This window comes from Rhinolophus sinicus, chromosome 14, assembly GCF_057876585.1.
Source record: "Rhinolophus sinicus isolate RSI-liver-muscle chromosome 14, RSI-T2T, whole genome shotgun sequence".
Taxonomy (NCBI): domain Eukaryota; kingdom Metazoa; phylum Chordata; class Mammalia; order Chiroptera; family Rhinolophidae; genus Rhinolophus; species Rhinolophus sinicus.
The window spans coordinates 95,090,948-95,603,068 of NC_142514.1; the positions used below are offsets into that span (position 1 = coordinate 95,090,948).

General features: G+C 39.4%; 4 protein-coding genes, 2 long non-coding RNA genes and 2 pseudogenes across 11 annotated transcripts; 6 read left to right on the forward strand and 2 right to left on the reverse strand.

Moving 5' to 3' along the window:
• The first annotated feature begins 27,379 nt into the window (after positions 1-27,379).
• On the forward strand, positions 27,380-27,771 carry LOC141572331 (pancreatic progenitor cell differentiation and proliferation factor pseudogene; annotated as a pseudogene).
• A 31,826-nt stretch (positions 27,772-59,597) lies between these two features.
• On the forward strand, positions 59,598-60,668 carry LOC148755764 (endogenous retrovirus group K member 8 Gag polyprotein-like). The gene has a single exon (XM_088789832.1). It carries the CDS (start codon positions 59,598-59,600, stop codon positions 60,666-60,668), a length of 1,071 nt encoding a protein of 356 aa, XP_088645958.1.
• Positions 60,669-75,669: 15,001 nt separating this feature from the next.
• LOC109436361 (uncharacterized) lies at positions 75,670-122,094 on the forward strand. The gene is made up of 4 exons (XR_012497777.2): positions 75,670-75,760; positions 106,960-107,137; positions 118,954-119,006; positions 120,622-122,094. It is a non-coding gene; the product is annotated as an uncharacterized LOC109436361 (long non-coding RNA).
• A 1,890-nt stretch (positions 122,095-123,984) lies between these two features.
• EXOC2 (exocyst complex component 2) lies at positions 123,985-371,319 on the forward strand. Of its 5 annotated transcripts, XM_088791404.1 has the most exons (29): positions 123,985-124,119; positions 175,607-175,767; positions 179,901-180,077; positions 195,384-195,510; positions 208,647-208,760; positions 210,233-210,357; positions 227,966-228,046; positions 237,922-238,067; positions 238,202-238,283; positions 239,028-239,130; positions 243,925-244,043; positions 259,517-259,642; positions 265,498-265,622; positions 277,361-277,426; positions 277,597-277,754; positions 278,133-278,254; positions 279,513-279,574; positions 284,361-284,441; positions 284,915-284,974; positions 285,655-285,716; positions 293,607-293,714; positions 295,518-295,584; positions 299,548-299,664; positions 316,529-316,670; positions 353,759-353,814; positions 355,971-356,093; positions 365,391-365,452; positions 367,712-367,771; positions 369,644-369,889. In XM_088791404.1, exons 2-29 carry the CDS (start codon positions 175,650-175,652, stop codon positions 369,735-369,737), a joined length of 2,883 nt encoding a protein of 960 aa, XP_088647530.1. In that variant the 5' UTR covers positions 123,985-124,119; positions 175,607-175,649; the 3' UTR covers positions 369,738-369,889. The 5 variants fall into 5 exon arrangements, with proteins under 5 accessions (XP_088647530.1, XP_019570448.2, XP_088647531.1 ...); XM_019714889.2 differs by lacking the exon at positions 293,607-293,714 and having other exon boundaries at positions 369,644-371,319; XM_088791405.1 differs by lacking the exon at positions 277,361-277,426.
• Positions 158,249-158,638, forward strand: HUS1B (HUS1 checkpoint clamp component B). Its single transcript, XM_088789836.1, has one exon. The coding sequence runs from the start codon at positions 158,249-158,251 to the stop codon at positions 158,636-158,638; it is 390 nt and encodes a 129-aa protein (XP_088645962.1).
• On the reverse strand, positions 169,130-170,509 carry LOC109436360 (elongation factor 1-alpha 1 pseudogene; annotated as a pseudogene).
• Positions 371,320-441,453: 70,134 nt separating the features above from the next.
• Positions 441,454-462,000, reverse strand: IRF4 (interferon regulatory factor 4). 2 transcript variants are annotated; one of them, XM_019714892.3, is made up of 9 exons: positions 461,860-462,000; positions 460,242-460,525; positions 458,487-458,673; positions 457,498-457,586; positions 456,665-456,806; positions 454,439-454,546; positions 451,573-451,926; positions 448,295-448,407; positions 441,454-446,512 (listed from the first exon to the last, which is right to left on the reverse strand). In XM_019714892.3, exons 2-9 carry the CDS (start codon positions 460,458-460,460, stop codon positions 446,369-446,371), a joined length of 1,356 nt encoding a protein of 451 aa, XP_019570451.1. In that variant the 5' UTR covers positions 460,461-460,525; positions 461,860-462,000; the 3' UTR covers positions 441,454-446,368. The 2 variants fall into 2 exon arrangements, with proteins under 2 accessions (XP_019570451.1, XP_019570449.1); XM_019714890.3 differs by having other exon boundaries at positions 456,665-456,809.
• A 373-nt stretch (positions 462,001-462,373) lies between these two features.
• On the forward strand, positions 462,374-474,795 carry LOC141572165 (uncharacterized). The gene is made up of 3 exons (XR_012497357.2): positions 462,374-462,509; positions 465,162-465,300; positions 467,958-474,795. It is a non-coding gene; the product is annotated as an uncharacterized LOC141572165 (long non-coding RNA).
• Positions 474,796-512,121: the final 37,326 nt, after the last annotated feature.

The following is a 512,121-nucleotide window of genomic DNA, read 5'->3' on the forward strand; positions in this document are numbered from 1 at the left end:
GAGGACTTCTAGAATTGCTTCAGAAACTGGCAAAAAAGATGGAATAAGTGTGTTCAAAGTGAGGGGGAATGTTTTGAGAAGGATTAATGGCAATGTATCTTTTACTGTAATAATTTTTTTAAAAACACTCGCTGTATTGTTTTTTCACACCTCCAATTTCCATCAAGTGCAGCCATGCATAAGTTGCACACTGTTAGGAATTAGGCCAATTGTTTTTGTAATCCACTAGGTCACTTATAAATTTTGTGCAGTTGTGTATGGGCATATATGTAGAAATTTTTCAAGCATTTGAATTCTGTAAAATCCAGAAGAAACTTTGCCAATTCTATTCCCTTCTTGTTTTTTAAAACCCATATACATTTTACAGAGATAGTCAATAATTTTGTTTTTGAATCAGTTACCCATAGCCCACTAAAGTGTTCTCTTTTAAAAGCTAAAAATGGCAGCATGAGGTGAGCCTCTTCGAATCTTCCTTGGAATTTACAACAAATTGAACAGCTATATTTCCACAAAGGACTCATGCAGCAGACAGGCAAGACTAAGAGACACACAATTGAAATCATCTAAAGGTGGGCAAACTGAGTGAGTGGGGAAAGAGCGGAGGGGGAAGTGTGGAGACATGGGCTGCAGCGCGGGCCACAGAGCAGAGACAGAGCTCAGAGATCTGAGCCCCCTGCACTCCAGAGCTACTGCAGTCACAGGAGAAGGAAGAACTCAGACTGCTAGTGCTTGGCTTATGGCACAGAGTCCAGCCTTAGGGATCAGCATATAACACAGCTGAAACCAACGCTCACAGCAGAGACCTCGGAGCAAAAACTGAAGGAAGAAGGGTGAAAATGGTGGTTTAATCCCTCACTGCCAAGCAGAGGATGAAAGGCATAGACGCAGAGCCTAGCCACCCCCTCCTAATTCTCCCAGAAATCACCCTACCCCCACTGTCCCACTGCTAGAAGCAGAACAGTGGCAGTGTCAGATCCAAAGAACAGAATATATGCAATTCTGAGAAATACAGCCCGCAGCCACAGACTCACAGCCCAATTAGTTCCAGCAAAGGGGAGGGAGCTTTGGGTGCAGGACTGTCAGTGGTGGTGGTTGCTGCCATTGCTCTGATCCACCTCTGACAAGCCACCCCGCCCCTGTCCCCACCTATCTGGGTGGATACCTGCAGGAGTAAAGAGTGCCACTGAAACACACAGGCTCTGAAACTGATGCAGGAAGAGCTTTGGAACTTCAGAAGCTCTCCACATCCCCCCATGGAGGTGGTCTCCTGTGACCTAGGAGACCTGTTCTCAGAGGAGAAGCCCATCTTCCAGGGATTGTGTGAGAAGCCAGGACAGTACATAGAAAATATAATGCTACAGCATGAGAAAGAATAAAAGGCTGCAGTCGGAGAGGAAATTAAACACTGTACCAACACCTACTGGAAAACAAAAGAAAGATCTCTTTCTATCAACCTGTTGCAGAATCCACTCCTGTAGATACCTAGAAAGACAAATAATAATTCATTAATGGCCATGAATAACCAAGATAACAAGACAGCTCAGAAATAAAATAAAAAGTCTCCAGAAAATGAACTTAAATGCATGGAAATATGTGACTTAAAAAGACAGAGAATTCAAGACTGCAGTTCTTTTCTGTTTTTGGAAGACATGGTGTTTTATTTTAGCAAAAGCAAATATTCTACCACCAGCAGCAGCAATAGCAGCAACAACAACAAACTAAAAGAAAAATACCCATGGGATATACTCTATCAGATCAGACACTGTCCTCTAAACCCAGATACAAGGTTTTCCCGTCATTCTGGGAAAGGACTTTCCCAAGAAAACTAACTATAACCCACATGTCAAATAAAACATATTCTCTCTTTGTCCCTGTCTCTGTCACTTTTTAGTTCTATTTTTTTTTCTTTAAATTAAAGTATATTGGGGCAACAATTGTTAGTAAATTTACATAGATTTCAGGTGTACAATTCTGTAATACATTATCTATATCTCACATTGTGTGCTCACCACCCAGAGTCAGTTCTCTTTCCACCACCATATATTAGACCCCATTTACCCTCTTCTAGAGTCCCACTCCCCCCACCCCCTTACCCTCTGGTAACCCCTAAACTATTGTCTATGTCTATGAGTGTTTGTTCTTTCAGTTGTTTGTCTTGTTCTTTCGTTGTTTTTGGTTTATATACCACATATCAGTGAAGTCATTTGGTTCTCTACTTTTTCTGTCTGACTTATTTCGCTTAAAAAACTCAACGAAATGCAAGAAAACACAGACAGGCAGTTTAATGAACTCAGAAACACAACCAAAGAACAAAATAAACATTTTAGTAAAGAGATTTAAATTTTTAAAAAGAACCATATAGAATTTCTGGGGATTAAGAATGCAATAAAAGAAATGAAGAATGAAATAGCCAGCTTATGTAATAGAATTCACCAATAGAGGAAAAATCGGTGACATGGAAGGTAGAAATCTGGAAATGACACAGATGGAAGAAGAGAGACACTTAAGACTTAAAAGAAATGAAAGAACTCTAGAAGAACTTTCTGACTCCATCAGAAAGAGCAATATAAGAATAATGGGCATACCAGAAGGAGAAGAAAGGGAGATGAAAACAGAGAGTATATTCAAACAAATAGTTGACGAGAATGTCCCAAACTAGTGGAAAGATCTGGATCCTCGAATCCAAGAAGCAAATAGAATATCTAATTACCTCACTCCCAACAGGCCTTCTCCAAGATACATTGTATTGACGTTGTAAAAATTAATGACAAAAAAAGAAACCTCAGAGCAGGCAGGGAAATGATGACAGTAACCTACAAAGGAAATCCCAATAGATTACCATCAGATTTTTCAGCAGAAACTCTACAAAACAGGAGAGGGTTGAATCAAATAGTCAAGCTATTGAAAGAGGAAATTATGAGACAAGAATAATAAACCCAGCAAAGATATCCATGACATAAGAAGGAGGAATAAAGACATTTCCAGACATACAGAAGATGAAGGAATTTTCTAACAAACGACTTGCAATACAAGAAATAATAAAGGAAGCTATTTGACCTGAAACAAACAAACAAACAAAAAACATAAGAATACAAAGCCATGAGTAGTAATATGAAGAGACAGAAGCAGGAAATGGTAACCCCTACAACAAACTATACACTTAAACATAATATACAGGGTAAGAGAGAAAAAAAAAAAAAACACTTAAAAAAGAGGAAAAAGACAACTTGCTACTGCAGTGCAGAAATCAACTAACAGCATAAATAGGGATATAAACATAAAATGGGAGAGAGTAAAGGTCTGAACTGGCATAAGGGAATGGAGAAAGTAAGCATATAGAAGAAAATGGAATACTCCAAATATGAAACTTTCTTTTACATGAACTTAATGGTAACCACTCAATTAAAAAAAAAATGCAGAACTGAAATATATAACATAAAAAAGGAAGACATAGAGGGAAAATCATAGAATACCACCACACTGAAATATTAGATAGCAACAAAAAGGCAAAAAAACAAAAACAAAAACAAAAAACAATGGAGACACCATCCTAGAAAAACAGAGATAGAATGACAAGGAATTCTCATATATCAATAATCACCCTAAATGTAAATGGACTGAACTCACCAATAAAAAGGCACAGAGTAGCAGATTGGATCAAAAAACTAAACCCAACCATATGCTGTCTCCAAGAGACACATCTCAGCTATAAGGACAAATACAGACTCAAAGGGAAAGGGTAGAAATTGACATTCCAAGCAAATGGTATTCAGAGAAAAGCAGGTGTATTCATACAGCATACTGATACCAGATGAAACAGACTTCAGGATAAAAAAGGTAACAAGAGACAAAGATGGACATTTCATAATGATAAAGGGGACTATACAACAAGAAAACATAACAGTCATCAATATTTATGACCCAATCAGGGAGCACCAAATTATACTAAGCAACCACTGACAGAAGTAAAGGGAGAAATTGAACAAAATAAAATTAGAGTAGGGGACCTAAATACGTCATTGACAGCTATGGATAGATCATCCAAACAGAAAATAAATAATGAAATATCAGCCCTAAATGACACTCAGATGAAATGGACATAATTGACCTTTATAGAGAACTTCATCTTAGAACATCAGACTATATATTATTTTCTAGTGTACATGGAACATTCTCAAGGATGGACCACATATTGGGACATAAAACTAACCTCAGCAAATTTAAGAAGATGGAAATCACCCTAAGCATATTCTGAAATCACAAAGCTTTGAAATTGGATATCAACTGCAAAAAGAAAGCAGGAAACCCACAAATATGTGGAGATTAAACAACATACCATTAAAGAACGACTGGGTCAAAGAAGAAACAAAACGAGAGTTCAAAAGATACATAGAAACAAATCACAATGAAAAAACATGCTACCAATATTATTGGGATGCAGCAAAAGCAATTTTAAGAGGGAAATTTATATCATTACTGACCTTTCTCAAGAAAGAAGAAAAAAATCCCAGATAAATAACCTCACAGTATACCTTAAAGAACTTAAAAAAAAAGAACACGTGAAGCCCAAAGTCAACAGAAGGAAGGAAATAATAAAAATTAGAGCAGAACTTAATGAAATAGAAAACAAAAAGAAAATAGAAAAAATTAATGCAACAAAGATCTGGTTCTTTGAAAAGATTAATAAACTGACAAACCCTTGGCTAGACTAAGATAAAAAGATAAAAGACACAAATAAACAAAATCAGAAATGAAAGAAAGGAACTTACTATGGATACCGCAGAAATACAAAGGATCATCCAAGAACACTGTGAAGGATTATATGCCACCAAATTCAATAACCTAGAAGAAATGGACATATTCTTAGGGACATAGAGCCTTCCTAGACTGATCAACAGTAGGAAATTGAATCAGTCATCTGAAACTTTCCCAAACGCAAAATTCTGGTACCAGATGGCTTCACTAGTGAATTCTACCCAACATTCCAAGAGGATCTAATACCTACCTGCTCACACTCTTCCAAAAAACTAAAGGAGAAACAATACCCCCGAACTTATTTTATGAGGCCAACATTACCCTGATACCAAAACCTGGTAAGATAACACCAAAAAAAGAAAGTTACAGAAAAACATATCTGATAAATACAGATGCAAAACTCCTAAACAAAATTCTAGCAAGTCGAATGCAACAATGCATTAAAAAGATTATACATCACAACCAAGTGGGGTTCATCCCAGGAGAAAAAGGATGGTTGACATATGCAAATCAATCAATGTGATACATCACATAAACAAAATAAAGGACAAAAATCATATGATTATATCAATAGATGCAGAAAAAGCGTTTGATAATATAGAACACCCACTTATGATTCAAACACTTTTTAAAAAATGGGTTTAGAAGGAAAATACCTTAACATAATAAAGGCTGCATATGACAAACCCTCAGCTACTATCAAAATTAATGGTGAAAAACTGAAGCTCTTTGCTGTACATTTAGGGACACGACAGGGCTGTCCCCTATCACCTCTCCTTTTCAACATAGTGTTGGAAGTCCTTGCCAGAGCAATCAGGCAAGAGAAAGAAATGAAAGGCATCCAAATTGGGAATGAAGAAGTTAAATTGTCAATCTTTGCAGATGACATGATGCTATATATAGAAAACCCTAACGACTCCACCAAAAAGCTATTAGAAACAATCAACGAATACAATACAGTGAAATTGCCAGCTACAAAATCAATGTACAAAAGTCCATGGCATTCCTATATATTAACAATGAAATCTCAGAAAAAGAAATTTAAAAAATTTCCTTTTACAATTGCAACAAAAGTAATAAAATACCTGGGAGTAACTTAAACAAGGATGTGAAAGACTTATATACTGAAAACCAGAAGACATTTTTAAAAGAAATAGAAGGCACAACGAATGGAAAGATATTCCACGTTCATGGATTGGAAGAATCAACATAGTTAAATTAACCAAAGCAATATACATATTTAATGCAATCCCCATCAAAATCCATATGGCACTTTTTAAAGAAATAGAACAAAATATCATCAGATTTGTATGGAACCATAGAAGACCTCAAATAGCCAAAGCAATCCTAAAAAAAAGGACGATGCTGAAGGTATCACACTCCCTGACTTCAGCTTGTACTACAAGGCAACAATGATCAAAACAGCATGGTATTGGCAGAAAAACAGACTCACAGACCAATGGAATAGAATTGAGAACACAGAAATAAACCCACATAAGTATGGACAGATAATTTTCAACAAAGAAATCAATGGAGAAAGACAGTCTCTTCAATAAATGGTGCTGGGAGAATTGGAAAGCTCCGTGCAAAAGGATGAAACTAGATTGTCACCGTGTACGAAAATTAACTCAAAATGGTTCAAAGACCTAAACATAAGACCTGAAACAATAAACTGCATAGAAGAAAACATAGGTACTAAATTTATGGACCTTGGGTGCAAAGCTCATTTTATGAATTTGACCTCAAAGGTAAGGAAAGTGAAAAATAAAATAAATGAATGGGACTATATCAAACTAAAAAGCTTCTGCACAGCAAAAGAAACCATCAACAAAATAAAGAGGCAACCAACTGAATGGGAGAAGATTTTTGCAAACAATGCCTCCTATAAAGGGCTACCGTGTTTCCCCGAAAATAAGACCTAACTGGAAAGTAAGCCCTAGCATGATTTTTCAGGATGACATTCCCTGTACATAAGCCCTAATACATCTTTTGGAGCACAATTTAATATAAGACCCAGTCTTATTTTCGGGGAAACACTGTAATATCCAAAATATACAAGGAACTCATACAACTCAACAAGAAAACAAACAATCCAATTAAAAAATGGATAGAGGCCCTAAATAGACATTTCTCCAAAGAAGACATACAAATTGCCAATAGACATATGAAAAAATGCTCAACATCACTAATCATCAGAGAAATGCAAATAAAAACCACAATGAGATATCACCTTACACCAGTTAGAATGGATATTATCAACAAGACAAATAATAACAAGGGTTGGAGAGGCTGTGGAGAAAAAGGAACCCTCATACACTGTTGGTGGGAATGCAGACTGGTTCATCCACTACGGAAGGCAATGTGGAGGTTCCTCAAAAAATTAAGAATAGAATTACCATATGACCCAGCAATCCCTCTCCTGGGTATCTACCAAAAAAATCTGAAAACATTTATTTATAAAGATGTATGTGCTCCAATGTTCATTGCAGCTTTATTTACCATGGGCAAGACATGGAAATAATCAAAGTGTCCTTCAATAGATTAATGGATAAAGAATTTGTGGTATATATACAGAATGGAATACTATTCTGCCATAAGAAAAGATGAAATAGTACCATTTGCGACAATGTAGATCGATCTTGAGATTATTATGCTGAGTGAAATAAGTCAGGCCAAAAAAGTCAAGAACCATATCATTTTACTGATATGTGGTATATAAAACTGAAAACAACAAAAGAACAAGACAAACAAATGAAGAAACAAAAATTCATAGACTCAGACAAGTTTAATGGTTACCAGAGAGTAAAGGGGGTGGGGGTGGTAGATGAGGGTAAAGGGGATCAAATATATGGTGATGGAAAAAGAACTGACTCTGGGTGGTGAACATACAATGTGATATATATAAATGATGTATTACAGAATTGTAAACCTGAAATCTATGTAACTTTACTAACAACTGTCACCCCAATACTTTAATTTAAAAAAATCCTTTATAATGCTTTTTCTCTGAAACAGGACACTGCATTTTACTAAGAATAAACACACTCTGACCAGAGTGAGTAATGTCTGTGTTCTAAAAGTATCCAAGCAGGCTACCCCATAGCTTACGTATAAGAACCCCCAATGGTAAAAACTTGACCAACACAATTAAAGTTAGAAAGCAATAAAATGAAAATTAGAAGCTTAAATACCAGCAAAAAACTTGTTTTTCTTCTGGGTCCAAAACTATAGATGGTTGGAGAAGATATGTTTCTCAAAATCTAGAGAGTTCTCAGGTTCAGGGCATGTTAACATACCTTTCCAAGCTACTTTGGCTATACAAATCAACAAATAAATGAATCATACAGTATGTAGCTACCAATTACCATTTGGATATTCTTTTTTTTTTTTTTTTTTTTTTTTTTAATTAAATTTATTGGGGTGACAATTGTTAGTAAAATTACATGGATTTCAGGTGTACAATTCTGTATTACATCATCTATAAATCCCATTGTGTGTTCACCACCCAGAGTCAGTTCTCCTTCCATCACCATATATTCGATCCACCTTACCCTTAGTATTTCATTTTACTCTTAATTGGCACTGCAGTGACTAAAGAAGCTATCCAAAATGTAGAGGTTATACATGTGGGAATATATGTCATCTAGACTAGAAAACGCTAACTGAGCTTTCCATCTTTTTCTTACTGCTTCTTTTCTGTTCACCAATATATGGACTTAAGAAAATTCATAATCACTCTGGATTAGTTTCCTAGGGTTGCCATAACAAACTACAATAAACTGGGTAACTTAAAACAACAGCAATTTTTTCTGTCACAATTCCGAAAGCTACAAGTCTGAAATCATGCTGTCAACAGGGCTGTAATCCCTCTAAAGGCTCTAGAAAAGAATCCTTCCTTGTCTCTTCTAGCTTCTGGTGTTTGTCAGCAATTCTTGGTGTTTCCTGGCTTTTGGACACATCACTCCAATCTCTGCCTCTGTAGTCAGATGGCCATGTTCTCCCCATGTGTTTCTGACACCAGTCATTTTGGATGTACAGTCCACCTTACTCATGTATGACCACATCTTTACTGATGACATCTGCAAATAGCCTATTTCCAAACAAGATCACATTCTGAGATCCTAGATAGACATGAATTTTGTGGGGATACTATTCAACCCTGTATAGTCCACCTGCTGTTTCCCCAAAATGCATATTCATCCCACGTGCAAAGCATTGTGGTTGAAAAGTATGCTTGGTATGATTTAAATCTTCTTAAATTTGTTGAGGCTAGACTTGTGCCCCAACCTATCTTGAAAATGTTCCACATGCACTAGAGAAGGAGGTATATTCTGGTCTTCTGGGATGAAAAATACTGTAAATATTGATTATGTCCATTTGGTCTAATGTGTCATTTAAGGCTGATATTTCCTTATTGATTTTCTGTTTTGATGATCTATCCATTGCTGTCAATGGGGAACTTGGGTTCCCTACTATAATTGTTTTTGTCAGTTTCTCCCTTTAGTTCTGTTAGTACTTGGTATATATAGTTTGGTGCTACCTGGTTTGGTGCATATATATTAATAAGTTTATATCTTCTTCATGGATTGCTCCTTTTATCATTATAAAATGTCCATCTTTGTCTTTTGCTACCCTTTTTATTTTCAAATCTATTTTGTCTGATATACAAGCTTGGACAATTAAGTTCACAAACTCATCCTAGAAAAAGTGCTACATACCTCATTGCTGAATATCACTATGGACACCTTCAAAGTACTCCCCTTGGGAAGCTATACACCAGTGCACCAGCACCTAGTCGATCCTTCAAAGCCATTTTGGAACTCTTTTTCTGGAATGGCTATCAGAACCATTACCCTTGATGTACTAAATGTCATCAAAATGTCTTCCTTTCAATATTTCTTTTATCTTCGGGTAAAGAAAGAAGTCATTGGGGGTCAGATCAGGTGAGTAAGGAGGGTGTTCCAATATAGTTATTTGTTTACTGGCTAAAAACTTCCTCACAGACAGTGCCCTGTGAGCTGGTGCATTGTTGTGACGCAAGAGTCATGAATTGTGGCGAAAATTTCAGGTCATCTAACTTTTTCACTCAGCCTTTTCAGGAATTTCAAACAGTAAACTTGGTTAACTGTTTGTCCAGTTGGTATAAATTTCTAATGAATAATCCCCCGATATCAAAAAAGGTTAGCAACATTGTTGCAACAAGTTCACAAACTTAATTGTCAGACCTTTGTAAATGTGGTGAAATCCACTTTTCTCTGGATGCCATTTGCTTGGAGTATTATTTTCTATCCCTTCACATTGAGTCTATGTTTGTCCTTGCAGCTGAGATGTGCATCCTGATGGCAGCATAAAATGGGGTCTTGTTTTTTGATCATCCCACTACTCTGTGCCTTTAAATGGGTGAGTTCAGTCCATTTTCCTTTATGGTGATTAGTGATATATAAAGATTTCCTGCAGCTATTTTATCTTTTGTTTCCTCATACTGGCTCTGTGTCTCCATTGTTTCTCTTCTATTTCTGTCTGTTATTTTCCTCTGTTAGTATTCAATGATTTTTTTTCCTGTTTTCTCTTTTTTAATGTTATGTGTCTCCATTCTAGGTTTCTTTTTTGTGGTCACCATTAGGTATATGCAAAAGAAAGTTTCATATATGCAGAGGTCCTTTTTCTTTGGATTGCATCTTATATACATTAATCTGTGCAAGTTCAGTTCTTTTTCCACTCCACTTTTAGGTTTTTGTTGTCACAAACTGTCCCTTTTTATGCTCTGCATTCATTTCCAAGTTGCAAGTTCTTTTCTTAATGTTTTACCTCTTTTAATTTTTATGTTTAAGTCTTTAATACCCTATTCTGAACAAGGGTTGAAATTTCTTGCTTCGGTCTATTAGTCAATTTACTCATAATTTTGTAGCCTTATGTCTTTTGGTTTCAAGTAGAAGAGCACATTTCTACAGATTTTGTATGGCAGATTTTTGTGGTGGTAACTTCCTTCCACTTCTGTATGTCTGGAAAAGATTGTATTGTTTCCTTCATATCTAAAGCATAACTTTGTTGCATATTATTTTTTAGCTAGTGATTTCTATCTTTCAATAATCTGAATATTCATTTCCACCATCTCCTAGTTTGTAGGATTTCTCCTGAATAATCTGATGATAATCTAAGGGAGTTTCCTTAATAGGAAATAGGCCCCCACCTAGGCACGTGCATGGTGCCAACCTGACACCCATCATGGGCCTCCACTGCCATGTACCTGTGGTGAGAGTGCAGCCACAGAAAAGTATCCAAGAGCCAAAGCCCTCACAGTTGCTTGTTGGCCATGATCAGGCCCTATCTCCTATCAGTGGTCGGCACCATGTGGCTCACCTTCAGCTAGCTCCTCCAGCTGTGCACAAGCATACCCCCAGCCTGACTCCCAACACTGGCCTCCACTGCTGTGGATAAGCCCCAGCAACCACAGTTGAACATGCTAACAGCCAGGCCCTGCAGCTGCCAACCAGTGCCCACCATTGGCTCAGGCCCTTGCTGCTTGTCCTCACCAACACCATCACCTGTGTATCTGAAACCGGCCCCTACCACTAAACAGGCACCTGCAGCCCTTACAGCCAAGTGTGTGCAAACCACCAGATTTAGTTACCATCACTGCTTTCCCTGGTCCCTAGCTATTGGATCTGAAGACAATTATGAGGACATTAGCTGAAATTTCAGGTGCTGTGGACTGCCACATCACTAGCCAAGAACCAATGCTGTGGATCCCACTGGCCTGAGCCAAAGACACATCATACCTTCCTGGACACAGAGCTGACACCACCACACACCTCTGCACTTGGCAATTTGTATGAAAAGTAAAAATAGAACTATTATATGAGATAGCAATCCACTCCTGTTTATTGCAGCATTTTTCACAAGGTCTAAGACATGGAAACAACCTAATTGTCTATCAATTGATGAATGGACAAAGAAAATGATTACACACACACTATTATTCACCATAAAAAGAAGGAAATCCTACCATTTCTGACAACATGGATGGATATCAAAGGCATTATGCTAAATGAAAAAAGTCAGACAGAAAAAGATAAATACTGTATGACTTCACTTATACGTGGAATCTAAAAACATCAAGCTCATAGAAAAATAGAGTAGAATGGTGGTTTCCAGAGTCTAACAGGTGGGGGAAGTGGGGAGGTTTTGGTAAAAAAGTACAAACTTCCAGGTATAAGATGAATACAATTTGGAGATATAATGGAAAGCACGATGACTATAGTTAATAATACTGTATTGTATATGTGAAAGTTGCCAGACTATTAGAGCTTTAATTTTCTCACTACAACAACAATGAAAGGATAATTATGTTAAATAGTATTTGGTAAACATTTTGCAATACACATGTATTAATCATCACATGGTACATCTTAAACTTACATATTGCTATATATCAATTATATATCAATAAAGTCAGAATTAATTACTTAATTAAGTGAAAGAAAAATAAAGACATTCTCAGACAAACAAAAATTGAGGGAATTTGAGGAGGAGATCCAAGATGGTGGAGTACATAAACACTGTGCCTGCTTCCTTCCATGAGCACATTAAAATTACAACTAAATTATAGAACAATCAACCTGGAGAACCACCTGAAGTGTAGCTGAACAGAAGTTTTATAACTAAGGATATAAAGAAGAAGTGATGTCGAGACTGGCAGGAGGGGTGGAGATGAGAAACAGGCTGGCCCCAAACCAACACGTGGTGGTTGAGAATCAGGAGGGATATCTCAGCTGCAGAGGTTCTCTGCAGAAGAGGAAGGGACCCCAATCCCACACCAGGCTCCCCAGCCCGGAGTACTAGAACCTGAAAGAGGAGCCCTGACAATATCTGGCTGTAAAAAAAAATCAGTCAGAATTCTGACCATCTGGGTGGAATGGAAGGCAGCAGGGAGCCCAGACATCCTTTTAAAGGGCCCATGGACAGACTCACTCACTTGCAGGCACTAACCCTGGGTTCTGGCAGGACAGTGACTTGGGGGACTTCAGAGGCATAAGGGGGGGCAGACCGAGGTCTGTGGATTCCGAGCTAGGGCTGGAGGACAGTTGCTGTTTTTCCTGTGTAGGGTTCTTCTCCCACACAGTCTGCAGGAAAGTGTCATCTTTCCTGTGTTGAGCTCTCCCACTATGTCCATGGCCAAATCTGAAACTGAGTTGGTCTTATGAGCTCCACTGAGACCCTATCCCAACCAATTTCCCTAATGCCAGAGACACTATCTTGAGGAGCAGCCAGCCTTTGCACTCCTTCATGGAAAACAACTGGAGTCTCTGAGCCCCAGGCAAGTGAGGACTGGCCTCAGTGATCTCTGAGACTTTTGCTAAGAAGCTCCAGGCCTAGCACTGGAACCAAACCAGAGTCTAGATTAACCTGGTAACCACAACTCTTCCCACTCTAGTGACTCCCTGAGGCCCTGCCTCATCCAAATTGCATACCACACGAGACTTATCATCAGCTGAATCTTAAGGGAGTTGGCAGATGGCAGCAGGCCTCAGGGTGTCCTGGTTTTTGCAGATCTACCCCAGGCCCAGTACTGGTGTAAGATAGCCTTGAATTACAACATGGTCTCTCCCATATGCCTTGAGGTTTAGCCCAGGCAGTGAACAACCATGGAAAACTGCAGCTTCTACCAGGCAATCTCCAGCTGGTCACTGGCAGTGGGTGAACTTGGCCTGCATGGGAGCCCGTCCAAAGAGGCCCCAGAACCAACCAACTTGGAGGTTGGCTTCAGACCACAGCTGTGCACCACCCACTTACCCCAACCCCCATGCAGCATACCCAAAGGGTTTCCTCAACAGGCACTAGAGCCCACAGGGGTGAATCCCACTCAGTGGGGTAAGCCACTTCACAGCAGCTCATTAGCTATGGATGTGGCCAAAACCCACAGTTGATCAGTCTGAGGGTCAATACCACCCATAAACATTCCAATAGCAATCAAAGCTCAACTATAACAGGAGGGCACACACAACTCACACAAAGGACACTTCTGGAACACTTGGAGCAGGTGACCAGTGAAACTGTGCCAGGGCACCACAGGACACCAACTACATAAGGCCACCCAGCAAAGATTGGGAGACAGAGCAGATCTACCTAAAACATAGTAAAAAACAGAGAGGCGGCCAAAATGAGGAAACAAAGAAATACATCCGAAAAAGAACAAGAGAAAGGTACAGAAAAAGAACTAAATGAAATGGAGGAAAGCAATCTACCAGAGACAAAGTTCAAAACAATGGTTATAAGGATACTCAAGGAACCGAATAAGAACTTCAACAAAGAGATGGCAAGCATAAAAAAAAGACATAGAAATTATAAAAAATAACCAGTCACTAGTGAAGAATACAATAACTGAAATGAAGAATGCACTAGAAGGAATCAGCAGACTACATAAAGCAGAGGATCAAATCAGTGATTTGGAACATATGGTAGCAGAAAACTCCCAATTGGATCAGCGAAAAGATAAAAGTATCCAAAAACATCACGATAGTTTAAAAAACCTCTGAGACAACATCAAGCATAACAACATTTGCATCATAGGGTTACCAGAAGAATATGAGAGAAAGCAAGAGAATTAGATCCTATTTGAAGAAATAATAATTGAAAGCTTTCCTAACCTGGCAAAGGAAAAAGGACATACATGTCCAGGAAGTGCAGAGAGTCCCAAACAAAATGAACCCAATCAGGGCCACACCAAAACACATTATAATTAAAATGGCAAGGTTTAAAGATAATGCAGAATCCTAAAGTGAGCAAGAAAAAGGCAACTACTAACTTATAAGGGAGCCCCCATAAGATTGTCAGCTGATTTCTCAACAGAAACTTTGCAGGCCAGAGAAATTGGTACAAAATACTCAAAGTGATAAAAAGCGAGGACCTAAAACCAAAGGTAACAGCAAGGGCTATCATTTAGAATCAAAGGACAGATAAAGAGATTCCAAGATGAGAAAAAGCTAAAGGAGTTCATCACAACCTAACAAGTATTACAAGGAATTATAGAGGAACTATTTAAATTGAAAAAAACTATCAAGATTATGAATAATAAAATGGCAAAAGCTACAAATCTATAAAAAATAATTTTCGATTGACATCATCAAACTGGAGGTGTGAGGTGAGTCTCTGTAAAGCTCTCCTGGAATTTACAACTAATCAAACAACAAAAACTCCATAAAGGACTCCCTGCACAGCAGACAGGCAAGACGAAGAGGCCCACTACCGACTGAAATCACCTACAGGTGGGAGATTAGTGCGAGTGGGGGGAGGAGGGACGGGAGAAGTGCGGAGACGGAGCCGCAGGCGCAGGACGCAGACCTGGCTCAGTGCTCCGAGCTCGCTGCTTCCCGAAACTACCGCAGCTGCGAGTGAGGGAAGAACTCGGACTGCTAGGACTCTGCCAGGGCTCCACAGGGCTGAGGGGACAGCATATAACACGGCTGAACCCAACGCTCACGGCAGAGACCTCGGAGCAAAGACTGAGGGAAAAAGGCTGAAAACGGTGGTTTAAGCCCGCACTGCCGAGCAGAGAACGGAGCCTTAGGCACTGAGACTAGCTGCCCCCTCCCTCCCCTCCCAGAGCTCACCCCGCCCCCACCTGCCCGGTGCTAGAAGCGAAACAGCAGCAGTATCAGATCAAAACAACAGAAAATTTCCTGTTTTGAGAACTGTGAACCGCAGACACAAATTCACAGCACAACTAGTTCCGGCAAAGGGGAGGGAGCCGTGGAAGCAGGACCGGCTGTGGTGGTGGTCGCCGCCATTGCTCTGGGCCACCTCTCACAACTTACCCCGCCCCTGACCCCACCTATCTGGGTGGATCCCTGCAGGAGTAAACAGAACTGCTGAAACATACGGGCTCTGAATCAGGAGCTGGAAGAGCTTTGGAACATCAAAAGCTCTCCGCATACCCACCAGGAAACTGCACCCTGTGACCTAGATGAACTATTAACAGAGGAGAAGCCCGTCTCCCAGGGAATCCCCCCATTGTGTGAGAAGTAAGAATAGTGCAGAGAAAACATAGCACTATCATGTGGGAGAAGAAAAATAAATTGCAGTTGGAGAAATAATAAGACATTCTACCAACAAGTACTGGAAAACAAAAGAAAGACCTCTTCCTATTAACCTGTTGCTGAAGTCACTCCTGTAGATGTCTAGGAAGAGAAATAGTAAACCAGTAATCGCCATGAATAACCAAGGCAACAAGATAGCTCAGAAAGAAAGTGAAAAATCTCCAGAGAAGGTACTTAAAGATACAGAAATATGTGACTTAAATGACAGAGAATTCAAGATTGCAGTTCTGAAAAAACTCAACGAGATACAAGAAAACACAGATAGGCAGTTAAATGAACTCAGAAACTCAATCAAAGAACAGCATGAGCATTTTACGAAAGAGATTGAAATTTTTAAAAAGAACCAAAGAGAATTTCTGGAGATTAAGAACTCAATAGAAGAAATTAAGAATGAAATAACCAGCTTAGGTAGTAGAGTTGACCAGATGGAGCAAAGAATCAGTGACATCGAAGATAGAAACCTGGAAATGACACAGATGGAAGAAGAAAGAGACTTGAGACTTCAAAGAAATGAAAGAACTCTACAAGAACTTTCTGACTCCATCAGAAAGAATGTTATAAGAATAATGGGCATACCAGAAGGAGAAGAAAGAGAGAAGGGAACAGAGAATATATTCAAACAAATTGTTGATGAGAACTTCCCAAATTTGTGGACAGAACTGGAACCTCGAATCCAAGAAGCAAATAGAACACCTAGTTACCTCAATCCCAACAGGCCTTCTCCAAGGCACGTTGTATTGAAGCTGTCTAAAATCAACGACAAAGAAAAGAATCCTCAAGGCAGCCAGGGAAAAGAAGACGGTAACTTACAAAGGAAAGCCCATTAGATTATCACCAGATTTTTCAGCAGAAACTCTACAAGCCAGGAGGGAGTGGAACCAACTATTCAAACTATTGAAAGAGAGAAATCATGAGCCAAGAATAATATATCCAGCAAAGATATCCTTTAGATATGAAGGAGGAATAAAGACCTTTCCAGACATACAGAAGCTGAGGGAATTTTCTAATACACGACCTGCACTACAAGAAATACTAAAGGAGGCTATTCGACCACCATCAACAGGGACAATTTGTGGCAACCAAAATTCAAAAAGGGGGAGAGTAAAGGCCTGAACCGTCATATGGGAATGGAGAAAGTAAGCGTGCTGAAGAAAATGGAATACTCTAAATATCAAACTTTCTTTTACATAAACTTAAGGGTAACCACTCAAAATAAATCCAGAACTGAAATATATACTGAAATAAAAGAAGAAACAGAGGGAATCATCATAGAATACCACCACACAGAAATAATAGACAACAACAGAAAGGCAAAGAAACAATGGAGACACAGCCTTACCAGAAAACTAAAGACAGGATGACAGGAAATCCTCACATATTAATAATCACCCTAAATGTAAATGGACTGAACTCACCAATAAAAAGGCACAGAGTAGCAGATTGGATCAAAAAACTAAACCCAACCATAGGCTGTCTCCAAGAGACACATCTAAGCTACAAGGACAAGCATAGACTCAACGTGAAAGGGTGCAAATTGACACTCCAAGCAAACGGTACCCAGAGAAAATCAGGTGTAGCCATAATGATATCAGATGAAACAGACTTCCAGGTGAAAAAGATAACAAAAGACAAAGATGCACATTTCATAATGGTGAAGGGGACTGTACAACAAGAAGACATAACAGTCATCAATATTTATGCCCCCAATCAGGGAGCACCGAAATACACCAAGCAACTGCTAACAGAACTACAGGGAGAAATTGACCAAAATACAATTATACTAGGGGACTTAAATACATCATTGACAGCTATGGATAGATCATCCAAACAGAAAATAAATAACGAAATATTAGCCTTAAATGACACATTAGATGAAATGGACATAATTGACATTTATAGAACACTTCTTCCTGAAACATCAGACTACACATTCTTTTCTGGTGTACATGGAACATTCTCAAGGATAGACCATATATTGGGACATAAAATCAGTCTCAACAAATTTAGGAAGATTGAAATCATACCATGCATATTCTCTGATCACAAGCCTTTGAAACTAGCGATCAACTGCAAAAAGAAAGCAGGAAAAAACACAAATACATGGAGATTAAACAACATACTTTTAAACAAGGACTGGGTCAAAGAAGAAATTAGAGGAGAGATCAAAAGATACATAGAAACAAATGACAATGAAAATACATCCTACCAAAATTTTTGGGATGCAGCGAAAGCAGTTTTAAGAGGGAAATTTATCTCATTACAGGCCTATCTCAAGAAACAAGAAAACTCCCAAATAAATAACCTCATGTTACACCTTAAAGAACTAGAAAAAGAAGAACAAGTAAAACCCAAGGTCAGCAGAAGAAAGGAAATAACACAAATTAGAGCAGAACTAAATGAAATAGAGAACAAAAAGACAATAGAAAAAATTAATGTGACAAAGAGCTGGTTCTTTGAAAAGATTAACAAAATTGACAAACCCTTGGCTAGACTTACTAAGATAAAAAGAGAGAAGACACCGATTAATAAAATCAGAAACATAAAAGGGGAAGTTATCACGGACACCACAGAAATACAAAGGATCATCCAAGAATACTATGAAGGACTATATCCCACCAAATTCAACAACCTAGAAGAAATGGACAAGTTCTTAGAAACATATAGCCTTCCAAGGCTGAACCATGAAGAACTGGAAAGTCTAAACAGACCGATCACCAGTAACGAAATTGAATCAGTCATCCAAAACCTTCCCAAAAGCAAAAGTCCGGGACCAGATGGCTTCACTAGTGAATTCTACCAAACCTTCAAAGAGGATCTAATACCAATCCTGCACAATCTTTTCCAAAATATTAAAGAAGAGACAGTACTCCCTAACTCATTTTATGAGGCCAACATTACCCTGATACCAAAACCTGGTAAGGACAGCACAAAAAAAGAAAACTACAGACCAATATCTCTGATGAATACCGATGCAAAAATCCTAAACAAAATTCTAGCAAATCGAATGCAACAATGAATTAAAAAGATTATTCATCATGACCAAGTGGGGTTCATCCCAGGGGCACAAGGATGGTTCAACATCCGCAAATCCATCAATGTGATACATCACATAAACAAAATAAAGGACAAAAATCATATGATTATATCAATTGATGCAGAAAAAGCATTTGACAAGATACAACATCCATTTATGATTAAAACACATAATAAAATGGGTATAGAAGGAAAATACCTTAACATAATAAAGGCCGTATATGAAAAGCCCTCTGCTAATCTCATAATTAATGGAGAAATACTGAAGCCCTTTGCTCTACGTTCAGGAACATGACAGGGATGTCCCCTATCACCTCTGCTTTTCAACATAGTGTTGGAAGTCCTTGCCAGAGCAATCAGGCAAGAGAAAGAAATAAAAGGCATCCAAATTGGGAATGAAGAAGTCAAATTATCACTCTTTGCAGATGACATGATGCTATATATAGAAAACCCTAAAGACTCCACCAAAAAGCTATTAGAAACAATCAACAAATACGGTAAAGTTGCTGGCTACAAAATCAACGCACAAAAGTCCATTGCCTTCCTATATACTAACAATGAAATCTCAGAAAAAGAAATCCAAAAAACAATTCCTTTTGCAATTGCAGCAAAAAGAATAAAATACCTAGGAATAAACTTAACCAAGGATGTGAAAGACCTATATGCTGAAAACTATAAGACATTTTTGAAAGAAATTGAAGAAGACACAAAGAAATGGAAAGACATTCCATGCTCATGGATTGGAAGAATCAACATAGTTAAAATGGCCATATTACCCAAAGCAATATACAGATTCAATGCAATCCCCATCAAAACCCCAATGGCATTTTTTAAAGAAACAGAACAAAAAATCATCAGATTTGTTTGGAACCACAAAAGACCCCGAATAGCCAAAGCAATCTTAAGAAAAAAGAACAATAATGGAGGTATCACACTCCCTGACTTTGGCTTGTACTACAGGGCTACAATAATCAAAACAGCACGGTATTGGCAGAAAAACAGACACATAGACCATTGGAATAGAATTGAGAACCCAGAAATAAAACCACATAAATATGGACAGATAATTTTTGACAAAGAAGCTAAAAACATACAATGGAGCAAAGACAGCCTCTTCAATAAATGGTGCTGGGAGAATTGGATAGCCACGTGCAAAAGAATGAAACTGGACTGCTATTTGTCACCATGTACCAAAGTTAATTCAAAATGGATCAAAGACTTAAGCATAAGACCTGACACAATAAACTGCATAGAAGAAAACATAGGTACTAAACTTATGGACCTTGGGTTCAAAGAGCATTTTATGAACTTGACTCCAAAGGCAATGGAAGTCAAAGCTAAAATAAACAAATGGGACTATATGAAACTTAAAAGCTTCTGCACAGCAAAAGAAACCATTGACAAAATAAAGAGGCCACCAACTGAATGGGAGAAGATTTTTGCAAACAGTGCCTCCAATAAGGGGCTAGTATCCAGAATATACAAGGAACTCATGCAACTCAACAACAAAAAAACAAACAACCCAATTGAAAAATGGGCAGAGGACTTGAAGAGACATTTCTCCAAAGAGGACATACAAATGGCAAATAGACATATGAAAAAATGCTCAACATCACTAATCATCAGAGAAATGCAAATCAAAACCACAATGAGATATCACCTCATCCCAGTCAGAATGGCTATCATCAACAAGACAAATAGTAACAAGTGTTGGAGAGGCTGTGGAGAAAAAGGAACCCTCATACACTGTTGGTGGGAATGCAGACTGGTGCAGCTGTTTTGGAAGGCAGTGTGGAGTTTCCTCAAAAAATTACGAATAGAATTGCCATATGACCCAGCAATCCCTCTCCTGGGTATCTACCCAAAAAATCTGAAAACATTTATCCATAAAGACACGTGTGCTCCAATGTTCATTGCAGCTTTGTTTACAGTGGCCAAGACATGGAAACAACCAAAATGTCCTTCGATAGATGAATGGATAAAGAAGGTGTGGTATATATACACACTGGAATACTATTCGGTTGTAAGAAAAGATGATATAGGAACATTTGTGACAACATGGATGGATCTTGAGAGAGTAATGCTGAGCGAAATAAGTCAGGCAAAAAAAGCACAGAACCATGTGATTTCACTGATATGTGGTATATAAACCAAAAACAACAAAAGAACAAGACAAACAAATGAGAAACAAAAACTCATAGACACAGACAATAGTTTAGTGGTTGCCAGAGGGTAAGGGGGGTGGGGGTGGGGGGTGGGAGATGAGGGTAAAGGGGATCGAATATATTGTGATGGAAGGAGAACTGACTCTGGGTGGTGAACACACAATGGGATTTATAGATGATGTAATACAGAATTGTACACCTGAAATCTATGTAATTTCACTAATAGTTGTCACCCCAATAAATTTAAAAAAAAAAATTTTTTTTAAATGTAAAAATGTAAAAAAAAAAAAAAGGTAGCTGTGATTGCCTGCTCCTATAATGATACCTAAACTACCTAAACTAAATTATAGAAAAATCAATCTGGAGAACCATCTGAAGACTAGATGGAGAAAAGTCAAATAACTAAGGGTATAAAAAGAAGCCACATCGAAACTAGTAGGAGGGGAGATGTGAAATGGGCTGGCGCCAATCCCAGCTGAGAATTGAGAGGGATATCTCAGCTGCAGGGGTCCTCCCTGAGGAGCAAGGGGTCCCATCTATACACTGGACTCCCCATCCTGAAGCACCAATGCTGGGAAGAGGACCCTCCCACATCTTGGGGCTGTGAAAATCAGTGGGAATTCCATCACTCCAGGTGAGATGGAAGACTGCAGGGAACTCAAGCATTCTCTTAACGGACACACTCACAGACTCACTCACTTGCAGGCACTCACCCTGGTCTCTGGCATAAGAACAGTGGCTTGGGACACACTAGAGACATACAGAGAGAAACTGTGTATGTGGCTTCAGAGCAAGGGCTGGAGGGACAGCCACCATTGTCCCTGTGTTAAGTGCTGTTTTTACACAGCTGGCTAACAAGCAGGTGGCATCTTTCTTATGTAGAGCCCTCCCATCAATGGCCAAAAGTGAATCTGCTTTGGCCTGGTGAATACTGTTCGCTTTACCCTGATGACTCCCTGGGACCCAGCCAAACCCAACTTACACACTGAAAGAGGCTCTTTAGGAAGCAGGTACCTGGTCTTGGCCCGTGCTGCAGTCTCTCTTTAAAAACTCTCAAAGATCTACAGACCCAGGCGGGCAGTGGCTGGATTCGGCCTTTGCTGTGTCACTCAAGCTCAGCATTGGCACTATTTCTGAATCTACATTAACCTGAAGAACACCACTTGCACCCCCAGCCTGGTGATATCCTGGAATCCTGCTGTGGGGACAGAGTTTCAGTTTCCAGGCTCTTGGCCTCACGTGAAAAGGTGTTGGCTTGGTTATTAGATGGCCATCAGCTGTAATCAGATGGCCATCTGCTGTGGCTGGTTGGCCATCAGCTATTACCAGTTAGCCATTAGTCACTAATATAACTGCCGGCTGTGCTGGCAAGGGGGTTGGTGGGTTGGCAGAGAAGTAGACAATGGACTGCGGCTAGCAAGTGCAGTTAGCGAGCAAATTGTGGGTTGCAGATCGTGTTGATCCTACTTCCTGTATCTCTCCCAGTTGCCAGTGAGACTGGGGTGCAGGAAGACCCCTTGTTGGGGTACTGGCAGATGTTTGCTTTTGTGTCTCAACCAGCCGCGATCGAGGATATAGTGGTATGACTCCCCTATCTATGGCTCCATTCTTGTTCCTTTTTGGCTTCACCATATCTTGCGTTCTTGTGCAGGGAATGGGACCAAAGTCCCTGCATGACACATGGCACAGCAAGCAGGGTATGGTGCCAGCCAAAGCTCTCCAAAGGGCAGTTGAGCAGTTTGTGCGTATGAACACTAAGTGTCAGGAAGCCCGTGAGGAGCAGCGCCAAGACCAAGAAATGCAATCTGCGTGGGAGAAATGTGACCCCTGGTGAATTGGTGGTCCTTCCAAGCCTCCAGATGGCATGCTGCCCTATGGGCCATAGCAGGCATAGCCTTCCTTTTGATAATCTGCTGCTGCTGTAGGCTCCAAGGGTTGTGGACATCTGACATCAAGGCCTCCACCCAGTTGGACGCCTGGCGCAGTGAGCAGGATTCTGGCCAGGTAGGAATGGAGTCTGACTCTGGCAGGAGGACATGTGGCCCCCACACTGTGTGTGGTGCCGGGTGGCCACTGTTCTCAGAAGTTGGACTCCCAAGGAGGGATGGGAGGGACATGGATAGTTCCGAGGAGGGAAGTTGGACATGGATAGTTCTCCAAGCAGCATAGAAAGAGCCATGCAGCTGCCAGAGAGCTGGACTCCCGTGGAGGGGTGGGAAGACGTGGACAGTTCTCCAACCAACATAGGCCAGAGAAAGACAGCTGGGAAGTGCTTGCTGAGGCAGCCCAGATGCGGGACTTGTAGTCCCAGGAGGAAACGCTTGCTGAGACCTTAGTGGAGGATGTGGGTGAGGTCAAGGTCATCCCTCACCGCCAAGTTGGGGAGCACTTGGAGCTCTCAACCTGTGGAGATGGCACAGATTGTGGCATCTGAATATGGACTGTGGGGAATCGAATAGGGTGATGCCACCTGTGCACACTGCAGTGCCTTCATCCCTGATTTAATGGACCACTTGACTGCTTGGGAACCACCATGTAGTGGAACTGGCTGATGTTTATTTCCTGTGTCTCCACCGGCCGCCAGCGAGACTGTGGTGCAGGGAGACCCCTTGTTGGGGTACAGGCAGATGCTTACTTCCTGTGTCTTGACCAGCCGCCATCAAGAATATGTAAGCACCTTGACTGTGAGCCATTATTTTTCCAGCACAGTGCCCTGAGAAAGCCTGGCTGTGCCCAGGAAGTCTGACTATGCCCAGAAAGACTGGTGGTACCCTAAGAATGCTGGTTGTGCTCAGGAAGTCTGGCTGTGCCCAGAAAGACTGGCGGTACCCTGAGAAACCCTGGCTGTGCCCAGAAAGTGGGGGAACATTGAAGTACACCCCCTGGGACATTACTTGAACTGGACTGAAACTTTTTCTCGTGAGCTGGGTTCCTGACACAGGGCCCCTCTCAGAAGACGCTTGTTGCGTAGATTGGGAGGAGAGACCCTGGAGGGGTGGAATGTGGGGACAGAGTCCCAAAGAGCAGTTTCCAGGTTCTTGGCCTCATGTGGAAAGGTGCTGGCTCAGTTTCCACTGTGGCTGGTTGGCCATTAGCTGTTACCGGTTAGCCATTAGTCACTGATATAACTGCCATGGCTGTGCTAAGGGGTTAGTGGGTTGGCAGAGAAGCAGACAGTGGATTGCAGCTAGCAAGTGCGATTAGCAAGCAGATTGTGGATTGCAGATCATGTTGATGCTACTTCCTGTGTCTTGCCAGGCTGCCAAGTGAGTCTGGGGTGCAGGAAGACGCCTTGTTGGGGTACTGGCAGATGTTTGCTTTTATGTCTTGACCAGCTGCTATCGAGGATATAGTGGTATGAACCTCTACCTATGGCTCTGTTGGTGTTCCTTTTTGGCCTCACCATACTGTGTCTACCCTCCAAGAGCAGGAGCAGGACCACAGACCCTACATTACACCTGCTGCCACCAATTCATGTACCACTCGAGGCTCTTTCAGTGGCTGACTGTATGGGAAACCATCAGGTGATAGCGGCCTCAGGGTGCCCTGAACCTTTTGCTAAGCTGCCCCAGACCTGGTACTGGTGGAAGCCCACATCAGTTTCAGTGTGGCTTCTCCTATGCACCTCCATGATCTAACCCAGGCAGCTACCAAATGTGGATTTCTTTGTAATTCCTACTAGGTAGCCTAGAGCTGGTCACAGGCAGTGGATTATCTTGGCTAGCATCAGAGTCCCTCCCAAGAGCCTCCAAAAAAAACAAATCTGATGGCCAGCTTCAGAACACAACAGAGCACCTCTGGATTAGCCATGAAAGCGGCACCCTAAAGGGTGGTTTCAGTACTCACCAGAGCCTGGTAAGGTGGGGGTCCACTCATATGCTCTGGGCATGGCCAATGCTCACAGCCAGTCAACTGGAGAGTCAATCCTACCCACTGACATGCCAACAGCAATCAAGGCTCAACTACAAGAGAAGGGTATGAGCAAGACACACAGGGTACACTCCTGGAGCACCAGACTCAGGTGATCAGGGAGACTGTGCCACTGGGCCCTACAGGACACCTACTACATAAGAACAATCTGTCAAGAGAGTAAGATGTAGCAGGTCTACCTAATACATAGAAACAAACACAGAGAGTCACCCAAAACAAGGAGACAAAGAAACGTTTCCCAAATGAAAGAACAGGAGAAAACAGAAAAAGAGCTAAACAAAATGGAGGCAAGCAATCTACCAGATACAAATTCAAAACACTGGTTATAAGTATGCTCAATAACCATAGGGGAAGAATAGATGAACACAGTGAGAACATCAACAAAGAGATAGACAACATGAAAAAGAAGACAGAAAACATAAGAAAGAACAAGTCAAAAATGAAGAATATAATCACTGAAATGAAGCATACTTTAGAGGAAATCAACAGCAGATTAGATGAAGCAGAGGATCCAATCAGCGATTTGAAAGACAAGGTAGCAGAAAACACCCAATCATAATAGCAAAAAGAAAAAGAATTTAAAATATCAGGAGAGTTTAAGGGACTGCTGGGACAGCATCAAGTGCAACAACATTCACATCATAGTGGTACCCAAAGAAGAAGAGAGAGAGCAACAGATTGAAACATATTTGAAGAAATAATGACTGAAAACGTTCTTAATCTGGCAAAGGAAATAGACATATGAGTCCAGGAAGCACAGAGTCCCAAACAAGATGAACCCAAAAAGGTCCACACCAGATACATCATAATTAAAATGCCAAAGACAAAGAGAGAATTTTAAAAGCAGCAAGAGAAAAGCAATTACAAGGGAGCTCCCATAAGACTGACCAGATTTCTCAACAGAAATTTTGCAGGTTAGAGGGATTAGCAGGAAATATTCAAAGTGATGAAAAGCAAGGATCTATAACCAAGACTATTTTACCCAACAAAGCTATCTTTTAAAATTGAAGGAAAAATAAAGAACTTCCCAGAAAATAAAATGCTAAAGAGTTTTTCACCAACAAACCAGTATTACAAGAAATGTTAAAGAGACTTCTTTAAGAAGAAGAAGAGGGGAAAAAGAACACAAATATGAATAGTAAAATGACAATAACTACATATCTATCAACAGTTATTTTAAGTGTAAATAGTTTAAATGCTCCAATCATAAGACATAGAGTGGCTGAATGAATAAGTAACAAGATCCTTACAAATGCTGCTTATAAGAGACTCACTTCAGATCGTAAGACACACACAAACTGAAAGTAAAGGAATGGAAAAATATCTTTCTGACAAAGGGAAACTTTTGAAAATCTGGAGTAGCAATACTTATATCAGACAAAATAGACTTTAAAACAAAGGCTATAAAAAGACACAAAGAAGGACATTTCATAATGACAAATGCATTAATCCAATAAGAGGATATAACCCTTGTAAAAATTTATTCACCCAACATAGGAGCATCTAAATATATAAAGCAAATACTGACCAACATAAAGGGAGAGATCAACAGTAATGCTGTTATGGTAGAGGAATTTAACCCCTCTTTGACAGCAATGGACAAATCTTCCAGACCAACAAGGAATCAGAGGACTTAAATGACACACTAGACTAGATGGATTTAATTGATAGCTTCAGAGCATTTCACCCAAAAGCAGCAGAATATACTTTCTTTTCAAGTGCCCATTGAACATTTTCCAAGGTAGACCACATTAGGCCACAAAACAAGTCTCAGTAAACTTAAGAAGATTAAAATCATATCAAGCTTCTTGTCAGATCACAATGGTATGAAAGTAGAAATTAATCACCAGAAAAAATAAATAAATAAAAAACATACAAACACATCCAGGCTAAACAACATGCTACCAAACAATGAATAGGTTAACAATGAAATCAAGGAAGAAATCAAAAGATGCCTTAAGACAAATGAAAATGAAAACACAGTGACCCAAAATGTATGGAACACAGCCAAAGCACTTCTACAATGATAATTCATAACAATATTGGTGTACCTCAAGAAACAAGAAAAATCTCAAACAATCTATTCTTATACCCAAAGGAACTAAAAATAAATTGAACAATGTGGAAGAAACGCATAAATACCCAGAAACATACAGTCTTCTAAAATTAAATCAAGAAGAAACAGAAAACCTGAACAGACTTATAACTACTAAAGAAATTGAATCTGTAAATAAAAAAACTCTGGGTCCTGTGCATCTTGGTCTGGTGGAGTGGCTTCACGCTGTCTCCTCTGCAAATGGGCTCCGTGGTCTTGCGCCCCTGTCCGCGCCACCTGTGATCTTATCACAAGGCCCAAGAGGGGTCGCAACCCCAGGTTTCCACCAGCCCACAAGCAAGAGCATGGCAGCCATCCCTTCCAGTGGCTTGCTTGTGGCCACCCATGACTACTACGAGCACCGTCTGGGTTCCACTTCCAGTAACAGCTCTTGCGGAGGTGCCGAGTATCCTGGGGAAGCCACCCCCACCACCTGGGTCTCCCCAAGGCTAACCCAGGTCACTGGTGGGCAAGCTTCTTTGTCAGGAAGTCCACTGTCCCATTTATGGCCACAATGTTGGAGTCCCCAGAGCACTCACAATCTCTCCAGGCTTCCAGCAGCATTATCACTTGTGACCATGCTCAGAATGCCACAGTGAAGCAGCCTGATGCCCGGCCCAGCAAAGCCAATGCTGCTCCCCCAACCGGAGTGTCCACCAACAGCCACCAGACTTCCAGAAGTTCTAGGCTCTTTTGAGGCCTTCCTCACCTCACCCCATAGACGACGCAGGCTGCAGCAAGCAGAAGCAGTTGGGTTATTTTCTAGCAAAACAGCAAAGCACCAAAAAGGAACTTGAGAAAGTCTCGTTCTTTATTCTCTGAGCCACATGTGAGCCTGCTGCCATTTCCTAATGGTGTGCCTTTCACCAAGTGGCAAAAAAAAAGCAGTCAGAAGAAAAAAAATTCTGAACAAACATAACTCCTAGACCAGACGGCTTCACATGTGAATTTTACCAAACATTCAAAGAAGAATTAACACCTATGCTTTTCAAACTATTCCAAAAAAATATAGGAGGAGGGAATACTACCTAGCTCATTTTATATGGGCCACCTTTACCCTGATTTCAAAATCAGACAAAGATATTACAGAGAGAGGGAGAGAGGGAGAGAGAGAGAGAAAGAGAGAGAGAGAGAGAATTACAGGCCAATATCCTTGATGAACATAGATGAAAAAAAAATCTCAACAAAGCATTAGTAAACCGAATTCAACAATACATTAAAAAGATAATGCTCACCCCAATAAATTTAAAAAATAAATTAAAAAAAAAAGAAAAAAAGATAATGCACCACGATTAAGTGGAATTTATTACTGGGAAGGTAGTTTGGTTCAATATTTACAAATCAATTCATGTCATACATTACATAAACAAAATTAAAGATAATCATATCAATGAATGCATTTGACAAAAATCTAACATCCATTTATGATAAAAACTCAGCAACGTGGGGATAGAGGGAACATAATATAGGCCATGTACAACAAACCCACAGCTATTAATAATATTATACTAATGATGAAAAGCTAAAAGCTTTTTTTTTTTCTTTAAGGTCATGAGCAAGACAAAAAAATGTCCACTTTCACCACTTCTATTCAACATAGTATTGGAATTCCTAGCCATAGCAGTCAGACAAGAAAAATAAATAAAAAGCTTCTAAATTGGAAAGGAAAAAGTAAAACTGTCATTATTTGCAGATGACATGACACTGTGTAGAGAGAACCCTAAACCCCCCCAAGAAAACCTATTAGAATTGATGAATGAATTTAGTAAACTATCTACAAAGTTAATATTCATAAATAAGTTGCATTTTATACACCAATAATGAACTATTAGAAAGAGAAATTTTTAAAAATCCCATTTATAATTGCATCAAAAATATATAATAACTAGGAATCAATTTAACCAAGGAGCTAAAAGAATTGTACTTGGAAAACTATAAGACTTTGATGAAAGAAATTGAAGAAGACACAAAGAAATGGATGGCTACATCATGCTCATGGATAGGAAGAATTAACATCGTTAAAATGTCCATACTACCCAAAGCAATCTACAAATTCAATGCAATCCCTAACAAATTACCAATGGCATTTTTTCACAGAACCAGCACAAATAATCCTAAAATTTATATGAAACCACCAAAAACCTGGAATAGCCACAGCAATATTGAGAAAGAACAAAATTGGAGGTTTCATGCTACCTAATATCAAACTATACTACAAGGCCATAGTAATCAAAACAATGTGGTACTAGCATAAAAACAGACACTTAGATCAATGGGACAGAATAGAAAGCCCAGAAATAAACCTAGGCTTATATGGTCAATTAATCTATGACAATAAATGGAAGAACATACAATAGGGTAAAGACAGTTTCTTCAATAAATGGTGTTGGGAAAACTGGACAAACACATGCAAAAAAAAATGAAACTAAACCACCTTCTTACACCATATACAAAAATAAACTGCAAATGGATTAAAGACTTAAATGTAAGATCTGAAACCATAAAACTCTTAGAAGAAAGAGAGGCAGTAAATTCTCTGACATCACTCTTAGTGATATTTTTGTCTGCTATATCTCCTCAAGCAAGAGAACCAAAAGAAAACAATTAAACAAATCAGACTACATCAATCTAAAGAATTTTTGCACAGTGAGGTAACCATTCGCAAAACAAAAAAAACAACCTACTGAATGGAGAAGATATTCACCAATGATACATCCAATAAGGGATTAATATCAAGAATTTATAAAGAACTCATACAACTTAACACCAAAGAAAAACACACGGAATCCAATTAAAACGGGCACAGGACCTGAATAGACATTTGTCCAAAGAGGATAGGCAGATGGCCAATAGGCAAATGAAAACATGCTCATCACTAATCATCAGAGAAATGCAAATAAAAACTACAATGAAATATTCCCTCACACCTGTCAGAACAAGTATCATTAATAAATCAACAACCAACAAGTGTTGGTGAGTCTGTGGAGAAAAAGGAAACCCTCATGCACTGTCGGTGGGAACGCAAATTGGTGCAGCCACAGTGGAGAACATTATGGAGGTTCCTCAAAAAATTAAAAAACAGAGCTATCTTATGATCCAGAAATTCCACTGCTGGGTATTTATCCAAAGAAATCCAAAACACTAATTCAAAAAGATATATGCATCCTGTGTTCATTGTAGTATTATTTACAATAGCCAAGATATGGAAGAACCCAGGTATCCATCAATGGATGAATGGATAAAGAAGATGTGGGGCATTTAATCATTTTTTTAAAACCATTATCTCCAATTATGCAGAAAGCTTTAGCAATTTTCATAAGTGCATGTTTGATTTAACATGTAGTATTCTGAATTTCTCTCCTGGTTTAAAAAAGAAAAGATGAAGAAGAAGAAGAAATGACATCAGAAGTTCATTTAGGGCAGAAGAATGTATTAGACTTCACTATTATTTGTGTTTACAGGAGTAATTTAGTCTATTTTATGCAGATTTTAAAACATGTCCATGTACTGCCTGAGGCAAAGAATTTTCTTAAAATCAATCCATGTGTAAATAAATTAACATTTGAATTAAAGGATGCAATACCAAAAGCACAATCACGAAAGAAAAAGTTGACAAGTGGGACTACATTAAAATTTAAAACTTATGTTTAGTAAAAGATTCTCTTAAGAGGATGAGAAAACAAACCACAGATTGGGAAAAAATATTTGTAAAACACATATCTGATAAAGGACTGGTATCCAAAATATACAAAGTTCTCTTAAAACTCAATAATAAAAAAACTAAACATCAAACTCACAGAGGCAGAGAGTAGTTACTGGGTGTTGGGGACTGGGAGATGGAGAGATGCTGGTCAAAGGGTATAAAGCTTTAGTTATGTCAGATGAGTAAGTCTAGAGATATAATGTATAGGCATGATGACTATAGTTAATAATACTATATTGATACTGTGGAAGTATGCTGAAAGTAGATTTTGGGTGCACTCATCACACACACAAAAAATAGTAACTATGTGAGGAGATAATGTGTTAATTAGCTTGACCGTAGTAATCATTTCACTATGTATGTGTATATCAAATCATGTACACCTTAAATATACACAATTTTATCAAAAATATATAAATAAATGAAAAAATTAATTAATAAAATTAAAAAAAGGAAACAAACTACCCAATTGCAAAATGAGCAAGAGCTGAACAGAAACCTCATCACCAGAGAAGATATACGGATGGCAAATAAGCTTATGAAAAGATAGTCAACATCATACATGATTAGAGAATTGCAAGTTAAAATAACAGTGAGATATCAATACACACTGTGAGAATGTAACACAATTAGAATAGTAATACAGAGACTTCTATCATTTACCTATAGAATAAACAGGATGTACTCTTTATGAATTATGAAGATAATTCCAGTAAATACAAGGCCTAGTTCCACTTTTTTAAAAGACTTTTTCCCATTCATGTATATACAAGTGTACTTTTTCCAAAAGGGTTTTTATAGAAATAATATAACTAGATACTCATTGCAACTCTGAATCTACAGTTCTGAAATACAAAAATGAGTGGAAGTTTACTTCCATCTACAAATGGAGAAACAAAGTGATAGAGAGAATAGGTGATTTGTCCAATTTTTCATAGCTAATGGCAAAATCTAGACAGTCATCCTAATCTTTTGACTTATACCCCAACTTTCTCCCCACTAAAGAGCTCTGCCTCCCAGTAAGAACCAACATTTATGCTTGAACCCTTAATCTCTGTTTTCTGATCCATACATTGAAGCTACATCTATCCTTGAAAATTCAAATGGTGTCTATGAGGACGCACATTATGAATGTGTACCTCCTTTGTATTTCTTAGAAGAAATGAATCTAATCAATACAAGGTGTTTGCTTTAGCAAGATCCAAGTTTTGACCTCTGATATATGTCAGTGACTGATGTCATACATTTCAAAGCAAAATGTAGCCTGATATTGTCTGAGTAATCCAGGCATGTAAATTAACTCAGCCATAAAAACTTTTTAAAAATTTAAAAGAGGGAGGCTTTGGCACATAGCTTAAAATACAGAACAACATAAGTATTTCAGGCTGTTGGTGCTACTCACTGTCATCCTGTATGTTATTGTATGACATTGACAACTGTGAGAAGAACTAGTGTCTCCTGTGGGCTGGTAGATTTTTTTAACCTATTCATAAGATTATTCATATTAAATTCTCTCAAACTGTACCAGCACAGGGAAGAAGAAAATTGAAAATACCAGCTGAGATAAAGCAGATAATTCAGTCATACCTTCTGCCCTCCTTTCTCCCAGTGCATTGCCTATCTGGATAATGTAGCACACTGAAGTGAAAGTATAGCCATTAAATCGTTTTTCTTTAAAATGTGACTGATTTTACTATGCTAAGAGGATGACAATATCTTAAAAGTTGGATGACAGTTGGTGAATTGAATGGCATTAATTTTATTTCCAGAAATCTGAAGTTGCTGGGTTTTGTTTTGTTTCATTTTTTTAATATAAAAATATACTTGAAATATATTTGTCTGGTAGGGGGATACGATTGGCATAAAGGTAAACAACTGGCAAATTATTCACAGCAATAAATTTGCCCATTGGCTTTTCATTCCAAAACTTTAGAAATTAGAGCCTGTTCACCAGATGTTGTAAAAAAAAAAACAAAAAAAAAAAACTGTTTTGTTTTTTACTAATTTAACTACTAAATTGCTAAAAGGTACACTTTGGTAAGTCCTCTTTTAGCTGAAAATGCCTGTGTCTTGTTAAATGTTTATTGAATTCTGTAATTATATTGCTTTTGCTGTTAAATGATATTGACAATTTTGAATAAAGATTTTTATTTAGGCAAGATGAAATGTGAACATCTGGCAGTAACCTTATGCATACCATTGAAACAAACAAAAAGCTTGACCGGGGTGTATTTTTTTCCTTTTTGTCTTTCCTGAGTTCTCTGGTTGTGACTCACATCAGAATACACTTAAACATGAGGACTTGGCCCCTTATCACTGAAATGTTCAAAGTGAGTGCGTAGGAAGCTGGTGGTTGCTGAAGGCGGGATCCATTTCACCCTGAAACAATTGGTTCTCAAACAATAAGGCAGCTGAGTAGTTCATTTCAAATTAGTATGATAGTGAAAACTAAAAAAATGATTTTTAAAATAGACATAATATAATGGTCATTTGTTGTAACATTTCCAGAAACTTAATTTTTTTTATTTTATTGGGACTCCAAACACCACAAGTAGATAAAAAAATTAATTTCCAAATGATGTTGTCAGTTTGCTGTAGGCTTTTTCTCTACACAAAACATTTTAGTTTAAGAATCTCTTAATTTTATCTATAATATGATTGACTTTCCACAAAGTGGCTGTAATTTGACCACAGGAAGAGGATCAGTGGAATTGTTGGCTCACTATGTCCCCAGCACATTTCTTTCTTCTCTTTCCCATTTCCCATTGTGTAATAGAAGATGACAGAAACTTGGCTCTCCTGTATTTTGAGAATTCTTTATTAATTTAAAGGCAAATTTTTTATTTATGTGGAAGAAAAGTTGCTTATAGCCCTGAGTGTTTCACGAGGAATCTTCAAGGCAGACTTTTTTTTTCTTTTAGGTTTCCCTGTCAAAAAATAGATTTAGACATCAGAGTAAGTCAAATATAATCAAATGCAAATGTCTAACACCAGCTGTATCTACACAGCAAAGCAGCAGTTGACAAGCCAATTCCCTTAATCTAAGCCCAAGACCAAAGGCATTCATTCATTTAAAATATCCAGCATGGTTATCAAGAATGTCCCCAGTTGGCCAATTTCTCAGCATCCTGTTTGCTATAATTGCTCAAAAACATATTCCCATACGTCCATGGCAAAAAATGTGGCCAAACCATCTGGTCTCAGCTCTTCTGCTCATCCACACAACTGCTTTTATAGGGTGCTCAGATGGTCCTAAGTAAGTGGGAAGATCCAAATTCTACTGTCTCAGAACAGACTCTTGATCTGAATTATCTTGATCTGGCTTAAAATAGCCTTGAATATGGTAGGCCTAGAAATGTGAAGGGCATTGATAAAGACGCCCAAGTTGAGGAAAAGCATATGAACACAAGTGTGGTGTTGAAAACCACAGGGTATATTTTGTGGAAAATGAGTAAGTTAAACTAATCACGGCAGAAGTTTACTTTCTGTCTTGAAACACGTATAGCTGGATGGTAGCAGGTAGAAGGAAAGAACATTAACGAAAACAACAGCTTAAATTAGCTTGGCTATGAAGATACTTGTAGAAACTTCACACGGCTAGAGTGTAAATTCTGGGTGTGAATGAGGAGAGATTTAACTAGCAATAATGCAATTAAGTAGGCAGGAGTCAGGTAATTGAGCCATCAGGCATGCAAAGATGTTTGATTTTAATCCAAGATGCAATGATATTTTTCAAGAATGTAATATGATCAGCTTTGTGTTTTAGAAAGATCAACCCTATGACTATAGTAAATGGGGTAGAGGGACAGTCATGTAGCAATGAAGAGATGAAGAGGATGGGAGAAATTATAAAAAGGCAAAACAGGGCACCTGGATAGCTCAGTTGGTTAGAGCACAAGCTCTCAACGACAAGGTTGCTGGTTCAATTCTTGCATGGGATGGTGGGCTGTGCCTCCTGCAACTAAGATTGGAGACAGCGACTGGACTTGGGGTTGGGCTGCACCCTCCACAACTAGATTGAAGGACAATGACTTGGAACTGGTGGGCCCTGGAGAAACACCGTGCTCCCCAATATCCCCCAATAAAATTTTTTTAAAAATGAACTAACTTTATGGAAGAAAAAACAAACAGACAGGCCTCCTTGTTAGGTAGAATGTGAAAGGTGATGGAGATGATATTGTACCTGATCATTTGGGTCACTATCTCCATGAAGACACCAGTCTTAGAAATGGGGAAGAAGATAAGGACTTTGGTTTGAGGTATAATAAACTAGAAAGTTGCTTATTAAACATTATAACTGAATCCCCAATAGAGTGGTATGGAATTCAGGAAGAATAACTGGAGTAAATTAATCAATAAATAAATATAATATAATAATACATATAAAGTATTTATAATAACTGAAGTAAAGTATATATCATATGATTAAAAAGTAACAGATGTTCATTTTAGAAAATTTAGGAAAATCAGAAAAGTGTAAAACATAAGATATGCAGCTGAGTAGGATATATAAATTCAATAGTTAAATCTTCTCAGTAATAATTGCCATCTACCTCATATGTGGATCATAAATTTTCAAAGATTTATCATATAATAAAATACATTTAAAAATAAAACTAAACTGTATATATGACATAGTTTGACTGTCATGAACTAAGAATGACCTTAAGAAACTGAATTACCACAAGAAGGAAAAGCTCAATATTAACTATGCCAAGATCCTAATTATGTTCATATCAACCAAATTAACTCTTTAACGTCATGGAAATACCTTTGTGGCTAGCTCATCTCGGCAGATCCATTAGTAAATGGTACTACAGAAAATCAGGCTCCACAAGAGACAGCCTCAGGTTCACCTACAGTTGAGACAACTAACTGTAAACACCTACCCCTATAATTTTCTATTTCCTATGTATGGAATTCTAAAATCTCAGATAGTAATTGCCCAAATACATGAGCAAATCCAAAACTTTCTTTGATAAAAACTTGACTCTTCTTTGGTCATCTCTATAGCCAATCTCCATTAGGGGGTGGAAAAAAAGTAAATATATTTGGGACAAGAATAAAAGTAAATACCATTTTCACAGAAAATTGCAAACTTTTAGGTTGATTATCCTATGTAGAATATTTGCACTCCAGGTACTTATGAAAACAGCTTGATCTTTTCTTTTTAAATGAGGTAGAACTTACATAAGGTGCACAAATCTTAAGAGTATAGCTATAAGAATTTTTACATATGTTATAATAGATCTACGTAATCACCACCAAGATCAAGTTAGAGAACATTTTCAGCACCTCAAAAGGCTCTCTCATGTATCTACCCAGTAACTAGTGCCCTGAACCCCCACAGATAAACACTGTTCTGAACTCTAGTACCTTAGATTAGCTTTCCTTGTTCTTGAAATAGAAATGGAATCATATGGTATCTTTTCCATCTGGATTGATTTGTTCATTATATTGTTTTTGAGACTCATATATATTGTTACACATTCTCTTTTATTGCTGTATAATATTGCATTGTACAAATGCACCACACTTTGCTTATTAATTTTCCTATGATGGACATTTGGGCTGATTCCAGTTTCTCGACATTATGAATAAAACTATTATAAATATTCTGGTATATGTTTTGATGGACATGAGGGCTCCTTTCTCTTGGATACCCACTAAGAGTGGATATATGTATATTTATCTTTAGAATATATTGTAAAACAATTTTCCAAAGTGCCTATACAAATTTATACTTCCAGTAGAAAATGTAATCTTGATTTACACACAGTTTCTTTCAATACTTCTTATGGGCAGATATCATGCAGGGAGTCATGCGGGACGGCCTGCAGGGTCTCTGCTCCTGCTCCCCACATTAGAATGCAGGACATGGTGAGGCCAAAAAGGAACATCCATGGAGCCATAGATAGGGGAGTCATACCACTATACTCTCGCTGGCGGATGGGTTGGAGACACAGGAAACAGGACCCACACTGTCTGAAACCTGCTGTCCACTTCTCTGCAATCTGCAACCCGCACTCTGCAATGCTAACTGCAGTCCACGCTTGCCAACCATCATCTTCTTGCTAGCTCCCATTTTCTGCTAGCATAGCCATGGCAGTTATCTTAGTGGCTAATGGCTCACTGGTTACAGCTGATGGCCAACTAGTCTCAGCTGATGGCCATCCAATCACAGTTGATGGCCATTTACTACCTGAGCCAGCACCTTTCCACATGAAGCCAAGAGCCTGGAAACTGCACTCCTGTCTCTGTCCCCACAGCAGAATTCATATTATATCAGAATAATATAATAAGCATGCTAACTTCTTATTCTGCTAGGTTATGTTATTAAGCTCAGACCTTATCTCAAGCCAGATCACGTAGAAAATTTAATGTAATAAAGGAATACTTGCCTTTATTTATGTAAAATTTAATGTAATAAAGGAATACTTGCCTTTATTACACTATTTTAGATACCCCCAAAGCAATGTCTAATTGAATTTTATCAACAATCTGTATAAGAAATGGAAACAGAAAAATTGTAAGTTTTTAGATTTTCTTCTAATCAATGTGACAAACAGACAACAAATTCTCCAACTTACATAAAACCAGAGAAATGTTCAATTTGGTCATTTAAAAATTTAAATATGTAGCGGATCTCAAAAGTAAGACAGAGAAAAATCCCAGATGCCCTAAATAAAAAAGGGAATTCCAGACATCATCAAAATGGCGGCATGGGGTGAGCCTCTGGAAATCTCCCCTGGAATTTACAAGAAATCGAACAACTATAACTCCATAAAGGAATCCCTGAACAGCAGACAGGCAAGACGAAGAGGCTCATTACTGAATTCGCCTAAAGGTGGGTGTCATGCAGGGAGTCATGTGGGGTGGCATGCGGGGCCTCTGATCCTGCTCCCCGCAAAAGAACGCAAGATATGGCGAGGCAAAAAAGGAACACCATGGAGCCATAGATAGGTGAGTCATAACACTATAGTCTCGCTGGAGGCTGGGTTGGAGACACACGAAGCAGGAACCATAGAATCCACAATCCACATTCCACCACATTCCACCGCTTGCTAGCTCAGCCACCATCTTCTTGCTAACACCCATTTTCTGTTAGCATAGCCACAGCAGTTATATTAGTGGCCAATGGCTCACTGGTTACAGCTGATGGCCAACTAGTCACAGCTGATGGCCATCCAATCACAGTTGATGGCCATTTACTACCTGAGCCAGCACCTTTCCATGTGAGGCCGAGAGCCTGGAAACAGATCTCAGGGGCTCTGTCCCAACAGTGGGCAAATTGCGCAGGCAGGGGTGGAGGGAAAGGAGAAGTACGGAGACTAAACCGAGAGAGCGCAGGATGCAGGCTAGTTCAGTGCTCCAAGCTCGCTGCATCACGGAACTACCGCAGCTGCGGGAGAGGGAAGAACTCGGCCTGCTAGGGCTCCGCTTATGGCCCACAGGACTGAGGGCACAGCATATAACATGGCTGAAGCCAACGCTCATGGCAAAGACCTAGGAGAGAAGACTGAGGGAAGAAGGCTGAAAATGGTGGTTTTAGCCCTCACAGCCGAGCAGAGAATGGAAGCAGTAGGCACAGAGACTAACCACCCCCTCCCAACCCTCGCAGAGCTCGCCCTGCCCCCACCTGCCAACTGCTAGAAGCGAAACAGTAGCAGTGTCAGATCAAAGGAACAGAATATTTGCAGTTCTGAGAACTGTGGTCCGCAGACAAAGATTCACAGGCCAACTAGTTCCAGCAAAGGGGAGGGAGCTGTGGAAGCAGGACCGGTTGTGATGGTGGTCGCTGCCATTGCGCTGGGCCACCGCTCATAACCCACACCGCCCCTGTCCTCATCTATCTGGACGGATCCCTGCAGAAGTAAACAGAACTGCTGAAACACAGGGCTCTGAATCTGGTGCAGGAAGAGCTTTGGAACTTCAAAAGGTCTCAAAATTCCCACAGAGACGTAGTGTCCTATGACCAAAGCGAACTGTTAACAGAGGAGAAGCCTGCCTTATAGGGAATCCCTCCATTTTGTGAGAAGCTGGAATAGTGCAGAGAAAACATAGCACTACAGTGTGAGAGAGGAGAAAAAAAGGCTGCAGTCAGAGACAAAATAAAACATTCTATCAACAAGTACTGGAAAACAAAAAAAAGACCCCTTCCTATCAAACTGCTACAAAACCCACTCCTGTAGATGTCTAGGAAGAGAAATAATAAATCATCAATTGCCATGAATAACCAAGACAACAAGACAGCTCAGAAAGAAAGTGAAAAGTCTCCAGAAAATGAACTTAAAGATATGGAAATATGTGACTTAAATGACAGAGAATTCAAGATTGCAGTTCTAAAAAAAAAATCAACAAGACACAAGGAAACACAGAAAGGCAGTTTAATGAACTCAGAAACACGATCAAAGACTACACGAACATTTTACCAAAGAGATTGAAATTTTAAAAAGAACCAAATAGAATTTCTGGAGATTAAGAACTCAATAGAAGAAATGAAGAATGAAATAACCAGCTTAGGTAGTAGAGTTGACCAGATGGAGGAAAGAATCATTGACATCAAAGATAGAAACCTGGAAATTACACGAATTGAAGAAGAAAGAGACTTGAGACTTAAAAGAAATTAAAGAACTCTACAAGAACTTTCTGACTCCATCAGAAAGAGCAATATAAGAATAATGGGCATACTAAAAGGAGAAGAAGGAAAGAGGGAACAGAGAGTATATTCAAACAAACAGTCGACGAGAAGTTCCCAATCTTGTGGAAAGAACTGGATCCTTGAATCCAAGAAGCAAATAGAACACTTAAGTACCTCAACCACAACAGGCCTTTGCCCAGGCACACTGTATTGAAGCTGTCAAACATCAACGACAAAGAAAGAACCCTCAAGGCAGTGAGGGAAAAGAAGACAGTAACCTACAAAGGAAAACCCATTACATTATCATCAGATTTTTCAGCAGAAACTGCAAGACAGGAGGGAGTTGAACCAAAAGTTCAAACTATTGAAAGAGAGAAATTATGAGCTAAGAATAATATACCCAGCAAAGATATCCTTTAGATATGAAGGAGGAATAAAGACCTTTCCAGACATATAGAAGCTTAGGGAATTTTCTAATACACGACCTGCACTACAAGAAATACTAAAGGAGGATATTCAACCACCATCAACGGGGACAATTTGTGGCAACCAAAACATAAAAGGGGGGAAAGTAAAGGCCTGAACCAGAATACGGGAATGGAGAAAGTAAGCTTGCTGAAGAAAATGGAGAAAACTCTAAATATCAAGTTTCTTTTACATAAACTTAAGGGTAACCACTCAAAAAAAAAAAATCCAGAACTGAAATATATACCATAATAAAAAAAGAAACAGAGGGAAACATCATAGAATACCTCCACACAGAAATAAGAGACAACAACAAGAAGGCAAAGAAACAATGGAGACACAATCTTACCAGAAAACTAAAGATAAATGATAGGAAATCCTCACATATCAATAATCACCCTAAATGTAAATGGAATGAACTCACCAATAAAAAGACACAGAGTAGCAGATTGGATCAAAACACTAAACCCAACCATATGCTGTCTCCAAGAGGTACATCTCAGCTACAAGGACAAGCATAGACTCAAAGTGAAATGATAGAAACAAATGGTATCCAGAGAAAATCAGGTGTAGCCATAATGATGTGGATAAAAAAGACTTCAGGCTGAAAAAGGTAACTGGAGACAAAGATGTATATTTCATAATGGTAAAGGGGACTACACAACCAGAAGACATAACAGTCATCAGAATTTATGCCCCCGATCAGTGAGCACCAAAATATACCAAGCAACCACTAACAGAAATAATGGAGAAATTGAGCAAAACACAATTATACTAGGGGACCTAAATACATCATTGACAGCTATGGATAGATCATGCAAACAGAAAATAAATAATGAAATAGCAGCCCTAAATGACACATTAGATGAAATGGATATAATTGTCATTTATAGAGCACTTCATCCTAAAATATCAGACTATACATTCTTTTCTAGTGTACCTAGAACATTCTCAAGGATAGAGCATATATTGGGACATAAAACTAGCCTCAGGAAATTTAAGAAGACAGAAATCATACGAAGCATGTTCTCTGATCACAAGGCTTTTAAATTGAATATCAACTGCAAAAGAAAGCTGGAAAAACCTCGAAAATATGGAGATTAAACAACATACATTTAAAGAATGACCAGGACAAAGAAGAAATTAGAGGAGAGATCAAAAGATACATAGAAACAAATGAGAATGAAAATACATCCTACGACATTTGTGACAACATGGATGGATCTTGAGAGTGTAATGCTGAGCGAAATAAGTCAGACAGAAAAAGCAGAGAACCATGTGATTTCACTGATATGTGGTATATAAACCAAAAACAACAAAAGAACAAGACAAACAGATGAGAAACAGAAACTCATAGACACAGACAATAGTTTAGTGGTTACCAGAGGGTAAGGGAGGTGGAGGGTGGGGGGTGGGGGTGAAGGTAAGGGGGATCAAATATATGGTGATGGAAGGAGAACTAACTCTGGGTGATGACCACACAATGGGATTTATAGACGATGTAATACAGAATTGTACACCTGAAATCTATGTAATTTTACTAACAATTGTCACCCCAATAAATTTAATTAAAAAAAAAAATACACCCTACGAAAATTTTGGGGCTGCAGCAAAAGCAGTTTTAAGAGGGAAATTTATATCATTACAAGCCTATGTCAAGAAACAAGAAAAATCCCAAATAAGTAACCTCACATTACATCTTAAAGAACTAGAAAAAGAAGAACAAATGAAACACAAGGTCAGCAGAAGAAAGGAAATAATAAAAATCAGAGCAGAACTAAATGAAACAGAGAACAAAAAGACAGTAGAATAAAGACAAAGAGATGGTTCTTTGAAAAGATTAACAAAAATGACAAACCCTTGTCTTGGCTCACTAAGATAAAAAGAGAGACACGACACTAATAAAATCAGAAATGAAAACGGGGAAGTTGTCATGGATGCCACAGAAATACAAAGGATCACCCAAGAATACTATGAAGGACTGTATGCCACCAAATTCAATAACCTAGAAGAAATGGACAAGTTCTTAGAAACATATAGCCTTCCCAGGCTGAACCACGAAGAACTGGGAAAACTATACAGACCAATCACCAGTAAGGAAATTGAATCAGTCATCTAAAACCTTCCCAAAAGCAAAAGTCCGGGACCAGATGGCTTCACTAGTGAATTCTACCAAACCTTCAAAGAGGATCTAATACCAATCCTGCTCAAATTATTCCAAATAATTGAAGAAGAGACGGTACTCCCTAACTCATTTTATGAGGCCATTACCCTGATACTAAAACCTGGTAAGGACAACACAAATAAATGAGAACTACAGACCAATATCTCTGATGAATACAGATGAAAAAATCCTAAACAAAATTCTAGCAAATCGAATGCAACAATGAATTAAAAAGATTATTCATCATGACCAAGTGGGGTTCATCCCAGGGGCACAAGGATGGTTCAACATCCGCAAATCCATCAATGTGATCCATCACATAAACAAAATAAAGGACAAAAATCATATGATTATATCAATTGATGCAGAAAAAGCATTTGACAAGATACAACATCCATTTATGATTGAAACACTTAATAAAATAGGTATAGAAGGAAAATACCTTAACATAATAAAGGCCACATATGACAACCCTCAACTAATCTCATAATTAATAGTGAAAAACTGAAGGCTTTTGCTCTACGTTCAGAAACACGACAGGGCTGTCCCCTATCACCTCTGCTTTTCAATATAGTGTTGGAAGTCCTTGCCAGAGCAATCAGGCAAGAGAAAGAAATAAAAGGCATCCAAATTGGGAATGAAGAAGTTAAATTGTCACTCTTTGCAGATGACATGATGCTATATATAGAAAACCCTAAAGACTCCACCAAAAAGCTATTAGAAACAATCAATGAATACAGTCAAGTTGCTGGCTACAAAATCAACGTCCATTGCATTCCTATATACTAACAATGAAATCACAGAAAAAGAAATACAAAAAACAATTCCGTTTGCAATTGCAGCAAAAAGAATAAAATACCTAGGAATAAACATAACCAAGGATGTGAAGGACCTATATGCTGAAAACTATAACACATTTTGAAAAGAAATTGAAGAAGACACAAATAAATGGAAAGACATTCCGTGCTCATGGATTGGAAGAATCAACATAGTTAAAATGGCCATATTACCCAAAGCAATATACAGATTTAATGCAATCCACATCAAAATCCCAATGGCATTTTTTAAAAGAAATAGAACAAAAAATCATCAGATTTGTTTGGAACCACAAAAGACCCCGAATAGCCAAAGCAATCTTAAGAAAAAAGAACAATACTGGAGGTATCACACTCCCTGACTTTAGCTTGTACTACAGGGCTACAATAATCAATACAGCATGGTATTGGCAGAAAAACAGACACATAGACCAATGCAATAGAATTGAGAACCCAGAAATAAAACCACATAAATATGGACAGATAATTTTTGACAAAGAAGCTAAAACCATACAATGGAGCAAAGACAGCCTCTTCAATAAATGGTGCTGGGAGAATTGGATAGCCACGTGCAAAAGAATGAAACTGGACTGCTATTTGTCACCATGTACCAAAGTTAATTCAAAATGGATCAAAGACTTAAGCATAAGACCTGACACAATAAACTGCATAGAAGAAAACATAGGTACTAAACTTATGGACCTTGGGTTCAAAGAGCATTTTATGAACTTGACTCCAAAGGCAATGGAAGTCAAAGCTAAAATAAACGAATGGGACTATATGAAACTTAAAACCTTCTGCACAGCAAAAGAAACCATTGACAAAATAAAGAGGCCACCAACTGAATGGGAGAAGAGTTTTGCAAACAGTGCCTCCAATAAGGGGCTAGTATCCAGAATATACAAGGAACTCATGCAACTCAACAACAAAAAAACAAACAACCCAATTGAAAAATGGGCAGAGGACTTGAAGAGACATTTCTCCAAAGAGGACATACAAATGGCAAATAGACATATGAAAAAATGCTCAACATCACTAATCATCAGAGAAATGCAAATCAAAACCACAATGAGATATCACCTCACCCCAGTCAGAATGGCTATCATCAACAAGACAAATAGTAACAAATGTTGGAGAGGCTGTGGAGAAAAAGGAACCCTTATACACTGTTGGTGGGAATGCAGACTGGTGCAGCCGTTATGGAAGGCAGTGTGGAGGTTCCTCAAAAAATTACGAATAGAATTGCCATATGACCCAGCCATCCCTCTCCTGGGTATCTACCCAAAAAATCTGAAAACATTTAGAGATAAAGACACGTGTGCTCCAATGTTCATTGCAGCTTTGTTTATGGTGGCCAAGACATAGAAACAACCAAAATGTCCTTCGATAGATGAATGGATAAAGAAGTTGTGGTATATATACACAATGGAATACTATTCGGCGGTAAGAAAAGATGATATAAGAATATTTGTGACAACATGGATGGATCTTGAGAGAGTAATGCTGAGCGAAATAAGTCAGACAGAAAAAGCAGAGAACCATGTGATTTCACTGATATGTGGTATATAAACCAAAAACAACAAAAGAACAAGACAAACAAATGAGAAACAAAACTTATAGACACAGGCAATAGTTTAGTGGTTACCAGAGGGTAAGGGGGGTGGGGGGTGGTAGATGAGGGTAAAGGGGATCAAATATATGGTGATGCAAGGAGAACTGACTGTGGGTGGTGAACACACAATGGGATTTGTAGATGATATAATACAGAATTGTACACCTGAAATCTATGTAACTTTACTAACAATTGTCACCCCAATAAACTTTAATTTTAAAAAAAGAAAAGATAACATTCCCCTGTGACAGATATTAACAGGATAAAGTTCTCTTTTTACACTTGTAGAATGTAATAATGAAGTTAAACATTTACTTAAAAAGAATTTTTTAAATGTGTCACTACAAAACATTTATCTTCGTCATCAATTTGTCTAAAATATTGTCCTAGATTGTATTCACATTTGTAACTGTTAAAATGTTCGCTAATACAGACTTCCGGAAAAATGGCGGCGTGAGGTGAGCCTCTGTAAAGCTCCCCTGGAATTTACAAAGAATCCAACAACAAAAACTGCACAAAGGACTCCCTGCACAGCAGACAGGCAACATGAAGAGGCCCACTACCGACTGAAATCACCTACAGGTGGGAGATTCACGCGAGTGGAGGGAGGAGGAGGAAAGGGAGAAGCGCGAGGAGACGGAGCCGCGAGGGGGCAGGACGCAGACCTAGCTCAGTGCGCCGAGCTCACTGCTTCCCGGAACTACAGCAGCTGCTGGAGATCGGACTGCTAGGGCTCCGCCAGGGCTCCACAGGGCTGAGGGGACAGCATATAACACGGCTGAACCCAACGCTCACGGCAGAGACCTCGGAGAAAAGACTGAGGGAAAAAGGCTGAAAACGGTGGTTTAAGCCCGCACTGCCGAGCAGAGAACGGAGCCTTAGGCACTGAGACTAGCCGCCCCCTCCCTCCCCTCCCAGAGCTCGCCCCGCCCCCACCTGCCCGGTGCTAGAAGCGAAACAGTAGCAGTGTCAGATCAAAACAACAGAAAATTTGCTGTTTTGAGATCTGTGGACCGCAAACACAAATTCACAGCCCAACTAGTTCCAGCAAAGGGGAGAGAGCTGTGGAAGCAGGACCGGCTGTGGTGGTGGTCGCCGCCATTGCTCTGGGCCACCTCTCACAACTCACCCTGCCCCTGACCCCACCTATCTGGGCGGATCCTGCAGGAGTAAACAGAACTGCTGAAATATACGGGCTCTGAATCAGCAGCTGGAAGAGCTTTCGAACATCAAAAGCTCTCCACATACCCACCGGGACACTGCGCCCTGTGACCTAGACAAACTATTAACAGAGGAGAAGCCCGTCTCCCAGGGAATCCCCCCTTTGCGTGAGAAGTTGGAATAGTGCAGAGAAAACATAGCATTACTGTGTGGGAGAAGAAAAATAAGTTGCAGTTGGAGAAATAATAAAACATTCTACCAACAAGTACTGGCAAACAAAAGAAAGACCGCTTTCTATCAACCTGTTGCAAAAGTCACTCCTGTAGATGTCTAGGAAGAGAAATAGCAAACCAGTAATCACCATGAATAACCAAGGCAACAAGATAGCTCAGAAAGAAAGTGAAATATCTCCAGAGAAGGCACTTAAAGATACAGAAATATGTGACTTAAGTGACAGAGAATTCAAGATTGCAGTTCTGAAAAAACTCAACGAGATACAAGAAAACACAGATAGGCAGTTAAAGGAACTCAGAAACTCAATCAAAGAACAGTATGAGCATTTTACAAAAGAGATTGAAATCTTAAAAAAGAACCAAATAGAATTTCTGGAGATTAAGAACTCAATAGAAGAAATTAAGAATGAAATAACCAGCTTAGGTAGTAGAGTTGACCAGATGGAGCAAAGAATCAGTGACATCGAAGATAGAAACCTGGAAATGACACAAATAGAAGAAGAAAGAGACTTGAGACTTAAAAGAAATGAAAGAACTCTACAAGAACTTTCTGACTCCATCAGAAAGAGCAATATAAGAATAATGGGCATACCAGAAGGAGAAGAAAGAGAGAAGGGAACAGAGAATATATTCAAACAAATCGTCGATGAGAACTTCCCAAATTTGTGGACAGAACTGGACCCTCGAATCCAAGAAGCAAATAGAACACCTAGTTACCTCAATCCCAACAGGCCTTCTCCAAGGCACATTGTATTGAAGCTGTCTAAAATCAACGACAAAGAAAGAATCCTCAAGGCAGCCAGGGAAAAGAAGACGGTAACTTACAAAGGAAAGCCCATTAGATTATCACCAGATTTTTCAGCAGAAACTCTACAAGCCAGGAGGGAGTGGAACCAAATATTCAAACTATTGAAAGAGAGAAACCATGAGCCAAGAATAATATATCCAGCAAAGATATCCTTTAGATATGAAGGAGGAATAAAGACCTTTCCAGACATACAGAAGCTGAGGGAATTTTCTAATACACAACCTGCACTACAAGAAATACTAAAGGAGGCTATTCGACCACCATCAACAGGGACAATTTGTGGCAACCAAAACTCAAAAAGGGGGAGAGTAAAAGCCTGAACCGGAATATGGGAATGGAAAAAGTAAGCGAGCTGAAGAAAATGGAATACTCTAAATATCAAACTTTCCTTTACATAAACTTAAGGGTAACCACTCAAAATAAATCCAGAATTGAAATATATACTGAAATAAAAGAAGAAACAGAGGGAAACATCATAGAATACCACCACACAGAAATAATAGACAACAACAAAAAGGCAAAGAAACAATGGAGACACAACCTTACCAGAAAACTAAGGATAGAATGACAGGAAATCCTCACATATCAATAATCACCCTAAATGTAAATGGACTGAACTCACCAATAAAAAGATAGAGTAGCAGATTGGATCAAAAAACTAAACCCAACCATATGCTGTCTCCAAGAGACACATCTCAGCTACAAGGACAAGCATAGACTCAAAGTGAAAGGGTGGAAATTGACACTCCAAGCAAATGGTACCCAGAGAAAATCAGGTGTAGCCATAATGATATCAGATGAAACAGACTTCAAGGTGAAAAAGATAACAAGAGACAAAGATGGACATTTCATAATGGTGAAGGGGACTGTACAACAAGAAGACATAACAGTCATCAATATTTATGCCCCCAATCAGGGAGCACCGAAATACACCAAGCAACTACTAACAGAACTAAAGGGAGAAATTGACCAAAACACAATTATACTAGGGGACTTAAATACATCATTGACAGCTATGGATAGATCATCCAAACAGAAAATAAATAACGAAATAGTAGCCCTAAATGACACATTAGATGAAATGGACATAATTGACATTTATAGAACACTTCATCCTAAAACAGACTATACATTCTTTTCTAGTGTACATGGAACATTCTCAAGGATAGACCATATATTGGGACATAAAATCAGTCTCAACAAATTTAAGAAGATTGAAATCATACCATGCATATTCTCTGATCACAAGGCTTTGAAATTGGATACCAACTATAAAAAGAAAGCGGGAAAAAACACAAATACATGGAGACTAAACAACATACTTTTAAAGAAGGACTGGGTCAAAGAAGAAATTAGAGGAGAGATCAAAAGATACATAGAAACAAATGACAATGAAAATACATCCTACCAAAATTTTTGGGATGCAGCGAAAGCAGTTTTAAGAGGGAAATTTATCTCATTACAGGCCTATCTCAAGAAACAAGAAAACTCCCAAATAAATAACCTCATGTTACACCTTAAAGAACTAGAAAAAGAAGAACAAGTAAAACCCAAGGTCAGCAGAAGAAAGGAAATAACAAAAATTAGAGCAGAACTAAATGAAATAGAGAACAAAAAGACAATAGAAAAAATTAATATGACAAAGAGCTGGTTCTTTGAAAAGATTAACAAAATTGACAAACCCTTGGCTAGACTTACTAAGATAAAAAGAGAGAAGACACTGATTAACAAAATCAGAAACGTAAAAGGGGAAGTTATCACAGACACCACAGAAATACAAAGGATCATCCAAGAATACAATGAAGGACTATATGCCACCAAATTCAACAACCTAGAAGAAATGGACAAGTTCTTAGAAACATATAGCCTTCCAAGGCTGAACCATGAAGAACTGGAAAATCTAAACAGACCGATCACCAGTAACGAAATTGAATCAGTCATCCAAAACCTTCCCAAAAGCAAAAGTCCGGGACCAGATGGCTTCACTAGTGAATTCTACCAAACCTTCAAAGAGGATCTAATACCAATTCTGCACAAACTCTTCCAAAAAATTGAAGAAGAGACAGTACTCCCTAACTCATTCTATGAGGCCAACATTACCCTGATACCCAAACCTGGTAAGGATCACACAAAAAAAGAAAACTACAGACCAATATCTCTAATGAATACCGATGCAAAAATCCTAAATAAAATTCTAGCAAATCGAATACAACAATGCATTAAAAAGATTATTCATCACGACCAAGTGGGGTTCATCCCCGGGGCACAAGGATGGTTCAACATACGAAAATCCATCAATGTGATACATCACATAAACAAAATAAAGGACAAAAATCATATGATTATATCAATTGATGCAGAAAAAGCATTTGACAAGATACAACATCCGTTTATGATTAAAACACTTAATAAAATGGGTATAGAAGGGAAATACCTTAACATAATAAAGGCCATATATGACAAGCCCTCTGCTAATCTCATAATTAATGGAGAAAAACTGAAGCCCTTTGCTCTAAGTTCAGGAACACCACAGGGATGTCCCCTATCACCTCTGCTTTTCAACATAGTGTTGGAAGTCCTTGCCAGAGCAATCAGGCAAGAGAAAGAAATAAAAGGCATCCAAATTGGGAATGAAGAAGTTAAATTATCACTCTTTGCAGATGACATGATGCTATATATAGAAAACCCTAAAGACTCCACCAAAAAGCTATTAGAAACAATCAACGAATACAGTAAAGTTGCCGGCTACAAAATCAACGCACAAAAGTCCATTGCCTTCCTATACACTAACAATGAAATCTCAGAAAAAGAAATACAAAAAACAATTCCTTTTGCAATTGCAGCAAAAAGAATAAAATACCTAGGAATAAACTTAACCAAGGATGTGAAAGACCTATATGCTGAAAACTATAAGACATTTTTGAAAGAAATTGAAGAAGACACAAAGAAATGGAAAGACATTCCGTGCTCATGGATTGGAAGAATCAACATAGTTAAAATGGCCATATTACCCAAAGCAATATACAGATTCAATGCAATCCCCATCAAAATCCCAATGGCATATTTTAAAGAAATAGAACAAAAAATCATCAGATTTGTTTGGAACCACAAAAGACCCCGAATAGCCAAAGCAATCTTAAGAAAAAAGAACTATTACGGAGGTATCACACTTCCTGACTTAGGCCTGTACTACAGGGCTACAATAATCAAAACAGCATGGTATTGGCAGAAAAACAGACACATAGACCAATGGAATAGAATTGAGAACCCAGAAATAAAACCACATAAATATGGACAGATAATTTTTGACAAAGAAGCTAAAAACATACAATGGAGCAAAGACAGCCTCTTCAATAAATGGTGCTGGGAGAACTGGATAGCCACGTGCAAAAGAATGAAACTGGACTGCTATTTGTCACCATGTACGAAAGTTAATTCAAAATGGATCAAAGACTTAAGCATAAGACCTGACACAATAAACTGCATAGAAGAAAACATAGGTACTAAACTTATGGACCTTGGGTTCAAAGAGCATTTTATGAACTTGACTCCAAAGGCAATGGAAGTCAAAGCTAAAATAAACGAATGGGACTATATGAAACTTAAAAGCTTCTGCACAGCAAAAGAAACCATTGACAAAATAAAGAGGCCACCAACTGAATGGGAGAAGATTTTTGCAAACAGTGCCTCCGATAAGGGGCTAGTATCCAGAATATACAAGGAACTCATGCAACTCAACAACAAAAAAACAAACAACCCAATTGAAAAATGGGCAGAGGACTTGAAGAGACATTTCTCCAAAGAGGACATACAAATGGCAAATAGACATATGAAAAAATGTTCAACATCACTAATCATCAGAGAAATGCAAATCAAAACCACAATGAGATATCACCTCACCCCAGCCAGAATGGCTATCATCAACAAGACAAATAATAACAAATGTTGGAGAGGCTGTGGAGAAAAAGGAACCCTCCTACACTGTTGGTGGGAATGCAGACTGGTACAGCCGTTATGGAAGGCAGTGTGGAGGTTTCTCAAAGAATTACGAATAGAATTACCATATGACCCAGCAATCCCTCTTCTGGGTATCTACCCAAAAAATCTGAAAACATTTAGAGATAAAGACACGTGTGCTCCAATGTTCATTGCAGCTTTGTTTACGGTGGCCAAGACATGGAAACAACCAAAATGTCCTTCGATAGATGAATGGATAAAGAAGTTGTGGTATATATACACAATGGAATACTATTCGGCGGTAAGAAAAGATGATATAGGAACATTTGTGACAACATGGATGGATCTTGAGAGAGTAATGCTGAGCGAAACAAGTCAGACAGATAAAGCAGAGAACCATGTGATTTCACTGATATGTGGTATATAAACCAAAAACAACAAAAGAACAAGACAAACAAATGAGAAACAGAAACTCATAGACACAGACAATAGTTTAGTGGTTGCCAGAGGGTAAGGGGGGTGGGGGTGGGGGGTGGGAGATGAGGGTAAGGGGGATCGAATATATGGTGATGGAAGGAGAACTGACTCTGGGTGATGAACACACAATGGGATTTATAGATGATGTAATACAGAATTGTACACCTGAAATCTATGTAATTTTACTAACAATTGTCACCCCAATATATTTAATTAAAAAAAAAAAATGTTCGCTAATATGTATCGTTAATGCTTTGCATATCAATCACCATTATAGTCATGGCCAAGAGAAAAATAGTCTTTATTTGATTGAATTGCCCCATAAATAGTAGTATTAAAACTACCTCATAACTAGAGAGATTAAAAAATTTATATCCCAACTGGAAGGTTTAAGGTATCAACCTTGTATGCACCAAACCATGCAAGAGAAACACTATTGTACTTTACTGTTAGAAATAAATTTCAACAACAGTCTAAGTAACAAAAAAATATTTTTTCTACTAATGAGTGTACGTCTATATTTGTCCATGGATATAATACCAGCGCAGTATTAATGTGGCCACAGTATTTGTTTTGAGATGTCTTCAAATTTTAGCTGTTAACAATAAAACTTGAGTCTTTACATTCTTTCTCATGTTATTATTTTCTCATATAGATATATACTTGTTTTTTATTTGTAACACAGGTCACAAGTTCATGATCTGCCTTCAGGAAATTTTGATTTGGCATGCATAGTGATGTTTTAGAAGTTTGCATTAGTTGCCAATGTAGAAAAATTGGGAGATTTCATATAAAAATCCAGTTTTCCAACTTAAAAACTCAGAAGATCTTCCAGCTTGGAAACTGTTTGTTTGATAAGTAATTGCTGCCCCCTCGATTACAATAAGCACTCCCTAGTTTGCCAGAATCTATAACCAGTTTACTTCTGCCTGCACCCCAGAAATGTGTTTGCAATTCTTTAGACCATGTATACTGACACAAAGACTAAAAGATGGCAAATAGTGTTATTTAATCATATAAATAGCCAACCCAGTATAAGAAAAGATAAATCTGTTTTCCCCATGTGTTCTTTATCAAAATTTCCTGTAAAAGGTATAATGACATAATAAAAATTCTTGAAATAAAAATTCTCTTTCCTTTATTTTGATGATTTTGAGGTTCACACAGCCCTTCACAGGCAATGTCTCATGGAAAACAAAGGCATTTGAGACTAATTTTTTATTCAAATCATCTTCATTCTCCTGTTAATGAGGACAGGGCCGGTAGGAAATGTTAGAAGATGTTAAAGGGGCATTCCAAGGTTCACAGGGTCAGGAAAATGTTCTAAGAGAATATAATGCCATGTCTATGGAGTGAAGTGCTATGCAGATGAGAGCAGTGGCTTAGAAGTTGAGAAAAGGCACGATGTCTCACTGTGAATGAATTATGGCAGCAGAGAAGGGAGAGAGGAAGACTAGTCGCCCAAATCACCTAGGAAGGTGTCCAGGATACCATTTCTGACAGCATGAACATTGGAGAAGTGGTGAATGAAAGGAGAGATGAATGTACAGTCGCCTGAAATGCAAACAGGAAAAATCTAGAGAAAGAAAGGGCTTACAGAAGAAGGAATGGCCTCCCTTTAGAAGGGTTTGTGGAGAAAGAGTGGAGGGAATGCCAGACTTCAGTTCAAATGAAGAAGTAGAAAAAAACAGTTTTAAAAAATGTTCAGGCTATATAGGAGTTCACTCAAAATTAAACAAGGAATTCACAAGAGCTGTCCAACTTCTATTTAGATAGGAATTAGTTAATGAAAGCAAAAGCCCAAATTACCCATGTTAAGAAATCAAGCATTTCCTCATTTCAAAGCATTCAGGATCAGGAATAGGCTCTTTTCTCTTTAACCTGGTTTCTATATGCTACTATGAAGGTAAGGACTTTATTAGTTCATGTCTTTGCTAATAACAATTTTAAGTTGTTAAGAACTTAGCTTGACTGTCCTCCAGCTTCTCAAATGAGTTCTAATCAAAAGAGTTCTGTGCCAGAACTTCAACCATGATGATACAATTATTTGAACTGATTCCTAGGTTTATGTTTCCTAGAATGTAGAAAAGAATAACATTTCCTACTGGCCCTGTCCTCATTAACAGGAGAATGAAGATCATTGGAGTAAAAAAAAAGCAGTGTCTGAGCACCTTTGCTTTCTATGAGAAAGCCCTTTGTAAATAGAATGTTCTCCATCAGCTAAATTTCATAAACTGGTGATGCATTTAAAAATTACAAAGGTACTGAGAGTTCTAACATGAGGTTGAGAATTCACTTACAAGTATAGGATTTTTTTTCCACCAGAAACAGTCCTAGACTTTTTCTAATTTGGTATACCAGGAAAACCAAATAATTGAGTATCTTGCTTTGATGCTGTCATTAAATCAGCCCTGGAAAGAAACACACTACTTTTAAAATCATTTGGTCTTAGTGGCACTTAAATTCTCCTCACTCTTATACCCTTTGCCACATTCTAGCATTAAAAAACAAAACAAAACAAACAAACAAAACACAACTTGTTTTTCCTTGTTATAAAACACTTGGCTTTGTTGATGCCCTGAAGTTTATTTTTTTTCCTTTGTCATGAAATTCTTGGAGTCATGTAATACAAAAAAGTGTACACTGAAGAAAAAGAAGCCAAAGCTGTGGCAAGATTTTCTTTTCAATACTACTTATTATTCTTACAGTCTATGATTTGAAAATCCAAATTCGATATACTAATATCGAATATGGATATTAGGAGGTCTGACAATGAAGTTCACGAACTCATCCTAGGAAAAGTGCTCCATACCTCATTGCTGAATATCACTACGGTCACCTTCAAAGCACTCCCCTTGGGAAGCTATGCATCGACACCAGCGCTTAGTCAATCCTTCAAAGCAATTTTGGAACTCTTTTTCTTGAATGGCCATCGGCTGTCGTCATATTAACCTTGATGTCCTGAATGTCATCAAAATGTCTTCCTTTCAATATTTACTTTATCTTCAGGTAAACAAAGAAGTCATTGGGGGGCAGACCAGGTGAGTAGGGAGGGGGTTCCAATACAGCTATTTGTTTACTGGCTAACAACTCCTTCACAGACAGTGCTGTGTGAGCTGGTGCATTGTCGTGATGCAAGAGCCATGAATTGTTGGTGAAAAGTTCAGGTCATCTAACTTTTTCACGCAGCCTTTTCATCAGTTCCAAACAGTAAACTTGGTTAACTGTCCAGTTGGTACAAATTCATAATGAGTAATGCCTCTGATATCGAACTTAATTGTCAGACCTCGTAGATATTCACAGAAACCACCCCTGGTAGAGTGCAAATAAAAATTCAGGATGTGAGTGGGGAAAAACAATCTAGTATAATACATGACTGGTCTAGTAGAAATTAAAAGTATTCCTCAGAAGTCAGAGCAAGAAAGTTCTTATCCACAGAAGTAAGCAGGCACTGGGGCCAAAAGTTGCCTTCAGGTCTATGCTAAGTCCTGGTGACCTAGATTCTGGATTTTAATGGAACACCCATTGGGAGAGAAGAGACAAAGCCAGGACCTGAACAGGCTAGAAGATTAGATGAAAGACTAGAAATATAAGCTGCAGAATAGTAGTTACTTCCAGTCAGCACTGAGGGGATGGTAGTGAATCACAGGAGACTCTAAGGAACTGCTGCCATTTTTCTCTTACATTGGCTGGTGGGTACATGGGGATTCAGTTTCTTTTTATTCCCCAAGTTATACATGCATTCTTTCTATAAAATTGTTTTGGCTTAGTGTGAAATAACTTTGCTGAAGTCAAACTCATGTCAAAATATCAAGGATAATTTCAATGCAGAAAATGATCTTTGCTGACCACAAAAAGCACAGCTAATATGTTAAAATATCTGTATATCTAAAGTCATCCCAGAAGACATACTTTAATAAAATGTTTGTAATAACCCTCCTCCTTTGCCTCAACATCACCGTCCTGTATTTCAAAAGCCAGAGAAAATACTGAACCATGGTTTGTTCAATTAGCTAGAGCTCAACTCTTTTACTAAATTCACCATACTCTTCATTGTGTTGTCAATTTGTAACAAATGACCCTCGGTAATCACCAGGATCAGCTGCAAATGATTTGTGACTTTTCAAAAATCAAATTCATACACCCAAAGAAAAGAATGATCAAAAATAAGGTTTTATTTTAATTTCCTAATCTTTAAAAACAATTCCAAAACAGGAGATGCAAAGTATTTTTGAGGAATGGCCACTCACCAAAATATGTGTCCAGCTTCATAACCCTGAAAAGGCCAACATTCATTCAAATGTCAAAAACTTTGTGTTATGTTTTTAAAGAATCAATTTCCTTAATTTCTATTATACTCAAATAGTGCTTTATTAATGAAAAATTGTTTCTGACAGTCCACAAACTACTTACAGAAAATACCAACTGTTGAAATACTACAGTTAATTATTTTCTCTTTTGTGTACTTGAAGAAATCAAAATAGATGTTGCAATTTGCAATTTATTTAGAAATATGATCTGCAGCCTTCAAAGATAGCATCCTAAAGTATAACTGTAAATTAAGAGTAAATACCACTCCCTTTCAGCTGTGTTCTTAAAGGAAAGACTCCAGTCCAGTCACGTTAGCCTCCTGCTGGTACCCCAAACACAGCAGGCATATTCTTGTCTCAGGATTTCCACCTGCTAGTTCTTCTGCCTGAAACACTCTTCAGTCTGATATCCACATGGCTCACTCATTAAGCTGTTGAGGTCTTTTCTCAAATGTCATCTTTTTCTGTGAGACTTCTCTTCTATCCTATTTAAATTGAACACCCTCCCCCCAGCATTCCCTATCCTCCATTTCTTCCTCCTCCTCTTCCTCTTTTTTTTCTTTCAGCTTTATTGAGGTTTAATTGATAAATTAAATTGTAAGACATTTAATGTGTACATCATGGTGATTTGATATATATATACATTGGGAAGGAATTTGCCCCATCTAGTTAATTAATATAGCCATCACTTCGCATGTTTGTATTTTTGTTGTTGAGAACATCTAAGTTCTACTTTCTTAGCAATTTCAGTTATACAGCACAGTGTTGTCAAGTATAATACCATGCTTCCCGTTACATCCTAAGATTTTATTCACCTTACAGCTGAAAGTTTGTACCTTTTTACCAACCTCCCTTTATTTTGCACCCTCCGCCCCCCGACCCTAGCTGCTGGCATCCACTTTTCTATTCTCTGTTTCTAGCAGTTTGACTTTTTTTAGATTCTACATCTAAGTGATACTATGCAGTACTTGTCTTTTTCTGTCTGGCTTATTTTAGTTAGCATAATGACCTCAAGATCTATCCATTGTGTCATAAATGGCAGCTGTTTCTTCTTTGAATAACACTCCCTTGTATATAGACACCATATCTTCTTTATGCATTCATTGATGGACACTGAGATTGTTTCTATACCTTGGAAGCTATGAATAATGTTGCAAAGAACATAGGGGGTGTAGATATCTGTTTTATATCCTAATCTTATTTCCTTTGGATATATACCCAGAAGTGGAATTGCTGGATTATACAGTGTTTTTTAAAATTTTTGAGGAACCTCCATACTGTTTTCTATACTGGCTCCACCAATTTACATTCCTCCAACAGTGCATAAGGATTCTCTTTTCTCCACATCCTCAACAACACTTGCTCTCTCTTGTCTTTTTGATGATACCCATTCTAACAGGTGTGAGATGATATCTCATTGTGGTTTTGACTTACATTTCTCTGAATATTGGTAATGTTGACCACCTGTTCATGTACTTGTTCATCACCTATATGTCTTCTTTAGAAAAATATCTATTCAGTTTCCCTGCCCATTTTTAATCAGATTGGCTTTTTTGTTATTGAGTTTTATATGTCCTTTATAAATGGTGAATATTAACCCCTCATCAGATATATGATTACCAAATATTGTTCCCCATTCTGTAGGTTGCCTTTTCTTTTATTGATGGTATCCTTTGCTGTACAAAATCTTTTTAGTTTGATGTAGTCCCATTCATTTATTTTTGCTTTTGTTTCCTTTGTTCTTGGTGTCAAATCCAAAAATTCAACACCAAGACCTATGTCAAGGAACTTACTCTGTTTTCTTCTGGGAGTTTTATGGTTTCAGGTCTTACATTTAAGTCTTGAATCCATTCTGAGTTGACTTTTGTATATGGTGTAAGAGAGGGGTCTAGTTTGATTCTTTTGAATGTGGCTGTCCTGTTTTACAACCACCATTTATTGACGATACTACTTTCTCTATTGTATATTCTTGGCTCCATTGTTGTAAATTAATGACCATATATGGGTTTACTTCTAAGCTCTTTATTCTTTTCATTTGATCTATGTGTCTATTTTAATGCCAACATCATACTCTTTTAATTACTATAGCTTTGTAATGTAGTGTGAACTCAGGAAGTGTGATGCCTTAAACTTTGTTCTTTTTTTTTTTTTTTTCAGTTTATTGGAGTGAAAATGGTTAGTAAAATTACATAGGTTTCAAGTGTACAATTCTATAATACATCATCCATATATCACATTGTGTGTTCACCACCCAGAGTCAGTTCTCCTTCCATCACCATATATTTGACCCCATTTTTCCTCATCTACCATCCCTCTGCCCCCTTACCCTCTGGTAACCATTAAACTATTAAAGCTGTGGAGAAAAAAGGAACCCTCGTACACTGTTGGTGGGAATGCAGACTGGCGCAGCTGCTCTGGAAGGCAGTGTGGAGGTTCCTTAGAAAATTACGAATAGAATTACCAAATGACCCAGCAATCCCTCTCCTGGGTATATACCCCAAAAAATCTGAAAACATTTATCCGTAAAGATATATGTGCCCCAATGTTCATTGCAGCTTTATTTACGGTGGTCGAGACATGGAAACAACCAAAGTGTCCTTCAATAAATGATTGGATAAAGGAGATGTGGTATATATACACAATGGAATACTATTCTGCCATAAGAAAAAATCAAATAGTGCCATGTGGGACAAAATGGGTGGATCTTGAGATTGTTTTGCTAAGCAAAATAAGTCACACAGAAAAAGTTGAGAATCATATGATTTCACTGAAATGTGGGAACTGAAATGGAAAGTAACAAAGGAACAAGACAAACAAATAAAGAAATAAAAACTCATAGACACAGACAATAGTTTTGTTCTTCTTTATCAAAATTGTTTCTAAATATTCAGGGTCTTTTGTGGTTCCATACAAACTTTAGGATTTTTTTTCTGGGAAAAATGACATTGGAATTTTGACAGAGATTGCACTGAATCTGTAAATTGCTTTGGGTAGTGTGGTCACACAACAGCCTAGCCGTTTGTCTCCCCGTACATTTCCCTAAGGAAAGAAGGATTTGTGGGACTGTGCTTCTCTGGGACTGAGTTTGTTACACCTTGTGTCTCTCTGCCTGGTCTTCAAAAGAAGGGTCTGCAGTCAAAGATGAGTAAGATTCCTCATGGGAGGGACAACTCAAACCAGACGGGACCCGGTTGAGACTCCTGAGGAGCTGCTATATTTCTTATGGGAAGGAGCCCTGTCTCCATTTCCCCCTGCTTGAGAAAAGCTGCTGCTGACTCTTGCTGCTCCCTCTCACCTAATTGTGAGAGAGGACCATTAGAGCGGTAAGATCAAGCTCTTTTCTGCTCAGCTCATGGCATTGTTTCACCCGAGAGACTCTCTCCCCCAGGGAGGTGCATACCACACCTTAGTCATCTTGGGACATTATGCTTTGGCTGTCTTGTGATAAATTATTGGGTTTTGAAATTATTTTTCTCAGGTGGTGTAAGAGTTTCACAGATCCTGCCTTAAATCATGTGATGTTCTTTGTTTGTAATCAATAAATATTGCCAGTCGACCAGATTCGGAACTCCAATCTCTTGAGGCTGCGAATCTCTTGCTCCTCTGTGATTTAATTGTATTGAGTCTTTGTCTCTTTATTATAGTTTAACCCTGCGCCACCTCCCTCGCCTACCCAAGGCTTGTGTAGTACAGGTCGCCACATCTCGCGCCCAATGTGGGGCTCAAGGAGAGAATGACTAAGTTGTAGGGTCTGCAGATACGGCTGAAGGGCTCACTCCAAACATCCGCCGCAGCAGTTACCTAGGGTAAGGAGATAATTTTTGGACTTGGAGAATTTTAACCAAAGTGATTGAGAGAAGTCAACAGAAGACAAAATTACTAACACTTTCGTGTGAAAGAGTGTGAGTGTGTGCGTGAGTGCTTATAGTCCCGTGGTCTTTGTGGCTACGGGACTTGGGTGGGCTCATCACCGAGGTTCCATCACCACATCACAAGGCATAACGCCGACCTGGGGGTATCCCCGACCAGGACTGGAGTTTATACAGCTGCTTGCCTGCTCAAGCAGCTTCTCTAGCTAAGATGGGTGCTAAGTTCCCACGAGAGGAACGGCCGGCCGAGCATCAGAGTGGAGATCAAGTGAAAGTCCTTTTCTCCTCTGTCCTGTTCATTAACTAACATGGGTAATACAGAGAGCAAGTATAGACCTTATATTTGCCTGCTCAAGCAGCTTCTTAAAAAAGGAAAGCATAAGACTTCAGAAAAAAAGTTGGAAGAACTCCTTAAAGTAGTTGAAACTCATTGTTCCTGGTTTCCAAACCTGGGAACGTTAGACATAGATAAATGGAAAGCAGTTGGCCAGGACCTCCATGATTTACATGCAAATGGAACACCTTTTCCTGGCTCAATATGGGAAACTTTTGAAATGGTTTGTTCAGTTTTAGAGCCACTTCAGACAGATTCAGAAGAAGAAAAAGAAGAAAGGGAGGAAGATAATAAAGATTCCCCGAAAAGGATAAAAAAGGGATTAGCTGAGGATGAGGGATCTGAGTCATTTTCTACTATTATTCCTAGAAATTTATATCCAGATCTAGAGGAATGTTTCAGGGATGATTTCCCTCCTCCTCCTCCAATTCATTGGCATCCACTGCCGCCTGGTGCAAATCAGGTGTGGAAGCCTCCCAAGGCACCTTGTGGGAATAACAATCCTTTTAAAAAGGAAATTCTCCAAGCTATAAAAAAGGAATTTAGCTTTTCTTTGTCCGCTATAGAACAAGGCATACATCAAGCTAAATTAAAAAGAGATATAGACACTCTTAATTTTCCGGTAATTTTTAGACAGGTTGAAGCACCTAATGCAAATCATCCTGACGGGATTCATGAGGCAGTTTATGAACCTTTTCCTTTTAAATTACTCAAAGAGTTAAAACAGGCAGTTCTACAGTTTGGGACCACCTCTCCCTATACTGTTGGCCTCCTTAAAGGCATTGCTGACAGTAATCGGATGATTCTGGCAGATTGGAATGCATTAGCAAAAATGTGCCTTACTCCTCAATTCCTCCAATTTAAAACTTGGTGGGTTGAAGGTACAGAAACTCAAGAGAGACAAAATCAGGCTCACAATGTCAATATTACCGCTGATCAATTACTAGGAAAAGAACTTGGGCTGAGACCAGTGATCAGCTGGATATGGGGGATTGGTTATTGGACAATTAAAGCAAATCTGCTTGACAGCATGGGAAAAGACTGAGGTAGAAGGTAAGAACCATTCGTCCTTTCAAAAGATCCTTCAAGGACCTCAAGAGCCCTGTGCTGATTTCTTGGCACGTTTACAGGAAGCAATTAATAAACAAATTATCAATCCTGTAGCGGCTGATGTCATTCTACACATTATGGCCTTTGAAAATGTAAACAAGGACTGTCAGAGAGTTATTGGAGCTCAAAAAGGAAAAACTGATGCTATGGGCTATCTCCGCTTAGGCCAAGAAGTAGGGACAGAAGATCCTAAGGCAGCACTATTAGCCAATGCCATTACAGGTGCATTTCAAAAGAAGGACAAGTTTTCTGGCACTTGTTATAATTGTGGCAAAGAATTCTAAAAAGAATTGTAGAGTTGAAAATAAAAATAATTCACAGTCACAACAGCCCGCTCTTCCCCAGGGTGCTAAACCACCTGGGGTGTGCCCGCGCTATCAAAAAGGAAATCACTGGGCATCAGCATGTGTTGTGCGGGAGACCCTGCTCGCTGCGCCATTTGTCGTGCGGGGCAGCCTGCGGGGTCTCTGCTTCCGCTCCCCACACAAGAACGCAGGATATGGTGAGGCCAAAAAGGAACCCACGGAGCCATAGGTAGGGGAGTCATACCACTATGGTCTCACTGAAGGCTGGGTTCACCGGACGCGTGACCTGCCGTCTGCCTTTCCGCCAACCGACCGACCGACGACTCTCCTCCACTCTCTCAACTCTGTTCCTCTCCTCTCTTCTGCTCTCCTTGGCTCTGCTCGGCTCTTCGGCAATCCTCGGCAGTCCTCGGCTCTCCTCCGTAGCCGCAGCAGTTATACCAGCGGCCAATCGGCTAACCAGCCACAGCCGACGGCCAATCAGCCACAGCCGATGGCCATCCACCACCCGAGCCAGCACCCTTCCACGTGAGGCCGAGAGCCTGTAAACTACTCTCTGGGACTCTGTCCCCACACTCCACCCCTACAGGGTCTCGCCTCACAATCTACGCAACAAGTGTCTTCCGCGAGGGTCCCTGTTCCGTATTAGCCTACTGACACCTACGGACGAAAAGAAACGGTAGTCTTAGGAACCAACAATGGCAAATCCCTTCCATCTGGGAGGATACATGCTAGCTTTTTGTCCTGGGAAAGGAGGGTCGCTGCCACTGGCACCTTTCCTGGTTTGTGGTACCAGACTTTTATGGCAGTACTTGGGGTCCCTTGCATAGTTTCAACATGTAACAGAACAGGGGACCCCATAATAGGCCATAGTGAGAGCACATAGTTTCTTCGCAAAATCATGCCGGTATCAGGACCTCTGTATACTACAGTCACTTGCGGTGGCCACTCAGCCACCACCCCTGGTGTCACTTGCAAATCATGAGTCAAACCAGCCCCCCATGGGGCTATTCAGCCCAACCATCGACAGTGGGGGCTTTTGACCTGCCAGGGCCAAGTCCATTGCATAGTGATATGTCCTCAGGCGGACAGTCAGACAATCCATTAAATCATGAATTGAAGGCACTGCAGCGTGCAAGGGTGGCGTCACCTTATTTAACTCCCTATAGTCCACAGTCATTTGCCAGGTCCCATCTGGCTTCTTGACAGGCCATACTGGGGAGTTAAAGGGACTGTGCGTTGGCCTCACTATATGTGCCTTTTCCAATTCCAATATTGTACGACCAATCTCCTCCTGTCCTCCTGGAAGGCAGTACTGTCGCACTGTAACCACGTGCCAGGGCTGTGGCAACACTTGAGGAGGGTGGTGAGCATGCCCTCGTGTCACCGCTTTCATCACCAGGATCCGGAGACGGAACTCTCCTACCGACGTCTGTAAGCTGAGGCCATGTAGCACGTCCACCCCTAGAATATACTCTGGAACGGGGGAGACATAAACCTTGTAGGCACGAGGGGGAAGCCTTCCTATACCCAGTGGTAAGGAAATGGCTTTTACAGTTACAGTCTTTCCCCCGTAGCTATCAATGCAGATTGCTGGTCTGGGGAACAGTTCTGGGTTCCCATAAACAAGACTGCAGTCTGTGCCAGTGTCAACTAGGGCTAACACCCTCTGCACATTAGAAGGGGACCAATGGACAGTTCCACATGTGGCCTCCAGTCCCTGCTCGTCTCCTCTGACCGGCTACCTTGACCCCACCCCTAATCAAGCTGAAAGGAGTCAGCCTCAATTGGCTGCATGAAGTCCTGGAGGGACACAGGGCGCGCTTTCCCAGACTTCTCCTTTAGGCTTCTCCAGAATTACTGTTCCAGATGCAACTGTTTCCAAAGTTCCAACAACAGTGCATTGGGTTTTTGGTCTATTTTTTCCCGATCAACCCCTGCTGCCACAAGATCACACCACATCTGTGCGCGTGTTACTCTCTGAAGCCCGCAACCTCGCCCCTTTACTTTTGATGTGGGCTTCCAAGTCTCAACTGCTCGGACCTCCTGTCGTAACTTCCTTCACCTATGGCTTTTAACATCCCCTAGGGTGGCCATAGCAGTTGTCAGTTCATGGATCCGTCTCCCCTATGAGGGCATAAGAATGGCAACGAAGGATCCAAAAGCACTTGCAGGTGCAGTATCCAAAACCAGATCTCTCATGCTGGCTGTAAAAGCTCATCATCTGGGCCCTGCATATTAGGGTTGAAAATAGCATGTCTCATACCCATTTCACGAATGATTTGAGTAAGTTCCGTATATGACTACCAATGACTCACAGTGTCTGGCAGCTCACCAGCCTGTCCCCATACTGTGCGTACCGCAGCAGTGAGCCACTCCATTAGAGAGTGGTTGCCATGGTCTTGGGCCAACCTATGGCAGTTCTGTAACCTTTGTTACAGGAATGGATGCACTGTCATGAAGGCTAGCTTTTCCATCTCGCCTGGGGAGCAGAGAATGTTGTCTGCTCCCTCATCCCATAAACGTAGTAGCCAAGCCAAGACTGGCTCTCCAGGGCACTGTTGGTACTGTCTCCCCAGCTCCTGAAACTCAGTGGGAGTGTAAGGGGTACAGGTCGTGAACTCAGTCACAGCTGGGTTGCCTGCAGCAACACCCCCGTGGCCCAAAGGTTGCTCATGTTTTACCCTTTGCTTCAAGATTGGCCGGGCTTGGGGGTTGGGAGCTACTTTATCTCCACTTGTTTTCTCCATCTCTGCCTCAGAGTCTCCACTGTGGGACCGCTTTTCTAATAGACAGACCCGGGCTTCCAGAGCCTCCAACTGGGACACCTGGTCCGGCACCTGGGCCATTTCATTAAGCCCATTTTCCGTGTTGAGACTCAAGGCAGTGAGGAACATCCAGCCCACACGGCCGGCTGTAGCCTTCTCCTCCTCTGGCAACGGCTCAGCCAGAGCCTGCAGGGCCCTCTCCATGCTGGCTGGAGAGCTGTCCATGTCCTCCCACCCCTCCTTGGGAGTTCAACTTCTAAGAACAGTGGCCACTGGACACCACACACTGTGTGGAGGCCACACGTCCTCCTGCCCAGAGTCAGACTCCATTCCTATCTGGTCGGAATCCTGCTCGCTGTGCCAGGTGTCTGAGTGGGTGGTGGCTTCAGTGTATAATGTCCATAATCCTCAGAGCCAACAGCAGAAGCGGATCAACAAAAGGAGGACGCCTTCCATGGCCAAGAAGGTGGTGTGCCATCTGGAGGCTTGAGTCTCCCAGGCAGACCACGCCTCCCGCTCCCGGCATTGCTCCTCACGGGCCTCCAGAAGCTGAACTTTCACACACACAAACTGCTCCACCATGCTTCGGTAAGTTTTGGCCGGCACCATACCCTGCTCTCTGTGCCATTTGTTGTGCAAGGCGGCCTGCAGGGTTTCTGGTCCCGCTCCCTGCATAAGAATGCAGGATATGGCTAGGCCAAAAAGGAACACCCACGGAGCCATAGGTAGGGGAGTCATACCACTATAGTCTCACTGGATGCTGGAGTCACACGACCTGCAACCTGCTGTCCGCTTCTCTGCCTGCCAACCGAATGACTCGACTCTCGACTCCACTCACTTGACTCCCAACTCAACTCGACTCTCCAACCAGCGCAGCCACGGCAGTTATATCACTGGCTAATTAGCTAACTGGTTACAGCTGACGGCCATCTACTACCCGAGCCAGCACCCCTCCACATGAGGCTGAGAGCCTGGAAACTGCTCTCTGGGACTCTGTCCCCACAAATACATATGCAAATATTCATTAAATGCCATGATATTTTTCATTCTCTGACCTTTTAAAACTTATCAGAGCTTTTTTAAATGTGGGCTCTTTGGAAAAAGCCAGCAAATTAAGGTCATTTTGAACCCCACCAAAAATAATGATTAGACAATGATTAATCTAGCTTCAGGCAGTTGAATATAAGGATGAATGGAAACCAAAGAGCAAATTCAACCAGTCCTGAGGCTGAGCAAACTTAACAGACAAGTCTCCATAGTAACTAACACTCAACCTGAACTTGACAATGTGTTTCTGCCTACCTCGGCATTTCTCATGTCTGTCAATGATAAAAGAAGTGAAAAGAGGTAAATTTTCAAAAGGTAGGAATGAGTAATTATTCAAAACAAATTTTAAGGAATGTGAATTTGGAAACCATGGCACCAGCATGGCCCTCTTTCTTAGTTGGATTGTTTCTCGTCTTCTCTGCTTCCACACACCTGTACCCTGTCTTCCTTTGTTCTCTTCGTTCAACTCCCTCATCTCCTGCTGTTCGCTCCGCCATTTGTTGGGCAGGGCGGCCTGCGGGGTCTCTGGTCCTGCTCCCCACACAAGAACGCAGGATATGGTGAGGCCAAAAAGGAACACCCATGGAGCCATAGGTAGGGGAGTCATACCACTATGGTCTCACTGGAGGCTGGGCCCACCGGACGCGTGACCTGCTGTCCGCCTTTCCGCCAACCGACCGACCGACGACTCTCCTCCACTCTCTCGACTCTGTTCCTCTCCTCTCTTCCGCTCTCTTCGGCTCTCCTCTTCCGCTCTCCTCGGCTCTGCTCGGCTCTTCGGCAATCCTCGGCAGTCCTCGGCTCTCCTCTGTAGCCGCAGCAGTTATACCAGCGGCCAATCGGCTAACCGGCCACAGTCGACGGCCAATCAGCCACAACCGATGGCCATCGACCACCCAAGCCAGCACCCTTCCACGTGAGGCCGAGAGCCTGTAAACTACTTTCTGGGGCTCTGTCCCCACAGCATGTAGATCTAAATATCATAAAGATGGAACTCTGCTTCAGGGAAATGGGAAACAGGGCCAGCCCCAGGCCCAGACAACAACTGGGGCATTTGTGAGTCAGCCGGTCCCTCTGACCGGGACGTTTGCAACTCCAGCAATGCCTCAAAATTACCAGTCTGTGCCTCCTCCACAAAATTATTAGTGGAACAATTAACTCCTGCCACTGAAGAGAGTGCAGCAGTTGATGTTTGTACAGCTCAGGATATTTTATTGCTTCCAGGAGAGGCACCCCTTCGTGTGCCTACAGGCATAGTTGGACCAATTCCTCAAAATACAGTTGGACTTCTTGGTCGTTCAAGCTTGACATCAAAAGGAGTTACAGTCCACACTGGAATAATAGACCCAGATTTTAAAGGAGAAATTCAAATTACTATGTCCTCCTCAGTTCCTTGGTCAGCAAAAAAGGGAGAAAGAGTTGCTCAGCTTCTTTTAATTCCTTATACTCCACCTAAGACGCGAGGAACTCGAAAGAGAAGGGGAGGATTTGGGAGTACCGGCTTGGCAGGTACTTTCCTAGCAGAAAATATTTCTAATATTCATCCTGTTTGCCATGTCAAACTCCAAGATAGAAAATTTTTAGGACTTATGCTGACTGGTGCTGATATTTCCAAAATATGTTCCCAAGATTGGCCAGCAAGTTGGCCCACGCAACAAGCTAACATCAATGTTGTTGGAGTAGGTGAGGCTACGGGACTGCTTCAAAGCACTTGCATTCTCCCATGCCTCGGGCCAGAAGGACAAAAAGGATTTTTACAGCCTTACATCGCTGATATTCCTATCAGCTTATAGGGTCGAGATTTACTCTCTCAATGGAGAGCCGAAGTCATAATACCCCCTGGACAATATAGTCCACAAAGCCAAGAAATGATGACTCAAATGGGATATCGGTCAGGACAAGGGCTAGGAAAGTTTAATCAAGGCATTACTCAACCTATTCAACCCATGCTTCTAAAGGGACGTGAAGGGTTGGGATTTCTTTCACAAGATCAACCGCCTTTTTCTTAGAGGCCGCTATTGCTGAGCTAAAAACTCCTTTAGCTCTTAAATGGATTAGTGATAAGCCTCATTGGATTGAACAGTGGCCCCTTTCCAAAGACAAATTAGAGGCTTTAACAGAATTACTACAAATTCAATTACAACAAGATCATATAGAACTTTCAACTAGTCCTTGGAATTCACCTGTGTTTGTTATAAAAAAGAGATCAGGAAAATGGAGAATGCTCACTGATTTGAGAATAGTTAATTCTTTAATTGAGCCCATGGGTCCATTACAACCTGAACTCCCCCAACCATCTATGATTCCTAAAAATTGGCCACTAGTGGTCATAGATCTACATGATTGGTTTTATTCAATTCCTTTACATCCTAAAGATTGCCCTAAATTTGCATTTTCAGTGCCTTCTTTAAATACTAAAGAACCAATGAAAAGATACCAGTGGAAGGTGTTTCCTCAGGGCATGCTAAATAGTCCCACAGTTTGTCAGTTTTTTTGTGGCCAGAGCTGTTTCTCTGGTCAGAGAAAAATTTCCAGATTGTTATATCATCCATTATATGGATGATATTCTTTGTGCTGCGTCCTCTCCAGAGATTTTGGCAGATTGTTTTAAATTACTTCAAGAACAACTTGAGTTGGCAGGACTTTGTATTGCTCCTGCTAAAAATCAAACCACGACTCCTATAAAATACCTTAGAACTATTCTGGATAAACAGACAATCAGGCCTCAAAAGGTACAAATCAGAAGAGATCAGATTACCACATTAAATGATTTACAAAAGTTGTTGGGAGATATTAATTGGCTACATCCCACACTGAGAACCCCAACCTATGCGCTCAGTAATCTGTTTGGTCTCTTGCTGGGTCCTTCTCAATTAGACAGTCCCTGTACTCTAAATCCTCAAGCTTGCCAGGAGTTGGAATTAGTAGAAAAGAAAATTCAAGAGGCTCAGATTCAGCGCATAGATCCCTCTCAACCTTTACAGATTTTAATTTTTCCCACTCCTCATTCACCCACAGCAGTTTGTTCAACAAGATGACCTTGTGGAATGGTTGTTTTTGCCTAATAATTTTGTCAAGTCTCTTCCAACATATCTAGAGTTAATTTTGGAGCTTGTTTCACGAGCTCGCTCCAGAGTTCTTTATTTAAATGGAATCGAAGCTAATAAGATAGTAGTTCCGTTTAATAAACAACAAATTATGCATTTAAATACCCATTCTGAAATCTGGCAAATTGCTATTTGTGGATATTTTGGAATAATTGATAATCATTATCCAAAAAATAAACTATTTCAATTTCTTTTAAAAACCAGTTGGATTCTCCCAAAGAGGTTGTCCAGTTCCAATTTCAAAAGGAAAAACAGTTTTTACTGATGGGTCTAGTAACAACAGGGCAGCAATTGTAAGTGAGAGAGATCAACAAGTTATTCAAACTAATTGCATCTCTGCACAGAGAGCAGAACTAGTTGCAGTTTTAACTGCCTTACAAGATCATGTTGAACCTTTAAATATTGTTTCTAATTCAGCTTATGTAGTCCATACAGTACAAAATATTGAGACGGCGCTTCTGTCTAATAACCCAAACCCGTCTCTCCAGTTTCTTTTTAATCAACTCCAACAAGTTGTCAGAAACCGACAACATCCATTTTTCATTACTCATATCCGTGCTCACACTCCCTTACCAGGACCACTGACGCATGGCAATGCTCTTGCAGATTCATTGGTTGCTAATGTGTTAGTTACCGAGGCAACCAAGTTTCATTCCTTAACCCATACCAATGCTGCTGGCCTTCGAGCACGTTTTCCAATTACCTTCAAACAAGCTAAATATATAGTTCAAACCTGTCCCACTTGTCAAATTCTTAATGCTCCTCAGGAACGCCCAGAAGGGGTTAATCCCTGAGGTTTAGTTCCTAATGCTATCTGCCAAATGGATGTTACCCATGTCCCTTCGTTTGGACCCTTGTCTTTTGTTTGTGTCATGATTGATACATCTTCAGGTTTCATCACCACCACCGCTCAAAGTGGCAAGACCGCTGGACATTCTTGCAGACATTTACTTATTTGTTTCTCCATTATGGGACTTCCTCAGGCCATTAAAACAGACAATGGCCCAGCAATAAATTTAAAAACTTCTGTGAACAGTGGAATGTTAATAATACTACCAGGATTCCTTATAATCCCCAAGGACAAGCCATTGTAGAATGTGCTAATTGTACTCTTTAAAAACAATTACAAAAACAAAAAGAGGGAGATAGTAAGGATCCTCCATAGGTGCAATTAGCCAGAGCTATGTTTACTTTAAATTTTTTGAATTTTTCTGGCTCTAGCAGTAACACAGAGCCACACCTTGGGCGTACAGCTGCAGAAAGACATGTTAATAATCTCCATAGCCCTAAAGCTTTGGAAAATGTGCCCATTTGGTGGAAAGATATTCAGACTAATCAATGGCAGTTAGGGACTCTGTTAACATGGGGACGAGGTTTTGCCTGTGTTTCCCCAGGACAAAAAGAACGTCCTTTTTGGGTACCGAGTTGGTGCATCAAGCCATACCATGGAGTCCGGTCCCCCACCCAATGTGACCATCACTCGCCTGACCGGATTGGCACCGGTTGCCACCGTGTGCGCCACTCACCGGATGACTCCCCCGAGCGACCGTCGGATGAATCGCTTCATGGGCCCTCATTATCAAGCTCCAGCTCAGATGACACGCTCGCTGAGCCAACGCTATCCGGCCTCAGCGCCTCTACCATGTGTGATGACCCCTCCACCGTCACCTGAGCCTGAACCGCGTGGCACCTCTCCACGGTTGGATCCTGTGTCAACCTCAGCTCGAACCTCCCCTGGTGTTACTGCACTTCCCACTTGGAGACAACTTAAAAAGCTGTCTCCTGAGGCTGAGAAAAAATTAATTGAGGAAAGTCTCCCTAGAACAGCCACCAAGATGTTTGTCTCCATGATGGCTGTTCTCACAGCTGTAAGTTGTTTTCCATTGGGTGTTCAAGCAGATAATTTTACCTATTGGGTTTATGTTCCCAACCCCCCATTGCTGACACCTGTGACCTGGAATAATGATCCTCCTTTAGTTTATATTAATGACAGCTCCTGGTTTCCAGGACCAGAGGATCAAAGAGGCCCAGAATTTCCTAATGAAGAAGGCAGAGAGTTTAATCCCTTTGGTGTTACAGCCTTAGGATATATATATCCCCCTCTCTGCATAGGTCCCATTCCTCCTTGTGTTCCAATTTCTGATCAAGTTTGGGTTATCCCAAAAGGAGAAGGAAATGACTTCTATAAAGATTTGTTCATGCTTTCAGGAAAAGGATTTAAAATAGAAGAATTAAGTACTCATCTTATTCCTCCTCCCCTACATCCATGTCCTCAGGACAAATGGGTTGACACTCATTCCCGCATTCATTGGGAAGAATGCTGAGGAAGCTTAGATAGAGTGTTGGCTGGTACTTCTTTGGGTACTATTGTTGATTGGGGACCTTTTGGTGTTGCCATGTGCAGCTGTTCACAAGGCAGGTGTTCTGATCCTCAATCTCTTGAAGATAAATTAATTTTGGGAAATTTTCCTAAGATTATTAAGTCTCCATATGATCTTTCCATTTATTGGATAGATAAAGTGCTGGCCCCACCTCAATTAAAAATGATTACTCCTGTTCGGGGTCCAGTACAAAAAACCTTATGGAAGGTTGCCTGGCCTTGGGCCCAATTAAATTGTATAATGGAAATTTAACCAAAGATAATAATAAACAGTATAGTCTTAGATTTAAAAAGACACAAATGTTTAATTTACAAGTGTGTTTTAACATCCCTTATGTTTTCTTGGTAGGAAAATTTACAGTAGAAACTTCTTTTAGTATTGTTGAATGTTTTCAATGTCGTCTTTTTACCTGTATTGATTCTTCAATTTATAACTCCTCTGTGGATAAGGTTATGACTTTAAGAAGAAGACGGGGTCTGTGGATTCCTGTTCAAGCCCCTAGGGTGCGGGAGGGCTCTCCCACTGTTCAGATTGTTCTTCAGTTGTTACATAAGGTTGTATATAGAGCTAAAAGATTTATTGGATTGTTAATTGCTGCTATTATGGGAATAATTGCTGTAACCACTGTTGCTGCTGTTTCTGGTGTTACTCTCCATCAAACTATTCTAACCACAGAATTTGTTCAAAATTGGCATGAAAATGCTAGTAAAACCTGGAATCAATAAGTTAAGATAGATCAAGAGATTAATGTTAGATTAACTGTTTTAGAAATAACTGTTGTTTTTCTTGGTAATCAATCAGAAAATCTTTGAACCATGATTACTCTTAAATGTGATTGGAATGTATCCACTTATTGTGTAACCAACCCCATTTTCATATAATCAAACTCATATCCCTTGGTCTGAGGTTCGTGCCCATCTTTTGGGACATATGCCTAATCTCACTGTAGATTTTGCTCAATTACAACAAGAAGTTGATCAAATGTCTAGTGCTAAGCTCCAGCTTCTCCCAGGAGAAGATATCCTGTCTGCTGCTGCAGAAGGACTCTCCACCCTAAACCCTGTTAAATGGATAAAAAATTTAGATGGTGGGTTTATTGGTGTTATTGCTATATTAATTGGTGTATTTTGTTTGTTTCGTTTAGTCCTCAGATGTGGACAGGCCTCCCTCTGAAGGGCGTTAAATAAAGAAACTGCACAGTCTGTGTTTCTCACACTACAAAAACAAAAAGGGGGAGATGTGGTCACACAACAGCCTAGCCGTTTGTCTCCCCGTACATTTCCCTAAGGAAAGAAGGATTTGTGGGACTGTGCTTCTCTGGGACTGAGTTTGTTACACCTTGTGTCTCTCTGCCTGGTCTTCAAAAGAAGGGTCTGCAGTCAAAGACGAGTAAGATTCCTCATGGGAGGGACAACTCAAACCAGACGGGACCCGGTTGAGACTCCTGAGGAGCTGCTATACAACTTATGGGAAGGAGCCCTGTCTCCATTTCCCCCTGCTTGAGAAAAGCTGCTGCTGACTCTTGCTGCTCCCTCTCACCTAATTGTGAGAGAGGACCATTAGAGCGGTAAGATCAAGCTCTTTTCTGCTCAGCTCATGGCATTGTTTCACCCGAGAGACTCTCTCCCCCAGGGAGGTGCATACCACACCTTAGTCATCATGGGACATTATGCTTTGGCTGTCTTGTAATAAATTATTGGGTTTTGAAATTGTTTTTCGCAGGTGGTGTAAGAGTTTCACAGACTCTGCCTTAAATCATGTGATGTTCTTTGTTTGTAATCAATAAATATCGCCAGTCGACCAGATCGGAACTCCAATCTCTTGAGGCTGCGAATCTCTTGCTCCTCTGTGATTTGATTGTATTGAGTGATATCAATTATAATGTCTCCTCTTTCATTTCTAATTTTATTTATTTCAGTCCTCTTTATTTCTTAGTAAGTATGCTAAAGATTTCTTAATTTGTTTATCTTTTTAAAAAAACTGCTCTGGTTTTCTCAATCTTTTCTATTGTCTTTCTAATCTCTATTTCCTCTATGATCTTTGTTATTTCTTTCCTTCTACTAACTTTAGGATTAGTTTGTTCTTCTTTTTCGAGTTCCTTGTGGTATAAAGTTAGGTTGTTTTTGAGCTTTATCTTCCTTTATTTATTAACAAATTTTATGTATTTTTATTTTTTGAAGATTTTTATTAAAATATAGCTAACATACAATATTATATTAGTTTAAGGTATACACCATAATGATTCAACATTTACATACCTAAAGAAGTGATCACCATGATAAGTCCAGCAACCACCTGACGTGGTACCACGCTATCACAATATTATTGACTGTATTCCCTATACTGTACACTACATCCCCATGTTTTATTTGCTTTATACCCCAAAATTTAAACTTTTTATTCCCCTTCACTATATTTCCCCTTTTTAAAAATTTTCAGTTACAATTCACATTCAATATTATTTTATATTAATTTCAGATGTGTAGCGTAGTGGTGAGACACTTATATAATTTAAGACATGATCACGCTGACTAGTCTAGTATCCACCTCACCTTTTACATAGTTACTACAACATTATTGACTATATTCCCAATGCTTTACTTTATATCCCCATGACTATTTGTAACAACAAATTTGTATTTCTTAATCCCTTCCACTTTTTCACCCACTCCCCCTACCCTCTTTAATCTTGCAACCATGAAAATATTCTCTGTATCTATGAATTTATTTCTGTTTTGTTTGTTTATTTTGTTCTTTAGATTCCACATATAAGCAAAATCACATTGCATCTGTCTCTCTCTGTCTTACACTCCACATAGCACAGTACCCACCAGGTCCATCCATGTTGCCACAAATGGCAAGAACCCATTCCCTTCCATGGCCGAGCAACATTCCATTGTATATATATTCTATCTCCTCTTTATCTATTCATCCATTAACAAACACCCAGACTGACTCCATGTCTTGGCCATTGTAAACAATTCTGTCACAAACATATGGATGCACATGTCGCCTCGAAGTAACACTTTGGGATTCTTCAGAAAATACCCAGAAGTGGCATTTCTGAGTCCTTCTTAATTTCTTGTTATAGCCTGTGGGGACAGAGCCCCAGAAAGTAGTTTACAGGCTCTCGGCCTCACGTGGAGGAGTGCTGGCTCGGGTAGTAGATGGCCGTCAGCTGTGGCTAATTGGCCGTCAGCTGTAGCCAGTTAGCCAATTAGCCGCCAATATAACTGCTGCGGCTATGGAGGAGAGTGGAGGAGAGTGAAAGAGAGTCGTCGGTGGGTTGCAGACAAAAGGGACAGCAGGTCGCACGTCCAGTGAACCCAGCCTCCAGTGAGACCGTAGTGGTATGACTCCCCTACCTATGGTTCCGTGGGTGTTCCTTTTTGGCCTCACCATATCCTGCGTTCTTGTATGGGGAGCGGGAGCAGAGACCCCGCAGGTCTCCCACACGACAAATGGCGCAGCGAGCAGGGTCTCCCGCACGACAAATGGCGCAGCGAGCAGGGTCTCCCGCATGACAAATGGCGCAGCGAGCAGGGTATGGTGCCGGCCAAAGCTCTCCAAAGGACGGTGGAGCAGTTTGTGTGTATGAACACCCAGTCTGAGGAAGACCAGGAGGAGCAGCTGCCGGAGAGCTGGACCCCCGTGGAGGGGTGGGAGGACGTGGACGGTTCTCCCACCAGCACAGGAAAAGCCATGCAGCTGCTGGAGAGATGGAGCCCCATGGAGGGGTGGAAAGATGTGGACGGTTCCCCAACCAGCACAGGCCGGAGAAAGCGAAGGTCGTTGCGGCCCTGTGGGCCGGGAGGTTCCTGCTCGGGCAGCCCGGATGCAGGACTTATAGTCCCAGGAGGTAATGCTTGCTGAGTCCTCCGTGGGAGATAAGGGTGAGGTCAAGATCATCCCTCACCCCCAGGACAGCCCTGGCGAATGACTATGGACTATGGGGAATTGCCTTCCATCCCTAATTTAATGGACCGCTTGACTGTTTGTTTGGGAACTGTTGTTAGTGGAACTGGGGGATATTTGCTTTTGTGTCTTGACTGGCCGCCATTGAGAATATGTAAGCACCTTAACTGTGAGTCGCTGTTGTTCCAGTAGGGTACCCTGAGAGGCACAGAGAGAGTGGCAGTGCCCTGAGAGCCCTGGCTGAGTCCAGGAAGTCTGGCTGAGCCCTGAAGATACCCTGGCTGTGCCCAGGAAGTCGGGCTGTTCCCAGAGAGAGTGGCAGTGCCCTGAAAGCCCTGGCTGAGTCCAGGAAGTGTGGCTGTGCCCACAGAGAGTGGCAGTGCCCTGAGAGCCCTGGCTGTGTCCAGGAAGTGTGGCTGTGCCCACAGAGAGTGGCAGTGCCCTGAGAAACCCTGGCTGTGTCCGGGAAGACAGGTGGTACCCTAAGAAGTCCAGGAAGTCTGGCCGTGCCCAGAGGCGCTGGTGGTGCCCTGAGAAACCCTGGCTGTGCCCAGAGAGACTGGCTGTGTCCAGGATATTGCATTCACCCCCAGGCTCCTCGCACAGGTCCCCTCGCGGAAGACGCTTGTCGCGTAGATTGTGAGGCGAGAGCCTGTAGGGGTGGAGTGTGGGGACAGAGCCCCAGAAAGTAGTTTCCAGGCTCTCGGCCTCACGTGGAGGAGTGCTGGCTCGGGTAGTAGATGGCCGTCAGCTGTGGCTGATTGGCCGTCAGCTGTAGCCAGTGAGCCAATTAGCTGCCAATATAACTGCTGCGGCTACGGAGGAGAAGGAGAAGAGAAAGAATGGGGGCTAGCAAGAAGATGGCGGCTGGTCTGGCAAGCGTGGATGGCGGTTTGCGGACAGTGTGGATCCAGCCTCCAGTGAGAGTATAGTGCCGCCAGACAGAATATAGTGGTATGACTCCCCTACCTATGGCTCCGTGGGTGTTCCTTTTTGGCCTCACCATGTCCTGCGTTCTTGTATGGGGAGCGGGAGCTGAGACCCCGCAGGCCGCCCCGCACGACAAATGACGCAGCGAGCAGGGTCTCCCGCACGACATAGCCTTTGTTTTATAGTCTGTTTTGTGTGGGGAGCCATGGTTACAGCTAACTCTGAGCCTTAACAGAATGGCTCGGTTTATGCTTAACCTGTTTCCTCCCCCTGAGGCAATTGTCTCTGCCTGCACCTGGAGGGTGCTTGCAAGCTGCTCAGGAATGTGGTGGGAGCGGCCAGTTCCCAGACACAGAAGGCTGATGCCTATCAGGGCAATTGATAAGATAATCATCTTTTGTAGTTTCAGTGATTTTGTAGTTTCTGTGTCTAAAGTTAAAGATTTACTGTTAATGAGGTAATGCATTTTTGTGCTTGTTAAACTGCACGTCCACAGAATGTATAAATTCTGGGGACAGAATAAACTCAACGGCTTCAGCATCACTGGGGTCCGCGATCGCCATCATCATACTGTGTGAGTGTCTTTTTTCATTCCCACTCCCCTTTTCAGGTACTGATCGACTCGTGGTGGCTGGCTCGCCACAGTTTTGTATGGTATAAGTGTTGCTACCCCATCTTTTTGTTTGTTTGTTTCCATTTTCCTGAAATATTTTTTTCCTTCCCTTTTCTTTCTTTCTTTCTTTCTTTCTTTCTTTCTTTCTTTCTTTCTTTCTTTCTTTCTTTCTTCTTTTTGTATTTTACATTTTTAAAATTAGTTTCAGTTGTGCAAAACAATGTAATAGTTAGACACCTGTACCCCCCACAAAGTGATAACCCCCCCCAAAATACTACCCATCTGATATTATATAGCTGTTAAAATTCCATTTTCTATATTCCCTATGCTATACTCCACATCCCATGAGTCTAAAGGTCTGACAATTCACTTCACAAACTTGCCACCATACGCTTACATTGGCAGCACTGTACAAACACCTCGGTAAGGTTTTATAACCTTGGCATATCAATGTCTCACAGCTGTGTTTGTGTCGACGTGTGGGGTTATCTTGCTGAGTGGTGTTCATTATTGTTGTTGCGTGTTTTGTGTGCTGTCATTAGAATGTCTGAGCTTGAATTAGAACAATGAACAAACATTAAATTTCTTGTTAAATTTGGCAAGAGTGGAAGTGAAATCGGGCATGTTAGTCCAACTATATGGGGATAATATAATGAAGAAAACGACAGTGTACATATGGATTAAATTTTTTTCTGGGGGTAGAGAGCACATCACTGATGAATAGAGGTCAGGGCAGCCAGTTACAAGAAGAACTGATGAAAACATTGCAAACGTTCCTCGAACTCTGTCAAAATCATTGGCTGACTGTGAGAAGCATAGCAGACCAAGTAAATATCGATAGAGAAACATTTAGGAAAATCTTAACTGAAAATCTTGGCATGAAAAAGGTGTGTGCAAAAATGATCCCAAAGGAACTCACCAATAAGCAAAACCAAAGGGGAGTCAAAGATTCCCAAGACCTTTTGGAGAGGCAAGATGATGTTTTACGCCATGTTATCACTGGTGATGAAATGTGGGTGTACGAATATGACCCTGAAACAAACCATCGAAGTACACAATGGAAGTCAGCCAATTCTCCATGACCAAAAAAGTTCCGTTGGTCCAAATCAAAAGTAAAAATTATGTTGCTAACTTTTTTGATGTCAGACGGATTATTCTTTATGAATTTATACCAACTGGACAAACGGTTAACCAAGTTTACTATTTGGAAGTATTGAAAAACCTGCGTGAAAAGTTAGATGTCCTGAAATTTTCATCAACAGATCATGGCTTTTGTATCACGACAGTGCACCAACTCACACAGCACTATCTGTGAGGGAGTTTTTAGCCAGTAAACAAATAACTGTATTGGAACACCTTCCCTACTCACCTGGTCTGGCCCCCAGTGACTGCTTTCTTTACCTAAAGATAAAGGAAATATTGAAAGGAAGACATTTTGATGACATTCTGTACATTAAGTGTAATACGACAACATCGCTGATAGCCTTTCCAGAAAAAGAGTTTCAAAATTGCTTTCAAGGGTCAACGAGGCACTGGCATCAGAGCATAGCTTCCCTGGGGGAATAATTTGAAGGAAACCATAGTGATAGTCAGCAATGAGGTACGTAACAGTTTTTCTAGGATGAGTTCACAGACTTAATTGTCAGACGTTTTGTGTGTGTGTGTGTGTGTGTGAGTGTGTGTGTGTGTGTATTTAATTATAGTTGATATTCAATATTATTTAACTTCATCTTCAGGTGTATAGCACAGTGGTTAGGCATGTATGTAGTCTGTGAAGTGGTCTCCCTAATAAGTCCAGTGCCCATCTGGCACTCTACATAATCTTTACAACATTATTGATTATATTTCTCAAACTGTATTTCATATCTCTATGACAATATTTTGACTACTAATTTGTGCTTTCTAATCCCTTTACTTTCTCCCCCATCCCTCCCTCCCCTCTAGCAACCATCACTTTTTTATTTTTTTGCCATATATCTCTGAGCCTATTTCTGTTGTGTTTGTTCATTTATTCTGTTCTTTAGATTACACATATAAGTGAGATCATATGGTATTTGTCTTTCTCCGTCTGACTAACTTCACTTAGCATACTATTCTCCACGTTGTTGCAAATGGTGAGATTTCATGCTTCTTTATGGCTAAGAAATACTTCATTGTATAAATGTATCACAGTTTCTTTATCCACTTGTCTATCGATGGGTATTTTGGTTGTTTCCATGTCTTGGCTATTGTGAATAGCACTACAATAAACAGGGTGCATATATTTTTTTGAATTAGAGTTTTCGATTTTTTTTGGATAGATACCCAGAGTGGAATTGCTGGGTCATAAGGTAGTTCCATTGTCAATTTTTTGAGGTACCTCCATACTGTTTTCTGTAGTGGCTGCACCAGTCAGCACTCCTACCAACAGTGCATGAGGGTTCCCTTTTCTCCACATCCTCGCCAGCACTTGTTGTTTGTTGATTTATTGATGATAGCCATTCTGACAGGAGTAAAGTGGTATCTCATTGTGGTTTTTATTTGCATTTTTCTGATGATTAGTGATGTTTAGCATTTTTTCATATGTCTGTTGGCCATATGTATGTCCTCTTCAGAGAAATGTCTCTTCATATCTTCTGCCCATTTTTTAATTGGGTTGTTTGCTTTTTTGCTGTTGAGTTTTGTAGGTTTTTATATATATATATAAATTTTGGATAGTAATCCTTTTCAGATGTATCATTGACAAATACCTTCTCCCATTCAGTAGGATGCCCTTTTGTTTTATTGATGGTTTCCTTTGCTGTGAAAAAATTTTTAGTTTGATGTAGGCCCATTTGTTTATTTTCTTTTTCCTTTGCCTAAGGGGAGATATCAGTAAAAATATTACTAAGAGTAATATCTGTGAGTTTACTTCCTGTATTTTTTTCTAGGAGTTTTATGGTTTCATGTCTTAAATTTAAGTCGTTAATCCATTTTGAGTGTATTTTTGCATATGGTGTAAGAAGGTGGTCCAGCTTCATTTGTTTGCATGTGTCTGTCCAGTTTCCTCTGCACCATTTATTAAATAGACTGTCTTTGCCCCAGTGTAAATTCTTGCTTCCATTGTCATAGATTAAATGACCATATAGGCATGGATTCATTTCTGGGCTTTCTATTCCTGTTCCATTGATCTATGTGTCTGTTTTTAATCCAATACCATGCTGTTTTGATTATTATAGCCTTGCAGTATGCTTTGATATCAGGTAGCTTGATACATCCCACTTTGTTCTTATTTCTCAAGATTGCTGTGGGTATTTGGGGTCTTTTATGATTCCATATACATTTTAGGATTATATGTTCTAATTCTGTGAAAAATGTCATTGATATTTTGATAAGGATTGGGTTGAATTTATATATTGCTTTGGGTAGTATAGACATTTTAACTATATGAGTATTAATTCTTCCTATCCATGAGTATGGTATCTGTTTCCACTTATTTGTGTCTTTTTAAATTTCTCTCTTCAATGTCTTATAATTTTCTGAGTACAGGTCTTTTACTTCCTTGGTTTTAATTTATTCCTAAGTATTTTATTATTTTTGAAGCAATTGTAAATGGGATTGTTTTCTAAATTTCTCCTTCTGATTGTTTTTGGTGTATACAAATGCAACTGATTTTTGAATATTAATTTTGTATCCTAGTACTTTACTAAATTCATTTATCAGTTTTAATAGTTTTTTGGTGGAATCTTTGCGGTTCTGTATATACAGTATCATGTCATCTGCAAATAATGACAATTTTACTTCCTCCTTTCCAGTTTGGATGCCTTTCATTTCTTTTTCTTGTCTGATTGCTGTGGCTAGAACTTCCATCACTATGTTGAATAAAACTGATGAAAGTGTACAACCTTGTCTTGTTCCTGACCTTAAGGGGAATGCTTTTAGCTTTCCTCCATGAAGTACAATGTTAGCTGTGTGTTTATCATAAATGGCCTTTATTATGTTGAGCTATGATTCCTCTATTCCCAGTTTGCTTAGAGTTTTTATCATATTTGGATGTTGGATTTTGTCAAATGTCTTTTCTGCATCTATTGATATGACCATATGATTTTTATTTTTCATTTTGTTAATGTGGTGTATCACATTAATTGATTTGCGGATATTGAATCAACCTTCCATACGAGGAATGCATCCCACTTGATTGTGGTATATGATCTTTTTAATGTATTACTGGATTAGGTTTGCTAATATTTTGTTGAGGATTTTTGCATGTATGTTCATTAAGAATCTTGGCCTATAATTTTCTTTTTTTGTAATGTGTTTTTCTGGTTTTGGGATCAGGGTGATAGTGGCCTCGTAAAATGAGCTTGGGAGGCTTCCCTCCTTCTGGATTTTATGAAACAGTTTAAGAATAGGTGATAATTCTTTTTTGAATTTTTGGTAAAGTTCACGTATGAAGCCATCTGGTCCAGGGCTTTTGTTTTTTGGGAGCTTGTTGATTACCAATTCATTTTCTTTGGTAGTAATCTGTCTGTTCAGAGTTTCTGTTTTTTCTTTATTCAATCTTGGAAGATTGTACACTTCTAGAAATTTAACATTTCTTCCAAATTGTATAATTTGTTGGCGTATAGTTGCTCGTAGTATTTTCTTAAATTTTTTTTTGCATTTCTGTGGTGTCTGTTGTCACTTCTCTTTTATTTCTGATTTTATTAATTTGGGTCCTCTCTTTCTTTTCCTTGATGAATATGGCTAAATGTTGGCCAATTTTGTTTATCTTTTCAAAGAACCAGCTCTTGGTTTCATTGATCTTTTGTATTTTTTTAATCTGTATTTCATTTATTTCCACTCTGATCTTTATTATTTCTTTCCTTGTACTCCTTTTGAGTTTAGTTTGCTGTTCTTTTTCCAGTTCCTTTAGGTGTAAACATAAACTGTTGATTTGAGATTTTTCCTGTTTCTTTAGGTAGGCCTGCATTACAATGAATTTCCTTCTTAGGACTTCTTTTGCTACATCCCATAGATTTTGGTTCATTGTGTTTTCATTTTTGTTTGTCTCAAGGTAATTTTTTATTTCTCCCTTGATCTCATCATTGACCCACTCTTTATTTATTAAGAGTAACCTGTTATTCAGCCTCCATGTGTTGGTGTGTTTTCCAGTTTTCTTCTTGTAATTGATCTCTACTTTCATAGCCGTGTGGTCAGAGAATACACTTGGTATGATTTCAATCTTCTTAAATTTATTGAGAATTCTTTTGTAGCCTAGCATGTGGTCTGTCTTGGAAAATGTTCCATGTGCATATGAGAAGAATGTATATTCTGCTGCTTTGCAGTGCGATGTTCTAAAAATATTGATTAAATCCAACTGTTCTAATGTGTAATTTAAGACTGTTGTTTCCATTCTGATTTTCTGTCTGGTGGATTTGTCCATTGGTGTCAGTGGGGTGTTAAAGTCCCCTACTATGATAGTGTTACTGTTGATCTCTGACTTTATGTCAGTCAATGTCTGTTTTATATAGTCAGGTGATCCTACGTTGGGTGCATAGATGTTCACTAGGATTATGAGCTGTTGTTGGATAGATCCTTTTATTATTATGTACTGCCCTTCTTTGTCTTTTCTTATCATCTTTGTTTTAAAATCTATTTTGTCTGGTATAAGTATTGCTACCCCAGAATTTTTCTCATTTCGACTTACATGAAATGTCTTATTCCATCCCTTCACTTTCAGTCTGTATGTGTCTTTTGATCTGAGATGGGTCTCTTGTAAACAGCATATCCATGGGTCTTGTTTTCTTATGCACTCAGCTACCTTATGTCTTTTGATCAGAGCATTTAATTGGTTTACATTTAAAGTGATTATTGATAGGTACATAGTTATTGCCATTTTATTACTTGTATTTCTGGCCTTCATTAGTTAGCTTGTTTTCACCATTCTTTTGCTTAAAGAAGCCCTTTTAACATTTCCTGCAGTACTGGTTTGGTGGTAACGAATGCCTTTTAGCTTGTTATTTTCTGGCAAGGTCTTTATCTCTCCTTCAATTTTAAATGTTAGTCTTGCTGGGTAGAGCAATCTTGGTTGTAGACCTTTGTTTTTCATCACTTTGAATATTTCCAGCCACTCCCTTCTACCCTGCAAAGTTTCTGTAGAAAAGTCAGCTGGAAGTGTTATGAGAGCTCCCTTGTGAGTAACTAGCTGTCTTTCTCTTGCTGCTTTTAGGATTCTCTCTTTGCCTTTAACCTTTGCCATTTTAACTATGATGTGTCTTGGTGTGGGCCTGTTTGGGTTTATCCTGTTTGGAACTCTCTGCGCTTCCTGTGCTTCTATGTCATTTTCCTTCACCAGGTTCAGGAAGTTTTCGGTCATTATTTCTTGAAATATGTTCTCAATCCCTTGCTCCTTCTCTTCTCCTTCTGGTATTCTGATGATGTGAATGTTGTTTTACTTGATGTTATACCACATGTCTCTGAAACTATTTTCATTCTTTTTTCTTTCTGTTGTTCTGACAGGGTGAGCTCTAGTACTTTATCTTCTAAATTGCTGATTCAATCCTCTGCTTCATCTATTTTGCTGGTAATGTCTTCTAGTGTATTCTTCACTTCAGTTATTGTATTCTTTTTTTATTACTGGTTATTTTTCATTGTTTCTATATCCTTCTTTATGTTTCCTATCACTTTGTTGAAATTCTCAGTAAGTTCCTTCATCATTCTTATCATCAATATTTTAAACTCTGTGTCTAGTGGTTGACTGCCTCCTTTTCATTTAGTTCCATTTCTGGAGGTGTCCTCTGTTCTTTTATTTGGGACATGTTTCTTTGTTTCCTCATTCTAGCTGTAGCTCTGTGTTTGCTTCTATTATGTAAATCATAAATGTCTCTCAGTCTTTGCTGGGTGGCCTTGTGTAGTACAAAGTGACCTTTGTAGTAGTATTGCTCAGTCTCTCTAATCTCCTGTGTGTGTGTTCCAGAGGAATCCTTGTGTTGTGTGCGTTCTCCTGTTGTAGTTGAGCCTTGATTGCTTTTGGCTTGTCAGTGGGTGTGATTGACTCCCAGGCTGACTAGCTGTGAAGATTGGCAATGTCCCCAGAGTATGAGCCACTGTGCGAGAGCTTCACCCCTGTGGGCTTTTGTGCCTGTTGTAAATTTCTATTGGATGTGCTCCTTGTAGGTCAAACCAGGTAGTGCTCCGGTTTGGTGGAAAGCTGGCCTCTGAGTGTGTTGATTCTGGTGCCCCTTGGGCAGGGCCATCAATTTCAAAACAAAACAAACCAATAACCGCACCAAAAAAAAAAAAAAAAAAAAAAAAAAGCATATACATTCACACATAACAACACCAAACACTCAAAACAAACAAAAATACAAAAATAGAGAAAACAAAAACAGAACAAAAAATAGAAAAAGACAAGAAAAGAGATAGACAATTATGTTCGCGAATTCATCCTAGAAAAAAAGTGCTATGTACTTCTTTGCTGAATATCACTATAGTCACCTTCGAAGTACTCCCCTTGGGAAGCTATGCACCGATGCCAGTGCCTAGTCCATACTTCAAAGCAATTTTGAAACTCTTTTTCTGTAATTGTCATCAGAGCTGTTGTTATATTACCCTTGATGTCCTGAATGTCACAAAAATGTCTTCCTTTCAATATTTCCTTTATCTTTAGGTAAAGAAAGAAGTAATTGAGGGCCAGATCGGGTGAGTAGGGAGGGTGCTTCAATACAGTTATTTGTTTACTGGCTAAAAAAACTTCCTCACAGTGCTGTGTGAGCTGGTGCATTGTTGTCATGCAAGAGTCATGAATTGTTGGTGAAAAATTCAGGTCATCTAACTTTTTCACACAGCCTTTTCAGCACTTCCAAATAGTAAACTTTGTTAACTGTCCAGTTGGTACAAATTCATAATGAATAATCCCTCTGATACAAAAAAAGGGTTAACAACATCTTGTAACAAGTTCGTGAACATAATTGCCAGACCTCCTTAAAAAACATATATATATATATATATATATATATATATATATATATATATATATATATATATATATATATATATATATATACAGTGGTACCTCGGTTTTTTAACGTAATCCGTTCCGGAAGTCCATTCAAGTTCTGAAATGTTCAAAAAACAAGGCTCAGTTTCCCCATAGAAAGTAATGCAAAATGGATTAATCCATTCCATACCTTTAAAATCAGCCCTAAAACTGCCAATTTAGCATGAATTATGCTATCTAATGATACCATAGATCCATAACATTTATGACGTTCATAAACTGAAATGCCGTCAACAGAGACATTCGAAAACCGAGGTACTACTGGATATGTATACAGCACGAGTCTTGGCTTAATGCCCACCAGCAATCTCCAGGTTGTCCACTACTGTAAAAAATCTCCTCTGCATCTTCCATAGGCGGTGCCAGCCGTGCCCCTGGCAATGCAGCTCTAGGTGTGCAAGGCTATGGGGTATAATCATTGGTTTCTACAAAGTCAGTGCAGTTTCTGCTCTCGCCCACCCAAGTGGCTGCTGAGAACACCACAGTCAGCCACTGGAAGATGGGCTTCTTATCTGTTATCAGGTTACCTGTGTCTTAGGGCACCTCTTCCATGAGGGGATGTGGAAGGCGAAAGTGTTCTGAGCTTCTGAAAACCTTGAACTGCCTCTGCAACCCAATACTAAACCTGTCTGTGTGTTTCAGGGGTTCTAGTTGCCCCACCAGCACCTGCCCAGAAAGGTGTGGGCTGCGTGGGCTAAAAGAAGCTGGCTGGTGTTTCCTGTATGTCCCTCCCCCCAGCCCAGTACTGCCACACCCCCTCAACTTTCAGTGTGTGTGTGTGTCTTTTAATCTGAAATGAGTCTCTTGTGTGCAGCATGTGTAAGGATCTTGTTTTCTTATTCATTCACCAGCCTATATTTTGATTGGAGCATTTAAACCATCTACAATGAAAGTAATTATTGATAGATATGTAGTTATTACCATTTTATTATTCACATTATTTTATCTTTTCTTTTTTTTCATCTTAAAGTAGTCTTTCTAAATTCCTTGTAATACCGGTTTGGTGGTGATGAACTCTTTAGGTTTTGTTGTCTGGGAAGTTCTTCATCTGTCCTTTGATTATAAGTGATAGCTTTTCTGGGTAGAGTAATCTTGGTTGTAGGTCTTGCTTTTCATCACTTTGAATATTTAGTACTAATCCCTTCTGGACTGTAAGCTTCCTGTTGAGAAATCAGCTGACAGTCTTATGGGAGCACACTTGTAGGTAATTAACTGCTTTTAGCTTGCTTTTTAAAAAAGATTATTCCATTTTTTTTTTTATTTGGCATTTTAATTGCAATGCTTCTTGGTGTGGGCTTCTTTGAGTTCATCTTTTTGGGACTCTCTGTGCTTCCTGGGCTTGTAAGTATATTTCCTTCACTAGGTCAGGGAAGTTTTCCATCATTATTTCCTCAAATAGGTTTTCAATTCCTTGCTCTCTCTCTTCTCCTTCTGGTACCCCTATGATGTGAAGGTTGTTACACTTGATGTACCAGAGATTCCGTAAACCATGCTCGTGTTTTTGGATTCTTTTTCATTTTGCTGTTTTGTGTAAACGTTTTCTGCTATCTTATCTTCTAAATCACTGATTTGATTCTTTGCTTCATCCAATCTACTGTTGGTTCTCTCTAATGTATTCTTTATTTCAGTTACTGTATTCTTCATTTCTATATTATGTTATGTTTTATATCTCAATTTTTACTTTTCTTAGCTCTTTGTTGAAGTTCTTCCTGAGATCATTGAGTATCCTTATAATCAGTGTTTTAAACTCTGCATCTGGTAGATTGCTTGTCTCCATTTTGTTTAGTTATTTTTCTGGTGACTTGTTATGTTATTTCATTTGGGATATGTGTCTTTGTCTCCCCATTTTGGCTGCCTCCCTGTATTTGTTTCTATGTATTAGGTAAGGTTCCAGGTTTTAGTAGAGTGTCCTTATATAGTAGATGTGCAGTGGGGCCCAGTGGCACAGTCTCCCTGGTCACCTGAACTGGGTTCTCCAGGTGTGTTCCTTGTGTGGGTTGTGTGTGCCCATCTGTTATAGTTGATCCTTGGTTGCTGTTCAAGGAAGGGATTGGCGCTTGGTCTAACTGATTGTGAGGAATGGCTGTGACTACAGTGGAGGAGCTGTTATGCAAAGGGTTACACTACAGGGCAGGATTAGCTTTAGCAGGGCTCTGGTGCTGGTCCAGACTGCCCTTTGGGTGTGTCACTCATGGAGGCACCCAGATGACGCTACAGCTGAGTCCAAAGCTGGCCACTAGATGTGCCAGTCCTGAGGCCTCCTGTGAGAGGCCCTGCTGCAGGACAAGTTCAGCTACAGCTTGTGACCTGGACATGGGCCACATGACATGAGCTACATAGCAATTTGCAGATGGAAGCCACGGGTGCTGGGATTGAAGGTGCCTGGGAAAGGCAAAGCCATGATCTGAGGCCAGCTGCTGCTAGTGCCAGTCATATGGCTGCTCAGCACAAAGTATTGGACATACCAGGGCCAGATGCTGCTTCTTTCTGTTTTTTTAACCTTTGAGAGGTTTTAGGAAAGTGTGCAGGATGAGCCAAGACAGAGCATTTGTATGGAAAAGCCACAGGAAACTTTGGCAGTGCCTGAAAGTTGGGTGGGGTGAGATCTCAGGGAATCATTAGGGCAGGGTGAACGAATGGTGTTAGCCAGGTTAATGGAAATTCTGAGATGGAGGCCACCTGCATCTGCATACCAGGAGGGGGGAGTGCTCAATAAAGAAACAATGGATTCTGCCAACACTTTTGTCTGGGACAATGCTGCCCCTCCAGCCCTTGCCCTATAGCCAGACAACTCAGTTCCTCCTCATATGTCCCTGATGCCTTTCAATCTGCTGCCCTAATGCTGGAGCTCAGAGTGAGTGAGTCCAACAGCAAGTACTTCCAGGTGCGGGCCCTTTAAGAGGAACTGCTGGGACTCCAGCCACCCTCCATCTCATCCAACCTTAATTTCTGCTGGTTTTCACAGCCAGAAGTTGTGGGGACTTCTCTCCCCAGCACTGCAACCCTGTGCTGGGGAGCCTGGATTGGGGCTGTGTCCTCTTGCTCCTTCGGAGGGGATATTCATAGCTGAGATATCCCTTCCTGATATTTAACTGTAACACGATGGTGTAGGACCAGCCTGTTCCATGTGTCTTCCTTGTCTGCCAATCTCGAGGTGGCTTCTTCTGTATGTCCTTAGTTGTAAAACTTCGGTTCAGCTAGATTTCAGGCAATTCTCAACGATAGTTTTTCTGTAGTTTAGTTGTAATTTTGATGTGGTCATGAGAGGAGGCAAGCACAGAGTTTACTTACTCTGCTGTCTTTACCAGAAATCCCCGCTTCTTCCTTTTTCTTTATATAGGCGTTTATTATTAAGAACTTCTCTCTTATAACTGCTTTTGCTGCATTTTGGTATGTTGTATTTTCAGTTTTATTTGTCTCAAGATATTTTTTTATTTCCTTTTGATTTCTTCTTTGACCCATAGGTTGTTTTCTGTAGCATGTTGTTAAATCTCCACATATTTGTAAATTTTGTTTTCTTCTTATAATTGATGTCTAATTTGATATCATTGTAGTCAGAAAATATGTTTAATGTGATTTCAATCTTCTGAAATTTATTAAGCTATTTTGGCCTAATATATTATCTATCATGAAGAATGTTACATGTGTGCTAAAGATGAATGTGGATCTTGCTGCCATTGTTTGAAATGTTTAGTAAATATCTGTTAAATCCATCTGGTCTAATGTGTAGTTTAACTTCAATGTTTCCTGGATAATCTATTCCTTATTCAAAGTCAGATATCGAAGGCCTCTACTATTATGGTAGTGCTGTCTATTTTCCCCTCAGGTCTGTTAGTATTTGTTTTAATATTTAGGTACTTTTATGTTGGATGCATAAATATTTACAAATATTATATCTTCTTGATAGATTGATTTTTTATCATTATATAATGACCTTCTTTGTCTCTTCTTAGAGTATTTGGCTTAAGGTTCCCATTCCTTCTTTATTTCTCTGTAGTATTTGTCACATATGTCATACATTTAAAAAAATGTTTTGTTTCTCTTTATCCCCCACTAGACTATAAGCCCTGTGGGTGCAGGGATTTTTGTCATTTTCTCCCTGCTGTGTCTCTAGCAACTAGAAAAGTACCTGACATACAGTAGATATGCACTAAATATTCTTGAACGAATGAGAATGTATGAAAGGAAGCCACCTACGTTCACCTATTTCAAATAATGATGAGAGGAAAAATTTTACTTGAGAACCTTTGATAGTGGGTGAAGTCTTTCAGTTACTGTGATTATTAGAGTCTGCAATACAATTATTTAGGAGCATTTCCAGCAGCCTCTGGCTTCCATGCCTCACTGCTGTATGAGAATTATAGAGCAAGGTACCCTCATTCAAAGATTTTTCTCCCTGCCCACTTTTTGAATCAAACGAACATTATAGAATCATCTCTTACTGCCAATAGATTTTGCCAGAACCCTCCAAACAATGTTTCAATACCAACTCCCCAAAGAAGAAATCCAATGCTGGGAATGAGTCAAGCAATCAGTTAGCAGCTGCCATTCTTAGGTTACTTTCTTCACACTGTTTTTCTCCCTATTTGAAATTCTTAAACCTTTAAGTTCTGTTCATTCTTCTGGTGAGAGATTTAATTATTGGTACTTTTAGTGGTACATGTTCACTACAGTAATGATGAAAGGTGATTAGTATTACAACTGAGAGGAGCTAAAGAGTGCTGAGGTGATGATGAAAGTGAGCAGCGAATGAGCACTGAGTGATGGCAACAGACCTTACTGGGTTTGAAACACCCACCAAGACAGGCAACTTCAAGCCCATGCAGCTTCTACTGATTTAGAAAAAGCTCCATATTAATAAATCAGCTCAAAATCCTCATAAGAGTCAGACTATTTAATTTTAGCACTGTCTTTTCCTTACATGTTCAACTATAAAATCTTAATGCAATCCAGAATTAAAAAGTAAATTGTAATTTGTATGTTTTTCTTTTATGTGCTACTTTTGAAGAAATAGATTTATGTGGAGTATTTTGAACTGAAAATTCTTTCCTTACTCTGGCTTCGGTGTATAATTCAATTTCCATGGCTGGCTCAACATATCAATACTTTCCCTTTTAAGATACCAGTTTCTTACTGGTTCCATCCAGGTATTGATTCAACACAATTTACCCAATTTATAGAAGTTAATAGGATACAAGTGATGGGTGACATTCATGCATAGTGGAATAAAAACACAGAAGGATGTTACTAACTAGCCACTGCTCAAGTTTCTAAATCAGATGAAATTTTATTTTTTATCTGCAGATCAGTTAAAGTCATTTGACCTGGGAATTCAGAAGGGAATTATAACAAAATTTCTCAATTTAGTTAGTAGTGCTAGTTAGTTACCCAAACTCTAGATGCAAACCTAACCTTTTATAAGAATCTACTAGTCTACATAGGCAAATATATACCTTTAACTGATGGGCCTAATTTTATGTATGAATCTTATTCATTACTTAAGGTTTGCTGAAAATGCAATAATCTCACTTTTATTTAATTATGTGGAATATACTCGTGTATTTTCATTCTACTTTCATCATTTTTGTCATCTCCATTGTACTGCTATTTCTTAATAACACTCTTTAAATTCCCTTAATATTTTTCTTTACAAACCTACATTTATCTTCACTCAAAGATAACAAATTAACAAATATTTATTGATCATGTACTTTGTTACACATTTTTGGGAGCTGGAAATACAGCTGTGACTAGGACAGATAAAGAACTTCTCACATAAATCACATATTAATGGAGAAGAGAGTCAGTAAACAAATAAATATAGGGCATTCTATAAACACAATGTCAGCTCAGTGCTATAAAAAACTAAAAAAAGGTAAGGAGAAAGAAAGGAGATGAAGTTGAGTAAGTGACACTCTGAGAGGGTGGTATTTAGTGAGTCTTGAGTGTTATCCCAGGAAGGCCACAGCAGGGGAAAAGAGCAGGGTAAATGCCCCAGTGTGAGAATGAATCCACCATACCAAAGGAATACCAGGAAGGCTGGTGTGTCTAGGACAAAAGAGGGAGATAGAGACACCCAGAGATGAGGCTTCAGATTCATGCAGGGACCAACTCAGGTAGGACCTCACAGGTTCTAGGAAGGAGTTGGAATTCCTTTGGTGTGTAAGGAGAAACCATTGGAGGATTTTCAGCAGGGAATGGACATTCATAATCATTACTCAGGCTTGTGGTGAAGAACTGGCCTTATATTAGCAATTCTGGAAACCCCTTAGAAAGTTCCTGCAGTGATCTGAGGGGAAGCAGAGCGGGCAGCAGCAATGGTGGCCGTGAGGGCAAGTGGATGGATTGGCTAGTTTTATTTTTCTTCTTATACACATCAAAAATAAATACACAAGTATTATATTAGGAAAAGTTTAAAGTTCCACTATGTTCAATTTGAAAGTATTTCACACACCATGTTCTTGGTCCCACCCTTTGTGAGACACTAATGTAGTGGTTCTAGTTCAAGCTCTGAAATTAGACTGTTTGGTTTTAGTACATTACCTGATTTATTGCCTGGCAGCCCTTTTGCCAGTCACTTTCTATTCCTTTCTCTAGATAATGAGGATGCTGAAAGCTTTCATAGTGCTATTAAAGTATTCCGTAGGATAATGTATGTGCAGTACTTCTAGCACAGTACACGGTGAACAACAAATAATGACTAATATATATCTGTGAACAATGTCATTCATGGAGACATCCAGTTTTTACTTTGTCTTCTCACAGTAACCACAATCAGCACTATGTTAACCTAACCTAAGAAACATGTTTGCTCATTTTTAGTTACTGCTCTTATTACCCATAAGAAGAACCATTTTTTTTAAAAAAAAAATGGGCATTTAATAAACAAAATTAATATGCTGCAAATGTGGTGGTGTTTTCCAAACCATTTTAGTGCTTCAGATTCAGTGTTCTGGGAGGTTTTTGCTCTTGTGCTCCCACAGGTGAAATAACAACTGGAACTTACCAGAATTCCAGTCATCAAAGAATCTGCATGCAGTGGCATAAAACTAACACAGGTGCCATGGCATGCTGACAAAGAATAAATAGAAGCACATGTTCTGAAAGGTACATAATGCTGCACTTCTTAAAACACTACTTATGAAACGTGGTCAGCTTTGTTCTGCAAATTGGCTGACACCTAACATAGAGGAACTGCTGTTGGTGCGGCAGCCATGCCACCTGGATTCCCTTATCTCGTTTATTATTATTAACCATTTCAAAAACACTTTGGAGAATTTAAAGAAAGGGATAGATTGTGATCTCTGCTTTGAGTGTGGTCCTGCTAAAAAGCCAAATGACTTTTTGAGGGTGCCTTTTGTGACATGGTATGTCTTAACTGATATTTTGCTTTTAAAAACAACTGTCCTTTTAGGGAGCACACAGAAAGGGTATTAGGGATTATGTTTGGATAAAAACATGGGAACTTGCTTTCCTATTTCCCCCCTTTTCAGGAAAGAAATCCCCTTGGAATGTGGAAAAGAGAGGAGTTTGAACATATGAGGTCCGACAAGTTCGCGAACTTGTTGCAACGATGTTGCTAACCTTTTTTGATATCAGAGGGATTATTCATTAGGAATTTGTACCAACTGGACAAACAGGTAACCAAGTTTACTATTTGGAAGTGCTGAAAAGGCTGTGTGAAAAAGTTAGATGGCCTGAACTTTTCACTAACAATTCATGGCTCTTGCATCACGACAATGCACCGGCTCACATAGCACTGCCTGTGAGGAAGTTTTTAGCCAGTAAACAAATAACTGTATTGGAATACCCTCCCTACTCACCTGATCTGGCCCCCAATGACTTCTTTCTTTACCTGAGGATAAAGGAAATATTGAAGACATTTTGATGACATTCAGGGCATCAAGGGTAATACAATGACAGCTCTAATGAGCATTCCAGGAAAAGAGTTCCAAAATTGCTTTGAAGGGTGGACTAGGTGCTGGCAATGGTGCATAGCTTCCCAAGGACAGTACTTTGAAGGTGACCATAGTGATATTCAGCAATCATGTATGTAGCACTTTTTCTAGGATGAGTTCACGAACCTAAGTGTCAGACCTCGTACTAAATCCAAATAACTCAATACTGCTCTCTCAGTCACAAGACAATACAATCACAAAAGCCCCAATAATGTTAAATTCGCTTTTGGGAGATAGGACCTGCTTGCATGAGACAGAAGGGTAGTCTGAAAGGTGTGGTTCTCCTGTAAAAACAGGTGCATGTACACACACGCTTATAAAAACCTTCTGAGGAGGACTTTCAAGGAATGTCTGTGCCGCCACCCCCAATTCTTCCAACTAAAACTGAAAAGCCCTGGAAGTGTTCAAACTTTCCCTAAATAACACTTACTGTTGGACTTGACAGGTATCATCAATCACCATCTGAGAATAACCTCCCCAGATTAACACTTCATTTTCTTCCAACCATGGAAGAAAATGTGATGGATGGAGAAGGTATGCTTAACGCTCAGTGGCCTCTCCTCACTCATCCTCCAAAATGAACGTGAAGGAGTAGATTTCAGAACAGAGCTAGCCCAAGCTCCTAGAAACACAGGATTGGGTTACCAAGGCTACCAACAAATTTTTTTGATTCAGCTCAAGTTTATCAGAGAGTTCTTGCAAAGTGCTCACTTAGTTTGACAATTTGTGGATCTGCAGAGTTGGATCAAAGTTAACCTAGACCTGTGATAGATAAAGTACTAGGGTAATAGTAGGGCCATTCTAACACTGTCTTCCTCTAAATCTGAACAACATATGGGTATTTACAATACTCTTGGAAACCAGTAAAAACTAGATTTCTCTACCTGGGGTAAGTATTTCTTCTTCTGGACTCTAGCAGTAACTGAATCATTCCACATATTTAAAATTATATTAAATGCCCTATTTATGGAGAATTTTACAGCTAAAATGTAGAAATACCATAGTCAGAATATTTTATTAAAGAGCCAAAGCACATAATAAATTAAGATGGATTTGCATGAAATTTTGCAGACACCCAGATGATAATATTAAAAAAGGAAACAAACTTTGTTTGAACTCTGTAGCTGTTATATTAGATTATCCCCTTGTCTGACTCTACTCCTGTTCTTAATTTAACACCTGTAAGTTGCCATGGAAAGTGTATATAAATTGTACATTTCATATTGCAAAGGTAGGAAGTTCAAATTGTATGAGAGTCAGAATTTTATTAGAATTTCTTCAGCTTATGCCTTTTCCAATGTGGGTAACTCGTTTTCTACCATTTTTTTGTCTTGCAGTGTTTGGCAGTAGTTAACAAAAGTGGTCGGGAGAGCAGGGAGGCATTGTTAGAACTATAAACCATAGTGAAAAGACAAAACAGATTGAGTTTGAACTTAATAGTGTTCTAATTCACTTTTTAATATTAATTTATTGAACAAATGAAAAAAATTGGAGAAGTCGCATGGTGGCTCCAATACTGAGCTAAACTACTGGGTGGGAGGGGGGAAGGGAAGTGCAGGAAGCAGACCTGGCTTTGCATCTCCAAAGTAATAAGGTGGGTTCTTCTGGAGGTGTGCTTTTATTACTCATTACATTAGCTTTCTTCTTTCCCCAAATGGGACTTGTTGACTTTCTGCTAAAAGGATGTGAAAGCTAAGGCACCCATCAGAAATTCTTTCTCAGGTGCACCTATATACTAATCCTTACAAAATGTTTCATCAATTGGCATTTTCTAGCAGGAGTGGTAGGTCATGTGCATAATTCACATTAATTCATTTTGAATACTGTTAACTGACATGGAAAGTAATGATAGTATCACTGCTATTGTTATTATCATGCAAAGTCCTTGTAGCAAAAATTACAGTATCTATTCTCCAAACATATTGTGAAGCTATTGCTGAGCTAAAGCTAGAATCTAGATTTTCTTAAAAACTTCATTTGCAGTGCTTGCAGTGACTCCATAAACTTCCTTTGGTATGAAAACATTAAGTTTTCTTTTTCTCCCCCAGGCAGTTTGGCAGGCGTGCCATGGCCTCAACTGGCAGGTGGGAGTCAAAGACTCAGCATAGTATGACTCCAGGTGTTTAAACCTGTATGACTCTTCCACCCTCAATAAGTATGAATTTTCCATTCTTTCTTTCTTAATTAAAAAACCTACTCTTTATTTAAACAGCAAAACTTAAAGTTTAACTATTATTTTAAAGGTCACTTTTTTAAAGTAACTCAAAAAAGTGAAAGCAGAAATTCAAACTAATTGTTATCTTTTCCCCATTTTTCTACCATATGAATCCATACCTTCATTTCAAAGCTCTTTTTTGACAGCAATTTACACAAATGTTTGAGCTTCCCTGTACCCTCTCGCTGATCAGTTTCACTATGTGTTAGAAGCTATAGGCTGGTCAAAAATTATTCATGGCTTGAGCTATTCACTGGCAAGTTCTTAGACTGAGCATTGATGCACATCATGCAGGAAGAGAGAGAAAAAAGAAGAAAATGACAAAGGGATCCTGTTGAAGGAGTCCTCTTTCCCCCAGTTTCACTATTTTCTTTTGAGTTCACAGCACCTGTTAGTTACGTAATTTTGCTAGGTAGCCCTAGGCACAGCCTGATTTGTGTATTACACTCATTTATTTGTGCCTTTAGCATTGGTAACAACCTGAGTCCACAAACTGCTTAAATATGAACAAAATGTAAACAGCTCCTTAAGACAAGTCTTTATACTCAGTTTATTACATCATCCATTAACCAATGCTAATCTCCAACTGCCAATCACCTGATCTTGCAGGATACGTTCCAGTTATAGTTTTGGTGTAACTACAGGCATGAAATCCCAGTAGATCATAGCTATCCACTTATAAATTATAATTTTCCTCTATGTGGGAGAAAACATTCAAGACCTATATAATTCGCATACTTAGAAATGAAAACAACTTACTTTTTGCCCTACTTTCTCGAGTTGCTTGGAGGTGAAAAAATGTTAAGCGGATAATATCTTTCAACACTGAATTGATTTCTCGGCTTAATTTAAGCATAGAAATTATGTGCCAGATGGCATAATCAACATGGTCTGTTGAAAGATTGCAATTTTATTCTTATAAGAAAAAATAAAATAATCGTTTTTCCAAGTGGTCTACTCAGTAGGGAAGAAAGTTTATGTATGCTCATTGCAACAATGCCATCTTTGACGAGGAAAATGACAATAGCTTTGAATGCATTAACTGAACCCTTTTGAAAGCAGGAATAGTGCTTTATTTCATTCTGCCACAGGTTTTCACATCAGATCTATAATGAATAACTGGAAAAAGAAATACTAAAATGAATAATCATGAATATAGTAAAATTTATCTTAGTGCTGTTGAACAGTTAAAGACTTTTTGAAGTGTATTTCATTTTCAATCATGTCATAACCATATTCATTCAATATCCTGAACCTTGTGCTATAAAATTGAAATATGTCCTTGGCTCTCTCCTTCCAGGGAGGTCATTCAAAGATTTGCCTATCTTGGGAGAGATGGCAACTGACTGCTTTCACAACTCATTCCATTTTTATGTGACATTTCTATTCCCTACACCTCCATAAAGCACTTGGCCAAGAAACTCAGTCATGAGCTAAAGAGAAAAATACAATGTTTATAACGAAGGAGGGGTACTGTCAACAAATATTCCCAATCTGATAAACTTTATTCAAGTGAAGAGTTTGCATACTGGAGACATGCAGCCCCCAGTGGAAGCTGCAAGTGCACTCTTGGAGACAAAGGGGAGGCCACCTTATATAAAGTTCCTGTCCTGGTTCCTGATTAGTCCATTATGCAAATGAGGAATATAAATTTGCACGTTCTGACTGGTCCAAGTAGCACTGCCCTGATTGGTCAGCTTCTCATGATCTGATTGGTTGTTATATAGCCACTCGGACTGGCCAGTATAGAAGCAAATGAGGATATAGCTGTGCAGTTCCAGTTGGATGGGGCAGGTCTTACTTAACCCTTTGGTCAAAAGATGATACCAGGAACTCATTTAAAAGGGTTGACTCAGATGCAAGAGCACAGTATATAGGAGGCTGAAGTTTCAATCTGTAGCTTTTCCATGAAATATAGTATGTGAGAGAGGCCTCTGTCAGCATTAGCTACTAGGCTCTAGTTATGAATTTGTGCCCAGTTCACCATGAGGAGTCCTTCTTGACAGATGTATTCTTTCTTGAGGTCCACAGTACAGTTAACTGATACAAGTATTTGGGCACTCAGTGACAAGAAGAGAAAGGGAAAGAAGGGGAGGAAAAGGGAGGGGAAAAGAAAGAAGGGAGGATAGAGGAGAGGAGAAGGGTGACCAGATAACATAGGAAGACAAAGCATGAAATAATTAGTGACTTGTTTGTGAAAAATGAAGCATGCCTTTCCTATAACAGATAAATTATTGTTAGAGAAGATGAGACATTTCTAGTTACTTTGAAGACAAATTTTAAATTGTTATCAAAATGGATACTTGTAATAAGTGTTCCAGTAAAATAATAACCTCTCAGTCTACATTTTTGGGGGTGGGGGGGTGGGGAGTGCACTGATCATGTTGCTGTGGCAAGTTCTCTGTTTCAACTTCAGGTTGAAATTGTTCTCTCTCATCTTTAAAACACCTGTATTTTAAGGCCTAGTCAACTCCAGGAATTTCTGGCCTGAAAATGGCAGCCTACTTGGCAGTATCATGCTAATATATATTTTTCAAACTTCTATAAAAATAATGTTATTGAAGATGCACTTGCTTATAATATTAGACACATTTCAGAAGAACTATACTATAATTTCATTAAGCAATCTAAATCTTATTTCTTGAATGTCAAATGTTTTTTCCATCATATTCTCATGATTAAATAAACTTCACTATAATCTCTTACACAGGATTACACAATATAATTATCTTCTATGAAATTTTGTGACCTGTCAAACAGGTCACTAATTAAACATGGTCCAAAAATGACAAATCGTATCAGTTGATACGTTAATCACTTACCGTGCACTCATGGTGCTACAAGAAGTGCTATAGCATGTCTCAGGTCAAGTTTGAATTTTCTAGGTATCCAATTCTATTTCTATTCTGATACAAATGGAAACACTATGAATTAAGGAAGTTTATTTTTAAATGGTTTGTCCTTTAAGGCAACAAAAAAGAAATAGCCCAAATAAGTGAAACATGAAAAAAAAAAAAGCAGAATTTATAAGACAAAATGAACAGAAATGCCGTACTTCAGTGGATTTAAGCAAGAAAAGGAAGAATGATCAAAGAGGTAAACAGAGACCACAAAGTTTCTATCTGGCAAAACAAGGGTAAGAGAGTTTGAAGAAGGACATGGCAGCCATTGCCGTCAAAGGCAGTACAGAGGTCTCTGAAAATAATAAGTTACTGATTAGAGGTTTCAGTGGAGAGGTGGAGTCTGAAGCCAGAGTGCAGGGGTTAGAGGCATGAATGTTCAGTAGAAAAGAGGCAATAAAAAAAAAAAATCTTCTGAGGAAGTTAGAGCAACTGTTCTCTATTTTTTTTTCATGGAAGGAAAAGTGAGTGCTTTATACATCATTATAGTTCCAATCTCAATTCTTTAAGTGCTATTGTGTATCTTAAAATTTTGTGTGAATTTTGCACTCCCTTTATTTTGCATTTGAATGATACTGAGTTGTCTGTGTCTTAGTTTTGAATTTTCTGCAAAGCAAAGCCTGAGAATAAATTTAGGTACAAGTGATAGAGCAGAGAGAAAGAGACAGGGAAGGAAAGAAAGCCATAGTGTATGGTTGAGCTGTTGCCACTGTGGGCAAATGGAGGAGAATTTCATTGGGTTCCACAGGTACACAGACAATTGTCCTTATGAAGGACTGGAAGCTGGGGAATATGTGCACAGATTACTGCCCCAAGTGACTAAGAGCTGCTCCCAGGTGCATGAATTCGTTTGGCATTTTCAAGATGTCTAACTGCTGACTGAGGAAAAGCTGCTTTGGAGAAAGCCCCATGGTGGAGGAGCTGGGAGATGCAGCAGCCTCGGGTGAGGGTGGGGGAGGAGGCATGCATAGGGACTCTCCACCATCCTGCTGCAGAAGTCAGGGTAGTGGCGGTGTGGCACAGGGCACAGAGAGCATCCTAATTCCACCGGAAGTCTCCAGTAGAATTATCAGTCCAGGAAGTGCCATGCTGATTCTGTGCTTTCTCATATCTCCTTGCATGTGGCAGGGAGCACATAGTGCATTTGAGAAGTGTGAATTTAGAAGCTATGTATGTAGTTGTCTTTAAAAAACAGATGAACAAGTTGGAGAAAGTCCAGGCCATTTGTGGGATCTTTCTCAGTCAGGCTCAGCCTCCAGGAGCCCAGGCTGAGTGAGGGAGTGGGCCAGGTGGACTCTACTCAGAGGTTAAGAGCCTAGATTAGTGCCCAGAGACAGATTTATGGTGATGAGGACCAAAGATTAGTTCCCCTATCAGCCTCTGCTCGCTATTTGAAAGCCAGGACCAAACCCACAATTCACAAAAATAAATGGGAAATTAATACTTCCCCCAACCCTATCATTGAGGCAAACACTTTCTTTGTGAAATAGCATTAGAATTTAATAATTCATGCTTTAAACACTGCCACAGTATTGACAGCACAAGGGACCAGTGAGAAATAACTGCACACTCACTTCCAAATTAAGCCTTTCTCCATGCTGTCCTCTCTCCATGCCCACGGCTTTCATCACAGTGACAGCTACCATATGTCTCACTCAGCTCCAAGCTCAAAGATGCATCCCACAAAGGCTTTCTCTCTACAGGGAGACTAGCCAAACGGTGAAACAGCAGCACAAGCTCTTTCAGTCTGAACTGAACTCTGCAATGACACATGTATTTTCTTCTTTCTGATGGGACTCACGAAGTCCTAAACCTGTGGGTCTCAAAACTTGGTTTCCAGACCAAGAGCATCAGCATCATCTGAAAACATGTTAGGAATACAAATTCTTGCCCCCTAACAAATACTCGCTCCTTGATTAAATGCTAGTCAAGCTCCTCTGAACTCTTTTCTCAGCTAGGCCCTAACTGTGGGGCTTCCATGTTCTTCTCTGTGTTGTCCAGTTTTAGCAAGAATCCTGCTGACTTGATTTAGCCAGCCTAGCCCAACCTCAATACCTGATCACCCTTGATATCTAATCAGGTTCCTCATCCCCCAGTGTCCCCGGTGATACCTGATCATTCTGTCCTGCCTTCATCAAGAATTCTGTCAGGTCAGTTTGGCCAGAATCTTCCTTCAACCTCTGATATTTCCTCCTAGTAATTTTCCACCCACTGACCTCCACTCTGCTCCTTGGCTGTAAATCCCCACCTTTCCTTGTTGTATTCAGAGTTGAGCCCAAGCTCTCTCCCCTACTACAAAACCTGTTGAAGTAGCCCCTTTAAATAGTCTTTCTTGCTGTCTTTAACAAGTGTCATGAGTAATTGTTCTTTAACACTCCCTCCCAGACCTACTGAATCAGAAGCTGTGGGGGTGGGGCCCAGCAGTCTGTATTTTACCTCTGTACAGAAGCTCTTCAGAAGATTCTGTTGCTTGCTAAAGTCTGAGATCCACTGCTCAAAATGAGACCCTATAGAAGGGTGCATTCATGCTACAAAGGCAAGGTACCAAGAGATGGGGACAGGTGCAAGAACACACAGGAAGGACCACATCTTTATTCTCATAGATCTCATGTCTTGTGAGAGCTCCATTTAGAGATGGGCACACACTTACTTTCAATAAAATTGAGAAAGACTGACCTAGGACCTCTGGAGAAACCGTGATTATTTCAGGCATCAGATGATAGTAATTTGAGGATCTGGATTGGAAGTATATAGCTTCCAGTTGTAGCTCTGAAAACCCCACAGGACAGTGGCTAAAATTCTAATTGCCAGGATCAGTTCTGTGGTTCTGTACTGACCTGTGGTTTCACATGAGAAATACCCACAGCTGTAGAGGAAACCGCAGAGGTCTGGAAACTGCAGGCAGAGGTAAACAGAACCACAGTATATTCTACAAACAATAATAAGGAACCACAGAAAAGTATCAAAAGGGAAAAAATGCATTCCTTGGCTGGGAACTTATTGAATGTTTAAACTCAGGAAACAAACTTGTAAGAAAGTGAATGGGGTCTCCTTGGCTTTAATTCCACAAAGAAACAGCAGTTAAAGCCTACGTTTTTATTTCCCGTTAAGGCTGGTTAAATATGGAATACAAAAGGAGGGGTTATTTCAGAATATGTCATTATTTCATACTGTATTTTGATTTCATTTTTAATCTCTACAGACATTAGGAATTTATATGTCTGCAAAAGTTTTGAAATATTGAAATTTTTTTTAACAGACATGCTTTTACAAGAGAAATATTAAAATAAAGAGAAAACAGCAATTCTCAAACTTTAGCTTTTTTACCATTATTATTAAATCTGCTACCTAGGCGATAGGTAGCAGCGACTAAGCAATAACTGTTTTGAACCAAAAGTTACGTCTTCTTCCACATTTCATTCCGGAAGAGTGCTTCTCAGAGGTTCGTTAACCATTCATTAAAGACCTTTTATACGCCCTCTAGTGGTGGCCGCTTTGGAGCTGAAGAGCGGCAGGGCATTGCAAATGCCTGTACAATAGAATTTAATGTGAATTTTCAAGTCCAAAAATTGCTCTATTACTATTGCGTGGCCCCCGCCTCCAAAAAAAAATCACCTTTTCTTTAATCTCCTAGAAATATAGCAGGAGGCTTTGACTTTGTGGTAAATCTCTAGTGTGATATTTGAATAATAATTAATTCTTTAGATTATTAAAGTTATAATTTTGATGTTAATATATAATAGTATAAGCCACTTATAGATCACTATTAGAGACTGTTTAATATGCACAGCACAAAAAGACAAAAGCTATAATCATGAATTCTCTGTTCTACAAAAATTAACAGATTGTCTACAGACTTAGAAACTTGCATATCTTTACAAAGTTTTAAAACATATTCAACCTTTTAAACAGACAAGCTCTTTACAAGAGCAATATCCAAAATAGGAGAAAACCTCAGTTCTTCAACTTTAGCTTTTTCAGCGTTATTGTTTATGCTCTAAGTCCCTTCTCGGTCAGCGTACTTGGGAACCTAGCCCCTTCAAATAGATCCATCACTCAGAACGCACTATTCCCAAAAGCATACAAATAAACCTTCTTGATCATGATAAATGACGTCTCTTTACCCTACATCCCTTCCAGCTACCTTAACTCCATTTCTCTATCCCTCTTTCCAGCAAAACGTTCCCACATTCTTATCTCACATTCTCTCTTTAACACATTCTGCTTTAAAGAAGTTCCCATCCCCATGACTCAGCTAAACTTTTGCTTATCAAAAACACCAACTATTTTCATCTGGCCAAATCCACTGGTGCCTCCTACATTCTCTTCTTACTTCCCAGGTGGTATTTGACAACCCCCCTTTCTATAATATCTAATAAAGTAACTCAGACTTAACAGAGCCAAATCATAGCTCTACATTTGTTCCTCCAATCCCACTTCTCAGCTCAATGCACCACCATGATTCAACTCCTCTCTTTTCCTCACAAGCATATTTCACCCAACAGCAAATTATGGCAACTTTACTGTCAAACTACATTCTGAACCTTCCATCTCCTCACTATGTGTACTGCCAGCACCCTAATGCAAATCTCCTTCATGTCTCACCTGAACCCCTACGGTGCCTTTTAACCTGCCTCCCCTTGGCTTACCTTCAGCAGTTCATCTCCACAGCAGCCAGAATAACCTTGTAGAATACACATTGAATCTTGTCATTTCCCAGTTTACCACCCTCCAGTGGTTGCCCACTCTAATTAGAAGAAAATATAATCCCCCACCCCATGGCCAACAGGAAGCTACATTATCTAGTTTTTGCCAAACTAGATAATGTAGTCTCCATCTAACTTTCCTCCACCCCTGCCCTATGTTTCATCCATTTTATCTGCTTTTTCAGTAGCAGTTTCCTCTGCTTGGCATGGAATTGTGCCCGCATTACTAGGTCCTTCTCATTTCTCATATCCCAGGTGCAATGTCACCTCCTCTATCTACTTCTCTGACTGCTCTGTCTATAGTAGCCCCATTCACCTCTCCATTACCTTTTATACAATCTTTATAACATCTTTCCCTATCTTAAATGATCTCATTGATTTATGTATGTGTTGTGTCTCCACCCACTAGAATGTAAGCTCATCGAAGTCACGGATCTCTTCTTGTTCACCACTGGTTTTTGGGCGCCAAATACTCATTACATACCACATTTATTGAACAAATGAATAAATTACTCAGCCTGTGACTGGCAACATGCCCTAATAACATGCCTTGGCTTCCCCAGCGTGCCTCTGGGTGATGGCTTGTTTCTTCCTCCCTGGTACACTTGGGGTGCTTCAGAGTCTCTGCCCCTCATGAGCATCCTCTTCAGATTTCCTCCAGTTCCCAACACCAGACGTGCCTTCAAGGGAAACTGACTCCAATTCTCTTCCTGGCTCTGGTCCCTGAGACAAATGAATTGGACAGATTACGAATGATGAATTGATTAGGGCAGATCTGAGACCAACACGAAGATTATTCTAATGGTCCAGGAAGGAGATAATAAGCACCTGAACCAGAACCCCAGCAGTGGTTTTGTTGAGAAGTGAATAAATCCAAGAGACATTATTTATAGCAGTAGAATCAATTGGCTAGATAAGTGGGTATGGGTGTGCGTTAGCTTGCTGGGGTTGCTCTCTATACTAACAAGGCACAAAATACCACAGGTTAGGCTGCTTACATGACAGAAGTTTATTTCTCACATCTTTGGAGGCTGGAAGACCAAGACCAAGGTAGCAGCAGGGTTGATTTCTTCTGAGGCCTTTCTCCTTGACTGGCAGATGACCATCTTCTCACTGTGTCTTCATGTGTGCATGGGTGTGTGTGTGTGTGTGTGTGTGTGTGTGTGTGTGTCTTCTTTCAATGACACCATACCTATCACATTAGATCCCCAACCCTTATGACCTCTTTAACCTTAATTACCTTCTTAAAGGCCCTATCTCCAAATACAGCCCATTTGGGTTAGGGCTTCATTATTTGAATTTGTAGGGGACAAAATTGAGTCCATAACAGGAAAGAAGACCTGTTTAAGTTATCAATGTATCAATGATGACTTCCAAAAGTATATGATTTGTCTATATGCTTTTTCAATGCTATTGCAGATACCTTATTTATTTTGCATATTAAGCACATTATGGTCACTTTAGAGGACAGGAAAACTTTCTATTACTTGAGGAGCATAACCTGTAGATCGATTTTAGGACACAAAATCTCTCAACTTCAAATATCTTTGTGCCAATTAGTGCATTATTTAGATGAGTATGCCAGTTGGCTTCACTAGTTTTAAGCAACAGAACCATCACTACTGCTTCTCAATCTTTCTTCAAAGTGTTGGGAAGGCGCTGAGAATACCATGGTCCTTACAAAGTGCCATCCTAAAAGTTAAGAGTTTGCAGAGCTCAAGCTTGCCTGGACCAGGCAGGAAGGATGCAAAGGATCTGGAGCCTGTGCCGGAAACTGTCTTTGGCAGGGCTGTCTGCACGTCTTTACCAGCCTGCCCTCCACGGCTCGCTCCACACGACTCTTACCTTGCCGTGACACTGAAGCCCCTCCTAGCCAAGTGACGGTCACCTCTGTTTGCCACATTCCATGGTCAAGCTTCTAAACTTCTTGACATTTCAGTAAGAACTAACACAGCTGACCACACCTCTTTTTTGAAGCACTATTTCCCTTAGGAAATGCATTCTTCTTTCTCTCCAACACCACTGGCTCCTTCTTCTTACTCCTCCTGGCTCTTCCTCCTTTCCCTAACCTCCGAATGTTCATTATCTCCTTTACGATCCTTGCTTTAAATATCAAATCTAATCTCTAGCTCTGACCTTTCCCCAGTAACCCAAGAGTCTTATGTCCAGCTTTGACACCTCTGCTCAGAAGTTTAATGAACATCTTAAACTTAATAACTTCCAAAATAAAATTCCTGACATTTTTCTCAAAACCTGCTCTTTCTCCAGTCTTCTCCATTGCAGTAAATGGCACCAAATACACTCAGTTGCTTAATTCACTAACAAAAATGATAATAATACTTATTAACACATATGTGTTTATTGGAGGTCAAATTCAGTTCTAAACAGGAAACCTGTTTATTTTTACGGTTTCACATTTCCTGTGTTGAGATTCCATTTTGCCACAATTTCTTAGGAAATGTCTTTTGTCCACTGAAGAAGCACACTCAAAGGACACATTTCCTAGCACTCCTCCCACCCCAGACCCCCACCCATTCGGGGGTTAGACTGTGGATGTACCTTGTTGACTCCTGAAAACTTTCTCCTCCCAGGCAAACGCCATGCTTCTTTTTATGTGGTAAGAATTAGCTAATGATCATAATTGTAGTCTATTTTATTGTAGTCTATTTTACGACTACAATAAAGAGAATTCATGCAAAAGATGCTGCATCTCAAAATTATAATAGGATGAACTATGAAAAGGCACAATCACAAGAAAATGCTTTAACCAAAAACCAGGAGCCACAGGTAACAATAGTACAAGTAGTGCTTTACAGTACTCTGAACTACTGGTTTATGTCACCTTTTAGCCATGAAAGAGGCCACATTCATAAGCCAGGCAAGGCGTCTAATGATTACTGGGAACACGTACCCTTTGCCACAGGTTTTGGTGGCCATCTCTCATTGAAGGGCCGAGGGCATGCGGTTCAGTTCCCTAAGCAATCAAGGGTCTGGGTAAACATGCTTGACTGATTAATGATAACAGCTCTTAAAACACCACAGACGTTTCCAGTGCCCAGAAATGTTTATTTTTTTATACTAAATTAAATTCATTTTCTCTCTCATTCCCTCTAAGGAAAATGGTGACAAATTTAAATTCAGAGTGGACTGCTATATTGAAGATGGCCATGTGCCACAACCTCTAAATAAGCTATGGTTTGGGTTTGTATTTCAGCAGGAGGATGATGGGAGGGAGGAGGTTTAAGGGCAGGGAGAGAAAAAGGAAAGTGTCAGTGAGTCCTGTGCCAGTGTACCACTGCCCTGCACACAGACAGAGCTTCATAAATTTTTGTATTTAGCAAATACAGTCATAATCAAAACAGTAATAATTTATCATATCATTAAACATGATAAATACTTATGTATCATGGGAAAAGAGAAGGAAACAAATACAAAGGAGCATCTGCTTTGTGCCAGGCACCACAATGCTGGGAAATAGAAAACATTATTTCCATTAAGCATTAGAAAACTGAAGCTTAGAGTGGTTCATTTGCCCAAGGCAATACAACACAAACCTTGCATTCCAAAGCTCATTTCCCATCTATTTATGTTTATCTACATTGCCCCTAATGATGAGAGCAACAACAGACATTTGTACAGTGTCTATTGATTTTTCTTACATAAATTATTCTGTCCATTTTATGTTAATCAATTTGTTACCTCTTAAAAAATCTATAGTAGACTAGATAGTCATGGCATTATAACCGTTGCGGTTTTTACCATGTTACCATGACCCTGCTGATTCCCACCAGTTGCATACTGGCCAGCAGAGAAATGCTCTCAGAAGAGCACATCCTTCCAATGGGTACGTTTCCCTGGTTTCTAAGGATTATAGCTCTATGATTCAGAAACGTACATAGACTCTAGCGTGAGCTGAAGTAGGACGAGAAATTCAGACTGTTGTGAATATCCTTTTTAAATACTGAGGTAAAATAAAGCCATGGTTTGTAAATCAATTTCAAAGGACAAGGAGACATTGCTTTTTTCCACTTTAAAAAAAAATTTGTCACAAATGAATTTATAAAGTTACACCTGGTTACATATAAAATAGGAAGATACATGGCATAGCTGTGCATTATGATCTTCAAGAAACGAAGACATTTGACAACTGTTCAGGAAAGTTCATTATAAATGTTGGACAATTCTTGACGATGAATCTGATTTTTTTCTGCATGTAAAAGACAGGTATATGTTCTTTCCCTTCATAAAATGTGCAGATATTCTACAATAAGTAAGAATGGGAAAGGCTGACACATTTATTTGTTTATTCTTCAATAGGTATTTGTGGTTCACTCATTTGTGTCAAGAACTATACTAGGTGGATAACAGCTCAGCAAAACAATACCCCTGCCCTCCAGTGGCTCAGTGTTTAGGGTAGAGAACACAGAAATGAAAGCAGACAAATCAAACTCATGCATGATTAATGTCAAAATATCGGCAAAATGCTGTAAGAGACCAAATTTCAGAACCTCCTCTGTCATTTAAACAAAAAACAAAAACAAACAAATAAAACTCTTGTCCTAATCTGGTAAATATTAATTGTTTGGGTTAAAGATTTGTTCTGGAAGAAGCAAAACACTTTCAGAAACATTCTAGGCCTTTCTACCATAATTTATCTGATTACAATGACCCTGTGGGGCAAATGATTTTTTGCCATTTCTGTATGTTGAATTCCTACTCATTCTTCAAAGTCCAGTTGAAAAGCTGTCTCCTCCAAGAAGACTTTCTTGATCCTCTAAGCTGAATATGCTCTGTGCTTGCTTTACTTGTGTCTTATTAATAGATCATTTTCTAACCTATATCGTGGCGATATTTTTCTGATTTTTTTTGCTTTCAGTCTCAGGTTGAGGCCTCCTGAGGTTATCAAAAAGAGAAATCTCACCTTCCTTCTTCTTTCTGGAGAATCTCTTTCTCTGATGGCAGTTAAACAGATGGTTCTGAAATTCAGTCAAAAAGAAGCACCTCAGGGTGTACCTGGACCAGGCAAGCAATGGGAAGCAGGATGCATAGTTTTCTGGGTTTGCTGTTCTCCACCCAGGCCTGACCTCCAAAGAGCTAAGACCGTCCCACATGGAGCCCTGGAGCAGAGAATGTGGGCATTTACCCTCCATGAATTCACTTTGTGATCTTAGTACAAAAAAATTAAGATCATAAAGTATAGAATGACCCTGATCAAGATTAAATTGCACAGAATACACTGATACAGCGTATCAGTCAGCTGAGGCTGTGTTTTGCTGCCATAACAAACAACCCTCAAATCTCAGGGCTTACAACAGTGCTTTCCTCTCACTCTTATTACATCCATCTTGGCTGTGGCTTTACTCCACTCATTTTTTCTCCCAGGACCTAGGCTGAAGAAGCAGCCTTTATCAGGAACAATGCAGACACCATAAAAGGGGGAAAAGGTGACAGACCATGTGATGCTTTTCAACCTTCCTCTTGGACATGGCAGAGATCACTTCTGTTCCAGTTCCATTGTCAAAACAAGGCCATGGCCAAGACTGAATTTGATAGGATGAAGGTATGTAATTCCCTCAGACGGAAAAGGCTTATAGGAGGAGCAGCACAATTAAAAAAAATTTTTTTCATCTACTACAACATGTCAGGAAGATTTAGATATTGAAGCAATCCAGAAAGAGCACTAGACAAGCAGCTTCCTATTGAGTTTTAGTGGAAATATGTTCACGTCAATTGTCTGGGTTCTAAGCCTTAATTTTTTTTATCTATAAAATCAGAGGTTTGGTCTACGTGGTGTCAAGGTCCCATTACAACTCTGCCATTGAATCTAAAGCCTTGCATTATGGTTATTTGTTTTAGCCAGTATCATTTCTATATTTCTCAGAGATCTTACCAAGTATGGTGCTTGAAAACATTTGTTGAATAAATAAGTTAACCCTATGAATAACTTATACTTTAGTGCAAATTCATTAGATAATTTCCTGGAGGCAGATTCCATGGCTGGAATGTGGAGAGCACTGAGAGCCTTGTGGTGGTGAAAGGAGAAAAGTAAAGAGAAGAAGTGAAAGCAGCACATGAACACACAGAGGAGAGCTGAAAAACTGAGGCCAGGAATGCTCCAGTTCCTGGCGATTCCTCTTAGAGGAGCTCTGCGCCTGAAAGCATATATTATAACAGGACACAGTTCTGGATTTCCCTAGGGCTGAAAATTGTTTAACTTACTAAATGTAAAGACATATATATTTTGAAAGTATTGCAAATAGCAAGAGGTTCGACTTTTTTCTTTTGTTCCTTATTTTGTATGGGAAAACTAGGTAAAGAGCACACTCCCAAACTGTTACAATTCAATTATAGGAAATGCTGCAGTCTTGTATAAAGATGAAATTTCTGCTTCTATTGTGAAAAGGAAATGATAGCCTTTCGAACTTAACAAAATAGTTGATTTGCCAAGAAAATGCTCTCAACCAGAAGGAGTCAGCTAAGAAGAAAAATCAGACAGTGCTTTTGTTTCCATTTGATTCTGTTTCCATGAGGTGATGAAAATGCTCTTTCATTTTTTACAAAGCTCTCCTATATTTACCACAAATACAGATCATTGTTATTTAAATAACTACAAAATCTAATTTGAATTTCATATTTAATCTTCAGCTGGAATGATGAAGATTTGTCTTCTACTTACCCATATCATTCTTCCTGCCCACATAATCGTAGTTTGGTGAGATCACTTGTGAGTTTTATTTCTTATTTTATTTCTCACTTTAATAATTGTAGTCCATAGTAGCTCCTCAATTATTTCACTCCTTGGTTGTACAAATAAATTGAATGTGTAGATTTACTTTTTATCAATGCAGTGTGAAAAGGTAATTAAAGAATTCAATGTAGTTTGAAATTAAAAATAATTAGATCCACAACACAGATAAAATCTATCCAAAATAATGAGAGCTGTTTTGTAAGCTCAACTAACATCATGCCGCTGAAAAAAACAATCCTTTTTACCTTAACTAACTTCAACATGATGAGCTGTAAAACTCCAAATACTGCAGTGAAGATCTGAGAAGTGAAACCGGAAGCAAGTAAAAGCAGGAGTCTGGGTGTATATGATGCATGAAGAATCCATTATTTTCTATTTTCCTTTTTTAGCTTTCCAATATGACCTTCAAACTAGTGATTTGAGCATCTCAGAAAAACACATTCAAGGAAAGGCGCTTTTAAACCACAACTTTTTAAGTCTTTCAGAAATCTGTATTCTTACATCTCTTGCTGACTCAGGAGAGGATTGGCTTTCACTTTGGGAGGAAGACATACTTCTTTGCCTCCTGACCAATGGCTCCCCACCTCTCCTGGCTGTGATATGTTAGTAAGCAATGCCACCAAATAGGAAACAATTGATCCTTAGGCCTGACACTTTAAATCAAAAGCGTTTTATAGTTTTCATCTACTGTTCGGAATATTGTTGTTTCTGGTGGCTAAAAGTCTGTATGTGGGAGATACTGAGAACTTTAGTAAGCTTATGATATAAAATATGTAATGCCACTAGAACTTTCAAGTGTTACTTCACCATTAAACATCCAAATCTTGAAGCTTCAAGACCTTGGTGAGGATGTAGTACCCACAGGTCTGTTCCAGGAAGTCAGGACTAGCCTATTAGTATGCAGTTTTCCTTGGAGACCGGCCATCTTCACACTGTGCGTGCGTTCCCCTCTCCAACCTTCCTGTCACTGCTCTGTGTCCACGACCCAGCCTACGGCGCCTTGGACGGATCTCTTGCCATTTCCTGCATTCTGCACGAGCACTAATTGAAAATTTGGGTGGCCTTGCTTATTTATTTTCCTGGAATTCAGTGGGTTATATTTTCATGGCATTTTCTCAGCAGTGCAGCGTTTCAATTTCAAACGACGACAATGAGAAGAAAAGCCAGTCCCCGTCAGCAGGCTGTATCCCCAATTTGAATTTGCAATACTGCCTTTGCAAATTGTAACTAAACGTAAACGATCAGAAATGCCTGTTTTTTCATGAAACTAAAAAACACAAGTTTACTTTCTCCTTGAAAGGGAGAAAACATGATGATGTGCTCAGTTTCTACTAAAAAAAAAAAAAAAAAAGATAAACAGGAGGTAACATTAAAAATTATTTGATAAAATTGAACAATCGACTGCCCATGTCTAAATCTTCACACAAGGCACTGACTCGAATTTTTCTGTCGGATTAATATACTAAAAAGAGCTTGCTTCACTCTGCAATAGCACGAGGGTTTCATACAAAGTACAGCCTGTGTGTGCTGCATGAGCATTTTTCTTTAGGAATATGAGGCTAATGTGAAATATTTAATTTTATCAAGATGTTCTACAATGTTGTTCTAATAATCTACCACTGCTGTAAATTTTGTATTGCCTAACATTCAAAGAGGACTCCATTCCAATGAATTTGTGTAAAAACACAATTTGGCAAAAATTAAATTTATATACATAGCTTATAGAATTTGCACCTTAAAGCTGACTTTTGATTTCATCCTGGATGTGTGCATCTTTCATTTCTGAACTAAGAGTACTTAAAGAAAGTGAATTTTTAACATCTCATGCATTTTGCATGCAGTATATTGAAAGATTTAGAATGGTTGAAAATTGACACACATGTTAAATAGACTTAGTTACCGAAGACAATTACTTTAGTGAAACTCCCTGAAAAGTGCCAGTTGAGGGGCAAATACACTTCCAGTTTTGTATCTTTAAAATAGGACTGAGTCTAGCTTGTTTTTTGAATCTTGAGAGCTACCTTCCCTGGTTTATAAGCATTTCTGCCATTGGTGTAATCAGTGGCTATACTAATTGTACATCAATTTACCTCAAAATCGGGAAATGATAAGACCTTTCTGTGGAGCAAAGGTTGCCATGGCTGTGAGCCGAAAGTAAATCTTGAAAAACATTTGTCTTATTTATTTTGGGCAACTGATCTGGGAAATAAAAATATTTTCATCTGTTCATTTTAATCAAACAATTAATGGCATGAAATAGCTATTCTGAGTCACTTTTTATAAATTGGAGCTAGCACTAAATTGTCAAAAAATCAATGACAATAACACAAATCATATCTTCACACAAAAATAAGTACATAATGGTTATCTGGGTGAACAAATTTATTAATGCCTTACTATAATTCATAAATAGGCTTTCTTTTCCATATACATTTTGTTTTAAAATTGTAGGTGTAAAAGAGGGAAAAAATCCGCTTGGACTATGCAAATATTGCCTAGCTAAACTACTTATTCTGAATATATACAGATGTGAGCTGAATAACATAATTAGGTTTTTCACATGATACTATGTATTTGAAACTCATTAAATAAGATATGCTGTGCATATAATAGTGGTAACATTTTATGTTTATATAGCTCTTCATAAACCACAAAAGTATTTTTTAACATATATAATTGAGGTTCACAATAATTCTCTGAGGGTCACTTATCTAAAAAGTACATTAAACTCAATAAGAAAAGCTGTTAAATAAAAATAAGTCTATGGTTATTAAAAATATTGACATAATAATAGAATCAAGTATGAAAAATAGGGAAAGCATTGCAGTTTAAATAAAGAAGATACTTAACCTCGGAGAGCGGTACTGCTTTAATCCAGCACAGAACAGGGTTTTTGTGGCTCTTCCACTATGCTGAACAATTTGGATAACAAGCTAGCAGACATTCATTAACTTGGTAAATTCAAATATATTTTATTTAGTGGTTTTTCTTTTCATTTGACTTTTTAAAAATAAAATGTAAAAAGGAAATCACACTATTCACAACCGTATCTTTTTTTTTCCCTAGTAGTGAGCCTCTTCTCATATCAGTCTTGTTATTTTAAATTATACCTTAAGAAAATAAATGTCAGCTGGGATATAGTCCCTTTGGAGGCTTGCCTTTGGTAGCTAAGTCTGAACAGATATGGGAAAAGACATGTTTTACTGTTTGTACAAAGTCTCAAAAAATTAAAATGACGCATTTCTAATATTTCCCACTATCATTTCCTCTTTGCCAGAGTTAACAATGAATTTTAGCTTGACTGATGATTACTTCCCCAGATGTCAAAAGCAAAATTAAAATATCTTTTAAAAGAAATGTACTTCACAGAATAAACAAGAAAAAAACCACCTCTTTTGACTTACCCTTTCCTGCATATGCAGCGAGCTGCCACTTCCTCTCAGACGTGTGACTCCAGAGTATATTTTCCAACTTGTGTATAGACATAAGTGACAGCTGAATTTAGAAATTAATTCCTAAAATTTCAAAACTATGCCTAATAAAAATGCAAAGTCTGGGCTGGAAGATTTATATAACAGAAGATGGGCCATTATCTGCAGAGCAAGTTGATGGTTGTCAAGTAGGTAGGCAAAAAAACAAAAAACACAGAAGTGTAAGTATGAAATATCTTCTCGTTTTTGCTTTCTCTTGAAACTTGATGCCTAGACAGAATATTGGCGTATATGTACAATGTTGTATAACAGAATTATTGGATCTATGTATTGGTTTTCTACATCTGACATTCAACTGTAAACAACTGACAACTCACCTGATTTGGATTAGTTTATCCAAAGCATAAGGCAAAATAAACCAGATCCCTGATTTCTTTTTCTTGAGAAAATAAGCTGGTTCTTCTGAACACTTTTTTTTTCTTGTAATGAAGGCGAAAAGAGGCGATATAACTAAGAGAACAAGGTACTTAACAGACCTCCAATCCTAGGGATAGACTGTCTACTCACTTCAAGACTTGGAGAGAAGACGCATTGTGGCTAGGAAGCCCAAAACCTCCCAAACACAATTCTCCAGTTGCATAGGCCAGAGATGATCTTAAGAGCTGTTGAAAGCAAAATACTAGTATACAATCTTCCTATGATGAGTAGGTCAGCCACAAAAGAGAAATGTGTAAATCAGAGACTTTAAAAAAAAATTAGAATGCTGCTCTCAGCATTCTTTTTCACATAGAATTCTGCTGAAGACCTCAATTTACATTAAAGATGAAAGAGAAGTGGGGAAAATAAATATTTAAACTGTGATCGATGAGACAGGATGATGCAAGGTGGGTTAAAAAAGGGCTAAAACAAAATGGAATCTAAACATTCAAAAGTCCTCGAGCCCCCACAGCCGCTTCCCCTCCAGTGCCTCACACCCACCATCTGGAACGTGATTTCCAGTGGGACTGCTCTCACTCACCCCACTGCAACCCTTCTTAGTAGTTGCTACCTCCAAATTTGGTTTCCAGTCTTTTCTTATTAGCACGTGTGTGTGCGTGTGTGTGTGTGTGTGTGTGTGTGTGTGTGTGTGTGTGTGTGAGGCAGTAGTGGGCAGTGACCCATGGTGTCTACCGCTGGCCTGACCACAGCAAGCTTTGGACTGCGTGTCAGGTGAGGCTTGCCCAAAGACAAAGTGGGAGGTCCCTTAAGTAGGGGACATTTTCCTACAGTTTTGGGGGGGGGCTGCCTTAATTTGCCACTGCCTTTAGCTTAAACAAGAATTAAAGCTAAAATGACGTGTCACTGAAGGTACTTGTTACTGTTATAAAAAAGAACTTCCGATATTCTCAGAACCATTTGTTCTGTTCAAAAATTAAAATGGAAGGAAGAAAGAGGGAGGAAGAGATGTAAAAAGAAAAGAAGTAGCCCTAGTCAGTCTATTGACTCAACTTTCTCCTCTGTCCATTTCCACTTAATTTTTTCCTTTTTAATTTTGGTCAGTTGGCTAATAGTTCTCACTTTCCTGCTGCCAGCCGTTTCTGGTTTTGTAACAACGTTTACTCTTCTCTATGAAAATGTGATTTTTAGGAAATAAAAAGCCACAGGATATAATCAACCTCTATGAATCTAAGACAAATTATGTATGAAAAAGGAATAAGAAGTTGATGTCTGTTGTTACCATCACTCACAGATTGAAATGCTTGCTTCAATTTCTGAAATGTTCTGGTGGCCACCACCTATGGATCGCCCCTGGAGCACAGGCACTTCTTGGACTGGCCCTTAGGATCCCTGTGTGCATTATGTGTTACAGTGACCTGAAAAGAACTTGGGGTACGTCAGTAACCAAAACTAAATGGAGATTTTAACAGCTCAGACTTCCACAGATTTTATACATTAAAGAAAGTTTTTGTCTCTATTGGTTAGGTTTCTCAGAAAGTAGAAGTGTTTCTCAGAAGTAGAAGACTATTAATTATAATTATTATTAGCAATAATACTTTTATTACAATATTATAGATATGCTGAAAGGATAATAAGTCAGCATAAGTTCATATATCAGAATTGCTAAATTTTTTATATGTATTTAGTTATTTCATATTTAAATAAGCTGTTCCTCTTCTTGGAAGAGTAGCTCATTAAAATGCTACTATAATATGAAATATTCTAATTTCCACTTTAAAAAATGTAAGGGCTCTAAAGTTAATAAAGCTTAATTTGCTGTTTGTATTGATTTGAATGCTAAGACAATATAAAATCTCAATAGATGAAGTAGAAAGTTTTGATTCCATGACAGAACTACATGCATTCTATAATTATATTTTATAACGGAGGTCAGTATTCTAAATTAGTTATTTAGGTTCATTAAATGTCACAAAATGTACAACATTTCTGGTCATTTAAAACTATTTAACATGTAGTTATTAGATTTCTAGTTAGGATGGGCATATAGTATTAAAACACATTTGAATGATTTGCTATTGTCGTTTTTCAAAAATAGTAGTAATAATGTGTATTTAATTAATTATTTATCCTCATGTGAAGCTTACAGATGCCTATATTTCTATATTTCCAATAGAGATCATAATGTGAATGTGTACATATAATGTAAACTACAATACATATATTTCCTCCAATATGAATAAGTTCATTAAATAAGTACATTAAAAAATCAAAGATTAATAGTCACCTACATTTTAAAGTAGTGAGTTTATTCATGCTCGCATTTTAAAACGATTAGTTGTGTTAATAGCTTTATGTCTGGGATTATTTATGTCCCCAAATACTCTTACATAATTGTGTTTTCTAATAAACCTAACCAATAGAAGAGTCCTTTATTCCACTGCACTCATATTTGCTGATTTAAATGTGTTAGTATATGCTTGAAAAACAGGCAAGAAAGACAGCTTCTTCAAAGTTTTAGCTGGTATTTTCTTATTTGTTAAAGATTTTTCTCCCAACAGATTCTCTTAGGCAGTAGATTTTGTATTAGCCCTAATTGTGAATATTTATCACATAAAACCCAGACACAAAAAAGTTAAAAAAATGCAAAACATGATTTTTCATTATCCCCTTCACCTCCCGTGACCCCAAATATGGTTTTCTTATATTACTTTTGGAAAATAAATATTGCAATAATAATAATTATTATTATAGTGTGTTTACCTTAATGGCAGGTTAGCTTAATTTATAGAAACCAAGAGAGGATGTGTAGAAAAAAGGAGTAATGCCTGGAGTGTAAGAGGCACTGTGTCATTATTTGTTGATTTGAAAAACAAGCTTGAATTGCTGCAATATACATGTACAGAGGATCTCTCTGAATTAGTAACTAGGCAACTAGTCTTATGCAGAAAATAAACTTTTTGTGGAAGTGCTTTTTAGATTTGCACAGCCACTATGATCAGTTAAACAGATTTCTTATAAAAAATTTTTTAAACACTATTAACAGCTTTATTGAGGTATAACTCATATAGAAAAATTGCACATATTCAATGTATACAATTTGGTGACTTTGGAACTTAGACATCTTTGAATGAAAGAATTACTGTGTTGTAAACCAAGAAAGAAAAGCAATGTGAAAATTCTGTAAATATAGAAGATGAAGTAAAAATGCAAAAAGCTTCCCTCTCTGTTTGATGTGGGAAGCTGACTCATCTAGTTCAGGAAGAACATTCTAAATTCTTTGAGAATTAATTTACCTTTCATTTCTCTTAAAATATGCCAAAACCCACTGGGGTGGGGGTGGGTAGGACAAGGACCGGCACAACAGTGCATCGCGTTCCCCTTTCCAGCATTATGACCAAGGCAAGTACGGCCTATAATTTCTGGTTGAAACAGATTTTCCTAAAGAATGAAAATGTCCTTCTAAGTGTTTTAACAAACGCATGCTTACAAACAGGAGGCCACTTAAAAGCAGTAACAATGGTAACTAAATATATCTAAAACACAAAATGACATGAAAGGACTAACAACAATCACTGAAACTTTCTTTCACAACTTGAAATCAGCAAACAGAGTATGTAAATTTCTAGGATAAAATTGTAATTACATAGAGAGATTTTCACCATTTATTTTCAGTCAAATAAAACATTAGGAATTCTCACAAGTCTACAGACCTAGAAAGCTATTGTTTATCAGAAAGAAAATATATGCATGTACTAAAAGAAAATCTATCATTTATGTTTGTGCATTTGAGCCTCTAGTCTATGTTAGTAGGATGAATATGTATCATGTTAAATATATGTAAAACATAATAGAAATGCAAATCAACACAGACCCACACATCCAGGATCTGAAAAAGTGTGGCCAAGCTTAGAAGGAATTAGTTTATGGAAAAGTAGGAATTCAGTAAAAACACAAAGGTGAAAATGCAACTCAGGTATTTAACATTATATTGTTTTTCTCTTTATCACTTTAATTCACAGCTAACCTGCTATCGTTGGTTTTCTTTCTTTCTTTCCTTTGCTTTTAATTAAAATTTATTGGGGTGAAAACGGTTAGTAAGATTACACAGGTGTCAAGTGTACAATTCTGTAACACATCATCTATATATCACGTTGTGTGTTCAATTTAGCCAGGGAAGAAGAAGCAAAGCAGTTAGTTCACAGGGCAGGGGCTGAGGGGTGTGAAAGTGATTCAAGACAGGAGCAAGCAGATATGGAAAAAGAAGAGAACCGAAATCTGCCTCAAAGTCAGAGAAAACAACCAAGAAAAGTTCTCAGTTTTAAAATGGCTTGCCATATAGGTAACAAATTCAAAGAACAAAGTATCTAGGAGAGAAAAAAAAAAAAATCGCTTTAATTGAATAGGAAGAAAAATTAGTATGATCCACTACTGCTGGCATATAGAGTTACTTGGGAAAACTCCAGTAACAGCATCCATACATCTACTCCTACATAGATAGCAGGCCAGATAAAGTTGCCAGAGAGAAGGCCCTGCAGTTCAGGAAAAAATTACTGCAGAATGGTTGTTTGTTGAAAAGTGTGGTCATGGGGTTTTAGAATTTAAAGTGACTTTAGAGTTTCTCTCTCCTGAACACCTTCTTTTAAAAATGAGATAACTGGAACGCTCAAGCCATCAAAGAATGTATCTGATCAGGGTTGATATCAGGCAGGCCAGAATGTGGGCTTCTAAACACCTCAGTAATTAATTGATCTAAAGAGCAGATCCTCAAATAATGTAGTTTTATATAACATCATTTCATTGTAATGTTGATGAGACAAAGACAAAATGAATTCCTGGCCAGGGCCACTCTGTCTATTTGGGGTTTGCACGTTCCCCCCACGTCTGTGAGATTTTTCTCTGGGACTCCGGTTTCCTCCCACAACCCAAACCTGAGCACATGAGGTGAATTGGCATATCTGCACTGTCCCAGCCTGAGTGAGTGTAGATGTCTGTGAGTGACCCTGCAATGGAATGCGTCCTGTACAGGGTGGGGCCTGCACCCTGAGCTGCTGGGATGGGCTCTGGCCAACTGGCCCTATACTGGAATAAGTGGGGTGAAAAAGAATGATTTTACTTGTTTTTAGTAATCTTAAATGTATGTATAGCTCACATTTATTTCAATGTTTAAAATTAGAAGTGTTTTGAGTCTTTACGTAGAAATTTGGTGATGGTTTTGTGACCAGAAATATGTTATAGGAACTTAACTCTTGTTCATGTCAACTCCCCTATAGTAAGATTGATTTTGTTATATGTTGTTTTGCTTAAAGTCACAGCTTCTGAGAACATATCAATGACATTAAGTGAGGACTTATTGTATCAATAGCTATATCAATCAATCAATCTTCCTCTCAATCCATATTTAAACCAACTATACTTCAGTCAACTCTTCATTTCTCAGGGATCATGGATAGTTTTGTCTTTTTATTTTTAGTATTTCACTGCTCAACCTCCACCAGGGGTGGAAAAATAAGTTCTTACTGAAATCACCTGGCTATGCTATACGGTTATCACTTTTGTTAGAAGCATTCAGTCAGAAACAACAACAGTTCACAGTTTTGGATAAAGCGTGGATTGGAAATTTATCTTTGTTAACTTTTTGTGTATTTCTTATGCCTTCGTACCGCAGAAAGTATAAAGAGGGCCAGGCCCAGGACACTAGCCAGCAGAAGAGTATCAGCAGCTGCTGAGACGTTATCATAGGAGGCAGGATGCGGCCTCAGCAGTCATGGTCGGTAGCAGCAGGGGTACCTGCTGTGGGCACACTGAGGGGAGTCCTGCACGCAATGCTTTTAATCGCCTTTGGGACCTATATTCAATACCTTCAAGGGAGCACAGCCGAATCAACAACTTAGGTGAAATCTACTGAAAAGAGGATGAGAAAACTACCTTTACGGAGTTTAAAATTTTTTATTGGGTTTATGGGAAACTAAAGTGTTAGTGGAGCAATGAAAGGACTCAGATGAAAACTATGTCGTATGAGAACAGGAAATGAGATATGACAGCAGGCAGATAAATTGTATGCAAACCATTTCTAAAACTCCTGGAAGTGGGAAGCCTTCATAAAGGAGCGTCCACCAGACTAAAATCCTATACAAAAGCCGAAAGGCCAGCAACAACACGTCTCTTAGCCCGAGTGAAACTGTAACTGGCGCTTCTGCTGCAAATGGGGTAACATTCCTTGAGAGCAGACATAACATGGCACGCCAGCCAGTCTGCTGTCCCAAGCCCCAGTCTATAGGGGAACTTTCACATCAGTGGAATAAACTTGGAATATGGTTCCCTTTTCTATGATTGCAGACACTAATGATAAAATGCAAATTGGCCTTGTTCCTACTGAAGTATATTAGACCTTCAAGTGGAACATTTTAAAAGAAAAAAACAAAACAAACACCCCCCTGACAAAAATAAAAACCCAAACAAAAAAATTTCAACCACCGTTGCCTAGCAATTTAAAATAAATTAAAGTGCCATCTTACATTCAGTTATACCTCCTTCATTTAGATGGTAAAGAGGTCTAAATTCTTATTCTGAGGAAACCATGGAATTAGGTTGTCCCTTCCCTGTCTGCAGCAGCAGGGCAGGCCTGGAAGGGAAGGCAGATCGCCTGGTGGCCACGGTGAGTCATTTTCATGTTCTGACCAAATTCCCTCTCTCCAGGTTCCATCTCTCATATCTCTCTAACAGAGAGTGACTTTCTTCAATTTCTCTGTTCTCTTCCAGACCACCTACTGACACGACCCACCACCAGGGACATCCCGATATAAACACAAGTGGTAAACACAGCTGCATCATGGTGCTGGGTGGCAGTGATAGCCATATGGTCGGAGTAATTGTTGAAACACCATATTCCTATATAGACCCAACTTTATTTATAGTTTTTTTAAAAAATAAAATATGCAAATAGCAAGTAAGTAGAAAACCACAGAGCTCTCCTTCGCTGTAAAATCAATTGGAGACATTTGACTACACTCTGAGGACTTTGCATATACAGAGCTTTGAAGCTGACGTGGATGCTGAAGTCCACGTAAACGCATTTGCTACGATCACACAATAGCAAGTTTAAGGTAAAAACAACATGATACACAAGGCTTCCTTAACCAGTAGGCCGAATCCAAGAACTACTAAAACAGAGTTGTAATTGTTACAAACTTGGAGGATTTTAAGTTGTCCTTGTGATTGGGCTGTATTCGGTGAAACACCTCAGTCCTTCCTACATTGTCAAGATTTACATATCAGGTTTTGCTCACATTTTTGTGCCCTTAAGTGATCATTAGGCATATTTTGAAATACATAACTGGAAACACAGATCCCCCACAACTCTGCCACTATCATAATGTATTACTATCATTATTTTTTTAGTTTTGCATTCAACACTTACTTGTTGAGCATCTACCATGTATGAGACATGTGTGAACAATACAAAGTCCCTTTCCTCAAGGAGCGCATATCCTAGTGGGAGATAAAAAAAAAGTGAAGAAATAGATGATATATTTACAGGTTGTGGTTAGTGCTATTACTGGGTGGCTGGTGTATTGAATACCTGCTATATAAAGCTCTACAATGATGAATAAGACAGGAAGCTGCCAGCAAGGGACTTATAATCTGAGTTAACAGAAGACCAAACAATTATCAGTCTTTGGTAAAAAAGATTGCTAAGGTATGGCAAATTATAGTTGTTTTGAGGATTAGCGTCTATACAAATTATGGTCTATCACAAACTGATATGCCATGCACTATGAAACACTTAGGTGTTCATTTAATGTTAAAAAAAATCTAAAGAACAGGAAACTGTGCCTGTCATAGTATTTCTTAAGACTAAAACCAAAGGAATTTAATGCTTCAAATTTATTTTTTCTAAGTCAAACTAAATCTCATGCAGAATTGAAAACACAAAGCTATAATGTTATTTAATTGCCTCAGAAGCTACTGCTGCAATTTTATGTGTAATTATTTTATTTGCTGCTAGTTTCTGCATATACTGTGCCAACATTTGCTAGCTGGCTTTAGAATACAGACCAGAAGTTTAAGAAAAGAAAGAAAACACCACCAGTAATTTTCATATTTGCGAAAGATTCTCTTTCCTCTTTTGAGTGTTGTTGTTTCAGTAATACAGTAGTCTTCTCCTCCTCCTCCTCCTCCTCCTCCTCCTCCTCCTCCTCCTCCTCCTCCTCCTCCTCCTCCTTCTCCTTCTCCTTTTTTTATTAAGGAAAGATCTGTGAGTCCTCAAGTGCCATTCATACCAGCTTATGGCAGGATCACCTAACTTGAGAAATGGCCTGTCACTGAGACCTTAAGGGGAGACAAGAAAAGGGTTTAGTTTCACTGTGAAGCGGGGTGCTACTGCCAGGGATACAGAAAACTTAATTTCCTTTCAACCTCTGCTGCCAGGTCTCTGACTCATGTTTCCTGTGTGTTTTAAAATGGATGATACCGGGACAGTTGAGAAATTGCATGCTGGAGCAACACTTTGACACGTCTTCCAATATAAAGGAGAAAAAAAATAAAGTGATGCTAAGTCCCAGGACTCAAAGCGTCCGTATGAAGTATCAACTTCTTTTTCTTGGGCTGTATTTCTCTGACAGGTGTGCAAATTCAGTACATAAAAGATATTTGAGTAATAATAAGTATAGTTTGTTTTCAGTCTGTGATAATGACTATCTTGGCTGCATTCCTGCAGAAGCCATCCCTGAGACATGGTTTCAAGAACTAGTATTTAACTTGGGAGGTGATACCAGGAAACACCAGGAGGAGAGTGGGAAAGCCAGGTGGGGAAAGGAAAGGAAGCCAATAGAAAATGTGCTTTGAAGGCATTCCCGAAGATGCTGGAGCCGTGTCAAGGGCAGCTCTGGAATACAGTGAATAACACGCATCTGAACTACTCCAGGAGGGAGGCAGACTGGCTGGCTGAAGCCTACATGTGGTCCCATGAACTGCCCAGTGCTTCCAGCTTGTCCTGGGTCCAGGAAGAAAGCCCAGAGGCACAAGTGGGCAGGCTTCCCCAGAAAACAGACTTCAGAGAGCAGAGGGTACAGCAGAGAAATATGGGTTAGCTTTGATGGCCTCGGCTATTGTCCATCCCTTGCATGCCATGTTGTGTTCAGTCTATCCTGTCACTGACTCTTCACGCTGATGTCCAGCCATCCCCACATCAGGGATATTGACAAGCAGAGCTATGGGTCCTGCCACTGTAGGTTCTGAGGTCATGATGATTTCCATTATTTCCTCCCTGATCACCCATTCTAGATTCCCTCACCCTCAAATAGCACTTCTGCTGGCCTGGGCTGCTTGATGAAGTAGCCCACAGCTTTGTCCCTGCGTCCCTCATCCCAGACATGGGTCTAGGCCCTGGTTGCCATGCCCTTGTCAGGCCAGGGTTGCTGCATTGCCCATTAACTGCTATCACCAGGCATGAAAAAGATGTCCAGTGCGTGTCCTGAGTTCCAGAAATAATTTTCCCTGCCCCTATTTCCTCCTGATAATAAGGGTCAGTTTTTTGTTGCCTGAGGAACAGAAATAAAGAGAGGCCTTTAGATTTAGTGGAACTTTGTGTCCCCTGGCTCCTCCAGCAAAGCGTCCTCCCCTGCTGGAGGAGCCAGGACTCTATGAGGGACACAGCACCATACAATGGTGTTAGATTGAAAATATGTAGTACATACCATAGCACAGCATCCCAACCTGCAAAATGCCCTCCTCAAGCTGGAGCCTCAGCTGTGCCTTCAGAGGCCATTCTAATGTTCTATCAGGATGGCAGCTTCTGGGTGTGCGATGTGTGGCACAATCAGTGATCTTGTGGTGTTGTCCCCTTTGTCGTACTTTTCTCATTCTTTAGGGGTCCCTGATCCTAGGTGATATCCTGGGAAATTCCACGATGATAGATCAGACACTATGCGAGCAATTCAACAGTGATGCTTGCCAGGCCCTGCAGGTAGGGAAGATAAACCCAAACCCAGGATATGTATCTGGGTCTGAGAAAACCAACTTGCCACCAAATGGCTGCCTGGTCTCTTCGAGGGAAGAACAATGCACATTGGCCACTGCAGCTGAAGGGGGTGGTCGCACTGTCTAGATCACCTTGTTGACAGGAGTACGTGCAGCTCCATCCCTGCCACCATGGCTACTCCATTAATAGGCCCATTCTAAAACACTGAGGTGATCCAGGACAGAGGCTGGTCAAATCATCCTGGGTACAGGGGCCCCCTGCTGCGCATGCTCTCTGGTGGGCATTCATGTGACACATACAGATTGGCCAAACACAAAATTTCTGTGAGGTGCACATGTCAATTCTTGGGCTAAGGTGGCAAGGCCCCACCATGCTCTGCCTCTGCCCAGGGCTACGCTCCTCTCCATTCAGCTGTAACCAGCCATGCCAACAGGTCTCCTACCTTTGGGAACTTCTAGACTGGAAGCAGATGGCATACTCTGGGTCCCATATAGTCCAAATGGCAGGCCAGCTCTCCCAAGAACTTTGCCCCCATGCTCAGCTCCACTCCGATGGCAGCAAGCACAGCTCCCAGTATGCTTCAGGTCAGCCAGTACCAATCAGTCTCACAGATAGTTGGGTGAATCCCTTCCACGCCTTGAAGGAGTATCTGAGCCCAATTGTTTGGGGCTCTCTTTATAATGTGGAGTGACTTTAGGGTGACCATATATCATCCAAACAGGGACACTTTCGACAGTAAAAAGGGTACTCTTTATTATTAAGCCAGGATACCAGAAAAGACTCAGTTATCTCACTGGGGTCACCCTAGTTGACTGCCGCCTTTTCCAGTTTAAGTGGCCAGTTCCAGGACTAGAAAAACCCCTCTAAAAACCCCATCATGTGAGCTTAAACTCCATCGTCCTCAATTATGCCATTTCTTTGCATAGACTCTCAACTCCTTTGCTCCCTGCTCCTTATGCCTTGTAAAACTCCAACCTTGGTTACACTAACTTTCAGCTACCTACCTACACCAGAACAGCCCAAAACGGACAAGCATGATGACTGGCTCTATTTTAAATTTAGGACAGCATATCCCAAGAACGCCTTCAGGCCTGCCTGGAAATCTTACCGCATTTTCTTAGTAATATGCTTCACAATATTCAATACTAAGATTTCACTCTTTCTCCTCAAACCTCCGTTGTCCCTCATCCTTCCTATTCACGGATGACCCTGCTGCTTCTTTTGCTAAGAAAATATAAGCAACCAGAAGAGTATTTTCTCATGTTCGTCACCACCTTTTTCCATCCCCGCCATGGCCACGGTAATTTCTTGCAGACTGCTGCAGTCGCTGTGACATTTCTTTTCCTCTTGCCCTGGTATGGTTTACCCTCCACCCAGCGAGATCCTGGAAGGAAGTGACTGCCGTTGGGTGTATCCAGCGCACCCGCACAGCGCCTAGGCCGTAGAGGTGCTCACTGAATTTGTTGAATTTAAACAAAATCAACCCGCAGGGTTTCCAGGCTGTAGCCTGGCATTCTCCTCCGTAACTTGCATGGCCCTGTGGCTTTTGTGTGTAACCTAACCGGGCCTCGGGGGGAGTCATGGCGTCCTGAGCCAGCGCAGAGCCCACCACAAACGCCCCGTTGGTCCTCCTCCGCTTCCTGGAAGGTATCTGAGAGCATGGGTAAGAACAGCGCCGCGCACCCAGCGAGGCGCATCCTGCTCCCTCCCCGCCCTCCCCCCTTCCTCCCCCCCCCCTTCCTCCCCCCCCCCCCCCGCCACCCGCTCGCTCCCAGAGGGCGGCTCATCGAAAACTCGGCGCTCTACTGCTCGGCGGATCGACGCCGTCGGCGCTCCCGGCGGGCGGAAGTGGCGGGCCGCGGCGGTGGGGCTGCGACCCGAGAGCTGTTCGCGACAGCGGCCGGAGCCTTATCGGAGCGGGCCGAGGGGCGGCAGGCCGGCTGCAGGTATGTGGTCCTGGAGGTCCTGGCTGGGGGCTCGCCCTGGCAGGCGCGGACGGGCGGGTGGCGAGCCTCGCTCCTGGAGAGGCGGGTGGGGGTGGCGGCCCGCCGGCGCCTGTGGTCAGCCCCTTGCCCCGCTCTCCAGTCCCTGACCGTGACGGGGGGGGAGCCGCGCGCTCGCGGCCGCGGTCCGCGCCCCTCGCGGGGCCCGGGACTCCGGGACGTTGACCCTAGTTCGCCTCACCTGCTGCCTTGCGCGCCTGCGTCGTTGTCGCGGAGTTTGGTTTGAGAATTTATTCGCAGAGCGAATGTGAGGCACGTTTTGCTTAGGTTTGCATCAGTTTAGAGCAATACCGAGCAGCTCCTAGGTGTCCGTCACTGTTGTAAGCATTTAACATTTACTGACTGGTTCAATGCCATTAGCGGTAGGTGCTGTTGTAGTAAACCCATTTTCCAGAAGGGGGAACAAGCTCAGAGTGCTTAGGTAACTAGCCTGCACTATAGTTATTCAGTGCCTGCACCCCCAAACCACTGTGCTCTGTCCATTAAGCCTGGTGATGCTTAACTTGGTATCGCAAGATTTAGTAAATAGACACTTCTTTAACTCCAATAAACAGTTCTTGAAAGAGCTTGTCTTAAAATGGAAATAAGCTATTTTTAATTGCTAAAGGTTAATCATACTAATGAGTATGAAAATAACATTTTCATTGTTTTTATGAATCCGAGTAAACCTACAAGGAAAACTTTAAAAAATACTTAAAAAATCAGCCACACCTTAATTAAATCATTTGGGTGCACTATATTGAAATGCTAGTGCTGAGGTGAACGTGGTTCCTTGTCCTTATGAGTAAATACTACTTTATGTTAGCATAGTCTGGCCAGGCTCTGTGTAAATGACTAATGGCAAAGGGACTGAAATCCAAAAGCTTCCCAGGGATTATCTGTATGTTAAAAGTTGACTCAAAGGGTGGTAATAGAGGATCATATGTGTTTAGTACTTAAATGTTCTCTTCTATTTAAGTAGAAACTTACTAATTTTAAGCAGAGAAGCATGATCCTCCAGTGTAACTTGGAACAACTATTGGAAGTTTCAGAAAATAACTTTTTTCTTTGTCAAGCATTTAATTTCCTGTATTGAATATCATTTTGAACTATTAATATCACCTCTCAAAAAGATGATTATTAACCTGCTAAGTTAAATTTTCATTCCACAGATATTTGAGAACCTGTTATATATGAATCTTATGGAAAATGAAATTGGTACTCAAAAAATGTTGCAAAGGCAGCCTTCTAATAAAGGACCGTGGACAATTTCTAGTGTCATCCAGTAGCAGAATTAGGCCATATAGGAAATGCTAGTTACACAGTTAATCTCTCAGTTACTTGTGCTTTTTCACCCTTTCACCAGCTTACTTCTCATCTATCTGGGATTCCTGGTACAGCTTCTAGCACATAGAGGAGCTTAAATGTTTATTGAATGGATGCGTTATAGGCCAGTGTTGAGTAGAGAGGGTTCTGCAATTGACTGGAAAGGAAAATAACATTGATCACTGCTAAGCAGTATGCTAGAAGTGTTGCTTGTTCTCAGACCCTGAGAAATGTGCCCATGGATCCCCTGTAGTGTCTGGTGAAATCCAGTGTTAGTAGTGTTCAGTTATAATCACGTGATTCAGTGTATGTTGATGTTAGTTTAAAAGAATTACTGATAAAAACACATAAAATTAAAGTAAAGTAGAGAACGGATGAATCTTGAACCTGTGGACATACTCATGTTGCATCCTTGGACCTCAGTTTGAAAATTAGTCAAAACAACCATTTACTAGTCCATGCGCTACCACCCACCTACTTTGTAGCCTGGGCTGAGTTACTTAGCCTCTTGGGCTTCAGTTTTCTTTTCCCTGTAGTCAGAGAATACACAAAACTAGATTATTTCTAAAAGTTCTTCCTGCTTTGGAAATTTCCAACTCAGTGAATCCTATAACCACATAGCACTTGTCTTATCCTTGTCTTCGGGGCTATAACTATGACTGGTATTTACATGTCTGTCAAAAGACTAAACTCTTGCTGGACAGGGTTTACTCTTGGTCATTTTTGTATCTCCCAATTTTAGCATATAGCCTGACACTCACATTAGAAATAAAATAATGTTAGCCTACATTCAGAAGGGGCATTTTTGCCCTCTCAAAGAATGGCTAAGAACTAAACTATAGTATTAAGTTTAAGTACAGCAGGAATTCAGAGAAGGGAAGCATGTATTGGGGTGGAGTAATTGGGAGGCTTCATTGAAGTCAGCCTGTGATGCTGCCCTTCAGAGGGAAGGCAGGTGAACATCTGGGCAGCACACCAGGAACAAAGGCTCACTGGCTGGTAAATGAGAGCATTTTGGATTATGGGGTGCCTTGAAGGTCAGGCACAGGAATTTGAAACCCATTTAGTCGTCCCCCCCCCCCCCTTTTTTTTCCTGGAAAAATTGTATTAGGTTTGCTAAAAATCTTAATGAACATTCTTTAGCTTTTTGCTGGGGTGGGCCATACAGTTTGCTTTATTTATGGTTTTGGTTTCAGTAATTCCTCTACTTACTATTTCCCACTTACAGTAACTCTTGGTGCTAAGAATGGAAAGAATAGTGGACATCAGGACTTAGGAAAACTGGGTTTTAGTTCATCAGAAAGAAAACTGTCCCAAGGTAGAGCCAAGCAGGCCCCTGGAATCTTACCTGGCACTGAGTTAGCTTTGGTCATCACTATGCAGCCCTGCATGCTTCTGCCTCTGCTGCTTGCCAGCTTTGCTGTGTTGGCAGGTTTGGCCCTTAGTTTCATCTGTAAGCTTTGATGAATTTTTTTAAGGCCTTTTCCACTTACAAAGTTCTGTGATTTTGGAAGGTATATGATTTTAACTTTTATTATGTTACAGATTTACTGAAAGGCACAACAAGACAAAAAAGCCAGGAATATTTGGTTTTAGTTTAATTTTAATGAAAGCCCCATGTGATTGACATGATGTGTATCTGGATAAATTGGGGTCTCAGCAGGAATCAGAATTCATGCCAGGTGGTTCAAATAAAGAGATTTTAATAAAGGGACTACTTGCAGAGGTGTGGGCAGCATGAGGGAGCAAACAAGGGATAGTGAGCCCAAAGAGAAACTAACAACTGGAAGGGACAAAAGGAGAAGGTAGAGCCTGCTGAGAGCTGTAGGCCCAGACTGCACTATGGCCATTGCCTATGGCCCTTGGGTACTTGGTGGTGGGGGAGCAGGACTGACATGCCCCAATCTGAAACTGGTCCCCTTCTGAAACCCAAAACTCAAACCTACCACTCTGTGCTTACAGTCTTTCATCTTTCTTTTTTTTTTTTTTTTAATTTTACTTTATTAAATTTATTGGGGTGACAATTGTTAGTAAGATTACATAGATTTCAGGTGTACAATTCTGTATTACATCATCTATAAATCCCATTGTGTGTTCATCACCCAGAGTCAGTTCTCCTTCCATCACCATATATTTGATCCCCCTTACCCTCATCTCCCACCCCCCACCCCCCACCCCCCTTACCCTCTGGCAACCACTAAACTATTATCTGTGTCTATGAGTATCTGTTTCTCATTTGTTTGTCTTGTTCTTTTGTTGTTTTTGGTTTATATACCACATATCAGTGAAATCACATGGTTCTCCGCTTTTTCTGTCTGACTTATTTCGCTCATTATTACTCTCTCAAGATCCATCCATGTTGTCACAAATGTTCCTATATCATCTTTTCTTACCGCCGAATAGTATTCCATTGTGTATATATACCACAACTTCTTTATCCATTCATCGATCGAAGGACATTTTGGTTGTTTCCATGTCTTGGCCACCGTAAACAAAGCTGCAATGAACATTGGAGCACACGTGTCTTTATCTCTAAATGTTTTCAGATTTTTTGGGTGGATACCCAGGAGAGGGATTGCTGGGTCATATGACAATTCTATTCGTAATTTTTTGAGGTACCTCCACACTGCCTTCCATAACGGCTGCACCAGTTTGCATTCCCACCAACAGTGTATGAGGGTTCCTTTTTCTCCACAGCCTCTTCAACATTTGTTACTATTTGTCTTGTTGATGATAGCCATTCTGACTGGGGTGAGGTGATATCTCATTGTGGTTTTTATTTGCATTTGTCTGATGATTAGTGATGTTGAGCATTTTTTCATATGTCTATTTGCCATTTGTATGTCCTCTTTGGAGAAATGTCTCTTCAAGTCCTCTGCCCATTTTTCAATTGGGTTGTTTGTTTTTTTGTTGTTGAGTTGCATGAGTTCCTTGTATATTCTGGATACTAGCCCCTTATTGGAGGCACTGTTTGCAAAAATCTTCTCCCATTCAGTTGGTGGCCTCTTTATTTTGTCAATGGTTTCTTTTGCTGTGCAGAAGCTTTTAAGTTTCATATAGTCCCTTTCGTTTATTTTAGCTTTTACTTCCATTGCCTTTGGAGTCAAGTTCATAAAATGCTCTTTGAACCCAAGGTCCATAAGTTTAGTACCTATGTTTTCTTCTATGCAGTTTATTGTGTCAGGTCTTATGCTTAAGTCTTTGATCCATTTTGAATTAACTTTGGTACATGGTGACAAATAGCAGTCCAGTCTCATTCTTTTGCACGTGGCTATCCAATTCTCCCAGCACCATTTATTGAAGAGGCTGTCTTTGCTCCATTGTATGTTTTTAGCTTCTTTGTCAAAAATTATCTGTCCATATTTATGTGGTTTTATTTCTGGGTTCTCAATTCTATTCCATTGGTCTATGTGTCTGTTTTCCTGCCAATACCATGCTGTTTTGATTATTGAAGCCCTGTAGTACAAACTAAAGTCAGGAAGTGTGATACCTCCATTATAGTTCTTTTTTCTTAAGATTGCTTTGGCTATTCGGGGTCTTTTGTGGTTCCAAACAAATCTGATGATTTTTTGTTCTATTTCTTTAAAATATGTCATTGGGATTTTGATGTGGATTGCATTGAATCTGTATATTGCTTTGGGTAATATGGCCATTTTAACTATGTTGATTCTTCCAATCCATGACACGGAATGTCTTTCCATTTCTTTGTGTCTTCTTCAATTTCTTTCAAGAATGTCTTATAGTTTTCAGCATATAGGTCCTTCACATCCTTTGTTAAGTTTATTCCTAGGTATTTTATTCTTTTTGCTGCAATTGCAAAAGGAATTGATTTTTGTATTTCTTTTTCTGAGATTTCATTGTTAGTGTATAGGAAAGCAATGGACTTTTGTGCGTTGATTTTGTAGCCAGCAACTTTACTGTATTCGTTGATTGTTTCTAATAGCTTTTTGGTGGAGTCTTTAGGGTTTTCTATATATAGCATCATGTCATCTGCAAAGAGTGATAATTTAACTTCTTCATTCCCAATTTGGATGCCTTTTATTTCTTTCTCTTGCCTGATTGCTCTGGCAAGGACTTCCAACACTATGTTGAAAAGCAGAGGTGATAGGGGACAGCCCTGTCGTGTTCCTGAACGTAGAGCAAAGGGCTTCAGTTTTTCTCCATTAATTATGAGATTAGCAGAGGGCTTGTCATATATGGCCTTTATTATGTTAAGGTATTTTCCTTCTATACCCATTTTATTAAGTGTTTTAATCATAAATGGATGTTGTATCTTGTCAAATGCTTTTTCTGCATCAATTGATATAATCATACGATTTTTGTCCTTTGTTTTGTTTATGTGATGTATCACATTGATGGATTTGCGTATGTTGAACCATCCTTGTGCCCCGGGGATGAACCCCACTTGGTCGTGATGAATAATCTTTTTAATGCATTGTTGTATTCGATTTGCTAGAATTTTATTTAGGATTTTTGCATCGGTATTCATCAGAGATATTGGTCTGTAGTTTTCTTTTTTTGTGCTGTCCTTACCAGGTTTTGGTATCAGGGTAATGTTGGCCTCATAAAATGAGTTAGGGAGTACTGTCTCTTCTTCAATTTTTTGGAAGAGTTTGTGCAGGATTGGTATTAGATCCTCTTTGAATGTTTGGTAGAATTCACTAGTGAAGCCATCTGGTCCCGGACTTTTGCTTTTGGGAAGGTTTTGGATGACTGATTCAATTTCGTTACTGGTGATCGGTCTGTTTAGATTTTCCAGTTTTTCATGGTTCAGCCTTGGAAGGCTATATGTTTCTAAGAACTTGTCCATTTCTTCTAGGTTGTTGAATTTGGTGGCATATAGTCCTTCATAGTATTCTTGGATGATCCTTTGTATTTCTGTGGTGTCCGTGATAACTTCCCCTTTTACGTTTCTGATTTTGTTAATCAGTGTCTTCTCTCTTTTTATCTTAGTAGGTCTAGCCAAGGGTTTGTCAATTTTGTTAATCTTTTCAAAGAACCAGCTCTTTGTCACATTAATTTTTTCTATTGTCTTTTTGTTCTCTATTTCATTTAGTTCTGCTCTAATTTTTGTTATTTCCTTTCTTCTGCTGACCTTGGGTTTTACTTATTCTTCTTTTTCTAGTTCTTTAAGGTGTAACATGAGGTTATTTATTTGGGAGTTTTCTTGTTTCTTGAGATAGGCCTGTAATGAGATAAATTTCCCTCTTAAAACTGCTTTCGCTGCATCCCAAAAATTTTGGTAGGATGTATTTTCATTGTCATTTGTTTCTATGTATCTTTTGATCTCTCCTCTAATTTCTTCTTTGACCCAGTCCTTGTTTAAAAGTATGTTGTTTAATCTCCATGTATTTGTGTTTTTCCCCGCTTTCTTTTTACAGTTGATATCCAATTTCAAAGCCTTGTGATCAGAGAATATGCATGGTATGATTTCAATCTTCCTAAATTTGTTGAGACTGATTTTATGTCCCAGTATATGGTCTATCCTTGAGAATGTTCCGTGTACACTAGAAAAGAATGTGTAGTCTGATGTTTTAGGATGAAGTGCTCTATAAATGTCAATTATGTCCATTTCATCTAATGTGTCATTTAGGGCTACTATTTCTTTCTTTTTTTTTTTTAAATTAAATTTATTGGGGTGACAATTGTTAGTAAAATTACATAGATTTCAGGTGTACAATTCTGTATTACATCATCTATAAATCCCATTGTGTGTTCATCACCCAGAGTCACTTCTTCCATCACCATATATTCGATCCCCCTTACCCTCACCTCCACCCCCACCCCCCTTACCCTCTGGCAACCACTAAACTATTGTCCGTGTCTATGAGTTTCTGTTTCTCATTTGTTTGTCTTGTTCTTTTGTTGTTTTTGGTTTATATACCACATATCAGTGAAATCACATGGTTCTCTGCTTTTTCTGTCTGACTTGTTTCGCTCAGCATTACTCTCTCAAGATCCATCCATGTTGTCACAAATGTTCCTATATCATCTTTTCTCACTGCCGAATAGTATTCCATTGTGTATATGTACCACAACTTCTTTATCCATTCATCTATCGAAGGACATTTTGGTTGTTTCCATGTCTTGGCCACCGTAAACAAAGCTGCAATGAACATTGGCGCACACGTGTCTTTATCTCTAAATGTTTTCAGATTTTTTGGGTAGATACCCAGGAGAGGGATTGCTGGGTCATACGGCAATTCTATTCGTAATTCTTTGAGGAACCTCCACACTGCCTTCCATAACGGCTGCACCAGTCTGCATTCCCACCAACAGTGTATGAGGGTTCCTTTTTCTCCACAGCCTCTCCAACATTTGTTTCTATTTGTCTTGTTGATGATAGCCATTCTGACTGGGGTGAGGTGATATCTCGTTGTGGTTTTGATTTGCATTTCTCTGATGATTAGTGATGTTGAGCATTTTTTCATATGTTTATTTGCCATTTGTATGTCCTCTTTGGAGAAATGTCTCTTCAAGTCCTCTGCCCATTTTTCAATTGGGTTGTTTGTTTTTTTGTTGTTGAGTTGCATGAGTTCCTTGTATATTCTGGATACTAGCCCCTTATCGGAGGCACTGTTTGCAAAAATCTTCTCCCATTCAGTTGGTGGCCTCTTTATTTTGTCAATGGTTTCTTTCGCTGTGCAGAAGCTTTTAAGTTTCATATAGTCCCATTCGTTTATTTCAGCTTTTACTTCCATTGCCTTTGGAGTCTAGTTCATAAAATGCTCTTTGAACCCAAGGTCCATAAGTTTAGTACCTATGTTTTCTTCTATGCAGTTTATTGTGTCAGGTCTTATGCTTAAGTCTTTGATCCATTTTGAATTAACTTTGGTACATGGTGACAAATAGCAGTCCAGTTTCATTCTTTTGCACGTGGCTATCCAATTCTCCCAGCACCATTTATTGAAGAGGCTGTCTTTGCTCCATTGTATGTTTTTAGCTTCTTTGTCAAAAAGTATCTGCCCATATTTATGTGGTTTTATTTCTGGGTTCTCAATTCTATTCCATTGGTCTATGTGTCTGTTTTTCTGCCAATACCATGCTGTTTTGATTATTGTGGCCCTGTAGTACAGGCCAAAGTCAGGAAGTGTGATACCTCCATTATAGTTCTTTTTTCTTAAGATTGCTTTGGCTATTCGGGGTCTTTTGTGGTTCCAAACAAATCTGATGATTTTTTGTTCTATTTCTTTAAAATATACCTTTGGGATTTTGATGGGGATTGCATTGAATCTGTATATTGCTTTGGGTAATATGGCCATTTTAACTATGTTGATTCTTCCAATCCATAAGCACGGAATGTCTTTCCATTTCTTTGTGTCTTCTTCAATTTCTTTCAAAAATGTCTTATAGTTTTCAGCATATAAGTCTTTCACATCCTTGGTTAAGTTTATTCCTTGGTATTTTATTCTTTTTGCTGCAATTGCAAAAGGAATTGTTTTTTGTATTTCTTTTTCTGAGATTTCATTGTTAGTGTATAGGAAGGCAATGGACTTTTGTGCGTTGATTTTGTAGCCAGCAACTTTACTGTATTCGTTGATTGTTTCTAATAGCTTTTTGGTGGAGTCTTTAGGGTTTTCTATATATAGCATCATGTCATCTGCAAAGAGTGATAATTTAACTTCTTCATTCCCAATTTGGATGCCTTTTATTTCTTTCTCTTGCCTGATTGCTCTGGCAAGGACTTCCAACACTATGTTGAAAAGCAGAGGTGATAGGGGACAGCCCTGTCGTGTTCCTGAACGTAGAGCAAAGGGCTTCAGTTTTTCTCCATTAATTATGAGATTAGCAGAGGGCTTGTCATATATGGCCTTTATTATGTTAAGGTATTTTCCTTCTATACCCATTTTATTAAGTGTTTTAATCATAAATGGATGTTGTATCTTGTCAAATGCTTTTTCTGCATCAATTGATATAATCATATGATTTTTGTCCTTTATTTTGTTTATGTGATGTATCACATTGATGGATTTTCGTATGTTGAACCATCCTTGTGCCGCGGGGATGAACCCCACTTGGTCGTGATGAATAATCTTTTAATCCATTGTTGTATTCGATTTGCTAGAATTTTATTTAGGATTTTTGCATCGGTATTCATTAGAGATATTGGTCTGTAGTTTTCTTTTTTTGTGCTGTCCTTACCAGGTTTTGGTATCAGGGTAATGTTGGCCTCATAAAATGAGTTAGGGAGTACTGTCTCTTCTTCAATTTTTTGGAAGAGTTTGTGCAGGATTGGTATTAGATCCTCTTTGAAGGTTTGGTAGAATTCACTAGTGAAGCCATCTGGTCCCGGACTTTTGCTTTTGGGAAGGTTTTAGATGACTGATTCAATTTCGTTACTGGTGATCGGTCTGTTTAGATTTTCCAGTTCTTCATGGTTCAGCCTTGGAAGGCTATATGTTTCTAAGAACTTGTCCGTTTCTTCTAGGTTGTTGAATTTGGTGGCATATAGTCCTTCATAGTATTCTTGGATGATCCTTTGTATTTCTGTGGTGTCCGTGATAACTTCCCCTTTTACGTTTCTGATTTTGTTAATCAGTGTCTTCTCTCTTTTTATCTTAGTAAGTCTAGCCAAGGGTTTGTCAATTTTGTTAATCTTTTCAAAGAACCAGCTCTTTGTCACATTAATTTTTTCTATTGTCTTTTTGTTCTCTATTTCATTTAGTTCTGCTCTAATTTTTATTATTTCCTTTCTTCTGCTGACCTTGGGTTTTACTTATTCTTCTTTTTCTAGTTCTTTAAGGTGTAACATGAGGTTATTTATTTGAGAGTTTTCTTGTTTCTTGAGATAGGCCTGTAATGAGATAAATTTCCCTCTTAAAACTGCTTTCGCTGCATCCCAAAAATTTTGGTAGGATGTATTTTCATTGTCATTTGTTTCTATGTATCTTTTGATCTCTTCTCTAATTTCTTCTTTGACCCAGTCCTTCTTTAAAAGTATGTTGTTTAATCTCCATGTATTTGTGTTTTTTCCCGCTTTCTTTTTACAGTTGATATCCAATTTCAAAGCCTTGTGATCAGAGAATATGCATGGTATGATTTCAATCTTCTTAAATTTGTTGAGACTGATTTTATGTCCCAATATATGGTCTATCCTTTAGAATGTTCCGTGTACACTAGAAAAGAATGTATAGTCTGATATTGTAGGATGAAGTGCTCTATAAATGTCAATTATGTCCATTTCATCTAATGTGTCATTTAGGGCTACTATTTCGTTATTTATTTTCTGTTTGGATGATCTATCCATAGCTGTCAATGATGTATTTAAGTCCCCTAGTATAATTGTGTTTTGGTCAGTTTCTCCCTTTAGTTCTGTTAGTAGTTGCTTGGTGCTCCCTGATTGGGGGCATAAATATTGATGACTGTTATGTCTTCTTGTTGTACACTCCCCTTCACCATTATGAAATGTCTATCTTTGTCTCTTGTTATCTTTTTCACCCTGAAGTCTGTTTCATCTGATATCATTATGGCTACACCTGATTTTCTCTGGGCAACATTTGCTTGGAGTGTCAATTTCCACCCTTTCACTTTGAGTGTATGCTTTTCCTTGTAGCTGAGATGTGTCTCTTGGAGACAGCATATGGTTGGGTTTAGTTTTTTGATCCAATCTGCTACTCTGTGCCTTTTTATTGGTGAGTTCAGTCCATTTACATTTAGGGTGATTATTGATATGTGAGGATTTCCTATCATTTATCTTTAGTTTTCTGGTAAGGCTGTGTCTCCATTGTTTCTTTGCCTTTTTGTTGTTGTCTATTATTTCTGTGTGGTGGTATTCTATGATGTTTCCCTCTGTTTCTTCTTTTATTTCAGTATATATTTCAATTCTGGATTTATTTTGAGTGGTTACCCTTAAGTTTATGTAAAAGAAAGTTTGATATTTAGAGTATTCCATTTTCTTCAGCACGTTTACTTTCTCCATTCCCATATTCCGGTTCAGGCCTTAACTCTCCCCCTTTTTGAGTTTTGGTTTCCACAAATTGTCCCTGTTGATGGTGGTCGAATAGCCTCCTTTAGTATTTCTTGTAGTGCAGGTCGTGTATTAGAAAATTCCCTCAGCTTCTGTATGTCTGGAAAGGTCTTTATTCCTCCTTCATATCTAAAGGATATCTTTGCTGGATATATTATTCTTGGCTCATGATTTCTCTCTTTCAATAGTTTGAATATTTGGTTCCACTCCCTCCTGGCTTGTAGAGTTTCTGCTGAAAAATCTGATGATAATCTAATGGGCTTTCCTTTGTAAGTTACCGTCTTCTTTTCCCTGGCTGCCTTGAGGATTCTTTCTTTGTCGTTGATTTTAGACAGCTTTAATACAATGTGCCTTGGAGAATGCCTGTTGGGGTTGAGGTAACTAGGTGTTCTATTTGCTTCTTGGATTCGAGGGTCCAGTTCTGTCCACAAATTTGGGAAGTTCTCATCGACAATTTGAATATATTCTCTGTTCCCTTCTGTCTTCTCGTTCTGGTATGCCCATTATTCTTATATTGCTCTTTCTGATGGAGTCAGAAAGTTCTTGTAGAGTTCTTTCATTTCTTTGAAGTCTCAAGTCTCTTTCTTCTTCTATCTGTGTCATTTCCAGGTTTCTATCTTCGATGTCACTGATTCTTTCCTCCATCTGGTCAACTCGACTACCTAAGCTGCTTATTTCATTCTTAATTTCTTCTATTGAGTTCTTAGTCTCCAGAAATTCTCTTTGGTTCTTTTTAAAAATTTCAATCTCTTTCGTAAAATGCTCATGCTCTTCTTTGATTGAGTTTCTGAGTTCATTTAACTGCCTATCTGTGTTTTCTTGTATCTCGTTGAGTTTTTTCAGAACTGCAATCTTGAATTCTCTGTCACTTAAGTCACATATTTCTGTATCTTTAAGTGCCTTCTCTGGAGATTTTTCACTTTCTTTCTGAGCTATCTTGTTGCCTTGGTTATTCATGGCGATTACTGGTTTACTATTTCTCTTCCTAGACATCTACAGGAGTGACTTCTGCAACAGGTTGATAGGAAGAGGTCTTTCTTTTGTTTTCCAGTACTTGTTGGTAGAATATCTTATTATTTCTCCAACTGCAATTTATTTTTCTTCTCCCATACGGTAGTGCTGTTTTCTCTGCACTATTCCTGCTTCTTACACAATGGGGGGATTCCCTGGGAGACGAGCTTCTCCTCTGTTAATAGTTCGTCTTGGTCACAGGGCGCAGTGTCCCGGTGGGTATGCGGAGAGCTTTTGATGTTCCAAAGCTCTTCCAGCTGCTGATTGAGAGCCCGTACGTTTCAGCAGTTCTTTTTACTCCTGCAGGGATCCGCCCAGATTGGTGGGGCCAGGGGCGGGGTAAGTTGTGAGAGGTGGCCCAGAGCAATGGCGGCAACCACCACCACAGCCGGTCCTGCTTCCACAGCTCCCTCCCCTTTGCCGGAACTAGTTGGGCTGTGAATTTGTGTCTGAGGCCCACAGTTCTCAAAACAGCAAATTTTCTGTTGTTTTGATCTGACACTGCTACTGTTTCGCTTCTAGCACCGGGCAGGTGGGGGCGGGGCGAGCTCTGGGAGGCGAGGGAGGGGGCGGCTAGTCTCAGTGCCTAAGGCTCCGTTCTCTGCTCGGCAGTGCGGGCTTAAACCACTGTTTTCAGCCTTTTTCCCTCAGTCTTTTCTCCGAGGTCTCTGCCGTGAGCGTTGGGTTCAGCCGTGTTATATGCTGTCCCCTCAGCCCTGTGGATCCCTACCGGAGCCCTAGCAGTCCGAGTTCTTCCCTCTCCCGCAGCTGCGGTAGCTCCGGGAGGCAGCGAGCTCGGCGCACTGTGCTAGGTCTGCGTCCTGCGCCCGCGCGGCTCTGTCTCCGTGCACTTCTCCGTTTCCTCCTCCCCCCACTCGTGCGAATCTCCCACCTGTAGGTGATTTCAGTCGGTAGTGGGCCTCTTCGTCTTGCCTGTCTGCTGTGCAGGGAGTCATTTGTGGGGTTTTTGTTGTTCGATTCTCTGTAAATTCCAGGGGAGCTTTACAGAGGCTCACCTCACGCCGCCATTTTTCCGGAAGTCTGTCTTTCATCTTTCTAACCCTCACTCAGTTACCTCAGTTACTCCTGATCTTTGGTCACTCTTTCATACCAGCATGCTCAGTTGTACTGTCATCTTTCTGTAGCCTTTTGCTGGACCATCTCAGTTTTTTACCTTCTTTAATGTTTGAACTGAGTTGCTGACACCAGCTGGGGAAAATCCTAGTATCTGGTTGTATACCCCTGTAAATTCATGTTCACCAATTTCCACTGGTCATCAAAGAATTTCCTAGAGTTTTCCTTGTCAGCATTTGATTATGTTCTTTGTAGAAACTATTTGAAGTATTTTCTACTATTCTCAAACCCCTCATACTTTCACCTAATCTATACTCTTGCTACCAGCATTGGGGTTCTTGAGTTTTCCAGGATAGAAATCAAGAGGAAACCCCAGAAAAAAATCCAGATCTTATTAAGCTTATGATTGAGCACAGGGGAGGCAGCACAGAGGAAAGGAGGGTCCTTCGAGCTGCCTTGTGGGCTGACTCTGCTTGGCTGCTTTTGTAAGTTGGGGACCAAGGGGGCTTGCCCCAAAGTGGCGGACTGTTTGAAAGTGGCAGGCTTTCTTTACTGGTACAGTTGGCTGGTAACCACATGTTCTGAGGCTGTGCTGTGGTGCAAGATGGTGGACTGGTCATTGTCGCCATCCCAGGAAGGTCGTATAGCAGTCAAACTTGGATCAGCTGCGCATGGTGAATAACAGTTTTACCTCTGGATGGAAGTAAACAGAAGGGAAATCATAGTCAGTTATGTCTGCATTTTTGTGTAAGGGGTGATGGAGTGATGGCACTTTTGTGGTCAGCTTATCCCGCCTTCCTCCTGGCCATCTAATATTGCTTCGCCTGAGCATAAGTTCCTATGCTGTCGCATTCATAGATAATCTTGCCACCCACTTCAGAATACAGTTATGAGAGATGAAGCCCATGCTCTTTTTTCCGAAAAAACTTTTCTTCTTCCCTAGTTACACTGAAAGAGGTTATATTTACACTCAGACAGATCCCTGTACCTGGCCTCTGTATCCCATCCACTCCTGCCTTTGGGAGCATTCATCCAATCAGTTGTTCATCTCTTGCCAAAGGCTCCTTCCTGTCAGCCTTTAGACATGCTTAGACACAGACAACAATAAAACAAAAACAGAAAAACATCAACAATAACAAAGTGGCATCCTCCTCTGATTTCACATTCCTCTGTAAAATTCCTCCCTCTTCTTCCCTTCCCAACCAAATTTCTTAAATAGTTCTTTATACTCCACTTTTCACTCATCCCACTCTGTTTAGTTTTGGTACTCATCACACTACTGAAGAGCAAGGTCATCCATGACCTCTTTGTTACAAAATCTTGTTACTATAATTTTCCCAGCGTAGTGTCTGAGAAATTGCATATGCTTAATAAGTACAGTAGTACCTCGGTTTTCAAAAGTCTCTGTTGATGAACATTTCGGTTTACGAATGCCGTAAAGCCAGAAGTAAATGCTTCGGTTTTCGAACACGCCTCAGAAGTCGAACATTGTCGTGCGGCTTCTGCTGAGTGCAAGATCCTGAGGCCTAGCTGTTGGGTGTTTTTGAACGTTTCAGAACTTGAATGGTCTTCCAGTCTTCTGGAATGGATTACGTTCGAAAACTGAGGTACCATTGTATTTGCTTTGACTGAACAATCTGAAGGTACTTCTTTGTCCCAAATCCTAGTTTATCTTTATCGCTTTGTTTTACTGAAGGATAGGAATCCAACACTGTCATCTGTCGAGGTGCTGGTGAGCAATTTCTATATATATCCCCAATCCTCTTGATAGACTAAACAAAGGTAGAAACCGATTTTATTTGATAATGATTTCTTCAGTATTGTTCAGGTTATCTGTCTTTCTGGGAAAGCAAAAGAAAACAAAACACCTGGACATGTTTATTTTCCTGAAAAACTATGTTTCAAAAAATTATGTTTTGTCCACCCAATGTAGATCTAATAAAGGGGGCATGATGGGGCATAGGAACAATTGGCAATATATTGATGAGTGAACAGTGTTATGCTTTTACATGAAACCTCTCTTCTTCCTTCCATTAAGTAGTGTATCTTCTTTGATGTTTTTGTTTCTTTTTTTTTTTTTTTTTTTTTTTAGCGGGGTGATGGTAGAGGGGGAATGGATTTGCACTGGCCTGTTTCATTTTTGATATATCATCAATGCCAGTGTAATGAGTTAGAGCACCAGCCATTTTTAGACCTACAGCTTTTCGCTGTGAAATGTAGTGAAGATAATTGCCCTCTAGGAAGAGACTTAGCCTGCTAAGGCAGAAGATTTTATGGTTCCTGGGAAATAAAAGAGACTTTTAACTAACATTTCTAATTAAGATGGAATCCAGTGCTTGTTTTAAGAGACTAGATGGGTAATCAAGTATTTATGTAACAGATCAGTTATGTACGAGCTCAGGAGAGCCAATTGGACTGAAGAGTTCATCACCCTGTCTCTAAGATTTGTCCCACCCTGTGCTGTTAGATGGTAAAGTGTGTGGCAGAGCTGATATAACGACCTTGATCCTGTTCAGGAATAGTTGAGTCTGAGTTTATTGAAAACTGAAGGAAGTGAATTATCGTTCTTTAAGACCGGTTTCCTAATATCTCTGGGTGATCCCTCCGTGCCTGACCCAGCCCAGCCCCAATGGGCACATGTATTCTGGAATAGGTTGAACATGATTCAAGGAAGACGTCGTGAATTCTGTAGTTTGGTTATGTTCCTGGGTGGCCCTGAGAGTCTAGTTGAGTATAATTTTTTGTTGAAACTCATTAGGCAGTGCTGCAACCAGAATATTCTGGGGCCTTTGGATCCAAGATGGCTCTGGACTGGATAAGTCTACTTGGTGCTTGTCAAACGTTAATGTGCATACAAATGTCTCAGATGTAGATGTTCACTGGGGCTGGGCTGGGGCCTTGAGAGTCCCTCTTTCTGATTTGCTCTCCTTTGATGCAAGTTGGAGTAGCATGGGGAGGAGTAGGGTTTGGGAGGCTTTAAATTATTTTTTTGGGGGGTGTTTTTTTGAGGAAAACTTGTACTTTTCTATGGCCTGATCTAAGAAAATAGTGCTTTAACACCAGGAGACTTTTCTTGGCCTATTTGGTGAAGGTTCTCCAAGTCTTCAGTGAGTCAGAACTTCTGTATTTCCAGCTCTTGGCCTTATCTCTTTAGCTGAGCTGAGCCTCTCTCTGTGGACCTGGTGGCGTAAGACACCTGCTCACTCTTTCTGTTCAGATTTCTTGTCTGCTATTTAAATGAGCAAAATTCTTCTTTATTGAATAGTAAAAACATTTGGGTTAATCATTCTAAAGCTACTTTTGTGGTTACATTTTCTGTTTTTTTTTTCTCTTCATATTAATACTCCTAGTTATTTTTTATATGAATTTTTAGTCTGAAGTTATGAAAAAAAATAATTTGCTGTCTTTTATTCTACCCATAAATATTTTGGAAAATTAAAGATTGTGCCACAATAAAATATGGACTAATTATAAAATTAAAATGTTCTGATCTCTTTTGAAGGAACACTTTAAATTCATTCGGTGTGCTTCGTTAAAGAAAAAGAGGCAAACAGGTTAAAACCAATATAATACAAATTTACAAGAAAATGCATTTATTTAAGTATATGTTGTAATTTATAAGAAAATGTGGCCATCGTCTTTATTTTAATGAAATGCTTTTATAATGGTAACTATCTTTTTTTTTGGACCTGTGATGGATAGGAGGTTAATTGATGTTAACTGGACTCTTTGTTAATCCTTCACCAACTTCTCTATTCATATGTGGAGTACAGGTCAAGGCTACAGAGGCCAAGGCCAGAGTGTTTTCTCAGGGAGGTTTTTCCCTTTCTCCAACCACACAGCATCTCCCCGCTCCCTCTCTGTCTCTGCTCCTTTTCTCTCTCTCCATGCCCCCTCCCCCAGCCCTCTGCCCTCCTCCCTCTCTCTGCGCTGCCGAGTGACAGCTTGTAGATGTTGCGTGCGAGGAGTTCAGCTGGCGCTGTGTGGTCTGAGTGTGTGGTCTCCATTCAGCCCAGAGGCTGCTAACAGGGTGGATGAGAGAGAGCATGACTGTTTACTTTAATTTATTTCGGATGCCGGAATTGTGCCCAGAGTTTCTCCTAAGCCTGATTCCGTAGCTAGCAGCGTCAATCCCTCACAGCTGTGGTGCAGTCTCAGCTCTGCGCCCAGGCTGTCCCAGCAGGCACTTTACAAAGCATCTGCCTGTTTAAATCCCCTTCGGCTCAGAAATGTTAATGACACCGCTGAGTGCTGTGATTATTTTGCTTTCACTATGTCAAGATATATGGCCTTGAAGAAGTTTCTTTTGAGGTAGAGCTAGAGCAGTAAAGCAGAAATTTTAAGATAAGTAATAAAGTTGATGTATTTTTAGAAATTGGGAACGCTATTATACAAAATTTAGGTCAAATTAATCCAAGTCTGCTCATGTAAAAGAATCTGGGAGTTACATGACATACTGTCATGTTTAACAGCTTTAATAAAATTAACCCATTTTAGCTGACAGCTGATTCTGTGACCTTTTTTTAGACTCTACATTGATTTCGGCAGTCCTGTTTACTGCAATTACTGTATTTGTCAGCAGTGATAATTGGTTAATTTCATCATAAAGATCTGACAAGTCGAGACAAATGAAACTTTTTATGCAATAATACAAATTTAGAACAATATATTTTTGTAATTATTCCACTATAAATGGCTTAGCAGTAGTTTTGTAATTTTGTTCCTCTCTGTCATCCCTGAGCATTTGTGTTGAGATGGTGAAGTATTTTGTTATAAGTAACTTAAAAGTAAACATGTATAGACTCAATATCAATTAGGATTTTTCATTGTTTAGCTTCTTCATTTCCGGCTCCCTGCGGTCCTGCTGGAATGGAGTTGCTGTGATTGGTGCATCCTTCAGGACTAGAATGACCATTACTGACGTCACTGACAATGTCCATAACTAACATTTTCCAGCAGGGTGAATGTATTGAGCTTCTTGTTGCTCTACTGCTTTTCCTACTACTTTTAACCTTGAGTTTCAGTGCAGTCATGTGCGCTAAAATGGGAATATGTTGTGAGAAATGCATCATTAGGCAATTTTGTCGTTGTGCGAAAATCATAGCCTGCACTTACACACACCTACAAAGGGCAGCCCACTGCACACCAGGGCTGTGTGGTGCAGCCTGTCGCTCCTGGGCTACAAGTCTGTACAGCATGTTACTGTACTGAATACTGAATTGTACACAGTGGTAACAAAGAAAGAGTTCAGTGAAAGTATGGTATAAAAGAAAAATAATGACACACCTGTATAAGGGCATTTACCGTGAATAGAGCTTATAGGACCAGAAGTTGCTCTGGATGAGTCAGGGAGTGAGTGGGGAGTGGATGTGAAGGCTTAGGACTTACTGCACACTGCTGTGGACCTTATAAACACTGCACACTTAGGCTACACTACATTTATAAAACAACACGAGATTAAGTCAAGCACAAGAGAAAATGATGCAGTCAAGATCCGAGACACGGCTAAACAGATGTATGAGACTGCTGCAGGCTAAACGTGGCATATTGTTTCTCAGCAAACTTTTTAATAAAAAAAAAGTAGAAAGAGTACAGTCTAAAACAATGATAAAAAGTATAGTATAGTAAACACATAAACCAGTAAATAACATAGTCGTTTATTATCATTACCAAGTACTGTACATAATTGTATGTGCTGTACTTTTATATGACTGACAATGCAGTAGGTCTGTTTACACCAGCATCACCACAAACACGTGAGTAGTAACTGCTCTGTGATGTTATGACAGCTACGACATCACTAGGCGATAGGAAATTTTCACAATCTTATGGTACCACCATCATATATGTGGTACGCTGTTGACTGAAACGTCGTTGTGACACACGTGACTATAAATGAAGTCAGTTTCCATTACTGAGTGTGTAAAGCCTTCCTCTACTCCCTCTCACCTTTTCAGTCCTGGCCATGGTTTTCCTTAGTCTCATGTGCTCTTAATCAGAAAGCTTTAGGAATTTAGTAGTGTCAAATGCATTTTTTTAAAAATGCTGTCATCCTGTATTTCCTCTTGTCCAGTTTTTTTTGGTTTTATGTTTGTGGTGATAATAATAATCTAATGCTCCCAATAATTCTGAAGCAAAGTTAGTATATTTACAAAGTTGTGCAACCATCACCACTAATTCTGAAACATTTTCATCACTCCAAAGGGGAACTCTGAACTCACTATCAATCCTTTCCCATTTCCCTCCTCTAGCTGCCACTAACCTACTCTCTGTCTCTATGGGCTTACCTATTTTGAACTTTCATATAAATGGAATCATACAATATGTAATCTTTTGTGTCAATTATGGCAAAATATGTAGCAGTCATTACTCTTTATGTGTTCTAAATTACCCTATGTTTTTTCCTAGGAAGTGAGAGTTTTGTGTGTGTACACACACACACACACACACACACACACACACATCGATAAATTACGGTTATAGTCAAGTCCGTTAGTTACCCAGCCTTTGCTGGGGTGGTCAGTTAGGCAGGAACATATACACCCATCTGTCTTGAGTTTCAACAGTGTCATTGCTAACTTGTTTGAAATTTGATCTAGAATTCTAATCCTGATTGAACCAAATCTCTCAATTTTTACCTCTTTTATTGGGCTAAATCCTCCAGGAATGAATAGCGAACAGGGAAAAGAGCAGTATTTTTATACTAGGTAAATAAAGTGGGAATTACCCTCAAGAACATTTGATTTTCTTGTAAAAGTAGAGAAACATTTTCTGTAGAGCTACAGGACCTCGGCAGCATTTTAAAAATAACACTTCCAAATGCATCTTTGTTGAACACAAGTTCATTTTTAAAGGAAAAAAAAATTACAATCTTTGTTTGGCCTTTCCTTTTTTTAGAACTGAAAAACTGGCATCTTTTTATATGTCAGTTATATCTGTACTGCCCCTCCCTTTTTGATATGTGGTGTTTTAAAATTGAAAAATCAAACTTAAATCAGTCTTGGCTTGACCTTTATAGAAATAAAGGGTGGTTGAAAAGTATTTTTCTAATGCCAAGATTTATGAGGGGTAAAACTCATTTTGGTTTAAACATTAGAATATTTTTTGGTAAAAGGGATACAATACTAAAGATCTGACCCTACACATTTAAATTTCTGATTTTCAGGTAATTTATAATGGAAGTCGTAATAGAATATTAAGCTTTTCACTTCTTGGACCTTACACATAGAGGCCATATTTGAGCTTGACCTGCTGTCACCCTTCGAATAGTTGTTGTTATGCTCAGGTCTTTGTGGTTAATGTGATTCATCTCTAATTTTTTTCTGTGGCATGAACAAATAACCTGCCTTTATAGTTAGCACATATGTATTGGGTGTTAAGAGGAGCTGTCAGTTGATTAAGTAAGCTTTGAGAATGTTGTTAGAGGACTCTCAGCTTCGGTGGTAGTTTTTAGTAATTACTATTGTGGCGCAGATATATGGGTTTAAGAAATAGGGCATGGGACACAGTGCAGAATCAAGGAACAGTGTCTGTCTTGCAGTAGGACAGATTAAGTGGACATCTCTCTCAAAACCCACATCTCAGTGGTTTCTCACAGCTGGAATTCCACATGGCCTGAGGTTTGCTGCTGTTGTCGAAGAGCCAAAAGAAGAGAGTTGCCATTGAGCCCATGTGTTCCAAACCTGTTCAGCCCAGCTCCCATTTTACCACTTATCTGTAGAGCTTTGTCCTGGCACTGGGGTAGGTGCTGTGGAGTACAGAAAAGAATATGATACAGTCCTAGCCAAGACCATTGAGGACAGTTCTTTATTAGGAACCTTGTTACAGTAATTCTTTTCGTAAACATGGAGATATTAACTGTGGTAATTCTTTTCCTAAGAGGATCGATTTGCAGGAGAAATGAGCAGTCCCAGAACTGCCAAGAAGAAACAGTATACGTGATCAGTGTACCTGAGGAAGCTGTGTACTGCCTTGGGTATCCATTCATAGGGCTGCCCCTTATTGTGCTCTGGGATTGGCCTTCTTGTGCAGTTCAAGGCCCGATGACATCTCTAAGAAATTTATATACATGCTCACTGTCACAGGGAAAGCAATATAAAAATGTATTTAAAAACATGATTTCACTGACCCCTCTACCTTCTCCGGTCTCATTCTCCCAACAACATTAACCGGTGGTGTCTATCCTTCTCAGCCTTTCTCCATATTCATACAGGCATATATATTTTTACAAAGGTAGCTTCCTTCCTTCCTTCCTTCCTTCCTTCCTTCCTTCCTTCCTTCCTTCCTTCCTTCCTTCCTTCCGAGCATTGGTTGGATCCTTATTCTAATACATCAGCTGTAACAAGTGATTTTTGAGACAATATAGAAAATTGAACTTGGGCTGGATACAAAGTCCATTGTAGAGATACAGACTGAAATATTTATGGATGAAATTACATGTTGGGTTTGCTTTAAAGTACCATGTCAAGAACAACATAAAGGTGTGTGGAGAGGAAGAGGCAGTTGAAATAAGAGACAGTGTTGAAGCTGGGTAATGGCAACATGGAGGTTCATTATGCTAATCTCTCTTCTTTTATGTATATTGAAAATTTCCATAATAAAGTAAAAAAGTAACTTGGAGAATCAGAGCAGCATAGAGCTAAGGCCTGGTTTTGAATTCAACTCTGCCACTGGCTGTGACTTTGGATGAGCTGTTTAATAAAACTATTGATAAAACCATTTAACATTTTAGAATACTTGCTTCCACGTACCTTTTCTATACATTTTAAAATCATAAAGGCTATAAAATTTACATAATATATATTTAAAACATATCAATTGCATTATCTATATTAATTTTTTAAAAAATATATGTTTTATTTGCACAAGCTGAAAATGCTCATGTAGATGACTAGTCAGAGCTTGGATCCTTGCAGGAAGCAAGAGTCTGTCACTGATCCTTGCCAGATTTAAGGGTCTTTTCTAGGCACTGGATGTGTTTTTGAGGAAGCTGATACTTGCTGAGCAGTACCCAGCTGAGGTGGTAGATAGACCTGCTTCCCACACCTAGGCCTGCAGGCTGTCCTTGGCCCCAGGGCAGCAGTGATGACGGTGCTAGCCTGGCATTGCTGCTGGAGGGTTGCAACCACAAGGAGGGTCCGAGTTCTGGACCATGGCCACCTTTTATTGGAAGCTTCCTGTGCTTGGGCAGTGTCAGCTGGATAGATTTTACCTTTCTTCACAGTAGGCTTTTGTCTGGGAAAGTTCACTTGAAAGGCAGGCTGCAGTTTTTCCTAATATTTGGTCAGATGACTGTCCCAAGGAAGCTTTGTATAATATGTTATATAAAGTATATATAATGATTTTAATATGTATAGAAAAGTTTTCTGGAAGTAAGTATTCTAAAATTCTAAATGGTTAGCTAAGTATACGAGGTCCGACAATTAAGATCGTGAACTCATCCTGGAAAAAAATGCTACATACCTCATTGCTGAATATCACTACTTGGGAAGCTATGCACTGACGCCAGTGCCTAGTCCACCTTTCAAAGCAATTTTGGAATTCTTTTTCTGGAATGGCCATCAGAGCTGTCATCGTATTGCCCTTGATGTCCTGGATATCATCAAAATGTCTTCCTTTCTATATTTCCTTTATCTTCGGGTAAAGAAAGAAGTCATTGGGGGCCTGATCAGGTGAGTAGGGAGGGTGTTCCAATACAGTTATTTGTTTGCTGGCTAAAACTCCCTCACAGACAGTGCCATGTGAGCTGGTGCATTGTCGTGATGCAAGAGTCATGAATTGTTGGAGAAAAGTTCAGATCGTTTTCATCTACGTTGTTCTCGCAGCCTTTTCAGCACATCCAAATAGTAAACTTGGTTAACTGTTTGTCTAGTTGGTACAAATTCCTAATGAATAATCCCTCTGACGTAAAAAAAAAAAAAGATTAGCAACATTGTTGCAACAAGTTTGGGAACTTAATTGTCATATGTGTGCGCAGGAGGCATATTTACCGGCTAACCTTCGGTATATTGTGGGTTTAGTTGCAGACCACCGCAATAAAGCGAGCCACAGGAATTTTTTGGTTTACCAGTGCATGTAAAAGTTATGTTTATCCTATACTCTAGACCCTTAAGTGTGCAATAGCATTATGTTTAAAAAGCAGTGTAATTTTTTAATTATCTCAATTAAAAAATACTTTATTGCTAAAAAATGCTAACCATTATCTGAGCCTTCAGCAAGTTGTAATCTTTTTACTGGTGGAGGGTCATTTTAAAAATCATTAATTTATTTTTGAATTAGAGCTAACATACAATATTACATTAGTTTCAGGTGTACAACATAGTGATTAAACATTTATATACCTTACGAATTGATCACCCTGATAAGTCTAGTACCCATGTGGAACCACACATAGTTATTACAATATTATTGACTGTATTCCCTATATTATACATTTCATCCCCTTCACTATTCTTATAACTAGCAGTTTGTACTTTTTAATCCCTTTCATCTTTTTCACCCATTCACCCAACTGCCCTGCCATCTGGCTAACATCAATTTGTACTCTGTATCTAAGAGTTTGTTTCTGTTATGTTTGTTCATTTTTTTGTTTGTTTGTTTGTTTTAGATTCCACATAGTGAAATAATATGCTGTTTGTCTTTGACTTATTTCATTTACCATAATAACCTTCATGTTGTCACAGATGGTAAGATTCCATTCTTTTTCATGGCCGAGTAATATTCCATTGTATGTATGAACACCTCTTCTTTATCCATTCATCTATTGATGGGCATTAAGGTTGCTTCCATATCTTGGCTATTGTAAGCAATGCTGCATTGAATGTAGGGTACATTATCTTTTTGCAATAGTGTTTTGGATGTCTTAGGGTAAATACCCAGAAGTGGAATTGCTGGGTCATAAGGTAGATCTAGTTTTAATTTTTGAGGAACTTCCATACTGTTTTCCATCGCGGCTACACCAATTTGTAATCCCACCAACACTGTAGGAGGCGTCCCTTTTCTCCATATTCTTGCCAACATTCTCTTGTTGATTTATTGATGATGGCCATTCTGGTAGGAGTGAGGTGATATCTCATTGTGGTTTTAATTTGCATTTCCCTGATGATTAGTGATGCTGAGCATCCTTTCGTGTGTCTATTCGCCATCTGTATGTCCTCTTGGGAGAAATGTCTATTTATGTCATCTGCCTATTTTTCAGTTGGATTGCTGTTTTGATGTTGAGCTGTACTCATATGAGTTCTTTATATATTTTAGACATTATTCCTTTATCAGAGATATAATTTGCAAATATCTTCTCCATTCAGTAGGTTGGCTTTTTGTGTTGTTGATGGTTTCCTTTGTGGTGCAAAACCTCTTTAGTTTGATGTAGTCGCATTTATTTATTTTTGCTTTTGTTATTGTCCTAGGGGACGTATCACAAGCAATATTGCTAAGACCAATGTCAAAGAGTTTAGTGCCTATGTTTTCTTCTAGGAGTTTATGATTTTAGGTCTTATTAAGTCCAATCTATCCTGCGCCCACGCAGCTCTGTCTCCGCACTTCTCTCTTTCCTTCTCCCCCGCTCATGCAATTCGCCCACCTTTAGGTGAATTCAGTAGTGGGCCTCTTCGTCTTGCTGTCTGCTGTGCAGGGAGTCCTTTGTGGAGTTATAGTTCTTTGATTAGTTGTAAATTCCAGGGGAGATTTACAGAGGCTCACCTCACGCCTCCATTTTGATGACGTCTCTAGTACATGCTCTTTTGATTACTGTGGCCTTGTAGTGCAGTTTGATTCAGGTAGTGTGATACTTCCAACTTTGTTTTTCTTCCTCAATATTGCTTTGGCTATTCAGGGTCTTTTGCGATTCCATATAAATTTTAGGATTATTTGTACTATTTCTGTGAAAAATGGCATTGGTGTTTTGATAGGCATTGCACTGAATCTATAGATTGCTTTGGGTATTATGGACATTTTAATTATTTCAGTTGTTCTATCCATGAACATGGTGTATCCTTCTATTTCTTTATGTATTCTTCAATTTCTCTCTTCAGAGTCTCAAACAAGATGTAATTGAACAATATGGGGAATGTTTAAATAAAAAAATGTATTACCTTAAAAGACACATTGCCATTAATCTTCCTCAAAATGCTCCCCCTTTCTTCGAACATACTTATCCCATCGTTCTTGTCACTTTCTGAAGCAGTTCTGGAAGTCCTCTTTCATGAGTGTCTTTAGTTGCAGTGTCGTGGCTGCTTCGATGTTCTGAATCGATTGAAGATGTTTACCTTTCTTGGTCATTTTGACTTTGGGGAAGAGCCAGAAGTTGCACAGTACCAGATCCGGCGAATGAAGTGGATGAGGACACCATAGTGTTTTTATTTGACAGAAATTGCTGTACCAGAAGCAATACGTGACACAGAGCATTCTCATGATGGGGGAAGAAACCATTTTACCATTTCATGTTAATGCTTTGTTTGTGAGCCATGATTTATGGCACACTTTAAAACACACCTTCTCTCAACCGTACCTCTAACCTTACTGACTTCACTGAACAAGTTGAAACTTGTCGCACAGTGTTACTAAGCTGCTTCCCATATTGAAGATCCCTGCCTTGCGGTTGGATGGCACTCGGCATCAGCGTTCACTGTATTTTGTGATCACAACGGAAAAGCTCCATGTTTGCCTGTAATTTTCTTTTTTGTAGTATCTCTGTCTGGTTTTGGTACCAGGGTGATGCTGGCCTCATAAAATGAGTTTGGGAGCCTTCCTTCCTCTTTGGTTTTTTGGAATAGTTTGAGAAGGATAGGTATTTTTTGAATGTTTGGAAAAATTCGTCTGTGAAGTCATCTGGTCCAGGACTTTTGTTTGTTGGGAGTGTTTTGATTACTTATTCGATTTCAGTAGTAGTTGTATGTCTGTTCAGATTTTTTTTTTCTTCCTGATTCAGTATTGGAATATTGCATATTTGTAGGAATTTATTCATTTCTTCCAGGTTGTCCAGTTCATTGGCATGTAATTATCAATAGTATATTCTTATAACCCTTTGTATTTCTTTGTTGTCAGTTATCACTTCTCGTTCATTTCTAATTTTATTATTTGGGCCCTCTTTTTATGTTTCTGGCTAAAGGTTTATCAATTTTATTTATGTTTTTAAAGAACTGTCTCTTGTTTTCATTGTGTTTTATTTTCTTATCATTTTGTTAGTCTCAGTTTTGTTTAGTTCCTCTCTGAGATGTATTACCATATTTTGCCGTGTATGAAGCGCTCCCATGTTTTTGGCCCAAACTTTCAGGGAAAAACTCTTTCGTTTTAATTTTTTAATTCAAATTTTTATTTGTTTACATTTAGGTACCTGTTTTTTTGTATTATAAAGGAATTTTAGCATTTATTTTTTAACATTATGGTACAAGAAATTTTATGTAACAAATAATTGCAAAACACAAGAACAGATACAAAGTACAAGAAATTTTATGAACTAGTAACAGATTTATGATATTTATGCATCATAGAAGGCCAAGAACTCTTCATTGTTGCCGGTTCATCATAAGTTCAACAAAACAGTTTACTGAATTCCAGGATGTTATTTTGCATATGGATATCTCACTTTGGGCTTTGTGTGTTTTTCTTTTTGTAGTTCCTTTAGGTGAAAGTTTAGATTGTTTAGTTGAGATTTTTCTTGTTTCTTGAGGTAAGTCTGAATTGCTATAAATTTCCCTCTTAAAACTGCTTTGGATATCCCATAGATTTTCGGTTGTTGTGTTTTCATTTTCATTTGTCTGAAGGTATCTTTTGATCTCTTCCTTGATCTCATCGTTAACCTGTTCATTGTTTAGTAGCAGTTTATTTAGCCTCCTTGTGTTTGTGTGTTTTTCAGTTTTCTTTTTGTAATTTATTTCTAATCATACCACTGTGATTAGAGAAGATGCTTGGTATAATTTCAGTCTTCTTAAATTTACTGAGACTTATTTTTGTGGCATAAGATGTGGTATATCTTGGAAAATTTTCCATGTGTCCTTGACAAGAATTTATATTTTGCTGGTTTCCAGTGCAATATTCTAAAAATATCAATTAAATCCATCTGGTTTTGTGTGTCATTTAAGACTGCTGTTTTCCATGCTGATTTTCTGTTGGGTGATCTATTCATTGATGTCATTGGAATATTGAAGTCCCTTACTATTAATGTAATAATGTTGATGTGTTCCTTTATGTCCATCAGTATTTGTTTTATGCACTTAGGTGCTCCTATGTTGGGTGCATAAATGTCTACAAGAGTTAGATCTTCTTGTTAGATTGATCCCCTTATCACTGTGAAATGCCTGTCTTTGTCTCTTGTTCCAGCCATTGTTGTAAATTCTATTTTGTCAAGTGTTGCTACCACAGCTTTTTTTTTTTTTTCCATTTTCATTTGTGTGAAATACCTTTTTCTGTCCCTCTACTTCCAGTCTTTGTTTTTCAATCTGAAATGGCTGTCTTGTAGGCAGCATACCTATGTTTTTGTTTCTTTAAAAAAATCCATTCATCAACTCTGTGTTTTTTGATTGGAGCATTTAATTTATTTACATTTAAAGTAAGTATTGATAGGTATGTAGTTATGGCCATTTTATTGTTTTCTGATTGTTTTTGTAGTTGTTTTCTGTTCCTTTCTTATTCTCTTTCTCTCCTCTTTCATGCTGATGACTTTCTATAGTGTTGTGTTTGAATTCCTTTCTCTTAATTTCTTGTACATTTCTTGAAGATTTTTGCTTTGTGGTTACCATGTGCTTAATGTATTCCAAGCTATGTGTGTAACTGTGTTTTAAGTTGAACTTAAGTTCTAGCATTCTAAAATCACTAAGATTTTTACTCACTTCCTCCATGTTTATGTTTTTGTTATGTTTTCTTTTTTTTGGTGTTTGTGCATTTGTGTGTAGCCCTTAATTTATTGCTGCAAATACACATAATTGTTCTACTCTTTTCTGTTACCCTTTGCACTAGCTATATAGTTGGTTGATCTACTGTTTTTACTGAGTGTTTGCCTAAGTGTCAGTGAGAATTCTTTGTTAATTTTCCATCATAGTTTCGATTTATTTTTCTTAATGTAGTCTCTAGCATTTCTTGTACTACTGGTTTAGTGGCGATGAACTCCTTTAGCAGTTTCTCGTCTGGGAAGCTCTTTCTCCCTTGATTCTAAATGGTAGCCTTGCTGGGTAGAGTAATCTCGGTTGTAGGTCTGTTTGGGACTCTGCACTTCCTGGGCATGTATGTCTTCTGTTTTCTTCTCCAGGTTAGGGAAGTTTTCTGTCATTATTTCTTCAAATAAGTTTTCAGTCCCTTTCTCTTTCTCTCTCTCTCTTCTTCCTGGTCTCCCTGTGATGTGAATGTTCATATGCTTGATGGCGTAGCAGAAGTCCCTTAATCTATCTTTTTTTAAAATTTTTTAAAAATTTTTTTGCTACCTTGTCTTCCAGATTGTTGATTGGATCCTCTGCTTCATTTGATTTGCTGTTGATTTCCTCTAAAGTATTCTTCATTTCTGTTATTTCATTCTTCATTTCTGTTATTTCATCCTTCATTTCTGATTCGTTCTTAGTTTTCTGTCTCCTTTTTATGTGTTTTCTCTTTGTTGAAGTTCTCAACTGAGGTCATCTGTTGTTCCTCCTTTGTGCATCCTTATAACCAGTGTTTTGACTCTGTATCTGGTAGGTTGCTTTCTTCATTTCACTTAGTTATTTTTCTGCAGTTTAGCTCTGTTCTTTCATTTCAGACATGTTTCTTTGTGTCCTCATTTTCTCTGACTCCTTGTGTTTGTTTCTATGTATTAGGCTGCTACGTCTCCCAGTCTTGGCTGAGTGTCCATATGTAGTAGGTGTCCTGTGGCGCCCAGTGTTACAGTCTCCCTGATTATCTGAGCTGGGTGCTCCAGGAGTGTCCCTTGGGTTGTATGTGCCCTCCTGTTGTAATTGAGCATTGATTGTTGTTGGTATGTTAATGGGTAGGATTGACCCTCCAGCTGACTGTGATGACTGGCTGTGGCTATAGTAGATGATCTGTTGCGTGTGGGCTGATCCCACAGACCGGGAGTTGCCTTAGTGCCACTCTGGTACCAGGTGAGTCTGCCCTTTGGGCATATTATTTGTGAGCTTGTTGGATTTTCCTCTGTTGCGGTCTGAAGCTGGCCACTGGGTGTGTTGGCAGCTGCTGATTGTGCTCAGCTTGGAGTCACTTGTTAGGAGGTGCAAAGAGATCTCCACTTGGTTGCCACTTGTGCTGAGCTTGTATGTGCTTGGGAGAGGATATGCTGTGAACCGAGGGTACCTTCCACTAGTGCTGAGGTCAGGACCCTTTCGAGTGCACCATGATGTGAGCTGTGGCCAGTTGCCACTTGGGTTGGGCTCGTGGCCACTTAATTGAATGTATGTTCCAAACCAAGACTTGCCGCCCCTCATGTAAGGCTTGGGAACACCTGATGGGAGTGATAATGCAAGTTGAGACTGATTGCTGAGCGTGCCAGGTTTGGTCCTGCTTATCAAGAGGTGCAGGGCATGCTGAGGTTAGCTGCTGCTTCTTTGGGATCTGTGGGCCTTTGAGAGGTTTTAGTAAAGTCTGCAGCATGAGGCGAGGTAGGCTGGCTGTTTGTGTGGGAAAGCCACTGGTAAAGGTTTGGTCTGGTTGTGCAAGTTGGCTGGAGTAGGGTCTGGGAATTCACCCTACCAGGCAGGGAGAATGGTGTTAGCCAGGTTAGTGGTGAGCTAGATTTGGCGCCTTGTGCTCCAGGCCGGCTGGGTGGAAGGGAGCTCAACAAAGGTAAATGGCACCTGCCAGCACATCTGTCGGGGAGAGAGTTGTCCTGACCCCTACTCCTCGAGCCCTCGCCCTGAAAGTACTCAATTTAGTTCCTCCCTTTATGTCCTTAGTGCTTTTTGAGCTGCTCTCCCTCTGCTTGAGCCCACAGTGAGTGAGTTTGTGAGCGACCAAGTTGGTGTGCGGGTCCCTCAAGAGGAATGCCTCAGTTTTTAGCAGTCCTTCTCACTCAGATGCAATCCCTGCGGATTTTCACAGCCAGATGTCATGGGGACTCCTCTTCGTGATGCCTAAAGTTGGAGAGCCTTGTGTAGGGCTGGGGCCTCTTGCTTTTCAGGAGGAACCTTCAGAGCCGAAATATCCTTCCTGATTCTCAACTGCCACACCATGGGTGTGGCCCAGCCCGTTCTGTGTCTCCACCCCTCATACCAGTCTCCATGCGGCTTCTTCTTTATGTCCTTAGTTATAGAACTTCTGTTTAGCTAGACTTCAGGTGGTTCTCAATGATAGTTTTATTATTTAGTTGTAACTTTGATGTGTTTGTGGTAAGAGGCGAGCTCAGTGGTTTCTACTCAACCATCTTGACCGGACATATCCCAGTGTAGACATTTTAAGTGTCCTTAAATTATCTATAAATTCAATGCAATTAACATTTGTTCATTTAACAAATATGTGTTGAGCATCGTTTATATATTAGATACTGTTCGAAATACTGGGTGTGTAGCAGTGCATGGAACAGACAAATACTCCTTTTCTCTTGGAGCTTACATTCTAATTCTAGTTAGTGGAAACAGACAAATAAGTACTGTTTCCCCAAAAAGAAGGCCTAGCTGGACAATCAGCTCTAATACATCTTTTGGAGCAAAAATTAATGTAAGACCTGGTATTATATTATATTATACTATATTATACCATATTCTATGATATTATACTATATACCCAGTCTTATGTTACATTATATTACATAAGATCCGTTCTTATGGTAAATTAAGGCCGGGTCTTATATTAATTTTTGCTCCAAAAGACGCATTAGAGCTGATTGTCTGGCTAGGTCTTATTTTCGAGGAAACACGGTATAAGTGTAGTATGTTGCGGGGGGGGGGGGGATGATAATTCCCATCAAAATTCTGGTAGAATTAATTTTAGAACCTGGCAAAATATTTTAAAGTTCATCTGTACCAGCTGTACTAAGAGAACTTGTAAAAGACTGATTGTCCTATAGATATTTAATTATAACATGGAAATGAAATCATTATGTTATAGGTGCAGTATAGATTAGTGGGACAAAATGTAGATGGTACAGAAACAGACTCAAAATGAGACTTATTTGTCAGTGATAAAAGTAGCATTTTAGATCAGTAGAGAAATTAGTGGATTGATCGGTGAAATTGTATTGTGGTCAAATAGCTATTCAGTATTCCAAAATAAATTACACATGAGTTAATTAAGTAGGCAATATAAATAGTATTAAAGCACCAGAAACATGATTTTGAAAGCAGGACTCTAGAAGTAGAAAATAAAAGTCAATACTTTTGATCTTAGAAGACTTATAATTTCCTAAGGGCAAAGAGAACCATAAACAATGTGAAGAGAAAAGTGATAAACTGTGAAAGATATCAACAGTATATATAACGGATAGAGCGTTGATGTTCTTAAGGGAGATCTTAAAATCAAGAAAAAAAAACCTTATAAAAATGTGCAAAGGTAGTAGTGAAAGTGGAATTCACACACAGTGCAGGTTGAAACCACTTATTTTATTATGCTTATCAGGTTGCTTTACAGATTAAACAGATTGCTAACAGCGTTGTTGCTGGTGAGACCATGTGTTGATAAAACTTTTCTGCATGGTGGTTTGGTAATGCATGTTACAATCTTAAATGTACATCCTTTGACCAGCAATTCCTCTTTGAATGTAAAGCAAGGAAATAACTGGGTAAATGTGCAAAAATGTTTTGTAGAAAAATGTTCGTTGTCATGTTCATAACAGCAAAAATATTGTAAACCACTTAAGTGTCACCACTGATTATACATCCATGCAATGGGATAATAAGAAGCTTGAAAGTGATGTGGATTTGTATTTACCAACATGGAAAGATGTCCATCATAAAGTTTACGAGGTCTGACCATTAAGTTTGCAAACTCATCCTAGAAAAAGTGCCACATATCTCATTGCTGAATATCACTATGGTCACCTTTGAAGTACTCCCCTTGGGAAGCTATGCACTGATGCCAGCGCCTAGTCCACCCTTCAATGCAATTTTGGAACTCTTTTTCTGGAATGGCCATCAGCACTGTTGTCATATAATGCTTGATGTCCTGATGTCACCAAAATGTCTTTCTTTCAATATTTCCTTTATCTTTGGGTAAAGAAAGAAGTCATTGGGGGCCAGATCAGGTGAGTAGGAAGGATGTTCCAATACAATTATTTGTTTACTGGCTAAAAACTCCCTCACAGACAGTGCCGTGTGAGCTAGTGCATTGTCATGATGCAAGAGCCATGAATTGTTGGAGAAAAGTTTAGGTTGTTTTCATTTAACTTTTAACTTTTTCACGCAACCTTTTCAGCACTTCCAAATAGTAAACTTGGTTAACTGTTTGTCCAGTTTGGTACAAATTCATAATGAATACTCCTTCTGATATCAATAAAGGTTAGCAACATTATTTTGACTCTTGATTTGGATTGATGGAAATTTTTTGGTCGTAGAGAATTGGCTGACTTCCATTGTGCACTTTGATGGTTTGTTTCAGGGTCGTATTGGTACACCCATGTTTCATCACCAGTGATAACATGGCCCAAAACATCATCTTGCGTCTCCAAAAGGTCTTGGCAAACTTCGATCCTTTGCTTTTGTTCATCGGTGAGCTCTTTCTGGACCATTTTTGCATACAACTTTCTCATGCCAAGATTTTCAGTTAAGATTTTCCTAACTTGTTTCTCAATCGATGTTTATTTGGTCTGCTGTGCTTCTCACAGTCAGCTGACGATTTTGACGTAGAATTTGATGAATGTTTGCAATATTTTCATCAGTTCTGTTCGTTACTGGCTTCCCTGACCTCTCTTCATCAGTGACGCATTCTCTCCCCTCAGAAAAATGTTTAATCCATTTGTACACTGTCGTTTTCTTCATGGCATTACCCCATAAATGAGACTTACATGTCCCTGATTTCACTTCTACCCTTGCCAGGTTTAACAAGAGATTTAACATTTGTTCGTTTCTCTAATTCAAGCTCAGACATTCTTGTGGCGGCACACAAAAACAAGCAGCAATAATAATGAACGTCATTTCAGCAAGACACCGCCGCACCGACACGAACACAGCTGTGAGACACTGATGGACCAAGGTTATGAAACCTTACCAAGCTGTTTGTACAGTGCTGCCAGTGTAAGCACACGGTGGCAAGTTCATGAACATCATGGTCATACCTCATATGTATAAAAATCCATTGGGAAAATGTATGCCTAGCATGCTGCAATTTTATAAAACACGTGTAACTGTGTCTACATATGTGTTCTGATTGATGACGACTGTATTAGTTATATACCAACAGGGTGAAAAGTGGTTGTCAGAGTGATGATTTTATTTTTGTTCATGCAGTTTAGAATATTTAGTCGTTTCTGTGGTGAAATGCATTTCCTTTCTATAATCAGAGTGGGAACAGTAAACTCACTTTAAGGGATGGAGGGAAGTTGAGGATGAGAATGGAGGCTGCATTTATTTTAGGGGTCCCAGGTCTGCAATCCCCTGTCGCCCTTGTCAGTGGGTCTGCACGGCCTGCAGGGCCTGCAGAACCCGAGTGCTCCCTGTGTGGCTGGGTGTTGAGTGGCATTGTCTTGGGACCAGAAGTACCCGTGGCTAATGGGGACCCTTTCTGACTTCCGTCTTATGCCATCATTTAGTTTTATGCCAAGACCACCAGCAAGGACTTCATAGAGCTTTTGTCCACATCTGTGACACCATGTCAATACTTTGCGTGTGCCGGGACCAGATGTGCTCTCGGACTACTGACCCCAGGATCATCCGCGAGGCCAGGGTGTGGTGCGGAGTGCCGCAGGAGGACTTCTTCTACTGGCTTTTCATGGAAAGTGTTTCAGAAGACTACGGCGACGAGATTTATCTGGATCTGGCATCTGAGTGCTTGTTCAGAGTAGGGACAAGCACAGGTGACAGTGCTTCTGTCTGTAAGCTCCAGCTGATCAATAAGCATTGTCCCTGCCTCATGGTGGCCGTGGAGCTGCTGCTACCCACAGGTGGGACTCGTGTGGAGGGTGCTTCCCTGAGGGTCTGGGAAGACTTCCCAGAGCCTAGTGTCAAGCCTGTGATGTTAGTGTTTATCTGCCAGCTCTGAAGACTCTGAGGAGCCTTGGAAAGACTGGCAGACATGGGCCATCACGTGCTGGTTGAAGCAAATCTAAATGGCAAAATGAACTTGAGTCTGGAAACTGAAGCAATTCTGGAAGTCCTCTTTCATGAGTGTCTTTACTTCATCTTCCATCATGACAATGCTCCATGTCACACATTGCCTTTGGTATATGGCAATTTCTGTAAAATAATAACATTACGATGTGTCCTCATTCACCGTCTTCACTGGATCTGGCACCGCACGACTTCTGGCTCTTCCCCAAAGTCAAAATGATTCAGGACATCTAGGCAGCCACAACAGCGCAACTAAAGACACTCAGGAAAGAGGACTTCCAGAACTGCTTCAGAAAGTGATAAGAACGATGGGATAATTGTTCGAAGTGAGGGGGAGTATTTTGAGGGGGATTAGTAACAACAATGTGTGTTTTACTGTAAATTTTTAAAAATTTAAACATTTACCATATTTTTTGATCACATCTCATATTAGTGTATATTCATGGTTTTAGATTTATCTATAAAGTTTGAATTGGTTATTTATTAGGTTCACTAATAATTATCTTATTCATACAAGAATTAAAGGAAATAGTCAAGTTTATGTGGAACAAGATGTTTCTTATGTGTAACTTTTATGTAAACCAAGTTTCTGTTTTCCCCTCGTAGTATTCTGTTATTCCATTTAGAAAATAATTCTTAATGCTTTATTATTTTGAGAAGAGGAAGGAGGGATTTTAAGGGGCTTGTACAGTGATGGAGTGGAGAGGTTCACATTAAATTTCCATTTTTTATGGTTTATGCAGTAAGACAAGCCATTAACCTTGCAATTTATATTTTTGCACTAAATTAATTCCCATGACTATATTTCCGTCAGTAATGAGTAACTTCCTACTAGATTTGGTGATTAATTACTTAAGTTTGTTATTATTGTTGTTATTATTATATATTTGCTAATTTTTTAATTCCATTCATGGTGTTGCAGAAAGGGTACAGAAACATGAGACCTGGGCAAGTCATTTGAACTTACGGGTAGTTAAGATCACTGTCAGTTTGAGTAGATTCTGATTCAATACTCTGAGGGTTATAATATAGGAAGATTAAAGAGTTGTTTTCAATAGTATTTCAAAAGTACCTTTGTCGCGTCCAGCATGACAAGGGTTGTGGGAAGTGAGGAGGAGGGCGGCACAAGGTTAAGAAAGTCAGTAGACAAGAATAGAGTGCAAGCAGGGCCTAGGGACTGTAGCCTCAAGGACAGAGCCTTGAATTGGGCCAATGCATGGCTTTTGTTAGTTAGGTGTGGAAGTAAAAGAAGTAAAGCTTGTCAATCTCAAGATGTGTGAATCCCATACATTACAATGGGAAGCTGATTCAAGCCAATCACCCTTGCCTGCAGGCAGCTGAACCATAAGTGCCAGGATAAGTACTTCCCCATGGGACAAAACCTTTATACATATGAATAGATGGAGAGCACATCATTGAGTCACTTCCTCTGCAGGTTGTAGGAAGGAATGCAGCCACAGAGGCAGAGGCTCTCCTTAGCCCGGGGAAGGTGGGGGGCTGTGCCCACCTCTATCTACCTAGTGAGTTCCCCATATGGTCCCCACATGGCTGTGTCTGGCTTGGGTTGCCCTCCTCCCCACGGGGAGTCCTTGACCAGCCATCCTCTGGGGCCAAACAGGGAGACATGAGGTGTAAGCACAAAGGTGAAGCAAAGTCCCTGAAAGGATCCGTCTCACAGACTCTCCTTTCTTAGGGGCAGGTACGAGGATACAGACAGTAGGCTATTGCGGGGTAACATATCTTAAAATAATACATATCGACTTCAGAGTTATAGTTTAAGCTTTGTGAAACTGTTACTTTCTAACTTCTGAGTTATACAAAATTGCTTGCTTGATGAATATTTACAAAGCTATTTTTAACGTTTTTAAAAATCCTCTGCCCTCCTCAGGATTTTTGTAGACTAAATGCCAGATGAAAATGCAAAACAAATGCTTTAACACAGTGGGAAAATTATATGATCTGCAGATTTTTTTTTTCCTGTGCCATTATACAGAAATGACGTCATGCTTGTTTCTAGTATTTCTTCAGAAGTTTCTTTGGTTTCTTAATTAAATGAGAATTTTTCAAGCTATAGTAAAAGTCTGTCCTTTTACCTGTTTCATTCTCTCTCCTGTCTTTCGCTCAGCATCAGTCAGTGCCCCCCCCATATCTCCCTCTCTCTCTGTCTCCTTTTCCCTCTGTCCAGGGAAATGAAAACAAACAAACAAACAAAAAAACCTATGGTTTGTTTTAAAATAAATAATTGCATTTTAATTTATGGTGAATTATTATAATGGCTTACTTTAAATAATGCATTAACAAAAAGACTAGAGTTTTACAGTGTAACTTGAAAATGAGAGGAATAATGTATTCCTCTACTTAACCTTCAGAGATATGTTATTAAAGAAAAATAAATAGGCCATCTAAAACTTTAACATCTAAATATGAGGTCTTAAAAATTCATATTCTTCTAGTGATTTAGTAAAAAATGTTTTTTTAATAAATGCCAAAATTTTAAAATGAATAATAACAGGCTCTTGTAGTTTAGTTCCTAGTGAAAAGCTAGGGTGTGCCAGGCTATACAGTCTTAACGTTAGTAATCGGAAAGCTTGGTCCTGTAAGGAAGACTCTCATAGAAGCAAGAATTAAAAGGGCCCTTAAAAATGATCTCATCCAGCAACCTTATGCATAGATGAGAACACAGTTTCAGAGGGCCTGAAAGTAGCTAAGGGTTTTTAACTGTTAATACCAGAACCTAGTTTAGAACCCAGGTCTCCAAACTATTCATAGACGTTAAGTATTTGAGCTTCTTCTGTCAAGGCTTAATTCATAGGCTTACAGCTTGGATGTACTTTTGCTTTATTAAAATAAATTAGGATTACCATGTGAATCTGCTACTTATCTAAAAAGATAAAATGAAAAAAAGTTCAAAACCTTTTTGAAGGGCGTTGCATATTGTGAAGATACCCTTTGTTCTTGCAGGTAGGAAGGAATTTATTTGTCATGAAATAGTAATTCTGTGGAAAACCAAGACCTCGTATTGAAGAAAAATCAGGACATCAAGTTCAGCTTCTTTTATTTCTTTCTTTTAGAGCAGTGCTACTGAGAAGCAGGAAAACACGTATGCCTTTATGTTTCACTATATCTACAGAAAATAAATCGTTGATGAACTGTATTAAAGGTGCTTCCTTATATCTGTAAATGTGTGTTTCAGTGTAGTTCTTATTGTTCCACTAAATATCATTTGCTCAAATGTAAAAAAAATTGCTCATAAGCATATGTTTACTCTTAAATATATGAATCATTCAGTGAATAAGCATATCCATACCATACCAATGTCAAAAGAAATCAGACAAATGTCTGTTGGCTGTTTAATTCCTATAAGGGCCCTCCTAGTTCTGTTTATCTCTGTTCAGGTCCAGCTGGTTGAAAAATGCCTGGTAAATTAACATGAGTCTGGAGACACATCAGTGTTAGGATTCCTTTTTTAGCAAGCCTATAACCCTATTTGGTAATTGACAGGATCTAAATGTGAAGTGTGGTTCTTAGGCTAAGAGCCAGTGTGTCATAATTTGAAGCTCATCTACATATACCCGTGTTTATATGTGAAATTCCCAGTAGGTACTCCAGTACTGTCAGCCTTTATTATTTGCCCATTTATATCATTTAATCCTTTGTTTATTTTTAGTGTACTTGTGCAAGGATAATAAAAGTGGCTTATTCTGTTTCTGTACTAATTTTCCTTTCCTGAGTAATTATAGCTACTTTATTTACCTCTTGTCTTTCATTTTGCTTGCAAAAGATGAAATTAGCTTGTGGTATGCACTTTTAGGGTCGTTTATTCACTTTAATCCTTAACCTCTTATTATTTTAAATGACTGTGTGATGTAAAGACTATATTGTTTTCATTAAATGAGGTTATGGCAGGCAAAGTCAGACTTTTGTTAACCTTTGTTTAGTGTATTTACGTAAGAAAGACCTCATGACAAATTTTCAGAGACATTTGGAAAATCTTTGTGAGGAAAATCTTAATGACAACTATAGATGAGGCTTTTCTTTAACAATATCCTTGTTAGTCTGGCATGGGTTGTGAAACTGAGAATGTTCAGAAACTAAATCCCGTTTTCTTAAGGCTTAGACTCTTTCCTGAGAGTGACAAGAAATTATTTCCTTTATTTGTGATTTTATGTTTATAGTAAACATAAGAGCATTGTCTGTAATGCAGGATGTTTCTCACTGGAGATGGGTTGAAAAGACTTATCTCTTTCCATAAGTCATTCCACAAGTCATTACTGAGCGTCTGTGTGGCGGGCACTGTTGTTTGTGTCGTAGGCATTGCAGTTTAAAAAGCAGATATTCTTATATTTCTAATTTAGTGGTTTAATGCTCTTCTTGAGATAATGGTTTGTCCACGTTTGGGGTATGCAGGTGATGCTTCATGGTAAGGAAACGCCATTTAATTTTTGCATCTGAATTAATATAATGAACTGGAGGTTTTAGCTGCTTCTGATTAGTGTGTCTAGAAAAGAGCTGTTCTCTTTAATCCTAAATAAAAAAATACATCATATTTTTTGATTCATGACTATTTACAGTGGTCTAGAAATTACTTTGTTTTATTTGGATAAACTTTGAAGGTAACACGGTTAAGATTATAATTCTCAGTAAATGCCGTCAAAATGGAGTTGGAATATTGGGAGTAATTGGAAATGCTCCGTCCTAGTTTTTTTCTGGAAACAAAGATTGTCTAATATTTCTGCTTAAAAATTTGGTTCTTTATAAAGTGAACTAGACCAGATTTGAAAGTAATCAGTTGAAGCCACATACTTATCTATTTTCTAGTCAAATACTGTAGGCAGGGATTAATAGTGTCAAGTTAATTAAACTTCCCTCAGTGGTCTGACTTTCCATGCCAACTGAATGAAGTAATTTCCTTTGTCAAGAATTGGTTTGTAGACATTAATCAATGAGGGAGGTTAATTATCCATTCTTTCCTTAATATTTGTTTCCCCTGCAGTGTTACGGTATCTTTGGGGATACCATAAGTTCTGTGGGAACTTTGTGTTGAAATATGTCTTTTCTCTCATGAAAATTTTTGTTAATCTGTGTTACCTTACTAAATTTCAGGTTTATCAATTTATAATAGTTTTCAAGCACATTTTCAAAACAAGCTTCCCAAACTCTTGTCTGTGTTTAGAAACACGTTTAAAGAGATGACAATAGTATGTCCCATTAAAAGAATACTTATTTCTGAAACTTTGTAGTTTGATGTATATTTAATTATTAAATTACTTAGTGTGGCTGTTAATATCAGTTTATTCATTGCTTATTTGTACATTTTGCTAATGTTAAGTATGAAAATAAATATCTTTGACTTTAACTAACAGTGGGTCTTATACGTTGATTAACAGGACAATGTTAATTCGATGTAGTTTTGCTGTACTTTAAAATATAACAAGCATTATTTTTGATAATTTTTTAATTTTGATATAACCTCAAATTTACAGAAAACTTTCAAGAACAATAAAAATAACTCACTCCTGTAAACCTTTAAAAACAACAACAAAAGAACCTTCTTTTATCAGACTCACCAATTGTTTACTTTTTGTCCCATTTGTCTATCTGAATATATTTGTTTGAACCGTTTAAAAACATAATCCTTTTGCTCCTAAATACTTCAGTATGTATTTATTAACAGCTAGGACATTATTTTATATTACCATAGTACAGTTACCAAAGTCAGGAAATTTAACATTAATACCAATTTTTACAGTTATGTACTTTATAGAAAAAAATTGTTTTTTGTTCTAAAATTAATCCAGGATCACAGTTACATTTAGTTGTAATGTCTCTTTAGTGTCCTTTAATATAGAACAGCTCTTCAGCCCTTATTTGTTTTTCTTGACCTTGACATTTTCAAATAGTGCAGGCCAGTTATTTTGTAGAATGTCTATCAATTTAGGTTTGTCTGATAATTCTTTTGTTTAGATTTGAGTTAGGCATTTTTGGCAGGAATGTCACAGAAGTGGTGTTAGATCCTTTGCAATGTATCATATCAAGAAGGACATGATATCTGTTTCAACATTGGTGATTCTTGATTTCTAATTTCTTCATCTTCCTTATTAGTTAACATTCTATAATAAGGGAGAGCTTTCTCCTCTTCCTAATATATTTGTTATTAGGATGGAGTTGCATGTTTTCTTTTATAAATTGTAATCCATTGGTATCATTGATTTTTTTTTTTTTTTTATGCTCAGATTGCCTCAGATTTGGGAAATGAGAGCCCCTTCAGTGTGGCTCCCTTTTGACATGTCCCCATCATTCTTTGAGTACTTCCTTACTGACATGATACAATGTTTTGGGCTTATGCTGTACTCTCCCTGCCTCAACTGTGAAATCAGCCTTTCTCCAAGGACCCTGGCTCCTTTTACTGGATAATGATATTTAGAAGTTAGGTATATGCTCATTGCTATTCTTGTGTCTTGTGTTATTGCCTGTAGTCTCTCTCAGGGTACAGAACCAGCTCTCTCTACCTCCCCGCCCCCCAAAAAAATATGCATCTATCTGCCTATCTATGTATCTATCAATCATATATCTATTAAAAATGATGAGTTCATACATCTTCTTTTGTTAAAAGTCTCTTCTTTTGGGCTGGCCCGGTGGCTCAGGCGGTTAGAGCTCCATGCTCCTAACTCCAAGGCTGCCGGTTCGATTCCCACATGGGCCAGTGGGCTCTCAACCACAAGGTTGCCAGTTCAATTCCTCGACTCCCGCAACGGATGGTGGGCAGTGCCCCCTGCAACTAAAAGTGAACACGGTACCTTGAACTGAGCTGCTGCTGAGCTCCCAGATGGCTCAGTTGATTGGAGCGCATCCTCTCAACTACAAGGTTGCTGGTTCGACTCCCACAAGGGATGGTGGGCTGTGCCCCCTGCAACTAGCAACGGCAACTGGACCTCTTCTTTTGCTCATTAAAAAAAAATGGGTAGCCTGTCTTATTAACTTGAAAGAGTTCTTTATATATTACTTATATAATGTCCTTCTCTGATGTATCCATTGAGAATATAGTAGTACCTTTGTTTTCGAATGTCTCTGTTGATGAACATTTCTTTTATGAATGCTGTAAACCTGGAAGTAAATGCTTCGGTTTTCAAACACACTTCGGAAATCGAACATGTCATGCGGCTTCCGCTGAGTGCAAGATCCTGAGGCCTAGCTGTCGGCTGTTTTCGAACATTTCAGGGCTTGAATAGTCTTCCGGAACGGATTGTGTTTGAAAACCGAGGTACCACTGAATTTTCTGCCAGTCTATGGTTGCCTGTTTATTATTTTTTTTGATGAGAAAGTTTTAATTCTTATTAACTCTATCAGAGTTTTCAATGTATGGTTATTGTTTTTCATGTTGGAAAAAAACAACTTTAGCTATATCCAGGTAGTGGAAATATTCTCTTATTTTATCTTTGTAGTTTATAATTTTAGTTTTTATATTTAGGCCTATGATCTATCTTAAATTAATTTTTGTAGGTGGTGTGAAGTTGCAATTCGGGTTCTTTTCTCCCCCGATGTGGAGACCCAGTTGTTTCAACACCATTTGATGAAATTATTATTTTTCCCCTTGAATTGCTGTGTTGCCTTTGTCAGAAATCAACCGGTTTTACAAGTGTTCCGAACTGTATTCTGTTCCACTGATCATTCGGTTATGCTTATGCCAACAACTTACTGTTTTGGTTACTGTAGATATTTTATGATGTCTTATAGTTTTTTCCCCATCTAAAATTGTTTTGGAGATTCTAGGTTCTTGAATATCTATAGGAATTTTAGAATCAGCTTGCGAATTTCTCTGCATAAGCTTGCATGAATTTATACATCAGTTTGGGGAGAATTGATATTTTAGTAACATTGAGTCTTCTGATCCATAGACATGGTATAGATCTCCACTTATTTAGATCTTTTTTTTTTCCTCTGCAATATTTTGAGGTTCTCAGTGTAGAAATCTTATATATTTTTATTAAATGTATTTTGGCTTTATAATGATATTATCAGACAGAATTTAAAAGCATGCTTTCTAATTATTTCATACTAGAATATAAAAATCACTAATTTTTGTATATTGTCTATGACTACTTGCTACATTCATTAGTCTATTAATTGCTTAGCACATTCCCTACGATTTTCTATATAAATGGTCTTGTCATTTGCAAATAGAAAATGTTTGTTTCTTCCTTTGTGATCTTTATGCCATTTATTTTTTTAGCCTTATCTTATTGCACTGGCTAGAACCGTTAGAACAGTGTTAAATAGACACGATGAAAGAGACATCCTTGCTTTATTACTGGTCTTAGGGGGAAAGCTTCGTGTATTTCACCATTAAGTATGATGTTCGGTGTGTGCCCCTCCCCCCCAGTTGTTCTTTATTGATCGAGGAGATCCCACCTATTCCTAGTTTGTAGAGAGTTTTAAATTATGAGTAGGTGTTGGATTTTTTTCAAAGACTTTTGCATCTATTTAGTTGAACACAGTTTTTCTTTTTACTTTTAATGCGATTTACAGTGATTGGGTTTTGAAGTTAGTTTTCATGGCTGGGATTAAACCCCATTTGGTCATGATGTAGTCCCTCTGCTTCCCTTTTCTGAAATAATTCATGTAGGCTTGGTGTTATTTCTTTCTTAAATGTTTGCTAGATTTCATTGGTAAAACCATCTAGGTCTGAAGTTTTCTTTGTGGGAAAGGTTTTTAATGATGAGTTCGATTTATTTAATAAATATGAAGATTTGAGATTTTTTATTTATCTTGTGTTAGTTTGGTAACTTGTCTTGAAGGAAATTTTCTATTTCATCTAAGTTATCAAATTCATTGGCATAAAGTTGTTTATAATAGTCTTTTTTTACTTTTTAAAAAATGTCTTTAGTATCTATAGTTATTCCCTCTTTCATTCCTGAAATTGGTAATTTGTGTGTGTTGTGTTTTTTTTTAAAGAGAATTTTATTATGATTTATTGATTTTTATTAATTTTTAAAGAAATACTTTTGGCTTTACAATTTTTTCTCTATTATTTTTACTTTCTGTTTTCTTGATTTCTACTCCAATATTTTCCTCATTCTGCTTTCTTGTTCCTCCCACCGCCCCTTTATTTTGGGTTGAATTAGCTCTTCTTTTTCTAGTTTCTTAAGGTAGAAACATAGATTCTTAATTGTAAATCTTTCTCTTAATATAAAGTTTTAAAGCACCCTGCTTTGGCTACCTCTCACAAATTTTGATTATACTTCCATTATCATTCAGTCAAAAATAATTCTTTTTTTCCCCTCTTGATTTTTTTTTTTTTTTTTTTTTTTTTGACTGTTGGGTTATTTAGAAGTGTGTTGTTTAACTTCCAAATACTTGGATACTTTTCTTGATATTGTACTGCTGTTGCTTTCTAATTTAATTCCTTTGTAGTCTTTGGCGTTTCAGTCTTTGGAATTCATTGTGACTTTTTTTTTTAGCCCAGCATGTAGACTCTTCTGGTAGACATTCTGTAGACACTTGAAAAGGAGTTTTGTAAATGCCAGTTAGGTCATTATGATCAGTAGTGTTGTTCCTATCTTCTGTAGCCTTACTGAGTTTTGTTTAATCTAATTGTTATCCATACTAAGAGCGTATAAAATCTCTGGCCACAATTGAGGATTTATCTTTCTTCCTATATTTAGCTTTTGTTTCGTGTGTTTTGGAGCTCTGTAACGAGGTATATGCACAGTTTAGATTGTTTTGTCCTTCTGATGAATTCATCATTTCACATTATAAAATCTCCTTGCAAGTTATGGTATCATTTCACTTTAGGTTGAAGAACTTCCTTTAGGGTGTCTTGTCATAGAGATTTGTTCCCAGTGAATTTCCTTTGTTTGAAAATGCCCTTTTTTCAGCTTTATTGAGGCATAATTGACAAATAAAATTGTAATACAAAGTATACACAGATTGTAAGAATTCCTTCTTTTTGAAGGCCAAATAATATTCTAACACACACACACACACACACACACACACACACACACACACACACACACACACACCCCATGTCAGTACCCGGTGGAAAATTCACCAACTTAATTGTCTGATCTTGTACATATGAATACACACACATATACTAATAAGTAAATGTCACATTTTCTTCATCCAATTACCTATCGATGAACACTTAGGTTATTTCCATGTCTTGACTGTTGTGAATAATGCTACAGTGAACATGGGAGTACATAAATCTCTTTCAGATAATGATTTCATTTCCTTTGGATATACGAGATCTGAGAATTAAGTTCTGTCCTTGTATATCCAGAAGAGGGACTGCTGGATCATGTGAAAATTCTATTTTAAATTCTTTTCCCCTCATTAAACTTTGCTTTAATGGATTTCAAAGTTCTGTGATAAACTTTTAGTCAAGTTGTAAAAAGTACTGATCTTAGAAACTAATAACTTAAAACTGCCACACACACAGAAGACAAATGGTCCACAAAACATTCTTCTTTCTGTTTGAGGGTTTTACAAACTGACGCATTATCATTGACCAGTCTTTTATTGTTAAACTTAAATAGCCAATCGAGACAAACAGTGCTGAGACTGTTCTTCCACCACTGCTTAAGACTGGGGTGGCAGGTATTGGGGATAATGTCCATTTAGCCTTCTGAGCCTTCTGGACAGACTTGGTGACCTTGCCAGCTCTGGCTGCCTTCTTGTCCACTGCTTTGATGACACCCACAGCAACTGTCTGTGTCTTGAACAGCAAAATGACCTAAAGGAGGATAGTCAGAGAAGCTCTCAATACATGAGATTGCCAGAAACCATATCAATGATGGCAGCATCACCAGATTTCAAGAATTTCTTCCAACTTCTTTCCATAATGATGATCAGTCTTCTTCAGCTCAGCAAATTTGCCAGCAATATATGAGCTGTGTGGCGGTCCAGCACAGGTGCACTGATTTGGCCGGCTGGCTCTGGGTAATCACTTGAGCCGTAAAGCCAGCTGCTTCCCTTGTGCGCCATTTTTACTGTCAGCAGCCATGTTGCTTTAATGAATACCTTTGACATACATGTTCTGGACATTGAAGTCCACATTGTCCCTAGAGAGAGCTTCACTCAAAGCTTCAGTTGTAATATTGACAGGAGCAAAGGTGACCACCAACCTGAGTTTGAGAACCCCAGTCTGCACTCGGCCCACAGGGACAGGACCAATACCACCAACTTTGTAGTCATCCTGGAGGTGCAGACGCAAGGGCTTGTCAGTTGAATGAGTTGGTGGCAGGATGCAATTCCAGAGCTTCAAGTACTGTGGTTCCACTGGCATTGCCATCTTTACGGGTGATTTTCAATCCCTTGAATTAAGGCATGTCAGCCCTTGTCTCCAGCATGTTGTCACCATTTAAACCAGAAATTGGCATAAATATTATTGCGTCCATTGTATGTTTTATTAATGTAGGTGCTGACTTCCTTAACAATTTGCTCATATCTCTTCTAGCTGTAGGATGGTTCAGTGGGATCTGTTTTTTTTTCAACCCCTGCAGTTAGTTTTGAAACTAGAGTGTAAGCCAAAGGGCATGCTTGGGGGTCTGCCCATTCTTGGAGATAACTGCTTCAGATTCCCCAACACCAGCAGCCTCAGGACAGCACAGTCAGCCTGAGATGTGCCTGTAATCGTCTTTTTGATAAAATCTCTGTGTTTTGGGAAATGAGCGATGGTCACATAGTACTTGCTGGTCTGGAATTTCCATAGGGAGATATCAGTGGTGATCCCAGGCTCACATTCAGCTTTCAGTCTATCCAAGACCCAGGCATTCCTGAAGAAGGAGCTCTTTCCCATCTCAGCAGCCTCCTCCTCCTATTTTTTGATAGTTTTTTTTTTTTTTTTTTTTTGTCGATCCCAGCACATTTGTAGATCAGATGACCAGTACTGGTAGAATCTGTGTGTCTAGTGACAGTGATGTTGATATGAGCCTTTTTCCTTACCCATTTTAGCTTAGATTTAGCAGTGGTTTTCATGACACCTGTGTCCTAATGGTAAACCTATTGCGAAAAACTATTTTTAATTTTTTCAGGAGCCACCATGCTGTTTTCCATGATGGCTGTACCAGTTTGCATTCCCACCAACAGGGCATGAGGGTTCCTTTTCTCCACAGTCAGCATTTGCTGTCTTGTCTTTCTGATAACAGACATCCTAACAAGTGTGGGGTGATACCTCATACTGGTTTTGATTTAATTTCCCTCAGGATTAGAGATGTCATGGATGCAGTTGGCCATCAGTATGTCTTCTTTGGAACAATGTCTGTTGAAACTCTCAGCCCATTTTTAAATTGGGGTATTTGTGTTTTTGCTGTTGAAGTGTATGAGTTCCTTGTATATTTTGGATATTAACTCCTTATTGGATATGTGGTTTATAAATATTTTCTCCCATTCCATAGGCTGCCTTTTCATTTTGTTGGTTTACTTTGCTGTGCAGAAGCTTTATAGATGTCGTCCCACTTGGTTAGTTTTGCTTTTGTTGCTTTTGTTTTTGGTGTCAGACACAAAAAAACCATTGTGGAGACCAATGTCTTACCCCCTACTGGTTCCAGGGATTACGTTTAAGTCTTTAATTCATTTTAAGTTGATTTTTTGTGTGTAGTATAAGAGAGGGATCTAGATTCATTCTTTTGCATATGGCTGCCCAGTTTTCCCAACACGAAAAAATGCCCTTTTACACTTCATTTCTGACATGGTTTTTTCTTTCAGCACTTTAAGGATGTTACGTTGTCTTTTGGCCTTCAGTTTTTTCTGCTTAGAAATCATCATTCATATCGTTCGTTATTCCTCTTTATATAATATGTCTTTTTTTTTTCTTCTGATTGCTTTTAATATTGTATCTTTGAATTTGACTTCAGTGTGTCTAGGTGTGATTTTCTTTGTATTTATCTCACCTGATAAATGCTGGACTTTTTGAATATCTAGAATAATAGTTTTCAATAAATTTGGGGAAATTTCACCCATCTCTTCTTCAAATATTATTTTATGCTCCATTCTCTCTTACATCTGAGTGCTTGATATTTTCCAGAGGTTACTGAATATCTGATCTTTTCCTTTTTATCCTTTTCTTCATACTGGATACTTTCTATAGAGTCACATTCATGTTCACTGACTTCAACTCTCTTCTGTCTTCTGTTCAACCCAATCAGTGTATTTTTTTATTTTAGATATTGTACCTTTCAGTTCTAGAATTTCCATTTTATTTGGTTTTATAATTTCAGATTTGCTGTTCAGAATACCTATATATTCATTGATTATGACTGTATATTTCTAACAGCTTACTTGTTATGGACTCTTTCAAATTCTTGTTTACTAATTCTGATCTGCCTCATGTTGGGGTGTGTTTCTATTGTCTGCTTTTCTTACTTGACTAGGGGCTACATATTTATCACCTTTTTTTAATGGGTCCAGTCACTTTTGTTGTATCCTAGGTATGTGGATAATACATTTTAGAGACTTTGGATTTTGTTCTATTCTGAAAAATGTTGACTTTGTTTTCTTAAATCAGGCGTTACTCATTTCCCCTTTGTTGGTAGGCATTGGGGATATACAGTTGATTAAACATCATGTGTCCTCAAAGAAGAGACATTTCTAAGGTTTAATAAAGCAAATATTATAATTATATAGTGAAACATTATGCAAGGAAGGATCAGGGAGAGTTTCTTAGAGAAGGTAACATTTAAGCTTGACCTTGAAGTATTGGTAAGGATTTAACAAAGTTGGACAGACTTTCTATTTAGTTGAAAAAAGATAAAGGAAATCATGATGGCCTAAAAGTACTTGGCTGTTCCTAAGAGGTGAACAGGCTTAACGTGGCTAGTGTCAGATGACTGAGGGAAATGACTAAGAGTGTAGGAAATAGGAAAGAATCTAGTGCGACAGGTTTTAATAAAATGCTAAGGATTTTGTGGACATGTGAGACCACTGAGCAGTGGGTTGTCATGGAAGATTTTTTTTTTAGTTCACAATGATATTGATGAGATTTGTATTTTGGAGAGTTGACTGGTGTTTGCTGAGAGTGGATTGCAGTGGAGATTATAATAGAAGTCTGTCTCAATTTCCAGGGAGCGAAAATGAAGGTCTTAATTGGGGGAGCAACAATAGAATTGAGAGGAATAGTTGACTTTGGGTCTGACAGAAAGATTTTCAGTATCCAGGGTTCGCTAGGGAAGGAGAGAAGTCAAGATAACCTTGAGTTGTCTCATTCGGTTTATTGGGTGCATGGTGATATCCTTGTGGTCCTTCACTTTTTGTGTTGTTGTTTTGCTGTTTTAATTGTATTAAATAAATTACCTAGGCATGTTTGACTCCATTGCTTGCCATGAGATTGAACTCAATCTTCAGCCCGGCTCCCTTTTTCCAGAGTTCAAGCAGATACCACGTGGCTCAAAGCCCCAGCCCTGTAATTACATGATTGCTCTTTCTGGTTTGGCCAGTCCCGATATTGAGTTGCTATGAATATTATGTACCTGTGATATCGAGGGCTTATGAATAAGAGAGGTAGTTCTTAGATTTTGAGTGTCCCTCATTCAACTAGGGACAAAGCTCAGTCACATTCTTTATTATACATCATACGCAAACTCATCTAGCTCTCTCTTCTGGCACCCACCTCCACATTTCCAGATTTTATGTCTAATCTGTCATTATCTTGATAGTCAATTTCAGATAAAATTTGTAACTCTCTTTCTTCATCCTCGTCCCCTGTTCCCCAAATACACATCTGCGTATTTGCATTCTTTTTACCACATTTGATTAAAACAGTGATCCGTTCCTCCATTAATAGGATGATATAAATCTTGTTTCTTTTGCCTCTTTTAAAGGTTTCAAGAGCTCTTAGTTTTGGATTGATTCCTTTTCATGGCATCTGTTCTTTTAGGGATAAAATCTTTTTTCCCTCTGCAGATACTAAATTAGGGTCAAAGTTTACAATACTGTTGAAGTTTTTTTTGTTTTGTTTTTCTGTTGCTTGCTGTGTTGGTTTGCTTAGGCTGCCATAATAAAGTCCTATAAACTGCTGGCTAAAACAACAGAAATCATTTTCTCATGATTCTGTAGGCTGGAAGTCCGAGATCAAGGTGTCAGAGGGTTGGTTCCTTTTGAAGGCCTCTCTCTGTGGTGTGTAGATGGGTGTTTCTCCATTTTCTCACATGGCCTTCCTTCTGTGTGTGTCGTATCCTAATTTCCTCTTATAAGGACACTAGTCATGTTTGATTAGGTCTTATCTGTATGACCTCATTTTACCTTAATCACCTTTTTAAAAAAGGCCTAATCTCTAAATATTGTCACATTCTGATATATGGGGGGTTAGGACTGCAACATGATATTTTTGGAAGGGGCAGGATTTAGCCTGTACATCTGACTTATCTCTTTTCTCTGGATCTTTTTGTTTATCTGACTTCCATCTCTCTGTGTCACATATTTTCCTTGACCATCTGATTGTCTTTGACTGTCCTTGTATATTTGAGAGTGAGGCTGTGAACAGCTGATTAGTTTAATTTGTGTGTGGGCAGAATTTGTAATCAGGAGATATGACTTCAGGCAGGTAGCCTTCCATTTGGGGGGAGGACCCTTACATGTCAGGATCTTTGGTTCTTTTTTTCCGAGGGCTCTTCAGTTTCTTCAGTGACTGATATTCTAGTTACCTGGGCAGGGTGGAGCTGGGTGGGGGAGCTTACACGCCTTGCTGACAGTGGTGTAGGAGTGGGGCTAGGAAGAGCCCTGAGGAAGCCACAGCTCGCTGTGCAGCTTGGCATGTAATCACCCCTATTTTGCCTGGTATTCCTGAATACTGGTCCTCTTCTTTTTGGTTTCTTCAGAGACTAAACTGCTTATCTGCTGCCTGACTGCAGGGTGGGAGCTGGGGTCAAGATGTGTATCTCCTCACCCTATTCAGATACAGCCAAGTTTTTTCTGCTCTGAATCTCACCGTCCCCTTCTGGGGCATCTGAAGCCTTGAGCACATGAGGAGTTCTGTAGGGATTTATCAGTGAGGTTTTATTAATAGTCGGTTGCCCACTATATGTTAGGAACTTGCAATATCATGACATTAGAACCTAATGTCAGCATTTATCTCCATGCCTGCACCTGCTGAATCCCAAATATATGCTAGAAAATGTTCTACTGCCGAAGTTGTTTACAGAAGATATTCTGATTAACTGCAGTCATAAAACTAATTATATTTAATTCTGTGCTTTGCAAGAATTACCCTGTGCAATCTTAGCTGTAACTTCATGAAAGTTCTGTTAGCTCCCTTTTTACACAAGTGAAAAAGGAGGTTTAGGACACAATTAGTAAATCGGAGCACAGGACTCGGACACCGGTGTGTTTGACTGGACTTGAGTGTGCTCTGCTACACTCAGAACACTTCTGCCTGTACATCCACACTCGGGGTTTTGTAGAAATGTCTGTGTATTGATTTGAACACATTAAAAAAGAATTGCTATTCTAAGTATAATTTAAAAATAAAGGGAAACTCAGTACACCTATGGGAATATAACTATAATTTAATTTTTATTAATATGTTTTATCAGAACATCCTCCACAAACAACTTTGGGAGTAGAACAGTTTCTAGCATACATTTGGGATTCAGCAGATGTAGCATGGAGGTAAATGGTGACATTAGGTTCTCTCTGTCGTGATATTGAGAGTTCCTAGAACCAAGGGCTTAGTTTCTGTTATTTTTCTGCTACTTCCCTTGCAGTACGAGCTAGAATGTTCTTAGTAAACTTTGTGTTCAGGATATGTTGGCAGACAGGCTAAATGATAGCAAAAAAGTTTAGAAGTATATGTTTAAGAATACTTGTTATGTTTTGGTACTGAATGTCTAGCATTCTTATATTTTTAGTCACTGCTTATCTCAGTTGGCACTGATGCTTTTTTTTCATTCTCTTTTAACAGATTACTTTTGTAACTAAATCTCGGATTTGCTCCACCAAGCACAATGTCTCGTTCACGACAGCCCCCGCTTGTGACAGGCATCTCTCCAAATGAAGGCATACCGTGGACCAAGGTCACAATTAGAGGAGAAAACCTGGGGACCGGCCCAACTGACCTCATAGGTAAGGGCGAGGTCTATGCTATGTATCCATGGTAAATGCATTTTTATGTTGGGCAGTTGAGGTAAAATATATTATTTTGAAATAGTGAAGGTGATAGATAAACATTACTGTGGTCTGTACAGAATGATCTGAATAAAAATGAAAGAATTGTTTGGTTTTTTGATTTTTCTGTTAAAATTATTATTTTATCAAATCTTATCTATGTTGTCTTTCACCACGTCCTTTAGAAAGTTTCCCACAACTGAGATTTGCCTCCACTTCCTCAGCTTTGATCTTCCTGCTTAGATTGCCTAAACAGCCTCCTCCCTATCTTGGCTCTCTACAGTTTCCCCTCCATTATACAGCTGTCTGTATTCTTTCTCATGTGCCCTTCTGTTCCTACTGCTCTTCAGATTAAATCTTAACTGTACCTCCTGGTGATACCAGTACCACTTGGCTCTTCACTCCACCTAAAAGAGACCCTCACCAGGTATATAGCCTCACTGTGACCTGTAGATCTTATCGTTTCCTTTTCTCTGCCACCTGGATGCTCTAGCTGGCTGAGAGCACCACCATTGATCCAAAATACACATAAACTGTGCCTGCCAAGGCTTGAGACTTACAGCCAACAAAATCTCTTCAAACCCATTCTCACCCATGTTAATCTATCTTTGTTTAGGCTCTCCTAATATTGACATATTTAGAGCAAACTGAATTTTAGTTTTTAGGATCATTTTATGTTTTTTAATCTTTTTAAGCTGAAGGACATGAATGATAGAATAGTATGCATCCATCTGACACCGCATTTTTTAGATGTTGGTTTGCATAGTATGTGTCTCCCCCACCACAACATGGAGACACTTTACTGATGGCTTATTTAAACATTGATGTTTGTCAATTGTTCTCACTCCTGGCTTGTCTTAGTCTCTTGTAGAATTAAAAAAAAAAAAAAAGAATGATCTGGCCCCACTGTTTCAGTCTCTAAAGATGGAGCCCAATTATGTTTTTATAAAAATACAAATGAGTGTCAGAGACAGCTAGGGGAGAGAGCAAATTATAACTATTATTGTATGGTCAGTTAAGATTATTTTCCGGTGAACTCTGTGTGAGGGTATACAGATACATTGAGAATGAAGAAGGAGAGACTCCAGTATATGTTACTGAAGACATATTCTGATTTCCCACATACATTTATCTGGATTCAGACATTTTCTTGACTAATTTCTTACTTTATGAGGGATCCATTGGTAAAGTCCTAGAGATTATGAGTTGGAACTTGTTTTTCTCGCATTATTGCTACTGATTGACAGCTTTTGACCATTCAGGAAACCCTTTCGAAAGAGAAAGTGAACTGAAGCTTTGCACTTTGTTTAATAACTGAGTTTTGCACTTCCCAATTAATTCTTTTTGCTAGAGTTATTTAAATATGTCTCATATTGCTTTCTCTAGCTATAGTTTTTTTTATTATTCAGTAAGTGAAACTTAAATTTATTACTCTTAAGAAGATAATATCATCTATGTCTTCGTTTTTTATATAGCTCATTCCAGCATTTTCTTTAACCAAAGTGAGAAAATCTCCAGAATGTATGAAAGTGGACCATACAGATGGAGGTTATGTCCCACATTTTAACTGCAGTCATTGTGAGCTCTTAAATATGATAGTTACTAGTTTGTGTAAATTTTAATCTTGCTTTAGCTTCAGTCAGTGTTATTCTTACTTGATTAAATGTGTATTACTTTTATAAATCTTACTAGTTCAGCTTTCAACCTGCCTATGTTGACCAAGAAACGTTTTTTAAAAAAGCACACTTAACCTACTAAATAATTGTTTTTTAACTCAGATGATATCTACACTAGGCAAATACAACACTATAAAAACACTTTATTTGGAATTTTAGAAGTCAATAAAGAAAAATGTTGTTATATTTTATGAAGCAGATCGCTTAGCTTTCAATAACTTAGCAAAAATGTACTTAAGAAATTAAGAAATAGGTCTTACGATCTTATTTAATTTTCCTGACATTTAAAATGATCTGTTTAAATCTGTGTTTAAAATTATATGGTGATTATTAACTTTTTTAGTTAAAATGCAGAATAGATATTAAATCAGAGGGACATTGATAGCAGCCATGACTAGATGGATAAACTGTTATTCTGGGTAGTTTTTCCTCAACTTGTAGCATTATGGATATCATTCATGCTTGTTTATCTGAACATGTTTTTAAGACTTCATGTTGTCGTATCTGATATCTGCTGTCATTCCTCAGCTTTAATTCTAAGATAGTTCTCCAGCAGGCAACTTATATTAGGAATGACTTTACATGAAGCCCTGACATTTGTTGTTGACTTTTTATCCTTTCTGGAGTAAGTTAATATTTAAAATCACAAGAATCTTTTCAATACTCTAAAATTTAAAAATATTGTTATATATTGATTTTTTTAATATGTAAAGTTATAGATATCAAAATACCTACCATCTATAATTGAACAGTTTATAAATTAAAACATTTCCCATTCATTGAAAAAGTACACAGACTGATTTATGAATGCATAAAAATTATTTGAGCAGATATGCCTTGGAGTGTTTCAAAGTGCTTGTCTTGGAGATGGAGAGGAGTTCCAGGGATGTTTTCAGTCTCTTAAATTGTTTAAATTTTTGGTAACAAAAATATATTATCAGGAAAGACATCAAAGACATTCCCATTTTGAAAAAAGTAATTTTGAATTATGAATTCCTTTAAAAATGTGTAAATGTCATTACACGTTTTAAAAAACTAACAGAAAACCTAACCCTAAAGGAACCTTTCAGCGCTTTGTTAGAAAAACAAAATTTCATACTTGAATAAATACAGGTGTTTTAGGGAAATCCCTAAAATTCATTATTTCTACAAATATGTCTTTAAAATATAGTTGTTTTTATTCCTTTATAGTTAATAGTACTGTAAGATGTAACAAAGGATAACTTGAATCCCTCCCTACATTTTTTCAACTGAATTTGGCATTAGTTGAGGTGTTCTTGGAAAAAAAAAAATTGCAATTGCCAAACTTGACTGCTGAGCAATATAAAAAGTTACATGATGAGAAAAAAAAGTATAATTTTACTAACAATTGTCACCCCAATAAACTTAAAAAAAAAAAAGTAAAGAAAGAAAATTAAGTGTGAAGTGTCTGGGACTTTGCCACTAGTAGTTTGGTTTATTTTCTCCATAAATATTTGGTTTATTGGTCTCTGTTTTGCAGAAATGGGAAATAGAAAGGAAATAAGTGAGGAGACTAAGCTGGCGGTGGGTTCACGTGGTGGTGGTTGGGTGTTCTGCCTGGCATCCTGTTGCTCTCACTGCTGTCTTGCAGTGCCTCCCTGTTTGGTTGCTGCCTACATTGTTATTCACATGGAATCAAGGCTTGAAGTGCCAGGCATGAGTTGACCTTTTGGGAGTGCCAGGTTATTGTGAGAGCAGAATGTAGTATAGTGACAGTATCATTAGGGAAACACTAAGACAGCATGGACTGCCATTATAGGGATGATAAACAATATAAAAAATGAAATCGTAAACCAGTAATGTCCGAGAACGTTACTGGATGTACCAGACTCCAGCCGATGCTTAAAATAGAGTATCTACTTCAGTTCATTCTGTTATCATGTATAATTGAACACACTAGTAAAAGTACATGCAGATTATTTTTAGGAAGATGGATCAGTGTGTGTTTAGGGAATGATATATACATTTATTTACACTTTAGAATTTTATATCAATAACTTAGACTTTAAATAATAACAATAGTTTCCCTTCCAATAGCTGTGAAAACAATTTAAGATTCTCATAGTGTAACTAATCTGGAATGCTACACATACTTATTGTGGTCATTGTTATCTAATTCCATGGATATTTCAAGAAACAAATACAATCTAAAAGAAGTCTTAAATATTAGAGAAAAACAGATTAGACAGAAATCAATAGAGACAGTAGTATATTTGCAAATAATGTTGGGTATATTCAATAATAGAAATAATTGTTGAACAAGAAAATGTTATTCTATATTTAGGTTTCAGTTCTTGGTATTACTGGTATTGCTAAGAGGAGTCATGTAATGGACATGACTAAGTCTTACCATTGTTCTTTTAAACTTTGTTATATGTATGCTTTTATTTTCAGGTTTGACAATTTGTGGACATAATTGCCTCCTGACAGCAGAATGGATGTCTGCAAGTAAAATAGTATGTCGAGTGGGACAAGCCAAAAATGACAAAGGAGACATAATTGTCACAACGAAGTCAGGTGGCAAAGGAACCTCAACAGTCTCTTTCAAGCTACTCAAACCTGAAAAAATAGGTATCACCTTTCATGACATTATTCTGAAGAAGAAAATAAAAATGGGTTTTGTCTTTTAAAATTTAAAAGTGGTAGATTGGTATACAATTTACCTTCTATTATATCTCATTAACTTAGATTCAGTTTATGTTTATTTTGACAGGAATGGGATATTGGTTAAAATGTGCATTACTGTTGAGAAGGCACTTTGCTGAGCTAACAGTAAAACCTAAGGATGATCCTGACAGAACTATCATTCTAAATTCTTTATAAAATCTGTTCATTTAACATTTGATATGACATTCGTAGGTCTTTACTTTTGAATACGTTTCTGCTTGAATTGAAAGTTTTTCTTTTATGTGGTTAAGATTTGAGGTGAAGTGTCTTCCTGATTTGGCCAAATTAGCAATAATATTATCTAAATAATATTCCCTTTTCCTTCATTTTCTCCATCCTTCTGGACAAAATGTTGCCTGGCCTGGAGGTGCCTTTTGCCCTTCCAACTAGAAATAACCATTCCTCTTTGTACCCCATAGCACTTTACATGTTACTTTTTTATGCATTTTACACCTGCTTCCTCATATTAGAGTAGTTAAGAACTTGGTCTGAAGAGCCAGACTCTGAATATTAATCTGGGCTCTAGTACTAGTAACTGTGGAATTCCGATGCCAGCTTTGTGGGTAAAAGTGGAATAACAGCATTATTTACTGCATAGGATGAAATGAGTTAGGACATAATTGTAAACCCCCTACACAAAATAAGTACTCAATAAATTAATAATTTTTTTAAACTTTTTTTTTTTAATTTATTGGGGTGAAATTGGTTAATAACAAAGTTTCAAGTGTATAATTCTGTAACACATCATCTGTATATTGCATGTGTGCTCACCACCCAAAGTCTAGTCTTGTTTGTCACCATATATTTGTCCCCCTTTAGCCTCTTCAGATTCCCCATATCCTCCTTCCTGTCAGGTAAACCACCTGTTGTCTGTGTCTATGAGTTTGTTTGTTTTGTTATTTTGTTTGTTACTTTTTGTTTTATAGTCTACATATGAGTGAAATCATATTGTTCTTGTCCTTTTCTGTCTGACTTATTTGCTGTCACAAATGACAATATTTCATCATTTTTTATGGTTGAATAGTATTCCATTGTGTATATATATATATATATATATATATATATATATATATATGTATGTATATATATATATATATATATATATATATATATATATATATGCCACATCTTCTTTATCTAAACATCCATCAAAAGACATTTGGGTTGTTTCCAAATCTTGACCATTGTGAATAATGCTGCAGTGAACACTGAGGTACATATATCTTTATGAATAAATGTTTTCAGATTTTTCATGTTGACACCCAGAAGAGGGATTGCTGGGTCATATGTAGCTCTCATTCTATATTTTTTGAGGAACCTCCATATTGTTTTCCGTAGTGGCTACACCAGTTTGAATTTCCAATGGTAGTGTGACTGGGTTTCCTTTTCTCCACATCCTTTCCAACGTTTATTACTTGCCTTGTTGATGATAGCCATTCTAACAGGTGTGAGGTGATATCTCATTGTGGTTTTGATTTGCATTTCCCGAATAACGAGTGAAGTTGAGCATCTTTTCATATGTCTGTTGGCTGTTTGTATGTCATCTTGGGAAAAGGGTTCAGGTTCTCTGCCCATTTTTTAAATTGCATTGTTTGATTTTTTGTTGTTTGTGAGTTCTTTATATATTTTGGATATTAGCCCCTTATCAGAGGGGTTGTTTGCAATTATCTTCTCTCATTCGGCTGGTTGCCTTTTTCTTTTCTTGATGGTTTCTGATGCTGTGCAAAAAAAAAGGTTTTTAGTTTTATAGTTCCATTCATTTTTGCTTTTACTTTCCTAGCCTTTCCGGTCATATTCATAAAATCCTCTCTGAGAGTAAGGTCCATAAGTTTTCTTTCTAAGTATTTTTTTTATTGTTTCAAGTCTCATATTTAGGTCTTTGATCCTTTTTGAGTTAATTTTTGTGTATGGTGACAGATAGCAGCCTAGTTTCATTCTTTTACATGTGGCTTTCCAATTTTCCCAACATAATTTATTGAAAAGGCTTTCTTTTCCCTTATTGTATGTTTTTCACTCCTTTGTCGAAAAGTAGTTGCCCATATGCATGCAGGTTTATTTCTGGGCTCCCAGTTCTGTTCCATTGGTCTATGTGTCTGTTTTTCTGCCAGTACCATACTATTTTGATTAATTTAGCTCTGTAGTATAATTTGAATTCAGGGAGTGTGATAGATAATTCCAGCTTTGTTCTTTTCTGAGGATTGCTTTGGCTATTCGTGATCTTTTGTTCCATACAAATTTGAGGATTTTTGTTGTTCTATATCTTTGAAAAATGCCATTGGGATTTTGATGGGGATTGCATTAAATCTGTATATTGCTTTGGGTAATATGGCCATTTTAACTATGGGGATTCTTCCAATCCATGAACACAAAATGTCTTTCCATTTCTTTGTGTCTTCTTCAATTTCTTTTAAAAATGTCTTATAGTTTTCAGTATATAAGTCTTTCACATCCTTGGTTAAGTTTATTCCCAGGTATTTTATTCTTTTGGTTGCAGTTGCAAAAGGAAATGTTTTTTTAATTTTATTTCTTTTTCTGAGATTTCAGTTTTAAGTATACAGTAACCCAATGGATTTTTGTACATTGATTTTATATCCTGCAACTTTACTGTATTTGTGTATTGTTTGTGATATTTTTTTGGTGGCATCTTTAGGGATTTCTATATAAAAAATCATATCATCTGCAAAAAGTGACAATTTTACTGCTTTACTCCTAATTTGGATGCCTTTTATTTTTTTCTCTTGCCTGACTGCTCTGGCGAGGACGTCCAACACTATGGTGAATAACAGTGGTGAGAGTGAGCACCCTTGTCTTGTTCCTGATCTTAGAGGAAAATACTTTCAGTTTTTAACCATTGAGTATTATATTAGCAGAGGATTTCTCATATATAGGCCTTAATTATGTTGAGGTACTTCCTTCTGTACCCATTTTATTAAGTGTTTTATTAATCATTAATGAATGTTGTATCTTTTTAATGTACTGTTGTATTCAATTTGCTAGTATTGTGTTTAGGATTTTTGCATCTAAATTCAACAGCAATATTGGCCTGTAATTTTTGTGTGTGTGTTTTTTCCTTGCCAGGAAGGTCTTGGTATTGTAAAATGAGTTAGGAAGTATTGCCTCTTTTTCAATTTTTTTCAAAAATGTTGGTCTCGTAAAATGAGTTAGGAAGTATTGCCTTTTTTTTCAATTTTTGGGAAAGATTTTGGAAAGGACATACATTAAATATTCTTTGAAAGTTTGGTAGAATTCACTGATGAAGCCATCTGGTCATGGACTTCTACTTTTTGGGAGATTTGTGATGACTGTTTCAATTTCCTTACTGTTGATGGGTCTATTTAGATTTTCCTATTTTTCATGATTTAGTCTAGGAAGGTTATATATTTCTAAGAACTTGTCCATTTCTTCTCAGTTATGGAATTTGGTGGCTTATAGCCTTTCGTATTATTCTTGTGGAATCCTTTGCATTTCTGTGGTGTCCATTGTAGCTTCTTCTCTTTCATTTCTGATTTTGTTTGAGTCTTTTCTCTTTTTCCCTTAGTGAGTCTAGCCAGAAGTTTGTCAATTTTATTGATCTTTTCAAAGAACCAGCTCCTTGTTGCAGCTCAATGTTCTATTGTGTTTTTGCTCTCTATTTTGTTTAAGTCTGCTCTAATTTTTATTATTGCCTTCTACTGACTTTGTGTATCAATTGTTCTTATTTTTGTAGTTCTTTCAGTTGAAATGTTAGGTTGCTTATTTGAGATTTTTCTTGTTTCTAGAGGTAGTTCTGTAATGCTCTAAACTTCCCTCTTATTACTACTTTTGCTATATCCCTCAAATTTTGATACTTCGTGTTGTCATTGTCATTTTCCATGTATCTTTTGATCTCTTATTTCTTCCTCGACCCAGTCATTATTTCGTAGCATATTTAACCTCCACATATTTAGTTTTTTCCTTGTTTCTTTTTGCAGTTGATTTGCAAGTTCAAAGCATTGTGATTGGAGAATATGCTTGGTTTGATTTTAATCTTCTTAAATTTTTTGAGGCTAGATTTGTGCCCCAACATACGGTGTATCCTTGAGAATGTTCCATGTGCAAAGAGAAGGATGTATATTCTGGTGTTCTGGGATGCAAAATTATGTAAATATCATAATATTTATTTATATAAAATTATGTAAGTATTAGACCTTTTGGTCTAATGTGTCCTTTAAGGCTGATATTCCCTTACTGATTTTCTGTTTGAATGATCTATCCATAGCTGTCAGTGTCGTATTTAGGTCCCTTACTATAATTGTGTTTTTGACAGTTTCTCCCTTTAGCGCTGTTAGTAGTTGCTTTATATATTTTGGTGCTCTCAGGTTGGGTGCATATATATTTGTAAGTGTTATGTCTTCTTGATGGATTGACCCCCTTTTCATTATAAAATATCCATCTTTGCCTGTTGTTACCTTTTTTATCTTTAAATCTGTTTTGTCAGATGTAAGTATGGCTAAACCCACTTTTCTCGGGATACCATTTGCTTGGAATTATCATTTTCCATCCTTTCACTTTGAATCTATGTTTGTGTTTACAACAGCGAGATGTGTCTCCTGAAGGTAGCATAAAGTTGTACTTGGTTTTTTCTTTTTGATCCATCCCACTACTCTGTGCCTTTTAATTGGTGAGTGCAATCAGTTTACCTTTAGGGTGATTAGTGATACATGAGGATTTCCTATAACCATTCTATGTTTTCTTCTTTTCTTTTTTTTCTGATAGCTCTGTATCTCTATTGTTTCTTTTCCTTTGTGTTGCTTTCTGTTGTTTTACTCTGGTGGTATTCTGTGATTTTTTTTTTCCCCCTCTGTTTTTTCTTTTTTAATGTAATATGTCTCAGATCTAGATTTCTTTTTTGTGGTTACCAGTAGGTTTATGCAAAAGAAAGTTTCATATATACAGTGGTGCTTTTTCTTCTGATTGCTTATCTCCATTCCCCCTTCCTTTTATGTTTTTGTTGTCACAGATTATCCCTTTTTATGCATGCATTCATTTCCAAGTTGCAATCCCTACCTTCTTCTTCTTCCTCTTCCTCCTTTTCTCCCTCTTCTTCTCCTCCTTTCTTTCTTTCTTTCTTTCTTTCTTTCTTTCTTTCTTTCTTTCTTTCTTTCTTTCTTTCTTTCTTTCTTTCTAACTTTTATGTTATATTTAAGTGTTTCATACTCTATTCTGAACAAGGGTTGGAATTTCCTGCTTCTCTGTGTTAGTCATCTTACTCATAATTTTGTATCCTATGTCTTTTTATTTCAGGTAAAAATGTACCCTTTTAAATTTCTTGTAATGCAGGTCTTGTGACGGTAAATTCCCTCAGCTTCTGTATGTCTGGAAAAGCCTTTATTTTTTTCCTGTATATCTAAAGCATAACTTTGTTGGATATATTATTCTTGGTTGGTGATTTCTCTCTTTCAATAATTCGAATATTTGTTTCCAGTGTTCTAGCTTATAGGGTTTTTGCTGAAAAATCCGATGATAATCTAATGCTCTTTCCTTTATAGGTTCTCGTCTTTTTCCCCCTGGCCGCCTGGAGTATTCTTTTTTTGTCGTTAATTTTTGACAGTTTTAATATAATGTGCCTTGGAGGAGGCCTTTTTGGATTGAGATAATTAGGTGTTCTGTTGGTTTCTTGGATTCGAGGATCCATTTATTTTCTTAATTTTGAGAATTTGTCATTGATTATTTGCTTGAATAGGCTCTCTGTTTCCTTCTCACACTCTTCTCCTTCTGGTATAGGCATTTCATTGTTTTATATTGCTCTTTCTAAGGGCGTCACACAGTTCTCATGGTGTTCTTTCTTTTCTTTTTTTTTAATTTTTTATTCTCAGTTCCCTTTCTTCTTCCACTTGAGTCATTTCTAGATTTCTGTCTACTGTATCACTAATTCTTTCCTCCATCTGTTCTGCTTTATTTCCTAAACTTCACTAGTCCATTTTTTATCTCCTTTATTAAGTTTTTCAGCTGCAGAATTTGTTTGGTTCTTTTTTATAAATTCAGTCTCTTTGTTGTAAGTATTCCGTTTGTCTGTTGATTTTATTTCTGAGTTCGTTGAATTGCTTTTCTGAGTTTTTTGTATTTCATTGAGTATTTTGTAAATGGCAATCTTGAATTTTCTGTCATTTAAATCACAGTCTTCCACGTCTTTAAGTTTATTTTCTGAAGATTCTTTTTTTAAATTTTATTTTATTAAATTTATTGGGGTGACAATTGTTAGTAAAATTACATAGATTTCAGGTGTACAATTCTGTATTACATCATCTATAAATCCCGTTGTGTGTTCATCACCCAGAGTCAGTTCTCCTTCCATCACCATATATTCGATCCCCCTTACCCTCATCTCTCACCCCCCACCCCCCACCCCCCTTACCCTCTGGCAACCACTAAACTATTGTCTGTGTCTATGAGTTTCTGTTTCTCATTTGTTTGTCTTGTTCTTTTGTTGTTTTTGGTTTATATACCACATATCAGTGAAATCACATGGTTCTCTGCTTTTTCTGTCTGACTTATTTCGCTCAGCATTACTCTCTCAAGATCTATCCATGTTGTCACAAATGTTCCTATATCATCTTTTCTTACCGCCGAATAGTATTCCATTGTGTATATATACCACAACTTCTTTATCCATTCATCTATCGAAGGACATTTTGGTTGTTTCTATGTCTTGGCCACCGTAAACAAAGCTGCAATGAACATTGGAGCACACGTATCTTTATCTCTAAATGTTTTCAGATTTTTTGGGTAGATACCCAGGAGAGGGATGGCTGGGTCATATGGCAATTCTATTCGTAATTTTTTGAGGAACCTCCACACTGCCTTCCATAACGCTGCACCAGTCTGCATTCCCACCAACAGTGTATAAGGGTTCCTTTTTCTCCACAGCCTCTCCAACATTTGTTACTATTTGTCTTGTTGATGATAGCCATTCTGACTGGGGTGAGGTGATATCTCATTGTGGTTTTGATTGGCATTTCTCTGATGATTAGTGATGTTGAGCATTTTTTCATATGTCTATTTGCCATTTGTATGTCCTCTTTGGAGAAATGTCTCTTCCAGTCCTCTGCCCATTTTTCAATTGGGTTGTTTGTTTTTTTGTTGTTGAGTTGCATGAGTTCCTTATATATTTTGGATACTAGCCCCTTATCGGAGGCACTGTTTGCAAAAATCTTCTCCCATTCAGTTGGTGGCCTCTTTATTTTGTCAATGGTTTCTTTTGCTGTGCAGAAGCTTTTAAGTTTCATATAGTCCCATTCGTTTATTTTAGCTTTTACTTCCATTGCCTTTGGAGTCAAGTTCATAAAATGCTCTTTGAACCCAAGGTCCACTAAGTTTAGTACCTATGTTTTGTTCTATGCAGTTTATTGTGTCAGGTCTTATGCTTAAGTCTTTGATCCATTTTGAAGTAACTTTGGTACATGGTGACAAATAGCAGTCCAGTTTCATTCTTTTGCACGTGGCTATCCAATTCTCCCAGCACCATTTATTGAAGAGGCTGTCTTTGCTCCATTGTATGTTTTAGCTTCTTTGTCAAAAATTATCTGTCCATATTTATGTGGTTTTATTTCTGGGTTCTCAATTCTATTCCATTGTCCTATGTGTCTGTTTTTCTGCCAATACCATGCTGTTTTGATGATTGTAGCCCTGTAGTACAAGCCAAAGTCAGGAAGTGTGATACCTCCATTATTGTTCTTTTTTCTTAAGATTGCTTTGGCTATTCGGGGTCTTTTGTGGTTCCAAACAAATCTGATGATTTTTTGTTCTATTTCTTTAAAATGTGCCATTGGGATTTTGATGGGGATTCCATTGAATCTGTATATTGCTTTGGGTAATATGGCCATTTTAACTATGTTGATTCTTCCAATCCATGAGCATGGAATGTCTTTCCATTTCTTTGTGTCTTCTTCAATTTCTTTCAAAAATGTCTTATAGTTTTCAGCATATAGGTCTTTCACATCCTTGGTTAAGTTTATTCCTAGGTATTTTATTCTTTTTGCTGCAATTGCAAAAGGAATTGATTTTTGTATTTCTTTTTCTGAGATTTCATTGGTAGTATATAGGAAGGCAATGGACTTTTGTGCCTTGATTTTGTAGCCAGCAACTTTACTGTATTCGTTGATTGTTTCTAATAGCTTTTTGGTGGAGTCTTTAGGGTTTTCTATATATAGCATCATGTCATCTGCAAAGAGTGATAATTTGACTTCTTCATTCCCAATTTGGATGCCTATTATTTCTTTCTCTTGCCTGATTGCTCTGGCAAGGACTTCCAACACTATATTGAAAAGCAGAGGTGATAGGGGACATCCCTGTCGTGTTCCTGAACGTAGAGTAAAGAGCTTCAGTTTTTCTTCATTAATTATGAGATTAGCAGAGGGTTTGTCATATATGGCCTTTATTATGTTAAGGTATTTTCCTTCTATACCCATTTTATTAAGTGTTTTAATCATAAATGGATGTTGTATCTTGTCAAATGCTTTTTCTGCATCAATTGATATAATCATATGATTTTTGTCCTTTATTTTGTTTATGTGATGTATCACATTGATGGATTTGCGTGTGTTGAACCATCCTTGTGCCCCGGGGATGAACCCCACTTGGTCGTGATGAATAATCTTTTTAATGCATTGTTGTATTCGATTTGCTAGAATTTTATTTAGGATTTTTGCATCTGTATTCATCAGAGATATTGGTCTGTAGTTTTCTTTTTTTGTGCTGTCCTTACAAGGTTTTGGTATCAGGGTAATGTTGGTCTCATATAATGAGTTAGGGAGTACTGTCTCTTCTTCAATTTTTTGGAAGAGTTTCTGCAGGATTGGTATTAGATCCTCTTTGAAGGTTTGGTAGAATTCACTAGTGAAGCCATCTGGTCCCGGACTTTTGCTTTTGGGAAGGTTTTGGATGACTGATTCAATTTCGTTACTGGTGATTGGTCTGTTTAGATTTTCCAGTTCTTCATGGTTCAGCCTTGGAAGGCTATATGTTTCTAAGAACTTGTCCATTTCTTCTAGGTTGTTGAATTTGGTGGCATATAGTCCTTCATAGTATTCTTGGATGATCCTTTGTATTTCTGTGGTGTCCGTGATAACTTCCCCTTTTACGTTTCTGATTTTGTTAATCAGTGTCTTCTCTCTTTTTATCTTAGTAAGTCTAGCCAAGGGTTTGTCAATTTTGTTAATCTTTTCAAAGAACCAGCTCTTTGTCACATTAATTTTTTCTATTGTCTTTTTGTTCTCTATTTCATTTAGTTCTGCTCTAATTTTTGTTATTTCCTTTCTTCTGCTGACCTTGGGTTTTACTTGTTCTTCTTTTTCTAGTTCTTTAAGGTGTAACATGAGGTTATTTATTTGGGAGTTTTCTTGTTTCTTGAGATAGGCCTGTAATGAGATAAATTTCCCTCTTAAACCTGCTTTCGCTGCATCCGAAAAATTTTGGTAGGATGTATTATCATTGTCATTTGTTTCTATGTATCTTTTGATCTCTCCTCTAATTTCTTCTTTGACCCAGTCCTTGTTTAAAAGTATGTTGTTTAATCTCCATGTATTTGTGTTTTTTCCCCGCTTTCTTTTTACAGTTGATATCCAATTTCAAAGCCTTGTGATCAGAGAATATGCATGGTATGATTTCAATCTTCTTAAATTTGTTGAGACTGATTTTATGTCCCAGTATATGGTCTATCCTTGAGAATGTTCCGTGTACACTAGAAAAGAATGTATAGTCTGATGTTTTAGGATGAAGTGCTCTATAAATGTCAATTATGTCCATTTCATCTAATGTGTCATTTAGGGCTACTATTTCGTTATTTATTTTCTGTTTGGATGATCTATCCATAGCTGTCAATGATGTATTTAAGTTCCCTGGTATAATTGTGTTTTGGTCAATTTCTCCCTTTAGTTCTGTTAGTAGTTGCTTGGTGTATTTCGGTGCTCCCTGATTGGGTGCATAAATATTAATGACTGTTATGTCTTCTTGTTGTACAGTCCCCTTCACCATTATGAAATGTCCATCTTTGTCTCTTGTTATGTTTTTCACCTTGAAGTCTGTTTCATCTGATATAATTATGGCTACACCTGATTTTCTCTGGGTACCATTTGCTTGGAGTGTCAATTTGCACCCTTTCATGTTGAGTCTATGCTTGTCCTTGTAGCTGAGATGTGTCTCTTGGAGACAGCATATGGTTGGGTTTAGTTTTTTGATCCAATCTGCTACTCTGTGCCTTTTTATTGGTGAGTTCAGTCCATTTACATTTAGGGTGATTATTGATATGTGAGGATTTCCTGTCATTCTATCCTTAGTTTTCTGGTAAGGCTGTGTCTCCATTGTTTCTTTGCCTTTTTGTTGTTGTCTATTATTTCTGTGTGGTGGTATTCTATGATGTTTCCCTCTGTTTCTTCTTTGATTTCAGTATATATTTCAGTTCTGGATTTATTTTGAGTGGTTACCCTTAAGTTTATGTAAAAGAAAGTTTGATATTTAGAATATTCCATTTTCTTCAGCACGCTTACTTTCTCCATTCCCATATTCCGGTTCAGGCCTTTACTCTCCTCCCTTTTGAGTTTTGGTTGCCACAAATTGTCCCTGTTGATGGTGGTCGAATAGCCTTCTTTAGTATTTCTTGTAAAGAAGGTGTGTATTAGAAAATTCCCTCAGCTTCTGTATGTCTGGAAAGGTCTTTATTCCTCCTTCATATCTAAAGGATATCTTTGCTGGATATATTATTCTTGGCTCATGATTTCTCTCTTTCAATAGTTTGAATAGTTGGTTCCACTCCCTCCTAGCTTGTAGAGTTTCTGCTGAAAAATCTGATGATAATCTAAGGGGCTTTCCTTTGTAAGTTACCGTCTTCTTTTCCCTGGCTGCCTTGAGGATTCTTTTCTTTGTCGTTGATTTTAGACAGCTTCAATACAATGTGCCTTGGAGAAGGCCTGTTGGGATTGAGGTAACTAGGTGTTCTATTTGCTTCTTGGATTCGAGGGTCCAGTTCTGTCCACAAATTTGGGAAGTTCTCATCGACAATTTGTTTGAATATACTCTCTGTTCCCTTCTCTCTTTCTTCTCGTTCTGGTATGCCCATTATTCTTATATTGCTCTTTCTGATGGAGTCATAAAGTTCTTGTAGAGTTCTTTCATTTCTTTTAAGTCTCAAGTCTCTTTCTTCTTCTATCTGTGTCATTTCCAGGTTTCTATCTTCGATGTCACTGATTCTTTCCTCCATCTGGTCAACTCTACTACGTAAGCTGGTTATTTCATTCTTAATTTCTTCTATTAAGTTCTTAATCTCCAGAAATTGTCTTTGGTTCTTTTTTAAAATTTCAATCTCTTTTCGTAAAATGCTCATGCTGTTGTTTGATTGAGTTTCTGAGTTCAATTTAACTGCCTATCTGTGTTTTCTTGTATCTCGTTGAGTTTTTTCAGAACTGCAATCTTGCATTCTCTGTCATTTAAGTCACATATTTCTGTATCTTTAAGTGCCTTCTCTGGAGATTGTTCACTTTCTTTCTGAGGTATCTTGTTGCCTTGGTTATTCATGGCGATTACTGGTTTACTATTTCTCTTCCTAGACATCTACAGGAGTGACTCCTGCAATAGGTTGATGGGAAGAGGTCGTTCCTTTGTTTTCCGGTACTTGTTGGTAGAATGTTTTATTATGTCTCCAACTGCAATTTATTTTTCTTCTCCCACACGGTAGTGCTATGTTTTCTCTGCACTATTCCTGCTTCTCACACAATGGGGGGATTCCCTGGGAGACGGGCTTCTCCTCTGTTAATAGTTCGTCTAGGTCACAGTGCGCAGTGTCCCGGTGGGTATGCCGAGAGCTTTTGATGTTCCAAAGGTCTTCCAGCTCCTGATTCAGATCCCGGTGTGTTTCAGCAGTTCTGTTTACTCCTGCATGGATCCGCCCATATAGGTGGGGCCAGGGGCAGGGTGAGTTGTGAGAGGTGGCCCTGAGCAGTGGCAGCGACCACCACCACAGCCTGTCCTGCTTCCACAGCTCCCTCCCCTTTGCCGGAACTAGTTGGGCTTTGAATTTGTGTCTGCTGTCCACAGTTCTCAAAAGAGCAAATTTTCTGTTGTTTTGATCTGACATTTCTACTGTTTCGCTTCTAGCACCGGGCAGGTGGGGGCGGGGCGAGCTCTGGGAGGGGAGGGAGGGGGCGGCTAGTCTCAGTGCCTAAGGCTCTGTTGTCTGCTCGGCAGTGAGGGCTTAAACCACCGTTTTCAGCCTTTTTCCCTCAGTGTTTTCTCCGAGGTCTCTGCCGTGAGCGTTGGGTTCAGCCGTGTTATATGCTGTCCCCTCAGCCCTGTGGAGCCCTGGCGGAGCCCTAGCAGTCCGAGTTCTTCCCTCTCCCGCAGCTGCAGTGGTTCCGGGAAGCAGCGAGCTCGGCGCACTGTGCTAGGTCTGCGTCCTGCGCCCGTGGGGCTCCGTCTCCGTGCACTTCTCCGTTTCCTCCTCCCCCCACTCGTGCGAATCTCCCACCTGTAGGTGATTTCAGTCGGTAGTGGGCCTCTTTGTCTTGCCTGTCTGCTGTGCAGGGAGTCCTTTGTGGAGTTTTTGTTGTTCGATTCTTTGTAAATTCCGGGGGAGCTTTACAGAGGCTCGTCTCACGCCGCCATTTTTCCGGAAATCTCTGAAGATTTTTTTATATTCTTTCCGAGTTCATTTGTTTTCTCCATTATTCATTGTGGTTATTCATTTTGCTTGATGGATTACTCTCTGCCTGGACATTGTGGGAATGAAAAGTATTTTGACAGTTCTCCGTTCAGCCCTTTGGTAAGTAGACTTCTTTTGTTTTCCAGTAGGTGGTGCTGACGTGCAGGTTTTTATTTTCTATTACCTGCACTGTCTGGTCTCCTAGGATCTTGGTCGAGCAGTGTTGCCAGCACCATGGAATGTGCCCTGTGTTCCTCTAGATGGTGGGCGTTCCATTTACTTCCCTGTCACCTCTGTCTTACAGCACCACTCCCCTGGATTGGAAGTGGCAGGCTGTGGGTCTTATGTATGTCCCCTGCACTACATTCCTGTAGCCAGGAGCTGCATGCCAAGCTGCTCCGTCTCAGTTGACCCAGCTTTCTCCACCAGGCTGCGGGGAGATGGGTGGGGAGGTTTTGGCAGGGAGGCTGGTTTGTGAGGCCACGGTTCTGCTCTTCCTCCTGTGTTTAGCTGCAATGAATACGGGCCACTTAGGCTGGAAAGTTTTTTTTGGTTTTCTGGCCCTTTCACTATCTGCCGAGTGAGGGTTTTACTAGGGGAGGACTACAGGGGCATAGGGTGGGCAGTTCCTCCCATCTGTAGAATCCTTTGTCCTGTGCTGGCGGGCTGTGGAGCAGTTCGACTTTTTGCACCACCTCTCTGCCCGTGACCCTGGCCCAAGCCTCAGTGTGTGTCAGCCTCCCAGGCACGTTTTCTGTCTCTGACCCTCCAGTGTGTCCGGTGGGGGTTGCATCCTGCCTGCCGTACACTGCTGTGGGGCCTAGTCGAGCATGGAACTACCACAGCTTCAGTCCCTGTCCTTCCTCTGCCTAACCCGTCTTCACTGTTAGCTGAGATTCAGTCACCTTCTGATCTCGGCATGTGATGTTTCAGACATGTGCCTGTGTTGAGCAGGGATCCCTTGTTGAATTATAGCTCTCCAACTTGTTGTAACTTCAAGTTATAACAAGGGGGGAGACCTGGCGGTCCTCTCCTGCTGGTATGCTGCTGCTGAACAATAATTTTCAGTCTTCTCATAGCTATTTCTGTGCATGGCTATCCCACTACTAAAGTGAGAATAATGTTGGATTCATCGTTGTAGTCTTGTAATGTCTTCTACACTGTTAGTACTTGATAAATATTTGTATAATGTAGGACTAGCAAAAGCATAAGTATACCCAGGCCGTAATTCTCTCGTATAGAAGAGTAAATAATTTTGCAAATTGTTTTTGTTTTCTCTCTTAGAGTGTAGACCTTTCCTGCAGCATTATCTTCGTTAAATTCCTAGATTTTTTATAAATAAAAATTTAAGGTATTTAAGGAAAAGTTGAAAATGTAATTTATGTATATATATACACACATTATCACTGTTTTATTTTAACGTCTTCAAAAACTGAATTGTGAAATTAAGGCTATTGCTTTCAGTTTTCTGGAGGATCTGAAATCATTTTGACAGACTCCAGCATCGTCTCATGTCATGTTTATGCTGCAGATAAAGAAAACTTATTTCAAAGTATTAATTTCATTCTACAACACCCCACCCAGGGCCTCCCTAGCACAGTGTAGGCTCAGTAAGTGCTTATCTTCCTGAACTCAGGAGTTCCTGGACTTGAGCATAATCTCTGACACAGCCTCCTCTTGTTGTATCCTGGCAGAAATGTGGGCGCTAACAAAGTTAGTGGGCTCACAGAAGGTCATACAGCCACAGGTTGCTGGGGGTCCAATACCTTCTTTCATGAATTGTTCCCAGCTCCCAGCTCTTAAACCCTCCTCTCTGCTCTGTGCACCTGTCCCATTTTCTGTTGCATCAGGCCCAGAGGTGGTATGTTCTATGTCAAGATGAATGACAAAGAGTCCAGTTACATAAAAGAGGGCACTGTTTTCAGAGATCATATTCTGTTCACAGGGTCCACCCAGTCATTTTCCTGAATCCTCATCAGTTCCATTATATAAGCTGTGCATTCCTTGGAAGGTGTTTGACTGATTTCTTTCTTTCTTTCTTTTTTTTAAAATTTATTGGGGTGACAATTGTTAGTAAAATAACATAGATTTCAGGTGTACAATTCTGTATTACATCATCTATAAATCCCATTGTGTGTTCACCACCCAGAGTCAGTTCTCCTTCCATCACCATATATTTGAGACTGATTTCTTTATATAAGGAATTGTTGGGTATTTTGTCTACTGTACCAAATTAATCGTACTGTTTTTTTTTGTAAAATACATTTGTTTTAGCAGAACTTTTTATCACAGGGTTAATTTGTCTCCTCTATTGAATAGTGTACAATTAAACCATGAACCAAGATGGATTATTTTTGTCTTTTTATAGATTTTTAGTGCTTTTAGTTAAGCCACCAGACATTTAAAAAAAAAATTCAGAGACTTTGTGTCCTTAAATCTCTTTAAAATTATCTTAGCATGCATTTTATATTCGGTCCTTAAAAAGTAAAGCAGTTTGCAAAACTTAGAAAGTGCCTGGGTGTGTCTCTATCTTATTAAGGTTATGCTCCTCATTTTGGTAGGTATTTTGGACCAGTCTGCTGTGTGGGTTGATGAAATTAATTATTATGACATGCGGACTGACAGGAATAAAGGAATTCCTCCCTTGTCCCTACGTCCTGCTAATCCGCTTGGCATTGAGATTGAAAAGTAAGTATCATCTTACCTTCAGTTTTCTTTATTTTCAGTTGCCAGAAAGTTTTACATACTCTGAGAGAAGAGGGTAAAACTTCAGAAACACGCAGAAGCACAATTTAAGACACCTCTGTGGTTGGGAGATTAGTGTTATTTCTGAAGGCTGCTCTGCTTTGCTGCCAGGGAATGTTCCCATTACTTAAATCTTTTGGCAAACACTACTTACCTCTTTAGTTTTTTAATTTACATTTTGTGAAGAGGAAAAGTATCTTGAAATTTTAATAACTAATACTTTTAAAAATTGAAGTATATTTGACCTATAATATATTAGTTTCAGGCGTACAACACAGTGATTCAACATCTATATACCTTATGAAATGGTCACTGTGACAAGTGAAATAACCTTCTGTCACTGTACAAAGGTATTATGATATTATTCTCTGTATTCCCTATGCTGTACATTACATCCCTGTGACTTCTTTATTTTGTAACTGGAAATTTATACCTCTTAATGCTCTTAACCTTTTTCGGCCATCACCTATTCCCCTCCCCTCTGGCAACCATCAGTTTTCCTTTGTATCTATGAGTCTGTCTCTGTTTTCTTTTGTTTTGCTTGTTTTGTCCTTCAGATACAGCATATAAGTGAAATCATACAGTATTTGTCTTTCTCTGTCTGACTTATTTCACTTAGCATAATACTCTCTAGTTCCATCCGTCTTGTCACAAGTGGCAAGATTCATTCTTTTTTATGGTTGAGTAATATCCCATTGTATCTATATACCATATTTTTAGTCATTTGTCAGTGGACACCTAGGTTGCTTCCGTATCTTGGCTATTATAGATAATGCTGCAGTGAACATGGGGTGCATATACTGTTTTTCATAGTGGCTGCACCCTTTTACCGTCCCCCAACTCTTGTTATTGGAATAACATACTTTTAATGACATGAGAATTAATGCATTATGTGGAGTTAGTAAGTTTAAATACTTAGATCGTACTTGAAATAAAAATAGGATTTTCCATGTGGTTGATATCATGGGAAAAAATTTAGAGTAATTAGGCCCAATGTAGTCTTCATTTTTTTAAAAAAACCCTGCCTATAATTCACACTTAATTCAGACTTATTTATGTTAGTAGAATTGTGGCAGGTAAATGCTATCTTTCAAGATGTCTTGAACCAAATCTAGAATTTTCTTAATCCCGAGGACAGTGTTTTAGTAACTTCTATAATTAGGACCTTGATCCTTACCTTTTACATAATCAATTCATTGAACACCTTAACTGTTTTATTTTCTGGTTTTAATGGTTCTGCTTATTAAGTTATATACTGGGTGTTCCTCTATAAACACTTTCTGAAGGTGACAAATTAGTTTGTTAACACTAACCATAGCTTTACTTTGGGTTTTTCTAGGAATGGAGAAAATTCTCACTGATCTATGTATTTAACTTTGAAGCGTACACTTGAAGACCATTAGTAATTCTAATAGCAGGCTTCTGTTTCACTTGCTAGGCTTTTCCCCTGGCTGAGAGGGAGGCGCAAGTGTTTGTCTTAGGAAGTTCTGTGTTGAAAAAGTCCTGGGGCTTAGCAGCTTTTAGTGAGCTTGGACTGTTCTAGGTTACATCTTTGACACTCTTTGTAGTATGGGTCATTCTGGAGCTATTAAGGATTTCAGGGCTTTATAAATTAAGAATTTAAGGACCAAGAAAGTCCAGAAAAGAATGGTAATTGCTCGGTATTTACTGGTGCATAGTTTCAAGCAGGAATAGACTTTGCAGTTGATTGTAAAGCTTTTAATAGCCTGTTTCAGTACTCTCAAAAGCCAGCTTCTTTCTAAGGTCTGCCACAAAAGAAGTAGAGAGTAGACGGCCCCTTTGTTCTTCATAAGGAAGAAACAGTTGTGTATGGGCCCAAGGAGCATATGAATGTTGTACGGATTTTGTGTGAGCGTTAGACTAAACTATCAGAGTTAGGGTTAAATTGGATGTTTACTATCATTAAATGGATTTCCTTAAATTCTCCTTTGCATATAGTCCATCCCCTATTTGATCTCTTTACCTTCTCATGTCCTCTCACCTTTTGTCTTTATTTTTCCTGTTACTGCTGCTACCCACAAAGGAGTGTGGCTTGAACTCTTCTCTAATAGCACTTTTTAAAAAATGTGTTTCAGGATAATCCTTTGATCACGTTGGTAACGGCAGCCAGAAATAATGGCACTAAAAGTGCTCGGCCTTTTGAAATTTTTCTTTTCTTTCTTCTCTGAGAGGTAGTCTGATTTTGTGTGGAGACAGACTCTCAGTCTGAATCACAGCCCTCCCACTCACTGGCAGTAGGCCTTTGAGTGCATTATTCTCCTTCTCTTTGCCGTAGTTTCCTCAGGTGCAAATGGAGTAGCCATGTCACAGATTGGTGTGAGGGTTCAGTGGTGAATAAGGCCTCAGAGCAGTGTCTCCTCACGGCAAGTGCTCAGTAAGTGGCAGTCATCAGTACTAGGGTCCTTGTCTCTTTTTATGGACATGCTGTTCATTGCTCTGTCACTTAGGAAAGGGATCTCTCTTTTAAGGACTATTAAGATTTCAGGATAATAAATTGTATTAAAATCTTTTTGTAATTTTAAATATTTATATTTCAGTTTCCATTGATATATAATGTTCAGTCTTGACGTGGCCTCCTCTTTAAATCCTTAGTTATTGGGGTTCTGTTCAGCTAATGTTCAGATGATTCTCGAAGTTAATTGTTCTATAATTTAGTTGTAATTTTAATGTCATGGGCTGTGGCAGGCACAGCGTTTACCTAGTCCTCTATCTTCTTTGCATTAAAATCTTAAAATAGTATTATGTACAGTAATTCAAGAAGAACGTAAGTGGTGATAAAATTAACAATACTTCTTTTGAGCTGTTACTTGAGTTTCAATAATTTATTCAGTCATGGGATAATTAAAGGATAGTTTTTTAGAAGGTAAAATCGTGACTCATAAAATGAACACATGTCAGTTTTTATTTAATTCATTAGTTAATTAGAAAACTAGTAAACTGTTAAAAGCAGTTCAAAGGGAATTCCAGAGGACAGACATGAATAGGCAATGAGAATGCTAAAAGATGCCTCTGCTGCATGGTAACCAGTTGTATCTTCACCTGACAAGTATTTCTATAGCCAGGGAGCCCTGGTCACCATCAGCCCTCCACAAGTTAACTTCTGTTTCTGTAACAGTTGCAAAATAGAGACAAAGAAAGATACCGATCCCTGTAGAATCAGAAAACACTGGGAAGACCCTCTAGACAATGAAAGGCCATCTAATAACCTTTTTGCCGATTTAAAGTCTTTACAAATTTTCCAGTTAAAAGAAAAGGACAAGAGATACGAGGAAGTAAGAAAGAGAAAGGTAGAAGAAAAGAGGTATAGAAACCAAGAGAAGAGAATGTTTGGGGCAGAAAAATACTTTTTCAGGTTTGTTTTAATATTTTTAAAGATACTGTCAGGAAAAATGCATTTATGTTATTGGACTTTCACCTCAAATAAAAAAAAGAAGAGAACAAGGAAGGACAAGCAGATGTTAAAATATTGGTGTGGGTTTTATTTCCCTAACTCATTATTTTTTAGATGACAGCTTTGGTTTCCATAAAGAATGGTATTACATTCAGATTAGAATCCCAAAGAGCATTTCTTTACTATCTGTCTTTTATTTCTGTTTATTAATGTCATTTGGGTGTTTCTTCTATAATTAAAAGGTAAAGAGGACCGATTTTTAATATTTTAAAAATGTCATCAGAGAGGCAATAACAAGGTTATACTTGCTTCTTGAAATACATTAATTGGGAAGGTTTGCAGAAGGATGACTGCTTGGTATAAAATACTCTACTGTGGACCTGAGGAATTATCAGACTAGAGTGGTGGGGCTGCCTTTGGAGACGAATCATCCCCAGCGAAATGGTTGTGTTTATGGAAAGTCTCTTCAGCTGACAGTCACACAGACAATGTGAAATAATGAGGGGTCCTGAAAGGTTGTGACCAGTTTAACCTGAATATGAAAAAGCAAGTGAGAATAACAGAATATAGTTTTCTTGGTACTCTTTGGTGTGAGTCAGAGTTTAATAAACATTTTATAAGTGTACCTAGTATGCATACTGTCGTCTTTTAGCCACAAGTTTAATAACTGGAATTTATGGGCCTCCTTCCACTGCTAAAGTCCTTCATATCCCCAAATTTTTAACTGATGTTTTGCACACATGGTGCCTCGATACTTGTAATAATGTTACTAATTGCTCAGAAAAAAATAACTTCACTTTGAACTGAGACTAGGATTTGCTTATAAAAAGTCTGTATTTCTGCTTATAGTGATTGTCACAACTATATGTGTTCTTTGCATAGCTTAAATTGTAGTGGAGATGAACTATTTAAACTGAAAAAGAAGGTAAAAACAGGTTCATATTATATAAAGCCTTCAGTGGGTTTTATATCTTAAAAATAATATTTGCGTAACATGAGAATATTTATAAGTAATATTTTTGGAGGTAGTACATATTTGAGAGTGAGGGCATAAAAATGGAGCTGTGCCTATGTTTTATATGATGTAAACTCTTGTGCAGTTAGTACGGGACGTCTGTCTAGAGTAGTTAATTGCTGCTCCACTAATACTTGCTTTATTTCCACATGGGTTTTGTGGGCAATGTAGGTTTGATTTTATTCTCATCAGTTTGGCTTTCCAATAGAAAGAAAAGTCACCAACTTTCCTGCTACATTTAGAAAACAAAGAAAGGTGGCAAAGTAGCTCTTAGTATGAGTGTAGGAGAGAAGAGCCTTGGATAAATTTACCATTTAGAAATTTCAAAAAAACACACACAACCAAAAACAAGTTAATAATGTTTAATACAGTGATGAAAACAATGGTGCTAAAAATTTAAAGCTAAAAGAATTGAGTATAATATACACATTCTCAAAGGAACTGTATAAACCACTTTTACTGGGTGAGTCTCCCGCGCCTTCATCTTTCCGTCTGCCGAATCAAGAAAACATGTTCTCTTCACGCAAACTGTATTGCAACTGCAGTCACGTCTCACTCTATGTGGGGTGGTTAGAATTTCTCTCAAAATGATTTTTGTTTTACTCACTCACGGGTCATTACTGCAGATTGTGCTCATACTTGAAAGTGAAGCTGATATGTTGAAAACATTCCTGTTAGTTTTATAGCTGACCACTCAATCCATATACCTGTATCTTCCCATGACATGGTGTAAACCTTTTGAGATTTAGATTTCAACCTGCTCTTACACTGCCATCTAATGGAAAGCATGTATTTTAGGGGTGGCAAGAGTTGTCAGCTACTGAAACTTATTTCCTGCAAAGATTTCATGAGTTTACATAGTAGAGTATGTGTTGCTTTCAGTCTCTGACTCCATGCCAGTAGATTTAAAGTGTAGATTTAATTTGAATTACTCAGACTGTACCTTGCTTTCGTTGACTTGTTAAGCCATCACTTGGTGTGTTAGAGCCCAAAATCCCGTTTTGTGAACATTTAAGTTCTTTCTAACTCCCCACTGCCGTAGTGCTTCCTTTCTCAATACTGTTATTTAGACCAGGAGCAGTTCCTGCATTCTGAACCCACTCTCCCTCCACTCTCCCCTAAATTTCTATCTTTCTAGATTTGTAGTTGTGGCTTAATGTCATTCCTACGATTCTTTGGTTCTTTATTTGACAATAGAAGCACTGAGTTCAAACCTTGACTGTTTCCATGCAATCTCCCTTAGGCTGTTTCCTCACTGTAATATGGGAATACATAATTCACTCTGTTGTTATGAGAATCAAATAAAATGATACTTATGACAATAGTTCTCAAATACCAAGAACTAAATATAAAGAATAAAAATAACAGCAAGTGACATTTATGAGCATTTGTTGTGTGTCAGAAACTGCTGAGCCTTCCGTATGCATTATCTACTTTCACCTTAAAATATTTCCAAGAGGAAGATACCTTGATCCTATTAGCTCATGAATAAGTAGAACCATGTAGAGGTTACATAAGTTCCCCAAAGTCATGCAGACAAATCCAGCAAACCTCCAGATTGAACCCAGAGCCTGTGTTCTTAACCGCTACTGACTACCCCTCCCTCCCATTGGAACTACTGCCATGAGTCGTTTGCTTTTGCTGTGAGTTCCCCAGAGAGCTGACTTCATTGCTCTTGGCATTGGCACTCTGTTTCTTACAGATCTTCTAGTTCACATTTATTTTGAGGTGTGTGTGCAAAATATCAGTATATTTAGGCATATATTAATATTTTGGGATAGAATATTGATTTAGGATGCCTTCAGCTGTAAGTAACAGAAAATGAAAATGAATTTTGGCTTAAACGTAAAGATTTATTTTCTCATAATATACAAAGTCCAGAGATGGTATTGGTTGAGTTAGTGGCTCAGTAATGTCACCAAGATGTAAGGAACCTGGGTTTTCTGTTCTGCCTTTTTCTTTTTTTAAATTTTTTTATTAGTTTCAGGTGTACAGAACAACGTAATAGACATTTATCATTTATATCCCTCACACAGTGATCACCCCACTGCCCCCCTCTACTACCCCTCTGACATCACATACAGCCGTTGCATTTCCACTGTCTCTATTCCTAATGCTGTACTCTGCTTCCTGTAACTATATATGTATATAAAATTGTAGCTGACATTCGTTATTGTTCAGCTTCAGCTTCAGGTGTACACTGCAGTGATCAGGCATCTATATCATCCCTGAGGCGGTCTCCCTAATGAGACAAGTGTCCATTGGATACCCTACCAAATCTTTACAACATTATTGATTACATTCCCCAAATTAACTTTCGTTTCCCTGTGGCAATCTTGTGGTTACTGACTGTGCTTTCTAATCCCCTCACCTTCCCCCTTATTCCCACCCTTTCTCCCATCTAGCCACCCTCAGTTTTCCCTTCTGTCTCTGAGATGGTTTCTGATTAGTTCATTTATTTATTCTTTTCTTTAGATTCCACATATAAGTGAGATCATATGGTATTTGTCTTTCTCTGTCTGACTTATTTCACTTAGCATAATGTCTCTAGGTCCATCCATATTGTTGCAAATGATGAGATTTCATTCTTCTTTATGGCTGCGTAATACTCCAATGTACCACAATTTCTTAATCCAGTCGTCTACCGATGGGCATTTCGGTTGTTTCCATGTCTTGGCTATTGTGTATAGCGCTGCAATAAACATTGGGGTGCATACATTTTTTCAAATTAGAATTTTGGATTTCTCCGGATAGATACCTAGGAGTGGAATTGCTGGGTCATAAGATAGTTCCATTTTCAGTTTTTTGAGATACCTCCGTACTGATTGCCATAGTGGCTGCACCAGTCTGCAATCCCACCAACAGTGCACAAGCGTTCCCTTTTCTCCACATCCGCGCCAGCACTTGTTGTTTGTTGATTGATTGCTGATTTCCATTCTGACTGGGATGAGGTGATATCTCATTGTGGTTTTTATTTGCATTTCTCTAATGATTAGTGAGTTTGAGCATTTTTCATGTCTGTTTGCCATCTGTATGTCCTTTTTAGAAAAATGTCTCTTCATGTCCTCGCCCGTTTTTTAATTGGGTTATTTGTTGTTTTTGGAGTTGAGTGTTCTGCCATTCTTAGCATAACACTAATTTCCTTCATAATGGTAATATGGCTTTAGCAATTTCTAATTAAAACAATAATACACAATAAATAATAAAACAAAATGTCTGGAGGCAGGAAGATGCTCTTTGTTCTCCTTAAAAGTTTGGAGACTAAGGTATATAAATGTCTAATCACTATGTTGTATACCTTAAACTAGCATAATGTATGTCTACTGTAATTGAAAAATAAATTTAAGAAAAATAAACTTCACTTTAAAAATAAAAAAAATAAAATTGATCAGTGGGGGATAAAAGAAGTATGGAGTCTTTTCCCAGAAATGCTCCAGTAGATCTTTTCTCAGACATTATTGGTGGAAACAAGATCACTCAGTAAATAGTAAAGGGGATATGAGAACATGATTGTCTTAGGGGGATTGGCATTTATTCAGGGAAGGTACCAACACCAGGCTCTGTGAGATTGTTTTGTCTGAGGGTGAAGAGTGCCTCTTGATTCACTAGTCAACAGTGGACTTAATTGTGTGATTTGGGGGAAATTATTTGACATCTCTGTATTAGAATTTCGTCATCTTTAATATAATTTCTGTCTTGTAATAAGTTTGATTCCTAGTGTAAGTATTAATAATCTTCAATTTAAATGTGTAGAGTAAGATTGAAAAGAGCTTAATGTCTTCAATAAGAAATTACTGTAAAATAAACTCAGTGTTCGGGGTGGTTATGAGAGTTTGGGAGCTAAAAGATAGTATTTTGACCAGAATAATTGAATACTTTTCAAAATCTGCTTGACCCACTTAGGTGCCAGAAGGAGCTACACGTATGAGAAATAATAGCTCATGGGAAATGAGGTGCCTGTCGGTGGGTTCCTGCCCCAGTCTGGGTGTGGAGCTGTGGTGGAGCAGGCAGCCTGCCTGAGGCCCACAGCGCCGCCTCACTTCTCACACCACTGCCAAAGCTCAGTCTCAGGCTCTTCCACCCTCGGCCTGCTGATGGCGTGGTCCGTCCCTGAGGGAGAGCTTGTGGCAGCCTGGCGATCCCCCATGTGTGTCTCTTTAGTGCAGGAAGCCTCTAGTGCTCTAGCTGTGGCCCCAGCTGTGTGCTGGACTGTGCCTAGGCCCACATCTGCCCCCTCCTGAGGAGGGAGGCAGGGGAGACTCTCAGATAGGAGTTTCTTAACAGCTTATCTCCTAGAGCCCTCACTAGACTTCGGGCCTTTATCTTGTGATAAAACAGATCTATTTATATTTGTAAAAACAACTGTTTAGGTTTAATGAGATGAGATGTTACTAAGGTTTAAGAATCAGATGAGTTTTAAATATGTGAAGTTCTAGATAGCTGCAGGTTTACCTCTTTCAGTATCACCTATTTAAACATTTTTACTGTTTAGGATGTAACCTTTTTGTATGTGCCATGTATATCGAGTTTTTCTTGTTTTACATTTTTTTCGGCTTTATTGAGGGATAATTGACAAGTTTGTAAGATATTTAAAGTATCCATCTTGGTGATTTGATATACATTGTGAAAGGATTCCAGCTATCTACTTAACTAACACATCTATCACCTCAGATATTTATTTATTTATTTATTTATTTATTTATTTATTTATTTATTTATTTTAGTGAGAACATTTAAGTTCTGCTCTCAGCAAATTTCAATTATATAATATGCCATTATCAACTATAGTCACAATGTTTTACGTTAGATCCTTGGAGAATTTATTCATCTTACAGTTAAAAGTTTCTACCCTTTTACCAACCTCTTCCTATTTTCCCCATGCTCTAGCTTCCCGCAACCACTTTTCTACTCTGTTCTTATGAGTTGTTTTTTTTTTTTAACAGTCCACTTATTTTTGCATATCTGACAAGGGTTAATATCCAGAATATATAAAGAACACATATAACTCAAGAGCAAAAAACAAAAAGATAATTAGTTTGAAAAATGGTTAGAAAAGCTGAATAGACATTTTTCCAAAGAAGCATACAAACGGCCAGCAGGTGCATGAAAAAGTGGTTGAAAATCACTGATCATCAGGGAAATGCAAATCAATACCACTCTGACATATCACGTCACACCCGTCAGAATGGCTATTATCAAAAAGGCAAGAGAACAAGTGTTGGTGAGGATGTGGAAAAAAGGGAACCCTTTGTACTATTGGTGGAAATGTAAACGGGTGCAGCCACTGTGGAAAACAGTATGGAGGTTCCTCAAAAAATCAAAATAGAACTACCATATGACCCCGCAATTCCACTTCTAGATATATATTCGAAGCAAATGAAAACACTAACTTAAAAAGGTATATGCTTCTCATGTTCATTGCAGCATAATTTACAATAGCCAACATGTGGAAACAACTATCAATCGATGGATGAATGGATAAAGAAATTATGGTATACACACATACAATGGAATGTTACTCAGCCATGAGAAGGAAGGAAATTCTGTCATTTGCAGCAACATGGATGGCCCTTGATCTCCACCGTGTTTCCCCAAAAATAAGCCCTAGCTGGACAATCAGCTCTAATGTGTCTTTTGAAGCACAAATTAAAATAAGACCCGGTCTTACATTATACAAGACCGGGTCTTATAGTAAAATAAGACCGTATCTTATATTAATTTTTGCTCCAAAAGACGCATTAGAACTGATTGTCCGGCTAGGTCTTACTTTCTGGGGAAACACGGTATGCTAGACAGAGAAAGACAAATACAGTTTTTACTGTTTTTAACTACATATGTTGAGCATGACTTAACTGTCAGGCCTGTGGGGGCTGTGTAGTGTTAGCCATTTCACCATGGCATGCAACTGCTATATTTTTGAGTTTTTTGTGCCTGTAGTTTATACTTTTTTTGCTTTACTTGCTATAATTTGATCATAGGTCTTTTTTTGATACTATCATTCTTAACTCTAGCAACCCCTCTTCACAATTCTGCTTTGATATGGATAGGGAACCATCCAACCAAAATAAAACTACAGGGCTTGAGTGTAGGATAAAGAGGCTCAGGTTGGCTTCTCAGAGTTCCTTTCTGCTGCTGTTTTGTCAGCTGTGTCTTTAATCTTTGCATTTGGAACTCTTCCTGTTAGATGAGGATTTCATGTATTTGAATGATGTGTAAAGACTGTTAGTAGGGATTTAGTTGATGTTAAGTGATTCTGTAGTAATTTTTAATTCTGTTGAGATTATTTAACTTTCTGGGCAAGCGAATTGTTAGGATTCTATAGAACTCCAGTTTAAGTATCGTACTGAAGTAAGGTTGACAAAAAAGTCATAGACGTGCCACCATGCATATCTCCCTCACACAGAGGACAGACCACGTTAATTAAATATGCCATACTTTCCAGTTTAGATGAAGCTGCGTGATTCTTGAAACATCACTCTAGACAGATACTGCTTGCTAGTTAAGATGGAAGTATGGGATACAGCTTGTGTGTGTCAGAGGGGAGAGTCTCCAGTTACTTAGCTAGGGCTCAGCTTAAGTCTCTGCTCAGTCGTTATATTCTCCAAAAGTTGTAACTTGGAACTATGATGTACAAATAAATAAAATGAGAAAAACTGCCAAAGGTGACAGGGTTTCATTACTAAGTAAAGTATCAAACCAGCATGAAGAATCCAAACCAAAATAAACTTCTAGACCCTGTCTAGTGAAGTGACCAATGAGCTTATGCAACACACACACACACACACACACACACACACACACACACACACACACACACGTGTCTCTCTCTCTTTCGGTTTTAGACTGTCGTCTTTTAACTTTTTAAGCCAGGGAAGAAAGATGTAAGGTTGGCTTAGTCTCTGAGTTACTCAAATGAGGTGATGTCGGCTTGATGTCCATGATTCTCCTGAAGTCTCGTCTCATCTTCTTGTGTTGTACTACAGTGTTAAGCAGGGCTTTATTTCCCTCTAACTAAAAAAGAAAACTTCATCGTTTGTGGGACTTTTTCTCACTTGACTGAAGTCCTGACACAGTAAATGTTGGATTCTAGATTAAAGTGCAGGGTTTACAGAAGAAATCCCAGGGAACCAGTTTTGTTGCTTACATGCCGTACACTTTTAGGGAATATGCAGGGATAAAGGAGCCAGTAGAGAAGGGGGAGATTTGTAAGATAATTCTGGAGACTTGTGTTAGGCTGCAATGACAGGGCAGATGGAGACTGTGTGTTTCCCTTCACCCATGCCTGCTGAGTGGGATGTCCCCGCGCCCAGGGGAAAGTGTTCCTTGCAGCCGCGAGACAGAGGCCCTGGCACCAAGAGTGCTGGGACAGTGCACGTGCATAGCCAATGAGTCTGCTTTGGGACCAGATGAGCACCTCTCCGGAGAGAGTGGGCTCCAGGCTCTTGTGAACTTGCGCCTAAGGGGGACTAGTCCCCTGCAAGTGGAGGGGCTCACCCAGGTAGTACCTTCGGGTGATTTGGTCTAGGGTGCGTGATTTCTGAATTGAGGCTGTGTTTGCAATAACGTGGTATCCAGACTCTCTTAGATAAGAGTGAGTTGAAGTCATCAGACCTGCCCATGCTTTCTTTGAGGATGTGGGTAATTTCGCTCATTGAATACATTTTTGAGAGACACTGGACTATAAAATAATCTTGTGTTCATACCCTGTGAGTTGGGCTTATGCAGTATATAGGGGTGAGAAAGACATTTCAGTCAGGCACAGCAAGATCAGAGGAACGAAGTAAAAACGAACACCATGTGTGCAGGCAAGTATAGTCTCTTTGAAGTTGCTGAAGCTTCAGGTTTGAAGATTAGAGTGGCAGAAGTGAGTCCTGAGAGATAAGGAGGTTTGGGTTATGGAGAGACTTGACAGTAGAACTTGGCCTTCATTGCACACAGATGAAGCATGCCATATAGTCAGGGATGCTAGCTCATACACCCTTGGTGCACACGTCTGCACTTGTTACTTGTGCTCTCAGAGACAACTTCCTGACCTCCAGCATAGAGTTTGACCTATCGTACATATTTAATCAGTATTTGAACAAATCAAAAAGGTGACCTTAAAAATGTAGGCCAGAAAGTGAGCTGTAGATAATGTATTGCTTGTTATAAGATTTTCTTAAAACTACTTCAGACATGGGCATGTAAATATGAGTATTATATAGTTAGATATAATTTTATCAGTTAGTATTATCATTAGGTATTAGTATGCCTTAAAATAGCTTTCACATAGGTGTTTAACAAAAATCATTTCAACAAACTGATTTAATATGTTCAGATTTCATTGTATCCAAATTTTGATTTTTATCCATTGAGTAGGGAATGATTTCATATTTGGATAGATTTCATTAGCCTCTTTAAATCTTATATTCTTTTATTGATGTAATTTCTATATTTTAGCTAACTTCCTATCTTCTATATGATCAAAATTGATATAAGAAATCAGCTGGAGTGTAGGAAATATATTTCGTATACACATACAGACATAGCCTCCATAATGTATGATATAATTGTAACAGTTTGTGTTTGTGTTTATTATACTAGGTACTCCTGGACGTATTACATCTTTGTAGTAATAGCACTTGATACATTTAAACCCTTTTTCTCCCTCAGAAGTAAATTTCCCCAAAAGAACTTGGAGATGCTGTTCCCTGGAATGAGTGCTGACTTCACAAGTGAGAATTTTTCAGCTGCCTGGTATCTCATAGAGAACCACTCAACCACCAGGTTAGTGATGTTGGGCTGTTGACTGTGAATGGTTTCACTCGGATGCAGCTAATAGGATTATGCAGTCATGTGGGTTTTAGGTCTAGCTTTGCCACTTCGGAGCCCTTTCACTGTGGGTAAACTCCTGAACATCTCAGGGTATCTGTTTCCTTATTTGTAAGGTGGGACCGTTAATTACAGGACCCTTATTTCCTACGATCATGCTATTTCTATATTTCATTATTTGTGCAACCCATTAAAACTTTGTGGACTCTCAGCTGGGTACTTAAACTAGTGTCTGAATGTGACCTTTCCTTACACAAATAACAAAACTTTCAAATCCTGATGTAAAATAGGGAACACACACCTCCTTCCCTGATTAGTTGGTTTATCATTTTGCAAAGAGTTGGTTTAAAATTAGGCAAAAAGAGTTGGTTTAAAATTAGGTAGACCCTTGTCTATTAAAGGGCTCCTTTTTGTCTGTTAATTACATTTTACCCATTCTCGCTAACAGATAAGGTTTGTAACTTTTTTCAAGCCTGATTTAAGTTTTATGCAAGCATTTGAATAAATGGCTTATTGCATAAAGTTTATATTCTTGAAAAGTCAACGTGTTCAAATACACCTTAGGAGAAATTCTTCACCTATTAAAATGAAAACCATTAGTAGAAAACATGAGGAAAAGCTGGTGTGTACATAGAGTACATTTGATTTGGCCTGATGAATTTTTAAAGCAAATGTCTGAAATCTTTCGTTATAGAAGGTGGTTCTGATTTTACATTATGGATATGCTTTTTCGATGATTGTAAGTCAGCATTGATCTCTATTCTGTGTAGGGTTATTGTGCACTCAATATGTTCAAAGTTTTATAGCCAGACATTCTGAACTCAAATGGAAATAAAACTACTGAAGTACAGAGAACTGCCTATTTTTTCTCTGCTTGAGACATAGAGATGAAATATTGGGATCTCTTTAGTTATTTAAATTGTGAATTGACTCCCCTTCCCCAGGTTTTCTGTAATTTTGCTGTTGATGATGGGACTGGGTGTTGATGTGGTGAAGGGTGACAGTATGAATACAGAAATGAATGTATAGAGAAGGTCCTGCCTTAGGTAGCATCCACTGCATGATCTAGGTCTTTCTACCAGGGAGATGAGGCTCAGAACGCCTTACCTGGCAAATATATGTATGATATACTTGTATATTGGTTATAAAAAAATCGACATGTATATTTGCCTCATAGGGGTCTGGCATATTTGAAATGACCATTTGAAGGTGGCCAATCTCTTTTCTAGCTGCTGTAATTTTGGCATTCATAATAAAAGGTTTAGTCCTAGGTAAGAATGTGAAAACTTTATTTTCATCTGGTTACACATTATGTCAGTCTGTGTCTTTTGTAATATAGGCTTCAGTATTTTACACTTAATGCATTGTCTTACTTCATTTTTGCTTGTCAGCAGACTTAAACTTTTGGTTTCTTTATTTCATTTTAGTTTTGAACAGCTCAAAATGGCAGTCACCCATCTGAAGAGACAGGCTAACAAGAAGAGTGAGGGCAGCCTGGCATATGTGAAAGGGGGTCTTAGTACTTTCTTTGAAGCCCAGGATGCTCTTTCAGGTAAGGTGACCCCTCCGAGCCATCTGCTGGGGCTTCCACAACAGAAACCCGACACTGTGTTTGCAGAGTGTTTACAGGGTGTGACATTCGGTCTGTATTTATAGAAGTTGAGATCTAAAATGTGCTATAAATATTTGTTGCATAGACTCTCTTTGAAGGCCTGGTACTTTAAATATTTGTCTCTGAGGCTTTTGTAGACCCATCGTACATGTGTGAAATAGGAGACTACTTTGCCTCTCCACGATGCCCAGTCTCTAAGGCCCATAAGAAATTAAATCCCAATGGGTAAAATTCTAGAATGTAAAAAATTCTTTTGCAGCCATCAATATCTTACACATGTTACTAATTCTATAAATGTGACGCATTGTGTGTTTGGTTTGGAAAGGACTGATGATATAATATCATTTTTTTAGCCATTGCCCTAGCAGTCCCACACAGTACTTAACTGTCTACCATCCATCCATGTCGTCATCTGTATATGCAAGGGAAACTGCATGAAATAGAAAAAACATAGCTTTAGACATTTCAGGGAAAGATGTTAGGTTTTATTCTTTTTCCCTAAAACTAAAGAAATCTAGTTATTGTTTATCTAGTAAAAAGTAGAGTATATTAATAAAGCCCAATTCTTTTTAAAAATGAAGAGACCTATAACTAAGTACTTTATAGCTAAGTACCAAGTGTGGACAAGGAGGCCACACTTTCTTACATTCAGAAAGACTAAATTTTTAAACTAATTTGTATTCTTAAAGTACAGACATTTTTTTTTATTGTTTTTAAAACCTCTCTCTTTCTGAGCCAAATATGCATAGTTGACTTCTGACAATGAAATGTACATCTGATATAGCTCTTTCCTGGTAGGTAGAAGTTAGGTTTTTCCAGGAGTAAATGTGAATGCCTAGGACACAACAGAGAAGCTGGTCTTCTTTGATGAATACTTTGTGCCCCATGGTTTTTGATTGTGTGCTTTTCTTTCTTTGTACTCATTGAGGTTCTGAGTTATCAATATTACTACGTCAACAAACCTGAGTGTATATCTACTTGATAGTGTTATCAAGTAGAATTAAGTTATTAACATGCTTAGTAACTATCGAGTGATAATTTGGCATATATGATTAGCAATTCTCACAGATTATTGCAATTACAATTATTTCACTTAGCAGAAATATGTTTGACTTTTATCTCCACTTTTTTTTAACATATATATATTTGTATATACACGTATATTTGCATTTGTTTGCTTATAGTTTTATAAATGGCTTCCCCTTGGCAGATTTCAAGTTTTATTTTGTGCATTAAATTTATGTAGTCTCATTTGTTAGACATTTACCCTAGAAGTGCATTGGTAATTTAAAAGTTTAACAAAAATAATGCTGACCAAATACTAATGAACAACTATCGCATATAGAAAATTATTTTAATAGTACATTTGAAAATTATTTAGACACACATGTATCTAGCTTTTCTATTTTTTGATATAAATAAAATGCATATTACAAAAAATATTAAACAGATGAATAATATGCAAGAACTACTATAATCCCATTGTAGAGATAATCACATTAACATTTTGATTTATTTCCTTTTCATCTTTTTTTTCCTTAGCTGATATGAGTACATGTTATAAAATTGGAATTATACATACAGTTTTATATGCCAGAAACCTTTATTCTTTAGATTGCTCCTCTGAGTAATTCTTTTAATATACGATAGCATTTGATTTATTGGTAGCCTTTTAGAAGTTTTTCTGACTATAGTCTTAATTGAAATTGATCTGTAATTTTTAAAAATGCCTTTTGGGTGAGGTGTTTATGTTATATGGAATCATATGAATATGTATTCGTATACGTGTGTGCTATGAAATGGGTTATGTAGATTAAGAATTATATGTTGGAAATTTAAAAGAGCTAATATATTGAGAGACGTAATAAATTGCTCAAGTAACTTGTTTTACTTTTTTATTATGATAAATTTCAAACATGCTAAAAGTAGTGAGAATATTACAGTTACCCCCATATATCTATCACTTAGATTTAACAGTTATTAATGTTTTTCCATATTTGCTTCTTTGGTGTTTTTGAAGTTGTTGGGTTTGTTTGTGTTTTGCTGATCTCAAGCAATGAATCTCAAGCAGCATGACGTTTCTGTCCTATGTAGTATGGTGTGAGGTCCCCCAAATAAGGACATTTACCTACGTAATCACAATAGTATTCTCACAGCTGACAAAAGTTTCATTAATTCTTTAATATCATCTAATTCCCAGTTCATATTCAGATTTCCCCAATTACCCTCCAGTTTTCCTTTTTATACTTGGTTTGTCCAAATCAAGATCCAAATAAGATCCAGGTATTTCATTTGTTGTTTTAAGTTTCTTAAGCTCTTTTAAACTAAAACAATCCCCTCACCTATCTTACCCTTTTTTTTTTCATGCTAATAATTTATTGAAGAAACAAGACTATTTATCATGTAGCATAGCCCATACTCTGGATTTGACTAATTACTTTCTCATGGTGTCGTTTAACTTATTTTACTCTCCACTTTATTGTTTGGGTTTATCTAATTGGACATTAGATAAGATTCAATTTCAACATTTTTTGGCCACATGTGGGTTCTGTGTGCTTCCTATTTTATCACATCAGGAGGCCATTCCTGTTTGCTTGTTCCTCCTGTAGAGACACTGTGATGCCTCAGTGAATTCAGGTGGGGTGGGTACTGGCAGGTGTGTGTGTGTGTGTGTGTGTGTGTGTGTGTGTGTGTGTTTGAAATTTCTACTTTCAGTGTTTTGTTTATTTTGGTTTGTTTTGCCCCTGAAATTTTCTCTTAAATCAAGGTTTTCATGTTTTTTAGCATTGCATTGTAAGTTTTAAATCATTTAAAATTTATGTTCTAGGCCCTTTTCATTATCAATTCAGTGTGCTAGTGTCTTCTATTTTCTTTATTTACATTGGTTCTTTAGTGATGCCACTTTTGTGTTTTCAAAATTTGTAATTTTAATTTTCCTTAGATCTAGTAGTTTGTAGTGGACTTTTGTTTTTTAAAGTTAGTTTTAGTCTTACAGTATTATGAAAGCCAGTGTGTGTCTTAATATATGTCAATTTTCTGTTATTATGCCAAAGATAAAAATGGGGGTTGGGGCAAGTTCTCTTCAGGGCACACTGTTTGATATGTTATCAATGCCTGATTAATTACATTATTTAAATCTAGGTTATTTATAATAAACATGTCAGACATATCTTCCTGCTTAATTTTGATTCTGCCAGTTTTTCTCTGTATGAAAAGCATGTTTACTTTGTAACTTTGTTGGTATTAATATTATATTAGAATGTAATAATATTAACTGCAAAATTAGTGGCAATTCCTAAGACCTCCTGCAGGTTTGATAGTTTGCTGAAAGGACTCACAGAACTCACTAAAAGTTGTTTTACTCACAGTTGTGGTTTACTACTTGGAAAAGAGAGATTAAAATCAGCCCTGGGGAAAGACTCATGGGGAAGGGTCCAGGAAAGTACCATGCATGGAGCATCCAGTTGCCTTTTCTTTTTCTTTTTTCTTTTTTTATTAGTTTCAGGTGTACCAAACAACCTAATGATTAGACATTTACAGCTGTCGCTAAGTGATAATCCCCCAAGTTTACTAACCCTCTGACATCATATATAATTGTTATAATACCATTGACTGTATTCCCTATGCTGTACTTTACATCCCATGACTATATAGTTGACATTCCGTATTATTTTATATAAGTTTCAAGTGTATAGCACAGTGGTTAGGCATTTATATAATCTATGAAGTGATCCCCCTTAAGTCCAGTGCCCATCTGATACCGTAAATAATCTGTACAACATATTGATTATATTCCCCATACTGTATTTCACATCCTCATGACTATTTTGTGACTACCAATTTGTACTATCTAATCCTTTCACTTTTCTTACCCATCCCTCAACCCCCTTACCATCTAGCAATCCTCAGTTTTTTCTCTGTATCTATGTGTCTATTTCTGTTTTATTTACTTGTTTATTCTGTTCTTTAGATTCCACATATAAGTGAGATCATGATATTTGTCTTTCTCAGTCTGACCTTTTTTCACTTAGCATAATATTAATACCGTCTAGGTCCATCCATGTTGTTGCAAATGGTAAGATTTCATTCTTCTTTTTGGCAGAGTAATACTAGATTGTATAAATGTACCACAGTTTCTTTATCATCTATTGATAGGTAATTTGTTTGTTTCCATATCGTGGCTATTGGGAATAGCGCTGCAGTCAACAAAGGGGTGCATGTATTTTTTCAAATTAGTGTTTTGGATTTCTTTGGATAAATACCCAGAAGTAGAATTGCTGGGTCATAAGGCAGTTCTTTTTTTAATGTTTTGAGGAACCTCCATACTCTTTTTCCATAGTGACTGCACCAATTTGCAATCCCACTAGCAGTGCACAAGGGTTCCCTTTTCTCCTTTTCTCCGCATCCTTGCCAGCACTTCTTGTTTGTTGATTTATTGACGATGGCCATTCTGACAGTAGTTGAGGTGGTATCTCATTGTAGTTTTTATTTGCATTTCTCTGATGACTAGTGACATCGAGCATCTTTTCATATACCTATTGGCCATCTGTATGTCCTCTTTGGAGAAATGTCTCTTCATATCCTCTGCCCATTTTTTAATTGGATTGTTTGTTTGTTTTTTGGTGTTAGTTGTATGAGTCTTTTTTTTTTTATATAACTTTCAGATATTAACCCCTTGTCAGATGTATCATTGGCAAATATCTTCTCCCATTTAGTAGGATTCCTTTTTGTATTGTTCATGGTTTTCTTTGCTGTGAAAAAACTTTTTAGTTTGATGTAGTCCCATTTGTTTATTTTTTCTTTTATTTCTCTTGTTCGAGGAGATATATCAATAAAAACATTACCAAGGGTAATGTCTGAGAGTTTACTTTCTGTATTTTCTTCTAGGAATTTTATGGTTTCAGGTCTTACATTTAAGTCTTTAATCCATTTTGAGTTTATTCTTGTATATGGTGTAAGAAAGTGATCCACTTTCATTGTTTTGCACGTTTTCCAGTTTTCCCAGCACCATTTATTAAATAGACTGTCTTTACCTTAATATAAATTCTTGCTTACTTTGTCATAGATTAAATGACCATATGGGAATGGATTTATTTCTTGGCTCTGTATTCTGTTCTGTTGACCTGCGTATCTGTTTTTGTGCCAGTAATAATGCTGTTTTGCTTACTATGGCCTTATAGTATAGTTTGATACCAGGTAGCATGATACCTCCAGCTTTGTTTTTATTAGGATTGCCGTGGCTATTTGGTGTCTTTTATGGTTCCATATAAATTTTAGATTATTTGTTCTAGTTATGTGAAAAATGCCTTTGTTATTTTGATAGGGATTGCGTTGAATCTATATATTGCTTTGAGTAGTATGGACATTTTAACTATATTAATTCTTCCTATCCATGAACATGGTTTATGCTTCCATTCATTTTGTATCTTCTTAATATCTCTCTTTAGTGTCTTATAATTTTCTAAGTACAGGTCTTTTACCTCCTTGGTTAAATTTATTCCTTTTTTTTTGATGCAATTGTAAATGGGATTGTTTTTTTAATTTCTCTTTCTGATAGTTCATTATTGCTGTATAAAAATACAACCTATTTCTGAATATTAATTTTGTATCCTGCTACTTTACTAAATTCATTTATCAATTCTAATAGTTTTTTGGTGGAATCTTTGGGGTTCTCTCTATATAGTATGATGTCATCTGCAAATAATGACAGGTTTACTTCTTTCTTTCCCACTTAGATGCCTTTTATTTCTTTATCTTGTCTGATTGTTGTGGCTAGAACTTCCAGTACTATGATAAATAAAAGTGGTGAAAGTGGGCATCCTTGTCTCGTTCCTGATCTCAATGGAATGCTTTTAGTTTTCCCTCATTGATTATGATGTTAGCTGTGAGTTTGTTATATATGTCCTTTATTATGTTGAGGTATGTTCCTTCTATTCCCACTTTGCTGAGAGTTTTTATCATAAATAGATGCTGGATTTTATCACGCCTTTTCCACATCTGTTGATATGACCATATGATTTTTATTTTTCATTTTGTTGATGTTATGTATCACATTAATTGATTTGCAGATACTGAACCAACCTTGCATACAAGGAATGAATCCCACTTGATTGTGGTGTATGATCTTTTTAATGTATTGTTAAATTCAGTTTGCTAATATTTTGTTGAGGATTTTTGCATCTATATTCATTTGGGATATCAGCCTATAGTTTCTTTTTTTGTAATGTCTTTGTCTGGTTTTAGGATCAGGGTAATGGTGGCCTCATAACATGAGCTTGGGAGCCTTCCCTCTGCCTGGAAGTTTTGGAAATAGGTTGAAGGTAATAGGTGTTAATTCTTTTCTGACTGTTTGGTAAAGTTCACCCATGAAGCCATCTGATCCAGGAGTTTTGGTTATTTGGAGCTTGTTGATTACTGATTAAATTTTGTTGGTAGTAATCCATCTGTTCAGATTTTCTGTTTCTTCTTGATTCACCCTTGGAAAATTGTGTGCTTCTAGGAATTTATTCATTTCTTTCATTTTGTTCAATTTGTTGGCGTATAGTTGCTGGTAGTATTTTCTTAAAATTTTTCATATTTCTGTGGTGTTTCTTGTTACTTGTCCTCTTTCATTTCTGAGTTTATTTATTTCGGTCCTCTTTTTTTTTTTCTTGATAAGTCTCTTGTCAATTTTATCTTTTTACAAAACCGGCTTTTGGTTTCATTGATATTTTGTATTGTTTTGTTTTTGTTTTTATTTTCTTTTTGCTCTCTATTTCATTTATTTCTGCTCTCATATTTATTATTTCTTTCCTTGTATGCACTGTGGGCTTATTGTGCTGTTCTTTTTCCATTTCCCTTAAGTGTAAATAAAGATTGTTGAATTGAGATTTTTCTTGTTTGTTTAGGTAGGCCTGTATTGCTATGATTTTCCCTCTTAGAAGTATTTTCGCTGTGTCCCATAGATTTTGGGTTGTAGTATTTTAATTTTTGAGGGTATCTTTTGATTTCTTCCCTGATCTCATTGTTGACCCATTCATTATTTAGTAGCATGTTATTTAGCGTCTACGTGTTTTTGCGTTTTTCAGTTGTTTTCTTGTAATTGATTTCTAGTTTCATACCACTGTGGTCAGAGAAGACTCTTGATATGATTTCAGTCTTCTTAAATTTAAATTTATTGAGACTTGTTTTGTGGCTTAACATGTGGTATCTCTTGGAAAATGTTCCATGTGCACTCTGAAAGAATGTATATTTTCTGCTTTGGAGTGAAATGCTCTAAAAATGTCAATTAAATGCATTTGTTCTAGTGTGTCATTTAAGGCCACTGTTTCCGTGTTGATTTTCTGTCTGGAAGATCTGTTTATTGGTGTTAATGTCCCCTGCTATGAGTGTGTTACTGTTGACCTCTATCTTTATGTTGGTCTATATTTGTTTTATATATTTAGGTACTCCTATGTTGGGTACAGAGATGTATACTAGGGTTATGTACTCTTGTTGGTTTGATCCCTTTATTATTATGTAATGTCCTTTATGTTTTATTATAGTGTTCGTTTTAAAGTTTATTTTGTCCGATGTTAAGTATTGTTACCCAGGTTTTTTCTAGTTTCCATTTGTGTGTAATATCTTTCTCTATCCCTTTACTGTGTGTATTTACTGTGTTTCTCTATCCCTTTCAGTCTGTGTGTGTCTTTTGATCAGGTTGGTCTCTTGTAGATAGCATATGCATGGGTCTTGTTTTCTATCCACTCAGCCACCCTATGTCTTTTGATTGGAGCATTTTACCCATTTTCACTTAAAGTGATTATTGATAGGGACATAGTTATTGCCATTTTATTATTCATATTTTTTTATCTGCCTTAGTTTGTTTGTTTCATCCTATTTCCTGTTTAAAGACCTCCTTCTAACATTTCCTGTAATACTGGCTTGGTAATGAATTCCTTTAGCTTTTTCATATCTGGGAAGCTCTTTATCTCTTTTTCAATTTTAAATGATATCCTTGGTGGGTAGAGCATTGTTGGTTGTAGGCCCTTGTTTTTCAACACTTTGAATATTTCTTGCCATTCCCTTCAGGACTGCAAAGTTTCTTTAGAAAAATCAGCTGGTAGTCTTATGGGAGCTCTCTTGTGAGTAACTAGTTGTCTTTGTCTTGCTGCTTTTAGGATTCTCTCTTTGTCGTTAACTTTTGCCATTTTAATTATGATGTGTCCTTGTGTAGGCCTGTTTGGGTTCATCTTGTTTGGGACTCTCTGCACTTCCTGGGCTCGTATAATATGTCAGTTTCCTTTACCAGGTTGGTAAAGTTTCTTTTACCAGGTTGGGGAAATTTTTGGTCATTATTTCTTCAAATACGTTCTCAATCAGTTGCTCCCTTTCTTCTCCTTCTGGTATTCCTATGATGTGAATATCGTTATACTTGGTGTTGTCCCACTGGACCCTTAAAGTATCTTCATTGTATTTTATTCTTTTTGTTGTTCCAATTAGGTGTAATCTACTACCTTGCCTTCCAAATTGCTGATTCGATACTCTACTTCATCTAATCTGCGATTGATTCCTTCTAGTGTAGTCTTCATTTCAGTTTCATTTCTGACTGGTTCTTTTTCATGGTTCCTATGTCCGTTTTTATGCTTACTATCTTTTTGTTGAAATTGTCACTAAGTTCCTTAAGCATTTTTATAACCAGTGTTTTAAACTCTGTAGTTGGTAGGTTGGTTGCCTCCATTTCATTTAGTTCTATTTCTGGAGGCTTCTCCTATTCTTTTATTTGGGACATGTTTCTTTGTTTTCTCATTCTGGCTGCCTCTCTGTGCATGTTTCTATGTATTAGGCAGATCACCTATGTCTCTCAGTCTTTTCTTGGTGGCCTTATGTAGTAGGTGTCCTGTGTGGCCCAGTGGCACAATCTCCTTAATCTCCTGTGCATGTGTTCCATGAGTGACCCTTCAGTGTGTTGTGTATGTTCTCCTGTTGTGGTTTAGCCTTGATTGCTTTGGCATGTCAGTGGGTGGGATTGACTGCATGGCTGACTGACTGTGAGGACTGGCCGTACCCATGGTGTATGAGCTGCTGTATGGGGGCTGACCCCTCAGAGGGGACTTTATCCCCGTGGACTCTTGTGCCTGTTGGGTGTGCTGCTTGTGGGGCTATCCAGATCGTGCTCTGGTGTGGTGTGAAGCTGGCCTCTGGGTGTGTTGATTCTGATGTGTCTTGTGCGGGGCTCCTATGTAGTCCAGTTTTAGCCATGCCTGTGACTGGCCCGTGGCTATCTGGTAGGATCCTCAGAGCTATATGTGGTTGGCTGCTGCCTGTGCTGCACCTGGAGGCATGTAGGGGTGGCCTCACTGTGAACCGAGGCTGGCTGCCACCAAAAGTGGGCCTGAGGCAGCTTAGCTAAAAGCCCAGGGTCCCGTAGGCCTGTTGTTACCCACTAGCTGCCCGTAAGCGCCAGCCATTGAAAGAGCCTCGTTAGGTGCATGGTCTTGGCGGGTTGACCAGTGTTGAGACTGCATTCTGCAATGGAGCACTGACTGGGCGGGATAGAGTTCAAGGGAGTCACTAGATGTGACCAGTGATTTTTACAGTGTTAATGCAGATTCAGTTCTTACGCCAGTGCCTGGCCTGTGAACACCTTTCCCAACTCCCCAAACAGACTGCAGCCAGCCACTTCAGGCTTGCACATTTCTGAGAGCTGACCCTGAGTGGCTGAGGCACAGTTTTTGGGTCACTTTCTACCACCAAAATCTCCCTAGGCAGTTGTGGATCACCTGCTGCTGTAAAAGACCTCTTCTGCAGCTTGTGGGGTGGGGCCTGCCATGCAGTGCCCCGAGTGCCCTTGGCAATGCAGCTGTAGGTGGGCAAGGCGGGGTTACAGAGAGCTAAGGGGTGCGATTGGTGGTTTCTACAAAGTCAGTGCAGAGTCGGCTTCTCAACCAGGGCTGGGCCCTTGACCACCCAGCAAATATGCTCTGAGAACACCACAGCCAGTAACTGCGCGTCTCAGGCCTACCACTGCCCATTTATGGTGCACATTGTACGTCTTGGGGTATTACCCTCCAGCAAACGTTTCCCAGGCTGCCACAGGTCCTCTACCCACTTTAATCCACAGCCTGGCATTCAAGAGTTTCCTGGGCAGTGTAACATCAGCTGTACAGAAGGTGGGATCCAGGGCATCACCATGGCAGTGTGTGCGCACTGATTCCTGCAGACCATTGTGGTCCCAGACTTGGCCTTTTGGGAGAGGGCTTAACCCAGAAAAGATGGCATCCCCCCTATAAGCCACATGTGTGCAGGCTCCACACAGAGTCAACAGTGGCTCCCTTCCCTCCATCGTTCATGCCAAAAGTACTCAGCTCAGTCTTGCCCTGCATGTCCCTGGGCCTCTCCTGCTGCCACCCTTCCACCAGAGAACAGGTGAGCAAGTGAGTCCATGTGCTGGCTCTACCAGAGGATGTCTGGGTTTCCATCTGCCTTCTGCCCCAGTAGGAAGGGCAGACAGAGTCCTTGCTGATTTTCACTGCCTGCCAGATGCTGTAGGAACTTCCTCTTCCCGGCACAGGACCCATGGGCTGTGGAGCCCAGCGTGGGGCTGGTTGGGGGACGCTCCCTCTTTAGCGGGGACCTCTGCCACCATGGTAACCCTCCCGGAATTCAACCTGTATCTGTGGGTTTCGGGCCAGCCTGTTTCGTGTCTCTGCCCCTCCTACCAGTCTTGATGTGGCCTCTTCTTTATATCCTTAGTTTTAGGTGTTCTCTTCAGCTAGTGTTCAGATGATTCTTGAGGTTGATTATTCTATAATTTATTTTGGTGTGATCCTGGGAGGCAGTAGGCATAGTATTTACCTAATCTGCCACCTTGGACCTGTCAAGGACTTCCATATCCCAGTTGCCTTTTCAAAGAGGAGTCATGGACAGGACTGATTTTCCTGGTGATGATGTGAGACAATGTGCACGGAGTATTGCCAACCAAGGAATCTCACCTAAGCCTTGGTGTCCAGAGGTTTTATTGGGGCTCTGTTTCATAGATGTAGTCAGCTGCTCCAATGGCTGACCTTTCCAGTCTTTCTGGAGGGCGAGATGATGCTGAGTGACCCAAAGCCCTCACTGTAAATCACATTGTTAGATTATTTGGTGCGGCCCAAGACCCTAAGTAAACAATGATACTTTTATCAGGTAAGACATTTGAAGAGCTTAGAGATCACTTCCCAGGAGCCTAGGATAAGGCTAGACCTCTCTTCAGGCAAGAATAAATTCTTCACTGCATAATAACACAATATTGATATTTCATAATCTTCCTGTTATATATATACATTTCCTTAATATATTATATATCATATAGTTTTTAATCTTTTTTTTTTTGCCCCCGTTCCCTTCCCCCACACCCTTGGTTTTTATGCCGTTGTTTCTCAGTCTAGTTGTAGGGCGCAGCTCCCTGGCCCCTGCTGGTATTTTGAGCCTTGCTCTCCACCTGGCTGAGACAGTTGTCACTTGTCGTTGGTCTGGTGGTCACAGCAGCTCACGGCTGCCAGCCGCTCACAATGGCTGCCAGCCACTCACGGTAGCTCACATGTCAGCACACAGCGGCCCACAGCAGCTCATGGCAGTGCACGGCAGCCAATGGCAGCTCCTACTGACCTCCAGCTGTTCATGGCAGCCCAGCTCCAGGGAGAGCCATTGTTCACAGTCTTAGCTGTAGAGGGTGCAGCTCACTGGCCCATCTGGGAATCGAACCAGTGGCCTTTGGCGTTAGGAGCACAACACTCCAACCGCCTGAACCACCGGGCCGCCCCTGAATCGTTGCGTCTTTATTTTTTTTATTTTTTTCTTATTGTTTATTTTTTTCAGTTTTTTCTTTTTTTATCTTTTCTTATTAATCGTTGCCTCTTAATAAGAATTTAAGTGATGTATATTTGTCATAACTGATATTTTTGTCCTTTTGTTTTGTTCTCTTGTTGTTTTGTTTTTGATTTTTCCCTCTGTGCTATAGAGACCATATTTTTTGCAGATTTGGGAGAAATGTTTTTAAATTCTATTATAGGTTGTTTTATCTTTTGCATTTAATTTTGTAACATATTTACTCCAGCTATTTAAAATGTACCATATATACACATGAATTTAATTGGCTTTAAGGTTTTTACCTATCAGTTTATATTTCATTTTCCTATCTTTGAATTTTTTCTTTTGAACTGTGGGATATAGCTTTTGTGCTATATCTTTTGAATTCTTGCATATCTGGAAATGCCTCTTGCTTTCACACATAAATAATGACTTGGCTGTAAAAGAATTATTTTCTGAAAACGTTGATCCAGTTTCTTTTAGTATTGCAAAGAAGTCCTGAGCCAATGTAATTCTTTATTACTTGTAGAAGAATTGGTTGTTTTTCTCTACCTAAATGTATAAAAGATATATTTGTTTAGCCTTGAATTAAAAAATAAATATATACCTTTTGGGATTATATTGTAATGTAGGTCTCGTTTTTATTCACTTTACTCAACACATAAGCTATAGAATCTGTGGACTTCTATCTTCAGTTTTTAATACTTTTGTTATGTCAGATTCTGGTTTGTCTCTAAATGGCCTTGTATAAACATATTGCTCCTTTCCTTCTTCTGTCCTGCATAGTGCCTAGCACCCATTCTGTTTTTCAGCAGAATGCTAAGTTGCCCCACAATAGTTTCCTTCTGTTTCCTGCCATGCTGGATATTGGGAAATGTAGTCTCTAAATGGTTGTAAAAGGAAAGGTGTTGTTGGAAGTGACAAAAATGGGGGAGCAGAACTAAACTCCTGAAGATAGTTATGAAAAAATTTGAAGATATTTCTGGTCTCTGCTACACATGTGTTAGAGTTAGGCTAATAGAGGTGATATAGTATAAATGAATGCCTTCTCTGCTCTTTTTGGTATCATCTGTGTTCGTCTCTTTGATTGAGTGGAGTATTTTATACACAGTCCTAGGATGTTTTTTTCAGTGCGTTCCAATCAGGTGTACAGTTAGTAGCTATTACCCTCTTCTATGCACTTTATTTATTTTTAAGTTTTTATGCTATTGTCAGTTTTTTTCTTGTGTATACCCAGTGGTATTTTAATTAGAACTTGATGAGAAGTGTGTCTGGCATAATAACTACGAATGTTAACCTCAGTGTGTTTATTATAGTTTTTTTTCTTTACTATATCCTACAAAAATATTTCCAGCATTATACTTCACTTTTCCATGGCTGTCACCTTGTCATTCTCTCCCAGTGGCCTGAAGTCTTGATGAGCCCTGGTTTCTTACCAGCTACTGCGCACACCAGCCCTCCCAGGTTACGGTGATGTTTGTGTAGCTTCACATAACATTGAAGCCTTCTTCACTTCCTTAGTGCCATCTGATTGTCACCTTTGTTTCTATGACCATTTCTCTGACTGCCCCTTGAGCTTGTCACCTGTACAGTCACTTGTTTTTTAGTGGCAAGTCCAACATTATCATGTGTTCCTTTTCAGAGCAACTATGGGCTAAAACTGTGTGAATTATTCCTCTTTATGATATACTCCACTAAAGAATGCCAGACTGAAGAGGCCAAGGAAGATAAATAATACATGTTGCTCGATAACACGATTGTCCTCCCCCCCATGTTGCCTTTATTGCTACTACTCCAGGTGGTGTGAGTCGTACTGATTTTTAGCACTTTCTGTTTAGTGCCTATTGATCTTGGAAGACAATCTAGGCACGTATGGTTATATAATACTTGATTACCTAAGTGAGAATCCTTTATACCTGTTAGTCTTCTATGTTGCAATTATATTTTTATTTATCGTTTTTATTTTCAGTGTGGAAAGTGAGGAAGGAAAGGATTCACAATTTAAATATAATTTATATGTGATTTAGCCACTCATAACAATTTGGTAGAATAAGAAGTAGAAACTAAATGTTTAAAAAACTTTTAATAAATTTAAGTTATGAATACACCTTCCTATAACCCTTGTGCCTTCTTTCTTTAGTAAGTGTTATACTCAGAGGTTGATACGTGGGTCAGGTTAGGCCCTAGCTTGTCTTTGTGCAGGCCAGAAGCTTCATGTGACTGTGTTTTTCAAGTGTTGTTTTAAAAACAAAAACAAAACAATAGAGAAGAAGAAGAAAATGTGATCGAGGTCCTCCGATGTGGCCCACAAAGCCCCAAATATTTACTGTCTGGTTTTTTATAGAAATTGTTAGTCTCTGACTTACTTTGAATATTCCCATGTCACACAAGCTAGCAGTAACATATAATGATTAGAGTATGTACATCGCAGTGTACCCAGCAGTGAATCCTTGTAGACATTGCCCATCCACACATGTCACTTCTTAGTGCCTCATTTAATATGGCATCATATAAGTGCGTGAACACAATTATGATTTTTAATTGAAATTTGCATATTTGATGTCTACATTTTATTAGAGAGTTAAAATAATCATTTAAATAAATCAATAGGCAGTCTCTATAACTGACTTTTCTTTGAATCGAACTTTTATATATACTTTTTTCCCAAATGTAAATAAATGTATGGTTTTCAACTGCTTCACGTTTCAATAGATTAGAAACAATAACAAACTTGTGATCATGTACCAAGTTGCTTATTGAGTTATACTATTTAAAAATGTTTTCAGAGAAAATAAAAGGTCAAATGAACCAGACATTGGGTTATTTGGTTTAATTTTCTGGAAAATAGGATTGCCTTTATCAGATCCCAGTGTCTCTCGGTCCTCATGCTTGGCTGACAGCTTGACAGTGGCTCTGCTGTGGTAGAGATGGGCAGCGGAAGCTGCTTTGTCAGCAGAAAAGCGCTGTAAGCTGAGCTGGGGGGAAGCCAGGCTCACCTCATCTTGACCTGCTGATCAGTGATGGGTTTTGTCAGCAACAGAAAATGTGGCTGCATGATTTCCTTTCCATGCTAATTTTGGCTTAGAAAGTAGCATTTGAAGAGGGCTATGTACGATGTGATGTCTTATTGCCGCGTACAAACCACATGCAGTGCCTGCTTGATAAAATGCAGTGAGTTGTGAGTACCAAGTGTTCTTTTGCATCCGGGACTGGCAGAAAGTCACAGCAACATTTAAATAAATAGCCTGAGCAGATTTGCTTGTATAGAAGGTGGAAATCTTTCTAGTTTCACTTTTTAATGTCCTTTCTTAAAGCCAGGAAGGTTTTTTCCGTTAAAGTACAAGTTAAGTTCGGGCTTTGACATTTGAAAACGTTTTATGTTACCATTACCATAATCCAAACTTGAAGCATTAAAGAAATAACTTTTTTATTCATTCCTGAATCAACCAAGACAATTAAAAATATAATGGCTGATCTTTTTCCCAAATGTATTTTTCTATGAATGTGTTTCTGTAGTAGAGAAGCAGTCTATTTTAGAATTTCAAACAAAATTTGAGGTTGCTTTACCGAACAATGTGTAAAAAAGGACAAGATCAGGATTAGAGACTACTTAAAAGAAGCAGAGAAGTAGATGTTATCACACATTGAGAATATGTTCATACTCCATTTGAGCACTAAATTTGACCCAGAATTTTCCAAACAATGAGTCAAGGGAAACGAATTGTATTAAAGAAATACACATTTTGTTTTGTTTTGTTTTGCTTAGACAGACATTTTTTTCCCCCCAATAATTCTGCCACCCATGATGGGTGGGTTGAGGCAGAACATGTCAGTTACTTTTAGGAAAGAGTCTGACGTTCTACCTGAATGTTAGAGAATAGCTAACGTAACAGTGCTGTTGATTTCAGTGTACTGGCTGTGAAGTCTGTGGAGTTACACATCTTGTATTTGTGTGTTTGCTAGAGCCAGTTATGTGAAAGAATAAAATCCTGGGTGTTTTAGCAGCTATTACTTTTGTGAGAAGTCCTTTTATTTGCAAATAAATGCAGTTCCTAACTGACATAATAAGTCTATTATTTTCACTTTACAAATGTGAAAACAGACGCTTAGACAGTTTATGCTGCTTATGTAATATGGGCAGTATGGGGTGAAGTTTTTTGTCCTGTGATCAGACTGCTTGAGTTCAAATTTTGGTTTTGGCTTTTGACCTTGGTTAACCTGTTTAATTTCATTGAGCCATGGTTTTCCCATCTGTGATACAGAAATAATATTAGAATGTATATCATTGGCTTTTTTTTTTTTTTTTAAAGATTTTATTGGGGAAGGGGAACAGTGTGCACTTCCAGGATTTTTCTCAAAGTCAAGTTGTTGTCCTTTCAATCTTAGTTGTGGAGGGTTCTGTTCAGCTTCAAGTTATTGTTCTTTCAGTCTTAGTTGTGGAGGGCGCAGCTCAGCTCCAGGTCCAGTTGCCGTTGCTAGTTGCAGGGGGTGCAGCCCACCATCCCTTGCAGGAGTCGAACCGGCAACCTTGTGGTTGAAAGGACACGCTCCAACCAACTGAGCCATCCGGGAGCTCAGCGGCAGCTCAGCTCAAGGTGCCATGTTCAATTTTAGTTGCAGGGGGCGTTGCCCACCATCCCTTGTGGGAGTCGAGGAATTGAACTGGCAACCTTGTGGTTGAGAGCCCACGCTCCAACCAACAACTGAGCCCTCCGGGAGGCAGCTCAGCTCAAGGTGCTGTGTTCAATCTTAGTTGCAAGGGGCAGAGCCCACCATCCCTTGCGGGACTCAAGGAGGTGAACTGGCAACCTTGTGGTTGAGAGCCCACTGGCCCATGTGGGAATCGAACCGGCAGCCTTTGGAGTTAGGAGCACGGAGCTCTAACCGCCTGAGCCACCGGGCTGGCCCTATCATTGGCTTCTTATGAGATGAGCAATATGCATTAGAAACTCGTAACTTATGGTCATGTCTCAATTAATGTTTGTCTTGCTATTTTTATTATGTCACAGTTTTAAATTTGAAATTATATTTGACCATTATGTTTTGACATTTTTCTTAGTGCTTTACCTACGTAAGCCTAATTTGCTCTGTTTAAAACCTCCCATCTTAGGTAAAATAGTTTGAAAATATAAATTATTAAGTGATTTTCTAGTAATCTTTATAAGATTTATGTAGACATATATTAATAATAGCAAAAAACTCCAGTGCAATTTGTACATGCACAGATTGATGTACTGGTAGGTGTTACCAGATAGTTCTTGGGAGCCTCCAGTTCCCAAGATAATTACAAAATGAGTAGAACATGAATAATATGTGTTTTATCATATTATGTCCCAAGGCTGAAATTAAATACTTTGAGTTCAATGGACTTCAAATAGTAGTATTTCTATTTTGCAGATGGTGAAAATGAGAAGTAAGTATGACTTTCCTGTGGCCAAATATCAAAGATATTAGTTACTTAAGTCTCACGTTTCTTTTGTAGTTCAGCTTTTACCACTCAACATGGAGGATCAGATGATTATGTGTATAATGTGCTATTTTAATAGTGCTAAACCCTGAATAATTCAGACTGGTGTCTGCTACTTACTTTGCAGAGTTTGTGCAGTTTTTGCCTGTTTGTGTTTCTTTCTAGCAATGCAAATAATACGATCATTTTAAAAAGCTTTTTAAAAATGTCACTGATGTAATGTGTTCCCATCCATTAAAATAGCCTACATTTTAACTAGATATTTTTTTCTAGCCATCCATCAAAAACTAGAAGCGGATGGAACAGAAAAAGTAGAAGGATCTATGACGCAAAAACTGGAGAATGTTCTGAACAGTAAGTTTTGTCATACTACCCAAAACTATTTATGGCTTTTATAACAAGCTTTGATACAGTTCTTGGATCTGGTTTCACAGAACAAGCCAGTGAGTTGTATTTTAGTAATTATTTCTACATAGTAATGATTTAATGAACATAAAGGGGATTAAACCATTGAAAATGAATGTTCTTTTTCTGTTTGTGTTTTATTTATGATAAATCATAATTTGAAAACAAGCCAATACTCTTCTGAAGAAGTAAAATTTGCTGCCATAAAAGAGACCAGTATATAAATAACATCGTCAAAGACAGAAAAGCACTGAGGCAGTAGCCAGGATTGTCATTGACTAAAAACCTGAAAAAACACCTTCAAGTTTCTACTAGTGTTAATGCAAATATATCAGCTACTAAAATAACAGATACTTAGGTGTCATTTATTTATTTATAACTTGCCTTTTTCCAAAATGAATTTAAAGCAGCTGCATATTTAAGAGTGTTTCTAACTCTGAGGCATTTTATAAAAATTATAGGCCAAGAGAAACTGACGTGCAAAATTTTGGGTTCCATCCACTCCTCCTTATATCTTTTGCCTGACATCCTAATTCCCAGGTGTGGAATTACCATACCGATGTGGAAGAAACTCATCAGATGAATCAGTTCCTTTTATAGTATTAGTGGCTTAAAAGTAAATTACCCTCTTTCATGCATACAGTAAACATTTGACAAGGAGCAATAATGCCCAAAGGAATCTCCTTATTTTTAAAAATAAGTATAGCATATGATTTCCCCATAGTAGGGTTAGGAAAACTTAAGAGCCATCACATCACATCCTTAGTGATTTTACGAACGTCGGACTATGTTAACAAGTTAGTTTTTGTACTTCTAGCTTAATTTAGTCCCATAAGCAAAGCTTCCTGAGCCTTTTTATAAATATCTGTTCATAAACCTGGGATCTCTGATAAGAAAGTATTTTCTAGAAGGAAGCTTTACTTTGATATAGGCTTTCCTTAGTAGTAGAATTTGAGTACTTGGATTTCATCCTAAATTTATGAGTTTAACAGTACTTGAAATATTTTTCCCTCTGGTTGTTATTGTGTTGCTGTTGTTATTATTGTGCCTTGAGATTTTACTTTGTTTTTGTCAGAGAACCAAGTGATCAACTTGGTTGAAATGAATATATTCTGAATTCGACCCAAATAAACATTTACTAAAGCTGTTTCTATGTTAGCATAGTCAGAGATATTAAGGTCTTGGCAGGATATTTTTTACTCAGTGATGTTATTTTCACTGAAGAAATTGTCATTAAATCATGATATCTGTAAAAAAATGAGATTATTTTAGTAACTTTTAAAAGGTGATTTGTAAGAACAAGCTGACATAATAAATGTATCATTTTATCAGTAAAAGAAAATAGTTATTTCCTAAGGTTTTGAAAAATTAAGATCCCATTTCAAGTGTTAGATGTAGCATAGTGTGTTAACATAATTTTTTCTTTTAAGGAGCAGTTTAGAAAATCTTCCCTTGCAACTTAGAATATAGAATTTGTGAGGGAAATTATTTTATTTCTATTCCTTTATAACCACAAATATTTTCTAGAAATGCGTCATATTAACTTTGTACTGAAGTTTGCTCTTTTTGAATAAAGTTGGGCTTAACATAAATGGTCACTTCTTTATGAGACTTTCCTTCAGGATTTTTGGTGTAAAAATTTCCCTTAAAATATATTCCTTTATAACAGTCCTTTTTTTTTCTAGAAACATTTTTTTATCACCTTGGTGTTATGCTATCTTATGATAAGGTTTTGCTAATTCTATTTGACCAACATTTATTTAAGACTGGTTGTGTAGAAGTACCATACTCAGTCCATTGTGGGGTACATCCCTGAAGAGATGTGACTCCAGCCCTGCAAGCATGTCCTCTGCTCACACAGGTGTGTCACAGTTACTTGAGACTTCAGAAGGTGTGGAACTGTGGAATCAGGAAAATGATTATAGGAGTATTATGGAAAATTTCTTTCTTTTTCTTTTTTTTGGAAAGGAAGGAAGGATGAGCATAAATGTAGTTCAGTTTGCTTCGATTATTATTGCTTGAATCTTGTATATAATTACATGCTAATATATATGCATTTCTCTTAGGTTATTTTAAAGGAAAGTTTTGAAAATTTTGGCAACCTTTCTCACTACAAATTAAATTTGAATGGATAACGTCAACTATAAGAAACTTAGTCCATTTTATTCAGCATTTATCAATGTTGAAGCCTTTCATTGAAATTCTTTTTTGTTTTCCCTGACATGTGTTTCTCAGATTTGCCTTTAATTTAACAATTCCTTCTTAATTTCAAGCCAGTGATGAAGTGATGACTGTTATTTATATCAAATTTACATATGCAACTCTATTTTCTTACCTATTCCAAGAGTATAGAACAGTGCTGTCCAATACAATTTCTGCAGTGATGGAAATGTAGTTATTGAGAATTTAAAATGGGGCTTGTATCGCTGAGGAATCTTAATTTTTAATTTTTATTAACTGTAATTAATTTAAATGGTACTAGCTGCACCCACGTGGCTAGTAGCTACTGTCTTAGACAGTGTAGTGTGTTTGCAGTGGCAGCTGTGGTGGTGACAGGGAAAACATTTGCAGTGTGCAGTAAGGCTCAGGTGTTGCCATAACCGTTCTATACATCTCAGTCCTCACAATAACTCTGTGAGCTTTGTACTATTGTCTCTGTTTTACTGATGAAAAACTGAAGCCCAGAAAAATCAAATGAGTTACCTAAAGTCATGCAAGTGTTAAGTGGCAGAATTGGGATTTATAGCCAGAAATCTGGTTCCAGATTTGTGGTGTAAACTACAGTAGACCTTGTTGTGCATGGTTTTGGTATGCATGAATTTCAGTTACGACAGTTCAGTGAAACATACCTGTTTCCCAGCAACACAGTTCAGATTTCAGTCACCATGATGCATTTGCTATAATTGCATAACGTCAATGCAGTTGGTTACTAGCTTTTCAGTCCATAGATCACTGTGTAACTAACAGATGCACAAGTGATCAGTGATCAACTGTGTCTCCTCCAAGTGTGTGTGGTGACTCATCAGTCCACATGTGTTCTCAGATCACACACAGACAGCAGAGTGCGTAGTTGTGTGGCCTCCTTGTCTCCCAGAGATAAACTCACATCATTTTACAGAAATGGATAACTAAAAGAGGGGGTTGGACCAGAAAGATGAAAGTGCATCAATATAACAGTGTAGGCAAAAGTCAAACCTAACTTGACTGAAGTTACAGAAGAAGGCGCCGACAGCGGGGATGTGGACACGGCTGTGCTCGAGAGGTTCAAGCTGGGCGGCCAGAGGACCTTGGTGAGGCACAGGTGCTGATGGAATGAGGACAGTGTGAAGGAAAAGAAGAAGATGGTTTACAGGAAATGATGCCTAAAGGAACCCTTAGAGATAATCCATGACCCTGAAAGTTCAAAGGATAAACTTAGGACTGTGATAATTGGTCAAAGCATAGAAAAGGTGCCTGACACATTATAAATTTTATGATCAAAAAAGAAGGCAAGCAATCTTGATATTTTTTTAACAAAGAAACAGAACACTTAAATTTTCAGTGTTTCTAATGTTTTAAATTATAGTGTATGAAAAATAATAGTTTTACTGCTGCTTATATGTTTAATTATAACCAAACTAAGTGAGGTTTTAGTGTTTCAACAGAAATTTTTAAAAGTCACAGAGCAATCGTACTTCCCCATCAATTGCTAAGATTATTAACAGTTTGAGTTTGCACTGCGGTCATTTTGTGTCCTGCACACCGTGCAAAGTGAGGCCTATGCCATATCCCCTGCGCTATGCATGCCCTGTACTGTGCCGTGCATGCCGTGTGCTGTGCCATGTGCTGTGCCGTGCGTGCGGTGTGTACTGTTCTGGCTCTGCCGTGCCATGCTCTGCTGTACCTGCCGTGCCATGCCCTATGCCTTGCATGCTGTGCTGTGCTGTGCGTGCCGTGTGCTGTGCCGTGTGTGCCGTTCTGGCCACGTAGCACTACGCCACGCCACCTCCAAGAGGACAGTACTGGGTACCGATTCAGAGACAAGAGCTTTAGTTGGTGCTCTGTGTTTATTGAGCACATGTTAGACTATCACAGGGACATGAAGATAAAACTTGAGCTTCCAAGGCTTTAGAGTTTAATGGAAAACACAGGCAAATAAGTGGGGATTAAATTGTAGCACGATAATACCCTGCTGGTGTAATCCTGGGTACGTCCGGAGCTTGCACAACGACCCTGAATAGAAAAAATGTAGTGGAGAGAATATCAGGGGAGGGGTACGTGAGTATTAAAAGTGGACTAGGAAGTAGCTAGGTGAGCAGAGGTTGGTAGGTGGGCGGCTCTGTGAATACAGGTGGTCCCTGGCAGAGCAGGCAACATGAATGAAGAGGAAGGTGCCAATTGCAGGAAGGAGCTTGGCTGCCCTCCTGGAACCAGGACCCAGCGTGGTTGCTGTGCTCATGACAAGCCTTCACTGTAGTATTGTGCAGTTTGTCTTTATCTTGAAGACTGCACCACTGAAGGATTTTAAATAAGGGAGTGATATTCTGAACTTTTTATCAAATATTCTGCCATTTGTATAGAGAATGCAATAGAAAGGAGCTTGACTAGAGACAGGAATAGAAACCAGATAGAAGTGTATAGCTTTAAGAGTGAAGTGCTGAGAACTTTTAACCAAAACGGAGGTGATAATGGTTGAGTGAATGGTAGATCAGAGGTGTTAAGGAGATGAGAAAGGCAGTATTTGGTCACTGGTTGGTATGAGAAGAAGAAAAAGGAAGTGGTCAGTGACGGCCTCAAATGGAGGAAGGAGGAGTGGGTTTGGGGCGTGAGGAGAAGAGAGGAAAAGAATTCAGTTTGATTTATAACATGTTGCGTTTGAGATTACTGAGGGATGGCCCATGAATAACTTTATAGCTCTCAGTACTCCTAGCTGTGTCACAATGAGCAAGTCAAATAATGTCTTTGTGCTTCAGTTTTTTGCACTATAAATGGGGATAAAGACCTGTCTTATGGGAACATGAGCAGGTTTAAATGAATTAACAATTAACTCGTGTTTAGAATAAGAATTTGGAATAATTAATACAAAGCTTTTAGACTAGCCCCTCATATAGAGTAAGTGCTCAATTGTATATGTCTAGTTTGTCTTTCTGCCACGCACAAAGGCTTCTAAAAACTCCTTGCAGGTTTTGAGGGACCCAGAGACACTAAAATGTTTTTCCCCTCCATGGCATCTTTATTCTTTACATTCCACTTCCTCGGCTCTTCCCAGAGGCAGGTAAACTGAGGGTCTGAGATTTGATTGTCACCCTGGGAATCTTTTCTCCACTGCCCTCCATGACAAAGCCCGAGCGAACAGCTACCTGCCTGGCCTCGGGGACCTGTTCCCACACCCTACCCCAAATGTGATATGCTCCTGCCCATTGCACTCCTCAGCTCTGCTGTCAGGGCTCATCCAAAGGGCGATCCTCAGCGTTCCTCTCAGGGACTAAGGCGGTCTTGATGCTGGGATGTCTCAAGAAATGCTCTCATAGTATCCTCTGAAAACTGCAGGGGCAGATTGAATTACCTCCCCCAGGAAAACAGGAATTCACCTCTGGGATGGCTCCGAATAAAGGACTTCTTTATGATGGGTTAATTCATAAACAAAATTATTGTATGTCTAGTGAAGATATATGTAAAGATTACTCTTGAGCGAACAGACCTATCTTCAGATAGAGATGTGGTAGTCCCAGTATAGGGATAGTAGTTGAATTAACAGGATTGAATGATTTCACCCAAATACTATGTGTAAAATTAAAAAGAAAGCCAAGGACTTGAAACACTAAGGAGTATCAGATTCAAGTTTGTAAAAAAGAACTGACTTTTTCTCAGTGGTATGATGGTAAACGTTTAACAACTGGCATTCCAAAATGGAGAAAGGAACTTCACCTTATTATTAGCATTTCCAATATGTAAATTCTCCCATCATGGTTGATTTCATACTACCAACCTGACATTAGTGAATGGAAGCTGAGAAGAGATGGGAACAGTTGGTTCTTATAATAGTGTCAGCTGACTTCTGCTCTTTCCTTATTCCTAAGGCTTTTTTCTAGGTGCCTTATTGGTGCTGTGTAAGTCCAGTGTCATGCACGGCTCTGTAAATAAACACCAACCCTCAGTAATGACACTATTCATGCAATATCATTATGGAGCAGATGTCAACCTATCCAGTCATGTTTTGGTATTTGTTAAGAAAAACTGAGACACATACAGTAGGTTGTTAGGTCTCTGTGGTCCTGGTTTGTTAGGAATTTAAGTAGGCATATTAAAGTTACCTATTCCTGGGATAAATTGTGTATGTGTGTGGCAGGACACTCGTTCCATCCTCCCCACAACGCTTCCCACAACTTACATCAAGCAGAGAGCACAGGTTACAAATTACTTCTGTGATATATTGTCTCAAGTGTCGGTGCCATGAAAAGGACCAGTAAGTTCCCTTCGAAATAAGAGAAAGTGTGTTCCCTTTAAAACAAACATGCTTGAAATTGTAAGACAGCATTAGAATTACTTGACTAGTTTTTCTGATGAGAGGAGTTGCTGGCATGATTAAGTTTTTATTTTTTGTTGTTAAGGACATAAGATGAACGGGGAGGTATAAGTGTTCAGTGCTGCAGTGACTTTTCTTCCCATCTTTTCTCCATCTTTACTGAGATACAATGGACATACAACATTTTGTAAAGTTAAGGTACCACCTGGTAATTTGATACACTTAATGTACTGCAGAATGATCACCACTGTAGTTTCAGCTAGCACCTTTGTCACTTCACATAATTCCATTTCTTTTTGTGGTGAGACATTTCAGATTTACTTTTAGCAAGTTTCAAGTGTATAATCCAGTATCGTTAACTAGGTCCCAGAACTTACTCATCTTCTTACTAGAAGTTTGTTCTCCGATCAACCTCTCCCTATTTTCCCCCAGCCCCTGGTAACCTCCATTCTACTCTCTGTCTCTCTGAGTTCTCCTTTTCAGAATCTATATAAGTGATCCTATATAGTGTTTGTCTTTCTCTGTGTCTGACTTACTTCACTTAGCATAATGTCCTTAAGGTCCATCTTACACGGGAAAACGGTACTGCTCAGTCAGCCCGACTACACTGGTGGCGGTCTCAAGTGTCATTATAGCAGCATTGTTGGTAGTACTTGGGGGTACATCTGTAACTGAGACGATGGCAGTCACTGTCCGGTGCTTGGTGTGGACAGTCCCCTGGTGAGGAAGAAGGACCAATTTTCAGATCCGAACTTGCCCAGGGCTGGTAGTTGTAATACCCGGATTTGTTCTGCAACCTGTAAGACCAAAGTTACAGTTTTCATGGCCACGTGGGTGTTCAATTTGTTCTGTGGTTACACCCTGGATGTTCATACCTTACAGTTCAGTGTTCTCGGGGTGAGGAGGTGGAGTGAGTATGTGGCTGGGCTGGCGTACAGGGGCATTCTTCTGGGACACTTGGCAGATGCCTGGCTGATGGCTCTTGGTGGCATCCTTCACTTGTGGACAACACTGCTGAGTTTATTTGTTTCACTTTCTTTTAAAAAAACATTAATTTATTGGGGTGACATTGATTAATTACATGTAAATTTCAGGTGTACAACTTTATAATACAACACGGTGTGCTACCCACCCACTTTCATTTTCTTACCATATTTCCCCGAAAAATAAGATCTAGCTGGACAGTCAGCTTTCATGAGTCTTTTGGAGCAAACATTAATATAAGACCCAGTATTATATTATATTATATTACATTATATTACATTACATTATATTTATTATATTACATCATATTATATTATATTAGACCGGGTCTTATGTTATAGTAAAATAACACCGGGTCCTATATTATATTAAAATAAGACCAGGTCCTATATTATATTACATTATATAAGACCGGGTCTTATATTATAGTAAAAGAAGACCAGGTCTTATATTAATGTTTGCTCCAAAAGATGCATTAGAGCTAATTGTCTGGCTAGGTGTTATATTCCGAGGAAACATGGTATTAGTAGCCCTAGAGAATAAAGACATAAAATGCATTTTGCAAGCTGCTGCTAATTTTTATCTGGTGTCACAAATCTTGATTTCACTGCTCTTATTTATTTTATTACTGGATGTAATTGTCCAGTTGTCAAAGAGTTATGCACTTTCAAGATTTTATTGTGAATGCAGTAAAATTCACAACAGAATAATTTATAGACATATAATTTACAATTTTATAATTTATAATTTCTCTGTGCATAAATGAAAATTCTCTATACATACATTTCTGTATAAATAATTTTATAGTTTATAATTTCTGCCTATAAAATTTCCTCTATAAAATGTTTATATTTAATTATAAGTGGATTTTCTACCTATGCTTGTTTTCATACTTTTTAGAGGTATTAAAATTATTAGTTGATATTTTTCATTATCTTTAAAATAAGATGAGAAAAATCTAATTTTGAACTCTCATACTTACTGTCCTAAATTCCTTGTATAGTAAAGAGTGCTTAGGGATTTAACATCTACAGCTCACACATAAGTAATCAACGGTTTAAAAATATTTAATTTCATTCACATACCTATTCATCTATGAAGTTCTAATTCATGAAGTTTGTATTTTTATTAGAAATAAATTATAATAATTTTCTTTGAAGAAAAAAAGTTTTCACCCTAATCAGACTTCAAATATTCATTTAGCCACCATTATGTGGTTTGGTGGCAAGAAGAGAGTATGTTTTTTCTCATAGTAGAAATTTAGTATTCAACATTAAATAGAACGTGGTGAAAGCAGCTATCTTGACAAAACAAAGTTTTTATATCAGGCTTTTAAAATTTCAACAAAATTTAAACATTATTTAGATAAAACAATTACGTTACAAAGACGACTTTTAACAGGATCAGGCCACCCACCGTGTGGACTAGAGAATATGGCATGCAAGCCACCCAGTGAGACTGAGGTAATTTTTTCATCTTTGCTTAAAGTATGGTCACCAGACCAGATAATGTAGAAACTTTTTATGAGCAGTGATCAAACAGCCGAAAAGAGTTTATTCTTTTTCTCCCCTTTCCTTGAGGCTAATTAAAATAATTCACGAGTTGAAAAAGTTTAACTATTTTTGAACACAGTAAATTTCGCTTTAGATAAAGCTACTCTTCCATTACAGTGATTCATCACAGCGATCATATATATGTATATATGTATATATATATAAAACGTGTCCAGTTTGTGTATAATATTATAAAAATTAGCCAATTTAAGAAATACCCATTAATAATGATATGTTAAAGTTTGTAAAGTGCTTATGTAATTTTTTATGCCTGCTACATAATTTTACCAAGAAATAGGATTGGTTGTAAAATATTCATTTGAACAACTTTTCTGAAAAATATTTTCCTTATTTTGTTTATTACCACATAATGTAGATACTGAATCCAGGGAATTTAGTGTGTGTGTGTGCACATGTGTGTAAATGTAAATGTGTGTGTCTTAACCTGTTATCTGAATTAATGAAGTAACCCAAGGGCCCATAGTTGCTATAAAATTTAGAAGAGCAGCTAAAAGTAGGTTCACATTAGAGAATTTATATGGGCCTGATAAATATGGTTATTTTTAATTGGATACCATTCTTAACGTATGAAAAGATTTACCAGGCAAAATGGAAATTGTATTTTAGCAAACCATGAAAGATCTCCCATATAGCTAACTTTTGAAAAAGTTTTTAACGTAAAGCCGTAATAGCAGTCAATCATTTTGTTTCTTTTGTCCAGTTATATACTTCCTGAATAAAATTGATTTTTATCTAAGTTTTCTTCTTTCCTTTTAAAATAGGGGCAAGCAATACTGCAGACACATTATTTCAAGAAGTGTTAGGTCGAAAGGACAAAGCAGATTCCACTAGAAATGCACTCAATGTGCTCCAGCGATTTAAGTTTCTTTTCAACCTTCCTCTAAATATTGAAAGGAATATCCAAAAGGTATAGTCCATATTTATGTACCTATGGTTATAGATGTCATAAATTTTAAAGAGTTGTTAAGGCTTTTTTTATCTTAACCAAACGTCTTCATTATACTTTACTGACAGTCTCCAAAATGTTTCTTTATTTTACAGGGTGATTATGATGTGGTTATTAATGATTATGAAAAGGCCAAGTCACTCTTTGGGAAAACGGAGGTGCAAGTTTTCAAGAAATGTAAGATTTGTTTATTGCTTTTAGATCTTCTGCTCTCCTTTTACAGGAAGAATGTGGAATGTATTCTGCAAAGAATGTTACATGTGTTTTAGTTTTTGTTTATATGGTGCTGTTTTTAAAATGTACAACAATTACCTCAAAAATAACATTATGGCTTTTCTTACTACAATGTAGTGAAAATCAGCAACCATGACTATAGGATAGGTTAGTCTTGGCCATTCTTTGCCACTTATTAACCATGATGTTATTAGAAAGTCTGATGTGTATTGGAAAGAATCAATTGTAGATATTTTATGGAAATGGAAACCTACGTTTTAATCTTCCCTCTTCAGAAAGGGCCATATATTTATGAATTGTAACCCTACGTTAAAGTAAACTGAACAACTTTTGAAATGATCTCTAATGCCAGAGTAACAGAAAATAAGAAAAGCCTAAGATCCCCTGTGGTAATGCCACAACTAGGAGAAACATCACAGGCCTTTATTAAATCTGTAAATTCCAAATCCATAAGGACTGAGAAAACTTAATTTTATTTTTATTGTGGTAAATTTACATTTAGTGAAATACACAGACCAAGCCACACACCCACGTAACTCACACCCTAGATAGAATGTTTTCATCTCTCCAGAAAGTTCCCTTGAGCCTCTTCTCAGTCACCCCCAAAGCAACCACTGCTCAGCTTTCCATAATTTGGTTTTAAATTCCCATTCTGTAAATCTTGTATATTTCTTCGTTTTTTAATAGATTATGCTGAAGTAGAAACACGGATTGAAGCTTTAAGAGGATTGCTTCTGGATAAATTGCTTGAGACACCATCGACGTTACATGACCAAAAACGTTATATAAGGTAAACCTCCTGTAAGAATTTTCACAAATCACATATATCTGTATAGTACGATACACTGCATTTAACTCTTAAAGCTAACTTGGGGGAAATTAGGAGACCGATGAAATGGTGAAAGGGAAGACACTTAGTGTTACCGCGTGTAGGGCACCAGAACTCTTTTGTATACTATTGAATTTACAAGTACTCACTCCAAAAGTAAGAAAATCTTACCCGTTTGGAGGAGGCAAAAGTAGCCTCATTGCTTAGTCACCTCTTTCTCCTGCTGGACAAGGGCTTGCCTAATTTAGCAGGATGTGTGGGTGTTGTACTCTGTGGGCACCCACAGGCCACAAGGCAGGGGCTCCCTTTATGGTCTAGAGTGCAACACTGTCACACACTGTGTGGGAAATTCTTCATGACACGAGAGTGGGCTGTTCCTCAACAGTAGAGGAAATTCTGAAAGGTTTTAGTTTTGAAAAGAAAGTGAGAGACTTTTTAAAAAAAAGCAGTAATACTGAAAGTGGTGGGCATCATGGGGCATGACGAGAAGGCCTGAGAAGGAGCTAGTATAGCATAATGGGAACTAGCTGTTCACTTTGGGTGACTTAAGTTTTTTTTTTAGTTTACTCATCTGTGAAATGGACATGCTAACACAATCTATGTCTCAGGGTAGTTGCAAAGATAATCACGGGTACATTTAAGAATTTAACATAGCACCTGGCACATAATAAGTAGTCAATAAATTACATGAATATACCGGAGGTGCCAAAAACATGTATAGACATGACTTGTATTCATCTTTTGTTATCAGTATATATTATTACAATTTTAATACAGTTTTTTTCTTTCTTAAAATGTATATACATTTTTTTGGCATCCTCTGTATATAATGTTACATATATATGGTGTTTATGTCAGGATTTGGAGACAAAGCATATAAATTACAAGATTTTTGTATCTATGACTTAAAAATATTAACTTTATTTTTTGCTGGCATATTTTAAATGTGACATTTGTTCTCAGAATAAGCTGCTTTTTCAGACTTAGTACCTTTACTCTTTAATTAGTGAAGTTTATTGAATATTCCTTAGTTATAAAATGATAACAGAATATGTATATTGATTCACTTGACTGTCATCACTCATTGGAAAGAGGTCTGGTCTGAAAGCTGTGTTTGCACTTGTGGCCCTGGGTTCCTGGGGTGCAGGAGCACAGTAAGAGCAGAGCACTGTCATGGTCCACACTTGGGTGGTGCCCAACAGGTAGTGTGGAACGCGCACCAAATCGGTTGCTGCCACTGGAGCCCTTGGGTGCGCCTGGAGCCATGCTGGGCTCACCTTGCGCATTTTGTCCAGCCCCGCCCCCGCCCCTGCTCCTGGGCAGGGTGTCTGTGTTACTCTCCTGACACAGCTGAGGAGCCTGAAGCTCAGATTTACCACTAGTCTGAGCACACAGCTCAGGTTTCGTTTGCCTACTTTCTACTTTCAGAGTCTGCCTCTGCTTTTCTCTAACTGCCTTCTTAAGAAAGACTGCTTTGGGGGATTTTTCTGGCTTGTAGAACTGTAGAAATTTAAAGCTGGTAACAAACTACACATTAGTTATCTGCTTCTAAAAAAAACAAAAAAAAAACAAAAAAACAACCATAAAAAGAAACAGTTCCAGAAATGTTAATCATCTTGTATAGGATACAGTTGGTTAGCGTCTTGTCTGTGTTCCGATATTTGCTTTGTATTTATTTCCCTGTTGACATTTACTCTACTAAATTTGCTGATAGTAATATGATAAACCTTGAGTATGATTTCTTTAGGTGGTGAATTACCATTTATATAGATAACTAATGTGCAGTTCTTATGATTAGTTAATTTACTGGATATCATTTAAAATATGGTAGGTGTTAAAAAAGATTCTTTTAAATGGCCTATTGAAATGCTTTTTTCCCCAGTTATTTTAAAGGAAAAAGAACATCAATAAAAATATCCGATTACTCATTTTTAATCATCCTTTTATTTTTTATGCTTTGAGAAGACACTGAGCAATTCGATTATCCTTTGTAGATTAAGTTTTTAGTTATTAATAAATAGGAAAAATAATCTCACAGCCAGATCAGGTATCTGTTGGACTTTGGAATCTACGATGACAAGTGCTGTGAGCACCACGAGAGGTAGAGACAGCTTTCATCCACAAAAATACCTCTGTCAGTTCTCTTACATTAGGGGTGTCCAAACTTTTTTCAACGTTTTTCACCAAGGGCCTATGCGGTAAAATACACAAACAGCCAGGCCACTCACTCGAGGTGAAGTACGTATTGCCTCACCTGGTTTATTTAAGTAAACTAAATATATTTTTGGAATTTGCTGTGGGCCAATAAAAAAATGGATCATGAGCCGCAGTTGGCCCGTGGGGTGCAGTTTGGACACCCCTGTCTTACATAATTGAAGTTATGCTTGGTACGAGTGAAAATCAGGTTACTACTGTATTGTCTTACTTTGGTTCTCTATCTAATTAAAAACTTTTTGATTATTTTTTACTCTCCTTATTCTGTCTTGATCCTCATAGCTTTAGCAAGAAGCAAAATTCCACATACCTCTTTCCATGTCAGTATGATCCTATCCCTGGTGATTGTTAAAAATCATGTGACAATATGGCTAAAAACTTTTAATTCTTAAATTTTAAAATATTGAACCTATACTCATCAGCATTAACATCTTTTAACTTTTTTCCTTTAAAAAGTCTTTTAAAAAGTGTTTCTTTAATACGCAGTTTTAAAAGAAATGGCAACAACATGTATCATGTTCTAAACAAATATCTTTGAAATGAAACTACTTATTTTTAAGCTACTTACTAAAAAAAGAAAACGAAGAAACTTACTGGATTAAGTCATTTAACCAAGAGAAAGCCTAGCATAGGTAGTACCTTTGAATTGAAACACTAAAATTTCTGAGAGAACATATTTATCCTTTTTTATAAAACTTTTCATGTAACACCCATTAATAAGATAATAAAAAGAGGATTTTATTAACTTTCACAAGAACCTAGTCACCATACTACGGAGACTTAAAATTTTAAGTTGCTAAGCAAAAAAAGCTTATTGATTTCTCCTCCTGTACTGCTTGAGAAAGAGCCCTTGTACTGAATCATCTATGTTCCCTATTCATTAGTTTAAGAATTAAAAGGAAACAGCTTTCCTAAAAGAATATTCCTGTAATGAATGAAAGTGTTAGGAGGAAGTGTTGGAGAAGTATTTGGAGGCAAAACAACCTCTTATCTAAGGAGAATGCTAAGACAAATTCTCCCCAGCAAGAAAGATTAAAATCACATATTTTTGGAGAAATGACACAACATATTATTTGTCATATTTATATTCCAGTTAATAAAAGAGGAAAGCCTTGCGAGAGAGGAAGAATCAGATTGGGTTTTGAAAGCTTTGAAATGAATTATTTAAGCCAAGCTAAATGTCATTTGTTAGACTGTAGTTTTCTTCTCTGGATGTTGTTAATTGATTTGTCACTTTCTCAGTACATACACAGCCTATTTGTAACTTGTAAATAGATGGTCACAGGCAAGAGGAGAAGGGCAAGCTTTCAGGGCTGTCTGTGGGTCAGCCCCGTGCAGTGTGAGCGCGTTGTTTCAGGGGCCCTTTTGCAGGATAATCAAATCCCCAGCTCCTCAGAAACCAGACCTTCTCCATTAGCCTGTGAAGGTCAGGGTCAGGGTGGATAGTTCCTAAATGTGATGTCAGATTTCTTCTCAGCATTTCATTTATTGCTAACTTACTACAAAATGTTTCTCCTCTAATTAGCTGCTAATTGAGATGGCTATGAGTAAGGAAATACCCAGTGGTGGAGAAACATGGGAGAGAAGCATAAGGTGATCCCCTGAGTGATTAAGATTTGGCTAGAGGTCACAGCTTGTAACCATTAATTAAAATTTACCATTGAACAAAAATCTTTAACTCCAAGACAACAGGCAGCTTATTGTTTAAGAATAATTTTAAGATAGTAATTTCAGCTTTTGGGTTTATTTATATTTTGATTTAACTTGTTATATTTATATATTTTGTGAGGGTCGAATGCCAAATTTTGAATAATCAGCAGAAATTTTTCAACTGATATCTATTTCAGTTGTCTATCTGGGTTTAGATATTTTATGTACAAAGAAGACTTAAATATTTTAATACCTACATTAAAACTACATAAAATGCCATCTATGCTGTATTTTCTAGAAAATATTTTCTCAGTCATGAATTAGAATTTAGACAAAAGAGGTGAGCGCTTGTTGTCACCAAATCTCTTCATGTGATAAAATGGCCTGAAGTTTCGGGAGCGTGTTTTCATTACGTAGAAAACAGCATCACACTGCCATCTAGTGGCTGTGTTTCAGACTACAAAGGAATAAAAAACTGAAAGCAAAAAAATACTCACCAGGTGTCCTCTGCTGGTTCCCACCTGTTTGCTGTAATGACAGAACTAAGTAAAAACACTGTGAACTAAATGTAAATGCATGTGAAGGTAAGTTCTCATTAAGTATATGGGATCATCGTAAGCTATCTTTGTCTTCTTGGTTGTCTTTTTATAAAGTCCTAATTTAAAAAACATGCAGCTTTATTGTTTGCTAGCTGCATAAAGAGAAATTTGAATATATTTCATTTAGAACTGGATATTAGAAGCTAATGTTGACAACTGCTTTACTAATTAATAAAATTTTCGATTTTCTTAAAAACAAAAAGATGATTCTGAAGTATGCTAGCTGTCCTTCTGTCCTTACTCGGGCTGCATAGAGGAAGCATTTGTGGTCAGCTCTGGCTTGCTGTTTCAGGTACCTGTCTGACCTTCACGCGCCGGGCGACCCTGCATGGCAGTGCATCGGAGCTCAGCACAGCTGGATCCTGCAGCGCATGCACAGCTGCAAAGAGGCCTGCGTGCAAGACCTGAAAGGCAAGGCAGCTTCTCCTCATGCGTTATGCCGGGCCTGTAGTTACTTTGACTACTAATGCGTTAGACGTGAATAACAGAACAGGGAGGGAGAAAACTCTTTTAAATATGCCTGTTGTTATGGTTAACTGGTAGTATTGACAACGCTTTGGTTTAGAAAACAGTTAAACTTCTGTGGGAAGCAACATGATGTTAGAATTGATGTTGGTCCTTGATGAATGCTGGTAGTCCACTCATTATTTTATCAAGTATATCTTGGGCCCTGCTATGTACAGGTAGACAGTGGTGAGTAAAACAGACATGGTCCCTGCCCACTCAAGCACGTAACTAACTAAACACAAAGTTATGACAAGTGACATAAAGAAAACTAATGGTACTCTGAGGGAGGAGAATGCTTTGGATGGCTGACTTGGGAAGGTGTCTCAGAGAATGCTCCATATGAGCTAGGAGCTGGAAGGATGTGAGGTGGCCTGCTAGACACACTCCAGCCTGAAAAAGGAACAAAGGTCCTGAGGTAAGTATGAGGAAGAAGTCCAGCTGCATTCATTCCTATGTGGTGTGTCAGCTTTGACTAGTACAGTGTTGTCACCCTCAGACACTGAGTGTCCTTGATGCTGGTTGTGTGCAGCCACTGGTCGGTGCTCAGGGCCCCGGGGTCAGTGTGGTGAATTAGAGCCTGCTACCTGAGGCTTACAAACTAGTGGGGGATATGGACAGGGAAAGCGACCGGAAGAGTACAGTGTGCTGCTGTTTCAGCCTGGGAAGTTCCTGGTGCTGTGGTGGTGCTTAGGGACGGCGTTTGGTCCATAACTTTGAGGTCCCAGTAGTGACACTCCAGGATTTGAATAGAATGACATGTGTTGAGATCTGCAGGGTCTCTGTACTGGCCAGTTGAAACAGAGGTGGGGAAGAGGAAAGAGAGAAAAACCATTTCAGGAAGAGAAAGTCGAGTGTGTACTGGGTTTTGCGCAAGAGAAGGCCGCCGAATTCTGTGTTCCGGAGCCTGGAGAGTGATCCACCTGGCTCATTGGGAGGTACTGGGTCCCAGGCGGCTTTGCCAGCTGCTTCAAGGGGTTTGGACTCTGCCCAGAGTGTTGGGGGAGCCAGTCAGGGTCTGAAGCGAGGGAGAGACCCGATGACACGTGTTTTTTAAAAGACGACGTTGGCTTCCGTGTGGCGAATGGATGGGAGGGTGCATGACTGGAGCAGTGGAGCCAGTTAGGAGGCTGTGAGGGCCATTCAGGCATGTTGCCTGGCGTGGAGGTGCTAGTGAGGAGAAAGGTGGTCCCACGGATTTGAGAGCGGTGCAGAGACTGGTCTCTGGTCTCGGCAGCTGTTAGGAGGATGCCACCATTGAGTTAGGGAACACAGAAGAGAAAAAACGGTGTTGGATTTAAAGAGTGAGGGATTTGGGTGTTGTCTGCATATAAATGGTCTCTGGAAGTTGCTTTCACCCAAAAACATGAAAACAACGAGAAAACTTAAGACAGAGTTAACTGGGGGGCGATATTTGCTGGGCTGGTAGAAGAGAAGCCTGCCAAGGAGACGAAAAAGGGGAGGTCATGGGTCCCAGGGGGAAGCAAGAGGGTGTAAGGTCATGAAAGCAAAGAGGAGAGGATTGATCAGCAAGGATTTTAAAAGTGCATAAGATAAAGAGCTGTGCTTTAGATTTAGCACTGAGGCTGGTGTCTGTGACCTTGGCCGATGCAGTTGCAGTGGCCTGAGATACCAAATAAATTATGTAAAATAGAGCATAGTGATTCTTAATAGGATTTCCAGGAGTAAGTGAAGTCCCATGAGAGCAGTCCTGTCACAGGAGGAAGTACAGTGGAGAGGTCCTGATTCTTTTTTATTTTATTTTTTTTTAATTAAAGTTTTTTGGGGTGACAATTGTTAGTAAAGTTACATAGGTTTCAAGTGTACAATTCTGTGTTACATCATCTATATATCATGTTGTGTATAAGCGAAATAAGTCAGACAGAAAAAGTCGAGAACCACTGATATGTGGGATATAAAACTGAAAACAACAAAAGAACAAGATAAACAAATGAAGAAACAAAAACTCATAGACACAGACAATAGTTTAGTGGTTACCAGAGGGTAAGAGGGCAGAAGGGTTGTAGATGATGATTCTTTATGGCACAATTTTGTCATGAATTAGCTGGCTTGGATTTGAGTACTTTCCAGCTGTGATTCTGTTTTTTTCTAGTCTTGATTTTTTAGGAAGACCCAAATATATCTTTTTTGATTCCACATCAAAATTCCTACTAATGTCATTAATTATTTTACAGTTTGAGCAAGTGAAAATCACATCTGATAATATACATAGTCTGTAGTTTCGGGGGCATTTAGGGGCCTACATGTTTGTTTATTGAATCTAGTCTGTTATGCAGGATTCTGAACCTTGCCTGCCCATCAGCATCCCCTTGGTGTTTTTAAAAACTATCGGTTCCCGTCCTCCACCTCATTCCTACCAATTATATTAGAACTTCTAGCAGTAGAGTCCAGGCATCAGTATTATTTAAAGCTCCCAGAGGATTCAGGTGCAGCCAGGACCCTAGATTTTGTGCCAGGGACTGGAAGAACAGTGGTGAGCAACACGGGCATGATCTCTGACCTCTTGGACGTGGTAGTCTAGTGGGAAAGACATGTGCTAAAAATAACTGAAGTATTTACTTACTACATAAATATAATTGTGAAAAGTGTTACGAAGTGGGAGTACAGAATTCTACTCCAGTCTAGTAAGGGGGAGATCCAGGGAAGTTTCATCAAAAAGGTGATTATTTCCATTGAACCTAAATGACAAATATTGATTTTCAGATAAAGAGGCATGGAGGGGAAGTCCAGATACCTAGAGGGTTTTAAAAAAATGACACCTTACTCCTCACTCCACTAAGTACACTGCTAATGTTCTCCAGATACAAACAGGATACATAGCCTGATAAAGGATTTTCCTACTTATGTGGATGAGAAACAATCTGACTATACAATTTGGTTATGAAAATATTTGAATTTCTGGGATATGTGTGTATATTATGATGGTAATATACAGGCTATTTCAAATTGGAAATTTCATGTATCTTATTGTCACATCCATACCTGAAATACCTGCTAATCAGTATTACATGGTCAAAGCTCTGAACTTTTCTTGAAGATAAATGGAGACTGACTTTTACCTGATGGATTCCTTCCTATCATCTTGATGTTATGTATTGCTACAGTATTCATCCCGAACTGCTTAAAATCAGCACTTCTGGAAAAAGATGACAATAACTTATGTGTAACTGGGAGCCTTGCCTTTTGTATTCACTCTGACCAAGCTTGCTGCAAAGCTTACTCATCACTTGTGAAATAAGTAAAAGAATATACATGAAATGGATCCATTTGGTAGTGAACAGCTTTGCCTGAAGTTAACAGCTTTGCCATAAGTTGGTCTTTTGATTAAGAAGTAAAAACATAACAACTTACTGCCCTTTTAACTAACTCTACAAATTTCACGAGAATACAATGTAAATTTCCTAAATTCATTAGTCAAATTTTTATTGGTTGTATTTTAATTTTCCTTTGACATTCAGAAGAACATGCTTAACTGTGCCCTCTTTTGTTGTCAGCAATTACTACTAATCCAAACAGCATGGGTGATCCTAACATGTATGAGCCTTTTTTGGGAGATTGTGTGTTCTTTTGCGCTTACATCGGAAGGAGTTTTTATTATTTTACTTTGGAGAATTCCAAACACACTTGAAAGCAGAAAGGGTAATATGATAACCTCCCATGTTTGAATAGTTATCAAATCATAGCCAGTCTTATTTTATCTATACACTCACCTGTTTCTTTCCCTTCCTCACCCTGAATTATTTTTGAAGCAGGTCACATTATTTCAGCTAATGTAATCCTATAATTATTTCTGTACATAATTTTCAAAGATAAAGATAGTTTTTAAAAACTTTAATCAAAACACCATTATCATTACCTAAAATATCAATAATTTCTTAATATCATCAAATATTTATTTAATTTTCAAATTCAGAAACAGTTTTCTATCTCCAGGATCTAAGTACTTTAAAATCATAGCTTTTTAACTGATACCCAGCGCAAAGGCAAATGGTATGGAATGTGGCATAGATGTAGACAGAATGTGTTTCTAGAATGGAAGCTTAGCCATTAGTAAAATTTACATGGTCCACTTGGCACCAGATACTTTTCTGGTTATCATTGTTAATATGTATATGTGTCACTGGACATATACTAGCTATTTCATATGCACTTATCTCCATTTATACAGCTAATGTAATTATATATAGTTTATGTATATGCGTGTATATATGTATACGTATATGCAAATATAAAATATTTGCCTTAATTATAAGTTTGCTGGGAATAAGCACAGTTTTTTTTATGTGATATACAATCAGTTGTTCATGATGGACTCTTAATTGACATTTATCCGTGTCCTAATTATATATAATATACACGTAATACGAGGGAAGGGCTCCCAAATATCAGTTGGACTTTCTGTTGGACATCCTCTCATGATTATGACATTTTAGATCTGGAAGGAAGCTGGGAAAGTGTTCCCAATAGATGTTCAGCAGGTGAGTTTAGATGTATTCTGCATGTGAGGATGGCATCTCAGAAAAGCCAGATAGCAGCTAAGCTTCCCCTGGTCCGAGCAGCGGCAGAATGGTGAGTGGTTCAGGTCTCCCCACCCCACTGGAGTGCTCTCCTCCTGGGTTAGTGTGGTCGGATAGTAAGCTCCACAAGACCTCTCGGTACTTTATTGTGGGAGCAAACGTTTTCCCTCGAACAGGATTTCTAGACAGGTTGAACATGGCGATGACAATGCCTACATTTCATCTAGCACTTTGTTATAAAGTTTCATTGTTTTTATTCAGATATTCTCAGAACCCTGTTTTAAAAAGGAAAGATGGTTGCATTCCAGAACTAAAGAATGAGTTGTACGTTATGTGTTATAATATCTGTACTTGGACTTATAACATTATAGAAGAGAAATGGTTGTAATTGTTTAAGTAAACCCACAGGCAGAACAGTGGTTAAGAATTGAGGCAGTCTTTTGAAATAAAATACAATTAAATAGGTAGACTATAAATATTTCTCACAGGAAAAAGTTTCTTTAAATCTTTTTAAGTAAAGCCGATTTTTATGCATATATTAACATGATTTTTTTCATCTTAAATCTTTACATGGTAGTTTGGGGGGGAAATGTTAATTGTATTTAATCTTGTGGTCTTCAGAGAAAACTTCATGAGCAAACATGGTGATAGATTTTCAGAGATAGCAGTCTTACCTAAAAAAGCTATATTCCTAAGAAAGACTCTTCTGTATATGGGGCATTTATCAGCAGAGGTAGATACTGTCATGAACACTGCACTGGATCTTTCTCTGGATTCCAGTCCTTAGAGGAATAACGTATACTGAACTGAGTAGATGTTTAAATTAAAAAAAAAATTTAATTTAAAGACACTAGGACGCACGATGAGATGACTGCTACACCTCCGACATGCTGCCATTTATCCCCAGCTACTCCTCACTCCTGTTCTGTGGCCCACCTCTGAGGCCCAGTTGTGGTCTTTGCCTTTTCTAAGGGTAGACAAAGGTAGGGAAAAAAAAAAAACAGAAATAAAAATAAAGATTAACATTTAAAAAAGTCATTTTGAAAGGTTAAATACTAATGGAAGAGTTTGATTTTCTTCCCTGCTGGAACCCTTAGCCATGTTGCTTCTGCTCCTCTGTATTCAAAGCAGCCCTGTGTGCTAAATTTTGCACACAGGAAACTTTTACTGCCTTATAAGAAATGTCATTTGTCCCTTAAAATTCCTGTGAAATAGATCCAAAATTAGACCAAGTCTTCAGGTTTCTTGCCAGGAAGAACCTTTGGTTACACCCCTACTGACACTCTCAGACACGACTTTTAAAAGTAACCATCAAAGGTGTTTTTTTCTTTGTTCTGAAAATGAGTTTACCTCTTAAAATATATGCTGCCTATACTTAATAATGTGAGGGAAAATGTGTCAGCCTGCTCACAGAATAATTATTCCTTTCTTTCAGATATGTACTTAATTAGGACTTCCCAAAAGGCTATATTAGAATAGAGACGTGAGGGGACATTTAGAATAGGAACATTAAGTTATCAAGAGAGAGTCTTTAAAATAGTCATGCAGCAGAAGGAAATCCATTTATATGTGGCTCAGGTTCTTTTTGAAAACTTAGATATGACATGTCACACCTGAAGGTTTATTCTGAATCATCACAGTATGGATCAATTATAGAAGAAAAATAAGATATTTTAGAGGCTGTGCTAAATATTTACTCTTGCAATTTCAAACGTGTAGATTATTAGATTAATTACTTGCTGAAATAAAAATGTGTTTATTTAATGATCTTGATATATAAAAAGGCCATATATATTTTAAACTCAAAAGCTCATGAAATACAAGCATAAATTATACTTTAATTATATTTCACAATTTATGTATAATTTTTTGAATTTGCACAGTACGGCTAAACTTTATTTTTTCATGATATTTCTTGACCTTTATGTACATAACTTATAATTTGTTTTCAATTAATGAGGTTAATAAATATAACTGGTATTTCCATAATGCAGGGTTAGGTAGACTTCTTGTACACTAGATTCTATTTCAGCCTCCATTAGAAAACTGGCAGTAGATTCATCGAATTTTCTATGGGACTGTAAAATATTTCCATGGTTAAAAAGAGAGTAAAAATGTGTTATACACATATTAACTAATTTAGTAAAATTATAATTTTTCTTTTAAAGTTGTTATAATGAGGTACCTTAGGAAGGTGTTTTTATAAAGTTTATTTTCTGGAGCTCTAGAAATAATTTCTCTCCTGCATGTTTATCATAACAGCATGAGCCCAGAATAATAGCAATTGATTTAAAAAGAGAAAAAAATGGGAAGGCACAACTGCCTCAAGTACCAATAGGAGATAGTCATTTTTTAACCTTCTTCATCACTAAGTCCCTTTTGATGTAGATTACACAATTCCAGGTTTATCTGCACACTTATTCTTTTGTGTGTTGTGATTACAAAGTATTTCTTAAATTTGCTTTAGAAGATGAAATGCTTCTAAATGCGTTTAGTGGGATTTTATTAATTTGCTGAGATATATAAGCTATAAAGTATAGATATGAGGTGTGATGAAACAATACGGTGAATGTTTAAATTAAAAAAAAATTATTACAGTAAAAGACATATTGCCATTAATCCCCCTCAAAATATTCCCCCTTACTTCAAACACACTTATCCCATGGTTCTCTCCACTTTCTGGAAGTTCTGGAAGTCCTCTTTCGTGAGTGTCTTTACTTCATCCTCCATCATGACAATGCTCCATGTCACACATCGCTTCTGGTACAGCAGTTTCTGTTAAATAAAAACATTACGGTGTGTCCTCATCCACCTTTTTCACTGGATCTGTCACCGTGCGACTTCTGGCTCTTCCCCAAAGTCAAAATTACCATGAAAGGTAAATGTTTTGAATCAATTCAGGACATCGAGGCAGCCATGACAGTGCAACTAAAGACACTCACGAAAGAGGACTTCCAGAACTGCTCCAGAAAGTGGCAAGAATGATGGGATATGTGTGTTTGAAGTGAGGGGGAACATTTTGAGGGGGATTAATGGCAATGTGCCTTTTACTGTAATAGTTTTTTTTAAATTTAAACATTCACCATATTTTGTGATCATACCTTGTATAGAATAAAAGTAGATTCAGGACAGAGAAGTGGAAGAAAAGTTACCTGTTTATGATTGCAAAGAAAAAAAATCTCTCCAGCAAAATGGTGGTCTGATTTTCTTTTCCCTTTTTTTCAGAAAGATCAAAACTCCCAGGTGATATTCAGTGTGCCCTGAATTAATAGATTTACAGTTAATTGTTTTTCATTAAAATTTCTAATGCACACTGTTAGAAATTGTCACTGCTGTTTGTAAATAGTATAAGTTTATATAAGCAGTTTTAATTGCCTGAATGCAGATCAGCAGGTTTTTACATAGTGATTATAGATTTGGTTTTTAATTTTATTTGAAAAGACGAATTTCACTTCCAAATTAAAATTAAGACATGTAATTAACACTGGTAATTTAAGCTTTTTTTTTTTTTTTTAAGTCGGTAACCTAGGAGTTGAGAATTTGATTTACTTTTTGAAGAGCATGGCATTCATTTGTAGATCCTGTAAAATAACAGCTGTTGAATATCATAGGAAAGAGTTGGATTAAGTTCTCTTTACTTGTTTCTTCTATTTTATACTAGATTCTATTCACCTCACAATGAATGATCTATCTTTGTTAGACCAGACAGGCCAACAAGGTTTATGTTAAAAGGACTTTTTCAATTTGTTATCCTAGCAGCTGGTTCTTTTCTACTGTCTTGGCCTACTGTATATCTGGAAGAAGACTTCTTGCAGCTGGGAGCCATTTCATGTCTAAACCATGTCCCCTATCCTTAAGAGAAAAAATTGTTGACAATGAATGTCAGGCACACATTGGATGCTAGCTTTAGCTGGTAATTTAAAATATTCATCATTACAAATATTTTAATTCTGTGTTCTGTCGTTTTTAGAATTGTTACTTGTATATTCTAAGCATGTTTTCTCTATTTACATATATACGTGTGTATATATATGTGTGTGTATATATTGCAATCATATATATATACACACACACATATATATACATATATACATACATATATATGTGTATATATATGTGTGTGTGTATATATATATATGATTGCAAGAAAAGTATAGTACTTTAATAAAAACATAAATAATTTTGTTTTGGTTATTCTCCTGCGCAGCTTATTACACGTATATGGTTCTTGCTTATATAGCCAGTGTTAGCTTCTTCAAAGTTCACACCTGTCATTTTACTTTTTAAATAGTTTTCCTTCTTTCAACTATTGTTTTGAATGATATTAAAATACATTTCAGAATTGTTGCCTGGAACCTGTTAAGGACAATTCTGACACCCTAAAAAGTGAAGTGAGATATCTTAAATGTCTCATTTCATTTAATTTAGATTAAATGATCCCCTTTAAATTGAGGAAATGCTTCTGTGGGAACTTATTATAGAGAAGCATAAGATCAAAACGAACATTTTTATATGTTGACACAGGTCTTACTTGTGAGGAATTTGTAATTCTGCCTTGCTACAGCTGCCCCTGCCCCCCAGCTTTGGCAGTGAAATTCTTCTGTGTGTTGTGCTTGAAAAGAATCTCATCCTGCCTGTGTCTGTGGAGGCTCCTGGCCCCACGTGTTTGGTCAACAAGCAACAGTGGGTGGTCGTGCTGTGCAGGGGACAAGGGCCCGCTGTGCTCAGGAAAATGTGTTCAGAGGTGTTTAAGGGCACTGCGGAAGTCAGCTGCCCTTCTGAGAGTCAGGGCTGTGGATCGGGGTTACCCACACTGCAGTAGGCTGTGAGAAAACTTGCTGCAAGAGGCTCGAAGGATGAGAAAATACAGTGAACTTACTCACCTGGCTCCACATTTGCAGGCTTCCTTGAAGAAAGGTCGCTTCTGCGCTTTATGATTTGTAGGGTCTATTAAGCAAATATTGACTACTGTTTGCATTTAAAATAGGGAAAACGTGCATATCTTGAATTAAAAGGATTTGAATTTATGCATGATGAGGTTTCCTGGAAGTCTTATGGAATACTAGGTATTAGCACCACGCTCTAACCAACTGAGCTAACTGGCCACCCCAGGAATACTAGGTATGGTGAGCATTTTCTATCAAGTCTTCTTAAAGTCATTATCGTTTTTTTTCGCAGGAATCATAGTTTTAATGTAAGCCCTTAACTTTTTGAGCTTTTCAGAAGATCTTTCCAGACCTATAGGTTAGCATAAAACTGAAGACTTTTTATCTAGTAGAAATCTCACAGTTGTTGGGGAAAAAAGAGCAAACATTTCCACTTGTTAATAGCTAAAATTGTGAAAGATATTTTCTCTTAGAAAAGAAACCATTTTAAACTTCATTATTTCTACACTTCATCTTTTATTCTTTTTTAGTGAAGTGACTAGGATTGTTTTATTAATGTTGTGAAGAAAATTTCTACAACTTCTGAAAACAAATTTCTGTTGTTTACATAATATTCCAAAAATTATTTTCCTAACTTTGTTTATAATCTCTTAAATTATTCCTGTATATGCACAGTTAGATAAAGAATTACTTTGAGAATGCTGGTAGCATGTTATAAAAGCTTTATTTAACTGGAGAATTAAAATATTGGCTCTTGATTGTCGGTAATTAAGAAGCTTAGTCTTTTTTAAAAAAATTTAAGTTTTTGAAAGAGGTTTTCTTCCAAGACGCTTCTTTCAAGCATCTGTAGATAAGATACGTATCTTTTCTATGATATATTGGTAGAATTGTAACTCAAACTCTAGTTTGTGGAATTTAGAAGGTATAGCTACACCGGAAAAATCTTCAGTTCTAGAATTTTGTTTGTATCATTTTTCCTACAAATACTGAAGTGGTGGTTTCTCATGCTCTTGGGTGTGTTCCCATTTGCAATTTTGTCTCCAGAGTTATCTTTACCCGGTATTTGTTCCCCTCAGATAACTTTGACAGATTACAGGCAAGTTAATTTGATCTTTTAAGCACTTATTTTTTGAGTGCATTTGTTACTTACTCCGCTTAGTGTCTTTAAAATATCCAGCTGTAAGGACCATAGTAAAAAAACAGTATGAAATTCTGATAAACTTTTCACTGTTGCTTTTTTTGTTGCCTTTAATACTTTCTTCATTTGCTTTCCCTTTAAGGATTAATTTTCACATTTGCTCACTGGAGAGGCAGACTTTTTTATAAATTTACGTAACACCAATAATCAGTGTCCGAAATTAGGAATAGTGAGCAGAATAAGCATATTTTCCATTTTGTTCCCGGTGATGATTTGAAGATTCAGATTTAAATTTCATATACTAGAATCAGAATTTTACAGCTAAAAAAGACTTTAAAAATTGCATAGCTTCAAGCCTGCGTTTTACAGGTGATAAAGCATAGGCCAACTATGACTCCTTAAAGTAGCTGCAGAACTCCATAGCACCTGTGTTGCCATGAGAACGTTGGATAGAATTAAACCCTACCCCAGTTTCAAATGTAGGGAATGACTTGTTAGTATTACACAAGTGAAGGCAGAAAGGCTCTGATACTATTTGATAAAAGGCTTTAAAATTTTTCCATTTAGAAAAAAATCGTAGAAATAGTTCATTTCTAGAGAAAATTTACTGTCAAAAAACCAAATAACTTTTCATAACTCATGTTAATGCAGTATTAATTTTGAAAAAGACAAAGTCGAATGCAGTTTTACAGAAACTTCAGTCTCTGTCACCTGCAGAATGTCCCGTTGTAAGCTAACATTCTAATGAAAAAACTGAAATATGTATACACAGTGAACACTCTCCTCAGCTGTATGTGAAGGGGCAGTAATTTAGGTTTTCTGGAAAATATGCTAAGTAATATACTTTTCAGTTGCATATAATCTGCACGTAAGTCAGGGCATGATATTATAGAACTTTATAATCTCGTTTATAACCATATGTTTTGTATAATGTGTATATTTCTCTTAAACACATCAAGAGATACTACTATCATATTGTGAGGTAAAACAATCAAGAGAAAATAAACTGATTTTATGTAAGGTATTTTAAAACCTTTTGCTGAAATTGTTTTTTTAATTTTTTGGTTCTTTTTAATAATGCTTTTTTAATCAAAACCGCTTCATATTTGTAATAATTTTGTGGGATAGAAATACCAAATCATGTAATATAAACTTAAAAGGAGTCTCAGAAGCCTTGTGTGTGTGTGTGTACATATGTACATGGTACCAAAAAAATGTATACATTTTAAGAAAGGAAAAAACTATTAAAATTGCAATTATATATACTGATAACAAAAGATGAATACAAGTCACATTTGACTTCTGCAATTACAAGAGGGCTTAAAGTGGTTACCATCAGCGTCCATCAGCGCCCAGACACGTCTGATTACGGCGAACTACTGCTTGAGCAGTGTTGACCAAAGTGTCCACTTGTAGACATTTTCTGGCACCCCAGTGTATCTGTACATGAGGTTGGACAATTAAGTTCACGACTTTGTTGCAATGATGTTGTTAACCTTTTTTGATATTAGGGGGATTATTCATTATGAATTTGTACCAACTGGACTGTAAACCAAATTTATTATTTGGAAGTGCTGAAAAGACTGAGTGAAAAAGTTAGACGACCTGAACTTTTCACCAACAATTCATGGCTCTTGCATCACGACAAAGCACCAGCTCACACGGCACTGTCTGTGAGGGAGTTTTTAGCCAGTAAACAAATAACTGTATTGGAGCACCCTCCCTACTCACCTGATCTGGCCCCCGATGACTTCTTTCTTTACACAAAGATAAAGGAAATATTGAAAGGAAGACATTTTGATGATGTTCAGGACATAGAGGGTAATCCGACGACAGCTCTGATGGCCATTCCAGAAAAAGAGTTCCAAAATTGCTTTGAAGGGTGGACTAGGCGCTGGCATCAGTGCATAGCTTCCCAAAGGGAGTACTTTGAAGGTGACGATAGTGATATTCAGCAGTGAGGTATGTAGCACTTTGTCTAGGATGAGTTCACGAACTTAATTGTCCGACCTCGTGTGTATGTGTATATATTACATATATGTATATGTATATATATTACATATGTATATGTAATACACACAATAGTAAATTTCTGACAACAGATTTAAAATGTTTTCATTCATTTTCCCTATGAAGGATAATCTTCCTAATTCCCTGTAAGATAACTAACTCATCATCAGAACTCCCCCTCCCCCCTTTTTTTTGACATTAAAAGGAAGCAAAATGGTAGGGAGAGAAGCACTTTTGAGCTGATGCCACTGTCTAGCTTGCCTGCTCTGGCATCTGTGTGCGGTGCTGAACTGCCACCTTCTGGTCACTGCATGAAAATGCCTCTTGCAGATCCGTTCTAGGTGCTGGGTGGTCCTGGGGTGTGTGCTGCTTGACCTCCTGCTGCTGCATGCTCGCTGGTGATTAGACATTACCAATTCAGAGATTAGGTCACGTTAAACTTTCTTTTCCTGTTATGGAAAATGATGCTATGGTTCCTCACAGAAGAAAAGCCTGTTCTTAATACAGTTACTTTTATTGAAGGGAAAGATAAATCCATCTTTTAACAGTTTCAAAATTTAAGATTACTTAAACTGCATGAGTGACTTAATCTCAAAGCATTTAAATAAACACACCATTTATAAGGAAAACCTTTTTTCTGAGGATTTATTTAAACGACGGTAAATGTATTTTTTGTAGGAATGCTATGTAGTGTATTTTTAGAAAACAAGGAAGTCTTTTCCTTTTTAGACAAAAATTTATAGTCCTGAAACCTTCAAGAATAACATGTAACATTTTAAATTATAGCATTCTCTTTTTCCACCTTTTTATATACGTTTTATATAAATTACACATTTTTATATAAATATTAAATGAGACACTAAGTTCGAGGCCCTTTATACTTACTTTTAAGGTGTGTAATAAAATTGATATTTTAATATTAATTTCCTGAATTTTGCAGTTAATAGCAGTACCGACTACATAAACTTTAAAGAAAATGTCATAAATCATTAAAGCTTCCACAGATGACTTCTTCTTTAATGTAGGGAAAAAAATCAATTATAAAAAAGTATTATTTCTTCATTATTTGTGTTTTCTTACTACATCACATGTTTATTTTGTTTTTAAAATATTGAATTAAACAAGTTGTCTTATCTTAGATATAATGTTTTCCAAAGTAGAAATGTATGTAAATAAAGCATTTAACACAGGATTTGAAACACAATGTCTCCAATTAAATTCTGTTTCAATAAAAATAAATCTGTTTGAATGATTTAATTTCTATTTCTATAAAGCCTGTCTGGTAGAATTGGTGAGGATAGAAGGAGCGCTCTCATATTGTGTCATGTTAAGTAGCTCATGGTAGGAGGAACCATGAAGCAGGCTCTCCCTAGCTTTTACTATATTTTGTTTATTTATTGCTTTGTTTTGTGCCTCCACCACCAGAATTTACATAAACACCTTGAGAGGAGTTATCCTTTATTCATCACCTTATTCCCAAGGCCTGTACAGCTCCTGGCACGTAGGAGGCACTCAGTAAATACTGTTCAGTGTTATTGAATAGCTAACATTGCCAGTAGCATAAAATTATTATTTTATAAATGTGTTTTATCTTTTGCACCTGAAAACAAATCTATAAGCTTTTAGAATTCTGTTAACTTATAAAATAAGTAGTAGAGTTTATTGAATAATATCAGTCAGTATATATTGAAGGAGTTATTTGCGGAAGGTCCATTGACTATGGACAGAGACATAATATTTAATCCTTATCCCTGAGAAGATAGTATTCTTTTTGGGAGATAGGCGGTACTTCACGAAGTAGCTATAATTTTTAAAGATGAGAGTGTAAGTGGGTGGAAAAGAAGGATGAGTAAGGCCTTTTAGACAGGGAGGGCAGGAAATGAGGCAGGGAAATGTGAGGTGCATTTTCACATGGAGGATATTTAGGTGCTCAGTGCACAGTATTCTGAAGTGTTTACTGAATTCAGCTTGTCTTGAAGGTGTGTGAAGATGCTCAGCTCCGGAGCTCAGAGTGGGGGTTTATAGGCACCTACCTCTGCCAACTGATGAGGCAAATTTTACCACTTAAAGTGAATGTCTTACTAACTCACTCATTTAGCTAAATGGGATTCCATTCCTAATAGCTCTTGATATCCATTTTAGAAAAAATGTTTCCTGATTCTTATTCTTGGGTTGGAATTCTGAGGGTTTTCTGGAAGACTTCTAAGAAGAGAATCAAGAAAGCATTATTTCAGTAATGTTAATCCAGTACAATAGAGAGCATTTCTTGATAGCAGTGACATGTTAGGCTTCTGGAATATTAACAGTGTGAGGTGAAAAGGATCCAAATTAGTTGTCTGGCATTGGGAATAGAAATAGGGAAACCAATCCCACATCCCAAAGGAAGAAAGAAATGGGGTTACATTTAAAGGGAGAAGTCAGATTTATGCTGTAACTCTGCTCCATTAGAAGAGTTAGAACTCCATGACTTCCTTTCTAAGTGTCAAATTGTTATTCAAAAAGTGATTTCTCATACTGGTTTTTATGTTTCTAGAGCGCCTCCCTCCCCAATTTTGCTGAACACTCATTCTGAAATGATACATAAGTTTCACTCCATAGTTTGTTACATCTCTATACTACCTAAGCCAAATCCATCATGGTGGGGTTGACTTTTAAAAGCTATGTAGAGAAAATATTTTCGATTTGACTTAATAGATGCTCTATTTAAAAGAATGGAACAATTAAGCAAGAAATAACTCAGTGAAGCAGTCCATTAGGAGAACTAAGTACGAATCTGTGGAACCTATGGGAATGTCACCTCTCTTCCAGGTCCTCCAGGCCTTCACAGTCCCATGCTGGATCTGGACAGCGATGCACATCCCTCAGTGCTGGCTCATCTTAGTCAGACAGCATCACTGAATAGGGGCAGCAGCTTTCAGTCCGGTCGAGATGATAGTAAGTATAACTCTCCACCTCCACTTTCTCATTTAAATTTGTACTCATGTAATTTCAAACAGTTTTCTCTTGAAAAATTCCACAATTGTGTTACTACTGCTAAGTATTACCAACCATCATCTCTTCTACTTATTAGGAAACTACCCAGTAATTAAATTTAAATAATTCAAGTGTGTTTTACATTGTATAGTAAATAAATGCCATTTGATTTTTTAATAAGTCAGGCACAGGTCAGTGCTTACTCAAAATATTTAGTTAAAGTCTAGTTTTATTTTTTATGGTTTAATTTTTTTAAATATGCCACAGAAAATAAAACCTGTGAGAACATCTTTAAGATAAAATTTGCAACAAAAGTAATTTCTGTAGTAAGTACAGAGGAAAACTACTTTTCAATGAATTTTAAAACTTGGTTTGGAAAGGAGGAATCGTTGTTAGTCAAAAATTAATTGCTAGTCTTTTTTCATGAGATAAAGCATCTCAAATTTTAACTATGTTACATTTCTTAACTTTCTAAAGTTGATGGTTACCTGTTGTTTATTTACCTGTATAAGGTATAAAATATATTGGTTATAATGCATTCTGGTGCTAACTAGATGCTGGTAGTCACTGGTTATTTATAACCTCAGTAATAAAAATAAGAGCTCCAAATACAGTAGTAGAAATACCTTACTTTGTATTAAATTCAAATACCTCTAAAGTTTACATGGAAGTATTTTCTGTTATTTTTACAAGTATTGGAGTAGGGAATTTTTTAAGGTTTCATTAATAAATACAAATGAATGTCCGTGATAAAAACACCTTTAGATTAGGTGATTCATTTGTACTAAATGAAGGGTTTCCATAACTGGCGTTATTCCTTCATCTTGGCCCCATTTTCCACCTGGCCACAAAACACTTGTATAAACAATGGAAGGACAGAGCTGTTGGTTTCCACATTCTTTGGTACAGTGTAGCCCTCTAAGCATGAAATCCCAGGCCTGATCCTGGAGTGCAGCCCACCAGGGTTTTTAAAAAAACCCGTCCTTCCTTTATCTGAGGATAATACATCAGGTCGAAAAGCCCTCCACCTCACTCCTTCTGTGTTCTTATGTAATCCACTACCACCAGTTGACACGCTAACAAGCTTAAATAAATTAGAATTTATACTTGAGGCTGACTATAATGACTATATCACCTTAAACAGTTCAGATTTATCCTGCCTAGGATTTGTCAAGCTTCTTGGATCTATTTTATCAAATTCTGGAAATTGTCATCAACTTTGAAACATTTTGGGGCATAATTTTCTCGGCTATTTTCTGTTCTGCTTCCTTTTCTAGGACTCCAGTTATGTGTATGTTAGGTTAGTGGATTATCTCATAGATCACTCAGGCTCGTCTCGCCCCTGTTTTTCTACTCTGTACTTTGTTATAGTCAGTTGCTGTGCCTTCAACTTTTCTGATCTTTTCCCTTCAGTGTCTAACCTAAAATTTTCAGATACTGTACTTTTTGTCTCCAGAAGTTCCATTTGGTTCTTTTAACTATCTTCCCTTTCTCTCGTGTTTTCCTTTAAATATTTGAACATTGCCCTTATTGGTTAATTCTGTCATCTCTGTCATTTCTGGATCTGTTACTCTTGACTAATTTTTTCCCAGGTTTCTGGTTATGGTTTGCATGGCTAATAGTTTTTTATTGTTTCCCAGACACTGAATATCCAGTGTTGAGTGCCTGGGTTTTGTTGTCTTGCTTTCAAGAGTAGTAAGTAGACTTCGTTTTATCGGTTATTTACGAGCAAGTTTGATCCATTCTAGGCCTGTTGTTAAGTTCGCTAGAGTAGGTATAGAGTTGCCTTCCTTCTGGGGTACTTCAGCCCTACTACCAAGGCATGATTTCTTGGGTCTCTACCGAATGGCTCCGGCACTTGATGAGAATTATTCCCTCAGGCTGTTGAGAAGTAGAACATCCTCCTGCCTGTGTGATGTCTGGGGATCATCAACCGTATACTACAAATGCATCACCGGCTCGCAGTAAAAACCGAGACTCATGCAGATTTTTGGAGCTCATTTTCTACGTAGCTCCTCCTTTCTGTCATTCTTCCCTGCGTTTTCCAGTCACCTCCACCTCCTTGAAATCCATCGTTCCAACTCAGAAAGGCCAGTGAGCTTTACTGGGGTTCCTCCTCCCTTTGCCTCTGTTGTCTGCAGCAGAAAGCCAGGGCAGTGGTGGACCCCACATTTCCCTTTCCTCCTGTTCAGTGTCTGGAAACAGTGTTTATATACATATTTCCCCAGTCTCTGGTTGTTTATGACTGGAGGTTAAATCCAATTCTTATTACTCCAGCCTGGCTAGAGGTGGAAGTAAAATAATTTAAGTTTATTTTCCCTAAAATTATCACTTGAAATTAGAATATTATAAAACATTGCTTACAGTTAAAAATAGGTATAAATAAAGTTGAGGAAGCTCATTCTTGACTTTGTGGTCAAAGCAAAATTTATGAGCCTACAAACTTTTAATTTCTATTGAAAAAAATTGGACATTCCTGTCATGTCCCCTTAGTTCTTTTCATCAGTCTTAGAAAATAACTCTTGAAGCTATCCTGTCAGTGTATAGCATGTGGAAATTAACTAGGACATGTTTGATTCAGTAAGAAAAGAAAATCCAAAATCATTTTTCAGTTATAATGATCTGTCTACTTGAATGAAGTAGACTTAGAAGGAATGCGGGAAAGGATTCCCATTACATACATACATACATACATACATACATACATACATACATACATACATATGTATATACGTACATACGTAGGTATAAAGAATCTGCTAATAATGAAAAGATCAAATGAAGCACGAGACTGAGAATTATTCTGTCATTAGGCAGCAGGCTGGAGTAACCCATCTGTTTTCCAAAAACCTAGATGATCAAGTGCCTATACATTAAGTAGTTGCAGCACCTCCAGCTCAGTATGGGATCACGTCGCAGTACTGTTCAGTAGCTGAATTATTAGCTGGTGAACTCAGACAAAATAATTTACTGATTAACTTGCTGTAAAGAGATTCAGCTGAAGGAATCTTTTTGGAAGTCCTTTAGAATTGGTTTGTTATGTTTTTACTTCCAGTTCTCCAAATACTTCTCCTATCATAAAATCATTTCAATTAGAATACTAAGTGATGGATTTAACAAGAGAGAAGCTGAGTTTACTTTCTGTTCCCTTATTTTGTGGTTTTCAAAAAGAATTTTTCTTTTCAATTGGTGAAGGCAATGTTCCCTATTTTTCTGTGGGATGGAGGCATTCTCTGACGACAGACTGATGGTTGAGACTGTCTTCTGTGTCTTAGAGTACATGGGTGTGGAGTAAGCCAGGTCAGACTGCACAGAGAGCTTGTCCAGCTTCAGAGTCGGTGGGGACTTGAGTCAGCTTAGGTTGCTTCCACTCTTAACTCCCCAGTAAACAAGCCCTGCAAAGAATAGATGAGGAAAGGATACCACATGAGTTCCTCAAATAGGGATATACAAAATTATGGTCAGTATAGCTGCATGGAGAAGCTCAGATCTTTTGAAGCATTAATTTTGCGGAAGAAACCATGTAAGCGTCTACTTGCAGTATAGGGGGACTTGGAGTGCAGCCCCACAGTTAGCAGATAATGGACATTCGGTATATATTGGCTGAATGTCCTATATAAAGAACCGGGCTTTACCATATACTACAACTGAATTTAACACTTTTCCCCACAACTCATGGCATAGACAAAGGGCTAGTGTGCCCCATAAATAAAGAGGCTCTACAGGCCACAGGAAGGGAGTCTGCATGGCTCTTAAGCATATGAATAGGTACTCAACCTCACTCATAATAAAAATTAAAAAGGCGCAGTGCTACAGTGAGATACTAGTTTGGCAAAACACCCCGTATTTATTGTTTGGGGTTTTATGTGTTCTGTTTGTTCATTGGTGAGGTTATAAGGAAGGTACAACTTCCATGTGTTGCTTGTGGGAGTGTAAATAATCCCTGTAGAGGTCAATGTAATAATACATATCAAAATCACAACTCCATGCACTCTTGGACCCAGCGGTTCTTGTTCTGAGAATTTGTATGTACACAGCTGGTCCCTTACAATTTTGAATTTTGATTTTTTCCCTGGGCTCATGCCATATGGTATGTCTTGTGCTGCTGGGCAGCAGCAGTGACCGCAACCCCAGCCATCCAGGTGTCACCAAGGTCAGCAGCCCGTGCTCCAGTGAGCCCCGTGCCGACCTTGTCAGGTATTGGCTTCCGGGCGTGTGTCAGGCAGGCTAGTCTAAGTTATGGTGTTTGGCAGGGTAGGTGTAGTAAATGCATTTGCGACTTACAGTATGTTCACCTCCCGGTGGGTTTACTGGGACGGGACCCATCGCAAATCGAGGACATTGGTGTGCACATACGCTTAAACGATGAGGACCACGTTACTGGTTCAGGCATGAATTTTAACTGCAAAAGACTGGGAACAGTCTTGTCCCTTAGAAGGGCACTTATTAAATCATGATACTTCCAAAATATGTAATACTATGTGACTATGGGGAGAAAAAGAGTAAGCATTTATGTATGAATATGGAAGAACTCCAGGATTCATTGTCAAAAAAAGAAAAATCTAAGTGTCAAAAGAGTGTATTTAGTATGCTTTCATTTGTGAGAACATTTGGGTGGGGGCAGAATACATATTTTGTTTGCTGTGTGTATAAAAGACTTCTCAGGAAGAATCACAAGAAACTAATAATAGTGGTTTCTTACGGCTGGAGTTGCAAACTAGGCAGTGGGGGATGAGGGTCGGAGGTGGACTTTGCACCATATACCTTTTCAGTTCTCTTTTCTAACCATATATTGTCTATTTAGAGAATTAGTAAACATTTAAAAATAAAGTCCACCCTCCTGCACTAGAATAACAGCAATAGTATTAACAAAACTTTTTGCCTGGGAGTATTTTGAAAGGAAGCTGGTAAGTTGGTGAAGGAATTAATGGACATCTCCTCCTGATGTGTCTGTGAATGGAAGTTAGCAGCTGACCCCAGACACACTCCGTGGTCTAACTGGAAACTGGCAGTGGGGTTCCTGCCCTGCTCCTGCTGGGGGCTCTGCCGCAGAGCCGCAGGGCCAGGAGGCAGGGCATGGAGGGCCGAGGAGACCGTGAGGAAGATGGGAGAGACTGAAAGCGATGAATGTTCCCTGAATTACTGCCTTTGTTTTCTTCCCACAGATTTACTCTTCCCATAAGAAATCTGTAAGACCTTGTTTCCCACTTACAGCAAAAACTGCATTAAATTATGTGGAACCCAGGAGGCTCCAATATTTTTATTTTTCTTAAATTCCTTTATTATGGGAGGAGCTATTCATTACATGATTGTTCTTGAATATGTTCCTTTGTGGTAATGTGACTTCTTAAATTTTCACCACATAGGGGGTATAGTGGCATTTCTAACAAGTTGATATTAGCCTCAAATTCAGTTACTGAATGTGGGGGAGCCCTGTCTTTCCTTACTTTGCTGTGTTAAGGCATAACTTTTTGAAGAGAAGTACAACATCCTGAAGACAACAAGGTTGAAAAGCCATAGCATGAGCCTCTGTGAAGCCCTCCCTGCTTGTGTGACCTCCTGACCTGCCTGCCCCTCCCCTACCTGCCATGCCCTTATGAGAAAAACAGAGCCTCTGGTGAGAGTGTATTGTCTTCCGGCAGGTGTTGGTAGTGTGATATGGAAAAGGAAATACTGGTCTTTTGGCAAATTAAAGGTCTGCAGCCAGAGTGGGACATGTTTCTAGGCGGAGGAGCAGCAATATATTGAAACAGATTTCTATTCTTGATTCAAAAGTGTATTTATAGTATTTTTCTTCTCACCCATTCCTGCCTTAGCATGGAGATACAAAACTCCCCACCAGGTGGCATTTGTTGAAAAATTGACCAAGCTTGTTTTAAGTCAGCTGCCTAACTTCTGGAAACTCTGGATTTCATATGTTAATGGAAGCCTTTTCAGTGAGGTATGTATACATATTTGACTATATATGTAGCTAACTCATTGTGAATTTCTAGTCTTAAAAATTTTAGATTCTGAAGTGACTTTTTAAAACCTTAGCAGCCCAGCACCTATAACTATTGTCATATATTTTAAGATTAGTTAAAAATGCTGTAAAACCCTTACACTAACAGCTATATGACCTTGAAGAAGTTAATTTCCTGAGACTCAGTTTCCTCAACTGTAAAAAGAAAATAGTAAGGGCATTTTCACAAAAGGTGATTGTGGGGATTTAAATGAGATAAAGAAAAACAAAAATATTTTCACGGATTCTCAAGTGAGTATAGTGCCAGGCCAAATTATGGATGAAACTATTGTGCAGTGGACTCTTAAACAAGTGATAAAACAAGGATAAAATGTTAGCAGCTTGCATACGGATCCTAAGCTCATATAATTATGGAATTTCCTAGTTGGAAAGAATTGAAAGATTTTGTTGTCTAGCCCTCTGTGATCAGCCTTTATGTTTTCACAGATCACACATTTACTTAGTGTGTTAATCATAACATAATTGGTGGCATAGAAATTATGAACCTAAAGTAGTGACTCTGACTTACATGCATCGCCTGTAGAACTTAGACTCATCACTCTGTAGTCTCCCTTTGAGTGCCCCATGGAGAGCTCATGTCCTGAAATGCCTCGAGGTGCCAGGGAGGCGCCACTTGTGACATGGAGGAGGCAGCTCTGGTTTTTTGTCTCCACAGAGAACTCGTCCCAGCCCTGAGAGAGCTGGAAAGGTAGGGGTCTTCCTGAAGGTACAGGCTATATCCTGCTTCTTTTGCACTTGCTAGCACAGAAAGTAGATGTGGAAAAGGGCTAAACAGTGTTTGCTTTTTTGTATAACACCAAGGCACACCTTTAAGGTTCAAGACCTCTCTTTCTTGGCAGAACGTCTTACTTCAGGGGTCCATCTGTCTCGTTGGACTGTGGACATACATTTATGCTGCACTTAAAGAAACAGTTGTTCTCTGGGGAGTTTTTTGGTTTTTCCATTATATGTTTAATTCTTACTTGTCCACTATCTCTTTTAAATCTAGGAGATCCCTAGAGCTTTGTTTACATGAATGGTTAGTTATCTAACCAAAAAATTTACTTAGTGTATGGAAAACAAAAACAAAAAATGATAATGCATGAAAAACAACTTCCTTAGTGCGGAAGAACCAGTCTCTTAAGCATGAGTTATCACTGTATTTTCTTCTTCCTTTCGTTTCAGCAGTATGTCAGTTATGTGCTTTATTTATACGTGTCCTGAAAAAGTTTTCTCAGTGTTGTGCTTTTAAACATTTCCCCATCAATTCACATTTTCATTCATCTCAGCTGGACGAGAGTTGTGTGCTGGGAACAGGTTTGGGATTCTTGCCATTTCTCACCATGGGGGATGGCTGCACACTCGTGGTGTCATAGCTACTTCTTACCTGCTCTATCTCTAAATCAGACTGGGAAGGGTTGAGGCTTCCATATCAATGTCTTGGACAGTAGTGTTCATGTATTTTCTTACAGAACACTAGTGTCGCATTAGAAACACCCAGTATTTATCACTTACGCACTGTGACTTTAGGCAAATAACTTCACTTCTCTGTGTCCACTTCCGTAGGTTGGTTTCAGAATTAAGTGAGTTAATGTAAGTGAAGAGCTTATAACAGTGTCTGGCAGATAAATAAGAATTTGCTCTTATTCTTTGGAATAAATATTTATTCCAGCATTGGAAATCTCATTGGTACATAATAGGTATTCAGTGAACAAAAAGTTTAATAGCACTAGAAATACTGGATTGATTAACTACTAGAGTAGTGTTAAATAATATCAAGATAGATTAACTCATCTAAAGAATCATTCCCTTAGGAAATGGATTTTAAACCTAGTTATTTGTTTCTAGCCAAGTGTATTTTTTCCTTCCAATTGGATTGGTTCCTATAGAAGGCCCATCACATATGGACAGTAGTGGCCTTATTGTGAGTCATTTTAGAGTTTATAAAATCCTAAGAGTTTTCAGTCTGAGATTTTTTTTAGTGAAAAGGGAATACATTTTCGTTCCTTGTAGGTTATACTTAGTTGTGGTATAAATGTAAATAAAATATTTGGTTATAGATGCAAAATAAATGGGCTACTTCCAAATTCATGAGCAACATTAGTACTGAAAAAATAGTTTTAATTAGTTGTACTGAGTTGGATATGCCTGTGGTGTTTCTACCTATTTATATTTATAGAATTTTCTTAAAAGTTTATAGTAATAATTACTAATTACATATAATGTGCTCTACAGATTTGGGCATGTTTTAAAACTATTTACTCACTTGTAAAAAGCTAGAAAGACAACAAAGGACAGAAAGGAATGGAGGAGTTAGGAAAGTGTGTCTACCATGTCAATCTGTGAGTGAGTGAGCTCTAGAAGCTAAATTAAATTAATTAAACTAATATTAGGAAGAGTTATGGGCTTTTGAGAGTTGGTGTTTTATCTCATTTAAGAAAGCTCTAATATTTTACACAATTTACTTGAAATTTCGTATTTTTCTTGTTATTAGAACTATTTTTATTTTATTAAGAGCCCATCCGTTAAAGATATAGATGGAGTTTCCAACAGTTTAAAAAATAGTTCTTCAAACCAGTCAAGCCCATGTGAAATAATATATGTGAATCAGAACAGTGAAATCTAGCCGTTGGTCTCACCACAAAGTAGTTTTGGTCTGTGTATGCAGGAAAGAGTTAAGGTTGTTAGTTAACGAAATGGTTAATAGTAGGTTAAGATTTCACCTTTAGCTGTATTTTAAATATAGTATATTTGGGGATGAAAAAATTTAAAGCATCCAAATAATTTTTGAATATTAGGAATCTGCATTTTAAAAAGTTGTAGAAGTCATAGTATATAAATTAAAATGCACTTTATGTTCCAAAATTAGATTAAAAAAATAGAGCAAACCTTACATGATTCAATATGTTGGAGTTGTTCAATTCTTCATCAGATTAAAACAAGTAGCTGTTTTAAAATTAACAATTGCAAAAGTTATGCCTTACAACAAATTCCCCTAACCCCTCCACTGTTCTTTTCTTCTTTTGAAGGTTTTTTTTTTAAGATTTTTATTAAAAATATAGCTAACATACAATATTATATTAGTTTCAAGTGTACAACATAATTACTCAACATTTATATACTTAAAGACGTGATCATCGTGATAAGTCAGGAACCATCTGACACTGTACCACGCTATCACAATATGATTGACTACATTCCCCATGCTGTACATACCATCCCCGTGACTTATTTGTTTTATACCCAGAAATTTGAACTTCTTATTCCCCTTCACCTTCACCTCCGCTTTTAAATTTTTCAATAACAGATAACATCCAACATTATTTTGTATTGATTTTAGGAGTACAGCATAGTGATTAGACATTTATATAATTTAAGAAGTGACCCCCCCTGACTAGTCTAGTACCCACCTGGCACTATACATAGTTATTACCATATTATTGACTATATTCCCTGTGCTTTATGTCCCCATGACTATTTTGTAACTACCAATTTGTACTTCTTAATCCCTTCCCCTTTTTCACTCACCTCCAATACCGCTCCCAGTTTTCATATATGTGTAGATAGGTCCTTGAAGTTTACAATATACTGTTCAGTAGATGTCATCATGCGTTCATTAGCACCTGTTTGGTGGGCAAAATTGTTCTGGCAAAATTTAGCCTGAATTTTGATATGTTTTTAATGGGTTTTCACTTTATTCTTTGATTTGAAAATATATCACAGACAAAGGACTATGAATTAATCTTCTCATTGAACAAATTGCCCACTAGGTATAAAGTTCAGCATTAGGTGCTGTGGCAGATCGAGTAGGAGATACTTACGGTTTTATACTGGCCTGACCCTTCATTGAGATAAATTACACCTTTTTTTTAGAGTTCCATCCCTTCCTCCATAGCACACTGAACCAGGTCTGTATTAGTCAGGGTTCAGAAAAACAGAAATAATAGGATGTTCATGCTGTTTCTAATCATATATGTAAAAAGAAAGAGATTAAGGAATTGGCCCCCATGATTATGGAGGTTAACAAGTCCCAAGAGCAGCAAACTGGAGACTCAGAGCACCCACTGTGGGGATCCACTCTGATGGGCAGGAGACTCAGCATCCATTGTAGGGATCCAGTCTGAGGGCAGGAGACTCAGCACCCACTGTGGGGATCCAGTGTGAGGGCAGGAGACTCAGAGCACCCACTGTGGGGATCCAGTGTGAGGGCAGGAGACTCAGCATCCACTGTGGGGATCCAGTCTTAGGGCAGGAGGCTCAGCATCCACTGTGGGGATCCAGTCTGAGGGCAGGAGGCTCAGCATCCACTGTGGGGATCCACTCTGATGGGCAGGAGACTCAGCATCCACTGTGGGGATCCAGTCTTAGGGCAGGAGACTCAGCATCCACTGTGGGGATCCAGTCTGAGGGCAGGAGACTCAGCATCCACTGTGGGGATCCAGTGTGAGGGCAGGAGGCTCAGCATCCACTGTGGGGATCCAGTCTGAGGGCAGGAGGCTCAGCATCCACTGTGGGGATCCACTCTGATGGGCAGGAGACTCAGCATCCACTGTGGGGATCCAGTCTTAGGGCAGGAGACTCAGCATCCACTGTGGGGATCCACTCTGATGGGCAGGAGACTCAGCATCCACTGTGGATCCAGTGTGAGGGCAGGGGGCTCAGCATCCACTGTGGGAATCCAGTGTGAGGGCAGGGGGCTCAGCATTCACTGTGGGGATCCAGTCTGAGGGCAGGAGACTAAGCATCCACTGTAGGGATCCAGTCTGAGGGCAGGAGACTCAGCATCCATTGTGGGGATCCACTCTGATGGGCAGGAGACTCAGCATCCACTGTGGATCCAGTGTGAGGGCAGGAGACTCAGAGCACCCACTGTGGGGATCCAGTGTGAGGGCAGGAGACTCAGCATCCACTGTGGGGATCCAGTCTTAGGGCAGGAGGCTCAGCATCCACTGTGGGGATCCAGTCTGAGGGCAGGAGGCTCAGCATCCACTGTGGGGATCCACTCTGATGGGCAGGAGACTCAGCATCCACTGTGGGGATCCAGTCTTAGGGCAGGAGACTCAGCATCCACTGTGGGGATCCAGTCTGAGGGCAGGAGACTCAGCATCCACTGTGGGGATCCAGTGTGAGGGCAGGAGGCTCAGCATCCACTGTGGGGATCCAGTCTGAGGGCAGGAGGCTCAGCATCCACTGTGGGGATCCACTCTGATGGGCAGGAGACTCAGCATCCACTGTGGGGATCCAGTCTTAGGGCAGGAGACTCAGCATCCACTGTGGGGATCCACTCTGATGGGCAGGAGACTCAGCATCCACTGTGGATCCAGTGTGAGGGCAGGGGGCTCAGCATCCACTGTGGGGATCCAGTGTGAGGGCAGGGGGCTCAGCATTCACTGTGGGGATCCAGTCTGAGGGCAGGAGACTAAGCATCCACTGTAGGGATCCAGTCTGAGGGCAGGAGACTCAGCATCCATTGTGGGGATCCACTCTGATGGGCAGGAGACTCAGCATCCACTGTGGATCCAGTGTGAGGGCAGGAGACTCAGCAGCCAGTGTGGGGATCCACTCTGATGGGCAGGAGACTCAGCATCCATTGTAGGGATCCAGTCTGAGGGCAGGAGACTCAGCACCCACTGTGGAGATCCAGTGTGAGGGCAGGAGACTCAGAGCACCCACTGTGGGGATCCAGTGTGAGGACAGGAGGCTCAGCACCCACTGTGGGGATCCAGTGTGAGGGCAGGAGACTCAGCATCCACTGTGGGGATCCAGTCTGAGGGCAGGAGACTCAGAGCACCCACTGTGGGGATCCAGTGTGAGGACAGGAGGCTCAGCACCCACTGTGGGGATCCAGTGTGAGGACAGGAGACTCAGAGCACCCACTGTGGGGATCCAGTGTGAGGACAGGAGACTCAGAGCACCCACTGTGGGGATCCATTGTGAGGGCAGGAGACTCAGCACCCACTGTGGGCATCCAGTGCGAGAACAGGAGACTCAGAGCACCTACTGTGGGGATCCATTCTGAGCGTAGGAGACTGACTCATCGTAGGGTTCCAGTCTGAAGGGCAGCAGGACAATACCCAGAAATTCCATGGTTTCAGTTCCAGTCTGAGGGCTGGAAAGGCCAGGTGTTGCATCTCATGCAGTCCAGCAGTAGGAACTCCTCCTTCCTCTAAGGAGGGTCAGCCTTCTTGTTCTAGTCAGGCCTCACATTGATTGGATGGGACCATCCACACTGAGGAGTGCAGGCTGCTTCCTTCAGGTATTCCTCTAGTCCAGAGACAACCTCACTGACACATGCAGAGTAATGTTGAATCAAATTTCATGGTATCCCACGGACCAGTCAGGTTGACACACAGAATTAACCCTCACAAAGTCCTTCCCATGGATTTCCCAGTGCAGGATGCCAGTGTTCTGTGCCTCCTGGAACCGCATGGGTGCTGGGCCCCTCAGCAACAACTGCCTTCCACTCCTGCAGCAGTTCTCCATGCCCTGCATTCACACAATCCTCAAACCTCTGCTCATCCCTTTCGCTGGCATCTGGAATCTTCGGGAGAAGCACTGAGTCCTTGGGACTTTTCAGAAGCACATCACAGGATTATGTCCTGCAGACCTCCTTCAAAGGACCAGGCTGCCATGGGGGGGGGACTCAGGACTTCAAGTTTTTTAAAGAAGGCTGTCTAACTTAACCAAGGATGTGAAAGACCTATATGCTGAAAACTATAAGACATTTTTGAAAGAAATTGAAGAAGACACAAAGAAATGGAAAGACATTCCGTGCTCATGGATTGGAAGAATCAACATAGTTAAAATGGCCATATTACCCAAAGCAATATACAGATTCAATGCAATCCCCATCAAAATCCCAATGGCATTTTTTAAAGAAATAGAACAAAAAATCATCAGATTTGTTTGGAACCACAAAAGACCCCAAATAGCCAAAGCAATCTTAAGGAAAAAGAACAATAATGGAGGTATCACACTCCCTGACTTTGGCTTGTACTACAGGGCTACAATAATCAAAACAGCATGGTGGTGGCAGAAAAACAGACACATAGACCAATGGAATAGAATTGAGAACCCAGAAATAAAACCACATAAATATGGACAGATAATTTTTGACAAAGAAGCTAAAAGCATGCAATGGAGGAAAGACAGCCTCTTCAATAAATGGTGCTGGGAGAATTGGATAGCCACGTGCAAAAGAATGAAATTGGACTGCTATTTGTCACCAAGTACCAAAATTAATTCAAAATGGATCAAAGACTTAAGCATAAGACCTGACACAATAAACTGCATAGAAGAAAACAAAGGTACTAAACTTATGGACCTTGGGTTCAAAGAGCATTTTATGAACTTGACTCCAAAGGCAATGGAAGTCAAAGCTAAAATAAACGAATGGGACTATATGAAACTTAAAAGCTTCTGCACAGTAAAGAAGGCCGTCAGACTAACCTTGTAGTATTCAGGGCCCTCGTGCTTTTTGATACGTATTCCAGGAGGTTCTGAAGAGCCTTGACCCTTGGTGATCTTGATTCAGCAGATAGCTGTTGGATTCCCTGAATAGCCTCTGTGTCCAAGTATCGATACACGTGCGCACGTACACTCGTGTGTACACACAATAACACACACGAACTTTTAAAATACATGTATGCAATATAAGTAAAATAGTTGCCACCATAAACATGGCCTCTTCCCTCCTGGAGAAATAGAACCAAAATAAATTTTTAAAACCCCAAAATTTTGGTCATAGCTATAAAAGAAACAAATACCGTGTTTCCCCGAAAATAAGACCTAGCCAGACCATGAGCTCTAATGTATCTTTTGGAGCAAAAATTAATAGGAGACCCGGTATTGTATTGTATTGTATTGTATTGTATTGTATTGTATTGTATTGTATTGTATTGTATTATTATATTATATTATATTATATTATATTATATTATATTATATTATATTATATTATATTATATTTTATATTATATTATATTATTTTATATTATATTATTTTATATTATATTATATTATATTATATTATATTATATTATATTATATTATATATTACACCGGGTCTTATAGTACAGTAAGACTGGGTGCTATGTGAATTTTTGCTCCAAAAGACGCATTAGAGCTGATGGCCCGGCTAGATCTTATTTTTGGGGAACATGGTAGAGTCTTAAGATACAGAATATCAGTAGTGGGATGGAGGTCAGAGAAGGTCGTTATGTGGAGATGGTATTGAAATGGAAACTTGAAGTCTGAAAAGGAAACAACCACACAAAAGATTGAGGAAGAATGCATTAGGCAGAGAACCATACACACAGAACTCAGGAAAGGGGCTTTGCACCTGTGAGAAACGAAGTCGCAGCGTCTGGACTCCAGTAAGCAGTGGGTGAGGGTGTCAGGAGAAGCAAGAGACAAGGCCGGAGGAGCGGCAGGTGCCAGCACACACCGTGGTAAGGAGCTTGTACTCTGAGTGCTCTGTGAACCCACGGAAGGACTCTGAGTGGTGGAGTAACCTGACCAGATTTTGGGTTTTAATAAAAACCAATCCACTTGCCTTTTCAAGAATGAGTTGGCAGGGAACAAAAGTCAAAATCTGGAAGCTCTTGAGGCTGTCCAGGCAGGTGGGATTAAGGTTTTGTCACTTAAGGTGAAGAGAAAAGTATAGATTAATTTCATTTGTGTCTTGGAAGTAGTGTTGACCTGACTTACTGTGATCACATGAGGATGGTGAGGACAGGAATTCAGGGACAGCTCCCAGATGGGCTCCCAAGTGAGTAGGTATGCCATTTTCAAAGTCAGAACTACTTGAGAAATAATGCTTGGAGGAAAATACCAGTTTTTCATTTGTAGTGTGTTGGATTTGACATTTCTGTGAGTTATTCAAGAAGAAACATCAGGTAAGCAGTCTGAAATTGAAATCTGGGCCTCAGGAAAGATTTGGGCTGGGTATATACTTTTGGAAGTGTAATATTGTGATTTATAATAAATAATTTTGTCCTCCCATTTCTGTCATACAGCTCCTAAATCCCTTGGAATCTCTTAAGTGAGGAATGATAAAGATATATTTTGTTATGTTAATGAGGTGGCTTAGGTCCCCACTTAAGGATGAAGGGCTGGTCTTGAGGAGAGCAGACTTTGTGCTTCAAGATCAGTCCCATCTCTAATTTCCAGGGAGGGGAGAGAGGTTTGAGGTTAAATCGGTCACCAGTGACCAATGATTTAATCAGTCACGCCTGTGTAATGAAGCCTCCATACTAATCCAAAAGGAAGCATTCTGAGAACTTCTGGGTTGTGAACAAGTGGAGATTCTGGGAGAGTGGTGGGCTCAGAGGGGCACGGAAATTCCCCACATTTCCACATGCGTGGTCCCGTGCGTCTCCTCCATCTGGCTGCTGCCGAGGTACATCCTTTTATACTAAACTGGTATCTAGTATCATGTTTCTCTGAGTTTTTCAGCCACTCTAGCAGATTAATTGAACCCAAGGAGGGCTTCATAGGAACCTCCAGTCTATAGCTAGTCAGTCAGAAGCACAGGTGACAATCTGGTCTTGTGATTGGCATCTGAAGTGTGTGTGTGTATGTGTTGGGTGTGGTGGTCTTGTAGGACTGAACCATTAGCTGAAGTCTGACAGCAGGTAGTGTCAGAATTGAGTTGAATTATAGGACACTGATGTGGTGTCCAGAGAATTGTTTGTTGGTGTGGGGAAGCTATCCCCAGCCCACCAGACACACACGTTGGCCTTTGGTGCAGAACCCCAAATAGGAAGGCATTAGATAGGAATGGTATTTGAAGCCATAAGAATAAATTAGTGAGCAAGTATACAGAAAAAAATGTGTAAAACTAAGACCTGGGAAACTGCAACATTTACAGAATAGCTGTTTCTCACTTCAGTAAGTAGGGGCTGTGCATCTGCTTTTCTACACCTGGGCCACTGTATCACCAAGTATTATTCTGAATCACAACAGCACACTTGACGGTAACAGAAAGTAGGCTAACAGACATTCAGGGTCATTTAAACATATCTGACTGCTCGATGGAAGTCACTCCTGACATGTCTCATTTCTCATTGAGACACCTCAGAAGCCTGGGTCAGAGCCATTGCAGTGGTCCAATTGTCCACCTCCTTTAGCCTGAGAGGCTGTCACTGGGTTAGTGCAGCATGCTTCCAGCTGGCCATGCCCCCGACACTGGCCTCTCTGGTCACTTCTCACTGTGGCTCAAAAGCACTTGAATCACTTCTCATTTGTTTTAAAAATAAAGGGAAAAAAAACACATCAATTTCTGAGTTAAATCTTGGTGTACAAAGAATTCTGAGTGTTGTTTGCCAGTGAACTTAGGAATTTGCTTATTGAATCATTAAGGTGAATTTTGGAAACTAAACTTTAATTCTTTCAAAGCAAAAGTACATTTCTACAAACAAAAAATGATAAAAAGCTGCACAGTTTTAATACAAAATTTTGAAATACGTGTAAGTTAGAGCCTGAAGAGTTGTGTATCTGTGTGTATATTGACCACTTTTTATCAGGTATTTCTGATATTTTTGTTGAAAATATTCAGCAATCCTTACTCTTAGGCATTCATGTCAATATGTGTAGCGTTACTTGTATTTTAAATTAACTTGAAGTCAATATCATAGTCATTTATAATGCATTTGTTCTTAACGTGAAAGTTCTCTTGACATGTCTCTAACTAATAATACATGAATATTTTAACGTTAAAGGATAATTTTGGCATTGTCTTAAGGAAATATCAGAATTTTCTTTCACATTGTACCATTTTGTCCCTACTTCTTTATTTGGAAAGTTTCCTAAGCTTGCCTTTCTTAAGACATTTTATGTAATAATATAGTAATTATATATAATAATATTTGTTTTATATAACAATAAAAAGTTAACTGAAATCCAGTTGAATAGATTTCTCTTTTAATCAATGTAAAGTAGTATTAAGGAGAAGAGAAATATCAGAAAAAAACATGGCTATCAGTAAATAGATAAAAAATTAATTCTAGAATTCTGTAATACATTTTCTCAAATTAGACTGTAAAACCTCTGAAAAGAAGAGCGGTAATTTATAATTTATAAAAAATAAAATGCCAGTTATAATGCTTGTATTCATAAATATTTGTTAAGGGAACAGAATGGATGTCTTAATATTACTAGACAATTTTATAGATGATGTAATACAGAATTGTACACCTGAAATCTATGTAATTTCACTAACAATTGTCACCCCAATAAATTTAATTAAAAAAAATATATATTACTAGACATTAACCCAGCGTTTGCTCTTTTACTTCCATACTTCTAGTTAGTGAGAAGTGATGTTGAGAAATGTTATCATGGATATGATACTTTTTGGTTTAACCATATAAAATTGTTGATGAAAACAATATATGAAATTCCCTTCCAAAAAAGGTAGTTTCAACTTAATGCTTAGGTTTATTTATGGGAATTATATTTAAATGCTTTAGGAAGATGAATAACTTCTTGTTGGAATAAGAAAAGCTTTCTGATTAGTCATCCTTTAATCAGAAACTTAGATTATTTCTTATACATTCCTTTTAATCAAGGTATAACCATATTTCATGCTTTCTTTATATACAACCCCTAAAGCATTTCTTATTTTTGTAAATATTTCTAAAGATAATTTTTTTTTTTTTTTTTTTTTTTTTTTAAAGACTGCTGAGAAGTCAGGCCAGATAGAAAGATCAAAGAATGTAAGGCAAAGACAAAATGATTTTAAGGTAAGTTAAGGGTAGGTGTGGAGACTTTTTTACAGGGTAGGATTTTTCTCAACCATATTAGAAGACTTTATTTATGTTCAAGATATTTATCATCATTCAGACAGAATCCTTTGTTTGATTTAATCAAGCTAGTGACTTTTAATGCAGTTTACTTGTTTATTATTGTCTAGAAAATGATTCAGGAAGTCATGCACTGTCTTGTGAAGCTGGTCCGTGGAGCACTGCTCCCACTTAGCATCCCCGAGGGGGTGGTGAGGCAGTACGGAGGCTGGGAGGTGAAGTCCGAGCTCTCTGGACAGTGGCTCACTCATGTCATCCAGACTATGAGGTAAATATGGACACATTCTCCTGAAAAGTGTAAATATATTTTTGTCTTAAAAATATACTCAGTATGGGATACGAATTTTAATGCATTCTCCAAAGAATTTTACTTTCTGTCCTTTGCTTCTACTGTTTCCCTAGCAAGCTCTTAAACCTTCCTGGTGTTTATATTTAATGAGAATGTCACACTGGGTGTGCATCTTTTATTGTTTAATTCAGTGTTACTGTTATATTATAATCCCTGTTAGGGTCTTACCTTCGCCTTGTTTTCAACAGAATGTTGTAACTTAAAACTCCATAATGAATCATAATAGGATGGCCCAAATAATGACAGGAATTGCTTGGCGATTGCACTTTGCCCACTTTCGTTGTGTTTGTTTTATAGGCTTACTTATGAATCATTGACCGCCCTAGAAATTCCTAATGACATGTTACAGACTATTCAGGATCTCATTTTGGATCTCCGAGTACGTTGTGTGATGGTCACACTGCAGAGCACAGCAGAAGGTATGTTAAGAAAATTGGTAACATTAACTAGACAATGATTATCTGAATATGCCACCTCTTTCCAGCTTCCAAAGTCTTGAAAACAAGAAATTACTCTTATGGAAATGTGAGTATTTTAGATCATCTATAGCTGCTCAATCGAATTTTTTCAAAAGGAATTCTTTTCAAAACTTGAGATGCCAGAACATGCAGAAACAGAGATAGATATACTTTAAAAATATTTAAGGATATAGGAACATCATTATGGCAAATGTTAAGCTGAAAAACTAGAATATAAAATGTATATAAAGTATTATCCTAATTTTGAAAAAATATATATATATATACACAGTGGATATATATATATGTGTGTGTGTATATATATGTATATATATATATATGTATTTTAAAAGTTTAGAACTATCGATGTAAAATCAGAAGATAGACTATTAACAATGGTTCTCTGGATAGTAGAAATTATAGGTGATGCTCATTTTCTTTATACTTACTTTTTAGAATTTTCAGGATTTTTACATATGATTATAAAAAACAATTAAGGTTATCTTTACAAAGCAGCCCTTTGGGTATTAAATGTTTTCAAAAATATTCAAGAACAGTATTATTAATGACGTAAGTCATGACTATCTGTCACCAGGACTTATAAGTAGGAAGTTCACATCTGTACAGAACTGGCGATAATAAACTCTGCAAACAGAGAGGGAATGGAATCCAGGTGGGAAACTGAGCAGTTTCTTCTTAATTCATCATCACCACCACCACCCCCCACCACCACCCCCCTGGTCGATGACGTGAGATAGATGCAGTGCTAAAGGTTTGCTCAGGTGGCATTCCTTTAGCCAAGTGAGAACCAAACTGCCCATTGTCAGGAATGTATAGGATTAAAACAGAATCTGAATTGTTCATTAGAAATTATAGGAGAAGAATATTGTAGTTTATTTTGTGCATGTTTAATATTACCAAGAATACTGAATAAATAATAAATTGTCTAAAGTTACTGGAAAATTTAGCCTAGCATTCTCCAAATTGGGCTATGCAGTAAAAACTTTTATTATCGTTAATATTTTATTAGAAAAATCTAGTGAGCAATACATATTTAAATCCTTGAGTCTACCAGAATTATATTCTATCCCTGCTTTCACCAGTTTTTCATAGAGCTATAAAAGAACAATTAAAAACAATAGCCTCTACAGAGTTTTATCTGTATAAATTTCAGTGAGATAACTAATAAAAAGTGCTTGTGTGTTTATTTTCCCTGTAGAAATAAAGAGATTAGCTGAAAAGGAAGACTGGATTGTCGACAATGAAGGACTGACTTCTCTAGTAAGTTTAAATTCTATTAAATGATAAATTAGTATTCTATATTATATTCAAAATAAATGATTTATTATATTGGTAAGGAGCGTATTCTCTCTGTATTGTAACTCTCAGTAGTTTCTGGAAATAGAAAAGTAAATGTCTTAAAGATTTTCTGACAGAGTCATTTTTACCAAACACTAACCATACATATTAATATTTAAAAATAGGGTTTTTTTAGAATGGTTTTTCTTCATCCTTTAGCACTTACTATTTTCATTTTCATTACATATTTTAATAGATTATGCTTAATTCTAAGTTATTCAGAAACTTGATTGTTTTTTCTTCAGGAAAGCAGGATAGGAAAGAAATACTATTGCTGTCCCCTAAGACAAAATAAAACAGACAACAAACCTCTCCAGATATATACACAGGTCAAGCAAGCAGTTATAACCATGATCTTCATTGTAGAATCATCATCTTTTCAGATGGGGCTTGTAGGTTGTTAAAATATCTTTGAAAATAGTTTTCATGATTTATTGTGTTTTCGCATGTGTCATGGACCAAATTCTGGGGAGGCAACTAGCTGTTTTTGCCTGCTTAGAAGATAAGAAAACTAGAATAAAATGGTTTTGATTTGCCATTATTTATAAAATAATGGTTGAGTTGGGGTTTTTTTTTCCTGTTATCACCGTTTTTCCACAAAGTTATTACAATGTCATTCATGTATTCCTTGTGCTGTACTTTAAATCCCCATGACTTACTTGTTTTGAGTCAGGTTGTTGAGAAGCAATAATCCCATGAAATATTTCTTCATTTCCTCAAATTTCTGTATTTCTTACTGACAGTCTTCCTTTGAGAGTTGAGGAATTTTTGACAAGTTGAAATTTTCCCTTCTAGTCTTCCAAAGTTCAAGGTTCCTTCTTAAGTTAATATAAATACAAGTATACTTTATGCGTAACAAACAATGTGGTTTACAACAGCAGTGCTTACTTCCAAATTTTTGTAAATTAAATCAGGCTTCAAATTGGTTAGGCGAATTTATTGTTTTTAGTAAAACCATTGTATTGTATTTTAAAGTATTTATTTTTTAATGAAAAATCTGTTTTAATTTATTTGGTTTATTTTTCATAATGATTTGTATTTAAATACAAACTATCCAATTACTAATTGTGTCACACTAAATATTTAGAGGAGGGAAGTGTGGGGTAGACCTGAACCATCCATTATGGCAGCTAGCTGAGCCATGGCTCGTGTAAAATACACATCACAATTCAAAGACCCAATACAAAAAGATAGAATGTAAAACATGTCAACTTTTTGTATTGACTACATGTTGACATAATATTTTGATATATTTCATTACATGAATTATATTAAAACTAATTTTTTCCTTTTAGTTTTCTTAATGTGGTTACGGAAAATCTAAAATTACATGTGTGGTTGTGTTGGTGGCTCACATTGTACTTCTGCTGCACAGTACTGGTGTGAGGAAACTGCTGCACTGGGTTTGGAATCATAATCTGATTCAGTCCTTAGTTCTGTTACATGATAGCCATGCAATGCTGAAGAAGACACTTAACCTCTCTGCCCCTAGGTAAAGAAGAGGCTGAACACTTTCACGGTGTCGTTGGTTCAGATTAAATGGGACACTGTGGAATAAAACATTAAACTACAAAGCTTAGTATACATTTAAAGGGGTTTCATTTATTAAACTAGTACCTGTGATGTTATGCCTTACTTCAAAGCTCTTTCATAACCCTATCTCACTTAATTATCACAGCAAACCTGGAAGCCAGGCCAAAAGGGACCATTGGACCATTACACACTGAATATTCTGCCCCACATGAGATAAGCCAGGGCGGATGAGACAACTAGTTACCATGATGCTCAGTTTTTGCTGTGTGCTTCAGATCATTCTTGTGGACATGAAAAACATACTTATGTTCAATTTGAGAAAATAGAGCATCTGTTTTCAAGGATTTATGTTTCATTGAAAAAATTGACATAAATTCAACACTTAGCAATAAAATAGGTATTGGCTTTAGGTCCTCCTTCATGTTACTGTGTCTTGTGCACAGTCACCCTGGAATGTGCTTACTGATAGCTAGCTGCCACACCTGAGATCCCACAGTGCGCTTGTAGGATACCTGCCACATCTGGGGTCCCACTGTGTGCTTACTGATAGCTGCCACACTTGAGATCACACTGTATGCTTGTAGGATACTTGCCACATCTGAGTCCTAGTGAGTGTGTATGCGATAGCTGCTGCATCTCAAGTTTTGTTTGATTATAGTAGGGTAAGCCTCTGAAAATGCTCTGAAATATTAATGTAAAAACTTGTTTGTAGTCAATTTAAGGTTTAACTATAATGGTAAGAAACTGTAGCCATAGAACAACTAATTTCGTGTTTGGTCACACACACACAAGCCAGAAAACTAAAACCACGCCAGCCTGTGGATGAATGACCCACGGGAAGTTCCACTTGTGGTGTCAGCCAGTCCATCTTCTGGGCAGATGAAGAAGAAACATGCTGACATGGGAGATTTAGCTGGTTCCACATGGTCCTCACTTAGGAGATAAAGTGAATCAATGCTTAGAATGAAAGTCTGTGTTCCAGCTCTATTTTAACCTAACTGACATCTGTAAAATTTAGACTTTGAACAATGACCTAAATTGCATAACTCTAATTTTCATTTTGTTATCTTTTCCGTAGTACCAATCCCATTTGTTTGAAATGATACTATGTTTTTCTTTCCCTGTGACTGGGATAGGAAAACATTCCTTATCAAGTTAAAGAAATGAACATTAAGTTTTGCCTCATTATCACTATTCTTTCAGCAGAGGTATTATCTTTAATTTGAACTTCACTTTAGTGCTCTGAAAACAGCTCATCTGAAAGCATTCTGTTTTATTCTCATGTTGAAAATATTTTCTGCCTTTTTAAAATTTGGATAATTCTGAGAATTTTCTTCTTTCAGAAGAACTGGAATGATTTATGATAACTCGTTACAGTCAGCCAAGTTGGTGATTCACTGACAATACTCAGAGATAGCACTATGGTTTTTTTTTTGTTTGTTTTTTTTTTAGAGAAAAGAAAGATGTTTAGATTGCCCCAGTTCAAGTGAAACTACTTGTTGGGTGCTCTGATGCTCTCTATCCATTTATTGTATTAATATAGATATAAAACAAAAATAAAATCTGGTTCAAATTTTAATATAAGAAATTTCAATAACCACACGTGAACATTAACATTTAACTGTCCACAGTGGAATTTTGGATTTAATTCTCATGATTGTTACTATTTTAACATCTTAGATTTTCATACCTTTTGAGGCAGGTACATTGGATGGATACGATTAGGTATCTGACAAACATTTTGACTCTTTAAATACGTTCTGTACAGTTGGTATTTCATCCTGTAACAACTCCCCAATCCCCCTTTTTTGGTACTTCTACTTTTAAGTATTCTACATGGCGCCCTCTGGTGGCCTCAGAGTGCAGTATCAAAATGGCATTCAAGTTGAGGCACTATTTTAGCTTTCATGAAGGCTGGGTTCCTTTTTGTAAGAAAATAAACTTGTGTTTTTTTCTTTTTTCTTTTCTTTTTGCTTGTATACAGGTGGCTATTCTTTTTTCCCCAAACTCTTTTAAAAATTGAAGTGTGTGCTGAGGAGAGATTCTGACTGCAGATTTTTGCACAGAGTTGATGGAGTTGAACTTTGAGCCTTGCACAGTTCCGTGCCGCTGAATGAAATTCAGACCCCTAGCCTCATCTTTGAACTGCTGAGAGCACGCTCAGTGGTTGTGACACATTGTGGCCCCTCAGCACTGCCAGATTTTGTCCCCCCTGCCTGGGACGGTGCACATGTTGTCCTTTCTCCCTGAGCTCACTCCCTCCTTCCTTTTTCTTTTTAGGGGCTGGTCCCTCGTGTCCTTCAAATTGCAGCTTAAATGGCCTCACCGTATCAGGGGACCTTCTTTAACTGTCCTATAGAGAACAGATCCCTCCCATCACCATTTTTCTCTGAGTTCCCACTTATTTTCAACATGATAATTATTCTAGTTTGAGATTGCATGTATTTCTGTAGTTTTTACTTTTTTTTAGTAAAAAGTAAGACTTTTGTTGACTCTGACTTTTATGGTTAGTGTCTTTAGAATATACACTTAATGAGAACTTCGTCTGTTTTGCCCTTATTACCCCATCACCTACAGAATGCCCGGCACAAAGTAAACCTTAACTATAGTTAGAAGCTAAGGTGTTAGGATTCATTCAGACTTCTTTTGAATGCCATTTATTGTACATTTTCCAAATTTCATTTTCTGATTTAATAGATACAGAAAATGACCAATGACTTTTTGAATGAAAGATCTTGGATTTTTCCTGGATCATTATTGTGAACATTAAATTTTCTTGAAAGTAACAGAGATGTGGAAGAGGTGGGGGATGGAGCTCACCCAGAATATACCAGGCAAGCAGTGTTGAAAGTATGGACTCATTATATCTGCATTTTATCATGTCATTTGCCTCAGAAGGGGAGATTTTGATAAAAAACCTTAGTTACACATGACTTGTGTTCTTGAATTAATGCACTTTGGAGTCTCAAGAGTCACCTGTTTTTACCGTAAATATCAAGTGCAAAACATGCCAAATGGAAATCTTGATGACTAGATTATTTGTCAGTTTGTCTGTCTCTCTTCCGTTCCATACATCTGGAAAATTGAGAGTTCAGGGCGATAGTCACTTCTGTTAAATGTCGTAATAACCAGTGCTTGTTTTTTAATATTAAGACCTGCCTGTTTTCTCTTCCAGCCATGTCAGTTTGAACAGTGCATTGTACATTCTCTGCAGTCACTTAAAGGAGTTCTCGACTGCAAGCCTGGAGAAGCCAATGTGAGTTTTCTGCTACATTCAGTCTGTTTCAGACCTGCCCCACAAACCCCTGGGAATCACGGTTGTCAATTTTTGAGTCATTTCAGCACGAGAGCTTTTCCCTGACTGCTTGTTTGTTTCATTTCATCTGACTACATAAGTTGTTGATGTCTTGATTTCAGGAGAGGCTGACAGAAAATTCAAGTGGGAATTTCAGTGTTGTAGGTAGACTACTTGCATTGTTAACACTTTGTATGCAGACACAACACTTGCCGTAGGTATTGGCAGGCAGCTCCACGTCAGTGTCCTCTCAGGATGAACTCTGTCAGTGGGGACACTGTTGACTGGCTCTGCATGTGTGGCCAACTTCAGAGCAAGGTTTCCCACACTGGAGGCAGTTTTCCATGTGTTAACTTTTTATATTGAACTTCATAAACAAAAATTTTGTTTTCTTAGCTAAGTCCAAAAATTTTCAGCAAAATTCTTCCTTACAGGTCTTTCAACAACCTAAAACACAGGAGGAGGTGTGCCAGCTGAGCATCAGTATCATGCAGGTAACAAAGAAAAGCACTGATGCCCTGAGCCTGAAATAATGCAAATTATTTATCCCTCCCCCTTATTTATATCGTGTTTCCCCGAAAATAAGACCTAGCTGGACAATCAACTCTAATGCATCTTTTGGAACAAAAATTAATATAAGACTAGAATGTATTCTTTTTTCATCATTAGTACATACTAGTATATAGTAAGCAAGGTAACAAAATGAAGTTCAAGGTCAAAATTAATTCCAGTTTGTTTTAGCAACACCCCAATATTTCATTTCTGTCATGCTCCCCTGTGTGTGTTCTCGTGGTACTTTATATGTATTTCTTTTGGAGCACAGACTAAATGACATGGTAGTTGTTTACACGTGTCTAGAGTGGATATTCTCTGATTGGCACCAGTTCTTTGTGGGCACATAAAGGTGAGCATGGGTGAGCATGTGAGTGAGTCAAAGGAAAAGGTGTTTTCCTAAAATATATGTAAGAATTAAATATTTGGATCAAAATGTAGGTGATTTTAATTTTCTATCACTTATGTTATGGGAGATATATATACATACATACATAGATGCCTCTTACAGGGCCTGTTTTTCTGGTGTGTTTTTTTTAATTTATATAAAATTACTTTTAATGTCCAAATAGTTTGGCATGTAAGCATTCATTTCACTGAAACTTCCTATTTTTTGGCTTAGATTTTTATATATTGTCTGGAACAATTGAGCACCAAACCAGATGCAGATGTAGATATTGCACAGTAAGTAAAACTGAAATTAATCTCACTGATGCATTTGGGAGGATTGAAAATACAGACTGATGTTATATATTTGGTCTTATATCCTACGGCTTCCAATAAGACATATAGTTATTTTAATGCTATGTGTTTGTATATTTGACCTATATTCTTTCCATAATTTCTTTACCTCCTGAACACATCTCAGCATTACTAGAGACATGTTTAGCAAACCAAACACATGACTAGCTTACTAATTATCCAAATGAAGAAGTTCTATAAATAATGGAGTGGAAAATTAAAATATATTACTTCTAGTTGTTAACTTTTACAATTCAGGTGTTAGAGGATTGCATCGATACTCTTGTTAAAGACATTGTATTAGTAGGATTAAGTCTGGGTCAGCCTTAGTTGTTTGAGCTGTGAGGACAAATCTTGATTCTTTTTTTTTAAAGATTTTTATTGGAGAAGGGGAACAGGACTTTATTGGGGAACAGTGTGCACTTCCAGGCCTTTTTTCCAAGTCAACTTGTTGTCCTTTCAGTCTTAGTTGTGGAGGTGCCGTTCAGCTTCAAGTTGTTGTCCTTTTAGTCTTAGCTATGGAGGGCGCAGCTCAGCTCCAGGTCCAGTTGCCGTTTTCTAGTTGCAGGGGGCACAGCCCACCATCCCTTGAGGGAGTCGAACCGGCAACCTTGTGGTTGAGAGGATGCGCTCCAACCAACTGAGCCATCTGGGAGACCACTCAGCTCAAGGTGCCGTGTTCAATCTTAGTTGCAAGGGGCAGAGCCCACCATCCCTTGCGGGACTCGAGGAATTAAACTGGCAACCTTGTGGTTGAGAGGATGCGCTCCAACCAACTGAGCCATCCGGGAGCTCAGCGGCAGCTCAGCTCAAGGTGTCGTGTTCAATTTTAGTTGCATGGGGCACTGTCCATCATCCCTTGTGGGCCTCGAGGAATTGAACTGGCAACCTTGTGGTTGAGAGCCCACTGGCCCATGTGGGAATCGAACCGGCAGCCTTTGGAGTTAGGAGCATGGAGCTCTAACCACCTGAGCCACCGGGCCGGCCCCCAAATCTTGATTTTTTATATTTACAAATCCACGTGTTAATTCTTTTATAGTAATGTCCTATAGGATTTTTTTTTTGGTTTAAATTTAGTTTTTCTGAATGGTATTTGGCATGTGCACATATCTTCTCCCATTCAGTAGGTTGCCTTTTTGTTGTAGTTTAATTTTGCTTTTGTTGCCCTTGCCCCAGGAAACATATCCAAAAAAAATATTGCTAAGACCAATGTCCAAATTTTACTACCTATTTTTTTCTTCTAGGAATCTTACAGTTCATATCATATTTTAAATCTTTAATCCATTTTGAATTTATCTTTGCAAATGGTATAAGAAAGTGGTTTAGCCTAACTTATTGCATGTATCTGTCTAGTTTTCACATCACCATTTATTGAGGAGACTCTCTTTACCCCATTATGTATTCCTGACTCCTTAGATTAATTGACCGTATAAGCATGGGTTAATTCCTGAGTTTTTGTTTTGTTCCACTGATCTATCTGCCAGTTCCATGCTGTTTTGATTACTATAGTTTTGCAGTTTAGTTTGAAATCTGGGAGCATGCTACCTCCAGCTTTGTTCATCTTTCTCAATATTGTTTCGGCTATCTGGGGTCTTTCATGTATCCATGTAAATTTTAGGATTATTTGTTCTTGTTTTGGTAAAAATGCCATTAGTATTTTGATAGAGATTGCATTGAATCTGTAGATTACTTTAGGTAGTATGGGAATTTTAATGACATTAATTCTAATAATTCATGTGCACAGTACATCCTTGTATTTATTTGAGTTGTCTTCAATATCTATCATCCATATCTTACAGGTTGCAGAGTACAGGTCTTTCACCTCCTTGATTAAATTTATTTGCAGGTAGTTTGTTCTTTTTGATGCAATTGTTAATGGGATTGTTTTTTAAATTTCTCTTCCTGATAGTATGTTATTAGTATATAGAAATGCCACAGATTTCTGTATATTAATTTTGTATATTGCAGCTTTACTGCATTTATTAGTTCTAATACCTTTTTGGTAGAGTTAGGGTTTTCTGTATATATAGTTTCATGTCATTTGCAAATAGTCACAATTTTACTTCTTTCTTTCCAATTTTCATGCCTTTTTCCTTTCTCTTGTTTGATTGCTGTGGCTAGGACCTCTAATACTGTGTTGAATAAGTGGTAGGAGCGGGCATCCTTGTCTTGTTCCTCATCTAAGGGGAAAAGCTTTCAGGTTTTCACCAGTGAGTGTGTTATTAGCAGAGAGTTCGTCATATTATGGCCTTTATTATGTGGAGGTATGTTTCCTCTGGACCTATTTTGTTGGGAATTTCATCATAAGTACTCAATTTATTGAGAGGTTTTTTGTTTTTTGTTTTAATTCAAGTTTATTGGGGTGACAATTGTTAGTAAAGTTACATAGATTTCAGGTACACAATTCTGTGTTACATTCTCTATAAATCACATTGTGTGTTCACCACCCAGAGTCAGTTCTCCTTCCATCACCATGTATTTGATCCCCTTTACCGTCATCTACCACTTCCCTCCCCCCTGACCCTCTGGTAACCACTAAACTATTGTCTGTGTGTGTGAGTTTTTGTTTCTCGTTTGTTTGTCTTGTTCCTTTGTTGTTTTTGGTTTATACACCACGCATCAGTGAAATCACATAGTTCTCTGTTTTTTCTGTCTGACTTATTTCGTTTAGCATTATAATCTCAAGATCCATCCATGTTGTCAAAAATGGTCCTATTTCATCTTTTCTTACGGCTGAATAGTATTTCATTGTGTGTATATACCACCACTTCTTGATCCGTTCATCTATCGAAGGACATTTTGGTTGTTTCCATGTCTTGGCCACCGTAAATAAAGCTGCAATGAACATTGGAGCACACTTGTTTTTATGGATAAATGTTTTCAGATTTTTTGAGTAGATACCCAGGAGAGGGATTGCTCGGTCACATGGTATTTCTATTCGTAATTTTTTGAGGAAATTTTACACCGCCTTCCATAACGGCTATACCACTAAGCATTCCCACCAACGGTGTATGAGGGTTCCTTTTTCTCCATAGCCTCTCAAACACTTGTTACTGTTTGTCTTGTTGATAGTGGCCATTCTAACTGGGGTGAGGTGATATCTCATTGCGGTTTTTATTTGCATTTCTCTGATGATTATTGATGTTGAGCATTTTTTCATATGTCTATTTGCCATTTGTATGTCCTCTTTGGAGAAATGCCGCTTCAGGTCCTCTGCCCATTTTTCAATTGGGTTGTTTGTTTTTTTGTTGTTGAGTTGCATGAGTTCCTTGTATATTCTGGATACTAGCCCCTTATCGGAGGCACTGTTGGCAAAAATCTTCTCCCATTCAGTTGGTTGCCTCTTTATTTTGTCGATGGCCTCCTTTACTGTGCAGAAGCTTTAAGTTTGATGTAGTCCCATTCATTTATTTCAGGTTTTACTTCCCTTGCCTTTGGAGTCAAATTCATAAAATGCTCTTTGAACCCAAGGTCCATAAGTTTAGTACCTATGTTTTCTTCTATGCAGTTTATTATTTCAGGTCTTATGCTTAGGTCCTTGATCCATTTTGAATTAATTTTGGTACATGGTGACAGATAGGAGGCCAGTTTCATTCTTTTGCACGTGGCTATCCAGTTCTGCCAGCACCATTTATTGAAAAGGCTGTCTTTTCTCCATTGTAGTTTCTTTTCTTTGTCAAAAATTATCTGTCCATATTTATGTGGTTTTATTTCTGGGTTCTCAATTCTATTCCATTGTTCTATGTGTCTGTTTTTCTGCCACCACCATGCTGTTTTGATTATTGTAGCCCTGTAGTACAAGCCAAAGTCAGGAAGTGTGATACCTCCATTATTGTTCTTTTTTCTTAAGATTGCTTTGGCTATTCGGGGTATTTTGTGGTTCCAAACAAATCTGATGATTTTTTGTTCTATTTCTTTAAAAAATGCCATTGGGATTTTGATGGGGATTGCATTAAATCTGTATATTGCTTTGGGTAATATGGCCATTTTAACTATGTTGATTCTTCCAATCCATGAGCAAGAATGTCTTTCAATTTCTTTATGTCTTCTTCAATTTCTTTCAAAAATGTCTTATAGTTTGCAGCATATAGGTCTTTCACATCCTTGGTTAAGTTTATTCCTAGGTATTTTATTCTTTTTGCTGCAATTGCAAAAGGAATTGTTTTTTGTATTTCTTTTTCTGAGATTTCATTGTTAGTATATAGGAAGGCAATGGACTTTTGTGCGTTGATTTTGTAGCCGGCAACTTTACTGTATTCGTTGATTGTTTCTAATAGCTTTTTGGTGGAGTCTTTAGGATTTTCTATATATAGCATCATGTCATCTGCAAAGTGTAACAATTTAACTTCTTCATTCCCAATTTGGATGCCTTTTATTTCTTTCTCTTGCCTGATTGCTCTGGCAAGGACTTCCAACACTATGTTGAAAAGCAGAGGTGATAGGGGACAACCCTGTCGTGTTCCTGAACGTAGAGCAAAGGCCTTCAGTTTTTCACTGTTAGTTATGAGATTAGTTGAGGGTTTCTCATATATGGCCTTTATTATGTTAAGGTATTTTCCTTCTATGTTAAGTGTTTTAATCATAAATGAATGTTGTGTCTTGTCAAATGCTTATTCTGCATCAGTTGATATAATCATATGATTTTTGTCCTTTATTTTGTTTATGTGATGTATCACATTGATGGATTTGCGTATGGTGAACCATCCTTGTGCCCCTGGGATGAACCCCACTTGGTCGTGATGAATTATCTTTTTAATGTATTGTTGCATTCAATTTGCTAGAATTGTGTTTAGGATTTTTGCATCTGTATTCATCAGAGATATTGGTCTGTAGTTTTCTTTTTTTGTGCTGTCCTTGCCAGGTTTTGGTATCAGGGTAATGTTGGCCTCATAAAATGAGTTAGGGAGTACTGTCTCTTCAATTTTTTGGAAGAGTTTGAGCAGAATTGGTATTAGATCCTCTTTGACGGTTTGGTAGATTTCATTAATGAAGCCATCTGGTCCCGGACTTTTGCTATTGGGAAGGTTTTGGATGACTGATTCAATTTCGTTACTGGTGATCGGTCTGTTTAGATTTTCCAGGTCCTCATGGTTCAGCCTTGGAAGGCTATATGTTCCTAAGAACTTGTCCATTTCTTCTAGGTTATTGAATTTGGTGCCATATAGTCCTTCATAGTATTCTTGGATGATCCTTTGTATTTTGGTGGCATCCGTGATAACTTCCCCTCTTTCATTTCTGATTTTGTTTATTAGTGTCTTCTGTCTTTTTATCTTAGTGAGCCTAGCCAAGGGTTTGTCAATTTTGTTAATCTTTTCAAAGAACCAGCTCTTAGTCACATTAATTTTTTCTGTTTTCTTTTTGTTCTCTATTTCATTTAGTTCTGCTCTGATTTTTGTTATTTCCTTTCTTAGCTGACCTTGGGTTTCACTTGTTCTTCTTTTTCTAGTTCTTTAAGGTGTAACAGGAGGTTACTTATTTGGGATTTTTCTTGTTTCTTGAGATAGGCCTGTAATGATATAAATTTTCCTCTTAAAACTACTTTCGCTGCATCCCAAAAATTTTGGTAGGATGTATTTTCATTGTCATTTGTTTCTATGTATCTTTTGATCTCTCATCTTATTTCTTATTTAACCGGGGCGTTCTTTAAAAGTATGTTGTTTAATCTCCGCCTATTTGTAGTTTTTCCTGCTTTCTTTTTGCAGTTGATATCCAATTTCAAAGCCTTGTGATCAGAGAATATGCTTGGTATGATTTCAATCTTCTTAAATATGCTGAGGCTAGTTTTATGTCCCAATATGTGGTCTATCCTTGAGAATGTTCCATGCACACTAGAAAAAAATGTATAGTCTGATGTTTTAGGATGAAGTGCTCTATAAATGTCAATTATGTCCATTTCATCTAATGTGTCATTTAGGGCTGCTATTTCGTTGTTTATTTTCTGTTTGGATGATCTATCCATAGTTGTCAATGATGTATTTAGGTCCCCTAGTATAATTGTGTTTTGGTCAATTTCCCCCTCTCATTCTGTTTTTAGTTGCTTGGTATATTTCGGTGTTCCCTGATTGGGGCCATAAATATTGATGACTCTTAGGTCTTTTCTTTACCATTATAAAATGTCCATCTTTGTCTCTTGTTACCTTTTTTACCCTGAAGTCTGTTTCATCTGATATCACTATGGCTATGCCTGATTTTCTCTGGGTACCATTTGCTTGTAGTATCAATTTCTACCCTTTCACTTTGAGTCTATGTTTGTCCTCGTAGCTGAGATATGTCTCTTGGAGACAGCATATGGTTGGGTTTAGTTTTTTGATCCCATCTGCTACTGTGTGCCTGTTTTTGGTAAGTTCAGTTTTTACATTTAGGGTGATTATTGATATGTGAGGATTTCCTGTCATTCTATCTTAATATTCTGGTAAGACTGTATTCCCATTGTTTCTTTTCTTTTTTTGTTGTTGTCTATTATTTCTGTGTGGTGGTATTCTATGATTTTTCCCTCTGTTTCTTCTTTTATTACAGTATGTATTTCAGTTCTGGATTTTGTTTTTGAGTGATTACCATTAAGTTTATGTAAAAGAAAGTTTGATATTTAGACTATTCCATTTTTTTCAACATGCTTACTTTCTCCATTCCCATATTCCGGTTCAGGCCTTTATTCTCCCCCCCTTTTATGTTTTGGTTGCCACAAATTATTCCTGTTGATGGTGATCAAATAGCCTCCTTTAGTATTTCTTGTAGTGTAGATTGAGTGTTAGAAACTTCCCTCAGTTTCTGTATGTCTGGAGAGGTCTTTATTCCTCCTTCATATATAAACGATATCTTTGCTGGATATATTGTTCTTGGCTCCTAATTTCTCTCTTTCAATAGTTTGAATATTTGGTTCCACTCCCTCCTGGCTTGTAGAGTTTCTGCTGAAAAACCTGCTGATAATCTAATGGGCTTTCCTTTGTAGGTTACCATCTTCTTTTCCCTGGCTGCCTTGAGGATTCTTTCTTTGTCATTGATTTTTGACAGGTTCAATACAATGTGCTTTGGAAAAGTCCTGTTGGGGTTGAGGTGATTAGGTGTTCTATTTGCTTCTTGGATTCGAGGATCCAGTTCTTTCCACAAGTTTTCCACAAGATATTCTCATCGACTATTTGTTTGAATATACTCTCTGTTCCCTTCTCTCTTTCTTCTCCTTCTGGTATGCCCATTATTGTTATATTGCTCTTTCTGATGGAGTCAGAAAGTTCTTGTAGAGTTCTTTCATTTCTTTCAAGTCTCAAATCTCTTTCTTCTACTATCCGTGTCATATCCAGATTTCTATCTTCGATGTTACTGATTCTTTCCTCCGTCTGGTCAACTCTACTACCTATGCTAGCTGTTTCATTCTTCATTTCTATTATTATGTTCTTTATATCCAGAAATTCTATTTGGTTCTTTTTTAAAATTGTAGTGTCTTTGGTAAAATATGCATTTTGTTCTTTGAATGTGTCTCTGAGTTCATTAAACTGCCTGTGTGTGTTTTCTTGCATCTCTTTGAGTTTTTTAAGCGCTGCAATCTTGAATTCTCTGTTATTTAAGTCACATATTTCCATATCTTTTAAGTTCATTTTTTGGAGACTTTTCATTTGCTTTGTGAGCTGTGTTGTTGCCTTGGTTATTCATGGCCATTAATGGTTTATCATTTCTCGTCTTAGACATCTACAGGAGTAGGTTCTGCAACTGGTTGATAGAAAGAGGTCTTTCTTTTGTTTTCCAGTAGGTGTTGGTAGAATATTTTATTTTTTCTCCGAATGCAGCCTTTTATTCTCTATCACACTGTGGTGTTCTGTTTTCTCTTCACTATTCCAGCTTCTCACACAATGAGGGGATTTTCTTGAAGGCGGGCTTCTCCTCTGAGAACAGTTGGCCTTGGTCATATGGCACCACCTCCGTGGGGGAATGTGGAGAGCTTCTGAGGTACCAAAGCTCTTCTTGCCCCAGATTGAGAACCTGTGTGCTTCAGCAGCTGTGTTTACTCCTACAGGGATCCGCCCAGATAGGTGGGGCCAGGGGCGGGTGGGTTGTGAGAGGTGGCCCAGAGCAATGGTGGGACCACCACCACAGCCGGTCCTGCTTCCACAGCTCTCTCCCCTTTGCCGGAACTAGTTGGGCTGTGTCTCTGGACCACAGTTCTCAGAACTGCAAATATTCTCTTCTTTTGATCTGACACTGCTGCTGTTCTGCTTCTTGCACTGGGCAGATGTGGATAGGGCGAGCTCTGGGAGGGTAGGGAGAGGGCGGCTAGTCTTAGTGCCTAAGGCTTCTGTTCTCCGTTCAGCAGTGAGGGCTTAAACCACCATTTTGTACCTTTTCTGATGTTAGTTTTTTTTTGGTTTCATAACATATTCCTCTGTCTCCTCATTTTGCCTATCTGTGTGTTTGTTTATGTGTATTAGGTACATAAGTTATGTCTGTCAGTTTTGTAAGAGTGGTCTTATGTAAAAAGTGTCCTGTGGGGCCCAGTGGCACAACCATCCCTGTTCACCTGAGTCAGGTGCTCTAGGGATGTCCCCTGTGTAGGTTGCATGGACCCTCCTATTGTAGTTGTGCTGTAATTCCTGCTCATGCTCCTGTGAGTGGAGTGTCCCCAGGCCACTTGGCTATGAGGACTGCCTGGGCCTGCTGAGGATGATCTGGTGTGAGGGAGCTAGGGCTCCAGAGTCGGTGCCGCTTCTTAATGTCTGTGGTGCTGGCCGAGGCTGCTGTGGGGTGTGTTGATGCTGGAGTTGCTTGAGAGGTGCTTTGTTGCTGGCTGAGTTTGCCTGCCAGGTGTGTCTGGTGGAGCTGCTAGGGTGGGGCTCCATGGTGAGTTGTGGCATGTGCTGTGTTTGGAGCCACTTGGAAGGCATTTTGGCCTGGGCAAAACTGGCTGTGTCCTCAGGAGAATGGTGGGGCCAGAAGAGCAAATTAGTAAGGTTAATAGAGAGTGTCAGAATTGGCACTGGCCTGCACCAGGCCGGCTAGGTGGAAGGAGGGTGAACTAAAAGGAACAAAGAAATAATGGCATCCACCAGTGCCACAGTCCCAGGAGATAATTCCAGTTGATACCCTGCTCCTGCAGTACTTGCCCTCAAGCAAGTCAATGTAATTCCTTCATGTCTGACCCTGGGCCTCTTCACATTGCCGCCTCGGTGCTGAGACTTGCAAGTAAGTTTGTACGTGAGCCCTTTATGAGTGGAGTCTCTGTTTTCTGTAGCCCTTTGACTCTCTTGCTGGTTTTGAAAGCCAGATGTTATGGGGGCTCCTCTTCCTGGTGCCAGTCTCCCAGGCTGGGATTCCTGGTGTGAGGGTCAGACCCCTGTCTCCTCTGGGTTCCGGTTGTGGTTGTGATGTCCTTCCCACTTGGGGACCACCATACTGGGAGCATGGGTCCTGACCAGCCTGTGTCTTTGCCCTTCCCATCTAGAGGTGGCTTTTTCTTTATATTCTGAATTGTAGAAAAATCTGTTCAGTTAGTCTTCAGGTCATTCTCACTTAGTGTTGCTCTATATGTGGTTGTACTTTTGTTATGTCCATGGGAGGAGGTGAGTTCAAGGTCTGTCTACTCTGCCTTCTTGACCCCCACCACCCAGAGAGCCAACCAAAGACTGAAGAGTCAAATTTACATAAGGTTCCATGCTTTATTTTTATTGAGGTATATAGTTGACATAAAAAATTATATTAGCATTTTTACTTTAGTGCTTTAGTTGTAATTGTTCTCTTACTTGCTTCTATATTTAGTCTTTCCGTTGATATTTCTTCTCCCGATTTGTTTGGAAGTATCCATGAAGACTTCAGTTTGACTTCTGTAAGTAAGATGATAAATAATTAAGATGATACAGAGTAAAACATATCATTTTAAAACTATGTAATGACTAGTTCATAAATCTGTCCAAATTACCTACTACGTTAGTGCTCTTGCATACTACTCTATACTATGGTGTTGTGTTTTATTTTTGTGAAAATTTTAATAAAAATATTATTTTATATATATTCTACACTTGACATATCTGTTTTCTGTGTCATGTGGGTTCTTCAGTGTGAGCTAGGTGGCCTGGTGGTACCCTGGTGCTTGGAAGTTGGAGAGGAGGCAGAGGACAGGACCTCCTCCCAACCTTTTTCTTTTTAAACCAGAGAAGCTCTGCTTTTCTCTGTTTTATTTTTGTAAGTTCCCTAATAGCATTTTATTTGAATATAAAGTTCCATGGGAAAAACAAAACCAAGCCACTATATAAGCTTTTTTTAAACATATACATATATTTAGGAATGATTCGCACACATACTTTATTACATGTATAAATTCAGCTGTTGAAATCCAAACTCCACCTATCTTAAAAAAGAAAATAACCCTCTCTAGCTTGAAGTGTGTGTTCGTGTGTGTGTGTACACACATATTTCTTAAGAAAGAAAACATATGACCTAATTTCCTGCTGCATATCGTTTCCACAATTATTATATTTGTAAGTATGAATTCCTAAATAAGGGACTTGTTATGTTGGGAAAAGTATAGTTTAATCAAAGTTTAGTCAAAGTAACTTTTAATAAAATCTGTTCTAGGTTTAATTACTTGGATGGCTGGGTTGATAATGGTACCATTCACAGAGAGAATTCAGGAAGACACTAGGTTCTAAAGAAAGATTAAAAGTTCACTTTGGTACCAGATGTATTGAATAACTGACATTCAGGTAGAGATATCTAGTGGGGGATTGGTTATGCTTACTTGAACCCCAGGAGAGAAATCTAGATGCAGATTTGTGAATCAGCAGTATAAGGCCTGGGAGTGGGTGCGAATCGTAGAGAAAACGCCAGTAGGATGAGAGGAGAGCCAAATATATAGAAGTGGTATTGGGAGTACCAGTATTTAAGGGATGGCCAGAAGCCGAGAGCCTTGAGGGAATAATGAGACATAGAAGAAAACCCAGAGAGAGCAGTGTTCCTGAGACAGATGGGAAACAGCATTTAAACAAAGGACTATTTCATAGCATCACAGACTGATGGAGGAGCCGTCTTGGGTCAGAAGAAAACTAGAGCCTCATGATCTGGCAGGTAGGAGGTCATGTATGACACCGAGAGAACCTCGTCATTGCACTGCTGAGTAGCCATCTGTTCTCATTGGTCAGGACTCAATAGGAGCTGGGAAGTGATGTGGAGAGTTTCAAACCATTCTTTCAACCGTGAACATAGAGAGAGTACTAGAGAAGGGTACGCACTGGAGGAAAGATCCTTCTGAACTCAGGAAGGCCTTGCCAGCCATTTGGTCCACTATACTTTTTTCTGTCTTCTGGAACAAGCCTAATTTCTCCATGATAATCTTTCCAGTGTCTGAAAACAACTGTGGTGTGTACTCTGAATCGTCCCTTCCCCTAACTAACCCCCTAGATCATTTAGACGTCTCCAAGCTGATGTGCTTGTAGTCACTTGATGTGGCAATTCTCCTCTGAGGTCCTTCTGTCCTTCTTCCAGGGTGGGCACAGGGCCCTGTGTGACCCTGACTCCTGGGAAGCAGCCAGAAGCACCCATTAGATTACACCTCTCTGTCGACTTACATTGAGCTTACTGCCAACCAAAACACTAAGTTTCATTCTGCTTCTGCTAATCGCAGGATCTTTTCTCTCCCATTTCACTCCAAAAATTGTTCATTTGGCACCAAATTCATTTCCTAATGTTTCCCCTTCTGTGGTATCTTGTTGTATTTGGCCCAGAATGTTGAGATCTTCCTAGGGTCTTGTTCTGTTATCCAGCAGAGGCAGTTACAGTAGAAAGAGGTCTAGGTTTGAAGTCAGAAGACACTGGTTTGCTTCCTGGCCTGCTTCTTACTAACTGAATAACACTGGGCATGTCGCTGAGGGTGTCCAGTTTCCTCTGGGACAGAACCCAGATGGTAATGCCTACATCTCAGAGATTCGGTGAGGAATAACTGAAATAATACATAATAATAAATCATCCTTAATCTGTAAGTGCTACCTTTGATAGGTGGAGTTGTTATTTTCAAACATATATATTCATCTAAGTGGTTAATATGCCTTTGATTTATATCCAAACTTAAGAATTTGATTGTGTTGTTCAGTTTCTTCTTCCCACTTTTATTTCTTCTGATTGGTTAAATTTGAGGGGGGAAAACACTAAGTGTAAGACTTTAAGTCACTCAAATAGTTTTTCCATTTTGGAGGAAGAACCATGCAGATTATTATGAAAAAAATCAAACAAAGGGAGTTAATTAATAAGGCACAAAAGATGCAGCAGGTAAGGCTCATGCTTGGAGGGAAGACTCTTGAAGGAAAGGACAATTAAGAATTGATTTTATAACTGAGACTCCAGTTGAGAATTGTGAGTGCAGGATGTTTAGAGTGGCTGAAGAGATGTGTGCTTTATGAGAACCACAGAAGGATAACCCAGGCTTCGGGCAAGTGGGAATACGGCTTCACAGCTTACCTGTGCCCTCTCCAGTCCTGTCCACTACTTTCTTTCTGACTCTCACTTGCCATTTAGTCACACAATGTGCAGGAGGAGTATACCTATGGTAACCCTGTCTACCTTGTCTGTGCTCCATTTCCCATCCACAGATTCATTCAGGGTCCGTAACAGTGCTTCATTTCCTTGAAGGTACCACAATAATTCCTTGGCCTTTTAATTAGGCACTGAATGGACTCTGCCAGAAATAAAACCAGGGAAATTTTAAATAAAGAAATTTAGAAACTTTTAAAAATCTGATGGAGCTGAATGAAAGTATTGGGAGATGCAATCTGTATTTGGCAGTTGAGTTCAAAGGTGTATTTCATCTGTGGTTTGTATACATCAAAGGACAGGGACCCATTTATTTCCATGTTTATCATACTGACTTTAACACAAGTTACTCTGATTACATATGAAACAGTAAACAGAATGTGGGTGAGAACTTCTCCTGGAAAGTGGTTTTGCCTTAGTTTTTTTTAGTCAAGGGATCTTAAACTGAGGCCCTAAATGCATCCCATTTGTTGCAGAGAACGCTCTCACACCTGAGGGAGCACAGGCCAAGTGCCCTCAGTGAGCCACAGTAGCAGTCACAAACGCCACTCCTAAAATTTTACTTGCAAAAAGAGTTCTTTTGAACGGTAAAAGATGTTTTATTCATCAGCACTGGGGTTTGGTAACTGTAATAAGAAATATCTTTAGGCAGCTGGAGCCTTGGTGAGTGTAAACATGGATCTCTGTAGAGCCAGTCCTCTCGGTGACTGGCACTAGGGAGAGTCCCCCAGCTTCTGTGCCTCTGCTCCCCAGAAGAGCAACTGCATTAAAAACAAAAACAAACCTGTGAAGTCCCAAGTTTTTTGAAGGCGCTCATCATATGTACTGTATTATAATTCTCTTATAAAACTATTTTCTAAGAGTTTCTACATGTTTCATCATTACTTAAAAATGTCCATTTTATAGCTCTTTTGTGCACAAAGTATTAAATAGAATATTAAAGTGAAGCCCTTTCATCAGAACAACAGCTGATCCTACTTGATTAGTTAGCTGTTTCACCAGCCTGTTTCTCTACACAGCTGTTAAATTTCAAAGGGAACATTATTTGACTGGTGTATTATGTAATAACAAGCAATTAATAGAATTATAGAATTGTATTATATTTCTCTCTGTGTTAATATTGGGAAAGCAGCCAAAAAAAACAACACCAAAGTATTGAATGTTGATATTAAACACCAAGAGATTGTAATTAAATTTAATGAATGATAAATGTTATCTGTTTTTGTTATTATAAATGTAATTTTCTAAATATTTGTTTTGCTTTTAGGAACAGCAACTTTTGATAGTCCTAAGTAATTGCTGCTACTTGGAACGTCACACCTTCCTAAATATAGCAGAACATTTTGAAAAGCACAACTTCCAGGGAATAGAAAAAATAACACAGGTAAATGAATTATGTTAAATGGACAAATTGATTGTTTTATCAACCTAGTTTCCAAATTTTTTCAGTACCCTCTTTCGCTTTCTGATTCTTTTCTCTCTACTTGCCCTTGCCACACCCAGATTCCTTCCCCATCCTCACTCCACCCTATCTTTGAATGATTCCCATCCTTCTCATAACTCACCTTGAATCATTAATTTAATACTCTCTTCTTTCCTCTAGAGCAAAGCTTTCTCAAGGTTAGACCTGATTTATTCTCCACCTAAGCTGTTCAGAAGTGAAGGAAGAAAAATAATGAGGGAAAGCCTTCAAACCCAAATCTTTAAGAATGATCTCACATTTGGCTCCTTTTAGATTCAAGCTTTTACTTACAGCCAGCAGCAAACTCCCTGAGCCTGCAGAAAAACCTCTTCCTGGCTATTCACACTTCTTTCTCTCTCCATTTCCATATAACTGCCATGATCCTTTACTACTTAAGCAGGCACAGAGGTGCTTGAGCGTGTACACACACACACACACACACACACACACACACACACACACACACACACACACACGACTGTAGGATGCTTAATATCTTACCTGAAAAATATATACTCTCCACTCTCCAATCCTTGGACGTAGCATAGTTTAACAAAAATGAGTCCTATATCAATGCAGTAGAGTTTTTTAAAAGTTACACTTTGTTTGTATTTTTTCAAGTAAGCAGAAAAGGAAAATATGAAGTAAGATGTTATTAAAGGTTGGTTGGTTCCTGAGCAAAGGTTTATCAGATTTCTAAGTAAAACTAAGCTAGAACCACTTTTTTAATGTCAGTACACTTTTCTAGTGCAAAGAATAAAAAGATAATGATCTAGTTAATCTTGTAATCAAAATGTACTTATGATGGATTGCAAACTATCTACAAATGATGGTTCTAGTTTGTGAGCTAGATTGGGATTTTTTTTTTTTCAAAGAATGAAAATATCAAAGTGGGTGGCTGTGTCTTGTTTTTCCTGCCTTTTCGTAAAGATTAATCATCCTGATGAGAAATGCTGTGACTTACAGCTGACTTAAGGGCCAAAAGTTGAGTTTATTTCCAGAAATTTTTGTGTTGAGAATTGCAAGGTACTCTCTCGCAGTAAAAAGTGGACACTTTGTTTTTATGCAATAACAATAATGACACCAACATATTTATTGGAGAAATTTTTTATCATTTAAAACATGTATGAAATGATTAGGAATTGCATATAGCAGAAGCACTAGGTTTGGTTTTCTTTAGGTTTTTAGAGTTATAAGTAGGAGCTATCAATTAGTTCATTTTATATCATTAAGAAGTAGAATGAAATTGACATATAAATAGGCTTAGATATCCTTCCTAGTCCTTTTCTATATCATTTTGAGACGAGGGTGATATGAAGGATTTGGGATTCATCTTACAATAAAAATAGTGGGCTATTTTTCACATTTGGAATTTGGATTTTTTTTTTTTTTAATTGACCATTGAATATTTCCAAATCATTCAGTTGTGTAGACAGTAAATTAGATTCAGATTATAGCGTTTATGTTGATTGTATTTGTTAAGAGTCAAATCCATTTTATGATGCCAACCAAGTAAAACAACATTTTTGCATTAAGAGAAAAAGCCTGCTAATGGCCATTGTTTTTCACGGTTCCCTTTTCAAATGACAGATAATTCTAGAGACAAGATCCTAGAAAAATCTCAGGGACACATAGGTCACATGAATAATTTGTTATCCATTCTTTTGCACTGTTTCTTCTCTTGGAGATAATGGTTCGCTGTAGGCTTCCAACTTAGTGTCACCAGACACTAGACGTTTTCTCTGATCTCTTTCCAGGTATGATCTGGTGGTTTGCCAAGAGTTCATTCAGGTGTATTTCCTCCTGCTTTCTTATTGGTACTTCTACCAGAAGAAGCATAGAAATGACCCATTGTTAATTTCCTGTATCTTGATTTTAATGTAGAAACAGTATGCAAATAACCATGCTTTTTAGGAGTATATTAAAATTTAATGACTATGATCCTTTAAAGCTTTAAATCCTTTAAAGAATGATTTAATACATACAATTTTATTTGATGCAGATAACCCTGTGAAGTAATTAAGGAAGGTATTATTAACTCATTTTTTTTCCAGAGAGATGCTCAGAGAGATTAATGATTTGACCTATTTAAGTAATAGATCAAAGCAAGACTCAACATTAAGTTTTCTCATTGTAAATCCAGAGTGCTTTCTTGCCCTGCACAACACATCTTAAAAGAAAGTACAAAAGTGTTCTGATGAAAATTTACCAAAGGACTAGGACAGTTGTGATAGCTGTAATGATATAATTCCAAGGAATTTTTTTTTATGTATCCAAATGCTATTTTAATCTTTCCTAGTCTTTGAAAAGCAAACATCTCATTTAGAATTTGTATAATTGCAGATTTTCAGTTCACTTAGGACTGTAGTGATTAGACAAGTCTGTCATTAAATTATTGATTGAGATTGAGGTTTTATTTTAACATGGGGGTTGGGGGGTGGACAGCATCTTTTTAAGATATTTCCAGGGAAGATCCTTTACACAGCAGTCAGTTTTAAAGATTTTTGTTTCACTTGTACCATATGTACCATATTTTATATATTTGATTATTTTTAGCTTAATTGTATATAATTCTTAAATTTTGTTTGAAACCATTTGAATTCATAGATATGAATGGCTATAGCTTTGTGTCCTCACTTCGTATTTGTTTTATTTTCTCCATTCATGCTATAAAGTAGCTAAATTTTGTTTAGAGGCTATTTTTATAAAATAAATTCGTTGTAAATTAATCCATTTGGCAGTTTAAGATCTTGTAGACAGGAATTGTGAGTTGGTCAGATGTGTTTCTGCCTACTAAATACTAAACTTAATTTTTGACCCTGTTTAACTGCCTCAAGTTCCTTGTATATGCATAAATGGGGAGAGAGAAAAGAAATATACAGACATAAAGAAATAATACAATAGTAAGGACTCAAGGACCTTATATAATAGTTTATAAAGTAAAATATTGCTTCTCCAATACAGAAAGTAATTCAGAAAAGCTTTCCCAAAGCAAGGAGAGATCAACTGTCACATAAAAGATGTTGTTTCAGACTTGAAAGAAAGGCTCTAAGTCACTTTGGAAAGTTGGGGAGGTGTAGGAAATGAATGGGTAGAAACCATTGGCTCACCAGTTGGGTAGGATGTAGGATTTTAAATCAAAAAAGCTTGAACCTGAGCAGATAAAATTCTACCACTAAATAGTTGTCTTTCAGCATCCCTTCGCTATTTCTGTTCTCTGAACTGGTGCTGTGTCTGTTACCTCTTCACACTGCACGTTTTCCTTAGGAGATCTCATCCACTCCTGCTGTTTCATTTATCATTGATGCCCATGATTCCCACAATATTTATCTTTGTTCCTATCATTCCTAGGATTCAGTTCTGTTTCCAACCAGACATCTTCACTAGAAGTTTCCACTGGGATTTCAGATCAACATGCCCAAACCAAACTCATCTTCCTCCTTCACATTAGCTTCTCTTTCTGTGTTTTCTGTTGTAGTCAGTAGTCACTGAATGGTCATCATTCTTGACTCCATCCCTCAATGAGGGTTTATGCCACATCTTCTAAGCCATCTTCTGAATCTGTCTCCACCTCTCTGCTTTGCACTTCCTGTCCAAACTCAGTCCTTTCTCACCATTGTGCTATTGCAGGAGCCTCCCTCCAAAATTCTTTGCTTACTGTCTAAATTCTTTCATTCTCTAACTCATTGTCTACAGCAGGGTTGTCCAAACTGCGGCCCGCAGGCCAACTGAGGCCCATTATCTATTGTTAATTGGCCCGCAGCAAATTCCAAAAATACACTTAGTTTACTTAAATAAACCAGGTGAGGCAATACGTACTTCACCTCGAGGGAGTGGCCTGGCTGTTTGTGTATTTTACCACATATGGCCCTTGGTGAAAAACGTTGAAAAAAGTTTGGACACCCCTGGTCTACAGTGTTTCCAGGATGGGCTTCCAGGATACAGAGTACAGATCATGTTGTTCTTTCTCCTTCCCACATTTCAGTTGCTTCTCATTGCCTGGAGAATAAACCTGAACCCCTTAGGCTGATGCTTGAACATCATCTTTCTTTCCTGGCATTCGTCTCCCCTACTCCAGTCCACTACTATCTAGCCACTCATCTTTCCTTGAACATTTCCTGATTTGACTGCTCATTCATTCATTCATTCATTCATTCATTCAACTTCAGCCTACCAGACTCCATTTTAAGAACATTTACCTGTACCTTATGCACTATGTGTCTGCAGTGCTTTTCCCTCAGTCTTGACATGGCAAAACCTTGATCATCCTTCTGAGCCCATGTCAGACACAGGTATCTCATCCTGTAGAAAGCCTTTTAAGGCCTCTCCTTTATCTGTTGTCCCAAAGTACAAAATGGATTCAATCCTCTTATTCCAATGATGCTTTCTTCATAGCGCTGGAATAGCATTATAATACATTACATTATCCTTAGTTTTATATTGGTAGGTTTCTTTTTTAGATTACAAATTCTTTTCAGATATTTCATATTATATATTTTTATCCCTACACAAAAGAATAAGTCTTACTTATGTAGACATAAGAATAATGAAATGAACAGACATGCACCCACCACCAAGCTAAAAAAGTGGAGCTTCGTTTGCAGAGCCCTTCCTGCCCAGCACAGTGGCATCACCCTCCTTCCCTGTAGAGAGTCCCTTCTGCATTCATGATTTCTAAACAATACATGTTTCATATTACCTGTTTTTGACTTATAAATAGCACAAATGGGATTATATGGTATGAATTTTTCTATACTTGCTTTATTCCCTCAATATTGTTTTTGATATTTATTCATGTTGCTACATGTAGGGTATGCCAGTTTGTAAAATGAATTAGAAAGTGTCTCCCTTTTTTTTTTCTCTGAAAGAGTTTCTGTAAGATTGGAATTATTTGTTTTTGGAATATTTAGAAAAACTCTGGTAAAACTTTCTAGGCCTAGTATTTTCATTGTGCGAATCTATTTTTCTTGGACTTCGTCTATTTTCAAATTTATTGGCATAATTTTTTATAATAGTTTCATATTATTTCAGACTCATCTGCATTTGAGGCATGACCCCTTTTTGTACTTAAGATTTCTTGCTTAATTTTTTCTTTTTTTTATTACTAGTTTCAGGTGTACAAAACAGAATGATGATTAGACATTTACAAATCTCACAAAGTGATAACCCTGATTAGCCTAGTACCCCTCTGACATCGTACATAGCTATTACAATACCATTGACTATATTCCCTATGCTGTACTTTACATTCCATATTTACATATTACTATATGTATATATTTTTTTAATTCTAGTTGACATGCAGTATTATTTTATATTAGTTTCAGGGGTGCAGCACAGTGGTTAGGCATTTATGTAATTTAAGAAGTGATCCCCGCAATAAGTCCAGTACCCTGGACTTATTGGGGGGATCACTTCTCTATACATATTTTAATAATATTATCGACTCTACTCCCCATACTGTATTTCACATCCCTGTGACTATTTTGAGACTACCAATTTGTACTTCTTAATCTCTTCACCGTTCTCACCGATCTAGCAGCCATCAGTTTGTTCTCTGTATCTATGAGTCTGTTTCTGTTTTGTTTATTTGTTTATTCTGTTCTTTAGATTCCACATGTGAATGAGATTATATGGTATTTGTCTTTCTCAGTCTGACTTATTTCACTTAACATAATATCCTCTAGGTCCATCCATGTTGTTGCAAATGGTAAGATTTCATTCTTTTTTATGACAATAATACTCCATTTTATATACATATATACGTATCACAATTTCTTTATCCATTTATCTGTTGATGGGCCTTTCAGTTGTTTACATCTCTTAGGCAGTAAACATAGGGTGCATATATTGTTTCAAATTAGTGTTTTGGATTGTTTTGGATAAATACTTAGGAATGGAATTGCTGGGTAACAGTGCAGTTCCATTTTAAATTTTTTTGAGGAACCTCCATACTGTTTTCCATAGTGGCTGCACCAATTTGTAATCCCACCAACAGTGCACAAGGATTCCCTTTACTCTACATCTTCACTCACACCTGTGTGTGTGTGTGTGTGTGTGTGTGTGTGTGTGTGTTTATAGATTTATTGATGATGGCCATTCTGACAGGTGTGAGGTTGTATCGCATTGTGGTTTTTATTTGTATTTCTCTTACGATTAGTGATGTTGAGCATCTTTTCATGTGTCTGTTGGCCCTTTTTTTTGTCCTTTTAGGAGAAATGTCTGTTCAGGTCCTCTTCCCATTTCTTAATTTCATTGTTCAGTTTTTGAGTGTTGAGTTGTATGAGTTCTTTATAAATTTTGGATATTAACCCCTTATCAGATGTATCATTGGCAAATATCTTCTCCCATTCAGTAGGATGTCTTTTCGTTTTGTTTATGGTTTCCTTTGCTGTGAAAAAAACTTTTTAATTTGATGTAGTCCCATTTGTTTGTTTATTCTTTTGCTTTCCCTGCCCACGGAGATATATCAGCAAAAATATTACTAAGGGTAATATCTGAGAATTTGTTTCCTATATTTTCTTCTAGGAGTTTTATGTTTGGGATCTTACATTTACATCTTTAATTCATTTTCAGTTTATTGTTGTATGTGGTGTTACAAAGTGGTCCATTTTCAAGTTTTTGCATGTATTCATTTATTGAATAGGCTATCTTTACCCCAACATAAATTCTTGCTTCCTTTGTTATAGATTAAATGACATGGATTAAATAGACATGGATTTATTTCTGGGCTCTCTATTTTGTTCCATTGATGTATGTGTCTGTTTTTATGCCAATACCATGCTGTTTTGATTACTATAGCTTTGTAGTATAGTGTGATACCTCCAATTTTGTTCTTATTTTGAAGATTGCTGTGGCTATTTGGGGGTCTTTCGTGGTTCTATATAAACTTTAGGATTATTTGTTCTAGTTCTGTGAGAACTGCCATTGGTATTTTGATAGGGATTGCATTGAGTCTATATATTGTTTTGGGTAGTGTGGACATTTTAATGATGTTAATTCTCCCTAACCATGAGTGTGGTATATGCTTCCATTTATTGTATCTTCTTTAAATTCTCTCTTCGATGTCTTATAATTTTCTGAGTACAGGTCTTTTACTTAAATTTATAACTAAGTATTTTATTTATTTTTTGATGCCATTGTGAATTCTCTTTCTGATAGTTCATTATCGATGTATAAAAACGCAACCAATTCTGAATGTTAACTTTGTATCTTGCTACTTTACTACATTCATTCATCAGTTCCAACAATTTTATGGTGGAATCTTTGGGGTTCTCTTTATTTAATATCATGTCATCTGCAAATAATGACAGTTGTACTTCTTCCTTTCCATATTTCAATGCCTTCTGTTTCTTTTTCTTGTCTGATTGCTGTAGCTAGGACTGCCAATGCTATGTTGAATGAAAGTGGTGGAAGTGGGCATCTTTGTATTGTTCCTGATCTTAAGGAAAATGCTTTTTGGCTTTTCCCATTGAGTGTGATATTTGTTGTGTATTTGTCATACTCGTGTATGGCCTTTAGTCTGTGGAGATATGTTCCCTCTATTCCCACTGTGCTGGGAGTTTTTCTTATAAGTGGATGGTGGATTTTATCAAATGCTTTTTATGCGTCTATTGGTATTTTGTTGAAGAGTTTTGCATCTATATTCATTAGAGATACTGGCCTGTAGCTTTCTTTTTTTGTAACGTCTTTGTCTGGTTTTGGACTCAGAGTAATGGTGGCTTCGTAAAATGAGCTTGGGAGCCTTCCCTCCTCTTGGATTTTTTGGAATAGTTTGAGAAGAATAGATGTTAATTTTTTTTTAATGTTTGGTAAATTCTACCTGTGAAGCCATCTGGTCCAGGACTTTTTTGTTGTTGGGATCTTGTTGATTACTGATTCAATTCTGTTGGTTGTAATCAGTCTGTTCAGATTTTCTGTTTCTTCTTGATTTAGCCTTGGAAGATTCTGTGGTTCCAGGAATTTATCCATTTCTTCCAGCTTGTCCAGTTTGTTGACCTATAGTTGCTAGTAGCAGTTTCTTAAAACTTTTTGTGTTTCTGAGGTGTCTGTTGTCACTTCTCTTCTTTCAATTCTGATTTCATTTGTTTGGGATCACTTTGTTTTTTCTTCATGATTGTGGTTAAAGGTTTGTCAGTTTAGTTTATCTTTTCACAAAACCAGTACTTGGTTCCTTTGATCTTTTGTATTGTTTTTTTAGTCTATTTTGTTTATTTCTGCTGGGATCTTTACTATTTCCTTCCTTGTACTCACTTCGGGCTTTGTTTGCTGTTCTATTTCCAGTTCACTTAGGTATAAAGTTACACTCTTTATTTGAGATTTTTCTTGTTATTTGGGGGTAGCCTGCACTGCGTTCACTGTGTCTAATAGATTTGGGATCCTTGTGTTTTCATTTTTGTTTGCCTCAAGGTATCTTTTCATTTCTTCTTTGATCTCATTGTTGACCCATTCATTACTTAGTAGCATGTTATTCAGTTTCCATGTGTCTGTGTGTTTTTTAGTTTTTTTCTTGTAATTGATTTCTAGTTTTATACCACTGTGGTCAGAGAAGATGCTTGATATGATTTCAGTCTTCTTAAATTTATTGAGACATGTTTTGTGGCCTAACATGTGGTCTATCTTGGAAAATGTTCCATGTGCACTCTGAAAGAATGTATATTCTGCTGTTTTGGGGTGAACTGCTCTACAAATACCAATTAAATCCATCAGGTCTATTGTGTCAGTTAAGGCCGCTTTTTCTGTGTTGATTTTTCTATCTTGAAGATTTGTTGATGGGGTGTTGAAGTCCCCTACTATGATTGTGTCACTGTCGATCTCTGCCTTTATGTCAGTCAGTATTTGTTTAGGTATTTAGGTGCTCCAGTGTTTTGTGCATAAATGTTTACTAGGGTTATGTCTTCTTGTTGGATTGCTCCATTTATTATTATGTAAAGTCCTATTTTGTCTCTTACTTTAGTCTTTGTTTTAAAGTGTATTTTGTCCAATGTAAGTATTGCTACCCCAGTTTTTGGGTTTTATTCCCCTCATTTCTGTTTGGGTGAAATATCTTTTTCCATCCCTTTACTTTCAGTCTATGTGTGTCTTTCAATCTGAGGTGGGTTTCTTGTAGACAGCATATGCATGGGTCTTGTTTTCTTATCCATTCAGCTACCCTGTATCTTTTGATTGGAACATTTAATCCATTTACATTTAAAGTGATTATTGATAGCTACATAGTTATTGACATTTTATTTTTCATATTTTTTATCTTTGTTTTTCTCATTTCTTCTGCTTAAAGAAGTCCTTTTAACATTTCTTGTAATTCAGGCTTGGTGTTAATGAATTCCTTTAGCCTTTTCTTGTCTACAAAGCTTTTATCTCTCCTTCAATTTTAAGTGATAGCCTTGCTGGGTAGAGTAGTCTTGATTGTAAGCCCTTGTTTTTTATTTGAATATTTCCTGCCACCCCCTTCTGGCCTGCTAATATCTGTTGAGAAATCAACTGACAGACTTATGGGAGTTCCCTTGTGAGTAACTAGTTGTTTTTCTCTTGCTACTTTTAGGATTCTCTCTTCCTCTTTAACCTTTGCCATTTTAATTGTGATGTGTCTTGGTGTGGGAATCTTTGTGTTCACCTTGTTTATCTATTCACCTTGCCAGGTTAGGGAAGTTTTCGGTCATTATTTCTTCCACATAGGTTCTCGATCCTTTGCTCCCTCTCTTCTCCTTCTGGTACTCCTATAGTGTGAATGTTGTCATGCTTGATATCCCAGAGGCCCCTTAAATTGTCTTTGTTTTTTCTTTTTCTTTTTCCAATTTGGTGTTTTTTGGTACTTTGTCTCTAAATCACTGATATGATCCGCTGCTTCATCTAATCTGCTCTTGATTCCTTCTACTGTATTCTTCATTTCAGTTTGTATTCTTTATTTCTGACTGGTTAATTTTTTTTTTTTATGATTTCTATGTCCTTCTTTATGCTTACTATCTCTTTTCAAATTCTCTAAGTCCCTTAAGCATTCTTATAACCAGTGTTTTAAACTCTGTCTCTGGTAAGTTGGTTGCCTCCATTTCATTTAGTTCTATTTCTTGAGTTTTCTCCTGTTCTTTTATTGGGGACACGCGAGGTCAGACAATTAAATTCATTAACTCATCCTAGAAAAAGTGCTACATACCTCATTGCTGAATATCACTACAGTCACCTTCAAAGTATTCCCCTTGGGAAGCTATGCACTGACGCCAATGCCTAGTCCACCCTTCAAAGCAATTTTGGAACTCTTTTTCTGGAATGGCCATCAGAGCTGTTGCCGTATTACCCTTGTTGTCCTGAATGTCATTAGAATGTCTTCCTTTCTATATTTTCTTTATCTTCGGGTAAAGAAAGAAGTCATTGGGGGCCAGATCAGGTGAGTAGGGAGGGTGTTCCAATACAGTTATTTGTTTACTGGCTAAAAAGGTAGTGCTCTGGTGTGGTCTGAAGCTGGCTTCTGAGTCTGTTGTTTCTGGTGTCTCTTGGAAGGGACTCCTGTGCAGGTCTATTTCAGCTTTGCCTGTGACTATCCTGGCACTACCTGGTGAGAGCTACTAACCTGTATGTAGTTGGCTGCTGCCTGTGCTCGACCTGGAGGCCTATGGGGATGACCTTGCTCTGAACAGAGGCCAGCTGCTACCAGTACAGTGGTACCTCGGTATTCAAATATAATCCGTTGAGGAAGACCGTTCAAGTTCTGAAATGTTCGAAAACCGAGGCGCAGTTTCCCCATAGAAAATAATGCAAAATGGATTAATCCATTCTAGGCCTTTAAAATCAACCCCTAAAACTGCTAATTTAGCATGAATTTTACTATCTGATGATACCATGGATCCATAAAATTTACGGCGTTCGTAAACCGAAATGTTTGTCAACGGAGACGTTCGAAAACCGAGGTACCACTGTATTGTGCCTGGAGCACCTTAGCAAAAGGCCCAGGGCCTCCTAGGCCTGTTGTCACCTGCCAGCTGCCCGTAAGGCCCAGCGGTTGAAAGAGCCTCCTTAGGTGCATGTGTCAGGTAGCTTGACAGGTGTGGAGATTACCTCTGGAGATGCAGCACTAGGTGGGCCAGGCAGGGTTCCTGGGAGCTACAGGGTGTGGGTGGTGGTTTTTACAAAGTTAATGCAGTTTCAATTCTTGCACTGGTGCTGGGTTCGTGACCGTGTTGCAAAAATGCCCTTAGGACGGGGCAGTGTGTTTGGGATCAGCCTGTTTTGCATCTCCACCCCTCCTACCAGTCTCGATGTGGCCTCTTCTTTAGATCCTTTTATAGGAGTGGCTCAGTTAAATGTATTTTTTTCTGTCATCTTTGAAATGAAAATAACAGGTGTTTTTTCTTTTTTTCCCCCCTTTTCAGGAACATACTTTTTAAAAAGCATTTTACCAAAAAGTTTTTAAAACAGTAAATTAGAAAATTTAAATTGGAAACATTGAAATAAATCAAAATAATTTTAACTTTTTAACTATTTTGAGTGAGTTGAAGACTTTGAAGACAACTGAGTAGCAGTTGAAGAAATGTGATATCTACTTAGCAGGCATTTGTTTGTCAGCACCTATTATGAACTGTAATATAGGTCAGGCCATTTGGTATAAAAATATCTTTTGATATACATACTAAAGAAGCTATAATGGTAGATTATTACAAGCATTATTTGCCCCTACATAAAAAATGCTGCCTCCTAATATATTCCGTATTTCTAAATTATTACCAACTGAAGTACCTTAAAAGGTGCTGCCCAATTGTAACGTATAGGAGGTGAGTAGTTATTTTGGAGTACATAATTATTGAGTTAGCACCCCACTTTTATTTTTTCCTTTAGATAGGTGCCCTGTTGTGGTTAGAGACACCTGGCCTAAAAGGATAACGTCCTCAGGTATCATACCCCTGCCCTGTGCAGCCTTTTTTCAGTACCCTCTTAAGCACTCCCTGTCTGCATGCTTAAGAGCCATATGTTTTTAACATGTAGTTTTATAAATGTTTTCTCGCCTTTCTTTTTCTATTAGACTGTGATTTCCTTAACAGGATTTATTTCTTTTTTCCATTTAACTTTCGTTTATAACTATCAGGTAGTACATTAAGCATTGATAGGCTTTGTCCTTGCATTTCGAGTAGGGTCATGCAAGCTAACGTAGCTGGTGTGAACGGGGCATTAGTGAAAATAGGGTAGTCAATAATAGTAATTCCTGCTAGCATTTGTTTTGTACTTTAAATGTGCTACACAAGTTTCATAAATTATCTTTTTAAATTCTCACAACAAAATTTATGAGGTGAGTAGTTTGTCTTAATCCCGTCCTGTCACAAATTAATGCTGCCACTCTGCTCTCTTTTTGTTTCTTTTGCCTAGTATTTATCGACTCATCCATTTATTTTCAACCTTTTTTTTTTTTTTCAAAGAGGTATAATTTCTCTACAGTAAAACACACAAATCTTAAGTGTGCAGATTGGTGACTTCTTACACATCTCTACATCCCAGTATCCACTACCCTCATGCTCCATTCCAGTCACTAGGCACCCCTTTTACCACTATTCTGATTTCTATCAGCATAGATTGTTTTACGTGTTTCTGAACTAAATGTAAAAGGAAACCATACAGTTTGTAGCCTTTTGTGTCTGGCTACTTTTGCTCCAACTTAGTAATTTTTGAGATTCATTGAAATTGTGTGCCTATCAGTAATTTATTTTCTTTTATTGCTGAGTTTGGATAACCAAATTTTGTTTAGTCATTCTCATGGTACTGGACATCAGGTTGTTTCAATTGTAGGTTTTTATGAATATACTTGCTGTGAACATTACTGTAAAAGTCTTTTTGTGGACATTTGTACTCTCTTATCTTGGATATAGTAGTCCACCCTTATCCACCATTTTGCTTTCCATAGTTTCACTCCAACAATCAAGTACAGTCTGAAAATATTAAATGGAAAATTCCAGAAATAAACAATTCATGTTTTACATTGTTTGCTGTGCTGAGTATCGTGATGAACTCTCTTGCTGTCCCTCTCACCCACCCAGGGATATGAGTCATCCCTTTGTCCAGCGTGTACATGCTGTACATGTAGTAAAATAAGATATTTTGAGAGAGAGAGAGAGAGAGACCAGACCACATTCACATAACTTTTATTACAGTATATTCTTATAATTGTTCTATTTTATTAGTTATTGTTATTAATCTCTTACTGTGCCTAACTTATAAGTTCAACTTTATCATACATATGTATGTATAGGGTTTGGTTTCTGTGGTTTCAGGCATCCACTGGGGATCTTGGAATGTATCACCCATGGATAAAAGGGGACCACTGTCTATACATTGAAGTGGAATTGCTGGTCATGGAATAAGTTGATTAGGAACTTTCAGTAATTCTTTAAAATGGGTATCTCATTTTACATTCAGTGTATGAATATTCCAGTTTCTCCATGTCTTCACTGACACTTAATATTGTCATTCTTTTTATTGTAGCCAATCTCGTTGCTTTCACTGACTTGCCCTGATAAATAATGATGTTTATGCATCTTATACATTCAAATATTCATATTTAGATATCTTCTTTTTTTAAATGTTTGTTCAATTCACTTAACTCATGTTTTAATTGGGTTGCTTACCTTTCTACGAGTAATTTCTTAGAAATCTGTAAATAACCCTAGTCTGTGGCTTGCTGTTCTGTTTTCATAATGGTATCCTTTGAATAGAAATTTTTAGTTTTTATGAGATCCAGTTTATCATTTTTTGAAATGTTTAATGCCTTTCACATCCTATCAAAATATTTACCTGCTCCAGTGTCTTGAATATTTTTTTCCCAGAGGCTTTGTAGTTTTAGCTGTTATATTTAGGTCTCTGATCTATCTTTCATTAAGTATTACATTTTGTTCATTATCATTGTGTTATTATAATTATACATATATTATTATAGGTTTATAATATGTACTGAAACAACAGTTCATCTTCTTTTCTGATATATTTTTCTTGCTATATTGCATGGACTAGGATCTCTATTACAGTCTTGAATATAAGTGGTGAAGGGGACATTTTTCAAGTCTTTTTTTTTAATCTATTAAAATTATCCCACTTCTGTATAATGTGTTTTTTTTAAATTGTAGATTCAATTTGCTAATAGTTTGTTAGGATTTTTATGTCTTTGCTTGCAATATCCTTGTCAGTTTTTGATATCAGGGTTATGCTGGCCTCATCAAACAAAATAGGAAATGTTCTCAGGCTCTAGTCTATGATAAAGTTCGTATGTGATATAATTTCTTCCTTAACTGCTTGGTAGAATTCACCAGTGAAGTCATCTGGGCCTGAAGTTTTCATCATGTGGAAGCATTTTAAATAATGGACTCGGTTTTAAGAAATATAGGACTATGTGCCAGTTTTAGAAAGTTGTGTTTTTCAGGATTTTATCGTTTTTTCCTATGTTGTCAGACTTACATAAAACTATAATAATTTTTTCAAGAACCAACTTTTGGCATTGGTGGTTTTCTCTAATATTAATCTTTTAAAAATTTAGTTGATTTCTGCAACAACATAGATGGACCTAGAGGACATTATGCTGAGTGAAGTAAGTCAGACTGAGAAGGACGACAAATACCATATAATCTCACATGTGGAATCTAAAGAACAGAAGAAACAAACAAACAGATACGGAGAACAAACTGATCATTGCTAGATGGGAGGGGGATTGGTGGGTGGGTGAAAAAGGTGAAGGGACTAAGAAGTACAAATTGGTAGTCACAAAATAGTCACAGGGATGTGAAATACAATATGGATTATATAGTCAGTAATGTTGCAAAGACTATGTATGGTGTCAGGTGGGTGGATCACTTCATAAATTACATAAATGTCTAACCACTGCACTGTACACCTGAAACCAATATAAAATAATGTTGAATGTCAACTATAATTAAAAATATGTATATACATATAGTCACAGGATATAAAGTACAGCGTAGGGAATATAGTCAATGGTATTGTAATAGCTTTGTACTGTGTCAGAGGGGTAGTAGACTTTTTGGGGTCATCACTTTGTGAGGGGTGTAAATGTCTAATCTCGATGTTGTTTTGTACAACTGAAACAATTAAAAAATTTAATTGATTTCTGCTCTTATCCTTAATTATTCTACTTTCAGTTTAATTTTCTCTTTCAGTTATCTGAAGTAGAAGATTAAAACATTAATTTTAAGCCTCTCTTTGTTTAAACCTTTCTTTGTTGAATAGCTGCATTTTTAGTTTTTTGTCCATCATAGATTTTAATATGTTGTATTTTCATCGTTATTCTAGGTTCTTACTAGTATTTCCTTTTTAGATGCATTCTCTTTTTCAAGAATTAGCACTTGTATTTCCCATTGCCCAGAGTATCTCTAATCATCTCTTTAGGTTTATGTTTCTAAATATTAGAGAAGGGGACGGGTGAAAGATAAAAGGGAGCTCAAAGTCAGTCCCTACCACTGTTTTCCTCAGTTGTTATCCTCCTCGATCTGATGTATTTGCTCTTAGGTCAGAGCCCTTTCTCAAGTACATGGATGATGTACTCTTTGAACCCTTCCGTACTTTTTTCAGACTCTGTTAGTAAATGATATCTTGGCTAAATGTATGATCCTTGGGTTGCATTCCTTTTATTCCTATAGATATTATTTTAGTAAATTCAGGTTCCAGTTTTGCATCTGACAAATGTGATGTCAGACTGATTCTTTCTCCTTCGTATGTAAATTATTTGTCTGATGGAAGCTTAAAGCATTTTCTCTCTATTATTTAGCAACTGGGTACTTTAATGGTATTTTCCTAGGTGTGTGCAGTGTCTCATCAGTCTGGCCTGGAACTCAGCAATCTGATCCCAATTGCAAACTCAGTCTTTAGATCCAGTTAAATGTTTTCTATTGCTTGTTTAATTATTACCTCTTCTCTAACTGCTCATATTTCTCTTCTTGAATTTCTGGGTTTGATTTTTATTTGTTTTTGTGTATTCAAGCTTCTGGATCTGTGTTCTAAGTCTCTTCATAATCTACCTCTTTACAATTTTACTCTGTTCTTCGAAGTACTTAACTTCAGTCTTAGTAGTGACCAGTAGTTTCTTCAAATAATCTGCTCAGTTGTTAGCTTTGAAAATCATGTGTTTTATATTCATGAAGTTTTGTTTTATATTATACTTTAATCTTCTTCAGGGTGTTCATTATTTTTCTAAGTTCACGTCGTTGTTTTTCTCTTCCACAGCAGAATTTCACTACTGAACAGATATTCCTGTTTATACCTATTAGACAACCTAGATGTGTGTTTGATTTTCAACGTTAGCTTCTTGAAACTCAGGTCTGGTGTTGGAAAGAAACTTGTGTCCTGTGGGTCAGTGGTGCAAAAGCAGACAGTCCACCAATCCATTGCAGGGAAACCTGGGCCCTCAGATTCTTTACTTCCAGACTTAGTACAACCCACCTGCTCTGTAACTTCTTGGCCTCGGGTGCTGGTGAGACCAGGCTCGGACTTGTAGGACTGAGGCTAACCTCCTGACCCTGTTCTGCTCCCACTACCAGCAGCAGTTCCCAGTTCATGGGGGCCAGGCTTTCTGTGACGACTACTTGTGGCCCATAAGTGAGGATTAATTCCTATCCTAACACATAACTGTGCTAAGAGTGGTCTTTATTAATGAAAATAAATAAAATAAAAATCATGTCTTTTTGTAGGAAAATTGATAGGTACTTTTAAAATATACTGAAGTAATTTTAGATCTGTGTCATATTACTTTTTCCTTCACCCTCAAATGGACAGCTTATAATTACTCTTTTTTATGTGTTTATAGGTTAGCATGGCCTCATTGAAAGAATTAGACCAAAGACTCTTTGAGAGTTACATTGAATTGAAAGCAGATCCCATTGTTGGCTCCTTAGAACCTGGAATTTACGCAGGCTATTTTGACTGGAAAGACTGCCTGCCTCCAACAGGTAAATGCTTTCAGTTATCAAAGTTCTCGAAAGGTAGTCCAGTACATCTAGAGTAATAAATACATGTATGCTTTTATCAATTAATATATGCTTTAAATGCTTTCTCTATTCAGATTTGTTTTATATTTACTAAAGGATTAGTTTGATTTTAACTTTATTAGCTTAAACCCATTTCTTGATAGTTTGGAATTTACTACACTTTTAAATTATTAATAGTTAATTATTTAGTTATTTTTAAATTCCACAGAATAATTGATACACCTCATAATATTTGATAATTTTTAGTAATGCATACTTGCTTCCTGTGATATTCCTTTATTACACTGACAGTTTTGTGCAATGACTTTGTGACTGTCATAAAAAAATGTACTTAAGAAATCTGGTCACTTACGTAAGACCTAATTATTTCTGCTGAAAAGGTGAAGGATAGAAGAAAAATGTGTAGGAATAAAATTATTATAGTAATTTAGCGCAGAAAATTGAACTGCAGGAGAGTGACTGACACAGTTCCATTATTATCTTTGTGATATCAAATGAAATTCACTTAAATCACTTTATCATATGTACTTAAAAAATAACTATTGCTTGCTGAATTAAATAAACTTTTTGATTGATCAAATAATTGGTTCTTTGTATGAAATAGTGTGCAATACATAAAACCAGACTACCTATTAACATTTTTATATAGAAGTTATCTTACATAGAAATGATCGTGTGCATGTTAGGCATAGGTTGTTTTTGGATACGTATGTATACAGAGATGTACCAATGAGTTGTTAACAGATTTGAGTTCATCTTCATTGTTTTAACTAACCACATTAATTACCTTTTGTTTCCATTGTGTAATGCTTTATCAGATGGTGATAAAGTTGTCTACTTTTTACCACCTTTGGTTTTTATTGTATAGTGTTTACGTTAGGTGATAATAGTATAGTGATGCTGAATGGTCTAAACTGAAAACCAGAACTGTGAAGTTAATAATATTTTATGTGACCACTGGTATTTAGTTTTCTGAAATCACAGTCATAAATATATGAGGCCTTTTACCTACAGCTGGCCATAATTGCTCTTTTTTCCCTAAACTCCATTACCTTTCTATACATACATTTACTGTATGTTTCCACACTGGATTACAGTCTATATCCCAAATATGTCCATTTAAAGTTTAAATCAGATCCTATCAGTATCGTGCTTAAAACCCTTGTAGTATCTTCCATTACACTTTCCAGTGAAATCTGCAGAGCAGCTCAGCGCTGGCCCTGACCACCGCCACCCACCACTGCCCCCATGGCCCCTCCAGCTGTGCTCCAGTGCAGTGGGGGTGTTTGTTGCCCAGATTTTCTGAATCCTTCCACCCTAGGACTTCTTCAAGACTTTTTTCCTTTGCCTTATGGTCGTAGAGCTGACCACCGTTTATCATTCAGGTCTCAAATTAAATATCATCACACCAGCCACCCAGCCTGAAGAAATGACATGGCCGGTGGACAACAGGCATGGTATTTCAGATTTAACCTGTGAAAGTTACTCGTATTTTATTTGTAAAATAATTATCTTGAGGGAGAATGCTATACATGTGATTCTAGCACTGCTTTATACTGGTTGAGCTTATTAAAACTAAATCCGGAAGGTCATAGTTAGCGGGTTAATTATCTGTCGCAAGGTTGTTGGCAAATCTGCTCTTTTGTGATAAGCATGGCTTATGACTTTAAGTGAGCAAACATGACTTTCAGCAACAAATTACCATTCTCATTCTCAAGATCATCAGTCAACAGTCTCTGGATCTTTTAATCTACAATCTCTTTTCAAAACTCTTGGGCCCTGATGTCTTTTGGAATTTTAATATTTTTATATTTTAGAAAGATAATATAGTGTGTGCACCATATATATTATGTTACATCCCCAACAGGGGTTTCTGCAGAGAAACATGAATGTTTAGACTAGGAGTGATAGTAATAGCCTCCTAGTGGATAATAATTCTACCACAAGAGTTCACATATTTGTAAATTCACAAACAAAATCGCGCTTCTTCAATTCTGCATCTCCAATACCTGGACTGCTGCTTGGTGCGTAGTGTCTGGCTGTTTGTTCACTGACTGAGGGGATGACCCCTGGAGCTCCCGCCAGTGCCTCTGCCTGCCTTCCCACTGTGCGGCCCGACTGGCCTGCACGTGGCGTGCCTCCGGCCAGTCTCTGGGAGGAGTGCTGTTTCCAGGTGTTCCTCCATCACCTTAGCAGGATAGCTCTCTTGTTCTCCGAACCTGTTACACCTTATAACCTTTCTTCTCCTTAGTTACATGTATGCTATATGTGCACATATATTTTTTGTTTCTGTTTCCCTTGTTTAGGGGGAATTTTTAAAGAAGGTGAAGAGATTCACATTCCCAGATTTCAAATTATTTAAGTATTTTTATAGAGCAGTGACTAAAAGTTTCAGATTCCAGGGAGCAGATCAAGGGTTTTTTCCATAAAATCTCTTTATTTTCTACTCAAGGTAACAATACACAGTACTCAGATGTTGCCCGTTCTGGGTTCTTAGCCCTCTACTACTGAACTGTTTCCTAGATCTGTTTCAAATTTGTTCAACAGGTCTGAGCCAACTGAATGTCACTGCCCTGCCCTTTCTTCCCAGTCCTAGGAAGACTAGACCCTAAGAGCCTGAGCTCTTCCAGCCAGCCTGTTACTGCTTTTCCCCCTTGGGTGGCCCGCCTCCACCTTCCGTCTAAGATGGCTGAGAAGGATGGCATCCGGTGACCGCTTTTCTTTTCTCAGTTGGGGCACCTCCCTTTGTCTGTAATGTATATTAGTTATCTCATGGGAAAAGAAAGGCCTGACCTTGCTGCCCCGAACTTGTGTAGAAACAGTTTGCCAATACCATGTATTCAGAAATAAAGGAGTCATTCTATGACAAGCCACGTGTGGGAACATGCATGTGCGCACAGCAAGTTTTTCAGCTCCTTGCAAACAGTTTCCGTCATTGTGCCCCCATAACATCTGGCTCATTGCCTTGCATTTAATTATCACTTAATACTCATCATAACCTTCTAAGTTGTAGTTATCAGAAGGTGACTAAATTATTATCTCTTGAGAGTCGGGGGGCAGGGGAGTGCCCAGGACATTAGGCACTAAAGTAGCAGCTGTGGTCACCCGAACTGCAAATCGCAATCACCTCTTACAATGCCCCATCACTCTTCTCTTTACAACCCAGCTTTTGAAAAAGTCGTCTCTGTCACCCCTCAAAGATTCCTCACTAGTCCTGTCTGTCCTCCTGTGTCAGATGGCCTCTCATCCCTGAAGTCAGTCTACCCTCCCATTTCACTGAGACCGTCCTCACCAAAGCCACTCTGATGCTGTGCTGGGAGTCTGATACATGCACTTCTTTTCCTGGTCCGTGTCTCTAGCACTCCCGTTTTGAACCCTCTCCCGAGACTCTTTCTGTGGCATCTCTGATCCCACTCCTGGCTGGCGGCCCTCAGTATCCTTCATGGGCAGTTGGCTTCTCTTCCTTTTCATAGCCATGTGCTACTGGTATGCCCAGGACTCTGTCTCTTAGTGCTAGTCTTTTCCTCAGACTTTCTCCAAGTCATCCACTCTGAATGGCACCTGCAGCATCTGTGTCTGTAGCCTGATCTCTGTATGCTGAGCCTCAGGTCATTCTACTGCTGTCCTGGGAGACCCCTCCACTGACTGCAACATCCTGCAGCCTCTTCAGCTTAGCAAGGCCAAAAGCAAACCCGTCATCTTCTCCCCAACTGCGAATCAGTTCTTTTTGTTGCAGTCCCGCAACTCAGTGGGAAGGCATGGAGCTGTCAACCAAGAGTCCTCCTGCCCCATGTAGTTACAAGTACCACCCGCTCGTCCTTCCCCTCGTTTCTCATTGTTTTTTATCAAGGCACTCAAGTGTGTCCTCATGGTCCCAGCACTCAGTCTTGCTTTTTTCATATCCATTTCTGCCTTTTTGAAAAGCTTATCTTTCTGAAACAAAAGTTAGACTGGTCACTCCCTTGCCTAACACCCTTCAGGACGACCCACTCTCCCTCCATTGTAACCTAAGCTTAGGCATTGCTAATGCTTCCACTTAACCCTTCCCTTTCTTTTACCCCTCTCCCTTCCTCTCAGCCTCTCATGCCTTCTCCAAGCAGCAAGCAGGCGGGCAACCCCTTCCTTGCTGAAAGCCCACGCCTGTTCTTCCCCACCCTGTTCTCTCACTTAGGCCATGCCTCCCACTTCGTCTCTAGTGCTCCTGCGGTGGTCCCTGTTCCCTGTTGCTTGCTGCAGGTGCTGTCCTTGTCTGCTGTGCTGGGTCTCCCTGGCATCGGGGCTGTCCATTTCATGTCTGTACTCCCAGTGTAAGCCCAGTCTCAACATACAGAAGAGGCTTTGTGTATTTGTGCAGGGAATGAGTGTGGGCAGTTTACTGGTATGTGGTACTTGCCATTGAGTCAGCTCTGACTCCTGGCAACCCTCTGGTTGATGGACGACCCTGTGAGTTTTCTGTCCTCACAGCCCTGCTCAGCTCCTGCTTTTTTATGGGGTCGGCCTATCTCATATTTGGTCTCCCTCTTGTCCTGCTCCTTCTATTTTCCCCAGCACTCCTGTCTTTTGCAAAGAACCCCGCCTCCTCATGATGTGCCCAAAGTAGGACAGCTCCAGCTCTGTCATTGGGCGTCTCGTGATGTTGCAGGTTTCATGTGCCCTAGGAGCCACACCTTCCCAGTGGTCTAGGGCGTCTGCAGGGCTCTCCCCAACACCATGTTTCACACAAATTAACTTTTTTACTATTAGTCTTCTTCACTGTCCAGTTTTTGGATCCATACACAGTAATTGGGAATATGAGGGTGTGAGTGACCTTAGCCTTGGTCTCTAATGAAACAGCTCTGCTTTTGGTGACCCGTACTAATTCTTCCATTGCTGCCCTTTGAGTCTCAATTTTCTCTTGATTGTTTTTATTTTATTAGTATACACTCTTACTAAATGTGCAGGTGACACCTCAGTTCATCTCCCAAGTGTTTGCTATATGGTTTTGCAGTTTTCTTTCTCAAATTTTTTTCAGGTAAGTCATAGGATGTTCTAGTTTCCATTATTAGTCTTGTTCACTTTTTAATAAATAGTACACAGTGGATATTCATATTTGTTGAATTGAATTAAAATGAGCATATTAGCACTCATTTACTTATGTCCTGTGAATTCTCATATGGTACCTTTGTGCACTCCTAAATTTTGGTCAACTGATCTTCAATTAAAAGGTGAGGATCATGTATACCCCACACATCAGCAGTTCTGTGTGGCATCGCCATGCAAAAAGTGGCATGTCGCTCACAGGTAGTTTGAATTAATTTTGCTAAAATTGATGTTTTCTTCAGTTATTAGCATGTATTGAACATAACTATTAGCACTCACATTCTGAAATTATTTGGTATGTGTTCAAGGTTATCAAATCACGTATGCGTGTTTCATGGTTATTACAACAAATGAGACTCCAGGAACACTTGCTCCTGTCTGTCTCTACGTAGACTCTGCTTATTCCTGAGAAACACAGTTTACTTAGAGGGACGCAGAGCGAGGCTCTCTTTCCCTTGTCGTACCTGACTCGCACTTCCCCTCACCTGCATTCAGGCCCCTTCAGTGCGTGCTGAAGACCAGCAGCAGTGAGGAATTCCTGAGGGGGTGAGATGCAGCTTTCTTTGTCATCAGTCTGCCTCTTCAGGGCTGTCTTTGGAAGAAAGCAGTACAGCAGGTCTGCTCCTCCCTGAAGGGCACAGTCAGGTCCCAGTACATCCAAGGCTATGACTGCTGGCTGCCGTTAGACCATGGTGGATCCTAGGGCAAGGCCTGTGAGGATGGCCTCCTGTTTCCTCGCCATGAAACTGAAGTAGTACAAGCCATTGACATGAGTAAGAATGCTTTGTGGCCTCTGGGTGATTTTTTTAAACAAAATTAAGGTTCTGCTGGCTGTGTGACATTAACTGGTATGGCCTTTCTATCTAGCTCTTTTTTTTTAGACATTCTTTTGTGAACAGGTAGCACATGGCATGGCGATACCAGCAGTTTATTTACTTTTTCTCAGATCCCCAAAACAATTAGATGTTGTCTGGTTCACTTCACTTTTATGAACTGTATTTAGTTCTGCTCTTTGTGATCACTAGCTGCACCTCAGTCTCACATAGTCATACAGTGAGTTTTAGTTTGTTTAAAGTGGACTTAAGTTGAGACCTCATATAAAGTGAACAGCCAAAATAGTTTGACTATTTATCTTCCAAAATAATGTCAATTAACAACTTTAGTGTTATCTTTAGAGTTTTCATCTCCAAAAACTGAATTTTGTAAATCATGTAGATAGCTGCTTACTTATTGTTGAAGTTAGCAATAAATTTAGTTTTCTGATACTATATGTAATGATTTTCTTAAAAATCCAGTTGATTAATTTCATGATCAAGAAGAGATACCATTGAAGTCATAGCTACGCTTTTTTTTTTATTTTTTATTAGTTTCAGGTGCATAAGACAAAGCAAAACTTAGACGTGTATCATTTATATCCCTCACACTGTGTGAACCCCCCTCCCCCCATCCACTATCCCTCTGTACGTTCCCCAAATTAATTTTCAAACCCCCATGACCATCTTGTGGTTACCAACTATTTTTCAAAACCTCTCACCTTCCCCTATAGCTACGCTTTTTTTAACTTGACTATTGGATATTTAAGTTGTTCTCACCTCTTCCTCTGTGTGTATGTCAGGAAAGAGTTTCTGGTTAGTTCTGAGTCACCTAACTGATTATTTAATTGTTCTGTTACCCACGGTTTTTAGTTCAGTGTACTTGCATTTGGTAAATTTCAGCTAAATTAATATTATTGGTCTCTATTTACAAATACACATGGATGTTCACATCTTTTTTCTTTTTTTTTAATTTATTGGGGTGACAGGATGTTCACATCTTTAAAACATACTTCATAAAAAAATGACTCTTCTTCAACTTTTCACTTAAATATTGTTTTTTAACTATTTTTTCCTATCTAAATGTTATATAAGTTTGTATGTACGTGTATTCCTTAGAGATATTTAATATGAATTTTAACTTAACGAATTTTATATTAGTAAAGTACTTCACTGATTTTTAATTCAAAATGCTTTTATATTAACTGTAGCCGTTGTAATTATAAGAGGAAGGGAAGACATTTATATAATTCATGACATGAATAAATATAGTGTCATTCTAGAAACATAGTAGCATAAAGAATTGATTGATTGTATCTGATATATAACCCAGAGTAGAATAATTCCCCATATAGCAGGAACATGTCAGATCAGAGGCTCCACAGAGATCAGCTTCATCAGTGAGCAAGTGTTATTAGACACCCATTGTCCATGCCGTGAGCTAGGCAGCAGAGTAAAACCAGCTGAAGGAAGAGAAAATGTAAATCTAATAATGGAAGCAAAGGCAAACACACAGCTCTCCTTGTGTTTGTGCCTAGTCTACTCAAGAGAATTTCAATTTTATATTAAGAGCTTTACCTCTCAGAATCTATTTTTCAGACATTTTCACTGCCTGAACTCTGTAAGAGCCACTTTGTAATTACATTATCTCATACATCTTGTAACTTAAAGTAATTCAAAGCTCAGTCTGGGTTAGCATTTGTAGAGAATTAAAAGAGAGATTAGAAAACTTAAGATAAGGAAAATAGTATCTTTCATTTGATTTTCAGAAAATGGAAAACTACAGACCTCAGAGCTTGATGTTGCTCTTTGAGCAAATGGATCATTAAAATGTTTGTGGGCCTTTTAAAATAATAAGTTGTATATGTTATATGTATGTATGCATTTAGGCACACACATACACCCATATGTTTTTATGTACACACACATACATTTGTTACTATATACATACATAGTAATGTATTTATCATTTATTGAGTGTAAACTGTGTGCCATGCAGAGGACTTTACATAGATTATCTGATTTAATCCTCAGCACCTCAAGAAGTAAGTGATATTTTTGTCTTCATTTTATAGGTGAAGCCATTGAGCACAGAAGAGGATAAATAAATTGCCCTAGATCAGATAGCTAGGCAGTGGTGGAACTGGGATTCAGAGTGCAGACCCCAGCAACCCCTACCTAAAAATACTGCATTTTAATGGTAGACAGAGAACTAATAACCACCATGAAAAATCTATTAAGAGAAGGACAGATAACTTGGTAGAAGAAAAGACACAAATTATGAAATTCACAAAAGAACTAAAATGGCTAATAAATATGAAATGATATTAAAACTTATCAAAACTCAAGAATGCAAATTAAAATTGCATTTAAGTTGTCATCTTTTAAAAACGCTCCAGTTGTCAAATGTTAAAAAGCTTGATAATACCTGCTTTTTGGCAAAGGTACTAAGAAATAAACTATCTTTCTAGGAGTATAAATTGACATAATTATACACACATACACATATGTGTGTATGTGCGTGCATATATATGTATATATGATTTGCTTAGAAATTCTAAGAATTTATCTTAAGAAAAAGTAAGCAAATAAATATGTAAGCAAAGAAACATGTATAGTGATGTTTATTGAAGCGTTGTTTTATATAAGCAACATCTAAGAAACAACCTAAATGCTCATTAGTGAATGGACTAAATAAATTATGATATATCTAATTAAATACTGTGCATACTTTACAATGGATGAGATGGACACACTCTCTTATAATGGATGAGATAGATACACACAGACACACTCACACACACACACACACACACACATTTTCTGTATGTTCTGTGAATTCTTATATGGTAGCTTTTGCACTCCTAAATTTTGAGCAAGTGTATTTGAATTAAAGTGTAACTATAATATACGCAACACATCAGCAGTTCTGTTTGGCATTGCCATGCAAAAAGCAACGTGTTCAGGGATAGTTTAATTTTGCTAATTAATTTGGTAGACAAATACATTCATTTTCCTCTCATTTTTATTTTTTCATCATTTACAATATGTACAATTTTTAATGTACAAATGTATCTTGACAAGGGGAGGGAAGTAGAATTTCAGAAAATTTTAATTTTCTACTTTCAAATTCCATGTTTGAATATTTGCAAGGAGCATACATTTTTACTCTTAAAAGGAAAATTGTATCTTTAAAAAATGAAGTAAAACTATCCATAGTCAGCACATTCATGAGAAAAAGGTGCATATAACACTAACTTATTTTCTTCATGGACACACACTTGATTTGACAGTCCAAGGAATGACACACTGCGTAAAATCAGACTTCAGCAAATCATTTGACAGTTTTTTCTGATAAGCTTTTGAATCAGCATTGCTGGAATAATTATAGCCAGAGTGTCTTAATGTCAGTCCAGAGGGAAGTGTCTAGTTACTAAAGGAGTATTTTTAAAACAATGTTTAATATTCTAGTAGCCATTTGAAAATAGAGGGATAAAAGCTAGGCAGATTTATGAAGATAAACCTGGTAAAGTTAGCTTATCTAGCACTCTTATACTTGCAAAGTTTCTACAATGCTTTTATGTAAGCCTGTGATGGATTACCTTAACATTAGTGACAAAATTTAGCATGCTTTATTAATTAGTACTACCGAAGAATAAAAAATATAAACTTCAGAGAAATTCTGGTTTCCAGAAATGGTGAAAGAACCTGTATCAAGCTAACCCTTCCACAGTTTAAAATTGTAAACTCTGCACAAAATACAGAAAACGAGCTCCCATAAGACAGTCAGCTGATTTCTCAACAGAAACTTTGCAGGCCAGAAGGGATTGGCACTAGAGACGCACAGAGAGCAAACAAAGTTCAGCCTGTGAAGGAGGCGAGCTGTACTGGCCACGACCTGTGTACATCGCTTTGACTTTGGGGTCTTGATCAGTCCATGGCACTTGGTGGTTACTGCTCCAGTAGCAGCCACAACCTGTGTGCAGGGAGTGTGAGCCAAAGACAGTCAAGGAGGGGGAATCTTACATCTAAAAAGAAATAAAAGCACTGGAAATGGTGGGTAAATATAAAAGGCAAACTTTGTTTTTTTTTTTGTTTTTAAAAAGAAGTCCAGATGATTTTAGTAATAAATTCTATGAAACATTTAAGGAAGAAATAATACCAATTTTACACAAACTTTATCAGAAAACTTTATTTGTACAAAACAAGTCCAGATGGTTTTGCTAGTAATTTCCATGAAACATTTAAGGAAGAAATAATTGAAACTTCCAGTCAAGATGGTGGAATAGATACATGCCGTGCTTGCCTCCTCTCACAACCACATAAAATTACAACTCAATTACCATCATTGAAAACCGCTTGAACTCTAGCTGAACAGAAGTCCTATAACTAAGGATATACAGACGGGGCTGCGTGGAGACTGATAGGAGGGGCAGAGATGCGGAGGGGCAGGTCACACACCCACACGTGGCAGTTAAGAATTGGGAGGGATATTTTGGCTTCAGAGGTTCCCCCCTTCCCCGAGAAACAAGGGGTCCTGGCCCCCTACCAGGCTCCCAGCACAGGATTCTAGTGCTGGGAAGAAAAGACCCCACAGCTTCTGGCTGTGAAAGCCAGTGGAGATGGGGACTGACTGAGACGAAGGACAGCTGGAGTCCCAAGCATTCCTTTTAAAGGGCCGCCCGCTTCAGACCACACAACAGCACCACTCTGCCACCTCCACAAATGACATACACAAAGGGTAGAGTGGGCAGGCACCAGAACCCTACTAAAGTGAATACTGCTACATAGGGTCAGCCCCTGCATCACAGCTCCTGCAGTGTAGTCACAGCCAGTCCTCCCAACCAGTCAGTCCAAGGATCAATCCCGCCATTGACATGCAAACAGCAACCAAGGCTCAATTACAACAGGAGAGCACACACAACCCACACAAGGCACACACCTGCAGCACCCGGCTTAGGTGACCAGGGAGACTGCACCACTGGGCCCCATAGGGCACCTACTACATGCGAAGTCTGACAATTTGCAAACTTGCTTCAACAATGTTGCTAACATTTTGTGATACCAGAGGGATTATTCTTTATGAATTTGTACCAATTGGACGAACAGTTAACCAAGTTTACTACTTGGAAGTGCTGAAAAGACTGCATGAAAAAGTTAGACCTGAACTTTTCACCAACAATTCATGGCTCTTGCATCACGACAATGCACCAGCTCACATGGCACTGTCTGTGAGGAAGTTTTTAGCCAGGAAACAAAAAACTGTATTGGAACACCCTCCCTACTCACCTGATCTGCCCCCCAATGACTTCTTCTTTACCCGAAGGTAAAGGAAATTTTGAAAGGAAGACATTCAGGACATTGAGAACAGCTCTGATGGCCATTCCAGAAAAAGAGTTCCAAAATTGCTTTGAAGGGTGGACTAGGTGCTGGCATTGGTACATAGCTTCCCAAAGGGAGTACTTCAAGTATGACCATAGTGATGTTCAGCAATGAGGTATGTAGCACTTTTTCTAGGATGAGTTCATGAACTTAATTGTCCGACCTCGTAAGACCACTCTACTACTGGGAGATACAGCTGTACCTAATATATAGAAACAAACATAGGGAGGCAGCCAAAACAGGGAGATAAAGAAACATGGAAAATGGAACAGGGATGGAAAATTCATTTCATGAAAATGGAAACAAACAAATGAACAAAACGCTGGGATAACAATACTTATACCAGACAAATAGACTTTAAAACAAAGGCTATTATAAGAGACAAAGAATAACCCAGTCATCCCAAAACACTATTTCAAAAGGACACGTGTATCCATATGATCATTACAGCATTATTTACAATAACCAAGAAGTGGAGGCAGCCTGGGTCTCCATTAATAGATGAATGGATAAAGAAGAGGTGGTACATATATACAACATAATATTACACAGCCATAAAAAAGAATGAAATCTTGCCACCTGCAGCAACCTGGTTGGACCTAGAGGGTATTGTACTGAGTAAGTCAGACAGAGAAAGACAAATACCATATGATTTCATTTGTATGTGGAGTTGAAAGAACAAAATAAACGAACAAACAAAACAAAAACTCTTAGATACGGAGAACATTTTTAGATGAGAGGAGGTGGTGGGGGTAATAGGTAAAAAAGGTGAAGGGATTAAGAAGTACCAATTGGCAGTTACAAAATAGTCACGAGGATGTAAAGTCAGCACAGGGAATATAGTCAACAATATTGTAATAACTATGTATGGTGTCAGATGGGTACTAGAATTATTGGGGTGAGCAATTCATCAGTTATATAAGTGTCCAATTACTACATTGTATACCTGAAACTAGGATAATGTTATATGTCAGCTATAATTGGAAAAAATATATATTTTATAAAAGAAGAAATAATACCAATTTTACACAAACCTTATCAGAAAATATAGGAGGAGGAAACATGTCCAGTCTCATTTTATGAAGCTTGTATAACCCCAAACCAAAAATCTGACAAGCATTGTAGGGGAAAAAAATTGCAGACCAGTACCCTTCATGAACATTGGAGAAAAAAACCATTAACAAATTTGTTTAGTAAATCAAATAAAGCAGTATTATGTGCACAATGGAGTAGTAATACATTATGACCAAGTAGGGTTTATCTCAGGCATACATGGTTAGTGAAATATTGGGAGATCAATCACCATATTAACAGGCTTAAAAAGGAAAATATTGTCCTCTCAATAGGTGCACAGAAATAATTTAACAAAATTCAACATTTATTCATAATAAAAACTCTCAGCCAAATAGAAATAGAAGGAAACTTCCTAAACCTGATGAAAAGATTGACAGAAACTCTACGGCTAATATTATATGATGATGAAATATGAAATACTTTCCTCTAAGACTAGAAAGGAGACAAAGATATCAGCTCTCACCATTTCTATTCAGCCATAGCCCTGGAGGTCCTAGTTGTAATAAAGCAAGAAATGCAAGAAAGATTGAAAAATAATACGAAACAACTAAAAGTATTTTCTCTCCGAGGTAGTATCATTTGAATGTAGAACTACTATGAGTATAATTAACAAGTGACTTTATTAAGGTCTCATGATACAGAATCAATATACAAAAATCAATTATATTTAAAATACAATGTACAGCAGAAAAATGGAATATAGACCTTAAAAAATTCCATTTGCATTTCAAAACACACAATTAGTAACAAATTGAACAGAAGACACTGAAGACTGTAAATCACTGCTGAATGAAATTAAAGGAAATTAAATGGGGAGATAACGACACGTTTTTCTATTGAAAGTCTCAATATTGTTAAGAAGTCAGTTCCATTAAATTGATCCATAGATTCAGTACATTCTCATTCAAAACCTCAACAGAATTTTTTGTAGAAATTGCAAGATGATTCTAAAGTTTTTGTTTTTAGAAAAGGCAAAGCACTTTAAATATCCAAAACAACCTTAAAGAAGAACAGGAAAGTTGGTGTACTCACTATTTGATTTAAAGTTATTGGAATAAAAGTAGTATGGTACTAACATAAGGATAGACAAATAAATCCATGAAATGGAATAGAAGATAAAAAATAGTCATGACTTCGTACATAGTCAGTTGTTTTTTGACAAACTCACGAAGACATTTCCATGGGGGAAGGAAATCTTTTCAACAGATGTGCCCGCACAAGTTGATAAATACGTGAACAAGCATTTTACAAAAGAAGATACACAAATTGCCAATACATGAAAGATATGCAGCATTATTTGTCATCAGGGGATTGCAAGTAGAAGCATAATGAGATACTTCTTCAGACCTACTGGAATATCTACAATTAAAAAGACTGACAAGGCTCCTGCATGTTTGCAGGGCTGAGGGGCAGCTGGGCTCAGGCATTGCCAACGATCCTGTAAAACAGGATGGCCTCTTTGGAAACAGCTACTTAGGAAGTGAAACAAATCTAAGCCATGACCCATCAATTCCACTTCTAAGCATTTTCCCAAGAGACATGAAAAATAGGTGCACCGATAGACTTGTAAATGTGGCCATCACAGTTTTCTTCATAACAGCCAAACCTGGAACCCTAAGTAGACATCAAAAGGATAATGTATGAAATTGCAGTGTACACATACAGGGCAGCAGTACCCATGTGACGGGGTGCCACTCATCTTGTTATGGATGCCTAGCAATGTGGGGAGATTGCACGTGTGTCATGTTTAAGTGAAAAGAACAAATACAAGAGAATGCATAATAAAGGATTGCACTTAGGTGAAGTTCAAGGCCTGGCTAACTAATCTGTGGTGACAGAAACCAGAATGGTGATTGACTGAGACGTGGCATGAGAGAGCTGTTAGGAGCCTTTGAAGCGTTCTCTATCGTGATTGTGGTAGTTAGGTATCCAGTCACACAGTTTGTATGAAATCCCATTAAATTGTACACTTAAGGTATGTAAAAATTCAATAACTAGAAAACAAATTTAAGTCATACAATAAAAATTGAATTATTAGAAAAGAACACACAAATAAAGAGGTATAATTAGAACAAAAACTGAAAACAGTCACACATGTAAATTGTGTGAGGACAGTTGTGGGATGACATACATGAAGGAAGAGATAACTTTAGTAGGAGCTAAGGCATCCATTCTAAAGGGTTTAGATATTTGCAGTTCTGAGCGCTCTGTGACGTGGCCGCCTCAACGTGGCTAGTGAGTTGATCGTTATAGTTATAAAGACGTAGTGTCCAGAGACGGGATGTGCATCCGCTGGTCTTAAAACCAGGCTCTGTGAGAACTGATGGCCAGAGCAGATTCCGCCGGGAGAAAGGGTCAGGGACAGAGCTAACAGCTGTCTTCAAATATCTGATTTTAAAATAATGAAATTAGTTCTGTATCGCTGCAGAGGTTATTTGAGTTACAATGAAATGAGTAACAGTTGTAGTTAGAATTTTCTAAATATGATCAACTTTATGAGAAATCCATTTTCTGTAACCGCCTGTTTTCACAACAAGTAGACTTGTGCATGATCTGACGGCCACAAGACTTGCAGACTCTGAGATTGCTACTGTTAGCTGGGATAATTGGACTTGCCATCATAGGGTGGTTCTCTTGAGGAACAAGTAGGATTGGGGAAGTTAAAGTCAGTATGATAGGACATTCCAAGCCCCTGAAGGTTTCAAAACTAAGTAATGTATTGAAGCGATGTTTTAGGGGAAATGATTAATGTGGTGATGAAGTTTGGCGTGGTTGTGGGGTAGGAAATGTGGCAGGGAGGCCATTGCTGCAGGCTTGGAGTGAGGTGAGTGGACTGTGGGCTTAGGTGGGGTCAGAGGACAGATCAACTAGATTTCGTTTATGATGAAGTGTGGATAGATAACTGAGCATTATTAAGTATAGTAGATATATTTACCAATTGGGGAGAACTGTCAGACAAGCATTTTCACATTTCATTCAGCAGTGTATCTATTTTTTGCTAGAAAAAAATAATTACAAATATGTAAAACTGCTTTCCAGAGTAGGAATTGAGTCTCTTATAATATGTCTAGAAATTAAGGAGAAAACTCAGTTATTTCAGTTCACTTACCTTACTGTGCCTCACTGTTCAATTTGTGTATTAGAGGCATTGCTAGGATATTAAACTAAGAAAGCAAATTATCAATTTAGAATAGATTGTGCTGGACCTTAACACCTGTAAGCTGCTGGTTGGGCCTGCTTTGGCAATCATTAGATGACTTTGCTGAGTACGAGGCAGGAGCCACGCCAGTGTTTTGCAAGATGACACCCCACGTAATTATGTCATCACTGAGTCCAACGTTTCTTCCCCCATACTTAACTGTATTAAGTAATGCCTGAATAAGTATTATAAGAATTTTTTCCTTCCACAGAGCATATATTGCTTTCACTCTTCTAGCAATAAAAAAATAAATGCGTATGCAGAGTTATCCCAGCTGTTAAACTTCACAGTCTCTCCCCTTAGCTTCGTACTCAGTTTTTGTTAAAACATTTAGATAAACTTCTACTGCAGTCTCTTACTTCTGATCAGCTTTGTAGCTCACCACAAACATACTACCACCAAACATCCTTTGAATAATAGTACTTTATTAAAGATATAAATTCAGTGGGAAATACAAGTATTTTTCCATTCTAAGGAGTACATTCTTCTAAAGGAATTTAGAATGCTACTTCAATCATACAAGTGAGCGTTTGTCACCAATAAATTTTAAAGGACCTAATTATACTATGCACACTGGCCAAAGAAAACTATACATCTGTTGCCCTCTTTAAACTTAGTCTAAGTTGAATTTACAGGTATGCAAATGTATGTATTTGGAACACTGAGACTAGGATAAAAAAAGTGAAATCAGTTAATCTTTATACTGAAAGTCTGTAAAATATTTTCCTCATGTATAGTTAGAAAACACATTTCTCTCCATCCACAAATTTGGCAAATATTTTCAAGTTTTATACACAAGACACTCTACAAATTTTCCAAGTTTTTCAAGATATCAGTTCCTGATTTCCAAATTTAAAATTTAAGTAAAGAAGCTGGTGTATGAGAAGCTCAGACTGTGTATGAGATGAAATCGCTGTGATTCTTAAGTTAGAAAGACTCATATTCTCCTTCAGTGTTGTGTGACCTGCTCTAAGAACTGAAAAATCATATGGAGAACCAGGACAGTAAACTCAGGAGTATACCAACTAATGTTCTTCATGCTCTGGAATATCTTTAAAATGAGCATTTGCTAGAGGAACTCCTGAAACTATTTCTTAATCTTAATATCTGTATCTGTGGTGCATACTTCTCTTTTTGGATAGTTGGTGGGGGTGATGGTGTAGTGTGTGTGTGTGTGTGTGTGTGTGTGTGTGTGTGTGTGTGTGTGCGCGCGCGTGCGTGCGCACTCATGCGCAGGTGTTTTGGTGAAAAATACTGTTAGGTGGCAAAAATAAAAGTTAAGTGCCAAAATAGATCTGTTTTTTATATTCATTTAATTTTAAAACCTGTATGTTCTCAGAGCCCTTGAGGTGTTCCCCCCCACCTAAAAATTAAAATCCAGTGAGTTTTGTGGGGGGAAAAATGTGAAAAACAACTTCTATGCTGTTCACCAACTACATAATCACCTATCACTTTGTCTTAAATTATCACGCATCTCTTTGCAGTTTCCTAGGATATTTCCTCTGCCAAGTGAAGAGTATCTTGGTTGGTTATTGTGTGTTTGTTTCCAGCACTTTTCTCCTAGTATCATTTTGTGATTTTAACTAGATCTTTGTATTCAGTGAGCTGTTGTACCTACCTCTTCATGAAGAACTGAAGTGGCTAGGCTGCTTGCCCCTCACTAAATCAGCATCTCCTATTTAAACATCCGTCTCATCACTTGTTAAGCTTGAACCACCCATAGGGAAAATCTTTTTCTGAAATTTTTTGGGGAGTTTACTAAAATGCATTTTCAGGGCTGGTACAGGGTCTGCGTAGGGCTGTTGCAGTATTACTTCTGGATCAACCTTATTGATTCGCAGTCATGTTTGGTATTAAAGAAGAGCGGGAGAAAATGGACTCTCTCACCCCATCAATATTTCAACCTAAATGGAAGGAAAGATAGGAAAACATTATCTGAATTTCTGGAAATGGGTAAATCAGTGAGTAATAACCCTCTTCTCTGCCTAAGCTTCTAATCAATTGAATAAGACAATAGAATCAGCAGATGATTGATACTGGACAATATGGTGGAGACATAAGAACCAGATGGGCTCCATAGCCTCTGCCTTGAAACAGGCCATCAAAGGGCAAGGCTGAGACTGCAGAGCAGATACATCTGTCCAGTCACTGCCTCACATTGGTCCAGGGTGGAGAGGAAAAAAAAAAAGAGACCAAACTGCCACGCTCACGAGTTTAATAGATTACTTGATCCAACCGAAAGGTTGTCTGTATGCCACAAACTGGGAAGTCTGTAGGGAATGGGACGAGAGCTCGAGTGTTGGGAAAATCCTACTCACAGAAACCAGAAGAAGGAGGAGACACTACTTACCTTATTAAAAACCAAACAAACTTCCTGCAAGACATAGCTAGCTCTAGGTATGCAGGCAAAAGATAAGAGCTAATTTCAGCAAATAAAAAACCTGTGCATTCCATTAATAATACAAAGAAGCAGAATTATTTCAGAATCTAAATACTAATTCCTATTACAAATAAAATACCTTGGCCAACAATTTAAGGATCAGTTATATAGGCAATTTGTAAAATTATAAATGGGCTCTGAAGTGATTTTCACTGTATGGCCACTTGCAGTTTTCTGGATGACGGAACCCAGCAGTCAGTACCTCCTTCACTGCCAGCTCCCTCTGAGTCCTGCCTGTGGCTCTGGCTGCACATGTACCCATCGTTCCCTGCTGGGCCTGTCCAGGGCCGACGGCTCCGGCTTCCTGGCCCCATCCCTGGCCCGCTCAGAGGCTGCATGCCATCAGCTCTCTTCTCTTTCTCCAGATCTTGGCGATTGTTCCTCATGTCTGTGTCCAGAGCTCCTAAATGGTGCCTGGCTTATCGTAAGCTTTGGGCAGTGGATTGATTCAACCAATTGATTGGTGAATGCAAAACACCGTGGCATAAGTTACTCCCGCTGGAGGTGATAGGGAAAAATAGACATCCAGTAAATGCCAAGTTACAGTTTAGTTTTTACAAGTAACAGATACTTTTCAACATAATGTCAGATTGAATAGTCTTTTTTTAATCCAGTAAATGTCAAAGGAGAACTTTGCTTGATTAAATAGGATAACAGTTACCAAAAATAACATGTGAACTACCCATTTAGAAATAATTAGAATGTTGTAAAATACATGTAACATCCAGTATCTCTTAAATGTAATTTCACTTTTCCAAAATTATTCTGAAGATTCTTTGAGCCTGTCAGAATTTTATGAACATTATATTCCTGGAGCTATTTTTTTGGACACTTAAAAATCTGTTCTCTGAATTTGGACATGAGTGGTAACACTGAATGAAGTGGCTGTTTCTCTTATGACCCATCTTCCACAAGTTTTCTTCATTCTGATCATGGAGTAGCTTGGCACTTTATTGCTCCTGCTTTTGATCAAAACATGCCAACTGAATCAACCTCATCTCTGAAAAGAGAAGTCTAAGTCAATTATCTTTTCCTTTACTGAGCTCTGAAAAAATAGTTTTTATTAATTCCTTGGGTATTTTTATTAATTTCATTTTTAAAGTGTTATGAAATAGATTTTAATAAACTTGTATTTGACCTACAAGGTCGGACAATTAAATTCGCAAACTAATCCTATAAAAGGTGCTACATACCTCATTGCTGAATTTCACTATGGTCGCTTAGGAAGCTGTGCACTGATGTCCACCCTTCGAAGCAAGTTTGGAACTCTTTTTCTGGAATGGCCATCAGAGCTGTCATCATATTGCCCTTTATGTCCTGAATATCACCAAAATGTCTCCCTTTCAATATTTCCTTTATCTTTGGGTAAAGAAAGAAGTCATGGGGGCCAGATCAAGTGAGTAGGGAGGGTGTTCCAATACAGTTACTTGTTTACTGGCTAAAAACTCCCTCACAGACAGTGCTGTGTGAGCTGGTGCATTGCCATGATGCAAGAGCCATGAATTGTTGGCAAAAAGTTCAGGTCATCTAACTTTTTCATGCAGCCTTTTCAGCACTTCCAAATAGTAAATTTGGTTAACTGTTTGTCCAGTTGGTACAAATTCATAATGAATAATCCCTCTGATATCAAAAAAGGTTAGCAACATCGTTGCAACAAGTTCATGAACTCAATAGTCAGACCTTGTATTTCTAAAAGAAAAACAGTTTTACATTTTCTAAGGGAGGATAATCATATTCTGTCATATTTTTTTAAAGTCACAGTTTCATTACTTAACCTCACTTTTATTCAGACATTTTATTGTTTTTTTTATAAGCAGTACAATGTATTAGACTCAGTACTGTAAAACGATTTGTACAATGCTTTGGACATTTGGTTATAATTTCATTGTCTGCCAAGCATTTTCCAATAAAGCTAAGTTTTGGCTCTAATGGCCTTCAGTGTGAAATTTATTAACTTTGAGATGACCTGTGGGCCACATATTTTCTTCGTTACGTATCTTATCTGTTAAAGTATTTATTTTATTATGTATTAAATTGATAGCTACACTATGCTATTTGGCATCAGGATAAACTAGTGTACTATTTTGCAAATAAACATTCTAAGTCATTTTAAAACTTTTTATTTGGGATATTTTCAGACATCAAACTAGAACAGTAAAACAGATTCTGATGGACCTTTTGGCCAGCCTCATAGTTACAAGTTCATGACCATCATGGATTGTCTTTACCCTTCATCTCCCCCTGCCTCCAGATATTTTATTTTGAAGTAAATCCCACACATTAGATCATTTTGTCCGTAGATAGATCAGATGAGGGCTTATTTTTAAAAAATCATAACCACAGTACCTTTTTCAGATCTGGGGAAAATGAACAATTCCTTAATGTCATCAAATACCTAGTCAGTGTTCAAAATTATCATACAAGCTTTTTAGACAGTTAGTTCAAATTAGGATTCACCCAAGGTCTGCAAGTTGATTTTGGTTGATATGTCTCTTATTGTTTTTATTTACTTATTTTTACTCTCTTGGGTCCTCTCTTCAGCTTATTTGTTGAATAGATCAGGTTGTTTGTTCTGTAGATAGTCTCACTTTCTGGACTTTTCAGATTGCTTCCTTATGGTATCATTTAACATGTTCCTCTGTCCCTCTGTTTCCTGGGAATGTTTGATTAACAAAAGCTTTATCGGTTTTAGGTTAGATTTTGTTTACTGCCACCAGGAGGTCTATAGTGTTTATGATGTTAAGATTGACATTGGATATAAGTGGTATCAGCTTGATCCACCCTTTAATAAAAGTTTATCAGAACCTTTCATTAAATAGTTTTAGTACCATACGTAATTGTTGCCATGATTTATTACTGTCTTAGTGATTGCAAGGTACTGATTGTTGGCTGGGACACTAAGTAAAAAAATAAAAAATTTCATCAACTATTTGGTTATTCTGAAGTACAGTTCCTAAAAGAAAGGCAGGATAGATGCTTGATTCTATATTTGACTGAGTTGGTTGCTCGTGTATTTCAAAGTGGTCAAGAAGATTATCTTTATTAACCTCATGGGTTGAGCATATTTAATGAGTTGCAATTCATTATAGTAGTTTTAATTTTTTTTAAATAATCAAATTGTACCCCTCTGGCTGGGCTAGTCTCTTAAGGGAGGCTCCTGGCTCTGGAGATGCAGCCTTGTAATGTTCCCTGCTCTCTGGTATGTTGATGTGGCCCTTGCTCATTGTGCTTTCTTGTCCCAGACTTGGAATCAGCCATTGGAAGGGAATGAAATAATGTGACAGGAAAAAATTTCCTCCCTCTTAACTTTTTTGTACTCTTTCCACACTCTGTCTCTATCCTCCCTGTTGTACCCCTGACTTTTTTGTAATCTCCCTCTCTCTCTCTCTGTCTCTCTCTGTCTGTCTCTCTCTGTCTCCCTCCCTCCCTCCCTCCCTCCCTCCCTCCCTCTCTCTCTCTCTCTCTCTCTGTCTCTCTCTGTCTGTCTCTCCCTCCCTCCCTCCCTCCCTCCCTCCCTCCCTCCCTCCCTCCCTCCCTCTCTCTCTCTCTCTCTCTCTCTCTCTCCTCTCTCTCTCTCATTAAATCCATCCAAAGTCTGTTGTATAATTGGACAAGCAGTGTTGATGGTCACGTTACCTGGTGGTTTCTTGTATTCCAACAATAAAATGGCTCCTGTTCAAATCAACACCAGCTAAGCCCATTGCTTAATATCACAGTTCCTACCCATCTGATAGTGAAAGGTCATATCCCCTCTCAAGTGGTCTCTTCTGGTCAGTAAGGCATTAGAAAAACTGCATGTAAGTATGAATGTTGAACTTCTCTTTCTACGGTCCTATCAAAAGTGTTAGGGATTTTTTCCCCTCACTATACCTGATTTTGTTTGTCTAATGATAGACTTAAGAGCCTTTTTCTCAAACTCATTTACATACTTCTTATCTGTGTGCACCATGGTAAACACCCAGCTAACAAATACTTGTCTATATTCTATCATTTTGGCATTCTTTTCTCCACCCCAGCTATTTTATTATTTCCTGGTAATCTTCGCCATATTTGGGGTTCATGTTCACCTGGAATTCAGAAGTATTTGTCTTAAAGTTATAAAGTGCATTGGAGTGTCTGTACTTGTTTTGCTCTCTGATTTTAGGGCCCTGAGAGCCCATGAAGTCTGCTGCCTGCCCGGCATGATGATAAAGGTGGCTATGCCCACTCTTGTGTTAATTCTTTGAATGTTTCATCTGCTCTAATCTGTCATAAACCGGGGTCAGAAATGCCATCTCTATCTGTCTCTCACCCAATACCAGGAGAGAGCCTGAGAGATAGAGGTCACTTTAGTAAATAGTTGTTGGGTTAATCACGTCCAACGTTCTTATCCATTGTCTCTTAAGCAGCAAAAGCCATCCCCAAAATACTTATGGTGCAGCTTAACAATTAGCCATTTTTATGACTATTCTGAGCATCACAGTGGAAAACTTTCAGTATGTAGTTTTAAATAACAGCGTCTTGAACATTTCCTGGGAGTCCACAATAGCAAGGAGACTTCAGGCCTAAAAGAGGCACAGAGACCTGACACATCCTTCTCTTAATAGCTGAGAAAACTAAGGCCAGGTGAAAGGTTATCTAAGGCCACGCAGGACCATTTGGTTGACAAAACTGGGACTTTTCTCTCTGTCTCAGTTTATCATCAGCAAGTTAACTAATGTGGTAAATTCGATAGTGTATAAACAGTCCACCAGTGGTGTACTTTGAATCCAAAACTCAGTTTGGGACTAAGTTTTAAGTGACTAGAGCAATAGACATCAACAAAGCAAACTAAAGATAATGTTAATAAAATCTTTATATTACACGGGACGTTTCCATGGGATACAGATATTTTCTTTTGGATCAGTTTACCTCAATTTTCTAATAGTATCTCATACTAATAATCAAAATGTATGAGTGACAACCAAAGTAAATTCATAAATATGATATGTTTGAAACCCATTTTTTATTTTTGAAATTACTGTCATTTCTGATTGTAAATGGTGTGACAGCCTATAGTTACAGTAACAGGGACTTTAAGAATTATGCATAGAATGTCTGTCACTTTTAGCAAATTTGTGTGTTGAAGGAGTTTAATGATAGGTTTATGAAATAACACGAATCTTCCTTCAGCAACTTTAAATATGAAAGAAATTAATATTCTTGTCCTCTATGGCAGGGTTATATTAATGAAAAGAAAAATTGGTGTATGTTCTTGGATATTTGTCTCGTCTTTTTGGTTTTGTGCTATAGCTTTTTTTTATTTATTTATTTTCCCCTGCTAAGGATAATAGGCATGGAAAACCCTTTTCTTTTTTTAAATTAGAGCAAGATTTATGGACACATGGGCCCATGTTCAGCAAGAAAATGAATGTTGACAATGAAGTGCCTTTGGTGGGGCACACAGTCCTGCTTTTCTGTCCCCGTTGGAAAACTGGCAGTGCCCACTAAAGATAAAGACACATTTTTGCAATGATCCAACTCTATTTCGGTATATTTCCGAAGAGAAATAAGTGTTCATGCCCACCAAAAGACATGGACAACAATATTCATAGCAGCTCTACCTGAAATAGTTATAAAGTAGAAACAACTCAGACATCTGTGAGTAGCAGAGCAGATCAATAACTTGTGCTGCAGTCATACTGTGAGACGCTATAGCTCCGAGAAGGGCCAAATTCGCCTGTACGTACCACATGAATGCTTCACACGGACCCAGCAATGTTGAGGGGAAGGAAGCCAGATCCAGAAGAACACACACCGTCTGCTTCTGGATGAGTTCATGGTTCTATTTATCTGAAGACAGCACATTGATCAGTGGGGACAGAGGTCAGAATAGTGATTACCTTTCAGGTAGGGGTACTGGCTGGGAAGGAATCCAGGAGAGTATGCAGAGTGCTGGACATAAATATTCTGTATCTTGATCTTGATGGTGGTAACCTGTGTGTATACAAATATAAAAAATCATCAGGTTACATGAAGATTTATGTACTTTACTGCGTGTGAGTTATAATTAATGTTAAGAGAGGGAAAAACTCATACCTGCAGACTGAAAAATCTTGACAGCAGAGCATCATGGTTTAGTAAGTGCAGCCAGTTACAGACCTTCTCCAAATGCGTGTCTTTGTGGAATACTTTGTGTGGTACTTTTTCAGCTATGAAAGCACCAAACCCAAGTATCCAAGCGAAATGCACTTAGATTCGGACCTTCAAATCATTGATTTCAGTTCAAAAACACTTGACACTGTTAAATGTAAAACTTTTAAAAAATGAAGTAGATTCTGTTACTGTTCTCCAAGTCCCTGTTTCTGTCCCTGGGAGAAGGTTGTACTGCTCTACCTCCTGAGGTCAGATGTGGCCCTGTGGGAGTGGCCTAGAGGGCCCAGCCTGAGCCTTCAGCCGGCCTGGGTTTCCGACTTTCTCCCCTGCGCTTCCCCTAGGAGCTTGAGTTACTGTGGAACCTGCAATCCCTGACTGAGCACAGTGACCAGACCCCTCAGCCCCCAGTGGATATGTCTGATGAGCAAGAAGTGCATTTGCTGTTGTCTTTACCTGCTGATAGTCTAGGGTGGTGTTTTCAATTTTACCACCACCTAGCTTATTGAAGCTAATAAAATAATTTTTATTTCTTTGTTATCGTTTTCTAATTTGTTTTCATTTATAATGCATGGACTACATAATGTACATATATGTATAAAGTGTGTTTTATACGTTTACATGTTATGTATCTTTACAATATGTATAATATATTGAAGGAATGGCACATATCTTTATAAATTAGAAGTTATATATCACATACTATAATCATATATAGCTATTTATATATAGAAATACATGTATCAAGAGCACTTAAGATTATTTTACCTATTACTTCCATAATCAAAAAGTTTGAAGAGTACTCTACTAGACTGTGCTTCTTAATGACAGGCACCACTCCTTAGTCACCTCTGGGATCCCCACCGTCGGAAATCCCCTACGTCATGGATTCTCAACATATGTTTAAACAAATGAATGTTTTAATGAATTAATGAATGAATGGTTTCCCAATTTGAGCATTGTTCTGAGTCTCAGTCTTTCCTCCTGATAAGAAAACATTTCATATAGGTAGTGCTAATGTTTTTGGGTGCTTGTAGAAATGTAGGTGATGCTCTGTCTGTACACTGCTTTAGAAACAGTGTGAGTAAGAGAGAACCTGGTGACACACCATTCAAGTCCTAACAGTGTGAATGGAAACATAGAGTTTAGGGTTGGCCCATTTTTGCAATTTTATTTATTTATTTATTTTTTAAGCTTGTAGCATTGAAAATAAAATACCAAACATCATGTTGCTTGGTTCATATTGAAAACTGGATAAATTTGTTAAGATATTTCATTTTGATCTATCTTTAAATAAAAATATTTTAGTACAAATTGGTAGTTACAAAATAGTCATGGGGGGGATGTAAACTGAATCTTAGAGAATATAGTCAATAATATGGTAATAACTATGTACATTGCCAGGTGGGAACTAGACTAGTCAGGGGGGTCACTTCTTAATTTATATAAATGTCTAACTGCTGTGCTGTACTCCTGAAATTAATATAAAATAATATTGAATGTCAACTGTAATTGAAAAATAAATTAAAATTTAAAAATAAATAAAAATATTTTACAGTTTAACTGCTATTTTCACATATGCATACATTATTGCATTTTATCCTCCCAACAACCCTGTTGGGGTAGGATATTATTTATCCCATTTGGCAGCTTTTTAAAATTTGGAGAATTAGAAAAGGCTGTAACTTGTTCAAGGTACTAGAGCCAGGCCTTCAGCCCAGTTCTTCTGTCTCCAAATTCTAACTTTGTCACTCTTCCTGGAGAAATGTATGGGATAGTCCATATCCTTATGGAAATGACTAGGCAGATAACAATTTAGTGTAGTTTTGCATAGCCCATATTTTGTAAATAATTGGACCTAAAAAGCACGTCCCCTCTGCTGTCCGAGGGCCACCCAGCAGCCGAAACATGGGGTGGCTTGGTAAAGAACAGTGTGTCTACCCAGCTTGACTTTTTCCTGACAAAGGTGATTTATGCTGACCATTTCAAAGTACTGCATAGTTACAGAGGTTACTATAATTAATGGTAAAGGTTCTGGGAAGAATCAAGGGGTTGTTTTTATTTTTGGATAAAGAATCTGCACAAAGCTGTACCAGGGCCCTAAGAAACAAATTTGGTGGAGTGATAAAAGCAAGCTTTGGTATTGAAGATGGAAGAACAGCTGAGTAATTGCTAATAACATCTCCCAGAGAAAAAATAACTTAGAATTCAGACACTGGGATGAATCCTGTCAGTGCAACCCATGGTGTTGCCGCCCTCCCGCTCCTTCCCCTGGGCCTTTGTGCTCGGTGTCCCCACAGTGCACTGTAAGAGCTGGTGTCATGGGAGGAGCATGCAGGCAGATGTCCCCATGCCAGCAGCTTGCCCCACTTGTCCTAAACCCCTTTCTAGCTCTGCTTGCTTTAGCTTTATCATTCCCAGCATGTTTTCATCATCGAAATGTGGCTTCTAAAAGATGCTTATTAAAAAAATTTTAAACTTCTTACTGTGTAGATGAGACTGTAAACTCCAAGTTAGCTATTGGCTTTTCGTATTTATTTCTGCCTTCACATTGATTGCAATTCAATTGTTTTTAATTGTAAGGTCTTTTATTTAGTTTAATGGATGAAACCTATAATAATTGGATTATATTTCCTAAACTGCATATGGGACCCTATATTGAGAAGAGGGATCACACCTGTTACCTCTCTGTTGTGCTCCACAGTAGTGACTCCTGTGACAGGGATGCATGGTGGCCCCACAAAATAGGTGGTTGCCACTGGGCATGTTCAGACCGTCCACAGTGGGCCAGCAGAGACCACTCACTTTTCTGTAGTTTGCTCATTTAATCACATGCCGCACCGCTCAACAGTGGGGCCAGGATTCTAACCTGGGCAGTCAGGCTCCAGAGCCATGGTCTCCAGTCAGCTTCTCTTGTAAGCATTTATGAGTTTTGATTTAATTGAAGTCATTCTTATTAAAAAAAACAACACTTGAGATTTTAAAAATTAAATAGTTACTACAAACCAGTGTATGAAATGTATATAAATGTGATGCCTTATAGTGTAAAACAAATACATTAATTTGTGCATATATATATATATATATATATATATATATGCGCCGTGTTTCCCCAAAAATAAGACCTAGCTGGACCATCAGCTCTCATGCATCTTTTGGAGCAAAAATTAATATAAGACCCAGTCTTAATATAATATAAGACTGGGTCTTAGAATATAATGTAATATAATATAATACCCGGTCTTATTTTAATATAAAACCCACTCATATAATATAAGACCGGGTCTCATATTAATTTTTACTCCAACAGACGCATTAGAGCTCATGGTTCAGCTAGGTCTTATTTTGGGGGAAACACGGTGTGTGTGTGTGTGTGTGTGTGTGTGTGTGTATATATATATATATATATATATGAATCCCATTTTCTTGTCACTTTCACTTTTCTAATTGAAGCCTCCTTCTAATAAGAATTTTTTTCTGCTGAAAGACTAAATTGAAACAAATGAGTTTGATTTATCAGTTAATGTTTAATTAAATTTCTACCTTTAAGCATGGAATTCAGTGTATCAAGTTTCAAGTGAAACTAATACTCTATGCTATGTGTATAAAGTATTCTGTAATATTTTATGTTAGTATAGTTCATAGTCTAATTTATACATCAGACTGTAACTTTGAAATGGGAGAGGTTATGATTCTCTTATCCATATTTGAGTCTTCAAAGCTGTTTGTCTATAAAGTTTATGAATGCTAAAAAAATTCTTATGAATATAATCCTTTCTTACAAATGGAAAAAATAAACCATGAAATAATTTTACTGTTATTTTCACTGCTGGTAATATTTTCTATTTTCATGGAAGAAAATTTTTCTATTCCTATTTAAAAGTTAGGAGATCATATTAATTAAAGCTTACCCCCTAAAAAACAAAATTCTGAGAAAGAGAATAGAAAACTGTAGAGGCTGAGGTTACTCATTCATATACTACATATATAAGGGTATCCTTTTCTTGAGTATTCATTTTAAAAATCCCCTATATGGCAAAAGACATTTATCAATTTAGAAAAAGACATCAATTTAGGAATGAGTGAACTAAACATGAAAACTTGGGACTTAAAAGTATGTATTCCAACAAAAGCTAATTTTGTTGCAGAATATTTACACCTTTTTGTCTGCCAACATCGATAGTTTCTGATTACCTTGTTTTTAATAGGCAGTAATTTCAATAATATGTCTCAGAGTATAATTGAATAGATAATTTACTTGAAAAAATAATACCTCAAAGTTCTTTCATGTAGTGTTTCAGTTTGACCCAAAAAAAAGTACATTGTGGGATATTTATAGTATTTTCAATCTATTTATATCTGTAGACTAGGACTGATAACTGATTTAGGGCACAGGGGTTAAAAACAGGAAATGTGGTTTATAAAGTAAGTAGTGTCTCCAGTTTCCAAAGTTTGATTTTTTTTATAGTATTGACTGAAGAGTGTCATGTTTCAAAACAACATTAGGCAGCATACCTTGAAATAAGTCTGTGTTTAAAGAAGTTGTCTGTCCAATTATGACAGGAAATGCTTCATGGAAAAGTTTGCATTCTTAGTATGGGTTCACATAGTATAGCAGTTGTTTTCTGTAATTGCACAGTGCTCTTCCTCTCCAACTCTTCTTCAGACAGTTTTTTTATACAGCCAGATTAAGTATAAATCTTATGTAACTTTTATTAAATTTCCTTTGACCTTTGTAGTTAGCTGAAATTTGTATTTTAATGTTTTAATTGAAAGCTTTGTCATCATTGTTGATGTGCATATGTTGTGGTCATTATTAATTATAGTAATTAGAGAATCCAAGTTAAGAAAATAAAAAGGCATGAAGAAGAAGGGGTATAATTTTGTATGGCCTTTTGAGTGACAACTTGGCAGAATCAAAACTAAACACATTTGACTCAGCAATTCCACTTCTAGGAAGATATCTTACATAAATTGTTAGATGAGAATACAGGGATCAAACTCCATTGCAGCATTATTGATAGTAGTATATACTGAAAGGCAACATAACTATCTAATAGTAGGAGAATAAATCATAAATAAGTAGAATTAATAATAGAAAAGAAATAAATTAGAATAAATAGTAGGAGAATAAATAAATCATGGTACAACCATATTCTAGTATACTAGGCAGTCATTGAAAATTATAAGGTAGGTATGTATGCACTGGCCTGGAAGAATGCGGTATATTGCCGAATGAAGTAAGCAAGTTTCAGGAAGAGAATGTATAGTATAATCTCATTTTTTAGGGGAAAAATTTATATTCATAGGAAAAGATACGGAAGAATACACACCAAACTATGAAGATGGATGACGGAGAAGCTTAAATTTCATTTGTTATTATGAAAACTTATACTTCTGTGTCCTTTTAATTCTTTTCAATGAACATTTACTTTTTTAAAAATAAAAAAAATTAAGAAGAAAGTCTTGATCGACCCAACATGTTCACTGTTCTGTTCTCTAATGTGGACATTATCTAGAAAGGTCTGCTTAAAGGTTTGTCTAAATTATTACTTATAAGAAGAATCAAATTTGCCGGTATACCAGTTTTAATTTATAAAGTGTTTCCCACACTTCAAAGAAAACCTGAAGCTCCAGTGTGTTAGCTGATTTTCCAGCTAAGACTGCAATCCAGGCATCTCATCCACACCTGTACACTCTATATTACAGTACCTAATATGGGTTGTTGCTAGGCATTATTTCATGAGATTGGCACGGCAGGAACACTTAAATACTTTCAGCGCACGGGAACCGTTTTTTCCAGAAACGGTGCTGAGGATTCTAATCAAACAAGTCCTTTGTGAACCAATATGGGTTTTATCATTTGCCAAAAATTTTTATTTCATGCAGTTGCTTTCGTGTGCTCTGTTAGAGATGATGTAAGACTTTCTTTCACGTGTGAGATGGTCATGTTTTCTTACATCGGGGTGTGTCCCCACTACAATGTAAGTTCTTTGAGGAGAGGGACTTTGTTTTTTGTGGGTTTGCTCTTTTTGGTCCACTGCTATAGACCCAGCACCTGGAGGACAGTCTGGCTTGTAGTAGTGATAAGTACTCAATAAATAATTTTTAGTAGTATGCCGATTCCAAAACCAAGTGCCCTCTCTATCAGATTAAAAGAAGAAACTGACAAACATGGCAAGAAAAAAGACTTATTTTCTACTTTGATGTGTGACAAACAGGACCTTCTCTGCTGGAGAAGACGCTGTGGCGTGGGCCCACTTCCAGGAAGCCCACCCAGCAAGAAGAAACCTGCGGGCTCTCACTCAGAGCAGAGATGAGCTTTGTTTTCTCCATGGGGAATTTCCACACTGGCTGTTAGATTAATTGCTAAGTGATAATCTAGATTTATATTGTGTGGGTGGGGACACTTTTTGGTCAAATATCATGACACATTCTAATTTCATATTCAGAGAGTACAGGAGATACGTATTCTAAATCTTAGAAGCTGTTCACATTCCCTTGCCTAAATAACATGGAAAGTTGTGGGGGCTTATCCAAGGGGAACCTTTTCAAACACAATACTTATTACTGCATCACAATAATGTAGCATTTGTCTGTACGTCCAAGAAGCAAGTCCTTGCGCCGTATTCTGTGCATTGTGCTCACTGACAGCACCTTCCTAACAGCACCAGAAACGTGGTGTTTACAGCCCACTACTGCTGAAACTAAAACTAAAACCTAGATTTCCTGACACACTTACTGCGTGTGTGCTGTGTTCTAATGTATCTGAGCCTCTGCCTAAGTATCTAGCACAGAGGGAGCGTTCCGTAAGTATTTAATGGTTTATTATTTGGAGTAAGCTATTTGCTCAAGTATATAGCTAGAAAAATAAGGTATATTTGGAAAACAAATGTGTTTAGCCTAAGCAAATCTGTTATACTTTCTTTATTCAAATTATATTTTTCAAGTGAATCCTGAAAACTTGTTTCAAAAGGACTCTTGTTTTCTTAAATCCTATGAGGAGTGAGAGATGCATGCTTTAGCAGAGAATAGCTACTTTGCACATAAACTGAGTGATCGAGTTTTATTGGATAAAGCCTCAAGTATAGAATTATATATTATAGAATTATGCATGTATTCCATTTTTTCTCTGATGTGTTTGTAGACTCATTGGTCCCTAATCAATGAATTAAGAGGGTTAAGTCTTAGGAACTTACTGGGAAGCAAGACAGTAAGTTCCTTTGCCTTTTCTGGTGATTTCTTCACTCATCAATTTTTTGAGCATCTGCCACAGGCCAGCCACTATGGCAGGTGCTGAGGACATAAAGATAAGGCAAATGAGGTGATCCCTATGTTTACAGAGTTTGCAGCCTAGCAGAGGAAGGACAAACGGAAAGCTGCTGCCATAGGAGGAAAGGGAACCAGCACTGAAAGGACATGGCAGGTGAGGCAGGGCAGCACCTTGCAGATACAAGGGAGAGTAGGTGGGTGTGGCTGGTAACATGCCTTCCATTTTCCAACTGCCAGAAAGTGACATATTGAAGCCCTTCAGAAATGTGCCCAAGGCAGGTAATGTGGGTATTTGAGGTCAGCAACTTCTTTTGCCTTCTGTTCACATGTACGTATATAATTTGAATTCATTCAGGCCATTGTTCAGATGTCACCAGAGGAGCCAGCCTTCCTAGCCTTCCCTAGTCTGTGATACTTAGCCATTCTTTTCAAAACCAGCGTGACAAAAGAGTTGCACTAAAATTCCAGCTTCCAGTATGAGAGTATCATCAAAGACACAGGTCCTCTGTGATAGCACATCACAGTGACATCTGATGTTGTACCTGGGCCGTCTGCTGCTGTCATTCATGTTCTTATAAGCACAGTCCACGGTCCCAAGAGTCCCCCGTGCCACCTGAAGGAGGCTCGCCTTCAGGTAGGGTGCACTGCAGCTGGGGGGCAGACTGGATTGTTACACCGTCCACACTGCTACACCGTGTGTTTCAGAAAGAGCAGTTTGTGTATTTTTTTACAGTCATCATGCCTTTTACCCAGCTATTTATGTCTTTATTTTAAAAATAGCACCTAAAATCTGTATACTGTTTTGTAATCTACAAAATGCGTCAAAGCACTAAATGATAATTTCTCTTAGGGTGGCTTATGTCTGTTCTGCTCCCTTTTGTACACCACCACCAGGCAGAGCCTAGCACATAGTAGATACACAACAGACATTTGAAGAATAAGGGAATAAAGATTTTTATAATAGCTTTGTTAGCAAAACAGATGTAACCACTCTATTTTGCAAAGTAGGCAGTTGTCTAAAAAGTGAAATGATTTTTGTCTAAGGTCATATCATTAGTATATGGGTAATCCAGAATTTGGATCCCAAGTCTTCTGACTTTAGATTGAGTGTTCTTTCTGTCACCTCAATAAATTTCAAAGTCATCATCAACTGTTAATGTTAATAGTAGAATAAACTGTAGGGGAAAGAGAAAGGACATTTACACCAAAACTAACTACAAAATAGTTCATTTGTCACAATCATGAACATTTTGAAAGTAGTGACCAAAACCAAATCCTGGTCCTGGCCCCAAGTACCATGACATGGTCCCTCTAAACTTACTCTTCACTATACCTGCTTCCCGGCCTCAGCCACTCTGATAACACAATGGATGTACAGCCCTTCTCGGGCAGCTCAGGGTCCTTCTCAGCGACGTCTCTCGGCATTACCAACTCTTTCTCACTTTCTAAATCTGACCCCTTCCACTCAAGGAAGGGGCTGCCAAGTTTAGCTCAGCTGTGAATGAAATCACAGAGAAGGCCTAACTACATATTCCCCAAACCCAAATCTGTCCTCTTTCAACTTCAAGTGGTTGAATTTCCGTTCTTTTGGTATGATTTCCACATACGCTCTTGTCCCACTCAGACAAGAGCAAACTGTCCATTCTGGCTACTGAAAAAAACAAGATGGCTCCCTGCTGCCAGCTGTGTTTTAAAGGAGTTGACATCGGCACCACATGCAGCAAGTGAGGCAGTGTCCAGCACCTGCCACTTACAGCCTTCTTTTGGTATAGATTTCTGAGAGAGCCAGTGATCCTCCTAAACTTGGGTTTGGAGCAACATTATAAAACAAAACCAGTCATGTGAGGTATAGAACTGAAAGCAACATATAAACAAGACAAAAACTTGTAGATACAGACAACAGTTTAGTGGTTACCAGAGGGTAAGGGGGCAGGGGGTAGTAGATGAGGGTAAAGGGGGATCAAATATATGGTGAAGGAAGGAAAACTGACTGGGTGGTGAACACACAATGTGATATATAGGTGATATATTACAGAATCTATGTAACTTTACTAACAGTTGTCACCCCAATGCGTTTAATAAAAAGGAAAAAAGAAAACATGCAGTTAAACCATGTTGGGGGTTAATCTACATTTAGTATGTCAGAAAGATATCTGAGAGCCGTGTGTACCCTGAGTGAGTACAGGTTAGAGGCTGGGGAGGCAGCTGTGAGCAGGGTGTGATCCTGGCTTTGCTTCTCATGGGGTAACTGGCTGTGGAATGGAGTGAATGAAGAAGGGAATTGATATTCTTAACCAGGAAGACCACAGAGATCTTATCTGTTGTGTGTTTCTGAACTTTCAGACCTCACTCCCTAGACACGGACGCTGTCTAGTCTAGGCCCAGTGCCCTTTCACCACCCCTTCTCAAATACTGTGTGTGCTTTAACCTTTGAAGAAGGTCATAGAAGCAAATAAGTAAATGCTTCACACGTTAAATTGAAGTACGAAGATTTTTACACTATAAAACCTTTCATACAGCCATCTAGTGCATATTTCTGAGTACAACTGAGACACATACAAACACTAGTAAATTAAGGTAAAATAACTACCGTGTTTCCCTGAAAATAAGACCTAGCCAAACAATCAGCTCTAATGCGTCTTTTGGAGCAAAAATTAACATAAGACCCAGTCTTATTTTACTGTAATATAAAACCAGGTCTTACAATATAGTATAATATAACATATATGATATGGTACTGGGTCTTATATTAATTTTTGCTCTAAAAGACGCCTCAGAGCTGATGGTCTGACTAGGTCTTATTTTTGGGAAAACACTTTGGGATCTTACTCATATTGGGTTCGCTTACATATTCTATATGAAGGACCTAATGTCTGGCTGCTTCTGATGTGTGCCTCGCAGTGTCCACCATGGAGCAGAGTCTCAACAAATTTATGTTCAGTGAGTGAATGAGAACTTTCAGCCATGCCCTTAGAACTAAACAATTTCAGCCCAGTAGGCAATGTAGAAATCCTCTGTTTAACACAAGGGTAGCTTTGTGAAGAGAAGCAGTCAATGATTTATTTTTATATTTATATGTTTTTATTGTTAAATTATAACACCAGCATATGCATTGTTTTGGGAGGTTATAATAGTATTTCCCTGAGCTCTGTCTTGCGTCAGTGTGCATTTTTCAGATGTGCTCAGTTTAATGCTGTCTCTGAGCCCTACTGAGTTACTGTGCTTGGACTGTCAGCTCTGTTTTTGTTCATCACTGGGACCACACATTTTTTCCCCACTTTTTTCAATGTTTCCACTTACCCCTTGAAGCAGTGTGTTATGGGGCGGGGGGCAGTTAGCTCATTTCTTTTGTTCATAAAAATAAGGTCTCCAAGAAATTCAGAATTGTCTTGCTTGTCCAAGGTCAAGGCTCTGTGCTCCTTCTATACATTATCCTTGTGGAACCTGTGGTCAACCTAAAATAGGAAGCTTGATTTTGTTTTTCAAATTTAGTATCAACAGAAATATGGTTCTAATGGTTGAAGTGCCCTGTGCTTTTTTCTTACTATTCACAGCTTTGTGTTTAGAATTATATTGAGTAATTTAGATTTATCTCTTTTACAGGGTGTTTTATTAGTAATGCTTAGTCTGATGGGTCTTGCCAGGAAACATTTTTCCTATAAGGGTCAGAGTGGGAGGGGAGTTGAGTTTACAGCTCACTGAGCGTTTGACATTGTCTTGCTTCATTCTAAGTTTAATTGTCTTCTTTTTAGTCAGCACTCTGGCCCCAGTCTTCTCTTTTACATTGAAGAATTTTAGAAGTTAAAAACTGCCCTCATGTTTCCAGTCGTCATTGCTAGTACATTACTAGAACCCAGACTCCTGACATTTGTTTAGGGCCTGGTTTTCATGGAGGGCAGAGACTGCAATTTCTTACCCTTAAGTTCCTTAGATCATCATTGGCCTAGTATTGTGCTTATATTTTTAGTAACTCTGTATATACATTTTGTATATGTATGTGTATAGTAGCTAGCCTTCCCCAGAGTTGCAATTTAAAGATTCTAGACCTGACTCTTGAACTTTCCCGGGTCTCCCTCCACGCACACTGTGAGAACTGCTCAGAGAGCAGGGAACGAGATGAGGCACTTTGACCCCAGGGATCGGATCCCTGGGGACAGATGTCACAGCCAGGCCTGACCTCATGCTCTAGCAGGTGAACAGTCTAAGGGCACATCTCTGTGGGATGGCTTTCCTCTTACAGTACGAAAGCTTTTCTGGTCTTGAGCACAAGTTAATTTCACTTTCGCTTATAATAGGCTCCTATATTCTTTCCTCCTACCTCCCAGATAAGACTTCTTACACTGCAAGGACTCCTTTTTCTGAGGAAGTATCAACAAATTTCTGGATTGTATTTAATTACTCTTCAATCAGCTTTCTTAGTTTTTTCATTAGCAAAATATAATTAGTAACACCTGAACCTTCATATTCCAAAGAAATATATATGAAATTGGCTCCTCAAAAGAAAATCTTTACCTAATTATATACTTAGAATTTGCAAATGCCAATTCAAAAATTGGATTATTGTTCTTGGCCTTTATCTCAATTTTCATAAGTAATCAATAGCTTGGATGACATTTGGGAAAAGATTCCCCTGAATACCGTTACTGTTACCTTCCATGGTTTTACAATGCGGTAGAATTTTCTGTTCTATAAAGAAGAAATTCTCAGAACATGCAGTTGATTTGAGATGGCATTCTGAAATACTATTCTACTCCAAGTGAAAGTAATTGTTTTGGAGTTACAATAAAGCAGCAGTTTGTTTTTACACTTTTTTCTTGCAAAATAATGATAGTGAAAGCTGTTGATGAGCCCTGTGAATACCGGGACCAATCACATGCATTATCTGCTTTAGTCCTCACTAAACCTGTGAGATAGGTACTGTTCTTATACTCACTGATAGAACAGAAAGCTTGGCTCCCAGTGCTAAAAGTCAAAGTTTATAGGTTATGAAACTGGGGTTTGATCCAAAATAGTCTCACTTCAGATTTTAATACTGTTAAATCTTATTATGTCTTCTTTTGAGTGGAGTAGTGTTCATTAGTTCTGTACGGTTTGAAATCTTGTATTTTGTCCAGTCTTTAACTTGCTTTACAGAATCAGATTGAGTGTGGTTTGTGTCAGAAGTTTCTCCCAGAAGTAACTTTTTAAGATCAAAATAGTTATTCTGCATAATAACTTGACTTGCCTTTGAAAGTTCAGTGCTATAATAGTTTTTTAGCATATGTTTTATAAGTTTTAGTGAATATTTTCCTGTTGTCTATTTTCTGCTGGTTAATATAAATGTGTGTGTGTGCATATATATGAAGAATATATATGGAGACTATATACATAAAGAAACTGAGGGACATTTTTAAGTTTGAATTTTGAAGCAGACTGACAGTTATAGAGAGCATAAAGAATGACAGAATAGAAAAGCTATGAAAGCAAAGTCTTAACTAATTTAACCGTGTTTTTTTTTTAACCTGTACAAAAATAGTCCTTTCACCATCTGGTTCTCAAAAGGAAACAGACAATGGTGGTGTTACTTTCTGTTTCTCCTTAGAAGTCTAAGGCAGTAGTGCTGTGCACGGTATTGCCAGTGGGGAACGGGTAGCTTGTGTTCCCATTAAATGCCTTTTTCCCTCCCCAATCTTGATTTCAGGTGTCAGAAACTATTTAAAAGAAGCATTGGTGAATATAATTGCAGTGCATGCAGAGGTAAGCTATCATTAGATGTTTCTAAGAGATGTGGGTAACTGAAAGAAAAAGGTAAATTTGATGTTTATTCTGGTGGTCTTTTTTCCCTTCAGAATATATCTTGGGTATAAATAAAACAAAACTCTACTTTCATGCATGCACACATGTGTGTTTTTAACTACCATGTTTCCCCAAAAATAAGATGTAACCGGAAAACAAGCCCTGCCATGGTTTTCAGGATGCTCATAATATAAAATAAGCCCTACCGTATTTCCCTGAAAATAAGACCGGGCCTTATATTAATTTTTGCTCCAAAAGATGCATTAGGGCTTATTTTGTATTACGAGCATCCTGAAAAGTCATGCTAGTGCTTATTTTCCAGTTAGGTCTTATTTTCAGGGAAACACAGTATGAAAATCCTTTTTCTCAAAATTGTATGTTATTTCTCATAATTAAAACAATATATTGGTACTTGAAAGGTAAGGAGAAGAGATACTGGAAAGATGTTAGTCCTTGGATTGAAATAAAGATTAAATCATTTTCTTGGAGAAGTTATTCACTCTTTTTAACCAGTGTTAAAAAGATAACAAATAAGCGTTTGTGTCTTACTCATGTAGCAATGTGGTCTTACATAGTGGCCACAATTCCAGAAATGTATGTGCTTGTTAGGTAGGAAGGTAGGCTCCAGGGCAGGCTGAAGCTGGGAAGCAGATGCATGGTCCATGGTGGTTCAGGCATATGTAGACATTGGCGCTTCTGGTTCATTGTGAAACGTGTCTCAATTGAAGCCTTATCATCTTCAGCTTTATGTTAACATATTGGTTAACATCCTCCTTAGGAGGACTCTTCTAAGGAACATCAAAAGAAGAGACCACAACTACCACCCTTATCACCACTGTGACTCCCTGTTCTGTAATTTCAGTCTCACGCACTGCTTTGCTGATACTTTCAAGGTGGCATGGCTCTTAGACTGATGGGTGACCAGAAAAAATGGGGCTAAGCAAAGAGGTTATCATAGCATATTATACTTTCCATTTCTTACTAAAGGAAAGTATATAAATCCCTCTTTAAAAATGAAGTTTCTTAACTCAGGCAGGAATTACCACATACATCTTTTTATCATGAGTAATACATTTTCAACCATGACTTTACCAAAAATATAAAAATGCTTTCTTACTGTGTTAGCATTCAGTAAAATTAAAGTATAAAATTAAATCATCAATCAGTGAAAGCATTTCTGTGGTAGGTGGACAGGTGGTAGTCAGAGAAACTGTGAAATGCATGGGCGTTTTTAGTGATAATGGTGATTCCTAAAGAGATAGCTTTGATTAATGTCCATTATCAATAACTATACGATTATTTGTAAGAACTAGGCTTGTAAAGCCTCCTTTTAATGTACCCCGGTGACTGAAAGTAGAATTTCATTCCTAATGCTCATTATTTACTATTTTCCACATGATCTTAACTTGCGAAACATGTTCTTGTTATGCTTGGTTGACCCAAAGGTTTAATACTGGTGACTCAACCTGAGAAAAGGAAAATCTAAAAAGAAAATATGATTTAGTTTAATTTATAAATCAAAATAATAAAATGTTTCACCAAATTTCCAAATATAGTAACTCTTGGAAAAAACTGAAATTCAAAGTTTGAAAATAATGTTTTATATCTAATGAATGAAAATATATATTAGTTCAGCCAATAGTAAAATTGAGGACTTTGTTGTCCAATACAGAATAATGTACCCAGTATGAAATTATGTTTGTTTTGATCTAAGGAGAGGCTGACCCCGTATGGTTTTTGTTTTTCTTTCCAATTGTAGTAAAATGTTGACCCAGTATTTTTTTTTATTCCTAAATTTCTTCTTCAGAAATCATATTTCTCCCTGTAAGGTCAAGAGAAAGAAGAACTCTTTAAAGCTATTTTTAGTTTGTCAACATCAATAATCTTTGAAAATTGTATTTGCCAATATATTCAGAGGATAATTTTTTTGTCATGAATCAGTGAATACAACTTAAGTATAAGTCTGTATTTTCCTTTCATTTATAATTGAGATCCTTTAAAAATATGATTTTGAAGATATGTGAGTTTGTTTTGTGCATTCCTTTGTTTTCAACAAATTCAAGTTATGCAAAATCTCCTTAATGCCCCATTTCTCCTTATTTTAAACATTCTATCAGGTGTTCACTGTTTCCAAAGAACTGGTGCCTCGGGTCCTATCCAAGGTAGTGGAAGCAGTTTCTGAAGAGCTAAGTCGACTTATGCAGTGTGTTTCGTCCTTCAGCAAAAATGGAGCATTACAGGTACCAAAATTATTCACTTCCATGTTGAACTTTTATTTTCATTTAAAATGTACAAATGTATTTGTAGTCATCAATCTTATGATATGCAGACTGGGTTTGGGTTGCTTTTCTTTTGTTGTTTTTTGTTTTCTGATGGATCTGCTGGTTTCAGATCTACATCTTCCCTCTTGCATGAGCCATCCCCATTATGCATTAATGCAAGTTCGAGTTCCTGTGTCTTAATAGACAAGACCTTAACAACTCTTGGGAAATTTTCTGAATGCAGATTCCTCCTAAAGTTCTCTGATTTTTTTTTAATTTTACAGTTACCTTCATTACATTTAATTTCACAAGAAATTTTTGGGAACTTTTAATAAGTCTTTCCAAAGTATTCAATGTAGTTTGCATAGTAATGATAAATAACTGTCTTTTTGCACTTATCTTTCATTGGTTTATGTTGTAGTTACTTAAATTACATAATTACAATAACAAATATAACTTCTATAAATCATATAATTTTTGGTATGCATATAACCAAATTGGTAGGAGCCACAGTGTGCAGCCATGTGGAAAGTGACCTCCTACATATGAGTTTTCAGTGATCTATAGAATTGTGTGGTTTTAAAAAGTACTGGAAGTTTTGCCTCCAGTAATTGCTGAGGAAGCTCTTATCAGGCCAACTCCCTACAGATAACTATAATCTTGAATAATATGTAAACATTAAAAAAACAAACATGTGAAGACACTGGAGAATGACGATTAGTGAGTGATTCTGGAAGAAATGGCACTTGGGAGAATTTCTCACTTTTTATGGGACTGAAGGCAGTCTCATGGATGCCTAAAACTCCACCAAACCTGCATCTTTTAGGCTTGAAGAATAGGGCAATCACAACTACAAGAAAGTGAGGGAAATATCACACAGAGCAGAAAGCAAGTGCTACAAATTCTGTGTATACTCGGCTTAATCTCTAGTTTTCTCCTAAGCTGTATATGCATGGTCAAACTCCACTGCAACCTGCCCACTTAAGGCTAGAAGAACTTAAGTAAGTGCTACTTCAGAGCAAAGAGTTTTCAGTTTGAGTCCAAATAAGTAAATTGCTTACTAAAACAAACAAAACAAAAATCAACACTCTTCAGCGGCATGTTACAGAATACAGAGTCTCCACAACATAATGTGCACAAGGCTCAGCATACAATCTAAATTCAATTGAAATGTACAAACAAACCAAAACAGGAAAACAGGACCCATTTTCAATAGAAAAGACAGTCAACTGAGACCAACCTTGAGATGACCTGGTTGTTGGAATTCAAAGACAAGGATTTTAAAGCAGTTGTGTTCAGTGATGTAAAGGAGATTATGCCCAAAATGAATGAAATGATAGGAATTCTCAGCAGAAAAATAGGAATCCTAAAAGAGGAACTAAATAGAAATTCTGGAATGGAAAAAAGTTATATATACATAATATAGATATTACATATATATTACGTAGATATATATATCCACATATATATACATATACGCATATACACATACACACATACATAACACACACACACACACACACACACACACACACACACACACACCAGGGGTGCCAAAAAACTGTGTACAAGTGGACACTTTGGTCAGCGTTGCTCAAGTAACAGTTCACTGTAATCCAAAGTGTCTGGATGCTGATGGTAACCACTTTGAGCATCTCTTGTAATTGCAGAAGTCAAATGTGACTGTATTCATCTTTTGTTATTAGTGTACATTATTACAATTTTTATAGTTTTTTTCCTTTCTTAAAATGTCTATACATTTTTGGGGTACCTTCTGTGTGTATGTGTGTGTATATATATCTATATGTATCTATATCTATCGATATAGATATACACACACACACACACACACACACACACATACATATATGTGAATGTATTCCAGTCTACTAGATTGGAATAACAGCAGAATAGAGAGAAAATCCTTCAATTTGTAGATCAATAGATATTATCCAATATGAAAAACAGAGGAAAAGAATAATTAGGAAAAAATTAACAGAGTTCTAGGGACCCTTGGGACAATGTCAGAAGGTCTAGCATACATGTAATACAATTTCCAGAAGAGTCAGAATGGACAATCAGCACATGAAAGGATGGTCATCATTGTCAGTTGGAGCTCTCACACATTGTTGGGAGTGTAAAAATCGTACAACTACTTTGGTAAAAACTCTAGCAGTTTCTTTGAAGACTAGACGTACACATCCCCTATGACCCAGCCATTCCAAATCCTAGGTACTTTTAAATATAATTTTTATTTTTCAATTACAGTTGACATACAATATTATATTAGTTTCAGGTGTACAACATACTGATTAGACAGTTACATAACTTACGAAGTGGTCACCCCAATAAATCTAATACCCATCTGACACCATACTTAATTATTACAATATTATTGTCTATATTCTTTATGTTATATTTTACATCCTCATAACTATTTTATAACTACCAATTTGTACTTCTTAATCCCTTCCCTTTTTCACCTTTTCTTAATCCCTTCCCTTTTTCACCTTTTCCCCCAACCCACCTCCCATCTGGCAGTCATCAAAATGTTCTTTGTATCTATGGTTTCTGCTTTGTTTGTTCGTGTATTTTGTTCTTTAGATTCCACATATAACTGAAATCATGTGGTATTTGTCTTTCTCTGTCTGACTCACTCCACTCAGCACAATACCATCTAGATCCATCCATGTTGTTGCAGATGGCAAGATTTCATATTTCTTATGGCTGAGTAATATTCCATTGTATGTATATACCACTTCCTCTTTATCCATTCATCAATTCAGGGACACACAGGCTGCCTCCATATCTTGGCCATTGTAAACAATGCTGCAGTGAACATATGGATGCACATGTGCCCTTGAAGTAGTGTTTTGGGTTTCTTTGGATAAATATCCAGAAGAGGGATCACTGGGGCCTTCTTTCTCTCTCCTTATAGCCTTTGTTTTAAAGTCTATTTTGTCTGGTATAAATATTACTACTCCAACTTTTTTTTTCTTTCCATTTTTATGAAATATGTTTTTCCATCACTTTACTTTCAGTCTGTGTGCGTCTTTCGATCTGAAGTGATCTGAAGTAGGCAGTATGTATATGTAAGTGTCTTGTTTTTTTATCCATTCAGCCACCCTATGACTTTTGAATGAGCATTTACCATTTACATTTAAAGTGATTATTGATAGGTACATAATAATTGCCATTTTATTATTCATAATTTTTATCTTTTTTTCCCTTCTTAAAAAAGTTTCTTTAACATTTCCTGTAATACTGGTTTGGTGGTGATAAACTCCTATCGCTTTTTATCTGCCCTTCAATTCTAAATGATAGCTTTCCTGGGTAGAATAATTTTGGTTGTCGGTCCTTGCTTTTCATCACTTTGAATATTTTGTGCCAATCCCTGTGGCCTGCAAAGTTTCTATTGAGAAATCAGCTGATAATCTTATGGAAGATCCCTTGTAGGTAACTAACTGCTTTTCTCTTGTTGCTTTTAGGATTCTTTGTCTTTAACCTTTGGCATTTTAATTACGAGTTTTGGTGAGGGCCTCTTCGGATTCATCTTCTTTGGGTCTTTCTGTGCTTCCTGGGCTTCTATTATGTTTTCTTTGCAAGTTAGGGAAATTTTTCGTTATTATTTCTTCAGATAGGTGTTCAATTCCTTGCTCTCTCTCTTTCTGGTACCCCTATGATGTGAATATGGTACACTTGATATTGTCACAGAGACCCCTTAAACTTTCCTCATTTTTTTTTATTCCTTTTTCTTTGTTGCTGTTCTCATTGCTGTTTTCTGCTACCTTATCCTCCAAATCGCTGATTTGAGCCTCTGCTTCATCTGATCTACTGTTGATTCCCTGTAATGTATTCTTCATTCCAGACTGGTACTTTTTTAATGTTTTCTATCTCCATTTTTATGCTTCTTCTTTGTTGAAATTCTCATGAGATGACTGAGCATCCTAGTAACTAGTGTTTTAAACTCTGCATCTGGTAGATTGCTTGTCTCCATTTTGTTAGTTCTTTTTCTGGAGCTTTGTTCTTTTCTTCCATTTGGGAATTTTTTTATTTTTTTATTTTTTGTCTCCCCACTTTGTCTGCCTCTGTATTTGTTTCTGTGTATTAGGTTGAGGTAGGGCTGCCATGTCTTCCGGCCTTAGTAAAATGGTCTTATGTAGTAGGTGTGCTGTGGAGCACAGTGGTACAGTCTCCCTGGTTACCTGTGTTGGGTGCTGCAGATGTGTTCCTTGTGTAGGTTGTGTGTGCCCTTCTGTTATAATTGATCCTTGGTTGCTGTTTGCACATCAGTGTGAAGGATTGACCCTCAGGCTGTTTGTTTGTAAAGACTGGTCATGACTACAGTGGAGGAGCTGTCCTGCAAGGGCTGACCCTACAGAGTAGGATTCACTTTAGCAAAGCTTGGGTACCTGTCCAGTCTGCCCATTGGGTGTGTCATTCATGGAAGCTGCCGGTGGTGCTGAGGCTCTGTCTGAAGCTGGCCACCTGGCATGCCAGCCCGAGTGTCCTGGGAGGGGCCCAGTTCAACTGCAGTCTGTCCCAGGGCCCAGGGCCACCTGGTATGAACCAAAGCAATCTGCAGATGGCTACCACCTGAGCTGGGCTTGGAAGTACCTGGGGAGGCTAAGCTGTGAACTGATTCTGGCTGCTGCTGGTGCCAGGAATGGGACTATTCAGTAAGAGGTACAGGGCATGCCGAAGCCAGATGCTGCTTATTTGTGGTTTGTGCACCTTTGAAATATTTTAGGAAAGTCCATAGCATGAACCAAAACAGGCTATTTGTATGGAAAAGCCACTGGGATTAGCTTGGGTGTGCCCGAAAGTTGGGTGGGGTGGGGTCTTAGGGAATCACCAGGGTGGGGCCAATGATGTTAGCCAGGTTGATGGAGATTCAGATAAGTTGTCCGCCTTAACAGTCTACTTTAGTTAATGATGTATGGTGAAGTACATCAAAACAATATGATGGATTAATAGTTTGATAGATATATGAAGTGCTAGTAAATGTTAATAATAGGGTCCATGGGTATACAGGTGTGCCCTCTAAAATTCTTTCAAACTTTCTATACGTTTGAAAATCTTCATACAAAAATAATGGAAAGCAAAAGGAATGGAGAGCATTTGTTAATCTGGTAAATTAGTTAGATTAAAATTTGTTACAAAACTACTATATTTCCAGTTGTCATGGATTTTCTCTAAAAATTTGATTTATCAAACTTTTGATATAGTTAAAGTTGAAAGGTCATGATTTTATAATAGTTCTATTATAAGAGAGCAGTAGCATAAATGATGTGATACTGAAGATTAATTTAAAAGGAGGTTGCAGTAACTACAGTGGGCCTAGGCAATTTTGAAATTATAACAAAAATCTCCCCTCCCTGCAGATTACCTCTGCAACCCATTTACCTGCTGGCAAAATTTGTCTCAAAGTTTGCAGGAAGAATTTAGGAAGAGATATCAGAATCAGCTAGAGAACTTTTCCCATGTACAGCAGGTCCTCAAATAACATTGTTTTGTTTAATGTTGTTTCATTATAATGTTGATAAGAAAAAAAGAAGTCAATTTCCAGCTGGGGCCACTGTCTGTTTGGGTTTGCACGTTCTCCCCATGTCTGCAAGGGTTTTCTCTGGGTATACTGGTTTCCTCCCACATCCCAAAGATGTGCACATGTCTACACTGTCCCTGTCTGAGTGAGTATGGGTGTGTGTGAGTGAGTGGCCCAGCGAAGGAAGGTGTCCTGTCCAGGGTGGGGCCTGCCTGCACCCTGAGCTGCCAGGATGGTTTCAGGCCAACCGGGGTCCTGCACTGGAATAAGTGGGGTGGAAAAGAATGATATTACTTGTTTTTAGTAATCTTTCTTAAATGTATGTATAGCTCACAGTTATTTCAGTGCTTCATATTAGAAGTGTTTTGGGTCTTTGTTTAGAAGTTTGGTGATGTTTTTGTGACCAGAAATATGTCATTGGAGCTTAACTTTTGTTTCTAGCAATAAGCCTATAGTAAAATTGCACAGTTTCCAAGAACCTATCGACAGCATTAAGGGAAGACTTACTGTACATATGTCCAGGAGACCACTGGCCACCATGACTGTTTCAACCGCTCACGTTTTGATACATGACAGGAACTGAGCAGCATTTTTCTATTTTGAAAAAGTTCAAGTGACTGTAAACATCCCTCTTTGCCCTTTCCCATTGAAAATGACTGTTTTCAATGTCCTTTTTTTGAGCAGATAATTCTGAGAAGGACTACAGGTTAATCTTTTTTTTTTTTTTTTTTTTTTTTTTAAATTGGGGAAGGGGAACAGGACTTTATTGGGGAACAGTGTGTATTTCCAGGACTTTTCCAAGTCAAGTTGTTGTCCTTTCAATCTTAGTTGTGGAGGGCGCAGCTCAGCTCCCAGTCCAGTTGCCCTTGTTAGTTGCAGGGGGTGCAGCCCACCATCCCTTGCGGGAGTTGAGAAGTCGAACTGGCAACCTTGTGGTTGAGAGCACGCGCTCCAACCATCTGAGCCACCTGGCCCCCTGAGAGCTCAGCGGCAGCTCATTGACTTCATTCTAGTTGTGGAGGGCGCAGCTCACTGGCCCATGTGGGTATCGAACCAGCAGCCCTGTTTCCCAGAGCTCGCGCTCTAACCATCTGAGCCACCTGTCTGCCCCTACAGGTTAATCTTTAATAGTTATTTTCATAAAAGGCCAATGCATTAGTCTTCAAAACTTTCCTAAGAGCCAGTTTAGAGAGGAGTAGAGTGACAATTTGGTGATTTTAGCTGATCTTTTAGCATGACGTTTTCTGGCATACAGTTTTTTTGTATGTTATTTAAATAACCACAACTTTTATAACTCATAATTCATAGGTTAATTAAAACAGCCTATCACTTTGTTTGAATAAAATTTCTACATGAAGATTAGTTTTACAGTGATTTATTGAATCCTCCTAAAATATTCAACTAAAAGTTCTGCCTTATTTTTTCTCTTTGGTATTTTCCTCATATGTATGTTTTTTACATAAACTAGAATATAAACAATAGAGGTAAATTTCATACATATGCTTTTTAGTTACAAACTATTTTTCAGGCTTCTAAAGCACTGAAAAATGAAACTGAACAATTACTTTCCAAACATAAAAGTTTCACAGAATATACTGAATCTTATATAAATCAGCTTTTGTCTAGATTGGTGACAGAATTTCTAATTAACTCTAATTTAAACAACTAGCTTTTTTTTTTTCAATCATTGTTTTACATTCTATGTGCTCCTCGAGAATAATGGCTGTTTCTTTGAAATAGTCTCCTGAGCCTCACCTGTATATACCCTGTGCACCTGAGTCAAAAGTGGAGGATGTGGGCTTCCTCATCAGAGGCTCTTCTAGAGCTCTGAGGAAAACTGATCCGTATGTAAAGTCACACTTTTTCAAGCTTGCAAAGAAGTATAAGCTTTAGTTTAGATGTTTGGTTGTAAACGTTTTATGCAGATATAATTCATATACCATACAGTGTATCTGTAAGATAAAAAGTATACCTTTCAGTGATTATTTTTACTGTGTTCACAAAGTTGTGCAGTCATCACCACAATCAATTTTAGAACATTGTATCACACCAGAAAGAAACCCCAAACCCATTAGTAGTCACTCTATTTTCCTCCCGGCTCTCCTCCCCAGCCATAGACAAGCACCAGTCTGCTTTCTATCTGTATAACTTGCATGTTCTGAAAATTTCATATAAATGGAATCATACAGATACGGCTTTTAGTGACTGGCTTCTGTCACAACGTAATAATTGCAAGGTTCATGCATGTTCTGACATGTAGCAGCACTTCGTTCCATTTTATGGCTGACTAATATTCCATTGTATAACTATATCGCATTTTATTTATTCACTCATCATTTGGTGATTGTTTGGGTTGTTTCCACTTCTGGCTAATATGAAGAATGCCTCTGTAAACATTTCATTTACAAGCTATTTGTGGACATATGTTTTAATTTCTCTTAGTTACATACCTAGGAGTGGAATTACTAGGTCCTGTGGTTACTCTGGTTTAATATTTTGATGAACTTCCAGACTATTTTTAAATGGCTACACCATTTTAGTTTCACACCAGCAATGTATGAAGAGTCCAGTTCCTCTACAATCTTGCCAATACACTTTACTGTCTGTGTTAATAGATTATAGCCATCTCGTGTGTGGGAAGTGGTATCTCGTTTTGTGGGTTGGTTTTTCACTTTCTTGATGGTTTCCTTTCAAGCACAGAATTTTTTAATTCTGATGAAGTCCAATTCATCTGTTTTCTCTTTCATTGCTTGTACTTTGATGTCATTTCTAAGAAGGTTTGCCCAGTCCAACATTACAAAGGTTTACTCCTGTTTTATTTTAAGGGTTTTATAGTTTTATCACTCACATTTAGGTCCATTTTAAGTTAATTTTTGTGTTAAGGAAGGGATATGACTTAAATCTTTTGCATGTGGATATACAGTTGTCCCAACATCAGTTGCTGAAGAGACTTTTCTTGGCCCATTGAATGGTCTCAGCACCCTTCAACATTATCATCAAAAGTCAGTTGATCATAAATGTAAGGCTTTATTTCTGGACACTCAATCCTATTCTGTTGACCTATTATGTCTGTCCATATGCAAGTATCACACTGTCTTGATGATTGTAGCTTTGTGGTAAGTTTTGATATAAGGAAGTGTGAATTTCTCCAACTGTGTTATTCTTTTCCAAGATTGTTTTGTGTGTTTAGGATCAGCTTGTTAATTTTTGTTAAAAATAAAAAGCCAGCTGTGATTTTAATAGGTATTGCATTGCAATCTCTGTAGAGATTTAGCTCAGCTTTTGAAATTAGTCAGTGTGACTAGGAGGGCATAGGTGTAAGGAAGTAAGCCAGCCCACTTCCTTACATTTGTGGAGGAAGGAAACGATTCAGGGACAGTGTTTCAGACTTTCCTTTCTCCCACAAGGAGACTAAAAGAAAAATGACTGGTTAGATAGGAAATACAGAATGCTGGGAAATCCTTGTGTCGTTTGTACCTTTTATAGTTAGATATCTAGCTTTCTGCCTTCACACAGCCATACTTGATTGTACATTATTCTTGGTAAAAGGAAATTCTGTCACAGCCAATTCTTTGGATGGACATGGAGGTAATTGTGTGCCTGCAGTATTCTGCCAGCACTTTGCCTCCAGGGAGCAGGCTGGACTCTGTTGTCTCCCTCACCACTTGTTTCTGTATAATAACTGTCACAGTTCCCTGTTGTCACTTACTTTGTCCTTTCCTCATCTTTAGGCAAGACTTGAAATCTGTGCTTTGAGGGACACTGTGGCTGCTTACCTGACACCCGAGAGCAGGTGAGGTGCTGTGCGTCCTTGTGTGTACTTCGTCAGAAGTGCTTGTCGTCCTCGTACAGAAAATCCTTGGTAAAGTCAACTGAGTAGGGTGAATGCTCATCATTTGGTGATGTGATAAAGTTTATATTTGATTGATCAATTTTTCAGTTAAAAAGTGCCCACCTATACTAAGCCACAGACTCCTAAGTGTAGTTCTTTGTAGCATAATATAAAGGGAAAAGGTTTACTATAAGTTTATGTTTTCATTCCATAAGGTAAATCTTAGTCTCATAAGTGATGTAGCAGAGCATTGCGTTCTTTAAAGGCAGAGAGTAAGAGCTGAGTCTGAATCGATTCGTAGCAGACTTTGAAGGACAGTTCGAGCATTGTAAATACCAGCGTAAGAGGAAGCCTTGTGGTTTCTCTGCAAAATTTTGTAGTGGAAATTTGATGATAATTTTTAGCTGTTTTGAATGAAAGTCAGGATTTCCTATCATTAAAACATCAATAGGTGAACTGAAAGAGCACTGACTAGACTGCTTGCTTTTTTCACAAAATTGTTTACCCCACTGGCAATATTACCTAAGGAATACTGGGTTATACTGTTAATGTGCATGAGAAGCCAAGTAGTATACAAAAAAATATTTAAGGACATTTTGTACAATATACTAATTCATTCGTCCGTATCTTTTCATAACATGGCTTATGCCATCACTCTTACTGTCCCCATTACAACTGAACGACTTCTTAAATTGTTTTCCTAACAAAGAAAGTTACCTTCTTATTCCTATTCATCATGGCTCCCATGTTAGCTATTTACTCTCACCTTTTCCCCATCATTGTTTTTCTGAAGTGCTCAGTAACAGATCACAGAAAGCACTCAGTGAATATTTGATATGTATGCACGCCTTGTATAAGTACCTTTGTGTTGATTCTCACTAACTTAACCTTTCATAGCCTAAGTTCCTCATTTTAAAAGGAAGATAATAATTCGTTCTAGGCAAAGTTTTGGGGATGTTAAATGAGAAAATATTGCAGGTCACCGTCTAAACTGTTGGCGCATTACAAATAATAGGTGGTATCATCTTCTTCCTCATGACTGTGATAATGTAAAAATAAAGAATAATAGCATCATATTTGTTTTGATTAATTGAGAAGAGGTTTGCAAGAAATAAGATGATCATGGAGATCATTAGAGAGACTTCCCCCTTCCATCAGGAAAGAAGAGAGCCAGCGTCATGTGGAGAAGGGGGCTGAGTGTGCTCTGAGCTATAGCCCACCCCACCCCACCCGGAACAGTGCTGCCCCCAGTGCTGTCCCCATGGCTGCACTGGGCCTGCAGTTTCCATGCTGCTGTGATGCCTGCCCTCATTTGAGAAGAACTGCTCAGAAGTATATTTCCTGGACCACTGATGAGACAGTTTTATAATACAAACTCAAAGACCACTCTAGTCATGAATAGTGATATTTATTTCTTCACCGTAGTCAACCACTCATAAAAGAAAAAAAGAAAAGTTAAAAACTGTTTCTTAGTGAATGGTACAAATTATTACCAAATAATCTCCCCTAAAATGCTTTTCATTTGATTCACTAATTTTTCTGGTACTTTCTACTTGAACAAGTTAAAACCAAATTGGTTTTAAATTTTTTCCCTTTGTCATGAAGTGAAATAATGAATTTTAAATATATATATATATATATATATCTTATATATATATATATATGGTATATATATATATAAGATATATATATACATACACACACACACACACACACACACACACACACACATACATGTCTCCATGAACCTACAGATTTAAAATATAATAATAGCTAAATTCTGTAAAAATTGTGTTCAGTTATAAGATATTGGCTGTAAGTTAGGCCTTGGGCCTGTCAATACTATAAATGTCCCCATTCGTGTCATCTTTCACAAGATCTTACCAGTTGCTTTATCTAGAAACTTTTGTTTTGAAAATAGAGACTTTAAAAAAAATTAAACATCCACATTAAGCTCTCATCTACCATGAGCCAGCAGCATCCTTTTATAAAAGTTAGTGTCTCCCTTTTTCTGACCCTCCTCCTACAAAGCCTCTGTCTGGTAACTCTACATTCACTTTTACTTTTTCTATTGTTTTTCACTTTTACTTTTTCTCATATTTCTGCATGCTTCACTGGTTTCTTTATATTTAAAGTATGCTTAAGAATTTTTAATTGTGCCCTTAATTCCCCTTAGAAACATGAAATATTTCAACTTAAATATTGGTGTTTGTGTCCTAGGTCTAGTTTTAAACAGGCTTTGGAAGCTCTGCCTCAGCTTTCCAGCGGAGCAGATAAAAAGTAAGTTCTGTATGCTGTTTGTTACAAGGTTTGTTACCTAAAAGTACTCTCTCTAAATCACGATTTGGATTTAAGAAAGAGCGGTGTGGCCTTAGTAGTATGTGTTCTATTAGCTGCGCCTTACTTGTCTCCCAAGCGACAGAGTAAGGTAAAACTTTTCTTCAGGATTCATAACAATTTAGAAATTAGTTATTTTCTTGTTTTATGTGACTAGTATAGAAAACGTAAAAGAGAGCTTATTTTGACTCAGTAAACTATGTTATGTCTTAAATTTTAAAGAAGATAATATTCAGAGAAATGTAAGAGTAAAATGCAGGGCTCAATGATTATTTTTCCTTTGAGTAGTCCAGCAGGGTATATTTTATGCTCTATATAATAGAAATTATTAAGAATAATTACATAAGACATAATAACATTACATATGTTTCACTAATATTATATTGATTGTCTCAGCCTAAGTTTAAACTTTGCTACTAATATAACAGGAAATTCTGACCTGAGACAAAATCTAGGCCAGCACATTCACGAATGCCCAGCCTACCCTCTGCCGAGGCAGCGGAAACATGCAGATCTCTGCTCCTTCGCCAGCTGTAACTGAAGGCCACCCACCTTTGCATTTGGCTGGTCATACACAAACCAGTCCAAAAACAGATAGTTGTGGTATTCTTAACCTGCGGGAAAGACTCAGTGTGTGTGGGCTCTGTGATGGAGCCCAGGTGAGTGTCGTGGGAACTCAGAGCAGAGAGAGCACGTCGCGCCAGCGACTGGTGGGAAAACGTCATGCGGAGACCTGGGCTGGCCTGGGGGAATGGGTGGCAGACCACTGCTCCTGCTAGATGTCCCTAAGTAGGCAAGCCGAGGGCTGTGCCCATACGATGTCCCTGCCTGCCTTCCATCTTCCTGCTTCCTTCTCACACTAGCCGTCAGGCTTTATCTAAAATGTTTCTAAGCCCTGTTTGTTTCTTTAAGACAATAAGATAAAGATTAAAGCTCACTATGACTTTTAACTTGTGGAACATGGCAGAAAAGGCTAGTGCTTTTGGGGGGGAGTCGAGAATGACAGACCCTTGATATAGTTCTAGGTGGGGACTATATTTTACATCTATTGTTGGAACAGTGTTCTGATATTGCACAATGTTAAAATCAACCATGAAGTCATCTGTTGAGCCCAGTACCAATAAGCCCACTTCTTGGTCATTTCATCTGAATCTAGGATCCCTTCTGGTCCCAAAATTCTATGGCTACATCAGACCATTTAAGGAAACAAACTGAGTTACCAAAGTAGTAGAATGATTTGCCTAGTGGAGTTAGAACTAACCCCGATTCTGATGGTGCGTGATTCACTACTCGTCAATATTTATTAAAGAAAAAGTTGCAAAATAAGAGAAGAGAGAACAGACAAATAGCTGCCTAGGGATAGGTGGGGGTGAAGGGAAAGGTGGCTGGAAGGGGCAGCACAAGAGCTGGGAGGGCGGCGGACTGTTCTGCATCCCGATTGTGGGCTGTTAGGCTGTTCAGATGTGTTTGTCAGATGTGTTTATAAGCCAAAGAGAGTACATTTTGATGTATGTAAATGTTTAAATGGTGAATTAAGGGTAAGTACAGGTGCAAGCAGTCTGTTTGAGGGAGGAAGCTTACTAATTCTGAGGAAAGGAACAGGAGGAAGATTTTTACATATAAACATAAATATACATCTTCCTTTTGACTAGCTTCTTTGATCGACTTACTCTGTTACTGAGTTAAGAATCCATAGGTAAATAATTTTTTCAGCAAGCAGAAGCCGGAACCAGGCAGCTGGCTACCGGGCATGTTCTCTCACGTTGCTGGACAGCCTTCTTCCTGTCAGGTGGTAAAACTGCCTCTGCCCTGCAGGTTGCTGGAGGAGCTGCTGAACGCGTTCAAGAGTGGCATGCACCTGCAACTCACCTGTTTCCCAGCTGCTGCTTCCACTGTGATGAAAACATAATCCCTCCCAAATCAGGGCAGTCTGAAGATAACGAGTAATAGATACTCACTTTCTTAAGTGCCCTCCAGGGGTTTGTATATAAACCTTTGGGGTTTGCAATTTCTCTTTCTCTCTCTTTGCCCCCTGAATTGGTAGCTTAGAAAGATGTTGGTAGATGTTTTATTTCAACCCAAATAATCTTACTTGAAATGCCCAAGCAGTGTTTGTCTTCTCAATTTTATTACGTTAGGTCTGTATGGCTTTAAAATACTTTAAATATATACATTTTTTTCTTAGCTAAATGTTTCATGGTGAATGCCACAGGAAGAGTTACTTTTTCAGAGAGTGTTTTTGAGGTGGCACATGATGTATACTAAAGCATTTTACAGTGTCTCATTTATTAGAATTTTAGTGTCAGCAGCTTCCAAAACACATGGACAGACATAAGAAGAGATTTGGAGAGTTATATTTAGACATCCTTGGAGCTTTAACTCTCCTAAGCTGTACAGCTATACTTAAAAACTTTATTTCATACAAATTGCTCTAACTCTCCTAATTCAAGTAGATTTTTTTAAAAAAATTGTGGTCTGCATAAAAAAATGTTATATTTGGGGTAGATTATTTGTAGTCCAGATGTCCTTAAGTTACTTTGCATTTTGCTGCCTAATTTTTATTTTTCACAGTTCTAAACATTAAGTGTCTCTTCATGCTAGCTTTCTATTTTGTCGCACCCACTCTTAATTTTAAGTGTTGCTTCACATGGCTGTGTGCCTGTCCGGGAGGCCCTTGGCCCCATGTGTTAGAGCCTGGATGCCTGTAGGTACTGTGAGCACAACTGCAGGGTCTTAAAGAGACAGCCCGTCCCGGGCGGTCCACTCCTTCCCCTCTGGCAGTTCCTTTTCTCTCCACTTCTTAGCCTTGCTCAGTACCTGAGAGAAGGCTGCTCTAGCAGAGTCCACGTTTTCTGAAGATTCAAAGACGTTCCGCAGTCTTTGGTAGTAGGAGCACGGCCGTTTGTCTGGGTCATGGGGAGATCTCAAAGTCAGCTTCCCCCACCTAACTTCATCATACAATTTGCTTCAGAAAACTGCGTGATTCTCTATTTTAGTCTTGTCCGGGTTTTCAAATTTTTCTATGGATGTCACAGAATCCCCCCTTTTTAATGCTAAAATTAATCTTTATTAATAAATGTAATTTTAGAGTACAGTATAACCATATACAGTATTCATTATTTGAAATAAGTCAGTGTTGTGTTTGTTCTTTTAGTGTATGGGGGGAAATCATAATAACAGAGTGAAATTTAATCTTTTACAAATGTGCTCAAAAACGCTTACTAAGAAATACACGGAATATTGCCTCTCCTAAGCATGTTAACCATTGTATCTAATATGACTGCGAATTAAATTACAAAAATGCAATCCTATTTGTGTTATTTTAAATATCTAGTATGGAGCATTCAGCCAAGAATGTGTCTTGATGTGTGCAAGATGTAATTTAGTTGACATATCCCCTAAGCATCTTTATTTCAACATTTTTATTTGCTATGTAACTTTTTATAGGTCTTAATTTTAACATTCAGAATAAACTCTTCAATTCCGCTTTACTTGTGTTTGTCTGACCATTGTCAGAAAACCTTTATCAGGTGTCTGGGGGATTCCCAAAAGCTGCGCACTGCACTGAATTGCCTCTCGTAGAGCTCCCAACAGCCTTCTGAAAACGCTATGAGCTAGGTGGTGCTGTGTACGTCTCACAGGTGAGGAAATCACCTTAGCGAGAGGTTAGTGACTTCTCTAAGACTACAGGGCTGGTAAGCGCAGGAGCTGTGTCACACTCGACGTTGTCTAGCTTCATCACTCCTTAACTACTGCCAGTTCTTCCTCCCACGTGAACATGCTTTCTGCTGTCCACCAGTAACATAGCTCAGGGAAGCACATAAACACCAGACGATAATAAAATTTAAGCAAAATAGGAATACACAAGTGCGTTGTGTTTCAGAGAATGGAGAGCAGGCAACTAAACCCCATACCCAAATGAGGTGGTTCAAAGACTAATGTCCCCACAAGTCAAGGGGAACTTCTGAGAAGAAAGGGGGATTTTAAGAGCTGCTTGAGCTAGAAAAGAATAATTTGGTGGTTAGAGGAAATGGCTGAATATAACATACATTGGAAGAAATCTGAGAGACTTGGAGCAAATTTACAAAAAGGAGCCAAGAAAAAAAAGTTAAGTTGCTCCAAGGTGCTTGCTTTCACACCCAGGTGGCATTAGGGTTTAGCAGTCCACATCCCTATGGTCAGCCTGGCTTCATGTACTTAACAAAGGCGATCTCACCTTCAGTGCTGAAAAAGTATTCGAAATAATTTGGGTTTACTAAGACTTTCTATATCAGTGTTCCATAAAAGTGGCATATTCTAGAAATGATTCTGGCATTACAAAACAAGCATAATTGCAGTAGCCACAGCTCCGAGTCACTCTCCTGCCTCTGTCATCCTTGCATCAGTTTTCTTAAAGGGGAAGAATAGGAAAGATTACATTTTAATTCTAGATTTGGTACAAAATGGTCATGTGTGTTTCTGTTTTGATCATGTGCTATGGAATACTCTATTAATAGCATATGGGTATTGCAATGTATTTTCTGGAAGTTGTAATGAATCACCAGATTTTAAATAAAGGTTAGATTTCTAAAATAAGTAAACTATATTTTATTTAATATATAAGGCCTGACAGGTGCACAGACTCATCCTAGAAAAAGTGCTCCATACCTCATTGCTGAATATCACTACGATCACCTTCGAAGTTCTCCCCTTGGGAAGCTATGCATGGACGCCAGCTGCTAGTCCTACCTTCAAAGCAATTTTGGAACTCTTTTTCTGGAATGGCCATCAGAGCTATTGTTGTATTACCCTTGATGTCCTGAATGTCATCAAAATGTCTTCCTTTCAATATTTCCTTTATCTTCGGGTAAAGAAAGAAGTCATTGGGGGCCAGATCAGGTGAGTAGGGAGGGTGTTCCAATACAGTTATTTGTTTACTGGCTGAAAACTCCTTCACAGACAGTGTCATGTGAGCTTGTACATTGTTGTGATGCAAGAGCCATGAATTGCTAGCAAAAAGTTCAGGTCGTTTTCATCTAACTTTTTCGTGCAGCATTTTCAGCACTTCCAAATAGTAAACTTGGTTAACTGTTTGTCCAGATGGTACAAATTCATAATGAATAATCCCTCTAATATCAAAAAGGTTAGCAACATTCTTGCAACAAGTTTCCGTACTTAATTGTCAGACTTAGTATGCTTGAGTAAGTTATGTTTTAGTGTAGACTGAAGCTTCATACATATTTGTCGTTAAACGTTTACCTAGCACTACTATCATAAAGATTTTCATATGGATTTATAAACTGATTTGAAAATCTAAAAGGTATACTGAATACTTGATACACATATCTCAATTAGACAGCAATTTTAATGATTTTAGCTTTGCTTTAATTGCAGGCCGTATATTTTTATATAGTAGAATCATCATTTTTGTGTACTAATGTCATCTCATTTTTAATCACCCACATTTTTGTTTTTTCCCATTATTAATCCTTTTATTGGAATTTTTGGTGCCTGAATAAAATTAATTGCATGTTAAAAAAAGAATATTTGTACTTAGGGTTATTTTTATTTTCAGTTTCAGGTGTACAAAACAATGTAATAGTTAGACATTTACACCCCTCACAAAGTGATAACTCCCCTCCCCCATCTACTATCCCTGTGATACCATATATAGCTGTTACAATTCCATTGACTATTCCCTATGCTGTACTCTACATCCTGTGATTTCAATTATATATTAAATTATAGTTGACATTCAATATTATTCAGCTTCAACTTCAGGTGTACAGCACAGGGGTCAGGCAACTACACCATCTTTGAGGTGGTCTCCCAAGTATTCACCCACATTTTAAATTTAGTTTTATTATATGTATCACTAGAAAGCCTTTTTGTAACTGGCTGTGTTATCGGGGACTGACAATTACGTTCGCGAACTTGTCCCCATGCGCTTACATTGGCAGCACTGTACAAACAGCTCGGTAAGGTTTCATAACCTTGATATATCAGTGTCTCACAGCATGATTTGTTGACGTGTGGTGGAGTCTTGCTGAGTGGCATTCATGATTGCATGTTTTTGTGTGCCGTTGCAAGGATGTCTGAGCTTGAATTAGAGCAACAAACAAACATTAAATTTCTTGTTAAACTTCGCAAGAGTGGAAGTGAAATTAAGGACATGTTAGTCCAAGTTTATGGGCCTAATGCCATGAAGAAAATGGCAGTGTACAAATGGATTAAACATTTTCCTGAAGGGAGAGAACGCGTCACTGATGAAGAGAGGTCAGGGTAGCCAGTAACAAGTAGAACTGATGAAAACATTGCAAAAATTCGTCAAATTGTGTGTCAAAATCATCGGCTGACTGTAAGAAGCATAGCAGACAAAGTAAACATTGGTAGAGAAAGAGTTAGGAAAACCTTAACTGAAAATCTTGATATGAGAAAGGTGTGTGCAAAAGTGGTCCTGAAGGAGCTCACCAGTGAACAAAAGCAAACAAGAGTCGAAGTTTGCCAGACCTTTCGGAGAGGCAAGGCGATATTTCAGGCCATGTTATCACTGGTGATGAAACATGGGTGTACCAATATGACACTGAAACAAAGCATCAAAGTGCACAGTGGAAGTCAGCCAGTTCTCCATGACCAAAAAAGTTCCGTCAGTCCAAATCAAGAGACAAAATGATGTTGCTAACCTTTTTGATATCAGAGGGATTATTCATTATGAATTTGTACCTAATGGACAAACAGTTAACCAAGTTTACTATTTGGAAGTGCTGAAAAGGCTGCATGAAAAAGTTAGATGAACTGAACTTTTTGCCAACAATTCATGTCTCTTGCATCACGACAATGTACCACCTCACACGGCACTGTCTGTGAGGGGGTTTTTAGCCAGTAAACAAATACCTGTATTGGAACGTCCTCCCTACTCACCTGATCTGGCCCCCAATGACTTCTTTGTTTACCCAAAGATAGAGGAAATATTGAAAGGAAGACATTTTGATGACATTCAGGACATCAGGGGTAATACAATGAAAGCTCTGATGGCCATTCCAGAAAAAGAGTTCCAAAATTGCTTTGAAGAGTTTACTAGGCATTGGCGTTGGTGCATAGCTTCCCAAGTGGAGTGCTTTGAAGGTGATCATACTGTGTTTCCCCAAAAATAAGACCTACCGGACAATCAACTATAATGCGTCTTTTGAAACAAAAATTAATATAAGACCCAGTCTTATGTAAGACATAGTATTTTATGTTATATATGTTGAATTATGTTATATCATATTGTATTGTATTGTATTATGTTATACCCGGTCTTATAGTAAAATAAGACTGGGTCTTATATTAATTTTTGCTCCAAAAGATGCATTAGAGCTGATTATCTGGCTAGATCTTATTTTCGGGGAAACATGGTAGTGGTATTCAGCAATGAGGTATGTAGCACTTTTTCTAGGATGAGTTTGCAAACTTAATTTCCAGACCTTATATATGCATAACGATGAATATTTTATGAACAGGATCTGGGTCTTTGGGTTACCTGTTGTAATTTGGCTAATGAAAGCCAACAGGGTGTCAAAATACCTTTCTCCCTTCTAGACCCATAAATTCGTAGATAGAGTTGGCACTGGAGATGTCATGCCATCTTCATCAACATTGACACCGTGACTGGTACTCTGTGGGACCATTGTCAATACTGTTGTGATTATTTTTATTTCAATCACATTTTTCTTGACTATTCCTGTCTCACCTGCCTACAAACCTTTTAGCTAGCCACAAATCACTGAGAACCAAGACCACTACCTAAACTTAATTGCCAAGGAAGGCCCACAGGAGGACTCATCACCAGGGAGGAGGAGAACCAGGGAAGAATGGGATCATGCGGTCACAAAAATCAATATAAGAACAAAAATCACAGTCAGAATAAATAGTCAAACATTGTCAGGGTCCAACATCGTGGATATGACCAAAGGATATAGCCATTGGGTGACCTCAGTGTGGTGACTACAACTTCTTGCCCAGCAGTTATCACCGAATTAGCCCTCAGGAAATATTTGTTGGATGTCATTGATGAAGTTATAGCAGCAAATGTGTCAGGTTACCTTTTTATATTTTTCAATTAAATATATACTTTATAGAGTCAAGTGGTTCCACAGAGCTGTCTGTGAAATGAACAGTCCCTCTCTATGTCTCCCTTCCCCTTTGTCTGCTTCCTAAAGCTATCCACTTTCAACTCTTTTAGCTGATCTGATTTTTTTGGTGTTTACTTCGTGGTCTCTATTTTAACAGGTTTATATTACTACTTTTGTAATTCTTCAGCTTCCGTCACCGAGGTCTTCCTGCAGCAGGTGAGAACTTAGCTCTCTTTCATATTCTACCACACACACTTCTCTTAACCTTTCCTCCCAGTATGTTCATTTTGCTCCAATAATTATTCAGTGTTAAGTTATTATGCCTATGTAAATGCCATTCAGTGCTAAGCCAATACAGTGGTACCTTGGTTTTTTTAAGTAATCCATTCCAGAAAACCGTTTGAGTTCTGAAACGTTCAAAAACCGAGGTGCGGTTTCCCCATAGAAAGTAATGCAAAATGGATTAATCCATTCCAGTCCTTTAAAAGCAACCCTAAACCTGCGAATTTAGCATGAATTTTGCTACCTGATGATACCATAGATCCATAAAATTTACGGCATTCATAAACCAAAATGTTCGTCAACGCAGACGTTTGAAAACCGAGGTACTACTATACCAAGATCCTTTTCCTATTGTATTTTTTTGTATGTTCTATGTATTCTATGCAGTTCTCACTCATCCCAGAACTTCCTCCAACCAAGTTATGCAAATATCTGTGCACTGTATTCAAACACATAGATATTTCATCAAGTTTATCTTTAGCAATCTCACCCACAGCTGCCCAGCCTCCTCTAGTCTGGACTCGGCACTCTTTAGGTCAGCCTCACAACCTGTCGTCTTAGGATCTCCCATCATCATCACCCTAAAACTCATCGTCCTCATCATGGAATTTTCCTATGTCTGCCTCTCTTCTGTGTTGAACCATGCTGTCCTCTTTCTTGGTTTGCTCCCTCATTGATAGAACTTAACCTCTGGTAACATTCTAAGAAAACATTATATGGGAGGTAAAATTTTTGAGACCTTGGCTGGACATAGAATTCTAGGTTGGAAATCATTTTTCCTCAGAATTCTCAAGCCTTTGCAACAACCCTGTTGTTGTCCAGGGTCTATCAGTTTCTGTTCTTTCTGTTTGTAGAACCTTCTCCTTTTCTCAGTTCTCTGAAAGTTCTTAATGTTCTGAGAGTGATACCCTTTTACTCCTAGCAGTGCGTCTAATGTCTTTAGATTCTGAGAAGTTTTCTTGAATTATTTCTTCAATCCCTCTGCTCCCTCTGTTTTTTCTTTGTTTTTAGTAGTTGGATCTCCTCTCCTGGTCCTTTATTAAAAAAATTTATAATCTTTTCCCTCTTGTTTTCTGTCTTTTGTCTTTATTCTACTTTCTGAGAAATGTCCTCACATTTATCATCCAACCTTTCTATTGGGTTTTTCACTTCTGGTATATGGTTTTTAATTTATAAGAAGTTTTTTGTTCTCTGAATATTCTTTTTAATAGAATCCTGTTTATTTCTTATTTCTCTGGGGATAAGAATACTTTTAGAAGTTTTCTTCTTTTTGCATAGTCTCCAATTTGCTTATTCTTCTGCCTTAGACATTAGAAGAAATGTCATAAGGTTTCTTCAAATTTCTAGCAAGCTTTTGATACTTATTCATTATCAGCAGTAGAGCACTAAAAAGCTGAATAGGATTGTAAGCTCCATGAAGTAGATGGAGCTTATTGACTGAGCTTCAATTAGGGTATTATGGATGGGTCTTTTCGCTGGGAATCCCTAATATTATTATATTTAGGTCATTTTTCTGGGGCTAATAAGATTTCCCAGAGAGGGTTCTTCCAATCTCATGCCTTCTGGAAGTCAAGAAGAGGAAGAAGGCTTGGAGATCAGTTTTGCCAGGGCAGCACACCTGCTCGCGAATGGATCTGGTATTCCACAACCTTCTGCATTTACCTTCTCAGAGAATAAAGCTCTAGTCTTCTGCTTGAGTGGGAGGGAAGAGGGCATTGCCCAGCTTTGTGGGAAGGAAGAAACCTGGGAATATCTAGCTATTTCTTAAACAGCCTTTAAACTGATCATTTGGGTATTTTTTTTTTAATTTATTGAGGTGACAATTGTTAGTAAAATTACATAGATTTCAGGTGTACAATTCTGTATTACATCATCTATAAATCCCATTGTGTGTTCACCACCCAGAGTCAGTTCTTCTTCCATCACCATATATTTGATCTGATCATTTGGTTTTAACTCCAGCTTTATCCCCACTTCCAGAAATTTCCATACCACAAATTCTTGAGTCTTTTGGGAATTTTGCAGTGTAAACTAGGTTGCGTCTTTGTTTTTCATACTGTCAGTTTAGGCTCTGATGTTTTTAGACCTGCTAAATGAGTTTCCGCTCACCCATATACTTGGCAGCTTTTAAACTCTTTTAGCTACTATTTCTTCTATTCTCTTTTTCTTTATGCCTCTTATATACATTTAACTGTATTATTAACTATATATAATTATATGTACTGTTGTGCAGTATATGGACTGTGTGTATATAGATATATACAATATGTATGCTGTATGTATACACACACGTGCACACACATATAAAACTGTACTGTCATTTTTGTAGTTTTGGTTAGAGTTAATGTGTGGTTTCAATCTACCATCTATAGCTGAAAGTTGAGATTAACTTTTTGTTTATTTGATCATAACACCACACTGTTTACATGTATTATGGTCTTCATATTTGCTGCTCATAAGATATGATTGTTTTGTGCAACTTTAAAAAAATTGAACGGAGTATTAGTGGAGAGAAATCGTGGCCTTCTCTTCTGATAACGCCACTCCACATCCCTGGATGCTAAAGGTACCAAGTCAGGTTTAGCATACAGAAAATATTTTTTACATATTCCATAATTAGAAACAACTCTTGCAATACACCAGAAAAGTAAAACTTAGATGTTTAGATCACTTAATTGATAGGAAATACAGAGGATAGAAGAACATATCAATGGACAATCAGCAAAGTCTATACTGTAGGAAACTCAAAAGCAAGCAACCCCATTTCCTCAACAAAGAAATTTCAGACAAAATTAAAATGAGAGAGGGAGAGGCCAGAGGGTATCCTATATAATAAAATATACTTCTCATATGTATCAATTAATTGTGTTGCATGGATCTTATTTGAATTGAACCAATAAATTATTTTTTAATTAAACAATTTGAAAAATTTAAACTATTCTAACAATATTTAAACAATATTGATGATATTAAGGAATTATAATGATGTTGGTTATGATTTTTTAAAGTCATTATCTTTTAACTGTTTGTACATGATATAACATGTTATATAAGATGGCTCTATAAAGCTACAGTAACCAAGACAGTGTGATATTGCCAAAATAATAGACAAATAGATCAATGGAACAGACTGCATAGCCCAGAAATAAGCACACACAAATATAGTCAAGTCTATGAAAAGATTTAGTAGTTAGATCCATGAAAAGACATGGAAGAATAGGAACCTTAAATGCATGTTACTAACTGAAAGAAGCCAATATGAAAAGCCTACACACTGTATAATTCCAACTATGTGACCTTCTGGAAAAGGCAAAACTACGCAGACAGTAAAAAGATCAGGGATTATGGTGGAGGGAGGGATGAATAGGTAGAGCACAGAGGATTTTTAAGGCAGTGAAACTACTCTGTATAATACCATAGTGGTGGGTAACTATCATTACAAATTTATGCAAACCCATAGAATATACAACTCCAAGAGTGAACTCTAATGTAGACTCTGGACTTTGGGTAATAATGATGTGTCAGCGTTCATCATGAGTTGTAACAAATGATGCACCACCTGGTGGGGATGTTGACAACAGAGGGGTATATGCATGTGTGAGGGAGAGCTGGAGTGGGAACTCTACTCTCTGCTCAATTTTGCTGTGAACCAAGCTGCCTTAAAACATAGTCTGTTGAGTGTGTGTGTGTGTGTGTGTGTGTGTGTGTGTGTTTAACTCTTTATACATAGCATTACAAGATGTCTGGGATTTGCTTCAAAAAGATTTGAGGGAGGAGGTATCAGTGGAGAGTGAGGGGAGAGAATAGGATATAGATGAAATAAGAATGGCCATGAGTTGATAATTGTTGAGTCTGGGTTATAGGTAAATGATGCTTTATTATGCTGTTCTCTCCACTTTTGATATATTTGAAATTTTCCATAATAAAAATTTTAAATAGGAAAAACATAGAAATTTAGCCACTGAATAGAAAAAAGCATAGAACTATAGCCAGCTCAATTTATACTAAATTATAATCAATTGCACAAGGGCAGGTAACTAATATCAAACTGTTTCATGATTGAAAAGAGATGACTGAAGAGTGAGTGGGCATTACATACTGCAAGAGGCCAAGGGTCATAGTAAGTACCAGCTGTGTTTGTCTGCATGTCCTGCTAGAATAAAAGAAATGTGGGCTGAGAGATCTTTCTTAAGGATAAGTGCTCATAGATCACTATGAGAAATCCTAGCTGCAGTGTTGTCTCACCTAAGGGTAGGTGATAGTTGTTACTATGACAACAGGTATACAAGTATATTCTAGTAGATTAAACATTCATTCCCTTCCATGTTGCTTGATAAATTGTGAAAGTAAGTCTCAGAAAAAAAGATAATTTCTATAAAACAAGTTAATTCTACATAGATAACATTATTTCCCTTTAATTATGCACACCAGGAGTGTTAATATTTTAAATGATAACTATTATAGTAAAATAGAGTAATATAGAATAAAGCTTATTGTTTGAAAAGGTGCTGTGTTCTAATTCTTCTCCTCTCTGAGTAAAATCCTATTAGACTGACACTGTTGCAGGTAACAACCATAAACCCTGGCCATAAGTCATAAAGCTATAACCTGAATGCACTGAGAAGTGAGCAGAAGCACGCAGAATCCACACTCACACTATTGAAGGTACATAGAGTGATTTCCCATTTTTGTGGCTTTTAGCCAGGAACCAGGTACATTTGGCACAGTGAGGAGGGTGGCAGGGGCACTAGTGGAAAAACTTAACATCTTCCTGCTCTCAGGACTTAGAATATTGTACCCAGAAAATTGCAGGTACTGGAAATGGAGGGAGAACTTTCGGAAAGGAAGAACCAGAGAAGAGCTCCCCAAATTCTGTTGGTCTAATCTCTGACTGCCACCTTTGAACAGCACGTGCATGAACAGACTCAGAACAGTTCAGCTAAAGACAAAGATCTGAACCAAGATTAAAGCTAACACTCAAGAAACTGAGTTTGCTATTCAAGCTCAGCGAAGATAATTGCCTGTTAAACCAAAAACAAACAAGGTCCAGATTATTCACCATTTATCATTCATCATGACTAGAGTAAAATCCAGAATTATTTGACATATGAAGAACAAGGAAAATGAAGCACATAGAGAATAGAAAAGCAACTGAGACCAGCCTCAGTAGATCAATGAATATTATCTCGTGAACAATATAAAGGAAAGTGTTTGGGATAAAATGAATATATACTTTCATATAGGCACCTGTTAGACATAATCAGATGGTCTAATATAAGGGTAGGTGGGATCCTAGAAGGAGAATCGAGCCAAAAATTTTTGAAAAAATAACGGCTGACAATTTCCCAAATCTAATGAAAGGCAAAATTTTACAGATTCAAGATGCTCAACAAACAGCAAAAAGGATAAACACAAAGATGGCCCCACTGAGGCAAACTGTTAAAGCCAAAGTTAAAGAGCAAATCTAGTAAGCAGTAGTAGAAAATCAACATATTTCATGTAGGGGAATAACATTTGAATTCATTTCTGAGTTCACATCAGGAACTTTGGAGGCCAGAAGAGAGTGAAATAACCATGTTTGCAGTGATGGAAGAAGAAAATCTTGTCAACCCACAATTCTATATCAAGTGAAAATATTTTTTCAGAATGAAAACAAAATAAACATATTTTCAGATAAAACTAAGAATTTGTTGCCAGCAGACCTACAGTATAAAAAAAAATGCTAAAGAAGTTCTTCAGATTGAAAGGAAATGATATCTGATGGAACCTCAGATCTTCAGAAAGCAGTGAAGAGTATCAGCGATGGAAAATAGCTGAGTAAGTACAACTTTTTTTGCTTTTTTCTTCTCTTAAAATTTTTATATATGACATATGACTGTTTAGAGCAAAAATTACATCATTGTTGTGGGTTTATAGCATGTGTCGGTGTAAAATAAAGGGAGGGGGGAATGGACCTGTATGGTTGCAACATTTCTACATTTACATGAAGTAATATATTAACAGCAAATGGACTGTGCAAACTTAAGGATATGTATTGTAACTCTAGAACAAGCACTAAAGCAGTAACGTAGAGAAATATAGCTGAAAAGCCAATAGGAAGATTATAACCGAATTTTTAAAATATTCAAATAATATTTAAAATGCATGAAAGGAAGAAGAAAAAACAGAACAAATAGAAGACAAATAATAGAATTGTATACCCAAATACAACTGTAGTAATAATTTCATTAAGCACTAATGGATTAAACATTTTAATTAAAGGCAGAGAAGGTCAAAATGGGTAAAAAAAAGCATGAACCAACTATATGTTATTCACAACAGATGGACTTTATATTTAAAAGAAGAGAAAAGATGCACTTTATACTTAAAGGCACAGGTGGTTTGAAAATAACTGGATAGGAAAAAATTGTTCTCCTTCTAGGACCCCACCTACCCTATATTAAAAAATATATACCATTGCAAACAATAAGCAAAAAGAAGGCTGCCGTGACTATTAATATGAGATAAAGTAGATTTTGAGACAAAAATGTCGTAGAGATGAGGGACTTTTCATAATTATAAACTGGTCAGTCAGACATAACAATCATACAGGTGTCTGGCCTAATAACAGCATTAAAATATTTGAAGCAAAAATTGACAGAATTAAAGGGAGAAATAGGCAGTTCTATCACTCTCATATTTAGAGTCTTAACCTCCTCAGCAATTGATAAAACAACTAGACAAAAACAAACAAACAAACAAAAAATAGTAAAGACAGATTCTGAACAATATTATTGACTACCTTGACCTGATTGATATTTATAAACACTACATCCAACAACTATAGAATACTTATTCTTTCTAAGTTGCATGGTACATTCACCAGGATAGACCATATGTTGGGCTATAAAACAAATCTAAAAAAATAAAAATAAAAAAACAAATCATGCAAGTTTGCCCTCTGACCACAGTGGAATTAAATTAGAAATCAGTAAAAATAAAATATCTAGAAAAACCCTAAGTATTTGGAAGTTAAACTACACAGTTCTAGGTAACCCATGAGTAAGGAGAAAATCACCAGGAAAATTAGAAAATATCTCAAACTGAATGAAAAATGTGAGATAGAAGATACCTACCAAGGACTCCTGGTGGCTGATTGGGCTCAAATTAAAACAAAACAAACAAAAAAAAACCAGCCCATTTCTAAATGGGCCTCTCGTGCAAGCCACACTGCAAGGAAAAGCCTGCACTGAAGTGCCAGCCTCCTGCACTGAACTGTCTGGCCTGCACTGTGTTCTTGCCACTGAGCCAGCACTTATAAAGGAGTTCCTCGAATTGTATTTCAACCAACAGGACTAAGACTTTCCTTGTCCAGTCTGAGCTGTGAGGCTATATTCCCATTGGCATCTTCATTGACCAATCAGAGCAGTTCCACTCTGACCAATCAGGACAGTGCTGTGGGGATTTGGAGTACTCATTTGTATGAGGAAGGACCAATCAGGGGCCAGGATAGGAACTTCTCTCTATATAAGTCAGCTCCTCTCTGGCTCCAGGAACACACTTTCCTTTCCCACCAAAGACTGAAGACTGTGTTTCCCTGACCAAAGACATCTCACTGGACCAGAGCAGAACAGAGCTGTATAGCATAAGGATCCTTGCCCAGAGGGGCCTCACCTCAGGGCCTCCGGGGCCGCCTCCCAACTATGCTCTATCATAATTGACCTATAATACTGAGCTGTTCCACAGCCATGCTGTTCTCACAGCTGTGCTGTATCACAGCTGAGTGGTTTGCACTGAATAAAGTTTCCTTCTTCACATCAAACTGAGGATTCCTGTTGGTGTTGAGTTGGTGTCAGTGACCATTGGTTGACAAAAGTAAATAAACCAAATGCAAAATAAAACACCAAAATATGAGGGATCCAGATAAGGAGTATTTAGAGGGAAATGTATAATTTTAAATGTTTATGTTAGATAAGAAAACATATATAAATCAATGATCTGGGTTTCCATGCTAAAAAATTAAGAACAAATTAAACCCCATGTCAGTAGAATGAAAGAAATAAAGAGTAGAAATCAATGAAAGAGAAAATGCATAAGCAATAGAGAAAATGAAATAAAGTTCTGAGCTGATTTCTTCTTTCAGCTCTTGTCTTCAATTCTGCACCATCCTGGGAAAGTCACTTACCTTATTTTGCATCTTTTTACTCATCTGTGTAATAAAAGTGGCTGAACTTAGGTGACACAAAAAGTGCTCAAAATTTTCAGGTGTTTGCAGATGCAGAAGAACAATAATAGTGGAATTTTACTAATAAGCATGTGCCAGCAGTTGCTCATTAAATGTGCTGAATAAATGAAGCCTCAAAATATGACTTCTCCAAGTATTTATTTTTGTAATCTCTAACATTGTTTAGTTTGTATTTTAATACTCAAAGGAATATATGCTATGGACCTAGACACAACTCACAAAAGCAGTGTTGTTCTGTATCATGCACTGGACTGTTGGCTTAGCTAAAAGTAAAGGTGTTCAAGTAGTTAGACTGCAAATCAGAGGTTAGAGGTCCCAAGCTTGATTTCTGTTTGACTTGCTCCTGAGGCCCTTGGAAAATCATTGTCTTTGTTCTGTGGGTCTATTTCCTCATATGAGTTGTCTGCATTATGTGTAAGATTTATTCAGATACTCAACAGAGCCAAATGTATTTTCTGCCTCAAAATAAATTCAGACTGCTACACAGGAGCATCTCTGACTTGCCCCTTAGCTCTTATTTATTGAATAAGGTTTTTCTTAGAAAGTTACTGGGTTCTTAAAATAGCAATTTAGAATATGACTTTAATGTCTAGAAGGAAGCACATCATTAAAATCTTAGACTTTAAAGGGAATAAGTAAATCACTGTTCCTTCTAAGTAGTATTGGTCATCATCTCTAATTATATGTTCTCCAGACTCTCTCCCAAGAGTTCTCACATTCAGCTATCCCCAGGAGTGATTAAGAAATCTTCTCTTTGGCCTATTGACCATGATGTCCCAGGACTGCCTCTTGCCGGGATCTGAGTCCTTTCCTGAGTGGGAATCAGGAGGTATGGGATAGACGGACAGGTGTACCTACTAGTTTGCCAACACGCAGCATTTGTTTATTGGGGAACGATACCAGAGAAGTGATGCTCATAACTTAGATTTAATCACAAGGAAACATTAAACAAGCACCACTGAGGGACAGTCTACAAAGTACCTAACTAATACACTTAAGAATTGTCAAATCATAGAAGATAAAGAAAGACTGAGACATTGTCCCAGATTGGAGACATGACAATTAAATGCAGTGTATGATCCTGAATTATATCCTGAACTACAAAAAGGACATAAGTGAGACAATGATGAAGTTTGAATAAGATCCGTAGGTTAGCTAATAATAAATTATGTCAATGTCAATTTTTATTGTATTGTGGTTATGTGAGATACTACTGTTTGTAGAAGCTGGGTGAAGAGAAGGAATGTGGGAATCCCTTATACTATTTTTGAAACTTTTGTCTTAAATTATAATGAAAAATTGTGTTTTCCTTTTTTTAAAAAGAAAGATAGAGAATATAAACCTGTCAATTCAGTGTATGTTGGTGAGGAATTAAAAAAACTAAACCAATTGAAATAACTAATCTTTTGGGGATGAAGCACAAAAATGAGTAAATAGAAAACGCAAACTAAGAAGGCAAAAATATTAAATGAATTAACACAATGTCAAGAACTAATATTTTCAGATAAAATACCATTTACATGGTATTTTAAAGTATGTGTCATTTCTGGTTCCAAAAATATAGACTCATAAAGCTTGAAAACAAAATAATGCCAGACCAAAAATAAATAAATAATCCAGGAAAATATTGATGAAAAGAAAGATACTATGTAATGATATACGTAGTAATTTGCCAGGAAGATAAAATGATTCTAAACTTAGGTACAAGTAATAATATAACTTCAAGATATATAATTTTTAAATTGCTGGAATTCACAAACCACAATTATATTGGTGATTTTTAACAAATTTTTCTGTATTAATGGATTTAGCAGACAAAATAATTATAAAATTTGAAAAGCATAATTAGAATACTTAATCTGGCAGAAACTTATAGAACCCTACAATCATTAATTAGAGAATTGACCACATACTGGCCACAAAGCAAGTTTCAAAAGATAGCAAAGAATCAGTATCAAGTTCTCTGACCAAAATAAAACTTTATTAGAAATGAGTATCAAAACGATAACTTCTAAAACCCCATTTATGTTTGGAAATTTTAGAACAGATTTCTGAAGAACACATTGGTCAAAAAAGAAACCAGCACAAAAATTAGAAAAAAAAAAGTTGAGAGCTGAACAGTAATGAAAAATGTCATGTCAACATGTGAGATGCAGCTAAAGAAATACTTCAAGATGAAGAGAAACTGAATATGAGCTAAGCACCAAACTCAAAAATTTAAAAAAAAAAAAAAAAAAAAATGAGCCCAAAGAAAGTAGAGGGAAGGAAATAATACCAAAAACAAATGAACATAGCAGAAGACAAAGACACAACTGAGATGATCTAATCAACAAGGGTAAAAGTTGGTTCTTTGAGTAAATTTAGAAAAATGAGGAGACAGGAGTGATCAAGGTGATAGAAGAGAGAACACAGATATTAGGAATGAAGAGGGAAACATAATGAAATATACAACCACTTTTTAAAAATAAGATGATTCTGTGATCAAACTGAGTTACTGAATACAGCAAGCTGAGAAGCTGGACCTCAATTTGATGGTCAGCAAGAAGTGCAAGTATCCAGTAAGATGGCCTCTCTTCACCAGCTCCTCAGAATTCTTGTGATCCTAACCAAACGGGGCTGAGTGAACCCTTCCCCATCCCATTTCAGTCCTGTCAGACACTTCATGCAGAACTTAAAACATAAAGATTCTTTTGAGAAGGAAAAAATAGGATTTTTTAAAGGTTTATTCTCCCATGTTTGACAATACCAAGTCACAACATGAAATCCCATTATATATAAGATGATGTGCAGATAAGAACTATTACGTGCAGCAATATTTTGAATGACAAGTGGGTTTTAAAATGGAAATGCTTAATCAGAACCTTTGAAAACTGCACTGTGTTTAAGAATAGAGCCACACTCTGCCATTGTGGGCGGCACGCAAACACTGATGATTACAGCAGCACTGCAGGCCTTGTGTTTGCTTCCTACTCTGCTCCTGATAAGTCAGCCCTCATCATTTAATGCTTGTCCACCAGCTCACACACTGATGAAAGAATTGAGGGGGAAAGCAGTGGCTGGTTACTTGCTTTCGCTTTGCTTTTCAAAGTTCTTTTATGAAGGGAAGTCTAGTTTTGTCTACAGAAGTGGTTCTCAGACTACTGGGCATTGAAACCACCTTCGGGCTGGGGCAGGGGCCTAGCTCCCTGATGGTTCACCAAGGTTTGAGCAGCACAGCTTAGGGTTTCAGTATCTGCACTGCACAGTTCTGTGACGTCGTCTAGGGCATGTCATTGAGCACTTACTATTTGTCAGACATTGTTCTAAGTTTGCATGTATTAGCACTTATTCTCACACAGCCTTCTCAGCTCTATTCTGTTATCCCCACTTACCCATGAGGAAACTGAAACACAAAGAAGTCTAATAACTTGCCCAGGGCCACATAGCTAATCAGTAACAGATCTAGGATTATGAACCCAAAGATTCCAGCTCCATAGCTGTGCCCTTAAGCACCATCTGTACTGCGTGACATAACACTGGTCATGAGGCAGCAAACCTGCTAAATGAGGGTCCCCTTGAAAGTAACAAAGTCACACCAAAAACACAAACTCGCCTTTTAGAAATGTCAGAAATGAAGAGTAACCCTAGGTACGTTGGTGATACTCAGGCTCCATGAAGCTGCAGAGGTCACACTTAGCTCTGCTCTCCAGGAGTACAGAGCTAGCTGGAGAAATTAAGAGATGTGTCCCCAAGCCGTACTCCACATAAGGAAATGTATAAGCACTGAGTAACATAAAGCACTGAGTTCTTGGCCTTCTGGCTGCTAACTTTTGTCAAATCAATGATCACAAGGAGAGAAGCAATTTAACCCAAGAAAAGTAGGCTGGCAGAAGTTCTGAATTAGTTTGATTATTTTCCTCAATTCCCTGATATTTCTGTTTGGATTCAGAGAAATTGGATGTACCACTCATGTCCTGGCATAGAATTTACCCCTGGTCATTCGCAAAAGGTGAAAACATTCACATGACTCAGAAAAGTAGGAGAGCAAAGAAAGTTTTATCAAAGATTGGGTAAAGAGAGAAAATGCCCATGGCAATGTCTAAAGATGATGGCTCCCATGGGTAGTAAGGAGAGAAACACCAGCGGGGGCAAAGTCTCAAGAGTGGACAGCTGCATCCAACTTCAGGTTATCTTTTTCTTACACAGGAAAGGGGGAATAGGTCAGGCTTGTTTAAGGGCTGACATTGCTTCCTTGGGGTCTGGTCTGTTTGAAGATAATGTTACCTCCAGACTCTGGACTTGGATTCGCCCACCATGGCCTGGGAGTATGGGTCACCAGTAAAAACTGCAAGGGAGTTGTAAATTGGGTTCCAGTATCCAGGTGCCTGAGGATCAAGAAGTTGCTCTTTTCAGGTTAGGATCCGTTAATTAAATGGATTAATGAGGTATGGGTAGCCTTGGGAAAGGGAACAGAACAGAGTTCTTAAGTTAATCAGTGAGGAGAGAAACAAAGAGAAAACAGCTGAATATCAGGATGGATCTAACTGCAAACGAGATAGTGAGCTATGTGGTGAGTCAAACTGCAGACTAGCCAAGTCTAACCGCGTTACTGATTTCCTGAGTTTCACCCTTACAACTCAGAAGTCGCATGGCTGTGAGCATAGGAAGAAATCACAGTCAGCTGGTAGATTCTAACTGAAGCCAATGAGTGAAGAAGATCATATCAAACGAGTAGAGGGGACAAAACAAGGTACACTGGGTCTGCGGGACAGACCTCTGGAGACAGGTCTGCAGAGGAGACTAGAGCAGCTGCCAAGGGGAGGGGAGCCAGAGTGCACAGAGACTCTGGGGCAAATGCAAAAGAAACGGGTTTGCTTTTCAGAAAATCTGTTCAAATTTAGCCATTTAAACTGATCAGTGTCCTAGAATTTTTAGGTGAAATGCCACAAACCAACTTCGTCACCTGATGCCACTTTGTTTTTTTACTAATATATCTCCTAGCATTGATGGGAGAAATACTGTGGCATGTAGTGAGACACCAGTGACGTGACCTCTATTTGCTGTTATATAACAAGCTGATTATTCATCTGTGCAAATAACAGAACACAGGCATCATCTTGCAGGTTGACACCAAAAAGGCCAGCTCTTGAGCCACAGCTGTACATGTATGCCTATATTTAACCATTATTTCTGGTCACAGCATCACCTTTCGTAGATAGAGCACACTGAGCTTTTCCAAGAACCTCCATGTACAAGGTTTTTTACTCACTATGAAGTGAGCAGAATTAATATTTTTTACATCTGGACATTACTATGGAGAAAACTGAGAAATTAGTGCTTCCCATGATCACAAAGCTGCTTGTGAAAGGGATGAGACAAAACCAAGACCACTGAGCCTCACTTAGTTCAAATCCCTTCATTCACATCAGAGCTCTCTTGTGGGGATGAAGACATCAGCATGGACCCTTAGCAATGAAGGATAGTTTCTCCTACCCTTCTCTAGAAATACCTCCTGTGATTAGCTTCTTGCTCCAGACCAGTCAGTAAATGACCTGGAAACTCAAGGTCCTTCCCTAAAGAGAAGGACTGTTTCTTTTTAGAGACTGGTGTTTAGAGGGGATGTTTTAAAGCCCACATCAGAACTTACACATTCAAATGAATTCTGCCTTCAGTGTACTTCATGACATATTTCAATACAATAGTTGGTAAACCAACTAACTGTACAAAACATTTTAGGGATAATCAGAGGAAACTTAAATAATTGTCTGGGTTGGGTGATATTTAGAAGTCAGTTTGGGTTAGGCATGATAATGCATTGTGCCTGTGTGAGAAAATGGCCTTATTTTTAGGCCTTGTGCTAATGTGCGCATGAAATGGCGTGGGTCTTGAACTCTGCGCACCAACAATATGTAAGTTTATGTAGATTAATTACACAGCCTGGGTAGCTCTGCTGCCTGACTATGAAAGCATTGTTTTTTGTTTGTTTGGTTGTCTGTTTTTGTAAATGCCCTCAGAACCAATTTATTATCAACAAAGAAACTGAGTCACACTACTTTAAAGTTTCACCTTATTTGAATCCAAAAAAATATTACCTGGCTGGGTCACTGACCCCATTCCCATTGTTGGCTCTGACAGCTATACGATTTCCACATATTTATAATCTTAAAAAAGCTTCCTTCTACTTTGTATTTCACTGTGCAAGGATCTTTAGTTGTTTCATTAAATTCCATGGCCAAGCCTTGGGCTCAAATGCTAATGAAACTGAATGACTCCAACCAGGCTTCTGGTGTAAATTTTGTGGAGAGCCTGGTGACTCTAAACCTCTCCTCCAGCCAGCTTCCTGTGTGGGACCAAAGATGGGGGCCCGGGGAACTGAGTGAGACATCCCTGGGTAGGAATAAGAACAGCAGAGTGTCTCATTGAAGAGGAAATCAACCATAGGTAGAAAGCCATGCCTTGTGCCTGAAATGAAGGCTTATCTTATTTAGCACACGTGGCAGTGAGTGAGATGTTAAGAGGAGGTGCCTGGAAGAAAACAGGAATATGAAGAACACCACCAAAGCATCTAATAATTCTGAAATTACTTAACTAAAGAAGCATGAATTTGTCCTCCCTCACTCCACCTCACCTCCAGTGTTTTTAAAAAAGGGGAGGATGGAATTTGCTAATATAAGATATTGGTTTTCCTTTGTTCACTTTCCAGGGAGATCCTGTATACTAAAAAGTTTCCTTTTTATAAGCTATTATAAGTGTCTGCTCAAATAGCAATTCAAGTCATCCCCATTGTCAAAAGATAGAAGCAGCTTATGGCAAGTGTGAGCACCCAGCCTTGGAGCCTAGAGCCAACCTGAATGGACTCTCTCCTACTTGTGTGAAGAGTCTGTTTAAAAAAAAAAAAAAAAAAAAAAATGTGGTTCTTTGAAAAATGCCATTAGGATTTGATGGGGATTGCATTAAATCTGTATATTGCTCTGGGTAATATGGCCATTTTAACTGTGTTGATTCTTCCAATCCATGAACATGGAATATCTATCCATTTCTTTGTGTCTTCTTCAGTTTCTTTCAATAGTATCTTGTAGCTTTAGTGTATAGGTCCTTAACTTCTTTTGTTAAGTTTATTCCTAGGTATTTTATCCATTTTGTTGCAATTGCAAATGGAATAATTTTCTTTGTTTCTTTTTCTGATATTTCATTGTTAGTACAATGGATTTTTGTACATGATTTTGTATCCTGCAATTTTACTGTATTTGTTTACTGTTTCTAATAGTTTTTTTTTGTTGTTGTTGTTGTTTTGCTGGAGTCTTTGAGGTTTTCTATATAAAGAATAATGTCATCTGCAAAAAGTGATAGTTTTAATTCTTCATTCCCAGTGTGGATGCCTTTTATTTCTTTCTCTTGCCTGATTGCTGTGGGTAGGACTTCCAACACTATGTTGAATAACAGTGGTGAGGGAAGTCATCCCTCTCTTGTTCCTGATCTTAGAGGAAAAACTTTCAGTTTTTCACCGTTGAGTTTGATATTAGCTGAGGGTTTGTCATATATGGCCTTTATTATGTTGAGGTACTTTCCTTCTATACCCATTTTGAGTGTTTTAGTTGAATTTATATGGAACCACAAAGACCCCCGAATAGCCAAAGCAATCCTGAGATAAAAGAACAAAGCCAGAGGTATCACACCTCCTGACTTCAAATTATACTACAAAGCTGCAATTATCAAAACAGTATGGTATTGGCAGAAAAACAAATACACAGACCAATGGAACAAAATTGAGAACTCAGAAATAAATCCACACATATACGGGCACCTAATTTTTGACAAAGGAGCCAAAAACATAAAACGGAGAAAGGAAAGCCTTTCCAATAAATGGTGCTGGGAAAACTGGAAAGCCACATGCAAAAGAATGAAACTAGACTGCTGTCTCTCACCATACACAAAAATTAACTCAAAATGGATTAAAGACTTAAATCTAAGACCTTAAACAAAATACAGAAGAACACTTAGGTACTAAACTTATGGACCTTGGTCTCAACGTGGTTTTGGTGAACTTGACCCCAAAGGCAAGGGAAGTAAAAGAAAAAATAAATGAATGGTAGTACATCAAACTGAAATGCTTCTGCACAGTAAAAGAAACCATCAACAAAACAAAAAGGCAACCAACCATATGGGAGAAGATATTTGTAAATGATACTTCCAATAAGGGGCTAATATCCAAAGTATATAAAGAGCTCCAAAATTCAACAATAGAAAATCAAATTTAAGAAATGGGCAGAGGACCTGAACAGACACTTTTCCTAAGAAGACATACAAATGGCCAACAGATACATGAGAAGATGCTCAACTTCACTAGCTCTAAGAGAAATGCAAATCAAAACCACATTGAGATACCACCTCACACCTGTTAGAATGACTATTATTAATAACACAAGGAAATAAGTGTTGGAGAGGATCTGGAGAAAAGAGAACACTCGTACACTGATGGTGGGAATGTAAATTGGTACAGCCACCATGGAGGTTCCTCTAAAAGTTAAGAATTGAGCTACCATATGACCCAGCAATACCTCTTCTGGGTATCTACCCAAAAAGATTTGAAAGCATTCATAAACATGTGTACCCCTATGTTCACTGCAGCATTATTCACAATAGCATGGAAACAACCTAAGTGTCCTTCGATGGATGATTGGATAAAGAAGATGTGTTACTTATATACAATGGAATACTACTCAGCCATAACAAAGAATGAAATACTGCCTTGTAAGACAACATGGATGGATCTTGACAATATTATTCTAAGCAAAGTAAGTCAGACGGAAAAGGACAAGAACCACATGATTTCACTCATATGTGGGATATAAAACTGAAAGCAACAATTGAACAAACAAACAAACAAACTCATAGACACAGACAAAAGTATGTGGTTACCAGAGGGTAAAGGTGGTTACCAGAGGGATCAGGGGAGAGGGTAAAGGGGGTCAAATGTCTGGTGATGGAAGGAGTCTAGATTTTGACTGGTGAGCACACAACACAATATACAGATGGTGTATTATACGTAGAATTGTACATCTGAGACTTATATAATATTAACCAATGTCACCACAATGAATTTAATTTTAAACCATTATGGCTCAATAAAAACCATGTAGTCTGTGTTTGCGTGCTTTACTTTCTCCAATTAAACCATTGGGGACATCCATTGACTAAACATCAGCTGCTAAGCTTGTTGACATGTAGTAGACCCAGTGGTGACGTGTGCAGGGCCCATCATCCACTTCCATCCAAGGCACATAGAGGTGTCTTATACCCAGTCTCTGTGTTCCCTGAGGGAGAGCAGAGGTGTGCTGTTTGGTATTGGAACGAAACTGGTCTAACTCTCTTCTTATGGACCCCAGACTTCTCCCTGTACTGGCAGATTCTGTGGGAAAAGTCTCTACAAAGGTCACATTGTGACATTTGAGAGAGAAAAAGGCTCCCATGGATGCTTCATCATGGAGTCCGTACCAGAGCGAGACCTTGTTCCACTTCTTTTCAGGAAACCTCAGTGTTGTTTCATTTGTAAGAAAATCCCATAAGTACTTTCAGGAAAAAAAAAAAAAGTGTTTCTTTATAAAAATAGACAATATATTTGATAACTCACCTCATAAATGAAACTCAATTTGGGATATTTTATAAAACATAAAGATACTCATTTAAAGAACATGACAAAAAAATGAGCTACCTGAAAGTTGTTAGGTGTAAAAACTTCTTTTGAAAGTTCAGGGTTTTAGAAAACTCTCCAAGTCAGTGTCTCTGAAAACATGGCTTTGCAATAATATTAAAGTGTTAAATTCTAATTTAAAAACCCAAAGTTTTCTATCTCTTCCTTCTTGGCTCAAAACAGAATTTCTTTTTGTGGGTTTTTGTTTATTTGTTTGTTTGTTGTTGTTTGGCCTGGTCTCCTTCAGATGACCTCAACATAAAGACTCCAATTCAGAGCACCAACTTTATATCTCAGTTGAAAAGACACCATCAAGAGCAGGTCAGGCCATTTTTGTTTTCTTAGGTGTGAGTATTACCACTCGAGTTGGATATTCTAGAGATCTGAAAGAAAATATCAACAATGGGATTAGAAGTCAGAAGCCAGGCTGCCCTCCCTCAGCTATGACCCAGCAGAAGCCCCTCACATCTCTGGGCCCGAGCTCCTTTCCTCTGGCCAACAGAGTTGAGCTAGATCCTCTCTAAGGCTCCTCACAGCTTAAGACTAACCTGCAGTTAGTCAAGCTCTGGACACCCTTTAGTCATTTTGTGAAAAAGTTTGTAAACTGTAAAGTGCTTCACAGCCATTATCTCTCTATTATGTGGCTAGTCTCTTCCCACAATAACCCACCACTGAATTGGTCTACTGGCACTTTCATTTTTTCAGTTGACAAGGTAAGGGAGCGGAGATGTCTAGGGGAAGAAGACTTCTCTCCACGCCTCCCTGTGCCTGCCTGTCAGGGTCCCAGCTCTGCCCCTTTCCATTTGCCTCCTTCAGCCAGTTGCTACCCTTCCTCAGAACTTCATTCAAGTTTCATTCCCTGTGGTAAGTCCAAGGCCCTTGTCTCCTCAAGCCATCCACTTAGCTGCGACCAGAATTTCAAGAGTTAAAAACTGCGTTGTCACTCAGGAATAGTAGTGGGTTAGATGAGCATGCTGTAAGCTGTGATAGCAGTTATCTCTCTGCAAATGGCACAATAATTGCCCTCATTAATACAAGTCAGATTGAATAAAAATCTTTATTTTTACAGTAATTGTCTTCTCATAATTATACTATGTTTATGTAAGATATTAACATTGGGGATACTAGATGAAGGATATACAGACATCTCTATACTATTTTTGCAACTCTTCCAAGTCTAAAATTATTGGCAAAAAAAATTGAAGACTACTTTCTAAACCTGTTAGAAATTCAAGTGAGTGATATCCAAGCAGCTTTTTCCCTGGCCACCTGAAGAGATTTAGAGGAAGTGGGTCTGCTGTCTAAAAACAGACCTTAAGGGCAAGGGAAGTGGTTTGGGAAGGTAGTTAGAAGAACTTTTGCTCATACTGTTTCCAGTTAACTCTAGGAATTTCACTAAAAAGAAGGTGCCCCATTCAAGTTCACTACTATCAATTCTGTAACTAAACCAAGCCCAGGGTCCTCCCTCTCCTTTCTTGTGACTGGTTTGATGGTCTCCAGATGGGCTGAGGTCCAGACAGATTCCCCAGATGACAAGCCACATGCTCTTCCTGCTTATAGCTGTGGTGCCCTAAGTCACAGTGTTACCAGAGCAATCCCTCCAAAACTTTTAGAGGATTCATTTTTATTCCTTCTTTCATTCATTATTTTCGACAACTTTTTTCAGTACCTACTATGCTTATATGCAAAGTGTTGTGCTAGTCAGAAATAAAGGGCTAATCTAGAATTAATCGAGGTGGAAGCGCCCGTTTCTCTAGATCCCTAACTGCTTGGCAAATGTGAGTGCGCATTCTGATTTCTTTCCCATAGTCCCTGACCACAGGCACTTCCCTGGGACTCAGCACTGTCTGTCCCTCTGGGAACTTGTCCGAATGCATACGAGATCAAATTATCCTCTTCCTTCTTGTCTCCAAGTGTGTTGATGTCTACTGCCAACCAGACTTAACATTTTTGAATTCCCAAGCCCAGCTGTTTAAGCTCACATCTGTTACATGCTTCTGTTCATTTTCCCTTTGCAATCAATGTGATCATTCTTCAAAGATTCTCCAGTCTTATCTTAAAATGTTCTCTAATACCTCTGTCCATGCTCAGCCACCTGTCTGCCCATGTTTGATGCACAGGGTTTCTTGGATTCTACCCACTTACCACTATCTCCTTAGCCTGACCTGGGAGGAATGACATTCTAAACGAAAGTTAACTACTCCATCAGCATGACCATTTTGGTGACTTGACACCAGACACAAAGAAGTATACTTTGTGCTCACATAAGAGTCCAATGTGATGGTCCTAGTCAGGTGACCCTTTGGGATGCTCTCCTCCAAACAATGACTGCTTCCATCTGTGGTCCTGCCATCGTCTATCTCTTTGGGGCGCTTTCCATGCGGGACTCAGATGGAAATGGACAGTGTGGAGGCTCACGCAGGAGTGCTCTACTCCCAGGCCAGGAAACGGTGTGCTTCACTCCTACCCACATCCCATTGGCCAGGACTCAGTCTCACAGCCCCTCCTAACTGTGCCAAGTGCTGGCAAATGGAGTTGGGCCATGTGCCCTTGAGAGAAAAGAAAGCAGGTTTGGTGAACCATGTGTTCATGTCTACCACAGACTTGATAGTCTCATAAACCCAAACAACTGTGCAGTTTTAGAAACAAACAAACCTATTCTCTCCTCTAAATTACCAGGTTTACTTCACTTCCTTCCTTAAAAGGATACTGGACAGGTAGCTTTCCATGGATTACTGTCACCTTTTCTATCCCAACTCCTGCCATTTGAATATCCCTGAAGACACACCAAATAACATAATCTCTAAATTCCTGGATCTTATCAACACCAAATCATCTACTCTCTTTTTCAGTCACCCAAACCTAAATCACTGAGAGCTGGACATTTTCCATGTGTCACTATAGACGATCCATCCTTCCCTACCTGCTCTCTGCCTTGGATAATGGGCTGTATAAACAGGTGTCCGTGCACTCTGGGCTTCCGGTTGAGTATGAACAGTGGGAAGCACTGATGGGCAGGAGAGACAGGAGGATGTGGTGGGAGCGATCCTCCCTGACCAATAGCCACTCCCGTCACAATAACCCTCCCTACATGAGTCTTCTCTGGATCCTCCTCCTTTCAGGCTTACAGTGGCAGGGGTGCTGCTGTCACTAACCCCAGCATGCTGCATTCTCCTGTTTCCATGCACCTTCTCACAAGTGTGTAAATAGTCCCTTTATTAAGCCATCACTGAGCTATACTAGTTAGCACCATCTGATTCCTGGTGGGATACTGCCTTGGCAGCACCCAGCTGGGTGCTCAGGGCTGCCCCTCACCCTGTCCGGCCTACTTCCTGTTCACACCTATGATGAATATGTCACCCTCACCTCTGTCTTCAGGCCACATGCTCAACCTCATGTTCTTTATGTTGAGAAAACCTTGTCTTCTCTTTATTGCTCTTCAGGAATGAGTCCCTTCAACCTCTAAACTTTACCAAAAAAATTACCTTCACCACTTCTTTATTCTGTTTACTCTCTGAAAATGTGTTAACTCCTTTTCTGTTTTAGGTCTACCCTTATAACTGTGCCTTGATTCCAACCTCTCATGCTGTGTTCCAGACCTTGCTTTGGGTCTTTCCAATGGGGTGCTGTTCACACTTTAAGCGTGCCAGTCCTTTGTCATATAGCACTATCCTGTGCATTACAGGACACTACAGGAAATTTAGCATTCCCAGCCCCAACCCACTCACTAATGCCAGCAATAACCTCCAGTCACTGTGACAACAAAATGTTCTCTGGCTACACTGAAATTAAAAAATCACAAACAGAAAGATATTTAGAAAATCCCCAAAAACTTGGAAATTAAACAAGACACTTCTAAATATCCCATGGGTCAAAAAAGAAATCACGAGGTAACTTAGAAAATATTTTGAAGTCAACGAAAGTACAATATATCAAAATTTGTGGAACACAACTAAAGCAGTGTTTAAAAGGACATGAATAGCATTAACTGCTTTTATAAAACAGAAAAAGTCTCAAGTCAGTTCCTCAGCTTCCACCTTAATCCAGAGCAAACACGAGGAAGGATATCAATCACTATGAGAGCAGAAATGAATGAAATTGAAAACAAGAAAAGCAATAGAAGAAAATTAGTAAGATCAAAATCTAGTTCTTTGAAAAAAATCAATAAAATTAAACCTGTAGCCAGAGTGATACAGGGAACAAAAGACATACATTACCAATGCCAGGGATGATTTTACAGACATTAAAAAGATAATAAGGGAATATTATGAAAAACTTCATGCCAATAAATTTGATATTGTGGATGAAATGGACAAATTCCTTGAAAGACAAAACTCCCAAAATTCACTCAAGAAGAATTAGATAACCTAAATAGTTCTATTAATAGAACTTAATTAAAGAAATGGAAGTCACTCACAGTTTAAAGTCCCCCCATTTAAAGAAACCTCTAGCCCTCAATGTCTTCACTGGTACTAAAGTCTCCTAAACATTCAAAGAATAATTAAATTCTAATAGAATATTGACCTCTTTCAGAATATAGAAGAGAACAATTCCCAATTCATTTCATAATTCTTGAGTTACCGTGATACCAAAAGCAGGCAAAAACATTACAAGAAAACGACTGACCAGTATCCTTCATAAAAACTGGCCCTAAAATCCTTAACACAGTATTGACAAACTGAATCCAGCAATGTATGAAGAAGATAAAATATGACCAAGTGTGGTTTATACCAGAAATGAAAAGTTGGTTCAACATTTGAAAAGTAATCAGTCTCTCATTTGTAATACTGAATTGTACACATGAAATCTATGTAATTTTACTAACAATTGTCACCCCAATAAATTTAATAAAATAAAATTAAAAAAAAAAAGTTATCAGTCATTCATCTTACTAAACACAAAAACAGAAAACTATGATCATTTCAATAGCTGCAGAAAAAGTACACTGGCCTCAGGTGCCGTCTCTACTGCCCACCAGTTGTGTGGCCTTGGCCAAACGACAGCCATCTCTGAGATGTCCTATCCTTCCCTACAGACTGGGCAGAGTAATTCCACCTTCATACTGTGGGGGGATGATGAGTCAAGTTCTCCCAGCCGGATTTGGACCACACTGCCTCCTTCCTAAAGGATGACATGGAGGCCTAACAAGGAATGCAGATGCTCACAGCCTTGCCCACCGCTGACCCAGAAGCAGCAGCAGCAGCACACTCAGCTGCCCAGACGGAGCTGCCTTGTTCCTGGAGGGTGCAGAGCAGGCATCACAAGGTGAGCTCTCTGCCCGTGGGCTCTGCAGAGGACAGCACATGGTGTGTCGGAGCCCTTGCCAAAGGAAGGCACTGCCTCAGGAGTTTCAAAATTCCGTCCAGAGGTTGGACTTAATTCTGTGAGACATGGGGAGTCCTTGGCAGTTTCTGAGCAAAGCAGTGACATGACCACAGAAGCGTTAGGAGTTGTTATTGGAAATATGTCAGTTGTAACTCTGATGAGTGACGGGTCATGATGACCCTGAATTCACCAGGTAGCGCTGCTCCAGGAAAATACACCTTTGCGTTGGGAGTTGTCCCAGGTCCTGGTGGTCTGGCCTTTAACCATAGCAGGGTAAGGCATCCTGCTCTGTCCAAGGGAAGGGCTCTCTCTTAGTCACGCGGAGAGGAGGAAGCAGCTCTTCGACATGCAGGTAGGACGGATGTAGGATACATGTGGAGGGTGCACCCATGGGGGCACTCCCACCCAATTCGATGGATGATGTTGCTGCCCCTCCCTGACTCCCCTTTTCCCTCAGAGTCCTTTGTCCCAGCCCCTCTCTTCAGGGTGAAGGGGTATAAGGGCAGGGGAGCGGCTTGACTTACCCCCCACTAGGTGTCCAAATGTCGTGGAGAGTATTCCTCTAGGATAGTGCCTGGAGTGCTTGTGCATTTGTCAGAGCTGAGCTAGATGACACTGACTCTTTTTTCTCTCTGAGAGGTGCTGGGAGTCCCTGGAGAGACTGACCCAAAGATAAAGACCCTCAAGTAATTCAAGGTTAATAGCAGGCCTCAGAGAATAATGGGGGGTTAATGAGACATTTATAGAGCAGGTTGTGTGATGCCTGGCACTTAATAAGTGTTCAATAAATTTTAGCTATTTTTATCTTTAATTATTTCTTACAATAGGAAAACATGGCCACAGGCAAAGCACCAATTATAATAATAAGTAACATTATACTGGGTTGCCCGGAAAATAACCTAACCTTAAAATAAGCCCTAGCATTATTTTTCAGGATGACATCCCCTGAACATAAGCCCTAATGCGTGTTTTGGAGCAAAAATTAATACAAGACCCGGTCTTATTTTCGGGGAAACATGGTAGCACTTAGTAGAGACCAGACACTGTTTAAACTGCTTTACACATGTGAATTCATTTAATCCACACAAGGACATTATAAGGCAGGTATTCCTATAACCTCCATTTTACATTTGAGAAAACGGGCATGGAAAATTTAGGTAACATAACTGAAGTCATAGCGAAGGGCCCAGAAGATGAGACATGAACTGCGCCTGCAGTTCAGGCTGCCTGATGCCTGCCACTCAGGCACTGGCGTGCAGGGCCGAGTCCTTGGTCTCAGTCACACTCCTGTGAGGTGATTACAGCAGAACTACCATCAGTTGACTATGGAACCAGCACAGATGTTTCTTGGCTGAGCTTAAGATTTCTATGCCTGTTAGACAAAAGCAAATAAAAAAACCCAGATGCTGTACAATGTGTTGGAAAGAGCAATGACATTTTTTATTTCACTTAATGGGAAGCCTGGAGGTGGGAGCTCTAACTAAGGTTGATTATGAGTCAGTGACTCAGTGACATTGTCAAGGACCCTGGCTTCTGCTGTTCTCAACATGTAGCTTTTCTTCTTAACATGGTTCCACAAGGTCCCAAACACCTGCTAAAAGCAGAGGGAAATCCAGGGGCAGAAAAACGAAGGGAACACCGTGACTTGTGTGCCTTTATGAGGGTGTGGAAGCCCTTCCCAGAGCCCATTGCATTTGCCCCACTTGGGGAGAGAATTGAGGTCTCCACAACCAGCTCTGACCAAACAGTGTTCACCTCCTGGAATCCACGTCTCCTGAGTGAAGCGGCCCATCAGAGGCAGTCGACACAATATCTGTGCCCCATTTGCAATGAAGAAATGAGGAGTGGCTTGAGGGACAGCCACGTTTCCTCCATTACACGGATACTGTCCGTGCCCGTGTGCAGCCCTTACGCTGTGTTCTGGTTCCCATGCCCCGTGTCTCCTGGGGGACACCACTCAGCAGCACACAGGCAGCTGCACTAGCTCCTATTAGCAACTCCTGCTCTCACCCCATGCCTCCCTCCAGCTATGGCCCACGTTCCTTGCACCCTTCAGAGCAGAAGTCCTTCAACAGCTCATTCTCACCATCCTTCCTACGCATACTCTGTTTAACTCAGACTTCCATCTCCCCGTTCCACAAGCAGCTGTCAAGGTCACCAAACTTCCACTTGCCAAAGCCAGTGGCCACTTCTCAGTCTGTCCCAGTATCAGTGTCTCCACTGCAAATACATAATCAGCACTCACGTTTTCTCCACCCAATTGCTGTCTGCCCTGGCCTGCTCTCCTCTGCCCAGCCTTTCAGCTCCCCGTGGGCCTTGGTGGGGTCTCTCTTCTTCTCCCTGACCCTCTCCCAGTGAGGGTCTCATTATCTTGCTCACATAGAGATCTTGTCCAAGTTGAGAACCTTAAATACAATCTCTGTTCCCCATTCCCAAGCTCTTACATCTCCAGTCTGCACTTCCTCCAGTTGCAGGCTGGTGAGGCCAGCAACTCACACGCCATATCTAGTCAAGGGTCTGACAAGTATTGCCAGCTCCATGTGCCCCAAATGAAAAACTGATTGCTCACACTCACACCCATTCTATCAATTGCTCAGCCAAAACTCTTGGAATCATTCTTGACTCTTTCTATCTTGCATTTAATCTATTAGCAAATAGGAGGTCTGACAATTAAGTTTGCAAACTCATCCTAGACAAAGTGCTACGTACCTCATTGCTGTATATCACTACGGTCACTGTCGTGCGGGGGACCCTGCTCGCTGCGCCATTTGTCGTGCGGGAGACCCGGCAGGGTCTCTGGTCCCACTCCCCATACAAGAACGCAGGGTATGGTGAGGCCAAAAAGGAACACCCACGGAGCCATAGATGGGGGAGTCATACCACTATATTCTCTCTGGCGGCACTATACTCTCACTGGAGGCTGGATCCACACTGTCCGCAAACCGCCATCCACACTTGCCAGCCCAGCCGCCATCTTCTTGCTAGCCCCCGTTCTTTCTCTCTTCTCTCCCTCTAGCATAGCCACAGCAGTTATATTAGTGGCCAGAGGCTCACTGGTTACAGCTGACGGCCAACTAGCCACAGCTGATGGTCATGCAATCACAGTTGGCCATTTACTACCTGAACCAGCATCTGTCTATGTGAGGCTGAGAGCCTGGAAACTACTTTCTGGGGCTCTGTCCCCACACTCCACCCCTACAGGCTCTCGCCTCACAATCTACCCGACAAGCGTCTTCCGCGAGGGGACCTGTGCGAGGAGCCTGGAGGTGAACGCAACATCCTGGACATAGCCAGGCTCTCTGGGCACAGCCAGGGTTTCTCAGGGCACCACCAGTGCTTCTGGGCACGGCCAGACTTCCTGGACTTCTTAGGGTACCACCTGTCTTCCCGGACACAGCCAGGGTTTCTCAGGGCACCACCAGTACTTCTGGGCACAGCCAGACTTCCTGGACTTCTTAGGGTACCACCTGTCTTCCCGGACACAGCCAGGGTTTCTCAGGGCACCACCAGTACTTCTGGGCACAGCCAGACTTCCTGGACTTCTTAGGGTACCACTAGTTTCCCTGGGCACAGCTAGGGTTTCTCAGGGCACTGCCACTCTCTGTGGGCACAGCCACACTTTCTGGACACAGCCAGGGCTCTCAGGGCACTGCCACTCTCTGTGGGCACAGTCACACTTCCTGGACTCAGCCAGGGCTTTCAGGGCACTGCCACTCTCTGTGGGCACAGCCACACTTCCTGGACACAGCCAGGGCTCTCAGGGCACTGCCACTCTCTCTGGGCCTCTCAGGGTACCCTGCTGGAACAACAGCGACTCACAATCAAGGTGCTTACATATTCTCAATGGCGGCCAGTCAAGAGACAAAAGCAAATATCCCCCAGTTCCACTAACAACAGTTCCCAAACAAACAGTCAAGCGGTCCATTAAATTAGGGATGGAAGGCAATTCCCCATAGTCCATAGTCATTCGCCAGGGCTGTCCTGGGGGTGAGGGACAACCTTGACCTCACCCTTATCTCCCACGGAGGACTCAGCAAGCGTTACCTCCTGGGACTACAAGTCCTGCATCTGGGCTGCCCGAGCAGGAACCTCCCGGCCCACAGGGCTGCAACGACCTTCTCTTTCTCCGGCCTGTGCTGGTTGGGGAACCGTCCACATCTTTCCACCTCTCCACGGGGCTCCATCTCTCCAGCAGCTGCATGGCTTTTCCTGTGCTGGTGGGAGAACCGTCCACGTCCTCCCACCCCTCCACGGGGGTCCAGCTCTCCGGCAGCTGCTCCTCCTGGTCTTCCTCAGACTGAGTGTTCACACGCACAAACTGCTCCACCGTCCTTTGGAGAGCTTTGGCCGGCACCGTACCCTGCTCGCTGCGCCATTTGTCGTGCGGGGGACCCTGCTCGCTGCGCCATTTGTCGTGCGGGAGACCTGGCGGGGTCTCTGGTCCCGCTCCCCATACAAGAACGCAGGATATGGTGAGGCCAAAAAGGAACACCCACGGAGCCATAGATGGGGGAGTCATACCACTATATTCTCTCTGGCGGCACTATACTCTCACTGGAGGCTGGATCCACACTGTCCGCAAACCGCCATCCACACTTGCCAGCCCAGCCGCCATCTTCTTGCTAGCCCCCATTCTTTCTCTCTTCTCTCCCTCTAGCATAGCCACAGCAGTTATATTAGTGGCCAATGGCTCACTGGTTACAGCTGACGGCCAACTAGCCACAGCTGATGGTCATGCAATCACAGTTGGCCATTTACTACTTGAACCAGCACCTGTCTATGTGAGGCCGAGAGCCTGGAAACTGCTTTCTGGGGCTCTGCCCCCACAGTCACCTTCAAAGTATTCCCCTTGGGAAGCTATCAGCACCTAGTCCACCCTTCAAAGCCATTTTGGAACTCTTTTTCTGGAATGGTCATCAGAGCTGTCGTCGTGTTACCCCTAATGTCCTGAATGTCATCAAAATGTCTGCCTTTCAATATTTCCTTTATCTTCGGGTAAAGAAAGAAGTCATTGGGGGCCAGATCATGTGAGTAGGAAGGGTGTTCCAATATAGTTATTTGTTTACTGGCTAAAAACTCCCTCACAGACAGTGCCATGTGAGCTGGTGCATTGCCATGATGCAAGAGCCATGAATTGTTGGCAAAAAGTTCAGGTCATCTAACTTTTTCATGCAGCCTTTTCAGCACTTCCAAATAGTAAACTTGGTTAATTAACTCTTTGTCCAGTTGGTACAAATTCATAATGAATAATCCCTCTGATATCAAAAAAGGTTAGTAACATCATTTTGACTCTTGTTTTGGACTGATGGAACTTTTTCAGTTGTGGAGAATTGGCTGACTTCCATTGTGCACTTTCACACTTTGTTTCAGGGTCGTATTGGTACACCAATGTTTCATCACCAGTGATAACATGGCCTAAAACATCATCTTGCACCTCCAAAAGGTGTTGGCAAACTTGGACTCTCCTTTGCTTTTGTTCATCAGTGCCCTCCTTTGGGATCATTTATGCACACACCTTTTTCTTGGCAAGGTTTTCAGTTAAGATTTTCCTAGTTATTCCTCTATTGATGTTTTCTTGGTCTGCTATACTTCTCACAGTCAGCCAATGATTTTGACACACAATTCAACGAATTTTTGCAATGTTTTCATCAGTTCTGCTTGTTACTGGCCACTCTGACCTCTTTTTTTTTTTTTTTTTTTTTTTAAATTAAATTTATTGGGGTGACAATTGTTAGTAAAATTACATAGATTTCAGGTGTACAATTCTGTATTACATCATCTATAAATCCCATTGTGTGTTCATCACCCAGAGTCACTTCTTCCATCACCATATATTCGATCCCCCTTACCCTCACCTCCACCCCCACCCCCCTTACCCTCTGGCAACCACTAAACTATTGTCCGTGTCTATGAGTTTCTGTTTCTCATTTGTTTGTCTTGTTCTTTTGTTGTTTTTGGTTCATATACCACATATCAGTGAAATCACATGGTTCTCTGCTTTTTCTGTCTGACTTGTTTCGCTCAGCATTACTCTCTCAAGATCCATCCATGTTGTCACAAATGTTCCTATATCATCTTTTCTCACTGCCGAATAGTATTCCATTGTGTATATGTACCACAACTTCTTTAGCCATTCATCTATCGAAGGACATTTTGGTTGTTTCCATGTCTTGGCCACCGTAAACAAAGCTGCAATGAACATTGGCGCACATGTGTCTTTATCTCTAAATGTTTTCAGATTTTTTGGGTAGATACCCAGGAGAGGGATTGCTGGGTCATACGGCAATTCTATTCGTAATTCTTTGAGGAACCTCCACACTGCCTTCCATAATGGCTGCACCAGTCTGCATTCCCACCAACAGTGTATGAGGGTTCCTTTTTCTCCACAGCCTCTCCAACATTTGTTTCTATTTGTCTTGTTGATGATAGCCATTCTGACTGGGGTGAGGTGATATCTCATTGTGGTTTTGATTTGCATTTCTCTGATGATTAGTGATGTTGAGCATTTTTTCATATGTTTATTTGCCATTTGTATGTCCTCTTTGGAGAAATGTCTCTTCAAGTCCTCTGCCCATTTTTCAATTGGGTTGTTTGTTTGTTTGTTGTTGAGTTGCATGAGTTCCTTGTATATTCTGGATACTAGCCCCTTATCGGAGGCACTGTTTGCAAAAATCTTCTCCCATTCAGTTGGTGGCCTCTTTATTTTGTCAATGGTTTCTTTTGCTGTGCAGAAGCTTTTAAGTTTCATATAGTCCCATTTGTTTATTTTAGCTTTGACTTCCATTGCCTTTGGAGTCAAGTTCATAAAATGCTCTTTGAACCCAAGGTCCATAAGTTTAGTACCTATGTTTTCTTCTATGCAGTTTATTGTGTCAGTTCTTATGCTTAAGTCTTTGATCCATTTTGAATTAACTTTGGTACATGGTGACAAATAGCAGTCCAGTTTCATTCTTTTGCACGTGGCTATCCAATTCTCCCAGTACCATTTATTGAAGAGGCTGTCTTTGCTCCATTGTATGTTTTTAGCTTCTTTGTCAAAAATTATCTGTCCATATTTATGTGGTTTTATTTCTGGGTTCTCAATTCTATTCCATTGGTCTATGTGTCTTTTTTCTGCCAATACCATGCTGTTTTGATTATTGTGGCCCTGTAGTACAGGCCAAAGTCAGGAAGTGTGATACCTCCATTATAGTTCTTTTTTCTTAAGATTGCTTTGGCTATTCGGGGTCTTTTGTGGTTCCAAACAAATCTGATGATTTTTTGTTCTATTTCTTTAAAATATACCATTGGGATTTTGATGGGGATTGCATCTGTATATTGCTTTGGGTAATATGGCCATTTTAACTATGTTGATTCTTCCAATCCATGAGCACGGAATGTCTTTCCATTTCTTTGTGTCTTCTTCAATTTCTTTCAAAAATGTCTTATAGTTTTCAGCATATAGGTCTTTCACATCCTTGGTTAAGTTTATTTCTAGGTATTTTATTCTTTTTGCTGCAATTGCAAAAGGAATTGTTTTTTGTATTTCTTTTTCTGAGATTTCATTGTTAGTATATAGGAAGGCAATGGACTTTTGTGCGTTGATTTTGTAGCCAGCAACTTTACTGTATTCGTTGATTGTTTCTAATAGCTTTTTGGTGGAGTCTTTAGGGTTTTCTATATATAGCATCATGCACTCTGACCTCTCTTCATCAGTGACTCATTCTTTCCCCTCAGAAAAATGTTTAGTCCATTTATACACTGCCATTTTCTTCATGGCATTATCCCCGTAAACTTGGACTAACGTGTCCCTGATTTCACTTCCACTCTTGCCAAGTTTAGCAAGAAATTTAATGTTTCTTTGTTGCTCTAATTCAAGCTCAGACATTCTCATGATGGCACACAAAAACATGTAACAACAATAATGAACGCTACTCAGCAAGACACTGCCACACGTCAACACGAACACAACTGTGAGACACTGATATACCAAGGTTATGAAACCTTACTGAGTTGTTTGTACAGTGCTGCCTATGTAAGAGCATGGTGGCAAGTTTGCCAACTCAATTGTCAGACCTCGTATTATTAAATCGATCTTAAAAATGTATCCAGAATTTGCCCACTTCCAGCACAATTGTCCTCCTCTGGACTCTCAGTGGCCCTCTAACTGCTGTTTCCACTCTTTACCTCCTGATTGATTCCGGCCTCCTGTGCAGCACAGCTGATCCCTCCACAGTTGAGATGTGAGCGGTCAGGCGTCACTCACAGACCTCAGCCTCCTCAGTCCACCCAAGGCCCAGGCCTGACTGTTGTTCCCCAAGCTGGTGCCCTTCCATTCTGATGTCACCCCCTACCTTTTCCCCTTCCTTCTCCATTCTAGCCACACAGCCTTCTCCCTGCTCTTCTAGAACTCATCAAACAGAGCCTCATTCCATGGCACTTGTCACCACCTGATAATGCATGTGCATGTATTTATTTATTGACTAATTCCTATGAAGAATATAAGCTTTGTGAAAGGTCGGAGCCTGTCAGTTGCAGTCAGTGCTGATACTGCCTGGGGCCCACTGCGTGCTCAGTCAGTAAATATTGGTCCTCTGCTATTGAACTGGGAGACCTCAGATGAGGGACATTAACTTCATGGACCTCAGTTTCCTTAGCTATGAAGTGAAGGGACTCATTGACTTGCACACTTCTTTTTTAAAAATTCTCTAGAAGGATAATTATTAGTCTGCTCAGGCTGCCACAACAAAGTACCACAGACTGGGCAGCGTAAACAACAGAAGTTTATTTTCTCACAGTTCTGGAGGCTGGAAGTCCAAGATCAAGGTGTGGAAAGGGCTGCTTCCTTCTGATCGCTCTCCTTGGCTTGTGGATGGCTGTCCTCTCCCTGCATTTTCACATGATCTGTTTGTGTCCTGGTCTGTTATATGGATACCAGTCAGCATGGATTAAGGCCCACCCCAGTTACCTCATCTGACCTTATTTTCAGGCTCTGTCTCCAAATTCAGTCACATTCTGAGGTACTGGGGGTTAGGGCTTCAAAACATAAATTTGGAAGAGGGACACAATTCAGCACATCACAGATGAAAATGTCACAGCTTGAGGTGTTGCTGTGCAACCTCTGGAAGGGACTTTGTGCCCAGGCTTCGACAGCAAAGCCCAAAGGGAGAGATGCTTTTGAAAACAACACTGAATGATAAGAAGTTGGTTTCAAGATTGCTGTCCCTATACTTCCGACTCTGTTTATTAGAAAAATTTCCAGTAAACCTCCTTGTGAAAATGGGGGGATTTTTTTTCTCCATTGTTTTGCTGCCTGATCACAACCCAAACAGGTGAGTGGAACATCGGGGCTTGGCCACAGACTGCATGACTGGCAGACATCTCCACTTCCTCTGTGTTTGTTGTTGTTAGTGCCCTCTTTCATATGGCTTATTGTCATTCACTCCAGTATAAATATAGAAATGAACCCCCTGATCCCCTGATAAGTTACCCCCAGCTTACTGGTCAGGGCTGCTTGGATTGGGAGATTCTGGTGAAGGCTGCCATCCAGGAAGAGAAGGATGCCTCCCTGCCTGGGGCCGTGGACCTCTGTGTCTAGCCTTTTGTCAGAACTTCATTTTGGGAATGCAGTCTCGCTTTCCGACTGGTGCAGAAACCATCCAGCTCTCCCCACTGTGTGCCAAACAGCTCTTACCAAGGCAGCCCTCTCTTCAGAGTAGAAATTGTGAACTGACCTCTGGAATGTGGAACTGGTTTTCCAGTGAAACTGCCAACTTCAGTAAGAGCTCTCTATGACACCAGGCAGAGGGGACGGGGTGCTCTGGGTGGTCACTCTGACATCTCGCATTTTCTATATGCAAATGCATGTCATAAGTTGCCTCCCTGGAGCCCCACCACCTCTCCCCAGCCTGGACACTCAGCACCACCCACAGAGGGCCTGCTGTGTGCACCACCTGCCCATCTAGAGAAGGAAGCAGCCGGACAGCAAGGATGGTCCCAGGTTTCCATTCCTAAAACAGGGCGTCAGAGAGTGGGGCGGAGCAGCCTTGCCTCCTGGGGCAGGCGGTGCCCTCGGGTTTCCCCAGCACCTCCTGGGGCTGCCACAGCCCCCTGCCACTGTTCCACTGGGGGCTTCTTGGTTTCTTGTAAAAGATGAGATTAGAGTAAGCCTCAAGACTTATTCCCACCTTATTTCATAAACACAACAGGGAAATGCCAATGACACACAAGCCGTTCCTCAAACCACCTTGTTTTTGAGCTCTGCAATGGAAACACACCACTTCCTCCCACTGAGTCAGGCGGCCCTGGCTTCCCTCCTCGGGTGCCTGGCTTGCAGCTGCTGCTCGGTGCCAGCCAAACATATTGCGATATTATTTCCACTAAAACTTTTTACTCTCTAGGTGGAACTCAACCCTTTAAAGGTTGTGGGTTGTTTTTGTGTATATGTGTGTGTTTTTAAAGATTGCGTAAGTCACTAAATAGGTTAAAAGAGGTGAGATTGGGGTGCTCACCCACTGTCCTAAATCAGTAAAAAATCCCCCACAAGTCCCCACCACTCCAGAGATGCCAGGGTGTGGAAAGCTCAGTCCACATTAGGACTTCAGCATGAGCTGAGGGTGTCCCGGGACACGGAGGCAGGGTCAGCCGAAGCTGGGGAGCAGGGCAGCTGCCGAGCAGACTCAGCGGCCAGGCCGAGCCTTCTTCTTGTTATCACCCCAGTCTGCATGCCTCATTATTGCTGAAGTTCATCTGTACTAGAGCTTTCTAGGTGCTGCAGCTAGAACCATTTCTCCTGTGTTGTCCCCATGGAGGCCTTCAGAGCCCTCCCACTGTCTGTGAATAGATGATAGCTGCCAAGAGTGTCCTCCACCCTGTGTCTCCTCTCTCAACCTTAGCAGACTGTATCGAACTCACCATCTTTCCGATGGCACCTGCCCCCAAGGACGTGGGTACTGTGAGCCAAGGCAGGCTGGGCTGAGACAAGGGCCGCGGCTCCTCTGAACAGACAGGGGTCCCACCTGGCAGGCTCCAATACTGGCCAGGCAGGCAGGTGGCCAGGTCCTACGGAACAGGTGGGGAAGTCTCTGGGAGCCCAGGCCCAAACCCTGAAGCCTCATGCCCAGGAGTCTGGAAAATCAGGAGGTGGAATGTTGGGCAGGGCTTTAAGGGACAGGTTGCAAATATTTCCATATGATGTGAGTTGGCACTGAGCCAGGCCTCCCAGGAAACAGGCAGAAGCTGTGGCTCTGTGGGCTGGCTGGGAGAGCCCTTGCGGGAGCCGGAGCTCCAAGGGGTCCTGCCTGGGCCAGCTGCCTCTGCCCTGTCCTAGCAGTGTGACTGCCTGTGCAGTCGTCACCCGCCGCCCTTCTCCCCACCTCCACTCCTTTCAATCACAGCCTCAGTCCCCACTCTAGTCCTTTCTGAAAGCTCACAAGGCCCCTGGTGTTTTCACTCTACCAACACATGAATGAATGTGGCCCCCAAAGCCCTTTGCTGTCATTGTTTCATTTGTAAAACTTTATTGTCTTCTCCTTGAGGGGTGGACGTACTAATGACCGTATCTAACTGTGAGTGTGGCTCATGAAACCCTACTACTGCCTAGCCTTTCTTCATGCTTGCTGACCCCGCCTCAGGCCCGCAGAGCTGGGGAGACCATTAATCCTGACTGCCAGAGGTGAAGCTGAAGCCAGGCCGGCTGCCTCCTGGCTTCCCCACTCGCCGGGCTCGCATTCCGTGCTCTGCGGCCCCTGAGGGACCCACTGCAGTTTCAATATGGTGCTAGACTTTATTAAGTGTAAGATATGTTTGCCATTGTCAATCTATTTTTGGCCATTGCCCTTTGAACAGTTCCTATGAGGCTTCTGGAAAAGCCTAAACCTGGGCTCCTGAGCATAGCTCTTGAGTCCTCATACCTGTTTTTATTCCAGAGACTTTAATAATACCAGAGTTTAAAACCACAGAAACCAGAGTGACCAGCCAGCAGGGCATGAAGATGTGCTCCATTTTGTTTATGTACAGTGATTCTTATGATCCCCTAATTTATTGCTTCAGATTCTGAAAAAATCAGAGAGAGAGAGAGAGAGAGAGAGAGAGAGAGAGAGAGCAACGCACGTGCGCACACACACACACACACACACAATCCCTGTTGTCATCTAAAAAGGAAAAAACAAGAACAACTCTCAGCACACTTCACACAGCCTGGGGTTTCTGAGCCCCGCCCAGAGCACTGGCTGCTTTTCCATTGTTTCTCTGCCTTGTAACCCTCTCTCTAGAACCATCTCATTTCCTCTTCATGGGTGTTGTGGTTTGGTGTTTCATTTCAAAATCATTCAACATTCATTCAGCAAAATTTTGATGAGCATGTTATTAAATCAATTCTCCAGCTACCTCCTGAAAGCCCGCTGTGCTGTGACCGTCTGAGCTCCCGCCGCCTCCCAAACACATGCAGGCCCGGTCTTTCCCTCAGACTGGGGGTCAGAGGAGCAGGAGCTGCCCCTGGTCACATCTTGGGCCCTGAGTGTTTCTTCAGTGGATGGAAGCATGGAAGGCCCAATGAATAAAGCTGCAGCTGCTGTTCATGGAACTAGCCATCGTAAGCATTTGTCACATGCCAGGGTCACTCTATGTGTTTAATGCTCACAGCAGCCTGTGAGCCATACACTACTCTGTTTAGTAGGTGGTGCAAACTGACACACAGCAAGGTATTCATTAGTCCCAAGAAGTCAGCTGGTCAGCAGCAGAACTCAGATTATACAAATGTACAGACCGTACCGCAGGGTGAAGGAGATGAGGGCCCACCCAAGAAAGGTAGAATAACGCAGAGACAACAAAAAGCTGCCAGTCCTGCTGGGGCTTCCTAATGCCAAGACAAGTATTTGGTTTGGTTTCTAAGGTACTATTATGGGCTAAGTAATCAGGGAGCATTTTATGGTAGAGGGAGAAAATGACTCTAGTCCCATGAATTGAAAGCATAGGAAATTATCTGTCACCATGTACCAAAATTAACGCAAAATGGATCAAAGACCTAAACTTAAGATCTGAAACAATAAACTGCATAGAAGAAAACATAGGTACTAAACTTGGATTCAAAGAGGATTTTATGAATTTGACTTCAAAGGCAAGGGAAGTAAAAGCTAAAATAAATGAATGGGACTATGTCAAACTTAAAAGCTTCTGCACAGCAAAAGAAACCATCGACAAAATAAAGAGGCAACCAATCAAAAGGTAAAAGATATTTGCAAACAGTGCCTGCAGTAACGGGCTAATATCCAAAATATATAAGGAACTCATACAACTCAAAACCAAAAAAACACACCAAACAATCCAATTAAAAAAGTGGGCAATGGACCTGAATAGACATTTCTCCAAAGAGGACATACAAATGGCAAATAGACATGTGAAAAAATGCTCAATGTCACTAATCATCAGAGAAATGCACATAAAAACCACAATGAGATATCACCTCACCCCAGTCAGAATGGCTATCATCAACAAGACAAATAGTAACAAGTGTTGGAGAGGCTGTGGAGAAAAAGGAACCCTCATACACTGTTGGTGGGAATGCAGACTGGTGCAGCCGTTATGGAAGGCAGTGTGGAGGTTCCTCAAAAAATTAAGACTAGAATTACCATATGACCCAGCAATTCCTCTCTGGGGTATGTACCCCAAAAATCTGAAAACATTTATCTGTAAAGATATATGTGCTCCAATGTTCCATTGCAGCTTTATTTACGGTGGCCGAGACATGGAAACAACCAAAGTGTCCTTCCATAGATGAATGGATAAAGAAGATGTGGTATATATACACAATGGAATACTATTCGGTGGTAAGAAAAAAGATAAAACAGTGTCATTTGCGACAACGTGGATGGATCTTGACATTATTAGGCTGAGTGAAATAAGTCAGAAAAAGTTGAGAACCATATGATTTTACTGATGTATGGGATATAAAACTGAAAGCAACAAAGGAACAAGACAAACAAATATTGATAGATATAGACAATAGGTTAGTGGTTACCAGAAGATAAGGGGGGAGGAGAAATAGTAGAAGAGGGTAAAGAGGGTCAAATATGTGGTGATGGAAGGAAAACTGACTCTGGGTGGTAAACAAACAATGTGATATATAGATGATGCATTACAGAATCATACACTTGAAACCTATGTAACTTTATTAACCATTGTCACCCCAACAAACTTTAATTAAAAAAGAAAGCAGAATTGAAAGCCATGAGTTAAACAGGTGTTTTGAATGACCACTTTTAATAAAACCCTTTGCATGAAAAAAAAAAAAAAAAGGAAAAAGATGGTTTCCATTCAAGAAAAGAAACTCTCTGGCAGAACCGTCGAATGAAAGCAAGGTTGTCCCAGGTAGTATGTGTTCTCTTTTCCTGAAGAAGGTGGAGCTGAGCGTGGGGATCCCGGGTAGGGATGTGGCAGGGGCCCAAGGGCAGATGAGTCGCTGTCCCCCTCCATCCACATGCCCCCCACCTTTTCCTTCTCTGCCTCACAAGCATGTTAAGGATCACCTGACCTTACAGTTCCTGCCCCCCATCACCTCCACCACACCATCCCAACTGTCCCCCACAAGAGCTCCCCTGAGGTCATAGTCCCTGCTCTCAGGATCAGCACTGCTTCTGGTCAGGGCTTGGACAGTGCAGGTCTCTGCCTGGTTTCTGTCAAGTATACTCAATCCTGCTGTGCAGGATTCACGATGGCGGTGTGATCCTCAGTGTTCCCACTCTTGTGGTTGAGTTTCTCATTTGCTCTCTCAGGCTCAGCCTTGCCTCCTCTTCTGACATGGGACCATTCTCTGCAGGTGGGCACTTACCTGGCCTGAGAGGGACTGGCCACAGGGACCTTGCAGAGCTGGGGCCCCAGCACCTTTGTCTCTCTTCACTGGTCCCTCCCTGCCTCCCCCACTCTTGCCCTCCCCTTTCTTGCTCTTTTGTTGTCTTCCATTGCATTCCTTTTCGAGTTGGTCATTTAAATAAACAAATACAATCTGTTTCCCCTTATTATATATTCCACCTCCCTCCTTGTCCTCTCCAGCAATGAGTTTCATTTATCTGCACTTGTCATCAGTTCCCACTTTCCCCAGTTCTGGCCATTTCTCTTCCTGGCTTTTCCTCCAGGGTGGGGCTGGTACTTCAAGAAGTGAGGGACAGCAGGTTCTGTGCTAGTAGTTTGTGTTAGATAGTACCCCACACCCCTAAACTGGAAGCTATCAAAATTGTTCTTTTCCCTGATCTCTGTGTAGGGCAGTGTTGACATCACCATTTCACAGACAGGCACTGAGACAAAAGTGGTCCATTGACTTCAGCCTCAGTCTTAGCCAAATATTCTTTCCATAAGTAGCACTGGAAAAGCATTACTGACCATAATCTTTAGGCTATTTTCTACATCCCAGCACTACTTTGTAACAACCAATTTGTGCTTCTTAATCCCTTCCCCTTTCACCCACACTCCCAACACCCCTCCCATCTGGTAACCATCAAAATGTGCTCTGTACCTATGAGTTTGTTTCTGTTTTGTTTATTTTGTTCTTAGATTCCACATATAAGCAAAATCACATTGCATCTGTCTTTCTCTGTCGGACATACTCCACTCAGTATAATACCCTCCAGGTTCATCCATGTCACCTCAGATGGCAAGAACCCATTCCTTTCCATGGCCGAGCAATATTCTATTGTATATATGTACCACCTCCTTTTTATCCATTCTTCCATCGACAGACACCCAGGTTGACTTCATATCTTAGCTATTGTAACAATGCTGCAATGAATATATGGATGCACATGTCTCCTTGAAATAGTGTTTTGGGTTTGTTTGGATAAATACCCAGAAGTGGGATTGCTACTCATTTGTACTTCTTTGACTCTTGTTATAGCCTTTGTTTTAAAGTCTATTTTGTCTGGTATAAATCTTGCTTCACAAGTTCTTTTGTTTGTTTGTTTGTTTGTTTGTTTTTCCATGTTCATGAAATACTCGTGTCTTTTTCCCATCCCTTTACTTTTCAGTCTGTGTGTGTGTTTGATCTGAAGTAAGTCTCTTGTAGGTAGCATATGTAAGGGTCTTGTTTTCTTAACCATTCAGCTCTCACATGTCTTTTTTCTTTTTTCAAAGATTTTATTGGGGAAGGGGAACAGGACTTTATTGGGGAACAGTGTATACTTCCAGGACTTTTTTTTCTCAAGTTGTCCCTTTGATCTTAGTTGTGGAGGGTGCCATCCAGCTTCATGTTGTTGTCCTTTCAGTCAGTTGTGGAGGGTGCAGCTCAGCTCCAGATTCAGTTGCCGTTGCTAGTTTCAGGGAGCGCAGCCCAACATCCCTTGCGGGAGTCGAACTGGCAACCTTGTGGTTGAGAGCCCGAGCTCCAATCAACTGAGCCATCTGGGAACTCAGTGGCAGCTCAGCTCAAGGTGCCGTGTTCAATCTTAGTTGTAGGGGGCCGAGCCCACCATCCCTTGCGGGAGTCGCGGAATTGAACAGGCAACCTTGTGGTTGAGAGCCCACTGGCCTGTGTGGGAATCAAACCGGCAGCCTTCGGAGTTAGGAACATGGAGCTCTAACTGCCTGAGCCACCAGGCCGGGCCCTCACGTGTCTTTTAAGTGGAGCGTTTAATCCATTTACATTGAAAGTAATTGTTGTTAGATATATGGCTATTGCCATTTTATTATTCATTGATCCTTCTTTTTTTTTTTTAACTAAAGAAGTCCCTCTAACATTCCTTGTAATACTGGTTTGGTGGTGATGAACTCTTTTAGCTTTTTCTTGTCTGGGAAGCTCTTTATCTGTCCTTCAATTGTAAATGACAGCTTTGCTGAATAGAGTAATCTTTGTTGTACCATGTTTCCCTGAAAATAAGACCTAACTGGAAAATAAGCCCTAGCATGATTTTTCAGGATGACATCCCTGAACATAAGTCATAATGCATCTTTTAGAGAAAAACCTAATATAAGACCCGGTCTTATTTTGGGGGAAACACGGTAGATCTTTGCTTTTCATCACTTTGACTATTTTGTGCCAATCCCTCTGACCTGCAAAGTTTCTGTTGAGAAATCAGCTGACAGTCTATGGGGGCTCCCTTGTAGGTAACTAACTGCTTTTCTCTTGCTGCTTTTAAGATTCTCTCTTTGTCTTTAACCTTTGGCATTTTAATTATAATATGCTTGGTGTGAGCATCCTTAGATTCATCTTGTTTGGGACTCTGTGCTTCCTGGGCTTGTATGTCTATTTCCTTCACAAGGTTGGGGAAGTTTTCCATCATTATTTCTTCAAATAGGTTTTCAATTCCTTGCTCTTTCTTCTCTTTCTGGTATCCCTATGATATGAATGTTGGTAATCTTGCTGTTGTCCGAGAGGCCCCTTAAACTATCCTCATTATTTTGGAAGGAGGAGTTCTTTTTTTCTTTTTTGCTATTCTCATTGGGTGTTTTCTGCTATTTTATCCTCCAAATCACTGATTCAACTCTCTGCTTCATCGAATGTCACATTTCCTCTAGTGTATTCTTTACTTCAGTTATTGTAGTCTTCTTTTCTGCCTGGTTCTTTTTTATGTTTTCTCTCTCAATTTCGTGTTTTTTAAATCTTTTTGTTGAAGTTCTCACTGAGATGATTGAGCATCTTTATAACCAGTGTTTTGAACTCTGCGTCTCATAGATTGCTTGTTTCCATTTTGTTTAGTTCTTTTTATGGAGCTTTGTTCTGTTCTTTTATTTGGAATATGTTTCTTTGTCTTCTCATTTTGGCTGCCTCCCTGTCTATGTATTGCATGGGGCTGTTATGTCTACCTATATTAGAGTGGCCTTATGTAATAGGTGTCCTGTGGGGCCCAGTGGTGCAGTCTCCTAGGTCACCAGAGCTGGATGCTCCAGGGGTGTCCCTTATGTGGGTTGTGTGTGCCTTCCTGTTGTAGTCAAGCCTTAGTTGCTGTTTGCGCATTGACCCCTAGGCTGGTTGGCTGTGAGGACTGCAATGACTATAGTGGAGAAGCTGTTGTGCAGGGGCTCACTCTACAGAGCAGGATTCACTTTAACAGGATTCATCCAATGTTTCATTTGGGTGTGTTATCCTCAGAGGTGGCAGGGGGGTGCTAAGGCTCTGTCCAAAGCTGGCATTAAGCATGCTAGACCCAGGGCCTCCTGGGAGGGGCTCCACCACAGACCAAGTTCAGCAGCAGCCTGTCTCCTGCCTGGGGCCACCTCACATGAGCCACGTAGCACTTCTCTCCCAAGCCCTGGAACCCCAGGCTAGGGAGCCTGGTGTGGGGCTGGGACCCCTTTCTCCTCAGTGGGGGGAAACCTCTGCAGCCAAGATATCCTTCCCCATTTTTAATGGTCACATGCGGGTGCGGGACCAGTCCTTTCCCCTGCCCCTCCTACCAGTCTTGAGGTGGCTTCTTCTGTATGTCTTTAGTTGTAGGGCTTTGATTCAGCCAGACTTCAGACAATTCTCAATGATGGTTGTTCTATAGTTTAGTTGTAATTGATGTGGTCCGATAGGAGGCGAGCACAGAGTTTACCTACCCTGCCATCTTAACTGGAATTAACCTTGACATTTTTATAGAATATCCCTATTTCTATTGTTGTTGTTGTTGTTAGCTGGAAATCTAAAAAGCCATGTAATTTTACTTGCAAACGTTCCTGACACTTATTTGTACTTCCCTCCATGATCTCTCAGCACTAGAGGAAGGCTGGCTTCTCCTCGCTGTGTGGTTTTCTTGCATGCTCTGGATGTAGACATGTGGGTCTGATATGTGCCTTCACTTACCTCTCAAGGCTTGAGATTGCAGTGAGTGACAGGTGCAGGGCCTGCCCTCTTCACACAGCAGACAACCAGTCCCACATGCACTCTGTGCGCAGAGGAGGTTATTGTTCATCTCTGATGACCCTGGGGGAGATAAAATACAAGACTGACATCTTTTTTTTTTTTTTTTTTTTTTTTAAGACTGACATCTTAAGGTCTTTTTTTCTACTCTTCTCTCATTTTCCCCACTTTATCTGCTTTAGTTAGGGCTCCCAGTTAGTCAATTAGAAATTCTAAGGAAAGTGAAAACTGTACAGGAAAGCACCCACTGGGTTATGCAGGGGCAGTAATGTACATAAGCTCCACATTGTTGTGTCCACTTCTAGATTCAACCTAGGAACCAGGTGTGGAACACTGAGTTACAGTGACTGAGCAGGAAGTCAGTGTTATCAGCTGTGATTTGATCATGGAGATAATGTAAAGCATTCAATTTAACCAAGTAAAATAACAGTGAAGCTTGCAGAGGAATGGGAAGTGAACTGTGGGAGGCGAGGAGAGATGACATGTGCACTCTGCAAAGAATGGGGTAAAGGCCTCCTTGCTACACTTAGTGAGAGAGAAATACAAGTATATTTGTTAAGTTACAGAGATGACCAGTAAAAGAACTGGAAACAACAAAGCAACTGTAGGAGAAAGGGACAGGTACAAGAAAGCAAATTCTCGGGTTCACTGCAGAAGTCCATAAAACATCCTTAAAATTAATTACCCAGAGAACAGTGGTGCATGGATGATATGGAGAGATGTGAAGAACCAGTGAAAGAATGCCAAGGGCCAGTTCCTGGGGAGTAGGTCTGGGAAGCAGATGCTGCCTGTAAAGTTTCTTTCCATTGTAAACCTTGTTGTATTCTTTCATATTTTACCACATATAAATTACCTTGATCATTCCTTTTAAAGACCAGAACTAAGAACCAGAGAAACTGGATTCTTGTCTTGGTTTTACCAGTTACTAGTAATCAGTTATTATCTAAGCAATAGTTTCCTGCCTCATGGATAATAAATACCTGCCTCGCCTACCCTATCAGAGTCACTGTGAGGGTCACAGAAGACAGCATGAATTTAGGCATTTTGCAGGCTATACATTGAGTAGTAGCAATTGTAGCAGTAGTAGTGTGTCATTATCATTATTGGAAGAGGGAGAAAAAATGTCAGAAAGCATCCAAAAATAAAAATAAATAACTTAAAACACATTTAAATGGAGAAAGGTTTATAAGGGAAAATCTGATGCCCCCAAAAATAAGGTGAAGTGTGCACCCGCAAAGGTGCTGGTCTCAGTGAAGACTAGTCTACCCTCAGGGAAAGCAAACCCACATCATGCATTCACAATTATTCTAATAACCATGGCTTTGAGTTATTCATTCCACTTGTGAAAATGTATTCTTTCAAAAATAATTATTAATATACATAGATATGTCTATGGAGCCAACCTAAATATTAACAATAGAGAATCAACAAATGAAATGCAGTTCTTAACTGCACTGTAGCATGTGTCATGAATAGCATACTCTGTAGCAACATGAAAAATGTTTATTATAAGTACACAATAAAATTGCACTTGTATTGATTTATACTAATATTCTAGACATACAAAAAGACATGAATATGGACAAGAATTGAATAAAGAAAAGTGAAAATATTTATTGTGTTATGAAACATATAATGGAGATTATGTTCTAGATTTTCACTCGTTTCTCCATTCAGCAACCATTTGAGCTCCCATGGTGTTCCAGGCACTACGGTGAGCCAGACAGGAGCGATCCTGCCTCCTGGAGCTTAGGGCTTAGGACACAGTTATTATGCAGTTATACTTGTGCTGAGAACTGCAAGAGAAAGCATGGTGATATCATGGCATTTTCTTCACAATAACTTTATAAAAAGAGGAATCATTTCTGTAATGGAGTGAATGTGTCTTCCCCCAAAATTTGGGCCTTGAAGCCTAACCCCCAGTGTGATGGTGTTAGGAGGTGAGGCCTTTGGGAGGTGATCAGGTCAGGAGGGTGGAGCCCTCATGGATGGGATCAGTGCCCTTATAAGTAGCCATTACAAGGATACATGTAAAAACACAATGAGAAGTTAGCTTCCATACAAGTCAGGGAGAAAAGCCAGACACCACCTGTGTTAGCGTCTTGATCTTGGCTCTCCATCCTCCAGAACTATGAGAAATAAATGTTTGTTGCTTAAGCCCCCCAATCGGTGGTGCCTATCACAGCAACCCAAATGGACTAAGTCTCCGATCAGGAAACATGAAGACTGAGAATGGCCATCCCTGTAATGAGGAAGCCATGGAGGTGGCCGTGGAGATAGAGGCTGGAAGAGATGAACTGAGGAAAGAGTTTTTCACACAGTAGGCAATGAAGTCATGAACCTTATTTGCCCCAAGATTTCTAAAATATGAATATACAAATAGGTTCCCAAAGCTGTAAATATCTTGACTGATAATAGATTCATCAATGAAGGGAGAGGGAGGATCTGGGTTGTCCCCACATGCTGACTGACCCTGAGACGGGAATTGTGAGCAAGTGTCTGGGAGGTCACACAGTATGGGAAGTGGGGAGAGAGCAGTGGAGAGCACAGGTCAGCGTGGGGTGCCTGGTATACTGGGAAGAGTTGGAGGTCTCAGAATCCATCCCACCATGAAGGCAAGGAAGCTGGGGCATTTGCCTTTCACTCCCACATGATGTAGCCTAAGAATGCCACCTGGGGATTCCCTCTCTGCCACTCAACCTGCGGTCAGAAGCCCCGGGAGAGTGCTTGGAGGATATGGGCAGGACCCCACAGCATCAGCTATGGGAAGAGCTGACACAGGTGGATGTGTCTCTGGGCTTGGGCGGTGACAGCACTGCGGATACTCTGCATCTTTGGGAACCACCCCAGAACTTGGCCAGGTGGAGTCCTGAGCTGGGGAAGCCGCCTGCCTGGGATGGATGACCCTGGGTCCACAGGTGGGATCACTGCTCACGGGTGTTTTCCAGCAGCTGGTGGTGGTAGTAGGAATAGTTTCCCTGAAGTAATTTCCATCCTCTTCCATGCATGGACCTCACCATTGTGCCTCTTTGGATATGGGCACATCTGGAAAGAGCTGTAATAACCTGCTCCAAGTGGGTCACTAGGAGGAGAGTCAAGAACACCTGCTACTGCCAGCTAAACAGACGGGCCTCAGCCTCTCCTGGAAGGGCAGCTGAGTACATGACTCTGTGCTTGGTCTATTCTGAACCTGTGTCCCACCCGCACCCAAAACATCCATAGACAAGACGTGACTAATGGGCCAGCCCATTTGGAGAGGCCACACCTGCCACCAAATAAGCAAGGAAGAGAACACTTTCTTTGAGACTGGAAGTGCAGAAAGGATTGGTGAGAGGGACAGAGGCAGTCCTGGGAACCCCTCAGTCAGGCCAGCGGGAGCAGTTGTCATCCTGCACATTTGAGAAATCCTAGTCCTGGCGTGTCCCGTTGTGGACACAGTTCTGACAGAGAAATAGACTCATGGTGAGCACTGCCAGGAAGGGAGCACAAAGGACAGGCCCCAGGAGCATCTCCACTCGATGTCCATCTAGACCTGTCTTCCCTTCTGAAACCACCCTGTCGATGTACTCATTTAATCTTGCCCCTAAGTGTGTGCGAGGTAGAAAAGCTTGTTTGGAGCTAAACCAGGGAGCTCTGCACCATACGCTGGGACAAGAGCAGGTCATGGGGCTGGCTGCCTGGAAAAGCATGGATAGAGAGGCAGGGATCTCCAGAAGTTGACACAGGGCTCAGCTGTCATGGTCACTTGTGTACTAGGCGGAGAAAATTCTACTCATGCAGAAGCAGAGGAAAAGAGACTGTGGCAAACCACATACCAGCTCTTCAAATGTCTATGTGGAGGTGACATGTATCCCTTCCTCTTGTATTCCATCGGTCAGACTAAGGAACATGGCTGTGCTTACCTGCAAAGAAGGCACAGTAGTAGTCTTACCTGGTGCCTGCGAAGGGAAGAGCCAGAGTATTTGTCAACAGCCTGAATGATTTCCATAAAGGGAAAAGGATTTTGACTTTGGCAATGGAAAGGCTTGCCAAAGAGTACAGACAATGCCTGTGAACCATAAATGACACGGTGTCCATAGCCCTGACAGGTGATCCAGAGTCTCAAGGCAGAATGGAGCCTGCTCCCTGCAGGCTGGAGTCAGCCCCACCAAGCTCCCACCTGGGGGTGACACTGCTGGGCTGTGTGCTCCTCTCCAGGACCCTGGCAATTGCCCTGACCCTGCTTTTCTCCCATGAGGAGAAAGGCCTCTTTCTGACTGGTTCGAGTGTTTAGGATAAACGTAGCTCACCAAGAAGGTGTGATAAGAAAGAACACTCTCAATAGGGGACTAGGATTTACCCAGACAGGGAAGTTAGAAAGAATGAATGTGATCCTAACTGCACCAGTGCTTTGGTTCAAGCTTCCTAGATGACGTACTACAGAATCGTACACCTGAAACCTATAGATGTAAGTTTACTAACCATTGTCACCCCAGTAAACTTTAGTTTAAAAAAATCCTCTTTTAAACTGCAAGAGACAGTGTTTTTCTGGTTGAAATGTGCTTGACAGATGTTAAATATTTCATTATTATCCAAATCTCGTGTTACAGGTTACAAAATGCTAGTTACTACAGAAGGTTTTGATCCCAGCTACATTGCTTGTCAGTTATATTGAGTCCATCTTGTCAGAACTGTTCTCAGAGGATTTTCTGGGGTACCCTTCAGCTCCCACAGCCAACATGGGCTGGGGGTGGCGCTGCTACATCCTCGGAAGCCCATCAGTGCAGCTCTCTCAGGAAATTTAAATTTCCTGTGTTTTCCAATATTGCATGTTGCTACTTTTGTCCATTTTGGGGGAATGAATATGCACTGGAATCTGATTTTCAATGCTACTAGATCAGTAAAATGCACTTGGTGCATTTATATCGAAATGTGAAGGGTTTTTTTCTGGTAAACCCAGATGAATCTAAACAATACAAATTGATAGGTAGTGAACGTAGTCCTCAATCTGTTTGCTTGATATATTAAATAAAAAAGTTTTCTTAAGCATATGTGCTTTTAAAATTGGTGTGATGCTTGGGATTTATTTCAAAATAATCTCGGGGGTGTGCAGTGTGGGAGGGTCACAGATGAAATAAGCCTGGCCAGGGGCAGTGAACCACTGGAGCTGGCAATGGGTACCTGGCGTCACCACGCTATTTTCTCTGTGTCATGTGTGCTTGAAATATAATAAATGGTTTAAAAGTCACTGCATTTACACTGTGAGCAGACAAGGTGCTGCAGAGCAATTCCTGGTGCTGCTGTTGAGAATAAAAATGGTTAATGAGGTCAGTGAGCTGGACTTGACCCATGGACTGTAGTTTGCAGATCCCTGATGCAATATCAGGTAGAGATGAGGCTAAAACAGAGATGAAAGCATGAGTCACCCCCAGTCAGCATCCTAGACCCATTCTGACATCTGTCTCTAAACATGTAATATTTAATGTCCATAAATAAAGACCTGTCCACTGTGGTCGGTTTCACTCTCCAGTGGCATGGCTGAGTAGTTGCAACAGAGACCTACACAAGGTCCTCAGTTTTTCATCTTGGCCTGCAAAGCCTAAAATACTTACCATCTGGAGCTTTACAGGAAAAGCTTATATATTATGGTATATATCATATTTGTTTATTTATTTATTTGTTCCTTTATTATTTGTATCCCAACTATACTGCAAACACCTTGAGGGCAGATATCTGTTTGTTCAACACTCTTCTAAGGTGAGGACAGAAAACTGCATGACCAAAACAGCTTCGGAGCCAGACTGCCTGGAGTTGAATGTTTCTCCTTATAAGCTGTGTGCCCTCTGGCAATTTATTTGACCTCTTTGTGCCACATTTGTAAAATGGGATGATTGTTGTACCTCTCTCCCAGAGTTGTTTTAATGAATAGCTACTCCTTACTGGCATTAACTTCATTAAAACAACTATGAGGGAGGTACAGAAAAAATCAAAGCATTGAGTTATACAGATGCAAAACAAAGGCACTCTGCCGACAGGAATTCTAACCTCTGAGGTGATGGCATGAGGAGGTGGGCCTGTGGGCATGATCAGGTCATCAGGGCTGTACCCTCCTGGGGTCATTTTCTTCCGTATAAAAGAAACCTCAGAGGCTCCCCAGAGAGTGTCCACCTTGTGAGGACACAGTGAGAAGACGACTGTCTGTGAGCCAAGGAATCCTTCCTAGACATGGAATCTGCCGGCATCATAACCTTGGACTTCCCAGGTCCCAGAGACATGAGAAAGAGATTTTGCTATTTGTAAGCCACGCAGACTGTGATATTTTGTTATAGAAGCCCACGCAGACTAAAAGGGTGGGAATGTGAAATGGTGCATCTGCTGTGGAAAAGAGTATGGCGGTTCCTCAAAAATTAAACAGAATTACCATAGGATCCAACAAGTTCATTCTGGGTATATACTGAGATGATATGAAAGAAGGGTCTTGAGGAGGTATTTGTCCCAGATGTTTATAGAAGCATTATTCGCAATAGGTAAAATGTGGAAATAATCCAAGCGTCCATCCATAGAAGGATGAATGGATAAGCAAAATGTGGTCCATTCATACAGTGGAATAGTATTCGGCCTTAAAAAGGAAGGAAATTCTGACACATGCTGTAGCATGGATGAACCTTGAGGGCTTCAGGCTAGGTTGAATAAGTCAATCACAAAAGAACAAACATTGTGTAATTCTACTTTTAAGTCGTCCCTAGAGCAGTCACATTCATAGGCAGATGTAGAATGGTGGTTGCCAGGGGCCGGGGGTAGTGAGGGGAGGGGATGGAGAGTTAATGTTCAATAGTGTGGAGTTTCAGTTTTGCAAGATAAAAAGAGTTCTGTGGTGATGACTGATAACACTGCAAATGTACTTGATGCCACTGAACTGTGCACTTAAACATGGTTGAGATGGTAAATTTTATGTTACGTGTACAAAAAAAGAAAAAAAAGATTAAAGCTAGAGTTTCCTTCCTCTGTCCCTTTCCTGCACCTAGCTCTTCTGGACCTCTTTCCAGAGCAACGTAACACGTTCTTTTGAAACATCGCAATAGATGCTAATAAATTGATCTGGGAAACAGCCAAATATTACTCAGAGTCAAATCAACAGTTTTTAGTTCAGAAGTGACACATGGCAATGAATTGATGGGACTGTGAAGCTCAGGAGCAGATGCTCACATATGTGACCACCACAAAACGTTTGTAGCATCATTCATGAAACAAGTGTCACCCCAGCCAGGCGCCTAAGACCAGGCCCTGACTGGGGCCCAGAAGTCAAAGGGCATGGCTCTTCCCTGGAGAGTGAAATTTAGACTCCTGTCTCTCCAGGTGACTACTCTGAGGGACAACATCCACGTGCACCTGAACTTCTCTCCTCACAAACGTTACAGCGTGCGTGAGGTGATGGCAGCATGAGATGCTGCTTGACCTTACTCCATCCGAGGCTTGGGGTCCAGAAATCCTGTCTCTGCAGCTTTGCTGGCCGAAACATTGGGCCACAATATCTAGTATTGATAAAGTCTTGTTTCTTTCCCTTCCTAACACAAAATTAATCTTAATTAAAAACAAATGAGGCCAGCTTGCAGGCAAATTGCCTCTTGTACTTCAGCTTATGCCAGTGACTGCGGCCAAGGGTCTGGGGAAACCACACAGTGTTTCTAATAACTGAAGAACTGTGTTTGACCTGGGCGTTTTCCCTACGAAAGCTGACAGTTGATCAAGCCTGCAGAGAATGAAAAATGTACATCAGTGGAGAAATGAGTCACTGTCCTCTGACCACGCATCTTGGCTGTGTGGTGACTTTCTCTTCATTGGTCTGTCCTTGCTGCTCTGCACAGAGGGGTCTCGTGGGTAGCCTCACTAGCGTAAGGACAGAGCACGGCCCCCTGCGTATTCTTGCTGAGCCAAAGTGAATTGAATGTGCTCCCTTTAGAAATCACTTTGCTGGTTTTACAAACTAAGGTCATTCTCACTTCAATTATGGAATATTCATTCTGATATGCATGGTTTGATGTGCTGTGCAAATAATTCATCAACTATTAGTTACCACTCCCCCAAAAGATGTCATCTTTTATTCTCTGGAATTTTCTTCCCTTCCTTTGAGAGGCAGAGCCACAGACAGCAGTCCAAGTTCAATTACCCTGCTCTCATTTCTTTGAAGCACATAGTTATGAATCATCAATGACACCCCAAGCTGTTTGTTGGTTTCTGGGTATGCAGAATGGGACAGACACAGTCCGTACTGCCAGCAGCGCCAAGTATGAGGGGAGAGAAGATGCTGAATGCCCAGGGACCCACTGCCTCTGCAAACCATGGGCTCTGTGTTCCCACAAGCTCTTGGGGAAGCTGTCAGTCGGGCCAAAGAAAGGAGTGACGATGGGATTTTGACTTTTTTGTGCTGAAGGTACCTGGCTGCGGGTTCTGAAGATTTCCTGGGTCCTGGCATTTTGAAAGTTTGTCCAGCAAGAGAGAAATGCCAAGGGAAGAGAAAGGGCCATGAGAGTTTGGTGTCAGATGGGGAGTACCTGCCGCTGGCATCGATCCACTCCTTTCCATCCTTCCTCGGCCGCACGCCACTCCACAGCACAACATCTGGACCCAAAGAGCTGATGTCTAGGCCTAGCTCTATGCTAATCAAATGTGACTTCAGCTTTTACATTTATGAAGAAACAAACAAAGCACTGTTTGACATTGGAGGTGCCTTCCAACTTAACCTTCTGCAATTTTTAAGGTACTCTGCCATAGCCTACCTGGAAGCTTGCTTCTCTTCTGTGATCATTTCTTGGCCCTGAAAGGTTGGGACTCTGTAAAAGTTGTCAATGATGTCAGCTTCTTTTTTTTTTTTCTTTTGATTTTCTTTTTTTAAATTTAGGATTGGCTTCTTTAGGAATATCATCTATTAGAAAAACAGAATTCTATGACATTCTTCAGAAGGGAAATTATTTTTCTGAGATCTGAAGCAACCAGAATATCTACTTTTGGTGTAGATTAGTAAAAATTTACATGCAGTAAAATTCACTCTTTTTGGTGTAAAGTTCTTCACATTTTGACACATGCATAGAGTTTTGACACCACCGGAGCCAGAACTCTGAACAATCCCATCCTTCTCCAAACCCCCCATTGTCACCCCCAGTACCCACTGACTGTTCTCTGTCTTGATAGTTTTTTGCCTTTTCAAGAATATCCTATAAGTGGAATAATACAGTGGGTAGCTTTTGAGTCTGGCTTCTTCTATTTAAAAAAATATACATTTAAGATTAATTCATGTTTACGTGAAGATAACTTTTCATCTTTCTTGGTTAAATATCTAGTCATAAGATATTTTTGTCATATAGTAAGTGCATGCTTAACTTTAGAAGGAACCACCAACTGTTTTCCACACTGGTCATGGCATTTTGCCTTCTCACCAACACATAGGATCTTGGCTCATTCCGCATTTGTGCTAAAACTTGTTGTTGCGTTTTTCTTTCTTACTTTAGCCATGCGAATAGATGTACAGAACTTGCTGTAGTTTGCATTTGCGGTTTCCCAATGACTAAGGATACTGAACATTTCTCCATGTGCCTTCTATATATCTTCTTTGGTGGAGGTTTATTTGTTAATAAAATATTTCAAACATACAGATACTAATATAACAGACACTCAAGTACGTACTCACAATGAATGTCTAAAAGATTTAGCCACTGTCCTGAAGTTGATTATATAATTTTAATGAATGTTTTTGTCCCTTTACTACTTATGTAGATATCCACAAGCGATACAACTGGAGAGGTAAAATGAAATGGAGTATTTCTGGAAAAATACAGTGGAAATGGAAATGGTCACCAGTTTTAAAGATCAACCTCTTCAGGCCCATGTCTTCAAACAACCTCCGTAAGGTTGGCTCTGTCCCTTCTGTTGTTTGGCAGCTCTGACCTTTGTCCTGTAGGCTCCCTACCTACAGGTGGCTAGGATGTGAGTGTAACCTCTGGTGGATGTGGTCACACCAAACTCTCTCTCCTCAGTTCTTTGCAAAGCCATGACTGTGCTTGTGAGGCTGTGGTTTGAGGTAGGCCCTGGATGTGACCCTGACTGCATGACTGTGGGAGGCGTGCATTCTCTGGAGCTTCCCTCTCCCACTGCACTGCAGCAGGGCAGAAGGGTCAGGGGTCTACGTCCACACTCTCATCCCTGCTGTGGGCATGAGTCCTGGCCTTAAGCATTAATTTTGTAACTCATTAGGAAAGACTCCCATAAAAATGGACTGTGATGGCAGCCCACCATGGAGCTAGGGCTGTTTTCACTTATTTGCCTGGTCAACAAGGGTGAGAAAGCTAATGCCATGACATTGACACCAGAGTGTACCATCCAGGAGTCAGCTATCTCCCGAAGATCTACTTCTATGGCCATCTGGGCAAAGGGCATGACGAGCTCGAAGCACTCACTGCTGGCCAAACAGCTGTGCTCAAGCCCTGGGCTGCTTGGCCATGGAGCCCTGTGGAGCGGAGTGAGTTCTAAGGCTGTTGTAGGTGGTGGTGATGTCCACCGTGCAGAGAAAGATCACTTCTTGGTATAAGTGTTGCCCCAGGAGACTTATGAGGCTTAACTCAGTGTCTCGTGTTCACATGGCCTTGTGGCAGGATGGGACATTCTCAGTCCTCAGAGGCAGGCCCAGGAGCCCATCAGTGATACTTATCTCACATGTAACAGTGATAAGAAGGTCAGGACAAGCCATGGGGGCCGGGGCAGGTTAGAGCTGGGATCTGACATAGATGACTGCCTTTCACTTCAATCACCTGTTCCCCCCATTTCTGTCTTACATTTTCCACTTATCTGTCTTCCTAGGATTGCTTCTTTCTTTATCCTCAGCTTGCCCATGGCTTTATCTTCCCCCAGTTATTGGACTTGTTGCATTCCATTCGTTAGTCTGGTAGCAAATTTGTATGTCTGCTTCTCCCAGTACGAGCTAACAGTACGAGCAGGCCGCAGTGCACTGTTGTGCAGGTTTCTGCTCAACACTGGAGGCACCATTCTCCTCATAATCACTGTATTTGTATTTATAAATATATACATGTGTAATGTGTACTTACTTACTAGTACAATTTTCTGATTGCCTGTGACAAAATGCTCTAAGAAAGAGGCACCTGTGTCTAATTTGTACAGAGACCCAGTCAGGCCAACAGTGGTGCTGATTGTGATCAGCTGGGCCGGCAATGAGCCTGTCTTCCTTTGAATACACAGACTTTATGTTTTAGAGCAGTTTTATTGCAGGGTTTCCAAATGCTCCCCTCCCCACCCTAGCGCCCACATGGGAACTGCGTCTTTTTAAACATCAAGCTCCTGTAGCCAAGCCCAATGTGTGAAACAGGAAGTTGTCAGTACTTTTTTAATTGAATCAATGTACCCACTGTTGTGATCACCGCCAGAGTGTGGCTCGGAATTGCCTGAACGATGCTCTGAGGAGCAGATGCATGTGTTTCCGGGAACCCCTGGGAGGAGCTTCACCAAAGAACACCAGCCCAGTGACAGTGTGGCAGCCTGAGGCCACCAGGGGCCAGGCACCACGGGACGCCTGCTGAACACTGCAGCTCTGGTTGCTATGACAACCCACGAGAGTTCATTTCACTTGATGGGAAGAACCGGCAGGAAGGCTGACAACGCAGCTCAGTCACCCATCTGACCCTGGGCAGACTGCTTTCGCTCTCTGGGCCTCAGTTCCTTTGTTTAGACAAGTGAAAGGACTGGCCAGGACAGGTGGCAGTAAGGTTTCTCCCAACTCCAAGTTTTATGCAAGCCAAAGGGACAATTGTGCCATGCTTCTCATCATTCCTAAAAATGCAATTACTATAGTGGTTCTGTGGTTTAGACACATAACCATTGAACAGAGAAGACTTTCTCAGGCTGCAGAAGAAACTGAGATGACACTGTTGCTCTTCCTTTAGCCCCCAAAGGGCACAAAGGCTGTGCTGCTTGGAAGGTACATGTGGGCAAAGGCATCTTTAGATGCAAGATACTCAACTCGCTTTGGTTCTTAGCGGCTTTTAGGATGTTGTTCCTCTCATATACTTTATTTCTTTCTTGTGGTTTATTTCATCAACAGAAGACCTTGATGTAATCATTTCCCTGTAATTTATAGATAACATCTCTTTCACTAAATATAGAATACTGCCTCTTCAATGCATTTTACAGGCAAGCCCTATCTTGGATGGAAATTAAACAAGAAATTGGAATTACTGATAATGACATAACAGCGGTGCAGATATGAAGTTGAATTTAAGATGTCTAAATTAAGAGGATAACATCACTGAAATAAAAATTAGATGAAAAACAAATTAGATGCATTGCAACACTTTCCATTTGATTCCAGAGCATATTGTCTGAAATAGGCACCTTCCATTTACACAGTATTTTGCACGTTATTTTAGCCACCTTACGGGAAATACAGTATCTAGAAACAGCAAAATAACAGCTCCTTCTTGTCTGGTGGGCTTGAGTAACACCTGAAGAATTGTGTTTGAGCTCCAGCATTTCAGGAACAGGATGTGGGAGAGAGGACAGAAGTGAGTTCATCCACGTGGCCCACACAACCCACTCGGGGGTGATGATGCTGATCTTGGGGTTAGGGACAGGTCTGAGACCATCATTACCCCAGAAAGTTGTGCCACTCAGTTGGGTGTCTCATTGCCATGTGTGCTTTCTCTGATATTAAAGGGATTTTTTTTTTATTAAATTTATTGGGGTGACAATTGTTAGTAAAGTTACATAGATTTCAGGTGTACAATTCTGTATTACATCATCTATAAATCCCATTGTGTGTTCACCACCCAGAGTCAGTTCTCCTTCCATCACCACATATTCGATCCCCCTTACCCTCATCTCCCACCCCCAACCCCCCTTACCCTCTGGCAACCACTAAACTATTGTCTGTGTCTATGAGTTTCTGTGTCTCATTTGTTTGTCTTGTGCTTGGATTTTTCTCAAGCCTGGGTGCTGCCCACGAGAAAGACAATTAATAGATGAACTGGATCGTGGAACCAGGTACAATGGCTAGGAGCAAGGTAAGCTGGGCCACTGTCTGGGCCTCCTTTCCTTTAATTTTTTTTTTCATTTGTTCCCTCTGTTCACCCCGATGAAGTTAAAGTGTTAGGCTTGGAGAAAACAAGACTCAGCCCTACCGCAGAGCAGGGACCAAGCATTTGAAGGCTGCTGTGAAGAGAAGGGACTTGACCTGTTCTCTTGGCCCCAGTGACTCACCTCTACCCAGGTGAGCGGTGTCTCAGTGTGTGGAGCGCTGGCGTCCGGGCCATCATGGTGAGTCTCTCATGCTGGCTGACTGCACCTGGGGCCTAGACCCGGCAGAGAGAGTCCACGGGTGAGTCAGCTTGCACTGCCCCTGAGGGCTGCAGGGTATCACAGCAGCCTCCATGGAAGCTCACTCGATTGCTCTCCTTTCCTGAGCCTGCTTCTCACTTGTGGGGGGCTGGGGCGGGGATGCAAACACTGACTGCTGCTCCGCTCTGACCAAGCCGGTGACAGAGAGGCGAGCATGAGCCCACATTGGAAAGAAACCTAAAAATAACCTGGCCCTTCTCAGACCAAGCAGCTCTTCTGCCCCAGAGTCTGCACCAGCTCTCCTTTGTAGAGGCAGAGGGCTATGGGGCAGGGAGGGCCTGGAGAGCCAGGGACAGTGTGCGGGTGAGCTGCTCCTGCTGTGCTTCAGCCAGACAAGGGGTGCCTCCAAGAAACATGCAGGGACTAAAAGTGCAGATGTGTGACTCATTTCCTTAGCTGCTGAGAAGTGGGGAAAGAGGATGGTAGAGAGAGGGCCAGTGAGACACAGATGGGTGAATTCAGTGTGGTTGAGGAGAGCCAGCCCTCCTCAGGATAAGAGGCTGGGGCGAGACCTGCAGGATAGGAGCTCTAAGAGCTCTTTTCTCATCTCTGTACCAAGGCCCTCAGTGACTCCTCCCCCTCACCTGGGGCTCACTCAGGAGAGACAGCTTTGGACATCTCTGCCAGCCAGAATTTGCTGAGATCCTGGTTCTCTTCCACCTCTGCTATCCCTCTCCCTGCTAACCATTCTCCCAACTCCAAAGCACCTAAACCAGAAGAGGAACAGGGAGTAAGAGAGCAAACTCAACTCCACCCAGTGATGTACTGATAAATGTCTTCAACTGTCGGAGGAGGTGGTGGAAGGGAGCCCTGATTTGTAAGTGTTCATGGAGTCCCATGGTGTAATTCTCCCAGCACGGTCAGTCTCCCAGCATGGTCAGTCCACAGTGCCACCAGGGGAAAAGTTGGGGAAGCTTGTGCAGTAGCCTGTGGTTAGGCAGTGTCCCCACCATCCAGATGCAGTGTGTTGAATAACCCCAGAGCACAGGCAATAGGGATCGCAGTCAAATAATTTTGAAGTAATGAGAATGTTGAGGATTTGTTACCTTTGTTTTTAATACAATTTATTATATGTTTATAAAACTTAATTTTCAATACTGGCTTTATTTAATGACCACTGAAAAGTGGAGACTGGATGGTGAAAGCCCATGTGAACCAGGTCCAGTACACCCCATCCCTGGCCCACAGGACAGGGAGGAGGTAGAAGGTGCCCAGCATTGGTATCCATTTTTCTCCTCTTGTCACACACACACACACACACACACACACACACACACGGTGCAGATCTCAGGGATTCTTTCTCATGACAGAGAGAACACAAGGCTTCTGTGTCACAGGAAACCCCACTTTGCAGTCATCTCTTTGCCCTCCCTTCAGGGAGGCAACAGTGACACTAGGAGACACGCAAAGATGCACCTGAAGAAGCAGACTGGGGAGTTTTCTGGTTTCTGTTCAGCCCAACACGTTGCAAGAGCTTCCACATGTTGGCTTCAGGCAAGGCTTCCTCAGGCTTTGACTCCAAATGCTCAGCTCTGCCCAGACCTTAGGCTGGTACCCCCAGGACAGCCCTCCCAGCAGCCAGCAAACACTCCTACCTCTCAGATCCAGCTCCTCCCTTCCAACCCGTCTGGAGTTGCCTTTGCCCTCTGCACAGGCCCTGTTAACTGTCCTGTCAGGCCCACCCCACACAGGCTGCAGGCCGCTCTCCCTTGCTGCCCCACACAAGCTTACAGCCTTTCAGCTGTGGTGTTTTTATGCCTAGCTAACAGATACCAGAATCACGACCACATGAAGACACACAGCTTGAAAAAGGCTATAAAATTCCACTGACCCTCTCTCCCTCAGAGGGGCAGACCTGACACCCAGACACCTGGCAAAGACCCAGAGCTGGAGAGTGGCAGCCAGCGGGAGGAAAAATCAAGAGTCCCTTGATTGGAGGACACTAGCCAACTGGCAAGGGAAGGACGTGGCTCCTGGCCCAGGACTCACCAAACCCTGCAACTGGCCTCTTGCAGCCTGAGAGACAGTAGCCTTGGGTATGGGGAGCCTCTGCAAGCCCACACTGCCGGCCCCAGGAGAGCCCCAAGAACTTGGCTGTCAGATGAGTAAAGGTTTGTTTTTCCCCTGACCAGAGGTTTTGCTTTTGTTGCTGGTGTTGCATTCTAATTGTGAAGCAGTTATTCATCGTTCTGGACTGGTGGGGACTTTTGTTGGGCTTACCAGGAATAGGCTGGTCAGGTTCTTGCCCTCCCTCACCCAGGCCTGCAGCAAGATAGGGTCTGGGAGAGACTGCCTCATCCTGTGCCAGGAGAGGGAAGCAGACTGCACATCACTTCACACTGACTGTGTCCTGTGCCTTCTACACACATGCTCAAACACCTCCATGACTCCTCCCGGACCCTCGCGGTACAGATGGCCTGATGTGTGCGTCAGCACCTGCCTGGTTCTCCACAACCACCTGGCAGTTGCTAAACCTCTCTAACCTTGTGCCAAAGACAAATGGCCAAAGTCCCTTAGAACTCACTCTGCACAGGTGTGGGAAGGACCAAAGTGGCCTTTGAAGCGCCATTCTTCCCACTCCAAAGCTCCCCCCGCCCCTGCGGTCTGTACGCCACCATCTCCCCTCTGGCTGCACCCATCCTTCAAGAAAGAGGTGCTAGTCCTCCAACAGCTCCTGGACACAAGCTCATGTCCACAATGCCTGCGATTCAAACTTTCTGGTCCCACAGATCTTTTTCCATTTTCCTAATAGCTATGCTAAATAGCTAAATTTTTCTCCTGCATTCCCAAAGGGACTCTTTGAGGGCTCTCTGCCTTTACCCTAAAGAGTATGTGGCAACCTGATGTCCCCAAAGTCTCTCGGGGCTGAAGAAGGAATCTGGAATTTAAGAGTAGGGAGGACGTGAAGTAGGGGTCCTCACCCCACAGGGCCCGGGCCTGCTCAGGACAGTAGCGGCATGCGGAGGCCCTCAAGCCAGCCGCCTTACTGCACAAGTCCTTCCCTCCATGCCTCCAAATGCCCCAAGTGGGAAGAGCTGTCCTAAGAAATCTCTCCTTTTCACACATTGTGGGGCTCATGAACTAACGCCATGTCCTAGCTGGAAAGAGGCACAGAGATCCCCGGCACACAGATGAGACAGGAGAAACGTGCCTGGTAGGAAGGGCCCAGGGCAAGGCCACCACAGCTGGCAGTGCATTCACACAGAGAACAGCCTCACGCTGCTCCCCCCAGCGCCCACCCTGCCACCCCATCATCCCACCCCACTCCCTCAAAAGTAGAAAAAAAAAATATTTTTATCTACAAGTGAACATTTTTTAAGTTTAGTGTTACATATGATCACTGGGGCCCTAAATGTCAGAAAACTGAATTTTGCCTTGTGGTTACTTATTAATATAATGGAAAGAGGCCCACTCAGCTGAGTTACAGGAACCATTGACACGCTGGGCAGGAGTGCCGGTGACAAAATCCCACAGTGGTGAGTAAGCCCAAGCAGCACAGGGACAGGAATGACTGAAACGTGTGTGCACCTCTTAGCTATGCGTCAGCTTTAATGTTTGCATTTCTTGGTCTTTTTGCCAGGAAAAGGCGCTAACATAGAATCATTTAGAGAAGAGTAGTGTTTTAGGAACATAAGAAAATGTAAGTCGGTATATAAGACTGGCTGGTGGCTTTATGGTCCTTATCCAGAAAGAGGGCAGCCCTGGAGAGGACCTGGCTGAACCAGCCTGCACATTGTTCAACACGACTGAGGAATTGCACAAAGGGATTTGTCAGCAGGTTTCAAAGAGATTTGCTTATTTGTTTCAGATTTATGGTAGATCAGAGAAAATGTTTTCTAAACAGTAAATAGTGCCTGTTAGTCTCCATAACATGATACTTAGAGACCACCAGAGGCGGGAGGTGGAGAGGATGAGCACTCACTCTAGACTCCAATGGGCAGAGCCTGCAAGGTCACGTGCAGGATGGGGGTAGTGTTGTAGGTGGTACACTGATGGGCATTGTTATTTCAACCAGTATTTATTTTAATGGGTAATAGAAATAGATATATAGCAAGCACATCAACTTTGTGCTTTTTTTACAAATTTTTATTGCTTACAGTGATGCTAAAGTGACATTTAAATTTGAAATTTGAGGCCACCTATAGATTTTAAGAACATGTCAATACTTTTAAATAGAGAAGTCACATTTTAAATAGATAATAACATTTGAATAAATAATATTTTTCATCATGAATTTTAGATAATATTTAAATAGTAATAAACAATTTTGAAAGCAGTATATGTGACTAAAATTTAGAAAACACTGAAATAAGATACCTTCCGTACCGTCTAATCCTGACAATAACGTATAAAATAAGTGCCCCATTTTACAGAAAAAACTCAAAGAGTTTTATAGCAAGGAGCTGGAGTGCCTGGCATGGAATGAGCTGGGGTTATGTCCTTTCCCTGACACTTGCTAGCCACGCAAACTTAACAAGGTACTAACTTCCCTGGCCCTCAATTTCCCCACCTACAAGGTGAGAAATACAATGCCTGTCCCTTAGGATCACTTCGAGGATTACATGAACTGATGTGTGTTCAAGCACTTAGCCCTGTAAATGGTAATGTAATGAGAATCAAAATGAGGGCCTGCCAGATCTTAACGCACAGTCCCAAATCCTTGGTTCCTCTTTCTGGAAGTCATGCTGTTCTTTCTGCTTCTTGTCTCTTTCCCCAGCTAAAGTGATGGGCACCCATCTGCGTGAAAAAGGCCAAACATCTTAGACAGTCTGGGCTTGATGCCGGTGTGTGGTTCACCAGCCATGTGCATTGGGGCACGCTGTCACCTCTCTGATTCTCAGCCCCACACTTCAGGGTAACATTAGAACTGAGAGAAGAGGCTTTGAAATCAGAGAGATCTAGATTAGAATCCTGGATTTGCCTTTTAGTAGTTGTTCAACATTAGGCTACTACCTTCTGGTTTCTGAGCCTCAGTTTCTTCCCCTTAAAAACGGGGGATGAAAATAATGCCTTCTTAGAGGCCTTACCAACCGCCCTTCCTGGCTGGTGGAGATGACTTGCACACAGGACATATGTAGCATGTGCCACCTCCTACAGCAGCCATAGACCCTCAGGGCCAGGGTGTTGTCCTGGTGAAGCTGTGTGTCCCTGGAAACCAGCAGAAGGCCAGGAACATGGTGGATCACAGGAGATGCTTGTTGAATGAGTAAAATTTTAAAAAATAAGTGTTCTTCAGAATGAAACAAATGTTGGAGAGGATGTGGAGAAAAGGGAACCCCTTGTGCACTGTTCGTAGGAGTGTAAAATGGTACAGCCACTATGGAAACAGCATGGAGAATCTTCAAAAAGTGAAACACAGAGTTACCATATGAGGTCTGACAATTAAGTTCACAAACTCATCTTAGAAAAAATGCTACATAACCTCGTTGCTGAATATCACTACGGTCACGTTTGAAGGACTCCCCTTGGGAAGCTATGCACCAATGCCAATGCCTAGTCCACGCTTCAAAGCAATTTTGGAACTCTTTTTCTGGAATGGCCATCATAGTTGTCGTTGTTATTACTCTTGATGTCCTGAATGTCATCAAAATGTCTTCTTTTCAATATTTCCTTTATCTTTGGGTAAAGAAAGAAGTCATTGGGGCCAGATTAGGTGAGTGGGGAGGGGGTTCCAATACAGTTTGTGTTTACTGGCTAAACACTCCTTCACAGACAGTGCTTTGTAAGCTGGTGCATTGTCATGATGCAAGAGCCATGAATTGTTGGAGAAAAGTTCAGGTTGTTTTCGTCTAACTTTACCACACAGCCTTTTCAGCACTTCCAAATAGTTGGTTAACTGTTTGTCCAGTTTGGTACAAATTCATAATGAATAATTCTTCTGATATCAAAGAAGATTATCAACCTCATTTTGACTCTTGATTTGGACTGACAGAATTTTTGGTCATGGAGAATTGGCTGATTGCCATTGTGCACAGTGACGCTTTGTTTCAGGGTCGTATCGGTACACCCATGTTTCATCACCAGTGATAACATGGCCCAAAACATTGTCTTGCCTCTCCAAAAGGTCTTCGATTCTCCTTTGCTTTTGTTCATTGGTGAGCTCCTTCTGGACCATTTTTGCACACACCTTTCTCATGTCAAGATTTTCAGTTAAGATTTTCCTAACTGTTTCTCTACAATGTTTACTTGATCTGCTATGCTTCTCACAGTCAGTCGACGATTTTGACATGCAGTTAGACAAATTTTTGCAATGTTTTCATCAGTTCTTCTCGTTACTGGCTGCCCTGACCTCTCTTCATCAGTGATGTGTTCTCTCCCCTCAGAAAAATGTTTAATCTATTTGTACACTGCTGTTTTCTTCATGGCATTATCCCCATAAATTAGGACTAACATGTCTCTGATTTCACTTCCACTCTTGCCAAGTTTAACAAGAAATTTAATGTTTGTTCATTGGTCTAATTCAAGCTCAGATTTCCAACAACAGCACACAAAAACACACAACAACAATAACGAACACCACTCAGCAAGACACCACCACACGTCGACACGAACACAGCTGTGAGACACTGATATACCAAGGTTAGGAAACCTCACTGAGCTGTTTGCGCAGTAAGCACATGGTGGCAAGTTCGCAAACTTAATTGTCACACCTCGTATGACCTAGCAATTCGATGTAGACCCCAAATAATTGAAAGTAGGGTCTCGAACAGATAATTGTACCCCGATGTTTATAGAAGCATTATTCACAATAGCCAAAAGGAGGAAGAAACCTAAATGTCTGTTCATGGAAGGATGATTGAATAAACATAACGTGGTATATACATACAATGGGATATTATTTAGCCTTAAAAAGTAAGGAAATTCTGACACAAGCTGCAACATGAATGAATTTTGACAACATTACGCTCATTGAAATAAGCCAGCCACAAAAGAACCACTACTGTATGATTCCACTTATAAAAGGTAGTCAAATTCAGACAGAAAGTAGAATGATAGGTGCCAGGGTCTGGGAAGGTGGGGTTGAGGGGTGGGAAGTCATTGTTCAGTGGGTACAGAGTTTCAGTTTTGCAAGATGAAAAGTGTTCCGGAGGATGGTGTGATGGTAGCACAGCATTAAGTAAATGTACTTAATGTCACTGAACTATACACTACAAAATGGGACATTTTACTTTTTGTATATTTTACCACAATTGAACATATAAATCAGCAACCTTTAGTAGTCACATGAAGTTAAAGGGGGGGGGCAAAGCAAGGGGTGAACATGGAGGAGTTAAGGGGGTGGAGGGTGAGGGAGGGAGGCCCGCCGGGACAGTGGGGGTGACAGGGAGGGCCGTAGCCACAGCCAGGAAGCCCAAAGAGGGTTCATCCACAACATAATAGATCAGAGGACAGAGCATCCAGCGTTGGAGTGGAAGGGTGTCCAGAGGGACATGGCAGGAAGAACTATACCCAAGAGAGAGGCGGGGAAGAAAAGTTTTCCCACGGGCAGGAAGGGGTGCTGAGCTTGAGCGGCTGCACTTCCTGTGGTGGACAAAGGCGTGTGTGCACACACCTATGTGTGTGTGTGTGTGTGTGTGTGTGTGTGTGTGCGCGCACATTCATGCACATGTGTGTGCTGAACTCAATGCACTCATTTTTTCTCATTCCCTTCGTCTTTCCTCAGCTCTGAGCATTTTTTTCTAATCTTGGGTGGGAGGCCAGAGCAGTGAAAGGATTTATCTTACTTAAATTCCCAAATTCCATGAGTCCTCTATTTTTTCCCTGAGAACCTGTCTTTGGAAGAAAAATGCCAGGAGCAGACAGCAGGTTATTTTCTTTCTGCCCTGCAGCAGTAAGCACCGATGGCTAGACCACTTGGGAGTAAGAACAGGGGAGAGTGGTGTTAGTGGGGAACATCTTTTTAAATACTTCAACAACATTATCCTCACAGACCCAAACAGGGTACAAATGAGAAAGCCTCCTGACCTATTCATGGGAAGTGAAGAAATGCTTTCAGAAAAGAAGATTCCATAGCTGAGATCTAGTGGGGAAAGGGAGTTAGCCAGGTGAGCAGATGGCAGCAGACGTCTTCCAAGAGAGGGAAGAGAGGCACCTTTGGAAATTGCAATTGTTGAGCAGGACTGGAGTATGAAACCAGAGAAGGGAATGGTAAGAAATACAGGTAGAAGTTTCAGATACATTTGCTGATTTTCTTCCAGGTAAAGATTGTTATGGAAACCTGACCCAGAAGGAGAAGAAATAAGAGGCAAAGGATGTTATGTTTACTGAGATGATTCTCACTGTGCCCAAGCCAATGGGAAAGGGGCAGGGACTGTGGGGGAAGGAGGAGCGGGGAATGTCAATTGTAATTGACATAAAGAAGAGAAGCAAATGCTTTTAAGGATAATAAAATGTCCATTGTTTGAACTCCACAGATTCCAAACTTTTGACCATTCACTCAAGTACTGGAATAAAATGGACTTTACAATAGAGTATGCCAGACAGATGGTCTAAACAATGAGGCTGGAGGCCATCCAGCTGACAACAGCACAGCAAGGCACCTCTGGCCTCGAGGAATTCACTGAGGACAGTCACATGCCAACACTGCCTGCCTGGCAGGCGTGGGAGTCACTCAAAGGAGTACCTGGTTTTCCAGGTACCTGTCCTGTAATTTGTAATTCTCCACTTATTCAGAAGATATCTCTCTGCCTGAGTTAATTTAAGTATAGCTTGTCCTAGAAAAAAAATGAGGTATTATGACCCCTGGAGTTTCTTTTCCAGAGAGATGATGTAGAACTTGATAGTGTTTTTCTGGTATGGATAAGCATGGCCAGTGCACTTTATACAAAATTATTTCTTTGTCAAGGTAATACTTGCTTCAAGGAAACTGAATCCAATGCAGTCAAATTTCCACACTGTATAAAGAAAGGTTTATAAACCTTGGAACCTAAGGGAGGTGTAAAATTACTTAGCAACATGTTCAAGGGCTCAAAATCCCTTTGAAACTCGCTTTTAGATATAAAGAGTTGATATATTGCTTGAAAAATAACTTGCTTATATACACTGATTCAAGTCCATCCATACTTGCTGAGTAGATAAAGCCCCCAAAAGCAGTAGTGTGATACATTATTTTCCCATTATTTCTATTCAGTTACCACTTAGCAAATTCAAAATTATCCTGGGGCTCTTAGTTGCAAACTAAGTATTTCTAACAGCTCCAAGCAATCTTCAACTGCAAGGATTTTGACACCGCAAGGTGTAGCCCTGTGCTTCCCGTGTTCCAAACAGTCTAGTAAGACTGATAGGGCTAACGGGGACAGGTCACATGAGAAATCGAGCAAAACAAGTGAGAAAGGAGGCCTCCTGCTCTGGCTGCAGAGACGAGTTAGCAGACAGAAGGCCACCAAAGGCCACCAGGGGTCCATCTCTCAGGAGATTTCATCTCATGTGTGTGCTCTTCTCCACAGTTTTCTGTTACATTTCACATTCAGGATGCTTGTTAACCTACATCCCCTCCCCTCCCTTTAACAAGGACAAAATCAAAGGGCCTGTGACTATAAAAGGACACATTAACAACAATTTCCTTGGGTTTACTAGACCTGTTAAGGGACAGGAGGGGGAGAAAAGAAAGGATGTCCACTACTCTCCTTAGATATTTCCGTGGGCTGGAAGAGCTGCCCAATGCTAGGACCAGTTTTGCATTTTTTAAAAACAAGCTAAACACTTTGAAATCTGATTTTCGGGATGTATATGAAAACCAGGAAGGAAGCAGGCTGCCAAAGCAGCCTTGCTGAAAAAATGCAACAGAAGGAGGAAGTATTTAAAAAGCTATAAGACAAGTGTTTAATAACACACACAGTCCATAACAGATTGTTTTTTAAGAAGTCTTTATTTATCAACTACCTAAAACACCAGATTATCACAAATATCAATCTGCATTGAAAAGCAATTTATACCAAAATTCATGACATGATTATGTACAAGGATTGTCCACATAATGACCAATCTAGTTCTCCAGACACCCTTGCCTGAGAGGCACGGCAACAATGTAAGCACAGCATTAAATTGAATCAAGGGAGCTGCCTGGTCCTGTCCACCTGTAAAAGGGGTGCAGGGGAGTGAACGCCACTACCTAGGAGGTCTCTTCCATCTCCAAGAGTCTAAAGCAAAATGACTTTATTCTGGAGGAACGGCCTGTTGGCTGTTCTCTCTTCCATATCGCCTCTCTTTTCCACTTTTGCTACATTTTATATACATGCTTTCCTTAAAGCAGTGAAAATAAATACCCCCAAAATTGACCTTCACTACATTTATGTGACAGGCTATTCAACGAGTTAATGAGGGATGGATGAGATCCACCTCCATCGACATGGATCAGTCTCACAGACGGGTGTCACAAAGCAAGCTGTGGAACAATACAGGCGGTGGGGTAGTCCTAATGCAACATGTTGTATTAGGGCTGTCCTACCAGCTACTTAGGGAGATAGTTAACAAAAATATAGCCCTTAAAGAAGCTCATTGCTTCCAGAAAAACGTTCTCCTATGGGAAAAGAGTAATGAAAGGAGGCTGGCACTGTGTTTGGATTTTTACTAAGAAGTAACTTATACCAAGAAAATACTTTTGGGCCTTCTCTGGTGCAGGAGTGAGCCCACTCAAGATGCCGCTCCCTGCTCAGCTTCTTCCACTGAAACCAGACCCCGCACCATGACTCCCAGACTTGTTCCAGCTCCAGGATTCCCGTACGGTGACAGGGGAAGCAAGTCTTGTTCATGTCTTAGCTGATGCACATCTTTTTCTAAACACAAACTTCAGCATACCCGAGCTTAGGTGATAACCACGTTTCGTGCTGCCTATTCCACAGTAGGATTTAAAATTTTCTCACCCAATGGAACAGCCTCTTCCTACTTTAAACACAATCTTGCTGGGTTCTCTGTAGGGTGACTAACTCCTGTTTTGCTCAGGAGTGAAGGGATTCCAAGGTTTTGGTTTGAAATGAAGTGGTTACCCTGGTTCTCTTTAGTGTTCCAGAAGACATCAATTACTACCCATGGTTTTACCAAATCCAAGAACAAGAAATAGGGCAACAAAATGCACCTGTGAGACTTAAACACTTTTTTCCTGCAATCCAAAGCATTGTAGCATTAACAAGTGCTAAACTCTTTACCAGCATCTTTCATTGAGAACAAACTAGTTTGTTCTAGTTTGCTAATCCCATTTTATCAAGTCAAGGAACCATGCAGCCATTCCTTTCCAAAGTCCTGAGACAACTGTCAGAATTCTTCACCCTGATTATTTCATAATTAGTTCATTCACTAGACGCACTCTGGATCCCTCAAAATTAACATAGTCAACATAGTTGAGCGTAATAACGAGAAAGAGCGGAAGTGCCCCAGGCCAACTGCATTTTCCAGAAAATATAACTCCAGTGTAAAGCTGATTAATACTGGAAAAAAAAAAAAAAAAAAAAAAAAGAAGGAAGATCACAAAAGCAATAGAAATCAAGCATCTACTTGGAGAATTAAGAAGATGCAACACCCAGGACAGATGCCACAAAGCCTCCCTGAGGTGCTGCTGTAGGCTAAACATGCTGCAGTGAACAGGGCCACACACTGGGGCCTGCATCAGTGGTTGCTTTTTGCTTTCATGTACCCCTTAGGATAATTTACCCCAAAATACTTTGCATCTATAAGATGTATAAATTACTGCAGTTCATGACAAATACCATCTGCTGCCCAAATATGCTTGTTCTGAGCACCTAGTGAGATGCCCCAGGTGCAGTGGGTTCTACAACAATGCCACTGAAAAGAATGAGGTAAGTCTGTATTGTTAGGCTAAAGGGCCCTGCATAAAAGTGGGTGCAAGAGGAGTCCATGAGGTTTTTTTAAGTTTATTTATATTTATAGAAAAGTGAAATGTGTTGCATGAATAAGTCAAACTCTTCTTGTGAACACTTCTAGGGAGGAGGAGTTGGGCTGAGAAGGAGCATGAGCCTTATTTTTTGCCCTTCTATATTGTTTACATTTTCTGTAGTTAATATAATTGTTTTATCATTAAAAATGTCTTTAAGAAATGAAAAAAAAAAAAGAAATGACATTCCAATGTTTTATTGCTTCCTAAACAGGATAAATGCTATACTTCATCTAATGCAAGGGATACAGTTTGTTGAATGAACTGAAAAATAGACTAGAATAAGAGTGGCATATATTTGAGAACTATCAAGTCTTCTGCTGAGCCTGAAAGTAATAGGACTTACTTTGTGGTAAGACAAAAATATGGGATGCTGGCAGCAGAGTCTAAAAATCTGTACTTTTCCAAAACAAACAAGTAAGTGGTCAGGCTTATTTAGGCAAGTGGAGATCTTAGTGATTCTACAAAAAGATGCATTTGGAAAAAGCCCAGGAATCTTAAGGCCCTGTCAAACCATTATTGGCATGAGGAAGCATATAATATACAAAATAAGCAAAAACAGCCCACTGAGTCTGCAGTTATGCAACCCGTGCAAGCGTGTCATCATCTTTCCTAACAGAGTTCACCAATTTGAAAAGCACCGGCTCCTTCTCTTTAGTGTTGTCATGGATAAATCACTGATAGCCAAACAAAACAAACGGATAAGAGGGGAAATGTCACCGAATTTCAAAAATGTATCTTAGTACTTGAATTGTTGATCTGTCTTTTTTCTTCTTTAAGAAAAAAGTTTTAGCAATAATTTCTTCAGAATGAGAGACAAAAAGACAAACAAAAAAATCTTAGTCATTACTAGATTGTAGGATAGATAAAAATGTAGTACTCAAGTGGATCTGACTCCAAAGGCAAGGGAAACAAAAGCAAAACTCAACAAATGGGACTACATCAAACTAAAATGCTTCTACACAGTGAAGGAAATCACCATCAAAATGAAAAGGCAACTAACTTACTGAATGGGAGAAAATATTTGCAAATCATACATATGACACGGGGTTAATATCCAAAATATAAAAAGAAATCATACAGCTCAACAACACAAAAACAAGCAACATGATTTAAAAATGGGCAGAGGACATGAAGAGACATTTCTCCAAAGAGGACATGCAGTTGGCCAACAGACATATGGAAAGATGCTCAACGTCATTAATCATCAGAGAAATGCAAATCAAAACCATGATGAGATACCACCTGTCAAAATGGCTATCATCAATAAATCAACAAACAACAAATGTTGATGAGGATGTGGAGAAAAGGGACCCTTGTGCAGTTGGTGGGATTGCAGATTGGTGCAGCCACTGTGGAAAACAGTATGGAGATTAAAAATAGGGTTACCTTGTGACCCAGCAATTCCACTTCTGGGTTTTTATCTGAAGAATACAAAAACATTAATTTGAAAAGATATATATATATATATATATATATATATATATATATATATATATCTGTGTGTGTGTGTATCCCTATGTTCATTGCAGCATTATTTACAATGACCAAGATATGGTAACAACCTAAGTGTCCATCAGTGGATGAATGGATAAAGAAGATGTGATATATATATATATATATATATATATATATATATATATACACACACAGAGGGTGTCAAAAAAATTTATACACATTTTAAGAAGGGAAAAAACTGTATTAAAATTGTAATAATATATACCAAAAACAAAAGATGAATACAAGTCATGTATATACATTTTTTTGGCACCTCCGGTATATATATATATATATATTTTTTCACATATATAATGCATATTATATGAATATTATTCAAAAACGATGAAATCTTGCCATTTGCAACAATGCAGATGGACCCTGAGGGTATTATGCTAAGCAAAATAAGTCAGATGAAGAAAGACAAATACCATATGATTTCAGTCATAAATGGAATCTAAAAACAAAAATAAACAATAACAAACTCATAGATACAGAGAGCAGGCTGTTGGTTACCAGGGTTGGGGGGCCGTGAAATGGTAAAGGGGTCCAATTGTATGGTGAAAATGGCAACTAGATTTTGCAGGTGATCACTTTGCAGTGCATACAGATGTTGAATTATGTACTCCTGAAACATATAATGTTACGTATCAATTTTACATCAATTTAAAAAAAATTACTACTCAAGGGTAGCCCTAATGTTTTTTGGCTCAAAAAAAAAGCAAGGGTCTACCAACTGGTTTCCAGGGACACCCAAAGAGAGAAAGCAAGCAGGGGCAGCAAAAGGCAAGGTTTGAAAGCCCACCCTGGAGTGAGACCCAGGCCAGGTGGAGAGATGGGCCATCCCAAAGCTGGAGACAGCGTGGCCCGACTTCGAAGATTCTGTTTCCTTCTACAGGCAAGCATGTGCTATAAGAGCAACATCTCCTGCATGTGTTAATCCATCTCTTTTGTGGGCAGAGTAGCCTCAAATTTAGATTTTACTTCCCTGAGAAATAGTACAATACTTAAGTGCTTTCATCACTCTAATTAGTGATCAATATTGAAACACAAGTTTTCTCAGTCTTCAAGCAAGAAATAATCCACATCAAATTAGAGATAGCATTTAAGTAAATGTAAACACACCCTCTGGGTAATTTTCACAGTTATCATCAAGGATAGTCCGCAGAATACCCTGAAGACCATCCTTTGTTTTGGAATAAGCTCATCTGTTAATTAGATGGAGCGGATTTTCCACACATATTTTTGCTGAGATTCTCAAGTGTTGAACTGAAGTTCCAATCCCTAAATTCCTCAAAAGAAAAAGAGGTGGTTCAATCAGCTGTTCTTGTCAAAGTCAGATATTTACAATGAAACAAAATCACATGTCTTGATGTTTTTTCATTCTTGAATGGAGGAGTGGCGAATAGATCTGTGATAATCCTCTGGACTGCTAATGTGTTCAGGTAAATCATAGCCCCTTAGGAAATGTCCACTGTTTTGTTGAGCAAAATAATACAGTTGTCTGGCTAGAAGAGGTTCGACCTTCAATAAGAGATTTTAAGAAGACGTTACTAAGACATTCATTTTAACATCCTGCAATTGGTTCATCATTAAATAACTCAATATCCAAGGGCTCAGTAAAGTTAAGCCCAAAGTTATTTGCTATAACACATCAAAACATTTTATATTTGGGACCTTCATAAGAACTAATTTGTTTGTTAGTCCCTCCATACACAAACCTCTAGGAACAAAATCTACTTATTCTGGGTTTCAATTGAAGTTAAAGTTAAAAATGATACTTTTAAATTATCTGCTTGAAATTTATGTTTCAGTCTTGAGACTGAAGCCAAAACAGATAAAATGCCACATTAAAAGGAAGTGTGAGGTAATAGTCAATGTAATTTAGGCCAATGAGCTTATTTTTCTACAACTGCAGTTTGACAGGGATGAGAGGGCGCATCCTGAACAATTTATGATTCCAGGATGACCTAGAAAAACTGTATGTTTCTAAACCAAAGAGAAAAGAAAAAGAAACAAAATCAATAACAAAACTGCTATTGTGGGTAAAGTTAATTGATCCCAAATCCATCTAGTTTGGTTATTAGCATGGATAACATTCACCAAAAAATTTCTACTTTCAGCTTTTCCTGATTTTACAACAGCTAAGAAAACCAAATATTTTCAGTCAATTGTGCTATTAAATTGAGCCTTTATGTTATTTGATATTTAGTAACTTAAGCATAATTTATTTAAAGTACCTGAAATAAATTAAATCCATAATAAAGGGAGTAGGAGGTCCTGGGGATACATCCCCATTTTCCTTTTCTGCACCATACAGCATGATTTCAGGGACCCTTGCCTGAGGAACCTTGCCTAAGAGGAAAGGTAGTGCATCCAAAACCCTTAAAATCAGACTGATGGGGGAGCTTAACTTCTGAAATGTTATTTATCAATGCCAAGTTTATTTAGTCGTTTAACAATCCCAGTGGTTAACAAGATATCAATTATTATATCAGTAATTGTATCAATCACTGGAGGGGATTCGTGAGAGAATTCTGAAGTCTATGGGACTATATTTTTGTTTATTGGTTGTTTTTTTATTTTACAGTACAGAAGGGGGGCTGCATGTTCAAGATTAGATAGTGTTTATTATTATTATTATTCAATAAGAAACCGATCAGAACTAAAAGATGACCTGCATTTTTAGGTTATTGGGTATAATTTTTTACCTTTGCTGCTCATTGTCAGGGTCTATTAAAAACTCCTGACGCTATGTAGCAATGTAAAGCTTTCAAATACAAAAATCCTAGGTATTCAAAACTCTTTTCTGTGGCAAATTAATGCTAAATTTTATCTATAGAAACCTTTTATTTCTTTTCTTTTTCATGAAAAAAAGATGTCTACTTGCCACAGTTGAACCTGTCTTAAACTCTTCTGGAGAACAACATGACAATAGTCTGATCCACTTGAATGCTTTGCAAAATTTAGCCTCCTCCAAATAACACATGGCCCTTGGTTTCCAAAAATTAAATAATTTCTAAAACTCCAGAAATAAAAGAGGGTGTGGGGAAAATCTGGAGGAGATCTACCAAATGCACAAGTCAGTTGACAGCTTCGCATTTGGGAGAAGCTTCTCCATCATGTGAGGATCAGCTGGACAGCTTCCAGCTGCAGGCCCTGCAGCACCCACTGAACCACGCCTCCTCCTCACTGCTTCCCAGGTCACCTGACAGTTTCTTTTCATCTCAGACTTCTCTGAATGGGGCACTGCCCTTGATGAAGACAGAGAAACAATCAGTCATTTGAATGTGACTAAATACTTACGTGAGCAGTGATGAGCTTCCTTTGCCTCTGAGGGTCTGGAAACTCTTCCCCAAAGCACAGCGTTACCTGGAATCTTGGCAGTGGGCGGCCATGGTGAGCAAAGGCTTGCAGCTCTGGAGAAACCACACAAGAAAAAGAAAAGAAAAACCACGCTCAGCAACACTCATCACTGAGCACAGCAGGTTAAGGCAGGAAGCAACTGCTCTATGATTTGGAAGACTAAAATAGGAATGAGAACTCTCTTTCTGAGTGGGTCCTTAACTGCAGACCCCAGTAGGTACCTTGCTTTGCTGCCCTTGGACCCATGAGGTTGCAAAAGGTAGCGGAAGGGAGTAAAGTAGGAAGAAAAAGGAAAGAAATGTAGCCATGTAGAAGCAAAAGAATAGTTTATAAAAAGGAGGAATTTTCTTTGAAAAAAATCTGAATTTTCTGACTTGTCCCAGGATTACTTAAAAAAACCTCACCTCAAAACTGCTGAAATCTCATAGTCTGCTCTCAGTGCTAACCAGGACCACTATGTGACTCAGGCAGCACGGGAAATGTTAGACGTTGTCTTGGAGACCGAACATTGGTTATGGGTAGCTGCATCCCACTTGGCACTAGGACCAAACTGGGTGACTCTGAGCTGACTTCTTCTTGCCTGTCTTCTGGGACAGGTGATTTGAGATGAGAAGGGTAGCGATGAAGCACTAGGGGCCTCCACTTTTGTGGATGTGTATATCTTAAAGCCACCCCTCCTGCCCTCAGGATCAAAACAGAGACTGGAGTACTGCTGCAAAGACATGGTTCAACCCCTGACATTGACCCATGTCTCCTCACCCATATTCAAGATGACTCTTATGCCTCTAGCTGCTCCTATTCTTTCCACTAGAGTCAGATGTCATGTCTGCAAAAGAACCATGCTTACACAGTCTGCTACTTTTGCAGAACAGCACGAGGCTGTGTCTTTATCAGATCCACACCCTCGGGCTTTGCCTGTGGGGGCTGTCCCTAGTAGACTGCAAATCCTGAATGGGTGCATATCAAAGATTTCCACTGTTCTCTTCAACTGAAGAAGTTTCTAGCTAACTCACTACACTATTTGACTTTCTGCTTTATTTTCTTCCAGAATTCAATTCAAACCCAGCCAACTTAGTCAGAACTTATACTTAGTCAGAACGTATAAAAGGCGTTCTGCACTGAGGAGGTTGAGACTACACCCACACAAGCTCGTCAGAGTGGCACTTGATAGAGTTCTCTGAGAAAGTCCAGCCTCCAGTGCTTGGCACCGAGAGGATGTGCTGTGGGAACTTTGGTTATAAAGAAGCTGCTCTGCACAGCTTCAGTTTGTAAGGTCCCAGGTTCCTCTATGCTCCTTAGTGAGCACTTCAAGATAAGGGGTTGCTGTGGACAAAAGGCACAGCTCTTGGTTACAGAGGAATGAGATAAAAAGAAAACAAAAACAACTGTGGCTCAAGATAAATACTAAATTCTAGGCAAGTGAACCGGCAGCCCGGGGATGCTCGCAGCCGGCCCATCACGTCTGCCTGCTTCTTGCCTTGTCCACCTCAGTTCACTGTGACTCCAAGCCCAACTTACAGCCTAGTTAGCATAAGAGGAACTCATCTTCCTAAAACATGCTTGCTGAGATAAACTCAGGGGAATGGGCCACGTCCCTGGGGTGCCTTAAATAAAACACCTGAAGCTGAAGCTGAATAATACTGAATGTCAGCTATAATCATATATATATAGTCACAGGATGTGGAGTACAGCACAGGGGATAGAGTCAATGGGATTGTAACAGCTGTATACAATGTCAGAGCGGTAGTAGATTGGGGGAGAGGGCTTATCACTTTGTAAACGTCTAACTATTACATTATTTTGTACACCTGAAACTAAAAAAACAAAAAACAAAACAAAAAACACACAAAACAAAAAGAAGCAGCCCTGCAGTGGTTTCTGGATCCAAAGAGACTAAGATTCACAATCTCTGAGAAGAGGCCAAGCTGGTGGGCTCTCTCAGACCCCACTGCCGCACAGAAGGTGTCGACAGGGCACCCCTCAGCCATTCTGGGCTCTCCCTCAGGCCTCCCCATGATGACCATGCTGGTCCCCAGCACAGATGGGACAGTCACAGCACAGGCTCAGAGGCAATTTTACAGCTCAGTGAGAGGGGCATTCAGACCCTTGTGCCTTTCTCACCATGATGCTGCCTTGGGCAATCAGAAACTCAGCTCTCCCTCTTCGTCTTGTCACACCTCTGTGGGAGGCTTAGTATTTCTAGGGAGATATTTGTTTGGGGGGGTGCCAAAAAGAATTTGAATGAGCCTAAGAGAATCTGGGCAACTCACACCCAAAAGGCTGAGCACATGTCAATGGAACCAGAGCACAGACACACTGCTTAGTTTTATTTTAAATGAACTGAACCAAGATGCACATTTGGGAAAAGGACAGGAATGTGAAGAGCCAAACACACTGGGTGTCTCTGAAGGAGGAGCTTATAATAGACAGGTGAGGACAAGGTGGAGGGATATTGGCAGTTAGTGGGCAGGTTAGAATAGCTTTCTCCTCCAAAAGCAGCAGTGTCAATGTAGACAGTTAAATGAACACTGTGGGTGAAGCTTCAACAATAACCTGGCCAGTAGTTTCATAAAAGTCAGCCCTGGGATGATTTAATTGTTATGGAATCAAAAATAGGAAAACAAACTTACTGGTTTTGGAAAATATGATTTGAAACAGACTTATCATAGAGATAGCTCATAGGTTTCTCATAATTTCCCTTTTGCAAATCAGTTCAACATACTCTATTCTTGGTCCCACCTGCTGGAGGGCTGCATAAAGATGATACATCTCACAACCAAGAATGTTAGCAATAGACTTCTAACATTTGCAATTTTCCTAAGAACCTTCTTCAAAGAGCTGAAACATCAACAGACATGCTTGCACAGCTCATACTGCCAATAAAACGTGAACCTCATTACTAGGTGACTGTTGAACTCCAGAATTTCAAGTCATCAGCCTGAACCACAGCCTCCTTGGTGATCTCCCTCTTCTTCACACCCCTCAGTGGTACACAGGAGTGGTAGTAACAGGAGAGGTGAGATGCGAACCAAACTAGAAACCTATTCTGGGATTATGCCCAGGTGGGTTTCAGAGATTCACAGAAGATCTCTGTCCAGGTGGAAGTGGCCTTCTGTTTTTGACCACTGTGGCAGACATGCCATCACCACCTCCATTCTCTCTCGGTAAGGCTTACAGGTATGGGGCACTCCATTCTGACCAATAATTAGGTACATTACCTGATAAAAACTGCTGTGTGTCAAAGAGCTTACAGGTCTGGTCTCTCTCCAGCTTGTTGGGCCGGTCGCCACACAGTGCCAAAGGTCCGTCCCAGTAGATCCTGCTCTGGCAGAGCCGTTTGGCATAGAGCCCATCCGGAGCCATCCAGAGGACCACACCCCTTTCCAGGTGGTTCAGCAGTTTCTCGATGTTTTTCCTCTGGCCATTGTCCTCGGGGTATGGGAAGAGAACCTGGTCCAGGTTACTGGCATCGTAGGTGTGCCCATGGGAGATCCGACAGCCTTCGGGGCTGGCCGTGGTCACCTCTTTCACCAGGATCTCCCGGTAGTACAAGCAGATGTGGAGTCGGCAGTCTGCAAAGACAGGACTTCAGGTCAGTGCTGAGGGACCAAGGAGCACTGTGTTACCACAAGGGTGCCAAACCACTAGCCAGAACAAAGTATTTGGTGGGACACTGGTGTCCCAAGATGCTCTGTAGAAAGTAAAACATCCCAAGGTCAGGAAGTCTAGGAAATGCTCATGCCCTTATCTCCCTCCTGGAGCTTCAAAGACAATGAGAGACATTCAAGAAGTCCCACAAGAAATCGGTTTCATGTTTTTTAACTCAGCGTTTCCCAGAATTATGTGATGTGGGTTATTATTTTTTTGGGGAGGGGAGCATACCTTTTAGTAATTTTCTGCAAAATATGTTTGACTTGTATTAGAGAGCACCACTGTTAAGAACTTTCTATGTCATTTTCTTTCTCTCTCTGTTCTTTTTTTTTTTTTTTAGTGATGGTGGTAGTGGTGATGACAAAACACGTCTAACATACTAAGTCATTTTAGACAAACTGAACAAAAATTCATCTTTAAGCATGACAATCAATTTTGATTTTGAAGGAAATCCTAAATTTAATTTCTGCTAGCAAAAAGAATATAACAATGTTTCAGGAAAAAAGAAAAAGTAAATATGCCCATGCATCTGAAACTACCCTAAAATTATCAATATGATGTCATTTAGGTAAATATATATATATATATATATATATATATATATATATATATATGTATATTTATACACATTAAAGTTCCCAGAAGGCTAAGCACTAAAGCTTTAACAGTGGAGATCTCTGGGTGATGGGAATGTGATGTTTTTATTTTCCATTTTTGCTTTTCTGATTTTTAAAATTAGTTTTCACACTGTGTATGTACTACTTGTATAATAAAATTAATCTATGTGGAAAGAAAGGAATCAATGAGAGAAATGTTCTGAGAATAAAGTCTGCTGAAAACCCACTAAAGCTATGTGTTTAAGTTTGAAAATAACTCTAAAACTGTCCTTTCAAAAACATTAGACAAAATGAATTCATTTATGCAATTTTGCTGATTTCAGAACCTTCTTTAAAATATGACCCATATACTGAAAGGAACAAGCTTGGTTTGCAAAGGGCACCTTCACTGAAATGCAAAAGGACCTCATGGGTAGGCAATAGCTACCCACGGTAACTGCATGGGATGGAAAAACGAATGGGAATTGCAGTTCTCTAATAAATGCTTTCAAGGCGGTAATTAATCTGTATTATGCATATCAAAAACAGAAACCCACAAAACTTTCTTATTCCTCAATGGCAGGTTTTGAGACTTAACCCACATACTGTCTCAATTCTCCACTTCAATTTCTACCTCTGTAAACAAGGGCTGAGAGCTAACTCAGATGGCTGGGTGCCCTAATGAGAGTGGGTGTAGGCCGTTAGAGGTGACTTACAGGGCAGGTTTCATTTCATTTAATGTCATCAGAAATCATGAGGTCAGAGTGATACAAATAGCTGTTTATTTCCTATTCTTTAGTCACCTACACAAGTCTTAGGTGCTTAAGAAAAGTTTTGAAAATTTCTAAAAACAAGCACAAGCCTTTCTGCTTGGAAAATCTCTGCCCCTCCATTACTCAGGAGCATCTGAGAAGAAAAGCAGCAACCTCATTCAGAACTCCAGAACCAAAAGATCTAAAAGATAGAAACTCCAGCTCCCCTGGGAGCAAGAAAGGCACCCACAACTCTTGTCTCCTTGAGACCTTGAGAATTTAGTTTATATTTTCTATCACTGATTGTTAAAGAAGCCAGGGGTGGGGGCAAGGTGATAATTCAGAAGCTTAAGCTACTCGTTTTTAATATAAATACAAATTCCATTTTTAAACAATCCAAAACATTATCTAAAAAATACATACGCATATATCACATATGCTTAGGACATCTTGAGGTGCCTTCCTTAAAACAGGTAAGCTCTCCGAGGTGCCAGGATTCTTTTAGAAATAAAACTTTGAAAAGCAGATCTAATTCGTATTTTTTTGGAAGCAGTATCAAAGTTCAGAGGAAGACCGCAATCCTCATGGGAATGCAATGGAGGCCCAGAAGGCAGAACTAATGCCCCAGAAGGCAGACTGATGCTGATGCTGAGGAGGACCTGTATGTGGCTGAATCTGGAAGGGTAATCAGCTTTTCAAAATGAGACGCTCTTGTGTTTTTTTTCTAAGAAATTATACTACATTGTGAGAATGTTCGCTAAAGAGGGGCCCTTGGTAAATGAAACCGGAATGTTTGCATATTCTTGGAAATTCAGAGATAAGCCACTGGAGAACTTAAAATGACTCAGCCAGTGCTAGAATTGCATCAGAATCATAAGCTGGTTGCTCAGTGCTAACTTTCCTAATGGTGCTCCTCATTCACACAGGTGGGGAGTCAGGTGTGCCCATGCCCATTCCAGGCACCAGCAGGAGGGAAGCAAGTGCCCACAGGCTGTGCTCACTGACACATCACATCTACCCAAAGGTAAGGGTAAGTATTGCAGAGCCGGCCCCGTGGGTGCCTCCAGACCCGACGCCACACTCACCTGAGAGCGCCAAGGCTTCAGCAGACCTTATGCTTGGCTCTATGGGGATTCCAGGGGCCTGGGACTCAGGCGGGGCACAAGCATAAAAGGTTCCTGTCACCTGGCAACCTGTATTTGCAAATAGAAATCAGATGATGTCTAAACAGAGTCCATCCACACATAAGGAGGCCATCTTTCCCTGAAGTGTGGCCGCTTAGCCTCAGGCAGGTGCATCAACCCTAGAAGAAAAGGGCTTTAGGCTGGCCCTCTAGAGCCAACCACTGGCTCTCTCAAGAGGCAAAGACAAGCTGAAGTCTGATGGGAAAAACCAGAGTCGAAGGAGGAGAGAGGGAACCTTTTCACAGTTTGGAAGGAAACTTGGATTTCGCCCTCTGTAATTTTCCCTTTTATCCTCCCTCCCTCCCTTCTTCCCTTCTTTCTTTTCATTCTTTCTTTTAGTTAATTAATACCTTCATCACCACACATAATTACGTGTGTGTGTGTGTGTGTGTGTGTTGAAAGCATTTGAAATCTACTCTCTTAGCAACTTTCAATATCATATTGTAAATTATAGTCACCATGCTGTATATTATGTTAGATCCCCAGAACTTATTCGTCTTATAATTGGAAGTTTGCACCCTTTCACCAACATCCCTCCATATGATGAACAGGGAAACTGAGACTCAGACAAATGAGGTAATTTACCCCTGTTCACACAGCAAGTTCACAGCAGAACTGAGCAGCTCAGGTCTATATGAATTCTCATTCCAAAGAGCCCAGTTAAAAACTTATACATTGCTTACTCTGTGTTTCTTTTGCTTGTTACTGCTGGATTCGGGAGAAAACTGAACCATGTCTCTTGGCAGCACAACATTAAACATTAATAGAGAAAGACTATATAGCAGAACCTAATTTTGCTGGCACTTTATTTAATGTCACCTGTGTTTCAAAATACGTCTTCCTACTCAATCTTATTGAACAGTTCTAGGCATTGTCTCTTTACTAAGGTTATTAGTTCAGTAGAGCCTGATGTACTGGCTCTGAACTTTAGAAACCAGTTTAACATTAGCTAATTCCTCCTCTATGATACGGAAAACAACCTTTGCCGCAAATCATTCTTGAAAAACTAAAAAAATTGAATTCTGAGGGTTTTTTTTTTGTAAACATGCCATTAAATACAAATCTTAAATAATGGTGTACTTCTTCAATACCGTAAGCCAAGAGTAACCTGAACATGACTACAAAAAGGGAAACTGACCAAATTCTAAAGGGGAAAAATATTCCTAAAACGTACAGAAGACCCTTCTGAGGATTTCCACTTAAATAACTAACTCAAAAGTTCTAAGCTTGTGTTTTGCTGTGTTGAACATATTATGTGAAATTTTCTCTCCACTTGATGTCTGGGGAACTCCCAGGCCTGGAACCACATCTAATCCAGAGTGAGCAAAGATCTTTGGGCTCCAACACCAGCGCTAGGCTCCCTGTGGAGACTTTTTATGGGTTTTTCTTCAGTGTTCAATCATTCCCTTTTTATTATCACCTCTAATCCCAAGGACAACTGAAATGGGCACAGCATTAGGTAAGAGAAATACACTAGTTCAGTAATCTCCTGGTGTCCCTTTAAAGGGAGGGGTCAAGCACAGATGTAGTAAAACTATTTTACAGATGTGTAGTTGGAAACAGACCAGCGAGATTATGTGGCCCTCAGTCAACATTAAGGTACAATCCAGGATTTTAGGAGGGGGGAAGACTCCTAAAATCTATTTTCTGCCAAAGATTAAAAATAAAGCTTAAGATAATTTGGGGAGGATGAAAAATATTAACCTATTGAATAGATCATTTACAAAACATAGCCAACTAGTTTGATATCTGACATCACCTATCTTAAATGGGGTTAGGAGATCTGAAACTGAATTCCAGCCCCTCACTTTCATAAGGTACATTCTGTGAGCTTGCCTCTATAAAAAATGGAGCAGTTTTTAGCTAACTGGAAGGACCTCTGCGATGCTTAAATAAGACCCCAGATAAGGTAGTTATGAGCATAGGTCCTAGCACACAGTAGGCCAGGTGTCAGTAAAGCTTGGCATCCTTCCTCTGAGGATCTTACCATCCCACAGGAGAGAGAAACCTCTCCTTCCCAGCAGCTCTGAGAAAGGAGAGAACTGCAGTACTGCCCAAAAGGACAGATCAGGGCCCTTTGGCTGAGCCAGTGGCAGCCATGGGAACCAGCCCCAGCACAGTCCTCACCGTTTTCACAAGCTGGGCCTTGCCAGTGGTGGCTTCGGGGTCCAAATGTCACAGGACATTGATATGGGATTTCAGGATGTGGCTGATCAGGGACGTACTCCCTCCAGCTTCGGTCGTGGGATGGCATCATGTAGTTATGAACCTGCTAAAAGAATACAGGGAAGGAGCTAAGATGAAAGCCACAAGCTCGGCAAAAACCAGCTAGCTGGCATGGGGAAAGGGGCAGATTTCCTTTATATCCGCCCACACTCAGCAGGGACTCTCTTATTTGGCCAGCAGCCAAATAACTTCACCATCTGAAAGTCTTTGGAGGGCATGGCTCATCACACTAGGTGAAAACTAGCCATAAAGAATCAGAAAAGCACAATGGAGACAGTGTTGTAAATAAAGATTTATTTAAGCTTCGTCATATGGTTAAACCTGGCACCAAAAGCACTGTAAGAGGGTTTGCCTGTTTCCCACCCAAGGGAGTACAACAGAGTTGTAATTCACACTAGAAAAGTCTACAGACATCAGCTGCCCTGTGGTTTCACATGATAGAACACAACTTCCAAAATGTTTAACTTCTATAGGTCTGTTTTCCAGATTTCAGAATCAGTAATAGAAGTCTACACCAGCAGGCAGACATACCTACCCCTCCCCTACTTAAAACCAACGCTGATAACAAAGCCAGGTAGAAAGTGAGACATTCATTCAATGACCAGGGATTTGTTTTGGCTGCTTGACTAATAGCAAAAATGAAGTTATGCTGTTTTTGCTTGTGTATTTTCCCACTGTACAGCCTCACACAGACCCAGCCTTCCCTTCTCAAAGCTCTGCAACGTCCACCATACCTGAGCTGGGAGTGAGGTGTAAGGAGTTGTCATGGTATACGGGTGGCTCATAGTCATCTGTGGGTCCTCCAGGGTGAGCTGCTTTGCTCCTGCGTGTTTGTACAAAAGGGAAATGGCCCAGTGAGAAAAAAGGAACTGACAAAACTAAACGTCAAGTGTTAGAAAAATATCTGAGGATTTAATTCCTAGAATGCATAACACAGTGTTGACAAATAAGGCATTTTTCAGCAATTCCCTTGAGCAATTACCTGTTCATTCCATTAAACTGAAATCTACAAGGTCTGACTTATTTATGCAGGACAGGTAGAGAAATAAATGGAATGCTGTGTGTGAATATGCTGTAAAAGGTGGGTAAGACATGGGGACATAAAGGGCCCCATCAGCAAAATGTTCTGCAAGTGAGGTCACCTGTATGGTCGTTTAAAATGCAGAGTCCTGGGCTCCACTCTGATACACTGGTCAGAATCTTGGAAAGAGTGAATCTGAATTTTAATAAGCATCCCAGCTGACAATAGTAGACTCAAAAAGTTGACATTTTTATTGCTATAAATAGTAACTATTTATGGATATATGTATGCTTCCCTTCTACAAAATGGTTAATCATGAAAGACTAATAGATAAGTAAAGCTTTGAGCAAGTTTTCCATTTTCTGTTTGGAAATTTGGCCCATATCTTAATAAACCTAACTGGCCCATATCTTAATACACCTAACTGGAAAACACACACATGTGCACATAGCAGATGTCCACATGCATGTGCACACACACCCTGGTAGAGACGTGTAGTCTGAGAAAGTATCCTACACTAACACAAGAACTCCACCTGATGACCCAGAGGATTTGGACAACGAGCCTGCTGGCTTGAACGTGAGGCAGATGGCAGGCAGGCTATAAAAAAACAAAACTAGAAAAGTGAGCCTCAGAATGAAATGAAGGTGTTACAAGTGTCAGACCACCAATATTTTGTGGCCCACACTCAGGAAGTCCCACCTTTTTTGGCTCCCTCGGGAACAATCCTGTATACTTTGTAGGGGTCTGAGATGTCCAGCTGGCTTCTGTCAACCAGTTCCTCAAAGTCATTGCTCTTATTCAAAGCACATCGTAGACGTGTCTTCCAGGTTGGTGGATCTGGCTTGTCAATGCCTTCTCGGAACTTTCCTTTAAATAGAGCCCAAGCCTGGTAAGAAAGATGAGGGAAAAAGTTAAAAATATAAGTCCTTTGAAAAAGAATCTGGCGATTGTATTTCTAAAGAAAACAATGGTGTTTAGGTTCTTCAAATTTAATCTGCTGTTCAAAATGTAGGCCAAAAATATACTAGGTGTCTTCTACGTAAAATACTGTCACCTTGGTCTCCATCGTGGCTGCGTTGAAGACAAGTGGTTTAAACATTCCCTGAGTATCTGTAAAAGGTGGGTAAGATGTGGAGGACCCCTGGCAAAGGCCTGCCACCCAATTTCTAAAATGGTTTGCTTGGAGCTAGGCAGTGGGCTGTGGGATGAACTGCTGCCCACAGAGTACATCTGAGCTGTCAGACAGTCTGAGGTGTTCTGAATGCAAATCCCTGAGGGAGTCCCCTTTTCTGTCCTGCCCACAGGTGGTGGGGCTGGGCACCGGTCACTGGGTAAACTGCTTTAGGGGGAAACAATCATGACAGGCACACACAGGAAAAGAGAGAAAGGTCTGGAGAGAGGCTCAAAATAGAGATCCTAAAAGGGAGAGAGGTAGAAGAGGAGAAAGAAAAAGAGAGAAACCCAAAAGAGTGGGTGGGAGGAAGGGAAGGAAGGAGAGAGAGCCAGAGAGAGAGAGAGAGACAGAGAGAGAGAGAGAGAGAGACAGAGAGAGAGAGAGAGAGAGAGAGAGAGAGAGAGAGAGAGAGAGAGAGAGGAAGAAAGGAAGAAAGGAAGAAAGAGTGGAAGGAAGGAAGGAAGGAAGGAAGGTAGGAAGGAAAGAAGAAAGGAAGGAAAGAAAATTTTCCAGAGAGAGACTTGGAAAGACGAAGTCAGACAGAGAAATAGAGAGGGAGAAATACAGATGGAAGGTCCCAAAGAGAGCTGGGGCAAGAGAGCAGGCACACCAAAAAGAGACTGAACCAAAGGGGGAAAAAAATATATATATATATATATATATATATATATATATATATATATATGGAGAGAGAGAGAGAGAGAGAGAGAGAGAGAGAGAGAGAGAGAGAGAGAGAACCCTAGAGAAAAATAGCAAAACAGAGACAATGAGAAAGTGAGAGAGACAGAAAAACAGACTGACTGAAGCATACTCATGGGCGCTCACAGAAAGAGACACAGAGAGAGAGACATGTTGATCAAAGGAGGCCGGGAAGGATCCACAGGCAAGGAAAGAGGCTCCGATGGAAACAGAGGAACCCACAGAAATGCAACCAAGGACACTCAAGCCGGCGTCCTGGGACCGCCGCCCTCTACGGGCACTTCGGACTCTGGGTGCTGCTCACGGCACCCGTTCAGGATCGGGACTCGGTCTTTCGTTTGTGAAATCACGAGAGAAGTGGAAACTCTCCCATAGCTTCGGCTGACGGCCCCCTGATGCTCCCGGGTAGACCGCCCTGCTGGGCCCACCCCATCCCGCCGGTCCCGTGCTGTCCCCTTTCATCTGAGAATCGCCGGGCGCTGGGCACGGACTGGGCTGGACGCCGGGTCACGGTTCGGGCCCCGTCGGGGTCTCTGGGGCCCTCTCCCCATCCAGCCCCCGGCTCCCCACGTGTGAGTCACCTTGAAGAGGGCGGCGTCCTCCTCGCGGTTGTAGTCCTGCTTGCCCGCGTGCTTCCAGGGGATGCGGAAGATGCTCTTCTCCTCGTTCTCCCACACCAGCCCGGGGTATTTGCCGCTGTCGATCTGGTCGATCAGCCACTGGCGGAGTTTCCCGTTGCCGCAGCTTACTGAGCTCATGCCGAACTCTCCGCCTCGGCCGCCACCGCCCTCCAGGTTCATGCCCAGCGCGCCGACTGCCGCCCTCTCGCGCCCAGGACCCGCCTCCTGCACTCACTGGCTCTGCGCTGCGGGGGAGAGCAGGGCCGCCCTTGAGCCACCGCGGCACAGGGCTTGGGGCATCCTGTCCCAGGCAGCTCTGGCAAGGACCACGAGGCCCCGGAGTCTCCGAGGCAGCGAGGCGCGCTACCGAGTCTAGGTCATCCAAGGTTCCTGAGCTGAGACACCTTCTCCGCGGGCGGGCCTCGTCTCTTGGCGCGCACAATCCTGACTCCTCCGGAGAGCGTGCCTTGCGCGGAGTGGATCTCCCTACCCCACTTTCTGGACTCTCCTTTGCCACGCACCCCACAGCCCAGACTCACAACTCTCGCCTTTGCGCGCACTCCCACATCCAGCCACCAGTGCCCCCACTCTTGGCACTCCGTTTGCATACTCATTCGTAGCACCCTCTCCTTTTTTCCCATCCCCGAGTTATTGCCAGTCCATTTCCCCCTTCACTGTCAGTTTCCACTCTTGCCCACTCCCCAATTCACACTCTCTTGGTGGCCCCCCGGGCGCCAATCTCACGTGGGTTCGTCTGCGGTCGGGGCGTCCCAGATGCTCAGCACCCAGCAACTCCTCTCCCGCACCCTCAATCTTTGTCCCCAGAATACCCCTGAGCCCGCACCAGCTAGCAAGGATCAAGTGGTAGCAATAAGCGGCAGAGACCCGGCCCTTGGCGAGGAGCGCAGCAACGAAGTAGAGGGAGAGTGCGGCGCGCGGAGCTTCAGCAGGACCCTGGAGGCCCGTGCGGGAGGGCTGAGACAGGGGAGGGTGCCGGGAGGGCGAGGGACCGCGGAGGGCTGAGGTCGATGCAGCACAGCGCAGGTCCCGAGTGCCCCAAATTTGGAGCTCCTCCTTCTCCACCATCAGCTAGGGAGCCACGCGCCAGCGGCGGCGGTGAGTTTGGGTCCCTTATGAACCAGGAGCAAGAGCGGGAGCCTCGGGAGTGAGGGGATGTCGCCTGGGGGAAAGCCTGCCATCCAGTGTGGGTCCCTTCGCCTGCCCCGTCTCGGCCACTCCTGAGGCCCTGACAGCCCCATTCTCCCATCTGGTCCAGCGCGTGCCCTCTCGCGCCTCCCCCATCCCCCAGCGAGCACTGGGCAGACCCACAGAGTGGTGGGGATACTGGAGCGGGGGAGAGCAGTGCTCCCGGGCCCTCCGCAGAGCCCGCACAAAGGCTTCGGGCCCTGAACAGACGGGTGGGAGTCGGGGTTCCCTCAAGGGGCGTGCTCCCTCACAGCTCTGAAGCTGGGGTCCCTGCGCTGCCCTCGAGATGGTCCTTGGGACCGCTGGTCTCGCCCTCCGGGTTCCCTGTGTTGCCAGCCTCACACGTGTGCTCCTGCGGGGTCTCAGATCTTACCTTGCCTGGGACTCGGAGCTGAGGGCAGCGGTGGGTCCCAAGTTCAAGTGGTGAAACTGAGACACCGAGGTGGGAAAGAGGAACTTTATAGAGCTTAAAAGCCGCGCTGGAGGCGGAGCCTGGGGCGGGGCGGGGCGGGGCCGGTTGTGCCCGCGGGGGCCGGGGAGGGGCGAGTCCCGGGGCGCGGGCTCCGAGGAACCCGCGGGTCTGCGGTGGTCAGGCTGGGAACTCCGGCATCCGGCATCCTCCGCCAGCCGGCTAGTGCCGCCTCAGGCGAGTGTTCCTCGAGTCGGGAGCGCTCGGCCTCGGCGACCCTCACTGGCGGTGGTTTCCTGCGAAAGGCAAGGCGCGAAATGGGGTCTGCTCCAGGACCTGCGGGAGGCTGGTCGATAACTAATAACAGCAAAACGACAGCCCTGTGGTTAGCGCGGGAAGTGGAGGTGGAGGGGCGGCGTGCAGGAGCGGGAATCTGATGCGAAGGGAACTTCGCTTGCAGAGCACAGAAGCAAAGACGGAGGAATTGTCCTTACTGAAGTGTGGGGGTGGGGGAACCTTGGCCCCATCGCCGTCCCCATGAACCTGCCCTCTGCGGTGTTTAGAGAGCATCTACTCATTAAAAAGAAAAGAGGAAATGGCCCAGATCCCTTGAGGTATAAAACTGTGGTTCAAATACTGTTTATATGTTTGAAATGTTTACATACTTTTGCATCTGTTAAACTGGTGAATTGAGGTGACTCGGACAATGCGTAGCCCCCAAAGTTTCAATTACAGCAACATGAAAGAGTTGGGGAAGGGATCCCGAAGTATCCAAGTGCTTAATTGCTTCTGGACTTCAGTTCACCTTAAAATGATGTAGTTTTAACCTCATCCTGGTAGGAAGCAGTTTACTAGTGGAATATAAATGTCCAGAATAGGAATAATATTTAGGCAGACCAGAAATATTATTTAATTTCCCAAGATGTCCTTAATATCAAAATTAATTACCTGAACACCTGCTCACTAAACTTTCACCAGAGCATCTCGGATACTCCCTGCATGTTTATTTACTTAGCAATTTCAGGTAAACCATCAGATCACTGGTTTCTATATGATTTTAGACTACCGTCACCCTAGGTCAACTCGCAACTTTTGTAAAGCTTTTGATTTCACTTATTTCTCAGTTTTTCTTTTAATCTCATATGATGGGTCAATGTCACCTACCCAAAGAAAACACTAAGTTTAGGCTAAAGTAAAAACAGTCAGACACAGATCAGGTACACTTTTCCTAAAACGAATGAACTTTCTCAGAAATTAACAGGATGCTATATTTTTATTCAACCAAGTAAGTTTTCCATTGTGAGAGTCTATGCAATAAACAACAGGGTTTTGTTCAAAGAAAATTCTGGTCATAACCTGTTCTTCCTTTCCTGTCCTTTCACAGATTCATTCATTCAGCAAATGTGTTTTGAGCACCTACTACTTTACTTGACAGGAACTGTTCTAGGAACTTGGAATACTTCAGTAAACAAAACAAAGAATACTGCCTTCATGTTGCATTACATTTTAATCAGTCATTTGTGTGTTTTTTTCTTCTGCAAATTGTTCACAAACAACAGACAGAAGGAGATTGCTAATGACAAAAATAGCAAACTAGAGCTTTTCACACTTTCGTACACATGTCCTCTGCACCAGGTTTAGTTAGTTTCAACATTTTCCTCACTCATCTACTTTTAGAAGTTCAAAACAACAGTCATTGTATGAAACTTTTGAGACTTTAGCAGTCTATCTTGTTTTAAAATGTGATTGCTAATCTTCAACGCCATCTTCTGGTTTACTCATTTGTCATATTGATCTACTAGAAGTGATTTTTTTTTATGATGAGGTGACTATAAAAAATAATATTTTTAATCACTAAAACCCTTTATGTCCTCATTACCCCTGGGGAAAAGGAGGGAGTGAATAGGTATGCACTGCCAGTTGCTCACCAGACTTTTATGCCGTAGTCATAGTTGAAACAAAAATGACAACTTTTTAAAGTTGACCATGTCCCCACACATTTGAGAAAATCAAACTTTTCATCAGTGAAAGACTAGACATTTATTGTCAAGTGTCACAAGTTGTTAAAAAGTGAAAACAAATAGGAAGTCAGTTAATTGAACGTCTCTCCAAAACAAAGACATCGTATTCTGTGAGATTATTTCAGTGACTTGTTCGATGCTGCAGTGCTGTTGTAGATGGAGCTCAATTGGAATGGAGCATTTCAATTTTCAAGTCACATTTATCATAGAGACTGTAAGAAAAGCTGAATTTACCTAAATTCATTATTTTAAAACTAAAGCTTTTAAAATTATACATTCACATGCAAGAAAAATATTTTAGAAAAACCCATAGTAGACAAAAAGTAAATTATAAAACCATGTTTAAGATAAAATTATTTTCTCACTAATTCATTCTCTAAAAGGAGAGAGAACCATGATTAATCAAAACCAATGAAACTATATCCTTCAAAAAGTATGAAGGGCAATCACTTTTTAATTACTTGTTAAAAATTAGGAAAATACTAAAAATATTTTGTTGATGTGATATAGTTCATATAGGATAAATATCTTCTCTAATGCTCTTTGGTTGTATATGTGTGCAATGTTAATTATTACCATGACCATGGCGTCTCATACGGCAGTATTATTAAACTATTCTTGTATCGTTATATGATTATATAAATAGTAATGTACCATGTAATAGCATAATAATATGCAATATATTACTATTGCATTACTATTGTATACTGTAGTAGCATAGTAATATAGTACTAGTATAGTATTACTATGCTATAGTAATATATGATATATGTAGTATTATATTATTATACAATATTATAGTATTGTATTATAGTATTATTATTCTATGGTATTATTCATAATTAAATGTTCAGGTGTGAGGGTCAGCTAGACCTTATTCAAATCTGTGAGATCTTGGATGAATTATTTAACCAAAATCTTACCTTCCCATGGACAATGAAGGTAATGACTTTTTTGCCTCCTTTTGTGCTGTGATAATGAAATGATGCTTAGCATAATACCTGGAACATCCTAAGTGTTCAACAAATACGATTATTATCATCACGTTCTGCTTCAATATTTAGGGAAGTTTCAGTGACTATTTCATTTGATCTCCCAACCAAATCTGCCCGGTGGCAGGGCAGACTACATTCAGCCCCATTGTACCGATAGGGAAAGCGATTCAAAGAGGTCCATTGAGGTAAAAATGTCTTGTCCATGGACTCCTTCTGACCAATTTGGTGGCTTGTTGCATTCATATTTCAGAATCAGCTCGAGTGCAGGCCTGTCAGTCTGGAAGTGGCACTTTAATTCTAGTCTGGCACTTATTGGTCAAGTCAGCATGGGTGAGATGCATTCTTCGTGACTTCATTCTTCTCGTCTGTGAAGTGGAGATTGGCAGCAGGTAACCATGGAACTGTCTTCCAACCCTAAACAATTTTATTTTTTTCTGCTCTAACTTAGAACAATTAATGGCAGCTAGTGGCCTTTTTGGTTATGGTAAATTCAGATTCAGAAAAGCTGCATTGTTCTAAAGCCACTGAACTAACCACTGGTCTTCACTTCATTCTTCATGAAGCTGTATTCATTTTGAGGAAACTGGAGGAAATGGGTGCTGCTTCTCAGCCACTACACTCGAATATTTAATCCTCTGAAAAAATTTAACTTTAAAGCTACTTATACAGAGGAGTTAAGACTCTGGAAATACAATTATATGCTAAATGTTATCACTGCACACCAAATTTAAATCAATTGAGTTGAACTTTCTTTGTAAAGTGGTAAATTTTTTGGTAATTGTAGTAGGGCACACAAACCTGGATGTTTTCTTACAGAGCTGCATACATGTTCCTAATTTCGTTTGCAAAGTGCTCTGAGTTTCTTCAATGAAAGAATTTTGCAGAGCTACAGCATTAAGTATTCCCAGAACATGGGCTGTTCAGGACTCGTTTGTGACCTCTGTAAAGTGCAGAGCTTATATGCATGGCTTTTCCCTAGGCACAAAGAATGATGCACTTTCATGCTTATAAGAAATTGGACCTCTCATTTTAATCAATTAGATAAAACAAAATCAAAGACACTAAGGCTACATTGTCTCCTTTCCCTTTGTTTACAAACAACTGTTCCCTTTTTCTCTTCTCACCACTGTTCTAAGAAGTTTCCTTATAAGACTTTCATGCTCTCTGAATTGTTGTACTCTGCATAAGTACTGACTTGGCTTTTAACAAGGGACCATTTGATACTGCCAACTCCCTTTGTCAAACCAACAAAAATGCAAACGGTTTGCAATAAGTTTGGGCAATTTTCTGAAAATTGAAGCAATAGCTTAAAAGCACATAGCTTTATCTAATTCCTCCCATTGGTAGCAGTTCATAATGTTGGGTTATTCTGAAGTTCATCAACTGTCCTTTCAGCTGAATATTGTAAAACAACACACCACCACTTGTCATATATTAAGTGTTACTTCTGAGACTCAAGGGCACTCTGGGTGGTAGAGTATATCTTCAGGAAAGGTCAAATTATGCTGTGGTTATAAGTCTCCAAACCTCCAGAGCTTTCAACCACACAGAGGTATCTCTTATTCACATGAGTTATTCACTGCTGGTCACCACTACTCTGAGAATGCAGGCTGGCAAAGCAGCACCTATGCATCTAGAATGTTCCTGGTCATATGGCATAGCAGAAGGATACAGGGAGAACCATGTGCTGGTTCTTTAAGCTTCACACCATCATTTTTCATATACCCGTTACAAAGTAAGAACTGTACTGAAGGAAGAATTACCTGGCTATAGCGTGGGTGAGCTAGGAGAGAAAAAAAAGGCCAGGAGTCACAGGAGGCCTCAGGTAAAATGTAAGCACACTTGTACTGGAGAGAGGTGGATGGAGGAGTGTTTAGAGGAGGAAAGGAAGAGTGCCCAAGGGGCGGGGTTTATATGGCACAATGAGGTAGAGTCAAAGATCACTGGAGAGTTTCCAGGCTCAGAGACTGGGGATGTGGTATGACCAAGAACCTACATGAGAAAATCTGAAGGAGGAACAGGTTTATGAGGGACTAGATGGGATATTTAGGATGACATCCCAACACCCAGGTTGATGTAGGTAGGTGATGTGGTTTCTTGATCATCTTTGAACCATAACAGCTAAAAGTGCTGAGTGCCTCAGTGCAATGTGCTCAAAAAATGATGTGTCTTGCCTCTAAGGACATGCTTCTGGGACAAGAAAATAATGTGATGCTTGTCCTCCCTGGTAGACCCTGAGAGGGAGGTTAGCTATGGGATGTTCATTAGGGATCGCTCTTGGGTCGAATACTTGTGGAGTCAGGGAAGGAATCAGGCCTAGGCAGGAAGAGAAGCTGAGATGCAATGCCTACCAAAGGCCCTAGTCAGTGTAGCGCAGAGCTCAGGAGCCAGGCAGGACCTGCTCCGTATTGGGGTAAAGAGGCAGGGCCATCAGTCACAGGGGCAGGCTGCCCTTGGAAGGAGGCGTGCATGGGCAAGGCGGTTTTCTTCAGCTGGAGCAACCTCCAAACAGGGCTGCCTGCGAAGAACCAAACCAAAACATCTTACAGGAGCAGCTCAGTAGGGGGAGTGACTCACTGTCCGGTGGGGACCTGAAAAGTTCATGGTAGCCCTAACTGACCCAAGTCTGCTGCCTGCTCTGCTTTTGATCGACTTCCTCAGATAGGTCCTGGGAGCAGGTCCTCCAGCCTTCCAGTGGTGTTTGTTCCTGGAGTAGGGTTGTCAGGTTGAGCAAATAAAAATGTAGAACTCCCAGTTAAATTTGAATCCCTGATAAACAATGAGTAGTTTTTGTTTTGTTTTGTTTTGTTTTTTAATGTGGGTATGTTCCATGCAATATTACAGACATGCTTATACTAAAGAAACTGTTCATTGTTTATCTGAAATTCAAATTTAACTGGGCATCCTGTATTTTATCTGGCAATCCTATCCTGCAGGAAACTTAGAAAAAAAGGTTAATAGGGTAAATGACAGCCCTACTACTGTTGCTGGTTTGGGGGCCCCAGTTGGAATTGATTAATTGTGTTTCCTCCTCTTTCCTTTCCAGATTCCTTGACTTTTAGCCAGCCACTCTGCTGGGCCAGTGGCTGACTTGGTGGCAAGCCCTAGACCTTCATCCCTGAGGACTTTGAACCCCTCCTCACCATACCCTTAGTGGTCCAGGGTGCTGCACCCCCAGTTACTATTTGCTATCAAAACTGTACAAAGGAGCACACAAGGAGCCCAAATGAATCACTCGGTCCTACCTTACTGTAGTCCAGCAGTCCACATCTGATGATCAGAGTCAAGATGGTGACTTCTCACCTGCCCAAAGGGCCTCCCAGATGGCTGCCATAGCTTAGTGGGACCCTCACTATGTTTCCTGGGGGTAGAGTGACCCTTTTGGAACGAGGACTTCTAACTTGCAGAGCCCAGCTTTGCAGAGACGAGACGCACGTCTTCACCGGGTGGTCTGTGGAAGTGATGACGGTGATCCCAGTTCCACCCCTCGGCTCCCTGCCCCATATGTTTCCAGCATCTCCTGTGGCTTTGCTGGCTGTTCAGTCCCATCTCTCTCCTGTGCACCTCACCCCCAATACCTTGGCACAGCACTCTTAAAACCCAGGCTCACAAATGCCCTCCCAGAGGTGTTGCAGGCCATTCTGGCACTGTACCTGCACGTTGCAGCAGACTTTCTCTAACTTGACCCAGGTTGCTGGCCTGCTGGCCAGCCAGAAGGCGTGATGGGCAGAGCCTGAGGGAGCACATATCCTACAGAGGAGAAGCCTCTGCATCATTTCTGAATAAGGAGAGCGCTAACCCTATGGGAGAGACAGGGCCACTTCTGCCAGCCACGAGACTTCTGGGGAATCTGGCGACTCAGGCCATTCTGCAGGGCTTTCAGCAGCCAGGGGGTAAACCCTTCATTCCTCAGTGTGATCTGGCGGTGCCTCCAGCATGGACTGCAGGAACCCAGTGCACTTATCTGTGCAATTCACTGACTTATTCCTTTTCAATGTGATGTGGTAGAGGTGACGGCCACATTAGAGGTCACTTCATCTCTCAGTGAGCTAACAGGTGTGATGGGCAGGGGGAAGACTGTAGAACCAAGAACTGCAGGAAGGCTTCTGGGAGTTTTCAAGAGAGTTTGATAGGAGAAGTGATATTTGAACAGATCTTTGATGGGAGAGCTGGGCTTTTCCAGGCAGGACAGGGTGGGGGAGCATTCCAGGGGTGGAATTCATGGGCAATGACAAATAGGCCAGGGAACCCATGGCCTGGAGTGGGAACTGGGAGTAGGGTGGCGTGGACAGCAACACCTGGAGCCTGTGGGGAAGGAGGTAGTGGGGAAGGAGAGGTGTCCCTCTGGTCGCTTGGGGAGGGTTTGAAGAGGGTGTTTTAGAAACTGTTGGTTCCTCCTTTGCTTCATGCTTTATGTGTTAGAACAGCCTCTCACACATAGTGGTTTAAGTGCTTTATACCCATTAAGTGATTTTAGCAAGAGAGTTGCTAAGTGTACTTTAAGTTGGATATTAGGCAACTCAAAAAATCCTCTTACAATTACCCTCCACATATGTTTAGGTTTAGCTTAAAAAATCTGAACATATTTTCTTTGTAATATGCTAAGACTGCTATTTATGAATGTAGCTGATTTGTCCTGTTTCAGAAGTGTGAGAGGGCTGCCCAGGCCAAATCCGATGGCAATTCAATTTGGACGGGGGCTTAGATATATGTTCTTCACTTATTCTGCAAAGCCACCAGCAGCTGTGGAAATGAACACCTTCAGAAGTTTGATGTGGAATTCCTGCTTTGGGTCTCTGAACTAGAACAAAAGGCTGGCCTTTCAAGAGCCTTCTGATTCTGCCTGGGGCAGGACACATGCAACAAATCCACGGAGTCATCTAAGTGCAGAAATTTGTCTTGAGACACAGAGGTTAACATGTGGCCTCCCCACTCTGGTTTGGAAGCCCGGACTGCTCCCAGACACATTCTGACTGTGGATAAGAATTTGTGCCCTTTCTGAGTGCCTTGGCACAGTGTGATGTCCTCCCTCTGAATGCTTGTCTGCCAGCAGCAGTCAGCTGGCTACACTGGGCCTTGATTCTGATACTTCAGGGAGGCTTTGTGACACATTTGAAGATAGTTGCCTCAATCGTTTTCACTTTAAGCCAGTGGGGAAATGAAGCAGCCATTACGATTCCCTTTTAGAGATGAACACTTGATACAGAAGGAGTTATGAGAGTTGCCTGATGTCAACAGAATGAGCTGGGCAGTGAGGACACTCTCGGCCACATGCCATGCTGATGGCTCAGTCCCAGCCTCTGACTTTTTACCCAGCCTTTCTGCCGGTCCCCACCCTTGATTGTCACCTCCTCCCCCTACACTTGCTCCCTTCCCCTCACTCAGGGTTGTCCTGAGGAAGCGAAGCCACACAGACTTGGTCTGGCTTGTGTCTGCGCTATCCAGCTTGGACCTGCAGACTGTGTTTTCTCCTTAACTCCCTCCTCACAGTTCACAGCGTCCCAGGGCTTTGTCTCCTCTGCTCACCTCCACCTCCCTCTCCCACGGAGATGAGACTGTCCAGGCATCTCCCCCTCCATCTTCTCCTCCTGACTTAGAGGAGGTTTCTGTGTCTACTTGCAACTTGTTGATATGGCTGAATGAGTGAATAAGGGGGTAACTGGAAGTGCCAACACGATGCTTGTCCTATGTCCTCAGCAGCCCCTGCAGTCAGACCCACGTGCTCGGTGGGGTTCTGCTTTGACTTTGCCATTGCGTCTCACACCTTCAAAGTTATGTGCTGAACTGGCACATAGGAGCAGGAGAGTAAGGCAAGTGGAGGTACTCGTGGCCTGCAGGAATGGACAGCATTGTGCTGGTGGCATTCAAGAGGGACAGTCTGGACATTGCATAAGACATTTTGGCCTTCTTGAAAGGCAAATGTTCTAAGTTGTTTTTCACAAGGCTTGTTGGACAGCACCTGATAAGGGTACTTGAAGTGAACCGCAGAGGGTTTTATGAGGACAAGTCTGCTCAGAAATGTCTGAGACCTCCAGTGAGATGTGGGCGCTCGTCCCTGCGGGCCTCGCGAACACCTCGGCTGTCCCTCTCCCCTCCTACCCCTCTGGGCCTTGTGTGTGTGTGTGTGTGTGTGTGTGTGTGTGTGTGTGTGTGTGTGACGGGGGAGGGCCAATCCCATTACCCTGGGGACCTCTTTGGGAAGAGTGACTCAGGCTGTCTGCACTCCTGCAGCCCCTGTGGTACCGCTCTCAGGAGGCTTCCAGCAATTATTGAACTAACTAGTGTCCCTCATCCAGTTTAAACTGAAATTTCTGTTTTGAAACTCCCTTCAGAAATTCCCTTTCTCTTATAAACATTGTGCCTTTTCTTTCACCTCTTTGAAAAATCATTCAAAGCCAGTAGGCAGTGAATAAACCTATAGATTTGTCTGTTCATTTCTGCTTACTGAATTAGCTTCTCTGTTTTTATTTGGTATTATCTATGAAGTGTAACAAGGAACAAACTTACATAGAAAATAAGGCCTCAGAGGGGCTATGCTATGAACATTTTACTAAGCTTCTTTGGCAGACGTATTTTATCTTGGACAATTGGTGTGTCATTGTGGTTCCCGACAGTGGAGTCACGATGGCACTTGGCTAGTTCATCCTGGATGACCTATGTGGAACTTTTGGGAGGCATGAAATTTTGCATTTTGCCAATTTGTGATTTATAGGAACTTTTTGTTTTATAAGTTAATATGCTGTCCCTTTTTGGGGGTAAATTTTACTATTTCTTGGCTTCTTTATGTAGTGTCTGTAACCAAAGCCCCCCCTTATATGTTCTCTGCCTCCATCTTTATAAATTAGAAATTAATTGATATTCCTTTCTTCCCTCACAGAATCTTCCTAATTCCCTCAACGTTTCTTCCTTCTGAAAATTAAGTTCAGGGTCTGTCAGCAAAGTTGAGTCCCTGGATGTGTTCATTTTAATTTCCACATTAAAGCACCCAGTTGATGAGTGTATATTTAGTGGTTGCTGGTTTTTGCATTAGCCTATTGAATAATTTTCCGAAAAAGACTATTCTTGAATTACTGAATTATCCTGCACAGATCTCAGTAATTTTGGCAATCTCCTTGCCATGGGATTTTAGACGCACGGCTCCCTCATCTTTCATGATGAGGTTCTATGAACTCTGCGGGTCCTGCCCACCCCACTACCCCATAGCTCTTCTTGACTGAGAGACATTTCTGTTCACTTTTCCATTTGTCTGGTTGAGGAAGATGTCTCAATGTGCAACAGTATAACCACAGGGGACACTTGCTTTGCCAGGGGCTGCGAACCCTATTGTGTGACCAGGTGTCTCAGATATAACAGGTGTTTACCTCTTGTGATTTGGGGACACCATGAGTCCCATGCGCCCACTGCACTATCCCTTCCCTCTTTAAGGTGTCCTGGGTTGTCCTCCCCACGTGGCAGTGAACATCCCACTGTGTTTTTCCGAGTCCCCTCTCCAGAGTGGCTCTGTGAACTGCCTAGGGCACAGACCCTCTCTCAGTGAGACATTCTGCTGCCGGTCCCCTTCTCTTCTGGGAGGCAGGGCTTACTAAAGCAGAGTTCTGAAACTGGCAGCAGGCACATGACATTTCTCTTGTAACAGTTTCAAGCTGGACTTACATCCTGAGTCTCAACAAAGCATGATTTTCTTCTGAGATTCTGTGGTTTATTTCAGATCAGCCACTTTTGGGAGGCACAGGACCAGGCACCACGGAAGACATAAGGATGACCACAACTTGGAGCCCGTCACAAAGGGGGCACCACGGGCATGGGCCTGCACTCTGTACGTGCCACTACCCATGGGAGGAAACACAAGGAAGAATGAAATATACTTAGGACAAAATGGAAAAGGGGAGGTTCAACTGAGGGAACTGGAGAGAGCATCATGAAGATGGCATTTGACCTGAACTTGGAAGTCCCAGGGTTTCAATGTCTAGGCTGAGATCAGAGTAGCCAAAGCCATGAAATGTGACAGTGGAATATTGGTAGAAAAGTATAGTCTGGGGCAGAGGTGGAGACTCATGGTAAAGGGACTAGAAAGGAGGTGTGAAGCCCATCAAGGAAGACCACAGAAGGCCTTGAAACCAACTAAGGGACTCGTACTTTATTGGCGGGACATTGGTTATCCAAATATCACTATGATCCTAGAGATTCAAACTCTGGAATCTGCATTTCCATGAGACGGTGGGGGAATTTTATTTCAGGGGTCGAGGCCCACACATTTTGAACAACACAGATGAGATAGAGGGGGCTAGTGGGGGAGGCACATGGGCAGTTTTGGAGCAGGAAGTGACTCAACCCAACTCAAGTTTCAGGAAGGTAACTTTGCAGTAGTTGCAACATGGATTGGAGGTGCAAGAGAATGCAGGCAGAAGGATAAGGTGCTGCCACGTGTGGCAAGGGAAGGGGACACCAGGTGTGCTGAGAGCCGGGATAGCAAATGATGACACAGGAGTTTAGGGTGGAGGGTGATAAGTCTGACTTGGAAACTCGGGCTTGAGGTACCAGAGGGAACTTTGGTCTGATTGTCCTGTAAAAAGCACTTGGAATTCATGTTGGAAGCAGCTTAGGTGGGGGACCAGGCTGGGTGTGCACATTTAGGACCCACTGGCAGACATGGAGGTGACAGAGGATTCGTTAACTGTCTTAAATACAGTGGGTACTGCGGTTAACAGCAGGCTTCTTTATTTGCCTGCCCTAAACTTGTAAAGTTGGGGGCAGGGGGAGGTCAGGAGGAACTAGGTTTCCTCTGACCATGGCTGCCGGTCACTTCCCTCTGAGAGGTTTCATTCGGCATGGTTTTGGAGTGGCCTGAGTAGGAACCACCCAAGGTGACTTCCTGTAAGGCCTGCTGCGGGTTCCTTTCCCTGGAAGGAAAGGTGGCCCTATGCCATGCCTGTTAGAGTCCTTCCGAGCAGACTGCCCTGGGAGCAGACAGGGTGCAGGTCAAGCATGCAAAGGAGGGAAGACATATTGGGGAGCGTCCTATGAATTATCCAGCTTTATGGAGGATTGTTCTCCCAAGCTGTTTTGAAACATGAAGCTCTTCTGCGCCACAGTGGAGAAGGGAACCTGGGGGACCTGTTCCTTCAGCCAAGGTGGACTGAGAGGGAGGACAGAGGTCTCCACAGAAGTGCTGCTTTGGATCAGGGTTCAGTGGTAAGCTGCAGAGGGGCCAACCTCATGTCTGTGGTTCACGAAGTGGGACTTTTTCCACTGACTCCTCCACCATTTTTCACTATAACTCAGTGAAATCATAGTGCTGCACTGCAGGTATTATGATTTCACCTAGAGATGAACATGATGAGATAGAGGGGTTATTAGAGGTACATGGTGTTAACAGAATGACTTAGGCAGTGAGGACATATACCTCATTATGAAAGAAGCCCGATGTGATCAATATGAAAAAGCGTGATCAGCCTCATTAATAACCCCTCTGTCTTGAAAGCTTTTTCTCCTGTGCTTGCTTCCTGCTTTCGTTCAGGCCTATTTTCAAAGACCACCATGCAGGGCACTGTCCAGCCCGAAGGAACACTCAGGCACTCACGCTCGCCTTCGTCTCCCATGCAGCAACCCTTACATGGGCAGTTTTGGAGCAGGAAGTGACTCCTCACAGTCTGCTTCCAGTGCTTGTTGGCACTGGTGATGGCTCATGTCTGCTCATGAGAGTGAGTTCCATGAGGACAGGGCTTTCATACTCTCGCTCATGCATCGTCAATACCATATCTGCACATATTTGATGTTCGATAAATATTTTTACAATAAAAAAATTAAAAAATAAGTGGGTGATCATTAAAAAGAGAAAGCAAATTCACACCCATTTAAATGAGACCATGGGAGACTACAACTGTGTGGCTGAAATGAACATACTCCTTCTTCTAGAAAGCAATTGGACGCTCTTCTTCAAAAATGTTAATCTCAGCATTTGTTGCTGTAAAACTCAGAATTAATGTAAATATCTAATCTTTGGGAAACAATTAGATACATATTAATACATTCACACAGTTGGGAAATTATATTTATGAAAATTTTTGTTAATTGGGGGAAAACGCTTATGACGTGAAGTTAAGGGAAAAGAGCAGGATGCAAAATTGCATGCATGATATGATCTTAACTAAGAAAACACACAAGAGTTAGGGAAAACCCCAGTGTGTGTGGTGAGGTCACACATTATTTATATAAATTGTTTGTATCTCCATTTTCCTTCTGAAGTTTATACTTTTTTTAGGGATAAGAATATAATCAAAACAATAAAAAACATTTTCTTAAGAACAGAAAATTACCATACATTCAGATCGACTCATGTTGATTTATGTCAAATACTATAACAATATCTGCTGACCTTCACTTTGACTCAATCCCTCAATCTATACCAGCCATCCCTTCTTACTTTAAAATTCATTCCTGAAACATGTCTTTAATGCAAGTTACTCTCATTTTCACATTGGTGTCTTTTTCTGGATTGCTTGAAATCTGGCTTGTGTTGAAGCTCTTGTCAAGGAAACAAGAACTCCATTGTCAAAATTCAAAGATGATATTCTGGGCAGGGTATTTTAGGGAAATACAAAGATGTATTAGAGCATGGTTCCTGCCTTCAATCAATTTTCAGTTGAGTAGTTCTAGTTCTCTGGCCTTCACCTTGGAGGAACTACTTTTATTAAAACCACCAAAGACATTCTTCTGGCAAAAATCCAACGGCTTCATTCCTTTTCTGCACCTCTGGGCCTCTCAGCCCCTCTGCTGAGGCTGACCAGTTCCCCTCTCCATGATGTCCTCCCTAGGCCCGTCTCCAGGGACATTCTGTACCCTTAATAATAGCTTTCATGATCTGTTGGGCAGCCTAACTGAACTCCTGTCCTCTTTCTCAGAATCTCTACACCTTACAGCGCTCTTGAATCAACCCTGATTATCTGACCAAATACTTCAAAGATATTTATCTTCATGACACCAATTACCCTCATAACCTTGGGTCCAGTGGCCTATGCTGCCTTCATTAACCAAAGAAAAGAACATTGTTTTTGCCTCTCACATGTATCATACACATCTGCATCTCCAAATGATTCAAACCCTCTGTCTTTAGCAGAAAAAGGCAGGCCTGTTTTCATCCCACAGCACTCTCTTTGCAGCCCTAATTCAACCATTCAACCACAGCTTTCAACTTCCTCTTTCTGGACTGTCCCTGTCCCACTCACCTTTAATGGGCTGTCTCTTTTCTTAGCACAAGTTTGTATCTCAGAATAGGTGTAATATCTATGGACATCGTTTTAAAAATTAATTAATTATTTACTTAATTTTTAAACCACTTTATTGAGAGATGATTGACATGTAACGTGGTACATATTTAATACATACAACTTGAGTTTGGGGAATAGTAATACAACTGTGAAACTATCACCACCATCAGGACTGTAAATATATCCATCACCTCCCCAAATTCCCTCCCATCCCTTTTGTTGTTATTATTTTGTAGCAAGAACACTTAACATAAGATCTATCCTTTTAGCAAAATATAAATAAACATGCAATCCAGTATTGTTAGCTACAGGCACTATGCTGCACAGTGCATCTCCAGAACTATTCATCCTGCATAACTGAAATTTTGTGCCCTTTGATCATCATCTCCTTCTTTCTCCCTCCTCCCCAGCCCCTGGCAATCACCATTCTACTCTCTGCTTCTATGAGTTTGATTATTTTAGATTTTACATATAAATAAGATCATACAGTATTTGACTTGCTGTATCTGGCTTATGTCACTTAATACAATGTCCTCTAGGTCCAGCCATGCTGTCACAAATGGCAAAATTTCCTTTTTCTTTTTAAGGCTGAATAATATTCCATTGTGTGTATACACCACACTTTCTTTATCTATTTATTATAGGCATGTTTTAAATCTTTGATTTGTGTATTTTTCTTGTAATATCCTATTTCCCCCTAATAAGTTCTAAGGGCAAGGACCACATTTTCTATTTCTTTGTTATTTTCCACAGGACTTTAAATAATGTACTGCACAAAGACAAATGAAGTAGAAAATTCAGGTGGTTTTTCAAATAAGGCTAATTTTTTAACTTGCTATTGAGAAAAACAAGATGTCTGAGTTTGGAATATCCTAACTGCCCATCTATACTGGCCAAATTCAGGTGCTTCTGTTCCTCATACTTCATTTTATCCCTACAGAGACCTCAGAGGCACATTGTACTTGACCCTCAAGCTTTCCAAATGACACACTACTCTTGCCAGGGTTTCAGAGCCTTTCTTCATCCCAACCCTTATCTTTTTGTGTTTTAGGAGGGTAGATCCCTAGTATTTTTTTGACGGTTTCTCAGTCTCTCCTTGTCTTTCCTGACCTTGACACTTTTGATAGTTACTTTGTAGAGTGTTCCAAAATTTGGATTTGTCTAATGTTTTCTCACTATTGGTTACATTGAGGCAACACATTTTTGGGCAGGAATCCCATGGAAATGACACTGCATCCTCCTCCCACAGGTCTTCCTGGTGATGTTACCTTAATCCCTTGATTAAGGCGGCTGCAGAGGTTCTCCACCATAAAGTTACTATTTTTCTCTTTCTGACTGACCAATCAGCGGGGAGATAAGGTGAGACTATGAGAATAATCCTGTTTCTTCTCAATGATTTTTGTACCCATCAGCCATCTTGCTTACATTGATTATTACTACACTGTTTGCCTGTTGGTGATTTTGTATTTCCTTAGTGCTTCCACATTTGTTAATTTGAATTATTCTGTAAGGAAGAGCTGCCCCTTCTCTGTAGTCTATTTATTTAATTGTTTATTTACATCACTATGCACTCATGAATATTTATTTTATTCTGTGGATTAGGACCCAATACTTCTAATTTATAGATTAGAGCCTATTAATTTTGTTGATCCAATTATTCCAGTTCTGGCCTTTAGGAGCTTCTTCTGGTTGGCTCTGTGTCTTCTTGTCACATTCTTTTCCTTTTCAAACACACCCCGATTTCTGGCTCCATGAGCTTCAGGCTCAGCTTGTATTTTCCCTGCTTCAACCTTGAAATAACTGCTTCTCCATGAAATCCAGCCCCACAGTTTGGGATCGCTGTTTCATAATCACAATTGCATTTCAATCACCACCATCCGGTAGAGATGTTGGCCCCAGGAGAGTAGAGGCCTTGCTTGTCTGGTCATCGCTATTTCCATGGCCCCCCAGACAGCACCTGGTACAGCTGAGGGGCTTGCCGGGTGTTCTTAGAGGAGCCAGCAGAGATGGGCTCCCTCCTTTCTCCTTTGGTGACTTCTTATCACTTAGCAGAAAGTTCTGGTCAGTGGTCACAGAAGGAATTGGTGGTTTTGAAGCAATTCTAGCTTCTGCCAGCCTGGGGGGCCTGAAACTAGGAATCAAATCTCTGTCCTTACTTTTCTAAAAATACTTCTTAAGGAAACAGAATCCAAGAGAGTATAACTCACTCCACAAAACTAAATGTGCTTGACACAGCCAGGAAACAGGGATATGTCATAGGACATCTCAGTAATTGTTTCATCATTAAGCTTGGTGTTAAACGTGCAATGCTGACATGAATTCTGAAGAATTCATTGGCACACACATACCAAATTTATCAACCAACAGCTGGGAGCCAGGCAATGCCCTGCTTAGTTGAGCTAGCAAAGCAGTATAAGAGCATTTAGAGTAAAGTTGACTCTATATAACAAGGTATTGGAGTGCTGCTAAGTGTTGCTGTAAAATTCACCTAGAATAAAGTACTTTAAACATTTATTCAGTTATCTTTACTACTGGGAAAACATTCTAATTAAAGTTTTCAAAAATAGTCTGAATGACAAGATAGGCCAAAAAAACCTCTCCATTTGCCATCATTGCATCATTAAACCAACGAGATTCACTGTTTGGATTCTCAAAGATTCTTGAAATGTGGCATACTAAAGTGTAAATAGTGGTTCTTTAGACCTTACAATGAAGAGCTAAAATTTCAGGAACTAACAAAGTTGTTAAGTGTCAGTCCTGGCTCCTGGCTCACTTTGGGAGCTGACAACTAGGAAGCTGATTTAGTTTTTGGCCTTGCCTTTGGGAGGTAATAGTGAAGTACCAAGTTTAAAGACAGAACCCACCCTCTTCCAATCCCAGCTCCTCCCATCACTAACTGCACTTCCTTAAGCAATTGTTTAACCTTTCAGCCTCCATCCCCTCAAATGTTAACCGGTGATAATAATGCAAATCTTCTATTTAAATTTCCTTTATTAAGCATGTGCATCTTCTCAGGTAGGCCCTAGAGAGATACAGCAGTGAGTAAGGAGCAAAGCAGATGAATTCCCTCCTCTCATTGGGTTTGCATATTTTATATCAATATAAACCCATGGATATTTATTTCATTCTATGGATCAGAATCCAATATAATCATTTATTTTTTTGCTCAACTTCTTCCAGCTTTTGCCATTGGGAGTGCCATCAGGTTGGCTTTTGTGTCTTTTTGATATGTCCCCATCCTTTTGAACACTTTCTTCTTTTCTGACTCCACAGACAGAGGAAATAAAGGTTTAAACAAACAATTACAATAACAGAAAACTAGCATGCCTGACTGAGGTGGCCATGTTTCTACCTAACAAGGCTGACTTTAAGCTAAGACTGTGGAGGTGGGAGATGGCTTAGAGGGACTGGGAAGGTGACAGTGATACTTGTCTTGTGGAAAGTGTGCTAGGGAGAGCGCAGGATACAGCAAGGAACTGAAAGAATGACACAGGCTGATGCCAGCAGGGCACGTGGCTGGAGGAGGGCACAGTGGGCCCACATGGTGCCATGGTGCTGGAAATCAAATAAGGAGCTCAGACATTATTCTAAGGGTAACTGAAGCCATGAAGCATTTACAACAGGGCTGTTTTTAAGATTACATGAGATCACATCCAGGACAGGTTCAGCACAGAAGAGGTATTCAATAAAGGGTGGCTACTGCTGTCACTCTGCTGTTACTTCTGCTACTGCTGCTACTATTGCCACTGCTACTACAGCTGCTGCTGTTACAATTACTGCTACTGTTACTTCTATTACTACTATCACTGCTGCTACTATAGCTATTGCTACTACTACTGCTATAGCTACAGTTACTACTACTACTGCCACTGCTACTATTGCTACCATTAGTGCTATTTATACCACTATGCCACTGCTACTACTAATGCTGCTTCTGTTGCTACTTTTACTCTCACTGCTATTTCTACTACTGCTACTATTACTACTGCTACTATTACTGCTGACAGTGCTTCTATTACTGCTACTACTACCACTGCTACTATTGCTATAATTATTGCTATTTCTACTACTACTGCTACTGTGACTACTATTAGTTCTATATCTTTATCCCTATTTCGGAAGCAATAACCAAAGTTCTCTTTTTAATGAACTCTGCATATGTGAAGGCCTCCAAACTGGATGCTAACCACTCCATAACTCCCTCTGTTAATTTACAGGGAAGTTGTTAAGACTTAATTGGGTGCAGTGCATGGGAGTTGAAGAGTTTGTTTGAGGTCATCCTAGACAAGAAAGAGCCCCAGTCTGGAGAAGACAGGCCTAGACCTGCTGCTGGCCCTGAGGCCGTGGACTCCACCTGAACCATGTCAGTCATTGATCCAGGTAAAGGTGATTTCAAGGCAAGTAGCTTTGCTTCTTCAATAAGCCTATGTTGAGTACCCACCATCTGCCAAGCACTGTTCTTGGGGCTGGGATACAGCAAGTACATGGTGCTTACATTCTTAGCAAGCAGAGCATGCAAGGAGTCTCCAAACGAATATATCATAACATCTGTTTCTATTTGTTTTCATCTAAAATTTAAAAAATAAGCTGAACTCATCCTTAGCCTGGGGAGTGACTGTGGCCCCACTTTGGCCATCCAGGAGGCTATTCCACTCCACATGAAGGAGGGTTCTAATGGTGATTGCCACCACGCACTGTAGGAGCCATCAAGTGGACTCGGTGTTAAGTAGACAACCCCAAGAGGAACTATGAGCAAAGAAATTGTGAATGAAAGATAGCAGTAATAAAGAGCAAGCAAACAGGAAATGGTAGGGCCTGTTCTTCTTCTCCTCTGAGTATAAGCACTTTGTCAACTGCCTTTCCAGATTAAAAACATAAGTACTAATGTGGCAAGATCTGAGAAGAACTCAGCCGCCTACATTTGAGATTCTCAAAATGGTTATTTGAAATATAGATGCTATAGCCTCAATGTGTGTGTCCCCATAAAATTCACATGCTAAAACCCTTAAGCCCTATGTGATGGTATCAGGAGGGGGTGCTTTTGGGAGATGATTAGGTCATGAGGGTGGGGTTCTCATGAGTAGGATTATTGCCCTTATAAAAAGACCCCAGGGAGCTCCCTCACCTCTCCCACCACGTGAAGACACAGAGAGAAAACTGCTGTCTATGAGCCAGGAAAAGGGTTCTCACCAGACACCAAATCTGCTGATGCCTTGATCTTGGACTTCCATCCTCCAGAACTGTGAGAACTAAGTGTTTGTTGTGTAAGACGCCCATTCTGTGGTAGCTTGTTATAGCAGCCCAAATTACTACAATGGATTTTCACCCTCTGTCATTAACATTGAACCTCATACTAGATGCATGTTTTACCCTAAGGTATTAGCTAATGATAGCAACCCTATCCCAGGGGAGGAGACATGTGAACTTAAGTTTTCCCCTTCAACAGAGATGCATGGTGTAAAAGTACACAGGCTTCAAATCACCTACAGCCCACACTCACTGAATGAATAGTTCATTCAATAACACTTACACCAGGCAGCATGCTGAAAGCTGGAGGGACTGAGAGGAGTAAGACACCATCCTTGGCTTCAAGGAACTCTCACACATTCATACACAATGTGCGCTCCTTTCATAACCAATGCATAATGCAGTGTGAGAAGTGACGTACAAAGAGAATTCTGCAGGATGATGTTCTGTGGGTGCAACAAGGGATGTGTCTGGCAGAAGCAGCAAGGGTCCAGGGACCAAGAGCTAAGCACTGGAAGACAGGGAGTGCAGCAGTCTTTCATGAGACAGATTCCTCCTGTGAAAGCAGAGCAGGCCAGACTGAGGTGTCAACTTGCGCAGACGCAAGGAAGCCCTAGGGCAGATGACCTACTGAAGGGACAGTAAAATGTCCTGGGGCGGGGAAGCTGGCACCCTGGAGGATATCAGGAAGGGCATGTTTATGGCCACCAGGCTCTGCCAAGTTATATCACAGACATCCCGTTGCCCATGGGCCACACAGCTTCTCCCAGGGAGCTAAAGGACTGTAACAAAGGACTAACAAATTCCAGGCAAACCTTCCAGAAAATTTCCCACAGACCTCGTGGTTTCCAAGGGAATCTCAGTGTCCTGGGCAGCAGGAGAGTGCCCCACAGTCTGTATGAATATGAGTGGCTTCATGGGGAGCCAACTAAATGGCAATCTCTGACCCCACTCCTACCCTAGATCTTCCCCAGAGGTCACCATAACCATGATTTGGGCCCATCGTCCTTTTACTTATTTCTAGCCTTTAGATGTGTATTGTGAACAATATATGGTATTTTTTGCCTGTTTTTAAAAGGTTATAGAAATGATATTTGTAACATTTGATATCTCTTTTAGAAAAAGTAAACATGACAAAATATTAAGCAATCAACTTTTATAGTGGGAACCTGGCTACTTGCTATATTGTACTTTGCATACTTTGCATTTCATTTTTTTAAAAAGCTAGTAAAGCTTGGGACCCCAGGTGACTGACAGACCTTCTCTCAGCCCCACTCTACTTACAGTTCAGACCCCAGAACTCTTTCTTATCAGCTCCTCTGGGTGGTGGGGGGGCGGTTACATAAGAACTCACAAGGGCGGGGCAAACACTATCCTGAAGGCAGCATGTGGTCCTGCCCACAGAGCGCACATCACAGGAGGCCCAGGGCCTGTGCACGCTGGATTCCTGTGGCCCCAGGGACAGAGCAGGGACTTGTGGACACATTTCTGCCTCAGACCCACAGCTCAAGTACTTGCACGCAGTGTGGAGCAGGGTCAAGATCATGCCTGCGAGGCCTGGACACATTCAGCTCGAGCCCTGCCTCACCATTTCTAACCATGTGATCCTGAGCAAGTTGCCCAACAGTCTGAGAGTGGAAATCCCAGTACTAAGCTGATTCTGGATGGATGCGGTTTGATACAAACCCAGGCAGGTGGCCTGGGACGGGGGAGGGGGTAGGTGCCATCTTCTCTAGTGATCATCCTGCTCTCTGTGACATAGTGAAAATGAAACAGATCTCCTTTCCTTTCACAACTAATGAAAAGTACCTCTGCTTCCTAACAACAATATTGTGAGGGTTAAAAACCTTGTCTAAATGCTTTGTGCTCTTTGGTAGAAGAGACAGTTTATAAATACAAGAAAGCATGTCCTCTCAGGGTGAGGTGCAGGAAGCCAGAGTCTGCCAAGTGCTGGACAGCTTGGTGTTTCACCATTTGGAATTAACACCACTTTTCTCCACTGATTGCACTATAGGTCATTGCATGTCTCTAGAGATTACAGAATAAGCATTTCCTGAGTGCCATTTAAAAAACAATAATAATTGAAGCCCTCTTATTAACAAAATAAAATGTCTCCAAAGAAGACCAAAGAATGAGAAAGAGCTCACAGAAGGCAGGCCTGAGAAGTGGAGAGAGGTACTGGGGTCAGGAATGGCTGGCAAGGTCCTGCCAAGCTCTGTCCAGGGCATGCAGGTTTGGGGGTGAAGTTCTAAAAGGTAACCATTTCCTACTGAACTAAAAGTTTCCTGCTCCCAGAGGATTTTTAAGCCTCCACAGGTGGCAAACATTTCCTATGGGGACAGAGTATCATCCTGATGGAACAATACACACATTCTTAAGGGGAAAAGTAAGAACAATAAATAATATACTGCTTCTCTCTGTGTTTCTGCGAGTTTCATGAGAGAGACGATGAACACAAAGATAATTCTCAGAACACTTCCCTTCTCTCGACCACCTCCTACCATTGAAAATCAAAATACTTATCCCTAGAGAAGTTTTTTTTTTTCTTGTTTTTTTAAAGTGAGAGTGAGGAGTGGGCCTTCATTTACATCTCCTTCTTTTAATTACCTACGAGGAAGTGGGAGAGAGAGAGAGACAGAGGAATGGAAAGTCACAATCCACTGTCCTGCACTGTTGTGTAAAGTACAATTTGCCCTGGAATTTCTGGAGGGTACGTAAATGTGCATATCCTTTGACCCAGGATGGCAGGATGGCACTTCTGGAAAACTATCTTGAGGAGAAAACCACTTAGACGTGCAGAACTCTGTGCATGAGGGGGTTCACTACAGTGCTGTACACACCAGCCCCCACACTCCCCAACTTCCTTACACGGAAATGAGTTGTCTCCCTTCCCATTAGCATTAGCAATGTCTTGTTTGCTGATGTACGTACGCCTGGACCAGGATACTGAATGACATAGAGTAGGCGGTCAGTGAAGACTTGTTGAATGAATGAATAATTGGCTCCAATATCAATGTAAAAAAAGAGACTATATCTTCCCAGCATTTAGCACAGAGCAGGGACACATTGATGGAAGTAGGGAAGTCAAGCATAAGATCCGGGAGTGTTTCTGAATCGAGGGGAGAAGCTCGGACAGCTGGCAGACCCTCCGTGTGAGGCAAGCATATGCCTGAACTTATCTGTAGAGTGGAAGGAACGCTCTTGGGCTAGGTGTAGACTCTTAAAGTCCTATGCATCCACTGTGTTAGTTTTGGTGTCAAATGGCTTAATTCATGGCTTAATTTTAATGGTGTCAAATGGCTTAATTCATGGCTTAAATGTTTGCTTTAGTCCAAATCCAGTCTTTATCAGGCTCAGTAGGGCTTAAAGAGTTTGGGTTAAAGATAGCCCTACAATTCCAAGTAATAAGAAATCAAAAGGTCTTGGCTTGCTGAAGGTTATTTTCCATGCAGATGGTGTTGGTTAATTTTTTTCTCAAAGGCATCTTTTGCCCCATTGTTGGGCTTTTGAGGTCAACCTGTCTTGCCCTACTCTCACAGGAAGGCTTACAAATTTAGGAGAGAGAGAGAGAGAATATAAGTCAAATATATAATAGTTATAAATCAGTGTGGCTCTTATAATTATGACATAGAATTAGATGTATTGACAAGGAACGTTGACTTAAACTGCTGATTAAAAAATGCCTGCTACTAACAGAACTAAAGGGAGAAATTGACCAAAACACAATTATACTAGGGGACTTAAATACATCATTGACAGCTATGGATAGATCATCCTAACAGAAAATAAATAACGAAATAGTAGCCCTAAATGACACATTAGATGAAATGGACATAATTGACATTTATAGAGCACTTCATCCTAAAACATCAGACTATACATTCTTTTCTAGTGTACACGGAACATTCCCAGGATAGACCACATATTGGGACATAAAACTAGCCTCAGCATATTTAAGAAGATTGAAATCATACCATGTTCCGGAAAAATGGCGGAGTGAGGTGAGCCTCTGTAAAGCTCCCCTGGAATTTACAAAGAATCGAACAACAAAAACTCCACAAAGGACTCCCTGCACAGCAGACAGGCAAGACGAAGAGGCCCACTACCGACTGAAATCACCTACAGGTGGGAGATTCGCGCGCGCGAGCGGGGGGAGGAGGAAAGTGAGAAGCGGGCGGAGACGCAGCTCCGCGGGCGCAGGACTCAGACCCAGCTCAGTGCGCCGAGCTCGCTGCTTCCCGGAACTACCGCAGCTGCGGGAGATCGGACTGCTAGGGCTCCGCCAGGGCTCCACAGGGCTGAGGGGACAGCATATAACACGGCTGAACCCAACGCTCACGGCAGAGACCTCGGAGAAAAGACTGAGGGAAAAAGGCTGAAAACGGTGGTTTAAGCCCGCACTGCCGAGCAGAGAACGGAGCCTTAGGCACTGAGACTAGCCGCCCCCTCCCTCCCCTCTCAGAGCTCGCCCCGCCCCCACCTGCCCGGTGCTAGAAGCGAAACAGTAGCAGTGTCAGATCAAAACAACAGAAAATTTGCTATATTTGAGAACTGTGGCCCACAAACACAAATCCACAGCCCAACTAGTTCCGGCAAAGGGAAGAGAGCTGTGGAAGCAGGACAGGCTGTGGTGGTGGTCGCTGCCATTGCTCTGGGCCACCTCTCACAGCTCACCCCGCCCCTGGCCCCACCTATCTGGGCGGTTCCCTGCAGGAGTAAACAGAACTGCTGAACAAAAGAAAGACCTCTTCCTATCAACTTGTTGCAGAAGTCACTCCTGTAGATGTCTAGGAAGAGAAATAGTAAACCAGTACTCGCCATGAGTAACCAAGGCAACAAGATAGCTCAGAAAGAAAGTGAAAAATCTCCAGAAAAGGCACTTAAATATACAGAAATATGTGACTTAAATGACAGAGAATTCAAGGCTGCAGTTCTGAAAAAACTCAACGAGATACAAGAAAACACAGATAGGCAGTTAAATGAACTCAGAAACTCAATTAAAGAACAGTATGAGCATTTTACGAAAGAGATTGAAATTTTAAAAAAGAACCAAATAGAATTTCTGGAGATTAAGAACTCAATAGAAGAAATTAAGAATGAAATAACCAGCTTAGGTAGTAGAGTTGACCAGATGGAGGAAAGAATCAGTGACATCGAAGATAGAAACCTGGAAATGACACAGATAGAAGAAGAAAGAGACTTGAGACTTAAAAGAAATGAAAGAACTCTACAAGAACTTTCTGACTCCATCAGAAAGAGCAATATAAGAATAATGGGCATACCAGAAGGAGAAGAAAGAGAGAAGGGAACAGAGAATATATTCAAACAAATCGTCGATGAGAACTTCCCAAATTTGTGGACAGAACTGGACCCTCGAATCCAAGAAGCAAATAGAACACCTAGTTACCTCAATCCCAACAGGCCTTCTCCAAGGCACATTGTACTGAAGCTGTCTAAAATCAACGACAAAGAAAGAATCCTCAAGGCAGCCAGGGAAAAGAAGACGGTAACTTACAAAGGAAAGCCCATTAGATTATCATCAGATTTTTCAGCAGAAACTCTACAAGCCAGGAGGGAGTGGAACCAAATATTCAAACTATTGAAAGAGAGAAATCATGAGCCAAGAATAATATATCCAGCAAAGATATCCTTTAGATATGAAGGAGGAATAAAGACCTTTCCAGACATACAGAAGCTGAGGGAATTTTCTAATACACGACCTGCACTACAAGAAATACTAAAGGAGGCTATTCGACCACCATCAACAGGGACAATTTGTGGCAACCAAAACTCAAAAAGGGGGAGAATAAAGGCCTGAACCGGAATATGGGAATGGAGAAAGTAAGCGTGCTGAAGAAAATGGAATACTCTAAATATCAAACTTACTTTTACATAAACTTAAGGGTAACCACTCAAAAAAAATCCAGAACTGAAATATATACTGAAATAAAAGAAGAAACAGAGGGAAACATCATAGAATACCACCACACAGAAATAATAGACAACAACAAAAAGGCAAAGAAACAATGGAGACACAGCCTTACCAGAAAACTAAAGATAGAATGACAGGAAATTCTCACATATCAATAATCACCCTAAATGTAAATGGACTGAACTCACCAATAAAAAGGCACAGAGTAGCAGATTGGATCAAAAAACTAAACCCAACCATATGCTGTCTCCAAGAGACACATCTCAGCTACAAGGACAAGCATAGACTCAAAGTGAAAGGGTGGAAATTGACACTCCAAGCAAATGGTGCCCAGAGAAAATCAGGTGTAGCCATAATGATATCAGATGAAACAGACTTCAAGGTGAAAAAGATAACAAGAGACAAAGATGGACATTTCATAATGGTGAAGGGGACTGTAAAACAAGAAGACATAACAGTCATCAATATTTATGCCCCCAGTCAGGGAGCACCGAAATACACCAAGCAACTACTAACAGAACTAAAGGGAGAAATTGACCAAAACACAATTATACTAGGGGACTTAAATACATCATTGACAGCTATGGATAGATCATCCAAACAGAAAATAAATAACGACATAGTAGCCCTAAATGACACATTAGATGAAATGGACATAATTGACATTTATAGAGCACTTCATCCTAAAACATCAGACTACACATTCTTTTCTAGTGTACATGGAACATTCTCAAGGATAGACCATATATTGGGACATAAAATCAGTCTCAACAAATTTAAAAAGATTGAAATCATACCATGCATATTCTCTGATCACAAGGCTTTGAAATTGGATATCAACTGTAAAAAGAAAGCGGGAAAAAACACAAATACATGGAGACTAAACAACATACTTTTAAAGAAGGACTGGGTCAAAGAAGAAATTAGAGGAGAGATCAAAAGATACATAGAAACAAATGACAATGAAAATACATCCTACCAAAATTTTTGGGATGCAGCGAAAGCAGTTTTAAGGGGGAAATTTATCTCATTACAGGCCTATCTCAAGAAACAGGAAAATTCCCAAATAAATAACCTCATGTTACACCTTAAAGAACTAGAAAAAGAAGAACAGGTAAAACCCAAGGTCAGCAGAAGAAAGGAAATAACAAAAATTAGAGCAGAAATAAATGAAATAGAGAACAGAAAGACAATAGAAAAAATTAATGTGACAAAGAGCTGGTTCTTTGAGAAGATTAACAAAATTGACAAACCCTTGGCTAGACTTACTAAGATAAAAAGAGAGAAGACACTGATTAACAAAATCAGAAACGTAAAAGGGGAAGTTATCACGGACACCACAGAAATACAAAGGATCATCCAAGAATACTATGAAGGACTATATGCCACCAAATTCAACAACCTAGAAGAAATGGATAAGTTCTTAGAAACATATAGCCTTCCAAGGCTGAACCATGAAGAACTGGAAAATCTAAACAGACCGATCACCAGTAACGAAATTGAATCAGTCATCCAAAACCTTCCCAAAAGCAAAAGTCCGGGACCAGATGGCTTCACTAGTGAATTCTACCAAACCTTCAAAGAGGATCTAATACCAATTCTGCACAAACTCTTCCAAAAAATTGAAGAAGAAACAGTACTCCCCAACACATTTTATGAGGCCAACATTACCCTGATACCAAAACCTGGTAAAGACAGCACAAAAAAAGAAAACTACAGACCAATATCTCTGATGAATACCGATGCAAAAATCCTAAATAAAATTCTAGCAAATCGAATACAACAATGCATTAAAAAGATTATTCATCACGACCAAGTGGGGTTCATCCCCGGGGCACAAGGATGGTTCAACATACGCAAATCCATCAATGTGATACATCATATAAACAAAATAAAGGACAAAAATCATATGATTATATCAATTGATGCAGAAAAAGCATTTGACAAGATACAACATCCATTTATGATTAAAACACTTAATAAAATAGGTATAGAAGGAAAATACCTTAACATAATAAAAGCCATATATGACAAGCCCTCTGCTAATCTCATAATTAATGGAGAAAGACTGAAGCCCTTTGCTCTACGTTCAGGAACACGACAGGGATGTCCCCTATCACCTCTGCTTTTCAACATCGTGTTGGAAGTCCTTGCCAGAGCAATCAGGCAAGAGAAAGAAATCAAAGGCATCCAAATTGGGAATGAAGAAGTTAAATTATCACTCTTTGCAGATGACATGATGCTATATATAGAAAACCCTAAAGACTCCACCAAAAAGCTATTAGAAACAATCAACGAATACAGTAAAGTTGCTGGCTACAAAATCAACGCACAAAAGTCCATTGCCTTCCTATATACCAACAATGAAATCTCAGAAAAAGAAATACAAAAAACAATTCCTTTTACAATTACATCAAAAAGAATAAAATACCTAGGAATAAACTTAACCAAGGATGTGAAAGACCTATATGCTGAAAACTATAAGACTTTTCTGAAAGAAATTGAAGAAGACACAAAGAAATGGAAAGACATTCCGTGCTCATGGATTGGAAGAATCAACATAGTTAAAATGGCCATATTACCCAAAGCAATATACAGATTCAATGCAATCCCCATCAAAATCCCAATGGCATATTTTAAAGAAATAGAACAAAAAATCATCAGATTTGTTTGGAACCACAAAAGACCCCGAATAGCCAAAGCAATCTTAAGAAAAAAGAACTATAATGGAGGTATCACACTTCCTGACTTTGGCCTGTACTACAGGGCCACAATAATCAAAACAGCATGGTATTGGCAGAAAAACAGACATATAGACCAATGGAATAGAATTGAGAACCCAGAAATAAAACCACATAAATATGGACAGATAATTTTTGACAAAGAAGCTAAAAACATACAATGGAGCAAAGACAGCCTCTTCAATAAATGGAGCTGGGAGAATTGGATAGCCACGTGCAAAAGAATGAAACTGGACTGCTATTTGTCACCATGTACCAAAATTAATTCAAAATGGATCAAAGACTTAAGCATAAGACCTGACACAATAAACTGCATAGAAGATAACATAGGTACTAAACTTATGGACCTTGGGTTCAAAGAGCATTTTATGAATTTGACTCCAAAGGCAATGGAAGTAAAAGCTAAAATAAACAAATGGGACTATATGAAACTTAAAAGCTTCTGCACAGCAAAAGAAACCATTGACAAAATAAAGAGGCCACCAACTGAATGGGAGAAGATTTTTGCAAACAGTGCCTCCGATAAGGGGCTAGTATCCAGAATATACAAGGAACTCATGCAACTGAACAACAAAAAAACAAACAACCCAATTGAAAAATGGGCAGAGGACTTGAAGAGACATTTCTCCAAAGAGGACATACAAATGGCAAATAGACATATGAAAAAATGCTCAACATCACTAATCATCAGAGAAATGCAAATCAAAACCACAATGAGATATCACCTCACCCCAGTCAGAATGGCCATCATCAACAAGACAAATAGTAACAAATGTTGGAGAGGCTGTGGAGAAAAAGGAACCCTCATACACTGTTGGTGGGAATGCAGACTGGTGCAGCCGTTATGGAAGGCGGTGTGGAGGTTCCTCAAAAAATTACGAATAGAATTGCCATATGACCCAGCAATCCCTCTCCTGGGTATCTACCCAAAAAATCTGAAAACATTTAGAGATAAAGACACGTGTGCTCCAATGTTCATTGCAGCTTTGTTTACAGTGGCCAAGACATGGAAACAACCAAAATGTCCTTCGATAGATGAATGGATGAAGAAGTTGTGGTATATATACACAATGGAATACTATTCGGCAGTAAGAAAAGATGATATAGGAACATTTGTGACAACATGGATGGATCTTGAGAGTGTAATGCTGAGCGAAATAAGTCAGACAGAAAAAGCAGAGAACCATGTGATTTCACTGATATGTGGTATATAAACCAAAACAACAAAAGAACAAGACAAACAAATGAGAAACAGAAACTCATAGACACAGACAATGGTTTGGTGGTTGCCAGAGGGTAAGGGGGGTGGGGGGTGGGGGGTGGGGGGTGGGAGATGTGGGTAAGGGGGATCGAATATATGGTGATGGAAGGAGAACTGACTCTGGGTGATGAACACACAACGGGATTTATAGATGATGTAATACAGAATTGTACACCTGAAATCTATGTAATTTTACTAACAACTGTCACCTCAATAAATTTAATAAAAAAAAAAAAAAAAAAAAAAAGAAATCATACCATGCATATTCTCTGATCACAAGGCTTTGAAATTGGATATCAACTGTAAAAAGAAAGCGGGAAAAAACACAAATACATGGAGATTAAACAACATACTTTTAAAGAAGGACTGGGTCAAAGAAGAAATTAGAGGAGAGATCAAAAGATACATAGAAACAAATGACAATGAAAATACATCCTACCAAAATTTTTGGGATGCAGCGAAAGCAGTTTTAAGAGGGAAATTTATCTCATTACAGGCCTATCTCAAGAAACAAGAAAACTCCCAAATAAATAACCTCATGTTACACCTTAAAGAACTAGAAAAAGAAGAACAAGTAAAACCCAAGGTCAGCAGAAGAAAGGAAATAACACAAATTAGAGCAGAACTAAATGAAATAGAGAACAAAAAGACAATAGAAAAAATTAATGTGACAAAGAGCTGGTTCTTTGAAAAGATTAACAAAATTGACAAACCCTTGGCTAGACTTACTAAGATAAAAAGAGAGAAGACACTGATTAACAAAATCAGAAATGTAAAAGGGGAAGTTATCACGGACACCACAGAAATACAAAGGATCATCCAAGAATACTATGAAGGACTATATGCCACCAAATTCAACAACCTAGAAGAAATGGACAAGTTCTTAGAAACATATAGCCTTCCAAGGCTGAACCATGAAGAACTGGAAAATCTAAACAGACTGATCACCAGTAATGAAATTGAATCAGTCATCCAAAACCTTCCCAAAAGCAAAAGTCCGGGACCAGATGGCTTCACTAGTGAATTCTACCAAACCTTCAAAGAGGATCTAATACCAATCCTGCTCAAACTCTTCCAAAAAATTGAAGAAGAGACAGTACTCCCTAACTCATTTTATGAGGCCAACATTACCCTGATACCAAAACCTGGTAAGGACAGCACAAAGAAAGAAAACTACAGACCAATATCTCTGATGAATACCGATGCAAAAATCCTAAATAAAATTCTAGCAAATCGAATACAACAATGCATTAAAAAGATTATTCATCACGACCAAGTGGGGTTCATCCCCGGGGCACAAGGATGGTTCAACATACGCAAATCCATCAATGTGATACATCACATAAACAAAATAAAGGACAAAAATCATATGATTATATCAATTGATGCAGAAAAAGCATTTGACAAGATACAACATCCATTTATCATTAAAACACTTAATAAAATGGGTATAGAAGGAAAATACCTTAACATAATAAAGGCCGTATATGACAAGCCCTCTGCTAATCTCATAATTAATGGAGAAAAACTGAAGCCCTTTGCTCTACGTTCAGGAACACGACAGTGATGTCCCCTATCACCTCTGCTTTTCAACATAGTGTTGGAAGTCCTTGCCAGAGCAATCAGGCAAGAGAAAGAAATAAAAGGCATCCAAATTGGGAATGAAGAAGTTAAATTATCACTCTTTGCAGATGACATGATGCTATATATAGAAAACCCTAAAGACTCCACCAAAAAGCTATTAGAAACAATCAACGAATACAGTAAAGTTGCCGGCTACAAAATCAATGCACAGAAGTCCATTGCCTTTCTATATACTAACAATGAAATCTCAGAAAAAGAAATACAAAAAACAATTCCTTTTGCAATTGCAGCAAAAAGAATAAAATACCTAGGAATAAACTTAACCAAGGATGTGAAAGACCTATATGCTGAAAACTATAAGACATTTTTGAAAGAAATTGAAGAAGACACAAAGAAATGGAAAGACATTCCGTGCTCATGGATTGGAAGAATCAACATAGTTAAAATGGCCATATTACCCAAAGCAATATACAGATTCAATGGAATCCCCATCAAAATCCCAATGGCATATTTTAAAGAAATAGAACAAAAAATCATCAGATTTCTTTGGAACCACAAAAGACCCCGAATAGCCAAAGCAATCTTAAGAAAAAAGAACAATAATGGAGGTATCACACTTCCTGACTTTGGCTTGTACTACAGGGCTACAATAATCAAAATAGCATGGTATTGGCAGAAAAACAGACACATAGACCAATGGAATAGAATTGAGAACCCAGAAATAAAACCACATAAATATGGACAGATAATTTTTGACAAAGAAGCTAAAAACATACAATGGAGCAAAGACAGCCTCTTCAATAAATGGTGCTGGGAGAATTGGATAGCCACGTGCAAAAAAGAATGAAACTGGACTGCTATTTGTCACCATGTACCAAAGTTAATTCAAAATGGATCAAAGACTTAAGCATAAGACCAGACACAATAAATTGCATAGAAGAAAACATAGGTACTAAACTTATGGACCTTGGGTTCAAAGAGCATTTTATGAACTTGACTCCAAAGGCAATGGAAGTCAAAGCTAAAATAAACGAATGGGACTATATGAAACTTAAAAGCTTCTGCACAGCAAAAGAAACCATTGACAAAATAAAGAGGCCACCAACTGAATGGGAGAAGATTTTTGCAAACAGTGCCTCCGATAAGGGGCTAGTATCCAGAATATACAAGGAACTCATGCAACTCAACAACAAAAAAACAAACAACCCAATTGAAAAATGGGCAGAGGACTTGAAGAGACATTTCTCCAAAGAGGACATACAAATGGCAAATAGACATATGAAAAAATGCTCAACATCACTAATCATCAGACAAATGCAAATAAAAACCACAATGAGATATCACCTCACCCCAGTCAGAATGGCTATCATCAACAAGACAAATAGTAACAAATGTTGGAGAGGCTGTGGAGAAAAAGGAACCCTCATACACTGTTGGTGGGAATGCAGACTGGTGAAGCCGTTATGGAAGGCAGTGTGGAGGTTCCTCAAAAAATTACGAATAGAATTACCATATGACCCAGCAATCCCTCTCCTGGGTATCTACCCAAAAAATCTGAAAACATTTAGAGATAAAGACACGTGTGTTCCAATGTTCATTGCAGCTTTGTTTACGGTGGCCAAGACATGGAAACAACCAAAATGTCCTTCGATAGATGAATGGATAAAGAAGTTGTGGTATATATACACAATGGAATACTATTCGGAGGTAAGAAAAGATGATATAGGAACATTTGTGACAACATGGATGGATCTTGAGAGAGTAATGCTGAGCGAAATAAGTCAGACAGAAAAAGCAGAGAACCATGTGATTTCACTGATATGTGGTATATAAACCAAAAACAACAAAAGAACAAGACAAACAAATGAGAAACAGAAACTCACAGACACAGACAATAGTTTAGTGGTTACCAGAGGGTAAGGGGGGTGGGGGGTGGGGGGTGGGAGATGAGGGTAAGGGGGATCGAATATATGGTGATGGAAGGAGAACTGACTCTGGGTGATGAACACACAATGGGATTTATAGATGATGTAATACAGAATTGTACACCTGAAATCTATGTAATTTTACTAACAATTGTCACCCCAATAAATTTAATAAAATAAAATAAAAAAAAAGATAAAAAAATGAAAAAAAGCCTGCTATATAACATTATCTATACTGTAGTATCATTTACATAAAACTCTTGTCAACCATCTATCCATTATCTATCTCTTACCTATCTATCTATCTATCTACCTATCTATCTATCTATCTATCTATCTATCTATCTATCTATCTATCTATCTATCATCATTTATTTATCTATCGTCTATCATCTATTTATCTATCATTTATATCATCTATCTAATCGGCCTAGAGAGATAGAAGAGTAATATTCAGTAGATGTTAAATTAAGGTTGTTTATCTCTAGGTGAAGAACTGGAGTTAACTTTTACTTTCTTTTTTATATTTCATATATACTATTTCAGTGTTTAGCAAATATCATTTTTATCTTCAGAAAAAAGCACTTTTAGTTAAAGAGAGGGAGAAGGAGAGAGAAAGAGAAACAAAGATTGGTTATACTCCTGAGCTCAAATTCAGGTTGGGCATTTGATCGCTGAGGCTAACTCCTCTCTGAACAGCGCTGGAATAACTGAGATGAAACACTTATGTGTGGAGGTACTATATCTTTCTTTTTTTTTAACACAGACTTTATTTTTTAGAGCAGTTTTAGGTTCACAACAAACTTGAGAGGAAGGTACAGAGATTTCCATACATATGTCTCCTGTCCTCTCCCCACAACACTCACACACAGCCTCCCCCACTATGAACATCTGGCTCCAGAGTGGACATTTGTTACATCAAAAACTACACTGACATGTCATCATCACCCAGAGTCCATTGTTTACATTAGGGTTCACTCTTGGTGTTGGACATCCTATGGGTTTGGAAAAGTGTATAATGACACATATCCATCATTTTCACTGCTTTTGTGGCTCTGTCTATTCATCTCCCACCACCTCTTACTCCTTTAAACACTGATTTTTTAATTTTTCAAATTATAGGTTTTTAAAGGCAAGATTTTCTTTTGTACTGCTTCTCTCTTTAGAATTTGGATTTAGAGAAAACTTCGTTTTCATCCAGTCTCTATTACATACCAGATCAGTGGCTCCGGGCAAATTCTTTAATCACTCTGAGCATGTGTATTCAACTGTAACACAGACACATGATAGCTACCTCTCAGTGATGAATACATGTGTACAAAGTGCCTGTGGTAATTCTGAGGAAGTGTGTATGGATGTGTCTGAGCACATGTGTGTGTATGCATGTATTGAATGTATATGTTCATGTATATGCATATATATGTATGCACATTTGTCATGTGTATATGTGGGTCTGTACATGCACACATTGTGTGTACAAGTATGCATATGTACATGTGTGTCCACGTTATTTGCATACTGTATATGTGCACATATGCATGTGTGTACACATGTTTGTTGCCCTCATTTTACTTCTACATGTATTTCTGATGTGGTTTGCTAGTAATGTAAACAGGAAGTGCCATGCTACTGAGACTCAGGGATGACAGAGGACATTAAAATGCAGAAGAGCCACCAGAAGACCCCATTCTGCACCCCTCTCCACCTATCCAGAATACCAGATACTCCACTTCCTCACCTTTCTCCATAACTGCCCCAGGTTTCCAAGAGCTGAGACAGAACTGCCCACTGGAGCTAGAGAGGGGTCAGAGTGAGGAGAAGCTGCCAAGCACAGCTGAAACCCCACTGTTTGTCAAATTCCCAAAGGTACCCTCTGCAGAGTATAGTTTATGGACTCACATCACATCAGTCTCCTTTTAGTTCTTAATCTCCAAACACAGTACTTTGCTTTTAATTCATCATCACACAAAACTCAAAAGAGCTGAGAGATAGATTTTCACCTCTTGGCATCTCAACCACCCCAGAGAAAAAATTGAGCAGCCAGGGAGTCTCTGGTCACAGTTAAAAGAAAATATTTTAATTCTGGCTCATTTCTTCTTATTCAATCCAAGAGGGGTTTTATGCTGTATCAAATGTTAGGTGATAAGAACTTCTTTAGTTTTGTTTGTTTTAGATCTGTTTTCTTTTAACTTCTGCCCCCATGTAAACTTTATTTACTAACGTTAAGAATAACTTAGCAGGTTCAAAATTCTGAAGCTGAGCTGCCAAAATAAACTTGTAACTAGAGTGCATAATATTGGTCCTCATGCCATAAAAATTTTGGTGCAATTTGTTGCTAAATAACTATAATGTCATTCATTAAATGCTTTTATTATAAACCTCCCAATGGTTCCTGTAGCTTCCTGGAAACTTAAGCTGTACAAGCCAACCCTGTTTGCTACTTTCCTGTTGCTAAATTTTCAAAACCAGGTTGTATTGAGAGACCAACCAGGAAACAAGAATTATATACTCTTTTTTCCTCAGTGTTTTCTCTGGTGGACAGTGCAACCTACTGAATACAATATTTTTGGAGATTCCAGAATTTTCCCCAATGTTAAAAAAAAGATCAGTTACACACATGAGTTCATATTTTAAACATACATGAAATTAGACAAATAGGACCCCAATGCAATGACATGTATTACAATTAAAGGGAAGATTTCCATCATGCAATACTTGGTTTTAAACATGTAGCCTGAAGATAAGTAGAAATTCAGCAAAGTCTAACTCCGAGATTCTCAATTTCAGCAGCACTGACATTGTGGGCCATGTAACTTTTTGTTGTGGGGGCTGTTCTGTGCACTGCAGGACGCTTAGCAGCCTCCCTGGCCTCTGTCTGCCAGACACCAGCAGCAGTCCCTATTCCAGCTGTGACAATCCCAAATGCCTCCAGACATCTTACAAATTGACCCCATTGGAGAACCGCTGTCCAACCCACTAGTGATCAGCCCTTAACTCCAATAAAAAGCAAACCCCACTGTTCAATAAAAAAGGAAATACACCATGGATGAATCTAAAAAACTTTATGCTAGGTGAAGGCCGCCAGACACAAAAGACTATATACAAATGATCCCATTTATATGAATGTCTGGCAAAGGTAATTGTACAGAGACAGAATGTAGACGATTGGCTGTCAGTGCTGGGGCAGGAATGGGGACTAACTGTAGACGGACATGAGCACTTTTATTGGGGTGATGAAATGTCCAGAATCTGGATTACAGTGACTGCCGCGCGACGTGGTAGGTGTCCCAGTCATCACTGCAGTGTACTTTAGATGGGGGAATTTTATGGTATGTAAATTTGACCTCAATAAAGCTATTTTCAAAAAACATAGAAAGATAAAATGTATTGCAGAAGAAGAGAATCAAAACAGGAGGTAGAGCTAATCCCAGTGATTTCCTTTAGCCATGGGAAGCAGTCTCCTAAAAGCAGAGCTCAACTTCCCACGTTCTATCAGCCCCGATGACCGTTAGAGCCAGCCCACAATATTTTTGCCGGCCAGACAGCTGCAATGTCTGTTGGCACCTGATGCAACTCAACGGGCTGTTTAATTACTGCTACTATGTGTCTTTCTATGGAAAATAACGTGTACGCATGGTCACTCATGTTCAACATAGCCAGAAAGAAGACGGTGATTAGCAAGGGTTTGTTGTGTAAGACACTCTATGCTTTCTGTTAGCAAAGAAAATAAGTCACATTCATGATGAAACATGCCTATGTGACATGATATGTGAAGGGAACAAACTTTGAAACCACTCAGAATCCCCCAGTACCCACTCACACCTCTGCCATAGTAAAATAAAATTTAAAAAGCTTTCCTTTGGTGTGCATTAAGTAACAGCTGTTGTTGCTATTCAGAGAAATTCTGGGGACTCTCTTATTGTAAATGCAACAGCACATGTCTTCTTGGAAAATGTTCAGCTGCTATTAATTTACTGTAAAAAATATTTACTATATTTACTCTTACTTAGAGGCCTAATCATTTTTGGGGGGTTCATAACCTGTTTGGGCGTGTTAGCAAGTGGGATGAAGGGGCTCTTCCTGGTAACTTATAAGCACTAACTTGGCCAAATACACAGCCTTAAGTGAGGCAGCACTTGAAATTTCTAGAATCTTCAGCTCTGATGGAGCTAAGTAAAAGGAGAAATGGGTTAGAAATTGGGTTATTTGGGTTATTCCACGACTTCAAACTGGCAAAATTTTGGTCAAAGGAAGGTGTTGATAGTCAATTTACAACCCACCCCCCTTTAGCTGGAAACTGTGGGGACATGGAAGAGAAGAGATAATTTCACTAATTTAAATTTCCCCCTAGGCCACACAAAAAAAGACACTTTCTTCTTTTAACGACTCCACCTGAGATGTTATAGAACATTGAAATTCTGTCCCTATTTTTAAGGCCTAATAAACTGAGGACTGAAGAATTCACACTGGGCCTCAGCAAAGCAACCAGGAAGGCCAGAGGCCCAACAATGCCTGCCAACATTTCAGGAAAAATCACTGAAATAACACACGGTTCTGATGAGACCGACCTTGCAAACAGAGGCCTGAGGGCAGGGTGATGATGATCTACCTGATTAAACCCCTCCAGTTTCCTGGGATACGTCAGGTAGAATGTTATCTTTGATTTTTTTTCTCATCAACTATGACAACAGATGCTGAGAGAACACCAGGACAACAGCACTTGTCTCTGGCATGTGCTGGGAAGTACGCACATCGCTGAGCAGGGTTCAGGCAGCAAACACAGTTTCAAAGTGAGCATGTCCTAAAATATGGACTAAGAGGTGACATCACTAAAGATCCAAAGTTTGGTTTTTTTTGTTTTACGTTAAATGTTGCCTACCTCTTTTTGGCAAATAAATAAATATAAGCATCAGAAGTAATTTTGAAGTTTTCTTTCCACATATGGACTGTCGTCAAGCTCCATGCTAAGGTGGAGAAACATATGGCTGGGACAAAATAAAATCCTTGCTGCCATGTGCTGCAGATTAGGCTGTTTTCTAAAATACCAAGTTATTTTCATTTCTAAAGAACACTATGGTTTTTTGCTTTCTAATCTTTGAGTTTTAAAGTCATAGAAACCAAAGTGGAGGAGGGTACTGATTCCTGACTAGGTTAATTCTAGCTAAGAAAGTCAGAGATATTTTAACCATTGTCCTTAATCACTGTCTTTTAAAATATTTACTTATTGTCTCTTCAGTGGTTATCAAAGCTGCTCTTCAATTGCCCCATTGCTTGTTGCCCTATTCAAACTTTTCTTTTGAAAAAGTCCATTCTTTTCCATAGACTTGAGAGTTTTTTGTTTAAGTTTGGAGGCAAAACAATTCTTACCTCTGGGCAAGAGGAGATTAACTCTATGGCACTAAAATTGCATTAACTTACATCTGATGATTTGGTATAAGACTGAATTTGTCATTGATGCAGAGCTCTGTTTCCCAGAATGCATAACTCAGCACTTATCTGTTGAACTACAGACAGAGCACTCTTCACTGCCCCTAGCAGACCCCTGGGAGTGCATGGGAACCCCGTGGTGTGAGCCCTCGTTCCCGAACAATCTGTCCTGACTCAGATCAAATTCCCTTCTCCCTGTTTGCTCAGCTCTTGGGACACCCACCTCATTCCCTCTCCTGTGCAGCTTCTGCCTTGCCTCTTACTTCTTCCTGCACTTTTGTCTTCTTGGTTCTTCTACCTTGGTTTCTCATAGCTCGTCTAGCAGTGTTCCTCCCAGAGACCCATTTCTATCTGCTGCCCCTCAGAATTGAGAGGCCACTCACTTGTCTAGACTTCTTCAGTGGATTCCAGACACAACCAATTCAAATCTACAAGCCTCAAAGACGATTTCAGATTTGAAGTCCTCGAGGAAAGCGATTTTCCTGCATAAACGTACCATGAGAAGACAGCGCTCTCCCATAGACTAGTTAACTGTGGCCTCATTTTCTATTTATTTCCACTTTATTAATTCATAAATTAATCCACTGAGAACCAACTATGTCAAATGATAAAGCTGCCTCGACCTTTGTTTCTAAATTATTTTGGCAGATTATCTTTCTTTTGCCACCAAGAAGAGTTTGTTGTCCATTTGTTCTAACATGATGCAGTGCAAAGAGCACTAGGCTAGGAGTCAGACCTGAGTTCTAGATCAGGTTTGACTAGTTGGCAGCTAAATGTGGGTGCTGTTGAGTCCATAGATTTGTTGGTAAAATGAATTAATATATGTGAAAATGCTCTGCAAGTGGAAAACACTTGATAAAGCATCATAGAATTGACCGAGAAAAAGTAATTTTCTTACTTTCTTCATAGACTTCTTTTATTTTTGGGGGAGGAAACAAAATTTCATAATCTCAGAAAGAAGCTGTTGGACAGCAAATTTAGAGAGTGTGGTCTTTCGCTCAAGAAACCTGAAGAAGAGACATTGTAAAATAAAACAGATGTATACACCTGCATGTTGTTTGTGCACTGCAGTCCACCATAGGCACCTGAGACATGAGGCAGGAGTCGGCAGGGGGCCTGGGCTGTCAACGTGTGGGCTTAGGGCTTGTCACTCAGGTTGTTCAATATTAGCTCATGTCTTTTCTAGAGAGGTATGAGATTTCAGTATCAGAAAGATACTGTATCTCAAAGAAAAGTTGCTTTAAGCAACCGTTTTAACTGGTATTGTGAACTTTGTCCAGAGCTAGTTTCACAGCAAACAATCAGCATCAACTCTTCTGAGAAATGAGTGAAAATTGTGAGAAAGGTGGTGAATGAAGAAATCCAGGAAATACAACAAGGCTATCAGATAGTAAGTGGATGGATTTGAGTGAAAGGTGACAAGAATAAGGTCAACAATATTGCAAGAAATATGTAATAGTTTAAAAATTCAAGCCATAAGAAGGTAGGTGAAGCCAGAAAAGTGTGGATGGGCTCTGGTTGGGGCTGCAGAAGCAAGTCACAGGGCTGGGGCAGCCCTGACCCCCTGAGTAGACATGTAAGTTCAGCAGGACAGTGGTCTGGCCCATTGCTAAGGCACAGTGGAGTCACCACTAATTTTGATTGATTGTCTTAAACACAGAAAAAGGAAATGAACATATTATTATTATTTTGCTAGAGAAGCAAAATAAAACAAGCTTTGGATGCTAGTGGGAAGGACTTGATAATAGAAAGTTTAAGAGGTTAAGATTCAATTCCCAAAATATTTGAGTTGTATTTATCTTTAAAGAAAGGCTCAGAAATAGATGCTGTCAGCTCACAGGGAAGATTATGAAGCTCCGGTTGGGTTAAGCAGGTCCTGCCCATTTCACAGAATGTTCAGACTTCTCCAGTTTCCACTGTGCTAGCTGTATGGAGACAGGGAAGGTCCCAAGCATATTCCTAAAAATTGGGTGGGTGGGTAGGAAGGACTCAGTGACCGACCGGCTTTTGTTCACCATTAGATGGCTCAGACACCTCTCACTGAACACACAAGTAAAAAGATGGAGAGCATGTGGCTCCAAGAACACACACTTGCCAAGAAATGGGAGAGAAGTTGTGGGCGAGACAAGCAGAGACTTTATGCCCTGGGTTATAAGCTGGAGGACAAGGACGGAGCCAGGGACCTTGCGGGGACCCTGCAGCCATGCTTACTGGTCCCAGGGATACAGCTATAGCCTGAATAAAGCAAGGCCACTGGGAGGCTCTGACAACATGCGAAGCAGGGAAGAGCGGAGAAAACAACGGGGTCAAGGATTTGACAAGGGTTCATGGTAGACTAGGATGAAAGCACCAACTGTGTTCCAGGCCCTGCCTTCGAGAAGCTGAAGCTCCATTGGCAGAGGCTGTAGCCCTGTGACAGAGAAATGTACTTGGTGATGTCTGCGCAGAGGAAAGGTGTGTTTTAGGACTGGGAGGTATCAAAAAATTCACAAACATTTAAATTAGATCCTATCACCAAACAGAGGTGTACTGTGGTTTTTGCAGTAGAGGAAGTAGTCATAATAAATTGTATGTACATAGAATTATTAGTATTATAATTCTGACTCCCTGGAAGGCACTAGGAGAGCCAGCAATTTAAAGACACACTTTACATTGGGAATTCTTTGACAGAGATAAAGCGGAAGCTGCAGCCTCCATTGACCTCATGTGAAATGTCCATTTTCTGACACTGAGTCTCTTCATGGAAGGGACACCACAGGGGAACACAGTACATGAAAAATAAAGCAAATTTCTCATCAGGGCCCTCAAAAATAATGAAAGTAATCTTCAATTATCTTTGAAGAAAGAACCAGATAAAATGAAAGGAACATGTGAAAGTCAGAATTTTCATTATCTTTTTAATTCTATCTCTGCAGGAAAAATAGTTGGCCAAGTCTGAGGAAATGCGATAAAACCAAATGAGAACAGGGATGACAGGGCAGCCACCGACCAGGTCACAGGGAGACCAGGTGGCCTTCCAGTGCCTCCAACACTTCCTAAGAAAAAGTGGTTGATACAGAAAGAAGAAAGTGAGGCACATAAACGTTTGTTTTGTTTTTCATGAAGGACCCTGTGAGCATAGGCGCACACTGCGTTTGACACCCATGTCCATTGTGTGACAATCAGTAATAGTTGTGGAACGAAACAAAGAACAACAAGGAACAGAAAAGAAACACAGGCTGTAAAATTTTTCTCGTACTGAATTTTATACTTATCATGCCAATAAATAAATAAGAACAAAAATTAAATATCACAGTAAAAAGGAAAATTTCATGTACTAATACTTTGTAATTACAATAATGCATATTTTGAAAAATAGGGAAAAACATATACCTATATGTTGGTCTGTCATGTTAATTAATAATTATAATTTTCTTCTGAGCCTTCAATTCTGAAAATTTGTAAATGATTTTGTCAAAACTGAACTTCTCTTTATGTCAGATTTGTCACTCTATCTTCACTCAGCATTGATCACAGAACACTTTTGCTTTATTTTAAGTTTGAAAAATTTCTTTCACGTTAAGCAACAGATATACAAATTCACATTAAGCAACAGATAGGAAAAGTGTTAAACAAAAGGATAAGATTGGGAGAGTCTTAAAAATCCCATTCATATCCAATTCTGTAAGTAGTATGTCTATGTTTCTTTCAGACCAATTCTAGTGGCTTTCAAATATCTCTGCAATGAAAACATTTTAAAGACAAGTAAACATTCCAGTAGCTACATAGAATGCCAGATTGAATAACTGACTATATTACTTCAAATCAACTCTGCAAATGCACAAATGTTGTATCACAGGAGTTGGAGATGAAATTTCCCCCATGGAGCTCAGATTGCAAATCATGTTGAATTTACTAAAAAAGAAAAAAAAAAAGCCTAGCTGATTCTTTGTGTGCCAGTACTGCCTGTTAACTGACAGTTCTCTACATTAAGTTCTGAATAGAATACATTGTTAATTAAAGAATGTGCACATTTGAAGTTTATTATTAAAACTCTACAGTAGACACAGTCATTGTCTAGACTTAGATCAGCAAAATAAGTTTGCAGGGACGCGTATTTTATCACTCATGTTCTTGGATTGTTGGCTCTTGGTGGTAATAAAAAATAGACCAACTTTTATTTATTAAAAATAGTTTTTATAAATGTTCTATAGCCAATGTGTCCCCACATCCCCTGCACTGGGAGTGGAGGGGTTCTGTTGCACCCTTGGTGTGGCTGAGAAGGGACAGGTGGGATTCTCTAACTCCTGGTGTTTCTCTCATGCTTCCCCAAGGCACCTAACTCTGATTCCGAGGGAGGAGGAGGAGAGGGGAAGAGGGGAGAGGGAGAGGGGGAGGGCTTCAACTCACAGAGACACTCCAGTGACCAAGCCACACTGGAAGGCATATGGTTGAGCAGTGGCATTTGGGTGAAGCATTTCAGGAAGTCCACAAAGTGAGACTTTGTGGAGAAGGATCCATGCAAGGTCATGATTCAGTACCAGGTGCCCAAAAGAGCCACCAGGCTGCCCTGCCCTGTGAGCTGGGTGAGTGCCCCTGATTGAGTTCTGCCCTCTCAGGACCACATTGCCCCATTTCCCAGGTCACCATTCTGAGCAACTGCCATGCCTACCCCCAAGTCCCTCTGGCTGAGAGAAGGTGGGTCTGCCCTGTGGCCTGCTGGCCCTCTGCCCCCATCAGCCTCCTCCCTGTCCTGTCACAGGTGCTGTCTGCCAATAACCTTTTGTATACCTGCTTCTGGAAAATGCAAACCTGCACCACCTGTCATTACTTAAGGTGGTGATTATCTAATTATGTCAGTCATCTCACTTGGTAGATTCGTCTTTGGAGAGATCCCATGGCGCATCCAGTCAGGCTGCAATGCCTGCCCCTTCTACCTCCAAACTGCTTCTCCTTCTTGCCTCCAGCCCATCCTGCATGGACCCAAATCAATGCCAAGGTCCTCTCATGGCTGCCCACAGTTTACAGGACAAGGACGTTCCTCAGCACTTATAATCTAGCCTCTTCCACTTTCCAACCCCTACCTTCTCTTACAGTCACTTTCCCTAGGGCAGGTCTGAGGGAAGCTTCCAAGTTGACTGCATTCACTCACTCCCACCTATGCCTTTCCTTTCACATCACTCTCTGCCTAGAATGCCTTTGACTCTTCTCATAAGTTCTCCATTCCCAGCTAGGGCACTCTCCATCAAGAATGCTTCTATAATGCAAATCAAAACCACAATGAGATATCACCTCACCCCAGTCAGAATGGCTATCATCAACAAGACAAACAATAACAAATGTTGGAGAGGCTGTGGAGAAAAAGGAACCCTCATACACTGTTGGTGGGAATGCAGACTGGTGCAGCCGTTATGGAAGGCAGTGTGGAGGTTTCTCAAAGAATTACGAATAGAATTGCCATATGACCCAGCAATCCCTCTTCTGGGTATCTACCCAAAAAATCTGAAAACATTTAGAGATAAAGACACGTGTGCTCCAATGTTCATTGCAGCTTTGTTTACGGTGGCCAAGACATGGAAACAACCAAAATGTCCTTCGATAGATGAATGGATAAAGAAGTTGTGGTATATATACACAATGGAATACTATTCGGCAGTAAGAAAAGATGATATAGGAACATTTGTGACAACATGGATGGATCTTGAGAGAGTAATGCTGAGCGAAACAAGTCAGACAGAAAAAGCAGAGAACCATGTGATTTCACTGATATGTGGTATATAAACCAAGAACAACAAAAGAACAAGACAAACAAATGAGAAACAGAAACTCATAGACACAGACAATAGTTTAGTGGTTGCCAGAGGGTAACGGGGGCGGGGGGTGGGGGGTGGGAGATGAGGGTAAGGGGGATCGAATATATGGTGATGGAAAGAGAACTGACTCTGGGTGGTGAACACACAATGGGATTTATAGATGATGTAATACAGAATTGTACACCTGAAATCTATGTAATTTTACTAACAATTGTCACCCCAATAAATTTAATTAAAAAAAAAAAAAAAAAAAAGAATGCTTCTATGCTCAAAATTCACTTGAAGCAGAATATTTAGGAGTGACTGCCCCTCTCAATTAAAGTCTTTGAAGACAGGGCTGTCCTGCCTAATTCTTCCTTTACTTTTTGGCAGTCTGCATGGTGCTAGGTGTAAAGCATTTCATGCAGTGGCTCTCACGGTCAGCTGTGGGCACTGTGGCATGACTGAGCCACTGTAGAGTATCCTCCCCTGCTCTTCATGGCTGGAGGTCTTGTCCTAAGGGCACAGTTCAGGGCAGATGCTCAGACGCTTCCAGACCCTGATGGCCTTCCCTTGGAGGGTGCCATTTCTCCAGATAGGCCCACAGAAAGCATAGGTCAGTGGGGGCACATTAGCAGGCATGGATGCTTCTAGAATGCTTTCTAAAGATGAAATCAGTGACTCATAGGCCAAGCTTCAGATAGCACACTTCTGGGGCAAAGGATGTAAGAAGAACCAGAATCCCAGCTCAGGCCCACTTTTAGTGCCAGCTGGTGACACTCAGACACTTCTTGGAGGCTGGCGGCACTTCCTCCATCCTATTAGTGAGTCTCTGCCGCACTGGGGTAAGGCAGTCCCCCATGGGCTGTAGCATACAGGCTTCTCTGCTGGCCAACTTCCCATTGGGTTAGGGGAGACAGGATAGGAGGACATGAGATGGGCCACTTGTAACCTGTTCCCTCCTAGAAGACTCATGTTGCCCAGGCACTGCAGGGCACCCCTTCACATTCCTGTTCTTACTGGGTTCTGGGGACCTCATCTGCCAGCCGTGCCCTTCAACTCCAATGGCTGGAAGGAGGTCCTGCCAGTCTCAGGTTGCCTCAATGTCCCCTGTTGTTTCCCTTGACCCTGTCCTTGATGAGTGTCTACAATTGTGTTGAGTTGAGTAACACCAAATCCCTGAGCTTCTTGCAAAAATCTCACCAGACATCAGAGTTCCTCAGTCTGTTTAACAATGGCACATCAAGGACAGAACACAGAACACCATCTGCTTAGGGTGCCGGCACTAATCTGACCACCCCCCACACGGGGAGAATCTGGATTTCTGCAAAGGGCCTTCTGGGGCCCCAGGACATCCCAGGACTCTGCCTGCTCCTCTAGGCTAAAGCAGAAATGCCTGTTGGAGGTATGTATGGCAGCCACAGTAAACTCACAACAGGCAGGCTTTGGTGGAAAGAAAAAAGAAATGACGTTTCCTTATACCACTGCCTATCTTCACTCTTAGCTTCCACACGAAGCCTCTAACCTAATGTAAACCCATCTTCAGAAAGCAGTTTGCACACGAATGCACATGACTGGCGGCATTCCCTCAGTGTGGACATCCCAGTGGTGCTTGCACTCTGAATGGGTGCTGACTGTAGGCACCGCCCAGTCGCACTGCTTGGATTCCAGTCCTTACGTGGCTACTCTAGCCCTGAGACTGAGCAATGCTCAAGTTCTCTAGAACTTAGTTTCTTCATCTGAAAAATTAGGGTGCATTAAAACTTATCTCACAAGATTGTCATGAGGACGTGATTGCAAGAAAAAGTCTCAATGCCAGCTCCTGTCACATTAAGTGCTCAATGATGGCTGAACATCATGAGGTTGATTGTCTTTCTATCAGTGGAAGGTCTTTGGGATTAGAACGGGCCTTCCTAGATACAAAAAATGTCACTCAGGAAGGCTGTAAGGGAGACTGGCTCTGGCCACATCACGGTACCACTAGACAGGGTGCCATCTAGCACTGCTCATCCTTCCTAGGGAGTTTCTTTCATGCTAGTCTTGAGAAGAAGTTCCCCACATGAGTGGGCTGCCTCCTCTGGGACTTCCCCAACGTATTCCAGAGAACTGGAATCAAACTGGACCTTAGCCAAGCCTGTCTGGCATGTGACCACCATCCCTCCCCACTCACTTGATGAGGGCCTGGGTCTCTCATTTGCTAAGTACTCCTCACACCCACTGACCTGCTCCATCAGGACCTGTACCTCTCTGCTCCCAGGACGTAGAGGATGAAGGCAGGGACCTGGTCAAGCAGAGAACTCACAGCCCCTCTGCTGAGTCAGGGAACACCAGGCACAAAGTGGGTTTCAGCCCACCCCTGCCACAGAGCTCGGGGTGCACCTCGATTCTGAAGATTTATAAAAGCTGCCGCAAACAGTCCAGAAACACTCCTCTCCTCTCATACCTTCTTGCCTCTCCCTCTGTCACATTGGTGTGACTTGACACAAACCAAGTAGAATCAGGACATCTGACCCCAGCACATGACAAGGCTCTTTAGGGACCCCATGCTGAGGAAGCTCTGTACCACTTGGACTTCTTGCCATGCAAGGCACACCCTTTGCAAAGCAGAAGGTGACATTTCTCCAGTACACATGTACAGGCCTTTTGATCTTTATTTTCCAAAAAGGCTCCCCCTCACTGCCTTGGGGAAACCCAGAACCAACCAACAAAAAGCAAGCCTGCTCACCAGAAAGTATGGTTCCTGTTTGTGCTGGCCACTTCTGGGGGTGGGTGTGTGAGGCCAAGGGCAGGGCAATTGATGATAAGCAGACACTGAGGGAAGAGAGGGGCCAATGGCATGCTGAGGCAATGTTCCATCAACACAGATTGCTTGTCATGAGTGTGTGTCCTGGGGGACTGAGAAGCCAAGTAGAAAGGCCACTGCAAGCTGATGTGGTCTTGTTGGATCAAGCTGGGCAAATGGTGTGGTCAGTACTGTTTCCAAAAGCTGTCCCAGACTACACTGCTCCTAGAGGGGCTTGTTAACTCTAACAAATCAAATCCCTCACCCTACTCCCACCTAGTTTTCTTAAACAGGCCTTTGTACAAAGGATTTGCTCAGGTACAATCCCATCCTAAAAGTCTCTCCTACTAAACCTACCTCTAAATAAAGTCAACACCACACTTAGAATATTCAGCTGCCGAGTACTTTCAGTCACCTGCTAAAATAGCTCTTTTGACACTGACTCTAATAACTGAACTAGAAGCTTCAGGAACTACTAACTCTTTATGATCAAGAGTTTGCATAGAGATCTACAGCCAAAATAAACCCAAACTTGCAGATGTTCAAATATGTGCTGGCAATTCTTTCCCCGATGGAAAGAGACACAGGAGGCACTTGCAACCTTTAGTCAGATGTTTATTGAGGCAGTTACGTCTAAGTTGAAAAACAGAATACTAATTTTGATACTAGCAGAAATAATCATGTCCCATTATTGTAGTCACAGGCCTCAAAATCTCTAGCAGGAGCAGTAAAACGAGAGCATGATGACAAATGCTCAGTGCGTTTCACGGTTCCAAACACTTGACAGTCCCCATGAGACTTAGGTCTAAGTGGACCCTACAAACCCTAAGATGGAATGATGGACATGCTCAGGCTGCCAGGGACAAGTCAGAGGTACTTTGTTTGTTTGTTTTTTTCTCAGTTTCTCCCTTTCTCTCTGGGTAATAAAAAGGAAAGGGAAGAGGAACTTCCCTCTGAAGTCTTGGTGATTTCTTGTTAAGTACATATATAAATACAAGCATGTTGAAAGCACATTCTTAATAAAATTATTAATAACTCAGGGTGAGGATGGGAGGAGTCTCTAATGTGGGATCACAGGGTTTTGATGCTTAGTGTGTTCCCTATTTTCATGACTAGCTGCTGGTGTGCAGAGCAGCTTTTGTGACCAGCTCTGGTTGTGCAACACGAGCTCTGACGTTTCCATGGTGCCTAGTACCTGAGCTCAACACGCCCCTTGATGTTGCAGACACAACTCCGCTGAAGGTTACGGACTTCTCTAAAATATAATTTAAAAACAATAAACTACAGCTGTGTGCACACACGCACGCACACCACACGTGCGCGCACACACACGTGCACACACACACACCACACGTGCACACACACACCACACGTGCACACACACACCACACGTGCACACACACACACATGTACCACACGTGCATGCACACACGTATGCACAGCAATCATTGCACATTATAGGCTGTTTCTATGCACAAGTAACATTGAAATAGCCCCAGAAGGTGAAAGTGGGGTTCCCTGCTGAGATAGAAACTAGAAAGAACCAGCACTTAATAAATTTTAAAATGCACTAGTGGGAAACCACCCTCAGGGCAGAGCACAAATGCTGTTGAGGACATGTGTGGACACCCAGGTCAATGAAGATACTCTGAAAAGTGTGCTTTAAGTCCAAGAATCACCTTAGGCAGAGGGGGCACATAAATAGGGTGGTCTGCCTCGGATCTAGACAAGGCAACTTCAGGTGGCAAGCAGGAGCCTCCTCAGGGCTGGGAGAGCCTGGAGGATGGTGGAGTGTGCTAGGGCCACAGCATGGCATTCCCAGGACATGCCAGATCAGGGTTGGGACACCAGCCCCAAGCCCTCAGCTCCATGTCCATGCTCACAGGACAATGCCTAAAGACTCATTTGGCCTCCCCAAATTCTTCTTTTATGATTTAAAAGATGTTTTACTCATTTTATTTCAGATTTACTCAGATATAATTGACATATTGTGTACAAGTAAGTTGAAGGTATATAATGTGTTGCTTTCCAAAAATCTTGATAATGAAAGAGATAGCCTGGCTAGGAAATAAAATTAGTCTTCATAAAGCTAATGTTTTATCATTCATTCATCAAGAAATTGGACATTTGAATTCTACATTAATTGTCAAGTCCGGTTCCTGGGAGTCTGTTCTGGGTGCAGGGACGAACTTGAATACCTGATCTCAAAGTTGGGTCGCAGCCAGGATGAGCCCCCTTGGAGGCCCTAGGTCTAGCAGTCAGTCCTTTTAAATCTAACCTTGAAATCACAGAACCCACACACCACTATCACAGTGTAGGAAGACACATGAACCATGCGAGGAAACATGGTGCTGGAGGCAAGATTCCAGACAGCGGCACAGCCCCTAAGCCCTCACCCCTCCACATGCAGTTTGGCACCAAGACTACTTGCTTCTCTCTCCGCAGCCTCTCTCAAGTCCTTCTGTCTCCTTGGCCCCTCCCATCTCCATGCCATGACCCTGTTCAGGGCGCCATCTTCTATCACCTGGGTGGCTGTACCAGCTGCCTTCTGACTGGCGTCCAACGTGGACCCACACACTGGCCCCCAATCTCCAACTGCAGCGCCTGCTAGCAGAGCACATTCAGCAAGCACTGCCCCCCTCCTTCACCCACAGAATGGTCCACAGAATGGCATCCACGCTGCTTACAATGCTCCAAACCTGGGAATCTCACTTGCAGGAGGTTGGCGGGGCACCTGACCTCTGAGCTTGCTTGGCTTATGGGCTGGCATAAGAAGCAGACCAGTTACTGTACAGCAGGTACTAAGTAAATAATAAAAGGCTGCGGTCACCACCACCACCACCTGGCTGCTCTGCCTGTGCTGTGTCTGCATCAGCGTTGTTGGCACCTCCTGCCACGACTGCCCACCCCTGGTGCTTGCTCTAATCACACTGTGCTCCCTCGTGCCACCAGCTAACACAAGTCTGGACTCCACTTCCTCCCACTGTGCCCAGCAATCCCAGCACTCAGGCTCCACCATTCACATTAAGTATCACCTTTTTTGAGCCACTTCCTGAGAACCACCTCCCTCACCCCAAACTGGAAGACTGTTTCTGCATTCCCTTTCCCACACAGAGCACCAGGAGCACCTGTACTAATCCTTAGGACCCATTCTGTGGCTGCCAGTTTTCCTAACTGCAATCCCATCGAGTCTTCCTGGGAGTCAGGACTGTGTCTGTACATCCTGCCTGAATCCCACAGCACCTGCTATGATGAGCAGGAAGTGAGTGCAGT

Excerpts from the sequence above, each read along its gene's own strand:
- LOC148755764 (XM_088789832.1), top strand. The coding sequence starts at position 59,598 with ATGGGTAATACAGAGAGCAAGTATAGACCTTATATTTGCCTGCTCAAG.
- HUS1B (XM_088789836.1), top strand. The coding sequence starts at position 158,249 with ATGTCAATACTTTGCGTGTGCCGGGACCAGATGTGCTCTCGGACTACT.
- EXOC2 (XM_088791404.1), top strand. The coding sequence starts at position 175,650 with ATGTCTCGTTCACGACAGCCCCCGCTTGTGACAGGCATCTCTCCAAAT. Across the intron at positions 284,442-284,914 it reads GCAAGCCTGGAGAAGCCAAT|GTCTTTCAACAACCTAAAAC; the intron begins GTGAGTTTTCTG and ends TCTTCCTTACAG. Across the intron at positions 353,815-355,970 it reads TAATTGCAGTGCATGCAGAG|GTGTTCACTGTTTCCAAAGA; the intron begins GTAAGCTATCAT and ends ACATTCTATCAG.
- IRF4 (XM_019714890.3), bottom strand. The coding sequence starts at position 460,460 with ATGAACCTGGAGGGCGGTGGCGGCCGAGGCGGAGAGTTCGGCATGAGC. Across the intron at positions 457,587-458,486 it reads TCCCGAGGGAGCCAAAAAAG|GAGCAAAGCAGCTCACCCTG; the intron begins GTGGGACTTCCT and ends ACAAACACGCAG. Across the intron at positions 451,927-454,438 it reads TGAAGCCTTGGCGCTCTCAG|ACTGCCGACTCCACATCTGC; the intron begins GTGAGTGTGGCG and ends CTGTCTTTGCAG.